Genomic DNA, 576716 nt, shown 5'->3' on the forward strand with positions numbered 1-576716 from the left:
TGATTTTGAAAACAAGATGTTCATCACCACTCTTCATTAGGAAATAGGGTAGATGGCTTCACACACACAGAAACACAGACTTTTCTATCTTATATTCAGGTTCAACCTTAATTATATTTGGATCGCGTTGTAAGAAGCAACTTTGAGATGACCTTGGCAGCCCCATTCGTCAGATAAGAAGTCACACGCTGTGGCGATTTTAATCAGAAAAGCAGTCAGTGGGAGTGCCAGACCCTTTCTTCCCCCAATACTCTCCTGTTCCCATTCTTTCTCCCTAGCCCAGGGGTCTGCAACCCGTGGCTCCGGAGCCGCATGTGGCTCTTTTACACCTTTGCTGCGGCTCCGGGGCGGATACTAGTGAGGGGAGGAGGCGCATTGTGCGCCCTGACACTCCCCACTGTGGCGAGTGCTGTACTGGCTGTGACGTCGCATGGGGGCAGTGCGTGCGTTAGTCACGCACCGTCCCGACGTCACCTTCCCGCCCGCCCACCCGCTACATTGTAAGGGGCATGTACACTGGTCACTGCATTGAAAGGGGGCATGTACGCTGGTCACTGCTTTGAAGGGGAGTGAAGAACACACACACAAAAAAAGGTAACTTGTTAATTTAACGTTTATTTCTATGAGGAGGAGTAATTCTGAGGGGTCAAACAAAGAAATAATAAAAAAGTGACAAAAAAGTTATTTTTACAATGACGAGTTTTGCGGCTCCCAGGTTTTTTTTCCTTCGGAAATGGGTCCAAGTGGCTCTTTTTGTCTTAAAGGTTGCAGACCCCTGCCCTAGCCTATTTTCGCCTACTAAAGACTCTGAGGGCTGGTGGACAGGGACAGGAGCGAGAAAGAAGTTGGGAGGATATTGCAGGAAAAGGAACCAAAGGGGGTTTAGCAAAGCTTTCCGCTTGAAATCTCTCCCAACCGCTACTTCGCAGCAGCAAAGCCACATTTGAAAACAAAGATCTGCTACTCTCACATCTCCTTTGGACACTTCTTATTTCTTCTTTGGCAATCATTAGTAGCCGAGTAAGGTTGTCTTCCATAAACATGGTTTGAACAATGAGTCTGTAAGTGACTGTGGAGGCCAATTCTGGATCCACACATCCTTCCACAGTGGGGACATTGGTTCCTGGGTGGGAGTTGATCATGGTGTGGATTTGCCATACGTGCCTTCCTCTTAGCACATTTCTCCCTTGCGTCCTGAGTTTGAGTGTCTTTTAAGTCCATGACACCTTTGGTAAAGGCTGTTCTCCAACTGCAGCGCTCACAGGCCAGTGTTTCGCAGTGTCAGTGTTTATACAACATTTTTTTTTAGATTTGCCTTAAAAGGTAAAGGTACCCCTGACCATTAGGTCCAGTCGTGACCCACTCTCGGGTTGCGGCACTCATCTTGCTTTATTGGCCAAGGGAGCTGGCGTACAGCTTCCGGGTCATGGGGCCAGCATAACTAAGCTGCTTCTGGCGAACCAGAGCAGCGCACGGAAATGCCGTTTACCTTCCCGCTGGAGCGGTACCTATTTATCTACTTGTACTTTAACATGCTTTCGAACTGCTAGGTTGGCAGGAGCAGGGACCGAGCAACGGGAGCTCACCCCGTTGCGGGGATTCAAACTGCCGACCTTCTGAACGGCAAGTCCTAGGCTCTGTGGTTTAACCCACAGCACCACCCGCGTCCCTTAGATTTGCCTTGAGACAGTCTTTAAACCTCTTTTGCTGACCACCAGCACTACGCTTTCCATTTTTAAGTTCGGAATAGAGTAGTTGCTTTGGAAGACGATAATCAGGCATCCGCATATGACCAGTCCAAAGAAGTTGATGTTGAAGAATCATTGCTTCAACACTGGTGATCTTTGCTTCATCCAGTACACTGATATTAGTTCACCTGTCTTCCCAAGTGATGTGTAAGATTTTTCAGAGACACTGTTGATGGAATCTTTCAAGAAGTTGGAGATGGCGTTTGTAAGTGGTCCATGTTTCACAAGCATGCAATAAGGCTGGTAGTACAATAGCTTTGTAAACAAGCATTTTGTTTTCCCTGCGAATGTCCTGGTCCTCAAACACTCTGCACTTCAGTCGGGAGAAAGCTGCACTCGCAGATCTCAGGCGATGCTGGATTTATATCCATCAAAACTTATTTACACTGTTGAGTTTATCTTACTGCTGCCAATGTTTTCAAGTGTACACAATCCCCCCCCCCAAATATTCAATAAACATTTTCCAATCTTCTTTAAATGTATGTTCTTCTTGTTCTCTTATTCTATATGTTAGGTCCTCAAGCTGCACATATTCCATCAGTTTAAGTTGCCATTCTTTTTAGTTAGGACCTCGCTCGCTTTCCATTTTTGGGCTAATGAAACACAGACAAAGTAGTGGCAGACATAAATAACACTTTTTTGACACCTGGGAATTTCCATCTGAATTATCTCCAACAAAAAGGACTCTGGTTTTTTGGGGGGAGGGTTGGAAAAGTGCTTTTAAACATTTTTTTTTCAATTCATTTTAAATTATTTCCCAATACTCTTTTACCCTTTTACAAGTACAAATTGTGCCTTATTTCCTAGGAAGTATGCTTAGGATTATAGTTCCAGTTTTCAGAAAACTGTCTGTCCAATGATTGTAGCTGTTTTACAGCGGCATAAAGGCATTGTGGTCACTCAATTACATATATGACAATGGATCTTACCTTGCAGGATTTTTCTAAGTAATAGAATAACAAAACAGTAGGGGTATACGAATGCAAGCATAACTTCTGCTTTTTGTGAGCAGGTAAAGATAAAAGCTGCCCTGAATTCATTACTCTGTAGAGTCTTTCATCTCTTCAGGTACACTTTTTATTCTAGTTCCTTTTTAAACACCGGATTTTTAAAGGTTTGTTTAATCACAAACTGACAGGATTCTGCTCCGTATCAGTGTAAACATAGCAACATGAACTCCAGAACTGATCTAGTGATGTTTTAACAAGGGAAGATTAGGGTATTGCCTGTAACATTCAGTTGCATTCTTCATCAGTTGGATTGAAAAGATTGCTCGGTCTTAAATTATCACTCCCTCACGCCTTACTTCCTGCTGAAAGCATGATTTGCTAATCCCGTAACATTCCTGGATTTAGGGTGTGTAAATGCCAGGCTCCTTATAGACTATTTCCACTAGTAGGAATTTGGGCTCTAAAGTTTCTTTGCTCAATTACAAATAGAACACATCTTCTGCAACAGTTCTATTTTGATTTGAATCCTGCATAATGCTTGTGAGTTGGTTCCACTGTATCATCTGGAAACTGCAGTGAAGGTTCATTCTTTGAACACCTGTATCCAATTCTATTACCGTATTTTTTGCCCTATAGGACGCACTTTCCCCCCTCCAAAAATGAAGGGGAAATGTGTGTGCGTCCTATGGGGCGAATGCAGGCTTTCGCTGAAGCCTGGAGTGTGTGCACCGACCCCTCTCCCTCTCCAGGCTTCAGGAAGCTATCCGCAAGCCATGGGAGCCCGCAGGAGTTCCCCCGGGCTCCCCCGGCTTGTGCAGAGCTGCTTGCATCCCGAAGCCCCGGCGCGCTGAGCGGTTGCGCCGGGCTTCGGGTAGCTCTGCGCAAGCCACGGGAGAGCTCCCCTGGCTTGCGCAGAGCTGCTTCTTATCCTGAAGCCCCGGCGTGCTCAGCAGTCGTGTCGGGGCTTCGGGTAGCTCTGCGCAAGCCGCGAGAGGGCTCCCACGGCTTGCGGAGAGCAGCCTGTTCTGGGGGCTGGGGTCGGGGGAAGTTCGGGCTTCCCCCGCCCCAGCCTCGTGCCTTGGGGGGGGGAAATAATTCCCCCCCCCATTATTTTCCCCCAAAAAAACTAGGTGCGCCTTATGGGCCGGTGCGCCCTATGGGGCGAAAAATACGGTATATAGACAGAAAGAGACACTATTTTTGAACATGAGCTAGATGACAAAAATATGCCAACAATTCACAACTGTGATGCCTCAAGTTCTGAGGAATCACATGATAAAAAGTGATTCTGGGAGTCTGTTCGACTTCTGAAAATGTTCGAAAACCAAGGTGCAGCGTCAGATGTTTGGCTTCCAAAAAACGTCTGCAAACCGAAACACTCACTTCCGGGTTTGCGGCGTTCAGGAGCCAAAATGTTCGAGTCACAAGGCGTTCAAGAACCGATGTACGACTGTACTCCTTATGTGACTATCCCAGATTCATTGAACTGCATACCTTCATTTTACTGGGCAAATCTATGCTTCTAGTGAAGATTTTAGCTATACTTTTCAAGTTTATACATTTCATTAGTTTTACAACCAATTTAACATTTCAAAGTTTGACTTCCTTCCCCCTCTTTTTGAGGTTCCTTAAATTTAATTTTTAATATTTTCTGCATATCCAAATTCATTTAATTTGCTCATTTAATTATCTACTTTAAATATATATTCTTATGAAACTGCAGGTTATTACCATAATCCTGCCAATGTTTTTATCTGTTTGCAATTTATCTGTAAATATTCAATAAACCATTTCCATTATTTTATAAAAAGTTTGTTATCGTGATTTCTTATTCTTCTGGTAAGTTTCGCCATTTCTGCATCTTGTATCCATTCTTTCTTTGCTGGGAACAGACCTTTTTTCCAGCCAGAACTGGCCAGAACTGAGTTGTTACCTTTAAGGTGGCCGCCATTGCCATCCTAAGAGAACAAGAGAGGCTTTCCTAGTGAGTTCCAGCACCTCTTTTTCTAGAAAAAGAGCACTTGTTGTAAACCAAATTACTTGTCATTGGGCCACTCTGGTCCATAGTGGGAACATTTATATGGCGAAACAGTAACAATCAAAAAACAAACACAACTGCCACCATTTTGGTTTCTCAAATGCGCTGTTTCACAAGCACACAAAATCGTACAGGCATCCTGACAAATTGTTCTCTGAGCATTTCCTTTGGGTATACAAGGAATGCTGACTATTCTTGAAGCTGAGAATTGGACAAAAGATCCTTCGCGGTTGCACCGTCAGCTGAAATGTTTGAACTGAGCAGCTGCTTATCTTGTGAATGGAATTTCCTGTTAGTACACTTTTCGGCCCTGTTCTTCAGAAAAAAAGAACAACAAATGTCAAGAAGCCTTGCCAATGGATCATGCCCAAATATCTTAGTGACGAGGGATATTTCACTTTCTTAAAACTATATATTATTCTGTCTGAATAGGGGAACCATTTAAGATTGAGGGGTGGGGGCAGGCATAAGAAAAAGATTTCAGATAGAGGGGCAAAATGCCAAACAAGCTTTGGAAGCCCAATCTTGGATATATTCCCAATTAAATTTGCAAAAAACCCCAAAATGCTGCATTTGAAGAGCATTCACAGCTGCTACTTCTTTATACTTTACATACTATAACTGTAGTAATGTTATTAACAAATATGATCCATTTTGCTTTAATTTTAGAAAGGATTTCTGTCTTTGGCATGCATAAATCCCCACTCAGCCATGAAGCTCACTGGGTGACTTTTGGTCAGTCACTCACTCTCAGCCTAACTTACCTCACTGACTGGCAACAGCTCTCCAAGATTCCAAGTTTTTATCCCAGCAAGATTTTCTCCTGGAGATTTTCTACATGGAAAGCAGATGATCTGCCTCTGAATTACGAACATTCCACTGAATTTAGAGCAACTAGTTTAAAACACAGCTATGTTTTTCTTTTTCTCAATTTCAATCAAATCTGGTTTAGGGAAAAACACATTAAGACACAATATTTCCTAAGAAGCAGCAGGATAGATATGGATTGTGGCTAATATTGTGTGCACACTGCTTCTCAAACCAGCAGTGGGGGTACATTAGATGCAGAGTAAACAGGAGTGTGTAATTCAGCTTAAGATGGGACAAACCATTCTTGGACAGCTTCGTAGTGTCAGCAGACCTTGCAGCTTGTGTGAATCAGACTGGAATAATTACAGTTTCTGGAGTTCAAAGGCTTTATTCATGCAGGAACTATTTACAGGATGGGTGGAGATGAGAGAAAATAGAAGACATCTTGTCTGTAGAGAAGAACAAACCAAATGGCTCAGCTTTTAAGGGTGGGGTTAGAAGTAACATTGATACACAAACAGTGCCCTCTCATGGTTTGAGTAACAGATGCCTTAACTACGAACTCAAGAAAAGGAAATGTAGTTGCTTTTCTCCAACACAAAGGCATGCAATCTAATCCATATGTTTGTGTTCTGAGCAGAGCATAATCTATTGGCTGCAGACTGGGAAGGTTTGCTCCAGATTGTGGAGTGAGCTGAAATCTTCCCCCATCCTGCTGAGGATGCTATAACCTTCCAAAATGAGAGCCCGTGTGCATGCATATGTATATGTTTACTTATAATACAAAAAATGGTCTTGATCGTATCACTTGCTTTAGACTTCTCCATGGAATCCTTAATGAGTGGCATGCCCAACCTTTACCTTATATAGGCACAACATGTAGCTATTAAAGGCCCCTTACTTTCTTAGAAATGGACAGCTGGTGATACATATCATGACATTCATTGCAAGATAGAAGTCCTTTTTTTAATATGCCCAATTGCAAAAAACAAACAAACTTCTGTACCTAAAAATATCAGATGAAATCAAATCTCTCTTAGCCAAAGGGGTAAAATTTCAAAGCAAGACAAAAGAATCAAGGAGTGACTGCATTTCAAGAATCCTCCATGTAAGAATTTGTTGTCATCTGTCACTCTGCAACAGTGTCTGTTTCCAAAGGCTGGCATCTCAGCTGCCATGCCACTCCTTGAAAACCACTCCACCCATAGAAATCTGAGTGTTGCATCGGGAGAGCTTCAGATAGCAGATGCATTACTGCACTGATTGTGCAAATGTCTCCTATAGAGCACTCAAGTCCTCCCCCCCCCCCCGTGGCTGTTATTTATTGGTGCTTTAAAGGAAAGCACTGACATTTCATAATGGCCCTTAATACAGTATGATTGCATCTTGCGCAAGGGTTATGCTTTGGGGGTGGTGCACATATGCAAAACCGTGTATACACAACCTGCCCCGCTGCACAAGCAAACTTTTCTTCCAGAGCAGGCTCACCACCAAACAAGCTGGGAGTTTTTAAACTCTCCTCCTTGCTTATTGGGCATGTCCTGCTCAGTGCGTGGGCTCTGGGGGTGCTCTCGCAAGACCTTGAAGGGACTGTCTGAGTTCCCATAAGATTTCACAAGAGCACCCCAGAGCCTAGGAAGCGAGCCAGAGAGCTTCAAAGCTCTTTCCACACCAGGAAAGCCCAGCACAAAGAAGCAGTTGATTTGGGCAATTTTGACAGCTTTCAGACACGCACGGTTGAAATCGGGTCATAGAATGGCATCCAACATAGGATTTCTCAAATCCCCAAAGGGTCCAGTCCACAGCAGCTGTGTCATAGCCACTGGTGCAGGTGGAAGACAATAACTTGCTCACCAGTCCTCTGTCTCTTGGCTACTCCTAGGTGAGCAGCTGTCGAGGCAGTTGCTGCAACGGAGAGGTCCCACCCTAGACTTCGGCTTATGTATCTCCACTATCTGAGCTGTGCGCAAGCAGGCGCAGACTACATCTGAGTGTAACCTCTTCCTGCTCCTCCCTCTTCAATCCTCTTCTTGACCTGGGAGACAGAAGCAGGGGGCAGGAGGGGGAGGTGTGGAAGTCTTTGACCCAACACAGCCTGCCGTATCCCTCCCTCCTCCACCACCTGTTCTTCACTTTCTGAATGGCCGCCAAGACTGTACAACACCGGTCCTGAAAGACCTACATTGGCTCCCAGTACGTTTCCGAGCACAATTCAAAGTGTTGGCATTGACCTTTAAAATCCTAAATGACCTTGGCCCGGTATACCTGAAGGAGCGTCTCCACCCCATCATTCAGCCCGGACACTGAGGTCCAGCTCTGAGCGCCTTCTGGCAGTTCCCTCACTGTGAGGTTACAGGGAACCAGGCAGAGGGCCTTCTCGGTAGTGGCGCCCACCCTGTTGAACGCCCTCCCAGCAGATGTCAAGGAAATAAACACCTATCTGACTTTTAGAAGACATCTGAAGGCAGCGCTGTTTAGGGGAGTTTTTAATGTTTGATTGGCGGTGTATAAATGATGATGATGATGATTTTCTATCCTGCATCATCTCCCGCCTCTGACTGTCATCTCCTGGCTGTTACAGGCTCCCCCAGATCACTGCTCCTTTCTTCCAAGTCAGTCTTGCAATTCTACTTCTGCCCAGACACCACTGCTCAGTGTCCAAACAGCCCCCAATATTCCTCTGTTGGAGGCAATATTCCACTTGCTGGAATTTTAATTGAGGAGTATGCTCATGATCCCCTCGAGGGCTTCCTATAGGCACCCGCTTGGCCACTGGGAGAGCAGGATACAAAAGCAGGTGTGTTTTAGGTCCGATCTTGCCAGGCTCTTTTTATAGACTTAGGTTTAAAAGTGTCAGACTCCAAACAGTATAGAATGTCAGTTGTAATTCCCTTTGCCGCTTAACTGCAGGTGAATGATGACTCGGTAATGCTTGGAGACACTAATCGGGAAGCAGCCAAAAAGCCAAGGTATTTTAAAATTCACTGCATGAATATCTGGTCATTTCTTAGATTTGGATTATTTCTATATCGGGGTGCCTGGGCAGTGAAAGATTTTACTTGCAAAAACTGCATTCTGCATTTTTGGAAATGTGTGTCAAGTTGAAAGGGCCAACTGGCAAATCTGGCAGCCATAGAAGAAAGCTCTTTTGTATTCACAACTAGGAAGAGGAGAAATGAATGCAAGTTATGTTGAAATGGGAATTCTAGCATTGGCTTCATCCTCATATGAGAAGCACAGTCTGAATCTGCTTCAGTGATCTGAGTGTTCCACCTTGTGGTCAAGTCATTGAACTAGAAGTGATTCAGGAAAAACTGACAGAAAAGATCAGTGTGCAATAAATTGAAGCTTATTTTCCTTCCCATGGTTTTCCAGTATCCAGTGAGCCTGGGAGGTTCATAACATGAGCCTGGATTTGAACCCTGCTATACTCAAAGCGAGTCCAAAATTCCATGCATTGGATCAAAGTGGCTCTTTGCAGAAGCCAAGAAAATGATGCAGCACAGTATTTTTCAAAGTATGGGTTAGGGATGACCACTAGGCATTGATGCCACAGGTCTATCTTCTGGTTGCACTGAAGACTTTCAGATAGGCCAGTGCCAGTAACAACTTCCCACATGTTGGCTAGAGCAAGAGATTGGGTCAGAGCAAGGGTCCATTTGGGTGGTGAAAACACCACGCTTCATGGTAGGCCATAAAACGAGCCCTCGGTGCCCTGACCCACGGGTCACGTTTTTACCAAAAAAATCTGGCGTCCGATTCACTTGAAAATGGTGCCCAACCCCTGCAAATTGCCTGCTGCAAAGTTGTCCGATTCACTTGAAAAGGGTGCCAACACCTGCAAATTGCCCACTGCAAAGTTTGGCGGTACAAACAGCGCATTCCACAGTAGGTGGAAGGCAATACGGGGAAAAATTGTGCTGTTGCTGTGACTTCATAGCTAGAAAACTCTCTTTTTGCCTCTTACGTGACAACTCAGCAGAGTTTGTTTGCACATTGGGAGAAACATATTGATGGTAGAGCCGTTTAAGAATGTAACCATTTTGGAACCAATGGTTCTGCCATCTTGGCCTCACCACCAAGAAGGGTCTATCTCTTGTAAGCTTGTCCTAAGACATGGACGGTCATGTAATATCTCTCATTTATGTCTCGTAGCCAAGGAGTAATTATCACTTTGTTAGCATGGCATCTAGTATACCCTGCTTCTTTACATTTCCAACACTTACTAGATCCTGTTCTATACATTTTTGCTAATTTAACCAGATACCACCAATGCATCATTTTCATATAATTCTCTTTAAGTAGGGTTGTATGCAACAATTCATAAAATATTGCATGTCAATAAAAAGGTCATAAATGCAACAATGTGAATAATATATATATATATATATATATATATATATATATATATATATATATATAAAATAATTATAATATGATGAGAGTTCATATTCAACAAAACTGGAAAGTCATAGGAACTCTCTGATAGCCTTAGAGTAACTGAAAGAGAACTGAAACTGACAGAGCCTTCCATCCCTGCCTCTGACTGCAGTTTTTCCACATAGGAATTTGTTTTCACAGAAAATCCATTCCTGGCCTTCCCTATAGTTTGCTTTACTTTTTCTTTACTTTTTCAATGTAATTTGTGTGGGATGGGGAGTTGCTGCTATTGTTACGCAGACTCTATCATGTGCCAGCCCTCCAATACCTAAGCCAAATCCAACCTTCACCTGGAATCAAGAGTTGGTGGGGCCAACCATGGTCCGCACCACAGTGAATAGGAAAAGACCAAGGAGCCACAGAGTGGACATGGCCATCTATTTAAAAAAGAAGAGCAGATGAAGATTGCTCTTAGACAGAAGGCATAGTCAACAACTTGATCAGTGAGCTCCACCTGACAAACCACTTATTGGGCATGCATCTTGATTTGCTTGCTTATGCAGAAGTTAGATTATATCTGGACTTTAAGGAGCAAGCTGGATGACAGAGCACTTTAATCCACTTTAACTGCACCATCCTAAATCTCCAGTGTACACTGCAATCCCTCCCACAAAATACTAACAAGGAAGTGGCCGCTTCCACTTGGATCAGGCTTTCTTTCTGGCTTTTCTTTCACGCTCTCCATGACCAGCTTGACAGGTCCTGGTGGATCCTATAGGGATTTGACAAAGGAGGTATTTGCCAGGCTCAGGGTATGGAGAGCCGAAAGGGGAGCGTCCAGGGCTGGCATTGCCTCGGCAAAGTCTCCCTCGCACTCCTCCTGTAATCATATCAAATATACCACATAGTCAGGATGAACAGTCCAGTGAAACAATAACTTTCCAAGAACCACCCTTTCCCTTCTTATTCCAGGTGCTGTCACTGGATGTGCCTTCATTGGAATTGATTGAGGGCCCTCTCGGTGGCAGTTCCCCACCTGTCAAATGCACTTCCTGGTGCAACGGGAACGTGGTCACCCAGTAAGTTTTAGAACTCAGTGGGGATTTGATAACCCTGGTCTCCTCTGGCCTAACACTCTAACTCATTCTCATCCTCTCCCTTTCTTTGCTTGCTTGTGTTGATGGGGAGAGGGAGTGGGAGAGGGGTAGAGGGAGTTATTTTTTGTCTTTGGAAGATAAATGCATCAATATTCTTCCTAGATGACTTAAATATGTCTGCCAAGGAGGTATACGGAGCCTAGCCTTCTACAGAATTCCTTAGGCAATGGATTGATCACAGCCACTGGTATGACAAAAAGGACACCTCAAGGCTTGCTATTGTTGATGTTCTGCTCCTTTCAGCAAAGGGGCCTCCGGGAGGTGGAAGGAATGATATTACCTGCATGATTTCAGATTAAATGCAATAGGACAGCCTTTCTCAACTTTGGGTCCCCAATGTTGTTGGACTGCAACTCCCATCATCCCTAACTAGAAGGACCAGGTCAGGGATGGTGGGAGTTGTAGACCTACAACATCTGGGGACCCAAGGTTGAGAAGGGCTGCAAAAGGGCACCATCCTTCCCTCTAATGTTAGGATTTTAGCTAAGAAAGAGCCATGGAGAAAGAAGAAAATCTAAAGGCAATGGGGGAAATGTACAAACACAAAAGCTGGTGCCATAAGAACTGGATATGCTCATTACCCAGGGAATACTTATAATTAATTAGGGTGGGGAGGTGGAAAACATGGAGGAAGGAGGGGGTCACCCTGACTGGAAACCTTACCAAGAGCACTCCTATTAGAAGGTGAGGGTGCCCAACATCTTTCCTCCTCTAATTTTGGACTCAGATAGTTGCATGTCAATCAGTCTGAAAGAAATATGGATCAACCTACATATGGTAGCTCTGTGAGGGATCTCCTAACAACTTTCAGCACCTTTAACAAACTACAGTTCCCAGGATTCTTTGGGAGAGGAAGCCAGGGCAATTTAAAGTGGCATAATAGTACCTTAAATGTATGGTGTAGACGTGACCTTGCCACCTTCACCAGCAGTTTCAACTGTCTGCCTGGGGTCACCAGAAGGAATGGCAAAGCTGCACTGAGACTTACTCTGCCTTCCTTCGTGTCTCACAGGGCGTTTCACAAGGCACCTGGCCATTGTTTCCATCAGTGCCTTTGATGATCAAACTTTAGATTTGAGATTTGAGACCACTATTCTGAGGCCACTATTCTGAGGAATGTGCTTCTCTTCAAGAGAGCACATGTTCTGGTATTTATATGTGCAGAAGCTGCCCCAGGAGTTTAAACATAACACATAACTTTCGTTGGTATGATAAAACATACAGTGCTTTTTTCTGGGGGGGGGGGTGTTTAGGTGTACTCTCATTTTGACTCAAGGAAATCACCATTTTATACTTGAAATTGGGGAAAATAAATACAATAAATGGACAAAAGCACAAAGAACATGCACTACCTCATGCTAGAGTCCAACTTCTACTTCACACATTAAATGCTTGTTCAGTCTGAGACTCAGGAAATGAGGCCGCCATTGGAGGTAGCAACAGAATTGAGGATTCACCGTGCTAGAGAAGAAAATAAAATGTTTAAAATTTTTAGTTTCTTCCCTTTGATTCACAAAATGTTTAGGGGTATGAGTACCCCTGCGTCCCCCAGAAAAAAGCACTGAAAACACACACACACGAAACTGGCAGACATGAGATTTTACAGACTTATTCTGAGGCACATGGCAGTGTAAAAGGCACAGTAAAACTCCCTCTCTCACTCTCTGCACTTGATAACAGACCTAACTGAAAAGAACTGCCTGCTGTGGTGACATCCTAGGATTCCAGACCACATCAACTCCTTCCATAATGCATTTTCCCCAACAACATCTAGCCACTATTTACCACTGCCACTGCTCTTGCTATAGAATCCTATACTGTTGTGTGTTTGTTATCTGAAATGACACTTGATTTAGGATCAGGAGGCTGATAAAAAACCTCCATGGTTAGCAAAATAGAAAGCTGTTGTTGGTCCATCTAACTTAGTGCTGTCTGCACTGACCATAGCTGTCAAGTGTCCCTTATTTGGCGGGACAGTCCCTTATCCCAGCGCCATGTCCTGCTGCTGTCCCTTATTGATGAGGCTTCATTTGGCTGCTGGCTGGGCTTTCTGCCTTTGGCTCAGAGGGGCTCAGAAAGTTGAACATACCTGTGCCCAGAAAATCCCTTATTTTGGCTGCTGATCCCTTATTTTCAAATCTGTAAGTTGACAGCTATGGCACTGACTGGCAGCAGCTCTCCAGGGTTTCAGGTGTTGGAGATGCCAGGGACTAAAATGCAAAGCCACGTGCTGGACTTCCGGGTTAGCGCCATCGGCAATGGCGGCGTTCCTCTGACTGAGAGGAACCCGCTCCGTGGAATTCGGGTCGCGCCGCCGCGGCAAAGGCGGAGACCCTTTAGAAATCCCAGGCGGATGAAGCCTGGGAACGTGGGATTCGGCTGACACTAGGAGCGCCCCCCCCTACCCACAGGGAAACCCTTTTTCGGAGGTTCCGAAGTGACTTGGGGTGAGCGGCGGTGTGTTTTGAATCGACCGCTATTTTTACGGAGTGAAGCCGCGTAGCTGTTGCCGGAGAGCGCTGACTTTTTCTTGTGGACAATTGGATCTCAAACAACAACCCGTGAGTAGAACGGAAATTGGATTTTTAAAGTACTTAAAGTATTTTTAAATTGGCACCAATCGGGGAAGGTCTAAGCAGGAAGCCCGCCTCCCCTTTCTGTAAATAAACTGAAGCAAAGAACCAGTTAACTAAGGTCGTGGAGAGTTTTATGTAAAGGACTTAAATTCCACTGATTGAAACTACCATCAATATTTTTTTGGAAGCAGGGGAACCTGCAGGAGAAGGTTAAAATTTGGGAATTGAAGTGCCACTTCCCCAAACCCGGGAGTGGTCTGTGAGAGCCCGCTGACAGTGAATAGATAAATTTGACAGCTGTCAAGTTAGCTGTCAAGATACAAAAGAAGGACTTTGTTTCTACTGTCTGTTTTTGTTACAACTTTACGTTTAAAAGGAAGGAAGGAACTGTTACAATTTAACGTATGGGACCTTTGGGTCTGTGCTGGAAGGAGTGAAAAGGAACTTGAATCCCTCTAGAGGGAGCTTTGGGATATTGTCGTAAGGATGCAGCTGGGAAATTGATTTTAAAGATAAAAGCCCTGAGAAACTAGTTTTTGACCTTGGACTGTTTAAGGATGGCTGTTGGGAAGGAAATCGAGTGTGAACTGAACAGGACATTTTATCAGATAAATTTTCAGATAAATGTTATGGCTACTAATGTGGTAATCTTGGGAACAAAAGTGGGTATTGGTAAAGAAGCTGACAAGAACTTGGCACAGAAATCTTTTCCAACTGAACAAATTGAAAAATTTGAGAAGGAGAATCTTGTTGTGAGTAAAGTGATGAAAGGGGGAGCCGCAACCCTACAGAGGCAAATGGTGGACTACAACTTGAGGCCCTACATGATGGCAACTAGGAGAAGCAAATTTTTGGAGATGGAAGCCTGGCTTGGTCTGGAAAATGAAAGATGGAGAGATCACCCTATGTGGAGATCAAATGACCTTTGGGATACAAATCCGAGCCAGGTGGAGGTTGGAGCTTCGGGGGCCTTTGGATTTGAAAAGAGTGTGAAACAAGATTTGGAATATTCTATAGGCCCTATCTTTAATTACGGAAGTTTGGCAGGAAGGAATATGATCACTGTTGGGTTGGAGCTTCCCCGAGATCTGGTTTTCAACACCAAAGACTATCAAAAAGACCGGCAGAGGGGACATGAAAGAGACTTAAGAGCCTCGGACTTAAGATCTCCGGGTTGATGGTTTTCTGAGATTGATGGAACTATTGCTAGGGGCCGAAACCGGGGAGGGGATCTGGTGGAAGAAAATTGGGAATTTAAAGTGTATATAATATAACTTTGTTTTTTTCTTTTTCTTTTAATGAGAGATGGGAAAATCGTGAAATGGAATCTTTTTTTGACCCTAGGGGAAATGTTTTAAGAATAAGTACAGATATATAAGTTTTAATGGGAAATAAGATTAAATAAAGTAAAAGTGGATGGTTATTTGGTGAAAGAAAGAATGGAAAATCACAGTATATTAAGATAAGATATAAGGATAAAATTAAGATGAAGGATTTGCTGAAATATCTATATGAATTAGAATACAAAGAGGGGAATTATTGTATGTTAAGATAAATTAGTAGGATAAAAACAAAGTTGGAAGGATTTGCTGAAATATCCAAATTGAATTAGAATACAAAAATGGGAGGTGTGAGGAAGTCAAGGAAATAAGTGAATGTATGTGAGTGAGTTTAAGGTTGGATTTGATTTTGATTTTGATTTTTTTGATTTTTTCTGTTTTTTGGTGATGTTCTTTTTATATGCATTGTTCCTACATTTGGAAGTTTAATAAAGTTGGGGCCTAATTTTATTTCTTCCTTATGATCCCTGGGGGCTGTGGCTGTTGCAGCCTGGTCATGCAATGCATATGCTACACTGGCTCTGGCCTGGGGGAACACTCTGTCTCATGAGACCAGGGCCCTGCAGGACCTGATTTCTTTCCACAGGGCCTATAAGACAGAGTTGTTCCGCCTGGCCTTTAGCTTGGAATCATCTTGATCCCCTCCCCCTCTTTCTTCCCCCCCTCTTTCTCCCCCCCTCTCCTTCTGTGATGGAACTCCTATTTGGGGACTTCCCTGGCTTTTTTCTGGCCCATGTAGGACCAGTCTGGATAGTTAGCCTTGGTGAACACTTGACGTTTTCATTCCCAAAAAAGTTTTTGATTTGAGTTTCTACTGAAATGAGGCTGCAATTTAATGTTGTATTTTAATCTTGTTTTTTAAGTTGTATTTTAATCAATTGTTTTTATACCTGGTTTTAGCCGCCGTGAGCCCGGTCTTGGCTTGGGAGGGCGGGGTATAAATAAAATTTATTATTATATTATTATTATTACTTAGGTAATCAGTGTTCAAAATGCATATATTTCTGAAAATAACATGCAGAAATGAATTATATTAGGGAAAATGGCTTGCAAAAATGGACATATTAGGCAAATACATACAAAAGTGTGTATGTTAGGGGAAATTAGCACTCAAATGCTAATGATTATTATTATTTTTTGGCCGGGGGGTGGGTATTGCAAACCGGTGTGGAAATCAGCAGAACTGAACATAAAATTGGGGAAATGAGAGACCGAAATTAACAGATTTGCTCATCCCTCGTGATGTCTGCAACTCTTCACTGTGGCAAAGTGGGAGAAGAGAACCTAGGGGTGGGGCATGTTGGAAAGAAAGGTCAGGGTTACATTTAACTTTTTTGCCCCTTTTCAAAGGATTGGCAGAACGATGGCTGCGGAAAACCTCCTCCTGACTCCTTCAGAATCTCACTACGGTCTTCAACCTGAGCAATTTCTCCCAGGTCATCAGAGGAGTGTTGCTCTGCCACCATAGCCATTTGCAGGTGTGAAAGCTACACTTGCTTTTATTTCATCAACAAGGGCACCATCATCACCATAAAATTTAGCTTCTTGGGACTGTGGCTGCAAAGGAAAAGCCTGAGCTGAAAGAGAAGAACAAGCTGATTGTAGAAAGTGCAGCAAACAAGAAACAGCTGGAGGAGATTGAAGACAAAATCCTGGAAGTTCTTTCCAAGTCAGAAGGAAATATCTTAGAAGATGAAACAGCTATTAAAATCATCTCTTCCTCCAAAGAGTTGTCTGAAGAAATCTCTGAAAAGCAAGAAATTACCACTATTACTGAAATGGAAATAGATATCACCTGAATTGGGGTACAAGCCAGTGGCCATTCATTTAGCAATAGTTGTTTTCTGCGTGTCTGATCTGGCTGACATGGAACCAATGTATCAATACAGCGGTACCTCGCAAGACGAATGCCTCGAAAGACGAAAAACTCGCAAAACAAAAGAGTTTTTCGTTTTTTGAGTTGCTTCGCAAGACGGATTTCCCTATGGGCTTGCTTCGCAAGACGAAAACGTCTTGCAAGTTTGTTTCCTTTGTCTTGCAAGTTTGTTTCCTTTTTCTTAAAACTGTGTATTCACTTTGAGGAGCAACTCATAGCACACGGTGTGGTAGCCTTTTTTGAGGTTTTTGAAGACTTTGGTGATTTTTGAAGCTTTTCCAAAGTCCGTGCTTCGCAAGACGAAAAAATCGCAAGACGAAAAAACTCGCGGAACGAATTAATTTCGTCTTGCAAGGCACCACTGTATTCCCTGATATGGTTTATTAACTGCTATGTCCAGTCTCTGGCCAATAGCAGGAAAAGTGACGTTTTGGAAGAAAGGATTGACTTAATAATTGAACATTTAACAATCAGCATCTACAACGACTGCTGATCCCCGTTTGAGAAGGTCAAGCTTCTTTTCTCCTTCCTTCTGACTATAGGGATCGTTAAAGGGAGAGATGAGATTGATAGTGAGGTCTGGCGTTTCCTACTGACAGGTGAGGTTGCGCTCAAGAACCCGGATGTGAATCCTGCCCCAGAGTGGTTGTCTGACAAATCATGGGCTGAAACTGTGCATTCCTCAGGGCTGAAAAACTTGCATGGGCTGTTGCATCATGTGGAGTCCAATGTTGTGGAGTGGAAAACGATTTATGGTTCTGCCAAACCTCATGAAGTAGAGTTTCCTGGTGAATGGAATCTGGTCACAGATTGACTGCCTGAGACAAGATAAAATCATCCCAGCCACCCAACTCTTCATTGCAGACAATATTGAACCCCCACCTCTGATTTTTGTTCTGTTGCCAGGTGCTGATCTCGTGGCAGGTGAGGTTTCTTGAATGCCCAACATGAAATCCTTCTTTTATGATACTGCCTTTCCAGTTGAACAAGGCTATAATCTGCATCTTTCACTACCCACACCCTGAGCAGCAGCTCAAACTCTGACCCAGAGGAGGAGTTCACAGCCATATTTTTTTAAAAAAAATGGCAGTGCAAGCAGATGAGGAGGAGGAGTGTGGATTTGATATCCCACTTTATTACTACCCTAAGGAGTCTTAAAGCAGCAAACAATCTCCTTTCCCTTCCTCCCCCACAACAAACACTGTGAGGTGAGTGAGGCTGAGCAACTTCAGAGAAGTGTGACTAGGCTAAGGTCACCCAGCAGTTGCATGTGGAGGAGCGAGGAAGCGAACCCGGTTCACCAGATCATGAGTCCACTGCTCTTAACCACTACACCACACTGGCTCTCAATGAGGTGCTGGACCCAGACCTGGGTCCCCCATTCTAAACTCGAGCCAGAGATTCCATGGCCAGTGGCAGTAATGCTTCTCAATGCCAGTTGCTGGAAACCACAGAAGGCAACAGTGCTGCTGTGTTCAAGACTTACTTGCAAGTTGCCCACAGGCATCTGGTTGAGCATTATGAGAGCAGGATTCAGGACTAGATGGGCCATTGGTTCTTATTATGCTCTTATGAGACTCCCAAACTGGGATCCCCAGAGACAGCATCTCTGGGGTCAGATTCATCTGTAGGTCCAACCTTCCCTTCTGCCCCAGGGCCTGTTTTCCAGCACACAAAATGCAGCCAAGGGAACTCAGCAGAGAAAGACCACAGTTCATGGTACCCTTTTCATGGAAAGGTTTACAGGTTCAGTTGCTGGCATCTCCAGGTAAGGCTTGGAGAGAAATCTGCCTTAAGCCATGGAGAGCTGTTGCCAGTCCGTGTTACCCTAACTGGGCTAGATGAACCCATGCTCTGACTGTATAAATAAAGGAGCTTCCTACTGACATTCCTTAATTTATCTGTATGTTGTGTGCAGAAATCTTTGCAACAGCAGCTTGCCTGAAAGTCCTCAAAAAAGCACTTTAATAATAATAATAATAATTTTCTTTGTACCCCACCCATTTGACTGTGTGGCACCATGAGCAGCTTTCAACATATATAAAAACATAATAAAACATTGCATATTAAAAAGCTTCTCTTTACATGGCTGCCTTCAGATGTCTTCTAAAGGTGACAGTTACTTTAAATGAGAAGATTCGGTTTGGGTTTCTTGAATAGCGTTCCTGACACTAAAACCTTGCACATTTATTAAAACAATTTGTATTTAAATATTTGACCCTAGGCTTGATGATCTCAGCATGGAAAGCATCCAGACTACTTCACTTGGCCAGGGCCAAGGAACAATCGCAGCAAAGATGATTAATCAGGCTATCGTGGATGGGACTTGGGTTGTGCTGCAGAGCTGCCATCTCTCAACCAGCTGGATGTCTGCTTCAGGAAAAAAATGGTGAAGAGGTCATAGTACCTGAGAGTACTCATGACAAGTTCAGGCAAGAATTCAGTACAGTGGTGCCTCGCAAGATGAAATTAATCCGTTCTGTGAGGCTCTTCGTATAGCGGTTTTTTCGTCTTGCGAAGCAAGCCCATTGACAGCTTAGCGGATTAGCGCTATTAGCGGTTTAGCGGCTTTTAGCGATCAGCTGTTAAGCGGCTTATCAGCGGATCAGCTGATAAGCAGCTTAGCGGCTTAGGAAAAGGGGGGAAAGGGGAAAAAACCCCGCAGGAACTCGCAAGACATTTTCGTCTTGCGAAGCAAGCCCATAGGGAAATTCGTTTTGCGAAGCGCCTCCAAAACGGAAAACCCTTTCGTCTAGCGGGTTTTCCGTCTTGTGAGGCGTTCGTCTTGCGGGGCACCACTGTATCTATTAATCAGTCTACATGAATGCTGTACAAATCCTGTTTCTTGGGCTCCAGACATCTTCTTATGCTGATCAGGAAAGGGGTGCAATGAAAGTTCTGATCCCCTGGGGCTCTGGGGTCACAGAGAAAGTGGCAGCAGGCTTTTTTATTATTTTTTTAAAAAGGCAATATTAGGTAAATATCTCTTCCCAGTGTGGTCATGCCAGATAATATCACAGTGAACAGCAGGGTCATGCAGGTAAGGTCAGGCTCCTTAGCATGTGCCTCCATTTAGCACTATCAAATTCAGGGCCAAGGTCAAATATACATGTTAGTATATAAAGCCCTTAACAGCTTGTCCCTAGCTTACTTGTGAGATTTCCTTATCCTATATATGCCCATGCAACTGCTTGGATCTGTGGAACTGGCACTGTTACAAGTATTACACATAATACTTGATCCGCATTTGTAAGAAATTGATATTTTCAGTTGGAACTCCCAAGCAGGTACCTTCACTCTACACTTTTTGGTGCCTGCTAAAAACATCCATAAATGTAGAATCTTGCCATACATTTTAATTTGCTCCCTGCCCATCGTTAATCTTATTTATTTTTCAATGTTTTCAATAGTTGTTTCCTTTTTTTAGATGCTCTTATGATTTTACTCTTTTTGTAAGCTGCTTTGAGCTTTTCTTGCAATCAAGTGGTGTATAGATCTTAAGAAATAAATAAAAATAAAAATACACCCAGATTTAGGCAGGCCCTATCAGGACCATGGACAGGTCCTGTGACCTCCAGTGGCTGCAGTTTTCTCTTGAATGTGGTTAATGGGTGGATGTTGTCTCAGCAAAGAGGTTGAGGTTGGCAAACCCTGTCCTGCAATTAGCCCTGCCTTTGCGGAGGAGCTGGCTGTGTTCTTTAAAGGGCTATTGTCCAGTTCCATAAATGCTAACATCTACAAGGCTGAAAGATAAAATGCTACTGGGGACTCACCCTAAGGGTTTGAGTCACAAACCCCACCTCAGCCCACTCACAAAGCACAATCACAAACCCCACCTCAGCCCACTCACAAAGGGCCATCACAAGCCCCACCTCAGCATACTCACAAAGGGCCATCACAAACCCCACCTCAACCCACTCACAAAGGGCCATCACAAACCCCACCTCAGCCCTCTCACAAAACGCCCTCACAAACCCCCATAGTACATCGGGATTTGTGACAAAACTCCATCATCCCTAGTAATGCAAGGCCAGCTAACATCAGGCTGCTTATTAAAAGTGTCCCACTGTAGGTTCCAATTCCCCCCTGAGCCCACTGTATGAGGGCTCCGGTCACCTTGTGAGCAGAGTCTTATTTAGTCTTCTGTTTTAAACAGACGGCATCTCTGCATGCTCTATAAACACCTTACCATTTCATTGAAATGCGTTGTTTCTATTCCTAGGTGAATCTAACTATGGTAGGAGATTACTCGACAACAAGGACAGGCTTCTCCAGCTCTCTGTTCTTTCCAATTGCATATTGTAAAGCTGCAGAAGTCCTTGGAAAACTATCAGCTTTTCACAGAGGGGGAATATTTTGTAAAAAGTCCATTCTTTTGGGAGGAGTGGGTTTGTTCAAGGCCTCCCAATCACCTTGACTGCACAACAGGGAATTGCTGGGATGTGGCTGAATCCCACCCAAGACTGGTCTGGCAGTCCTCTTTGCTTTGCTTTGCTCCCAGTTTTCTTTCTTGTGTTGAGCCCAACTCTTTGCTTTGTTATTTCATTCAACTTTGCTTCTGGCTTTCCCCAGTTCCTACCTTGGCTTTCATTTTCAGGTCAGGGTCATGGGCTTGAGTCCCTGCATTGCAGGATGTTGAACTAGATGACCCTCTCTTCCATTCTAGCTCTTTGATTCTTTGATTCTGTTAACTTCATAATCCGTCCATTCCCATGTAAGGTCTTCCTTGCCCTCTGCCTTCCCCTCGCTGCCCCAGATATTAATCTTCTGGTGGTTTTTGGCCCCATCTGCACCATACATATAAAGCAATGTCATACCTATTTACACAGTCATGAATTCCCCCTCCAAAATCCTGGGAACTGGAGTTTATTAAGGGTGCTGAGAGGTTAGTTCCTCTTCCTAGAGAACTCTGGAGCTTGCAGCTCTGTGAAGGGAACACAGCTATTAGATTTTGGGCGTATATTGACTGATCACAAAGTTTATTTGAGTCTGCTACTTTTATTTTATTTTCCCCCCTATTTTGTTTTATGTTGCTGTTTGATTAGTCAGGACACACACACACACACACACACACAATCACAATCACACTCTTTTGTTTATTTTCTTTGGTACAGACAGCCACAGCAGCATAGAAAGCAGTAGGATAGATAAGGCACAACTTCAAAGGGAAAAACTATTTTTATAATCAGTTGCACAGGAAGAAATGACTGGATTGGATATATCATAAAGAAGAGGATGAGTCAAATATGAAACATGGACTACATGTCTGAATAATTGTTCGACCCCTGAGCTTTCGCCGTAACCAGATAGCAATATTGGCTCGGCTAATTAGGCCATACAATACCTTATTGCACCAGCTCACTTGCCTTATGGATATGCTTTGCAGTATTCAAGCTTTTAGCTCCTTAAGGCCAGAACTCAAAAGATGGAGATTCAAAGGGGGACAACATATATCTCATGCAGTGAATGGGCTGGACACATTTTAGAGGATGTGTGCAATGACTGACATTCTGGGGGAAAGTAACTCAGGCCTCTTAGAATGATGTTTCCACAAATACTACACAAGAAACTATTCGGCCTTAACAGAGATCAAAGAACAGGACTCTGCATTTCTGCCTTGTGGAATTCTCTGAAGGGATAAAGGAGTACCTAAGTTGCGCTTTCAAGACATCTGCAAGAAAAAGGTTACTTACTTGAGCCAGACCCTGTTGACGCAAGAGCACAAAACACTTGGAGAAGTGTTCATAAGCTGCTGTTCCCCGCAGCACCCTATTCAAATGAAACAGCTCAGGCTGACCTGTGTTATTCCTAGGGCAGCCCGAGACACCACTGTCCTGATAACCTTAGGTGGGTTATCCCATGCTTTGTCTGGAGTTTGTCTGCCCCATTGTCAGACTCAGCTGCCAGCTCAATTGGCTGCTGTACGTGGAATGGGATTGAAGATTCACTGTTTTGTTTTTGCTTCTTGCTTCAGGCAGCAAAATGTATTGGTCTGGCTCTGCATATTGACTGATAGCAAACTGTTCCTATTGGTAATAATGTCACTTTTGCTGCATTTGGAAGCCATTTACTCTTTTCCAACTTCCAGGCTGACAAATTATTCATGGGGCCAGTTCAGCCTTGTTTGGAATTTCTTCGCCATCATTGCAGGGTCATGGCTAAGACATCCCCCATCCATCTCACTCTTTCCATGATGACACTGTATATTGCTTTGCTTGATAAGGATCCTGTGAGCTTCGTCTTCCCGCTCGCCCACCTCCACCTTGTTGCGCCCTAAGACTGAGGGAGCAACTGCGTTAGTTCTCCCATCTCATTTGTGCCCTAGAAAGATATGGAAATGTCATGGAGGAAGCCCATGTTGAGCTGCGTCCAGCTTAAACTGCAGAGCACACTGGTATGTGCATGCAAAGGAATGAACTGGGGAAACGTAAAACTGTAGTAAAGCACATGTGCTGCTGTTCTGGAATTTTTGTTCTGGAATTATTCTAGTTCACCCAGAATTCAGGAAGAGTGGGATGTGGGAATGCTCTGGCTAAGCAATAGGTGGCAAAATACAATTTCTAATCAGGCAGTTCCAATCCTCCCCTTTGCTTTACATCTTGCAGTACTTTCATTTTAACTTGTGGTTTTTTTCATTGCCATAACACCTAGATAAACCCATTTTGCCATTCTTTAAATAGTGAATCAGTCGCAAGAGGTATTATTTGAAATAAAAATATCATTCTAGGCAAAACATTCATTTTTATGACTGAAATCTTGCCTAGCAATGACAATTTTAACTTTTCCCATCTTGGCATAATAATTCAAGGCAGGGGTGCCAGCTTACATCACAATCCAATGTTAAGTTTATATTGGGGTTATCTGGTGCACAGAGGGCATTTCAGCAAATGAGCTGCAAATAGGTAAGTTGTTAGGTGAACAACCTAGGCGGGAAAGTGTTCTGGGATTTAAAAGCTGTCTAAAACAATATTCATCTGCTTTTCTTTTTTCATAGATTACGATGTCGATTTTCTGGATAATTCTCTTGGTGTCAATTTCTGGCACCAAACATGCTGAGGTAAGAAAAAAATGTGACTAGCATAGGGCTTGCTGATACGAAGATCGGCAGTTTGAATCCCCGTGACGGGGTGAGCTCCCGTTGCTTGGTCCCTGCTCCTGCCAACCTAGCAGTTCAAAAGCATGTCTAAGTGCAAGTAGATAAATAGGTACCGCTCTGGTGGGAGGCTAAACGGCGTTTCTGTATGCTGCTCTGGTTTGCCAGAAGCGGCTTAGTCATGCTGGCCACGTGCCTGGAAGCTGGACGCCAGCTCCCTCAACCAGTAAAGCGAATTGAGCGCCACAACCCCAGAGTCGTCCGCGACTGGACCTAACAGTCAGGGGTCCCTTTACCCTTTACCTTTAAAGGTAAAACATTTGCATTTATTGCTAAAAATTTCTAAAAATGCCCCCCTTTTCACTGGCAGAGGAAGAGGAGTGCAGGGGGAGCACACCACCACCGGCAGCATGATCCTGGCAGGGTGCCATTGCAGCTGCCCCCGTGCTGGGCACCCCGCCCCCACAGGCAGCGCTTCCCGCCCCCCAGGACGCCCGCCCCGCCCCGCCTTCTCTCTGCCCCCCCGGTTACAGAGCATGAAGCTCCAGCATTGCCCCTTTTGTGGGGTCACAAGAGAGTGAGTGTGATGCAGTTAGCGTGTTAGGCCAGGGGAGACCAGGGCTATCAAATCCCTACTGAGTATATAATTGATCTCATTACAGGAGGAGTGCGAGAGCGACCTGGTGGAGCGAATGCCCGCCCTGGAAGGTCCGTTTTCGGCTCTCCATCCCATGAAGCTGACAAATACCTCATTTGTCAACTGCATAAACGATCCACCAGGACCTGTCAAGTTGGTGATGGAAAATGTGAAAAAAAAGCCAGAAAGAAAACCTGATTCAACTGGAAGTGGTAATTTATTTTTTTAATCCTCTATTGGGAGGGGTTGCCATGTGATTCTTTGTTGATACTGAGCATTTTCATCGTACCACTTTATATTATATATTCAGACATTCAACCAGTAGACTTTAGTCCATTGGGGCAAGTGGGGAACTGCCCTAAAAAGCTAAGCCTCTGTTAGCCAGCCCCCATCTGCTCCTGTTCCTCCTTAGACCCAGTGTTGCTGTTATGGAACTCAGCAGGAAGGAGGGTGAGGACAAAGCCAGAATTAGTTCACTCTGCCTGTCATTGGCTCTAATTCCCCACTACTGTTGACTCTCCCGTATTCTGCCCTAAAAGTCCAATGGGCATCAGTCCCTCCCCCTGCATTCAATGCAATAAGATGAACGATAGATGCAGGTGTCATTTTATGACCTTATCCATTTCCTTTGGCTTAAGAATCACCTGGATGCTCCCAAAACTATTACAGGGGAAAGAACAGCAAGGTTGAAAATCTCCCAGATTTTTAAAATGAGATATTTATATTTTGAAAACATTTTAATATATATGTATTTATTTGAAATTTCAGGTAGTTCCCAAATGGTTGTAAGGCACCTGAAATTCCTCGACTCCTTGAAGACTTCTGACAAAGAGAATTTCCTCCCAGCTGTAATGAAGAGAAGTAGAGAGAAGTTGTGGACTTTCAGCCATGTGGACTTTCAGCCATCTCTCATAGAGCCAGCTGTATCATCTGCCTGCAAAGGCTTGTGCCAAGGAGTTGGATCCATGGATGCGTACGACCGGGTGGCAAAGGTGGTGGCCCCAAAACATCAAGAACTCAGGAAAGAGGAAGGGTTGCTCACTCTACTGATGCAGAAGCTCAATACGGACAGAGACGGACTAAAGAAAGTAATTGACCGCCTCCGGGACCTGAACGATGAACTTGAATCACTTAGTAACCGGAAGAAAAAACTTGAAAACACCATTGAGGAATGCTCTCAAAAACTGGAAAGGGCTGAAAAGATGAGCTTGGGAGGAAAGGAGGATAGGGGCACGGAAGCAGCAAACTATAATCTTTCCATTATCAAGGTGTCTGACTCCACTTACGTAAGGACTTTGGAGAATGCCATCCAGTTTAGAACCCTAGTCTTGCTTGAAAATATCGGCGAGGAAGAGTTGGGTGTCATCTCAGAGCCAGTGCTGCTAATGGCAACTTTCAAACAGCAGGCTGTAGAGTACAGGAGACTGAGAGAGAATGTTATTGAGTACTCAAGCAATTTCAAGTTTTTACTCAATGGATTTCTAGTGGAATACTACTTGGAGGAGTCTGACCATGTCACTAAGGAGCCCATGTCTCTGGTTATGTTGAAACAGGTAGAATTTATGGAAATTTGTATCTGTTTTCATTATCTGCCATATCTGTTGCAAGCTCAGTATTATGAACAGAGACTGAGAGAGAACGTTATTGAATACTCAAGCAATTTCAAGTTTTTACTCAATGGATTTCTAGTGGAATACTACTTGGAGGAGTCTGACCATGTCACCAAGGAGCCCATGTCTCTGGTTATGTTGAAACAGGTAGAATTTATGGAAATTTGTATCTGTTTTCATTATCTGCCATATCTGTTGCAAGCTCAATATTATGAACAGAGACTGAGAGAGAACGTTATTGAGTACTCAAGCAATTTCAAGTTTTTACTCAATGGATTTCAAGTGGAATACTACTTGGAGGAGTCTGACCACGTCACCAAGGAGCCCATGTCTCTGGTTATGTTGAAACAGGTAGATTTTATGGAAATTTGTATCTGTTTTCATTATCTGCTGTAGCCGTTGCAAGCTCAGTATTATGAACAGGGCTGTTGAAAGACAATAGCTGCAGACCCACCAAGGCCCATGATTTCCTCCAAAGAATCCTGGGCACTGTATCTTTCAGAGCTACAATTCCCAGCACCCTTAACAAACTACAGTTCCTGATTAATTAGAAAGCAAAATCACTGGCAGATTCTGGTACCTAGTTGCCCACTAAAATGTTGGTGCATTTTTGTTTTGGTTTTCTTCCTGAATTTGAATATGATTATGAAGTGTGGTGAACTGAAGAATGGGACAGTAAAGAATTAATATGTAGATTATGCCCTCTCCCTTGGTTGTCCTCCTTAGGTCGCAGATTCTGATGCCAAGGAGCAGCTAGTGGGTGCAGATGAAAAGGAAGCCAATGAAGCGGCCGCTCTTGCCCAGGGTCTTCAGGTCCTTGTGCTGTGCAGCCTGGTGCTCCCTCCCCATTCTCTACTATGCCAACTTACCTGAGAGTAAGCCCCCTTGAACCCAAGAAGACTGAAAAAAGAGGCACACACAGGGCTGCACTGTCAGCACATGATGTTCCCTTCCACAGTTGTTCTTTAACCAAAGAGCCGCAATTAAGAGGGGATGTTCACACATGATGTTGCTGAGAGGGGATTCAACCCCTTGTGGCCCCTCGCCCGTTCTGATCTGCCTCCCCAAGGTTGCTATTTATCCCAGAATTAAAAGTAATATTGGGCTAAAAATGCCCTCCTTTTGTGGGTTCACAAGTGAGTGAGTGTGATGCCGTTGAGTGTTAGGCCAGGGGAGACCAGGGTTCAAATCGAAAACTCACTGGGTGAGCCTGTTCCCATTGCACCAGGAAGTGAATTTGACTGGTGGGGAACAGTATCTGAAGAAGTGTGCATGCACACGAAAGCTCATACCAAGAACTAACTTAGTTGGTCTTTAAGGTGCTACTGGAAGGAATTTTTTTTGTTTCACTGGACTGTTCATCCTGACTATGTGATATATTTGATATGATTACAGGAGGAGTGCGAGGGAGACCTTGCCGAGGCAATGCCAGCCCTGGACCCTCCCCTTCCGGCTCCCCTTGCACTGAACCTGGCAAATACCTCCTTTTTCAAACCCATGCCGGATCCACCAATACCTGTCAAGCTGGCCATGGAGAGCGTGAAAGAAGGGGTCAGGGCCGTTGAAGAGCACGACCATGCCGCAAATGTGGTGGCACCCAAACATGAACAACTGAGAGAAGCTGACGGTTTGCCCCCGGTGAGAATGAATGAAACTACACATTCTGGGGAAGAATAACTCAGACCTCTTACAATGATGTTTCCAGAAATACCACACAAGAAACAATTCATCCTTAACAAAGATCAAAGAACAGGACTCTGCATTTCTGCCTTGTAGAATTCTCTGAAGTAATAAAGGAGCACCTAAGTTGTGCTTTCAAGGCATCTGCAAGAAAAAGGTTTCTTATTTTAGGCAGACTCTGTTGACACAAGTGCTACCAAGAGCACAAAACACATGGAGAAGTGTTTATAATCTGCTGTTCCCTGCATCACCCTATTCAAATGAAACAGCTCAGGCTGACCTGTGTTATTCCTATTGTAGCCCGAGACACCACTGTCCTGATAACCTTAGCTGGATCATCCTATGCTTTGTCTGGAGTTCTACTTATGAGGTTAGCTATGGGCCGGTACCATCTCCTGACATGGAACAGTATGCTCTTATTAGCAGGCCTAATTTTGACTCAAATGCAAATCTAGATTAGACCTTCAGCTATGAAACAGGGGAATCTGTGGTCTTCCAGTTGCTGTTAGACTCTTAACTCCTATAATCCCTGACCATCACCTATGCTGTCTGGTCCTGATGGGGGTTGGAGTCCAACAACATCTTTTAAACAACACAGGGGATAGGATTGAGTCCTGCGGAACCCCTCATTGAAGATTCCAAGGGGATGAAAAGCACTCCCCAAGTAACACCCTCTGGCAGCAACCATCCAAGTAGGACTGGAACCACTGCAAAGTAGTGCCACCCACACTTACCGTATTTTTTGCTCTATAAGACTCACTTTTTCCTTCCTAAAAGTAAGGGGAAATGTGTGTGCGTCTTATGGAGCGAATGCAGGCTGTGCAGCTATCACAGAAGCTCTGCTTTCACTGCGCAGAGATCCCTCTTGCTGTTCTGGCTTCTGAGATTCAGAATATTTTTTTTTCTTGTTTTCCTCCTCCAAAAACTAGGTGCGTCTTGTGGTCTGGTGCGTCTTAAAGAACGAAAAATACGGTAGTTCTGAGAGTCGCTCCAGAAGGATAACATGGTTGATGGTATCAAAAGCCGCTGAGAGGTCGAGAAGAATTGACAGGGACAGGTTTCCCTTGTCTCTCTCTCGACAGAGGTCATCATACAGGACGACCAAAGCAATTTCTGTGCCAAAACCGGGCCTATACCTATTGAAATGGATCCAGAAAATCAGTTTCTTCCCAAAGCACCTGGCTCTGGTCTGATACCACTTGCTCCAGAACCTTGCTCAGGAATGGTAAGTGGTATAGGATTGCAGCCATAGACCACACTCCTCAAAGCACTCTGGATAAATGGGGTAGCATAGTCTAGAGTCCAGGAAACATGTCAAAATGCTGCCAGCTTTCCAAGGGGGAAATACTGCTTTTTCAGTGGAAATGTAGTAGCTAAGGCCGCAGAAAAATCTTTTCACAAATATATTTAGAAGGCTAATGCATAAATGTGTTAGCTATTCATGCTTAGGACACTTCTGAATTGATTTTTACAAGGTAGTTAACTGTACATTGGTGTCAAGGAGAAACAAATAAATGACATTTAGCACTGATTTACAATAATTTGAATACTGGAGTTAACGGTTTTATCAATTCATACCAGTCACTTAGTCGTACATAAATATATTACAGGTCTTTTATAGCCTGTGCAGGGACAGCTTAATAGAAAGGCACAAACCACATTCTAGTGGATTTGCATTTCTTAATCCTCATGCAGGCTTTGTCTCTTGTTTCCATAGCAATGAGTAGATCTATATTCCAATCACGCTGTCTGCTGGGCTTGCTGTCTCCATCAGGAAAACAGAGCCAGTTACTTAGTACGTGTGCGTTTTGGGGAATGATGTGGCATGGCAAACTCTAAAATAAAGAGTCAGATTCATTGGATATTTGAATGGGGATTATCAATGGAGGAACTTTGCTTGTGTGCATTTCTTCAGAACGCCGACTCATAATTTCAGAAGAAATTAGATACCACACTAGGTGAACATTGTTTTATTGGCATAGCTCTCGGCAGCCGGAATTTGTCTAGCATGCTTACTACAAATGAGAAATTAATAGTTTTTTCTATCGCTCTCTCCAAGAAAACAGGGCTGCATTCTCCAGTGCATTTTTTCTTCTCGATCATACAAGCTACTTCCGTATGTTCTAATATGGTTGGTGGTGATTTATATGTAAATAATTTTAACAGGCTTGTTGCTTCTGCAGCCATGCAGCTCTGTACACGGAAACAATGAATTCTATGTATCATTTTTTCTCCTTTACCAGAAGTCTTGGGAAGGAGGTCCAATAGTCTGTATTTTTGATCACCTGTTTAGCTTTCTATACTAATTCCATTTACCAAAGCTTAAGTAAATACTGGATGAGCATTCCTGACAAGCTTTATGGTATAGAACAGAATATGTGAATATTACCGTAAGTCTTTGAATTTGAAAGGACCCATTTACCATTCTGATGTAGCTGTGCTATGCAGTGTTTTGTCTCCTTCCTCAGTGCCTATATTTTTTATACTGGATCCATGAAAGTTGGATCCAGTATAATATATACTCGATCCATGAAAGTTGCAAACTTTCATCCTAGCCCACTGGCAGAAGCCACTGGAGTAATTTCCACTGATTTCAGAAGAAATTACGCTAGGGTGTGTTGCGCACATCACTGATGCTGCAAACCTTACCTGGGAGTAAGTCCCGTTGAACACAATAGGACTTTCTTCCAGTAAAACATGAATAGGCTGCTAAGCACACTTACTAGGGAGTACATCTCATTGAACTAAATGGAACTTGCTTCTGAGCAAACAAAGCACTTTTGAGCCTCTCATATTGTTGCTGTGGATATGTGTGAAAATCAGTGCAGGAGAGAGGGGTAAATGCCATTTAAAATTCAATATACATTCTAGGCAATTTTACATTCACATTACAGATGAAGGAAATGCAAGTGTTTTTGGTGCCATACATGAAACCATGCTTTGGTGTAATATATATCAGCAATAAAACAGGTGCCTTAGACAAAATTCTTAGTACAAATTACTTTTATCAACTTCAGGTTAATTAAATTCATTTGTATAGAATTCCTGCTCTTCAATTTGCAGGCACAGTTTTGTGCTGTACTTTTCATAATGAACCAAAAGCAACAATACATTACCATATATGTATATTTTCTAAAAATATTTTGAAAAACAAGATTTTGGCTTGTATCTTTATGCTGAAGTGTTTGAAATTGTTTAGCCAATGTCATGTGCCAATAGATCTGCCTATTCTAAGCAATTTTTCAGATTGGCATATACTTTGTGGACGGCTTCACTTTCATTTCTGAATATTCTTCAATAAAATATGCAAAGTTTAATGCCCCATTATTTTAACTTTAAAAAAATCATTAAAAGTATGTCCTGCTATACAGTCATTTAAATAGCAGAGGGCGCTACAGAACTACAAATACAAACCCCACGCCAATAAAAAAAAAAAATCTGTTTAGCAGCATGCTAAACGCACGGACTGCTTGCTCTGTGATAGAAAAAACACACACAAAATCGTTGCCTTCACGTTGCCCACTGAAGGAGGGGGCGGTCGCCAGCTTGCAGAATATTTGGAGACAATTTGTAGCTAGTTTAATAAGCGGTTGCTTATATCTCAGACATTTCATACACATCTTTCGCGCATGGCGAAGTATCCTGCCTGCCCTTACAACACGTCCATACTCCAGTTCCTAAGCATCCTTTTCCCACACTCTTTCGAGTAGAGTTGCCTCCATGCTTTCGAGATTAAAACGCAGCCCTCTCTCCGTTGTCTCACAACCGTCCCATCACCAGAGGAAGGTTTTCCTCGATGTCCCAAGCAGGTGGCACTTTTAAAGGCAAGCATTCCGGCCCTCCTGCAACCCAACGCAGCACGCCGCGCACCCCTGAGCGGAAGCCTCCCCGGGGTGGTCCTCTCCTCATCCCTTCGCCATCCGCGTTTGCCATCCCTTGGCCACAAGCTGCCGTTCCTTCGAGGAAGCCCAGAGCGCGCAGAAGAAGCCCGTTCTGCTGGCGCGCGTCTCTCCCATTCCCCATCCAGCCGCGCGGTGCCAGAATGCCAACAACGACGACCGCTTGCGCTCCGCCCCGTGCGTAAAAACCACAATAATAATATTACTAATAATATAAAGAAGCAGGGGAAGCGAAGTACAAATCCCCTCTGAAGGCTTGCAAGATCTCTTAGGAAAGGAGTCAGAATCCACCAGCACAGAGATCTGCCCTTGCTGTTCCTCCCCACCGCGGGATCCATCCCTTCACGTGGGGGTTGGAAGCTGGATGGGCATGTTTACGCGCCTTCCAAAAAAACAAGACTCCGTCTTGAAACGCGCAAAGCGGATATTTAAAACCTTGGCTCGGGACCGCCCCCTAAGGGCGAAAGGAGGCATCTCTTGAAGCTGATGAGATTTGGGTGAAATAATTGGGGGGGGGGGAGAAGGAAAAAAAAGGTAAGGAGGGAGGGGTGGGCGCGCGCGCGCGCGCGCGGAGGGGGTGAGGAGAGAGAGGAACCAAACCCTGTGCGCGCGTGCGTGCGTGTGCATGTGTGGCTTTTGAACTGCCCACAGACTGTCACCGAGAGAAGCGGGAGGGAGGGGGAGAAATGCAGCGGCAGCAGTAGCGGCGGCGCCGGCGTTACTCCAAGCAGCCACAGCTCCAGCCACTACACTCCCAGCCAGCGAGCGAGGGAGATCTCCGGCGAGACTCAGCGGGCGCCAGGGCGAGCCGGGACCCCGCTCTCTCTCTCTCTTTGTGACCCCAGCCTCGCAGCCGCGCCAAAGGGGACAGAGGAGCAAAGGAACGAGGTAAGAGCCATCCGAGAGGCTGGAGACAATTTGGATTTTCTTGTTTCCCCCCTCTGTATTTTTTACGCGGCAGCCAGCTGGTCGATCCGGTTCTTATTGCTGTTGAAACAAACGCCCCCGCCTACAAAAATGAAAACCGCTTGTTCTCTCGAAATATTTAATGTGTGTGTGTGTGTTGGGAGATTTTCATATATATATCATATTTAAAAGAGGGAGAAGCAAGATCTAGGTAGCCCACATGCCTTGGCGATGGGTTTCTATGAAAGGGAGAAATTTAAGTCAGTGCCTATGTCTTGAAATCTTTGCATGGAGACGTCCACGGGCTGGAGAGGTGGCATGATGGAGAAAGGGATGGATGTGGGGAATCGGGATGGAGGGTTTAGGGTTGTTTTTCTTTTAATTTTTTTCACAGCCACCACTTTTTTTTTGGAGGGGATGTTACAGATTTCTTTTCCCATCTTTTTAATATATATATCTATATGTACAGTATATATATATAAATAAATAAATATAGACTGCATAGCATGGATATCTCGAAGAAGGCATATTGGGGAGGGGGCATACATCCATGTTAAGATCATGCAGGGGAGGGGGGAGAGGAAGGAGGGGGGAAGAGCGTAAAAGCGAGATAACATGGCATGAGAGCCTCAACTTGGGCTTGAAAGGATGGTTTTTCGCAGTTATATTACCTGTGGAGCACTTTGGAGAAAACTCCTAAACGATCTGTGCGTGTGTATTTTGGCTAAACGTGTTCCCCCCTCCTTTCTTTTTAAATCACCCCTTCAATCTTCTCTTAGCAGAGGGCAGGCGAGATGTAAAGTGGACGCCTGCCAATTTTTTATTTTTTATTTTAAAACCATCCTGGGGTGTTACACTGTGCGATTGTTCTTGCTTAGGCGATCCTGAAGAAAAGAGCTTCTGGTTTTATTATTGGTCGAGAGTGTGGGGTGAAAAAGAAAGACAGACGAGGAGGGGGTGGGGTGGGGTGGGGGGCTATGATAGCAGTGGCCACAAACATTTTAATCTCCCACCCTGCTTAAATGCAAAGCCTGCAAGACCAGAAGCGTTTGTGTCTTAGTTTGGGGATATTTTTTTTTGCTTTAATGCAAAGATCCACATCATCTCTGTGGAGTTTAGGAATACTGCATGGATCCCCGTGGCTTCGTCCTCTCCGCCATGAATATGCATAGCAAGCCCCCTCCCGGCATCCTCTCCCACCCCCAAGCAAATGTGGTTCCTTGTAAATCAGAGATCCTGCAGTTTCTCTCCGTTCTCCACCCCTCTGCTGCGTTAGCCACCGAATCATGGCACATGAAAACGAGCGCATCTTCTTAGTGGCTCCCGGAGATGAGGCTCCCGGGTACCACGCTTTCTTTTTGGGGGGATGCCTTTTCAAGTAGCCGTCCCCGAGGCCAGCGCATTCACACGTCGTCTACGACACCGGGTCGGTGTTGGGTGAGAAAACCTCCCAGCTGGGCTCCTCTTTTGGCGATACTGCAGGGAAAATGAATGAAACTCTCTTGTAATTACCTATTCCTTTGTCTTCGCCTCGCGCATGCGTAGCAGAGCAGGGTGGGGAAGACGGACGAGGCAAGTCTCTCTCCATCGTTAGTCAGGCACTTATCAGAATTGGCAGAACAAAGGCAGGCATCTTGAGATAAGGATCTCCCCAGACCTGTAGGACAGCATTGGAGGGAATCCTTTTTTTTTTGCCAGCAGATCCATCTTGCATAAGCACCTTGTTAAATGCTCCAGTGGATTTAAAGGGGCAGAGGGAGAGGGAGATTGTAGACTCAGCATCAATTTTACAAGCCCATGTGAATGAAATTCTGCTTAATATTAAGCGGTGGTGATATCTGTTCGCTGTTAAGATTGTGCATCAGTCCACCCATACTATCACAACTCCTTTTCCAATGTAGCAGTGAAAAAATTGCTTCTAATCTAGATGAATATGGGGGTGGAGGGGGGAAGGGTAAAGGAATGGCCATGCTGGGGTGTAGGCTCTGGAAAATCTTCATTGTCTAGTATCTTGCAAAATGGCCTTCAAAGAACTGTGTTGAGGAATAGGGGCAACCATTTCAATGCGTTTCTCCCAACCCTGTCTATTATCTGCTAGGCTGGCCATCTTTTCTGCAAACATTTTGGGGGTACCAAATGAAGTACACTAATGAGGCCGATCCATTAGAAGAGGACAATTAGGCAACTTCCATGTACCTAGTTCAATTAAAGTCCGTGTTTAATGATACTGTGAAGAATCTGTCGCTATAGGAAGCACCCCGGCTGACACTGTCTGCCAAATTCCTCCACCTAGAGGGAGACACACTCCTCCTCTCTCGCATTTTTTCCTATACAGTCCTGTTTTTTTCATTTAGTTCTCTTCTTTCCAACCTTCTCTCCATTCATTTCAAGAAATGGGATTTACCAAGATGTACTGAACGGTGGATACAGATACCCATTCCCCCCCGCCCCCACATCTGCAATTGAAGTGTGGCAAAACCCTCCACAGGCAGCATTTTGGCAGGATAATACGGATGAATTAGTTTAGTAGTGAGCCCACACTCAGATTTTGGTTCCTGGTGGAAACCTTGGCATCATACTCAAATTCTTCCATTTATAAGAGCTGAGGGAAGGATCTGCAGAAGCACCATTTGCTTAGACACAGCAGTTTGGGAGGTTCAAACATCTACACACAATGTGGGAATTGAGACGACAAGTTTACCATGCTCCTATGTGTGTTAACATTGTCTTGTTCACATGGGAGGCTGATGCAAATGACCAGGCTCAACCTTGGCTAGTTAGTCTAGCAGTGTTTCCCAACCTTGTGCCTCCAGCTGTTTTTGGACTACAATTCCCATCATCCCTTGCCACTGGTCTTGCTAGTCAGGGATGATGGGAGTTGTAGTTCAAAAACAGCTGGAGGCACAAGGTTGGAAAACACTGGTCTAGAGGAAACCACAGTGATGAACTGGTTGGATTTGCAGCTTTACCCAGGCACAGATCTAATCAAGAATTTGCCAACACACAGGAGCTGTCACATCTGAATTGCTACTTCTAGGCCCAACTATATATATATATATAGAGAGAGAGAGAGAGAGAGAGAGAGAGTTGGGCCTAGAAGTAGCAAATATATATATTAGAACTGTCGATCCAGCCAAACACTGGATTTTGAGATATCTTTGAATGCTGATTGGGTAATGTCTGTCCACAGGCCTCAGAGTCAGTCCATCAACAGTTTATTGCCTTGCCCACAGGACATTAAAAAAACACACCAAGTGACAGAATATATCTGAGAACCACAGTCTCAGAGTGGGGGAAGAGGGGAGGGGACTTTGCTAAAGGCTGGCACAAGATTTATTACAGTGCAAACAGTAGCATGGTATATTTTAACAACAGCTGTAGTAGTATACACACACACACACAAACACATATATGTGTGTGTGTATACACACACACACATACACACACACACACACATCTTACTGCAGGTTAATCAGTTACCTAAACAAACAAACAGCAGTAAAAATGCACAGAACCCAAATCCTCAAAGCAAAATAATTTGTGCTTTTGGAATGCCTAGTGTATTGACCCAATAACTGATCAATAGTTGGTCAGACATATAGAATGTGGGTAGGATTATTTCCCTTTGTTTTACTGAGCGGCACAGCTGGTTTGGAGAAGAAAACAGAAAGTGAAGTTTTAGATGGAGAGGAGGAGCATGAATCGAAGGAAAGAAGTCACCACTACCACTTGTTTTTTTTTTTTGTCACCTATTAGTGGCTGCATATTAATGGTGAAAGCTGCTTTTCCCAGTCAAGTAAAACTGCTGACAGGAAACCAACAGCTCCCCACATGTTAACTTGTCAAAACAGCTGATTGGGTAACTCAGGAAATTTGTTAGTGAAATAACTGTTGGGGAAGCACATCACACAACACTGCTCTGCAAAAAAACCAACAGATCTGCCAGTCCCCTTGCTGCATGCTGTTTACCAACACTGCCCAAACTTGTTGAATCTTTTGCTTGCAATATTGTTCATAGCCTTTTTGGCTCCCCTCCCCCCATGTATCAAAAGAAAGTAGAAGATAAGAAATATTTCAGTTTTTGTTAAAAAATGAAATATAGCATAGTTCCAAAACTGCACCATGCCCATGTGTTCTGTGAAATCATGGCCATCTGCAAAAATGGCAGCGTTAGTAACTGCAACCGGAAGCTACAAATAAAATTTGTATTTTCTAAAGCGTCCTGTATTCATCTGTCTTTTTCACAATCCCTTGTTGCAGCTGACATTTTGATCTGCTGACCAAGCAATTTGTGTCATCAGTTGTACTTCTAAAAACATCTTTTCCACAGAAAACAGAAGTAGGTTTGTTTTATTAATAAGCAATTGCTGAAACCCACAATATAAAATGGATTCCTCCTCTCGCATCATAAATTCTCTTTACCATTTTAACTATGTTACTTTTGAGTAAGTGGTTGGGGCTCGCATCCTTAACATAGCAACCAGAAGTATATCTCACTGAAATCAGTGGAACTTGCTTCTACATAATATGTAGGATTGGGTGCAAGTTGACTGATGAAGTTCTATGGTCATTTTTAACAGTTAAGAGCCAGTACTAAACAAGACCTCCTGAGGAACAATTATTGATAAGTGTCATCTGGAGAAGTAACATGGCCCGATCCCATGACTGCTTTGAAGTAAGTTCTACTGAGTTCAAATGAGCTTACTTCCAAGTAAATGTCAGTAAGGCACACTTCCAAGTAATCTTGGACATAAACCCACATAAATCAACGAGATTTGCTTCCAAGTCAGCTTGCTTGGGTATTGGGCTGCTAATTGCCTTATTCTAGTAGACCCTTAATTCTACAGATATGATTTTGATGTCCAAAATTTCACCGAGCGAGAGCATAGGGCTTTCACTTCTTTGTTTTGAAAAGATTCCTAGCCCACATGGTTTCCAAGAAAAGTGTGTCCAAACCATGTCACCTGAAAGATCAGAAACTAAATGTAGGGAAGGGGTAGAACTTCTGGTTCTCCTAAATCTCTTATTTCCTCGTTCCTTTTGCCACCCACACAGCCATGTCTGCACTACTTGTTGGAATGTTGTGGGTAGCAGGAGACGATATATTGATTAAATATTGTCCTTCCTAACTCACGCTAGTGAGTTTATTCACACAGCAGAGTACATTCCCCTCTTTCCACAGCAGGAAGCTAGTTGCAGATTCGTTAGAATCTCTTAAGTTCTACTATTCCTGGTAAGACCCCTTTGATTCCCTCCTAAAAGAGTAAAAACACAACAGTCTTCTTTTAAAAGTAATAAGTTTACTCACATTCAGTTCACAGTTGGAGCCCTGAAGGCAGGCTTTAGCTTAGAGTTACAGAAGAGGGTTTTAGTTCATCCCATATGGGAATTCATCCCACATGTTGCTGGCTGAGAGCCAGCAGTGTAGTCCAAGAGAAGAAAAGGCATCAAAAAAGGAAGGTGGCTGCGTGACTGGACCTTTTGTGGGGTCTGGAAGGGTCATGCCCACCTTACCTGATCACATGAAAAGGAAGGATGTTCCAGACCAGGTGTAATAGGAAGTTCAATTGGCTGGACCGACATTCCCTGCATGTCTACTCTAGGCAAACAGGAAATGTTGTATTTGACTGCTTATGTTACATTCCACACTTCTTCCTTGTCCTTTTCCCTCCCATTCCCGACAGAACCTTTGACATTCTGAGACTATTTTCTGTTTTGCAAACAGGATATAGGATGCACATCTCGCAAGTGCATGTAAAGACAGAGAACATTTGCTTAGCATGCAGAAGCCCCCAGCTTCAAGCCCTTGGTATCCCCAGGTAGGGCTGGGAAGGATCCCAGTCTGAAACCTCGCCAAACTGAACTAGATGGACCAATGGCCTTTACATAGCAGCTTCCTATGTTAGTGGAAACATCTGCATAATTTACTGGGAAGGCAGACTTTGGGTTTCTTGGCATGGGAGAGCATGGGGCTGGGTTGCTAGAAATGAATGAGCTCCCAAGGCACCAGAAGGAACAGAAAGAAGAATCTGAGGCCATCGACTAGAGCAGGGCCAGGATTTTTGGCCCAGCTTTTTTCAGAAATGTAGAGTGCGAATGAAAAGAAATCATTCACAAAATAGAGGTGGTGCAGGAGACTTTACCTAGTGTGTGTGTGTGGTGGTTGTTGTGGGGAAGAGCTTGGTTTGCCTTACATAAATGAGGTGGTGGTTTGTTTGTTTAAAAAAATAATTGGGGGTGGAAATCACCTGGCTGCCCATCATCTCTGCAAGGCGTGCCAGGATCTTCCAGTCCTGTTTTCTGTTGGAGGCAGGCCAAAATGCCAAGGGGAACTCCTGGACACCACTAGCAGAGGAACCGCAGCAGAATGGGGAGGTTCTTAGGTGTTTCACGCTTGCTCTGGGACTTGTTCAAAAACAGGATTTAATTAAGGAAATCCAGCCCTTCCTTCTCCCATGAAAACTTGGAGGTATTTTCTGTGGTTCCCCAGAAACGAGAGGAAGTATATTCTCCCTTTTCAGGGGTTGCAGCTGAGGGGAGGATAAATGATCCTCCTAAAATGGAGCAGTGAATTTTGTCTCGGTGGTACGAGGAACAGCCCCTGGTAGGAGAAGCTAGGAAGAGGTTGGAGCAGAGGTCAAGTGTGGGTGTGTTGGCTACTGAAAATAAGGAAGCAAGCAGTGGCAAGGAGAGAAGCTGAGGAAAGAGTTGTAAAGAGAAGGCCCGAGAAGTTCAGAGTAGACAAAATGGAGAAGGCACACAGAATCTCTTGCTAGTGGTGCTGCAGCCAAGTGTAGACGTTGGGAAGAGGTGGAAAGGATACAGACAGGTGTCTGTATTTCGCCTTACACATGTTGCTGAGATACAACTCCCATCATCCTTGGCTGTTGGCCAAGCTTGGTGGGGCCAATGAGAGTTGCAGTTCATCAGCATCTAGAGGACCAAAGGTTCCCAGGTGTGGATGCTGCTGGGGGTGGCAAGATGGAAGGGAGACCCACAGAGTGGCAAGGGTGCAATTCAGAGCCCGAGGTGAGTCTAACCAGTGCCAGAGTTTGCCTGAATCAATAAATGGAGTAGTGTATGGAGTCTTGCGATACAGAGTTGTCTGTTGCTAACATAGAGATAAGCTTTAGGTAGTGCTAGTGAATTTTAACTGACCCATGAGATGCTTGTAGCCTGGCTAATACATGTATATGACTATGAGCTAATTTATCTAGTCCTTTACCTAACTAGTGAATTAATAATAATAATATAATAAAAAAAAATTATATCCCACCCTCCCCAGCCAAAGCCGGGCTCAGAGCGGCTAACAACAGTAAAATAATACAGCATTCTAAAATCAATTCATTATAAAATCAGTTCAAATCAAATTAATGCTAACCATTGGGCTAGAGTTCTGTGAAGAATTATCAAAGGAGGGGGTCAGGCTGTGCCTTGGCCAGAGGCCTGGTGGAACAGCTCTGTCTTGCAGGCCCTGCGGAAGGATGTCAAGTCCAGCAGGGCCCTAGTCTCTTGTGACAGAGCGTTCCACCAGATTGGAGCCACAGCTGAAAAAGCCTTGGCTTTGGTTGAGGCCAGCCTAACCTCTAAGAGGCCCGGGACCTCGATGGTGTTTTTGTTTGAAGACCGTAAGGTCCTCCATGGGACATACCAGGAGAGGCGGTCCCCACCTTGATCTTCAACCAGTAACAGAATGACTAAAGTGGTCCTTTTCCCCCTAACCCCATCAGGACAAGAGGCCTACATTACTGCAACCAGGAAATAGGGAAAATAAGCCTTGCCTTGAGGTTGGAGCATATTGCAGGTGCCATGGGGAAAACTGACATCTGGTCCTTCCCTTTCTGTATCATTTATAGCATAGACCATTACCATAGTGGAGCCTCACTAATAGTAGCTGCCAGAGTATGAAGACAGTGGCACTCCATGCAGTAAATGCCTATGTACGCCACAGCACAAAGACTGGGTGAGAAGTCATAATAATAATAATAATAATAATAATAATAATAATTATTATTATTATTATTATTTATTATTTATACCCCACCCATCTGGCTGGGCCTCCCCAGCCACTCTGGGCGGCTTCCATAAAAACCAAAAATACAGTAAAATATCACACGTTAAAAACTTCCCTGAACTTCCCTTAAGATGTCTTCTGAATGTCAGGTAGTTGTTTATCACTTTGACATCTGCTGGCAGGGCGTTGCACAGGGCGGGCGCCACTACCGAGAAGGCCCTCTGCCTGGTTCCCTGTAGCTTTACTTCTCGAAATGAGGGAACCGCCAGAAGGCCCTCGGCGCTGGACCTCAGCGTCCGGGCAGAATGATGGGGGTGGAGACGCTCCTTCAGGTATACTGGACCGAGGCCATTTAGGGCTTTAAAGGTCAGCACCAACACTTTGAATTGTGCTCGGAAACATCATCATCATCATCATCTTCATATTTATAGCCCGCCCATCTGGCTGGGTTTCCTCAGCTGCTCTGGGCGACTCCCAGCAGAATATTAAAAACAACGATAAAGTATCAAACACTAAACACTTCCCTAAACAGGGCTGCCTTCAGATGTCTTCTAAAAGTCAGATAGTTGTTTATTTCCTTGAAATCTGCTTTGAGGGCGTTCCACAGGGCGTGCACCACTACCGTGAAGGCCCTCTGCCTGGTTCCCTGTAACCTCACATCTCACAGTGAGGGAACCGCCAGAAAGCCCTTGAACCTGGATCTCAGTGTCCGGGCTCAGTGGCGTAGCGTGGGTTGTCAGCACCCGGGGCAAGGCAAGTAATTTGTGCCCCCTAACCCATGGATTTGCACACCCTACCCCTAACCCTAACCCCCAGATGTTGCGCCCGGTGCGGCCGGCCCCCTCTGCACCCCCCACGCTACGCCACTGTCCGGGCTAAATGATGGGGGGTGGAGACACTCCTTCAGGTATACTGGGCTGAGGCCATTTAGGGCTTCAAAGGTCAACACCAACACGTTGAACTGTGCTTGGAAATGTACTGGGAGCCAATGTAGGTCTTTCAGGACTGGTGTTATATGGTCTTGGCGGCCACTCCCAGTCACCAGTCTAGCTGCCGCATTCTGGATTAATTCGCATGTCTTCTACCCCTCATTTAAGAGATAGATGCGTGGACCCCTGACCAGTGTGCATAGCCTCCAACACATCCCACTGGAAAACCAGGATGGCCATCTTCTGTGCACGTCATGTGAGAACGCCCCCCCCCCCAAAAAAAGCTGGATATCCGGGACAGTTGACGGGTATGGTGTGTTGGGCTGGATATTATGGATAGAGCCTAGGTGGTTCTGGAACTGTGACTCTATGCTGACCTGATACTTCATAGAGACCAAACTTCCACATTGGCTTTTCTTAAGTTAGCTTGGTTACCTGTATTGTTCCTCTGCATGTGGCAAAATGTCCACTCACAGTCCAGAAGAATATTGAGGGAAGCCAGAATTGAGCAGAACAGTAAGGGTAAGATAATGGTGTTGGAGAAGGAGTTGATTTAGATAAATGGTTTTTTTTAGTGACAGGAAACAGCCTCCTCAGTGGTTCTGGAGAATGGTTCCTCAGACTCCATCCCCAGCCTCAAATCTCTTTTTAAAATTATTTATTTATTTATTTATTTATTTGGTTTTTCAAATTAAAAATTTACAGAGATATATCAAGCATAAATAATAAAAACAAGATTCTAAGGAATCTCCTGGACTTCCTATTAATCCTTTCCTCCCGCATCTTTTATGATGATCCAAATCTTTTACATCTCCATTGTATCCAGAATTTACCCTTAACTACAAGTAGTATTCCAATCCTACTAACGATTTTAACTGTTTACAATGGTCTTTAAGATAAGTTCTATGTTTCCCCCATTCCTTATTAACATTTTGGCCTTACTAATTTCTGATTCTTTCTGTCATTTTAGCCATTTTGGCATAGTCCAGCCTTTCTCAACTTTTGGGTCCCCAGATGTTGTTGAACTTCAACTCCCATCACCCCTAGCTAGCAAGGCCAGAGCTCAGGGATGATGGGAGTTGTAGTCCAACAACATCTGGGGACCCACAGGTTGAGAACCGCTGGATAGTCCATCAACTTCATCTGCCATTCTTCTCTGGTAGGAACTTCATCTTCTTTCCATCTCTGGGCCAATAACATTCGTGTAGCTGTCTGTCCATGAATCTCACCGGGTGGCTGTGGCAGTAATCATAATGTAGAGTCTACAAAGTGTCTTGAAAATGTAGGCATTGTACAAGGATGATGTTAAAAGCAAGCCCCACCTGCAGACTTGCAGTGTAAAGAGGTTGCTGGTGTTCTTACAGTTATAAGGCAAAAGCAGAAAATAATTATAAAGCACATTGTATACCGTGTTAGAAGCTGAGATATGGAAACTAGAAGCTAAATGGCACCTTAAACCTCGGTTATGGGTGCAACAACAGAATGTCTAGGCATGCTTTTTTAATAACAAGAATACAAAGCGGAACATCAATGAATGCAGCTAAAATATTATGTTCATTTTTAACATGGTAATAGTCCTTCCCTTGCCCACACCCCTAATATTTTTAAGAGGGTCTCTTCTCCAGTCTTCAGAGAGCAGCTGGAAGTGGGGAGGCAGAAAAAGGACCTCCTTTCCTTCCACTCTGCAGTTTTAATCTGAAATCTTAGGTACAGTACTGCGCCCAGAGCTCAGAAACCTCTCACACCAATGGAATTCCCTGTCACAAAATGCCCCTAGAACAATGGGAGTTTCCAACACTGATTTTGAACACTCCCAAAGCTGATTTTCTGCTCTGGAAAGTGAACATTGGTTACACAGGTATGTTTGCAGTTTATAATTCCACCCATGGTCAACGTAATGTACTATTTGCATGCCGGCAAGCAAGTGTTGCCCAAGCTTCTGACAACCAAGTCACATTTTAGTCTGAATTGAAACTGGAGGCAGTGGCGGACTATGGGCATTCAAATTTCAGCAGTCCCCTGTGCGATGCCAAAATTTGGTACCTCCCTTTCTCTTTCCTTCTGTTCTAAGTCATTTTTGCAGCGCCCCCTGCATTTCCCTCTCGTCTTGGCACCCAGTGCAGGCAAACTACTCAAACTCCTCTAAATCCACCTTTGTAGGAGGCACACTTCACTCTGAACATTTGCAAAGTTCCTTATCTTCCCTTAGCAAACCTGCTCTTTAAAAGGCTTATCTTCCCTTAGCAAACCTGCTCTTTAAAAGCTCAATTGGAACAAACGTCAATCTATGCAAAAACCCGAATTGACATTTGCTCCGATTCAGCTCGAGAGAGTGGGTTTTCGTGGGGGAAATTTCGGGGCAAAAGAAAAATTACGCTTGGGTGCGGAGCGTTAAAGTGCGGACCTTTGTCTGGAAAGAGTGGGCCAAAAAGTAAACGTGGAAAAGCCCTGAGCCACTGTTCTCGACTGGACCAGGGCGGAGATACAGTGAGCAGCTTCTTCTGAAGTAAGGGCCTTCTTCCCAGTCTCTGCCTTGGTGTGATAAAACGATCCAGTCACAACCAATGTAAAGATGTGGCTGAATTACCTTGCACCAGCAGAACCAATGGGAAAGTGGCCAGGCCAGTGAAAACAGCGAATGATGCGCTGAGGCAGCCGTGGGCGGGTACTTGGGGCTGAAAGAAGCCATTAATTTATTTATTTCATGTGGCATGCCAGCAGTTCTCTTGTGGCACACAAATGTAGGAATTGCTGCAGTAGGATTAATTGTTCCTAGCTGCTTTCCACATTCAATTTGCTGCTGTGTGTGTCATTTACTGCACAGCACTGGGAAGTAATGCAAAGCCACTGTTAATGGTGCAAAAAGAAGCACTTAACGGAAAACCATGCGCTAATACAAATCTTTAAACATCCTATGCAGTCAAATCAACAATACATTTGCATCCTCTTTAAATATCAGGTTCCACCTGTCGATGATGAATAATACAAATTGTTTTTTCATAGAGACATCACATATGCTTTGTGTTTTCCTTTTCTCTCTGGTTCTGGCTCCATCTTGTGAAGAAAAAATAAAAGTGCCCAAACAGGAAAAATGCTACAGAAGATGTCTTCCTGCCAGACAACAATCCCTTCTAAAAGATGAATGTTTTGGATTAAGTTGTTGAGCTGAGTCAGGAAACAGAAAATTTGGGAAGTGGGGTAAGGGGGAGAGAAACGGCTGGCCTTCTTGTCAATCAACGCTAATTGCAGCCAGGCACCAATGAATGAAGTCAAGGAACAAATTCCTAAAAGCATCGGAGATTTGAAAATAGAAACCATATGCAACGTGTAATGGAGGCTTAATGCATTAAGAAGTGGTTTCAAGATACTGTATGAAAAAATGCCTGTGGAGACTGGAAAGCACTCGTACGATGGATCTCTCCCCTGCAGCGTTGCAATATCACATGTGCCACAATTTTCTTGCTTTCTGGATCCCGATAGCATCTTGACATCTTATTTAAAGAGAGAGGTGATAGTTTCATTACAATTTGCACCTGTCAAATGAATGAAACAAAGAAGAAAATAGAAACTTCCCATTTCCACAATGCCTTTTGCCTTCCAGTTTTTCTGCTTTTTTCAAATACGAAACTTTTCAGTTCTTTCCCCAACATCTCACAAGCTGACACAAGGAATGCTTATCCCTCACCCCCCAATATGTGTGAACAAAAAAATTGTAAACGTTTGTACTTACTTGCTATGAATGGTCACAAGCAGGACACATTTAAAGGCATTTTATTTATCTATCCTGTTGAGACAGATGAAATTAAATCTTTCCCACTGAAATCAGTGTAGCTGGAAATTTCTTACTTTTGGCTTGATTATCCGCAGTTCTTAAAAAGATGGAATCCATGTGGATTAAAACTGCAGATGGGAGCTCAAATGATGGAAAGCCCCCCCCCACACACACAATGACAGGAAGGGAAGGGAAGAATTGAACCCTTCTCTTTGACATTTAGTTTTCTTTATGGAGGGAACTCTATTGTATGGAAAGAAAAAAAACCCATAGAAGTCTGAAGTGGTACAGCCCAGAGACAAGCATACTGTCTCAGTGATAACATGCCCAGAGATTCTAATTTCTAGAAGATTTCCATTGCCCAGTCCTGGAAGCTACAAAGCACTGTACCAGAAAAGATTAAGACCCTCTACATCCTCCTTCAAATGCAATGGATTATATGGGATTCCTGGTTCTTGGGCACTGTGGTGGTGCTGATAGAGATCACCCACTGTAGCTGAATGCTACAGAAATGCCAATTTTGGGTCTAGCAGTATTTAGAAGGCCAAAAAGTATTCATCAGCCAGAAAAGATATCCACCTAAGCATCACAAGATGATGGTGCCCTTTCACAAGAACATGCATGGTACCGTCCAATAGGACAGCTCATCCTCAGATGCTTTCCCTATAAAGAGCTGTGTGAAACAGGGCTGTGTTCCTGCAGCAACTCTCTTTGACATATTCTTCTCCCTGATGGTCCTTATCTGAGAGATGCAGTTTGAAGATAATAATAATAATAATTTATTACTTATACCCCGCCCATCTGACTGGGTTTCCCTAGTCACTCTGGGGGGCTCCCAACAGAATATTAAAAACACGATAAAACATCAAACATATAAAACTTCCCTAAACAGGGCTGCCTTCAGATGTCTTCTCAAAGTCAGATAGTTGTTTATTTCCTTGACATCTGATGGGAGGGCGTTCCACAGGGCAGGCACCACTATCATGAAGGCCCTCTGCCTGGTTCCCTGTAACCTCACATCTCACAGTGAGGGAACCGCCAGAAAGCCCTCGGTGCTGGACCTCAGTGTCTGGGCTGAATGATGGAGATGGAGTCACTCCTTCAGTTATACTGGGCCGAGGCCATTTAGGGCTTCAGAGGTCAGCACCTACACTTTGAATTGTGCTTGGAAATGTACTAGGAGTCAATGTAGGTCTTTCAGGACCGGTGTTCTATGGTCTTAGCGGCCACTCCCAGTCATCAGTCTTGCTGCCGCATTCTGGATTAGCTGTAGTTTCTGGGTCACCTTCAAAGGTAGCCCCACGTAGAGCACATTGCAGTAGTCCCAAGTGGGAGATAACTAGAGGCTGCACTGTTCAGCCTTGACAGCACACTCAGAGAAAGCTCTACAGCAGCCTTTCTCAACCTGTGGTCCCCCAATGTTGTTGAACTACATCTCCCGTCACCCCTAGCTAGCAAGGCCAGAGCTCAGGGATGATGGGAGTTGTAGTCCGACAACGTCTGGGGACCCACAGATTGAGAACTACTGCAGTCTACAGAGACACATGGGTTGTTTCCCCAAGCCTGCAGGGAGTTCGGTGTTACCATCAGCCTGACGAAGACCAACGTCTTGGGTCAGGACATCACCAGCACTCCACACATCAGGATTGGTGACCACACACTTGAGGTAGTAGACAGTTTTGTCTCCCTGGGTTCCACCATAACCGCAGCCTCTCCCTCGATGCTGATCCAGAAGAAGGCAGCTATGGGAATGCCTCACCTCTCCAAAGGAGTATGGGAGAATGTGATGCTAATGTCCAATATCATGTTGAAGGTCTACTAGGCATGTGTGTTTAGCACATTGCTTTATGGAAATGAGTCTTGGGCAGCTTGCAACCACCAGCAGCGATGCCTCAGCGCCTTCCATCAAGAAGATTTTGGGCATCACATGGCAGGACAGAGCCTTAAACAGAAGTGTCTCCTCTCAATCCCACAATCTTCGTGTGTTTGCACTCCTGTCCCATCAATGTCTATGCTCGCTTGGTCTATGTCCGCAGAATGGAAGATGGCAGGACCCCCAAAGTCTTGCTCCATGGGCAATTTGCTTCGGGCATGTTGGCAGACCGACTCCACATTACAAAGATTTCAGCAAATGTGACACGAAGGCTGGCAGCATCAATCCAACCCTGTGGGAATCCCTTGCAGATGACCACAGTGCCTGGAGACAGATGGCCAGGTCCTGTATCCACAGCAGTGACCAGAGGAGGAATGACCGCTGGAAGGAACGCAGAGAGAAGAAACACCATGGTGCATCTGCAGCAGCATAACCGGACACCTTCACCTGCCCCAGCTGCAACAAAACATGTCTCTCCCGTATCAGTCTCTACAACCGCAGCAGGCACTGCAACCTTCCAACAATTTGACTTCACTCCCAAAGGCACAAATGGATGCCCACAAAAAGCACTCTGAAGGAAGCTGTATTATGGAGGGTGTTTCTTCTTTATGCAAAGACAGATAACACATTCTTAAATATTGCATGGACCCCATGGCTTTCTCTCTGCCAACTAATATTCTTGGGCAATCCCTCCCTCATGCCCCACTCCCAAGCAAATGTGGCTTATTGTAAATCTTAGATCCTGCAGTTTAGCTTCACTCTCCACCCCTTGCTTATACAGTGGTACCTCTGGTTATGTACTTAATTCATTCTGGAGGTCTGTTCTTAACCTGAAACTGTTCTTAACCTGAAGCACCACTTTAGCTAATGAGGCCTCCCGTTGCTGCTGCGCTGCCGCTGTGCGATTTCTGTTCTCATCCTGAAGCAAAGTTCTTAACCCAAGGTAATATTTCTGGGTTAGTGGAGTCTGTAACCTGAAGCGTATGTAACTTGAAGTGTATGTAACCCGAGGTACCACTGTATTCGCAGAATTGCTGCAGATCTCTCTCCCTCTCTCCCTGTGTGTGTGCACACTAAAATCTGTGCCTTTGTTTCTAGTTACATACAGCACATGGATAGCAGGTGAAATTAGGCTCTGTTGGTTAAATTGGGCGATGAGAGGAGAGAGACAAGGATTTAGGAGGAGTTTGCTGTTCCTAACTGTGAGGTGTGCAATGCTGGCTTTTGGTGACTGTATTGCAAAGGGGTTCTCATTTTGCAATCAGAAAACGCTTATGGTGCAGTAAAAATCAGGCACCCACAGAAGAATCTGCTTGACCTCATGGAATATACTGGACGGTATATAGCTGTGATCAAAAAATGGGAAGATGCCGGAATAGGAGAGCTACTGTGTAGTGGCTAGAATGCTGGGAAATAAAACTTGCAATGCAAGTGCCAGTGCAACCATTTATTTAAAAAGCCCAAGGAACAAGATTTTACTTCCTCTCTAAGACGCTTATTCTTTGCATGACTCATTAATTAATTGACTGTTGGTTATACTGAGGCATGCAACAAGAAGAAAGTACTATAGCTTCTGTTCCTTCTATCCTGGTCTTCTAAGAACTCGGCACAAAGCAAGTTTTGGATCTGGAAGCATGTATGTACTTTATATGGTGGTGGGGGAATCTACATTTTACACTCCTGTATAGAGGAAAGAAGGTGTATGCAAATTATAATCATTTGCATGCATGCACTTAATTAGTTGCAAGGTGGTATTTTGAGTGCAAAAGTCAAGTTGTCACCTGATTTAGATTTGGGGGGAATGCCCTGATACAGTCAAATGCAAAGAGGAAGGAAGGAGAAACAGCAATTGCAAAGCAGAGACTTGGTGCCTTTTTTTAACATATGATGTGTTTGCAGATCTGGGTTTCCAACCACTGTGCACTCAGCAGGGACCCAGGGCTAGTCCTAGCTCTGTGCTGAAAACATCTATCTGGCACATGGGTTTACAAACGAACAGTTTTTCCTGTTGACATTGTTATGTGTAGCTGTACATTTTTGACATGCCATGTGTGTTCTACCTCCTGGGAGAAATTCATATCGGATCTAGACAGTCTGCCCAGAGCTCCTTGTGTCTTTTGAATCATTTCTTCACAGTGACCATGTGTTTTTCCGTGTCCTCTTCAAAAAGCCACAATGCCTTGAGAAAGAAAACAGCAAGGGTTCTCCACAGAATGTTGTAGCAGATACCAGATTCCCTGCTGCCCAGTTGGCCAAACTACACACATCCTGACTGTGTGTGTGCCACAGCACTAGTTGTTTTCCCATGCTTTTACACAAGGCTCAGCAACGACACCGGAGTGTATAAATATACGGAAATCATGAGGAGGCTTCATGCTGTGTCCCTTCAGGTGACTGATGACAGGAGAGGATTTGGCAATGTGCCCTTCTCCTGACAAGCTGCTGGCCCTTCTCCTGCCAAGTCTAGAAGGTGGTTTGATGCTCCACTGGTGCATGGTTGTAGAGGTTAAGCTTCTGTGGTGAAACTCTTGTAAGGCCTCTTCAGGCAAGGAATCCATTTTTAAAAGGAACAACATGTGCCAATGTCCTGGTGTGTCCCACAGAGGACCTTATGGTCTTCAAATAAAAGCACCATGGACGTCCCGGGCCACAGGGAGGTTAGGCTGGCGTTGACCAGAGCCAGGGCTTTTTTGGCCATGGCCCCAATCTGGTGGAACGCTCTGTCACAAGAGACTAGGGCCCTGCGGGACTTGACATCTTTCTGCAGGGCCTGCAAGACAGAGCTGTTCCACCAGGCCTTTGGCCAAGGCACAGTCCTCATAGAACTCTAGCGCAATGGTTGCCATTAATTTGATTCAGAATTGATTTTAGAATGAACTGATTTTAGAATGTATTTCAATTAATTGATTGTGATTTTATGTAAACTGCGTTACTTTTACTGTTGTTAGCCGCTCTGAGCCTGTCTTCAGCTGGGGAGGGCGGGGTATAATAAATATACAAGTAGATAAATAGGTACCTCTGCAGAGGGAAGGTAAATGGCATTTCCGTGCGCTCTGGTTTCCGTTATGGTGTTCCATTGTGCCAGAAGTGGTTTAGTCATGCTGGCTGCATGACCCGGAAAGCTGTCTGTGAAAGCTGTCTGTGGACAAACGCCTGCTCCCTCAACCTGAAAGTGAGATGAGCGCCGCAACCCCATAGTCACCTTTGACTGGACTTAACCATCCAGGGGTCCTTTGCTTTTTATTTTTTAACCTTTTTTATAATACTAATTTTCTGTCATCTATCCAGCTACTTTTATCTAATGGCACTTTATCTGTCTCTCAAGTGTCTCAGTTAAGTCTGAGTTCCTCATCAAACTCTACTTCCGCAAAGTTAAACATAAAGCCACATTTTCTGTCAGCTAACCCTCCTCAATTCTAGCTTCAAACCTACCTTCACGGGAACTTGTTGTCTGTGTTACTGTGGTTTGTTGTTGAGAATGTGAACTCAGAGGATCCATACAGCTTTCAGACAGTGTGGTTAGGGTGTTAGGACCTGTGAGATCAGAGTTCAAATAGTCACTCAGTCATGAAGCTCCCTTGGTGATCCTGAGATGGTCACAGTCCCTCAGCCTTGCCTACGGTCTGACAAAGTTGTTGCGAGGTTAAAATGGAGAGATAAAATGGAGAGGGGGATAGGCATTCCTCCTTCCTTGGAGGAAAGATGGGATATCCATGTAATAATAAAAAGTTTTGGGTGTAGTGTGTGGATTGCAGCTGAATCCACACTTATTGTGCGCTGGTACGTGCATGACAATTCATGGGATGGTGAGACCATGCTGGGAAATGAATATGTCAGTATATTTGCATCAAATCCCTCTGGGCTCTCTTCTTTCTTTGCACAGCAGAGTAAACATTTGTTTTGTATGGATGAGGGGACAAGGTGGGGGCAAAGCCAGCTGGCTGGGCTCTTGTGGAAGCACCCAAGTCAGAAATTTGCATCCAGAGGCCTAGGACTCATTTTGGGGTTTAGGTCCTTGAACAGAATGGCAAGCCTTTTATGAAACCTGAGGGGAGTTTCATAGATGGTGCAGCAGTGAAATATGCTCTTTGGTCAAAAAGAATAAAAATGACAAATCCACAGGCCTGAGATGCACACAAATGAGTTATTTGGATTCCAGCCAGGGATTTGTTTACTGCCGGTATCTATAGGACGGGAATATTTATAAAATAGGTGGGCCACTTGCAGATGTAGGATTCTCTGCTTCCAGCCTTTTGCAGAAAGGTGGGCAGTCAGTTCAAGCTAGGAAATCAAAATGTGCTAACAATCAGTGCAGATGAGTTAACCAATCACATTCCCCATACTCAGGTGCACCAGAGAAACAGAGATGCTACAGACTTATGCCTGTGATATGCCCCTGGGCTTTAAATATAGAAGGCACTAGGGTCAATCCCAGTTGAAATGATATTTGGCAGTGGGGCTGGTAAAGAACCTTTCAGCCAGGCAGAGGTGACAGGACAGGGCTTAACCAACCAATAGTGTAACTTATTATAAGGCAGCTCCTTACATCAGTATTTCTGCATAAGAAAGGTAAGGGCTTGGATCAAAACTGCAGATGGAGCAAGACATTACATTTAAAGAATGAAGCCTTCCTTCCTTCCCTCTGCAGTTCCTTGTTTATATATCTCCCACCGACCTGGGAGTTGGGGTACCCTTGGAAGTGGTGGGTGATACCTTGTAAGGGGACGGAGACTTGGTGGAAATCACATCCCACCCTTGTGTGAACAGAGGAACTACTTAAGATCCTGAAAGACCTACATTGGCTCCCAGGACATATCCGAGCACAATTCAGAGTGTTGCTGCTGACCTTTAAAGCCCTAAACGGCCTCAGCCTAGTATACCTGAAGGAGTGCCTCCATCCCCATCGTTCAGCCCAGATACTGAGGTCCAGCTCTGAGGGCCTTCTGGAGGTTCCCTCACTGCGAGAAGTGAGGTTATAGGGAACCAGGCAAAGGGCCTTCTCAGTGGTGGTGCCCACCCTGTGGAATGCGGTCCCATCAGATGTCAAGGAAATAAATAACTATCTGACTTTGAGAAACAGGTAGGTAGCCGTGTTGGTCTGCCTTAGTCAAAACAAAATAAAAAAATTCCTTCTAGTAGCACCTTAGAGACCAACTAAGTTTGTTATTGGTATGAGCTTTCGTGTGCATGCACACTTCTTCAGATATATCAGGAATCACAAGACAGAGAAACCAGTAGGAGAATGCTTCAGTCTCCCAGGACATTTTATACAAGATCTCAAAGTAACTGTCTTATTACAAAAGAATTTTAGAAATAGACTGGAAAGAGAAGTTGCTGAATTGCAACTTGTTACCAAACTTAAAACCATGGAGAGACCTGATTTGAATAGAGGCATTGGATTCTTATCTCATTATACATGATAAAACTATTTTTAGCCATCTCACCCCTTGCTTTTTCCTGTAAGACCAATGGCAGTCTTAATAGTCCTCAATGGTTTACCACACCTATCAGCCAATTACCCATTCCCACCACCCTTCTGAGTAATACCCCTCCCCACCCTCTCACTATATATAAGGGTCTGGTGACTTCTGTTTCAGCGTATCTGAAGAAGTGTGCATGCACACGAAAGCTCATACCAAGAACAAACTTAGTTGGTCTCTAAGGTGCTACTGGAAGGATTTTTTAAATTTTGTTTTGACTTTGAGAAGACATCTGAAGGCATCCCTGTTTAGGGAAGTTTTTAATGTTTGATGTTTAACGTGTTTTTAATATTCTGTTGGGAGCTGCCCAGAGTGGCTGGGGAAACCCAGCCAGATGGGCAGGGTATGAATAGGAATAAAAATAAGTATAAAAATCAAAGCCAATGAGGTTAATAACGTGTGGACAAGAGAGAGACAGGCACAGAGACAGAGAAAGAAAGAAAGATGACATTTGATGCAGATCCTGCTTTGGACAAATATGTTGGTTTTGAAGTATTCCGTGTAGGATTCCTTTTCACAGTACATTCTTAAGAAAACCATATTAGGGTTTGCTAAGAACGTTTGTTTTATTGTTCTTGTAAATGAAAAGGATATAAACATGGTCACAGCTCTCAGCGCACTCCCAGACCGTACCAATCCTTTGTTTTGGAAGACAGAGGGAGAAAGTGTCTCAAAAGAATGGATGCGCTCTAATTCAGCAGGACTTAACTGATCCTCCCCAAGAACATAAATAATTTCTTCACTTTCTCTCCGATTCCTGCGCATGTAGAGAATTATAACTTGCAAGGGCCTCATGGGTCATTTAGCACAAGTCATCGGCACAGAAGCAGGAAATACTGTGCTCAAAACATCCCTCTCAGATCAGCTTACATAAGAGAAAAATGGCTTCCATGATCAGACCACAGACAGAGAACAGGAAGGAATTTCTGTTGAATTCCAGTAAGCAAGCACCCCAAACATCAACTAATGCTCCTTAGAGAAGAGTATTTTTACCTGTCCATATATCCTGTCTCACATGGGAGTTGATAAATAGAATATACATCCACAGAGGTAATATAGACCAGAGTGTAGACAGAGAGAAGACCGGTAAGGGTTTCTTTTCGATCCCTTTTCGCTCTTTTTCTTTAAGTCTGCAAGGACTTTGGGACATATTCTATCCCCTCTCCAAAGATTTGTTGAATGAGGCTGCATTTAGCCTAGTTACAAATAATAAGATTTGTTTGTTTCTAACGTGCCCTTCACCACCTGGTCCCAGGTGGAACCACAACATTAGAGCAGCAAGACATAAAGAAAAATAGATACAGATATAGATATAATAATGAAAACGCCCTACGACATCTTCAAAATGCGTAAAGGTAAAGGGACCTGACCATTAGGTCCAGTCGTGACCGACTCTGGGGTTGCGGCGCTCATCTTGCTTTATTGGCCAAGAGAGCTGGCGTACAGCTTCTGGGTCATGTGGCCAGCATGACTAAGCCACTTCTGGCAAACCAGAGCAGCGCACGGAAACACCGTTTACCTTCCCGCTGGAGCGGTACCTATTTATCTACTTGCACTTTGACATGCTTTTGAACTGCTAGGTTGGCAGGAGCAGGGACTGAGCAACGGGAGCTCACCCTGTCGCGGGGATTGGAACCGCCGACCTTCTGATCGGCAAGTCCTAGGTTCTGTGGTTTAACCCACAGAGCCACCCACGTCCTTCAAAATGCATAAATGCAGGCAAAAAATGAAAACAGCTGCAAACGAAGTGGCTCATAATCGTTTTCACAACCTGAGCAATGAGGTGTAGGTTCACTAACTAACAAAATCGTCAGTGGCTTTCCAAAGCGGGGATACAGAATATTTTCTGGTTAGTGGTCGGACACTCATCTCCCCACACCTGGAGGGCCGCCTGTCAATCACCTGGCATCACAGTGACTTCAGGTGATGCTGTGCTTTGAAGCCCCGACCATCAGGACTTCAAAGCACAGTGAAGACTGTTTGCGAAAGGGCTTTCAAACAGCTTGCACAGCTGTTTGAGCCTCCCAGCAGGGAACAGGTGCATGCAGCCAAACTGAGCAGGATTAAACCCACATCTCATCAGCTGATGAGTGGAGGGTTCAATTTTGCTGGCTGCAAGGCTCTTCTACTCTGTAGGGAATGCACTGGCAAAGTGGACCACAGCAGAGTTGAACCCTGCCCTCCCAACCATTGGGTATGCTTTTTGGGTTGACAAATCTTTTTGGTTTGCCGTTCCCCGCTGCCTTGCTCTCCTTTCATTCTATCTGTCAAAAAGCAGTGTTCTATACACAGAGTCCTTCTCATATCTCAGGTAAGTGTGCCCATCAGCTCTTTTCACCCTGATTAGTTGCCACATCAAGACAAAACTGCAAATGGAAGGCCGACAATTGCAGCAGAAATCCACAACAAAACATTCAAGCCATGGGTCATATCTATTTTACAAAGGTGATGATCTTGATGCAGACCTCTGTCCAATGCTTTTCAAAGACGTTTGCTGTTCAGATGGGACTGAGACTTAACATTTTTGCCAACTTGGTATCTTGCAATTGCATTCCTAAACCATACTCTAACGCAGGGGTAGGCAACCTAAGGCCCAGGGATGGGAATGTGTCGTTTTATTTAAAATGCATCTCTGGGTTATTTGTGGGGGCTGCCTGGTGTTTGTACATGAGTAGAATGTGTGCTTTTATTTAAAATGCATCTCTGGGTTATTTGTGGGGCATAGGAATTCGTTCATATTTTCCCCAAAAAATATAGTCCGTCCCACCACATGGTCTGAGGGACGGTGGACCGGCCCATGGCTGAAAAAGGTTGCTGACCCCGCTCTAATGTTTAAAACACCCCCCCCCATTGACTATGATTCTTTAAAGCTACTGTTGCCACAAACACAGGGAAATGCTAGAACATTCAGTAGTTTTGACATGTGCTTGTCATGGCCCGTGACCAATGCAATATAGATTTAAAAGATAATTTATTTTTTTTTAAATAATATTTATTAAAAATTTTCCAGAATAAAAAGGAAAGATAGCAAGAAAAAAAGAAAAAACAAATATGATTTACACTTGGTTTCAGTGGCATCTTTCCCGGACTTCCCCCCCTCCCCCTCTTGTATTCCATTTCCCTTAAATTGATTCCACAGATTCTTACCCCAAATTTTAAAACCTTATTTGTAATTTTAAATAACCCATTTATTCCAAATTAATTTATCTTATTTATCTTAATGAACCATTTCTCCTTATATTTTATATAATTCCCTAAGATCGACCCCATTTCCCTTCCACGAATTCCCCTATTTTCAAACAACAAACATGAAAAAAGAAAAGAAAGAAATAATATATAATTTTACAGCCTTTGGATTCCAAATCTCCCCCCCCCCCATTCCCCGGTTGCAATCCCCAAAGTTCATCCATTGTCTCCTGCCAGCCTGGTGTATCCACGTCTATATCTCAACTCCACTTTGCCGTCTTTTGATAGCTTTTAATTTCAGAAAGTCCAATCTCGAAAAAACTCTCAGAAAAAGTCATTGTTCTTCCATCCAGACCTCTATGTTTAAGAGTCTAACTTAAATTCTATTTCTTGGTCCTTTTAAAGTCTGGATGTTCCAAATACTCCGGCTTCAAATTTGGTCCAGCTCTTATTCCTCAGGTTGCTTTTTCCTGTTCTGCTGCAGAAACCTTCTAATTCAGAAACTTCTTGTTCTCCACAGAGGCTTTTGTTATTCAGGAACATATCTTGCGTCAAGTCCCTTCCTTTCTTCAATAGATAAATCCATTGTCTCCTTTAGTATAGAAACCTCTGTGGACAAAATAATGCTTCGTTTTTGCAGCTTTCCCAAGAGATAACAGATCCTGCTCAAATTCATAGTATTTTTCCACTTGCTGCTACTGTTGCAATGTCCCAGCCTCCCTCTAGAGGGAATATGGTAACTTAATTTCTTTCAAAATCAGACCCAAAAGTCAAATAACTTGTTGCCTTTATTTCCAATAATTTATGTCCAAATTGTAACAAATCTAACCAGCAAAGCCATTGTAACAAAGTTCTCTTTTATTTTCCTGCTTTGACAGCTACTTTGACAGCTGTCAAAGTTTCTGTGTCTCTTCACCAGTCTCTCATAGCGGATCGTTCCCGGTTCCCGGGGGGGTTGCATTTTAGTTCCCACAAATCAGTCTTCTCCTCCAGCACAATTATTGTAATTTCCCTTCGTGAAGTTAAAATTTTTTTTCAGGTAAACAAGTTCGTCTCTCGATCTTAGTTGTCAAATCCTTGCGTTGAGCCATCTACAACAGGGGGGGGGGCGGACTTCCTTTTTGCACTCCCCCCGCTCGCTCCAAATTCAAAGATCAAATTTCCCTTTTAAGTCCAATCAATTTACTCACGGGTTGTTCCTTTTAGTCCAAATCCGAAATTTTCAAAGAAGAAGTCGTTGCTCTCTGCCGAATGGCATGCGGCTTCACTGGGCAGGGGAAGCATTGGACTCACAGCACCACACACCCCCCGTCACCCGCTCCGCAGCCTTTAAAAAGACTCCTTCGCGGGTCGGGGGTCGCAAACGGTGCCCGCCGAGTCACCAAGTCCATGGGCATCTCCGCCCATGGTTTTTGAGGGTCCCCGCGTCGCCGGCACGGCAGGACCCGACCCCTACCCAGCCGACTCCGGAGCTCGGAGGGAGTCCGCCATTCGGCGATGGCGCCGACCCGGAAGTCCCTAAAAGATAAAATATTTTGATGCATGTCTGTACTTAACTCTGAGAACAGCTTGCTTGCATTGGGCAATGCCCTCACAATGGCTTGATCAGTTTCATAGGCACTGAATGTACCCTGTTCAGGAAGAAGGCATGAGCATGGGGGAGAGGGAGACTTCTTCTTAGCGTTCAGCAGCACGCACCCGCCCAATGTCTTCAAAGGAGGTGGGGTACTGTGGGGTTTAACGTGCTGTGACATGGCTGGCAAATTGCAGCGTGGGCAGCTTGTGCCAAAGGCCAGGCAGTTTGTCGCATACATGGACAGGAACAGGAAGCTAGCTGCTTAAGGTCAAGTCTCCTTGCCTTTTAACTTCTGTACTCTGCGGTTCAGTGGAGGAACAACCAACTCCAAGGCGGAAGGGAATGCACTGTGGGGTACATAAGTGTCAGGGACTGGGCAGAGGAGAAATGGTGGAGACTTCCGTATTTTTCGCTCTATAAGACGCACCAGACCACAAGACGCACATAGTTTTTGGAGGAGGAAAACAAGAAAAAAAATATTCTGAATCTCAGAAGCCAGAACAGCAAGAGGGATCGCTGCGCAGTGAAAGCAGCAATCGCTCTTGCTGTTCTGGCTTCTGTGATAGCTGTGCAGCCTGCATTCGCTCCATAAGACGCACACACATTTCCCCTTACTTTTTAGGAGGAAAAAAGTGAGTCTTATAGAGCAAAAAATATGGTACTTCCCCAGCCTGACCCTTCCAGAGAAGACAGCTCAGAGGCAGATGAGGGGGAAAGCTGGGAAATAACCTCTCTTTTTGAGGTGTTGATGGGAGTTTGTTCTTCCCCCCCCAGGCCATCCTCCCTTGCTCAAAAGAGCCTGGCTTTGTCCTCAAATAAGATGCAGAGGCATAAGAGAGAGAGAAAATGCATTTGGATCACCTGGGTCTAACCTGAGACAAACAGGGTTGGCTGTTGTACTTCTGGGCCAGTTCACACAGTTCTGGCATGGCAGCATTGTGCTCGTTTTTATCCAGGGTAAATTGGCCATATTTTTGCTGTATCATAAGCGTAGATCAGCAGTAAACTCCCGTGGAGTTTTTCCTACAATACTGGGAATGCTGGCAATCACTGCAAAATGGAGAGCGTGCAGACGGCTGCTTTGCCAAAGGCAAATGGAGGAATGCAAGCACAACAAGCTGGAAATATATCCCTGCAGGTCACAATGGCTGTGTCAATTGACCCTCCATCTGATGAGTAGTGTTCTTGAGATGTAGTCCTTTGCCTTCCTGGGAGGCTAAGGTGGAAGAACATTGAGAATGTCCTCACATTTTTCACACCCAGGCGCCAGCTTTAACCCCGACCTACAGCATGAGAAGGGACATGGGTGAAGCTGTGGTCTAAAGCACAGAGTCTAGGGCTTGCCGATCAGAAGGTCGGCAGTTCAAATCCCCGCGACGGGGTGAGCTCCCATTGTTCGGTCGCAGCTCCTGCCAACCTAGCAGTTCGAAAGCCCATCAAAGTACAAGTAGATAAATAGGTACCATTCCGGCGGGAAGGTAAACAGTGTTTCTGTGCACTACTCTCGTTCACCAGAAGCAGCTTAGTCATGCTGGCCACATGACCTGGAAGCTGTCTGCGGACAAACACCAGCTCCCTTGGTCTATAGTGAGATGCACGCAAAACCCCAGAGTCATCTACGACTGGACCTAATGGTCAGGGCTACCTTTACCTTTACCTTTTACAGAATGAGATCAGCTTCTCTTTTGTTCCCTGCCACATATGTCTGCCTTTCTCTCCTCATTGTATAACCTGAGAGATAAAACTGCACTCAAGTCACTGGTATGTTCCATCGTGTCCCACTTTGGGGTCTCCAACTCCCTCCAATGAAGACCAATGGATTAAAGGATATTAAAGCTCTATCCCACCATGATCATAAGATGATTTCAGAAGCTACATTCAGTATTGTTTGGCCAGGGATGGAGATGTGCTCTGGTGCGCTCAAATGTGCTCTGGGAATTCTATTCATAGAACCTTGAATAAAAGACTCCAGCAAGTCTCCAGAAAATGTGAGGCACAGTAGCTTTTCACAGGCATTTGAATAATTACCAGGTCACTGGGAGTTCAGCTGTCATGTACTTCTCCAGACGAGTTGGTCTCTCTGACAAACTGATTTCTAAACAAATTATTGATAGTGATGGCAACTGAACTGCAGGGCTTCTTGTGTGGAGGCTCTGAACCTGGCCAAGACAATGTGCTGCATTGACAGAGTCCATTAAGGCGCACTGTCCTCTTGGTCATATCCCTGAGGCTGCGCTGAGTCGAAGGCCATTCTCTGGGGATGGTGGGGTTTGTCTGAAAGTGCCGTGCGACATTAACACTTCTCTTCTGCCTTCTTTTCTGATGGTATTGTTACCTAGGTTTCACAGCCAAACAAAACCACCTAGTTCCCGTTGGCTGACAAAGGCTATGAATGACACACCATACATTTCCCACATTTGTCAGCAGTGTCCTGGCAGAAATCGGACAAATGTCCAGGACAATCTGGACATATGGCAGCCCATGTCGGCAGTGCTGATTTTGCCAATTTCCCCTTAAAATAGCTCTTTGGGCAAAGCTCAACAATTTGGCCCCCCAAATAGCTTTTCTTTCTGGATTTTCACTGTTTGAAATATGGCAACCCTATTGTATTTTTATTTTTTAAATATTTTTTAGGGACACGGGTGGTGCTGTGGTCTAAACCACAGAACCTAGGGCTTGCCGATCGGAAGGTCAGCGGTTTGAATCCCCGTGACGGAGTGAGCTCCAGTTGTTCAGTCCTAGCTCCTGCCAACCTAGCAGTTCGAAAGCATGCCAGTGCAAGTAGATAAATAGGTCCCGCTGTGGCGGGAAGGTAAACGGTGTTTCCATGCACTTTGGTTTCCGTCACGGTGTTCCATTGCACCAGAAACAGTTTGGTCATGCTGGCCACATGACCCAGAAAGCTGTCTGTGGACAAACGCCAGCTCCTTTGGCCTGAAAGTGAGATGAGTGCCGCAACCCCATAGTTGTCTTTGACTGGACTTAACCATCCAGGGTTCCTTTACCTTTACCTTTTTTACCTTTATAGCCCTCCTAACTCCTTCCCAAAGCTGGGCAAGCAGTAACTAGGCTTTGGGAAGGACGAGTCATCGTGCCTCTTTCCTGAAACAAGCACTTACTACTCCTGAAAAAAGCACTTGACTCCTGTGCCCTGTGCAGGAGAATCAGTCACATTGCCCTAAATCTGCCTCTGCAGCCATGACCACTCTCCATAGTTGCCTGTATCTCCAGACATAACTGAGATGTTGGATGATGAAGAGGAGGTGCTTCTGTCTGGCAACCTGAGATGCTTGCGCAGAAGGAACAATTGGTAGAGTGTGACATTTAATTCCAGGCAGATGAAACTACTTGCTCCAGAAACAGATACCGGGACCAAGCAGATTTCAATACATCTTATAAAAAAAATTGGAGGCCTAAATAGTTTAGAAGCTAAGAATGCTGTACAACAGGGCACAGACATAACTGTCAGATAGCTTGCTAAAGGGAGGAATGGCCTTCAGGGCATACTGATTTGCGTCCAAGGCCTTGTTAGGACTCCTGAACCCAGCAAACTGTGCAGTCATCTGCTTGCAACAGAAGGCTGTTGTGTCTTCTCTGAAATCAGTTTCTCTGTTAAATTTGTATGTACAAAGGGGCACTGCCTGCCGTTGTAATATGAATTAAGTGCCACTCCATGCAAGTTGTCTAATCTAAATAGAGCTAGGTCATTTAAAATTGCATCCAAGTTTGGGTTTAGAGTTTGCGGCTGCAAAGCATAAGTTAGTGACTTTCAATCCCCAGTAGTTGATAGTGTCCCATATATATATATATATATATATATATATAGTGCCTTTTAAGTGTTCGGTGGACTTCATTTATGTTGGCAATCCCATAGCACAGTGGTTTTCAACCAGGGTGCCGTGGCACCCTGGGGTGTCTTGAATGATGGTCAGGGGTGCCATGGGCAACACTGACCTCTGTCCCTCTTTTCTTCCCTCTCTCCTCTGATGCCCTCTCATGTCTCTGCCTCACAAAGGCTTGCACAGCTGCTGGTTGCAGCAGCTACAAGCTTCCCAGGTGAATGGTGCCTATGGGGCTGGCCAGGTGGTGCTTCCCATGTCCCTGTGGGGGGCAACTCAAGAGATCAGGGGCAGCAGCTGCGGGTGCCCAGAGGAGTCCCAAGGAGAGAGGAGAGGAGGCTGAGGGACCACTCCACAAGCAAGTGTGTTTGGAAAAGGGTGAGAGGCCGCCATCTCTGCAGGCAAGGGATGACATAACTGGGCCCCTAAGCCCCACAGGGCTGCCGCAGAAAGAATGTACAGTGGTACCTCGGGTTAAGTACTTAATTTGTTCCGGAGGTCCGTTCTTAACCTGAAACTGTTCTTAACCTGAAGCACCACTTCAGCTAATGGGGCTTTCAGCTGCTGCCGCAGCGCCAGAGCATGATTTCTGTTCTCATCCTGAAGCAAAGTTCTTAACCTGAAGCACTATTTCTGGGTTAGCAGAGTCTGTAACCTAAAGCGTATGTAACCTGAAGTGTATGTAACCTGAGGTACCACTGTAGTTGGTCAAGGGAGCCGGGACCCAAAAAGATTGAAAACTTCTAACTTAGCAAATAAATGGAATTAGAACTGCGAAGCTTTGGCAGGATCTGGTACAAGCTCTGGGTTGCTACCAGAGTATGGACAGTTGTGGCCAGGCTGTCGTGATTTAGGCTGTCCCTGGAATTGGGATACCATCTTAAGTTGGTGAAAAGTACTTTGTGTCATGGATGCTATACGGGTCTCAAAAGACAAGGCCAGAGCTGGATATAATTGGAAATTTCTTTTGTGAGCAAGCAGTATATAATTGTTATTAATAACCAATGTCCTAAATAAACAGGCACCACTTCTAGGTGGTGAATCTGATTTTTGGGGGGCACTTCAACCTCCTCCAAAACAGGTTGCACCAGTAATGCCTCCATCTTGCCTGGACTGAGCTTCCATTTGTTGGCTCTCAGCCAGTCTGGTACTGATTTCAGACATCGATTCAGCACTTCCACAGCTTTGCCCGCATCTGAATAAAAGGAGATAAGCACATGCTTAACCCCCCATTGAAATCAATCTGACTTAATTGGCTTAACATTGACTGGATAATGCTCATTGAATAGAGAGGCACAAGGGGCAAGGGCAGTTTAGCACACATCCTCTTTTCTAAGAAAGATTCCAATAAACCATTCCACTCCTTTTTGATATGTCATAGACAACATTCTATTTTACTCCTCTCTGTGTTGTTGAACATGGTATTTTTTTGTTTTGTTTGGAGTACAATGGAGCCAATGCATGATCAGTACCTGTGAGAGGTGATAGATAACCGTGTGATTAATCACTAAACAGAGACACATTTATCACCTATATTTGGTTGCGTCAGCTTCTTCTTGTCCAGTAAATCCTGCCCCAATTAGATGTGCTTCAACCAATCATAGCCACCGGAGTTAGCCCAGAGAAATATGCCTTCATTTTTAGTAAAGCGTCTCAAGTGCCTCAAAGAATTTTCAGACGCACAACTTTTAGTTGACCAGAACAGATAGATCCCACCTGCTTCTAAGACACACAAGAGTGAGAACTTTGGATACCTGTCCCTATTTACTGATATGTCTAGATGTTATCGAAAACCCATTAAGCATAGGTGAGATATGCGCCACCACAGTTGCAGATTTTGGAGTACCGTTAAAGGGCAGCAAACTGGAAATAGCTTCATATAGGTTTGTCTTCACAGCAGGGGTGGGGAACAGGATCATGTGGCAGACCATATCCTTTTACCCCCATCAGCACTCTGGTCAGTGAACTGATTGTCAGGCTCCAGGGAATTGGCTTCCTTCCCCCATGGCAGTAGATAAGAAGATCAAAGAAAGGAATGTCTTACCAGTTAGAAACATTAATAACCAGAGTGAGAGACCAAAGAACACATCTCCTAGAAATGGCGGCGCTCCCAATTAATGGTCACTCCCTCCCCTGTCCCTATTAATCTACATCACTCCTATGTCTTGTAATCTGAATTTGTATCATCTGTGTCTCTGTTCCGACACTTTCTGAGCTCTTCTTGACCTTGGGCTGAGCGGAGGAATCCTGTCCAGAGACTGTGAATCTGTTAACTCTCTCTCCTGGCGTTTCTTCTGCTAGCTGTTCCCCATCCAGCATCTCCCAGCTTTTGCCTTCTGAACTATGTCCCTCTGCAAACCACTGTTCCAAATCTATACTGTCCTCCTGCTCCTGGGAAGATTCAGGATCCAGATCCGGAGCAGGGGGAGGGGGAGGGGGAGGCTCCCACCATTCCTTCTCAGTGCAGCCCTCCTCAACACAGTCCCTGTCATTGATTCAAATTCCCCCCATCAGGAGCGATACATCTCTATTCAGTGCAATTGCACACACAGATACTATGCAAGGTATGTGTTGAGGGTCTGGGATGCTTTCTAAAGATATTGTGTCCATCAGCTGTCACTCCCCTGGTGCCGCCTCCTCCTCCTCCTCCTCCTCCTCCTCCTCCTCCTCTCCCAGTCTAGCTGCTGCATTCTGGTCTAGTTGTAGTTTCCAGGTCATCTTCAAAGGTAGTCCCACGTAGAGCACCTTGCAGTAGTCCAAGTGGGAGATAACCAGAGCATGCACCACTCTGGCAAGACAGTCTGTGGGCAGGTATCATGCAGTTAGGTTTGTTGACATCATCCTAACCTCACTGAAGGAAAAAGGATATACAGTGGTACCTCGGGTTACATACGCTTCAGGTTACATACACTTCAGGTTACAGACTCCACTAACCCAGAAATAGTACCTCAGGTTAAGAACTTTGCTTCAGGATGAGAACAGAAATTATGCGGAGGCAGCACGGCAGCAGTGGGAGGCCCCATTAGCTAAAGTGGTGCTTCAGGTTTCAGGTTAAGAACCTCTGGAACGAATGAAGTACTTAACACGAAGTACCACTGTACATATAGAATTATGAATAATTGGCATTGACCCCTTACAAAAATGATTCATAATTCTATATGTATATCCTTTTTCCTCTTCCTTTCCTATATATATATATATATATATATATATATATATATACCCTTGTATATATATATATATTGGGACGCAGGTGGCGCTGTGGGTTAAAAGCCTCAGCGCCTAGGGCTTGCCGATCGAAAGGTCGGCGGTTCGAATCCCTGCGGCGGGGTGCGCTCCCGCTGCTCGGTCCCAGCGCCTGCCAACCTAGCAGTTCGAAAGCACCTCCGGGTGCAAGTAGATAAATAGGGACCGCTTACCAGCGGGAAGGTAAACGGCGTTTCCGTGTGCGGCTCTGGCTCTGGCTCTGGCTCTGGCCAGAGCAGCGATGTCACGCTGGCCACGTGACCCGGAAGTGTCTCCGGACAGCGCTGGCCCCTGGCCTCTTAAGTGAGATGGGCGCACAACCCCAGAGTCTGTCAAGACTGGCCCGTACGGGCAGGGGTACCTTTACCTTTACCTTTATATATATATATATTAGATCTATACTCAAGGGACATGTGGCTTAATATTTAAGAGAGAATTAAGCACCCCACAGTTCCTGGTGACCCAGGTATATAGACCTTTCATGGCAAGCAGCCAATTCACCTATTGGACAGAGCAGACTCCCTCTCCTCCCCTTAACATAGATATTGGCAGAGACTGGCAGGTTTCATTACAGAACAGTAGCACCTGTGTGCTTTCCGTAGTAAATTGTAAGCCAATTGCCGGACAATTGCAAATTAACCGCACTACAATGGCTGTCAAAGCACTTTACAAAGTTGCCTGCCTTGCAGAAACAGCCATCACATTAGGGATGGGAGGCTTTCTCTGCCAAGCCATGGCTTTGCAAGACTGCACATTCATTAGAGGCCGTTTTGGATGCTTTGCTGGCTCGGATTTTAATAGCACATGCTCACCTATTTTTCAGGTGCTTTTGAACTGCTTGACACTTTCATCATGCCCAATTAGGATATATCCTCTCCGTTTGATCGGGTGACAATGTAATGACCATTTCATGGTGAATGTTTTCTTTTCTGCTTTTGAGAGACTGACAGAAGCTAAAGGGAGGCAGGATAAATCTTGCCCCCAGGTAAGGTAAGCATGTAATCATATTTGCTGCAGTTGGAGAGCTCCCGAAAGCAGGAATTGGCTCAGCACCTGACAGAGTTTGATTTCAATATCAAATGAATGCATATGTAGAAGCAGGAGGGGAAAGAATGCTGGCAAATAGAATAGGTATAAATGCTGTAGATTCTTTCAATTTTTGAACATCTATTTTTAAAAAATAAATATTTATTTGGTTTTTCAGATGAAAAAATTACAATCACACGTCCAACATACAACATAAAAACAAGATTCTTGGACTTCCCTCCTCCTCTTTGTGGGTCATATTGTTAATCATTTCCTCCTGCATCTTTTATAATAATCCAAATCCTTTATCTCTCCATTGTATACAAAATTCACCATTAAACTACAAGTGATATTCCAAGCGTACTAACGATTTTAACTGTTGGTCTTTAAGACAAGTTATAAATTTTCCTCATTACAATTTTGGTCTTCCTGATTTCTGATTCTTCTGGTTGTTTTAGCCATTTCGGCATAGTCCATCAACTTGATCTGCCCTTCTTCTCTGGTAGGGATTTTATCTTCTTTCCTTCTCTGGGCCATTTTTGAATATCTAGGAAAGGGTGATGAATGGCACGACATACTTGAAACGATTCTGCACAAGCCCTTTTTGATATGAATGGGAGCTAACTTTGAGGTGACCCGGAAACTACAACTAATCCAGAATGCGGCAGCTAGACTGGTGACTGGGAGTGGCCGCCGGGACCATATAACACCGGTCCTGAAAGACCTATATGTTTCTGAGCACAATTCAAAGTGGTGGTGCTGACCTTTAAAGCCGCCGCCACCGCCGCCTTCTTCTTCTTCTTCCTGTTACAGTGGTACCTCAGGTTACATACGCTTCAGGTTACAGACTCCGCTAACCCAGAAATAGTGCTTCAGGTTAAGAACTTTGCTTCAGGATGAGAACAGAAATAGTGCTCCGGCGGCAGCAGGAGGCCCCATTAGCTAAAATGGTCTTCAGGTTAAGAACAGTTTCAGGTTAAGAACGGACCTCCGGAACAAATTAAGTACTTAACCTGAGGTACCACTGCATGTTCTCAGAAAGGCTCTTCCATCTTAGAAAAGTCCCATACATGAGGTGGGACAGCGCGCATGGAAAAGCCAATCCTTTGATGGTTCTAGTACCTGCAGCCCCATGGAGCTGGTTAAAAGGTAAAGGTAAAGGGACCCCTGACCATTAGCTCCAGTTGTGGCCGACTCTGGGGTTGCGGCGCTCATCTCGCTTTATTGGCCGAGGGAGCTGGCGTGCAGCTTCCGGGTCATGTGGCCAGCATGACTAAGCCACTTCTGGCGAACCAGAGCAGCGCACGGAAACGTGGAGCTGGTTATATCTATCTTATTGACGGAAGGACAGTTCTGGATCTAGCCTACTATAGGAAGAAAGAGTGCATACTTAACAAATCTTTTAATTTCTTAGGGCATTGCCATTCTTCGGTTTGTTTTCTGCCTAGCCCTGGTGTAGTAAGACGTACTGAGTATATACCTAACTGTGGAGCTTTTCTGCCATTTTTAAAAACTGTTATGAATCAACACAGTTGATCTCTCAGTAAATCAAAAGGAAAGAGACAGGAACAGTGTCATATGGGTCTTCCGGTTTGTTCCATGTTTTCATGACAGGCTCATGTGAAGGGCAAAGAATGATTGTCTCAGCAAAAGGCAGGTTGGGCAGCTGCAAATATTGCGATGTGTGGACGGACAGAAAGCTAATCCTGTATTTTCTGTAATGCATAACCTGGACTGGGAAGAACAAGATGTCTCCCTTGGCAAATATCTGCACCTCCTTAGGGAGGCTCACTTCCCACCAATGTCAGCTATGGCAAGTGGTTAGCAGGTCTTGGCTGGAAAAATCAAATTTTTATAGTAAGTCTGGGTCAAGGGATTCAGTAACAAATCAGTTAACTCCTATTAAGATTCGTATTGTAAAGGATGTGTGGAAAAAATCTAGGCACACCCAACACTACTGATTTCTATATACAGTGGTACCTTGGTTCGCAAATGGCTTGGCTCCTGAACAAATCAGCTCCTGAACGCTGCAAACCCAGAAGTGAGTGCTCTGGTTTGTGAAAGTTTTTCGGAAGCTGAACATCTGACATAGCTTCCACAGTTTCTGATTGAGTACAGGAAGCTCCTGCAGCCAATCAGAAGCTGCACCTTGGTTTTTGAACCATTTCGAGAGTCGAACAGACTCCTGGAACGGATTAAGTTGAAGAAACAAGGTACCACTGTATGGGGATTGGTTTTTTCTGGAGATGGTTTCTTAACCCCTCCTACTTATTCCCAAATCTTTGACCTCAGTAAGAAAGGCCTGGTTGTTGAACCCAGTCTACATTTTAAATAATTTTGATTACAGTACAGTCATACCTCGGGTTGAATGTGCTTCGGGAGGAGCACGTTCGAGTTGCGCTCCGCGGCAACCCAGAATGCGCAGACGCTCAAAGTGACGTCATGCGCATGCGCAGAAGCAGCGAAAGCGACGCGCGTATGTGCACACTTGCTGTCGCTGGTTACGTTTGCTTCTATATGCGAACAGGGCTCCAGAATGGATCCCGTTCGCATCTATTGGTACCACTGTATATATAATTTAAATGGCAGCAATAGCAACACACCTATTCTAATCTGCTCTCCGGATGTGAGATTCTTCATGTGAGAAGTCAGTGGAGAAGCAAGACTGTTTAAAACCAAGCTACAGTATATACAAACGTTTGAAGCACATGGCTGGCCAAATTTAATAGTGATCACAGTTGCTTTGCAAGGCTGAACTTGGTGCAGGAGGGAAATTGCTCACCTGCGTTCTAAGTTGTTTGAATAGGCTGAACGTTTGGCAATGCAAACACCTCTGTCTGGCCCAGTTTTCCGTGCAGGTGGACTGTTCAAATGATAGCTCCCTAGTTTCGGAGCAGTCCTTTCTGTGGATATTATACAACCGGCTTAACCTGTCTTACTTTTGTCCCTGAAGTAGACGTGGCATTTATTTAACCTTCAGGCCCACCGTTGCCTGCATATTGGCAATATGCAGTATGTTTTAAGAGCAGTCATTTTTACTGACTTCAGGCCTGATTCTTGGAATAACATGACTTGGCACTGTTTTAGTTTGCTTTTCGTCTTCAGGTGCTAGAAATGATATCTGCACTGAATATTCTCCAGTTTTAATTTTTACTAGCAGTTTCGGTGGGTTGGAATTTGTTTACTTCCTGATACTTAAAATTGTACAGATATTTCCTTTTAAAAAAACTTGTTTGTTATTATTTTGTCTTCTGGCTGTTTATCTTTTCCTGGAATAGTCACATAGGTGAGCTCACCCAAGCAATGATCATGTGGTGGGTGGGCCGACATAAATCATGTAAGACTATATGATGACACAATTGAGAATAAATTAATAAGGGAAGCTTTTTTCCAGAAAGTGATGAAAAACTAGCCACTTTTCTCTTAACATCATTCTCGTCAGTGCTGTGTGAGTAATGGTTGTGGGTTACTGGGTTGTTTAAAATATTTTAAATATTTATAGTCTTAATTTTATATGTACTGTATCGAAATGGCTTTAGGCAATCCTAAAATGAAGGTGTATAGATTCTGAAAATATGGAGGCAAAATGGTGATGGAGAAGTCAAGCTTGCTCTAGATTCAAACCTAAGTTTGCTGGGTTGATTTCTGTAGGACGACCTCCCCCCGTTTGATGCACTCTGATTGTTTGGGACTATAGCTCTAGGGCATACTGATTTTTTCAACTTTCAAATTACAAAAATGAGGGGTGTTAAAAAGTTGCAGCATGACTTGTGAATTCAAAATATATTTTGGTTAAATGAATATACATTAGTTTTTCTTGTGTGCAAAACTGCATAGAAATCATTAAAAATGATTGCCAAGTATTTGCAGTTATATTATATATAATTACAATCATAATTATTTACTATTTAGCACTGCCTGACATTTTCAGAAGGTAAAATTAAAAGTCTTTGGTTTTCTGAAAGAAGTTTAAGTGCTTCTTCATCAACTGTAGACATACCAAGCTAAATGGTGTCCAATCACAAAAATAACAGTGATTTCCACCCAAAATATTTTTAAGACCCCTCGCTAAAGAAATTAGCAAAAATTAAGTTTCACCCTCTAAAACTGGGGTCAGTAAACTTTTTCAGCAGGGGGTCAGTCCACTGGGGGGGGGGCGCAGACTATATTTTGGAGGGAAAAAATGAACAAATTCCCATGCCCCACAAATAACCCAGAGATGCATTTTAAATGAAAGGACATATTCTACTCATGTAAAAACACGCTGATTCCCGGACTGTCCATGGTCCAGATTTAGAAGGCGATTGGGACACATCCAGCCCCCAGGCCTTCATTTGCCTACCCATGCTCTAAAATGACATGCCCTGTGTATAGCTCCCATCAGCCCCAAGCCATCCCTGGTCAAATACCAGATATAATGGAAATTGTAGCTCAAACTTTATGGAGGCTACCAGGTTAAGAAGGCTGCAGTGCTATTTTTCTAGAAAAAAGAGGTGCTGGAATTCACCTTGTTCTCTTATAATGACAATGGTGTCCACCTGAGAGGTGCCAGAACTAAGTTATGGTGAATTCTAGCTGCAAAAAAGCATAGGGACTATCAGAGATTGATTAGAGAGAAGTATTTACTGAGTGCTAATTTACTCTAGGGGGATGCGGGTGGCGCTGTGGGTTAAACCACAGAGCCTAGGACTTGCTGATCAGAAGGTCGGCGGTTCGAAACCCCGCGACGGGGTGAGCTCCCGTTGCTCGGTCCCTGCTCCTGCCAACCTAGCAGTTCGAAAGCACGTCAAAGTGCAAGTAGATAAATAGGTACCGCTCCAGCGGGAAGGTAAACGGCGTTTCCGTGCGCTGCTCTGGTTTTCCAGAAGCGGCTTAGTCATGCTGGCCACATGACCCGGAAGCTGTACGCTGCTCCCTCGGCCAATAAAGCGAGATGAGCGCTGCAACCCCAGAGTCAGTCACGACTGGAACTAATGGTCAGGGGTCCCTTTACCTTTACCTTAATTTACTCTAGTGTGCATATGGGCCCTTGGGAAAATGTTGTGTATTATCATTCCAGGCATCAAGAATAATTTCAGCGAACTTGCACACCTGACCAGAAATGCAGGTATGCAAGGAAACAGTGGAGTTAAAACTTTCATTCCTAGTGGGTGGGAATGCTCTGCTTGGAAAGAATGGGTGGCTGGATCGCTGAGCAGGAACACTCCTGTAAAGAGGGAGGAGATACACCAGTAACATTTTAATTCCCACTTCTTCTGTTTCACAGCACAATCCTTTGCATGTTGATTCAGAAGTTAGTTTTAGGTTGTGTTTTATGGGACTTACGGAAGCGGTCAGTCTGTTTGCAAGATAAACTGCATTGGACATCCATCATCTTGTTCAATTTTCTTTTAGACAATGAAAGCATCAGTATTTTGAACAGTCAGCTTTTGTGGTTCAAACTGATTGAAACTTGGAAGAGTAGGGGAATGTGGCTGCACAGAATCCAGCTGGGATTGTTGAGTAAGCTTCTGGTGAGAACTAGACATCTCTTCATCTGCTTACAGTACTTATTTAAGATGCTTAGTTTAGTCCTTGAGAAATTATCATCCAATTCATCACAGAGGCCAAGGCATTAACTTACAAAGAAAATGGAGAAACTTCAGTTAATGGTTTTTATCCTTGGTCACTACAACAGACATCAAAGCTGTAATAATAATAGGTAAAAGGGATGCAGGTGGCACTGTCGTCTAAACCACTGAGCCTCGTGGGCTTGCCAGTCAGAAGGTTGGCGGTTTGAATCCCCGCAATGGGGTGAGCTCCCATTGCTCTGTCCCAGCTCCTGCCAACCTAGCAGTTCGAAAGCACACCAGTGCAAGTAGATAAATAGGTACTGTTGTGGCGGGAAGGTAAACAGCATTTCTGTGCGCTCTGGTTTCCACCATGGTGTTCCATTGTGCCAGAAGCAGTTTAGTTATGCTGGCCACATGGCCTGGAAAGCTGTCTGTGGACAAACGCCTGCTCCCTCGGCCTGAAAGTGAGTTGAGCGCCACAACCCCATAGTTGCCTATGACTGGACTTAACTGTCCAGGGGTCCTTTACCTTTTACAACAACAACAACAACAACAACAACAACAACAGTCTATACCAGGGGTCAGCAAAGTTTTTTGTGGTTTGGGCCAGTTCATGGTCCCACAGATGCCGTGGTGGGCTGGAGTGTGCGTGTGTGCACACAAGCACAAACACTATTTCCGGCGCTCCTTCCGGTGTGGAGGAGGCGTGCGCAGCTTCCCATTGGCTGCAGGAGCTTCCTGTAGCCTGTTGGGAATCTGTATACCTGCAGCTACACACACAGAGTCAATTAGGGTTTGGCCAACAACCAAGGCAATGTGAAGGAGTAAATCTGCCTGGTGATACAGAGGCATGGAGACAGCTCCCTGATTGGTCAAGCTCTCTCACGGGAATAATGATTAATGGCCTACTAACTGGAATGTGTGTTAGTACGAGTACGAGCTTGAGTGTAGGAGCTGTGAGTCATGCATGAGAAAGCTAGTCAAAGATCCGTGTTCTGTTCTGTTCTGTTCCTGTAAATAGTCCACTGTATATAATAAACACCTAACTACAAGTTCCTGGTTCCTGCTTCGTCCATCCTGTCTGCAGCCAAGTTGCCAATTGCTTTCATGAACTCTGCATTTACTCTGCTAGGTCTGCCTAAGGTCCTGCAACTAGTCAGAGTTGTGAAACACCAATAGGTTTTGCCAATATAGCCAATGGGAAGCCGGCCAGCGTCGCGGAAGGCAGTCCCTGCTCTGCTCCGCACTGGTTTAGTGTGGCGCACGGGATCCAACCGAGCGGGTGGCGGGGGTCCATGGGCTGGTTAAACGATCCCCATGGGCCTTAGGTTGCTGACCCTTGGTCTATACCACCCTTCATCCGAAGATCATAGGGTGATTTACAGTATAAAAACAATAATATATACCACAATAACAACCAAAAAGAAAACACCGCACGCAGAGTTGCAGTAATTGTGTTGCGATGAATCATTGAACCCTAAATCTAAACAATAATGCCTCCAAAACTGGAAATACTTTTTGCCTTTATTCCTTCCTTTTTCTTGAACTCTGAGCAGTGCTTCAGTCTTCTCAGCAGCTATTGTGGGAAGCAGGTACAGAGGAACCACACACGACCTTCAGGTGGCACACCTGTTAACCAGAAGGTTGATGGTTCCAGCCCACCCAGCGATGGCTGTGGGCAGGATTCCTGCACTGCACGTGGATCCCTTCCAACTCTACGATTTTATGTGCAAAGATCTCTCACATTCAGTTGTGCTGGGGACGAGCTTAGTGACCTGGGTTCCTTAATGTGCACACGAGCACTAAACTCAAGCAACTTTCCTATGAGAAAAATGCTGGTGACTACTTTTGTTGAAAATATCCTGGCAGCTATCCCAAATTTCTGGTTTTTACACACAACTAATCTGGCAACTTGGACCAAGGGTTAAAAAATATTATGGAGATGCCCTCGCTTCTTTGTTGATTAGCACCCCTAATGATCAGATACTTAGCAGTCACCTGCCTGTAACTGATATGATAATCCCATGAAGTAATTCCTTTGGGTGAAGGCAGCTGATTCAAGCCTTGAAATGATAACCCAGCTCAGGGATGTTCCAAAAGGTTGGTTTGGAGTAGAATATGTCCATTACTTTGGTGTTATCTGTATGTGAAGTATTGATGGAGGGGACCTAATGTCCTTCAATGCCAATGGACAGATTTTCAAGAAGCTTTGAACCAGGGTCCAATTGCCGTTACTGCAATTGATGTCGGAAAACTTTTTAGCAGTGAGCATAGAATTGCTTTATGACCAGAAAATATACAGTGGTACCTCGGGTTACAGAAGCTTCAGGTTACAGACTCCGCTAACCCAGAAATAGTACCTCAGGATAAGAACTTTGCTTCAGGATGAGAACAGAAATTGTGCAGTGGCAGTGCGGCAGCAGCGGGAGGCCCCATTAGCTAAAGTGGTGCTTCAGGTTAAGAACAGTTTCGGGTTAAGAACGGACCTTCAGAACGAATTAAGTTCTTAACCCGAGGTACCACTGTGATCTGCCATGCATCTCAGCCTTTAACAAACTTGCTAGAGATGTTGAGTGTTTTGGTTGAAGGGAGTCTTAATTAAAGCTAGTTCAGCAGGAATCGTGAAGTTAAGTTTTTCACAGTTTGGCGATGAGAGTTGGCACGTGTTAATATGTTGGTGGATTGAGGCACTGTTGAAGGCACAGGAGCAAAGGCAGTAAGAAAATATGGCAACCTTAAACAAATTATATTAATTTTCTATCTAAAGTCAGTAAGACTTTAATGACAAAGATACGAGAAGCTATGTTCAGTTTTCTTGGAAGGCAACACCACAAATGTCAATAAAACATGCATCCAACATGGGTTAAATGCAAATGATGTTTATCAAAAAGTCATTGAAAGACAACTTAATTTCTGATTTCAATGGGAAAAGGTTTCTCAGTGACCCTTGAAAGCCAGCCAATGAAATCTTCCAGTGCATGCCTCAATAAACAACAAATGATTTAATGAGGTACTCTAACAAGGGCTGATGTGTCTACCCAATTAGAGTAGAAGGACATTTCCCTCTATAAAACTCATCCTCCCTGTAAAATTCATTTCGGTCGCTCAGCTTTCCTTAAACTGCGTTGAAGCATTGTCTGAAGAATGTTGCACACGATAACAATCTTTGTGTTTGTGTGTGGGGGTGCGGCACTGATTTTCCATATGGAAAGAGAATGGCAGTTACCTGGTCTGACCAGTCGGCAGAATTAACAGTGATTTATTTGTACAAAATGTCACAGTGGAATGAAGTCAGATAACATACATAACTCAAGAGTAATAGGCTTTTCTATGCCTAGAATCATAACTGTAACCATCATTTGCAACATAATCTAACCTTGGGGATGGTGCAGACATAATGGGGTCTGATCATTCATCATGGTTAAGAGGTTTGGAACAAGCATCAACTTCACACACTCTTCCTTCCCAGTCCTTTCCCTCCTGCTAGCCTTAACCATGGTTATGCTGCTACACTCATTGGCAAAGATTAATGTTTTGATCACACACACACACACACACAAATTTTCTAAATTACATTTCAAAATATTCATTTAAACAACCTTAAATCAATGACTTCCCTTCTTCTCTTTCCGTGGTTCAATTTGCATACCATCCATCCCTGCATGTTTTACATGAACTAAACCAGGGATCAGCAAACTTTTTCAGCAGGGGGCGGGTCCACTGTAACTCAGACCTTGTGGGGGGCCGGACTATATTTTGAAAAAATAATAATGAATGAATTCCTATGCCCCACAAATAACCCAGAGAGGCATTTTAAATAAAAGCGCACATTCTACTCATGTAAAAACACCAGGCAGGTCCCACAAATAACCCAGAGATTCATTTTTAAATAAAAGGACACATTCTACTCATGTAAAAACACGCTGATTCCTGGACTGTCCGCGGGCCAGATTGAGAAGGCGATTGGGCAGCATATGGCCCCGGGCCTTATTTTGCCTACCCATGAACTAAACCATTCGGTAATCCAGTGTTACATCCATCAAATCTTATTTACATTGTTGAATTTATCTTAATGCTGCCAACGTTTTTAAACAAACACAATTTTCACCCATATACTCAGTAAACATTTTCCAGTCTTCTTTGAACGTATGTTCTTCTTCTTTTATTCTATGTGTTAAATCTGCAAGCTGCATGTATTCCATAGTTGAAGTTGCCATTCTTCTTTGGTTGGGACCTTGCTCATCATCCATTTTGGGGCTGACAAAACACAGACTGCCGTAGTAGCATACATAGTCTTTTTTAACACCTGGGAGTGTCCCTCTGAATTATCCCCAACATAAAGGACTCTGGGTTTTTTTGGAAAGGAATTTTTAAACATCCCCCCCAGTTCATTATATACCATTTCCCAATACTCTCTTACCCTTTTACAAGTCCACCACATATAAAAAGGTAAAGGGACCCCTGACCATTAGGTCCAGTCGTGACCGACTCTGGGGTTGCGTGCTCATCTCGCTTTATTGGCTGAGGGAGCCAGCGTACAGCTTCCGGGTCATGTGGCCAGCATGACTAAGGCGCTTCTGGCGAACCAGAACAGCACACAGAAACGCCAATTACCTTCCCGCCAGAGCGGTACCTATTTATGTACTTGCACTTTGACTTGCTTTCAAACTGCTAGGTTGGCAGGAGCAGGGACCGAGCAATGGGAGCTCACCCCATTGTGGGGATTCAAACTGCCGACCTTCTGATCGGCAAGTCCTAGGCTCTGTGGTTTAGACCACAGCATATATAACTGATCTCAAATAGAATTTTCTTGCCTGACCTGCCGAGCTGCCATTGATCTCAGTGGTTCTTTCGCAGAAGAATTTACTGGTGGTTTGTTTGACAGTAAGGAAAGACTTTGGTCTTTCAAATTCCATGCAAGGCCAAAATTTGGTGCTCCACCACCTCCCAACTTCTGTCTTAGTTGCGGCGCCCCCTAGGCTCGACGCCCAATGTGGCTAAAAGTTCTAGCAACAGTGATTTAAAGTTTCTTCCCTCGAGGAAGCTCTCCCACTTTGCATCAGCTGAGTTCCTCAATACAGAAATTAATTCTAGACTACACTGTTCACACAGTCCTTGTGACACTCTTTGTTTGTGAGGCACTTGGTTCCTATGGGTTGTGGGTCAATGACCTGCTCTGCAGATTCGGTAGCAAGCAACCCAGAACTCCAAACAGTGGAGATCTGTTTTATGTCGCTGCCTAGTGTGTTTCTAAATCTATCATCTACGGCCTGGATACTGTTATGTCTGGCAAACATATCTGTGTGCCAGAACCTTGAGTTGCATATATTTATATTGGAGGGGAGATCAATGTGTTTTAAAATATTAACTAACCTTTTTTTGTTTTGCATGGGGGAAATCATTGGTGTAAAAATTCAGAATGCAATACTGTGAACTGGTAGCAAAATGACAGTACAGAGGTACCTTGGGTTACATACGCTTCAGGTTACAGACTCCGCTAACCCAGAAATGGTACCTCGGGTTAAGACCTTTGCTTCAGAATGAGAACAGAAATCGTGCTCCAGCGGCGTGGCAACAGCAGGAGGCCCCATTAGCTAAAGTGGTGCTTCATCTTAAGAACAGTTTCAGGTTAAGAACGGACCTCCGGAACGAATTAAGTACTTAACCCGAGGTACTACTGTAATAAACTCACAAGGCAAACTAGTAGCTTCAAAATGGGTAGAACTTTACTGTGACCCACAGAGGTGAACAGTGATCATCATTGGAAGGATCAATGAGAGGTTTGGTCTTGGACATATCTGCGCTTTGAGATGGTCACAAAGTATGGAAATAGCAGAGGAAGTTGCAGGAGGAAGGGAGAATATTCTGGTATGGAGAGCTACAACTGAGCATATGGGTGGAACCAATGCATTTTTTCTAGAAAAAGGTGCCAGGACTCACCATGAACACCCCCCCTTGTTCTGTTATTATGGTGCCCACCTGAGAAGTGCTGGAATGGAGTTCCAGTGAGTTCTGGCTGGAAAAAAGTTCTGTGTGGAACTGAAAGCCATGGGATATGATGAAGCTACTTGGGTACAATGTACATTATAAAGGGCCAAGAACAGAGCCCTGAGGAACTCCCAACAGAGGGAAGGAAAACAAAGTAAAAGCTCTCTCCACTCCAACCATGGAAACATTGAAAAAGCAAGTAGTTATGAACACTGCCCAAATTGTGCTACTTCTTTGTCCCTAGCCTTTCTTTCTGATGCCACCACCATTTTTCAATCAATAGTGATGGAATCCTACTGCATAGGGCAGCTTGCTTGGGATGTGTGGCACTGTTATGTACTGAGTTGAATGCTAGAACAATAGGATCCAGAATGCAGCAGTCTGATTGGTCCGCAGCAGCCACCCAATCAGGGTCCTGGATGAAGTGAATCAGTGACCTGAATGGCCTGCAGGAGCAGCCAATCAGGCTTCTGGAGGAGGTGAATCTGCAACCTGATTGGCCTACAGGAGCAGCCTGGAATTAGCCAATCACATGGGGCCCATTGTGTAAATAATGTATATATAGCTAGACGTTTTGGAGATAGTTGCATTCATTGTTACTATGAGCTGAATAAAGAGCATGAAATTCACATTTGACTCCGAGTATATTTCAGGCACCTTGCCTGATGTTTGAGCACATGACACCCTTTATTGGAACCCTGCTACCAGCCCAGAGTGGGGCGGGAACGTTGTGGAAAAGTGAGGAAGGAAAGTGTTGTCGCCACCCTCGGGGTCCTGCTTCACGTTTTGCCAGGGCAATGAAATTGTGTGTTATCGCCATTCTTCTCTTCCTCCTTGCATCCGCCTCCTCCATGCTCCTGGAGAGATACGGAGGAGTGCTCCTTGGCCTGCACTTTTCAAAGTTTAGATAACCCCTGGCACATTCTGCAATAATGCCACAACCTTTTAAATCCCACAAGACAACAAGGCAGAAGCTTCCAGCAGCTATGGCCTACATCAGCCAGGCTGGTTGCTGGGCCAATGGCTGGACCGTTGTAACCATGGACCATTAATTGCTCTTCATGTGGCAGCTCCAGTGTCGTCCAAGCATCTCAGGTGTCCCAGGCAGGATGCTCTTTGCTGAAGGGGTGTGTGTGTGTTGGCGACTGTTGCATGCAAGCCCATTGTACTTGGCCAATTCTAGCTGTGCAAATTGCTACATACGGGATATCAGGAATCTCTTCTAAAACATGTGGCTTTCTGTTTCTTTTCCCACTGCTCAGCCATTTTGCCAGTTTTTAGAAGGATTGGGCAGATGTATGTGAGCATTTGGTTGATAAGGGCAGCACTCAACGAGTGGTCTAGGACCACATTTAGTGGCAGCCGGAGAACATATGGAGCAATGGCTCAGGACCTCAATACCTCAAGGACCGCCTCTTTCCATATGAACCTACCCAGACCCTGAGATCATCTTCTGTGGCCCTCTTTTGTGTGCCCCCTCCTCAAGAGGTCCGGAGGGTGGCAACACGAGAAAGGGCCTTCTCTGCAGTGGCTCCCCATCTGTGGAATGCTCTCCCCAGGGAAGTTCACCTGGCACCTTCATTATACACCTTTAGGTGCCAGGCAAAACGTTCCTTTTTAACCAGGCCTTTGGTTGACCTGATGGACATCTATTGCGCTTTTAAAATGTGGTTCTTTTGGGGGGAGTGTTATTGGGTTATTGTTCTTATTTTGATTTTATGGATAGTGATTTTATTCTGTGAACCGCCCTGAGACCTCTGGGTATAGGGCTGTATACAAAATCAATCAATCAATCAATCAATCAATCAATCTGTGAGTGAGACTGAGTTTTCAAGGTACTGAATACCTTGCCTCTTACAGATTTTCCCATTCACCCTCAGTTGGCATTTTATATTTTGCAGGAGCTTGTCATTAGGGTTGCCAATGTTTAGCTTTCAAATGTCAAGGCATCTGGGTGAGGCTAGTGGGAAGAGCGAGACAGACCAGGGGGCAGAGTGTGGTGGACTCCCAACAGGGGCACAGCTAATGACAACAATTTCCTGTTTCCTCTTGTGGCTCGTGTTGGCAGATAAGCTGAGCTGACCACATGGATTCTAGTGCGCAGTTGATTCTAGTTCAAGGATGCGGGTGGCGCTGTGGTCTGAACCACTGAGCCTCTTGGGCTTGCCGATCAGAAGGTCGGCGGTTCAATTCCACGCGACGGGGTGAGCTCCTGTTGCTCTGTCCCAGCTCCTGCCAACCTAGCACTTCGAAAGCATGCCAGTGCAAGTAGGTAAATAGGTACCGCTGCGGCGGGAAGGTAAATGGTGTTTCCATGTGTTGTGGTTTCCATCATAGTGTCCCATTGCGCCAGAAACAGTTTAGTCATGCTGGCCACATGACTCAGAAAGCTGTCTGTGGACAAACACCGGCTCCCTCAGCCTGAAAGTGAGATAAGCGCTGCAACCCCATAGTCGCCTTTGACTGGACTTAACCGTCCAGGGGTCCTTTACCTTTTTACCTAGTGCACAGTAAAGGAGCTGCACATGGAAACGGGTGTGAGAGCAATCTTCACAGCTGCTGCTGCTAAGTCACCATGATGTTCTCCCAGAATCAACCCTTGGCTTAATGCAGCCTCAGTGAGGGGGTGGGGGAGAGAGACATTTGAAATAATGAGCTGTGGCTGAGCCTGGCTACCGTGTGCACGTGTGTGTATGTGGGCAGTCAAGTGGTTTACATTTACAAAATGTCCTTTTATGGAAAACACTTTCCCTTTTATTTCCTCTTTCTCTACGGAGTGTAAACTCCAGCTGCCAGTTTACTTTGCAACTTTTCGATCATCTTAAACATGCATAGCCGAAATGCTTAATTTTAGTTCACTGACATCCTGCCTTGTTGAATCGGTGCAGATAGACTGTGGGGGAAATGTTGTTTTAACACGCAAGTGCTTTAATGCCCATGAACAAAAAGAATAAAAATGTAGGAAGACTTGATATCCTGAGCAGCAAAACCAGTAACGTGGCATTATTTATTTTGGGTTCTCTGCTCTGTATTCTTATTCCAAAAACATTAGCCTGGAATCATGTTTTGTTTCTATCAGTTTGTAATGGAAACTTGCACTTAGATTTAAATATGGACTTTTCTTTTAACTGTTGATCCCACATTAAAACCACTCACTCACCCCCTGGCCATGAACAGTGCAGGGCCAGTGTGATGCTTTGAACCAGAGTTCCCGAAACTTGGGTCTCCAACTGTTTTTAGGTTGGAATTCCCATCATCCCTGTCCACTGGTCCTGCTAGCTAGGGAAGATGAGGGTTGTAGTCCAACAACAGTGGGAGACCCAAGTTCAGGGGAAAACTGCACTATACTATTTATTGAACAAAATGTATGCGCTGCTTCATTGTAAGAAAACCTCTTAAGTGGTTGCAGTGGCATAGTGTGGGTGGGCCCTGAGTGTAAAAGTGTAAAAGCTTTAGAGGTGCATTATTATTATTATTATTATTATTATTATTATTATTATTATTATTATGTAATAAAACATAGTGTGCCCTCTCCATCACACAGAAAATCTCTCAGTGTTCATTGGCAGACTGAGGAATGGATTTGGGCAATGGCTGCTTGCTAGGGCACCCTCTGCACGGGCTTTTGAAAGATACCTGCTTCCTGAACTGAAAAAAAACCCAAATGTTTAAAATGACTTATTTTAGAAGCCAGAAGCTTTTCTATTAGGAATTGTAGGTGCTGAAATTCCAAGGGAGCAGAAAATTAAGTTGTTGGACTATGCTGAAATGGCAAAACTGCCTGGAAAGCTCAGAAACCAGGAAGACCAAAACTTTAATAAGGAATGGGGGAAATTTATAAGTTACCTTACAGCAGTTGAAAACACTAGCAGGACTGTAATATTACTTGTAATGTAACGAGAACTTTGGATATACAGTGGTACCTCAGTTACATATGCTTCAGGTTACATGCGCTTCAGGTTACAGACTCCGCTAACCCAGAAATAGTTCTTCAGGTTAAGAACTTTGCTTCAGGATGAGATCAGAAATCGGGCTCTGGTGGCGCGGCAGCAGCAGGAGGCCCCATTAGCTAAAGTGGTGCTTCAGGTTAAGAACGGACCTCCAGAAGGAGTTAAGTACTTAACCCGAGGTACTACTGTAATGGAGTTATAAAAAACTTGGATTTTTAAAAAAAGTTGCAGTAGAAAACGTTTAACCCCATGGAGGGGAAGGTGGGAATTCCAGAGATTCGGAGGAAACTTCCATCTGTGGTTATGTTGTGGTATGATTACAATTTTGAATATGTAAAACCAAATAAAAATTATTTTAGAAAGATACCTGCTCCCAACCAATCTCCCATGTGCCGTGCTTGACGCTCATGCATCAGCCACTCAGGTAAGTCACTGAGTTATTGCCCCTTTGTTCCAGCCTGTCGGTGGGCAATGGCAAGGATGCTTGCTTTGCCCTGGGTGATGGCAACCCACGCTATGCCACTGGGTGGCTGAGGCGGCCACAGAGCTTGCCTGCAGCACCACCAGTTTGCGAAGCAGTGGTGGCTCAGGCAATCACTTCAATGCCTCACCACAAATTAAAGTTCTCTTCCTCACAACGATGCATTGGGGTGTGTGGATGACCTTAGCAGTGACCTTGTGTGCCTGATGGTCTAGCTGCTACTCTGGCAGTGGCTCTCCAAGATCCTTTTACAGACCTGCTATCCAATATTGTTTTACGGGAGATTCCTGGGATTGAATCTGGTACCATGTCAGGCTTCGGGGAATCTGTTTTCCTTCCCCCGTGGCAGTAGATAAGAGAGCAAATGAAAGGAACACCTTACTAGTTATAATCTTTAATAAACACAGCAAGAGAATAAAGAACACGTCCCCTAAAAATGGCGGTGCTCCCAATTAAGGGATACTCCTCCCTCCATCCCTATTCATCTATGTCACTCCTACATCTTGTAAACAGGAGCTGAATCTATTGTGGTAATTTACTTCACAATGCTATTGTTAGGAGGAGCTGGAAAAAGAAAGAGAATCCCTGTTGCAGCAGGGCTAAATAAAAGACAAAGGTCACACTTGATGTTTAAAGCAGTATCATACCACTTTAAGCAGCCTTGCCTCTAGGTAGCATGCAGTCAATCCCAACAGAAAGGAAATGACATTCCAGACCAAAAGAAAATTCTGTCAAAAGATTGTGCCCTCTGCCCCAAAGCACAGGATAAACAACTTATTTCAAGCTTAGGGGAAACTCTTCAACAGGGTGATACTGGATCTTCTGTTCAAAAGCATTGCTCCTGCAAAGGAGTCTCTGATTGCGGCTTAGCTTATTCTAGTTAAAAATGTGTTGGGTTTCCTGTCTTCTCAAGAAAAGCCAATTTTGCCATCACTCTCTCTTTGATCTCCTTTTCTTCCCTCCCAAATCTTCCAGGGATTCTTTGAGAGTTCCTTCACCTCAGGCTACAATAGCTAAATGTGGGCTATAACTTAATGCTTTGGCACCTGAATGCTTGGAATGTGGGCGATGCTATATTCTGTTCTTAAACATCTACCATTGCCAGTTTAGGGACAGCTCCCCAGGGTGCTGGTTTTTTGGAATACATTCCAGTCATTCCAGTCTTCTGGCAGTGGCATTTGCTCAGAGAAGGAAGACCGCTTTTTTTGCCTTCAACCTACAAGTTCCAAACCAAGGTGAAAGGCCAGCGTTCAAGAAATGCTTCCTGTTCGCCAAAGATATTTATAGCATTTATTTAGCATACTTCTGTCCCACTTTGTTGTTCCTTGAGGCTCTCAAGTTGGTTTCCAAAATATTTGCACAATATAATGGCATTCAAGAAAATTTGTACACATAATCAGAAATAGCAGGATCCATTTTTCCTCCCCTTCCCCATCATTCTTGGTATTCCCACTTGGAGGGTCTCTGAGGCAACTGGGGCTAACCCACTAGACCTCATGTGAGTCCCATGATGGGTCCCAAGTCATTCACACACACACACACACACACACACACACACACACAGTGGTACCTCAGGTTACATACGCTTCAGGTTACATACACTTCAGGTTACAGACTCCTCTAACCCAGAAATAGTGCTTCAGGTTAAGAACTTTGCTTCAGGATGAGAACAGAAATTGTGCGCCGGCAGCACGCCGGCAGCAGGAGGCCCCATTAGCTAAAGTGGTGTTTCAGGTTAAGAACAGTTTCAGGTTAAGAATGGACCTCCAGAACGAATTAAATACTTAACCTGAGGTACCACTGGATATAATTTTCTGTTTTGCGATTTAAAATACTCATTTAAACATCCTTAAAATATCAATGACTTCCCTTCTTCTCTTTCCATGGTTCATTTTGCAGATCCTAAATCCCTGGATATTCAGTATTCCATTATTACATCCATCAAAACTCATTTATACTGTTGAATTTATTTTAATGCTGCCACTGTTTTCAGGTATACACAATTTACCCTCCATATATTCAATAAACATTTGCCAGTCTTCTCTAAACATATGTTCTCCTTGTTCTCTTATTCCATGGTTAGGCAAACTTAGGCCCGGGGGCCGGATCTGGCCCAATCGCCTTCTAAATCTGGCCCATGGACGGTCCGGGAATCTGTGTGTTTTTACATGAGGAGAATGTGCCCTTTTATTTAAAATGCATCTCTGGGTTATTTGTAGGGCATAGGAATTTGTTCATTCCCCCTCCCCCAAATATAGTCTAGTCCCCCACAAGGTCTGAGGGTCAGTGGACCAGCCTCCTGCTGAAAAAGTTTGCTGACTCCTGTCTTATTCTATTTGTTAAGTCTGCAAGCTGCGCATATTCCAAGACTGTCCCAAGTCTTTCTCAGCTGGTAGCTGGCAGTTCCTAGGCCACAGTTCCTATTGAGGACCTTTTGAGGCAACTGAGGGGAGCTGAGCAGCTTAAATTTGCTCAGCCCACGATGAAGAGGAGTCTTCTCTAGCTGGGAGTTGCCAAGGAACAAGCCACACCCCAAGGACCAATGGCGCCATCTTCCATCTGGAGCTGTGTGATGTCACCATGTCCCACGGCATGTGTGCATGACATCACCACGCCCTACAGTGTGCTGACGTCACTCACATCGTGGTGATGTCACATGTGCTTGTGTCATGGTGTGCCCACACAGCCGTCACTGCACTTTGGGTGCCCCCAGCCCCTTCATTGAGAATTGTGAGCTGGGGACTGGGGTCCCACAGCTCTGTATAGATGAAACCTATGCCAAGAAAGAACAGGCAGTCTGTTGGGGTTTGGACCAGATGATTTGTGTGTATAAATGTATGTGTGCACTTCTGGCATGACTCTTTTTTTTAAAGTTTTTATTTATACTTTTCAGGTTTATACATTTCATTAGTTTTATAATCAATTTAACATTTCAAAGTTTGACTCTCTCTTTCTGTGGTTTCTTGAATTTGTTTTTTAATATCTTCTGCATATCCAAATTCATTTAATTTGCTCATTTGATTACAGTGGTACCTCGGGTTAAGTACTTAATTCGTTCCGGAGGCCCGTTCTTAATCTGAAACTGTTCTTAACCTGAAGACCACTTTAGCTAATAGGGCCTCCTGCTGCCGCCGCGCCGCTAGAGCACGATTTCTGTTCTCAGCCTGATGCAAAGTTCTTAACCCGTGGTACTATTTCTGGGTTAGCGGAGTCTGTAACCTGAAGTGTCTGTAACCTGAATCGTATGTAACCCGAGGTACCACTGTATCTACTTGAAATATATATACTCTTATGAAACTGCGGGTTCTTACAATAATCCTGCTTTTGATATGACTCCTGTGCCTTTAACAGCTGACTAACAGGTTCAAAAGCACGCAGTGCAAGTAGATAAATAGGCACCGCTCTGGCGGGAAGGTAAATGGTGTTTCTGTGCGCTGCTCTGGTTCACCAGAAACGGCTTAGTCATGCTGGCCACATGACCCGGAAAATGTACGCCGGCTCCCTCGGCCAGTAAAGTGAGATGAGCTCTGCAACCCCAGAGTCATCCATGACTGGAGCTAATGGTCAGGGGTCCCTTTACTTTTTAATAGGTAAACATATCTTAGAGAAATGTTTCTTGACATGGACAAAAGGGATCAGAATTGTGTTTTCTTCCTGAAGTTCTGCATGGTAATTAAAGGCCCTGGAATTAAGCGAGACAAAAGGACTAACTCTGCCCCACCCTAGATTAGCTAGGTGGCCTTGTGCAATCCAATATTTCTAAACCTCAGCTCCAAATCTGCAAAATGGGAATATTTAAGGACCTGCCTAGTTGATCTACTAAGAGGATGATTGAGGAAAAGTTAGTGTGTGGGCAATCTATCTGGAAGATACAGTGGTACCTTGGGTTACATATGCTTCAGGTTACATACGCTTCAGGTTACAGACTCCACTAACCCAGAAATAGTGCTTCAGGTTAAGAACTTTGCTTCCGGATGAGATCAGAAATCGGGCTCTGGTGGCGCGGCAGCAGCAGGAGGCCCCATTAGCTAAAGTGGTGCTTCAGGTTAAGAACTGTTTCAGGTTAAGAACAGATCTCCGGAACAAATTAAGTACTTAACATGAGGTACCACTGTATTTGTATTTCGAGGAGATAGTGCTCTAACATGGTTATCCTTCCTGCCCCCTGTTCCTTCCCCCTCCCTTTCTCTTGTTAAATTCTTTGATGGCTGAGAACAGCCTTTAATGTTCTAATCTGTTGGAAGGAAGCGATAGTACTGGGTACATTCTTTGATGTTGGACATTGTTTGGAGAAAGTGAGGCATTGGGAGCGGGTGGCTAATGAATAATCTGCAAGTCGCCAGTCAGGCAAGCCACAGGCTAGCTATATAGCGATCTCTATAAATCAGATGGTGTTGGGCATAGTTTTTTAGAAGCTCGTGCCCAGACTGATCGATCACAGGGCCGTGCAAACTGAGGCTACCTGGTGGAGTACCGTCGCCACTTCTTGAGGGCTTCCAAGTGGCAGATCGAAGTGCATGCTTGGTAATGTATAAACAGTGGTTGTTGTTGTTGTTTAGTCGTGTCTGACTCTTCGTGACCCCATGGACCAGAGCACGCCAGGCACTTCTGTCTTCCACTGCCTCCCACAGTTTGGTCAGACTCATGTTTGTAGCTTCGAAGACACTATCCAACCATCTCGTCCTCTGTCGTCCCCTTCTCCTTGTGCCCTCCATCTTTCCCAACATCAGAGTCTTTTCCAGGGAGTCTTCTCTTCTCATGAGGTGGCCAAAGTATTGGAGCCTCAGCTTCACGATCTGTCCTTCCAGTGAGCACTCAGGGCTGATTTCCTTCAGAATGGATAGGTTTGATCTTCTTGCAGTCCATGGGACTCTCAAACAGTGGTACCTCGGGTTAAGTACTTAATTTGTTCCGGAGGTCCTTACTTAACCTGAAACGGTTCTTAACCTGAAGCACCACTTTAGCTAATGGGGCCTCCTGCTGCCGGCGCGCTGCCGGAGCACGATTTCTGTTCTCATCCTGAAGCAAAGTTCTTAACCTGAAGCACTATTTCTGGGTTAGCAGAGTCTGTAACCTGAAGCGTATGTAACCCAGTGTACCACTGTAATGCTTGCTGTTTAGAATAAAATCTTTAATCTTCTCACTTACATGTGTTTCTATTGCCTCTGAATTTCATTTTAAAAGAGCCGCCTTGCATTTGGCATGAGAGTTAGTAAGTGAAACGTGCCGTTGGCAGGATCAGCGTCGATCCAGCTGGATTGTGAAAATCTCCTCGGTTGTGTGCCTTCTGAACTTCAGTCTTGCACTTGTTGAAGTCAGCAGCAGAACTGAACTTTTCCCTCAGCAAAGTCAGCCCCAAACTGACAGCTTCACCCTTCAAGCCCAAGTCTGTGCCTGGTTTCTAAATTTAAAGTTAATCCTCTTTCAACAGAAGTCTTATTAAAAACAACAGGAGTGCATAAACCTTCTAATCTTTCAAGGCCACTATGGGGTGCTTTGAAAAAAAAAAAAATTCCATAGAAGAACTGTACTGATGCCAGTGCAAGATTTATTTTTTCCTGTCCGAAATGGCAGTAAACACATTGAAGTGAGCCCACCAAAATCAGATAAGGAAGTGAGAAGGGAAGCACTAAGATTGGAATGGCATTTTTCTGGTTTCTGACCATGACAGATTGGGTCACAATGTTGGCCTAGCTCAAATTAGTCAGAGCACAGGGAGTCCAGTTGGTCCATTTCTTTCTTTCCCACCCTTCCTTTGTGAACTGGATTGAAAGGGGAAAGGTAGAAATTCTTCTGTTAACTAGTACATTTGCCAGAGGAAAGTGCCTCGGTGATTTCTGAAGATTGCTTTTGTGAATGGGGGGAAAAGAAAAAGAGCAAAATGAAGGAACCGTAGCTTAATTGCAGCGCATAAACTTTGCTGCATACAGACAGACCCAGGTTTGCCAAAATAATCCCCCTGCCATTTATGAGAAGAGATTGCTGTAATTAAACACATAGTCAATCAAATAAATTTTAGGAAAAAACAAAGCCAGTTGAAAAAAAACATTGTAGGGGCTTTTGCAGATGGTTCCTTCTCAACCCAATAAGAGGAGGTCAAGTTTTGGGTTTGTGTTAACCTTTGCCCTGCCAGTCCAATTTTCAAAAGGTTTCAGACCTACAATTACTCAAACAATGCATTTCAAAAAATAAATACCCCCCCCCCCCGATACCCCCAGGCAGTCCCGTGAAAAGCCTCATTGCACCATAAATTCACATATCTTTCTCTTTTTGTGCTGGGCATATCTTATGTGTGAGTGGGAAAACCAGTTTTGCCACTGTTAGTACAATGCTGTTTCTGGCTTCCCGACAAATAGATGTGTGTGATACACATGTTTGCAAACATACCTTGCAAACAAGACTCCTTGTTTGATTAACACAGAACTCTTGCACCTTGCAATTTTCTCCCTCTGCTTCCTTCATTAGGACACAGCAATGAGCTTGTAATTCTAATGTTTACTCCATGCACTTTCTCTGAGCACTTTTTCTAATGTGATTGGGTTGACTCCTAAGCATTTGTTGCACGTGATTTTCACATCTGCTACATCCTGTCGATCCAGCAGAATCCTAGTCTAGTGAACTGGGCAGACCTCAGGCCTGAAGGTGTTCAGCAGACTCAATTTTTAGCCCAGATTATTTATATTTATTTGCTATGTTTATATGGCACCTTTATCTTCCAAGGAGCTCAAGGTGGTTAATATGGTTCTCCTCTACCCCATTTCATCCCCGCTGGAACCCTGTGAGGTAGGTTAGGCGAAGAGATGGTGACTGGCACAAGGTCACACAGTGGGGATTTGAACCCTATTCTCCTAGGTCCTGATCCAACATATTAACCCAAGGGTCAGCAAGGTTAACCTTGCCTGGGCCCATTCACTCCTGCAGAGATGGATCGCGTCTGCGCAGATTTCCGGCATCTGCATCCGTGCCAATGTGATTTCCGGTGCTGCGGAAGCGAGTCCCCGCTCTGTGCTGTGCCGGTTTAGCACAGTGCGGGGGGGTGGGAGACTCGCCAAGCTGGTGGCTTGGTTCAGGGGTGGCTCGTGGGCCATTTAAACAACCCCCATGGGCTGCAGGTTGCTGATCCCTGCTTTAACCATTACGCCACACTGGTGTAATTTGGGTTGCTAATCTGAATGTATGCATGGTGGGTCCTTCAAATTATCTAGTTTCATATGGACTCCATTTTAACCGAAAAAGAGTATCATTTTATGACAATGACTGCCTGAATTGATCCTGGTGTGTGTAGCATTGTGGTTAACCACACCGCATATGGAATTTGAATTTAGCTTCTCACATCTCTATAGATCTGTTCACGAGAATGGAAAGTGTCCCTTCTACACACAGAGTCCATGGAATTTGTTCTTCCGGCACATCAGGTTACATTGTGGTGATATCTTAACACACCAAAAGAACTGGAACCAATGAAAGACCGAAAATAACAAATCCCCTCTAGTTAGTATTCACATTTTTGCATATTTGTGATTCACGAGCTGCTGATAAAAGCCAGTTGAAAGCTACGCAGAAAGAAAAGGAAGACTAAATGAGGTTCAAGTGACCTGAAAACAGAAATCTATTTTGTGCTGAATTCTAGAGCAATTGAGCTGTGTCTGATAAATTAACTTCCCAGTCTGAAAGCTATGCGTTTAATTTTATGGCTGAGCTTTTTTCGTTGTTGAAAAAGAATCACATAGGAGAGGAATAATGTCCAATTTCTATTCACATGAATGGGAATGAATACCCAGGTTCCTTTAGGTCGCTCTGACATTCTATCCAGGGAGTGTATAATAATTCTGTTCAGTTACACCATTCCAACAAACATAAGGAGGGAGTGCATGTGAGTTTTTCTTGGAAGTGTGTGCCTGATTTGACCATCACCTGATACTTGTTCTTTTCCATTGGTTTTATCTCGCCACGTGACCATTAAACTTAATACGGCAATCTCTTTAAAACAACAAGGGATGAATGAATGCGTTTATGGCTGTCGGCAACGATAAAACAGATGTGCTCAGAAATCAATGTGTTTCTCTCTGCAGTTGAGATCACTTGCCAATATAGCCTAGTTCAGGGTTGGGGAACTTGTAGCTCTCCATATGTGGCTTGGACCACAGTTCCTTTTTTTTAAGAAACCATTTTTATTTGATTTTACAAATAAAAATTTATAATAATCCAAATGCATATCCATATATAGAGATTGCTCTGAATCTTTAGACTCCCCCCCCCCCATCTCCTTCATGGGTCCTATTATCAACTTTTACAACTGCATATTATTACATAATCTATATTTTGTATCCATCCATGTTATCCATAGTATTTGTTACATTACAAGTGGGAAGTCCATCAAAGCTTGGTTTGCCATTTCTGTCTAGTAGGGACTCTTTCTTCTTTCCATGTCTAGGGTAGTAGCATCCAAGCAGCTGTTGTCACATACATAAAAAGTCTTTTCTGTTCCTTTGGAATGTCAGTACCTACAATTCCTAATAGAAAAGCTTCTGTTTTTTTTTAACAAAAGTAATTTTAATTTTTTTTTTCATTTCATTATATATCATTTCCCAAAAAGCTTTCATAACCTTACATGACTTGGACCACAATTCCTATCAGCCCCAGTCAGCATGGCCAATGAATGGTCAGGGATGATGGGAGTTGTAGTCTAGCAATATCTGGAGGACCATCCCACATACAGGAATGAAGGATTAGCATTAAAAACAGGCAGATCATCCATCCAATTCTCATGAACAACTTGACTATTTATGGTCCCATTTCTCATGTTCTCCCTCTGTCTGTTGGTCTCCTTGTCTTCTACCAGACTTTTCCAGACTTATAATATCCAGATTTGCACCCTCCTTTCATCTTCTGGTTTTGTTAAGTAGTGAAAAACATGTGCAGCCTTCTAAAATGACTCATCCATTTGCACTTGCTTGCAACCAAGCAACCTTTTGAAAGTTTGTGTCCCTAATGGGGCAAACTAAATATGACATAATAGGCATCAATGAAACCTGGTGGGATAAGTCCCACGACTGGAATGTAATAATGGAGGGATACAATCTATTTCAGAGAAACAGACCAGACAAGAAAGGAGGAGGAGTGGCGTTATATGTCAGGGATGTGTATACCTGTGAAGAGATCCAAGATTTAGAACCTCAAAGCCAAAGTGAGAGCATTTGGGTCAAAATTAAGGGAGAGAAGAATAACAGTGACCTCATTGTGGGAGTTTACTATAGATCCCCAAGCCAAACAGAGGACATAGATGATGCCTTCCTGGAACAGATGGCCAAGCATGCAAAAGGAAGGGAGATAGTAGTAATGGGGGACTTCAATTACCCGGATATTTGCTGGATGTCATACTCAGCCAAGAGCATAAGGTCAAACAGATTCCTCACTGGCCTTGCAGACAACTTCGTTGTCCAGAAAGTGGGAGAAGCAACAAGAGGAACAGCCATTTTAGATCTGGTCCTAACCAATGTTGATGACCTGGTTAGTGGGGTAGAAGTGGAAGGATCATTAGGCGCGAGTGATCATGCTCTTCTGAAGTTTACTATACAGTGGAAAGGAGCAGCCAAGCATACTAGGACTCAATTTCTTGACTTTAAGAAAGCCGACTTCATAAAACTTAGGGAAGTGCTGGGTGAGATCCCATGGACAGTAATACTAAAAGGAAAGGGAGTTCATGATGGCTGGGAGTTTGTTAAGAGGGAGATAGTAAAAGCACAACTTCAGGCAATACCAATGAGACGGAAACATGGAAGGTGCCTAAAGAAGCCAGGGTGGCTATCTAAAGATCTTTTAACTGAGTTAAGATTAAAAAAGGATGTGTACAAAAAATGGAAAAGGGGGGAAACCACCAAAGAGGAATTCAAACAAATAGCCAGCACGTGTAGACACAAAGTCAGAAAAGCTAAAGCACAGAATGAACTCAGGCTTGCTAGAGAGGTTAAAAGCAACAAAAAAGGCTTTTATGGGTATGTTCGTAGCAAAAGGAAGAATAAAGAAACAGTGGGGTCACTCAGAGGAGAAGATGGTGAAATGCAAACAGGAGACACAGAAAGGGCTGAACTCCTCAATGCCTTCTTTGCCTCAGTCTTCTCCGATAAAGAAAACAATGCCCGACCTGAAGAATTTGGAGCAAATGATTCAGCAGAGGAAACACAGCCCAGAATAACTAAGGAGATAGTAGAAGAATACTTGGCTAGTTTAGATATATTCAAGTCTCCAGGGCCAGATGAACTGCATCCAAGAGTATTAAAAGAACTGGCAGATGTGATCTCAGAACCACTGGCAGTCATCTTTGAGAATTCCTGGAGAACAGGCGAAGTCCCGGCAGACTGGAGGAGGGCAAATGTTGTCCCTATTTTCAAAAAGGGGAAAAGAGAGGACCCAAATAATTACCGCCCAGTCAGTCTAACATCAATACCAGCGAAGATTCTGGAGCCGATCATTATGCAAACAGTCTGTGAGCACCTACAAAGGAATGCTGTGATCACCAATAGTCAGCATGGATTTCTGAAAAATAAGTCATGTCAGACTAACCTGATCTCGTTTTTTGACAGAATTACAAGCCTGGTAGATGAAGGGAACGCAGTGGATGTAGCCTACCTTGATTTCAGCAAGGCATTTGACAAGGTGCCCCATGATATTCTTGTAAAGAAGCTGGTAAAATGTGGTCTTGACTATGCTACCACTCAGTGGATTTGTAACTGGCTGACTGAGCGAACCCAAAGGGTGCTCATCAATGGTTCCTCTTCATCTTGGAGAAGAGTGACTAGTGGGGTGCCACAGGGTTCTGTCTTGGGCCCGGTCTTATTCAACATCTTTATCAACGACTTGGATGATGGACTCAAGGGCATCCTGATCAAATTTGCAGATGACACCAAACTGGGAGGGGTGGCTAACACCCCAGAGGACAGGATCACACTTCAAAACGACCTTGACAGATTAGAGAACTGGGCCAAAACAAACAAGATGAATTTTAACAGGGAGAAATGTAAAGTATTGCACTTGGGCAAAAAAAATGAGAGGCACAAATACAAGATGGGTGACACCTGGCTTGAGAGCAGTACATGTGAAAAGGATCTAGGAGTCTTGGTTGACCACAAACTTGACATGAGCCAACCGTGTGACATGGCAGATAAAAAAGCCAATGCAATTCTGGGCTGCATCAATAGGAGTATAGTATCTAGATCAAGGGAAGTAATAGTGCCACTGTATTCTGCTCTGGTCAGACTTCACCTGGAGTACTGTGTCCAGTTCTGGGCACCACAGTTCAAGAAGGACACTGACAAACTGGAACGTGTCCAGAGGAGGGCAACCAAAATGGTCAAAGGTCTGGAAACGATGCCTTATGAGGAACGGCTAAGGGAGCTGGGCATGTTTAGCCTGGAGAAGAGGAGGTTAAGGGGTGATATGATAGCCATGTTCAAATATATAAAAGGATGTCACATAGAGGAGGGAGAAAGGTTGTTTTCTGCTGCTCCAGAGAAGCGGACATAGAGCAATGGATCCAAACTACAAGAAAGAAGATTCCACCTAAACATTAGGAAGAACTTCCTGACAGTAAGAGCTGTTCGACAGTTGAATTTGCTGCCAAGGAGTGTGGTGGAGTCTCCTTCTTTGGAGGTCTTTAAGCAGAGGCTTGACAACCATATGTCAGGAGTGCTCTGATGGTGTTTCCTGCTTGGCAGGGGGTTGGACTCGATGGCCCTTGTGGTCTCTTCCAACTCTATGATTCTATGAAACAGATAAAATCGTAAAATTTCGTATGATAGAGAAATGGCAGTCTGGATCTAGCCTTCTACATATCTTCATTCATTTTTATTTGTATGCAGATTTTCCACACACATAATAATAATAATAATAATAATAATAATAATAATAATAATAATATTTATACCCTACCCATCTGGCTGGGTTTCTCCAGCCACTCTGGGCGGCTCCCAACAGAATATTACAAACACGATAAAAGATCAAACATTAAAAACTTCCCTAAACAGGGCTGCCTTCAGATGTCTTCTCAAAGTCAGATAGTTGTAGTGAGGGCACTGCCAGAAGGCCCTCAGAGCTGGACCTCAGTGCCCGGGCTGAACGATGGGGTGGAGACGCTCCTTCACGTATACTGGACCGAGGCTGTTTAGGGTTTCAAAGGTCAGCACCAGCACGTTGAATTCTGCTTGGAAACGGAGCTTACAACAAAGAAAACAGGAATGCATTTCAAACAAACGCAACGAAAACCATTTCATAATAACATAGCAAACCAATAGAAAATATAATAGCATACAACCCCCCCCCCATTTCAATACTATAAATGTAGCAAGATTACACAGGCCCTTTCCTGTAGCCAGTTCCATGGGCAAGGGGTGAGATAGCCGAAAACACCCTCCCTATATCTTGCCAATATAATACTGATCTTGCACCTTCAAAAACTAAACTTCAACTTTCCAAGTCAGGGCATTCCTTCCCTTCTCCCTGATTTAGATACACCCTATAGCTAGCATAACTGTTAACCACAATCCTTTGTTGATTTATGCATCGCACCTGCATTGCTCCAAGATCCACAGCATGGCATTTTACAGTGCAATTCTAAGCATTCCTGCTCATAAATAAATCCTAATGAATACAGTGGGGTTTCCTCCCAGGCAAGAGGGGTTAGGATTACAATCGCCAGTAAAACTAGTCTTGAATCCAGTTCAGATGGGCTTTCCTGCAGCTCATTTGCATACACATGCGCACATGCGCAGACAACCATACTGCTTTTGTAAGTAGTCTTTTTGCACTGGGTGGTGGCCAGCATAACATTAGGCAAGGATACTTGCTGGCGTTTTGACAGCAGCCTTTGTTGAATGGCTTCTCCCACTGCCTTGGTGCAACGCGTTCTTGACACTTCAGTGAGTGCATTCTTTTCACATGCACCACATAAACCACTTACTGACACGAGCAGTTCATTGCCCAAACGAGCTGGTAAAAAGACGATTCTGAGATGTAGAAACTCGAGAGGTGGTGAAAAGGCACACAGCATCATATGAGCTTCAGAAATAGGTTGTGAAACCGGCCTTGTTTAGACTGGAAGGGAAAGGGAAGTACTCTGCTTCAGCCTGGTGCTCTGTGGTTGCCAGCACATCATGTACATGACTGGGCTGTTGCTGTCACCCACAGACCACCTGTCCCACTGATTATTGCAGCCATCGTAGAAGACATTATATAATTTAACGGTCTTCTTTTGACACGCAAGTCATCTTCTGCTGCCCAGGTGTGTTTTTAAGCTGCTTAATAAGCTTGATATTCAATACCTCATGCCCAAAGTGTCTTAAGCCCATGGATGACTATGAACCTTAATCTAATGTGTGGGAAAGCAGAACAGAATAGAGGAATTTGATCTTCTGTGTCGCTGCCTTCAGTGCAAGCATGGGACTCTGGCTTGGTTCCTTTGCCCTGTGAGGAACTTGCTCTTTTCTTTTGTGGGTTTAAGCAGTAGGCAATGGTTTCAACCACAATCTGTAAGGGGGGAGGAGTGGCATTTGGGGATAAGTTGTCATTGGAGAACATGCACGACTGAAAATGAAATGCAACAGAAATCTGGAAGCGTTGCGAGCTTCCTGTGTACACAAAAACTCAGCATGAATGGACAATACCCAGGTTCACAATGGAGACCTAAAATGTCTGAAATCCTACCAACAGGGCATGGGGTAAAAAAGTTGACAAATAGCTTATTTCCACCCTAGCACATTTCCACAAAGAAACTATTGTAGGCTTCTATTATAGACAGTGCTATCGTTGCACCGAATGCAGTGGCTGTTCAATAATCTGGCAATGCAGACAGAGACTGGAAATGGACAGAAGGGACTTTTATTAAACACAGTTTTCACTCTCTCTGTTCCTACTAAACAAAGGGTGAGAAGCTTCTGGCCCACAAGAGAGGTCGTGGATAGGGCCCGAGGCAAAAGTGGGCAGTGCAATGAATGCAAATTTTACTTTTGTATAGCAGGCCAGTTTCTGCACACCCTCAAACATCCCTCTCTATCCTCCACCCAGACAAGATAGAGTCGACGTTCCAGGGCACATTCCAGCAAGCAAAATGGGGGAGGGAACATGGCTTGGGGCCAGATAGAACAGCCCAGAGGACCATTTTATGACCATGAAATTTCCCATGGAATAAAGGGACGAGCCTGTTCCAAAAGCAAGCAGCAAACAAGTATGTGGGGCAAATTTTGCTGTGCTCCTCCCCAGGTTCTTTGCTCATTATATTCAGTTTCTTTTAGAAGCCCAAAGAGGCTTAGGTGGGGTTTCTGAGCAGTCTCCAGTAGACTAGGCTGAGGTTCAATTCACATGTAACATACCAGCCAGCAGCTGATGGGAGTTGTGGTACAAAACACCTGGAAGGCTGCTAAATCTGCTGTACACACTAACCTTGGAGTAAGTCCTCTCCAACGCAATAGAATTTATGTCTGAGCAGACATGCATAGGACTGTTCTGTTATTTGCATTTAGGTGCAATTGATTTTATGCTGAGATATTCACCATGTGAGTACTGTCCCTTTGGAGTCGCAATACAGGAAAGAACTGAGCTGGGGTCCAAAATAAATAGACAAGATTTATGTGCTTAACTCTTGTTTGTAAGTCCTGTGATTCTGCGAAGCTTAATTACTTTTACATTACTCTGAATTGTAGCCTTTGAGACGTTGTGGTCTTAAAGGGAAATATTTTGGTTTCTGTGTGGCTGGTATAAGTCGGTGCCTCCAATTTCAAACATGTACTTTGGTGTAGCTAGTCACAACACCATCTCTGCAATGCTGGTGATAACACCATGTTGTGTAAATGAAAGCTTTTGCAGCTTTGCTGGTTTCAAAGAGCAACACAGAGTGACAGCTCTTAACTAGATGAAAGTTTCCAACACCTTGTTCAAATAGTGTGCTGCCTAGCTGAAAGGGCGTTGCATAACCAGACCTCTTCAGCAAGGCCAGACAGTTTGTAATATTGCCAGAATAGTTACTATTTAAAAACCCCAGCTCTGTTGGTTTAAAAAACACTTAGTTTTCCGAATATTGCAGACCCTCCAAGTATTCCAGCTTTACAGAAGCTGTCCCAATTTCTGAGTTGATCCTAGAATGTCCCACTTTTCCTTATGATGCCTCTATTTTCATCGGAGAAATGTTGCAGGCTATGGAGGTATCTGACCCCTGAGCCATCTGAAGGCAGCTCTGTATAGGGAATGTTTTGTTTTTTTTAAATGTTTAATGTTTCATTGTGTTTTTTAATATGTTGGAAGCCGCCCAGAGTGGCAACCCAGTCAGATGGGTGAGGTATAAAATTCTTCTTATTCTTATTGAATAGCATGTCCCTATTTTCATCAGAGAAATGTTGGAGAACATGATATAGGTCTGGCTATTTGACATCTTTTTGTGTGTTTGTGAAGATTTTTACTCTGAAATGAAAAGTTCACTTCTCTCACCACCAACGAAAACTAATAAGTGAATGGAAAGAGAACCTACGCACATGATGTTGGCACAAAAACCTTGCACATACACTATGTAAAAAAATGAAATTTTACTATCCCAATCTTCTCTCTCTCTCTCCCCACTACCTCTCTTCTTTCCCAGCCTTTATCTATAACATTAGTATCTCACACTGAAGATAGATGATCTGTAGAAAAGATTCTATGAACAGAAAACTGAGACACTCTACAGTACAGTGGTGCCCCGCAAGACGAACACCTCGCAAGACGGAAAACCCGCTAGACAAAAGGGTTTTCCGTTTTGGAGGCGCTTCGCAAAACAAATTTCCCTATGGGCTTGCTTCGCAAGACGAAAATGTCTTGCGAGTTCCCGCGGGTTTTTTTTCGCTTTTTTCGCCCTTTTCCTAAGTCGCTAAGCCGCTTATCAGCTGATCCGCTGACAAGACGCTTCTCAGCTGATCGCTAAAAGCCACTAGACCGCTAATAGCGCTAATCCGCTAAGCTGTCAATGGGCTTGCTTCGCAAGACGAAAAAACCGCTAGACGAAGAGAATCGCGGAACGGATGCTTTTCGTCTTGCGAGGCACCACTGTATGTACTTTTGTAATTCAAGAAGATCTTTAATAAAAATACAAATTAAAATAAGCATGGTTTTAGCTGCCAGGTTTGATGCATTTGCACTGGCATAGCTGTTGGTGCAACTTGCTTTCTTAAGAAAATAATAACATAAAATGAGATCCAGCAGCCAGTTGGATGCTTGTGGGAAGGTCACAAGTAAGGCATGAAGCTCCCACTGATGTTCCCCGCATTCTATAATTCTCTAGGTAGCATATAACCAACCTGAACTTAGCCACCAACACATTTGTCCTTCATAACTTTTTTCTATGAAAAAATAAGAACAAGCGCAGCAAATCTCAGACTGCCTGGACCAGCATCTTATCATGCTACCTGCTGCTCAATAGTCAAGTGTAGGTACGTGGGTGGCGCTGTGGTCTAAACCACTGAGCCTCTTGGGCTTGCCGATCAGAAGGTCGGCGGTTCGAATCCCCGTGATGGAGTGAGCTCCTGCTGCTCTGCCCCAGCTCCTGCCAACCTAGCAGTTCTAAAGCACGCCAGTGCAAGTAGATAAATAGGTACCACTGTGGTGGGAAGGTAAACGACATTTCCGTGCGCTCTGCTTTTTGTCACGGTGTTCCGTTGCACCAGAAGTGGTTTAGTCATGCTGGCCACACGACCCAGAAAGCTGTCTGTGGACAAACGCCGGCTCCCTTGGCCTGAAAGCGAAATGAGCGCCACAACCCCATAGTTGCCTTTGACTGGACTTAACCGTCCAGGGGTCCTTTACCTTTTACTTTTTTAAACAATAGTCAGGTGAGAAGCAACAGTGCTCCACATCCCACAATTCCATCTCTGTGTGAGCTCTGCTTCCTTACTTCCTATCACAAAAAAGTACCATATTCTTCGCTCTATAACACACACCCGACCATAACACGCACGTAGTTTTTAGAGGAGGAAAATCCGTAGGCATGCCACCCATAGGCATTCCCTCCATAACATGCACAGACATTTCCCCTTACTTTCTAGGAGGAAAAAAGGGAGTGTTATGGTGCAAAAAATACGGTATCTATCTATATGCAGAATATGGGTGGTTTTAGGAGTCATTCTCTCTTGCCAGGGAACCCTGGACCTGAAGTACTTCAAAGGACCGTGCAGTTCTAAGGAGGAATGCATGCATATGGGATACATGCAAAGATTATTTTAGGGCGAAGGAAAGGCTGAAATGAAATGTGATCCGAGGGTAAGAGTGGACCCGGTTTTCCGATGAAGCCATTAGTCTGTTGCTCAGGCAATCATTAGTCACAGTGGCTTATATTCCAGCACATCTGAAAATTTATCTTCCCTTGGTGGTTCATTCGCTGAGGAATGGCCAGATCACACTGCTGAGGTATTGGCTGAGTTTGGAAAGGAGTTTGCACCAAGCCCACTCTTCTGTCATCAAAGTGGCCCATCAGTCTGAGGGAGTAATTTGTGAATGCGGTGACTCTGATTTCAGGAACGCACAGCTCTTTTATCATTGGGTTTGCCCTGGGGGTGCTTTGATCTCAAGGTGCCGGTATCCCTTCTCACATTATGTGAGCTACAAGATAAACATCAGTGGGAGACAGACGATAAGCCTAGCTTTGACAATAGGCAGGTAGCCAGGTGGTGGGTGATTCACTCTGAGCTTCTTTAAGTGTAAAACTATGCTGATTTTTCTCCCCAACCCTTGACTCTTGGGATCCATTACTCTGTTCTAGCACTCTTATCTGGGCGCTGTTATAACAAGCATAAACATGCTCTTCTAATCAGAGCTTATCTGACCCTGGTGTTTGTCATACTGGAACAGCCAGGCAATAAACAATCCCACCATAAAATATCTATGACACTGACCAGTATTCCATAGTCCACTGCAGGGTGGGCACAAAAATATTATTATTATTATTATTATTATTATTATTATTATTTGATTTTACAAATATTAAATTATAACAATACAACCATGCTCATCAACAGTTAAAATATTCTTCCGAATCTCTTGACTTCGCACCTTCCCCTCCGTGGGTCCTGTTATTACACCTTTCCTACTGCATCTTTTTCAATATTCCATGTTTTATATAACTCCATAAACTCCATAGTACTTGCTACATTACAAATGCTGTTGCAATCCTGCTAAACATTTTCATCTGCTAACAGTGATCTCGAAGATAGATTATAAATTCCCCCCATTCTTTGTTGAAATTTTGGTCTTCTTGATTCCTGAGACTTCCAGTCATTTTTTTGCCAACAGGGGCAAAATGTATTAGAAGGAATTGCTGGGCTTGCATGATTTGGAGCATTTTTGGGATGTATGCTGCATTTCTGAGACACTTCAACAGTGGAATGGAATTTAGAGAATACACTTCTGCAGTCCTAGGTTTAGTGAAATTCTCTCCCCTTTTTTACGATCTGCTGTTATGAGGGAAGGAGGAGGTCCCAATTAACAGCCCACAGTTAACAAACTCTGATCTCTTTGGGACAGAGGTATCAGTGCTTCAAGCCAGCACAGGAAGGTTATGAAGCAGTAAAGGCATCTCCTCTTCCTCTGTTCTGACACCCTGATTGGTTTGGGTCCCAGCTTTCCAAATGGATGGGGAAGCCCAGTCTACACTTCTGGGTGATGGAACCCTAATCCTGGATTCTATTTCTTCTTTGCCGATCCCTCAAAGCTGAGTAAGATTGTCTTCCACAAACACGGTTTTAACAGTTAGTCCGTAAGTGACTCTGGAGGCCAATTCTGGATCGACATGTCCTTCCATGGCTGGAGTGTGTGTGTGTGTGTGTGTGTGTGTGTGTGTGTGTAAAAACTAGCCTGCTGTGCATTAATTTATCCACTCACTTTTGCCTTTAGCCCATAGCTGTTAACGTTTTCCTTTTTTTAAGGGAAATTCCCTTATTCCGAATAGGATTCCTCGCAAGAAAAGGGAAAAGTTGACAGCTATGCTTTAGCCCCATCCATTTCTAGTATGTGCCCCCTTCCCAAAAGATTGCTCAGAATATTTATTTATGTCTGTCTGTCTGTTCTCAAGGCAGTTACAACATAAAATCACAATATTGAAACACAAAACACAAAATAAAAATAAGAACCAAACAACCCAAGGGAATGGGAATGCGACCCCTGTGCTAAAAAAGGCTTCCCATCCCAAATACATATCCTGAGCTTTGTGTGTTCCTCATCATGAAGATAACCCAAGTGAACAAGTGTGGGAGAGGCCATCAGCCATCCAATCAGCAGAGCAGAGATACAGTTAAGTGGTCCCATTAGCTGAGCAGCATCGGGTCAGTTCTGACAGCACTGACGGCAAATTGGGTCGCCAACATCTTTGTTCATGCAGAGGTGGCATGACCATCGCCATGCTGAGTAATGTCATGGCTATTGCATGACATGCACGCAGTGCACTCTGGGAAGGCACGTAAGCCCTGCTGCAACAAAAATGTCGCAACTCTGAAGTGCAACAGCCAGCAGCTAATGCTGCTGTTGAAAATCTTGGTTGTGGTCTCTATGGCATGTAGTAAAGGGTACATCCAGGGCCGACTCTCACCCATGAGGCAAGCTGAGGTGACTGCCTCAGGTGGCAGGATCCATTGGGGCAGCAAATCTTGATGTCAATCTTTCTTCCACCCTTGTTCCTGTTGTCGATCTTCCCTCACCCCTTCTTCCCTGGCAGGGATGGGAGAGCCATTTTGGGGTTCACCTCAAGTGCCAAAATGTTTCGGGCCAGCCCTGGATACATCCTTGCCTCTGTGCATCATCATCATCATCATCATTATTTATATACCGCCCTATACCTGGATGTCACAGAGAGCTGCTGTAGTGTAATGGTTAGAATGCTGGACTAGGACAGAAGAGACCAGCGTTGCTGTCCCTACTCAGCCCTGAAGTTCTCTGAGTGACATTTTCTCTGCCTAGACACCGGTGGCGCTGTGGTCTAAACCACTGAGCCTCATGGGCTTGCCGATCAGAAGGTCGGCGGTTCAAATCCCCACAACGGGGTGAGCTCCCATTGCTCGGTCCCAGCTCCTGTCCACCTAGCTGTTCAAAAGCACCCCAAAAAGTGCAAGTAGATAAATAGGTACCACTGCGGTGGGAAGGTAAACAGTATTTCCGTGCACTCTGGTTTCCGTCACGGTGTTCTGTTGTGCCAGAAGCGGTTTAGTCAGGCTAGCTGTGTGACCCAAAAAGCTGTCTGTGGCTCCCTCAGTCTGAAAGCGAGATGAGCGCCGCAACCCCATAGTTGCCTTTGACTGGACCTAGCTGTTCAGGGGTCCTTTACCTTTTACCTATGAGGCTGGTATGAGAATGGGAACGTCCATATATGCCGCCCTAAGCTCCTTGCAGGAAGAGATTGGAGATAAAAAATGTAATAAATGAAGGAATGAAGAGTGAATTGCCTGGTTGCTTGTGAAAAGACAATAGCAAGTTTGGGAAGGTAATAAGTAATGGGGCGCAACTGCAACAGATAGTTACTAACCTGCCATTCCTTTCCTCCTGCCCTTTTTTGTTCTAACCAAATTGTCAACGGTGTGCTCTTATTTTTCCATATATGAAGGTGAAGGTGGCCCTATGCTGTGTGTTTATATGTGTGTGTGTGTTTCTATTTATCTATCACTCTGGAATTCATTGATCGATATAGTCCAGTAGGATGGACTAAAAAAAAAAAAAAGAGGTGTTTTTTTTTTAAGACTGTGGGAAGAAATGCATGGAAACTACCAACGTTGCTTAAAGCCGCAGAAAGAATCTGTTGTTTTGAAACCGAGATGGGAATGCAGCTTCAAACAAAACTAAATCTTGCATGGCATGTTTACAGCAACGTGGCTTTGAACTGGTGAGAATCTAGTAATTCAGACTGTGAAGTTGAAACTTTTTTGAGTTTCAAAGTAAACTCTCCTCTCAGAACAAGCATGGGGTGCCCTTAAGAAGAGACCCACGTGAGGAAAAGAGATGGACCAGTGTAGCTGAAACATTACTGTTTACAGTAGAGTTTCAGCACCCTATTTCCTAACTCGTGTTATGTTGTGCTAGCTTGGGATGCTTTAAGCTGGTTTGAACTTCCTCCTGCTCCGCCACTCCTATTCAAATGTTCCCTGTAAACAAGCGCCTTTTAAATAGTATTTACTTCTGTTGGCATATAAACATTCTTAAAGCACAGCTGGATATTCATTTTCAGAATTTGGACTTGAAATTCCAAGCAAAGCAGGGATAGGGATTGCTCGAGGATTGTTGATGCCTCGTTTCCAAACACTGGACCTGAGCCAGCCAAAGTAAATCCGTTTAAAAGTCCCTTTTGATACCAGTGGAACGTCTGTTAAACACGTAATTAGCTTTTCCATCAAAATGGATGGGGGCTTAACTTTGGCTCATCTTTGTCCTGTTGAACCAGTATTATTTCCCCGTTCCTCTATTTATAGCTGCCAGTTAGTACCAATATTTTCATATTTTCCATGTAATGTCAAGCTTCACTCACACACCAGACCTCTCTTTGTTTGGTGGGAAAGGTCTCGAGTGCACAAGGGGAGAATGACCATAGCCTGAGTTCAAAGTTGAAACAAATATTGAGTTTGTAGGCTTTTCGCTCGAGTCTGAGGAAAACACAAGATGAATGTCAGCCAGACTACAGAATCTTGGGAACTACAAGGGAAGGAGAGCGCTCCCTCAAAAACTGGCCCAGCAAAGTGAAACAGAGCCGCTTGTCACCTCACTTCACGTCATGAAAATTGTCATGGGATCTTTCCTGAGGCCATGATGACAGAGTGCTCCCTAGAAGAGAAGAAGAGTTTGGATTTGATATCCCACTTTATCACTACCCTAATGAGTCTCAAAGCGGCTAACAATCTCCTTTCCCTTCCTCCCCCACAACAAACACTCTGTGAGGTGAGTGGGGCTGAGAGACTTCAGACAAGTGTGACTAACCCAAGGTCACTCAGCAGCTGCATGTGGAAGAGTGGGGAATCGAATCCAGTTCACCAGATTGCGAGTCCACCGCTCTTAACCACTACACCACACTGGCTCTCATAGGGTGTCTTCTCCCAGTTGGCCCCAGTTTCTGGGAACATCAGCACTAGTGCAGGGAGCAACTTTTGAGTAGGTTGTTTCCACATGGGGTGGTGCACTGGGAATGGGCTGAACCCTGGGAAAGAGTGTTCATTGATTGATTGATTGATTCATTCATTCATTCATTAGCTAGGTGTAGGGAATGCACAGCCCTCAAGATTTTGTTGGACTGCAACTCCCATCATCCCTAGCCAGTTTAGCCAGGTGTCAGGAATATCAGAAGCTGTAATTCTGCAATGTCTGGAGGTTCTCCAGTGGTCAATTGAACATTGTCACTGGTTTAGGATATAATGGGAAGCATGGTTAAGTGCTGAATACTGATTAGTCCTTGTGTGAAGGAAGGCGCAAAGCAGGTGAAAAGGGTTTGGTGCCTTCATTATACACCTTTAGGCGCCAGGCAAAAATGTTCCTCCTTAACCAGGCCTTTGGCTGATTGACATCTAATGCCCTTTCAAAATTTATTTGGGAGAGGGGGCTTATTGGGCTGTATTATTATTATTATTATTATTATTATTATTATTATGTATTTTGCGTTTTTATATTGTGATTTTATGTTGTAACTGCCCTGAAACCTAAATGCATAGGGCAGCATACAAATTTTATAAACCAATATGTGGCTCGTGCATATTTTACCTCTTATCTCTCTCTCCCCCTTGTCTAAACTGAGACTCTAATCTCCGAGGTAGGGAATGGCTTATTTATTTATTTATTTTGCTCCCCTCACTCTTTAGCACTCCATCCATGTACACTGATGGCTGTACAACAACAGGAAAGATTTTGGATAAGTTATGGCGCTCTTTATTTTAAAGCTGGCAGCAGTTTCCAGTTTGATAGCTGTTCTGTTGTTATGCTTGGATAGCTGATCACCACTGTATGGCTCGACTGGGGCTAATTCTCTCTGCTTTGTCCTAATGTTTGTGTGTTTTTAAGTAAATTTATTTATTTGGTTTTTCAGATTAAAAATTTATAGTCACATGTCCAACATACAACATAAAAACAAGATTCTTGGACTTTCCTCCTCCCCTTAGTGGGTCCTATTGCTAATCATTTCCTCCTGTATCTTTTATAATAATCCAAATCTTTTATCTCTCCATTGTATCCAGAATTCACCATTAAACTACAAGTGATATCCCAATCCTAGTAATGATTTTAACTGTTTACAATGGTCTTTAAGATAAGCTATAAATTTCCTCCATTCCTTATTTGAAATGTGGTCCTCCTGATTTCTGATTCTTCCTTTCATTGTAGCCATTTTGGCATAGTCCATCAACTTGATCTGCCATTCTTCTCTGGTAGGGACTTTATCTTCTTTCCATCTCTGGGTTAATAACATCCGTGCAGCAGCCGCTTTTTCCTAATGTTAGTCCACCAGATTCATCTGTTGCAATACTATTACCTTACTGTTCTTTGCGATTTCGCATCCCATCGTTTCCCAGTCTTTCAGTGTTAATGTTGCTTTTTATGCATGGTACCTGTGAGGTGGCAGTTAGCGATGTTCTAATAAGCCTGACACAAGGAGTGTGCATTTGAGGACTTTCTGGTTTGGGACTAGACTTAGTCTTCCATGGATGGAATGACTCCTTCCATCCATAGATTGCTTTTGGGGAAGGGGGCCTTGGCAAAAGTTGCTTCTTCTCTTTGCTGGAGAACATGTCCTCTAGGAGGAGTCCCACTCTAGGGATGCTCCAGCAGGAGAGAGTGAAGACAGACTCCAACCCTGTATCTTCTGCTGTCTCATAGAAGAGCTGTGTATAGTCTGACCCTAAACCAGAAATGGATGCCATTTTGTGATGCAATTTTGGCATATCTTCAAAATATGCAAATGAAGCAAAATCTGTGTTTGTCTCTATCAGTTTATCTATAAGCCCAATATGGCTGACCGTTGGTACAATTCCTGGGGAAGGGCAATGGGCTTAAACATCTAGTATAGCTCTGTTGCCATTTCTGAGATTTCCCAAGGCATTGTCTACACATTTCCAAGGGTACTTTCATAGGCTTAAGAGCTAGAAGCTCAACTCTGTAAGAGAGACGAGGGGAATAAGAGGGGAAGAGGTTCTAAGGATGTGGGATTCAACACCCAGTTCCAATTTATGTGCTTTCAGGGTGACGCACTGAGTTCTGCCTAATTGCTTTATTTTAGTAAGCAGCACGATGGATTGATGGGTGGCGTGACTCTTAGCATTATGAACTCTTTAGGGTTAAAATGTGTTTTCCCAGTAGTGTAATTATCTGATTAGGACTCTTGATGGAACTGAGAAGCTTGCAGTTACCCCACTGCACTTTTTGACCCTTGATGCTGCTATAGAGAATTATATGTCGTTTTCTCCCATTGCTATCCTGCTGCAGGGGGGAAAAAATTATCCAGCTTACTTGGGAAATGTGGCCCCACAAATGGCAACATCCCTTGGTGCAAACTTTATTACATGCAGCATCTGGATCATAAAATGCAACACATGTTTCCAGATGGTTATGGGAAACAAACCCTTATCTCATTAGGAAATCACTGGGGACATCCTGCAATTGTAAACTTTCTGTGTTAAAGGCCCAGACCGTTCTGTGAAATGTCTTCTTGCTTGGAGTAGTTTTCTGCAAAGCACAGCGATTCTGCTTCAGCCCAGAGAACCATTTATGTCAAATTCCTCCAGGATAACGTTAGCATGAAGTGCAGAGGCCAGCTTTGCAGTTTCAGCAATGAATTTTATCACACTAATGCACGGGTGTGTGTTTCTTCCTATTAGAATACAAATGCAAAGAAATTAGCATAGGCTGAATTCAGAGGTAAAGACAAGCAGTGGTTTGCCATGAGGACAAGTCTAAGGCTCGTGTGCTCCTTTTGCCCTCCTCAAATGCACGTAAGGCGAAGAGATTAGAAGCTTCCACTTTCTGCGTTTGCTCTTGCATCCAAACGTAGCAAACTACGGTTTGCTCAAACCACAGTTTTGACTTAGAATCCTACTTTGTGGGCAAACTATGGTTTGCCCACTAATTAAGCAGAAGCTTCTAATCTCTCCTCCTCCCATGTAGAAGAAGGGGTAAAAGGAAGAAGGAGCACTAAGACCTAAAGCTTATGCCTACCTGCCTCCTGAACAACAAACCATGGTTTATTGTTACATTTGAATTCCGCCAGGGTGAGTTTCCAGAAACACCACTGCTCTACACAGAACAAGGCACAATAAAACTTGGCTGAATCGGATGTGGTCTGCATCGCTTACTAGCCCTGCTCTGAGCCTTGCCTGAGTGCTTTGGGCTGGCTTGGAGTGTGTGTTTGAATTGGAATAATGCCTCTTCTTTACCTAGATGGAGGATTGAGTGATGTGAGTAGAGGTGTATAAACCGCTGATTTTTGGATGGCTGGAATGTGGTCTGCTGTCTTCTTCTTCTTTGTCGATCACTCATAGCCGAGTAAGATTGTCTTCCATGAACACAGTCTTAACAGTGAGTCCGTAAGTGACTGTGGAGGCCAATTCTGGATCCACGTGTCCTTCCACAGTGAGGACATAGGTTTCCAGGCGGGAGTTGATCACGGTGAGGGTTTGCCAAGCGTGCCTTCCTCTTAGCACATTTCTCCCTTTCATCCTGAGTTTGAGCATCTTCAAAGCCTATGACACCTTTGTCCAATTCTCCAATTGGAGCACTCGCAGGTCAGTGTTTCCCAGTTGTTGGTGTTTATACTAATTTTTTTTTAGATTTGCCCTGAGAGAGTCTTTAAACCTCTTTTGTTCACCACCAGCATTATACTTTCCATTTTTAAGTTTGGAATAGAGTAGTTGCTTTGGAAGATGATAATCAGGCATCTGCACAACATGACCAGTCCAACGAAGCTGATGTTGAAGAAGCATTGCTTTGACACTGGTGATCTTTGCTTCTTCCAGTACACTGACATTAGTTTGCCTGTCTTCCCAAGTGATGTGTAAATTTTTTTGGAGACACCGTTGATGGAATCTTTCAAGGAGTTGGAGACGGCGTTTATAAATGGTCTACGTTTCACAAGTATACAGTAAGAATACTGTACTTGGATGGAGGATTGAGTGTTATGAGTAGAAGTATATAAACCTCTTGACTTTTGGATGGTTGGAATTTGGTCTGTGGTACAAAGGTCAGAGTCAAACCCATTGCTGCAACCAGTTTTGCCTCTGGCCACTTCCACAGACAGACATCTGACTCCTGAAGGGTTTCCCGTGAGGGAATGTGGCTTTTGAACTGAAAAAGTTGCCTCACCTCTCTGCAGAGGAGCAATATTGTGCATCTTAGTTTCCCTGCAATTCCTCCACCCTGAAGCTCTTCATGGACCCTGCTGTTCAGATTGAACAAGTTATAGGACACAGTTGATTTGTGGCATAAAAGCAGAAAATGTAGGGAAGTTTTTAATGTTTGATTAGAGAATAATAGAATTGTAGAGTTGGAAGGGACCCCGAAGATCATCTAGCCCAACCCCCTGAAATGCAGGGCTATGCAGCTGTCCCATATGGGGATCAAACCTGCAACCTTGGTGTTATCAGCACTATGCTCTAACCAATTGAGCTATCTTCACAGGGGATGTTTTAATACTTTGTTAGGAGCCTCCCAGATTAGCTGGAGCAACTCTGTCAGATAGGGGGATGCTAATAATAATAATAATAATAATAATAATGTGATGGTGATGGTGATGGTGATGTTGTCAGGAGGGGCAAAAGGAGGGGGGAAGCCAGCACATCACTTTAAGATGTGCTTATCCACCTGTCATTTGGTGGGCAACCTGGTGTAGAAATCTTGAGTGTTGAGTAATGTTCTATTTTACGTATTTTGAAATGACAGAGTTGTCTATAAGCTCAGCACAAACAGTGGGGACACATCTACAGAAGTGCAACTAAGGTTGGGCAGAGTAGCTGCAGAAAAATCTATGGTCCCCACTTAAATAAATCAAGCTGTGTAATCAAGCTCCTTGCCCCTGAGAAAAGGAGGACTGGTTGCCAGACCCACAGACAAACCTTGTGATTTAAGGTAAGAAGAGAATGCTGCAGCATCAGGAACAGAAAGGGTGCAAAGGTAGCATTCCAGAGAATTTTCAGAGATATAGATAAGATTCTTCCCACCGTGGAGGGGAAGACTCACTACTAGAAGGGAAGCCAATACTCCCAAATGATGATGTTTTCCTGAAGAACTGGAGCCATAAGTGAGGAAGAACAGAAACTGAGAGAACTGAGACTGCTTCAGGGCAAGCATAGAAGCAACTGATTATTTTGGAAAGCAGATGAAAATGGTGAACAGGAGGAAATGGAGAGGGAGGCCGGAGTAATGCTTAGTGAAACAGTGGAAGAGGATATGGAGCAATGTGGTCTGACAAGACCGCTATGGAAGAGAGGAGAAGAAGAAAAAAGGAAGTCAAGGATTTGCCAAGGGGAAGAAACTTTCATAATTTTCCAGTTTCAGACACAGCGGCTGCTGACAAGAGGTTCAGATGACACTTCTGTTTCTTCTGTAGTAGCATTTCCTCCCTTCCCTATCAGCCTTTGCTTGGTTATATTTGGGCACTTGACTACTTATGAGAACTGCAGCTTCTTGTCACTTGAGCTGGCAAGTGCCAAGAAATCCCAGGCTTTGCACCACGAAGCTGGTGGGTCAGCTGCCCCATCTGAAGCCTTCATCACATATTGAAGCTGCTAAGTGAGACTTGTGAGGTGACTTGTAAGTGCCAAGAAGAGGCTGCCGCTTCCTCTACAGCCTTCCTTTCTCACACTCTGAACAACTTGCTAGAAATATTGCCCAGATAGGCAGACCACTCAGAGAACCTCCTTCATATGTGGGCTTTGCCTGCTCCTTGGGGGACCAGAGTGGATTTCTGCCCTCCCATTCTGACACACGCTTCAATTGCCTGTCTGATTTGTTGGCCAGATGTAGACAAATATCAGACCCCTCACCTCAAGTGTCCCTGTTTTACAGGGGACGGTCTCAATTCAGAAGATGTCCTGGTTTCTGATATGATCCCGGAATGTCCCATTTTTCCTTAGGATGTCTCTGTTTTCATCAGAGAAATGTTGGGGGGTATGGAATAGGACATCTCTATTTTCGCTGGAGAAATGGTGGAGGGTATGCAATATGATGTCCCTATTTTCATCAGAGAAGCGTTGGAGGGTATGAAATATGGTTGTTGACTTTCCATGACCTTCTGCATTTGATGCTGTCCTGGCTGTTCTCTTGCCATTGTCTAGGCTTCTGGCCCTAAATCCTAGACAGGACCATTTATATCCCATGCTCCTGATAAAGAAGTGCCCCAATCCTCAATATTTGTTCTGATGTCTTTCCAGTGGTCCTTGTGCTTAATGAGCCTCTATGGTGCAGGAATCCATAGGAGAACAGTTCTGGGCCTTTGAAATAATCTCTTGTCTGGGGTGCATTTAGCCACAACTCTTCTTTTAATTTGTTGGCAGGTAAAGAGGCACATCTTTGTCCAGGTCTTTGGGAAGGGGTGTACTTCATGAAGCAACGAGAATGTCTTTTCTGCCACTGCTCTGCGGTTTAACTGCCTTGTGGTTTTCCAATAAAGAACGCTAGTGCTGCAATATTTTGCTTTAGCTTCTCATTGTTAAATGTGTTTTAATATGTATGTTCTTTCCAAACTGAGACCTTCGGGTGAAGGGTGCATTTTAAACATTCTTAATAAATAAGGAAGGTAAAAGGTAAAGGACCCCTGGATGGTAAAGTCCAGTCAAATTTGACTTTGCAGTGCTCCTCTCCGCTTTCAGGCTGAGGGAACCAGAATTTATCCATAGACAGGTTTTCTGGGTCATGTGGCCAGCATGACTCAACCACTTCTAGTGCAACGGGACACAGTGCCGAGTGCCAGAGTGCACAGAAATGCCGTTTAGCTTCCCACTACAGTGGTACCTATTTATCTACTCGCGCTGGTATGCTTTCGAACTTCTAAGTTGGCAGGAGCTGGGACAGAGCAGCGGGAGCTCACTCCGTCACAGGGATTCAAACTTCTGACCCTGTGATTGGTAAGCCAAAGATTCTTGGTGGTTTCGACCACAGCGCCACCTGTGTCACCCCAAAATAAGTAAACATTGTACTGGCACAGGGGTTAGTATACCCCCCCTTAAATCCTAAGCACTGGGCAATTCTTAGGATTGCACCTTTTGTCTTCTCACGCCACCCTGCCAGTGTCCCCCAGAAAAATGTTCCCCGGGGCCATCACCGTGGCAGTCCCGTCCCCCCCATGATACGCCCCTGGCCTTAAATATCCATGCATCCTGATTAGTGCTAGAGACACCATTTATGTTTACAAATGCTAAGCAGCTATTTCTTCTTTGTGCCTAAGATTTATTATTATTATTTTTGCACCCAGCATCGTCAGAGTACATGCGAAGCCTTGTGGCACAATTCATGAAAAGGATCTCTCTCTTTTTTAATGCCTAACAAATCAGGCGCAATGGGAGTGGGGTCAACACTTTGACCACATCATTTTCACCCATGAAAATTCTTCCTAGTTTCTCTTGGCCCCATGGGGCAACAGATACAGGTCGCCATAAGCTGCAGGCTATTGCATCACACCTAGCGATTTTTTTCTTCCCCATCCAATTATCATCATCATCATCATCATCATCATTATATTTTCTTATGCTACAAAACAAACTAGCAGCCCTTTTATTTTTCCTTAAGCAACCAACCCGAAGAAGAGCTCTAAGAACTTAAAAGCATGCTCATTATTTTGTGATGCTTTTATTTCATTATAATGAAAGCATCACTCTACTGTTGCATTACAATCATCTGTTGAGCTTTTGCCTGGGGATCATAACATTTAACTTAAGAAATCTCTCTCATTTACCTTCGCTACTTCAGGGAACACCTTGAATATTTTGTGTCTCTAGAAGCCTGTATGGAAAACCTAGTTTTGCAAGAAACAGTCAGTGATGGGACTATTTTGAACCCTCCTCTTGTTGAAATGAATGCATGCTTCCCATTCACTCCTCTGGGCAAGTGCTGCACTTCACTGAGGTCAACATTGCAGGGGGGGGGCAAAGCCTTATCTTGTGATACTAGCCAACCTCCACTGGCCATGAGCCTATGGGGGAAGCAATATGCCGTGTGAGTGTGGAGCAGATATTGTGCTCCCACCTCTTGAAATCTTCATCATCATCATCTACTTGGCCTTCTTCTCCCCACCCCCATCCTGATGGCAGGCATTTTGCTGGCCATGTCAAAAGCAAAAGACTTTGAAAAAAACTGGAAGAGGCACATCAAACAAAAGCACACTTGTTTTATCCAAGCATAGCCGGGCAAACAAATAGAGGCTTAATTGGGGATTGGCTATCTGCAAGCAAATATAGCTCTCGCTATTGTTTAAAATCTTTGTTCCTGCTGATTTGCAAAACTGCTCTGAAGTGCAATGTGACTGGATGGGCATGAAAACTCCCATTTTCTTTATATAATAAGTGCACTGTGACCTACATGGGCAAGTTGTGAGAATTGGGGTGGCTGCATTGTTACTAGACTCCAGTAACTGTGCTCCTGACCCAAGTGTGGTGGGTGCCCTTTCTTGTGGGCATGTGGGAAGCCCATTTTGGAAGCTCTCCCCCTAACCTCATAACTTCAGAGGAGCCAAATTACCACTTATTATGAACTGTTTCACAGTGAGCACCAGTGCATCAAAATCTCTCCTTTTCAATCAAGGGATACAGATTATTGTACCCACAGTGAGGGCTGTGAGTCCAAGACGTCTTCTTGGGCTCAGAAATCTCACTGCAGGTGAGGGCCACAAGCTCCTCACCTTGTGTCACAGGAGGCCCAGCGAAGAATAACCACGTATAAACCAGCCTTGCCCGTGTCAGACACATGTCCCAGGCTCATAAACATATACGGTTTATGTAGCCATGGATGAATGATGCTTGCGTGAATCTATGACTCATGATTTACAAAGCCTCAGATGTTCAAATGCGGACATGGACTTGCCAAACTAGACTATTCTAAATGAAAGGGTTGACTATGTTTTCTAGAAATATCAGGTTTAGAATTGTGGAATGCCTACTTTTTAGGGTGGAGACTATTTGAGATAGTTATACCACTGACAGATCCTGGGTCTGGTTTACAAAGCAATTTCCCCCCACATCCCTATCAAATGTTAAATAATGGTGGGTAAAAATGTTATCCACTGTTTCATTTGTAAGGAAAATATGTAAGTGTTTAAAAACAACAATACAGTGGAACCTTGGTTTTCGAGTGTCTTGGAAGCTGAACAATTCAGAACCCGAACGCCAAAAACCAAGAAGTAATTGCTTCCATTTTTGAATGTGCCTCGGAAGTCAAATGACTTCTGAGGGGCATTTTTCATCCCCCCCCCCCCCAACTGACTTTGCAGCCAGCCCATTGATCCTCGATTTTCAAACATTTCGGAAGCTGAACTGTCTTCCAGAAAAGATTATGTTCGAAAACTGAGATCCCACTGTAATAAAATGTTCTGAAAGGCAGAGATATTCGACTACATCTCGCTTCGGATACTATATGCAATGCGTTGGCTTGTAGCTATGTGTAGATTTTAATGCAGAGCCTGTCTCCCAGCCACAACTGTGAGTGTTAGAAAAGGGACGAAGAGGCGTGCCTTCTATTGCAGATTCCCATTTTTCTTGCTTTCTAATCTAGCCACCTGTGCCAAGGTATTACTGTTCAATGTCTTATTAGAGACAGAATTGGGACTTTGGGTGGTTCTGATCTATGGTATGAACAGTTAGTTATATGAAGGAGCAGAAGGCTATACAGTCGTACCTCAGGTTAAGAACTTAATCCGTTCTGGAGATCCGTTCTTAACCTGAAACTGTTCTTAACCTGAGGTACCACTTTAGCTAATGGGGCCTCCCGCTGCCGCCCAATTTCTGTTCTCATCCTGAAGCAAAGTTCTTAATCCGAGTTACTATTTCTGGGTTAGCAGAGTCTGTAACCTGAAGCGTCTGTAACTTGAGGTACCACTGTATTAATCAAACCTTTGTCTTCTAAGGCATTCTGGATTCCGGCTTCTGCCAAAATTTGCCTGGAGTGAAATTTGCAACAGGTTTTGCTCAGGTTGAATATCTGTAGGAATTCTGAGGGCAGGTAAAGAGAAGGTAGATGATGAAATTAGTCCCAGGGAACGGTCTGAAGGCACATGAGGCTACTGTTTTGCAAGTCTGGGTGTGGTCAGTGCCTGGTGAGTGACAACCCACCTGCCACCTTGGGTTTCATAATGGAAGGAAGGTGGGATATAAATGTTAGGAATTTATTGAGGGTGGGGAGGTTGGACCTATTTATGCAAGTGCCATCTGCTTAATGATGTTTGCACATATGGTCAGGGGCTGTAGCTCAGAAGGTTTGCATGCAGAAGGCTTTGGGTGAAATCCTTGGTATGTCACAGCTAGTTAGGGATGTTGGGAACTGTAGTCCAAAAACAACTGGAGACCCAAGTTTGGGAAGCACTTAGCTAGATGAACCTGTGGCTTTCTTCCTCTGCTCCATTGTATACATTTATACCTGTCAAGCTCCTGCCAACCTAATAGTTTGAAAGCATGCCAGAATGCAAGTAGATAAATAGGTACCGCTCTGGCAGGAAGGTAAATGGCATTTCCGTGTGCTGCTCTGGTTTGCCAGAAGCGGCTTAGTCATGCTGGCCACACGACCCTGAGCTGTACGCCGGGTCCCTCGGCCAATAAAGCGAGATGAGCGCCACAACCCCAGAGTCGGCCACAACTGGACCTAATGGTCAGAGGTCCCTTTACCTTTTATACCTGTCAAGGCTTCAGGAAATCCTATCCCTCTCACGGTGGGATGCCAAGAAGTAGATAAACAATGAGTTCTTACCAGTAGTTTATCCAATACTCACCAAGAGATACGAGGGAATGCGGTCTCTCGTAGATAATGGCATTGCTCCAAGTAAAGTCCTCAGTCCCTCCTATTCTATGTCATCCCTGCACTGGTTGATTCTCAGGACATGCTTGCTCCTAGGAGAAGCGGGGTCAGGAATGCTTTCTAGAGGTACTGAGTCTGTTAGGTGTTTCTCCCCGGTGCTGTTTCTCCCTCCCAATATTTCCCAGCTTCTCCCCTCTGCAGCCTCTGAACTATGACCTTCTGCAAACCACTGTTCTAATTCTATAATGTCCTCCTCTTCTTGGGAAGGTGCATAGAGAGGGGTGGGCGGTCCCCACCATTCCTCCCCAGTCCAGCCATGACAATACCCAAGGAGGGGTATTGTCCTCTTACTGCTCTTTCTGGGAACTGGGGAGGGAACATTGGTTTCCTACTAGTGTTACAATGTGGTGGCTTGGATTGCAAGTGAAATATTAATTATAACAAGTTCCTTATTTACTGTGAGTGTACGTGTACAGTGGTACCTCGGGTTAAGAACTTAATTCATTCTGGAGGTCCGTTCTTAACCTGAAACTGTTCTTAACCTGAGGTACCACTTGAGCTAATGGGGCCTCCCGCTGCTGCCACGTCACTGCCACACAATTTCTGTTCTCATCCTGAAGTAAAGTTCTTAATCCGAGGTACTATTTTTGGGTTAGTGGAGTCTGTAACCTGAAGCATCTGTAACCCGAGGTACCACTGTACTATAGATTTAAAATGGTGTAACTATTGTTTCCTTTCTCCTGAGGAATCCAGGGAACTATAGCACTGTCATGTGGGGTGCAGGATGGGGCTTCAAGAGAGAATGATCAGCTGTCCTCAAACTACAACCTTATTTAAGGAAAGCCATGAAAAGTCAGACCAGTAGAAAACAAACATAAATTTGGAATGTAGGTACCAGTTAAGGTTGTCTGGGGTAATGTAAATTGCTCATCATTCCCTTCTCCGCAATGAATTCCAATGCTGGTGTGAGAAAAAAGCCAGTTCATGAGTGTTTTGTGTTTTGACCCTGGCTCAAAACAAGATGGCCTTCTTTCTGGGTAACCCTCTTTCTCTTTCCTTTTCCCCAGGGCTCCAACATGGGAGGCAAACTGAGCAAGAAGAAGAAGGGCTACAATGTGAACGACGAAAAGGCCAAAGACAAGGACAAGAAGGCTGAGGGGGCGGCCGTGGAGGAAGGCGAGGCTCTGAAGGAGAACGAGCAGAGCCAGGCCACCACAACGGAGACGGCAGAAGTGAAGGAGAACAACCAGGAGGATAAGCAGGGAGACAAGGAGGCCAAGAAGGCAGAAGAGAAAGAAGGGGAGAAAGAGACGGCTGCCCCAAGCCAGGAAGAGCCCAAGAAACCTGAGCCGGAGAAGCCTGAGGCTGTCGTCGATGCCAAGGCTGAGCCTCCGAAGAACAACGAGCAGCAGGCCCCCAAGGCGGAGGAGCCCAGCCCTGCCGCTCCTCCTCCAGCCAGCAGCGACGCGCCGAAACCTTCTGAGCCCAGCAGCGATGCAAAAGCTTCCCAGCCTTCAGAAGCCACAGCTACTAGTAAAGTAGATGACAAGGGCAAGGAGGAAGGGGAAGTCAAAAAGACTGAGGCTCCTGCAGTACCCACAGCCCCCCAAGAAACTAAAAGTGAAGTGGCCCCAGCTTCAGACTCAAAACCTAGCAGCAGCGAGGCTGCGCCTTCTTCCAAGGAGACCCCGGCAACAACAGAAGCACCTAGTTCTACTCCTAAGGCCTCGGAGCCTGCGGCCCCGCCAGAGGAAGCAAAACCATCTGAAGCCCCGGCAACTAATTCGGATCAAACCATAGCAGTGAAAGATTAAATTTGGACAGCCTATTGGGAAACGAAACGGCAGCAGCAGCAGCAGCAGCAACGACGACAAATTAACCACTTTAAACAACCTGTGTATTTTTATTATTATTACCTCTCTCTCTCTCTCTCTCTCTCTCTCTCTCTCTCTTTTCCAGCTCTACTAACTCATTTCAGATCTGAAATAACAATATGTATTGCCCAGGAAAAATAAAAAAGGAAAAAAAACAAAGTTTTTAAAAAAGAGATTGTCCCATCAAGTTGAAAGGGAGGGGGTTGGGGTGCTGGTTCTGGCAGAGGACGGGCTGGGGTGGGGATCCAAATAGTATTTTTGTGGGGGAAATATCTAATATACTTTCTGCCAACTTTGCAAAGTCCTGTATTTCAATCAGTAGTTAAAATAAGGCAACCCAGATGTCCGAAAATGCAGTACCTCTTTTTTTTTGTACGTGAACCGCTTCGTAAACACACTCCACCAATCTTTGGATCTTTTCCTTTCTTCTTTTTCTCTAATGGGGGGTTTGGGAGTGATGATGTAATTGAAGATTCTGCCCAGTTGGGCTCAGTGCCACACCAATCAGATCTTTATGAAAGCAGTATTTCCTGTGGTTTGTATTTTTTTTTTTTTTAATTTACAGCCTTTATCATTTTGTATTTTTTATGCAGTGGATGAACGGCAGCTTTCAGACGAAACTCACACAGCTGTCCACATTTTTTCTCAATGCCAATCCTCTGATTCTTCTTCCTCTCCAAATATTTTTGGGAGTTAAAAAAAACAAAAAATAAAACAAAAAAAGAAAAAAAACCGCATTCTCATCCTACTTAGCCTACCTAGATTTCTCATGACGAGTTTAATGCATGTCCGTGGTTGGGTGCACCTGTAGTTCTGTTTATTGGTCAGTGAAAATGAAAAAAAAAAATTCTGCGTTCATTGCAGTTCCAGTTTCTCTTCCATTCTGTGTCACAGACACCAATACACCACTCATTGGGGAAAAAAACAAAACAAAAACAAACGAAAAAGCAAAATGTACAATGGATGCATTGAAATTATATGTAATTGTATAAATGGTGCAACAGTAATAAAAGTTAAATAATTTAAAAACATTTAAGGTGTTAGTGGTTGCAAATTTATTCAGATTAACTCTCCTTTCTTGAACGTAGTGAAAAATATTTGGAGCTGTCCATGGTAGTTTACATGTGAGCCCCACTCTTTTCAAAGATGGCTTCCCCTGCCATTATCCCTGATATTTGACTGTGCTGGCTGGGGTTAATTGGAGTCCACAGAGCCTAGCAGAGGAAAAGTGGAGAGATTTGGATCTCTCCATTTGCAAACCAAGGGCTACAGTAAATTCAGAGTCGCAAGCTGAGGTCAGTTTTTTTCGAAAGGCTGTGCTGGTGGATGTGGAGGCAAGTTGGTGGTAGGATCAGTGGGGCCAAAGAAGTAGGGAAAGAAATGTAGCCATGAAGCAAACAAGAGCATTTAGAACAAGGAGTTCTCTGCGAGTTACATATTCTAGGTGCTTTGTCAAATGGACGTAATCCACTAACAGGAAAGGGAAATGTCTATAGTGGCAGAAATAAGCAATAACCAATCACAGGGCAGAGAAGAGAGCAAGGTAAAGACGCAGTATCGCTACTTGGGGGGCAATTAGGCCTCTGGTTTCCCATGGAGGGGCAGTGGCACAAGTAGCAGACCCTCCAAGTGTCCCTGTTTTCCAGGGACAGTCCTGGATTCTGATTTTATCTTTGAATGTCCTGTTTTTCCTTAGGACATCCCTATTTTCACCGGAGAAATGTTGGTATGGTAGGAAGTCCCTATGTTCATCAGAGAAATGTTGGAGGGTATGGAGTTATTTGGCCCCCCTAGGCAAGGAGGTAAATAACTATACAACCTTTAGAAGATATCTGAAGGGAGAAGCATTTCCCCAATAGCCAGAAGCCAGGCTGTGTAGGCCTTTAAGGGTCTAAACTAGCACTTACTAGTGGACTCGGATAACCAGTGCAGGCATATCAGAACTGGTGAGGTGTGTTCATTCCAGAACACCCTTGAAGAATCAGGTGACAGCATTCTATACTGGTGGAAAGTTCTGAACTCTTTCCAAAGGCAGTCCTATAAAGGATGCATGCTGTCTAGAGGTTACTAGAGCATGTCAGATTGTAGCCAGGTCATTGTTTTCCAGCAAAAGTTGTAGCTGGCAAATCAGCTGAAGTTAATAAATGGCCACAGCTTCCATCAGAGACTCTAAATCTGGCTGTAATGCTAAGTCCAAGAGTACCTCCAAACCACGAGCCTGTTCCACAGGGGAGAGTGCAATCCCGGCCAAAATGGCCAGCTAGCCAGTTCAGTGAGTCACCTGCTATATTGCTCAGACATAACCCGTATTGAATTTCAGTTTATCCACCTTTGTGGAGCCCAGTACTGATTCTATATACCCTTCAGGAAAGCAGTTGCCACATCAACATATAGTGGTATCTTGGTTTGCAAACAGTCTGGTTTGCATATGTTTTGAGTTACAAATATGTCAAACCCGGAAGTGTGTGTCCCGGTTTGCGAACTTTTTTTGGATTACGACCCCTTTTTTTTGGATTACGAACATTTTTTTTTTTTTTTTTTGGATTACGAACAATTTTTTTTTTTGAGGCCCCATTGGCAAAAGTGCGCCTTGGTTTACGAATGGATCTCCAGAACGGATTGTGGTCGTAAACCAAGATACCACTGTACTGGTGACAGCCAGGGCCTTTTTTTCAACAGGAACCCACCAGATCTCAGTTCTGACACCTCAGGTGAGCACCTTTTTCTTCCCAGAGTAGCTGTATGAACAAAGCTAACATGGAAGTTTATTATGGTGCAAAATGATCGAGCATGGCACTCATTCCTCAGCGACTCTTTTGAAAAAGCACCTGGGGAAGAATCCATGCCTTTCAAGGAAGCATACAATGAAATAAACAAACGGTATGTTTGTTTTAACGAATAGAAATCAATTGTTAGTGTTTTGTTTAAAGCTGTTGCCATGGGGTGTTTCATCAACCAGCCTCAACATAGCTCTTCAGCAATCTCCTGGAGAATGTCACAGGCCTGTAGGTGTTTCTTTAGGATAAGTAGGAAGTTTTCTGGTACCCGCTCACTTTATGCTTTCATTCCAGTCAGACATGAAGTGCCATAACATGACCTTTAGCAGCTTCTTTCGTTTGAGCCTCAACTGTCCCTGAAGAGTACAGATCCTCTTATTCAGTTTGGATTTGAAGACCTGTCCTGCTGCTTGTTTGGGTGGAAACTCACTTTGGGAAAGGAGTGTCTGGTGACTCCTACCCATAGGTTCCAGGGACGCGGGTGGCACTGTGGGTTAAACCACAGAGCCTAGGACTTGCCGATCAGAAGGTCGGCGGTTCGAATCCCTGTGACAGGGTGAGCTCCCGTTGCTCGGTCCCTGCTCCTGCCAACCTAGCAGTTCGAAAGCACACCAAAAAGTGCAAGTAGATAAATAGGTACCGCTCTGGCGGGAAGGTAAACGGCGTTTCCGTGCGCTGCTCTGGTTTGCCAGAAGCGGCTTAGACATGCTGGCCACATGACCGAGAAGCTGTACACTGGCTCCCTTGGCCAATAAAGCGAGATGAGCTCCGCAACCCCAGAGTCGGCCACAACTGGACCCAATGGTCCAGTCCTTTACCTTTACCTTCTACCCATAGGTGCCAGTTCTGTAAAGCTGAGGTGTCTTCCACCTTCCCAAAGTCTGTTGGGATGGGGCCTAGTCCACCCAACCTTGAAGGGGCGGGAGAAGCAGAGCCCTTCCTCGCCCACCTACCCCTCCCTCCTCCCTCTCTCTTACTTTTTTTTCTGCTGCCCTCCACCACCTTGGGAGATGCCGTGCAACCTGGCAAGATGTTGCCCTGGTCTCTGCAGCATCTGCAGCAGTCACACAACATTGTGCCAAGGGTAGCAGCACACACTGCACGCATCATGAGCCTCCCCAATGCTGGGCGCAACTTGGCGCCTCTGCTCTTACCCTTCAGAAGAAACAACTGTCAATTCCTGTTGCCATAGGACAGGAATCAGCAGCATCTTTGCCACCCAGAGCCACATGTGGCATTGGGCAGGTGCTAGGTGGGTACATAGCAGCGGGCATGGGCAGCTGTGGCTGTCGCTGGTGGTAGGCAGAGCCACTTTTGACCTACATGCACACATTCAACATGCACTGTCACACAATTTCAAAAGGGGGAAAGGTGCAAGGGGGTGTCCTACAGAGTGCCTTCTTCTCAAGATGTTGCTTGTCAGTGGTTCAAATTCTAGTTCCTGTGCTACAACTCAGTGTTGGGCATCCCTGCCTGGACTCAGAACCATGGCTGTAATCCATACTTTGCCAGGTAAGGCTGCGTTTTAGAAGGCTGTATCTGAAGATACAACCCATACATCGTTCCTGATTATACTGTTCCAGATACTTGTAGGTGGAACTGGGAAACCGTCATTTCCTGTGGTACAGATGTCCACGATTTGTGTCCTGTTCCGTAGCAGCATCTTGGAAAAGCTGAACTTAATCCACAGATCTACAACCAATGCTACTGTAAAATAGATGAAGATATATGGTTTGGGGGTGTCTGTTGCTGCATTTTGGTCACCTATTGGTACTTGCCCTATTTGAAGAAAATAATATGAGTCCCCATGCACAGAGAAGCTGTTGAACTTTTATAAAACACATTAAAAAAAAAAAAAACCAGCTAATGTGAGCCAAGACACAGTGGAGCTTGAACCAGCAACCCTACAAGTCAGCGACTAGCTCACTGCTCCATGTAGCAGCAAGATTGCTGGTTAGAACAGGAAATTGCCGCTGGATGCTATAAATCTTCCAATCTTTCATTCTGAGCAATTGTGAGGAAGGCCTTGAGGGGGTTTATTGATCTATGCCTGCCTGAATTCCTTGCCAGCACTTGGGCCTGAGTGCCTCCTGAAGACAATGAGATGTTGAGATTTGCCATTGCATCTTGTTTGCAGATAACCTGAATGGTTTGAACAAAGCAAATCACAAGACTACATCTGCTTCGGCTAACTAAACCATGCTTGCTACATAGATAAAGCTATATCCTAAGTGGAAGGTCTTTTTGTATGAACAATGCTTGCATTAGCTAAAAAGGCAGGGCCCACTCAGTGAGGAGGAGCCCTGTATAGAAGAGGGTAAGGAATACAGACTTTGGCCTTCATTGTAGCTGGAGAAAGCCTTTTAAAAATCATTTGCAGAGATACATACACCAGAAATGCACAGACTGAGCATATAGCCTCTGAAATAACCAGAATGATAGTACAACAGCAACAATACATTTTTTAAATGATTTTTTTTTTTTTTGCTAATTGGTATGGGTGTGCGCCACCAACAAAATTTAGTCAGAACCCTAGTTCAGTGCTTCAGAAAACTGCCTACTTTAGTTAGAAGTGCCTTGTGAGCTGTCTGATTCAGCTGAGGGTCCATCTGTATAAATCTGCTTCATAATCCCTGCCCCCCTACTTAACTATTGATATATTTTTTTAGGCAGCAACTTTTTTTGACAAAAGTGGATGAAATTTGCAGGCACCCCAGTCTTTCCAGGGTGAATAAAGGCATTATAGACAAATGTGTTTAGAGGTTTTTGTGCTGGGCACCTTTGAAGTTAGATTTTTATTTTATTTTTACTTTCTCTATTTTGGGGCAGAGTTTGATGAACTTTGCAGAGAAGGTCGCCCCTTCTGAGGGTGTATAAATCCTGTCAAATTTCAAAAGACAGCTGCATTGGTTTTTCCCACAGCGACAGCCATTCCAGTTTTAAGTTGGTGAAAAAGGAACCACTTTACTGTTTTGTGGGCTGTTGGTCTCAAAATGGCAGATGTGAGATAGGTGCTCCTAGGTAAGAAAACTCCAAATTGGAGACAACAGAGTTCCACAGACTGCTTCAGATCTCCATGTTCCCTCTCTTGCTGCCTCATATAAATCCTGATTAGCAACCCAATAAGGCAAAAATCCATTTGAGGCACCACATTTCATCTCAGAATTCAGGATTTGTCTGAAACTGATGCACATCTATTATGTGGGAGGATAGGCAGTGGTGAGAATAAAGAGGGAGATAGACTTGCACATGATGTAATGACCCTAGGATAGCCCCTGTTTCCAAGGAACTGCAGTAATTGTGCTAGTTGGGACAGGGCAAGAACATGCTTTTTTTAAATTAAAAACTCCAACTCAGGTATGGATACTGGCTGAATGCAGGGATGGTCATTGGATAATAGAAGTTGGTTGCTGTGGATACCAGGCTCCTCCAAGATGACATGCCTGATGGGGAAATTACACAGTGACACATAAAATGGAAAGAGGGATAAGTTTCTCCTTTGGCGCCAGAGATATCCTAGAAATGAAGGAGGGATGAAGGCAGTCCTGTATTGGGAACTTTTTAATGTTTGATGCTTTATTATGTTTTTATATGTGCTGGAAGTCACCCAGAGTGGCTGGGGAAACCTAGCCAGATGAGCAGGGTATAATAATAATAATAATAATAATAATAATAATAATAATAATATATTGCCATGCTCCCACCCCCAAAAACACATACACACAGAATTCTTCAAAAGTAGGAAGATGTCCAAGAAAACTAGGAAGAAAGGACTTTGAAGGATGAAGCACTAAAAGTATCCACTAAGAAAGAAAAGAGATTGTGTGACCTACCAAAGCTTGGACTAATTCCCTTTGTATTCTGCTACAGCTCCTTGATGTTGAGCCAACACAGCTTCTGCTTCTTTTAGTTCTTTTTTTTAAATGCATGCTTCATAGGAAGTTAGCCATTTAAAAAGTGCTAAATGGATCAGCCTAGACATGACTGCCTCCAAGACACAGGGAAAACGCAGGCAAGGGAACATCACAACTAGCTTTCTTGCACTTCTTTGACAGTGTATGCCATCCGTGCATGGCAAGCTGCCTTCTACAGATGAATCTGGCCACCATAACCTTGTAATGTGGATGCTTATGGGAGTCTCAAAATAGAGAAACTCCCTCTGAAGCAATCCTATCAAAGACCATGTCTGGTCTACATAGAAATCTTGATTGCTTTCCATTCCGACTTGCACTCTAGTGTTAATCCACTTGCATGTGTACCAGTCAATGAATACTAGTTTTGGATTTGTTTAATCTTTGGACCAAAGAAGCACTTATCAATTTACAATTATGCAGATGTGATTTCTAGCTCTTATAAACAATTCTTAGCATTCATGTAGAGCTTTAGAGGGTTTAAGATGCATCACATCACATCACATCACATCAATATTAGTTTATTATTACCCATAGGGAGAACAACTGAGATGATGAGATAGCAGCTTACCTAATGCCACCTATGTGAGTTCATGGCACAGGTAATACTTGAACCCGTGACTTCCTGATTTGCTGGTCAGTTGCTTAGCCATTATAAGCCTTCTCAAAAAGGCTAAAATGACCCCAGACAAAGTTAGGACCCATTAAAAAAATAACTTAGCTGAGTTTCAACCCTTGTCATCTTCCAAGAATTATCAGCTATGTTAGCAATGGTGTTTCCATACTCAATATACCTCCTACTACCAGATTGATGCATTTGAATTATGGTGCTGGAGGAGACTCTTGAGAGTCCCATGGACTGCAAGAAGATCAAACCTATCCATTCTGAAGGAAAACAGACCTGAGTGCTCACTGGAAGGACAGATTGTGAAGCTGAGGCTCCAGTACTTTGGCCACCTCATGAGAAAAGAAGACTGCCTGGAAAAGACCCTGAGGTTGGGAAACATTGAGGGCACAAGGAAAAGGGGATGACAGAGGATGAGATGGACAGTGTTCTCGAAGCTACCAACATGAGTTTGACTAAACTGCGGGAGGCAGTGGAAGACAGGAGTGCCTGGTGTGCTCTGGTCCATGGGGTCATGAAGAGTCAGACACGACTAAACAACTAAACAACAACAATTATGTTTTTACCCCATTACAGTAAGAAACCTGCAGTGATGTAGCATGGGTTGCCAGGGCCTAGGGCAAACCAGGATGGGTGGGGAGGGAAATGGATGGAGTATGCATGTGCATTCAACTGCCTAACAACGTCCATGTCACCCAGGAGATTGTAGCCGTAGAGATAAGAAAAGAAGAGTCGTTCTGTTGTCTTAAGAGATTGCTTCCTGGTTCGTATGGAGAAACAATTTTCAATAGAAACCAGCAATGGAATTGTGGCAGCACCAGGTGTTCAAATTTTGCACCCCTAACAATTTTGCGTCTGGGGCAACCGCCCCTGTGGCCCCTCCCACACTATGCCACTGGAAACCTGAGGTATTGACAGAAGTATTTTTTAAAGTCTGCATGCATATTCTTTTGTTTGTTTGTTTGGAGAATTTATATACCATTTAATTATAATAATCTCCAAGCAAGTAACTCATACATTCATACCTCGGGATAAATACGCTTCAGGTTGAGCGCTTTCGGGTTGCGCTCCACAGCGACCCGGAAGTAACGGAGCGTGTTACTTCTGGGTTTCGCCACTCAAGCATGCGCAGACGGTCAAAATGACATCACGCACATGCACGGAAGCGGTGAAACGCGACCCACGCACGCACAGACATTCTGTTCAGGATGCGAACGGGGCTCCGGAACGGATCCTGTTCGCATCCCGAGGTCCCACTGTACAGTGAAAATTGAAATCAGTTAAAACTTTAAAATTGCAATTTAACTAAAATGCCCGCTGGGAGAAAATGTCTTCATTAAACGCCAGAAGATCAACAAGGAGGGGACTTGTTTGACTTCAACAGGAAAGAAGTTTCATAAAATTGGACCCATAGTGCTGAATTCCTGGCTCCTGGTGAATACAAGCTATGCATCTGAGCCATAGGGGACTACTAACAGTGACTTCCCCAAAGATCTCAGTTAACAAGCAGAGATATAAGGCAGCAGGTGGTCCTTGTAGTATCTTCAACCCAAATTGTTAAGTATAATATAAATTAATACAAGAACCTTGAACGTGGACCAATAGCATGTGGGCAGCCAGAGTACTGTAGTAATGTCCTGACAATAGGTGTGGGACGCGGGTGGCACTGTGGTCTAAACCACTGAGCCTCTTGGGCTTGCTGATCAGAAGGTCGGAGGTTCGAATCCCCATGATGGGGTGAGCTCCCGTTGCTCTGTCCCAGCTCCTGCCAACCTAGCAGTTCGAAAGCATGCCAGTGCAATAGATAAATAGGTACTGCTGCAGTGGGGAGGTAAACGGCAGTGCACCAAAATCACAATTGGCACTACGAAATTGGCACATCTTCCACTGCAGAATGGTTTTCACAATAATGGGTGGGGAGACAGGAGTGCAAAAGAGATGGATTTATGGCAAAGCCACAAAATAATCTCCAAATTAAGGAAGATCAAACAAATGAAACAATTATGTTAAGTGATGGAACATATACAGCTAAACAGAATAATCAACTAGCTGCTTAAAATATAGCAAAGAAGGTTTTGAACAAAAATGTTTTGGAACCTGAAGGTTCCTGAGAAGGAAGATCAAACAAATGAAACAATTATGTTAAGTGATGGAACATATACAGCTAAACAGAATAATCAACTAGCTGCTTAAAATATAGCAAAGAAGGTTTTGAACAAAAATGTTTTGGAACCTGAAGGTTCCTGAGAAGCTTATAGGGGATTTCTCACCTGAATAAAGAGTAACAAGGGACAAACGTCCCCCAAATAGCTTGTGGCTATTGATCTTCAGAAACGCACGTCAGCAATTGAACATATTGACAGCTTTCTCTAGAAGGCATTTTCTGTAACATGTGCAGTGATTGTGGGGTCCAATGGGCTTGGATCGGCACCTTATGCTCCATGTGCACCCAAAAATGCTCTGAAATATGCAGTGGTTCCTTGGCAGGCTAGACAATGTGCAAAGGTTGCCCTAAAAAGGTAACAGGTAAAGGGACATCTGACAGTACCGTATTTTTTGCACCATAGGACGCACCGGCCCATAAGGCACACCTAGTTTTTTGGGGGGGAAATAAAGGGGAAAAAATATTTTCCCCCCCAGGCGTGGGGCTGGGGCGGGGGAAGCCCGAGCTTCACCCGACCCCAGCCCCCAGAACAGGCAGCTCTCCGCAAGCCATGGGAGCCCAGCGCCGGGCTCCCACCGCTTGTGGAGAGCTGCGCAAAGCCTGGAGAGCGAGAGGGGTCGGTGCGCACCGACCCCTCTCGCTCTCCAGGCTTCAACGAAAGCCTGCATTCGCCCCATAGGACGCACACACATTTCCCCTTCATTTTTGGAGGGGAAAAAGTGCATCCTATAGGGCGAAAAATACGGTAAGTCCAATCGCAAACGACTCTGGGGTTGCGGCACTCATCTCGCTTTATAGGCCGAGGGAGCTGGCATTTGTCCACTCCGCAGACAGTTTTACCGGGTCATGTGGCCAGCATGACTAAGCCATTTCTGGTGCAATGGAACACCGACACCAGAGCAGCACACGGAAATGCCATTTACCTTTCCACCGGAGCGGTACTTATTAATCTACTTGCACTTTTGGGTGTGCTTTTGAACAGCTAGGTGGACAGAAGCTGGGACCGAGCAATGGGAGCTCACCCCGTCGCAGGGATTTGAACCGCCGATTGGCAAGCCCAAGGCTCAGTGGTTTAGACCACCGCGCCACCTGCATCCCTTGCCCTAAAAAGGTAAAGGTAAAGGGACCCCTGACCATTAGGTCCAGTCGCGGACGACTCTGGGGTTGCGGCGCTCATCTCGCTTTATTGGCCGAGGGAGCCAGCGTACAGCTTCCGGGTCATGTGGCCAGCAAGACTAAGCCGCTTCTGGGAAACCAGAGCAGCACACGGAAATGCCGTTTGCCTTCCCGCAGGAGCAGTACCTATTTATCTACTTGCACTTTGATGTGCTCTTGAACTGCTAGGTTGGCAGGAGCAGGGACCGAGCAATGGGAGCTCACCCCGTCATGGGGATTCGAACCACTGACCTTCTGATTGGCAAGCCCTAGGCTCAGTGGTTTAACCCACAGCGCCACAGGACACCCCTAAAGTGAGTGGATTAGACTTTGCTTGCCTGCCTTTCTAATGTGGTTGAGCTTTGCAGCTGCTGGGGAGCAAATCCAGAGAGGTTTTGTTCTCTACCCAACTCAGATGTTGCCACAGCGCACATGGCAGAGGTTAAAGACTCTTATGCTGATGCAGAACAGCACGAGGTTAAAAGAGCAGTGCTTTTATTTTCTGATAACCCTGGATTCCAAAACAGCGTACAACAAACGGACAAGTCCCTGAACAGATTTCAAAAGATATCACATGTCTGTGAGCTAAACACATTGTTGTTTTAAGCCCTGCTGCTCTGTCAGATTATCCAACTTTGTCAGCTGCACCTCATTTTCCCTCTCTTTCTTTCTGCAATAAAAGAAAGTATTACCAAGCTAGCATTTTCTTGTTTGGAAAAATGAACTGTAGTAGCTCTCACTTGCTAAGATATAAAAGAGCAGTTTAAGCGCTCATTAAACCCAAATAACCTTTCGGGCAGGGCTTTGTAGTATTGAATGCTGTTACAGTGGTACCTCGGGTTAAGTACTTAATTCGTCCCGGAGGTCTGTTCTTAACCTGAAACTGTTCTTAACCTGAAGCACCACTTTAGCTAATGGGGCCTCCTGCTGCTGCCACACCGCCGGAGCCCGATTTCTGTTCTTATCCTGAAGCAAAGTTCTTAACCTGAAGCACTATTTTGGGTTAGCAAAGTCTGTAACCTGAAGCGTATGTAACCTGAAGCATATGATGGCCATCTCTAAATATCTTAAGGACTGTCACATAGAGGAGGGAGCATGCTTGTTTTCTCCTGTTCAGGAGGGTCAGACTCAAACCACTGGCTTCAAGCTGAGAAAAAGGAGATTCTGAGTAATACAGTGGTACCTCTGGATGCGAACGGGGACCATTCCTTAGCCCCATTCACATCCTGAGTAGAATGTAAGATGTGGCTGCGCATCTGCGGATGCGCAGGTCGCGTTTTGCCGCTTCCGCGCATGCGCATGACGTCATTTTGAGCATCTGCGCATGTGCGAGCGGCGAAACCCGGAAGTAACTTCTGGGTTGCCGTGGAGCGTAACTTGAAAATGCTCAACCGTAAGCACATTTAACCCAAGGTATGACTATATTCGGAAGAACTTTCTGACAGTAAGAGCTGTTCAGCAGACTCCCACGAGAGGTGGTGGACTCTCCTTCCTCGCAGGTTTTAAAACAGAGGTTCTATGGTCATTTGTCATGGATGCTTTAGCTGGGATTGCTGCATTGCAGGGGGTTGGACTAGATGACCATTGGGGTATCTTCCAACTCTAAGATTCTATGATTCTATGAAAGTTTTAAAGGTGTGCATGCTCCACTTCAGCTTCTGCAAACTGGTTTCCTCCTGATGTTTTGGACTACAACTCTCCACAGCTCCACCCAGAGAAATAAATACTGACGACATCTTGCCCCCAATCTCCCTATGACCACCCTCAACAGCTTCATGGGGATAAAATAGCACTGACACTCAATGGCATAACTGCCAGAGGGATAAAAAAACACTCTCCTAACAGTATTCTTTAGACTCAGTTCCATAGGTATCCACTGTAACACTGTGCCCTTAGTAATCATTCGAGCCAAGTGCCGGCCAAGGAAGATACAGTAGTACCTCGGGTTAAGAACTTAATTCGTTCTGGAGGTCCGTTCTTAACCTGAAACTGTTATTAACCTGAGGTATCACTTTAGCTAATGAGGCCTCCCGCTGCCGCTGCGCCATTGGCATGCGATTCCTGTTCTCAACCTGTGGTAAAGTTCTTAACCTGAGGTACTATTTCTGGGTTAGCGGAGTCTGTAACCTGAAGCGTCTGTAACCTGAGGTACCACTGAACAATGGTCAATAGTATCCAAAACCATACAGCTCAGGAAGAAGGAGAAAGTCCACACTCCTCATGTCTTGCTCTTGTTAAAGGGCTGCTTTGGTCTCATGACCAGGCCCAAACCTGAGCCAGGGTCTAGATAATCCAGCTCATCCAAGAATGCCTGCAGCTGTTCTGTCACAAATCTTTCTAACACCTTCCCAATAAAAAGGGGTATCTATGACTGCTCAGTAGTTATTCTGAAGGGGTGGTGCTATGGTTCCAAACACTGACCCTCTTGGGCTTGCTGATCGGAAGGTCAGAGGTTCAAATCCATGCAATGGCGGTTAGTTCCTGTTGCTCTGTCCCAGCTTCTGCCAACCTAGCAGTTCGAAAACACACCAGTGCAAGTAGATAAACTGGTACTGCTGTGGCAGGATGGCAATTGGCATTTCTGTGCACTCTGGCACTCATCAGGTATCCTGTTGCACCAGAAGCGGTTTAGTCACATGACCCGGAAAGCTCTCTGTGGACAAATGCCGGCTCTCTTGGCCTAAAAGCGGAGATGAGTGCCGCACCCCATAGTCAAATTCAATTGGACTTATCCATCCAGGGGCCCTAAAAAATCTTTACTTAGTTATTCTGAGTCCAATGGGCTCAAAGAGGCTTCTTGAGGAGTGGGTGTATCGCCACCTCTTTCAAGGCAGTGGGGGCCAGCAACTTGCAGAATGATACATTAACCAAACTCAGGACCCAACCAGCCAAACCTCCTAGGCTACATTTAGCATAGGAAAAACTTCCATAGCACCATTCACATCTTTGACAGACATGCACTTAGGAGACCTCGCTCAGGTATCAAGCTAATTGGGCAGTCTTGGACCAATTGCACTCTCTCAAAATTATTTTGTAGGTTGTTGAGTATTGGAAGACACAAGAGCTACCCACGCTGGAGGAATGGCAGGCGAAAGTGATCAACTTTATGGGACTGGCAGAAATGACCGGCAGAATCCGCGACCAAGAGAAAGAGACTGTGGAAGAAGATTGGAAGAAGTTTAAGACGTATCTCAAGAATTATTATAAAATTGAGGAGTGCTAAAATGCTGAGGGAAAGGAAGACGTAGAATTGCAGCGGTAAATTGTGTTCGATTTTAGGGTGGAATTGAAAAGGAGAATGAACTTATATTTAATTGGCTAAGAAGGGTTGCTGAACAATTGTTTAAAATTAAGGATGCAAAAAGGGGAAGGTATGGGGAAGTCCGGGAAAAGAGGTCTATGGAAATAAGGTAAAGAAAATATGACTTTTGTGTTTGTTTTTATGTTGTTTTTGTGCATGTTAAAAATTTGGAAATCAATAAAAATTTTATTTTAAAAAAAATATATTTTGTAGGTTGTTGAGAAGGTACCCCATATTTGCTGCCTTCTGCTGAATTGAGGAAGGGTACAGCAGAAACATGATAAATAAAATTGTCTGATGCCAAATCAAATACAAGACTTTTCCATGGAGACAGTTTCCACATTCAGCTGAAAGTCACCCAGTTTTGAGAAACTGAGATATACATGTGCATGTGTGAACCAGTCTTATTTAGCCCTATCCTTGCCAATAACGTCTTTTCCCAACATCATTGAAAACTTTATCTGAAAAAAGAAGTGCAGATCACAAGGGTTGGCTTGTTTTAATTTTAATTGCATTAGGCCAAACTACACATATTTGCTTTGTACCCTATATTGATCGAATGCCACACCAGAAACATTTGCTGCTCAGCTCCCTCCATGCCTTTACAGAATAAATATTGCTTGAAATTCCAGTTGGCAATTTTAAACTTGTCCGTTAGTAGTTGCTAGGGAGAAAGTGAGCCTTGGGACAATGAGGTTTGGCATGGAGCTATGAACTTTCACAATGCAAGCCTGGGCAATAATGAGGAGGAAGACTCTTTTTAAAGAAGTGCATATGCTGATTGGACAGAACTGGCACGGCTGTTTGCCAACTTGCCGTGATGAACTGTGCAAAAATGCCCCGGAAAATCCCTTCCTCCTGGACACTGCTGACTGCTGAGCAATCTGTGCTGTGTGTGCTTTTTGTTTTGTGCTCTTCTGGGCAAAGGAGAAGAAACACACAAACACACACACACACCCGAGCTCAAATTCCCACATGAAGAAGAGGAAGAAGAGGAAGAGGAAGAGGAAGAAGAAGAAGAAGAAGAAGAAGAAGAAGAAGAAGAAGAAGAAGAAGAAGAAGAAGAAGAGAAAACCTTATTTATTACCTTTTTAATTGGAAATGGAAACAATTGTGGCTACATTCTAGACTGTAAAAGTATGTTACAGTCGTACCTTGTTTTTCGAACAGCCTAGTTCTCGAACATTTTGGCTACCGAACAATCAAAACCCAGAAGTGACTGTTCCTGTTTTTGAATGTTCTTTTGGAAGCTGAACGTCTGAGGGGGCTTCTGATTGGCACGCCCATTACTGTGGCATGCACATTTCAATATATGATTTAATGCACATCTCTGCCTATATTTTTGAAGAACTAGTTGTGTGTCAGCATTTTGTTTATGTGTGGCTAGCACTGAGACAGAGCCAATAGTTTCACACTGGAGAACAGGAACCACAGCTTCTAACAGCCTGCTTTTTATTTAAGGCCAACCAAAAAGCTTGAACGAAAGCTGACCTGGAGTTTCATCATCATTCCAAATTTCTACCAGAAAGTAAAAGAACTTGTGCTTTGTGCTCAAGAGACCCAGTTCACTCCTTGACATAATTTCTTTAAAGGGCATAATTTCTAAATATGTACAGTGGTACCTTGGTTCTCAAACTTAATCCGTTCTGGAAGTCCATTCCAAAACCAAAGCATTCCAAAACCACATGCGCTTTCCCATAGAAAGTAATGCAAAATGGATTAATCCTTTCCAGACTTTTAAAGACAACTCCTAAAACAGCAATTTAACATGAGTTTTACCATCCAATGAAACTGTTGATCCATAAAATGAAAGCAATAATCAATGTACTGTACTATAAAATAAATAAGACAGCATTGTAGATGATAAAAATCAAAACTATTTTTCCCCTTACCTGCACTGATGATAGTCATTTTTTGGATGGGGGGCTTTTATTCATTTCTGCAGTCACACAATCAATCAATCAATCAATCAATCAATCAGTAGCTGAACTGAGTACCACATTGTCACAAAAACAAATTAACTGAAAAAGCCTCAAAAGCAAAAACGAAAAATAAATTTGAAAACAAAAGCGCCAAACTTAATCTGTTCCAGAAGGCTTGTTTGACTTCCGAAAAATTTGAAAACCAAGGCATGGCTTCTGATTGGTGCAGGTGGCCCGGAAACAATAGCCGACAGCCACATCAGACATTCAGCTTCCAAAAAACATTCAAAAACAGAACACCTACTTCCGGGTTTTCGGCATTTGAGTACCAAGGCGTTTGAGAACTAAGGTACCACTGTAGACACTAAACCTATGTGGGCATCTCACTGTTCGCCAAACAAAGGAGCTGTGCTCTTTAATCCCAAGCATGCAATATGAAACTTGGAAAAGGCACTCTATCCACAAACAGGGACACTTTAGTTCTTATTTAACATTACCTCTGTTTCTTTAAAGAAAAGGCGTGAGCAGAAAGATAGGAGAAGTGTGTATGGTTGAATGTGAGTATACCTATAAAGGCACCTCAAATATCCATTTTAGGAAGCCCAGGTAGAAGGCAGGGTTAGACACCAGCGTGAGAAAGTGGCTAAAATAGAAAATTCTTGGTGTGCATAGTTCTTTAATAAAACTGGTTAGCATCCGTCTGTCTTGAGTGTGCGCCTTTGTGGTCGAAGCCAAACCATTGGAGAGTTACAGTACCCGCTGTGGCTGTAGAGACCAGCATGGGAGAGCCATCTTTTGTTGCAGATCTACCATGGCAGTTTTTCTTTCTGCACTTCTTCAACTTCTCTGACCTGCTCATCATTAAACAGAGAACATTACAAGGTGGCAGGAAATGAGCATAATTAAAGTGGGAACAGTGCACTTGTGTTGTTGTTTAGTCATTTAGTCGTGTCCGACTCTTCGTGACCCCATGGACCAGAGCACGCCAGGCATTCCTATCTTCCACTGCCTCCCGCAGTTTGGTCAAACTCATGCTGGTAGCTTCGAGAACACTATCCAACCATCTTGTCCTCTGTCGTCCCCTTCTCCTTGTGCCCTCCATCTTTCCCAACTTCAAGGTCTTTTCCAGGGAGTCTTCTCTTCTCATGAGGTGGCCAAAGTATTGGAGCCTCAGCTTTAGGATCTGTCCTTCCAGTGAGCACTCAGGGCTGATTTAAAGCGCTAAAGTCACACACACATTTATGACAAACACTGGATGTAAGTTTTTAGAGTCTGTCCCTCTTTCCTTCTCTCCCTCCTCTGATGCCCTCTTGTGTCTCTGCCTCCCAAAGGCTTGTTTGTTGCAGCAGCCCTGGCTACAATGTGCTCCACAGGCAAAAGGTGCCTCTGGGGCTGACCAGGGGGTGCTCATTGCCAGGATCTGAGGTGGCCTCGGAGTAAGCAAGCAAGCAAGCAAGCAGGCAGGCGAGGGCAGTGGCGTAGCGTGGGGGGGTGCAGGGGGGGCCGGCCGCACCGGGCGCAACATCTGGGGATTAGGGTTAGGGGGCGCAAATCCACGGGTTAGGGGGCACACATTACTTGCCTTGCCCTACCTGTACGGGCCTATGGCCGTAAATAAAATTACTTACTTACTTGCCTTGCCCCGGGCGCTGACAACCCACGCTACGCCACTGGGCGAGGGAGCCCTGCTAGCCAGTCGACCAGCCCTTGCTGTTGGGAATGGACAGATAAGTGGGAGGCCGGGCAAGCAGGCTGGCCTTTCTTGTGCTTGCTGTGTGCAAGGCCTGCCTGGGGGCTGAGTGCCCGGTGCTGAAGGGGAGCCTTTCCACCATGCAGGTCCTGGGCAGCGCCTGCTGCTGCCCCTGCTGCTTCCCAAGGTAAGATGCTGCCCTCACATTCACCTTTGGTCAGTCTCCATTGGGCTCCCAAGGAGAGGGGAGAGAGGAGGCTGAGGGAACACTCCACAAGGGAGGGTGTTTGGAAAAGGGTGAGAGGCTGCCAGCTCTGCAGGCAAGGGGTGACATAACTGGGATCCTGAGTCCCACAGGGGTGTCGCAGAAAGAATGTAGTTGGTCAAGGGAGCCGCGGACTCAAAAAGGTTGAAAACTTCTGGGTGAGGGTATGACAAAAGAAGCATTTGCTTGTTTGCTTCGGCAGACTGAGGGGTCATTTCCCTCAGCAAAGAGAAATTATGTGAGAAGGTTATTTCTTTCACTAAAAATAGGGAAATCGTTTCAGGAAATAACGACCAGTTACCAGCCTGAATTGGCAGTTTCAAGACAGCCACATTTCCTCTTCGTGTCTCTGTGTGGTAGCTCTAAACATGCGTAGAGTAAAGGTTATTCTGAAGTCAACAATCACAACGCCCCTCTTGCTATCTCACCTATCCTGTACCTTATAAAGACCTGGGTTGGGCATTCTGAGAGAGCTTTGACCTATAGGCCTTCTGTTCCCTTTGTGGGTCAAAGTAGGATGGCAAGGAACATTTCCATTTTCCTCTGGTCAGATTTATACAGACTAGTGCACTTTCCCCTGCCTGGCTTTGAGTGATATTCCCTGTATTTTCATTTAGCAAACTGCATGTATGTTTTGTCCGCAGTGTTACAATGCGCTCTGGATTTTACAGGCTTGGCTTGTATTTCAGGGCCAACCTTGATGTGAAGCAGAACCTCATGGTTCTGAAGGGATGATGGGCAAAATTCAGAATTGGTTTCTGAATGGTACGGGAAGACTTTTTAAAATGTTGGCCCTAGCAAGAGGAATGGGGCACACAATTTGAGCTGTGCTTCAGGCAGTAAAATGTTTAGGGCCAGTGTAGTTTATTTGGGAATACATTTCTGTGTAAAAGCGTTATGCTTGCTCATCCACAGTGCTATTCAATTTGTACTTTTTTTCACTTATTAGCATATTCATATGGTAATAGTCTCCCATCTCCCCTCAGAGAAGTGGTAGCAGCCCTACTAGGCAGAATAAGGTATTCATTCTAAACAGAAAATAGCATTATGTGGTAAATGCAGGGCTTTTACCCCAGCTGGAACTTAAAAGGTAAAGGTAAAGGTACCCCTGCCCGTACGGGCCAGTCTTGACAGACTCTGGGGTTGTGCGCCCATCTCACTTAAGAGGCCAGGGGCCAGCGCTGTCCGGAGACACTTCCGGGTCACGTGGCCAGCGTGACATCGCTGCTCTGGCGAGCCAGAGCCGCACACGGAAACGCCGTTTACCTTCCCGCTGGTAAGCGGTCCCTATTTATCTACTTGCACCCGGAGGTGCTTTCGAACTGCTAGGTTGGCAGGCACTGGGACCGAACAGCGGGAGCGCACCCCGCCGCAGGGATTCGAACCGCCGACCTTTCGATCGGCAAGTCCTAGGCGCTGAGGCTTTAACCCACAGCGCCACCTGCGTCCCTACAGCTGGAACTTACTGGAACTTAGTCCCAGCACATCTCAGGTGGGTGCCATTGCCATTCTAAAAGAACAAGGTTCATGGTGACTTCTGCCTCACCTTTTTCTAGAAAAATAGCACTGTGAAAGGGTTATGTAGCACATTCTACCACCCCTTTTGTTGAACACATCTTGCATTGCATATTTGCATTGCCACTTTACCAGGAAGTAGTCCCTGGGAGGTGATGGCTGACCAAGTCTGAAGAGAGAGAGAGAAAAAAGGGAGTCAGGTTTCCCACCGAAAAAAGGAGTGCCAGTATTGTTGTTGGAAATTAGAAGTTGCCATGGCTGCGCTCCCTGGGTTGCTGCAAGTTATTGCACTGCGAGGCACAAGATAATTCTAAAACATATATGGGAATCAAGGACCTCTGCACTAGCTATAAGAACTTTTGCATTCTTATATACAAATGTGCAAGGAATTCTGGGTTGCCCACTGCAGCAGTCACCTGGGGAGCAGCATGCAGTAGCATCTCCTCTGACTGTGGCTGGAACAGGTTGTATGTAAAAAGGTAAAGGTAAAGGACCCCTGGACGGTTAAGTCCAGTCAAAGGCGACTATGGGTTTGCGGCACTCACCTCGCTTTTTAGGACAAGGGAACCGGGGTTTGTCCACAAACAGCTTTCTGGGTCATGACTAAACTGCTTCTGGCACAATGGGAAACCATGACGTAAACCATAGCACACGAAAACCACAGCAAAAGGAAATGCCGTTTACCTTTCCGCCGCTTTGGTACCTATTTTTCTACTTGCACTAGCGTGCTTTCAAACTGCTAGGTTGGCAGGAGCTGGGACAGAGCAATGGGAGCTCACCCCATTGAGGGGATTCAAACCACCAACCTTCTGATTGGCAAGCCCAAGAGGCCCAGTGGTTTAGACCACAGCACTACCTGCATTCCAGATTGTATGTGCCAGGTGGCTGGAGAGAGGGTGGCTTTTCTAGGATTCTGATGTTGCCCCAACTAAAAGTGGTTTGCCATGCAAGGGGAATTCTGGTCACATGCCTTGACCTTGAGGTCAGCTGGCACCACCACTATTTATCTTGGCAATCTCAAAAACATGGGGTCCACAAAGTCGTTTGATGGCATTATTTACTTTCCCCAGAGATTCCTTCCAGCCAGATGGCCTTACTACATACTAAAGAATATACAAGGCTAGTCTACTAGGGCCCCACCAACCTCAATCTGCCTTCAGCCAGCCCCTGCCTGCTGGCCTTCATACTTACAACCAATCCAGAGGATGGCACTGCCTGTCAATTTCCTCCTCCTTAATCTGCATTACTCTGTTAGTCGAGAGAATGTAGCTTGGCAATAGTCTTAACTATCATCCTGTTGAAGCCTTGCTCACTTCCATACTTTGAGTGATCCCTGTCCTTTCAAGCTAGCATTAAAAAGGAGCCACTGAGATAATCTAACCCAGGGATAGCCAGATATTCCTAGACTCCAACTCCTACCATTCCTGACCTTTGGCCATGCTGGCTGCGACTGGTGAGAGCTGGAGTCCAGCAACGTATGGAGGGCTTAACATTGGACACCCAGATCTAACCTGATACAGTGGTACCTCAGGTTACATACGCTTCAGGTTACACACTCCACTAACCCAGAAATAGTACCTCGGGTTAAGAACTTTGCTTCAGGATAAGAACAGAAATCGTGCTCCGGCAGCATGGCAGCAGCAGGAGGCCCCATTAGCCAAAGTGGTGCTTCAGGTTAAGAACAGTTTCAGGTTAAGAACAGACCTCCAGAAGGAATTAAGTACTTAACCCGAGGTACCACTGTATACAGAATTGATTTCTTTTGTGCGTGCTTGTTACAAACCACTGTTGAAGTAAGCTGAGTGAAATCGCAGCTAAGATGCTCAAATCATATACTTGACTGACACTCTTCTTTGGAAATTAAACTCATTTCCAGACTTCATCATTCAAAAATTTTACTTGCATAAACATATACTTATTCCTTCTTCATGGTCTTACAGTCTCTTCTTCTAATTTCCAAACAACGGTATATTCCTCTCTTCCCAGAGCTTAGCACTCAGCCTCAGTTAGGCCATGCCTTGCAGCTCCTATGAGAGATTTCCACTTTTACCTTCTCCTGAAGCTTTGCTCTTTCTTTTAAGCAGAGAAGAAGCACTCCAACACTCTATTTAATTTAGCAGTGTTCACAGTGGATTGTAAAACACAGTCATCCTGTTTCACATAAAACAGAGTCTCTCCTTCACTGGATACCTCCCATGTGACAACATTAGCCGATCACATGAGAACTACAGTGGTGCCTCGCAAGACGAAATTAATCCGTTCTGCGAGTCTCTTCGTCTAGCGGTTTTTTCGTCTTGCGAAGCAAGCCCATTGACGGCTTAGTGGATTAGTGCTATTAGCGGCTTAGCGGCTTTTAGCGGCTTATCAGCTTAGCGGATCAGCTGATAAGCGGCTTAGCGGCTTAGAAAAAGGGGGGGGAGGAAAAAAACCCCGCAGGAACTCGCAAGACATTTTCGTCTTGCGAAGCAAGCCCATAGGGAAATTCGTTTTGTGAAGCGCCTCCAAAACCGAAAACCCTTTTGTCTAGCGGGTTTTCCGTCTTGTGAGGTGTTTGTCTTGCGGGGCACCACTGTACTAGAGAAGTCTCTTGAATTCAGTTAGCAGCCAATCAAATTTAAACACACAGTAATGCACACAAGCATTTACAATCTCAGTGAATCAGATAACTATAGTTAACAACCACACCATCCTAAAATGGTTAAAGCACAGCTGGAGAGGCATTTTGTACTCTTACGTTTTCTGCGTAGGCACAGATAGGAGTATCTATTCTATCTAATTATTAAATCTTCTAATTTACATTTCAAAATATTCATTTAAACAACCTTAAACCCATGACTTCCCTTCTTCTCTTTCCGTGGTTCATTTTGCATACCATACATCCCTGAATATTTTACATGAACTAAATCATTCGGTAATCCATTGTTACATCTATCAAAACTTATTTACACTGTTGAATTTATCTTAATGCTACCAACGTTTTTAAATAAACACAATTTCCACTCATATATTCAGTAAACATTTTCCAGTCTTCTTTAAACATACATTCTTCTTCTTCTCTTATTCCATATGTTAAATCTGCAAGCTGTGTGTATTCCATTGGCTTAAGTTGCCATTCTTCTTTGATTGGGACCTCGCTCGCATTCCATTTTGGGGCTAAGAAAACATGGGCTGCAGTAGCAGCATACATAAATAGTCTTTTTTGACACCTGGGAATTTCCCTCTGAATTATCCTCAACAAAATGGACTCTGTTTTGTGTGCGTGTGTGTATTTGAAAGGTACTTTTGTTACCGGAAAATCCGAGGGCTCTCTTGGACAAATGAAGACACCAACCAAAGCAATTCAGAGCAAAACAGCAGCCAGTAGGCTCGGTCTTTATTTAAGGAAAAGACGCGACAGGACTCCCACCGCCCACGAGGTGAAGCAAGATGGAAGCCCCGAACAAAAGAAGACCCTAACTTTTATTAGTTGCTAATCCCCCAAGCTACACCCCCAGAATTACATCACATCTACATCATGATTACATTAAAATTAGGAGGAGTCGAGGAGGGGCTACACAGGTAATCCGAGCGTCCTGACACCTGGCCGGAGCCTCCTCTCCCCTCCCCACATGAGTCACTTTTAGGAACAAAGGAGAAGGGTGAAGTTTCCTGCCCCCTGAGGGGAATCCGGTCAGTGTCCTTTGTGAGAGTCCATGTGGAATACACTAAAAGGTGCAGCTTTATTGTGTCCTTGATAGCCTCCTGTCTGGACCCATCACGATGGCTATCAAGGCAGTCACGTCAACCGAGAGGAATCGCTGAGTACGTGACTGCTCGGTCGAAGGATTATGGTTGCCCAGTATCAGGTCACCCCCCTTTGATAGTCCTAGAGATATGCAGTAAAATAAAAGTGGTCCGATAAAAATCCAACGTACGGCTGATTTTTGGTGAATATAAAACGGCGAAGACTTTGAAGTTCAATCCAACCCCAAGTTTAGGAAACAATGTAGCAAAGGTCTTGATTGGATCAGTCATGGTTGATTGAATTCGGAAACGTTGTATCAGTGAGCTGTCAAACAGGGAAACAGCGAATGCCGGCTGCAGTACCAGCGCAGCCGCCACCAGGGGCGCTCTTCGCTAATGCTGATTGGTTGAAGCGGCAGTCGACTGACCTAGGGTTCGGTCGCCCGGTCTACTCATGTTAAAGATAGGGCGATGCGGAGCGCTATAGCGGAAAACTGTCAGGCTAGCGCTTCCTTATTTACGGAAGGCTTTTAAGAGGTGACCCTCTAAAGGGACATCTCTAGGATTGGGGAGGGGAGATGCGTGTATGTGTGAGTGTGGTGCTTGTGTAATACACGTGACAATGGAAGGGGGGGTGATTCCCGGCGACACTTTTAAACAGCCCCCCCAGCTTTAACCAGCTCAGTCTGGTTTGCCAACTGCGATCCTATCAAGAGAAAGTGAACCTTGCCTCAGTTACACAGCCAGATTAGGCTACTGCAGTGCCCTCTGTGTGGGGCTGCCTTTAAAGACAATTTGGAAACTTGAACTGGTATAGAATGTAGCTGCAGAATGCTTGGGGAGCCAGACATTCACAACATATTACAAGAGGCCGATACATTGAGACAAATGGGGCACTGCTTCACCAAACTCAGCCTGCCCTTAGACAGCCTCCATTTGGTTTCTTACTCTGGCTCCACCTACTGTTTGCCTCCCTAGCTTTCCATCCTATCAGTGCCAATAGGCACCAGGCAACACTGTATGACACCAATACTCTACATCATGGGTAGGCAAACTAAGGCCTTCTAAATCCGGCCCGCGGATGGTCCGGGAATCAGCATGTTTTTACACGAGTAGAATGTGTGCTTTTATTTAAAATGCATCTCTGGGTTATTTGTGGGGCATAGGAATTCGTTCATTTTTTTTTTTCTTCAAAATATAGTCCGGCCCCCCTCAAGGTCTGAGGGACAGTGGACCGGCCCCCTGCTGAAAAAGTTTGCTGACCCCTGCTCTACGTCTACGAGATATATTGGCTGCCTACTGATTTCTAGGATCAATTCAAAGCTCTGGCATTGACTTTTAAATCTCTAAACGATTTGAAGCCATTCTCTTTGAGGGACTGTCTGTACCAGGCTTGAAGATCAGCCTCTCTGGCCTCGATCAGAGGCCTGCCATCCAAACCCAGCACCCCTGACTGAGGGATCAGAAGTTTGCTTTGCCATTCAAATCGCTGTGTGCTGAGGGTGGATTTCTGATTGTGTGCATTGGCCCTTGCTTATAAAAGAATTTTTATGAAGACTGAACAAGATAGGGTCCTTGGTATCTGTGAAATGGTATCTGTAATGCTAGATATTTAGCTGCATATTGTTTGTGCAGGGTGCATAAGAATGGCGTAATTGTAGCTGTGCCTCCCTTTGGCTAAGGCATACAAACTTTTATCTTTTTCAAACAAGAAGCCTGAATTGCTTGCTCAGTCTAAGCGCTATTGAGCAACACCTCTTGATTGTGCCATCTGTAAACGTGCTTGCAGAGCCGTATCAAATCCGAGAAGAACAAAACAGTTATTTGTGAGGCCATGAACAAGAAGCTGCTTGATGTTTGCCATATAAGGATGTTAGAATATATAGGCAAAATGTGAAAGTTTAGAAAAAATCCCCAACTCTCTAAAATGTTTATTCTTGGTCTGTATGCGCAAGCCATAATTTGCATTAAATCTGATAAAGCGCCTTGCATGTGTGACGCCTGTAAATGGTTTATCCTGTTGCACAAACTATAAATACTTGCTGCTGCAAACTTAATACATGATGCACATGAAAGACAAGAAGGTATAGCAGCAGGCTTTTAGTTAAACACTGCACAATTCTTACGGTACGTGTTCTAAAGTCCAGCACTGACAATAGACAACAGTGGAAAAATCGAACTTCTTTTGTTGTAGCTATGACTGCATGGCAGCATCTTTCCCCTGGCAAACAAAACATGGCAGTAAAGAAAGCATTCCATGCATTTTCTAACCCTGTTCTTATTTTGTGTAGGGAATTTGGATGTGTGTACGTATGTGTTTAAAATTATTTTAAACATTAAAAAAAATCCAATGTCACTGCACCTTAAAAATCAACTAATGTATTCGGGCATAAGCTTTCTTGGAGTACAGTTCATCAGATGCAGACAGTGCAATTCTGAGTTTCAGGTATGCATAATTTCAGGGAATTGTGTGATGTAAACAGTGAGGCTGTTGTCTTTGTCTATGGGGTTTTCTTGGCAGGGATAGTGGAGTGGCTTGCCAGGTGGATCATATTTGGTCAAAACTCTCCACTATGACCTGTCCATCTTGGGTGGCCCTGCACGGCATAGCTCATAGCTTCTCTGAGTTATTCAAGCCCCTTCACCATGGCAAGGCAGTGATCCATTAAGGGGCAGAGACATTACCTTGCCAACAAAGGTCCGTATAGTTAAAGCTATGGTTTAACTATAAAGGTCGGCGGTTCGAATCCCTGCGGCGGGGTGCGCTCCCGCTGCTCAGTCCCAGCGCCTGCCAACCTAGCAGTTCGAAAGCACCTCCGGGTGCAAGTAGATAAATAGGGACCGCTTACCAGCGGGAAGGTAAACGGCGTTTCCGTGTGCGGCTCTGGCTCTGGCTCTGGCCAGAGCAGCGATGTCACGCTGGCCACGTGACCCGGAAGTGTCTCCAGACAGCGCTGGCCCCTGGCCTCTTAAGTGAGATGGGCGCACAACCCCAGAGTCTGTCAAGACTGGCCCGTACGGGCAGGGGTACCTTTACCTTTACCTATGGTTTTCCCAGTAGTGATGTATGGAAGTGAGAGCTGGACTATAAAGAAGGCTGATCGCCAAAGAATTGATGCTTTTGAATTATGGTGTTGGAGGAGACTCTTGAGAGTCCCATGGATGTGGGGGGGGGGGGGAGAAAGAGCATGTGGCTTTGGGATTTGGGAGGGATTTTTTTTAATTGCATGCCATTCTCTTGGGGAGGGCTGTGCCCCAGTAGCCCCAAAGTGAACCAGTTTTTTTTCTGTGTGAAGGAGCCTGGAAGGATTTGGGAACTTTTGCTTAACCACCGTTTGTTGTTTCATCTGAACTGAGAAACTGGTTAACATGAGCGACATTTAGGTTAAAAACAACTGCACCCAATGGCTTGTTTAAGCTGCTCCAGGCAGTGCAGAAGGGAGAACAATTGATAGTTTAGCATTGTGTCCGATATTCTGAAAAGAATACTGAATGACATGATGACATATAAAGGATTAAAATAAATAAATAAAGAGAATCAGTACAGTGGTACCTCTGGATGCGAACGGAATCCGTTCTGGAGCCCTGTTCGCATCCTGAAGCGAATGTAATATGTGACTGCGCGTGTGCGGGTCACATTTTGCCGCTTCTGCGCATGCATGTGACATCATTTTGAGTGTCTGAACATGCGCGAGTGGCAAAACCCAGAAGTAACGTGTTCCATTACTTCTGGGTTGCCATGGAGCGCAACCCGAAAATGCTCAACCTGAAGTGTATTCATCCCGAGGTATGACTGTATTACTAAACCATGAGTTCCTGAACTTTCAGCCTGTGCACAGTAGCTTTGAAGGATTCCAACAAGAAAAGCCAGACATTTTAGACTTGTGGAGACCTCTCTCTGCATTTGCTTCAAATTTGAATCGTAATTTTTGGTGACAGTACTAAAAAAACTGCTGGTGGTTCAGGTTGGCTCACGACTGGAGAATTCTTTCGCAAAAAGGAGCTGCTGCAACTATGCTATGTGTATTCTCCCTTGTTGCCAAGGTTTTTCTTTCCTCCCTTTTCAAATAACACCCTCCAAGCCTACTTCAAGGTTTTCTGGAAGAGCCCTAGTGTCTGTTTAACATTTGGCATTTCTCAGTTTAGTGTCAATAGACAGCTAATGCCACCATGTGTCCCTTTCCTGGAAGATGAACCAGCCTCCCCCCATAATTCAAAGAGCTTTGGAATAGTCTCTGCATGTGCTGTAAGCCCAGCTCCCCATTAAAACAAGTGATACATTGCTGGTAATAACCTGCTGGGCCAGAGCAAAGCCATTTCCTGATAGCGGTGGAATTTTTACTGTCATAATTCAGCTCGCTGTTATTGATTCATTTGCTCTGGCTTCCCCTGCATCACTGGGTGTGATAAAATAAGTTGTTTTACGGATTAAGTGTGAAAACAAAGGCTGACGATTCATCTAATGACTAGTTACAAAAGCTCTGTAAATGGTTAGCACATTGGCACTTTGCTTATTTAGCCACAAAGGCATTGATGCCATGTTATCTGAGCACCCAGAATGAGCCCATTGACATTACCCCACCCAAGAAGGTGGTTTTTGTTAGTACGGTTGTCCTTTTCTAGAATGGCAGCTCAGCAATGTAAAACCCGAGGGAACGATAAAGCCAGATTTTTCTTCTTTTTGTTTTAAAAAATAATCCAGCCTTGGCAGGCTCTCCTGTCGAGGTCAGGTGACTCATACAGACAGCCCAAGCCAGTCATGAGGCACATAGTTTTGTGACTCGGCTTCCCAGCACTGGCTCCAGTTCTTGAGTGGGGCGTCAGAGTCATTCTGTTACTCATCGCACCTAGAAATATCTCCAGCTCCACCCTTTGGAGAGGACGGCATTACCTAGTAGACATTTGAATCACAGCCAGGAGTCATCCCTTAGCTGCACAGATTCATGGGGCAAACACTTTTGCTTTCTCCTTAGGGAGCAGCTCACTTTGCATCCATCCTTAATTATCCCTCAGGCATCCTGATTTGCTAGAACAAAGCTTATGCTTCAAGGCAGTATCTGGTCCTTATTGAGCCTTCATTCTGATTTGCTTACGGGATGTTTACATGTCTTCTAATCAGGCATTTGTTCAACCCACAGTTTTCCATGCATTTTCCTCATCAAAAAGTCAGCACCGTAAAGCGTCATGAACCTGGAAGGAGAAAAGTACAAAGATGCAGCTCAGCTCCATAGCAGTAATCAAGTATTGACTGACACAAGGGTTCCCTTTACAAATAATAAAGATTTGTAAAAATAAAAGTACCTTCAACCTGGGAGTTCAATTATTATTGAAAAGAAAGGATCTATATAGCCTATCTATATAGGACAGATTGTGAAGCTGATGCTCCAGTACTTTGGCCACCTCATGAGAAGAGAAGACTCCCTGGAGAAGACCCTGATGTTGGGAAAGATGGAGGGCACAAGGAGAAGGGGGCGACAGGGGACGAGATGGTTGGATAGTGTTTTCGAGGTTACCAGCATGAGTCTGACCAAGCTGCGGGGGGCAGTGGAGGACAGGAGTGCCTGGCATTCTCTGGTCCATGGGGTCACGAAGAGTCGGACACGACTAAACGACTAAACAACAACAACATATAGCCTTAGATGTGTCAGACATTTGCATATACTGAGTGACCATGTGCTTCGATATTTGCATAAGAAATAAAATTATGCCATATGTGAAATCATTTGAGCTCTGCCCTTCAGGTGCTTTCAGTTTATGAGCGTTAACTTTATTGTGTACAATTACATTCCTAATGGATTGTTGAATATTTCTTTATTCGATATGAATGGTTTCCTTTTACAATTATGTTTTATTAGGAGCTTTTGTACTGGGTCAGCTTAATACAAGGTGTGTGTTCTTGTTGTCTATTTTGTTGCTGTAAACCGCCTTGTGTTTAGCCATATAGAAAGGTGGTATACAAATTAAAAAATGAAATGAAATAAAGAAGAGCAATTTGCATAACCTTTGGGTAATTTTTTGTTTGTTTGTCAATAAATCAGTAACCAAGTTTCAAGGGCAAGGCAGTGGAGAAATGGTGGAGACCACCTCCTTATCTGGACCCTTCCAGGGGGGGAGGAAGAGGAAGAAAGTATAGTTTTACAACAGGGGTTTGCGGGAGGTCGCAGCTCAGAGGCAGATGAGGGGGAAAGTTGGGAAATAATGGGAGAACCAGAGCAACGCCTGGCTGATACAATGTCATTAGAAAGCATTCCAGGCCCTCCATCCCCCAGAATCAGGCGAGCCTTAAAAGTAGAAGAGCAAAGAGCTCAGAGACAGAGGGCACATAGCAGCACCTGTTGAAGAGCTGATGAGAATGACGAATGAGGAAGTGGGAGAGACAGAGGGGTGGATATTCACTCAGGACAATGCCATTATCCAAGAGGCTGGGTTCTGTGGCCTCTCTCGGTAAAGACTGAAATAAAAAAGGACGGTAAGAAACGCTTCCTTGTCTTCATAATTCCTGGGCAACCAGCCAGGACACCATCCTGACACCAAGGGGGATGGAGAGTCAATTTTTTAAAAATGGATTTTTTTGCACTACAACAGAGCACTTTAATCCACTCTAATTTTGGAAACCTAGGTCTGGATTCAGAGTTTGCTGACTGCCAGCACAAGGGCTGTTGCACTAGCATAAGAGCAAGAATAGTAGCTGTGGAGTGCAACAAGTACATCGCTAGGAGATTAATTTAGCACAATGTTAAATTCCTCCCCTAAAGTTCCAGTATTTGCTTGAATTCCTCCTTCAACTTAGTGACAGTCTGGAGGTGCCCTCAGAAGCATCTCATTTTCCTAGATAGGTTTTCTTATATGCTGGCAACAAACACGTATTAGCTATCAACATTTCCTAGTTTGAATCCAGTAATGCTTAAGTCTCTGTTCATGTATTGGTCTATTTATTGATTGATACGATTTATATCCCTCTTTTAATACACATCGCCTCAAGGTGACTTACAATAAGCAGAGTTAAACACATGACATATATAACTACAATACAGTAATTAAATCATAAAAGCAGCAACAGAATGCAATAAAACCAGCTTATACAACCAATGAAAGTGATAAAACGACAGCAAGCAATTCAAAGGGGTCTCAAATCTGACTCAAAGGCATTCAGGATGTGAGAGAATAGGATGGATTTGGTCTGGGATTGCCGTGACAGCGGAATAGGTTGTGGTGCAGTTAGGTAATTTCATTGCGGGTCATGGTGGCATTCACATTTGCCAACGTCCATGATTTCACTTACTTCAAAAAGTGGTAAGCCATCTCTGGTGCATTTGGGAGCTGGTACATTTGCAGAATTATGGTGCTGGAGGAGACTCTTGAGAGTCCCATGGACTGCAAGAATATCAAACCGATCCATTCTGAAGGAAATCAGCCCTGAGTGCTCAATGGAAGGACAGATCGTGAAGCTGAGGCTCCAATACTTTGGCCACCTCATGAGAAGAGAAGACTCCCTGGGAAAGACCCTGATGTTGGGAAAGATGGAGGGCACAAGGAGAAGGGGGCGACTGCCTCTCCTGGTATGTCCCACAGAGGAACTTATGATCTTCAAACAAAAACATCTTGGAGGTCCCAGGCCACAGAGAGGTTAGGCTGGCCTCAACCAGAGCCAGGGCTTTCTCGGCTGTGGCTCCGATCTGGTGGAATGCTCTGCCACAAGAGACTAGGGCCCTGCGGGATTTGACATCTTTCTGCAGGGCCTGCAAGACAGAGCTGTTCCGCCAAGCCTTTGGTGAGGGCACAGCCTGACTCCCTCCTTTGGCAATCTTCACAGAACTCTAGCCCAATGGCTGCCATCAATTTGATTTGAAGTAATTTTTTAATGAAATGATTTTAGAATGTTGTATTATTTTATTGTTGTTAGCCGCCCTGAGCCCGGCTTCGGCTGGGGAAGGCAGGATATTAATTAATTTATTATTATTATTATTATTATTATTATTATTATTATTATTATTTTATATATTCTGATCTTTGCTGTGAACCACCCTTCCGGGTGCCAGGCGATATATAAATTCAATTAATAATAATAATAATAATAATAATAATAATAGTAGTAGTAGTAGTAGTAATAATAATCCTGATACATGTAGACTCGCACACACTTCCTTGAAATCGTCTTTTCCAGTACAACAGTTCACAATTGAATATGAAACGAATGCACACATGTAGGCAATTACCACCAGCAAAGTGTCAGGAATTTCATGAGGTTTGGGGGGTTAATGAAAAAAATGTATCTGTCACAGCAGATTGCAGTCAAATGTGAGTCCGTCTTCATTCCTTTGCAGAGATGTCAGCATTCCAAAGTGGAGCAACGGCTGTCTATATTGAACTACTGATGGCAAAAAAGTGTTCTCTTTGAAGTTGGCTGATGTCTCAACTTTAATTGGAAGTTAGAGAGTGTTGGGTATGGCTTTTTTCTTTAAGTATTCCTGCCTCTGCCCACACAGGTTGATAGCATAATAATGCAACTAAAAAGAAAGTGTCTGTGTCAGAAAAAAAAATGTTTCTGCCTTTGCATCTGGCAGAAGTGAAGCAGAACCCAACATCCCCTCCACAAGTAATCATCCTGTTTTACTTTTAATATTGTCATCATAACAATACAGATTTATATCTTGTGCAACCAAAAATATGTTTCTTTCTTTTAAAATCTGAATGTTTCTACTATACAGTGTTATCTCCGGTTAAGAACTTAATTTGTTCTGGAGGTCCGTTGTTAACCTGAAACTGTTCTTAACCTGAGGTACCACTTTAGCTAATGGGGCCTCCCGCTGCTGCCGTACCGCTGCCATGCAATTTCTGTTCTCATCCTGAAGCAAAGTTATTAATCCGAGGTACTATTTCTGGGTTAGCGGAGACTGTAACCTGAAGTGTCTGTAACCTGAAGCATCTGTAACTCGAGATACCACTGTATCTCTTTGTCAGGGGTATTAAACATGATTTTAGATAACTGCAGCAGGACCTTTTGCTGCCTGAGATGAAAGACAAGATGGTTTGCTCTGTTAGCAAAACCACTTAAATAATGCAGACGGAAGGCAGAGAGTTTTGGAAACATTTTATTGAGGAAACTGGGGGGGAAATGGTATAATTTGAAGAGAATAGAACAGAGACGTTTCCTTTTGCTTAGGTCAGGCCTTGTACACAGCAGGAAGACATTCAACTAAACATAAGGGAGAAAAACTCCCTCACAACTGCACAACCAATCAAAACACATTCTGCCTGAGTAAATATCATGGCACTATGCCTGTTTGCAAAGCTCCGCCCATCTCCTTCTTGGGCTAGTTGATTTTATCACAAGAGAATTAACTGTTAAGTTATGAACCGAATGATGTCTGCTGTTGCATTTCCAACACCCTCTTCTTGCCATATACACAATTTGACTTGACTGGACTTGCAAGATAATGTGGCCAATTCCATGGCTGTTGTTAGAGTTGCATCACGGCTGAATTTGGCCCATTCAGTTCACACTGACACATTAGCAGCTGAGACTGTGGTGCTTAAATAGCTACACGTTTTGTAATATGTTAAAGCACCAGAGTATTTTCCAGTCAGCTGAGCAAGAGCTGAAACGAGCAGAAATAAAGGGCACATCAGCATTTCCCATGATTAGATTATTGGCCGGTGTATAAAAGGCTGTACGTTTATCCCCTCAGATAAGGTCCTGAATTTACTGTTCTCCAAAAGGGAAATAGATTGGAGCAAAGCAAAACTGTAGTTAATGAACACTTTTTTTTTTCAAATGCAAAAAGCTGATTGCTGTCCTGTAAACATTGTTCTACATAGTGTTTCCCAAAACTTGGGTCTCTGGTTGTTTTTGAATGATGCTCCCATTATCCCTAGCTAGCAGGACCAGTGGTCAGGGATGATGGGAATTGCAGTCCAAAAACAGCTGGAGACCTAAGTTTTGGAAACACTGTTCTACATAGTGTTAGAAATGTGTGGGTGCTAAACACCCTAAATTCCCAGGTCCAGTAGGTGTTAGAATTTAATTAAGGATTGGGGTGTTAAAACCAGGAAATAACCAGATCCATATGTATTAAGCTGGGTATATTAGGCTGTATGCTAGACTTTTCTAATCCTTTAAATAAGTCAAGGTACCTCACCCACTCTGGGGAACCTGACTTAACTGACTTACCTAATTAAGCCAAGTGTCAAAAGCTAATTAAGTCAAGTGTCCGAGAATGAACCATGGGCAGCAATGCTTCTGAACAGGGGTGCCAACCTAGATAAAATATTGAGGGGGACAGGGAAGCCTTGCCCCCACATAATTGATCCCAGACACTCATTAACATTGGGGCCCCCCAACATAGATGCCAAATCCCTGGGGCCTTGGGTGCCCAAGCACCCACAAAATTCCCCATGAAGGGGCCAGGCACCCACACATTTTGATTCACATTGCCTGGCACCCACGACCTCAGGTGCTCATGGTCGTAAGGCCAAGTTGGCACTCCTGGCCACCCGGCCACCTCATATGTTTTTTTTTGGGGGGGGGGGTGTTCGAAGGGACCTCAACCCCTAGGAGTTGTCTCCTGTGCTGCTGAATACCAGTTGATGGAAACCACAGGAGGGGCGAATGCTCTTGTGGTTGAATCCTGCTTGCAAGTTTCCCAAGGGCATATGCTTGGCCACTGTGAGAACAGGATGCTAGATTGGGCCTTTGACCTGATCCAGCAGACTTTGCTATGTAATTATGGCCTGGTAGCATATGGGCAACCAATGCAAATGATTCAGCTGAGGTGTCACTGTCACATGCTCTTGTCCGATTGCCTCCCATTAGCAGGCTAGCTGCTTAGGTGAATGGATGCAGGTGGCGCTGTGGCCTACACCACTGAGCCTCTTGGGCTTGCTGATCAGAAGGTCAGTGGTTTGAATCCCTTCAACGGGGTGAGCTCCTGTTACTCTCTCCCAGCTCCTGCCAACCTAGCAGCTTGAAAGCACACCAGTGCAAGTAGATAAATAGATACCTCTGCGGAGGGAAGGTAAACGGTGTTTCCATGTGCTCTGGTTCCCATCATGGTGTTCCATTGTGCGAAAAGCAGTTTAGTCATGCTGGCCACATGATCCGGAAAGCTGCCTGTGGACAAATGCTGGCTCCCTCAGCCTGAAAGCGAGATGAGCGCCGCAATCCCATAGTCACCTTTGACTGGACTTAACTGTCCAGCGGTCCTTTTCCTTTACTTTTTTAGGTTAATTCTTGATAAAATAGCTAGTGTTTAACCTACAATTGGGAAGTTAAGCTGAACCCTTGTCCCTGATATGTACTTTTTAAAATAATAAATATATTGTTTTTGTTTCGATAGAGAAGCATTCAAAAATGGGACAGTCCACATACACATATAGCTGTACCTGGAAATGGTACGGTCCAGGAACAGCTTTATGATTCGTCCTGTCGGATGCATAAACTGGCCCTGGGCTGTCAAAGTAGTCTCATGTAGGTCAATAATAATACTATTACTATTTCATAGTTTAATAGTTGCTATTCTTTTAGAGCTGCCATTTATCCTTGTTTCTGATTATTTAAATGGCTTTCTCTCCAGGCCATTTAGAAAAATGAGTTTGTACTATCTCTATTGCAGTCAGGAGCAGCTCAGTAGGAAAAACTAGCCAGCTACCCTGAATTGTTGTTCTATTCCTCTAAATTAAATTTCATGCCTACTTAACCATCTAGCTTCCTAGCCTGCCTTAAGGTAGAATTTCTACCATTGTGGTAGTGGACCATCATTCAGAATTATTAATTAAAATATACACCTGCTTTGTTTTTCCATGGTAAGGTAAAAATAAAAATAAAAATAAAGAAGAAGTTGTGAACTAGAGCCAGTGTGGTGTAGGGGTTAAGAGTGGTGGACTTGTAATCTGGTGAACCGGGTTCACTTCCCCACCCCTCCACATGCAGCTGCTGGGTGACCTTGGGCTAGTCATACTTCTTTGAAGTCTCTCAGCCTCACTCACCTCCCAGAGTGTTTGTTGTGGGGGAGGAAGGGAAAGGAGATTGTTAGCCGCTTTGAGACTCCTTAAAGTAAAGGGACCCCTGACCATTAGGTCCAGTCGTGGCTGACTCTGGGGTTGTGGCGTTCATCTTGCTTTATTGGCTAAGGGAGCCGGTGTATTTAGCCAGCATGACTAAGAATCAGAGCAGCGCACGGAAACGCCGTTTACCTTCCCGCCGGAGTAGTACCTATTTATCTACTTGCACTTTGACGTGCTTTCAAACTGCTAGGTTGGCAGGAGCAGGGACCGAGCAACGGGAGCTCATCCCGTGGCGGGGATTCGAACCGCGAACCTTCTGATGGGCAAGTCCTAGGCTCTGTGGTTTAACTCACAGTGCCACCCGTGTCCCTTGAGACTCCTTAATGTAGTGATAAAGCAGGATATCAAATCCAAACTCTTCTTCTTCTTCTTCTAGAAGCAAATTCCTCCACTGTGCTGGCATTAGAGCTGGGAGATATCTGGTTTTCAACATTGTGATATATCACCATCTAAACATCACGATGCAGTGATATATCATGATGTCTGAAATAAGGATGGAACTATGTAGAGGCGAACAGTAAGGCTGGGTGATATTTGGTTTTCAACATCACCAGTTAAACCTCACAATATACTAATATATGATGATGTCTGAAATATGGATGGAGCTATGGAGAGGTATTAGCTGGCTTCATGGTTTTCCCCACATTGTGGGGTAGCAGATCCTGGTGTAGGTGAGGGGGGAGCACCACTTGGTGGTTTGCCTCAGGCGCCAAAGAGTCTTGGGCTGGCCCTGCATTGATATATCTATCATTTACAGAGTGTCAGCATGTGCTACAACTCTTAAAAATGTATGTTCTCAGCCTGAAATGGTGGCAGCTCTGTTTACAACTGTTGTGAGTTTGGGATGTTAAGCTGGGTGCCAGACCATTCTAATCCCAGGATCCAGCTGGAATTTAACAAAGGCTTCTAATTCTAGGGATGACCAGGCTAGCCTCCTGGTGAGGCGATGAACTATTTAGGAGGATGAAGGGGCATGGTGCAAGATAGGAAATGGGTGGGGCCTCCTCCCTCAACATATAAAGCCCAAGTTTAGCTTTTGGGAGAGTGATGTGGCCTAGAAGGAAAGCAGCGAGGAGAGAGAAAGAGAGAGAGAGAAAGAGAGCACCATGCTGGATTTCTGCTTGAATCCAAGCCTGTGGCTATGGGAGAAATAAGGCCCTTTTGGCGTGTTGTTGCTGTGAACCCCTCTGATGCAGGCTGTACAGTCGTACCTTGGTTCTCGAATTTAATCCATTCTGGGGGTCCGTTCGACTCCTAAAACGGTTAGAAAACCAAGGCGTAGCTTCTGATTGGCTGCAGGAGCTTCCTGCAGCCACTTGGAAGTCATCCAATGTTTGGCTTCCAAAAGACGTTCACAAACTGGAACACTCACTTCTGGGTTTGAGACATTTGGGTCCAATTTGTTTGACAACTAAGGTGTTCAACTACCAAGGTACAACTGTATATATGTGTAAATAATCCATGTATCATGGAAATACCATTAGTCTCCATTGTCCGTCATTTCCAAAAGGAAACATGTACCTTAGGTAAGCGCTTTGAATGCCTGGAATCTCACACTGCTCACAGATTGGGGTGGTGGGTAACACAATTTTTATCTGAATTAGCTTTAGAAAATGTCCCCCCATATATATATATATATATATATATATATATATATATATATATATATGCAAGCCCCTGGAGTCTGTTCCTGTGCTGCAGGATTGTCAAACAGTCCCTGAGAAATCCTGTGATTTGACGGTGACAGTGACAAGTTCAAGAACACAAGATGAAAACCTTCCTAGTTTTTCTCCGACACTCTACAGCTGAATAGAAGCACAGGGTGTGTTTTTAAGAGCACTGTCCATTCAAGCAAGGTGATGGGTGGACGTCAACCTTTTTAGACCTAAATCCCACTTTAACCCAAACATGCATTTGGGAACCCTTTCTTCTTTCTTTCTTTCTTTCTTTCTTTCTTTCTTTCTTTCTTTCTTCTCTCTCTCTCTCTCAATTTTGGATTCAGTTATTTGGATACGATTGGACCTTCTCCTGCACCTCCATTTTTAAAACCAGCTAGATATACAAATAAGATAAAGTTTCATTCTCTGCCTTTTTTTTTTTGAAGGCACCTTCCAGTTCCTGCTTCCTAAGTGATCGTTGATGGCACAGGAGTAGTTTCTCAACTCCCTGATAAGTTGGCAGCCTTGCACTGGGCAGGGAGCCGGGTATGCAAAGGATTTGCTCACAGGATTGTTTGCAAGACTGAATGAGATAAAGGAAAGATTGAACATTAACTGCAGGATCAGCGTAATTTAAGTCAATACAATTCTAAAATGCTCAGATTCCAAATTCTTGTTCCAGGCTTACTTTTAAGCCCCGAGGGGCAATTCTGAAGGAACTTAAGGGCCCACCCAAACTTTATGAATGGACTTAAGGATGTCATCCAAAAGACAGCAGGAATTAAGGAACGGGAGCAAGACAAAGGGCACAGCTTCCCGGGATGCTTCTCCCAGGAAGCCCTGATGATGTTGATGATGATGATAATCTATTATTTATACCGTGCCCATCTGTCTGGGTTTCCCCATCCACTCTGGGTGGCTGATGGGAAGGTCAGCGGTTCAAATCTGCACAACGGGGTGAGTTCCTGTTGCTCTGCCCCAGCTCCTGCCAACCTAGCAGTTCGAAAGCATGCCAGTGCAAGTAGATAAATAGGTACTGATTTGGCGGGAAGATAAACAGCATTTCCATGGGATCTGGTTTCTGTCATGGTGTTACATTATGCCAGAAGCAGTTTAGTCATGCTGGCCACATGACCCAGAAAGCTGTCTGTGGACAAACACCGGCTCCCTCGGCCTGAAAGCGAGATGAACGCCACAACCCCATAGTCGCCCTTGACTGGACTTAACTGTCCAGGGGTCCTTTACCTTTTTTACCTATAGGGAAAGACTGGAGGTTTAAGGAAGGAGCAGCAAGAACAGAAACACCAGGAGTTCAGTGGTAGAAAAGGCGATACATTGTGGGTGCAAAAAACACATTGCAGAGAAAGTAGGCTGTAAGGAGGGATTAAAAGAGACAGAAGGAATCCCGACAGGATATCCCCGATGAGACGTCTTTCAAGTCGGCAGTTTGGGGATTGCTCTATGAATTGTTAATATCTCCTCCTCTCAAGTTGGCAAAGCTTGAGTATATTCCCTGTTTTCTTTTACCATTTGACTTTCCACCTCTGTCAAGTTTTATCTGATAGATAATTTTACATTTTAGGCAGTGCTTTTTTCTGGGGGGACACAGGGGTGTGCATACCCCTAAACATTTTGTGAATTGTTGTACTTTTGTCCGTTTACTGTATTTATTTCCCCAATTTGAACCATAAAATTGTGATTTTCTTGAGTCAAAAATGAGAGTACCCCCTAAACATTTTTTTAGAACCCCCCCCCCCCGTGGTTTTAGGAATATATTCTCAAAGCTCAGCTCCCTTTCTTTGGTTACATTCATGAATAATTGAATAAATATAACTTTTAAAGACACTTTCCACCTAAGCAGGACCTGTATTGAACGAGCTGCTCAGAAATCACATTTTTTTATTTTGCTGTCCTCGTATGTTTTCAGAAGGAGCATGCATATGTACATATTTCATTCCTTTTATGGCTTCCACACACTGTTTGTCCTAATGTTTGTGGGGACATTTGATAGCTGCAAGTAGTATTGGCTTTTAGAGGACAAAGTGGGTAAAATGATAGCCTTTATTGGGTGAACGCCTGTTGCAGGAACCAAGTTCCTTTATGCCTTTCAGCAGTACTGGCCGATACTAGTAGCTGGATATCAAGTATCTGCCATATATTAAGACAACAAAGGAGGGTCACTTTGCCTTAACCCTTTGCGTTTGGAAAGTGGTAGCATGGAGCAAGCTCTGAGCCTTTCGCCTGAGCTCGGTGTTGTTATGAGAAAAAACTGCTCCTTTTCCCTTATGGGGTACCCAAGAGCCCATATTTGTAGGATCTCTATCAGTAGGAGAAAATAACTGAGACCAACCAGAGAATATTGATAAGCAAAGCAGAGCAGGTTCTCCTTCATGGAGAGTACGTGTTGCGGTTGGAGCAACCATGACACCCCCTGTTGCTGGGCGGCTTAGGAGTTTGGATTTAATATCCCGCTTTATCACTACCCGAAGGAGTCTCAAAGTGGCTAACATTCTCCTTTCCCTTCCTCCCCCACAACAAACACTCTGTGAGGTGAGTGGGGCTGAGAGACTTCAGAGAAGTGTGATTGGCCCAAGGTCACCCAGCAGCTGCATGTGGAGGAGCAGGGAAGCGAACCTGGTTCCCCAGATTACAAGACTACCGCTCTTAACCACTACACCACACTGGCTTAGTATGGATGGCCACAAATTTGATTGGGCACCTCTAATTGTTGCTGGGGAGAAGTTAATGTTGCAAAGTTGATTGATTGATTGATTGATTGATTGAGGTACTATTTATTCCTGTGCACAGCACTGAGCTTCCTCTTTCCACTGCGTGCATCGGATCACCCTCCCTATATTTAGGGCTGTTCATGCTGACCTTGCTATGCCTGTCATGGGGTGGTCTGCTTCTGGGGCAGGGGCCCGGTAGGAATTTTGTCCATTTGGCTGATTGGCTGGTGCCATTTGGTTTTTGCCTACTGCGTAGCAAATCGTCACAACTTGTAAGGTTGCGGTTAAAAAGGTAAAGGTAAAGGTACCCCTGCCCGTACGGGCCAGTCTTGACAGACTCTGGGGTTGTGCGCCCATCTCACTTAAGAGGCCAGGGGCCAGCGCTGTCCGGAGACACTTCCGGGTCACGTGGCCAGCGTGACATCGCTGCTCTGGCGAGCCAGAGCCGCACACGGAAACGCCGTTTACCTTCCCGCTGGTAAGCGGTCCCTATTTATCTACTTGCACCCGGAGGTGCTTTCGAACTGCTAGGTTGGCAGGCGCTGGGACCGAGCAGCAGGAGCGCACCCCGCCGCAGGGATTCGAACCACCGGTGAAGGGGTATGGTTGGCTGTGCCTTCCCCTCCAATGCTGCTACTGCAAGGGTATTCCATTAAAGGAATCCAGGGCTCACCATGCTTTTGTCCAAACTCCTGGCAAGGGACCACGGCCACGCAAGAGCCCCTGAGAGCATTTGGGGAGAGGTGAGAGCCTGGCACCCAGCTCTATTCTCTCCCCAAAAATATTTACCCTTACTGACTTCCGCAGGCTTGCAGTTGTCAGTTCTGTTCCTACCTCTAAGTGGGAACAGATAGTCGCTAACCAATGCCTAAGCAACCACTCACATACTGTAATTCAATAAAGTTGTGGCCAAAATTATGCCAAAGACCAAAACAAAAATGTTGTGTGAACTGTGTCTTTATTTGGGGGGTGTCCTGGGGGTCCTCAACACGCAGCTATTAAGCCTGATCTTTATTAAACTGTTGCAACAAGGTCCTCACTCACCACAAGCAGGAAAGAGGAGGAGCCCAGAACAAAGGTGAGCCCGCCCTTATATAGACTTTTTAAATTGCCCACCCTCAAACTCCAGACCACCCCCAGAAACATCATACATAAATACATCACAGGAGGGGAGGACTACAGCAGAAATCTGAGTGTGTTGTTTTTTTCTCTTGTCTGCTAGGTTGCTTCATTGGATCCCCTAGGCATCCTGACCACTCTTTTGTTACTCAATTCCTGAATCCTGGTCACAGGTCACAGGCTCACACCCTATTCATATCTTAAATGTGCCCTTAAGACAGGATTTGTGAAAGAGACAATGGGGAGATTTCGTATTTCCTTCGACCTTGCAGAGAAATATTTGAGGTCATTTTGGGAGAGAGACAACGGTTTCAGGACTTTTCTGTGGGTTTCAGACATGTGGTTTACACATTTGTATGTGTTTGCTTGGTACATTTATGAACAACTATTACACACACACACACAAAGTGGTATCTCAGGTTAAGTACTTAATTAGTTCCAGAGGTCCGTTCTTAACCTGAACCTGTTCTTAACCTGAAGGACCACTTTAGCTAACGGGGCCTCCTGCTGCCGCCGCGCCGCCAGAGCACGATTTCTGTTCTCATCCTGAAGCAAAGTTCTTAACCTGAAGCACTATTTCTGGGTTAGCAGAGTCTGTAACCTGAAGCGTATGTAACCTGAGGTACCACTGTATATAAGACCTTAAAATTCTTATAACACCCACCTCTGAAACCTGAATAGGCACAGCTCACGAAAAGATTTGCAACTTATTTCTGCTGACTGTATAGGTTGGCTCTTAGCCTTGCGTCCTCCGACACCATCAGAAGGTGGTTCCAAAAAGAAACACAAAAGCAAGTACAAACTGAGATGCAGGATAAATATGTGGCCCACGTGTGGAGTGGTCCACTTGCCCAAGAGCTTTTGCTTAAATGGAAGGGGCCAAGCTGCTTCTGAGCACTCAAAAGCTGTTTCGCTTGTTCTGCAGTGAAGTCAAAGCTCAGGGCCTGTTTTATTTCTCTTTTGAATCCAAATGCTTTTCTACAAGTTTGCTTTTTGTTTAGCATTGCGCTGCGTGGATATAAACACAGCGTTCCCATTTAATCTAAGCAATTGTGGTCTTAAAATATGAGGAGTAGCGTGACAGAAGTTCAAGGGAAAATGCATGAGAGCCATCCTCATGTTCCCGGACTTCTGAAGTTCACAAAACACATGAAAGAAGCTCCAGGCTATTCCATTCAGGTCCTCCCTGCATCTGAAACCAGCCAGAAAAGAGACATTCTTTCATTTATTAAGAAGTTGCTCTAAGGCAAGGGTCAGCAACCTTTTCCAGCCATGGTCCACCGTCTCTCAGACCATGTGGTGGGCCGAACTTTATTTGGGGGGGGGGGAATGAATGAATTCCTATGTCCCACAAATAACCCAGAGATGCATTTTCATCATCATCATCATCATCATCATCATCATCATCTATTATTTATACCCCACCCATCTGGCTGGGCTTCCCCAGCCACTCTGGGCGGCTTCCAACAAAATATTAAAATACAGTAATCCATCAAACATTAAAAGCTTCCCTAAACAGGGCTGCCTTCAGATGTCTTCTAAAAGTCTGGTAGTTGTTGTTCTCTTTGACATCTAGTGGGAGGGCGTTCCACAGGGAGGGTGCCACTACCGAGAAGGCCCTCTGCCTGGTTCCCTGTAACTTGGCTTCTCGCAATGAGGGAACCTCCAGAAGGCCCTCGGCGCTGGACCTCAGTGTCCGCGTAGAATGATGGGGGTGGAGATGCTCCTTCAGATATACTGGACCGAGGCCGTTTAGGGCTTTAAAGGTCAGCACAACACTTTGAACTGTGCTCAGAAATGTACTGGGAGCCAATGTAGGTCTTTCAAGACCAGTGTTATGTGGTCTCAGCGGCCGCACCCAGTCACCAGTCTAGCTGCCGCATTCTGGATTAGTTGTAGTTTCTGGGTCACCTTCAAAGGTAGCCCCACATAGAGTGCATTGCAGTAGTCCAAGCGAGAGATAAATAAAAGCACACATACTACTCATGTAAAAACACCAGGCAGGCCCCACAAATCACCCAGAGATGCATTTTAAATAAAAGGACACATTCTACTCATGTAAAAACATGCAGATTGAGAAAGTGATTGGGCCTTATGTTGCCTACCCCTGCTCTAAGGAAATGGAATCGAGATCCCAGCTGTGAGTAAATGAATGGTCTTTGCAAATTATATTATGGATTGAACCCTGCAAACAAAACTCATGCTGCAATGCTGCTGAAAACATTACTGGCTCCCAGTAATAAGTTGCTGAAAGTTATTAGTAAAAGGTAAAGGTACCCCTGCCCGTACGGGCCAGTCTTGACAGACTCTGGGGTTGTGCGCCCATCTCACTTAAGAGGCCAGGGGCCAGCGCTGTCCGGAGACACTTCCGGGTCACGTGGCCAGCGTGACATCGCTGCTCTGGCGAGCCAGAGCCGCACACGGAAACACCGTTTACCTTCCCGCTGGTAAGCGGTCCCTATTTATCTACTTGCACCCGGAGGGGCTTTCGAACTGCTAGGTTGGCAGGCGCTGGGACCGAGCAGCGGGAGCGCACCCCGCCGCAGGGATTCGAACCGCCGACCTTTCGATCGGCAAGCCCTAGGCGCTGAGGCTTTAACCCACAGCGCCACCTGCGTCCCACCTCAAAAAGCCGTTTTGTTGCCTCTCAGCATTGATCTGTGCTAGTCATTTAAGTCCAGTTCCTCAGATGCATGACGTCTTAGCATGAGTCGCAGGTTTGAGTGCACCTGGTGGCTTGGCTTATAATAGTAAACAGTGAGATTAGAGGCAAATGCAATGCAGAAAAGTCCAGATTATGATATGTACCTAATTAACAGTGGTGGTGGTGGTGGGAGACAGTTAACAAAGTGAAGACTGGTGAAGTGCGGCAATATGCACACCTTGTTGTGAGTAGTTTGTATTTTTCCGATATCGCTATGGCTTCAACCGTAGTATCTTTGTTCCGTTGCAACAGGCGGTAGACCTTGCTGCAGTCTTCTGTTGCTACTTCCAGGTTCTTATTCAGGGAAGTAGATAAGTGACACATTCTCATCGTCTTAAATACATATCCATATGGATAATGCTGTTATTTCACAAGAGTCAGTACCAATTGCCCTTTCTTTTTGAAATCCTCTTTCAACTAGGAAAAAATAACTGACTTATTAAACAGACTGAGAGGTTCCAGAAAGAGTAATAACTGTGGGATGTTGGCAGAACGTAGGCTGGCTTTAGTTAACAGACCCTCCAAGTGCCCCTATTTTCCAGGGACAGTCCCGGATTTACAAAAGCCATTCCAGTTTCTGGTTTGACCCAGGACTGTCCCTATTTTCACTGGAGAAATGTTGGAGGGTTGTGTGATCCCCGATCCAAGGAGATAAGTAACTATATAACCTTTAGAAGACATCTGAAGGCAGCGCTGTATGGGGAGGTTTTCTTTAATGTTTAATGTTTTATCAAGTCTTTATATATGTTGGAAGCTGCCCAGCGTGGCCGGAGCAACCTAGTCAGATGGTATAAATAATAAAATCATGGCACAGGACACCCCAATTTTCATCAGAGAAATGCTCGAAGGGAGTGTAACCAGTTTGTTTGTTTTTTATAAAAAAATTTATTAAGATTTTCCAAAATCATAAATACAAAAATACATAATACAACAAAAAAAGAAAAAAATACAAAATACAAACCAAAAGAAAAAACAGAAGTGAACATAAAAGAAGTTAAAACAAATCCATTTTTTAAAATAACTTTAAGCTCATAAACTTGTTTCTTTGACCCCCTCACACCTCCCATTTTTGTATTCCGATTAATATGATCAGATCAGCAAATCCTTACCCTCTTTCATTTATCTTAATTCTATATCTTAGCATGTTAAAACTCTACGTTTTCACCCATTATCAATTCACTTTTGCATACTCTTTTTAACTTTGTTACTAATACCACTTATTTTCAATCCAACATCATTTTAACATTCATTAATTTTACAGTGTTTCTGCAGATAATCCTTAAATTTCTTCCAATCTTCTTCCACCGACTCTTCTCCCAGGGCTCGGATTCTGCCAGTCATTTCCGCTAATTCCATATAGTCCATCACCTTCATCTGCCACTCTTCCAGGGTGGGTAGATCTTGTGTCTTCCAATACTTTGCAATAAGTATTCTTGCTGCCGTTGTTGCATACATAAAGAAAGTTCTATCCTTCTTTGGCACCAATTGGCCGACCATGCCCAGGAGAAAGGCCACTGGTTTCTTCAGAAAGGTATATTTAAATCTCATTATAAATGATCTCCCAGAAAGCCTTAATCCTTGGGCACGTCCACCAAAGGTGAAAAAATGTACCTTGGTCACACTAAGCGCGGAGCCTTGTGGATGCTGCTGGGGACACTTCAACTATGATTTTCGAAACTGAATGCAAAAGATGGAGGGGCGCTGAATTTTGGTGTCACACATGGCCTGCTGAAATTTGAGATTCCAAGTCCTGCCATTGAGTCCATTGACCATGAAAGAATTTTTCTTTTAATTTTTTTTTATTCGTTTTCACTTTTAACAATGGTCCCCTTAGAAGTTCTTTCTAAACTGCATCGTTGTAATATTCTCCATATTTTCTTCAAACTCAATTCTTACATTGGTTCTTGCTATGCTGCAAGTGTTTTTTAAAAAACCCTGCTAATGTATTTAATTATTTACAGTGTTCTTTTAAGTAACTTATAAAATTTCCCCATTCTTTATTAAATTTGTAGTCCACTTGATCTCTGATTTCCCCGGTCATTTTTGCTGTTTCGGCATAGTCCATCATCTTTATCAGCCATTTGTCTTTTGTAGGTACCAGTAGTTTGTCCTCCTTGCATCTTTGGGCAAATAGTATTTGTGCAGCTGTCGTAGCATTCATAAATAGTCTATTCTTATTCTTAGGTGTCTCTGGACCTAAAATTCCTAGTAAGAAAGCTTCAGGTTTTTTCACAAAAGTAATTTAAAACATTTTTTTTCAACTCATTGTAAATCATTTCCCAGTAACATTCATCTTCTTGCATGCCCACCACATGTGGTAAAATGTGCCTTCTTTCTCTTTACACTTCCAACATGTATCTGTAGCAGTTCTATACATTTTTGCTAATTTAGTAGAAGTTAGGTACCAACATCAAAGGCTGATTGCCAAAGAATTGATGCTTTTGAATTATGGTGCTGGAGGAAACGCCTGAGAGTCCCATGGACTGCAAGAAAATCAAACCTCTCCATTCTGAAGGAAATCAGCCCTGAGTCCTCACTGGAAGGACAGATCCTGAAGCTGAGACTCCAATACTTTGGCCACCTCATGAGAAGAGAAGACTCCCTGGGAAAGACCCTGATGTTGGGAAAGATGGAGGGCACAAGGAGAAGGGGATGACAGAGGACGAGATGGTTGGATAGTGTTCTCGAAACTACCAGCATGAGTTTGACCAAACTGCGGGAGGCAGTGGAAGACAGGAGTGCCTGGCGTGCTCTGGTCCATGGGGTCACGAAGAGTCGGACACGACTAACGGACTAAACAACAACAAGGTACCAACATCATTTTCATATAATTCTCTTTCAACATACAGCATGCTGTAGATTTTAAATCTTCCCTCCATAATTTTTTTTCATGATGCCGATTGTATATCATGTCCAATATCCCTTGCCCACATGAAAGGGTTTTTCTTTTCTTTCCACAGAGCAGATCAACATTGATGGCTTCCGTAACAGCCACCAAGCCCTTGCCTTCTCGTTACTTTGGCATTTGTAGGCTGAACAGAGCTAAAGATAAGCATGAATGTACCCAAGATAAGCATAGGGGTGGGTTTCAATGGTTTATTAGCTTTTATTGTTTGAAAGTAATTTTGATTCTTTTCTACCTTCCTTCTTAGTCCCCTGCCTCTCACCTCCCCCGTCATTCCAGCAACAGTCTCTTGTCATCCTTGGGTACCTTTCTCGTTCAGTTTGTTTGGCCATCACATTCTTTGGAAGTTTAATTTGGATCCAGCTGAGTACGTTGTCCTTGAATTGCAATCAAATGGATAACTTGGCTTCTCTGCCTTTAAAACAGAGTGCTTAAATGTCACATCAATTCAAGCAGCTCAGAAAGGTTTTAAATAACAGCATTTGAAACAAGCAGCTGAGGCCTTTTGTGTTTAGAATCAAAAATTTCTGCAATTCTGTAATAATTCTGTGGAAAGGTAAATTATGATCGATTGGTCTCTATCTGGCAGCCAGCACCTTGAAACAAAGAAGGCTTCTTTCCAACAATGAGTATAAAATACGAAATGAATCAGGAAATAGAACCATCAAAATTAAACACCTTAGAGCCGCAGCAAGTTAAATTCTTTTAGACCTTACATTAACACAAGGATATTTTCGGTGTTTATCAAGGTTTGCAAAACGTTGCGTGTGTATATTTTCCTGAGTTGTGAAAATGCACATGCATTGTTTGTTGTAGATTTTTATCTTGATTTTCCTCCCAAGAGCTCAAGGCTGTAGATATTGTATTCCCCATCTGCCTTTTATCTTCAGAACAGCCCTGGGCGGTAGGCGAGGCTGAGAGAGACACCAAAGTTGTGAAGCTGCACAGTACTCAATGTACCGTATTTCTCGCTCCATAAGACGCACTTTTTCCCTCCTAAAAAGTAAGGGGAAATGTGTGTGTGTGTTATGGAGCGAATGCAGGGGGGAGGCAGGCAGGAAAAGCCCCCAAGCTCTGCATGGCTCTTGCGGGCTTTTCCCCAGGAGGGAGAAGGGACTGACGCAGCCAGTCAGTCCCTTCTCCCTCCTCGTAGAAAAGCCCGCAGCAGCCGCACGCTCCTTAAAGGGTGCGCGGCTCTTGTGGGCTTTTGCGGGAGGTGGGGGAATTGCCATAGCCATGCGCAGCCTCTCCCGGCCAGAGAGGCTGCGTGCGGCTAAAGAAGCCAAGACAGTGAGCAGGATCTTGGCTTCCTCTTGGCTTCCTTGTGCCATGGCACAAGCCAAGACAGCCAGTGGGATGGATCCTGCTCGCTGTCTTGGCTTCTTTGCTCTTTGGGGCTGGGGGGGGGGATAATATTTTTTTTCTTGATTTCCCTCTCTAAAAACTAGATGCGCCTTATGGTCAGGTGCACCTTATGGAGCGAAAAATACAGTATTTTTTGCTTGTTATCTGTAGATATACAACAGCTCTTGTCTATAGATTGTGCAGGGGTGGTGGGATGTAGCAGGCCCAGGAAATCCTGCTGGCATCCCTGAACTCAAGGTTCAGCAAAGGAACTGATTTCATACTTTCAGCTTCCACAAAGTCGCTGGATTGGGGACATAAGAAATGTGGTCTGCCATTTGGCGACATGGTTGGGACCAGTGCCAGAATTACGTATAAGCTAAACAAGCTATAGCTTAGGGCCCCACTCTCTTGGGCCCCCCCCCCAAAAAAAATTTAAACCTGGATTCTTATATTCTAGAATATAAGAAAAAAACAAAAACCTACATACAGCAACAGTGTTTTGTGTTGTGTAGGCTCCTATTTGTTATGTGCAAATGGCTTTAGATACCTATTAGGTCCATAGATTACCAAATAGCATATATTCAACACAAAAAAACAGTGACGATTTGTTGTTGACAAAGGACAGCTGGACATATAAAGGGCCCCATTACCTTCAGTAGCTTAGGGCCTCATCAAACCTAAATCCGGCCTGGTTGGGACTCTTCTGTGAGTGAGGCAAGTCGCCAGAGCTGTTATAATGGAGTAAGAATTACCGTAAGCACAACAATTAATTGCAGTTTCCATTTTTGGGACTGTTGTTGCTTTTGCAAATTTATCTATATTCAAGGGATGTTGGCCCTTGCTGAACCTAAATTCTTCCTCTCCCCCTTGCCATGGAAGGGGGGACGTGAAATTGCACCCCTAGTGTTCAATTGTTTACGAAGGTTAAACAAAACTTAGATCTGCATTCCTTCCATCTGTGGGAAAGTTTAGATCATCTGAATCCAGACTTGGTAGTGTTTGTGTGTTTCTCATGTGTTTTATTTTGGTTCCTTATCTCTCCCTGCTCTGAGCAGTTCAATCCTCAGGAATATAAATGGGGCATAATGACGATAAATTGCCATTGAATCCCAATAGATCAAACTCCCAGCTGTTATCTGCTTTCTTCCCAGCCCCCATTTAGCAATTGCCTAAGTGGTTTAAATTAAATAGTATAACATGTTCAGTTAAAAAAACAAAACAGCCTACAACATGTGCTCCCCCTGGTGGTGGGTGGTTGCCAAGCCCCTCTCCTCTGTATCATGACATTCTAAGATAGGTTGGCAGGCTGGGGAATGTCATCCTACAGAACCCCTCTCAGAAGGATGTTTTGTGATTGTGAGTTACAGCATTACTTGGAAAGGAGGAACAATGGCAGCCAGTGACAGCAGGCTAGTTAGTTTTTGCCACTACCTGCGAGTTTAACACCCCCAATCCACTCATGCCCCAAAGACCAGAAAAACCCTCCACTGCCATTTTTTAAAAAATATATATACTTTTTTATTAAATTTTCTGTTTTACAATTTAGAATATTCATTTAAACAACCTTAAATCAATGACTTCCCTCCTTCTCTTTCCGTGGTTCATTTTGCATACCAAACATCCCTGCATATTTTACATGAACTAAACCATCCAGTCGGGATGCAGGTGGCGCTGTGGGTTAAAGCCTCAGCACCTAGGACTTGCCGATCGAAAGGCTGGCAGTTTGAATCCCTGCGGCGGGGTGCGCTCCGGCTGCTCGGTCCCAGCGCCTGCCAACCTAGCAGTTCGAAAGCACCTCCGGGTGCAAGTAGATAAATAGGGACCGCTTACCAGCGGGAAGGTAAACGGCGTTTCCGTGTGCGGCTCTGGCTCTGGCTCTGGCCAGAGCAGCGATGTCACGCTGGCCACGTGACCCGGAAGTGTCACCAGACAGCGCTGGCCCCTGGCCTCTTAAGTGAGATGGGCGCACAACCCCAGAGTCTGTCAAGACTGGCCCGTACGGGCAGGGGTACCTTTACCTTTACCTTTTAAACCATCCAGTAATCCATTGTTATACATCCACCAAATCTTATTTACACTGTTGAATTTATCTTCATGCATTTTTAAATGAACACAATTTCCCCTCATATATTCAATAAGCATTTCCCAATCTTCTTTAAACATATGTTCTTCTTGTTCTCTTATTCTATATGTTACGATACGATACGATATCTTTATTGTCATTGTCCCTTGCAGAACAATGAAATTGAAAGATCTGCAAGCTACGCATATTCCATCAGTTTCAGTTGCCATTCTTCTTTAGTTGGGACCTCGCTTGTTTTCCATTTTTGGGCTAACAAAACATGGGCCGCTGTAGCGGCATACGTAAATAACCTTTTTCAACACCTGGGAATTTCCATCTGAATTATCCCCAACAAAAAGGACTCTGGTTTTTTTTTTTGGTCCACTGCCATTGTTGTCACCTAAATATGGCGCACCAAAAATGGATGGCTCGGCTCTATGTACTCAAGCAACAGCACAGCCTGGGAGAGAGAGAAAGGCAGGAAAAGAGAGCCAGTTGAGAATTAGCTGAAAGCTGGGGACACCTTGGGTCATAGGGTGCTTCTCTGTTCAGATCTGATGTGGGTGGTGGTGGGTCTGGCAGGGCGAAAGGCAGGAAGACTAACATTCCAGGTGTCCACATGGTGGCTTCTCATATTCTGCATTTGATTCCTTTTCCAAAATGACAAATACAAAATAGGGGATGGGGCAGGCTAGGAAGAAAACAAAGCTGCTTGGGTTCAATTATGAAGATGCTATAGGTACCCTAGTGCAATGTCTGGTCCCCCTGAGAAAATTATGGCATCTAAGATGGAGTTCGCCAGGGACTAAAATAGCAACAGCAAAAGTAAATCAAACCCTTGATACCAGTTGTGACTGGTGCCATATGGACGGATAGGGAAGAAATTAGAGAGACCAAATAGAGGCAGGCAGGCAGAACCAACTCATTCTAGCTTTGTTCCCATCTTCCTCCCTGCTGAGTTCTGCAAGGGCAGTACCGAGAATAAGGACTAGGCAGGTAGGGGCTGGCTGAGGGCAGACAGAGGTTGGTAGGGCAGTTCCCCATTTGCCATTGTAGACGTTCTTCCACTGGAAGTTGAAGTTCTAGATTTGCTGCCTGGCTGGACAGCACTTGCTGTTTGCCTCTGTTAATGCCCCTTCTAAATTGATTAGCAAAGGGATGCGGGTGGCGCTGTGGTCTAAACCACTGAGCCTCTTGGGCTTGCTGATCAGAAGGTCAGAGGTTCAAATCCCCACGATGGAGTGAGGATTGTCCCAGCTCCTGCCAACCTAGCAGTTCTAAAAGCATGCCAGTGCAAGTAGATAAATAGGTACCACTGCAGCGGGAAGATAAACGGCATTTCCATGCACTCTGGTTTCCGTCACTGTGTTCCGTTGTGCCAGAAGCAGTTTAGTCATGCTGGCCACGTGACCCGGGAAGCTGACTGTGGACAAACGTCGGCTCCCTCAGCCTGAAACCGAGATGAGCACCACAACTCCATAGTTGCCTTTGACTGGACTTAACCATCTGGGGGTCTTTTACCTAGCAAAAGAAGTCAAACCCAGGTAGCAGTGCCCTTGGATGTAGGAAGCAGGTAACACTATTAAAGAATAAATGATGGTGTATGGCTGATGGAGAATAATCTTTAGGAATGTGATAAATGGGAGGGATGCTCAGGCATTGCTTCTAAGGGGTAATAAATTTGAGCAGGTGTTTAGGCTTATAGGATTTTCCCTGTTTTCATACAAAAAGATGGCAACGTTAGATGCTCTTTCAGTTGCAGATCAGTCCTCCTTTTCTGCATACATCCTATTGTTAAGACAACTGGTTCATCTCTTTAAGGCCATTTTGTACACTGTCCATAATTCAATTTTATTCAGCCACTCCACATTTTGGACTTGACTCTTATCTCTGTCCTGCAGACACATCTTTGGCTATGTCTCCCAGCTATTTATTTATTTCCTGGAACTGTTTTGGAGGTTGGTTTTCAGAAGGCAACTACTGGCTGGGAAACATCCAGAGTTCCTTTTACTGGTGCAATAACTTTGGGCTTGGACTAAACAGGTTTTTGGGGTTCCTTCCAAGGCTCTGAATTGATAGCTATGAGATGGGATTTCTGCAGAAAAAGGAGACTGTTAGAATGGCTGTGCCATTTTCTTTGTTAAGTAAACAGTATGCCAGGACTGTTAACTGTCTGCTTTGTTTTGTAAGCCTTCCAACTACAAGGGATGCTCTGGTGTGTTTTTTTTTAAAAATGAAAAGGATGCTAAATGTCAATCTGAAGCAGGGGTTCATGGGAAGATGAAAGGAAGTGGGCAGAACTCCATGAGCTTTTGTGAAGGCCAGAACCATCTTGGTTGGCTGGGAGAGAGGCAGGGAGATGATGCTCTACTGCTGTAGGGAACAAGCCCCTGTTGAGATAGAATCATAGAATCATAGAGTTGGAAGAGACCACAAGGGCCATCGAGTCCAACCCCCTGCCAAGCAGGAAACACCATCAGAGCACTCCTGACATATGGTTGTCAAGCCTCTGCTTAAAGACCTCCAAAGAAGGAGACACCACCACACTCCTTGGCAGCAAATTCCACTGTCTAATAGCTCTTACTGTCAGGAAGTTCTTCCTAATGTTTAGGTGGAATCTTTTTTCTTGTAGTTTGGAGCCATTGCTCCGTGTCCGCTTCTCTGGAGCAGCAGAAAACAACCTTTCTCCCTCCTCTATGTGACATCCTTTTATATATTTGAACATGGCTATCATATCACCCCTTAACCTCCTCTTCTCCAGGCTAAACATGCCCAGCTCCCTTAGCCGTTCTTCATAAGATTCAATGCTCTTAACTCTCTCCAAAGTAGACCCTGGTGTAAATATATGTACAATGAACCAAAATGCTTGTTTACAAAGCTATTGTACTACTAACCTTACTGTATGCTTGTGAAACATGGACCACTTATGAACGCCATCTTCAACTCCTTGAAAGATTCCATCAACAGTGTCTCTGAAAATTTTACACATCACTTGGGAAGAAAGGCAAACTAATGCCAGTGTACTGGAAGAAGCAAAGATCACCAGTGTCAAAGCAATGATTCTACAACAACAACTTTTTTGGACTGGTCATGTTGTTCGGATGCCTGATTATCGTCTTCCAAAGCAACTACTCTATTCGGAACTTAAAAATGGAAAACGCAATGCTGGTGGTCAGCAAAAGAGGTTTAAAGACTGTCTCAAGGCAAATCTTTAAAAATGTAATATAAACACCGACAACTGGGAAACGCTGGCCTGCAAGTGCCCCAGTTGGAGAACAGCCTTTACCAAAGTTGTCATGGGCTTTGAAGACGCTCAAACTCAGGACGAAAGGGAGAAACGTGCAAAGAGGAAGGCACGCTTGGCAAACCCTCACCGTGATCAACTCCTGCCCGGAAACCTATGTCCCCACTGTGGAAGGACATGTGGATCCAGAATTGGCCTCCACAGTCACAGACTCACTGAGTAAGATATTGGACCTACGATCCACGGCTGCGAGAGAGAGCCAAATGAGGTTCCTCCTAGCGGATAGGGACAAGAATGTTACTGCCCCAGTGGCTTCCTTTTTCATCTCCATCTTACCTGAAAGGGTTCTTAATGAATCATCCCTCTAGGGAATAGACAGGGTGAAGCAGAACTGTCGAGTACCTTGTGATCCCTAACAGCCTCACTCCTGTCCCTTTTAAATTTATCCTAGCATTTTGAAATGTTTTAACTCGTAGTTGACAGATTGAGGTTGAATCCTGACAAGACAGAAGTACTGTTTTTTGGGGACAGGAGGCTGGCAGGTGTGGAGGACTCCCTGGTCCTGAATGGGGTAACTGTGCCCCTGAAGGACCAGGTGTGCAGCCTTGGAGTCATTTTGGACTAACAGCTGTCCATGGAGGCACAGGTTAATTCTGTGTCCAGGGCGGCTGTCTACCAGCTCCATCTGGTATGCAGGCTGAGACCCTATCTGCCTGTGGACTGCCTCACCAGAGTGGTGCATGCTCTGGTTATCTCCCCCTTGGACTACTGCAACGCGCTCTACGTGGGGCTACCTTTAAAGGTGACCCAGAAACTACAGCTAATCCAGAATACGGCAACTAGACTGGTGACTGGGAGCAGCCGCCGAGACCACATAACACCGGTCTTGAAAGACCTACATTGGCTCCCAGTACGTTTCTGAGCACAATTCAAAGTGTTGGTGCTGACCTTTAAAGCCCTAAACCGCCTTGGCCCAGTATATCTGAAGGAGCGTCTCCACCCCCATCGTTCTACCCGGACACTGAGGTCCAGCTCCGAGGGCCTTCTGGCTGTTCCCTCACTGCGAGAACCCAAGTTACAGGGAACCAGGCAGAGGGCCTCCTTGGTAGTGGCGCCCTCCCCGTGGAATGCCCTCCCACCAGATGTCAAAGAGAACAACAACTGACTTTTAGAAGACATCTGAAGGCAGCCCTCTTTAGGGGAGCTTTTAATGTTTGATGTATTACAGTATTTTAATATTTTTTGGGAAGCCGCCCAGAGTGGCAGGGGAAGCCCAGCCAGAGGGGTGGGGTACAAATAATTAATTATTATTATTATAATTATTATAATGCTAATAAAGGTATTTGTATTTGTATTTGTATTATTTGGCTCACTGTTAAAACCGTGTTTATGGAGGACAAACTTCCTCTGCTAGGACTGGTCGCCGAAGAAGATAAATGAGGATGATGCATTATAAGCCTTAGGCGGAATCTAGACATATATAAAAAATGCAGCCAAAATGCTTTTAAAAAAAAGCATTTAAAAATATATATTGAATTTGCCATCAGCTCACCATCACTATCTAGTGTCACATTTGTATAATGCTCTTAAAATGTTACATTTGCAGCTGTGCAGCTGAGTCCTGAGTCTGATGTTTTCTCCTTGTTCCCATGCTGTAGGAAGTGGGAATCTGTAGCTCTCTAGAAGTTGTTGGACTCCATCTCGCATCAGCTCCAGCCAGTGTGGCCAATGGCTAGGGATGGTGGGGGCTGTAGTCTAGTGTTCTGCGTGGTGTTAAGTAAGTGGATAGAGAACAGTTTTCCTCTTTTATTGATGTTTGGAGGCCCATAGCATCCTCCTCACTGCAGTACGGAATGCCCCTATTTGATTTGGAAGCATCTGCATGATTCCTGACATCTGCTTTGTGCTGATCCCTTTTTTCCCCACCCGCCAAGGGAAAAGAAATACCGCAAAACTAAAAGTTAGGGCTACCATTTCAAAACAAAGTTGCAGCAGTGCAGCAAGGAAGGAGCCTGTCCAAGGCATCTGAAACCATGCCAAGCTTGGGGGCGGGAAAAATTCTTGGGTGGTTTCCCAAATGCTTCTGTCTTCTTCTTCTTTTTAAAAAAGATGTTGCTGTTGTCAAGAAAGACGCTAGAACTGATCCCAGAGAAAGAGAGATTTAGATCTTTCAGTGCCTCCTCCTGTTTAATTTACATCCAAGTACTGATTTAATATCGGTCCACTTTTAATGAAGGTTCATTAGAGGATTAACAGAGATTTGAAACAGAGCCCAGTGCAGTCACAGCAGAGTTTCAGGCTCCAAATGGCCACTCAGCAAATAAGGTATGTACCACATTGGCAGGATTTTCAGGAACCAGCCAATAAATCGCAGGTTGTATTTTAGAGGATCTGGTTTTTTCCCTTCTTCTAGAAATAAACTGAAATGCTTTTAACCTCAGTTCTTTAACTCCTCTATATGTTTCACAGTTCATTGTGCTCTTTTATCACAGAAGTTGCTCTCAACACCCAGTAAGGACAGGTCACAACAGTTTAAAATACAACATTAGTGTTGCTTATGGAATATATTCTTATTAGCAATCCTATTTTAACTGAAGGATAAAATGCTATATATATATAAATCCCTGCATATTTTACATAAACGAAACCATTCAATATTCCATTCTTACATCCATCAAAATTTATTTATACTGTTGAATTTATTTTAATGCAGCCAACAGTTTCAAGTGTACACAGTTCCCACCATATACTCAACAAACGTTTTCCAATCTTCTCTAAATGTATGTTCTTCTTCTTCTTTTATTCTATATGTTAAGTCTGCAAGCTACGCATATTCCATCAGCTTAAGTTGCCATTCTTCTTTGGTTGGAAACTCACTTGTTTTCCATTTTGGGGCTAACAAAACACAGGCCGCAGTAGTGGCATACATAAACAGCCTTTTCTGACACCTGGGAATTTCTGTCTGAATTGTCCCCAACAAAATGAACTCTGGGTTTTTTGGGGAAAGTATTTTTAAACATTTCCCCCCAATTCATTATGGATTATTTCCCAATACTCTTTTACCCTATAACACATGGAAAAACGTTCTCTCAACCTCCTTGCATTTCCAGCATTTATCTGATTCCATCTTATACATCTCAACAAGCCTACTCAGAGTTAAATACCATCTGGAAATCATTTTCAAGTAGTTCTCCTTCAAAGAATAATATGCTGTGAAGATCTGAAGGATAAAATACTGATGCTGATAGGATGGAAGGCAGGGAGGCCAACAGTAGGTGGAGCTAGAGTCACTGACAGGAAGAGCCAATAAATTCTAGTTCTGTCTCCATTCACTTCTTCTCTGCTGATTTGTGCAAGGGCAAGCAGGCCCCTAGACTGGTTAGAAGCAAGGAAGCAGGCAGCTGGGGGCTAGTAGAGTCTGGTGGGGCAGTGCCCCCACTTGCTAATGGACCAGCCTCCTCTCCTGTTATAATGATGGACATTTTGCCTGTCTCCTTAGAATAAGCAGATTGGTATCAGTGGATATAATGGGATTTTCCTAAGAGACCGACTGGCTGGCTTGCTTGAAATGTTAGGAAAAATGAGCAGAGGTCATTCAAACCTACAACTCCCATCCTGTTCCAACTCCCTTAAAAAACAAGAGAGGAACTTAAATGAAAAGGATCTTCATTCATTTTGTGCCTTTCATGTTTGGATCTCTCAGAACAATTGGCTGACAGTAGCAGGGAAATCCAAGTCTGCCAAAACGCAGCCGTTTCCATGAATGTGGAAATTAATTGCATGGTAGGATTACATATAGGAAGTCAGCTCAGGGACACCTGATCCCCACCAACACCCTGTTATTTTGTAAGTGAAATTACATCATTCTTTCACCAATTGTTTTAATAGCAAAGGATCCTTGGTTTTCCTTGAACCTCTTTCCTTCTCCGTTCCACTAATATATGCCACATTTCCCCCCGCAGTTTGTTGCTGCATGAATTTAGGCTTTAGCATCAAAAGTATCGTTTTGCACAGCCCCAGATTCCAGAGAACCCCTTTCAATATCAAAAGGATTCTTTTTTCTACCAGAATACATGTCTTGTAGGAGGTTACGAAATCACTACGTTTTCAGCAAGGCTGCCATGAAATATGGAAACTTTTATGGTGAACTGCTTTGCAGATCAGGTCTGTTTGTTACCAACTGAATGTGGAGAGAGAAATCACTGTTACCTCTATCTAGTGGGAGTGTGTGCATGTGTGTTTGGTGTACACCAGCTTGGTGTAGTGATTAGAGTACGTTTCCAAGCTCATTTCAAAGTGTTGGTACTGACATTTAAAGCCCAAAACCTCCTTGGCCCAGTATACCTCCAGGCAGAGGCAGAGGAAGCCTCTCGGGCACCTGGGGTGGAGTGCCAAGGGGCGAGGCAAACTGCCCATAGGGGCGGTGCGTGTGGTGCCCATAGGGGCAGAACAGGGTGCTCAGCATCCTGTGCTGTCCCTATGGGTGCCATGGCGCCCCCCGTCTCTATGGGCGCCACACCCCCCGTGCCATGCTGTGCTGTCCCATCCTGTCCTGTCCCTATGGGCGCCACACGCTCTGTCCCGTGCCATCCAGTGCCATCCCTATGGGTGCCACGGTGGTGCCCCCCATCCCTATGGGCACTACATGCCACGGGGAGCACAGGGTCCATTGGGTGAGCCACGGCACCCATATGGGTGCAGAGCCCCTATGGGATGGGGAGCGACACCCATAGGGATGAGACACGGCCGCCTGCCACCTGCCTATTGTGAAAATTCGACCGCTGATTGTGTAAAACCACCAACCAGGGATGCGAACACCTCCCGCCAGGGGGTGCAAGGCTGATCGCCGGGCATATTTGCGCAATCAGTGGGCAAATTTTCACGATGATGATCTTGCCAATCGTGAAAATCAGGGGTGTGAGCGCCGCCACGCTGATCCACTAGGAGGGATTTTGTCACCCCCCCACTCAGGGTGGACCACACCCCCCTTGTGGCGTCCCTGCCTGAAGGAGTGTCTCCACCCCATCATTCAGCCCGGACACTGAGGTCTAACTCTAAGGGCCTTCTGGCGAGAAGTGAAGTTACAGGGAACCAGGCAGAAGGCCTTCTCAGTAGTGGTGCCCGCCCTGTGGAATGCCCTCTCCTCAGAGGTCAAGGAAATAAACAACTATCTTACTTTTAGGAGAAATCTGAAGGCAGCTCTGTTTAAGGAAGTTTTTAATGTTTGATGTTTTATCGTGTTTTTAATAATCTGTTGGGAGCCCAGCCAGATGGGTGGGGTATATTATTATTATTATTATTATTATTATTATTATTATTATTATTATCAGACCATCCAAGCGAACATGCATAAGATTGAACTTGTCATGAACTGGCAGGACAACGGGGAGGAGGAAGAGCATCCTCGGTAGGACTGGGACACACAGGGTCATTGGGAAGGGGAAGCTGGTGTAGGAAGTATTCACGGGGTGATGGAGAATGATGAGGGGATGAAGGTCAGTGCACAGGAACTGGAGCAGCAGGACCCATCATCACAGCCAGAGACTCCTGTCTCCATGAACACGGCAGGCTCTGATGCTTAGGGAGCAATGGGCAGGTGCTCCAGGAGGCTGAGGCAGGCAAGGGCCCACAGCCCAGCTCCCTAACTGGCCAGGTGGGGTTTACTAGCTCTGGGAGGAGGTGTGTGATTCCTCAGCTGGAGTAGGCTTATAACTGGTGAGGGTCACCTGCCTCATCAAGCCCAGATGCTGCAATCAAGAAGCAACGTGTCTGTTCTGTGTCTGCTCAACTGCCCATGTTGATGGACCTCAGCTTGGATGCTCCAGGATCTCTGCAGGACTTTGGATATGTGGATTGACCCTGGACTGGGGACTTGATGTACTGACTTGCCACCAGGGGTTCAGGCCAGAACTGCAAATCTCAATATCCCAGATTGCTCCAGTAACCTCACCCATTGAGAATCATCATTTGGCGGCAGAACATTTGTTTTGCATGCAGAAGGTCTCATGTTCAGTCTCTGGCATCTCCAGGTATGGTTGGAGACTCCTGCCTCAAACCCTGGAAATCCACGTATGGTCTGACTATGTACTGTATTTTTCGCTCTGTAAGATGCACATTTTTCCTCTTAAAATCTAAGGGGAAATGTCTGAGTGTCTTATGGAGCGAATCTGTGGTCCCTGCGGCTGGGGGGGACGGGACTGGTGGGGCTGGCAGTGGGGGAAAGCCAGGCTTTCCCCCACCAGCCCCAAAGAGCAGGTTGAAAGGAACCCGAAGCCTCCGGAGCCCAGCGGGAACTCCTGCCGCGCTCCGGAGGCTTTGGGTTGCCTTCACTGAAAGCAACTGAACGCACCTTGAACGCACTGAACACAACTTGTTTTAGAGGGGGAGAACAAGGGAAAAAAAATCTCCCCCTCTCTGCGCAGTGCCCCTTCAGGAGAAATGCTTTGCTGAAGGGGTGCTGCGCAGAGAGGGGGAGATTTCCCCCCCTCTTGTTCTCCCCCTCTAAAACAAGGTGCCTCCTATGGTTGGGTGCGTCATATAGAGCAAAAAATACGGTATATAGCACCTTCCTATGCCCACGTCTAGCAAATCTTTCTCCTATCTGCATAGCCCTACTCTTTCATTAGCATAAACTCACCCCGGGTTTTGTTTCTTGGCCACACTAGAATGTTACAGAAGCTAAGGAATCATCTGTATTTCCAAGGCCAATAGTTCTTGAGTCTGCATCATGTTAAGCATTTAATGTTTCATACTCACCTGCCCCACTAGCCAATTAAAGATCTCCTTCCTTGATCTTTCTGCCTGCTTCTGAGCTAATCAAGACTGAGAAGATTCATCGCGGACTGAGAAATCTTGACAATTGCCTGATGAATTGGAAAAGCCTTCGGGTTAAGTGTGGGACAAACAAAATACGCTTGAGCAGTGCAAACCTGTGTTTTAATTCTCTTGACTGAAATGAAAGGTAAAGTAATTTCAAAAGCATTGTTTCATATTTTGCTTTAAGATATCTGCTAAAATGCTCGCTAACCCCACTCCCTGCAGGCAACATCTGCAGCCAAGCTGGTGCCAAATGCTTTTCTCTGCTTTGGACCACATCAGTGAGGCCAAGGTCTTGTCCTCTGGGCAGCCCAGGACCTTCATACACACTGGCCAGGCTTGCGCCCCAGAGAGGTCACTTCAGTGCTTCTAATTCAGCAAAAACAATGTGGGAGGCAGCAGTTATGAGTTACCAGTCTCTGCAGCAACAGCAGGCGCTGTGATTCTCCACCTGTTTAACTTCACCCTTGGAGGCACATTCCATTGACTCTTGGGACAGGCAGATAACGCCCCCCCCCAAGACCTTGGATCCCAAACACCTTGCAAGTTGAACGTTTTTGCTCCTGAACACCACCAACCCGGAAGTGACTGTTCCAGTTTGCGAACTATTTTTTGGAAGCTGAACGTCTTCCTGCAGCCAATCAGAAGCTGCGTTTTGGTTTCTGAACATTTTGGAAGTCGAACGGACTTCTGGAATGGATTCCGTTTGACTTCCAGTTTGACAACTGTCTACAAGCTGAGCTCAGTAGCTGTTTTTGTATGTACTTTCTGCAGTGAGATAGGGTGGCTATAAACAATTGTCTGAAACCCCCTTTTCAAGCTTCTACAGGTTCTTTGGGTGCTAACTACGAAAATGTTCTTTCAATCAGCTTTCTAGTCCTCTGATGTCATTTGTGCTAGGTAAAAATTCATGGAATGCAGTTTTGCTTTGAGGCAACCTTATCCTGCACTTAACACTTCAAATGCTATAAACACACTAAGCACTATAATAAAATAAAATGGTAAGAGGTCAGCTGGGTGCTCCTTTTTATTTATAACTTTAAAGCACATTCAGAGCACATTTCCCCCCTCGGTGAATTGTGGGCACTGTAGTTTAAGGGTTGCTGAAAATTGCAACTCTGTGAGGGGTGAACTACAGTGCCCACAATTATTTGTACACACAGTGTGTAATGCACTCAGTTTTGTCCCCTACTGCCAACTAACCTCACCAGCTAATTCTCCACCTTCCAAGCAACCCAACCTTTCATTTGACTGGGGAGTCCTCTTGTTACTCTGCCTCTGAAGTGGGGTTGGAGGATGGGGAGAGGGAACCAGTCCCTCCGAGTGACCATATTTTCCAGGGACAGTCCTGGATTTACAGAAGATGTTTACGGTAGGTCTCTCTCTCTCTTTAAAATAAATGTATTTATTTGGTTTTTCAGATTAAAATTTTACAGTCACATACCCAACACACAACATAAAAACAAGATTCCAAGGAATCTCCTGGACTCCCCTTCTCCCCTTTGTTAATCATTCCCTCCCCTTCTCCCCTATTGTTAATCATTTCCTCCTGCATCTTTTATAAAAATCCAAATCTTTAATTTCTCCATTGCATCCAAAATTCACCATTAAACTACAAGTGACATTCCAACCCTACTAACAGTTTTAACTGTTTACAATGGTCTTGAAGATAAGTTATATTTTTTTCCCATTCCTTATTTAAAATGTGGTCTTCCTGATTTCTGAGTCTTCCAGTCATTTTTGCCATTTCAGCATAATCCATCAACTTAATCTGCCATTCTTCTCTGGTAGGGACTATGCGGAGATAAAATCCCAAATAGTAGGCCTCTCAACCTGACTGAGGTCGCTAGTCATGTTGGGGCACCACAATAGATGGGAATGTGCATTTGGCTATGTGGCTGAGTAGTATGGTAACAATTTCTATTAGCATTTGAATTGAAATTTCTGGGGGAAAGCCAGATGAGAAAAAATTGGCAGTCTTGCTCCCCATGTGCAACAGATGTGGCCAGATAAAGGAGATTAAGTATTCATGCATATGTCATGTGACAGGCTTTGCTTTGAAAACAGGTTTTTTTTTTGCCCTTTGAAGATGGGAGCCAATAAAGTCCAGCTAGTTATACCTTAGTTATAAAGACCACAGTAGGCCATGCTTGTTAAAGGCACCCATATTAAAGATTTGGTAACATGTGCATTTAATTGAATGTCTTTATTTGAAAAGCAGGTAACATGTCAACTCAATTACTGACCAGGTGGAAACTGTATGACGATAACAATTTTCTCCACATCCTCTCCAGCATTTCCTAATGCCCTTCCGTTCAGTTTACTCTGCCGTGAGATAAGATCTCATAGCATTGGACTCAAGCCTCCAGAAAAATGGAGCAAACAATGGAACACATTGAAACTGTGTACTCTAGCAGGCCAGGCAAAAAGCCAAACATGTGTCAATAGATAGGAACATGTGGACCTTTCTCATGATCTGATATGGCACTCTGGGAAGGTGTCTTAGAGTGAGTGTATTGGCCCATCCACCTCAACAATGTTCGCACTGACAAGCAGTGGCTCTCCAGAGTCAAAGATGGAAACCTTTTCAGCCCCACTGGGAGATGCTGGGGACAGCTGTACCTGGGGCTTCTTGAAGCCAAAGCAAGAACTGAGCCACAGCCCTTTCTCAACAGCTTCTGTTCAAGTATAATTGGTTTCATTCACACAGAAATGGGAACATGCCTGTGTATATTAATGAAGGTTTAACATGGAGAATGGCTAAATGCGTATTGCTAACTTTGGTTTTTCCCCTCTTTTCTAACAGGCTCCTTTAATGGGTTAATGATTATCCTTTGATTGTTCTCTAGCTCTAAACTGAATGTAAACTTTGATCATGTGATGAGGCTATTGAGTTGCAAATCACCATCTTGAAAGGGTGGTGGCTTTAGTCTTCTCTGAACACCACAGAGAACAAATGCATGTAAACGGAGCTCTCCAAGAAGTTGCATATCCTTAGGCAGGCTAAGGCAGGCTGGAATGGGGGAGAGAAGCACTATTTTGATTTTTGAGTTATCTTTTATTTCTAAGATGCTGAGCCTGTGCTGGAAAGCACAGGACATTGTATGGATGCTTGGGATATATCATTTGATGTATTTTGTTCTGAATTTTCAGAGTTCTGCAAATAAAATTTGAAGAATATTTTTATGGGTCTGCACAATGTTTTCTTCCAAAAGGAGCTAGTTCTTATGCTTCAAACTGCACAATATTAATATCTGAAATAGCTTCTGCTCCACTTGACTAACACAATAACTGCCACATGAATAATATTTGATTCTGCTCTCTTTAATCAAGCACATCACTAAAACATGACTGTTTGAAGTGAGGCAGAGGTGTGGGGTTTCCTGGAAGGGAGAGGGACAAATTTACTTCCAACCTGACAGGGATATTTTATATGCATCTGACTTCTAGGCAGAGAGGAAATTATCTATATAATGCTTATGTATATTGTATATTTCTTGTGAATTTAATGTTTCAACTCATGCATAAAATGATCTGGAGACCTGAAATAACCTTTTGTGTAAAAGACACTAATTTCCATATACCCTGTATATGATCAATGGACATTAATATTGAACTGCTGCTTAAACTTTGAATAATTTATACTTAACATGGAACAAAATGTTTTGAGGCAACCCAGTCATTGACTGTCCAAACCTCAACATTTATGCGGATCTCCCTGCCATTGGTGCCATTCTTGCTTGGGCTGTTGCCAATATTTTACCAGCTCCCTGTTCTATTAGAGTTGGCATACCCATACATTTTCTCAGACATTTTCAGGATGTGTACAAAGTAAGGTTTGTGTTTGTGCATAGCAGAGAAGTTCATGACAACTTATGCAAATATTTTTATTACCAGTCACAGTGCATGGCAGAATATACTGTACAATTTGCAACACAAGCCTGCTCTCTTTCCCACTTTTATGTGGGGGCGGCTTTTGTCCAGCGTTTGAGGACTAGAATGCGTGAAAGGTTGAGGGAGAGATGAGCTTGGCTACATTGTTTAGGTAGGGATGGGCAAATAGGCCAGTTCTGGTTTCTCTGTTTCATTTATCAAATCTTAAATTTGGTTCTCCGGAATTCCACATCAGTTTGCAATTTTTTGTTTAGAAAAATGTTCTAATGAAAATGCCCCTGAATTTTAGTGCAACATTTTCCTAATCTACACATTTTTGCAAAGCAATTTCTCCTAAAACAATGCATTTTGGGGGGTTATTTTTTAATTAATATAGGAATTTATATGCACACTTTACCCCAGTATATGTTTTGAACACATTACTTGACTGGAGAACTGCCCTGCAAAATTCAAACACTTGTGAATTTTTATGGATGACTGTTTTGGTTTGCATATTTCTCTGGAAAGTACTAATTAGCTAAGTTAGGTAAGACAAAGACAAAATACCTGTATTTGAGTTGGTGACCTTCCTGCTGAAAAGAGGAACAGACTAAACACTTAAACTTTTTACTGGCTCATAATCCTTTCCAGCTTTCTCCCATTGTCAAGTTCTAAGGTGCTCATGGCGTGTTTAAATATAGCAGCTGGGTTTTACGGTGGCTGGAGATTGTTATTGACTGCAGGAGGTTCTCAAACTTGCCTCTTCTCACACCAAACCACTGCTCCAGCTTTCTTATATCAGTCGTGTTTTAGTCCGAATGCCCTCAAACTCTCCTAGTCCGGCATCATCTTAAAAAATTCAGAACTCTGTTTGTTTTTTTTATTCCCTCCTCCCAAATAATTAATGAAGATTTTAAATGGCAATTCTTCTAGTTCATGTCTAAACATACTAACAGAATGTCAAAATGTTTGCCCAAAAGGCAAGATCGGGGCACTTAGCTTCCTTGGAAGAGGTACCAGAAAATAGGGACAGTTGGAGCATAAAAGCCGCTGGCTTGTCTGAGTTTGCCTCTCTCATTAGATGTGGGACAGTCTGTCTTGTTCTTCTCCACATACCCAGGAGGCCTCATTAGTTCCAAATGCATCACCTTGGTCTTTGAATCTGATGTCAACAACAGAAATAAGAAACAACCCAAGTTTGTTCTGCCCTCTCTGCCGTTGACTAAAGCTTCTGTCCCACACAAAATCCCCTTTGTGTGGACAGCACTGAAGTTGACTCGTGTGAGCTGGCCGATCCTGTGACCTTTCTTAAATTAGATGTGACCAGTGGATGCCTCCAGCATGTCGGTCTAACTTGTCTGTTGTTAAACTCTCCCCAAAGCCCTATTTGATTATGAAAAGCTGCCCTGTGGAATGGAGTTGGCTTCTGGTTGATGAGAAATGGTCATATCTCCACTTAAGTGGCTTCTGGAATTGGCATCTAACTGGATTATTGGAATCACTCAGCAGCTGGAGGGAAGTGAATAACTCATTAAAAAAGCCAGTCAGTGACTTTCCCCTCTATTTGACAGTTGTTTTTTAAAAAAAACTTTATTGCTTTTCATTAAGCAAAATTAGAATTGCAATGATGATATGAATAAAAAAAGAACAATAACAGAAGTAGTACAAAATGGAAGGAAACAACTGTTTTATGTTTTTAGATTTAGTCCGCAGTACACATATCTGGGAATAAGTCCCGCTGAACACAACAACATGCACTATTTGTCTTTTGAAATTATTATTTTCAGTGTAACAAAATTATGCTTATCTGATGATTTTAAATATCCCGTGTTGTCTGGGTGAAATAGAAATGGGATATCAATAAATATTTTTGTTGGATTAATTCTCACCAGATCTGTATCCCTCTCTCTGGATTGCTAAAGCACAGCAGAAAATCAAGACACCTTAATTTTCAGTAGTTTTCAAAGACAAGCATGGTTATTTTGACTTTGCTTCCAGGCTACATTGCTGGGGTGTCACTTGCAAAGACTTCTGTGTTGCAGTGCCTTCTCTATGGCAGAAGTGTGCAGAATTTAGGCTTGTGGTATTTACTTCATATATATATATATATATATATATATATATATATATATATGCTAGAACTATGAGCTCTGACATCCAACACCAGATAAAAAATGTACACTAAACTTAAGAATGTTTAACCCCATGAATTGGGTCTGAGTCCCAGAACTAAAATTAGTTAAAAGCTTTTACCTCTAAAAACCCACACACTGTTGGGATACCCATTCTCCCAGCATTCTACAATTCAATGGTAAAATTTGGGGTTGATTTTTTTAATGGGGATCAATAATTTTCTGCCAAATAACTGGCAGTCTCAGACATCCTTTTGAATCAAGTAATCTGATGTGCTAATAGATCCATGTTCTACCCACCTCTATGGTACCAGGTGGAAGGGTCACTGAGGGAGATGGTTTAGGGAGAGGAGGAGCCAAATGGCAGCTATTCCCTGATGACCATATGGGGCAGGCCGTCTCATTTCTCCCTCTTCTGCAGTCTGGTGGAATAGCTTCTAATTTCACAGCTCTTCCACATCTAGCTCCACGTTTTTGCCCCCCCCCCCGAGTCAGATTTAGGGGAGCATGACCAGTTCAGTCACACTGGGTGCAGAGCCCCAGGGGCACCACAAAGGGTGCCACAACTATGAAGAAGAAGAAGAGTTTGGACTTGATATCCCGCCTTTCACTCCCCTTAAGGAGTCTCAAAGCAGCTAACAATCTCCTTTCCCTTCCTCCCCCACAACAAACACCCTGTGAGGTGAGTGAGGCTGAGAGACTTCAGAGAAGTGTGACTAGCCCAAGGTCACCCAGCAGCTGCATGTGGAGGAGCGGGAAAGTGAACCCGGTTCACCAGATTACAAGTCCACCAGATTTTGGTGTCATACAGGGTGTCACTGAAATTTGAGACTCCAAGGTCTGCCACTGCTCCCTCCCACCTATCTGCAGATAATTTGGAGGGGAACACATACAACATGTGCTTCCCCCCATCCCAAAATTGAGAGGGCCCTGTTCTTGGATATAAATAAAAATTTATTATTATTCTGACTCCCTCCTTTGGCAATCTTCACAGAACTCTAGCCCGATGGTTGCCATCAATTTGATTTGAATTAATTTTATAATTAAATGATTTTAGAATGTTGTATTATTTTATTGTTGTTAGCTGTCCTGAGCCCGGCTTCGGCTGGGGAGGGCGGGATATAAATAAAAATGTATTATTATTATTATTATTATTATTATTATGCCTCTCATTCTGACAAGTCATTTCAATCTGGAGCTAAACCCCAGGGGCCCTATTTTTCTGGGACAGTCCCAGATTTACAGAAGCTGTCCTGGTTTCTGATTTGATCCTGGGATGTCCCACTTTTCATTAGGACATCCCTATTTCCATTGGAGAAATGTTGGAGGGGAGATCCCTGATTCGATCGTGGAATGTCTTGCTGTTCCTTAGCATGTCCCTATTTTCATTGGAGAAATGGAGGGTATAGAGTTATGCGACCCCCGAGCCAAGGAAATAAGTAACTATTCAACCTTTAGAAGACATCTGAAGGCAGCCCTGTATAGGGTGGTTTTCCTTAATGGTTTATTATGTTTTTCTATATGCTGGAAGCCATCTAGAGTGGCTGGGGCAACCCAGTCAGATGGGCGGGCTATAAAATTGTTGTCATTGTTGAATAAGATGTCCCTGTTTTCATTGGAGAAATGTTGGAGGGTATGTGAAGGATCAGAAAACACCAGAGTACATGTGATGGCCTGGGAATCTGATTCAGAGGCTGAACCGGAGGAATCCCAGCCTGCACAGGAGTCCCTGCCTCCAGGGCCGGCTGAGCCGGGGCAGGGCCTTGAATCTGAAGGGCCCACACCTGTGCTGGATCCTCAGGAGCAGACACCAGATGAATCCACTCTGGCTCCGGGAGTGATTGAGGACCCATTGCCTGCAGATGCGCCTCTCCCAGCCCTGTCAGGGGAAGGTGAGGTTGCCTCTGGGTCCAGTAACCCTCCTGCCTCTCCTGAGCTGCAGAGGCTCAGGGCAGAGAGATGGAGGGAACTAAGTTCTATAAGGAGGAGTGCTCGACTTAAGGCCAGGAGAGGTGAATCACCTGTGGGCCGGGACCACCCTAGGCCCCAGAGGAGATAAAGGCCAGTCAGCCCAGTCCCAGGCTGCAGGAGCAACGTCGTTGGAAACCTGTTTCTGCCAGCACCCAGAGCTGTTTTCCCGGAGTTCCCAACCATGCCCGGCTTCTTGCTTTGGACCCCGCTTCGCCCTTGGTGGACAGTCTCCAGACCCTCGACCCAGGACCGGACTCTGACCGTGCCTCACGGTAAACCCCCCCCCAGGACCAGCACAGTACAACATAAATGATCTAGAACAGGGGTAGGGAAGCTTTTTCAGTCCAAGAGTCACCTTCATTTCTGGATGAAAGCCTGAGAGCCACATGCCTCTGGTGAATGGGGCCAGAGGAAAAAGCAGCGGGACAACAAATGTATCCCCCCCTTGTAAACTAGGCAGGTTTCTCCACACCTCTATTCTCCATCCAGATGAAAAAGGATTTAGGGGATCATGACGACAGTTCAAAGACACATTCCAGCTCCCAGGGCTGAGGTTTCCCAGGCCTAGAATAACCCAGTGAATTCAAATACATCAGACATGGGATTATACTGATGGGTGCTACTACTCATGTTGTTTACCAATCTTGTGTGAATGGAAGGCTTTTGTCTCTTCTGCCTACAGGCAAAAGAGAAAGAGAGAGATGGTATGCATCTAACATTATTGTATCCAAATATAGTTAGGCACTGAGAACTCTGTCAGAAACTTTTACTGGAAAAGGCGGAAGAAATAGTAACCCAAATGGAAGCGTCTCTCTTGTTGTGTTTCCAGACAAGGCAACCCATGGACGTTCAGAGCCCGTTTATGCCCTTCGGCAGCTCATGACTCATGCCTTTTGGGATGGCAGAGGTCTCTAACTTAAGGCCTACAGATCAGCAAAACCTTCCGCTTTCCATGCCTACTCCTGCTTTCTCGGTTTTAAGTTCTGCAGCTGAAAATGGGATTCTCCACTTCTCCCCCCCCCACCTCCCCCCACAAAAATATAAAAATCACATATAGAATAGAAAGAACTGGAAGTGAATGCAGAGCTGGAGAAGTTTAAAAGCAGGAAAATATGGCTGTTCCGCAGTTTTCAAGCTCCTATCCCACCGACATTGGACAGGAGACCTTTCCCCAAGACAGAATTGCTGCAGCCCTTAATACGTCCCTCTCAACCTGCCTCTCAAATGCAAGAATGGAAAGGGAATAGCAGATTAGGGATGCCACTCAATCCAAGGCCAAGCCCTTCAAAAATGTGTGGGTCTTGTGGAGTCGTCTGACCCTGCCATGATGCTAAGGCTTTTGGATGATTTAGGGGACAATAGCAACCCCATCTCCTGCCTAGTAAAGGTAAAGGACGACGGAAGCCAGAGCGCACGGAAATGTCATTTACCTTCCTGCCGCTGCAATACCTATTTATCTACTTGCACTGGCGTGCTCTCAAACTGCTAGGTTGGCAGGAGCTGGGACAGAGCAATGGGAGCTCACTCTGTCGCAGGGATTCGAATTGCCGACCTTCTGATCGGCAAACCCAAGAGGCTCATTGGTTCAGACCACAGCACCACCTGCGTCCCAATGTTGACAATACTTGGCTGGATTCAGGGTTGTTTTTTGAGCAGCAACTTGGGGGAACTGAGTTCCTGTACCTTTTTTTAAATTAATTAGATTATTATTAATATTATTTTGGGCAGGGAGGGGAGCTGGCAAACCCCCTCCCATATTTGTAATCAATAAGCTTGTGACCATTTTTAATCCAGATCATTGCCTGCTTGAGTTTATTAATCAGATCTTACATTTAGTCACTTCCTGTGTGTGTGTGAGTGGGGGACACTGTGACTGAGCCCACAATAAACAAACAAAGGAGCAAACTTTGGCATGAGTTCCCCTAGCATTTCCCCCAGAAAAAAACCACTGACTAGGTATACGGCAGTTTCCTATGTTCAGGAAGGAGGTGGGCAGATAAGGGAGACACTGGGCTGAGGATGAAAGGGGCAAAGTGTTGTGATGGAAAACATCTAAGCCCTGACAGGCGAATCCCACCAATTTTATCCCTTTTTCCAAAACTGAAGTGTTGTGACTTAATAACAGAATGGGGCAACAAGGGCCAAAATGTTAGGGCAGACTTGTCTTTGAAGGACAGAGTGATGGGTTGGCCCCAATGTGTGACCACTTCTGTCATGTAAAAATAAGCATATTAATTTGAGCCAGCCAGCTGGTTCTTGGGCTGCCTGCTTGTGATCTTTCAATAATCCTTTAAAGGAGAACTGGCAGGAAGTGGTGGGGGTGGTTGGTAGGGCAAATTCATAGGGGGGAAAAAAGAAATCTAATTCTGAACCATCTTATTGTGGGGATACAATTTCCAAAAGAAGCCTTTGGGTATTATGCTTTGGGGTATCTTTGGCTACAGGAAGGCCAAAAATAGTGGCTACTCATTATTGACTACAGCCACACAATGAATTGAACTGTGAATCTCTTTCAGCAGAAGTCTCTTAAACAATCACAAAGAGCTGGATAAATGCTTTCCCCTCTCTACAAGGAATGTATAAATATGCTTTTTTTGATAGCATAGTTTATGGTTATTTGTTCTATCTTCTTTCATGTTGTCCCTGCAAATTCTGCACAACAGTTTTTATTTCCTGTTTGGTGCTCCAGTGAGCCATTCTCTGAATTTGTGTGTGCGTAGGGTCTCTGAATTTGTGTGTGTGTAGGGGGGGGAATGATTTGGGACGTGGGTGGCACTGTGGTCTAAACCACAGAGCCTAGGGCTTGCTGATCAGAAGGTCGGCAGTTTGAATCCCCGTGACGGGGTGAGCTCCCGTTGCTCTGTCCCTGCTCCTGCCAACCCAGCAGTTCAAAAGCACATCAAAGTGCAAGTAGATAAATAGGTACTGCTCCGCCAGGAAGGTAAACAGCGTTTCTGTGCACTGCTCTGGTTCGCCAGAAGCGGCTTAGTCATGCTGGTCACATGACCCGGAAGCTGTACACCGGCTCCCTCGGCCAGTAAAGTGAGATGAGTGCTGCAACCCCAAAGTCATCTGTGACTGGACTTAACGGTCAGGGGTCCCTTTAACTTTACCTTGGCGGGGGGAATAGGAACAAGAGCATCTTTTAGTTTCTCTTGACATCACTGCTGTGTCCTTTCGTTCATGACAGAAGTCCCCATTATTCCGTGACTGCCAGAGAACAGGAATTCTGATAAGGCACTTGACTTCTATAGCACTTGAGAATTTGTTCCCGGGGTGATGTGGTGATCAGGAAGGGTGGATCAGTGTGGAAATGAAATTTTCGGGGAAGAAAACAGCCAAGTGATGAAGATTCCTCTAGGACCAATCAGAAAGGGTCCTAACCCTAACCCTACATTTCTGAGCACAATTCAAAGTGTTGGTGCTGAATAATAATAATAATAATAATAATAATAATAATAATAATAAACTTTATTACAGACACAGACCAGGATAAAAAACAAACAAACATATAAATAAAATAGCAGTTAGGATTTTTTAAACTGATAAATGTTGGAGCAAATAAGGACAAAAAAACAAGCATAGGATAAAACATCTGAATAAAATACAAGATTAAACACGGATAATGGATGGATAAAAACTGATAATTAAAACAGATAAAAACTAAAAACAAATAAAAACATGCAGTTAAAACAACTGTAAGAGCGTAAGAACTAAAAGACTCGCAGTTAAAACAATTATAAGAGGCTGCAGAGTAGAAGCCTCTGAAATAGAGGACACTCACAGCATTAGAAACTGGTGTGCAAATATGGTTAAAACAGACAATTAAAACAATGTACAAGAATAAATTTGGAAACAATGTGCAACAATAAACTATCCCAGGGAGTTGACTCAGAGTCACCCATGGAACTGAGTTTGGGGATTTTCATGCAGGACTATTTTGAGTTGGGCGATGGTCTGCGTCTACAGATTTGTACACAGAATCTGGCAACCATCCAGTTCTTCTTCTGATCTTTGCCTAACAGCAAAAGGTCAAATTTTTGCTTTTGCAGGAGATCGGCGAGCCTCACCAGTAGGGGATCAATGAACTTACTACATAATAATATTACTACGTAATAATAATAATAAATTTCTACTCCGCCCATCTGGCTGGGTTTCCCCAGCCACTCTGGGCGGCTTTCAACAAAAGATTAAAAATACATTAAAACATCAGTCATTAAAAACTTCCCTAAACAGGGCTGCCTTCAGATGTCTTCTAAAGCCCTAAACAGTCTTGGCCTTGAAGGAGTGTTTCCTCCTCCATCGTTCAGCCCAGACACTGTGGTCTAGCTCCAAGGACCTTCTGGCGGTTCCCTCACTGCAAGAAGTGAGGTTACAGGGAATCAGACAGAGGGCCTTCTCTGTAGTGGCGCCCACCCTATGGAACTCCCTCCCATCAGATGTCAAGGAAATCAACAGCTATCTGACTTTTTAGAAGACATCTGAAGGCAACCCTGTATAGGGGAGTTTTTAATGTTTGATGTTTTATCATGTTTTTAATATTCTGTTGGGAGCCGCCCAGAGTTGCTGGGGAAACCCAGCCAGATGGGTGGGGTATAAATAATAAATTATTATTATTATTATTATTATTATTATTATTATTATTAACCTGATGCTTTCAAGGTTCTTCTTAAAACAAAGTAGGAATATTGAGTGAATAAGTTTTATTTCAGCAGGAGAAAAAAAGAGAGACTTGGATAAAGTCAATATTTGTTCTATCCAGGGCTGACTCAAGACATTTTTCTGCCTGAGGCAGAGAACAAGATAGTGCCCTCTCCCAAGGTACATATAGAAGCCAATTTGACTGGTAGTTGTTTCTCCAGTACTGGTGGAACCTATACTGTGGAAAAACCCATCGAGTGAAAAGCCTTTGTGAAGCTCATTTCCCCTTGATTTTCCTGTGTCCACCTTGTGAGCTGCAACCCCTCCCCTTTTCCACAAAAAGGTTCCTGTGGCTGTTGGTGTGTGGGCTGGCAGTTAGCATGGTATTGTGATCACCACCAAATACTAGAAAGGGGTTAAGGCACTCATTGCATAGCGTTACCAGACATTCCTGTTTCCCGGGGACAGTCTCCAGATTTGGGAATAAGTCCCCGGACAAATTCCATCCCTGGAATGTCCCCAGATTTCATCTAATGTCACTGGGAAACACAGCAGCGACACTCTCTCAGCAGCCCAGAGCAGTTGGCTCTGCCTGGCTTCAGGAGCTGCTCGGAAGTTCCCATATGATGGTGGTGCAGGGGCTCTAAGATGCAGCTTCCGGGCTGCCTCCAGCTTCCCTGACCCCAGCAACTAAGCTGTGAAAGGAGGCTTCATGCTGCCTATCGGAGCAGCCTCCCAACTCCTACTTGTGTGCAAGCAGAAGTGGGGCAGGGATCCATCGGCTGTGAAGGGAGGCTTCACACTGCCTATCAGAGGTTGTGTGCAAGCAGGAGAGGGCAGGGATCTCTTAGGCTTGCACGCAAGTAGGAATGGGATTGGGGCTGCTCCGATGGGAAGGGAGGCATTGCGCTGCCTGAGCCTCATTCTCCGCCTTCCATGCCTAACCCACTGCACACCACTTCCCCACCACCACTACTGAAGAACCAACAACTCAGGGGTTGCCCAGGCTCATGGAGAAAGGGGATAGAAGCCTTGGAGGAAGGGGAAACATGGCGGTTGATGTCAAGGCAGTGGCTGCCCCTCTGCCACCGCTGCAGCATCAACATCCTGAGCGTGTAGTAATTGATTAATTAATTAATTAATGTGTCCCCTGTTTCATTTTTAAAAAATCTGGTAACCTTAGCATTGCAGTGCTAAACGCCAAGCAATCTGCAGGGAAATTCCTGCATTTGAAAAAAGCTTGAAGCCAGTTGTCATTTTGGACACAGGCTGCACTATTGCCATTGTTTATATAGCTCCCGTTAAGAGCATTAAATGGGGGGAGAAACTGAAATGAAGTGTCCATTTTCACAAAGAAATGTGTTTCCAATATGGCATATATGCCTCTGTTTAGTGCCTCCTTTGTCATTCTGAGAAGAGAAACTGAGACTACCTGCTGGGGATTCGTACTTCAAAAGGGTTGGCTAGCTGAAGTCAAATGTTGAGAAGAGAAATCTCAGGTCAAGGTTTGTTTTTCTCAGGAAGATGTGTTTCTGTGTAATGTAACCTGGGTATAATGCAATGTTTGCTTCAAAACAGAAACTAGATTGTATCGAGCAAACAGTGAATTGGTGAAAGACAGATAAATCAAAGGAATTCTCCCACATAGCTCCACTATCTATCATTTTTTAAAGGGGGAAGGCTCTAATTCAGCCTTCTCCAAGCTGGTACCCTCCAATGTTTTTGACTACAAATCCCATCATCCACAAACAGGACGCTGGCTATGGACGATGGAAGCTGTAGTTAAAGCCTCTGGAAGATACCAGCTTGATGAAGGCCGCTGTAATTCCTTGAGTGTCAGTAACAGGGCACACTTGACATTTATTCCACATAGTAGTCTGAAGACACAATTCTCCTTCTGAAACCTAACAGTCTTGGTGTTGTAAGCTGCTTGGATGGAAAAGGTAAAGGACCTCTGGACGGTTAAGTCCAGACCATGGGGTCGCGGTGCTCATCTCGCTTTTCAGGCCGAGAGAGACAGCATTTGTCCGCAGACAGCTTTCCGGGTCATGTGGCCAGCATGAAAAAACCGCTTCTGGCGCAACAGAACACCGTAATGGAAACCAAAGCACCCGGAAAAGCTGTTTACCTTCCCATCACAGTGGTACCTATTTATCTACTTGCGCTGGTGTGCTTTTGAACTGCCAGGTTGGCAGGAGCTGGGACAGAGCAACAGGAGGTCACTCCGTAGAGGGGATTTGAACCTCTGACCTTCTGATCAGCAAGCCCAAGAGGCTCAATCATTTAGACCACAGTGCTATCCACGCTGGGAGACCAGCTGGGACCGATGAGCTGCATGGAACTCCACAGTGAGCCATACAAGTAGGAAGAGGGGAAGTCCAAAAACAGGAGAACCGCATCAGTGTGTTGAGTTCTGTTATGATTCTCTGGCACAGTTCTAAAAAAAATTATGTTAGTCTGCTGCTGCTCCAGCCAGCAACAAAGTACCTTGATGGACAAATATGTCCAGAGCAGTGTTTTCCAACCTTTCTTGGGCCATGCCCCACCTAAAGGTAAAGGTAAAGGTACCCCTGCCCGTACGGGCCAGTCTTGACAGACTCTGGGGTTGTGCGCCCATCTCACTTAAGAGGCCAGGGGCCAGCGCTGTCCGGAGACACTTCCGGGTCACGTGGCCAGCGTGACATCGCTGCTCTGGCGAGCCAGAGCCGCACACGGAAACGCCGTTTACCTTCCCGCTGGTAAGCGGTCCCTATTTATCTACTTGCACCCGGAGGTGCTTTCGAACTGCTAGGTTGGCAGGCGCTGAGACCGAGCAGCGGGAGCGCACCCCGCCGCAGGGATTCGAACCGCCGACCTTTCGATCAGCAAGTCCTAGGCGCTGAGGCTTTAACCCACAGCGCCACCTGCGTCCCATGCCCCACCTAAGCATCTCTAAAATCCTGATCCCCCCCATGACATATAATTCTTATTATTTAAAAAGTAAACTATTCACCTGGAGGAAGCCTAAAAGGTCATTCACTGTTAATAACCCATTCTTGAATTGCCCCACGTTGGGAACCACGAGTCTAGAGTATGAAAAAAAAAGCCTATTTCTTCTGAGGCATGTTTGTGGGTGCAGAGAAATGTGTATCTCCTCTTCACATAATGCATATTCTATATACATAATACCTGTGTGGGGCAAGCTAAATATTGCTTCTGCCACAAAGTGTTAATTGGCCCTGCATGACTTTAGTTAACTCAGCAATTGCTCAGCCTAATATATCTAACTAGGATTCTTCATGGGACACCTACGTTTAAAACTGTAACAGCCATCTGTAATGCCGAAAAGTGGTCCATAAACCAGTCCCTGGATTTTGTGGAAGGCAAGGAAACCAACCCTTTTCTCAGAAAAGTCATCAGAATAGGGACTGAAGGGTCCGTCAATTTCATTTCTCCCAATTTCTTATTTCTGAATCTCCATTTCCTCATATTTCTGCAACAATTTGCATTTTTTTCAAAAAACAAACAACCAACTCACTAAAAGTCACTTGCATTTCAGTGTGATTTCCCCCAATAAACATACTTTTGCATGTAGTTTTGTCTAAGGTACACATTTTCTGCAAACAGTTTTCCCAAATATTATGCATTTTGTATTTTAAGAAACACATCTAGGAATTATTATTGCAAAATTCGATTCTTTTGGTCACATCCAGGATTCAGGAGCAGGGCTGGAGCAGTTTAGAAATACTGTATGCTTCCAGAAAGTGACTTAATACACTACAAGGGTCATTCGGATATCATAAAAAGGTTACTGACAGCAAGGGTTCTTTAATTAAATATTTTACATTCAAGGAAAAAAAGCATTAAAAGGAAGAGGGAATTTTGCATAATGATAGTTCACTATATTTATTTTGCTGGGTCTTGCTTACAGCTCTGTTTTCATATGTTAACTTTGTCCTCATAGTTAGCCATTTTTCCCTCAACCTGTTTATGAAGGCTGAAGGGTTTGTGTTCATCTATTCTCGAGGTAATACAGAGTTTAGTACAGGTAAATAAGTCAATGAGGTACGCGGGGGGGGTGTTGTGGTCTAAACCACTGAGCCTCTTGGGGTTGCTGATTGGAAGACTGGTGGTTCAAAACCCCATGATGGAGTGTGTTCCCGTTGCTCTGTCTCAGCTCCTGCCAGCCTGTAGCACCCTGCTTGTGGTTAAGGCTTAGCTGGAATGAAATATTCAACGCAGCAATAGAGAAATTAAAATAGTAATTTATTTGTCAGACAAATAAATATGAGGCACAGTGGTATATGGTTACCAAGCTCTGGCCTGGCCTCTTGCCATTCTGGCCAGCACTTATATTTCCTTAATCCAGCCCCCTTGCTCCTCCTGTGGCTGCCTCTGTCCAATCAGCCTGGTTAAAATTCCTATTGGCTGTTTGCTAGAACCAATCACAAAAGATACACCCATTTCCTCTTGCCCTATTATGGAAAATAAAAAGCTATATATTCTTCTATCTATAAATGACAAATAAGTAGTAATATATCTTACATGTGTCTCAACAAGGAATCTTAATTACCAGCTCACCTCTTGCCCTCCTTGCCCTATTGCCTTCCAAAACAGATAGTTAATCTTGAATTTTTATCTTATGCATGTCAAGGATTGAGTTCACATCAACATTGAGATCTCCTTCATTTGAAGGTTTCTAAACAAAAGGCCTGACAACCATATATCAGGAGTGCTCGATTGGCGTCTTCTGTCTGGCAAGGGGGGTCTGGTGGCTGATGGCCCCTGTGATCTCTTCCAACTATATGAAATAAGAATCTAGCATTTCTTAAATCCTTTGCATAATTATATTTAAGCTAATATATTTAATACATAAATAACCTTTTAAAAGGAAAAGAAATCTTAAAAGGATCTTAGTTTAAGAAAGAAACAGCTTTAGAAAAGATTTCCCAAAATGTTCTCTTTCTGCCAGCTAGATGCTTTTTCACTGCTCTTGACCTTCTTAACCTTAGGAAGAAGATATGGCTCATTTTACTATTTATCCACCCTTAATTTGTAGGGTCAGTGTAACCTTGGCTGTCAGCCTGTAATTCCCTTTTTACGACTTTGAGAATTGTTTTCTGCTATAAATCAGGGGGGCCCCTTGTCTAGGAGTAAAAATATCTTGCCAAGGTTTTTCTAGGCAGCTAGTCTTCTGCCTGGCATAAAATATTTGAAAATCATTAAGCTTTTTAAGATACAGGCCCTGATCAAACATATAAGCTTTAATAAAAATGCAGGCTTATGATTAGATGCCTCAAGCCTAGCAGTTCAAAAACATGCAGTGCAAGTAGATAAATAGGGACCACTGTGGTAAGAAGGTAAACGGCGTTTCTGTGTGCTTTGGTTTCCATCACGGTATTCCATTGTGCCGGAAGCGGCTTAGTCATGCTGGCTACATGACCCGGAAAGCTGTCTGTGGACAAATGTTGTCTCCCTCAGCCTGAATGTGTGATGAACACTGCAACCCCATAGTCGCCTTTGACTGGACTTAACCGTCCAGGGGTCCTTTACCTTTTTACCTTTTTAAATAAGCCACTCACCAGTTGAACATCCACTTTTAAAATATGTGATCATAACATGCAGAGGAGTATTGCTTTCAGATCCCTGGGTGGTACATCTCCTGTTATTTCCTGTGTTGCATTCAATGCTGTCGTACAACAATGTTTTATTTTCATATAAGTCCAGGAAATGTGCATATAATCAGCTTTGCTCTTCTTACATCCCTAAAAGAATTTGTCTTGCTGATATATTTTTCTCATTCTATGTATATCACTGAAATCAATTTTAATCCAATTTTCAACAGATCTTTTTAACTTTTGTGGAAAAGGTAAATCCTGATTAAATGGGGGGGATATGGGCTGGAATTTTGATACTGACAATGATATGGGGGTGCTGTGAAAAATCTGCATGGATGAGCAGCACCAATCCCATAATAATCACCAGTCTGGAAGCACTCACTCTCTTCTGATAAAGCCCTAGGGCCCAATCCTCAAGGCTGTTTTGTTGAGTTTCAGCTCCACTGAAATGAAGTGCAAACAGTAGTCTTGTGTGCCCTTCCAATCATTTTCCACGAGTTTGTAACTCAAAGGGAATATCCCGGAGGACTGTGCCACGAAGGAATGCCCATAAACAAATTCAAGGAGGAATGATCGTCTGGCTTTAATGTTTCAAATTTCTGGCGCTCATCTTCCTGCTTCACTAGTGCAGTGAACTTTAAATAATAAATAACGAAAGATTAAGGTTTTTCTTTGACTCCATCTTTTGCCTGAGGAGATAATTAAAACATGCTTCCCACAGAGGTGTGAGGAACTTAAAGATTTCGCCTCAAACATTGATGCAGTGTTTGGTTCATCTTCTGATTCTTATTATTTTGTGGGGTTCAGAATATGAGCAGTTATGGATCTGTTGTTTTAAAATAGGTCAGCCTAGAGTATAACTGAAATGAGGCATGGCTATTATAATCAGTCCTTTTTCTCAGGGGGGCACTCAATGTTACACAATACTTGCATCCCCTTTTTGTTGTTAAAAAGTGTGGCACTTACTGTAACAACTTCCTGGTAAGTACTGGAACCTATTTTTCTATTTTAAAAGCCCTGATTATTGTTATTTATCACAGGTCAATACCACCCTTCATCAAAGGATCACAGGACAGTTTACAATATAAAAGCACAAAGTGCATAACATAGTAACAAACAAAAGCAAGGACACCTCACTCCCCAGTTTAAAAGGCCATAGAATTAGCCAAAGGCCTGGGAGAAGAGGGACATTTTTGCCTGGTGCCTAAAGATGTACAGTGGTACCTCGGGTTAAGAACTTAATTTGTTCTGGAGGTCCGTTCTTAACCTGAAACTGTTCTTAACCTGAAGCACCACTTTAGCTAATGGGGCTTCCCACTGCCGCTGCGCTGTCGGAGCACGATTTCTGTTCTCACTCTGAAGCAAAGAAGTTCTTAACCTGAGGTACTATTTCTGGGTTAGCGGAGTCTGTAACCTGAAGCGTCTGTAACCTGGAGTGTCTGTAACCCAAGGTACCACTGTATAATGAAGGTGCCAGGCGAGCCTTGCTGGGAAGAACAATCCCCAAGGCTTCTTGTCCGGGAATCTGCTGCTTGCATGATTCTGGTGCAACGTCTCTGCTGGCCAGCTCCTTGTCTCTAGACTGCAGGGCTAGACAGCTTATCTTCTCTTTTGGACAGCCCCTTCACCTTGCTAGCAGATGGGGAACCTGAAACTAGTATCTTCCATATTGGTACCAGTGGGACACTAATTCCCTGTAATTCCACTGAGCCTCTTGAGCTTGCCGATCAGAAGGTTGGTAGTTTGAATCCCCGTGACGGGGTGAGCTCCTGTTGCTCTGTCCCAGCTCCTGCCAACTTAGCAATTCGAAAGCATGCCAGTGCAAGTAGATGAATAGGTACTGCTGTGGTGGAAAGGTAAACAGCGATTTCATGCGCTCTGGTTTCCGTCACTGTGTTCTGTTGCGTCAGAAGTGGTTGAGTCCTGCGGGCCACATGTCCCGGAAAGCTGTCTGTGGACAAACGCTGGGTCCCTCAGCCTGAAAGTGAGATGAGTGCCGTAACCCCATAGTCGCCTTAAATGTCCAGTGGTCCTTTACCTTTTACCTGTACCTAGTGAAGCTAGCCACATTTCCCCTGGTGTTGGGGATACCTTGGCTTACCAAGCACATCCTTTCCATAGCGAGGGGTCAGAGGAGGAGGAGAGTCAGCAAGACTGGGTCTGTCTGCACACATGCTGTGACTCTCAGCTTCTAATCCTGTCCTGGAAGGTCCTCCTTCATCACTCCTTCTTCTCCCAGCTCGTCCCTTCTGCTGACTGCTCCTCAGTGTCCCACCACCTGGCTCCAGGGTCCCACCACCTGGCTCCAGGGTCCCACCACCTGGCTCCAGGCTCTAAGGTGTTGTCTTCATAGCCCTCCCTGGGGGGTTATTGGGAGTTGGGCTTTCACCACTCTTCTTCATACATCTAGTCTGAGCCCTTCCTGTGGGGCTCTTGAGCTGGTGGCTTTGATCTCTCCTCTTCATCCAACACAAGGTAGGCTTTTCTCTATCCCAGTGGCTCTCTTCTATCACTGACTACAAAATGGGATCTGAGAATCCCTGCAGGCCAAATGCCTGCATGCAGTTTGTTTCACTACGCCTTGCCACCTTTTCTTGTTCAGTAGCCTTGCCTTCTCTGTTGTTGTTGTTGTTGTTGTTTAGTCGTTTAGTCGTGTCCGACTCTTCGTGACCCCATGGACCAGAGAACGCCAGGCACTCCTGTCCTCCACTGCCCCCCGCAGCTTGGTCAGACTCATGCTGGTAACCTCGAAAACACTATCCAACCATCTCGTCCTCTGCCACCCCCTTCTCCTTGTGCCCTCCATCTTTCCCAACATCAGGGTCTTCTCCAGGGAGCCTTCTCTGTACCATCACAAAAAAGGCCCAAGACCCTCCCAGAGGGGCCAAGGACAGGTTGTGTGCCAAGAGTCTCATGTCATGGAATATCTTCCCTTCCCTAGAGAAATTCAGCAGGTAAATTCTCACTTTCCTCTCAGAACAATTCTCAGCAAGGCTTTGAGGATGTGATCTGAGTAGTTTGGCCAAAGTGATTGATCTGCCCTGAATGGAGAAATTTGTTTGCAGAAACTGGGATCGATGCATTGTAACACTGCTTTGGCTATTTCATTCCTTGCACTTTTGTTTCGTTTTTTTTTTTTAAGTTTGCTTTAATATTTTTAAATAATTTTCATATAGGTGCTGGTGATTTCTGTTTATGGGGGGGGGGAAATGCAGGTATTATTTAGGGACTGTTTTTCACCACCCATTTTAAACTATACCTAATGGTAGTTGTCTGCAGTCCAGAGCTGGGATCAATGTATATCTTTTAATCACATGGTCACATACTAGAACAACTTCCTTAAAATAAAAGCAAACTTCACTCTCTAAATCTCACTTGAGAAAGTTTGCCTTTGTGTGTGTGTGTTTATCTTTGTTCCAATCTTAGGTTTCATGTTCCTTATCCTTTAAGTTGACAGATATTGGATTACTTTTTGCCAAGTTATTCTTTAATAAAAACTGAAAAGAGAGCCTTACTGCCCTTAATGCTATTAAGGGACTTTAATATAGTGTAATATGATTGCATGGTACTCTATTTATTAAAACAATTGACATAAATGTGTGTAAGTTCAGGGCTGCTCGTTTTGCTTCTTAGGTGCAACCCTTCATTGTGGTGTGGTGTGAGAGAGACAGCAACATAACATTGATTATCCCATTCATTCTCAGAACAAATAAAGTAAAAATGGCAGCCTTAGAGATGAGTTCCTTGCCAAGAGACAGATGAATTACACTTCCCCCTGCAGTTCTCATAGTCTGTTTTATGGGCAAAGAATAAACAACTGATTTACCCAGGTGGTTTTAAAAGAAAGCCCCCACTATCTCACAATAGCACACTATGGCTGAATATGCAGACCATGTGGATTGGAGACTTGGGCTTGTCTACATGTAGAACATCATGCACAAGCTAAAGTGTTGATCTGTTAAACATCCGAACATAGCAATCTGTTTTACTTTGAGACAGACCAGTTGGTCCATTTAGCTCACTATATTCTACACTGCCTGGCATGCAAAGTACTCTCCCACTAAGCTGAGGCATTTAGGATTTGCCCTTGTTACTGAAGAAAACTGGCCAATTCCAGAGATGAAATCATTGTCAGAAGTCAGAAAACCCAGACTCCAATTGTCTTTATTCACCTTTCTCCCTCCAATGCCTCTCCATTGTAAATAACTCTGTTTCCCCTTTTGGGGATGCTTTTAAAGCTGACGCTCTTCAGATTTTTACCCCTCTCCCCTTGTAACATCTTTAGATGTTAAATCACTAAGGGGGAGATGATGTGGTTGCCTCCTGATGCAATTATGAGGGCCCAAATAGGCCTATTTAGGGGTCTGTATGTACTGTACATACTGTATATACTGTACATGAGGAGCCTCTTGAGAGCCCCATGGACTGCAAGAAGATCAAACCTATCCATTCTTAAGGAAATCAGCCCTGAGTGCTCACTGGAAGGACAGATCCTGAAACTGAGGCTCCAATACTTTGGCCACCTCATGAGAAGAGAAGACTCCCTGGAAAAGACCCTGATGCTGGGGAAGATGGAGGGCATAAGGAGAAGGGGACGACAGAGATGGTTGGACGGTGTTCTCAAGGCTACCAGCATAAGTTTGACCAAGCTGCGGGAGGCGGTGGAGGACAGAAGTGCCTGGCGTGCTCTGGTCCATGGGGTCACAAAGAGTTGGACACAACTAAACGACTAAACAACAACAATATACTGTACATACCTACAGGCCCACAAGCTAAACAATGACACACACGAAAAAATAATATTTGGCAACTTGTAACAGCTGCCAGGAAGTGGGGGTTAGTGCTGCACTCCAGGGCCAGACAGCCAGGGCCCCATTTGGCAGAATGAGAAGGAACCACACAGTTCTGAAATGAAGAAGAGCAGACTTGCTATCTTTTGAAGTAAGTGAATTTATGCACATCACCATCCAAAGCTGCTCCCACCCACTGTAATAGCATTTGGACAAAAGCCTGGAATTACCTGACAGCATCACAGCAGTCAGGCCACGAATATGAAAATAGAGGCATTCCAGCAATTTCGCAAGACTGTGCGTATTGCTTGTGAATCTCAGAGGTATGAAAATGTACCTTGAAATTGGCTTGCATGTGGTGGCAGATAATGGATACAAGCTATGCACAGGCACAACTTGTAAACAGAAATAGTTTTTGTCCAGATTCTCATGCTGGTTCAGGAGCGATCCATACTAGCCAGAGGTGGGTTGTGGGTATCTAGTGTAACTTCCATGTGCACTACAAAGTATAGATGATAATATGTCTCCATCCATGTTGCAGTGAGGTTGAGAACTCATTTCCCCAACAAATGCACCAAGTTGTATGTTCATTGTGGCTCATCTGAACCCATCACACCATGAAAGTTTTAGATATAAGATACTTTGCGGCAGTATCACTGTTCCTGAAATCCTTGGCTTAACATTCTTCCCTGCATAGAGAAAAACCAAATGACTACATACTCAGAGAGATACACATTTTCCTCAAACATCGCTGCTTGCCCTTTAATGAACAATTTCAATTAATGGATGCATAGCCTGGACTTATCCTCTGTATTAAAAGCTTTGCTATTTGGTTCTGCTGGAGTACAAACCTTGCTGCTGAAGAAATGATCTTGTGAAATCGCTCCAAGCTCTTTGTTCCTATTTTTACCACCAAATTTGCCTGCAGCTGCCAGTTTGAATTACTTCCATTTACTCTATGCTGAGAACATGCACGTTCTTTTAATGGAGGAAAGTAAAAAACTAAAGGGTGGAGGGTTTCATTTACTAAAGTGCTCTGAAGAATTCTTTTATTTTTATTTTTATTTTTATTATTAAATGCAGAAAGTCCATGTCCAGGTTTTTTTGCTTGACAGTTTCCTTCCTAGAACCTCCCACCCCACCCCCACTTTTTAGGAGGGGAAAATCTAGCTGACTGTCACCCAATTACTAAAATCTAAGTCAGCAAAATGAATTGTGACATACATACATGTAAGGTCTAGCACTATTCCTTTGCAGGGTTGAAGAGTTCATCTTAAGATTACTTTTATTCCCCCTCCCTCCCCTGGGTGGATAAAGATTGCAATTGCATAGACAAAGTAAACTTTTTCACTTTTCACTACTGTCCATGGTGCAACAGTGGTGCAAAACATTGAGTTTTCTGCAGAAAATATAAAGCTCGAATATTTCATTGCTGTTACCTTCGTTTTTAAAACAAGCAAATACATAATTGTTCTGATCCAGCTATGTGATCCTACTTGCATAATGAACTGTGCATCCAAACTTATTCTGTGCATGGATTTCTCTGGCTTAATCCTAGCTAGGATTTAGGGTATCATGTGTTTAGGTAAAGGTAAAGGTAAAGGTACCCCTGCCCGTACGGGCCAGTCTTGACAGACTCTGGGGTTGTGCGCCCATCTCACTTAAGAGGCCAGGGGCCAGCGCTGTCCGGAGACACTTCCGGGTCACGTGGCCAGCGTGACATCGCTGCTCTGGCGAGCCAGAGCCGCACACGGAAACGCCGTTTACCTTCCCGCCGGTAAGCGGTCCCTATTTATCTACTTGCACCCGGAGGTGCTTTCGAACTGCTAGGTTGGCAGGCGCTGGGACTGAGCAGCGGGAGCGCACCCCGCCGCAGGGATTCGAACCGCCGACCTTTCGATCGGCAAGCCCTAGGCGCTGAGGCTTTAACCCACAGCGCCACCTGCGTCCCATATCATGTGTTTACCCCCGGTTAAATATTTGTCCACCATCTTGTTCAAAAAGGGGCAGCTGCCTGCTCAATCCAGCCAGACCTTTGCTGCACAGATGACTGGTGACGTTGCCTGGAGCAGATTTCAGCATAACTTGGGAAATGAGTAATAGCTGAATAGTCACATAAGGCAAGCTGGCGTAAATTATGGCCTACCAAGCCAAACACAGGTCACATGAATTCATATCCAGAGTTGACATAAACAAATTTGGGCTGAATAGAGACTAGTAGTAGCTAGCTCACTGCAAAAAGAAATCTCACTGCAAACAATCATTGTATGTCTTAGTTATGCATCTTGCTTTGCCAATTCATTAGCAGTTGGGAGTGCAGGTCATACCCACACTGATGGGATATTTCAGGTTATCATCATCATAGAATTAAATAATTGTAGAGTTGAGACACGAAGGGTCATCGTTCAGCCCGTACATTGAGGTCCAGCTCCAAGGGTCTTCTGGCGGTTCCCTCTTGAACTATATACCCAGTTCATGGAATCTTATGGAAGGACAATGCGAGTGGACTCCTTGTGCCCTTACCACAGCAAAAAGACTGACACTGATGAATTGGAAAAATCAAAATGCGGCTCCCTTCTATGATTGGATGGAAGACATATACAAACTAACAACATATGAACAATTTGCATATAAACACAGACTTGCCATGAACAAATTCAATGATATTTGGAATCCATTATTACAAATACTGTAATAGGTTAAGATCTGGTGAAGTACAATAACAACTTTGTAAAATATATAGTTTTGGGTTCCCCCCTCCCCCCTTTATTTTCCCTTGTACATGGGTTCTCTTTTTCTTTTTCTCTCTTTTATTTACGTCTCACCATGTTTGGTGCACATATAATTCTGTACTTTTTGAATTTTCAGTAAATATGTGTATATATATATATATATATATATATGGACTTTTTCTAAAGGCTTCAGAAGCACTCTCCCAATCTCTACCTTTCTCGCTATCTCCACTTTTGATTTCCAATGCCAGTTCAGAGATATTGTTGCCTAAAGCAGCACTTTTTTATAATTGTGCAATACCTACAGCATGTTTGTTCTGTTATAGATGAATAGGGAATGGAAAACTCAACAGTGCATATGATAAATGGCATCCTTTTCTTCTTCTTAGATCTATCAAAGACTTCCCCTTTTCCTCCTCATCAGTCTTGTGGTGGAGACAGTGATAAGGCTAAGATGAGGTTAGTTTTGAGATAGATTGAATCTGTCAGTGTATTGTAAACTTTGGCGAGGCTCCAAGCAGCCTGAAAATTGGTGAGCGGAACTGAGGAAACGCTCTGTGCAGCCATAAACTAAAGATGCGTCGGCAAGATGATGTGGCAGGCAGAAAATTTGTGAGCTCTCTCTCTCTGTGTCTCTCTCTCAAAAAAGGAGGACGTACTTTTCATATATAATGTTGCAAGCACCCACTTCGATATTGGGTCTAGGATTGTTATCAATACAACAGGAGTGCTGCTAGGAACTCCATAAAAGAATAACCAGATGGGACATCTTTCTGCACTAATAATAATAATAAGAAGAAGTTAAAGGATCCCTGACAGTTAAGTCCAGTCGGAATGACTCTGGGGTTGTGGTGCTCAACTCGCTTTACTGGCCGAGGGAGCCGACGTTTGTTCTCAGTTTTTCTGGGTCATGTGGCTAGCATGATTAAGCTGCTTCTGGCGCCACAGAACACTGACGGAAACCAGAGCACATGGAAACACTGTTTACCTTCCCACCACAGCAGTACCTATTTATCTACTTGCACTGGTGTGCTTTCGAACTGCTAGGTTGGCAGGAGCTGGGACTGTACAATGGGAGCTCACCCCGTCACGGGGATTCGAACTGCTAACCTCCCAATTGGCAAGCCCAAGGCTCATTGGTTTACACCACACCGCTATCTGCGTCAATAATAATAATAATAATAATAGCAGCAAGAGGCGGGATGAGAGCTGAATTGGATCAGGACCACCATGATGGCTTGTAACACCTCCACAACCCATTTCCTCAGTTAACAGTGCCTTCCTGCCAACTTTCTTAAACACTTGTTTTCTGTTGTGAGCTTAATTACTTGCCTGGGCTTCCGTGGCTCCTACACACAACAACCCAACAACACATTTGCTATAGGGCAGGCAAATACATTAAAAATATATCATTGGGAAAGATATGTGCTTACTTTTCCCACTGAAATGAAAGGGACTGAAAAATATTTGGTCTTCCTCGTTTCCAATTCTTCTGGTCATTTTTGCCAATTCAGCATAATCCAGGAAGACCAAAATTTTAATAAGGAAGGGGGGAAATATCTAACTTACCTTGAATATCATTGTAAACAATTAATAGGATTAGCAGGATTGGAATGGTACATGTAGCTTAACATTGGACTATGATGGTAATGGAGATTTAATAGAATTGGATTAATAGAGAAGATGCAGGAGGGAAAAAAATTAACACAAGGACCCACAAATAGGAGGGAAGTCTAGGGGTATTTATGGAATTCTCTTTCTATTTTGGTTATTGGATAATTGTTCATAAATTTGAAAATTAAATAAATTTGAAAAACAAAAAACATTTAACTCTGATCAGAAAGTACCCCTTCTATTTGCCACCAATAAGCAGGGTGTGCAAAGTCTTAGGAAGAGAAGCATAGCTTTTGTGCTTTCTTCCACATATCTTGGATAAGGAAAATAAGTTATGCAAAACCAAGCCAAAATATAAAAATTTATGCAATCTGTACCCACCTTCCTTACCCTGCTGCCCATTCAGACGTTGTTGAACTACTGCTCCCATCAGCTGCCTCCCAACTCAGGCTGGTCAGTTGTTTGGAATGATGGGAGTTGTAGTCTGTCAACATCTGGAGGGCATCAATTTGGGGAGAGTTGACCTTGCAGAATCCAGCTGTTCTTTGTGCAGAAATTGAGTTGCCTTGATGCAGAATTCTGCTATACAGATATATTAAGTGCAGAGCTACGCTTGGCCTTGTTTATATTCATTTCATGTTACACTCAGTCATATTCATTCCAGCTGGAAAGCCTTGAGCAGTCATTAGCAATCATGCCTGTCCATATACAAGTTCTCCTTTGATGTTTCCAGGACTTCGCAATGCTAAGACCACCCATTTCACATTAACTTGGGTGATCTCAACAGAGGGAAGGAGCAACTTTTCTTCATCAAAAAGCAAGAGAGGGCACAATTTTCTTTCCTGGAATTGCCGGCATCACCTGTCATCGTGTCGCTTCAACTTTTGCTGTCACATGAAATGATATATGACGGCAAAATGAAATACTGTGTCTGTTTTGCCATCGAAAGCAAAATGTTTTTTTCAAGGTAGGTATCTGCCTTTAATTTGGAATGCATAAACTTGATCCAAACTGACTGCATAAGCAGGGACGGTCCCACTTCTTATCTTTCTGGATCAGCATGTATTCTGACTTACAAACATTTTTTCAGTTATTTCTGGTAAACTTTGTCCAAATCTATTTCAATCAAGTTTTCCTTCTAAATGCTGGATTTCTATACTGTACACAGTATCTGGCATGCGCGCGCGCGTACACACACACACACACACACAGAGTTTTCCATATACAGTCATACCTTGGGTTGAATGTGCTTCAGGAAGTAACAGAGCGTGTTACTTCCGGGTTTCGCTGTTCGCACATGCGCAGACGCTCAAAATGACGTCACGTGCATGTGTGGAAGTAGCAAATCGTGACCCGCCCATGCACCGACACATTGTTGCGTCTTATGTTCTATTCAGGATGCGAACGGGGCTCCGGAACGGATCCCGTTCGCATCCCGAGGTACCACTGTATGTGTGTGTGTGTGTGTGTGTGTGTGTATATATATATATATATATATATATATATATATATATGTGCACGCGCGCAAACACACACACACACACACACACACAAGTCATACCTCGGGTTACAACCACTTCAGTTTGCATTTTTTCGGGTTATTGACCGCTGAAACCCAGAAGTACCGGAACAGGTTACTTCCGGGTTTTGGCTGCTGCGCATGCACAGAATCGCTTTGTGCATGTGCAGAAGTTGTGAATGTGCATCCTGCATGGATCATGTTCACAACCCGAGTGTCATATATATATATATATATATATATGCGCAACATTACATTTTAAAATCTATCATAAGGAGGAAACAGGAGCAGAACTGATTACCAAAGCAATGAGCTGGCTAGTTTTAAAAGAAACATATTGGAACACATACATGCCACGCCCTAGCCTAGAGTATTATTATTTTATTCTATGATTGCTTATGGGTTCCAAGATATTGAGTTCCTATTGCACTTAAATGATGTTCTGTTGGTTTTAGGCTGAAACCCTATATTTGCTAACCTGAGAACAAGTCCCATTGAACTCAGCATGGCTTACGTCTGACTAGACTTGTGTTGCATTGCATTATAAGAGAGGTTGATGAACAGCACCTACCTAGAGATAAATAATGAGTTCCTGCATTTATGTTGTCAGAAATGTTTAAATATTAAGAATAGAAGGCATACCATTCATCAAACTGAAAAATGACATGTGACCAGCCCATTTTCACCAGAACTCCTTTTCGCATCACTTTAGGATCTGCCCCAAAAGGGCTATTTTGGAGTGAAGCCCGTAAACATTGTTTTTGGAGTGTGTCGCCAGGATGCGCTACATACAGGGTAGACTCATTTATTTCAATAGGTTTTGTCAGGCTTCCCTCCCTTTGGCCGTGGGTAAGCAGAACAAAGCAAAAATAGCCTTTTACCATTTAAAGAGGTTTTCATGAACACAGCGAAAGAAGCAAGAGTTCCTTCCGTGAGTAAAGGTGCTTCCAATTAAGCTTTCCACCCACTTCCCCCCGTCACCCTAGTTACTTCCTCGTCTTGCAACCTGATCTCACAACCACTTTGCTTTCTGTGCAGCCACCTTATCTGCTCTTCGTAACCTTGGGCTGGGCGGATGTAGGCTTTTGAGCACGCGAGAGAGTCTGTTAAGTCTCTCCCCCCCCCAGTTCTTCTTCTCCTAGCTATTCACCACCCAGTTCTTCCCAACTTCTGCCTTCTGAACTATGTCCCTCTGTGAACCACTGTTCCAAATCTATACAGTGGTACCTTGGGTTAAGTACTTAATTTGTTCCAGAGGTCCGTTCTTAACCTGAAACTGTTCTTAACCTGAAGCACCACTTTAGCTAATGGGGCCTCCTGCTGCTGCCGCGCCACCAGAGCATGATTTCTGTTCTCATCCTGAAGGAAAGTTCTTAACCTGAGGTACTATTTCTGGGTTAGCAGAGTCTGTAGCCTGAAGTGTCTGAAACCTGAAGCGTCTGTAACCCAAGGTACCACTGTACTGTCCCACTGCTCCTGGGAAGATTCAGGATCCTGATCAGGAGCAGGAAGAGAGGGAGGTCGCTTCCATTTCTCATCTGTTCAGCCCTCCTCAGCACGGTCTCTGACAGGTTTACTCCAAGATTTAGTTAGCTATAACTCTACTGTAGATTTGTACTTCCTTTACCAGCCACCCAAAGTCACTAGTCATTGCAGCCAGGTTGGGCTAAGGGGGTCACAAAGAATCCAGAGCAAAATGTTCAGTTTTTTTGAGGATTTTATATTCCTCCTCCCCCATTTAAGATCATGGATAGGGTTTCCATTGTCTTAACTGTAGAGCCTGAGAAAGTTTGCCCAGCTTCGGCCCAGTCCATTTGTATTTTCCTTTGGCAGTACATCATCTTGGGTTCAACCAATTACTTGAAAGTAAATGTGTGCTTAGGATTGTGTGGGTTTATTCATTAATAAGTCTTATTTAGTGTATAGGCTTATTGCGGCTTTTCTTTTCTTTTTGGAATAAGTTTTATTAGAAATTTCAACATAACAATTTATCAAAAACATATCATCCTCATTCCCCCCCCCCCCGTCCCTCCCCTCTCCCCAAGAACAACCCACCTTCCCACCCAGACTTCCTTCAGCTCCTCTCTCTGGTTTTTCAGCACATGTTATTCTCTGCATATTATAAAATTGTAATGATCCTTAAATTATCTGTCTATGTGTTACCAATAATAAATTTGTGTTTGTTTATTCAAAGCCTGCCGAGGAGTCCAGTTCATTTTGTTGTTTCTTTAAATACTTTGCAAAAGGTTCCCATTCTTCTTTGAAGTCACAGTTGTCCTTTTCACACAGTTTGTGCGTCAATTTCGCCAGTTCCACATAGTCCATCAATTTCCCTTGCCACAATTCTTTGGCTTATTGCGATTTTTCAACCAGATCCCTTGTTTATTTGGGAGGAAGTGCCAACCTAATCCTATTTAGCTGGATGCAAGCTCCATATAGTAAAAGCTATGGTTTTCGCAGTAGTGATGTATGGAAGTGAAAGCTGAACCATAAAGAAGGCTGATCGTCGAAGAATTGATGCTTTTGAATTATGGTGCTGGAGGAGACTCTTGAGAGTCCCATGGACTGCAAGAAGATCAAACCTGTCGATTCTGAAGGAAATCAGCCCTGAGTGCTCACTGGAAGGACAGATCCTGAAGCTGAGACTCCAATACTTTGGCCACCTCATGAGAAGAGAAGACTCCCTGGAAAAGACCCTGATGTTGGGAAAGATTGAGGGCACAAGGAGAAGGGGACGACAGACGACGAGATGGTTGGATAGTGTTCTCGAAGCTACCAGCCTGAGTTTGACCAAACTGTGGGAGGCAGTGGAAGACAGAAGTGCCTGGCGTGCTCTGGTCCATGGGGTCACGAAGAGTTGGACACGACTAAATGACTAAACAACAACAACAAAGCTTCTTTGAATTCAGTAGGACTTACATCTGAGTAGATCTAGTTAGGATTGCATTGTATCACTTGCTTACACAGTGTTTAGTCAGTCTACCTGCTCTCAGATCACTTTACCTGCCCACTGTCAGCTCACATTTTTTGTTTAGACGAAATAGCCATTCGTTTAAATGGAACTCATTCCAAATTAAGTGGGTTTAGGCAACAATAAACAAATGCTGCCTATGTTATAGTCTGACGGAACTGCAACTTTTTCAGTAGGTGAAGGGAAGTAGAAGAGTGTGAAGGAGAAAGAAGAAGAAGCAAAAAGTATTTGAAAGCCTAAAGAAGCAGAAAGGAAAATGGAAGGGGCCAAGAATGGGGAAGGAGTCTAGTTTGAAGAGGAAAGAGAAGGGATGAGGCAATGAAGATTGCCCTGCTTTTTGCAATTTGCCCCCTCCCAAGACTGCACTTTCTCTTCATACCCCTTTCTGGATATCATAATTTATTCTGATTTATTTCACAGTGGTCAGTTCTAGAACTTGTGTAACAATTAATATATGCATGTGGGATCTGTAACATATAGCAAATTAGGGAAGAAAAGAGTGGGCATCTGTTGATACATGCCGAGCAGCTAGCTCATGTATTTAACTTCTTCTGACGCCCTAGACAGCATGATGTTTGAACAATTTCCTGAGGACTCGCTGTAATATTCATCAGCCACTATGACACATTTTCTCTTGGAGCAATGTCAGAGAAGGATGTCTTGAAAGGAAACCCAACTGCAGTGATTAAAAGAAGCATTCACACTCACATAAAAGCGGGTATCTGGAGATTCAGCACAGCACTGGAATGCACAATTGGTTTATTTTTTTAAGGAAATATTTTTCAAAAGGCAAGGAATTTTACCTTCAATCTATAATTTAACATACAGGGTTTTTTTTGGGGGGGGGTTAAAAAGCATATCTGTGACCTTTCTTAGAGGTATACAAAATAATTATGAATGTGTTGCTATTCCACATGCTTTTAAAAATTCAAGAGTGGATAAAGAAGAACAAGCCGTGCATCTAAAGGTACCCAGATAGGAAAGTTCCAGGTTGAAGGTGGCAGCAGAGCAAAAATAGTTGTGAAAATGAATGAAGACTGGATGTCTGTGGCCATAGATCTGACTGGTTATTCTCCAACAGTTTCTCAGGGGTAGAGCTCACCATTAACAGCTGCAGTATTACAGCTTCCATCCTTCCTTCCTTCCTTGGCTTGTTTTTTTGTGTGTTTTTTTTGCTGTGTTGGTATCTCACCCACCATTTTGCATGCTCCAGACCAAAGGTCATAGGTCATTTCAGGGCATTATGAGGAAATGGGGGGAATTGGCATCTACTGCACACATGCAAATAATAGTGGAAAATACTCTGAGAAACTTTGGAGAAGTGGTCTTTTTCCTAGTCTGGTGAGAAAAAGAAAAATCTCAGAAATCTGAGTATGGCGAAAACAAAACCTCAGTGTCTTCCGAGAAATTTCAGTTCAGCACTAGAAAAACAAAACAAAAAACTACTCGACTTGGAGATGAATAAATGTAAGTTGCAAAAGAAACGGCCCTGGAAAACAACAACAAAGCAAAACAAAATCTAAAAACGCCTCTTTGTTTTACTTCCTTGAAACTTATCCTTGCCACATATTTCGGATGTCTGGCCTCAGCTAAGGTCAGATGCTTAAACTTTGCTTGTTATCAGGTGATCTTGTGAAATGTCCAAAGCTGCTAAATTTGTCTACGTAAACACTGGCATGGAAAGCATTTACAGTGTCGCTTGCAAAACTGTACCGTGCTTGCAAAACACACATTCTTGTGGACTGATTTCCAAGTGCATTTTCTGTCACAAAGCCAGCATCTCTCCACAAAAATCTTTCTCCTGGGAAACGTTATAAATAAATAATTGCCCATCTTTTGTGAGGCAGATATGTTTGTAAGCGCTTGTTCGGCAATTTGAGGATACAATATCGACTTGTGGTCAATAGGGTGATGGTGAACAAAACTGAATGCCAGAAGTGAAAAGGTCTGGCAACCCAAGTCTTCTTCCTTCTTCTCTAGTATGAGAAGGTTTAGCTGATGGATGGATTTCCTTTATATAGCACTGTTTGTGCCAGTGAGCTGAAGCTGGTATACATGGTTCTCTTTCTCCTCATTTAATTTGCACAACAGTAAAAAAAAAAAAAAAAACAGGTAAAAGGTAAAAGACCCCTGGATGCTTAAGTCCAGTCAAAAGTGACTATGAGATTGCAGCTTTCATCTCACTTTCAGGCCGAGGTAGCTGGCATTTGTCCACAGACAGCTTTCAAGGTCTTGTGGCTAGCATGATAAACTGGAGCAACGGGACACCGTGACAGAAACCAGAGTGCATGGAAACACTGTTTACCTTCCCACCACAGTGGTACCTATTTATCTACTTGCACTGGCATGCTTTTGAACTGCTAGGTTGGTGGGATCTGGGACCAAACAACAGGAGCTCACCCCATCGCAGGGATTCAAACCGCCGACCTTCCGATTGGCAAGCCCAAGAGGCTCAGGGGTTTGGACCACAGCACCGCCCGCATCCCCCAACAGTAACAACCATAGGAGGTAGGTTAGGCTGGGAGGCAGTGACCTGCCCAAGCTAAGCTTCATGGCTGAGTGGGGATTTGAATCCTGGCCTCCCAAGTCTTAATCTGACATTCTAACCACAACACCTCACTGGGTGTCAGGTTGAGGCTGTAGTGTGTGGGTAGCCTTGGAGCCCAGTACAGCAATATCTGGTGCCAACTGGGAAATTATTATAAGAAAGAAAAAGCAGACAGCAGAATATTACCATGAAATATGTATTGTACAGCCCTAAGACCCAGCAATTTCTTCTGAGCTGTCAAAGGCTGCAGTCATATAAGTCCTGTCCAGAGGAGAAGGAGGACCAGTTAGTGGAGATGTAAACCTCTGCCACCATTGCTACTCCAGCTCCAGCGCTGATGCTCCGATGGTGATAAGGGAAAACTGGTGGCATTGCAGAGGCATATCAGGTGGCAAAGCTTCAGGGAATCCTATCCCTCCCACAGTGGGATGCCAAGAAGAAAAACAAACAAGCAAGCAGAGTTCTTACCAAGTAGTTTATTCAGTATTCACAGAGAGACAAAGGAATGTGGTCTCTCTTAGATAATGGCATTGCTCCAAGTAAAGTCCCACCCCTCAGTCCCTCCTATTCTACGTCACCCCTGCGCCGGCTGATTTGTGCTTTCTGGCTCTGAGATTTGTGTTCTGCTACCCTCAAGGCATGCTGGGTCCTGGGAGAGGGGAGATTAGGAATGCTTTCAAGAGACACTGAGTCTGTTAGCTGTCTTTATCCTAATGCTTCTTCTTCTTGCAGCTCCCCCAATATTTCCCAGCTTCTCCTCTCTGCAGCCTCTGAACTGTGACCTTCTGCAAACCACTGTTCTATATCTATACTGTCCTCCTCTTCTCGGGAAGCTGAAGAGAGAGGGGTGGCAGTTCTCCCCATTCCTCCATAGTCCAGCCCCTGACATCAGGGGAGGCTTGGGGTCTGCTTAGTACAAAGCTCTTTTCTCTAGATGTGCATTGCGATTTTCTTGAGGGAATATGTCAGCCTTAGATCTTTTACGCTCACCCCCCCACCCTGGTTGGGATCAATGCGAGGGGCTGAAGGTTAAAAGTGAACAGGGGATGCTAAAACCTGCCCCCTACCTTTTGCCCTACTGGTGCAAGCTTAGCAGGACTTAGATCCTCCATGAATTCTTCCTCTGCCTGAATCATGCACATAAAATGCCATAACTGAACTTTTGTTGAACTCATGACGGAAATTCAACTAAGCTTAAATATTCACAGGATCTAGTGCAAAAGCATATGTATATAAATATGGAATAATAACAACCCCTTTCCAACCCTTTTTTTCTCCAATTCCATTCTTTTTTTATGGGAAGAAGCAGAAATCACGAATTGGTCAGCACTGTTTGTTTGCAAATATACTGTACCCCAGCTAGTTTTACTTCTGCATTTGAGTTCTGTTTATAGGTTTTTATTTTTGCTGCATGGAAAGAACTTGCATTTGAAAGCTCTGGCAGCATGTTTTTGCTTGGTCATCTGTACAGTTCCTTTTGGTATATGACTAGTGGTGTGGTTGGGGGGGCGGAGTGTTAGGGAGTTGGTGGTTGTTTTTTTTTTCAGAGTGAAAAGTTCATTCTATTTTTGACACAGTGGAAAGCCGTCTCTTCCTTCTGTAATTTTGAACCTGGAGCATTGCTTTTAATTCTAGAGACAAAGCAGCAAGTAGTGATTATACTCTTGCATTATAACATGTGCTGCGGCCGAATGGGGAAAAGTTGCCTCCAAATATGGAAATTAGTATCATAAAGTTTTTGCCAACGGAATGTGTGGGGTTGGCATAATACGACTGTCAGCAGGAACCAGCCCGTTTCCCTTGAATGTGCTCTTCAGATCTGAAATTATAATGCTCTCTTGGAAAAGAAACCACTTTGCTCACTGGTAAATCTTTAGATAAGGGAATAAAGGAATATTCACGTGACCAGGGGACTTAAAAGGAAATCCTTGGCTTGAACAAAGAACAAACCTGCATTGGTTTTACAGATTCTCAGCAGTTTGTGGCTCCCCTTAAAGATTCCTGGAAGTATTAGTTTGGTGAGCAGAAGTGGCTTGCTGTGTGGGATGGAGGTGGATTCATAGAATCATAGAATTGTAGAATTGTAGAGTTGGGAGGGACCCCAAGGTCATCTAGTCCAACCCCCTGCAATTTAGGAATCTTAGTTAAAGCATCTGTTGGGTCTTCTGGAGGCCGTAAGAGGCCTCCAGAAAGTAAGGAGACATGCAGTGGAGGCGCGAGGAGCCACTCCAGGGCCCCTAGGGTAGGCTGCCCCTTTCCTGAGCTGGGCACAGCAGGCTCCCTCGGGCATGCTTGGCGAAAGCATATGCTCCTCCGCTCAGTGTGTTGAGGTCAGGCACACATGCCTGCATGGCTCAGGTGCAAAAATCTGTTGGTTCTCTGCCCCTTCATGGGGAATGTTGTAGGGCTGGAGCTCCTGCAGCCCTGCACACTCAGCATTTATGACAGATATGCTTACATCTCCCTGTCTCTCTCATAGGCCCAATCCATCAGGCCCAATACTTATGTTCTCACCGGTTCTTATGTTTTATATTACTACCACTACTAATTTCTTATTTAGATGCCACCCATCGGACTGGGTTACCCCAGCCACTCTGGGTGTCTTCCAACAAATAAAAACACAATATGACACCACTCATTAAAAACTTCCCTATACAGTGGTACCTCAGGTTACAGACGCTTCAGGTTACAGACTCCGCTAACCCAGAAATAGTACCTCGGGTTAAGAACTTTGCTTCAGGATGAAAACACAAATTGTGCAGTGGCAGTGGGAGGCCCCATTAGCTAAAGTGGTGCTTCAGGTTAAGAACAGTTTCAGGTTAAGAACAGACCCCAAGAACGAATTAAGTTCTTAACCCGACATACCACTGTACAGGACTCCCTTCAGATATCTTCTAAAATCCAGGTAGTTGCTTATTTCCTTGACATCTGATGGGAGGACATACCACAGGGAGGGTGTGACTACTGAGAAGGCCCTGTGCCTGGTTCCCTGTAACCTCACTTCTCACAGTGAGGGAACTGCCAGAAGGCCCTCGTAGCTGGACCTCAGTTTCTGGGCTGGCTCCAAGTGGGGAATGCATGCTGACTCAACTAGGTCAGCCTCTACATTCATGACAGCATCCTTCAACTCCTAAATAAATAATTTTATGTCCCCTTTGAACATTCATTTCCAAGATGGACATTTATTTCCAAGGTGGCATCATCACGCAGAGTTAAATTTATCCAGAGGAATTGTCTATTGCTCCGTAATCAAATTACCTTCTCAGGTGTTATCTGTGTCAACCTGACCTAAGTTAAGGAGTAATGAATTATGATGGAAAGGAATTTTGCAGGCAAAATTAACAAGTAGTTTTTTTTTTTTAAATATTTTATTAAACTGAACTTGAGACCTCAATAATACATCAGATTTAGTACCTTTTTTTTTGTTGAAGTGATATTTTACAAATGATGTCATTTCTTCAGCTGCTTTACACAATAAATGGTTTGTTTTAAAATTTAGCTTTTTTTTATACAGGTCCATAAAAGTTGAAGGCAGAAAACAGGTTACCTTGGAATTGTACTCTTCTTTTCAGGGCAGATAACCATTCCCCCTGTAAACATTAATTATCATGTTAGTTGCTACAGCTGCCAGGCACTGAGACAAAACATGCAGTTGTCCTTAGCAGCTTATTTTAAAACAAACTAGGTAAGCAGGACATGGGGGGGAAAGATTCAGGAGAAAGGTATTCTTTTTAATGCCTGTGTGTGAGTGAGAGATTACCCTAGAGCTGGCTGGGTCACTGTGTTCTCCTCCTGAAGTAAATTCACAAAGGTCCAAGGCTAATTTTGCAACCTGAACTGTAATGTAACTGCATTTTAGAAGTCTCAGTAAAATGAAGAACAGCTTTTCTTATTATTATTATCATTATTATTAGGGAACTGACATCGGAGCCAGAAGTGGAGGCAGGGCTCCCAAGGGCCAAGCAGGGAGAGAGGGAACTCATCGGTTGGGGAAGGAAAACACCAGGGATAAAGGGGGGCGGTTGGGGGAATCGGAGAGGGGTCTCCAGGACTCTTCGCTGGAGACCAGCGGGGAGAGCACAGGTCCTCCTCTGCCCACACCCACCCTGCGCAAAAGACTTCCGCGCAGGGAAAGTAGGCGTAGACTTGGCGTCAAAGAGCTTTTGTGCTGGAAGAAGTTTAAGAAACGCCCACTGACGGATTCTGCCAGTGACTGAACAGCCACGGAGTGAAGGGCTGTCAGCCAAGACAGGTTTAACCAGGCAACCTAGCCAGTAGTGGCGGTAACTTACGCATGAGCAACCCCTTATAACCATTACAATTATTATTATTATTATTATTATTATTATTATTATTATTATTTCTAATTAAATTAGAATACTAATTAAATTTCTATATTGCCATTCACCCAAAGATCAAATATAAAAAAACACAAAAATACATACCATAATAACAAAAAACCCCAACACCCACCCTGTGAAGAGCATTCTAGAATCAGGGAGCCACTGCAGAGAAGGCCCGTTTTGTGTTGCCGCACTCTGGGCCTCTTGTGGAGGAGGCACACTAAGAAGGGCCTCGGATAGTCATCACGGGGTCCGTGTCAGTTCATGTGGAGAAAGGCAGTCCTTGTATTGCGATTCTGAGCCATTTAAGGCTTTACAGGCCAAAACCAGCAGTTTGAACTCAGCTTGGAAACTAATTGGTAGCCAGTGCAGTTGGGCCAGGATTGGTGCTATATGCTCAGCCGTCTTGCCCCAATGAGAAACCTGGCAACCAGATTCTGTACCGGCTGAAGTTTCCAAACCATCTACAGAGGCAGCCCCACATATAATACGTTTCAGTAATCTAATCTAGAGATTACAAGAGGATCCAGTTATGGGGGCGGCTGGGCCACCAGCCAAAGCATTGATGGAAGGTACTCTATGCCACTGAGGCCACCTGAGCCTCAAGCAACAGTATAACCAAGCTGTGTCCCCGTTCCTTCAGAGGGAATATAGCTCCAGCATGGAGCCAACACGGTGTAGTGGTTAAGAGCAGTGGATTCATAATCCGGTGAACCGGATTCGCTTCCCTGTTCCTCCACATGCAGCTGCTGGGTGACCTTGGGCTAGTCACATTTCTCTGAAATCCCTCAGCCTCACTCACCTCACAGAGTGTTTGTTGTGGGGGAGGAAGGGAAAGGAGATTGTTAGCCACTTTGAGACTCCTTAAGGGGAGTGAAAGGTGGGATATCAAGTCCAAACTCTTCTTCTTCTCCTCCATCAAGAGCAGGTCACCTCTCATGCATCCCGTCTAGAGGATCACCTGCTAACAATGCCTCAGTCTTATATGGATTCAGCTTCAGTTTATTGGCTTTCATCCAGTCCAGATTCAAAGAAGTGTAGATGTTAACAGCATGAAGGATAAAATCGACCCCTGAGGAACCCTACATTCAAGGTTCCTTGGGGCCAAAAAGTACTCTCCAAGCATCACTCTCTGTAAATGGCCATCCAACTAGGACTGGAATCGCCACTAAATGGTGCCACCCACTCCTAACTTGGACAGCCATTCCAGCAGGGTACCATCAAAAGCCACCAGGAGTTTGAGGAGCATTAGCAAGGACACTTTTCTTCTATCTCTCTCCCACCAGTTTCTGTGCAAAAAGCTGGGCTTAATTGAAAAAAAAGAGGACCCAGATTGAAATCGGTCTAGAAAATCAGTTTTCCCCAAGAGTGCCTAGATCTGGGCCATGACCACCTGTTCAGGAACCTTGGGCATGAAAGAGAGATTGGCAACTGACCAATAATTCCTAAGCTTTTGTGAACCCACGGAGAGTTTCTAAAGGAGTGGTTTCACCACTATCTCCTTCAATTAGGGACCCTCTTCCAGAATTTAGTGGAGAGCAGCAAGAGCTGAGGCAGTGAAGAGCTTGGGATTCTGTTGCCATAGCAACTCTATTTACAGTGAGGAAGAAAGAAGCTCTGATGCAGTCATGTAATCTCAAAGGTGAAACGAGGATATCCTCTGTGTCAGAACCACCCCCGCCCCCAGGCCAACATTTGCTGTGATGCACTCCTCTAGAGTTTTACCACATCTTAATGGACCCCCTTTTTTCTGTTGGAAAATTATCCTGTGAGTGAGTTTCTGAATATTCATAGAGTGGAATTCCATGCTTTTCCTCCACTTATACAGGCAATACTAGGGATGCCGAATAATTCTGTGGGAGCGGAAGCAGGAGCAGAAATTATCATAATGCACATTTTTGTCCCTTGTTGCTCTTGTTGGCTTCCGTCTGTCTCCAGAGACAATGGAGTGTGCCTTCGAAAGTGAAGTCAAACCATTGCATTTGCAGCACCAAAGTTACTTCCTCAGTGAGCAAGCCTGGGGAGTGTGTATCTTCTTCTCTGGTGATCACTCATAGCTGAGTAAGAGTGTCTTCCATAAACACAGTTTTAACAGTGAGTCCGTAAGTCCCTGTGGAGGCGAAGTCTGGATCCACATGTCCTTCCACAGCAGGGACATAGGTTTCTAGGCAGGAGTTGATCACGGTGAGGGTTTCCAACCGTGCCTTCCTCTAGCATGTTTCTCCCTTTCTTCCTGAGTTTGAGCGCCTCCAAAACCCATGACACCTTTGGTAATGGCTGTTCTCCAATTGGAGCGCTCGCAGGCTAGTGTTTCACACTTGTCGGTGTTTATACTACATTTTTTTGGATTTGCCTTGAGAGAGTCTTTAAATCTCTTTTGTTGACCACCAGCATTATGCTTTCCATTTTTAAGTTTGGAATAGATGACAATCAGGTTTGGAAGATGTTTAAGTTTGGAAGATGACAATCAGGCATCCGAACATGACCAGTCCAACGAAGTTGATGTTGAAGAAGCATTGCTTTGAAACCGGTGATCTCTGCTTCTATTACACTGGCGTTAGTTCTCCTGTCTTCCCCAGTGATGTGTAAAAATTTTTGGGGACACCGTTGATGGAATCTTTCCATCAACGAGTGTATGGAGGCCCAAGGCTGCCCAGATGACAAGCTTTGCCTCTTAGCTTTGCTGATGTGGTACAAAGGAAAGCACAGCACTATATTTGCTACCAGATTGGCTGCAGGAGTTGCTGGTAGGTGGCATGCAAGATGCCATTTAACCATCTTTGGAACTCCACTCTGGATTTGTCTAGGGCAGGCATGGCCAAACTTGGCCCTTCAGATGTTTTGGGACAACTCCCATTATCCCTAGCTAACAGAACCAGTGGTCAGGGATGATGGGAATTGTAGTCCCAAAACTTCTGGAAGACTGAGTTTGGCCATGCCTGGTGTAGGGTATACTCCTAAGCCTTTTCTTCTCTGAAAGATCTCCTGCAAGGCAGTGGAGGTTTAGGATCAGTTTCCTTCTTCTAGATGGTCTACCTTTCCAGGTTCATGAGCCCCGTCTGTCCCTCATTTCTCTCTACAGTACATGCAGAAACTTCCTTCTTGAGTGTTGGACACACCATTGATCCCATCTTTTCAATCTGCCAGAGCCTGTCTTCGCATGCAGAGCAATTCCCTTACTCACCAGGGGTAGCATAGTTTTTTTTTGTGTCTTTTGGAATCAGAATGATAGAATCAGCACCATAGAACCATAGTTCTACAAAAAGTAGAACTGCATGTTACATGTGACAAAGGGATGGCACTAATACTGCAACCATATATGGAGGACTTCCTCTTCCTGGTGACAGGTCGGACTCTTATCTCATGTTCTGTAAAATCATTTGTATCTATAACTGCCCTGGTGCCACATTGTTTCCAGGGAACTGGCTAATGAGATGATGGGGAAGTGATCTTTCCCATTGCCCTAATTTCCCCCTATTACCTTAGTGCAACATTAACAGTTCTCGTTGGGATATAGAAGTCATGATAGGATGCAGTTGAGATGTACATTTCTGACATCCAAATGAGTTTTATAGGTTGTACAGGAAATGCATATTTTAAAGTTACTGTTTCTGTTATACTTTGATAGTATATGGCTACCAGGAACTATGAAAATAGATTGCTCATCTGGCATGCTCTCAGGTCTTTTATTCTTTTTACAGGGAATGATTATCAAAAAGAAACCTAGTAACCTCTATAAGTAAGACAAATAGACCGAACCAAATGCTAATTAAGGCCCATGACTTACAACACCTTTGTGTTTTACATTGGGCTGCCTCTGAAGATGGTTCAGAAGATTCAGCTGGTGCAAAATTTGATGGACAGGTTGCTCATTTGCTGGACAGGTTGCTCACTGACTGGTTGGAACATACTATATTGATCCTGGCTTGACTGCACTGCCTGTCAATTGCCGTATTTTTGCTCCATAAGACACAGTTTTTTCTTCCTAAAAAGTAAGGGGAAATGTCTGTGCATCTTATGGAGCGAATGTGTGGTCAATTGCTGGCTCCCTTTCCAGCCCCGCCCCCTTGCCCAGGCCTCCATTGTTGAATGTTCTGCAGACGGAGGCTGTTAGTTTCCCCAGCGACATGTGACTGGCTGATTAGATTATCTGTCTGGAAACAGTAGAAACGGCTCCCTTTCCTTGCCTTAAAAAGCTGCAGAACTGTGTTGAACCCCATAAAAACAGGATTTTTTCCCTTTGCAAAGTAAGCTCAACAACTTTGAGCTGATCCTCAAAAAAAAAAAAAAAAAGGGTTTTCCCCTTTGCAAAAGAAGCTGCACAACTGTGAGCTGACCCCTCCCCCCTAAATGAGGCTTTCCCCCTTTGCAAAAGAAGCTTCCAAACTTTGAGCTGATCCTCAAAAAATGGGGGCTTTCCCCCTTTCCTCCTCCTCTAAAAACTAGGTGCGTCTTATGGTCAGGTGTGTCTTATGGAGCGAAAAATACGGTAGTTTCTGGGCCCAATGCAAAGTGCTGATTTTGACCTATAAAGCCTTAAACTACTCAGGACCACAATACCTCCAGGACCACCTTTCCAATATGAACTGACCTGGACCCTGTGATCATCATCTGAGACCCTTCTTCATGAGAGGCCTGGAGAGTGGCAACATGACAAGGAGACTTTTCTGTGGTGGCTTCTCACTTGTAGAAAGCTCTCCCCAGAAAGAGTCACCTGGAACATTCATAACATACGGTCTCCCTTGGGAGGTGGTGAACTTTCCTTCCTCGGAAGTTTTAAGCAGAAGTTGGTCGGCCATCTGTCATGGATGCTTTAGCTGAGATTCCTGCATTGCAGGGGAATTGGACTCGATGACTCTTGGGTCCCTTCTAACTCTACTATTCTCTGATTCTATGATCTTTAGGCACCAGGCAGAAACATTTCTCTATAACCAGACCTTTGTCTGATTGATGGCCTTTAAAATGTGTTTGTGGAAGGGGGAATTATTGGTTTGCTTTTGCTTTGTTGTGTATTTTGTGTTCTCATTTTGTATTTTATGTTGTGAACATGTTGTGGACTATCCCGTGATCTGTTATATTATACAAATATAACAATGTTGTTGTTTAGTCATTTAGTCGTGTCCAACTCTTCGTGACCCCATGGACCAGAGCACGCCAGGCACTCCTGTCTTTCACTGCCTGCCGCAGTTTGGTCAAACTCATGCTGGTAGCTTCGAGAACACTGTCCAACCATTTCATCCTCTGTCATCCCCTTCTCTTTGTGCCCTCCATCTTTCCCAACATCCGTGTCTTTTCCAGGGAGTCTTCTCTTCTCATGAGGTGGCCAAAGTATTGGAGCCTTTGCTTCAGGATCTGTCCTTCCAGTGAGCACTCAGGGCTGATTTCCTTCAGAATGGAGAGGTTTGATCTTCTTGCAGTCCATGGGACTCTCAAGAGTCTCCTCCAGCACCATAATTCAAAAGCATCAATTCTTCAGTGATCAGCCTTCTTTATGGTCCAGCTCTCACTTCCATAAAATATAACAATAATTTTATTATTTATACCCCACGCATCTGGAGTGTAAATAACAACACCTTATTCGCTTTATACCTGAATGTGGTGTTCTTTCTGTTGCTAGCTTCTACAATGAGATTCTCTTCCCCAGACAAATGGCTGTTCCTATGAAAACACACTGAGAAGTATGTTTCATCTGTGGGCATGCAGAAAGCTGCATGTTCAGTCCCCAGCATTTGCAGGTAGGGCTGGGAAGTCTCCTGCCTGAAACCCTTGGCATCATAGAATTATAGAATTGGAAGGGACCACAAGGGTCAACTAGTCCAGCCCCCTGCAGGGCAAGAATCTTTTTGCTCAGTGTGTGGGCTTGGACCCACGACCCTAAGATTGAGTGCCTCATATTCCACCGATTGAGCTATTGATCTGGGGAGACACTGCCCAGACAATACTGAACTAGATAGACCAAAGTTCTGTCCCAGTTTAAGACTGTATCCTACGTTCCTAACTTCCCACCTGGACACAATATTATTCTACAACAAGAATAATGATAATGCTATGGATACAACAGAGAGTCTGGCTTTCTTTTTGGGTTTTGATTTGATGTCTGGAACGTTCTCCTTTGTAACTGTTTCTGAAATTGGATTAACATGTTTCTTTGATATATGGCCAAATCTGTATGCTGGCGAGTGGCTGTATTTGCGAACCCAAATCAATGAAGAATAGCAAATGCAGACACATTGTATCAGTTAGGAATGTATAAATTAAGGCTGCAACTTCTGCATTGCAGGCCTATTCATGGCTTCCCAGAACTCATCTCTATTGAGTTCAATGGGCCCCATTTTGAGGTGCGTTGAGGATTTCAGCCTGTCAATGAATGAGTTACCTTAATCTGCTAAAAAAACCTTTGATGGATTAGAAGGGTAGCCCTCATTAATTAAGTAACAGCTTCTTTTTAGTGCTACTTTAATTTCACAACTGCATAGCTCAGTTGGTTAGAGCATGTAACTATAGAAACATAAAAGGCATGTATGTATATATTAACATACACTGAAAACATTCCTCTTCTTTCTGAAACAAAAGTGATAGCTCTTCTAAGATGTTATATCATACAATGGAGAGACTTCTGCGGTTATTAAATGCCAACAATAAAACACACACAAATAAAATCCAAAAGTGAATACCTACCAGAAAGCATCACTCTGAAGAACAAAATACGCCATTCATTCACAAGTGAGTTTGGAACTGCGATGATCTTTAATTCTTTTTTTACCTCTTCCATTAAATTAAGCTATTGCTGATGAGATCATCCAGTCTAGCAGTGCAGGAAATGGAAATCCTTTATTCACCCCTAGCAGAATCAGCATCTCTTTCGCTTTGTCTGAACAGTGCCTCAGACCTGACCTTGATAAATCAAAGTGAGCTGAAGCAGTCCTTAAGGTTTTCATGCCCTTCCTGGATCATCTGACAAGGGCGAGGATTTAATTAATTGATTAAATCTGCATAAATGTGCATAGAAGCAAAATACAACGATGCATTTTTGCAGCTAAACTTAAGGCAGTATAGCTCCGTAACCTGCCTGGGTGGGAGATCACCTATGAACCAGATACAAGCAGCTTTGAACTCTTTGGAAGAAAAAAATGGGTGTAAGTGCAGTAATACAAATTGGGCAACACTCACAATTACAGCCTAGCCACATTTGATCAAAACTGCAGTCTTAGTGTTGGGAAGATATTAAACCTATCCAACACAAGAGCTGTCTTGCATCCACTATAACAAATTAATAACAGTGGTGCATTTATTGTGCAACAGCAGAACTACTTAACAGTCAAATTAGAAGATATGTGGCATTGCATCTTGTTTGGCATGGAAAAGATCTTTAAATGAAGAGAACTATCAGGCACGTGCATGATTTGGGCCATCCATGGATTGGATTGGATTGCAGCTCCATCATATGATCCAGAACTCTACAGACATTGTTTTGCACAGAACCACTGCTCATCCTGGGATCTGGGGCGAGTTCTCATCTGTATGCTGCTCTGCTTCACAGGTGTCTAGTGAGACAGATGGGGCTCATCAACCTGAGAAGGTAGCTCATCTAGTAGAAGAAAAACTCTGATCCTAAACTTCTGAGGCTTTATGGGATATCTTTGGGAGAAGAAAAGGCTAAGGAGTAAATCCTACACAAATCTGGAGTGGAGTCCCTAAAACAGATGGATGGCGCCTTGTACGCCTCTTTCTGTCAACTCCTGCAGCCAAGGTGGTCCCAAATATACAGCTCTGCTTTCCCTTGGACCTCATCAGTGAGGCCAAGATGAGGAGCCTGGCATCTGAGCAGCCCTGGACCTCCATACACACTGCCCAGGCTTGTGCTCTGGGGAGGCCTGCTGGCACAGTAGTGCTATCAGCACAGTAGTTTGACTTTGGTAAAGGGATGTGGGTGGCGCTGTGGTCTAAACCACTGAACCTCTTGGGCTTGCCAATCAGAAGGTCAGTGGTTTGAATCCCCGCAACTGGGTGAGCTCCCATTGCTCTGTCCCAGCTCCTGCCAACCTAGCAGTTTGAGAGCACGCCAGTGCAAGTAGATAAATAGGTATTGCTGCGGCAGGAAGGTAAATGACATTTCCGTGCGCTCTGGCTTCCGTCGTGGTGTCCTGTTGTGCCAGAAGCAGTTTAGTCATGCTGGCCACATGACTCAGAAAGCTGTCTGTGGACAAACACCAGCTCCCTTGACCTATAGAGCGAGATGAGCGCCGCAACCCCAGAGTCGTCTGCGACTGGACCTAATGGCCAGGGGTATCTTTACCTTTAAGGAAAACAGGGGCATTCTGGGATCAAATCCGAAACCGGGACAGCTTCCATTAAACCAGGACTGTCCCTGGAAAATAGAGAAACTTGGAAGGTCTGTGATCACCGGAGATGTATGTAAAAGCTTTAAAAGAGAGAGAGAGAGAGAGAGAGAGAGAGAGACAGTTTCTTTTTGCTGCGTGAGATCTTCCCCAGCTTCCCTCTGAGATGCTGAAACAATTTAGCTCTTTCTGAGATGCCAAAGTAGTCTCAGTCAGCATGGATGGATGATGCCCTGGAGGGAAGGCAGCGTTTCACTTCAAATATGGATTCAGATAATGGCTGCAGCATGTGGCAGTGAATCTGGAAAGTCTCCAAACAGCAGTCAGCAGAGGCAGGGGGCTCTCCCGTTGGGGCGACAGAGAAAGGAAGAGGATTTGCATTGAGGAACGGTTTCCCAAATATATTTGTTTTGCACAGAGGCAGCTTCACGAGCTCGGCGAGACGTTTTGAATCTCAAGGCAAAGATTTTGCATCTATCTCAAATTACGTTAAAACTACCCAGGAAGTCACTTACAAAAGGAGGGGGGGGGGGAGCAGAAGGAAAAAATGTGTACATATAAAGGTGCGCTTGCTCTCCCTTCAAAGTCACCTTGCCACAGCAGCAAGATGCCTACAGATTACAGGTATTTATTCTGTGCCACTTCACAAATGCTACATTCCTCCAGGAAGCTAAAGCTTTAATGTTCTTGTGTCGCTGGAGTCCCATTGATCTGGTGCTCAAGGGATGCACTTAGGGATGAGCTCAATGAACTCCTAGTTCTTTCTCTTTCTAAGTCATATTCATTACCCCATCTAAATGGGAGAACATTTCTCTTCTGGTTCTAGCTTCTAGTGGTTTTTACTGCCTCAGTTCAGGGCAATGCCTTTTTATTTTCAACAAACAAAATCTATACAGCTAATAATAATAATAATAATAATAATAATAATAATAATAATAATTCCACTAAAGGAATGCAAGAAGGCAACATCACAAATAATTTTTAAGTAAAGGTAAAGGGACCCCTGACCATTAGGTCCAGTCGTGGCTGACTCTGGGGTTGCGGCGCTCATCTTGCTTTATTGGCTGAGGGAGCCGGCATGCAGCTTCTGGGTCATGTGGCCAGCATGACTAAGCCGCTTCTGGTGAACCAGAGCAGCACACGGAAACGCCATTTACCTTCCCGCCAGAGTGGTACCTATTGATCTACTTGCACTTTGACGTGCTTTCGAACTGCTAGGTTGGTAGGAGCAGGGATCGAGCAACGGGAGCTCACCCTGTTGCGGGGATTCGAACCTCCGACCTTCTGATCGACAAGTCCTAGGCTCTGTAGTTTAACCCACAGTGCCACCCGCGTCCCTGTAATTTTTAAATAGAGACAAATCAGTTTTGGTCTGTGAATTTCTGTTTCTCTCGGTTTCTAATTTTTCCAGTTTTAAGTTCAGTTTGCTACTTTCCCTTACCACTCTGCAATTTTCTTAAAAAATAAAAAAGTCCTTATGAAAATATATCCGCATTTTGGAGAAAATGTATCCTGATATGCACATTTCTGTATGGAACTTTGCCTAGTGTACTCATGTTTGCAAAGCAATTTCCCTGACATAATGCATGTTGAAGACAGGAGCGCCTGGCGTGCTCAGGTCCATGGGGTCACGAAGAGTCGGACACGACTAAATGACTAAACAACAACAATGCATGTTAGTATGCTATTTTCATGACTGCATAGATGTTAATGCACACTTTGTCCTTGGATATGCATTTCCCCCCCATGCATTACATGGCTGGAGAACGACACTGCAAAATTTGGAGAAGTTTGAAAGTTAGCTGTGATTCAGTTCACGTATTGTATCGGAAAGTGTGACTTGGATAAGTTTACCTTTAAAAATGAACAGAACTGAACTTCTCCCCCATCTCTGCTTTTAAATGCACAGGTTAATCAACCAGTGCTTGCTCTCTGTCTAAATCCTTGTGATGAGATAACATGGGACTAGGCCTCCCCAGGAAGCTGATTTTAGAAGTGTAGTGTCCATACCTACCAAGTGTCCCTATTTTCCATGGCCAGTCCCAGATTTACAGAAGCCATCCCGGTTTTTAATTTGATCCCAGAATGTCCCGCGTTTCCTTAAGATGTCTTTATTTTCAAAGGAGATATGTCAGGGGGCATGGAGTTATGCAACCCCCAAAACAAGGGGATAATTCACTATACATCCTTTAGAAGACATCTGAAGGCAGCACTATATAGGGAAGTTTTTTAATGTTTAATGTTTTATTATGTATATCTATATGTTGGAAGCCACCCAGAGTGGCTGGGGCAAACCATTCAGATGGGTGGGGTATAAATAATTAAATCACCATCATCATGGAATAAGATGTCCCTATTTTCATCAGAGGGTATGGGTGCCAGCACCAAGTATAACCAGCCTAGAGACCATCAAGAGGCTATTTATTTATTTATTCATTCACTGCATTTCAGGCTATATAAACCAATCAATATTTAAAGATTACCTGAGCAATGTAAGAAAAATAGAATATAAAGCATGTATCATGATCAGGAGACGATCAGTGGAGAGAAGTTCAGTAGATCTCTTCTTACAGATGGGAAAGGAAATGGATTCTGTTCTCTCTTAATGTTTGGCAGTATTCATTTTCCTAAAGGAAAATCTATCTGATTCCTAGGCTGGAGATATCTCGACATGGATGTCATGTATATAATTATTGATTATGCCACAGATACAAGGACCATGTGAAATGTGTGAAGGCAGAGTAAACATTGTAAACTGAGCTGGAGGCTGTCCTGGCTGTATTCCCCAGACAAATACTTGTTCTCCTCTAGTGAGATGGATATTTGCTAAGTCAGACTCTCACTGGAATAATTAATCTCTCTGCTGCAATTCTACTTGAAAAAAGTAGCTTGTTTTTGATAGACAACGATTAAGCCTCCAAGGTTTTTGGGAAATCACTTATATCCACCCTGTGATTCATAAAAAAAATGTTGTTTTGAAAGGAAAGAAAAGATAGGAGTAGGAGTTACTTTCAGTCAAGAAATTGCACTCATAGCTAATCGGGAGACCTTACAAAAAGAAAAGAACAGCACATTTCATATGTATATGCAGATAACAGACTGTTGCTTATAATGAGCACTCACACTTTACATTTTGGGTGCTCTTTGCAGGATCACGCGTGGTGCTACAGTTCCCAGGGGGCTTACTAGCAAACAGGGGCTGGCTTGCCTCTCAGTGTTAATTTTTGGAGGTTCATGCCCAGCCTCAGTAATCAGTCAGTCGGTCAAGTTTATTGCTTATAGCTAAAGGCTGCTGCAATGTATACAATGTCATTCAATAAAATATATACTAGTTTGATACAAAAACTTAAAACATTTACATTGTCAAAACATGATCTATTCTGCACAAAGCTATAGAAACTCCTTAATATACAAATTGAAACATTAGACAATAAAATTTATAAGCTAAAGTCACTGCGGGGCCACTAATATATTAAAAGCAATATTAAATAATGCAGTAGACAATTATGTACGAAGTTTAGTGAGAAAGATACAGGTTGGTGTAAGGTAAAGGTAAAGGGACCGCTGACCATTAGGTCCAGTCGTGGCCGAATCTGGGGTTGCGGTGCTCATCTTGCTTTATTGGCCGAGGGAGCCGGCGTACAGCTCATATGGCCAGCATGACTAAGCTGCTTCTGGCGAACCAGAGCAGCACACGGAAACACCGTTTACCTTCCCGCCAGAGCAGTACCTATTTATCTACTTGCACTTTGACGTGCTTTCAAACTGCTAGGTTGGCAGGAGCAGGAACCGAGCAACAGGAGCTCACACTGTCATGGGGATTTGAACCACCAACTTTCTGATTGGCAAGTCCTAGGCTCTGTGGTTTAACCCACAGCACCACCCGTGTCCCTTTTTACAGCTTGGTGTACATGGGGTCAAATAAATCCATCTCCTTTACAGTTGATAGCTATCTCGGCTATATAATTTTTTCTAATTTTCCTGGCGGCAGTTGCAAAAAGTGCGACATGCCAGGTCACATACTTACCTATGTCTGTGAGGAGATAAAGAATCACATCAGAAGGATTCTGGCCAGGGGACCTTGTCATTATAGGTGTCAAAAACCATTCTCTTGCTTCATTATATAAGGGGCGGCATAAAATATAATGTGTAAGGTCCTCTAATTCAGGGCATCCCTTAATTACCAGTTCATTTACTGGTATGCCTCTATGTCTCCCATCATCAGTAATCAAGTTTCTTGCTGGGAGGTGGGGCCAGCCCCATTTATAAATAGGGGGTCGAGCCGAAAATAGCCAGGCAGTCAGCTCTGGAGATCCATCCTCCCTCCCCTCCCTTAGTTTAATGTTTTCTTGTTTGCAGGTTAACTTTTTCTTCCTGTTTAGCGGGTGCTGCTACAGTCTTTGACTGGTTGCTGTTGAAGAACAGAGAAGAAATTTTCCTGCATTGGCAGTGAAATATACTCAGAGCTGAGAGTGGATTTCATGCTCTTTATTCAGCTCATAGTGGTGAGCAGGAATGGAAGTTCCCCCAAAATGTCTGCTTTATATACATTATTTACACAATGGGCCCCACGTGATTGGCTAATTCTGGGATTCACCTGTAGGCCAATCTGGTTGCGGATTCACTTCCACCTGGAGCTGGATTGGGTGGCTCCTGTGGACCAATCAGACTGCTGCATTCTGGGCCCTATTGTTCTAGGACCAATCAGACTGCTGCATTCTGAATCCTATTGTTCTAGGACCAATCAGACTGCTGCATTCTGAATCCTACTGTTCTAGGACCAATCAGACTGCTGCCTTTTGGATCCTATTCAACTCAGTCCATAATACCCCGGTTTTGTCTTCCCCGTAGCAATTTGTCACAGCTTTGGCGGTTATGGCCTTGGGTGGAATCCTTTAGTCTTTTCTTCCCTATATTGGGGTGTGTGTGTGTGTGTGTGTGTGAAGTGGTGACTCGCCCCCCTGCGGTGGCTATTCCAGGGTCCCCCTCTTAAAGGGGTTATATATATGGGTGTCACTGGCCATACATTGAAAGGTCATTAGTGAACTACCCTGCATGTGGGGATATGGGCTTGGCTGCCTGCTACACTTACGTCTTGCAGAGCATCCTCATATCCCATTTACTCTGATGAGCCCCAGTTCCCCCCGGGCTGGGGGGGATACACTCCCAAGGCCTAAGCCAAGGTCTTCATACATTTGGAAGTTTAATAAAGTTGTGGCCTAATTTAAATTCCATATACCGTTGTCAGAGTCTTTATTCCTTCCTTATGATCCCTGGGGGCTGGGGCTGTCGCCGCCTGGTCACGCAATGGAGAAAAAAAGAATATATTCTGGCCATTGATATCAATGAACAATGCTATGAACAATGTCAATGAACAATGTCAATGAACTATGGTGAAATGCGTTTCCATCTAAATTGTAATAATCATTTCTAAATATATGCCTATACAGATCACCATATACTGATTTCATACAAATTGGTGTCCTCATTTTTGTTGATGCAAATCCTAGGAGTGGTTGGAGAAATATATAATTCACCTGGATTGCTCAACAAAACAATTCCTCAGGTCACGAGGTCTGCAGTTTAAACCAGGGAGTCCCTAACTCTGAGAAAATAGTCAGGCTTGACATCAGAACCTGCCATCCCAGCTTATACCTGCCTTGAATCTCTCAGTGTGCTACCGGTGGCCCCCTGTGGTGAACCGCCATTTTTATTGTCCATAATAATAATAATAATAATAATAATAATAATAATAATAATAATACCACGCTATACCCAGGGGTTTCAGGGTGGTTCACAGAATAAAATCAAGATATAAAATCACAAAATACATAATTAAAACAAAAACAACCCAATAGCCCCTCCCAAAAGAGCATAGGATGTAAAATGGCATAGGATGTCAATCAGATGAACCAAAGGTCTGGTTAAAAAGGGACATTTTTTCCTGACACCTAAAGTTTTAGATATCTTTTAAAAATAGGATAGTTGTTTATTTCCTTCACCTCTGATGGGAAGCCATTCCAAAGGGCAGGTGCCACTACCGAGAAGGCCCTCTGCCTGGTTCCCTGTAACCTCACTTCTCGCAATGAGGGAACCGCCAGAAGGCCCTCGGCGCTGGATCTCAGTGTCCAGGCTGAACAATGAGGGTGGAGGTGCTCCTTCAGGTATACAGGACCGAGGCCGTTTAGGGCTTTAAAGGTCAGCACCAACACTTTGAATTGTGCTTGGAAATGTAAAGGTAAAGGTAAAGGGACCCCTGACCGTTAGGTCCAGTCGTGGTCGACTCTGGGGTTGCGGCGCTCATCTCGTTTTATTGGCCAGGGGAGCTGGCGTACAGCTTCTGGGTCATGTGGCCAGCATGACTAAGCAGCTTCTGGAAAACCAGAGCAGCGCATGGAAACGCCGTTTACCTTCCTGCCGGAGTGGTACCTATTTATCTACTTTACTTTGACATGCTTTTGAACTGCTAGGTTGGCAGGAGCAGGGACCGAACAACGGGAACTCACCTCATCGCGGGGATTCGAACCGCCGACCTTCTGATCAGCAAATCCTAGCTCTGTGGTTTAACCCACAGTGCCACCTGCATCGGAAATGTACTGGGAGCCAATGCAGATCTCTCAGGACCGGTGTTATGTGTCCCGTTCGCCACTCCCAGTCACCAGTCTAGCTGCCACATTCTGGATTAATTGCAGTTTCCAGGTCACCTTCAAAGGTAGCCCCACATAGAGCGCATTGCAGTAGTCCAAGCGGGAGATAACTAGAGCATGCACCACTCTGGCAAGACAGTCTGCGGGCAGGTAGGGTCTCAGCCTGTGTACCAGATGGAGCTGGTAGACAGCCGCCCTGGACACAGAATTAACCTGCGCTACCATGGACAGCTGTGAGTCCAAAATGACTCTCAGACTGTACACCTGGTCCTTCAGGGGCACAGTTACCCCATTCAGGACCAGGGAGTCAACGATGAGCTGCTTGGCAAAGCGTGTTCTCCTTCATGGAGAGCACATGTTGCGGTGGGGTCTAACAAGACATCCCACTGTTGCTGGGCGGGTAAAGGTAGTTGGCCACCATTGCGATTGGGCTCCTCTTATCGTTGGGGAGAATTTGATGTTGCCATTTTATGATTGATAGCCAAGAAGGTTTATATTTCCTGCATGCAACGTTGAGATTCCTCTATTTGCTGCGCGCATCGGAACACCCGTCCACCCTCCCTCCCTATATTTAGGGTTGTTCGCATTGACCTTGCTATGCCTGTCATGGGGTCGTCTGCTTTTGGGACAGGGGCCTGGTAGGAATTTTGTCCATTTGGCTGAGTGGCTGGTGCCAGTTGGTTTTTGCCTACTGCGTAGCAAATCATCACAACTTGTAAAGTTGTGGTTAGGCATTGGTTTTATGAATTGGTTGGTGGAGGGGCATGGATTGGCTGTGCCTGCCCCTCTAATGCTGTTGCTGCAAGGGTATTCCATTAAAGGAACCCAGGGGCTCGCCATGCTCTTGTCCGAACCCCTGGGAGCATTTGGGGAGAGGTGAGGGCATGGTTCCCAGCTCCATCTTTCTCCCCAAATTGTTTTCCCTTTCTGACTTTCGCAGGCATGTAAATGTCAGTCTGTCACCAGGCAGGGACAGGTAACCAATGCCTAAGCAACCACTCACATTTTTTGTATTTTAATAAAGTTGTGGCCAAAATTATGCTAAAAACCTTAAACAAAAATTCTGTGTGAATTGTGTTTTATTGGGGACCTCAACATGAAACCTCTGTAGGCTTCCTCTAAAGGTGTATACAGCCACACTCTCTTGTCTGAAACCAGAGGTAGGTTTCCCTGAAATCTTCGTCTCCCCTTGTGGTTGCCTGGATTGCTTCCATTGTTAGGCTGCTCTGGCTCGCTGGTGAGCCAGAGCTGAAAAGATCGCCCTGTGTATTCTCAAATTACTATATTCTACATGGATTTCCTGCGGCCTTTGATCATAAAAAGATGGGAGCCTGTGGTTTCTCCTTTGTTCTCCAGTGTCTTTCCCTTTTGTACGCAAGCGACTGAGTCACTGCTGAGTAATCCCAAGGGTTGCGCTGTCTAACAATGGACAGAATCAGACACAACAACAAAGCATCTCCCCACCCCCACCCCTTTTTAAAGGCATTGCATGCATATTCAGAAGTGCCCCAGCCTCAAAAGGCCATGTGCTTACATTGTCGACTGTATGCGCCACTTGGCAAAAGGAAACTGACCTTCAGCTGATGACACACACACACACACACACACAGAGAGAGAGAGAGAGAGAGAGAGAGAGAGAGGAGAGAGAGAGAGAGAGAGAGACTGCTTCTGGTGCTCTTGCATATGCATGTTGATTCCTGCGCCACAACTTGGCAGCAAGTCATTAGAGGCATACAAGGAGGCAAGGCAATGACAGTGAAAGGGGGCAGGTCCTGCTGGAGGGGGATGTTGCCATTGCTATGTCAAGAGTCTGACTACGGGCAAATTTAAGAGAGCTGTTAAGCTGGAGTCATTGCAGCAGAAGAGCATGCAATCTGTTCATGAAAGGAACTGGTAGTGAAGAACTCTGCTTGCTTTAATTCAGCCACCGCTGTAGGAGATAAAGGCTCGCTTCCTAGACCAGGAATTGCCAGCTTCTAGTATTCTTAGGGTGCTGCCCTGTATTCCGGGAAGATGTTCAGTGATAGAAATATAAATCAATCTTTTCATGGGAGGTCAAGCTGCACAGTAGAGCATACCCTCCAATATTTCTCCAATGAAAATAGGGACATCCTATTCAACAACAACAACAACAACAACAACAATTTTATTATTTATATTCCACCCATTTGATTGGGTTGCCCCAGCCACTCTGGGTGGCTTCTAACATATAAAAAATCAAAATAAAATATTAAACATTAAAAAACCTCCCTATACAGGGCTGCCTTCAGATGTCTTCTAAAGGTTGTATAGTCACTTATCTGCTTGGCTTGCCCTGCTTAGGAAGTAGTTGTCAGGATTATATGTTAAATAGATTTCGGATATTTGTTTTGTGAAGTGTTGTCCAGGCGGAGATCCGCTTATTCTGGGAAAGGCACCAGTGACCAGTCCATCTATTCTAAACACAGTGTTGGTCTTGCCTGTTTATCTTGTTTACTCTAAATAGCAGCCACTTGGGGGCTGGATGGGAGAAATCACCTCTCCCCCCCCCCCGCAGCTGCTATTTGCTGATGGGTCAAACTATGCATTTATTGTAATAATTTTGGCTCACAGATAGCTGCTATACTAACAAGTACACTGTAGTAACATTACCGTTGGAAAAATGATCACCTGTACCTTCTTTAATTCTTTTTTTTAACAATAATTTTTATTACTTTTCAATTGCAATAATAGCCTCATTATAAGAATGCCAACTTATAATACAATTACTAATACCAATCATTCAGATACTAAATTATATAATTTAGGTGGCCCCCTGTGTGCTAGAATTGATGGTTTGCTGCTTTACTTTATTTCTGCATTTGAAAATCTTTTTATTTTCAATTACCATATTTTTCACTCTATAGGACGCACTTTTTCCCCTCCAAAAATTAAGGGGAAATGTGTGTGCATCCTATGGAGTGAATGCAGGCTCCTTGGCTTCAGCAATATCAATGCGAAGCCTCTGAAGCACAGAGGGAGAGCGAGAGGGGTCGCCTGAAGCCTTTGGAGTGCAGCGCAAGTTCCTGCTGTGTTCCGGAGGCTTCAGGTTCCTTTTGCTGAAGCCGGGAGAGCAAGACTCTCCTGGCTTCAGCAGAGAGGGAGAGCTGTGCAGCGCCCCTTCAGCCAAGTGGGAGGAGAAATGGAAGGGGCTCTGTTTCTCCTGCTGCTTCGCTGAAGGGGCACTGAGCAGAGAGGGGGGATTCCCCCCCCTTGTTCTCCCCCTCTAAAAGAAGGTGTGTCCTATGGTCGGGTGCGTCCTAGAGAGCGAAAAATACGGTACACTCCGGTCAAAATAACAATTCCTTATGCAACAACTGCAATATTAACAACTTCCATTTGTATTGAGACATTAAATGATTTATAAAACTATAGGTGAGGCACTCAAACTGCATCCTTGTTCTTCCCGTGTGTGGCAATTATTCTGTCCGTGGTGTTTCTTCCTGTCCTTGCAAAATATTATGTCTATATTTTCCTGGTCATTGCTGTCCTCCATCATGCCTTCGGTGGAGCTAATATCCCACTGTTGTTTCTGCAATTCTCCCCTTCTTTAATTCTTACCCTGAAATGAGCGGGTTTCCTTTCGAATAAACATGGTTAGGATGGGAATGTCCAGATACAACCCCGATCCTAGAGAAATTAGTGACAAAATCTCCCATTGAGGTCGATGCAGCAGGATTACATGTTAAAATATCCCGGTACAGACAGAGACAACCTGCAAGGCACAAACCACAGAAAAAGACTCGCCTCTTCATGTCCAGGTTGTGAACCTGCCAAGTCATCTGGCTGTTGAGCATACAATGGAGGATGAAAGGACCTGGATGTGAACTAACAAGGCAATAGCCACCAGGAGCTTCTCTTTATATGCAAACAAAAGTAGCCCTGATGTTACACCTGCCATCTACTTACAGCTTGGCCTTTTGTCAATATTAGCCGGTTTTCTCATGCTTCAGCACCATTAACATCCGGCAAAGAATCTTCCCTTGCACAGCTCGGGTTTCAGGTTTTGCATAGGAGAAATGCACATCCTGTCATATTGCACGGCAGAACTGAAAACACAACTGCTGCTAATACTTTTATACACTGGACTGGGCTTTAGGGACTCGGTTTGTTTGCGATTGGCACTAATTCAAAAGCATAATATTTTCAAGGTACAAAATGGCCAATCTGCTTGAGCAATCAGATCTTCTCAACGTCGCTACTCGATGCCGTTTCATAACTCTTTGCAGACCATTAGAGGATATTAACGAAAACACTGCTCTGATCTCAGCAACAGTAGCTGTTAACAGCAGGAGTGCCCTTCCTGGAGATATTGATTTCTTTATCTGGGGTCTATTCTTAAGTGAGGATATAGACAGAACTGTTAATCAGAGATAGACAGAGAGAGAGCACGTGAAACTGCCTATTTCTTGGGCTGTAAGATATGTTATTTATAGCGTTCATGCATCAAAAGATATTCTGCTGTAACTATTTGAAAGGAAATATTCAGGGTGGAATTCAACTACCTTTTATTGATAAATAAAATAGACTTAGCCATGTTTATTAATTTCAATGGGTCTTCTCTGAGGAGATCTAGCATTGAATTCCACCCTCAGTGCTGAATTTATCTTTGTGAATTTATGGGATGAGTACAAGATGATATATGACTGGATAAAATGTTGAAGTGGTTGGCAGGAGCTGGGACAGAGCAAGGGATTCAAACTGCCAACCTTCTGATTGGCAAGCCCAAGAGGCTCAGTGGTTTAGACCAGTGCTTCCCAACCTTTTTATCGCCGCGGACCGGTAAATGTTTGATAATTTTTCCGTGGCCCGCTTGTTTTGTTTTAAAAATTTTAATTTAATTGTATTTAAACATGCCTTCAAAATAAAATACAGCTACACCAAAAAATGAATATAAAGTGATTTATTTTATTTAACTCACTAGAATGCCAAATCAATGAGAACCCTGAGCTTGTTTCTTTGCAACGAGACGGTTCCATCTGGGGGTAATAGGAGACAATGACACCTGAAGTGTGTTGCTTATGTCCAGTTTATTCCGTTGTTTTGTTTTGGTTGCTGTCACTGCAGAAAACCCCGCTTCACACAGATAGGTTGTCGGAAATGGCAATAGGGATTTAAGTGCTGTGGTGGCAATCTCAGGGTATTCTGCCATGACTTTAATCCAGAACATCGGCAGAGTTGTTGTCTTGAATGTAGTTTTAAGGCCACCGTCATTTGCAATCTCCAGCAGTTGTTCTTCTTCTTGCATAGACATGCTAGATTCACCTGATTTGTTGGCAAATGGGTCGTGGATCCATTCCTTACCAGTTCGTGGGTCTTTTGTGGTTGGGAAGTAGCGCTCAAACTCTTTTAAAAGCAAAGACAGATGATCGTGCACCAACTGGCAGAATGAATGTTCAAGCTCAGTCTCGCCTACAATCCCTGCTAATGTCTGAAACATGTCCAAAATGCCTCTGTTCACGCGCCGTCCCCACAACTCCAGTTTGGCTTTAAATGCAGCTACTTTGTCTGACAACTTGACAGTTGTCATTTTCCCCTGAAGGCCCAGATTGAGTTCATTGAGCAGGCTGAATATGTCACACAGGTAAGCCAGTTTTGCGACCCATACCTTGTCACTGAAATGTGCTGCCAGCGGTGAATTCTTTTCTGAGAGAAATCTTTGCAATGGCTCTCGTAATTCAAATACTCTGGTTAGCGATTTTCCTCTGGATAACCATCTTATTTCTGTGTATAAGAGAAGGCATCTGTACTCTGCGTCTATCTCCTCACAAAGCTGCTCAAACAGGCGCGAGTTAAGTGCATGTGCTTTGATGTGGTTAATAACTTTAACAACATCCATCAATACGCTGTTAAATTCCGGTGACATTTTTCGGCTTGCCAGCATTTCCCTGTGAATGAGACAATGCGTAGATTCACTCTCAGGTGCAACCTCCTTAATCCGAGCAGTTAAACCAGACAGTCGTCCGGTCATGGCAGCAGCTCCATCTGTGCATATGCTGACACAAAAGGACCATTTCAGTTTTTCTGATATATAACCATCCAGTGACTTGAACAGTTCTGCTCCTGTGGTGTTGGTTGGCAAAGATAGTGCACATAACAAATCCTCATGCACATCCTCCTGATATTGATATCGCACATAAACAAGTAGTAGTGCCTTGTTGTTGATATCTGTAGATTCGTCAACCTGGAGTGCATACCACGGTGATGTATTAATCCTTTCCAACAATTGTGCCTCAATGTCTTCAGCTATTTCCTCAATGCACCTAGTCACAGTGCTAGCTGACAAAGGCACATGTGCTATCTTTTCCACAGCAGCCTCTCCTAGAAGTTCACGGCAAATGTCTTTAGTGGAGGGCAAGATCAATTCTTCACCAATAGTAAATGGCTTTTTAGCCTTAGCAATGCGGTTAGCCACCAAATATGATGCTCTCAGTGCATTCTCCTTTATTGATGTGGTGGCCCTCATAAATATCTTCTGTGCTTCGTGCTCCCGTTTTTTTCTTTCAAAATACTCCAGGGGCTTGTCTTTTATGCCAGGGTGCTTGGCGGTCAAGTGGCGAAACAGTTTTGAAGGTTTCATTGCCTCATTAGAGAGCTTCTCGCCGCAAACTATGCAGAGCGGTTTTGATGCGTGGGAATCACCTGCCCCAATAAATCCATATTTCAAATAGGACTCATGGTATTGTCTGTTAAAAGTTGCATGTTTCTTTGATGTTGAAGGCTCTTCTTCTGTCTGTTCACTGGGCCATTTTTTCTTCCCAAGGAAACTTTCTAACGATGTCTGTTTCATACTCATTTTTGCTAATTTGTGGGTGAAAGCAGACACAATAACACGTCAGTACACATGAGTACCGGTGAGCAGATAGAAGAGCTAGAAGAGTGATACCTTCTCTTTCTCTTCACTCCACTGCTGCTTGCAACCACTCAGCTCCAGATGTCACCTAAATCCGAATGTAAATAAAAAAACTATCAACGCAAAAATGTGATCAGTGTTTTAAATATATGACCAGTGTATCAAAATAACTGAAATATATATATAAATCACAAAAGATGACTGCGCCCCCTTTCAATACAGAGATGCCAGCGTTCCCCTTTCAATACAGAGATGCCCCAGCATTCCCCCTTTCAATACAGAGATCATCGCGCCATAGTTCGACCCAGGAGTTGTTGACCTAAATAAGTGCAATAGGCCTGGGTGAATGAGAGGGCATTCTAATAAAACCATTGCTGCTCCTCTTTCCGTTTGATAGTGCTGAGTCCCCCCCTCTGTGCACTTACCTCATGGCAGCTTCTCTTCAGTCCCCGCGTCTCCGACCTCGAGTCCGCAGTCCTCCCGTGGTGCCTCCTCCTCAGCTAATGGCGTGAGGTTTGCCTTTCGGCCAATCAGGAAGCGGGAGGACCCGCTCCCTGATTGGCCAGGAGGAGCATCAGTGTAACAATAGCAAATTTTCATTCGCTATTGTCACACAATGGGCGGGCTTGAGAGGGCGCAATGCTCTGCGCCTCGGCTGCCCGCCACAGTGAAATGATTTGAAGTTCCTCGGGCGGCCCGGTGCCGATTGATCCACGGACTGGCACCGGTCCGCGGCCCGGGGGTTGGGGAACACTGGTTTAGACCACAGCACCACCCGCATCCCGAGGATCCAATCATATACTGTGTGGTGTAATGGATAGTGTGTTGGAGACCAGGGTTTGAATCCCGACTCAGCCAAGAAGCTCACTGGGTGCTCTTGGGCCAGCCGCCATCTCTCTGCCTAACCTACTAACTTACCTCACAGGGTTGTTGTGAGGATAAAAGAGGGTGCGACCACGTACACTACCCTGAGCTCCTTTGGAAGAAAATGTGGTATAATAATAATAATAATAATACCCCACCCATCTGGCGGAGTTTCCCCAGCTACTCTGGGCAGCTTTCAGCACATATAAAAACATAATAAAACATCAAATATTAAAAATTTCCCAGTACAGGGCTGCCATCAGATGTCTTCTTAAAGTTGTTTCTCTCCTTGACATCTGCTAGGAGGGCATGCCACAGGGAGGGTGCCACTACCGAGAAGGCCCTCTGCCTGGTTCCCTGTTACTTCACTTCACACAGTGAGGGAACCACCAAAAGGCCCTGGGAGGTGGACCTCAGTGTTTGGGCTGAACAATGGGGTTGGAATTGTAATCAACACAAACACACAAACTCAGGCAAAAATTGCACTAAAATAAAATAAAATCAGAAGGAATGTTCAACAAACAGGTCATCTGGCAACGCCTTATGACAATTTTAAACCACACTTCAATGACTTCAGGCTTCAAATGTTCAGCTATCTTTTTAGCCCTTACAACAGCTCAGAGAGGCAGGGTGGGATTTGCCAAAGGATGTAAGGTTCTCAAGGAGGGATGGGAAAACTTTGGTACACCAGGTATTACTGGAGGGCAACTCTCATCATCTCTTAACCGTTGACAATGCTGAGAAGCTGAAATGTGTGCAGAGGAGGGCAACCAAGAAGAGTTTGGATTTGATATCCCGCTTTATCACTACCCTAAGGAGTCTCAAAGCAGCAAACAGTCTCCTTTCCCTTCCTCCCCCACAACTAACACTCTGTGAGGTGAGTGGGGCTGAGAGACTTCAGAGAAGTGTGACTGGCCCAAGGTCACCCAGCAGCTGCATGTGGAGGAGCGGAGATGCGAGCCTGATTACGAGTCCACTGCTCTTAACCACTACACCACACTGGCTCACCAAGATGATCAAGTGTCTGGAAACCAAGCCTTATGGGGAATGGTTGAAGGAGCTGGGTATGTTTAGCCTGGAAAAGGGCAGACTGGGAGATATGATAGCCATCTTCAAATATCTCAAGGGCTGTCACATGGGAGATGGAGCAAGCTTGTTTCTACTGCTCTGGAAGGTACGACTCAAACCAATGACTTCAAGTGACAGGAAACGAGATTCCGACTAAACATCTGGAAGAATAGTAAGAGCTGTTCAGCAGTGGAACGGACTCCCTCGGGAGGTGGTGGACTCTCGTTCCTTGAAGGTTTTTAAGCAGTGGTTGGATAGCCATCTGTCATTGATACTTTAGCTGAGATTATGCAGAGGGTTGGACTTGATGACTCTTGGGGTCCCTTCCAACTTCAGTTCTATTATTCTAATTATTTAAAGATGAAGAACCATAAGAAAAAGCAGGATCCTTGTTGTTAGGTTGTGGGTGAACATATCAGACAACACAGCGATTCTCCAAACAGTTCTTGTTTATTCACAGGTCAGAACAGAACTGAACTGAAGGGTTCAACCAGCCTGCTTATATAGAGCTCCAGTACAACACAACAGTAACCACTTTCTGTAACTATCCAATCACTGAACGTCACTTTCGATCCCTTATTTGCATATGTGGACCTGAACTATCTACAGTATCCCCCTGCTGGCCTAGGGTGAGAACTTCAGTACATAACACTTGTCATTGCACTTGGACTGCAGACTGACGAGATACATAGGTCACGGGATCACATTTGCCCCCACTATTTAATTATCTCATGCATGTCAGTCTTATACATATTTGCAACATCTTTTCTCTTGTTTTGCAGTAATACATTTGTTCTCTTTTGCAACATTGTCATCTATCTTCTGGGCATAACAGCCACACCACAAATCTTCCATTTCTAGCTATAGCTATTTGGTTATGTTTTAAAGCTCCATCTTTTATCCTGTAGATAGTCATACTGAATACAACAGAAGGAACCTTGGCTGGTCCATTTCATCATTTTTAGGGAATGCCCACTGATAACATTTCATTTTCTAGAAATCTGCTATGAGAATTTAATTTCAGCCGTACTCTTATCTGAACATGCTAGTAAATAACAACCTTGCTTCCAGCACCTCCATTAGGGTTCATATAAATGGAATTTTTTTTTAGTGGAGAGAACACAGCCATTTGAGCTGAACTGCATGATCCTTTGCCTCTGGGGAGAGTGGAAAGCTCGCTATTTTTCAGCATCCTATTTAATTTCTGTTTCAAATGAGGATTCAGTGTTCTTGGGATCCATTTATTTGAATGTACACCTTGACTGAAATGACAGCATTTCAGTTAAATAGGATGAATGATGTAAAAAGAGGTAATAAACTCAAGGCTAGCCATTAAAACAAAGGCTCGATTTAAAGCAAGGAAACCGTATTGGTGCTCATTCAGTCCTAGCTTTCGTTGCCTCCTCCCCTTCAGTGTTTTTTTTGTAGGACCAAGCCGCACATAGCAGGATCTCTTGATATATTTTTCTTTTCCTAAAAGCATCGGGGGGGGGGGGGCGGCGGCGTGTGATCAGGGCTGTGGTGTGGAGAGCAGGATTAACCCTTTCCCAGTCCAGGTCAGCTGTATACTAGCTACATCTGGTATGCTAGCTGAGACCTACTGGCTTGTGCACTGTTTCGCCAGGGTGGTACATGTTCTGGTCAGGATGAGGAAGGGCAAAATGGTGATAAGGGGCTCCCATTTCTGCACCCACCTTGGCCCAACCTCAACACCCACCCCTTGCCCCATCCAAGTAAGCTGCAGTTCCAGTATTGACAGAAGAGTAGCATCATTGCTCCACCAACATACCCTCCAACATTTCTCCAATGAAAATGTTGTTGTTGTTTAGTCGTTTAGTCATGTCCGACTCTTCGTGACCCCATGGACCAGAGCACGCCAGGCACTTCTGTCTTCCACTGCCTCCCGCAGTTTGGTCAAACTCAGGCTGGTAGCTTCGAATACTCTATCCAACCATCAAGTCCTCTGTCGTCCCCTTCTCCTTGTGCCCTCAATCTTTCCCAACATCAGGGTCTTTTCTAGGGAGTCTTCTCTTCTCATGAGGTGGCCGAAGTATTGGAGCCTCAGCTTCAGGATCTGTCCTTCCAGTGAGCACTCAGGGCTGATTTCATTAAGAATGGATAGGTTTGATCTTCTTGCAGTCCATGGGACTCTCAAGAGTCTCCTCCAAAATTCAAAAGCATCAATTCTTTGGCGATCAGCCTTCTTTATGGTCCAGTCAGCCTTCTTTATGGTCCAATGAAAATAGGAACGTCCTATTTAATAATAATAATAATAATAATAATAATAATAATAATAATAATTTTTATTATTTATCCTCCACCCATCTGACTAGTTTCCCCTGGCATTCTGGGAAGCTTCTTTCTTGTTTTATATAATTTTATTAACTTTACTGTTCTACAAATTAGAACACTCATTTAAACAACCTTAAAATATCAGTGACTTCCCTTCCCCATGGTGGGGTGAGCTCCCATTGTCTGTCCCAGCTCCTGCCAACCTAGCAGTTCGAAAGCACACTAGTGCAAGTAGATAAATATGCACCACTGCGGCAGGAAGGTAAACGGCATTTCCGTGTGCTCTGGCTTCTGTCATATCGTCTTCTTGTGCCAGAAGTGGTTTCGTCATGCTGGCCACATGACCCGGAAAGCTGTCTGTGGACAAACGCCGTCTCCCTTGGCCTGAAAGCGAGATGAGCGCTGCAACCCCACAGTCGCCTTTGACTGGACTTAATCGTCCAAGGGTCCTTTACCTTTACCTATAGTTGGATCCAACCAGAAAATAGTGACAGTTTGGAAGCACCCACAAAGAAACAGATGTGCCTTGAGCAAGCCAGACTCTTTACAGCACCAGTTTTTTATGAAACTGCATGTGAAATGAACATTACTTGCATTACAAATGTGTAAGTCCCTGGCAAGTCTGAAGTAGTGATACATTTCTCTTTGGCATCTGACAACGGTCTCATCCACACCATATTGTGCAGTTAAAGCACATGTCTTCCCCCAGAGAATCCTGGGAATTATAGTTTTTTAAGGGCGCTGGGAATTGTAGCTCTGTGAAGGGTTAAACTACAGTTCTCTCCCCCCCCCCCCCATGGCTGCTAAAATGGTTAGAATGTGCTTTGAAGGTATGGTACAGATGAAACCAACATTATCAGTGTGGCTGTGATAATTACCACCACTTGAGAAATATAAAGAGAAGCAAGCAAACTCTTTGGTGCTGCGTTATGTAAACTGTTAAGTCTTATACCTTTTTGCCAACATCCTTTAGGGAAAGAATTAAGCCTGCATGTATGCGTGTGTGAGTTTTCCATCCCTCAAATATCATCCAGTTTTGCCTCCTTCCCCTAATGGCATAATTGAAGTGCTCTGCAGAAGTGTAATCACTGGAACTATTCACAGTGGTGAGTAGGTTTTAAATAATCAGATAGGAAATAGGAAATGGGCCCTTCTCTGCAGCTATACGGCTCTGCTCATTTACTAGCAAATCTGCAAATGAGCAATAAACAGGATTTCATTAGCTGGAAAGCAGCAATGTATCATTCAAAACTTAATTCGGGACTGCGGTTTTGGAATGGGCTTGTCATAAAGGTGGCTGGCGTGCTATTAAGGTTGTGTCTTTTCCAGCCTAGCACGGCAGCAGTCTATAATTTCTCTTGATACATTCTAATTGATGGATATAAAACCGGGTTAGGAGGAAAGAGTGAGCCTTTAAAAAAGCTAACCTTCTAATTAAATATGAAGCAGAACACACTTCTCCAACCTATGTTACTTACTACTTTTGCGCTGTTCAGTGGTTTATTTATTTATTTTTAAAATATGGTTTTGCATGTTCAATTGCAGACCGGAGTCTGGAAACACGAGTTGTCATGATATATGGTGGTCGTGTAAGGTAATGAAAGCTTTCTGGGAAATTATATATAATGAAATGAAAAAAAAATATTTAAAATAACTTTTGTTTAAAAAACCCAGATGCTTTCCTATTAGGAATTGTAGGCACCAACATCCCAAAGGAGCAGAAAAGACTTTTTACAGTATGTACATGACAACAGCCACACGGATGCTACTAGCCCAGAGATGGAAAGAAGAAAGAATCCCTACTAGAGAGGAACAGGAAGCCAAGTTGATGAACTATGCCGAAATCGCAAAGTTGACTGGAAAGCTCAGGAACCAAGAGGACAAAAGCTTTAAAAAATAATGCGTAAAGCAAAATATTTTCACCAATATATGCCGTTCTATGCCTACTTTATCCATGTATATGCATTTTTATGCACATTACTTGGCCGGAGGACAGCACTGCAAAGTTCAGAGATGTGTAAGTTTCCAAAGATGGCTGTATTCCAGTTCATGTTTTGTTTCAAAAAGTGCAGATTAGGTAGATTCATTTTAAAATGTGAACTGAATCAATTTTCTCCCTTATCTGGATTTCTTCCTATCATATTTTAGCTGTTTGATGGCAACCCACGTTCCCAAATCCAGATTTAAAGCCATTCACAATAAATATATATTTTTTTCTAACTTGCTGGTCAGACATAATACTTGCATTTTTTCCAGCCTGCCACAATATAATTTATCTTTTCTCTCCCACCTCACTGCCCTTCTTATAGCAGCTCAGCAAAAAAACACACACAAATAAAATGAAACATCAATCCCAAACTTGGAAGTATTGTTACTGACATGGAATAATGCCTTTTGGTAAATTGACCTCAAGGGGTGCATACTCTAATATTGTCATAGATAATATGTTATCAGCATATAATTAGCAATGAATTCACCCAGAAAAACTGTAGGTTGTTAGTTGATATTGTCACGCAAGCTGCAATCCCTGGAGCCAAAGCCTCTAAATAAATCCCCCGCTCCCTGGTGTGGGATGCTAAATAGAACTGAAATAGTCAGGTTACCTTATTACAATCCTTTTCTTATTTCATCATCATTATTATGCTTTTAATGCCTTAGCTCAGTGTTTCCCAAAGTTGGATAACCAATTGTTTTTGGACTACAACTCCCATCATCCCTAGCTAGCGAGACCAGTGGTCAGCGATGATGGGAATTGTAGTCTGAAAACAACTGGAGCCCCAACTTTGGGTAACACTGCTAACTGAATAAATAGTTAACCATCTGCCACAATGAATGGCCATTTTTGACAATTTGGCAGGTAGAGTTTAGTGACCAAGCACCTGGTTCATGGGAGTTTGGCCCTAGTTTCATGACATCATATTCCTGTTTTAGAAAATTCTAAGTAATAAAAGTGTTTTCAAGATCTGCCTGTGGTCTTGGAGAGCTAACTAAGACCTACCCATGTATACTCAGATTTAAGTCCTGTTCAGTTCCGTAGGGCCGTCATGTAAACTTGTACATTTACTAGGGAAAAATCTCCATTGAGGTCAGTGGGACTTATTTCCAAACAAATATGCACAGAATTGCCACCTTGGCCAGCAGTACAGTCTCCTATGTCAGCACAACCCTCTTCCCCATCTTCCTATCTTCTTTTAAAAATATACCCCTTCATCCTTTTTGTTAATTGATGATCACCTCTTCTTCTTCTTTGGCGATCACTCGTAGCCGAGTAAGAGTGTCTTCCATGAACACTGTCTTAGCAGTGAGTCTGTAAGTGACTGTGGAGGCCAATTCTGGATCCACACGTCCTTCTACAGCGGGGGCATAGGTTTCTTGGTGGGAGTTGATCATGGTGAGGGTTGCCAAGCGTGCCTTCCTCTTGGCACATTTCTTCCTTTCGTCCTGAGTTTGAGCGTCTTCAAAGCCCATGACAACTTTGGTAAAGGCTGTTCTCCAACTGGGGCGCTCGCAGGCCAGCGTTTCCCAGTTGTCGGTGTTTATATTACATTTTTAAAGATTTGCCTTGAGACAGTCTTTAAACCTCTTTTGCTGACCACCAGCATTGCGCTTTCCGTTTTTAAGTTCGGAATAGAGTAGTCGCTTTGGAAGACGATAATCAGGCATCCAAACAACATGACTAGTCCAACGAAGTTGATGTCGAAGATCACCTATTATTGTTTGAACGAATCAAGGAAATCCCCTTTACAGTGGTACCTCGGGTTGCATACGCTTCAGGTTACATACACTTCAGGTTACAGACTCCGCTAACCCAGAAATAGTACCTCGGGTTAAGAACTTTGCTTCAGAATGAGAACAGAAATCATGCGGCGGCAGGACGGCAGCAGCGGGAGGCCCCATTAGCTAAAGTGGTGCTTCAGGTTAAGAACAGTTTCAGGTTAAGAACGGACCTCTGGAATGAATTAAGTATGTAACCAGAGGTAACACTGTATTTCAAAGAAAGTCTATCTTCACTGTGTTCTCTATATAGAATTCTTTCCTGTATTGCCAGAGTAACAAGTTCCATAATCCAGTAAAAGTTGGCACTCCTTTTATGGAAACACCTGTTTTGGGATCTGAGTTTTGCCCCAGGTACCCACACTGCTGCAGGACCTAGAATCATAGAGTTGAAAGGGACCCCGAGGATCATCTAGTCCAACCCCCTGCAATAAAGGAATATATACCTGCCCCTTACGGGGATTGAACCTGCAACTTTGGCATTATCAGCACCACGCTGTAACCAACTGAGCCTCAAAAGTCAGCACCATATTGCCTAATCTCACAACATTAAATGTCAGATTTAAATTACTTGCACAATAATTGATTAAGTCTAGCCTTAACTTCTTACCCATATTTCTCTGTTGCTCACAGCAGTGGCGTATCGTGGGGGGTGCAGGGGGGGCCGGCCGCACCGGGCGCAACATCTGGGGTTAGGGCAAATCCATGGGTTAGGGGGTGCAAATCCACGAGTTAGGGGGCGCAAATTACTTGCCTTGCCCCGGGTGCTGACAACCCACGCTACGCCACTGGCTCACAGCATGCCAATTTAATGTGATACAAATGTGCTTCCTGCAGTTACCTTACTGGAGAGAAAGCCAATTTTTTCCCCTGTCTGCCTTCTGCTGAAATACTGCTATGCACATAAACTGGTTTAGACTCAATATTGTTCAGTCCAACGGGGGCAAATGTGAGCAAAGAAGGACTGTACACACACAGTGGCGAAATCTCCAAATGAATCCGAACTTCAATGTCTAAAATCCCTGGTAGAGGACAAGGATCCTGAGATCACCTTAAGGGTAGCCAAATTTGGTGTGATTGCCATAAAACTTAGGGAACAAGCTGTGCTATCATAATGATTAAGACCTTAAATGATAGTTTTAGGTTATATGTTAGTGACTAAGTTTTAATTTATATATTTTTTAATTGTTGCTATATCTGTATTGTCCCTGTTATACCTAATTGCAAATTGAAATGTATCCCTATCGTGTTTTATGACTTCCTTGATATTGTATGTGGACTGGAACTGGTCTGTGACCGAAATACCGTATTTTTTGCTCTATAAGACTCACCTTTTCCCTCCTAAAAAGTAAGGGGAAATGTGTGTGCGTCTTATGGAGCGAATGCAGGCTGCACAGCTATCCCACAAGCCAGAATAGCAAGAGGGATCGCTGCTTTCACTGTGCAGCAATCCCTCTTGATGTTCTGGCTTCTGAGATTCAGAATATTTTTTTTCTTGTTTTACTCCTCCAAAAACTAGGTGCATCTTGTGGTCTGGTGCATCTTATAGAGTGAAAAATGTGGTAATAAAATTCACACCGTGGCGGAGCTAGCGGCTCTGGCACCCAGAGTGGCGTGCACCTGGGGGTGGGACTAGCAGCCCACGGGGGCGGGGTGAGCATCCCAGGGGTGCGCCGCCCACGGTGAGAGTCCCAGGGGGTTGGTGCAGTGATGTCACCCCCCTCAGGGATGACACACGGGGCAGACTGCACCCACTGCACCCACTTTGCTCCGCCTCTGTACACACATATGCCTGAGCTCAAAAGTCAGACTCAGGAGCCTGGCCAGATTGCCTCGAAGAGTCAAGCCACCTACCGTTGCCTTTCAAGGAGGTGTGAGGAACATAACCAGCCTCTGTCCAGCTCTTCTTACACCTGAAGAAATGATCTGTGGTTATTGGTTATTCAGGACAATCTGACTGGTGCTAAGCAGGTAGAGCACGAGACTCCTAATCTCAGGGTAAGTGGTTTGAGCCCCACATCGGCTGAAAGATTCTTGCATTGCAGGGGGTTGGACCAGATGACTCTTGTGGTCCCTTCCAACTCCACAATTCTAGGATTCTATGTGCAGCCTGCAACTCTTACACTGGGAATTTCGGACTGGGAAAATGCATACGTACAACACATCATCCAAGTGTTTCTCTGTTGGAACAGGTCAATCCTATGAAAGATATCAAAAATCTCTAGCACTGCAGACACACTTCTTAATATTGCTGTGTTAGGTCAATGGGCTGTGTGTGATCCCCCCCCTTTTTTTAATGGAGTGAAAATGCCAGAGCAACAACTTCTTTCTTTGGCACTTCTTTCGATGTGTTTACAAACTGGTATTCATTTTATTTATTTTTTTGTCTCGGCACTTCCAGAATAAACACAAGGGATTTCTTTGCAGTGGATGAATAGCTTCAGGGTCTAGCATCATGTGTCTGAAATAAATCTAATGGCCAATGGAGCAAGGATTTACAAGCTGAGCTGGGGCACTGTCAGTTATCTTTAGCTCGTGCTTATGAAATCGTGTAGATATAACGCAACGCTACTGCTGCGATTTTTGTGCAAAACGGATGTAAGGATGCAAAGATGCATCCGTTACTGAATATGAGCGATAGTGACTTCTTCTTGTTTCAGTGTATAACCAGAAGTGAATCAAGCGTTTGTGGTGGGGCTCTATCCTCTACTGAAATGAAGACACACTCCTCTCTCTGTCTGTCTTTCTGTCTCTCTCTGTGTGTGCATAGGAGCCAACTCCTATGGGCCGTGAGGGCCCCGGCCCCCACAATAAAATATTTGAGGGGGCTGGACCCCCATAAAGTTGATGGGGATTCCCATTCAAATGCTGTGTGTGCAGTGGGTCATGTGATCAATTATGCAGGGTGGAGCTTACCTGCCCCCCCCATATTTTGTTCAAGTTGTGTGTGTGTGTGTGTGTACACACACGGTTTCTTACCATCCTTTTTTATTTCAATCTTTCCAGAGAGAGGCTATAGAACTCAGCCTCTTGGATAATATGGCATTGTCCTGAGTGAATCTCCACCCTCCTTCGTCTCTCCCACTTCCTCATTCGTCGCTTCTACAGGTGCTGCTACATGCCCTCTGTCTTTGAGCAATTTGCTCTCCTACTTTTAAGGCTTGACGGGTTCTGGGAGATGATGGGTTTGGAATGCTTTCTAGTGACAACGTGTCAGCCAGCGACTCTGGCTCTCCCACGATTTCCCAGCTTTCCTCCTCATCTGCCTCTGAGCTGTGGCCTCCCTCAAACCCCTGTTGTAAATCTACACTGTCTTCCTCTTCCTCCTCCCCGGAAGGGTCAGGATGGCGAAGCGGTTTCCACCATTCCTCCTTTGCCCAGGCCCTGACATCACTTGCTCATATTCTTATGCTTGCTTCTCTTTTCTCTTCCTCTCACAGCTAAAATGCGGCCTGTAAATCCCTTGGGTGGGCAGGTACCACTCTTGCTTGTGCTAATTTGTAAAGTGCATTGATGCACACTGATAATTACAGTAGCAAGAGTAGTAATTATACCTGTCCCCGAATAGACTTGACTGTAGGCTGCTTCATACGTGATGTTTTCCTTCCTCTGGGCTGGGGAGGGCGAAAACACCTTGTGTGTCACAGTCAGGCCTGCACCCAGTTTTGTTTTTGTAGAATCTTCTTTGTCCTCAGTAACCAAAATTATATTATCAACATATACAAGCAGAAAAGTTGTTTTCCTTCATTTGCAAGGAATCGTACAAAACAAAGTGGCACTAATAAAGAAGAGTGCCAGGATGGCAACAGAAACTATCCAGCAATATCAAGTTATAGAAAAACTGGTGCTATTAACCGTAATCCTTTTAGTTGGTTAATTGGTTCGGCAACTTCTATGCACATGACATGTGGTGCTAATTATTTTCCCCAAGAGTTAAAAAGGTAAAGGGACCCCTGACCATTAGGTCCAGTTGTGGCCGACTCTGGGGTTGTGGTGCTCATCTCGCTTTATTGGCCGAGGGAGCCGATGTTTGTCCGCAGACAGCTTTTGGGTCATGTGGCCAGCATGACTAAGCCGCTTCTGGCGAACCAGAGCAGTGCATGGAAACGCCGTTTACCTTCCCACCAGAGTGGTACCCATTTATCTACTTGCACTTTGATGTGCTTTCGAACTGCTAGGTTGGCAGGAGCAGGGACTGAGCAACGGGAGCTCACCCCATCGCGGGCATTCGAACTGCCGACCTTCTGATTGACAAGTCCTAGGCTCTGTGGTTTAACCCACAGCACCACCCATGTCCCAATTCCCCAAGAGTTAAATGATAACTAATCAGAGGCAGCTACAGGAGAGCTATGAGATTCAGGTGAGGGTCAGATGCCTTGTCAATCTCAGCAGGTATATAAGAGGACGACCAGATCTGAAAGGGCCACAAAGGGTAAACCACCCAAAAGGTATGCTGAAGAGTTTGCTAAAACAGTAAAAGCAGATACAGCTGTTGTTAGTAACTCAGAGAAGGTTTGGGAATCTTCAAGCTTCCAAGAGGTCCAAAGTTTAACCTCAGAGGATGCTGAGCCATGGTTAAATGCCATGAAGGCTGAACTTGATTCCTTAGAGAGGAACAAGACAAGGGAACTAGTTCCAGGCCTGCCTAGGCCACAAAAGGTTTACAAAGTTCAGTTATTGCAAAAGTTTTTCAGTGTTAATTTTATGCATTTTTAAAAATCACCATGGTATTTAACAATAATATCTTATGTCCTTTACATAAGGCCCATCACCTCCTGGGCCCATCACCTCCTGGCAAATATAAGGGGAAGAAATGGAGGCAGTGAGAGATTTTACTTTCTTGGGCTCCATGATCACTGCAGATGGTGACAGCAGTCACGAAATTAAAAGACGCCTGCTTCTTGAGAGAAAAGCAATGACAAACCTAGACAGCATTTTAAAAAGCAGAGACATAACCTTGCCAACAAAGGTCCGTATAGTTAAAGCTATGGTTTTTCCAGTAGTGATGTATGGAAGTGAGAGCTGGACCATAAAGAAGGCTGATCGCTGAAGAATTGATGCTTTTGAATTATGGTGCTGGAGGAGACTCTTGAGAGTCCCATGGACTGCAAGAAGATCAAACGTATCCATTCTTTAGGAAATCAGCCCTGAGTGCTCACTGGAAGGACAGATCCTGAAGCTGAGACTCCAATACTTTGGCCACCCCATGAGAAGAATACTTTTCCACTCCCTGGAAAAGACCCTGATGTTGGGAAAGATTGAGGGCACAAGAAGAAGGGGATGACAGAGGACGAGATGGTTGGACAGTGTTCTTGAAGCTACCAGCCTGAGTTTGACCAAACTGCGGGAGGCAGTGGAAGACAGGAGTGCTTGGCGTGCTCTGGTCCATGGGGTCACGAAGAGTCGGACACGACTAAATGACTAAACAACAACAAATCTTATGTCCTTTAGAGGAGAAATTGTGAATTGTAGAATTTTAAATACCTGTCATCAAACTTGGCTTCACTCAATTTTGTTTATAACCCACTTCCCTTTTCTTCTAGTTGTGAGGGTGGGGAGGGGCCTCAGAAGTGGAGTAGCCTAGGGCCTCTCTGCATCTAAATCCAGCCCTGCGTTAGGCTTCCTGTCACATATCTGCAGCCTTTGCGACTTCATCCTTCGTGGCTCCTTTTTGTGCTTAAAAACCCTGCAGGAGATCCCATCGCAGACCTCCCACTTCCCTGCTGAGTCGCATCCCAAATCTATGCTCACAAATGAGCATATGCACGCATCCTTCTTAACCACTCCCCTTTACGGACGTGCTGTTCCCCAAAAAATCTCCTCCTAGTTTTGTTGCATAAAAATAAATGAGCAAATACATAAACAGGATGCAGCTCTAGACTTTCCAAAGCCCAAACCAGCCTCTGTTTTGTGCAGCCGACTGAAGAAAGCCCTCTGTATTGCGGGCATGGTTAATGACAGCGGAAAGAAAGCATCAATTTTGTTGAGCAGCATTAGAATACAGGACCTCCTGCCGCGCTCACCAGTAACTTGCTTTGCACAGCTGCTTTCTCAGCTGGGAGTTCTAAATCAGCGCTGCGAGAACAGACAGAAATGACCATCATGCATTTGCTCATGATGGCAATTTGCCTTGCAGTTATGGAAAGGTACTGTTCAATTAATACTCTAACCTTCTACTTTCCTACAAGAGCCTTCCTTCCTCTTTCTCAAAACAAATCCAGTCTGCTGAGCTCATGGCTTTATAATACTGCTGCTGGATTGGATTTTTAAAATTTGTTTTCAGGTATAATATGTTGTCTTCAGTGCTAGTTCTTCTCAGATGACTGGACCTAATTTAGTCAGGTATATTATTTTCAATGAAGACGGGAGTGCCTGGTGTGCTCTGGTCCATGGTGTCACAAAGAGTCGGACATGACTAAATGACTAAACAACAACAACATTATTTTCAGTGTGTCTACTCTGAGTAGGAGTGACACTGAATGCAACCTAGTGGGTGAGATTCAGCTAAAGTTGCCTGCAGCTGCTAACCATATGGTTAAATGGCTATTATACGGTTTGTGACATTTTGAATTCTCCCCAGTGTGCACACTTCTTGTTTCACAGCCCTCTGTCTTTGGATTATAGCAGAGCTTAATAGCAGAGCTTATATGCAATGTTTCCTCCTCTTTATATTGGCATACATAGGGGAACTGGCATCAAGTGGTCTATGGTCACTTCAAACCAAGTTGGGGTTGCAATCTTACACGCATGTATCTTCATAAGTCCCACTGAGCTCAGTGAGGTTTGCTTAGTAAACATGCACAAGACTGCACTGTGTGTTACAAGGTTTCATATTTCCCTTCCATAGGCATATGGCAATTGCCATGCTGGGCCAGACATATTGTCTAGCCTATCAGCTTGCTTCCAACAGTGATGAGCATTGGATAGCTCTGGCTTCAAAGAAGATGAAAGAAATTAAGCGGTAGGTGGGACAATCCACTCCAGCTGAAGGTTTCATTCTAATCCTTTGGATGTAAGTGTATTGATTCAAAGAGTGAAGTGGTAGTTTGGTATAATTTCTCCCAAACCTTTCAAAATGGTTTCCAATACCATTTTTTTTTTTTTTTTGGGTGGGGGTCTACTTTAGCCCTTTGAGTATCAGTTCAATCTCTTTCAATCCTCCCAAACTGGTAGCCTTGTTGACAATTAATGTAAGGCAATAACAATGCTCTCTGCAATTTTGAAGGTATGCCAGCACCAGCCTGCAACCTTTTTTCCTCCAACCCTAAAACTAAGCTCTGGCCTTCGTTTTCTAACTCTGAATTGAGGGAAGGCCTCACCCATTTAATGTTTGGCCCGCCCAGAACTTTTGCTTTCTTAACAGCCCAGTACCTTCCCATTGTTCTCTTAATGGCTCATCGCCTTTCCTTTGTTTTCTTAATGGTTCATCTCCCAAGTGATCTCCTGAACATGGGAAGCTGGGTCCAGGGTTTAGGAGGCCCCCCAAACCTTGATTAAATTCTGAAACCTACTCAACCCAGGAATTTAGCGGAGTCTGGCACCTACAAATTCCCCAGCTGGTGAGTGTGGGGTACAAATTAAAATTTATTTATTATTATGAATAATACTAACAACACCAGTCCATAGCGACCCCAAAAATCTGTTCCCTAGTGGCTAGAACTTTCCGTTTTAGGAGAACAGTGAGGAAAGGGCTTTGATTTGTTCTAGAGAAAGGGGACGCTGCAAAACCAGGTGTTCCCAACTACATTCCTGAGGAGAAATGACTGCTCGTGAATGAGTGCAGAGAAAACAGGACCTGTTTAAAATGAGAGCAGGGTTTCCACTTCTGTTTTGTTGCCAGTATAGAAGGGGAAAACCCCCCACAAAATTTCAAGGCTGTGCTAATGTTCTTTCTTAAGCCACATCCCTGAAAAATTATTAAGGGCAACAAGCTATATTTTTGACAAAGTGTCCAAGGTAAGTATTAGAGAGCCCCTGATACACATGTACCATATTTCTCGCCTGTCTAGCACACACTAATTTACCCACCTGTTCTAGCCTATATCGGCTGCACAAATTAGATTGTCTCAGGGGAGGTTGTGCAGCCGATTGGTTCAGCCTTGCTACCAAGGCAACCATTTTCTCTCCGCTATATGATTTAGACACTGCTTTACAACTCAGGTTCGGCTGGCAAACAAAGAAGCAGAGTGGGGAAAGACATTGGTTCTATGTTTGAACACAGAGGCGGTCTGTATTTAATGAATATTCACAGTGGAATTTTATTCGGTAAAAGTGGAGAAACTGCATTTCCTAAACGTGAGGGAGAGAACCCCCCCCCCATCAATTCTTTACAATATAGCAGCTATATAGATAAGCTAATGAAAGACGAATGAAACATTAAGACTATCCCCCCCCAATCCAAAAAAGTGAAGGAATCTTAAAGGGAAACAAATTAGTATATTCATTGCTTCACATTTTTTGTGCAATGAGGATTAGATGCACAGTTGTCTTGATCAAAGTCATTTGTGTAGAAAAGAAACCTTCATTTGAGAAAAAACCCACATGTTGCAAGCAAATATGCCTTTGTCGCATTTATCCTGTCTTTTCAGGATGTGGGGACAGGAATAGTGTGTTCCACTCTGAAAATTAGATTCCTGAATCCAAATATTTAGTGGTGTATTTAAGATTTATATGTCAGTGTTTCAGAACTCTGGAGGCTTCCAGTTCTTGGCTTTAGGCTCCTCTCCTCTTTCTAATTTTGCCTTCGCCTCTCTGGCCATCTCCTGTACTCGAGATTTCTCTGGATAAGTCTGCTCTGATTTCCAGCCCCCCTTCTTGAACACTCTCTGATTCTGTGGGCTTGCTGCCTATTACTTTCAATGGCTCTCCTGCCCTAACTCATAGCTGTCAACCTTTCCTTTTTTTGTGGGAAATTCCCTTATTCCAGTGCCGTTTCCCACTGCTTCCCGCTGCTATCCCGGATTGTTAGATATCCTGTAGACTGTCCCCAGGACAGGTGAGGCTGCTGATCCCTTATTTTCAAATCTGAAAGTTGGCAGCTATGCCCTAACTGCTCTCTCTTAACATCTGAACAGATTATCCAATGGCAACTGGAGACCACTGCTGGCCTCTCTCTGTGTGTCATTAGAGTCACTTGCAGTCCTGTTTACATTTAATTATTAGGATTTTTTTTTACTTGTAGTTAGGATAATCCATTCAGTTCAAGGAAGGGTATTTAGCAGTGACCCTAAAGCCACCTTCTTCAAAAAGGAAAGCACCATTATCATTTGTAATTTCCACTAATACCCATGGAACTTTGCATGCTGAACTGGTCTCTGCTGGTTGGCATGGTGGCACTGACAAGCTTTGCATTGCAATTTATTTTGCATCTTTACTCATGTCTCCAGTTACTTTTAGGTTAATGTAGAATTTATATGCAGTGCGGTGAGAAGCAATTTGTTCCCCCCCAATTTTACGGTACTTGAGCTTTGTACATATATAGTTAGCAAACATAATATCCATTACTGTAGACTGCTTGTCTGCTTCTTCCTACAGCTAGTCCCTATGGGTCTATTTACTGAACATGCCCAGCCCCATAAATAGAACAATCTCTCTTGATATATCATCTGGCAAAAAGAGAAAACCAGGATGAGTAGTTATGGGCCTCTTCAATTGCCATTATGGGGAACTATGAGGTAGGAAGAGAGGAATCTAGAAACAATGCAACGGAGAACTTGGCATACACTTTATACGATGTCTTCACTAAGAGGGGAAGCGGGGGCAATATATATCTAGTTTATATATTGCAGAAGAACCAAGTGTTAAAAGATTTTCCTGGATCGAACTACTTTGGTCTGTAGATCGGCAGTTGTGTATTCAAATGCTATATCATGGAAAGCTTTCTCTATATGTAGAAAATGAACAGGTTGTTTTAAATGGCTTGGATTAACCTTCTCTTTGTCACAGGACAGGATTCTTCTAGCTGCAAGGAATTGTATTTTTTTTATAGAGGAACATTCAAAGTCAAACCCATACCTGTAGCCTGAGTCGCAATAGCTCAGGAGAAGTTTTAACACTTAATGCCAATGGAATTAAAAACAGAGGGTTGTATATTAGGGCTTTTTAATGGAGCAACACATGTCTCTAGTTGTTGATTCTTTGAGGATGGACCAGAAGGTGTTGGTCATTTCAGATTCACGTAGATGGCACCAGAGAGAGGTGAAGAGGAGCAAGTGACAAGTAGCTCACTCTGTTTCAGGGGCGGGGAACCTGAAGAGCCAGTGTGGTGTAGTGGTTAAGAGCAGTAGACTCGTAATCTGGTAAACTGGGTTCGCGTCTCCTCTCCTCCACATGCAGCTGCTGGGTGACCTTGGGCTAGTCACACTTCTCTAAAGTCTCTCAACCCCACTCTCCTCACAGAGTGTTTGTTGTGGGGGAGGAAGGGAAAGGAGAATGTTAGCTGCTTTGAGACTCCTTCGGGTAGTGATAAAGTGGGATATCAAATCCAAACTCCATCTTTCCTGATCATTGGCCATGTTGTGTGGGGCTGACTGGAGCTAGAGTCCAAGAAACACCCCTGCTCAGTCTATCCTCTCCATTTCTGAGTTGCTGTGATCACTTGAAGAAACAGGGCCAATCCTACCATTAGACAGAGATGCCAACTTGTCCTTTTGCCTCAGGGAGCAATATGTGAAGGGAATGCACTTTTCTTCCAAAAAACCCTGAATTATAAAAAAGGGAATTTGAAGAAGGCTGCAACCCTAAGCATACCAATTGATAACTAGCTGAGATTACTGCATTGCAGGGGGTTGGACTAGATGACTCAATGAGGTCCTTCAAACCCAAGAATTCTATGGTGCCCAATGATAAGATCATTTTGGTGTGAGGTGAGGATATTTATAGCAAGAGTAATAAAAGGAAATTGTTACTTGGGGGAATTGAATTGAATTCTAAATTATATTCCGGAAATGTGGGAGATTACAAGCGGTAAAAAAAAAATATATGGATGTACCGTGCTATATTAGAAGGAAAAAAACTTGTTTTGATGAATTGGAAGAGCCGCAAAAAGATTCCATTGAGCACATGGATTGATAATATGGACAGATTAGCTACATACGAATGAACTGCATGTTGACACAAATTAAGAATGGATAAATATGAAGAAATCTGGAAGGAACATTTAAGTGATAAGGCGGATAGTGGTGGGAAGTAGGGGGAGGAGAGAGAGGTGGGGAAATATTGTTAAAAAGGTGTAGTCATAGGTATATCAGTGTATTCAAATCTGAATTGTCAAATTGCGTTATTAGTGTCATTATGGTTTTTGTTGTATGTGTCTTTTTACGGTTGTTGTTTGTATTGAAAAAATGATTAATTTTTTTTTTAAAAAAAACCAATTCTATGATTCACATCAGAGAAAATGTGTTTAGGAAAAGAGTGTAATAAACTCCATCTCCACCTCCCCACCAATCTAATATGTGAGGCCAAGCTTCAACCTCCCCAAACGACTTTCCCCCATGTCTGTCTCTCTGTTTGTCTATCTTGCACATTTAGTACAGAACGGGGGGGGGGGGGGATATGAAATAGAAGTGTGAGTAAGCTTCTTACTGCTACATCTTGCAGAACTCACAAGACTATTTCGAATGTTGACCTCTTGCTGCAAAAGTCTAAGTGTGTATGTGCACATTATAAATTATATTATCCTATGGACTCTTACTGTTTTTGCATTTTGCACTTAAACATTATTTTTCAGCTGCTTTCCGTGGTGAAGCCAAAAACAATGAAATACTGATTCATGCGTCAAATCACATGGTCAGCAAAGTAGTGTGTGATGCAGGTGGAACTCATTGGCTGCATTATTAATATCTCTGGACTAATGTACTCAAGGGAGCCGTATATAAAGTTGTGCTTATACATCATGTTGCAGCACAGGCTAATACTTTTTTCAACTCCAGCCTGAAAATGCCTTCAGAATGCCGGCATATTTGTCTTACCTTCCTTCAGGTGTCTCCATACACATATCTGTTCATCAAGTTATCTACTACTGTGGAGAGGGCTTCCTTATCAGCTGAGGGGGGAGCTGTCTTTGGTACCAAGTTAGTCTCTGTTTATAAAAAGGTAAAGGACCCCTGACAGTTAAGTCCAGTCACAAACGACTCTGGGGTTGCGGTGCTTATCTCGCTTTACTGGCTGAGGGAGCCGGCGTTTGTCCGTGGACAGTTTTTCTGGGTCATGTGGCCAGAAAAGCCCCTTCTGGAGAAACCAGAGCAGCGCACAGAAATGCCCTTTACGGTACCTTCCCACCGGAGCGGTACCTATTTATCTACTTGCACTTTGACGTGCTTTCAGACTGCTAGGTTGGCAGGAGCTCACCCCATCCTGGGGATTTGAACCGCCGACCTTCTGATCGGCAAGCCCTAGGCTCAGTGGTTTAGACCACAGCGCCACCTGCATCTGTTTATACATCACAATAAATGTGCAGCTATTACTGATCCATTGTCATCAGACAATTTCCTTAAGGTAGTGTTATGAGCACATTGCTTTTCTTTCCCCCAGCACTCAGCATCAAATATATTTTTTCCTGGGAAAATGATTTATGCATGCCCACATGCACATATGCATCCCAGCCTTGTTGTTTGCACAAGTATTATATTGGATAGCGCCCATAACTCCAACTCCACACACCTCCAAACACAACTCCAAACACCTGTGGAACTTTGAAGTACCACTAGGGTTGCCATACATCCAGATTTTCCTGGACAAGTCCTGGATTCCAATGACGGAATTAGTATCCGGGGAGAATCATTGAAAGCTCAACAACTTTCTCCAAAAAAGCTCAACAACTCATGCCCATGTAGCCTTAAGAAAAACAGAAACCCATAATGAACACCTCCATTTATTGAATGGGAATGGTATATTGCACTGATGAACCTAGTATAAACGTAGCAGTCAAAACTGTACAGCAGGGAATCAGTTTGTGATCTGTTGAGGCCCATTCTTATGATTGTCAGCTCATAGTTAAGATTTTACCTTTGCTTTCACTAACTGCATTGTTTAGCCGAGTAAAATAGCAATATGCTTTGGAAACACTTGAATTCTTATATATCCACAAAGTACCCACTATGAGAGATAGTGTGGACAGAGTGCTGGGATTAGACCCAGAAGATCTGAATTCAAATCTTCCTTCAGCTATGAAAATTACTAGGTGACCTGAGATCAGTCATCATCTCTCATATTGCAGGTGTATAATTGATGAAGGGCACTTGCCTGAAAGCTTATGTAAATATGTGTGCATGGGAGATCTGAGAAATCATAGCCCTTGTGTGCAGGCTTCCTGTGCATTTTCAGTCAGAAGTCACACATGACAATGCACACTATGAGAATAATTGGTGGGAAAAATTTGGAACCATATCTTTCCTGTAATGTCATAATGAGCCTTAGTTTTGCTTCAGAATGATGTTTCCTCCTCTGTCAGAGACAATATGTTTCTGAATGTCAGCTAAGAGGACTCAGAAGTGGGGAGTGTGTTGTTGCACTCAGGTCATGCTTTGGAGACGCGGGTGGTGCTGTGGTCTAAACCACTGAGCCTCTTGGACTTACCGATCGGAAGATTGGCAATTCAAATCCCCACAACGGGGTGAGCTCCCGTTGCTCAGTCCCTGCTCCTGCCAACCTAGCAGTTCGAAAGCATGCCAGCGCAAGCAGATAAATAGGTACCGCTGTGGCAGGAAGGTAAATGGTGTTTCTGTACGCTCTGGTTTCCATCACAGTGTTCCGTTGCACCAGAAGCAGCCGCATGTTGGCCACATGACCTGGAAAGCTGTCTGTGGACAAACGCCGGCTCCCTCTGTCTGAAAGCGAGATGAGCACCACACCATAGCTGTCAACCTTCCCTTTTTTTGGTGGGAAATTCCCTTATTCCAGCGCCATTTCCCGCTGCTTCCTGCTGCTATCCCGGATTGTTAGATATCCCGTAGACTGTCCCCAGGACAGGTGAGGCTGCTGATCCCTTATTTTAGAGGCTGCTGATCCCTTATTTTCAAATCTGAAAGTTGACAGCTATGCACCACACCCCATAGTTGCCTTTGACTGGACTTAACCATCCAAATTCCTTTACCTTTACCCTTTACCTAATATTTCAGTTTGAAAGTGTAAACGTATGTGATGTTTAAATGCTTCCTTAAGGGAAAAACCGATAAAACAAAACTCATTTCTGTATTGTAAGCGAGATAAGCGCCAAAACCCCATAGTCTTCTCTGACTGGATTTAGCCATCCAGGGGGTCCTTTACCTTTTTTACCTTTACCATGCTATGAAGTTTCCCATGGGCATCTGGTTGAGAACAAGATGTTGGACTTGAGGAGCCTTTGGCCTGATCCAGGAGGCTTTTAATGACCTTGTGTTCTTAAGACTTGAATTCAAGAGGATTTCTTTCTATAGGGCAGAAGCTCAGAGTAATCACGGCAGTAAGCCTGATAGGAGCCCATCAACCCTGGTTACGTTATCTTTGAGAAGCTCTCATGAATGGATATATTTGTGCAGTTGTTCTGGTGTTTAGCACCCATTTCATTCTCTGTTTAAATGGCAGTCTGCAGGACATGAATGCACACAATATAAAACAGATACGGTTAATCATGTTCATACCCACTATGGTTTCATTTTTTTAAAAAACAAAGAAACAAGGATTCTTGCCTGTTCAATACCTTGTGATAGCATTTCGGTCTGTGTGGAAATCTGCTCTCTTAAGTTCTTCAGAAGCAATATGTATGCTAACCTGTCAACCACACTTTTGTTCATTGAACACAGTTGCTAGGGAAACCAGCTCCTTTATATGTGCTCAAGGTAGCCATCTTTTCCTACTCTGTCTCTGGGAATTGCAGCCAGATTTGCAGCCCCAAATTCAAGACCATATACTGCAGCTTGCTTAACCCTTAAGTTGGCCAGAAATACACTACAAGACCTGGCCTGTCAAACTTAAGTGGTGCCCGCAGCTAGGATGTCTCTCTCGGCACAACCATTGTTAGCTCAACTGCTAGCAGCAGAGCTGAGCTCTATGCTCTCTGTGCACAAAGATACATTGCATCTCTGTCTCTATCAGTAGATGCTAGGCCACCCTCTGTCAGGGGAGATGAGTATGCTTTGCTCCTACCGCAACACTGTCCCTCGATGCAGTGTTTTTATTCATAGGAGCCAAGGGCAACCATTCTGCTAAATGGAATGCACTTAGGTGGAGGGATATGTCAATTGCAGTTTCTCTTGGTTTCCCATTTTTCCAGTCTCAACATCAATTCCCCACATCCCCACATCAGTTTGTGCAATATTTTTAAAGCTCTTGTGAAAATTCTTCAGCATTTATTGTGGATTTATTGTGGATTTTCAATGCACCCATTTTTGCAAAGCAGTTTTCCCTGACATAATGCGTTTTTGTATTTTTAAAAAAATACTCATATATGCATTTCTATGCACACTTATCCTAGTATGTTCATTTTTAAACCCACCACGTGGCTAGAACACAGCATTACCACATTGGGAGAAGGGTGAATTTTGAAGGTCTGTGTTTTGGTTCATGTGTGATTTGGGAAACTGCGAATTAAGTAAGTTGACATTTAAATATATACTAAGTTGAATTCCTCCACCGTGAAGGACATAACTTTTCTCCCATTTGACTGTTCCAGCTTGCAGACCATTAAGTCTTTCTCACAGAAGTCAATAGGAATCTTTCAAAACCAAGCTTGACCATTGTCATGAGTTCTGTTTTTCAGTCACCCTCCACAGGTTCCACATACCTTTGGGATTAATCTGTCAGGACCACACATCTAGGGCAGATGTGTCCTGTTTTCCCCTGCCACTGCTGTTGCCACCACTTGCACCGCCTGCCCTGCCACCGGTGAGATCTCACCCGAAATCAAATGAGATCTTGTACACTCCAATGCTGCTGCTGCCTCAGGGGCTTCTGCTGCCTGAAGCAATGGTCTCACCGCACCTAATGGTTGAGCTGGAGCAGTGGTAGACTAAAGTCAGCAGTGTGATGGGGTGGAGGCCAAAAGCCTGTTATAGTAAAGGTAAAGGGACCCCTGACCATTAGGTCCAGTCGTGGCCGACTCTGGGGTTGCGGCACTTATCTCGCTTTATTGGCCGAGGGGGCTGGTATACAGCTTCCGGGTCATGTGGCCAGCATGAATAAGCCACTTCTGGTGAACCAGAGCAGCACACAGAAATGCCATTTACCTTCCTGCTGGAGCAGCACCCATTTATCTACTTGCACTACATGCTTTTGAACTGCTAGGTTGGCAGGAGCAGGTACCGAGCAACGGGAGCTCACCCCGTCGCGGGGATTCGAACTGCCGACCTTCTGATTGGCAAGTCCTAGGCTCTGTGGTTTAACCCACAGCGCCACCCATGTCCCTAAAAGCCTGTTATAGGTGGAGCCAAAACAAAAAAATGAGCGGCACCATTCATTTCCTTCTGTCTTCCCCCTTTTCTCTTTCCCTCTCTCTGCTTCTCTCTCTTGCTGCTTGATTTCTGTATAGATCAGGGAGGGAAAGGCTCCATTTCCCCCTCTTTTCAGCAAGACACACAGCAGTCACCCCCCTCTGTCCCTCCTCCAGTAACTTGCTTGGCTGCAGCAGGACAGGTTTGAGAGATGCGGGGCAAGGAAGTGTGGCAGGAATGTGCTGTGGACCAGATATGGTCTGGGGGTTGGTAGCCTTCCTCACCCCTCAGAGTTTGACGGGACCAAGGAAATTCCCAATTTGTTATTTGATCCTGGCTGCCCATGTTCTCTTCCTTCCAGCAGTGAATTTGAGCAGGATCCCTTTAGGTAAGCCAGCTCCACACCCAAAGGAAACACAATGCGTTTATTATCTGCATAGCAGTGAGGTGCTGTGTTGTCTCACCAAAGCATCCTTACAAAAGCAGCTGTGCCTGCTGAACTTCTTCCTTGTCACACGAGCTGTTAAAAACCTAGGAGATGGCTTCCCTCAGCAGGTCAGGGTTTTTGCTGTTGCTGGGGTGGCGGCGACGACAAGGTGGCATGTCTGACATCGTATCAAATATAACTGGAGAGAGCGAGAGCCAAATCCGTTGTCTGAGCACAAGGAAGGAGATGTGCAGGCACATCCTGAAAAATCATCTTTCTCCTTCACAGCTAGGAGTTAATGAGGGAATTGTCTGGATTTCTGTGGATGTATTTATTTATTTTTGGTCACCAACCATATGCTGGGGGACAAGAGCAGCAAAGAAAAGGCTGCTGAACGAGAGTGTTGATTTTTCATGTCACAAGGATGCATGCTCTTCAATTTAATCCAATACAGTCACTTCTGGCTAATCTTGAGGTCCCAGAGCCATCTGTTATGTTGCACCAGATTCCATCTCCTGAGAGGAGGGGGTTGGGGGTCCCTGGAGATGCTTTATCTCCCATGAACTCACATGTCAAGCCAGAATGACATCATATTTTTTGCAGAAGCTTGTTTTGGGGGGGTGGGGAAGCATCTGTCCCACCCTTTGCATTGCCTTCTCTGTATTGCTCTGGGATTTGATCAGCCCAAAGTACGCAGCTCCTCTCCTCTCTTATTTAGGAACTACAATCCCAGTCCTTTCCAATAGCAGTCATGCGACAACACAGAGAAGCGTATTGATTGACATTAAGGAGTCGTTTTATTTCTTATTAACCGTTTCCCTTTCTGGGTGGAGATGCCCAAAGTGGGAGACAAGGCATATAAAGAAGGACACAGCAAATACACACACACACACACACACACACACACACACACATACAGTGACAACAATCAGCCATGGTTAAAATTTCACTCAGAACATTGAAAACTCAGCACACAAAGTAGCATACTAACAGCATCAAAATAATGCAGAGAGGCCAGACTAAAACACCTCCAAAACACACAGACCAAAATAGGTAAAGGTAAAGGACCCCTGGATGATTAAGTCCAGTCAAAGGAGACTATGGGGTTGCGGCGCTCATCTCGCTTTCAGGCTGAGGGAGCCGGTGTTTGTCCACAGAAAGTTTTCTGGGTCATGTGGCCAACATGTCTAAACCGCTTTGGCACAATGGAAAACTTGATGGAAACCAGAGTGCGTGGAAACTCTGTTTACCTTCCGGCCTCAGTGGTACCTATTTATCTACTTGCACTGGCTCCTGCTAGGTTGGCAGGAGCTGGGACAGAGCAACGGGAGCTCACCCCATCGTGGGGATTCAAACTGCTGACCTTCTGATCAGTAAGCCCAAGAGGCTCAGTGGTTTAGACCACAGCACCACCTGCATCCCCCAGCAGTAACAACCACAGGAGGTAGCTTAGGCTGGGAGGCAGAGACTGGCCCAAGCTGAGCTTCATGGCTGAGTGGGGATTTGAATCCTGGCCTTCCAAGTCTTAATCTGACATTCTAACCACTACACCTTACTGGGTGTCAGGTTGAGGCCATAGTGTGTGGGTAGCCTTGGAGCCCAGTACAGCAATATCTGGTGCCAACTGGGAAATTATTATAAGAAAGAAAAAGCAGACAGCAGAATATTACCATGAAATATGTATTGTACAACCTTAAGACTCTGCTTTAGACCACAACACCATCCGCATTCCCTACACCAAAACAACCCATAAGCAGCAGGAGAATCGAAAGCTTGTTGGAAAGGGAAATCTGAAAAGAAAATTGTAACACAGAGGGCAGTGAGGCACATAGAAACTCATCAGATGATCTCAGCAGGTGGGCAAATTTATGTGGGCAGAGATGGTCCTGGTCTTGCGCTTTTTAGAGCTTGAAAGAAGATAAGCTGCTCTCTGAATTGGGCTCAGAAACAAACAGGAAGCGCTTCTTTTAAACCTGAAGCTGCTAAATGGGCTGTGTCAGATGTGTTCATGGGCAGCTACCCTAATGATACTGTTCATCCTGCCTGACTTGTTACCTAAGCTTGAATTCAGCCCAGCAGCTATGTATGGCGGTCCAGCAGGGGCTTGACAGATGTCCTACAAGGACTGCAGAGAGTGGGGAGGAAGGTTGTCACACGCCCGACAGGTCGCAGTAGAAAGCTGATAGGCTTCATTTGCTTTAGCTGGCTGTGAGTTATCCAGCCCTGATTCCAGGCGTTCCTGCGCATTTGAGGCAGCCTGAATTCATGATAGATGCAGCGTATGCTCCCCCCTGAAATTCTTGCAGTTGGTTTCCCCTTCGCGAACATGAAAACCTTGCCTTATTTGGCACTCTCACCTGATTCTGACACAGAGGTGGCTGAGCAATCTCTGTAGCCAGATGGTCACTGTTTGCTTACATTAGCAGGCTCTCTTTCTCCCTTCCCTCCGGCTGGGAGATATTCAGTCACTGATCCTTCTTCAGATTTGCCACTCTCAAAATTTGCATGCATTATCTCAGCCTTCCTAACATTGGCTACACACAAGGTCCACCCCCCCTCATGTTGAGTTTTCCAACCATCACATTTCCTACAATCTGTAATGCAAGTGTACTACACAGTGTACTATCTCGAGGTAAATGTGCAGAAGGGTACATTTGTGTATATCTCTCTGTGGGGGGGGGGAGCATTTCCCAGATTAAAAAGGATTAAAGCCCAAAGGCATAGCAGGTGGCTGTACTTATCAATTTCTGAAAAAGAGAAACCACATTCGCAGGTGTTTCTTACGAGTAACCAATTATCTATATCTATATCTATCTATATCTGAAGACGACATTTGCACATGGCCCCCTTGTTGTAGGATCCTTTCAAGGGGTTTGGGGGATGGAGCAGCCTTTGGGATTCACCATATTGTGTCTATAATTAGATGCTCCAGATTTCTTTCTCCGCTTTGTTTTCGCCTGCAGGAGTCCAAGGCAGAAGGCAAAAGCTAATTTTAGCCCTAGCATGAAGAAGACAGCAAAATAGGCTGAAATGGAAACTCAAATATGCTGAAGATGTATGAAATTCTGTACATGGCAGTGGTGATTCTTCCTATTCTGGCTTTGTGCATTCTGGCACCTCACCTAAACGCTCAACACATGACAACACACAATTGAATGCCAGAGTGGACTCACTGTGTGTTGCATCTGAGGTGATATGAAATGCCTATGGTGTTGGGTCTCTCATAGTCCACCAAGTGTTGAACATATACGTGTGTTACTTTCGTCTGATGTTTGTGAAGCCCAAACCACATAGAACACATTTTATTACCACCCTAGAACTGACCTCTTGTTCTACATTTACTTTTGATAACACTACTAATCTGGTAAGATACACAACTGATCCAATGCGGACAGCTAGAAGAACTGTGAGGGATTTTCCACTCTAGTTTTGGTCTGTGAATAAATGCAGCCTTCTTTCCTAGTGAAATTCTTTCCATGACGTGACCCTGAGGCTGTATGCGTTGCCCTGTTTTCTTACCATTGAGTGAAAACAATCAGATGTCTGGGTTGACATGGCCTGGTTTGCATGTCAGGCTAAGCCAAACCATGGTTCACTTCTGATGCTCCTCTTTGAAAGAGGAGACTGTGGCTGCTTTGCTCTTCCCCAGTCATTCTGCTTCTGTGCCACCATGAGCTAAGTCATGGCTTGGTAAAGCTTGTTGTCAGAACTCAGGCTCATGGTTTAACTTTCCTGGACAAACCGCAAGCCATCAATTGTTGTATAAACTTTGGTTATAGCTCATGGTTGGTCGGGAGAGAAGTAAGCCATGAACCTGGGTGTAGATGACACACTAACGTCAAGCCATGGCTTAGTTCAGTGCTGCACAGGAGCCACGTGACCAGGGAGAAGAAGAAAAAACATCTGTGATCTCCTCTCTTGGAGCCAACATATCCACTTCATGCTATGTCATAGGTTTGGCTTAGTGCTGTGTGATCCAGGCCAATATATAGGTGTTCAACTGAATGTGCTTGAAATCTCACTTCAGGTCTTCTAACTCAATGTGCAAATATCTTTTTTAAAAAATATATGATTTTATTAGTTTTCAATTACAATCCAATAATAGCCTCATTAGAACAATACCAATTTATAATACAATTATTAATAGCAATAGTTCAAGTACCAAATTATATAATTTAGGTAAGGTGGCCCCCCCACATGCTAGAATTGATGGCTTGATTATTTCCTTTATTTCTGCAATATTATTTGCAATGTTTCTGCAATGTTAATAACTTCTATTCATGTTGACACATTAAATGATTTATAAAACTACAAGTGAGGAAATCAAGTGAACTTCTATTGTCAGGAGTTCAGCCTACACTCAAGTAGGACCCTGGCAGAGACACATGCCCGACTGGCATGTTTCCTCCCTCCTGGTCAATCATTCGGGAGCTTCATAAGCTTTCTTCAGCCCAAACATCACAGCGACTGATGCCAACCGACACCGGCACACTTAGGGATCCACAGAGTTTGTGCAACTTGCATGACAAACCTCAGCAACTCAGCATTTTGGCTAATCTACTTTATTTACATATAAACACACACGGAGCACTGCAACATGGCTCCCTCTCTCTCTAGCATCAGACAGCAAAGACAAAAAGAACAAAGGATAGTAGTCCCACTTCACGGAACCCAGTAATACAAACATCCTGTCTCCGTCACATCCCACTCTGTGGAGTCAAAACATATACCATCATGTGAAAGACAAAAATCCCATGACTGCAATCATAGATCAGGAATTCTAACAGCTATATCCTTGTTCTTCGTGTGTGTGGCAATTATTCTGTCTGTGGTGTTTCTTCCTGCCCTTGTAAGATGTTACATCTTTCTTTTCCCCGGTTATTGCTATTATTCACCAATGTGGAAATGTCTAGGACTGAGGTGTCAAGATTGGCATGCAAAAGCCTTTGCTCCCTCTGTGGATAGATGTGTGTCAACGTATGGTCCAATCACCCTCAATGTCCACGCACTGAGATCCTCTAACTGATGATTCTGTCTATCAATTATTTTTTATACTGCCTTTCACGACAAGGAGCGCTCTCAGTGCTGTTTTCAAATAAAGCATAAAACAAAACAAAACAAAAGTTATATTCTGTGTAATGAGTCAGCTAATTCTAAAGTAAACCCACATAAAATACTACCCTGAAGCTCTCTGAGAAAGGTGCTCTACAATATTTGGGGCCTGCACAATTTCACCCTCAGCCAGAAAGGATGATGGGAGATGGAGTTGAGAGGTTCCTGGGGGGCCAGAGATTCCTGATTCCTTTTGTACATCAAGCCAGTCAGAGCAGGCAGCGCTGCCCTAAATAGGCTACTAGTCTGTGACTCATCAAAAAGCATATGTTCAAGAAATACCCTCTGCCTTTCTCACTAATCCTACTTGTATGGAAGCTGGTTGTAGCTTTTCAACAGTGTACAAGAGATAGTGTATTCATGCTGAAAGGCAAAATGTTCATTATTGTGTCACATGCTGCAGAACCCAGAAACTGGGGATATGCCCCAGTGCACCTGTTAGCTCTACCGAATAACACTGAAATGTTCCAATACATTATAGCTAACACTCGATAGGGCATTTGCAAAATGCTTTAGAAAGATCAATTTACCTTCGCAGCAGCTCTGCAGAACAAGGCAAGCTTGCTGGAATGACTATTATGAGATGCTAACCGTTAATTGTATTATCTTCAGGGAATAGTTATGCTTGTTTATCCAGAAGCAATAATTGTGGCTGCTAATACCTGGAAAACGAGAATGATTTTCATCTCCTACTTCAGTGGAAAATGACAGCCGGTTAATCATATTAAACAGGAGCTCTCTATGTTTGACTTGCCTTCGGAGGTAGAGCAAGAGGTGAATATGATATCAGGGCAGGGGACAGGCATTTTAAAGAGAAGCTTAAAATAAAGCAATGAAGCCAGAGCAGATAAGCAATGAATGACAGACCCAGTCAAACTCAGCTCTGGCTTAACTGATTTGTGGATAAAGATGATTGGGAAGGTCGGCAGTTCAAATCCCCACAACGGAGTGAGCTCCCGTTGCTCTGTCCCAGCTTCTGCCAACCTAGCCATTGAAAGGCATGCCAGTGCAAGTAGATAAATAGGTACTGTTGTGGCAGGAAGGTAAACGGCGTTTCCGTGCGCTCTGGTTTCTGTCACGGTGTCCCGTTGCACCAGAAGCAGTTTAGTCATGCTGGCTACATGACCCAGAAAGCTATCTGTGGACAAACACCAGCTCCCTCGGCCTGAAAGCGAGATGAGCGCCGTACCCCATAGTCACCTTTGACCGGACTTAACCATCCAAATTCCTTTACCTTTTACTTAGTATTTCAGCCTGAAGGTGTAAATGTAGGTGATTTTTAAATGCTTCCTTAAGGGAAAAACCAATAAAACAAAACTCATTTCTGTATTGTATCAGAGTTTTGGCATAATTTTCACCAAAATGTCCTACATGCAGGATTTTATTCCTATTGTTAATAATAATAATTATTTTTTTTAAAGAATATTTATTAAGATTTTACAAGATCATAGATACAAAAATACATAATAAAACAGAAAAACAGAAAAAATACAAAATACAAAAAATAAACAAAAAAACCAAAAAAAGTTAAAACAAATCCACTTTTTTGTAACCTTAAACTCATTAACTTGTTTCTTTGACCTCCTCACACCTCCCGTTTTTGTATTCCCATTAATATAATCAAATCAGCAAATCCTTACCCTCTTTCAATTATCTTAACTCTATATCTTAACATGTTGAAACTCTATGTTTTCACCCATTATCAATTCACTTTTGCATACTCTTTTTAACTTTGTTGCTAATACCACTTATTTTCAATCCAACATCATTTTAACATTCATTAATTTTACAATGTTTCTGCAGATAGTCTTTGAATTTCTTCCAGTCTTCTTCCACCAACTCTTCTCCCAGGTCTCGGATTCTGCCAGTCATTTCCGCTAATTCCATATAGTCCATCACCTTCATCTGCCACTCTTCCAGGGTGGGTAAGTCTTATGTCTTCCAATACTTTGCAATAAGTATTCTTGCTGCCGTTGTTGCATACATAAAGAAAGTTCTATCCTTCTTTGACACCAATTGGCCGACCATGCCCAAGAGAAAGGCCTCTGGTTTCTTCAGGAAGGTATACTTAAATACCTTTTTCATTTCATTATAAATCATCTCCCAGAAAGCCTTAATCTTTGGGCATGTCCACCAAAGGTGAAAGAATGTACCTTCAGTCTCTTTCCATTTCCAGCATTTATTATCGGGCAAGTGATAGATTTTTGCAAGCTTGACTGGAGTCATGTTCCACCTGTATATCATTTTCATAATATTCTCTCTTAAGGCATTACATGCCGTAAATTTCACGCCGGTGGTCCACAACTGTTCCCAGTTCAAAAAGAAGTTCCAGAAGAACTAAGAGCCTTAAAACCAGGAGTACTAGCCGTAGTACCAACACCTTTGGGATTGGACAAATTAGGAAAAGCAATACCACCGTCAGAAGAAGAAGAACTTTTGGGAGCAGTTGGAGGAAAATAGAACAATTACATCATGTCTCTGCAGTTATTAAGTTGGAACATTCATGATTTTAATTCCCCGGAGAAGAGGAGAAAAGTCTTTCATTTATTGAAAAAGGAACAATTGGACTTAATTTGTTTACAGGAAACACATGTGATTAGGCTACACAGGAAAGTGTTGATCAACAAAAGATTGGGTCAAGAGTTCATTTCATCGGACAAGGTTAAAAAGAGAGGAGTTGTTATTTAGGCTAAAGAGAGCCTATCACCAAAATTTGTTTTTAAAGATGAACAAGGAAGAATGGTGGCAATTGAAATTCAAGCACAAGGAGAAAAGTTTTTGATTGTAGGAGTTTATGCACCAAATGAGGGGAAATCTGAATTCTTTAAGAAACTGCATGAGACATTGTTGGACTATTTGGATTACAACATTATCCTGATGGGAGATATGAATGGAGTGGTATCTACAAATATGGATAAGTCGCAGAGACAGCATGTAACTAAAGATGGCAGACTACCAAAAACCTTTTTTGAATTGACTGACAATATGGACTTAATTGATACTTGGAGAACTAAGAACACCCTTGGAAGAGAGGGTACATTCTTCTCTGAAGCCAAAATGACATGGACAAGAATTGACCAAATATGGATAACTAGAGGACTGGCACCTAAGATTCGAAAAGTGGAAATTTGCCCAAAAACTTGCTCCGACCATAATGCAGTGAAGATGGAGATGAAATTAACACCAATCGGTTCCTTCAGATGGAGGATGAATGACACCTTATTTAGAGATCAAGAGGTTACCAAGAAGGCCCAAAAAACCTTGAGAGACTATTTTGAGGTTAATTTGAATACCACGGTTGAAAAAAGAGTAACCTGGGACGCAAGCAAAGCGGTTATGAGAGGGTTTTTGATTCAACAGAATGCAATAAAAAAGAGAACTCAAAATGAGAAAAAAGATAAAATTTTGGAAAAAATAAAAGAAGGAGAGAAGAAATTAAGAGTGAAACCAAAGTCGCAAGAGATTCTGAGAGAAATAAAGTTATATCAAGTTCAATATATGAAAATGATAAATCAGGAAGTAGAATGGAAAATTAAGCAGATGAGACAAAAGACATTTGAATCGGCTAATAAATGCGGGAAACTGCTAGCTTGGCAGATGAAAAAAAGACAGAAATTAAATACTATTATAAACCTAGATGTGGAAGGAAAGAACGTACAGAACCCATTGAAGATTAGAAGATGCTTCCAGAGATACTTTAAACAACTATATACACAAGGGCCACAGAACGAGACTGATATAGACCAATTTTTAAGAACAAATGGATTACAAAAAATCTTTCAAGAAAATAAAATAATGTTGAACCATAAAATCACAGAACAGGAAGTAGAAGGTGCCATTCAGAATATGCAGTTGGGTAAATCTCCAGGGCCGGATGGACTAACCTCCAAATACTATAGGTCTTTGAAAGATTGGTTAATTCAGTCACTAAAGGAGGTTTGTAATGAAATTTTGGAGGGGAAAAAGGCGCCAGAGTTGTGGAAGGAAGCTTATATTACACTTATACCGAAAACTGAGTCTGAAAAGACAACCTAAGAACTACTGCCCCATATCCCTGCTCAATGTGGATTATAAAATTTTTGCTGATATTTTGGCTAATAGATTAAAAAAGGTATTAGTCGAAGAGATACATAAGGATCAAGCTGGCTTTCTCCCAGGTAGACACTTGTCTGACAATACGAGGAATATAATTAACATTTTGGAGATGTTGCAAGTGAATATTAATACCAAAGCAGTTCTAATTTTTATAGATGCGGAAAAAGCCTTTGACAATATTTCTTGGAGTTTTATGAAGAAAAATCTTCAGGGAATGGGGCTGGGTCAAGGGTTTGAAAATGGTATAAGTGCAATTTACCCAGAACAAAAGGCTAAGTTAATAGTCAACAATGTGATGACAGAGGAATTTAAGATAGAGAAAGGGACACGACAAGGTTGCCCAATTTCCCCACTGCTTTTTATTTCGGTCCTGGAGGTTTTGTTGAACATGATTAGGAGGGATCGTTTGATTAAAGGTATTCAGGTCGGAACCAAACAATACAAATTGAAAGCTTTTGCAGATGACCTAGTTTTGACGTTACAGGAGCCAGAATCTAGTACGAAAAGAGTATTAGAATTAATAATAATTATTATTAACACAATGGAGTATTTAAAAATAGAACTTGTCATCTGTAACTGTGGAGTTCCAAATCCTATAATGTATTTTGTACCGTATAGAATAGATTTACTGTGATTTCTTAATACCTAAACACCTGGTAGGATCTTACCTGATTATTAATATTTTGAATGATTGCTGATTGAAAAAGCACACACCCTCATTAGTAGTTCTCGATGCTATACAGAACAATCACATCTTTTATTTTCCCATCTTGCTTTCACTCTAGAGGAAACCTTTATTGGTTCCCTACCTAATGGAATGTTTTAATTGCCTTAGGGAAAAATATTAGTCAAGAAAAAAAAAAAGAACTCTGATTCCTGTAATAGAAAAAAGTCAACACCTAAATCTAAAACATGAATTCGTAACAGAAATTTCAATTTCTGTAATGTTTTGATCTAAAAAAAGAGCAAGTGAAGATAGTGCCTTTGATCTCTAACAGAACAGTAGTAACATGAAAAATAACAAACCTAACAGGGTATTTAAATTTAATAAGAAACTATTTGTGTAGAGTATACTTTCGCTGTAATTTAAATTGCTGCTGCTGATGTATTCATCTTACTAATTAAAATTGCGGCATGCGTCTTCCCCCGCCCCAGTACAGCCAGAAGTAATTGGATAGTCTTGTGAAGTCTGATGAACGAGATCAAAAAGTTCTGTTAACAAAATTTGACAATCAACCTAATTTCCATGAATGGAAATAGTACTGTTGCTCTTGTTGGTACAGTGCTTACGCCAGAGGTATCCAACACAGTGCTCTGCTGAAGTTTTTGGGCTGATGGGAGTTACAACTCTTGTGTTTGGTAAATTCAAGTGATCACTGGCCAGAGTCTTGTAAAAAAGCCAAAAAAACCTAAAAGTGCTCCATTCCTCTCATTTGTATGCTTTGTTGCGTTACTGGACTCTCCTGTGTGGGTCTCTGAGGGCCCTGCTCCTTCTTGCCACTCACCATCTGGCCTGGGCGGGGCCTGAAGCCTCATAAGGACTGCTGGACTCTGCTGCCCAGGAGGACTCTCCTGTGTGGGTGTCTGAGGGCCCTGCTCCTTCTTGCCACTCACCATCTGGCCTGGGGCGGGGCCTGAAGCCTCATAAGGACTGCTGCGCTCTGCTGCCCAGGAGGACTCTCCTGTATGTGAGTGTCTGAGGGCCCTGCTCCTTCTTGCCACTCACCATCTGGCCTGGGCGGGGCCTGAAGCCTCATAAGGACTGCTGGACTCTGCTGCCCAGGAGGACTCTCCTGTATGTGAGTGTCTGAGGGCCCTGCTCCTTCCTGCCACTCACCATCTGGCCTGGGGCGGGGCCTGAAGCCTCATAAGGACTGCTGGACTCTGCTGCCCAGGAGGACTCCCCTGTGTGGGTGTCTGAGGGCCCTGCTCCTTCCTGCCACTCACCATCTGGCCTGGGGCGGGGCCTGAAGCCTCATAAGGACTGCTGCACTCCGCTGCCCAGGAGGACTCTCCTGTGTGGGTGTCTGAGGGCCCTGCTCCTTCCTGCCACTCACCATCTGGCCTGGGGTGGGGCCTGAAGCCTCACAGGGACTGCTGGACTCTGCTGCCCAGGAGGACTCCCCTGTGTGGGTGTCTGAGGGCCCTGCTCCTTCCTGCCACTCACCATCTGGCCTGGGGTGGGGCCTGAAGCCTCATAAGGACTGCTGGACTTTGCTGCCCAGGAGGACTCTCCTGTGAGGGGGTCTGAGGGCCCTGCTCCTTCCTGCCACTCACCATCTGGCCTGGGGCGGGGCCTGAAGCCTCACAGGGACTGCTGCGCTCTGCTGCCCAGGAGGACTCTCCTGTATGTGAGTGTCTGAGGGCCCTGCTCCTTCCTGCCACTCACCATCTGGCCTGGGGCGGGGCCTGAAGCCTCATAAGGACTGCTGGACTCTGCTGCCCAGGAGGACTCTCCTGTGTGGGTGTCTGAGGGCCCTGCTCCTTCTTGCCACTCACCATCTGGCCTGGGGCGGGGCCTGAAGCCTCATAAGGACTGCTGCGCTCTGCTGCCCAGGAGGACTCTCCTGTATGTGAGTGTCTGAGGGCCCTGCTCCTTCTTGCCACTCACCATCTGGCCTGGGCGGGGCCTGAAGCCTCATAAGGACTGCTGGACTCTGCTGCCCAGGAGGACTCTCCTGTGTGGGTGTCTGAGGGCCCTGCTCCTTCCTGCCACTCACCATCTGGCCTGGGGCGGGGCCTGAAGCCTCATAAGGACTGCTGGACTTTGCTGCCCAGGAGGACTCTCCTGTGTGGGTGTCTGAGGGCCCTGCTCCTTCCTGCCACTCACCATCTGGCCTGGGGTGGGGCCTGAAGCCTCACAGGGACTGCTGCGCTCTGCTGCCCAGGAGGACTCTCCTGTATGTGAGTGTCTGAGGGCCCTGCTCCTTCCTGCCACTCACCATCTGGCCTGGGGCGGGGCCTGAAGCCTCATAAGGACTGCTGGACTCTGCTGCCCAGGAGGACTCTCCTGTGTGGGTGTCTGAGGGCCCTGCTCCTTCCTGCCACTCACCATCTGGCCTGGGGCGGGGCCTGAAGCCTCACAGGGACTGCTGCGCTCTGCTGCCCAGGAGGACTCTCCTGTATGTGAGTGTCTGAGGGCCCTGCTCCTTCCTGCCACTCACCATCTGGCCTGGGGCGGGGCCTGAAGCCTCATAAGGACTGCTGGACTTTGCTGCCCAGGAGGACTCTCCTGTGTGGGTGTCTGAGGGCCCTGCTCCTTCCTGCCACTCACCATCTGGCCTGGGCGGGGCCTGAAGCCTCATAAGGACTGCTGGACTCTGCTGCCCAGGAGGACTCTCCTGTATGTGAGTGTCTGAGGGCCCTGCTCCTTCTTGCCACTCACCATCTGGCCTGGGGCGGGGCCTGAAGCCTCACAGGGACTGCTGCGCTCTGCTGCCCAGGAGGACTCTCCTGTATGTGAGTGTCTGAGGGCCCTGCTCCTTCCTGCCACTCACCATCTGGCCTGGGGCGGGGCCTGAAGCCTCACAGGGACTGCTGCGCTCTGCTGCCCAGGAGGACTCTCCTGTATGTGAGTGTCTGAGGGCCCTGCTCCTTCCTGCCACTCACCATCTGGCCTGGGGCGGGGCCTGAAGCCTCATAAGGACTGCTGCACTCCGCTGCCCAGGAGGACTCTCCTGTGTGAGTGTATGGGGCCCTGCTCCTTCCTGCCACTTACCACCTGGCCCAGGGCAGGGCCTGACGGGCCTCACTAGGACAGCTGCTGTTACTGCTGGAGGGGTGCAGAGTGCTTTTAAAATGTTTTAAAAAATTTATTTTGAATTTTTTGTATGTGGGGTGGGGTGGAGTGGGGTGGATGTTTATTGGGCCTGGGAATTTGTTTGATTTTATGTTTTTGTAATTTTTATATTTTTTATTGTTTTTTGTTTGTATTGTTTTATTTGTGTTGTTGGTTTTTTGTTGTTTTTTAAAGGGGTTATTTTGTTCTTAAGGGGAGGGGTCAGGACTGCCGGGGAGTGGGCCCCAGCCCACAAAATGGCTGGGATATGTTTCACGGGGGGGAATGCAGTGGGACAACCGATCTCAGTGATCACGGGTAGGAGGAGGAGTTACGCTAAGACCAGACCATGTCATTACAGAGGAGGCAGGTTCAGTCGTTGTCTGAGGACTATCCCTGCCTCCGGGTCTGGCCCTGACCGGATGAATACTAGAATCAGCAAGGGATACCCACATGACCTGAAAGTGTTGCTGTGCAATGCCAGGTCAATGATTCATAAGACCACTGCCATCCATGACTTGATCATGGATGGAGGACTTGACCTGGCATGTGTAACAGAGACTTGGTTGGATGAAGCAGATGGGCCTGTCCTTGCCGCTGCTTGTCCACCAGGTTTCTCTTACGCACAGCAACCCAGGTCATGTGGGCGGGGAGGGGGGGGTTGCAGTGATTTTTAGGAAGTCATTAGTCTGCACCAGGCGTCCTATTGGGAAGACCCAGTTTTCTGAGTGCATGTTCTGGAAGTTGGGCAATAGGGGCAGTACAGGATTCCTTTTGGTGTACCGACCTCCCCGCTGCACCAAGGATTCCCTGCCCGAGCTGCTTCAGGTCGTGGCGGATGTTCTCCTGGAGACACCTAGCTTGGTCGTCCTAGGGGATTTTAACATTCATGCCGACACGACCTTACAAGGGGCCGCTCGGGACTTCGTGGAAAGCATGGCCTCCATGGGGCTGTCCCTGAATAAGTCTGGCCCAACCCATAGCCGCGGACATGCCTTGGACCTGGTGTTTACCTCTATGGATGTTGGTGATCTGACACTAAGTAAAAGTGAAACGAAAGAAGTGCCATGGTCAGACCACTTCCTGGTGCAACTGGACTTCTCTGCGACCCATCCCCTCTGCAGGGAGGTGGGACCGATTCGGATGGTCCGCCCCCGCCACTTAATGGATCCAAATGGTTTCCAGAGAGTGGTAGGGGATGCTTTATCCCATGTTGATGGCCTTTCAGCCGATTCCCTGGTGGCCCGCTGGAATGTGGAGTTAACCAGGGCTATTGACTGTTTGGCTCCGAAGCGCCCTCTCCGATTGCATGGAGCCCGGAGAGCCCCGTGGTTTTCCACGGATCTGAGGGCAATGAAACAATCGTTGAGACGGCTAGAGCGCCGGTGGTGGATAACCCATTCTGAATCTGACCGGACACAGGTTAGAGCTCAACGTCGAGCCTACCAAGTGGCGATAGCGACAGCGAAGAAGACTTTCTTCACCGCCTCTATTGCATCTGCAGAAAACAGCAGCAGGAGACTCTTTCAGGTGGTTCACAATTTAGCGGAACCACCTGTAACATCGGGGCCCAGCTCGGGCCACATGTTCTCCTGCAATGATTTTGCAAATTTTTTTGCAGATAAAATCGCTCAGATTCAGGAAGAAGTAGACTCCACCGTGGGAGCAGGGCCGGGGCGGGAGAGTGCTAGAGTCCTGTCTGGTCAAGTTGTGTGGGATCAATTCCAATCTGTTACCTCCGAGGATGTGGACAGGCTGCTTGGACGAGTGAAGCCAACCACCTGTCTCCTGGATCCTTGCCCATCCTGGCTTATAAAAGCTAGCCGGGAAGGACTGGGCGATGGGCTTCGTGGGGTGGTGAATGCTTCCCTCCGTGAGGGAGCCTTCCCAGACCCGCTGAAAGAGGCGGTTATTAAACCGCTTCTTAAAAAACCATCTCTAGATGCGGCCACGATGGCCAATTATCGCCCAGTCTCAAACCTTCCATTCTTGGGCAAGGTGATTGAGCGAGTGGTTGCTGAACAACTCCAGGCACGCCTGGAAGAAGCGGACCATTTGGATCCCTTCCAGTCGGGATTCAGGCCTCATCATGGGACTGAAACTGCCTTGGTCGCACTGGTTGATGATCTCCGGCGGGCTAGGGACAAAGGTGAGAGCTGTTTCCTAGTTCTGCTGGATCTCTCAGCGGCGTTTGATACCGTCGACCATAACATCCTTCTGGACCGTCTTGAGGGGCTGGGAGCTGGGGGCACTGTCATACAGTGGTTCCGCTCCTTCCTCCTGGGCCGTGTTCAGAAAGTGGTGGTGGGGGATGAGTGTTCAGACCCCTGGGCTCTCACTTGTGGGGTGCCTCAGGGTTCTGTCCTCTCCCCCATGCTTTTCAACATCTACATGCAGCCGCTGGGAGGGATCATCAGGAGGTTTGGGCTGGGTGTTCATCAGTATGCAGATGATACCCAGCTCTACCTCTCTTTTAAATCAGAACCAGTGAAGGCGGTAAAGGTCCTGTGTGAGTGTCTGGAAGCGGTTGGAGGATGGATGGCGGCTAACAGATTGAGGTTGAATCCTGACAAGACAGAAGTACTGTTTTTGGGGGACAGGAGGCGGGCAGGTGTGGAGGATTCCCTGGTCCTGAATGGGGTAACTGTGCCCCTGAAGGACCAGGTGCGCAGCCTGGGAGTCATTTTGGACTCACAGCTGTCCATGGAGGCACAGGTCAAATCTGTATCCAGGGCAGCTGTTTACCAGCTCCATCTGGTACGTAGGCTGAGACCCTATCTGCCTGCAGACTGTCTTGCCAGAGTGGTGCATGCTCTGGTTATCTCCCGCTTGGACTACTGCAATGCACTCTACGTGGGGCTACCTTTGAAGGTGACCCGGAAACTACAACTAATCCAGAATGCGGCAGCTAGACTGGTGACTGGGAGCGGCCGCCGAGACCATATAACACCGGTCTTGAAAGACCTACATTGGCTCCCAGTACGTTTCCGAGCACAATTCAAAGTGTTGGTGCTGACCTTTAAAGCCCTAAATGGCCTCGGTCCAGTATATCTGAAGGAGCGTCTCCTCCCCCATCGGTCTGCCCGGACACTGAGGTCCAGCTCCGAGGGCCTTCTGGCGGTTCCCTCACTGCGAGAGGCTAAGTTGCAGGGAACCAGGCAGAGGGCCTTCTCGGTGGTGGCGCCCGCCCTGTGGAATGCCCTCCCATCGGATGTCAAGGCGATGGACAACTACCTGACATTCAGAAAACATCTGAAGGCAGCCCTGTTCAGGGAAGTTTTTAATATGTGATATTTTAGTGTATTTTTCATCTCTGTTGGAAGCCGCCCAGAGTGGCTGGGGAAACCCAGCCAGATGGGCGGGGTACAAATAATAAATTATTATTATTATTATTATTATTATTATTATTATTATTATTACTGTTTATTTACATGCTGCAAAGTGTCTCACAAAATCAAGTACGAACAAACCCCACAAAAATGTCAGAGAGAGCCAATACTTGAGCAACAGCTTCTCCTTATAAGGGTCCCCATGTGCAAAGGAGGACAATCAAGATGATCGATGGGTCTGGAAACCAAGCCTCATGAGGAATGGTTGAGGAAGTTGTGCATGCTCAGCCTTGATAAGAGGAGATGGAGAGGAGATATAACAGCCATCTTCAAATATCTAAAGGGCCGTCATATGGAAGATGGAGCGAACTTTGTTTTCTCCTCTTTGGAGAGTAGGACCTGAACCAATGGACTCAAATGACAAGAAATGAGATTCCAGCTAAACTTCAGGAAATACTTTCTGACAGTAAGAGCTGTTCAAGAGTGGAACGGACTCCCTCAGGAAGAAGAAGAAGAAGAGGAGGAGGAGGAGGAGGAGGAGGAGGAGGAGGAGTTTGGATTCGATATCCCACTTTATCACTACCTAAAGGAGTCTCAAAGCGGCTAACATTCTCCTTTCCCTTCCTCCCTCACAACAGACACTCTGTGAGGTGAGTGAGGCTGAGAGACTTCAGAGAAGTGTGACTAGCCCAAGGTCACCCAGCAGCTGCATATGGAGGAGCGGGGAAGCGAACCCAGTTCACCAGATTACAAGTCTACCACTCTTAACCACTACACCACACTGGCTCTCTTCTTCCTTGGAGGTTTTGAAGCAGAGGTTGGATGGTCATCTGTCATGGATGCTTTACTTGAGATTCCTCCATCACAGGGGGTTGGACCAGTTCCCCCTCAGTGTCCCTTCCGGCTCTACAATTCTATGATTCAGTGAGGTGGGGCAAATCACGTGGAAATGTTTATCCCTTGATGGTACCAGCAGTCTGTAGCAATCATGGCAGCTGCAGAAGAGGGGCAGAATGTTATCTCCTTCCTGCACCAATATACTCTTTCACTCACATGCAATTCTTGTTACCTACGGTGTTTAAATCAAGGTGGATTTATCAAGTGCTGGTCATTTACCAAGTAGTTACAAGAATCTTTTCACTCCACCACATCCCCAGATTTCTGCTCACATGCAGACATGTGGTAAGATGCATCTTGTTTCCTATTTTTTTTGCATTTGAGTCTAAAAAACCCCCCAACCTGGCAGCTGTAGGAAGTAACTTTGCAAACCAGTTTATTCTGCAGAATTTTCATGATGTAAGCAGTTGCAATTACTGACATTCTTTTCTTTATTTTCCTTTTTTACTCTTTTCAATTTACTGGCTTTTAAACACACAATAAAGTGTTCTTTCTCCCACCCCTTATATATATATATATATAACAAAGAGCCAAATATTTATTGTTAGTGACACACAATATGTCGCGGGAACATGTAGCCTACTCTTATTTCTCAGCTGAAAAAGGCTTGTAGAAAAGAAAACCACAAGAGGAATGGATAGTTAAATTGGAAAAACCTGTATTGTGTCTGTTGCTTCTTTATCTCATTTCAAAAGATGCCAGAAATCATTGCTTTACAATTCCTCAGGGAAATATTCCAATATTACATTTTGCAGTTCGCCAAGGAATTTTGCAATGCAATCATACACCTCAGTCTTAAACACATTTATTGGAAGTAGCTCTTCTTGGGGCAACCTGCTTGCTAAAAAGCTTGTGGGCACCCCAATCTCTCCTACTGAGAGACCAAATTCCTGTAGGGCACAGCAATAAAATCCCCCTGACCACAGAAATATACTGCAATGTACTAAAATAAGTGCCCAGTGGTGCACGGAAGTGTAATCTTATCATATTTATTTAAAATATTTATAGGCCGCCTTTTTGAGCAAATCTCTCCCAAGCATATTTGGAAAAGGGCTTAAATTAAACAGTAGTATTAAATGCCTTGAAGAAACACATTTTAAATCACACAATAGCCTTCCTTCAAATAAGGTCAACCTGTCTTTTGAGTATATCTCAGTTATTCATAGCTTTCTGTCTTAAAGCTGAAATCCAGCTTTCATATTTTAGGAAGCAAAAGTGACGCTATTTTATTTTTTATGGTGCCCCGTTCAGTGCCAGACCATGGCAAAACTGTGTTTCAAGTTTCCTCCTTCACTGATTGAAGGATTTTTTAAAAACTTATATTATTTCTACTTGTGCTTAAACTCTTCAAAAAATATTTATATGCAAACACTATATTTTGGGATTAAGATAGATGGATCATAATATTGAAAAGTAGAGACGTGGCCTAAGTCCAAACTATTTGGGCAGGAAAGGATGGTGTTTGGCACAAGAACTTGTAGCTGCACAAGCAAAACAGTGGGAAATGCCATATAAATTTTTTGAGGGGAAATTTTCACAAGATGTGCAAGCTGAGTTGTCTCAGCATCTAATCTGCACTTGGCAGTGCCATTAGGCAAATGTGGTCTACTGCTGAAACCTGGCTAGAAAGGACTGGTTTCTCCATAAAATTCTTGAGTCTTCTTCTTTCTTTGGCGATCACACATAGCCGAATAAGATTGTCTTCCATGAACACGGTCTTCACAGTGAGTCCGTAAGTGATTGTGGAGGCCAATTCTGGATCCACACGTCCTTACACAGTGGGGACATAGCTTTCTTGGTGGGAGTTGATCATGGTGAGGGTTTGCCAAGCGTGCCTTCCTCTTAGCTCGTTTCTGCCTTTCATCCTGAGTTTGAGCATCTTCAAAGCCCATGACACCTTTGGGAATGGCCGTTCTCCAAATGGAGCGCTCACAAGCCAGTGTTTCCCAATTGTTGATGTTTATACTACATTTTTTTAAAGATTTGCCTTGAGAGAGTCTTTAAACCTCTTTTGTTGACCACCAGCATTATACTTTCCATTTTTAAGTTCGGAATAGAGTAGTTTCTTTGGAAGATGATAATCAGGCATCTGCACAACATGACCAGTCCAACAAAGCTGATGTTGAAGAATCATTGTTTCGACACTGGTAAGCTTTGCTTCTTCCAGTACATAGGCATTAGTTCCACTCTCACATATAAGAAAATGTCTGCGAGTGCTGACTGGGAAGGATAGAAATCATAGTCCAAAATATCTGGATAACACCATGCTGGGGAAGACTGGTGGACTTAATACTGGGCTAGCCTTGCCCTAGGTGGACATTGATGCACGTCTTATGTGACAAAGCCCATTCCTCATGCTGTGATCTACTATATGTGAGAACTATTTCACACAATCAATCTATTACTGATCAAGGCTTGTGGCACCTTGTTCTGCACCTTTGCCACTAGGCAGATCTTTCAGAGTAGAGGCTTAGGCCTGCGTTCAGAATGCATTAAGTCTTGGATTGTCTGGAAGTTGTGAATAACTCAAGTCAGCTCTTATTCTGCTGTCAAGTCTCTGAAAGATGATTTAATCCATTTCACCTTTATTGCATTGGATTTCTGCCTAGTATCCAAAGGCTGCTGCCAACCAGATAGTTTCAAAGCAGAAGAATCTTCAAAAGGAGAATAATAATAATAAACAACAACAACTTCAATACAATTTTCCAGAGTTCAATGGTCATTATGGACAAAAAAAAAAAGGTTTGCTTCAGCATCCTGTGGGCATTCTAAAAGTCTGTGTGTTCTAGTTGGAGATCAGAACTCAACTCTGACTCTTCCACAGACTTGGTGACTTGGTAAAACCAGTTCACTTGCGATCTCCTAGCCGCTTGCTATCTCTGGAAACCTTCCAAACTCCTAGTCTCTGTTCACACTTCAGGGCAAGTGGGGAGGACAGTTCTCTTGCATTGCCAATGGCCCTCAGTGGCCCTATATTGTTTCTTGATGGCCCTGGCTTGGTCAGGTCCTTTTTTTTTTTTTTGGCCTAGGTTGACCAAGGAATTCCTCTGCAACTGGAATTTCTCCTGTCACATCCCAAATAATCAAAATCCTACCATTTATTAACTTATAGGGTCCCAAAATCTATAACAATATTTAAAACATAAATATTTAGATGGCCTTTATGGTCAAAAAGCTGCTCCAAGTGTATTTGACTCCCAGTAAGTTATCAAAAATGTATAAGACAGGTGCAAATATCTGTTGGAAATGTAAAGAAAAAGAAGGCATCTTTTATTATATGTGGTGGTCTTGCAAGGTAATAAAGGCATTCTGGGAAATGATATGTAATGAAATGAAAAAAATGTTTAAATTAACTTTTATTTAAAAAACCACCACCAGAGGCTTTTTTATTAGGAACGATAGGGGCTGATATTCCAAGGGAGCAGAAAAGACTTTATATATATGCGACGACAGCCACACAGATGTTGTTAGCCCAGAGATGGAAAGAACAGAAAGTCCCTACCAGAGAAGAATGGCAAATTAAACTTTTGGGACTATGCCGAAATGGCAAAACTGACTGGAAAGCTCAGGAACCAAGAAGACCAAAACTTGAATAGAGAATGGGAAAAATTTATAACTTATCTTGGGGACCACTGTAAACAGATGGAAACATTAGCAGGAATGCAACCTTTGTAATGTAGCAAGTACAGTACTATGGATACAATGATGTTACATAAAATATGGATTATTGGAAAAGATGCAGTAGAAAAGGTTTAATAAAATGACCCATGGCGGGGAGATGGGAAGTCCAGAGATTCAGAGGAATCTGTAAATGTGGATATGAATGGTTGTATTGTTATGATTATAGACTTGTAAAATGAAATAAAACTATTTCAGAAGAAAAGCTGCTCCACATGGCTCATAATATGGGTGGTGCTGTGGTCTAAACCACAGAGCCTAGGACTTGCTGATCAGAATGTCAGCGGTTCGAATCCCCGTGACGGGGTGAGCTCCCATTGCTCGGTCCCAGCTCCTGCCAACCTAGCAGTTCAAAGTGCAAGTAGATAAATAGGTACTGCTCGGGCGGGAAGGTAAACGGTGTTTCCATGCGCTGTTCTGGTTCGCCAGAAGCGGCTTAGTGATGCTGGCCACATGACCCGGATGCTGTCTGTGGACAAACGCCGGCTCCCTCGGCCTATAGAACGAGATGAGCACCACAACCCCAGAGTCGTCCGTGACTGGACCTAACGGTCAGGGGTACCTTTCCCTTTCCCTTTACAAACGTAAAAGCCCAGATTCAACTAACCTAGTGTGCAATGAAAGGCAGCATGGGGCTTCCTCCTTCTCCCCACTGTTCAACCCCCCCAATCTGCCCTGGAGGCTCATGAGAACCCCCAGAACAGCACACACAGGAGAGGAGAGGGAGAATTGTTCTGTCCAGCAAGCAGAAATTCTTGCACAGATGGAACGATGAGAGACCGTGGAACTGAATTCCTTCCCAGATAATCAATAAAACCCAGCTGTAACAATGCCACTATACACAGCCTCCCCCAAATACCAAAATATAGTACCTGGCTAGCACATATATGTACCCAAGAAGGCTAGGTGCTCATTTAAAAACAGGAATAAATTTATTTCATTTCATAAGGAAGCTCAAAAAGTAGATGCCGCATAAAAATTGTTGTGCTCATAATGGCTGCTTTGATTCCCTGCTCCTTGCAATGAATCTTTAGACAAGCCACAGTTCCTGGGTTAATAGGTAAGCAATCTTATGCAACTGCAATCAATAAATAATTAGGAGAGAGTTCCTGCCTCATGCCTTCTGCTTTTTAAATACTGTAGTAAACGTTGTTTTTCCTTCTCTAAGCACTCTTTGGATGGATACCTTGATGTCGTTTCTGGGAATTTCCATATTATGATTCAAATACCTGGAGGAATAATTGTTCATGCTCCAGTGGGCCTGCGCACTACTCACAAAAGCTAAAAATAGAACACGATTTCTTCCAGCATCTATGAACATCTGAGGAGTACGGAGTTGTCGTGCTACGTTCTTGCGCCTGCACCGCATCACATACATTTTCCCCTGGTGCTTTATTTTTTAATTTAAAAGCTTTTATAAGCAGCAAATTAGGTTAATCGGGGTTCCCACAGCATCACCAGCCACTTTCTGAACAGCACAATCTACTTCTCTCTCTTAAAAATAAAACAAAAATCTCATTCAGGGTATCTTGTTCTTAAGTATTGATTCCTCCTGCTGTACCTATTTCAGTATACAGTCGTACCTTGGTTCTCAAACGCCTTGTGACTTGAATGTTTTGGCTCCTGAGCAAACCTGGAAGTAAGTGTTCCGGTTGGTGAACTTTTTTGGGAGGCTGAACATCCGACGCTGCTTCCAATTGAGTGCAGGAAGCTTCTGTAGCCAACTGGAAGCTGCGTCTTCGTTTTTGAGCATTTTTGGAAGTCGAACGGACTTCCGGAATGGATTCAAGAACCAAGGTACGACTGTATTTGAAATTTCTAGCTGGGTGCATCACTGTGTAATATTGAAACAAATGGCATTCTTACCCTGGGAAGAAGTTGCTTTGGGCATCCATTTCCAGAGGGGGCATGAGTTTCTCACCTCAACTATCTGTCACCATTTAAAAATAAAAATAAATGAATTCCAGTCTAGAGTTCAGATGCAAAAATATGTAAGGTTGACAAGTGTGGTTCTTGTTGTCATTTAATAATAATAATAATAATAATAATAATAATAATAATAAATTTTATTTATACCCCACCCTCCCCAGCCAAGGCCGGGCTCAGGGCAGCTAACAACCAATAATAAAAACAAGCTGAATGAATACAACTTAAAAACAAGATTAAAATACAACATTAAAACATTAAAACGCAGCCTCATCACAGGAGGAGAAAGGAAAAAAGAAAGAGGGGGAGGGAATCAAATTGACTCCAAGCCAAAGGCCAGGTGGAACAACTCTGTCTTACTGGCCCTGTGGAAAGAAATCAGATCCTGCACGGCCCTGGTTTCATGAGGCAGAACGTTCCACCCGGCCACAGCCAGTGTTGAAAAAGCCCTGATTCTGGTTGAGGCTAATCTAACTTCCTTAGGGCCCGGGACCTAAAGGGTGTTGTTATTTATGGACCTTAAGATCCTCCAGGGAGGCTGCGGGAGGCAGTGGAAGACAGAAGTGCCTGGCGTGCTCTGGTCCATGGGGTCACGAAGAGTCGGACACGACTAAATGACAACAACAACAAGGTCCTCCACTCCTCACACACTGTGGGTGCAACAAGGTTCCAGGGCGGGTTGCTATAAATTAAAATAGAATGATTCAAAACAACTTATTATAGAGTGAGTCTTAAAAATATACATTTCAGGTGTCAAAGATGAAAAGGTGTGTCTTCAGCATTCACTGAAAAGTAAGTAGGGAGTTGTATAACCAAGGGATAGCTCAGTCAGTACAGCTTGAGACTCTTCATCTCAGGGTTCTGTGTTCGAGCCCCACATTGAGCAGTAGATTCCTACATTACCTTAGGTTAAACTAGATGACCCTCATGGTCCCATCCAACTCTACAATTCCATGATTCTATGAACCCAAATTCAGGAGGGGCCACATAGAATCAGAGAGTTGGAAGGGACCCTGGGGATCATCTATTCCAAGCCTGTGCAGTGTAGGAATATGCAGCTGTCCCATGCGGGAATTGAACCTGCAACCTTGGCACCATCTGTGCTTTTTTATGGTGAGAAACACTGGCCTGTGAGCACTCCAGTTGGAGAAAAGCCTTTACCAAAGGTGTCATGGGCTTTGAAGACACTCGAACTCAGGACGCAAGGGAGAAACATGCTAAGAGGAAGGCACGCTCGGCAAATCCACACCGTGATCATCTCCTGCCCTGAAACCTATGTCCCCACTGTGGAAGGACGTGTGGATTCAGAACTGGCCTCCATAGTCACTTACGGACTCATTGTTAAAACCGTGTTTATGGAAGACAATCTTACTTGGCTATGAGTGATTGCCAAAGAAGAAAGAAGATGAAGACATAATGGTGGGGGAAGGAGGTGGGAGACACCGGCAGAAGAAGCTGCTCCCACATGCTGCTTCCTTCCCCTACTTGTGGTGAATACCAGCACTTCATTTTCGGGGGGGGGGGGGGGGAGGCTTACCTAAGGCTTACTGGGAAATGATATACAATGAAATGAAAAAGATGTTCAAAATAACGTTTGTAAAAAACAAACAACCCCAGAAGCCTTTCTCTTGGGAATTATAGGGACAGAACTACCTAAATTGTATAGAAACTTATTCATGTATGCCCCTACAGCGGCAATAATGTTACTTGCCCCAAAATGGAAGGAATAAGAAGTCCCAGCAAAAGAAGAATGGATACAACAATTTACAGAATACGCAGAAATGTGCCGGAAGAATAAGAAATCAAGATAACAAACTTTTTATAAAAGAGTGGAAATGGTTTATTGAATATTTATGGATAAATTGTAAACAGATTGTAATAACCTGTATAACGTTGTAATAACCTGCAGTTACATACGAGTGTATTTTTTAAAAAGAAGATAAATGTGTAAGTTAAGTGAATTTAGATATGCAGGAGATATTAAAAATAAATTTAAGGAACTACAGAAAGTGGGGGAGGAAGTCAAGTTTTAAAATGTCAAAATGATTGTAAAATCGGTGAAATGTATATATCTGAAAAGTATAAATTTTTTTTTTAAAATAGCACTGAGCACCACCCTCTAACCATTTGAGCTGTCCATGTAAAAGCAAGCTACATATTAAAGGGCTGGAACAGGGAACGTCCTTTCCTGGGCCTCTACCACCCTTAGCTTTTGAGCGCAGTACAACTACCAGTCTCCCTCTGCCAAATGTAACAGCTGAGAGGGTCTGCAACCCCATTTTTTGATTCCAAGTATAAGGAGGGACATATGGGCTCCTAAGTTTTGAACCCCCTCCTATTCTTGAGGGGCTGTTTAAGTGGTTCATTTGTGTGGCCCTACAGTCCCCGCTCTTGCCACCCCATCATGGCTTTTGGTATAAACAGGATGGAAGCGAAACCTTTTATTTTGCTACATTAGCCAGCTGGTGCGCTGGGGAGCTGCTCTTCCTGCTGCTATTTCCCTGAATAGCAAAGGAAGTACATATGGTTCAGTAAGTAATATGCATTATTATGAAAGGACTAGAAAGACCTGATTTTTCTCAAGTTTTTTTTTTTTTTTTTTTTATAAATTAAATTACACTTGACATTTCTGGGTCTAGCAGTCCAAAAGTGCTGAAACGTGATATTACATCCCAGCAGGAAGTTCTGTGTTTTATTTCAGAACATGTTGTAACAACTTTCAGGAATATATAGAAGACCACCTGGAGGTTGTTATCCACCGTAAGGAAAAGTTTGTTCACAAAGATTATGGTATAACGCACATAACACACACACAAACCTCTGTTGAACCGTATTTCTCCATTAAGAAAGGCATATTATTTGTTAGTGGTGTGTGATCTCATTTGTACTTTCAACTTTGCTCTCCCAACTTTGTCTTTGTTCGGGTCCGTTTTCACTTTCATAGAGGTTTCCTGAACAATTTAATATCACTTTAAAGGTCCCTAAGAGGCAAGGTTGAAAGAAGAAATCAAACATGTTGCAAAACGATTGCTAGACAAATTAATCAAGATAAGCCTGGCACAGACCCTGAACTGCTAGATTAAAGCAGAACTGTACCTTTGGAAGCTTGTTTAGACCAAGTTAATGGCCTTTTAGGTTTCCTCCACATGAATATGTCACAGGGGGCGGGGCATCAGGTCTTTTAGAGATTTTAGAGATGCTTAGGTCGGGTGTGGTTAAAAATGGCTGAGAACCACTGCTTTAGATGTTACAAATTTTACTAGACCTGATTATCAGGCAGATACTGCAAGACCTTAGCTCTCATGGAAATTAATTGCGAGTTACTTTGAGCTTAGCTCACATCTTTGATTTTAAAGCCATCTCCTGCCAAAGCATTCTGTCTGTCAACTTTATTTCCACTCAATATTTGTTGAGGGGACCGATTGTGGAGTTGAGTGTGGCACAGCTTCAGTTTCTAGCTCCATCAGAGTACTCAACCTCCTCCGGATGATGCAACGTTGCACACACATCAAACATGTGATGCCACACACACACACAATTGAGTGAAGCTTGCCCTCCTTATCAGGTAATAATAATAATTGTTGTTGTTGTTTAGTTGTGTCCGACTCTTCGTGACCCTATGGACCAGAGCACGCCAGGCACTCCTGTCTTCCACTGCCTCCCGCAGTTTGGTCGGACTCATGTTTGTAGCTTCGAAGACACTATCCAACCATCTCGTCCTCTGTCGTCCCCTTCTCCTTGTGCCCTCCATCTTTCCCAACATCAGGGTCTTTTCCAGGGAGTGGAAAAGTATTCTTCTCATGGGGTGGCCAAAGTATTGGAGTCTCAGCTTCACGATCTGTCCTTCCAGTGAGCACTCAGGGCTGATTTCCTAAAGAATGGATACATTTGATCTTCTTGCAGTCCATGGGACTCTCAAGAGTCTCCTCCAGCACCATAATTCAGAAGCATCAATTCTTTGGCGATCAGCCTTCTTTATGGTCCAGCTCTCACTTCCATACATCACTACTGGGAAAACCATAGCTTTAACTATACAGGCATTTGTTGGCAAGGTGATGTCTCTACTTTTTAAGATGCTGTCTAGGTTTGTCATTGCTTTTCTCCCAAGAAGCAGGCGTCTTTTAATTTCGTGACTGCTGTCACCATCTGCAGTGATCACGGAGCCCAAGAAAGTAAAAATCTCTTACTGCCTCCATTTCTTCCCCTTCTTTTTGCCAGGAGGTGATGGGACCAGTTGCCATGATCTTCATTTTTTTGATGTTGAGCTTCAGACCATATTTTGCGCTCTCCTGTTTCATCCTCACTAAAAGGTTCTTTAATTCCTCCTCACTTTCTGCCATCAAGGTTGTGTCATCTGCATATCTGAGGTTGTTATTTCTTCCGGCAATCTTAATTCCGGCTTGGGATTCATCCAGCCCAGCCTTTCACAATAATATTAATATTAATGATAATGATAATGATAATGATAATGATAATAATATTTATACCTGCCCATTTGCCTGGGTTTCCCCAGCCACTCTGGGCGGCTTCCAACCAAAGGGTAAAAACACATCAAAATACCTGTCATTAAAAACTTTCCTAAACAGGGCTGCCTTCAGATGTCTTCTAAACATCAGATAGTAGTTAATTTCTTTGACATCTGGTGGGAGGGCATTCCACAGGGAAGGTGCCACTACCGAGAAGGCCCTCTGCCTGGTTCCCTGTAACTTTGCTACTCGCAGTGAGGGAACCTCCAGAAGGCCCTTGGCGCTGGACCTCAGTGTCCTGGTTCTTGCTGTCCTCCCACCCCAGGAGACTATGGTCTAATCATATGTACTTTCATTCTCCAAAAGTTCATGCAGCAGTATAAATATGTATCAGACAAATGAGGGTCTCATAAGTTAGTGAGTCTGTTATGATTCATTCACCACTTCATAAGAGTTCTGATTTGCTGTAGAACATCTTCTTTGCATGCAGAAGGTCCTAGGATCAGTAATTGACATCTTCAGTTAAGGCTGGGAGGAATCCATGTCTTCTTAGATCCTGGAGAGACACTTTCAGTTATAGATTGCCTGATGCAGTTCAGAGCAGCTTCCTATAGTCTTGTGACTAAAACCTTTATTACATCTGTTGTCTGTGTGGCAAAGCCAGTGCCAGAGGGCATGGAAGGCATGTTGAATCTGCTACTTGGCCACTTACCTGTGGCAATTGCTCCTTGCTCCTGATAGGAAGGTTGCAGACTACATGACTGGTGTATTCATTAGCTTAACTAGACTGTAATTACTTGTTTTGTTGCTGTGCAAAAAGTAATAGACCCGTAGGTGGGCTTCAAAGGATGGGTGAGATATTTTCTTTTTGGTTTCAGAACGGAGCTCCTTAGACTGCACCATTTCCCTCTTTGTCAGCTCTGCCCTTTTGTGGCAATTTAAACCAATAATTAAGACTAGAGGGTTGTCGTCATGAGCTCTGCATGGAGTCGACTAATAGATCTATTTGCCCTTATTTGCTTGTTGTGTTAGCTTGTGCGGCTCTGAGGCTTAGCATTAAACACTAGAAAGATATATTTTACCAGGGTTCAAAGAGGGTCTAGACAAATTTGCAACAGAAGAGGAACCCAAATCTTTTGCTGTTGTTGTTGAAGCAAACTTGGAAGCTACACAGTTGGTTTTCAAGTCCAATAATCAACCCTTTAAGGCAAGATATAGCAAATCTAAACCCCCTCTGGCAGTCAGCTGATTTGTTATCTTTCAAATGAGGGAGCATGTGTATTCAATGAGGATGAGAAGATTTCCCCCATCTGTTCCTGAAGCACAGGTGTGTATTGCTAGAATACTTTAAAACATGTTTGGGGTATTAGGTGAGGGGTGAGCAACCCAGGACCTCCATACACACTGCCCAGGCTTGTGCTCCAGGGAGGTCACTTTGGTGCTGCTAATGCAGCAGTTTGACTTCACCCACAGAGGTGCACTTCATTGTGTCTCAAGACAGAGAAACGCCAACTGTGCAAAACAAAGGGAAAAATGGGTGGGGGGGGCAGTCTTTAGGAATGACATTGTGCAGAGCACTGTAGTCTGATTACAACTCACATCAACCCCAGCGAGCATAGCCAATGGTCAGGAATGGTGGAAGTTGCATAGGTTTCCAACAGCTTCCACCATTCCATATGTTGGAAATGTAAAGAAAAAGAAGGGACTTTTTATCATATGTGGTGGGAATGTAGAGAAGTTAAAATTTGTTGGGAAATGATATACAATGAATTCAAAAAAATCTTTAAAATGACATTTGTAAAAAAAAAACCCAGAAGCACTTTTGTTAGGGATTGTAGGACAAGACCTGCCCAGAAAAACAGAAAATTTATTTATGTATGCTACAACAGCGGCAAGAATCTTGATAGCACAAGGATGGAAGAATGAAGAAATCCCAACGAAAGAACAGTGGCAAGAAAAAATGATGAGCTATGCAGAGTTGGCTAAATTGACATATCAACTGCGGGACAAGGACAACTGTGACTTTAAGGAAGAATGGGAGCTTTCTACAAATTATCTAAAAAGACAGCAAAATGAACTGGACTCCTTGGCAGGTTTTGAATCAACATACACACATTTAAGGGACGCAGGTGGCGCTGTGGGTTAAAGCCTCAGCGCCTAGGACTTGCCGATCGAAAGGTCGGCGGTTCGAATCCCTGCGGCGGGGTGCGCTCCCGCTGCTCGGTCCCAGCGCCTGCCAACCTAGCAGTTCGAAAGCACCTCCGGGTGCAAGTAGATAAATAGGGACCGCTTACCAGCGGGAAGGTAAACGGCATTTCCGTGTGCGGCTCTGGCTCACCAGAGCAGCGATGTCACGCTGGCCACGTGACCCGGAAGTGTCTCCGGACAGCGCTGGCCCCTGGCCTCTTAAGTGAGATGGGTGCACAACCCCAGAGTCTGTCAAGACTGGCCCGTATGGGCAGGGGTACCTTTACCTTTTTAATATGATAGATAGATAAGGTAAGGATATGTATAATTTATAACATGCAGAGAATAATATGTGTAGAGAAATCAGCGAGGGAAGTCCCTGGTTGGGGGGCGGGATGGATGGAAGGGGGAGTAGGAAAAAAGGGGGGGAATATACGGTTTGATAATTTGTTGTGTTGAAATTGCTTAATTTTTTTTTTTTTTTTTTAAGGAATGGTGGAAGTTGCAGTTCAGCAAGCTCCGGAGGGCCACAGATATGCCCCCCCTCGCTTTATATGGCTGTGTGTTCAATTGCATTGAGATTCTTAGATACCCCCTTTCAGCTCTCCCTGAACATAGGGGAGGTTGCAGGTAAAGTGGGTAGGGCCTGCATTTCATGGGTTTGTGAGACTCTGATACATTTTCATGACAAAGAAACAGGGTTTGGAATGGCTGCTACTTGGGGAAGTAGGGAATCAGGGACATTTTTTTTTTATATAGCTAAGCTGCAGTGGCTTAATCAATAATAATAATAATAATAATTTCTTAATAATTTACTACCAAGAAGGCCCTCTGCCTGGTTCCCTGTAACCACACTTCTTGCAGTGAGGGAACCGCCAGAAGGCCCTTAGAGCTGGACCTCAGTGTCCAGGCTGAACGATGGAGATAGGCTCCTTCAGGACATCAGGAAAGACAGAGTGGTGGCAAGGTGGGTGGGGAGCGTGAACATATGTGTTATTTACAACCCTACAACAGTTGTAATAAATATCTCTTTCTGCCTCTGAGAAGAGGAATTTTGGTTCCTTCCCAATTAAACGTCCTTGGCAGCACTAAACATATCTGCAGTGGCTTGTAATATTCTTGCAGAATATTGCACTCTTCATGAGAAACTCCTCCAAGCGCCTCTTGATGCTTTAGGGTGAGCAGGTTGGTGGGTATGAGGCAGGCCTGCTTTAAAATAAATGGGTGCCTTGTGAATGGGGGCAAGTAATGGGTCTTGCTGAAGCTAGTATCCTCAGAGATCTTTTTATTATTATTGAAAATTGCCTGTGATTCTCAAAGCAGACTGTATAGCCCAAGCTGCTTTACATTCAGAGATTTGCAAAGGAAAGGTACTATGCTGTGCAGAAGGCTAATAAGGGATTATATGTTAATTAAGCAATCATCTTGCGCTTGGTCCTCAGATGCAGGAAATGAATGGATTTTTCCAGTTGTCCCGAGAATACGAAGCATTGCTTCTTTGGGTTGTGGGAGAAAAATCCTCCTTTAAAATTCCTTGGACCTAAGTTAAGCTCCTTATTGGTGTTTAGGAGTCAAATAAAGTAGATGTGATTGCTAATTGTGTCAATGATTTAATATATATATAAAAAATTCAAGATCAGGGCTGTGCAATGGGGGAAACGAAATGGGGGCTCTGTCCCAGTCTGAATGAGTCTCTTTCCTACTGCCACAGTGGCTTGCCTTTGCATCCGCAGGGAAGCTTATATTGACAATAATGGTAGCTTCCCTCCCAGGGCATATGTCATTAATGGTAATTACATAATGTGGGAACCACCACAGAAAAGTCCCTTTTTACATTTTATGCCAGTTGTAATTTCTAACTACTCTTCAAAGGCAGCCACATGTACAACACATGTATTAGCTTGGGTGGTTTAATGTGATCAAATTATCTAAGGTGCTAGCCTGGAAGCCTTATTGTTGATTTCAAAGTTTACCATCAACCTCATCCAATGACAAAAAGTTTGGTGTATGTTAAAAGCTGACATATCGAATGAGTAGAGTCAAATAAAAGGCATTGTCTCTGCATTCTATCTCCTGCTCTGCATCTTGATTTGTGGAATCAACATGACTACAACAAAGTCTTTATGCTCAGGTGTTTTTATTCTATTCTTTCGTCTAATTCAGTTTTTCCCACTTTCAAGAGATGGCTATATAAAGAAATCAATGGATGCTATGAATTTGTCTTTGCTAAGTCACTCGATTGTGTCTGCAAGTCACTCTGCATGATTTCCATCAGTTAAAATAAATATCATTTATAATAATACTTCTAATGATGTACAGCTCCCTCTTTTGCAAGATGCAGCAACTTAGGATTGTCTAAACATAGGACATCTTCTCTGTCATTTTTCTTTAAATGCTGGGAGCACCCCCTCAAGAAACCCTAAATTGAACAGTTTGAATACATAATACGAAGAAGGATATGTATCAAGGTGGCCACAAGAGGTTGGCTAAGCTATTCAGAAGAAAGGAAAGGAGCCTCTTTTTCTTTTTAGCTTCAAGATCTTGAGCAAATCACTTCACACAGTAATGCCTCTTAAGCAGACACAATAATTTACACATTTTGTTTGACTAAGATGTGTTTTGTCTCATCATTGAATGTGAAGAGACTGGGCCCAGGGAGGAAATCTTTGTTATTGGCTAATCTCTTCAGGGCTTTGTAGGCTGTCACTTTGAAAATGCAACTTAATGGAAATTATTGCACTGTGTTCTCTCAAGCAAAGTGGTTTACATAAACACTGCTGAGTCGCCTCTGGTTGGTCTGGTTTCCATTGCTGCTGTTTTTATGACAGGGCAAAAGCTTCATTTGTGGTGCACATGAAGGAGGCCTTGAGTCATTCACTCAAAAATGTCCTGCATATCCTGACCAGCTAATACCAGAATACAAGGGGCAAATAAACTGCAACAAACATAAACATGCTCCATAATGCAGGATGCAACACTAAGCCAGGGACTGCCTACCTTATTGGACCAATGGGTATATCTGGATTTTTGAGGGAGTGCTGTGGGTGCCAGCCCCTCTAGTCACTTATCCCCCCTCCCCCGTTCCCCAGATCAGTCCCTCCCATAGAGAGACAGAGAAAAGGAGGCATATGCACACAAAGACTTGGCTTTTTTCAAGAGATATGGGTAAATGTTGGGACCATTTGGATCCCTTCCAGTTGGGATTCAGGCCTCATCATGGGACTGAAACTGCCTTGGTCGCACTGGTGGATGATCTCTGGTGGGCTAGGGACAAAGGTGAGAGCTGTTTCCTAGTTCTGCTGGATTTCTCAGCGGCCTTTGACACCATCGACCATAACATCCTTCTGGACTGTCTTGAGGGGCTGGGAGCTGGGGGCACTGTCATACAGTGGTTCCGCTCCTTTCTCCTGGGCCGTGTTCAGAAAGTGGTGGTGGGGGATGAGTGTTCAGACCCCTGGGCTCTCACTTGTGGGGTGCCTCAAGGTTCTGTCCTCTCCCCCATGCTTTTCAACATCTATATGCAGCCGCTGGGAGAGATCATCAGGGGGTTTGGGCTGGGTGTTCATCAGTATGCGGATGATACCCAGCTCTACCTCTCTTTCAAATCAGAACCAGTGAAGGCGGTGAAGGTCCTGTGTGAGTGCCTGGAGGCGGTTGGAGGTTGGATGGCGGCTAAGAGATTGAGGTTGAATCCTGACAAGACAGAACTACTGTTCTTGGGGGACAGGAGGCGGGCAGGTGTGGAGGATTCCCCGGTCCTGAATGGGGTAACTGTGCCCCTGAAGGACCAGGTGCGCAGCCTGGGAATCATTTTGGACTTGCAGCTGTCCATGGAGGCACAGGTCAAATCTGTGTCCAGGGCAGCTGTTTACCAGCTCCATCTGGTACGCAGGCTGAGACCCTATCTGCCTGCGGACTGCCTTGCCAGAGTGGTGCATGCTCTGGTTATCTCCCGCTTGGACTACTGCAATGAGCTCTACGTGGGGCTACCTTTGAAGGTGACCTGGAAACTACAACTAATCCAGAACGCGGCAGCTAGACTGGTGACTGGGAGCGGCTGCCGAGACCACATAACACCGGTCTTAAAAGACCTACATTGGCTCCCAGTACGTTTCCGAGCAAAATTAAAAGTATTGGTGCTGACCTTTAAAGCCCTAAATGGCCTCGGTCCTGTATACCTGAAGGAGCGTCTCCACCCCCATCATTCTGCCCGGACGCTGAGGTCCAGCTCCAAGGGCCTTCTGAGGGTTCCCTCACGGCGAGAAGCCAAGTTACAGGGAACCAGGCAGAGGGCCTTCTTGGTAGTCGTGCCCTCCCTGTGGAACGCCCTCCCACCAGATGTCAAAGAGAACAACAACTACCAGACTTTTAGAAGACATCTGAAGGCAGCCCTGTTCAGGGAAGCTTTTAATGTATTAGAGTATTTTAATATATATATTTTTGGAAGCCGCCCATAGTGGCTGGGGAAGCCCAGCCAGATGGGTGGGGTACATATAAATAAATAAATAATAATAATAATAATAATAATAATAATAATAATAATAATAATAATCCCAGACAAATAATCTGAGCCTTGAAAAGCATATAGAGCTGGGGGAGAGGGTGTAATTCCTCCATCCTTCGTCTCTATGTAGTTTCCAAAGTGCGCACCAATCCCTCTTGTTCTCCTGGCTTCAGCGATAGCTGCGCAGCCTGCATTCGCTCCATAACACACAGACACATTTCCCTTTACTTTTTAAGAAGGGAAAAGTACGTCTTATAGAGCAAAAAATATGGTAACCAGCTTCACTGTCTCATGCCCAAGGGGGCAGTGTTTCAGAGGTGCTGAATACTTCCAGGCTGCCGCTACACCAAAAAGCACCATGTTGCCAATAGGGTTATACATACCTACCACATCTGATATGGGACCAGAGCTGACAGTATGTTTAAGTCCAGTCAAAGGTGACTATGGGTTTGCGGCACTCATCTCGCTTTCAGGCCGAGGGAGCTGGCGTTTGTCCATAGACAGCTTTCCGGGTCATGTGGCCAGCATGACTAAACTGTTTCTGGTGCAACGAAACACAGTGACGAATGCCAGAATGCACGGAAATGCTGTTTACCTTCTCCCCGCAGGGGTACCTATTTATCTACTTGCACTGGCGTGCTTTCGAACTGCTAAGGTTGGCAGAAGCTGAGACAGAGCAATGGGAGCTCACCACCATCAAGCAGATGAAAATGACTGACCTTCCAATCGGCAAGCCCAAGAGGCTCCACAGCGCCTTCCACGTCCCTTATGGAGGACTAGAAACATGCTGTTAAGGTCTTACAAAACAGAACACAGGGCCATATAATTGTGTATGCTCAGTGGGTACTGGTTTTATAGTAACTTATGGCTATTTAATTTCTACATATCATGTATGATTACTATCTGTCCTCATTTCTTTACCGTTAACTCCACCAATCCTTAAATCTGTTGCGCATTGCTTGCCCCTATATATATGGACTCTAGAAACCTTAATGGATGTCTGATTCCTCAACTATTTACTCCTTTCTTCCTAAAAGCTGTTGTATGTTTGTCATGGATTTATTAAATGTCTTGGCTAGATCCATGGGTGAAATATCATCTGATATGATTATGCAGTAAAATACAACCAGGCATTGTAGGGTAGCGATCAATGATAGTAACTTAATAGTAAGTTGCAGATCTTATCTGTGATAATTTTGGACACTGTCTGATTCATTTCTCATTCTGTGATCAATAACAGTTTAGATTTATTTACCTTGCAACATGACTCTCAGTTTGCCTGTTTTTAAATCTCAATAATAATAATAATAATAATATTCTTGTCCCTTATAATATTATAAATTCGATCATGGACCTCAAAATTGGAACGCGCACCGAAAGCGATCATCAGCCATTATTGCTGTCTATTAGCTTAAAGGACGAAACCAAAATAACTAAGCACAATATCATAGAACCTTCTCAATACAAACAAATGACCCAATTAAAATGGTCCCAGGAAATGAGTGCAGAAGTGGGGCATAAACTTACAGCTAACCTGAGAAAACAAGTATTATTCAACTTAAAGACCACTAATTCCTACAGTGATATTCCTAAAATTTATAATGAAATCTTCCAAATGCTTGTAGAGCTTAGTACTCCACCTAAAGTTTGGGAACTTAAATATAGCGCTAGCCCTTGGTTTGATGATGAATGTTTCCAGCTAAAAAGAAAACTGCGCCAAACATTTAAAAATAATCGCACTAAACTAGAGTCTTCTTATCTTGATGAAAAAAGAAAATACCATTATATTCTGGCCGAAAAGAAACAGAAATACGCAACCCAAAAATGGCTACAATTATTCGACTCAATTCAGAGTAAAAACAACAAAGCGTTCTGGAGCCTAGTGTACGGAGGACTGAAAGCCGAAAATCAACTAACTCTGCCACCAATTGCAGAATCCAAATGGTCCCAATACTTTACATCTGTATTTAACAATCTACACGGTGAACTTAAAGGAAATGAAACCATTAAAAATAAAATTAATAAACTCCAGGAGTGGCCAAGGGTAGAGGAAGAGGAAATTAGAGAGATAGTTAAAAACTTCAAATCGGGGAAATCTCCTGGGCCAGACGGTCTACCAATAGAACTATTTAAGACCTATATAGATTGGTGGGCAGAACCCTTAGCTCAATTGTTTACTCTTATAGATAAATATGGGACCATACCTGAGATATGGTTAAGATCAATAATTATTCCAATCTTTAAAAATGGCGACCCAAAAGAACCAAGGAATTATAGACCGATAAGCCTACTATCAGTGATAGGGAAAATCTACGCTAAGCACCTCTTATCTAAACTTCTTACCTGGATGAAAAATCTAAATTTACCAGGGAAAGAACAAATAGGTTTCTCCAAAGGTTGCTCTACTCTAGACCACTGTCTTACACTTATGCATCTGGTTGAAAAATACAGATCCCAAAGGCAATCTAAGATATACGCTGCTTTTGTAGATTTTCGTGGTGCATTCGACTCAATTGACCGCCCAAAGTTGTGGAGGAAACTCACAGAATTAAAAATTGATCAGCGCTTATTGATTCTAATGCAAAATCTACATTCTTCCAATACCTGTCAAGTCAAACTTAACACCAAAGGTCACCTCTCCTCAGACATCCCAAACTCGAAAGGGGTAAAACAAGGGTGTATTCTTGCCCCCTTTCTATTTAATTTATTTTTATCAGACTTGCCAGATTACCTTCAAAAAATAGAATCACATGCCCCTAAACTCAATCAGAAACCAGTTCCTCTCTTATTATACGCAGACGATGCTGTCTTACTATCACTAACGAGCTTGGGTCTGAAACGTCTTATATCTTCACTGATCCTTTACTGCGAATGTAACAAACTCTCTATAAATTATGAGAAGACAAAAATTTTGGTCTTCTCGAATGGTTGGAAATTAGAGAAATGGAAAATAAGAGGGCAAGAAATCCAACAAGTGAAAATCCATAGATATCTGGGAATCTTATTCCAGAGCAACTTAGGGTGGGCAACCCATCGCACAAATGCCATAAAACAGGCAAAGTGCATCTCATCAGCAGTTGCCCGTTTTTATTATCAGAAAGGTAATCAATTTATTCCTGCGGCCAATCAGATATTTCAAGCAAAAGTGCAATCCCAGATATTCTATGGTATCCCGCTATGGGTCCAAGCATATAACAGTGATATAAAAAAGATTCACTCCAGCTTTTTGAGACGTATTCTTGGACTCCCTCTTATGATCAAATATGAAACAATGTGTGCAGAAATAGGCATACACACAATGGATTACTGGGCATGGTCCACCTCAATAAAGTATTGGTTACGCTGCCATTTTCGCTGCCCTCCATCAAGTCTGCTCGCTGATTTGCTCAAAGACCCTTATAAATCAAGATGGTATCAGCACCTTGAAAAAAAAATTGAATCTTTAGGCATCGAGCTGGAGCTCCTGTACAATTCTAATGAGCAATATATTCTCCATAATATCCTAACTAGACTAAAGGATGTCGAGAGACAAAATATTATGGCAGCTGTAAACAAAATTTGCTCCCCCAGATTCTACGATTTAAATATCTTAGATTGCAGAGCCAATTACGTCTCTAAATTAATAATCCCAGCCCAACGTAGGGCTTTTATGCTGGCCCGTTTGAATGTTTTTCCCTCAGCATTTGTCTGGGGAAGATATCAAAACATTCCCAGAAGCAAGAGATTCTGCAGATGTTCTATGAATGTCCCGGACACTGTAGAGCATATCCTCTTTCATTGCCCATTGTACAGTACGCTCCGTCAACGCGTGCTGTCCCCCCTTTCGGGTGGTCTGGAACCCCAGCAAGCTGAATGTGTGGGACTCTACCTATCCGACGCTGACCAAAGGGTAACGGCGGGGGTAGCCGAGTTTTTGGCAGCAGTCCTCCAAGGAGCAGGTTAACAAGGAAAACCACTGATTCTATATGTATATATTTATATTTGTATGTAGCCAACTCCTGCCTTTTTATATATATCTCAAGGCTTTTATATGTTATTTTCCTTTTATGGTTTTACCTGCATAATGCCTAATAAAGGTTTGATAAGTAGTAGTAGTAATAATAATAATAATAATAATTATATATATACCACCCTATACCTGGAGGTCTCAGGGCAGTTCACAGAAAAGATCAACATAAAAACCACAATATATATAATCAAAATAAAACAACAACCCAATAACTGCCCCCCAGAAAGAGCCACATTTTAAAAGGGCATAGGATGTCAATCAGATCAACCAAAGGCCTGGTTACAAAGGAATGTTTTTGCCTGGTGCCTAAAGGTCTGACAGCCGATGATGAACATGCATTTTAGTTTTGCATACCCTTAAATGGACTCACTAAATGAGAAAGCAGCCATTTTATTCTCTAAGAAATATTTGATGCGAGAACTGTAAAAGCTCTGATGCTATTGGAGCTTGTTTTTATATGACCAGTCAACCTGAAATGGTAATCCTGTAACAGGCTTCAGATTCTAATTTGATTAAACTCCCATGGTGTTAATCAGAGGTTGGGCTGGGTGGGGGGAGCTGCTAGTTAATTAAATTCACAGGGTCAGTAAAAAGGTATATTTGCTACTACAAAGCAGTGCTCCATGCAGTACAAAAGCTTTTGAAGCACAAGGAATTCATGCAAAGATTATGTCTAACTCAAAAGCTTGGGCTTTTTGTTATGGGCATTGTTTATTACCAATAAGGGTGGCATTTTAATTGACCCTGTAAATTTTGCTCTAAAAGGGTAAAAATAATTCACCTGATTTAAATTTAACCTTATTAAATAGGGGCTTCTCTTTAACCTCAGGATAAATGACCATGTAACCTCCCACTAGAATCTGCATGGGCAGCAACTGATGCATTTTATCGGACTAAACTGCTTGCTAATCTAGTTAGAGGCTACCATCTTGCAACATTTTGCCTTTTCTTACCTCTTGTGATTCAGTTACGTATTCCACACAAAGTTGCCCTACTCCGAATTGCCTCCGTCTTGTTCTGTGCTGTTTATATTGACTGGCAAAGACTCTCCAAGGTCATACAGCATAGCCTGAACAGTGACTATTCAGAAGTAAGTCCTATTGAATTCAGTGGGGCCTACTTCAAGGTAACTGGGGTTAGGATTACAGTCCCAAGCATGTTTTCCCCTCCTGCTACTACCTGAGATCCTTGTAGTTGGTGAAACAGGACCTGGGTCCCTGATGAGCAGTAAATATGGGCCCTGGAATGCTGGCTGAGTGTTGGAGGGTGAAAGCAGGAAACTAGGAGGGAATGGAAACAGAAGGGAATGGAATGGCAGGAATTCTGAGCCCCAGCAAATCACATTGCAATGTTTGGTTGCAGGTCTCACCTGTAAAAGTAAAAGGTAAAGGTACCCCTGCCCGTACGGGCCAGTCTTGACAGACTCTGGGGTTGTGCGCCCATCTCACTTAAGAGGCCAGGGGCCAGCGCTGTCCGGAGACACTTCCGGGTCACGTGGCCAGCGTGACATCGCTGCTCTGGCGAGCCAGAGCCGCACACGGAAACGCCGTTTACCTTCCCGCTGGTAAGCGGTCCCTATTTATCTACTTGCACCCGGAGGTGCTTTCGAACTGCAAGGTTGGCAGGCGCTGGGACCGAGCAGCAGGAGCACACCCCGCTGCAGGGATTCGAACCGCCGACCTTTCAATCGGCAAGCCCTAGGCGCTGAGGCTTTAACCCACAGCGCCACCTGCGTCCCAGGTCTCACCTGTGCTAATGCCTAATAATAACAAGTATTTTATAACTTGCTGAGCATGCCTTCTTTGTATTTATTTATGAACACCAGTGTACTTGTGTATTTCATCCACTCCCGGTCATGTGGAAAAGCTGGCCTTTTTACATGACCAATGGAAGTGATCACAGATCAGAAGGTGCTCTGACATGTGCTATGGGTCACAGTGTATTCAAGAGAATACATCCTTTCCTTTCCCATGAAGACTTTGCCCATGCTTCTGGCTGTGTAGTGAAATGATTCTGAACAGGTACCATGCCATAGCTGTCAACTTTTCCCTTTTCTTGCGAGGAATCCTATTCGGAATAAGGGAATTTCCCTTAAAAAAAGGGAAATGTTGACAGCTATGTACCATGCATGAATGTGTCATGGGTACCTATAGGCTTAAAGCAGGGAAAAGAAAACTTGATGCTTGAACTGCTTCCAGTGCTGACGCTGCCAAGGGATTTGTACTTGATATCCTGCCATCATATATTCTGGATCCTGAGATTTGTATGTGTGGCATCCCATAGTCGATCCACAACCGACGCTAATTGCAGCATACGGACTTGTTCTTCAATGCACTGTTTTCTGTGGATTTGTGTTCATGTAGCTGTGACCTGCGGGATCAGAAGGAAAATGCATTTTTCAAAAGAAAGATTCATGCAGTTTTGCTTTTAGATCCAAAGAGTAGCTGGATAATTAAGAAATAAACCGAACACCTTACTATCTTATTTACCATGACATCCAGCCACAAACCCATGCCAGTTCTCTCTGCTAACATGAAAAGCAAAATCAGCTCACTGAGCAGTTATGTAATGTCTTGAGAAAGCAAGCATCTACATCGAAGTGACAGCAGATTCATCTGACAAGATGCTGAAGCTGGAAATCTCCTGCCAGCTTTTCTTCATTGTATTGCAAATTTCTCAAAGTGCTGAAAGTGTAGGCAATGGAAAAGACAACATCACAGAAGTCCCCCTTCCTGATATGCAGGAGACAACCATTCACACCAAAACTACCAATTAAATACCCACCCATCTCTACTCATTAAATGCATTGTGAGGTCCAACCATGCTTTCTGTTATTGCTGGCTAGTGTTTCTATACAGCTGTCCATCTGTCAGTTCAGCTAATGGGGAAACATTGTGGCTAAGATATCTCAGATTAAGCCTATATTTTGATAAACACTTCCAGAACCTTGATTGCACTGGTCTCTGAAACAACACTATTTTTACAGTGGTCTCAAAATTAATAAATATATCAAGAAGGCTTCCCACATTGTGTTCATCACCTACTTTGTGTGCAGTTTGCTTTGAAATTTGATGTTGTGGACCACCCTTAGATCTACAGATGAAGGGCAGTATACTACTACTACTAAATGAGGCATCATATACGAGACTGCATATTTCATCAGCTTTTGACTATCATCACAGATACTATGCACCATTGCTTGTCATCTGGGAAATAACAAATACCATTGCATGCCAATGGACCGATACATACAGATATTATATACCATTCCATGCCAGCTAACCAATACAAATACAAATACTACTGCATGTTGTCTATCAAATTCTGTCAAACAGCAAATACTGAAGTAAAATATCATAAAATGTAAATTATTCGGGAATAATCTGAATAATATTTTACATCAACATTCACAGAAGAGGATTTTGAGGGTACTTTTGGGAAGCACATTAATTTCATTTCATGTGAAGTTTTGAAGAGCGGGTCTTCAAATCAATGTTTATACTATATTAAACAGCAGAATGCAAGATGTTGGCTGTGGATCACCAATAGTGAGGGAAGAGAAAATAATCAACATTTTCCAGCCATAACTGCTCTGGGTCTAGATGCACATATATTCTAACAGCATTCAGCTCCCAGATCATGCCTGCTAGACTTTTAAAAATAGCATGTAATAAAATAAACAGACACTAGCCATTACCCCACTGGTGAGGCAATACTGCCAACAATATAGACAAACATGAATTTAATAAATCCAATGAACAAGGAAGGACAGATAAAAATCAATAGCTAAAGACTGAAATAGGATGGAGTTTTTTCAGGCAGCAAATGGTGAGGGGATAGAAAAGCCTCGATAGGAGAGCTAGAGCTGGCCTCTTTTAAACAAAGAGAGTGGGATTTACATTAATTATTCCCCTTATTCTGCTGTTGGGTAAGAAAAAGCCTGTGTTTCCTACCACCTGAATCGAATGTGCCATATTTGTGTTTTCTTTTTACTCATGCCTGTGGGCAGTAACTATCACCTTGTTGTTCTAAAATGTGTAGGCAGCTTTTAGGCACTTCAGAAATAAGGGTCAGGATCCAACAAAGAAACAAACAAGCAAGCAAGCAAGCAAGCAAGCAATGGAGACATCCCTAGGAGAAGGAATTCTGGGGCAATCGGGATTCTTCTTCCATGGAAGATCTACACATACACATGCTAGTGCTCACATAGTTTCTTCGAACAAGTAAAAGAAAAAAGAAAAAAGGTAAAGGACCCCTGGACGGTTAAGTCCAGTCAAAGGTGACTGTGAGGTTGTGGCAGTCATCTCGCTTTCAGGCCAAGGGAGCCGGCGTTTGTCTGCAGACAGCTTTCCAGCTCATGTGGCCAGCATGACTAAACTGCTTCTGGTGCAACGGAACACTGTGACGGAAACCAGAGTGCATGAAAACTCCATTTACTTTCCGGCCTCAGCAGTACCTATTTATCTACTTGCACTGGTGTGCTTTCGAACTGCTAGGTTGGCAGGAACTGGGACTGAACAATGGGAGCTCACACCGTCATGGGGAATTCCAATTGGCAAGCCCAAGGCTCAGTGGTTTACACCACAGTGCCACCCGCGTCCCTGATAATAATAATAATAATAATAATAATAATAATAGCAGCAAGAGGTGGGATGAGAGCTGAATTGGATCAGGACAACCATACTGGGTTGTAACACCTCCACACCCCAATTCCTCAGTTAACAGCGCCTTCCCGCAGTACCTATTTATCTACTTGCTTTCGAACTGCTAGGTTGGCAGGAGCTGGGACAGAGCAACGGGAGATCACCCTGTCATGGGATTCGAACCACCGACCTTCTGATCGGCAAGCCCAAGAGGCTTAGTGCTTTAGACCACAGCGCCACCCGCATCCATCACCGAATCTTCGAACAAGTGTCAGGTGAATGGTGGCGGCTGCAAGGCACATCGGTATGGGGGACCAGGCAGCCTGCATGGCCCTGAAACTTTTCCAGCACTAGAGTTTTGTTTGAACCCTATTATTGTGTGAATCTAGTGTGCACTCATTTCTAAAATATGCTTCCAAGGGCTGGGGGACCCTCGGTAACAATGTGGGAGGTTGTCTGGGTAACTGCAGTGGAGAAGGGGAAATTGCCCCTGATTTCATTGGTGCCTGCTGTACTGATGAAAGAATCCACTGGATCAAAGACTCTTCCTCCAGGAAACAACAGGAGGAAAGCCCTTCAGTGCTAGTGGAAGCCTTTGCCCTAGCTTCTGCTAGCATGCTGGGTGAGTTTTCTTGAAAACAGCCTGTTCTGTAGGTTCTTTATACAGTGGTACCTTGGGTTAATAACTTAATTCATTCTGGAGGTCTGTTCTTAACCTGGAACTGTTCTTAACCTGAAGCACCACTTTAGCTAATGGGGCCTCCTGCTGCTGCCGCACCGCGGCTGCGCGATTTCTGTTCTCAACCTGAAGCAAAGTTCTTAACCCGAGGTACTATTTCTGGGTTAGTGGAGTCTGTAACCTGAAGCGTCTGTAACCTGAGGTACCACTGTATATAGTTGCCTCTTTCCCTGATAGAAAGCAAGTAGTCATTGAGAAATAGTCTCTGCTAACAGATTAAATTGTTCAATGAACTTGGTTTGAGTGGTTTATACCTGTATAATTACACCAGGGAGTTTAAAGGAAAAGGGAGGTGAAAACCCATTCTAGGATCACTTGTTCTTTAAAATAGCCTTTTTGCTCTTCCTGCTATTTTATTAGCTTTCCCCTTTTTGCTGGATTTCATTGTTAAAGGTCTGTGTGGATATCATTTCTTGATCTTGTTGGCTGGCTCCTTGGAATGGTGGGATAAAGGTATTTATTTATTTTTTTTAAAAAAGCAAACAACCCCCCGAAGCTGCACATAACTGTTTCAGGTTTGGATCCTTATTGAAAAAAGTAAAAATAATTGATTGGTTACCTGGTATTTCTCAAACCTTTCCATTCTTGTCCCACGGAAACATGGGAAGTGTCTACTTTGAATTACAGTTCTGCTTGTCAGTAAATGGCTGTTACCCTTCAACATTATCTTAAAAAACCAGAAAGTGTTTTCTAGGACTCAGAGCCGTGAATGGCAGCCTTACTATTTTGTAAAATCTGATGCAGATGTTTTCAAAGGGTAAACATTTTTTAGCCTGTAGAAATTCAGGAACACAATCCTTTACAACTACACCTGAAAGTGCAGTTGCTGAGAGGAACTACTCATCCACATGGCTTTATTTATCCAAAAGGAGAAAGCTAGCTTCGATATTATACAAAATGACAAGCTGCTAGGCTTTGTTACATGGTAGCCGAGTGAGAATGAAAAGGAGGGTGTTTTGTGTCATTTTTTTTGGCCCCAGCCTTGCAAGCAAGTTGTGGGCTGAAATCCTGAACACAGTTATGTTCCTTGAATTCTGTGTGTCCACAATCTTGCAAACACTATGTGCTGTTTCTCCCTGTTTGTTAAGTGTGTTTATAATGCTACACATTTGTATAATGAGCCATTCTCCCTCCACTATCTTTTGGAGGCAGGAATGATTGGTATCCTTTGGCCTTTTTCAGATTCCTTTGTTTAGAACCCTTACATTGCTAGCTGGCTAATTTGTGTTTATAGCCAGATATGGCGGTTTGTATATGCATTTATGCCTACAAATTATAGAGTAGTGCACTGACCAAATGGCCTTCAGCGTGCTAAAGCAAGAGGCAGGGCTCAGACCATTGCTGTCGCCAGAGACTGATACAAATCTTAAAGCTGCTGCTTCAACCAGCTGCTCGCCCAGGGCAGCAGCTGAATGGGAGGGGCATGGATAGCTTGTCAGAGCTCAGAGCCTGCACACCTGTGGAGTCAGGGCAGGGCAGCAGTAGACTCAGCATAGAGAAGTTTAGAGGCACTGGCCAGAGCTCTGCTCAGCAATGCCACCACCAAAAACCAGGAGGCAGGCAACCTGCCCACCTGCCTGGCAAGCAAGGGCAGCTCGCTCAGGACCTCAAAACATTGGAAGCCAAGCTGCAGAGAGATGCACCAAGCGTTAGTCCAGCTATCATACAATCTAGATTACAGGGGTCAGCAAACGTTTTCTGCAGTGGTCCAAGCCACTGTCCCTCAGAGCTTGGGGGCAGATGGCAGACTATATTTAGAAAAAATAATAATGAACGAATTCCTATGCCCCACAAATAACCCAGAGATGCATTTTAAATAAAAGGACATATTCTAATAATGTAAAAAGATGCTGATTCCTGGACTGTCCGTGGGTAGGATTTAGAAGGCAGTTGGGCCGGATCTGGCCCCTGGCCTTAGTTTGCCTACCCATGATCTAGAATATGGCTGACTCAGTCAAACAGTGGGGGATGAGTCGCACAAAATGCTCAGCCAAATTATTTGTTTTGTTTAATATTAAGGTGAGAAAATCAGGTGGCCTGCCTGGTTCTCCTCATTTTTATCCTCACGGCAACTCTGAGAGGCAAATTAGACCGAGAGACTGTAACCAGCCCAATATCACTCAGTGAGTTTTATGGATAAGTGGGGATTTGAACCTGGGTCCCCCAAGTCCAAGTCTAGCACTACACTACAGTCATTTAGACCCAGGTAGCATGGTAGCTAAAAAGTAGAGACATCACCTTGCCACCAAAGGTCCATATAGTTAAAGCTATGGTTTTCCCAGTAGTGATGTATGGAAGTGAGAGCTGGACCATAAAGAAGTCTGATCGCCAAAGAATTGATGCTTTTGAATTATGGTGCTGGAGGAGACTCTTGAGAGTCCCATGGACTGCAAGAAGATCAAATGCATCCATTCTTAAGGAAATCAGCCCTGAGTGCTCACTGGAAGGACAGATCGTGAAGCTGAGGCTCCAATACTTTGGCCACCTGATGGCCGAAGAGAAGACTCCCTGGAAAAGACCCTGATGTTGGGAAAGATGGAGGGCACAAGGAGAAGGGGACGACAGAGGAAGAGATGGTTGGATGGTGTTCTCGAAGCTACCAGCATGAGTTTGACTAAACTGCGGGAGGCAGTGGAAGACAGAAGTGCCTGGCGTGCTCTGGTCCATGGGGTCACGAAGAGTCGGACACGACTAAACGACTAAACAACAGCAACAACAAAGAATGATAGCAGCAGCACTGGAAAAAGAGTGAAGCAGCTGTACTGCACACTCTGTGCCCCAGTTTGCTTGCTCATTCATGCTTAGCAATGGTTTAGCTTAGCATTGTATGTGAATGAGGCCACAAAGAAATTCAGGCATTTTAGGGAACGTAATATCTTACTGGCAAATGCTTCACTTTTTAATTTATTTAGAGGAAACGGCTTGGGAGAATTATAAACCTAAACTGTTGATTTCCAAAAGATAAAACTTGCTTGACTTCCAAAGAACAGGAGGCTCTAAAATCAGAGCTTTCCAATCTTTTTATGTCACCGACACACACATCATTTTGCAACACAGTAATTCAGTTTTTCTAGCAAACCGGAGGTTAAACTAACCCCTTTCCTGGGAGGATCATGCGAAGCGTTCACACGACACACCTACACACTGCAGCCAACACACCAATGTGTCACGACACACAGTTTGGAAAGCTCTGCTCTAAATGTTCTACCAGACTGAATAACTACAATGTGGCCACAAAAGAATCAGTGCAAATCAAGTTTAGTTTGATTTTTAAAGTTACTCAAATTTCTAGATTCCCTCTGGAGGGTGATATTGGAGGAGAGTTCATGCCTGTATGGATTGTGAATGCAAATCACTGCTTCTGGTTGCCAGAATGCTCTGAACAACAAAAGCAGTAAAACCCAAAAGAAATCTAATTTATATGTTTAATGGGCTATGTACAGTGTGAACACTGAAAGGTATATCTTCTATCCCTCATCTGTTATTGATTCTCCTGAAAGAAATGCTGATAATGGTTTCCTTCACAGCTGCTGAGGCCTGATCACCATGTCAGACAGCAGACCAGGTAAAGGTGAAATATTGTGGAAGTATGATGTGATTCTAGATGTTTGAGTGTCGATGAAGGTGCTCAGAAACACTCCTCAGCTGAGGATGAGAATACTTTTGGGCATCCCTTGCTTGAGAAGTAGAAACAGGTACAGTACTTAGAAGAGTTTAGTTCAGACAGCATCAAATATTTGTTGTGCAATATTCAGAATAAGTATTTGTAGTGTGAAATCCCGTGGAGATGCAAACTGAACTTTTGGAACTGAGCTAAAACATATATTGGATTTGGTATAAAAATGTGGAGATACGAAGCAGGCCTGGGCTAAAGAGGGTGTATATTAGTTATAGATGCTTATGTGGCCAGTTGTTCGTGAAAATGAGACTATTCTTCTACAATCTGAACTAACTCATACTGGTTATAAGAATCCTAGGTAAATACAGTTTTATACAATAGTTCTCAGCATCAGGTACATTGCTCAAGGACTGTTAAAAAGATGTCATTTTAGCCTGCTTTCTTGGTACTATTTGTTCTGGTTAGCAAATACTAATAGATTTAGTAAATGAACACATAGGCCATTTTCTTGACGAAGTAGTAACTAGATGATTGGCTGCCAATTAAGGATCTTAGAGGAATCCATTGAATATGAGATATCAAGTGGATTTCATTCTGTGTGTATGACCCCCGCTGATGGCACAGCCTCTTGCTATCAATGTTTTTTGCCCTATGCTCTCTACAACAAAAGGCTTCTTTAAAACCATGCACAGATTATACATAGTTACGTAAATTGCTTTAGATAATTGAGAGATGCCTGGTTGCTCCCCTTTCCTTTTGGAGTGTTGTTCATTGACTTTGTTTAAGTTATTTGTTGCGAGAGGCTGCCTATATGCCCCACAGCAATTCTAAATATCAGAAGTGAGACCCACTGGATTTTTAATTTTATTTTGACAAAGTAATAATCATAAATAAACAAGAATAAAAATGTGCACCCTACCACTGAGACCATGCCATTGTAACTACCCAACCTTCCAAAAGTTCAACACCTCTTGCAATGGTTTGACCCCTTTCCATTTTAACAGTACAAATTTTACAATCTCCCTCCTCAAAATCATTTCTCCTGCATATTCCCCACCTTACCTTAATGGCACATATTAATTTGTCATGAATAGCTGTATCCCACAACTCTTTATAGACCCACTGAATTTAATGGGGCATACCGTCAGGTAAAGGGACGCGGGTGGCGCTGTGGGTTACACCACAGAGCCTAGGACTTGCTGATCAGAAGGTTGGCAGTTCGAATTCCTGCAACGGGGTGAGCTCCCGTTGCTCAGTCCCTGCTCCTGCCAACCTAGAATTTCGAAAGCACGTCAAAGTGCAAGTAGATAAATAGGTACCGCTCCGGCGGGAAGGTAAACGGCGTTTCCGTGCACTGCTCTGGTTCACTAAAAGCGGTTTAGTCATGCTGGCCACATGACCCGGAAGCTGTACGCCGGCTCCCTCGGCCAATAAAGCGAGGTGAGCACCACATCCCCAGAGTCGGCCACAACTGGACCTAATGGTCAGGGGTCCCTTTACCTTTACCTTTACCCTCAGGTAAGTGTCGTTAGGATTATAACTGTAACAAATGCATACATACACAGCTCAATATTGTTCTTTTAATTTGGAAATAAATTACCGGTATCTCTTTTATTACCTATGCACTTTTTTCTGTGCTCCTCAGTTAGTCTGAGGGCAATATTCAATTAAATAATCACATGAGAACTTTCATTGTGAGTTGGGTTTTTCCTCCCTCTCTTCCCCCCATACACATCCCAAACTGTTCCCAAATCTGCTCCAGAGAGTTGAAGGAACCATCACAGCAGATGGGGGGAATGAAAGGGAAGGAGGGGGTAGAAAGTCCCACTGCACAAGTGAAAGTTATTCTGCTCATGCCATTATTTAGTTGAATACCACACCAAAGTGGTATTCACCATGCCAAAGTGGAGAGCACCATGCAGATTTGACTGACCATTTTAACCACCCATATACCAACCAACAGTTCTTTGTTTTAAAGGTGTCCATTTTTCGCTGCCAGACAAAATGCCAACTGAATTTAAAAATCAATGGCACACATCACTCACTCCTTGGTTCCAAAATTGTGCCCTGCACAATGAAATCCTGATGAGTGCTGACACGAATAAAGCCTGCATATAGAGCAAACATATGGACACATAATTAGCTGATTTGTTTCTCCGGGTGGATTTAACAAGGAACGTTGGGTGTGTATACTCGTGGAAGTCTTGTTGCAACTTCTGTGAGTAAGGTACAGTGGGAATGTGGAAAACCCTACAAAATGATTCTACTCCTTGGGGCTTCTGTGAATAAGCTTATACGAGGTTGCACCACTCACACAAATAGCTATTGGTGCAAATGAGGCAATGAGTTTAGCATCCAAACTGGATCTGAAGATGAAGAACCATGGTAGTCCAAAATCAGTTGCAAACTGATTTACAGGGCAAATCTCAGAAGGAAGCCCATTTTGGTTGAGTTGGCAGTCATATTTCACGTTGCATGATTACGAATATTCTACAGAGGAAACTGAATATAGAAACAAAATAATCATACTCATATGTCAAAACAGCAAGAGGTGGGCCCTATCTAGCCCAATAAAAAGAATAATGAGATTTATAAGAAATCAAATTCTCTGCGTAATTCAGCTGAAGCAGGGAGAGAAAATGCCATTAAAAATGAATGACTTTAATTAAGACGGCAAATGAGTTTACTTGTTTCGGATATATTTTTAACTTTTAGACATTAATTAGGATGTGATTATTTGCATTTATGATGGCAACCTGTTTTTTATCACAGGATTTTTGCCATTGGATTGTGTTTTTTGTCATGTGCTATAGCAACCTGCAGATATGTGTGTGTGTGTAAAAATTAAACAGTTCATAAGCTTATCTTGAATGTCTAAACATAGTCCCTGGAAAACAGCATGTATTCCCTGAGTTTGCATTGATGTTGATTTTTATTTTTTTTAATGATTCTGAAAACACTTTAAGTGAGCAGCATGCTATGGCATCACTACTACTCCCAAACCACTTTTTCTGGACTGTTTTATTTCATAGCCCAATAAGCATTTTGCAGCCCATTCTTGGCTGCCATTCACACATGTAATCTGCTCTCTACACATGAGGGAGTCATTATGCATAGAGGGGAACACCATTTGCCCAAAGACAAATCCATGATCTTCAACATTTTACATTGGCCTTTGGGAATTATCTATATGTGGGTGAGAGCTCCCCTTTCTTTTGCTTTGCCTTATGCAGTTATCACTGTTGTACTTTGGACTCCTTTAAGCATGAAAACTAACTAAGCACACACACACACACACACACACACACACACGATTCTGGGATGGATGGGAAATTATCATTACTTGTCACAGCCCCCGAAGAGGGGCATGGATACCTACAGAAGAAAAATGGAGCCCCAATATGACAAATAAACCTATAAAGGTAAAGATAAAGGTACCCCTGACCGTTAGCTCCAGTCGTGGACTCTGGGGTTGCGTGCTCATCTCTCTGTACTGGCTGAGGGAGCCGGGGTTTGTCCACAGACAGCTTCTGGGTCATGAGGCCAGCATGACTAAGCTGCTTCTGGGGAACCAGAGCAATGCACGGAAACACCATTTACCTTCCCGCCGGAGCGGTACCTATTTATCTACTTGAACTTCAATGTGCTTTCGAACTGCTAGGTGGGCAAGAGTTGGGGCCAAGCAACAGGAGCTCACCCCATTGCAGGGATTTGAACCGCTGACCTTCTGACTGGCAAGCCCTAGGCTCTGTGGTTTAGACTACAGTGCCACCCACATCCCCAAGTAAACCTGTGTTGTTGTTTAGTCATTTAGTCATGTCTGACTCTTTGTGACCCCAAGGACCAGAGCACGCCAGGCACTCCTGTCTTCCACTGCCTCCCACAGTTTGGTCAAACTCATGCTGGTAGCTTCGAGAACACTGTCCAACCATCTTGTCCTCTGTCGTCCCCTTCTCCTTGTAAGTAAACCTATAGGAACCTGTTAATAACCATTGCAAGCTGGAATGGTCCAGGAGACCAATGTAAAAAGTTCTTCAGTAGAATACTTGATCTGCACCTTGTGTGACATGAATTCTCTCCACCACAAGAATGCACTTCAAAGCATTTACTACAGAATGGTCTTGAATACTAGCTGCGATAAGATAAACATTACAAAATAACAAAGCAAAATGTTTCAAGCAATAGGGATCAGTCCTTTATGCACTTCAGTGGATCTTCCTTTCTCTGGTCCCGGAGAGAGATTCTAAGCTTGTTCATCATTGCAGAACCATCTCTGCAACCCCTACTGTTGCTGCAACTTGTTGTTGTTTAGTTGTTTAGTCGTGTCCGACTCTTCGTGACCCCATGGACCAGAGCATGCCAGGCACTCCTGTTTTCCACTGCCTCCCGCAGTTTGGTCAAACTCATGCTGGTAGCTTCGAGAACACTGTCCAACCATCTCATCCTCTGTCGTCCCCTTCTTCTTGTGCCCTCAATCTTTCCCAACATCAGGGTCTTTTCCAGGGAGTCTTCTCTTCTCATGAGGTGGCCAAAGTATTGGAGCCTCAGCTTCACGATCTGTCCTTCCAGTGAGCACTCAGGGCTGATTTCCTTCAGAATGGAGAGGTTTGATCTTCTTGCAGTCCATGGGACTCTCAAGAGTCTCCTCCAGCACCATAATTCAAAAGCATCAATTCTTCGGCAATCAGTCTTCTTTATGGTCCAGCTCTTACTTCCATACATCACTACTGGGAAAACCATGGCTTTAACTATACGGACCTTTGTTGGCAAGGTGATGTCTCTGCTTTTTAAGATGCTGTCTAGGTTTGCCATCGCCTTTCTCACAAGGAGCAGGCGTCTTTTAATTTTGTGACTGCTATCACCATCTGCAGTGATCATGGAGCCCATGCAACTAGCCATCTCCAAAAAGCCACACAGGCAAGCTTCTCAAGTTTCAGCTTCCTGCTGTGAGAGCTCTGCAGCTTGTGTTTGCAGATATAAGTCATCAGGTTCCACATCTCCCTCTAAAGCAGCCTTTCTCAACCTTGGGTCCCCAGATGTTTTTGGCCTACAACTCCCATCATCCCTGACCACTGGTCCTGTGAGCTAGGGATCATGGGAGTCTAAAGGAAAAATACCAGGCTTCTCTGACGCTTTTGCCAGAGTGGAATTGTTTTGCCTAACGTAAACTTCCCGTTACAACATTTTAAATACAATGTGTTCAAACATAGCATTTAACGTACAACTTACAACTTGTGATTTCAGACAAATTTCTTGCAGCTGTTGATGCACCCAGAGAAACAAATAAAATGATTCTAAGTCCACATCATTCTGGTGTTGGATCTGTAGTTTGTGCCAGCAGTCACCAAGATTTCACCCTGACATCTGTTTTCAAACGCAGGACACAATTTTGGAAGGTAAAATAGATGACAGTGTTCCTTGGCAGGTTTGTTGCCCTAGTGTTGTTGAAAAGGGTTGTGAACATATTGTGTGTAAAGTTATTTGCAGTATTGGTGCATCTTTTCATTGAGGCAAAAAGCAACAACAAGCCAAATTCTCCTGCTCCAAAAAACAACGAGACAATGAATTTCAGGGTGATAATTGTCTGCTATTTACTTTGTATTCAATATATGAATAAGTTTTGGTTAATCTGAGTAAATAATGCCATATTATTGTTGAGAGGTAAACATTTTTGCATGGCAAGCAATAAATTAATCAATCAATCGCAGCTCTTCATGCCATTCCACACCTTCGGGCTGAACTTCCCTAACAAATAATAATAATCATAAAGGAGAGATGGAGGTGAATGCCAGGGAAATGGTGCCTCCTCTGGACTCATTTGCTTGAAGCAACAGCCTCATGGTGCTTTATGGCAAGGCCAGCCCTGCTAGCTGCTGTTTTCTGCCTCCGTTTAGCCAGATAGAGTTAGGTAAGCATGTTGTAGCAGCTGTTTTTGGAGTTGCAGACTGATAATTGCGTAGGCAGCTCACTGCAATAGCTCTCGGGTGACGCTGAATTGGAGCTGCTGTCTTGCAGCATAGAAATACCTTTTATGATGCAAAGTGATTGGGGGACAAGCCCCTTTCTCATTCTTTCACACCCATGAGCAGATTATGAAAGAGGAGGCCAAGGTTACGGTGAGGGGGCAACATACACTTGACAATAAATGTACAATTTACTTATCTTCATAGGTAGATGCCTATTTAAGATGGTCTTTTGGTATCGGATGATGTTATCCGCATCTTAAATCTAAGGTGTATAACCAATTTTGTTTCTGTTAGAAGAAATAGAATTTTAGCGATATTACGGCTGCACACTCTGATATGTCATTTATTTGGAACAAATAGAGGGCGATATGCCAGTTGCCATGGCAACAAGTTCCCGCTGGAGTCGCAAAAGAGCTCTCGGCACATTTTGAAATTACTTCCTTCCCATTAATGCCTCAGCAGCAAGAAAGGCGATGCTTGCTGCAATTAAATACAAATGAATATGTTTAATGTTTTTTTTTTAAAAAAATGGGAGTTGCATTTTTTCTCTCTGAGTTGTTTGTGACGTGCGGCAAAAGCAGAACAGGCTGAAGCAACAGAAGAAACAAAAGACTGAGTTCAGATGTAGCAGCCTGGATCCTTCTAAGCGAAGAGAGAGAGAGAGAGAGAGAGAGAGAGAGAGAGAGAGAGAGTCAGTCCCATTTTCTCGAGTGCGTACTTAGGCAGGAGGTATAATTTACGAACAATTTATTACAGACAAATTCTGCTTTATCTCTGTGAATAGTACCGAATGAACAGGATTCAGACAAGCATGAGGAAATCAGATGTTTGCTTTGGATAGAGCGAGAAAGATCAGATGGCTAACAGTCAACTAGGCATTGTTAGTTACGCTGAGTCAGATAGCCTGATCTAAATATGCATCCTACTTTACTGGAGGCAGGAAGTGCAAGGGAGATGGAATGAATGATGGGCAGAATGAGAGGTAGAATGCAATCTGTACTGGATTTCCAAGGTTGTTCCTTTCCTTTACCCTTCCTGTTTCATAACAAGATCCACACATGTACATTAAGGAGTTGAAACATCAATTGATGTAGAAATAAAAGAGAAGGTCTTGCCCACTCCCTGCCCCCAAGAGCCCCAGACCCTCCAAGTATCCCTAATTTCCAGGGATACCCCTGATTTAGAGAAGCCATCCCAGTTTCTGATTTGAATGTCCCACTTTTCCTTAGGATGTCACCATTTTCATTGGAGAAATCTTGGAGGGTATGGAGTTATCCGACCCCCGAGCCATCTGAAGGCAATCCTGTACAGTGGTACTTCAGGTTACATACACTTCAGGTTACAGACGCTTCAGGTTACAGACTCTGCTAACCCAGAAATAGTACCTCAGGTTAAGAACTTTGCTTCAGGATGAGAACGGAAACCGTGCAGCGGCAGCGGGAGCCCCATTAGCTAAAGTGGTGCTTCAGGTTAAAAACAGTTTCAGGTTAAGAACGGACCTCCAGAACAAATTAAGTTCTTAACCCGAGGTACCACTGTATAGGGAAGTTTTTTAAAAATGTTTTATTGTATTTTTATATATGTTGGAAGCGGCCCAGAGTGCTGGGGCAACCCAGCAAGATGCGTAGGGTATAAATAGTAAAATTATCATTATGGAATGGGACGTCCCTTTTTCATCGGAGAAATGTTGGAGGGTATGGAGCTCTGTACCTATAGCTTTAACAGAAGCTTGATTGGCTGATATGGTCAGGCAATGATGCTTAGTTCTATGCCATGTAGAAAGCCTCACCCATCCGATTCCTTTAGATAAAGCTGCAGTTTAAAAGCACAGGGGCAGGTCAAGTCACTTGGACCTGACATCCTCTGTGTGATGAGCAGACAAGCTCTGCCTGTTCCAAACTCTGGATGCTCCCTCCCTGAAGGCTGAGAACTTTGAAGGGAATTGAACTGCTCACTGGCAGTTGATTTTCCTTGCTTCTGCCCCTTTCAACTGCTAGTTTGGTCAGTCTCAAAGCAGTGGTGGCTGGTGCCAGTTGGGGCGGGTAGGCCAGGAGGCCAACAGTAAGTTGAACCAGGGCCAATATTAGGGGCAAACTGGCAGTAAATCACACTGCATCGCCACCCCCATCGTTCAGCCCGGACACTGAGGTCCAACTCTGAGGGCCTTCTGGCGATTCCCTCACTGTGATAAGTGAGGCTACAGGGAACCAGGCAGAGGGCCTTCTCGGTAGTGGCACCCGCCCTATGGAACGCCCTCCCATCAGATGTCAAGGAAATAAACAACTACCTGACTTTTAGAAGTCATCTGAAGGCAGCCCTGTTTAGGGAAGTTTTTAATGTTTGATGTTTTATTGTGTTTTTAATATTCTGTTGGGAGCCGCCCCGAGTGGCTGGGGAAACCCAACCAGATGTGCGGGGAATATATATATAACATTATTATTAGTAGTAGTAGTATTATTATTGTTGTTGTTGTTGTTTAGTCGTTTAGTCGTGTCCGACTCTTCGTGACCCCATGGACCAGAGCACGCCAGGCACTTCTGTCTTCCACTGCCTCCCGCAGTTTGGTCAGACTCATGTTTGTAGCTTCGAAGACACTATCCAACCATCTTGTCCTCTGTCGTCCCCTTCTCCTTGTGCCCTCCATCTTTCCCAACATCAGGGTCTTTTCCAGGGAGTCTTCTCTTCTCATGAGGTGGCCAAAGTATTGGAGCCTCAGCTTCACGATCTGTCCTCAGCTTCACGATCTGTATTATTATTATTATAGTATTATTATTACTGTGCAAGTTGGGGTTAATTCTTTATTGGTAAGAACATGATCTGCACTGAGAATCCCAAGAACTGTGCGTGCTGAATTTCTGCTTCAAAGTCCCTCATTAAAGCCAGAAGTCACAGAAAAAAGGTAGCAACACTACTAGGTTGCCAGGAAAGGATTTCTTGAGAAACATTTCTTCATTGGATTTCCATTTCAATTCAGTTAAGTATTTTAAAGAAAGACCAATCAGTTTCTTAAAATACCCCTGAATGGATAATTTGCACACCCGCTGGTAAGGATGCAATTTGGGGAATGGCCCAATGAAATGCTATTGGAGAGTGATGCTGATAGCTCTGAATGAAAACTTACAAGCAAAAGCAGCAAGGGGTTGCTTTTGCAATTAGGGATGTTCACTGGGGTTTTGCTCCTATCCCACCAATAGCCAAGCGGAAAGCAGAACAACAGACTTCTAACTGATCCCCTTTCCCCTACTCTTCTGGTTTATGTAGTCATACATTCTAGCTGCATTATCATTATGCTCTGGTCAACAAATGTACATGAAATTTTGCAAATGAGAGTATGGAGATTTGCATAACTCTACGAGTATATGAAGCCCTCTCTCCTCTGTGTCTTATAATTATTCTGTTCTAATTAGTCATCTTTATTTTAGAACGCAAGTTATTTTGTAACTCGGGTTGCTTGCAAAATCTGGATTTAACCAGATTTTTATGCTGGAGGGTTCTGGGGTTTAAAGGCTTATTTCAGACAGCTGGTTGAAATCACTGGACATACAAATTGTAGCTGAAAATGTTCAAAATGGCCTGGGCATCCACAATGTCTCTAGGATCCAATATGTGCCACCATGAGAGTTTTATCCGTTATACTGGAAGATTCATTTGTGAAGTCTGCAGAGTCCAGGGAGCTGATGCACCAAACTGGTCACACATTCCAGATCCAGACTCTCCACAACAGGGGTGGAGAGGGTCACATGCAAGAGTGTTTTGGGGAAGACATTTTGTCTCAGTCCTATTCAGGGCTATCTCTAAAACTGCTCAGTTGCTGCTTTGCTGTTGCTGGTGCAACATCTATCTGGACCTGCTCAGTTGCTGAAGACTCATGGAGAGCTCTTCTGATGGCTTAACAACCTAACCCTCCTGGATACTATCTTCCCTCACTGATAGACAAGGAGTTTGAGCCTCCTGTCTCTTGCCTTGGCAGGAGCAACACTGGTTGCAAACTGTGGAACTGATGTCTACCAGATTGGAACTGTTGCTTCAGCAACAGGAGTTGAAGGCCCCACTTTTCTTGATAATTAGCTCTGTAGTTGAGTAGGTGCTTTTCATGTGTCCCTAACCAGGTACTTAAGCTGCACCTCTGAAACTCCTGTTTGGCTTGCTGCGTCTTCTCCTTCTGTAGCCCTGGAGGATATGAGCATCACCCAGGGCCCCAGGAAGCTGGCTTGGGAGCCTCCAGCCACGCGGCAAGAATATCTGGATTCATTGGCTCTTTGGGGTCATTGGCAATCTGGAAGGTCCTGTTTTCCTTGCTGCTCCTCTGAGGAGGTCTGAGCAAGGCTCAACCCTCACAGATGGAAGAGTAATCAATATTTTTGATACAAGAAGATGGAAGGGAATGTGGGTTCTGTAATGGTGCAGAACCCTTAAGGTTTGGGTTAATGACATGGCTGGAATTAATGACATTTTGGTGGTGGCCTATTCTGGGGATGTCTTCTCAAGGGTCAAAATGAGAACATAAGAAGAGACTGCTGGACCAAGCCAGAGGCTCATCCTGTTCTAGAAGCCTACGGGTAACATGAGCAGGGCCTGAGCACAACACCAATCTCCCTTTCTGTGGTATTCAGAAGCAAACTAAAGATGTTACCGAGATATTCTATGAATAAAGTGCTGCTCTCTAACAGCCAGAGCACTGAATTCATTATCTCCTGTCCAAGACTTACAGTATAATGCATTTGTTTCAACCCCTCAGAAAGCAACACACCCTCAGGAAGTGACATTCTTCGAACTTGCAATATCCACCCAGGGTGGTGAAAACACAGATTGTCAAGGCCATTAGAGGAGCCAGCAGTTGGCTGTTGCCCCCCTCGGTGTGTTAACATCATAAGGGCACCATGGGTGTGACACAGTTTGAATGCAGAGCCTGTGTTCCTCTGTCTGGATGCTCTTCAGCCTGGTTTCCTCAGTCTGAGAAGAAAAAACCCCACAGATATAGTAAAGAATGTTTAAGCAGGTTGCGTGTCGAGGTCCCCAAGCCACCCCCCAAATAACTCACAACGCACACTTAATTTTTTTTAAGGTTTTTGGCATAATTTTGGCCACAACTTTATTTAAATACAAAACCGTGAGTGGTTGTTTAGGCATTGGTTAAGAGTATCTGTCCCCCCGCCTGGGGACAGAACTGACTTCCGGGCACCACCGAAAGACAGTGCAGGGGAAAGCAAGTCGGGGAGAAATGGAGCTGAGTCACAGACCCTCAATTCTCATCCGCATGCTCCCCGAAGGCTTGCCGGCCCTAGTCCCATTCCAGGGATTGGTCGAAAAGATGGCAAGCCCCAGGATTCCTTTAACGGAATTCCCTTTCCGCAGCAACCATGGAGGGGCAGGCCCAGCCTATCCTAACCCCTCCTCCACCAATTTATAACCAATGCCTAACCACAACCTTACAAGTTGTGACGATTTGCTACGCAGTAGGCAAAAACCAAATGGCCCAGCCAATCAGCCAGATGGACAAAATTCCTACCAGGCCCCTACAACGGCAGACGACCCCATGACAGGCATAGCAAGGTCAATGCAACAACCCCTTACTCAAGGGCAGGTGGGCGGGTGATCCGTTGCACGCAGCAAAGAGAAAGCTCCAGGCTGTGTGCAGAGTATTTAAACATTTTACCCCTCCCACCAAAATTGCAACATAACTTTTACCCCAGCAATCCAGTGAACCAATCACTGCCCCAGGCCATCTTTAGAGACCCTGCCTGGTAACAGAGGGGTGGCTCAGCAGACCCCACCGCAATACGTGCTCTCCATGAAGGAGAACACACTTCATGAAAATGTTTCTGTGCAGCTGAATATGTATTGCATCCTGCCAATAGTAGAGCAGTCTATCGCAGCTGGAAGGCAGGAGTTACATACTATATCAGATTGGACAGATAAGGAAGGCTGGATACCAGGCCAAACATATGATCGGCAGTACCCGCAGATTTTCCCTCCTACTAACTGGAACCAAAGGAAGGACAGTTGAGCTCAGGAGCAGCCTTGGCCAGAGTCGAGATCTGTAGATCAATTCAACTCTGGCCTATCTACCTGGTTCACAGCCAAGCCAGGAAATAGATATGAGGTTTCAAGAAGAAATATTAATTGGAATCATGCACCGTTCTTCTTTTACATCCTCTTGTGCAACAGATTTGAAAGGCTGTTTGGCATTTATACAAGCTCCTGCTTCTCATTTTACCTCAAATTGAACAGCATGACATAAGGTTTTATTTTTGGCCAGCTAACTGCACATTGTCTAAATCTTGAGATTTATTTTCAGCGTTATGGATGCTTTTCTGTAATAGGCTGGAGTAACTGAATATGGACTCTCTCTTTTTGGTGCGGGGAGGGGAGAATATAAGTAGATACAAGGAGGGCAAGATGTGGAATCCTGGAATTTTAGAGTTGGAAGGGATGCAGAAATATACAGCTGTATCATACAGGGATCAAACTTGCAACCCTGCCATTATCAGCATCATGCTCTAACCAACTGAGCTAGCTGGACTTCACAACTGTGTGGAAAAGAGGACTTTGGCAAGCACAACTTAGAGGAGAAAGAAAAAAGTGATGAAAAATTCTGATTTTACATTCTTGGTAAAGTTAAAGGTGTTGTGTGGTGAGTTCCCGCCTCCCACCAGTAGAAATAAAGACACGTGACACCATTGTTTTAGGTTAATGGGCTAAAATTGGCCACAACTTTATTGGTTACAGGTAAAGAGCAGTAAAGAGGGACGCAGGTGGCGCTGTGGGTTAAAGCCTCAGCGCCTAGGGCTTGCCGATCGAAAGGTCGGCGGTTCGAATCCCTGTGGCGGGGTGCGCTCCCGCTGCTCGGTCCCAGCACCTGCCAACCTAGCAGTTTGAAAGCACCTCCGGGTGCAAGTAGATAAATAGGGACCGCTTACCAGCGGGAAGGTAAACGGCATTTCCGTGTGCGGCTCTGGCTCTGGCTCTGGCTCTGGCCAGAGCAGCGATGTCACGCTGGCCACGTGACCCGGAAGTGTCTCCGGACAGCGCTGGCCCCTGGCCTCTTAAGTGAGATGGGCGCACAACCCCAGAGTCTGTCAAGACTGGCCCGTACGGGCAGGGGTACCTTTACCTTTACCTTTAAAGAGCGGTATTGGCTTAGGCATTAGTCCTATCCGACTATCCGGCTTCAGCCCATTTGCTTGAAGACCAGGAAGGGTTAACACCAGCAGGGGGAGCCTTGCTGATCCACATCAACTAGGGACTCCCCCGGGGTCACCGCTCGGGGGGGCGCTTTAGGCCCTGGCCTTCATAGGCTTCGAATGAGGCAACGCCCCCTGGAATCCTTTACGGGACTACCCTTCAATATTTGGGGGAGGTGATGGCACTCCGCCCCCCCAACACCTCTACATAACAATACCCCTACCAATGCCTAACCGCCAAAACCAAAGGAGTTGTGACGATTTGCTACGAGGTAGGCAAAAATCCAAATGGCCGGTGCCAATTTGCCAAGTGGAAAAAATTCCTACCAGGCCCCTTAACGGCAACCAACCGAGGTCCATAGCAAGATCAGAAGGGGAACCTTAAAGGGTGGGCAGGTGGGAAACCTCAGTAGCTGAGTGGCCAAAAGAGGGAGATCCCGAGGCCGCACTTGCCTTAAGTGAGGCAAGCCACACACACACCCAATTGGCTGGCTCAGGGGATGACACAGCCCCAAGGATTCCCCTGATCGCGCGGGGGCTGGAAGCCAGCCTCCGCACGTGTGTTGGGGGCGTGGAGCCCGCAACACCACCTCCTCCCGAGGTCGGAAGTGGCTTTGTCCCCTTCTCTATTTTTAAAAGCCTGATCTGGCCTAGGACCTGGTATCTTCCTCACAAACCTGCCTAACCACTGGTTGTGTCTCTAGAACAGAGGTCAGCACCTTATCTAAGGATGGGCCGGTTGACGCTCCGTCTGTCAGAGGATGGGCCAGATCGTGAGCGCATTCACGCTCTTCCTGGTTGGAGGAGCGCCCATGCATAGGTGCACATGCTATTTCCAGCACTCCTCCAACCTGGAAGTGCACTGGAAATAGCATGCATGCATGCGCACGGGCACTTCTCTGTCCAGTATGCATGCGCATATTCTATTTCTGGTGTACATAAGGGTCAGAGGAGCACCCGTACGCATGCGCACAGGTGCCATCAACCCAGAAGTCAGTCTTTGCCCTGCCCCGGTAAGAGTGGGGGGGCAGGGGTCGCCATGGACTATAGGTTGCCCTTCTCCAGGTGCCTCTGACTTGTGAGGTGAGATGGGTGACAAATGGACTAAGGTCCAACCTGCGCTATATTGAAAGCAGTGTCATGCCATATTAAATGGTCATGGCTTCCCTCAAAGAATTCTGGGAACTGTAGTTTTTAAGGGTGCTGAGAGTTGTTAGAAGGGCACCATTCCCCTCGCAGACCTGCAATTTCCAGAGTTCCCTGGGAAGAGGGATTGGTTGTTAAACCACTCAGAGATATTAATAATCATTTTAAATGGTATCGTTCAGTAATATTTAAAACAAAGCGTTCATCCTGCACTATGTTTTCACTTATCATTATTTCGAGTTCTCCATATCAATGTTTTGCAAAGACTACCAAACTTTTTGCATTCTGAAAAGATGGGCTGGTTTATACAGGCTGAAAAAAAAATGTAAGCGTGGGTGGAGCAGGGGAAAGAGAATGGGCTGAAATCATCATCATCGTCATCGTCATCATCATCTATTATTTATACCCCACCCATCTGGCTGGGTTTCTCCACTCACTCTGGGCAGCTCCCAAAAAAATATTAAAAACATGATAAAACATCAAACATTAAAATTTTCCCTAAATAGGGCTGCCTTCAGATGTCTTCTAAATGTCAGGTAGTTTATTTCTTTGATATGTGATGGGAGGGTGTTCCACAAGGCGGGTGCCACTACCAAGAAGGCCCTCTGCCTGAAATGTACATTCTCACAATACATAGGATGTGATATGCAGCTTAAGTGTATTTTCATATTCCAAAATCTTGCAATCTTTTCATCTCAGAAACTGGGTGTCTGAGGGGGACGGAGAGAGTTTGCAAAAATGGAAAAATGCCTGTATAACATGTTTTACTGGTGAGTAACAGCAGAATTTCCCTCAGCTTGTTTTGGAATCAGCCTGGCAACTAAGAGCTATTTTTCATGGATGTTTGGGGGAAAAACTTCACCTTTCTTATTCTTGTTCTCCCATAGCCTGTAATGTTTCCACACACACACTGATGAGGCAGTGTGCATACATCTTCTTCCCATACTGACTCCTGATAATTGTCGTTCCTAGCCCTGGTAGGGTTGGCAAAGTTGTCCAGCTTTTCTGGGGAATATCTCCCTCCCAAAACTGGGATTTTAAAAGCATTTTTCTTTTTTAAAAAAATCACCATAGTTGCCATATGTCTAGGTTTGCCTGAACATTTTTGTCAATTCGGCGAAAATCCACCCGGACGCCATTTTGACAGCCCGATTCCTGGGTAAATCTGGACGTATGGCAGCCTCGGAAACAGAGAGAGCTTGTTCCAATATATAAAGGCTCAGTCCAGCTCTGGCATGTATTGGAGCAAGCTGTCAATCAGAGAGCTATCCATGGTCCTGTATATGACGTACAGCAAATTATTTTGTCCTGCAGGTTATATTCATGCTGCTTGCCCTTTCTAACTGCCTTACCATTAACCAGCTATTGACCTCCACTATTTACTGCTTTTTGTATCTGCAGCTGTAAGCTATCCCCACCAGATTTTGTCCCAGATGAGTGTCCCTCAAGCAGCCAAGACGGGACATTGCAGAAGAGCCATTCTTCTTGGGGACACCAAATTAGAGTTGCTAAGTATAGAAGGAAGATAGGATTGCTGTAGCTTTCATTTGGTATACAGAAGAGGAAATGTTTACAAGTGTGGCTTCTCATATAAGAAAATACAACCATGCACACAAATAAAACAAATGCTAAGAAGGATGTTCCCAACACAATTTGATGATGTGCTTATCATGGGGGAATGTACAGATAACTGTTTCATGAATCTGCTCAAGAAAGCTGCATCCTTCAGGATCCTCCAGCAAAAATTCAGAAATAACTTCACCTTCTAAAGACTCCGGAGCTTTGTGTACCAGCTCACCTTTGTTCCTCAAACCAAATCTATTGACCACCCTCACATTAGATTAATCAGGAAGCACTGAAAATGCTTTCAGAAATTCTATCCAGTGAAATGACTCCATATACAAACAATCAGTTTGAGGTCTTCACTGAGTCGAAAGCAACAAATGATCATTTGTGTCAGTGACGGATATGGTGAAGCCACCATCTTATAATTTGCTTTTTTTCTTTTCTTTTCTTTTTGCCTGCTGCCCATAATGTTCAGGCCTATAATGAGATAATAGGGATGCAGGTAGCGCTGTGGGTTAAACCACAGAGCCTACGACTTGCTGATCAGAAGGTTGGCAGTTCGAATCCCCAACGGGGTGAGCTCCCATTGCTTGGTCCCAGCTCCTGCCAACCTAGCAGTTCGAAAGCACCTCAAAGTGCAAGTAGATAAATAGGTACAGCTCCGCAGGGAAGGTAAACAGCATTTCGGTGTGCTGCTCTGGTTGGCCAGAAGCGGCTTAGTCATGCTGGCCACATGACCCGGAAGCTGTACGCCGGCTCCCTCAGCCAATAAAGCGAGATGAGCGCCGCAACCCCAAAGTCGTCTGTGACTGGACCTAATGGTCAGGGGTCCCCTTTACCCTTTATAATGAGATAATAGTTTAGTTAACACCTATGGCCACAAGCCATGTTTCATCTTTTTCCCAAGAGGTGGTGAGTTTCTGTGTGGCCATGTGATATAATGAACCTCAGTGGTGCCTTTATGATGTTAGTCACTACCACAAATGGCTTTGCAACCCCCCTTTAGAATTACATTAGGAAATGCTCCTGGCTTCATTTGGTCTGTTCCAAGGATGTGTAAACAAGAGAGATTTTAGCATGGCTGAATGGGCTGCGTTTGCTTGTTGTATTCTTTATAAACCAGATTCTCAATCAGCAGAACTCAATTAGGGCAGCTTTTTTAAATAAAAAAAGTCAATTTCAGCTTCTGCGATGCTCATGGCAGTCACTTGATTTAATTGTTTTAAACTGCCAAACAAAAAATGAGCATCTTATTGTTGGGTGGGTCCTGGTTTTTCATACATTGCACAGAAATAACTAAGCATTCAGAACTGAGCACAAAGGAAAGGTCACTAGGTTTTGCATCTGTGCTTCTATATTTGCACATGTTGCTAAGCAATGCACGGAAATCATAGCCCTTAGCTCCAAGATTGCCTTTTCAGACATCCATTATTAAAAGGAAATAACCAACTGTACTTAGTAATATAATTTTACACAATTACTTGTCTGTCAATTTTGCTGACCCCTGATGCTTAAAAGCTAAGGAGGGTAAATGGTTTTACACTTGCTTACAAACATGCTTTGTTCGAGTAAAGAGTGTATTGTATTGCTCAAAAATAAAATAAAATTACTGTAAGCTATCATCATGTGTTTAATGAGAAATGGTCTTTTAGCCATGTATTTTTAATGCGCTTGTGTGCCAGCTGATGTTCTCAAAGATGGAGAAATTCCTCAGCATTTTGCTTTCTCATATCGCTAGTGATTCATCGGAACCCGGAGAATGCTGTTAAGATGACAAAGAAAACAAACAGAGGCACCTTCAGTTGTTCTTTTTGTTCCCCTCATGAATTAAGAAAGGCCTTTTCTGCTGTGATGAGTGAAGAAGTTAAGTTTAGAGACAGATAGGAACTCTGAAGAGAACTGAAGGTGGTATGAGGTTGCCATTACCATACACACATCTTCTTTTTGTCCCACCATCATCTTTGGTCAACTTCATAAAAACATGGGCAGAAGGAATTCCTGGGTGTTGCTTCAACCTCTCTTCACTCTCTTATATCATAACCACAATACAATAATTTCTAATTATTTATTTTGCTCATAGTTTAAATCCTGCTCACAAGTTCATCATATAATTTCTTTAAATAGTCTGAAAACAGTTTGCATTCTTCCATAAAACAGTCATCATTAAGTTCTTTTATTTTAGCTGTTAGCTTTGCGGTTTCAACACAGTCCATCACTTTGCTTATCCATTCTTCTTTGGTGGGAACTTGTTCATCTTTCCATTTCTGTGCATAAAGAATCCTAGCTGTTGTAGTTACATACATAAACAACTTAACCATTTTTTGGAACTGCTGTCCCTTTAATCCGCAGAAGAAAAGCTTCAGGGTTCGTGGGTTTTTTTGTATAATCACTTTAAACATCTTTAAAATCTCCTAATATATCACTTCCGGGTCGGCGCCATCGCTCCGGAGGGAGTCGGCTGGGTAGGGGTCGGGTCCTGCCGTGCCGGCGACGCGGGGACCCTCAAAAACCATGGGCGGAGATGCCCATGGACTTGGTGACTCGGCGGGCACCGTTTGCGCCCCCCCACCCACGAAGGAGCCTTTTTAAAGGCTGCGGAGCGGGTGACGGGGGGGGGGTGTGGTGCTGTGAGTCCAATGCTTCCCCTGCCCAGCGAAGCCGCATGCCATTCGGCGGAGAGCAACGACTTCTTCTTTGAAAATTTCGGATTTGGACTAAAAGGAACAACCCGTGAGTAAATTGATTGGACTTAAAAGGGAAATTTGATCTTTGAATTTGGAGCGAGCGGGGGGAGTGCAAAAAGGAAGTCCGCCCCCCCCCCTGTTGTAGATGACTCAACGCAAGGATTTGACAACTAAGATCGAGAGATGAACTTGTTTACCTGAAAAAAAAATTTAACTTCACGAAGGGAAATTACAATAATTGTGCTGGAGGAGAAGACTGATTTGTGGGAACTAAAATGCAACCCCCCCGGGAACCGGGAACGATCCGCTATGAGAGACTGGTGAAGAGACACAGAAACTTTGACAGCTGTCAAAGTAGCTGTCAAAGCAGGAAAATAAAAGAGAACTTTGTTACGATGGCTTTGCTGGTTAGATTTGTTACAATTTGGACATAACTTATTGGAAATAAAGGCAACAAGTTATTTGACTTTTGGGTCTGATTTTGAAAGAAATTAAGTTACCATATTCCCTCTAGAGGGAGGCTGGGACATTGCAACAGTAGCAGCAAGTGGAAAAATACTATGAATTTGAGCAGGATCTGTTATCTCTTGGGAAAGCTGCAAAAATGAAGCATTATTTTGTCTACAGAGGTTTCTATACTAAAGGAGACAATGGATTTATCTATTGAAGAAAGGAAGGGACTTGACGCAAGTTATGTTCCTGAATAACAAAAGCCTCTGTGGAGAACAAGAAGTTTCTGAATTAGAAGGTTTCTGCAGCAGAACAGGAAAAAGCAACCTGAGGAATAAGAGCTGGACCAAATTTGAAGCCGGAGTATTTGGAACATCCAGACTTTAAAAGGACCAAGAAATAGAATTTAAGTTAGACTCTTAAACATAGAGGTCTGGATGGAAGAACAATGACTTTTTCTGAGAGTTTTTTCGAGATTGGACTTTCTGAAATTAAAAGCTATCAAAAGATGGCAAAGTGGAGTTGAGATATAGACGTGGATACACCAGGCTGGCAGTAGACAATGGATGAACTTTGGGGATTGGAACCGGGGAATGGGGGGGGGGGAGATTTGGAATCCAAAGGCTGTAAAATTATATATTATTTCTTTCTTTTCTTTTTTCATGTTTGTTGTTTGAAAATAGGGGAATTCGTGGAAGGGAAATGGGGTCGATCTTAGGGAATTATATAAAATATAAGGAGAAATGGTTCATTAAGATAAATAAGATAAATTAATTTGGAATAAATGGGTTATTTAAAATTATAAATAAGGTTTTAAAATTTGGGGTAAGAATCTGTGGAATCAATTTAAGGGAAATGGAATACAAGAGGGGGGGGGGGGAGTCCGGGAAAGATGCCACTGAAACCAAGTGTAAATCATATTTGTTTTTTCTTTTTTTCTTGCTATCTTTCCTTTTTATTCTGGAAAATTTTTAATAAATATTATTAAAATAAATAAATAAAATCTCCTAATATATCATTTACTTTCTTACAGGTCCACCACATATGAAGAAAAGAACCATCCGTTTGTTTGCACTTTCAGCAGTTATTAGGAATTTATGTTTAAAATGTTAAATAACCATTGGAAGTGGACAACGACAGATATTTCTGAGACTACTCTCCAATGATCTGTGTCAAATAAATTATTTCCATCACTGAAGGGATCACTTATGAGATAGTGACTGCTGGATAGAAAACTTTTGAAATATTAAAGGAACACTGAATCAGCAGGGTCAGCTCTCACTGCTGTCACCTAGTAAGCTTCTGGTTATTGAAGCTTAAGGCATCTAGAGATGCTGTCCGACTAAATTTCAGGAGACATAGCTCAGCAGGTACACCCAGGACTTTAAGGTGAGGTGTAAGCAGTTTCCTTCCTGTCTGACAGAATGTCAGCTCACATTACTTTGAAATGTTTGAGCACAGTGAAAAATCAAAGATCCACTTTTTACCATCCTCATGCTGAGGTACAAAAATCTTGCCTCTGATCTGCCTGCAGCATAAATGGGGGGGGGGTGCTTTTGCGTAATAATTTTTAATTAGTTTTTTATGTAATACATTTTTATTAGTTTGCAATTACAGTCCAAAAACAGCCTCATTATAACAATACCAATTTATACAATTATTCCAATTATACCAATCATTCAAATACTGAATTATATAATTTAGTTAAAGTAGCTCCCAGTGTGCTATATTTGATGGTTTGATGATTTTCTTTATTCCTGAATTCTAAAATCTTATTAGTTTCTATTGCATTCCAGTCATAATAATCCCTTATACAACAAATGCAATATTAATAACTGCTATTTGTGTTGACACATGATTAAATGATTTTTAAAACTGCAAGTAAGGAATTGAAACTATATCCTTGTTCTTCTTGTGTGTGGCAATTATTCTGTCTGTTGTGTTTCTTCCTGTCCTTGTAAGATGTTATGTCTTTCTTTCCCCCCGGTTGTTGCTGTAATGCGTCATGCCTTGGGCGGAGCTGATATCCCATTGTTGTTCCAGAAATTTTTCCATTGCTCTGTCCTGTGCTTTGTTGTTTTGCACTGAGAACTTTAACAACAGCTGCCAAAGTCCCTCCATCCCAGAAAATAAACTGTTGTCTCCATTTTTTCCTCTTAACCTGGGAAAAGCAGTCTGTCAAACTGCAGGTGACTCAATAAAGAACCTTATCAGTTCCTTGGCAGCTCACAGACTCTTTTCATCCTTCCTTCCAGCTGAAGATAGATGAGCAATTATGCAATTATGCTTCCAATTAAATTGATTCCAAGTCCTCTCAGTGTTACTCAGTTCACTTTGTAAATGTCCTGTTATGCCAGAAGCAGTTTTGGCATGCTGGCCGCATGACCTGGAAAGCTGTCTGTGGAGAAAAGCTGGCTCCCTCATCCTGAAAGCAGGATGAGTGCCGCAACCTCATAGTCGTCTTTGACTGGACTTAACCATCCAGGGGTCCTTTACCTTTACCTTTAATGCAGATGACTTTCTGTGGATCAGCATTTCATGTATTCATTACTACATTTTTATCCCACTTTTTCTTCATGGAGCTCAAGGGGTGTGCACACTTCGCCCCCTCTCCTTTTTATTTTCAAAACGACCCAGTGAGGTAAGTTAGGGCAAGAGACAATGGCTGGCCCAAGGTCACCCAGGGAGCTTTGAGGCTGAGTGGGGATTAGAACCCTGGTCTCTAAAGCCCTAGTCCAGCACTTTAACAACACACTGACTCTTTCAGAGGATTCCTGTGCATGTAAGCTCAGATGCTCAGCTGTTTTCACTGGCAGGTACTGTCTAATAAGCATGAATTGGAAAATCCAAGTTTACTGTATTATATTCTCACCTCTGGGCTGGCAAGTTATAAAACACTGCCACTCTCTGCAAAGTCTTTATTACACCCGCCTTTGCAAGAGGTAGATTTGTAGTAAATTTAAGACATCACCTCCAGGCAAAGACGACAACACCTCATTACTGAGTGACATCTTTACTGAAGAATGAACGTAACAAGTTTTTTTTATATAGAAACCGTAAAGAAGTTTACATAGCAGTGAGACTGAAGGGGATAATACTAGTTGGTTGAAGAACAGTGCGCTAAGATTTGTACTGGGGTTGGGTTGGTCTTTCCAAAAAAACCCAGAATCCTTTTCGTTGGGGATAATTCAGATGGAAATTCCCAGGTATGCTACTACTGGGGCCCCTGTTTGTTAGCCCCAAAATGGAAAACAAGAGAGGTCCCAACCATAGAAGGATGGCAACTTAAACTGATGGGATACATGCAGCTTGCAGATTTAACATATAGAATAAGAGAACAAGTAGAATGTACGTTTAAGGAAGTCTGGAAAATGTTTACTGACTATATGGGTGAAAATTGTGTTCATTTAAAAACACTTTAAGATAAATTCAAAAGTGTAAATAAGATTTGATGGATGTAACAATGGATTACTGAATGGTTTTGTTTATGTAAAATATTCAGGGATGTGTGGTATGCAAAATGAGCCACGGAAAGAGAAGAAGGGAAGTCATTGATTTAAGGTTGTTTAAATGAATGGGACGTGGGTGGCGCTGTGGGTAAAACCACAGAGCCTAGGACTTGCCAGTCAGAAGGTTGGCGGTTTAAATCCCCGCGACGGGTGAGCTCCCGTTGCTCGGTCCCTGCTCCTACCAACCTAGCAGTTCGAAAGCACGTCAAAGTGCAAGTAGATAAATAGGTACCGCTCCGGCTGGAAGGTAAACGGCGTTTCCATGCACTGCTCTGGTTCGCCAGAAGCGGCTTAGTCATGCTGGCCACATGACCCAGAAGCTGTACGCCGTCTCCCTTGGCCAATAAAGTGAGATGAGTGCTGCAACCCCAGAGTCTGTCATGACTGGACCTAATGATCAGGGGTCCCTTTACCTTTAAATGAATATTTTGAAATGTAATTTAGAAAATTATAGATAGATAGATGATAGATGATAGACAGATAGATGATAGATAGATAGATATATGATAGATAGATAGATAGATAGATAGAGGAGTTGTGTGGCAGTTCTTCTTTGAACCTTCCTATGGAGTATTCAACTGTGACTCTTTCATTTCCCTCACAGTGCCTCAGATGGTTTGTCAGTTTGGGGTACTCTAGAGAAAAAATGGTGGACACCACAAAACATGATGGTCCTCACCATTTTTCCCATCTCAGACTGATGCAAGACATGAGTGAAAATAAAATGGTGGCTGCTGGCTGAATTCTGGCTGCCTGAACCAATTTTTTCATGTGGGAAGCAGAACCCAACAAGGATGCTACACTCAAATAACAACCCTGTTTGGAATGACCATTGCAAGATGGCTGTTTCCCAAAAACTTCTATTTTTGAGTTGCTCTGAAATCCAATGATGTATATTTTCTTTTTCTTTTTTGTGGCTATCATAATATTTACTGGTATTCTAGTGATTTATAGTTAATAAAATGTTATGGACAGAGGTGAACATCCAACCATGCAATTGTAAGCCGGAGCTTTTCTTGCAATATGTGTTAAACAAACCATAATTAAAAGTTGGAAAGGTGTTTTTGATTGCAGGGTGCGTGTGGAGAAATCCAATGGGAACAAAGCGATTTAAAGATCTCTTAGCTGGAACTTTTTAATCAGTCTGAAGTTAAGACTGAGGAAAATAATTATTTTGTCTTAAATCATCAATCTGTTTGTTTCAGTAGTGGCATATCTTCACTCTGGTTCTGATATATTGCATTGATCACACTGTCAATAAGGTCTAGAAGCGGGGAAAATCTGTTGTGAAATAAACTTCAGTGTTGATGGATCTTGCATTTAAAGTTAATTAAAGTGGAAAATGCGTGATTGGGTGAAATTGCACTACCAATCGCTATGTTAACTAGGGAATAATGTTCAGTTCACATTGATTCCAGCATGGATAGATTTATTTTTCCTTGTGACACAGAATGATCATATTTGTAAAGGGAATTTTTGGGGTCAGAATTCCAATCTTTGAGCAAGCTAATAATTGAAACAAGGTTTCATCCACATCATAGAATGGATACTCATCCTTAGGTTCCTTCACTTCGAGAAGTGAGGTTACAGGGAACCAGGCAGAGGGCCTTCTCGGTAGTGGCGCCCGCCCTCTGGAACGTCCTCCCATCAGATGTCAAAGAAACAAACAACTACCAGACTTTTACAAGACATCTGAAGGCACCCCTGTTTAGGGAAGTTTTTAATGTTTGATGTTTTATCGTGTTTTTAATATTCTGTTGGGAGCCACCCCGAGTGGCTGGGGAAACCCAGCCAGAAGGGTGGGGTATAAATATATTATTATTATTGTTGTTGTTGTTGTTGTTGTTGTTGTTGTTGTTGTTGTTGTTATTAAACAAATCCTGGGAGGATCTAAATCTTCCTTGGTTGATCTGCGTTGCAGCTGTGAAGATGTCAATCCTCCTATAGTTTATCTATTTCCAGTTCTCCTGATAACTTCAATCGGCATCCAGAAAGCTAGACTTTCAAGAATAACAACTGTAGCCTAATTCCTCTCTCCCCTGATGTGGTGTCTTTTTGTATAGAAGTAAAAGATCCAACTGTACAATCTCCCATTCTTCTTCTGGACGACGGTGCCGTATGTGTTTCTGAAAATCTAGTCTGTTCTTGGTACAATCATAATTCTGAAGTGACATATTCAAGGTTAAAAAAAGGTAAAGGACCCCTGACAGTTAAGTCCAGTTGTGAACGACTCTGGGGCTGCGGCGCTCATCTCGCTTTACTGGCCGAGGGAGCTGGTGTTTGTCCGCAGACAGTTTTTCCAAGTCATGTATCCAGCATGACTAAGCTGCTTCTGGCAAAACCAGAGCAGCTCACAGAAACGCCATTTACCTTCCTGCCAGGGTGGTACCTATTTATCTACTTGCACTTTGACGTGCTTTTGAATTGCTAGGTTGGCAGGAGCTGGGACTGAGCAACAGGAGCTCACCCCATCACGGGGATTCAGACCACCACCTTCTGATCAGCAAGCCCTAGGCTCAGTGGTTTAGACCACAGTGTCACCCACATCCCAGATATTTAAGGTTACTATTGCCAAAAAAAGATAAATGCTATTTACTGACTGAGCTATATTAGAATCTCCACTGACCCAAATAAGTGACATTTCCTAACAGTCATTACAGGTGGAAATAGACAACTATATCCTCTTTCTTCAGAAGTGACATGACGCTAAGCCCTACCTGCTCCAGGAGCTTGTGTAAATCACTGCAGCCTCCTTCAGGTGTGAACCCTTTGCATGGAGTGGAATGGGAGGGGGACTGCCTTCCTGGCCTTGCCTTCAATGTTGCACATACACCAAGTCTGTTCAAAGATGTGATGGCGAGCTGGCTGCATTTGTGTAGGCTCCTCCAAGCAATTGGTAGCCCTGTATGATCAGCAATGGTGGATGAATCTCTTAATTGTGGTTTTTCTCTGTTTCTCCGTCTCTCCACTCTTAAGTTAGGTTCTCAAAAGTTCCATGTTGGTTTTCATTCATTTTAAAAGACCTCATGAAAACACATCCACATTTTAGCATGGTTTTATCCCAACAGACACATTTCTGCAAGCAGTTTTCCTTAATAGAATGTGTTTATGTAATGAAACACCACACAGCATCAAACTTACAGGACCGCCTCTCCTGGTATGTCCCTCAGAGGACCCTAAGGTCCATGAATAATAATAGCTTAGAGGTCCTGGGCCCTAAGGAAGCCAGGCTATCCTCCACCAGAGCCAGGGCTTTTTCAGTGACAGCTCCGACCTGGTTGAATAATCTGTCCCACGAGACTAGGGCCCTGAAGGACTTGATCTCCTTCCGCGGGGCCTATAAGACAGAGCCTGGTCTTCAATTTGAATTAGCCTGATCCTCGATTCCCTTTTCCCTTTCCTCTTCTATAAAGAAACCCTTTCTGGGACCCCACATTTAAATTCTTCCCTGGTCTCCTTGCTGGTCCTAGTAGGACCAACTTTGCCAGTTAGCCCTGGTGATCATTCGATGTCTATTGACTGGGGTCCCCCCCCAAAAAAATGACCCCTGAATTTTTGAATTTTATTGATATTGAGGCTGCATTTTTATGTTGTATTCTATGCTGCTCTATACTGGTTTTTAAGTCACATTTTAATCAATGTTTTATATTTGCTGGTAGCCGCCCTGATCCCGGTTTTTAAACCGGGAAGGGCGGGGTATAAATAAAAATATATTATAATATTATTATTAAACCTGCCTGGTCTTGGTCAGAGGGGGCAAGGGAGAAGGAAATGCAGTGCTTCTTCCTTTCTCGTCCACCATGCCAAATATATCAAAGACAACATTTTAAAAACCCATCAATCAAATTGTTTTGGGGATGGCTCCAAGGTCAGGATAAATCAACGTGATTCAAGGGCCACAAATTGCAGGCTTCACCTGCTATGCTAATGTGGAAAACACAAAAACTAATGGTAACACCATATGGTGCTGTTTTGAATACAAGGAAAGGTTTGAAAAGTAACAAAGGGAACTGTAGATGATCGGAGATGATGAAGGCTGCCTTTTCTTTCTTACTTTGAGGCGGACACAAAGCTTTTACCAATGTGTAGCAGTGGAATCAGGTTGTGGAAATAAAATATACAACAAGAGGCTCTATTGTAACTCAATTTAATGCCCTGTCTTTTAAATTAAATTAGGTATGCATTTAGTTGAATCTGGCCACTCTATTTGTAATGTCAGTGTTTCACTGAAAGGTTTTCTTATAACTCTTTCTCCAGGACACTAACAACTCAAGGGGAAAGCTGATATTGCATTAAAGATGAACCGAAATGGTATTGGCTTTGAAACTGCTTTTTTTAAAAAAAAAAAAAAATGTAACCCAAAGTCAGGGGAAAACATGCCCTTATCAAATCTTGATTGATTTAGATTTATTGATTCGGCCTACTTCATTCATCCATGGTGACAAACCATAGCCCACCCTATCTAGCAAAGCAGAATAAATTGCATAACATCAAAATATTTTTAAGACTGCACTTAAACCTGGCTGAAAATGTTTTGAAATGAACCTTCCTGGGGCACAGGTGGGGTAGCCAATTTTTGATTCACTAGTGAGGGTTAAAGTGCCTCAGGGCAGTATCCAACTAACATGTCCTGTCAGTGGGACGATTTCCATTTGCACAGTGGAACCTTCTCACCTTCCTTTCCTCAATGCACATCCGGGGGCTCGAAATCTGATCCAGAGGATTGGAGGGGCACCCAAAACAGATTTAGGGATACATACAGGGAGAGGAGGGGGCAGTGGCATGGGGGGCAAAGGAGCTGTGGTCCAGAGTGCAAAATTATGAGACGGGCACAACCAGGTGCCCCCACAACAAGCTTCCTCATTAAGGCTGCATGGCTGAACTTCTGCCACCTTCCAGAGATACAGGGAGGGAAGCCGGGCCCTGGCCAGGCCTTTGGGGCTGGGGTGACGCTTCCTTCTCCTCATGGCTGATGAAGGAATACCTGCCCATACCACACTCCTCCTGCACGGGCTGAGCTGCTGCTCAGTGCACCTATGTGTGTGTATAAAACATGGGCACCCCGGGCACCACCAACCCACGCTATGCCACTGAGAGGAGAGGACAGCCATTGTGATGATGGGACAGTAATTTAGCATTGTTTTGACTGCAATCCTGTATGTTGATGGCACACCCTCAAAAAAACCCAGCAGCAGGAAATGTATCTGAAATGGATTAATGCAGTTTCCATCGGAGCAGAAGGGAAGCTCCACAGATCTTTCACCCCATTTTCACTGCCCTATTCCAGTCCTGACTACAGTGAGTGAGACTATATTGTCTTCCACACATATAGGTTTTCTCCCCAGTGTATGGAGGGGCAAGTTACAACGATGGTCCTGGTAGCATCACATAGTTCTGGAAAATGTCTAACGGGGACAATCCTTCTGCATGCAAGGTGGATGCTCTACCATCAATCCATGACCCTTCCTGTGCTTAGAGAAGGTCAAATTCCATGTATGATGGCCATTGTAAGTCACATTTGGCATGAAATGTGGGGTTTGATGTCATGTGGTTATGTGAAGTATGATGCTGTCCCTTCAAATGAGAGAGTGGTAGACAGACCATGTCGCACTAGGGATTGCATTTTTTTTAAATGTCATAACATTTTTATTGTAATGAAAGATTAGTTTTCATCCACATTAACAGTCTGTAGGCTTTTGAAAATGGAAACTGGCACATATGTGACCGGTGTATACAGTTTATTAGGCGGATCCTCATCTTCATTGTGTTTTCTGGATAAACGCACATGGATATGGTAAGGAACATTCCTTACTCCTTTTGCCCAGACAGCCTTGTTCAAGTGGGTGTGTCAATGCGTACATCAGGAGTCCCCATCTCCCGCCTCCTCGTACCTATGGGACTGCCTCTCCTGGTATGTCCCACAGAGGAACTTACGGTCTGCAAATAATAACATCCTGAAGGTCCCAGGCCACAGAGAGGTTAGGCTGGCCTCAACTAGAGCCAGGGCTTTTTCGGCTGCGGCTCCAATCTGGTGGAACACTCTGTCACAAGAGACTAGGGCCCTATGGGACTTGACATCTTTCCGCAGGGCCTGAAAGACAGAGCATGTTCCACCAGGCCTTTGGTCAGGGCGCAGCCTGACTCCCTCCTTTGGCAATCTTCACAGAACTTTAGCTTAATGGTTGCCATTAATTTGATTTTAATTAATTTTTATAATGAAATGTTTTTAGAAAGTTGCACTATATTAGCCGCCCTGAGCCCAACTTCAGCTGGGGAGGGCGGGATATAAATAAATTTTATTATTATTATTATTATTATTATTATTATTATTATTCATTGCAAATTTTTGAATCTCCTTGAGAGCACGAGGAGCCCACTTCTTGAAGCCCACGCCATGGATGCGTTTGTGAATGTTTATAGTATATTCCTCAGTAACCACCTCCTTGATGGCTGATCGTTCTTTCCTCTTTTTACCACCTTTCTTTGAAGGAGCTATCCTGCTCAGGACCAGACCAGAAAGGCACCAGGGATTGCATTTTGAGTTATAATTCTGTAACTGTTCCCTTTTTATTATCTAGGATTTTATATCAATACATATGTTTGCCAAGTATGATTTGCCCAAATACACATGTAATCCTAACCAACCTGCCTACCTGATGAGGAGTAAAGGAGCTGCTTCAAGTTTCACTACACAGATTCCCTCTTGATTTTTCTCCCCGTGTGCCCTTGCCATGTTCAGCTGTGTTTTCCCCATATGTACAGCAGCGCACGGCCTCTTTCTGTTTCTCTAATTTGTTATCACAACGGAAGAGTCCAGATCATTAAGTGCCTAATTGAACTTGATGCTGTAGCAATCAGCTGTTGTCTTCCTCCTAAGATATCAGGGGTGTGAGCAGCACCATCTGTTGGGCTGTAGCTGCAAGGAGGAGAAACATCAATATTGAAAGCAAACAGTTTCTCCATACTCTCCTTTCTGTATGCTTGTGGGCCATATATAGAGGGAGCTTGGCTTGAACTTAAAGGGTTGCCATACGTCCAGGAAAACCCGGACATGTCCTCTTTTGGGGGCCAACATGCCCATCTCGGCGGATTTTCACATTTCTGGATTTTTCAGGCTCTTTCGCCAGTTCAGGTTGGCAGCAGCTTGAGCAGTCCTCTTTTTTGCTCTTCAAGATATTGCAACCCCATCACTGGTCCAGTCAAATACAGCATTAGCAAGACAGGAGGTCTTGGTGTTCTACCAACAGCGCACAACTCAATGGGGAAAAAGAGTTTAGAAAAGGAACTCTGTCACTTGGTGTGGATTGCAAGTACAGGTAAGAGGTTGTCAGCAGAAATCAGACAGTTTGTTAGGGGGGAACCCCGTTTGGTTTGTACCTGACTTCTAGTGTCTCCACCCCCATTGTTCAACCCAGACACGGAGGTCCAGCGCTGAGGGCCTTCTGGTAGTTCCCTCACTGTGAGAAGCGAAGTTACAGGGAACCAGACAGAGGGCCTTCTTGGTAGTGGCACCTGCCCTGTGGAACGCCCTCCCATCAGATGTCAAGGGAATAAACAACTATCTGATGTTTAGAAGACATCTGAAGGCAGTTTTTAATGACTGTTTTAATGTATTTTTAATCTTTTGTTGGAAGCCTCCCGGAATGCCTGGGGGAACCCAGCCAGATGGGTGAGGTATAAATAAATTATTATTATTATTATTATTATTATTATTATTATTATTATTATTTGATTGGAATCTGATCTAGTGGGAAGTAAATGATGCTTCCTGGTTCAAGGCATTGAGAATCATGGAGGTTCTTTTATTGCGATTATATCAGGGTTTATATAATTTTGTGTATTGCAATGGCAGGAATGCCTGTCTCAGACCAAAGAAGAAGAAGAGGAGTTTGGATTTGATATCCCGCTTTATCACTACCCGAAGGAGTCTCAAAGTGGCTAACATTCTCCTTTCCCTTCCTCCCCCACAACAAACACTCTGTGAGGTGAGTGGGGCTGAGAGGCTTCAAAGAAGTGTGACTGGCCCAAGGACACCCAGCAGCTGCATGTGGAGGAGCAGAGACGCAAACCCGGTTCACCAGATTACGAGTCTACTGCTCTTAACCACTACACCACATTGGCCCTGTTTGTTCAGACATGTCTTACAGGGTGACCTTGCACAATACATCATCTACCCTGCCCTACAGGGTTGTTGTAAGCATAACACAGGCGAGAGGGATAAATCACACCAATGTGAGCTCCTTGGAGAAAGGATGGTGGCATAAAAATGTACTCAATGTAGGAAGATTTTTCAAGGTATTTTCACCTCCTCGGTTCTGAATTTAAAGCACCACCCTATATGGGTCTGGGGACGCAGGTGGCGCTGTGGGTTAAAGCCTCAGCGCCTAGGACTTGCCGATCGAAAGGTCGGCAGTTCGAATCCCTGCGGTGGGGTGCGCTCCCGCTGCTCGGTCCCAGCGCCTGCCAACCTAGCAGTTCGAAAGCACCTCCGGGTGCAAGTAGATAAATAGGGACCGCTTACTAGCGGGAAGGTAAACAGCGTTTCCGTGTGTGGCTCTGGCTCGCCAGAGCAGCGATGTCACGCTGGCCACGTGACCCGGAAGTGTCTCCGGACAGCGCTGGCCCCTGGCCTCTTAAGTGAGATGGGCGCACAACCCCAGAGTCTGTCAAGACTGGCCCGTACGGGCAGGGGTACCTTTACCTTTACCTTTACTTAGAAGTCAATGGATTAAACATAACTTACTCCTAGGTAGGGATGCACAAATCAGTTTTTTATATATGTCAAATTTAACAAAGAAGGGGGGAAAGCAAAAACAGGTTTTTAAAAAAGACAGAAAAAACCACCACAACAATATGCACTGTTAGCTCACATTGAGAATACAACAGCCGTCCATACCAACCTCTAAAATTAAACATTTAAGGCCTCCAGACGTCCATATAGATACCCACACAAAACTGTTTATTTTAAAAATTTGTTCAAATGCAGCAAAGGCAGTGAGGTCATCAGACCACTGATTGGGGGGATTTATCCTTCCAGGCTCAAAGTGTATGTCTCTTGGCAACCGTAAGGGTTCACAGCACCAACTTTTGTTGTCCTACTGTCAAAAGGGATATAATTTAAAAGTTCACGAACCTATGTAAATATCAAATATTTTGCCAGTAGGAAATTTATATGGACAAGAACTTCAGACCAAATAATAATAATAATAAATGTATTACTGAACATGCTCACAAGTTATTCCTCAGTGAGGCCTTTTCCGCACAACACCTTCAGCATTTATCTGGATTCGACAACGACTTCCTATACAAAATGCTGTGGACTCCAAAATACTTGAAAACAAACAAACAATTTTTGCTGGATCAGTCTCAAATTCCAATCTAGAGAAACATTCCATATAGATTCTAAAGCAATTTTCCATTGTTTGGCTTGTACAGTACACTCTGATTCCCTATTTCCTGAATTCCTGTGCCTCTACTTATAAAAGTCCAATGAGCATTTATACACAGAAGTCATGGATTTGGCATTTTTCCAGTTTTAGGTTTAATTCTCCATATTTCCACAACAGCTTGTGATTGTGGACTTTCCCCCCATAAAAGTCATCCTGAAAATTCATCACCATTTTGGCATGAATTACTCCCAACGTACATATGCTTGTAAGCATTTTTGCCCAACATGTACATTTTTGCAAAGCAATTTTCCCTAACCCAATGTCTTTTTTGGTATACCAATATATGCATTTTCATGCACACTTTATCTATTTCTGTACACATTACCTTGCTGGAGACTTGCAAATTCTGTGAAGAACTGAATATTCAGAGAAGTGTGAATTTCAAAGGATGGCTGTGTTTCGGTTCTCATATAATTTTGGACAGTGAACATTTAAATGTGACCTGAATCAAATCCCCACATTCCTATTCCTAGATGATTATTGATAGGCTTGAAGCCTGACAAACCAAGCTTGAGAGTAGCTTTGTCAGCAAACAAGCACCAAGAAAGGTGGCAATGACCTCTAGGCTATCACAAGGAAATCATTGTATGCTTGCCTTGCTGTTCTCCCTTTTGGAAAAAATATTGGGATATCAGTGCATCAAATAATGACAATGAGCATGAATAATTAACACAGAATAACTACCAGCAGCAATGAAGGCCTGTTTGCATATAAAGACATGCTCACAGCTACTGCTTTTTCTGTAATATTACCTTACGTTTTGGAATCAGCTCTTTTTTTTTTTTTTTTTTATAATAATTTTTATTAATTTCCACACATATAATAAAGAACAATATAAAACAGTATCACATCATACTCATCGGTTCTTACCCTTCTTTCTTTGACTTCCCCATACCTCCCCATCCCTGCATCCTTGTTTAATAATTCTTTAGCAACCCTTAAGTCCATTGTCTTAGTTCCCTTTCGTAAAAGTTTCTTAAGTTTTTTTGTTTACTGCTGCAATTCTTTACTTCTTACCCCCTGACATCCTAACATTCCTCAATTTTGCAATTATTTTTAAGATATATTTTGAAGTTCTTCCAGTCCTCTTCCATTGTCTCTTTCCCCTGGTCCCGGATTCTGCCCATCATCTCGGCCAGTCCCATAAAGTCAATCACCTTTGTTTGCCATTCTTCCAGAGTAGGTAGTTCTTGCGTCTTCCAATACTTTGCCAGTAGAATTCTTGCTGCTGTAGTGGCATACATAAAGAAAGTCCTATCCTTCCTTGACACCGCTTGGCCCACCATGCCCAAGAGGAAAGCCTCTGGTTTCTTAGGAAAAGTCCACTTAAGGACCTTCTTAATTTCATTATAGATCATTTCCCAGAAAGCTTTAACCTTTGGGCAGGTCCACCAAAGGTGGTAGAAAGTGCCTTCAGTCTCATTACATTTCCAACACTTATTATTAGGCAAATGATAAATTTTTGCAAGCTTGACTGGGGTCATGTACCACCGGTAGATCATTTTCATAATATTTTCTCTTAATGCATTACATGCAGTAAATTTAATACCGGTGGTCCATAACTGTTCCCAGTCAGCAAACATAATATCATGACCGATATCTTGTGCCCATTTAATCATAGCTGATTTCACCGTTTCATCCTGTGTATTCCATTTTAGCAGCAAGTTATACATTTTTGATAAGTTCTTAGTATTGGGTTCCAACAATTCTGTTTCTAATTTTGACTTCTCTTTCTGAAATCCTATTTTCCTGTCCTGTTTAAACGTCTCATTTATTTGATGGTAATGCAACCAATCTCGGACCTTAGGCTTTAGTTTCTCATAACTCTGAAGTTTCACCCTTTCACCATCGTATTCTAAAATCTCATGATATTTTGGCCATTTAGAATCCATATTAAGCTTTTTTACTTCCCTAGCTTCCATTGGTGACACCCACCTAGGGGTTTTACTTTCCAACAAATCTTTGTATCTAATCCAAACGTTATACAATGCTTTCCTTACAATATGGTTTTTAAAGCTTTTATACACCTTTACCTTGTCGTACCATAAGTATGCATGCCAACCAAAACTATTATCGTACCCTTCCAGATCCAAAATGTCAGTGTTCTCAAGAAGTAGCCAGTGTTTCAACCAGCAGAAAGCTGCTGATTCATAATAAAGTCTTAAGTCCGGCAGGGCAAACCCCCCTCTATCCTTTGCGTCAGTTAAAATCTTAAATTTAATTCTGGGCTTTTTGCCCTGCCAGACAAATTTTGATATATCTTTCTGCCACTTCTTGAAGCATTCCATCTTGTCCACAATCTGCAACGTCTGGAATAAAAACAACATTCTAGGCAGTACATTCATCTTAATAGTAGCGATTCGGCCTAGCAAGGAAAGTTTCAGCCTTGACCATATTTCCAGATCTTTTTTAACTTCTGACCAACATTTTTCATAATTGTCCTTAAATAAGTTCACATTCTTGGATGTTAAGTTTACCCCCAGGTATTTTACCCTTTTTGTTATCTCCAAGCCTGTTTCATTCTGAAAACTCTCTCTTTCTTCCATTGTTAAATTTTTTTCCAACACTTTCGTTTTTTGTCTATTCAATTTAAAACCTGCTACTCGACCAAATATATCAATTAATTCTAATACTCTTTTAGTACTAGTATCTGGCTGTTGCAAAGTCAATACTAGATCATCTGCAAATGCTCTTAATTTATAATGTCTAACTCCGACCTGAACTCCCTTAACCAACTGGTCCTTTCTAATCATGTTTAACAATACCTCCAGGACTGATATAAAAAGCAAAGGGGATATTGGGCAACCCTGTCGTGTACCTTTTTCTATAGGTATTTCTTCTGTTACCACATTATTTACAATTAATTTGGCCTTTTGTTGAGAATATATTGCACCTATACCGTTTTCAAAACCTTGGCCTACCCCCATCCCCTGGAGATTCTTTTTCATAAAAGTCCAACAAATGTTGTCAAAGGCTTTCTCCGCATCCACAAAAATCAAAACTGCTTTCCTATTAATGTCAACATCCAGCAGCTCCAAAATATCTATAATGTTTCTCACATTGTCTGACATATGTCTACCTGGGAGAAAGCCTGTTTGGTCCTTATGAATCTCTTCTGCTAAAACTCTTTTCAATCTTTTTGCCAAAATGTCTGCAAAAATTTTGTAATCCACATTGAGTAAAGATATAGGGCGGTAGTTTTTAACCTGGTTCTTCTCAGTCTCTGTTTTCGGTATAAGTGAGATGAAAGCCTCTTTCCACGATTCAGGTGCCTTTTTCCCCTTCAAAATTTCATTGCAAACTTCCTTCAATGGTTGTGTCAGCCATTCTTTCAACATTTTGTAGTATTTGGCCGTCAGGCCATCTGGTCCTGGTGATTTTCCCAATTTCATATTTTGAATGGCACCCTCTATTTCTTGTTCTGTTATTTCCTCATTTAAGATCCTTTTACTTTGTTCTGAGATTTTTGGTAAACCGTATTTTCTGATGAATTCTTCTATTTCTTGCTCGTTGATTGGCCCTTGTGCATACAATTTCTTAAAAAAGCTTTGAAAACAATTGTTGATCTCATTGGGTTTATGGATAATTTTTCCATCCATTTCTAAACTTGTTACAGTGTTCATTTTCTGCCTTTTTTTCAATTGCCATGACAGAAGTTTCCCACATTTATCCGCTGATTCAAAAGTTCTTTGTCTCATTTGCCTTATCTTCCACTCTATTTGTTGGTTCATAAGCTCCATGTACTGCATCTGATAGAACTTTATTTCTCTCAAAATCTCATGGGATTTTGGTTTAGACCTCAACTTCTTCTCTCCTTCTTTTATTTTTTCTAAAAATTTTTCCTTCTTCTCATTTTGTTGCTTCCTCTTAATAGAATTTTGTTGAATTAGGAAACCTCGCATCACGGCTTTACTTGCGTCCCAAATTATTCTTTTTTCCACATCTGTTTTCCTGTTGATCTCAAAGTAATCTTTTAATGTTTTAAGGGCCTTCTTGTGGATCTCTTCATCCTTAAATAGGGTGTCATTCATTCTCCATCTAAAGGATCCAGTTGTTGTTAGTTTCATCTCCATCTTCACCGCATTATGGTCGGAGCACGTTTTTGGACATATTTCTACTTTTTTTGTTCTTGGCGCCAGACTACTAGAAATCCAGATTTGGTCTATTCTTGTCCATGTCATTTTTGCTTCAGAGAAGAAGGTTCCCTCTCTCTCTAGAGGATTCTTTATTCTCCAAATATCAATCAAGTCCATTGTTTCAGTCATTTCGAAAAAGATCTTTGGTAGTCTCCCTTCTTTTGAAATCACTTGTCTCTGTGCTTTATCCATGTTTGTTGAGACAACTCCATTCATATCTCCCATCATTAGGATTTTATAGTCTAAAAAGTCAACTAATGTCTCATGCAACTTCCTAAAGAATTCGGCCTTCCCTTCATTTGGGGCATAAACTCCCACAATTAATATCTTTTCTCCTTGAATTTGTATTTCAATTGCCAGGTATCTTCCTTGTTCATCTTTAAATATCAATTTTGGAGCCAACTTTTCCTTTGCATAGATCACCACACCTCTTTTCTTTACTTTGTCTGATGAGATAAATTCTTGACCAAGTCTCTTATTTATCAGTAATTTCCTATGTATCCTGGCAATATGGGTTTCTTGCAAACATATTATGTCTAATTGTTCTTTCTTCAAAATGTGAAAAACCTGTCGTCTTTTCCGAGGAAGGTTCAGACCGTTACAGTTCCAACTAAGGAGTTGCAGAGACATTTTGTATTTAGGTAGCTGTTCCTCCAACTGCTCCAAGCTTCTGCTCTTCCTCCGATGGTGGTAGTGTAAGTCCAAATGACAAATTTGCTATATCAGGTGGTTCCCTCTCCTCCACGGTTCCTTTCTGCAGATCCTCCAGGTACTTCTCCAGAAATTGTTCTTTGTCCTGAATTGTTTTTATTTTAATCTTCCTTCCTTTGAAGTTAAAGGACAATCCTTGTGGAAACTCCCATCTGAATGGTATAGTGTTTTTCTTCAGCAGGTCTACTAAGCTTTTGTAATATGTTCTCACCTCTAAAATGTATTTAGGAATGTCCTTGAAAATCTGTATCTGACAATTTTGGATCACCAATGCCTTATGATAATGCAAATTCAATATTCTATCTCTTTCTTCTTTTGATCTCAATGTAATTAGACAGTCCCTTGGTTTTTTATCCTGCCTTCTACCCAGTCGAAAGGCTGATATTATCTCAAGTTCCTCATCTTCCTCCCATTCCTCCTGCCAAAAAGTTATGATGTTCTCTGTAAGAAATTTCACAAGGTTGTCCCCTTCCCCTTCAGGCACCAATCTAAATTTTAAATTCTTCTCTTTACGTTGAAGTTCCAGTAAGGAGAGGGCTGCATCATGCTCATTCACTTTTTTAATAATAGGCCCAAATTTTTCCCTTGTCTCTTCAGCCGTTGTTTTTGCACTTTCTGCAATCTTTCGTGTTTCTGAACTTTCCTGAATTAATCTATTTATAGAATCTGTGTTCGATGTAACACTAGCTGTATTCACATCCAACCTTGTTGTCAACTCTGTTAATTTTTTAGAATTCTCTGTCGATAGCTTTGTCAATGCTTCCAGGGATTGATTTATTTTAAGTAGTGCCTGAGTCATAGGATCCATAGAAGCTGGTGTTTTTTCCTGCACAGCTGCAGTTCCTGATATAGAGGCCCTTTTCTTGTGAGATTGTTTTGCTTTCTGCCTTGTTACTATCTCTTCTGTAGGGGCACTCATATCCTCAAGGTCGTTTTCACAGAGTTGATTCCCAAGTGGAAAATCCCACTGTTACTTTTCCAAGTGCAACAGTTTCACATAGAACCCTCTAGAGGGAGCATTCAATTGTATCCAAATGGCAAAGATAGAAGAAAACAAAGAGGCAAGGAAGTATAACAGTAGCCAGAAGTTTCCAATATCCAAATTGTAATGTCTCTATTTTCTATGTGGCCAAAATGCAACAAAGTACGTCTAAGGTCCGGTAACTTTGTTACAAACAAGTCCCCACTTCTCAAAGTTTGACAGTCCACGTCCCGGTGTCTTGTTTGGGCAGCCCGACCCCGGGGGATTTGGCAATGGAAGGTCTTAATTTTCCATTAATTTTCCAGCAGGTTAACAACGTTCCAATCCCTTCCCCCCTTCTCCTGCCAATCTGGGGGGAGGTTTTAAGTCCGATGTCAGTTTGACAGCTTAAAAAAATTAGAAAGATTCCCTTTAAGTGCAGCTTGATTTTCGTTGCTTTATCTCTTCTGCAGTTCCGGGGAGGCAGACTTCCTTAATTTTTGCCTTTCCCGTTTTCAGCCAAATTTTTTTTTTTTTTTAATGTCCCGTTACTTTTTCAATCTTACTCACGGGTGTTGTAGTCAAATTCCAATTGCAGGAAGGAATCGGCGCTCTCCGCTCATGGCGACGCGGCTTCACTCCGCTAGCTGGGTGACGACTCTCAGCACCGCGCTTACCCCGATGCCGCTCAGAAGCCTTTAAAAAGGCTCCCTCACAGTACCGGGGGGCGCAAAGGGTGCCCACCGAATCTCCTTTGTTCACAGGCTCCGCGCCTGTGATTTTAGGGGTCCCCCGCTTGCCGTAGCGGGTGAGACCCGAACTAACGGAGCAGTCCTGCCTCGGAGCTCGAGGCTCGGACCGCCATTAAGCGCTGGCGCCGACCGGAAGTCTCCGTTTTGGAATCAGCTCTTGTGTTGATACAGATCCTCACACTTCCTACGACATCTAATATAGAACTCTTGGTGCTGACTTCATTTTTCTCAGTGTACTGCTGATTTTTAGGTTGCTTTACTTTTTTGATTTTGGAAAGGGAGTTTTGTTTGATTTGACATCTGTAGGGGATCCAAATGGCAAGCAGATATCTCTGCACTGCAGCTTTGTGCAATGGTACGACTGCCACTCATAAAGAACTGTTGTTGGTTTTTTTATTTGCTAGCATCTACTGTTGCTTACCTAACATTCTGCATTTCGTGAAAGGGTCTGGCAAGTTACACTGTTTAGCTAGGCTTGCAAATTTCCAACTTAATAACTAAGCCTTGCTGAGAAGATTGCTGGTCTGGCAAAGCGCTGATGTGGTGATTTGTATCTCAGCAGTTTGATGTGATGAGACCTACGAGTGCCACTTTTTGTTGATGGGTTAATTCAGTTTGGGTACAGTAATTCCTCTTCCTGCTGCTGCTCGTAGCATAGTTCTCTCTCAATTCTATGGACACTTCTGCAGCTTCACACCATGAAGTCATGCTTCAGACTCAGAATGACCCTAGTCCACAATACTCAGAAGTCTTCCATGCAGATCTACTCTGATGACATATATACACATTTAAATCAGTCCCCTAACTTCAAATGGTGTACCCTCAACCTGATTTAAAATTACCTGCATTGTCATGGATGTTTTCCCTCACCGGGAAACGTCATTCTTTTGAGGAGGTTTTGGTCCCTTACATTTTTAGTATACCCTCACAACAACGGTCCTTCACAGGGTCCTTTGTGGAGAGGCCATGACAGTAAAATGGATTTAATCCTCCTTTGGTAGTGAAGATGTGCAGAAACTTGCCTGATTTGTACCCAGTTTAATTCAGAATAAATTGGCCTGTGTGCATATATTTTAAATATAAATTTATGACATAGCAAGTGTGCTGTGGACAACTGTCAGCATACGGCAGCTATTTTGCCTCCCCAAGTATCCTATGTAATATGAAAATACAGAATGTAAATATTAGTAAAGTGGCTCACCAATCTATTATATTAAAGCATTTCTATTGAATTCACACCACTCCAATACTAGTGATGTTAAACCAATGTAAACATTATTAATACAAAGTGTAAGTGGTCCATCATGTTTTGATGCCTGAGGCAAAGGACAAGATGGTGTCCCACCCATTTCATGTTCAGAAGCCAACAGGATTGGCAGCTGACTTTTAGGTCACAGCCACAGAATTGTAGCTCTGTGAGGGTTCTCCTAACAACACTTAGCCCTTTAAATCACCACAGTTGCTGTGGGTCTTTAGAGGGGAATCATGACTGTTAAAGTGGCATAGGAATGCTTTAATGCATGGTGCAGAGGTAGCCTTACTTCAGATCTAGCAATGGGTTAGCATTGTCCACCACACCTGAGGGCTGAAGACTACCTTGTGGAGTACAGAGCTTGCCATGTGGCATACTATTGTACTACCAACCTTACTGTATGCTTGTGAAACGCGAACCACTTATAAACGCCATCTCCAACTCTTCAAAAGATGCCATCAAAAGTGTCTCTGAAAAATTTTACATATCACTTGGGAAGACAGGTGAACTAATGCCAGTGTACTGGAAGAAGCAAAGATCACCAGTGTCAAAGCAATGATTCTTCAACATCAACTTCGTTGGACTGGTCATGTTGTACGGGTGCCTGATTATCATCTTCCAAAGCAACTACTCTATTCCCAAACTAAGAATGGAAAGCAGAATGCTGGTGGTCAACAAAAGAGGTTTAAAGAATCTTTCAAGGCAAATCTAAAAATAATGTAGTATGAACACTGACAACTGGGAAACACTGGCCTGCGAGCGCTCCAGTTGGAAAACAGCCTTTACCAAAGGTGTCATGGGGTTTGAAGATGCTCAAACTCTGGACGAAATGAAGAAATGTGCTAACCCTTGGCAAACAGTCACCGTGATCAACTCCTGCCCGGAAACCTATGTCCTCACTGTGGGAGGATGTGTGGATCCAGAACTGGTCTCCACAGTCACTTACGGACTCATTGTAAAAATTGTGCTTATGGAAGACAATCTTACTCAGCTATGAGTGATTGCCAGAGAAGAAGAAGACTTCAGATCTGGCAATGGGTCAGCGTTGTCCACCACACCTGAGAGCAGAAGGCTACCTTGTGGATCACAGAGTTTGCTATGTAGCATGCACCGGTCCATAGCTCAGTGGAAGAGATTCTGCTTTGCATGTGGAAGGTTCTATGTCTAATCCTGAGCATCTTCAAGGGGGAGGGTGGAATGACCCTTGACTGAAATCTTGGAGACCTGCTGATAGCCACTGTAGACTGAGTTAGATGGACCAATGGTCTGATAGAAAGCCCTAAACAGCCTCTCAATCAACTTTGGCAATCTCTCTCTCTCTCTCTCTCTCTCTCTCTCTCTCTCTCTCTCTGATTCTATCCATTAACTGTTTTAATCATATAATAATTCAATACTGCTTTCCAAAAGAATGACGATGTATCTATCCTATGCATCTTGGGAGGCCAGGAAGAAGGTATCTTATTGGGTGTAAGGAGACAAAGAAAAACCCACTAAAGCTAAATCATTTCACATAGGTAATCTATTGCTGTTTTTCGATGTAGGAAAGAAGCCAAGAGCAGAGTGAGGTACTTATCAAAGGCATTGGCCGTTTACAATTTTGTGGCACCAGATGAATGATGGTACGCTCTCCACTAAAGGAGGGAGGAGGCAAGTGATTCTAAAATATTTCATCCAGAGACTGGATAAGAATAACTCGCAACCCCCAACACCCTGGGGGGAAAACAGATTGAAAGACGGCAATGAAATTGTCTGCTCTCTCATCTTTCTTGAGCCACACCACAGTAGTTTGGCTTCTGGACAGATTTGTGTGTGTGCTTGCTGTATTGATCCTAAGGAATGAAAATCACGAAACCAAAACGAAGTGATTTCTAACGGGTTGCAGTTATCAAGCATTAATGCTTTGCAAGGTTCATTGGCTTATATTACACAGTGTATGAATTAGCATTGAGAAAAGAAAGGAACATGGTGTACTAGTTAGACTCCTTGACATCTGGCAGTTTCTATATACGTATGCCATATGTTAGTATAGTGGTAAAAATGTCAATTAATGACAAATATATAAGCAACATCCTCCTTCTTCCTCTCTATCCTTAAATGGCAGTTGCTCAGCAGAATAAACAAAGGTAAAGGGACCCCTGACAATTAAGTCCAGTCGCGAACTCATCTCACTTTACAGGCCGAGGGAAATGGCGTTTGTCTGCTTCTGCAGACAGTTTTTTTCCAGGTCATGTGGCCATTATGCCTAAGCCGCTTCTGGCGAAACCAGAGCAGCGCATGGAAACGCTGTTTACCTTCCCGCCAGAGTGGTACCTATTTATCTACTTGCACTTTGAGGTGCTTTCGAACTGCTAGGTTGGCAGGAGCTGGGACAGAGCAACAGGAGCTCACTCCGTTGCGGGGATTTGAACTGTCGACCTTTCGGTGGGTAAGTGGGTGGCGCTGTGGGTTAAACCACTGTGCTGCTTGGGCCCAGCAGAATACAACAACAATAATCTCTATTATTGTGATCATACAGAATCACAAACTGAAATAAGCAGGGCTTTTTCCCCCTCCCAGCCAGCACCTCTCAGATGGGTGCCATGGCCATTATAAGAGAACAAGGGAGGTGTTCAAAGTGCATTCCATCGCCTCTTTTTCTAGAAAAATAGCTTGGTAAATAAGCATGGAAAAGAATGTGTGTCAAAAGACAACTGGATTATTAGAAATATATACAACTGGCCCAGGTTATCAATGGCTACTATCCCTGAAAGCTATACTTCATCTCCACTGTCAGAGCCAGTATGCTTCTGAATACTCACTCGCTGGATCATCACCTTGTCGTGGTGAGTGGGCTTGCACATTCCTATGACCCTTGTGAGCAAAGCCGCCGGGAGTTTCGTACTCCCATCAGGGTCACTCAAGGCAGTAAGGTCAAAGGGAAGGAGCTAGACAAAGAATGATCCAAGAAGTCCTCGACAGGCGAAAGATAACAAGTGGTATGTTACAATGGCTGTGAAGGTGGATGAAGGCAGCAGCATATAAGAATCTACTGGTTGTTGTGATACTCATGCCATTGGAATAGAGCCTTACTGTGAAGACTGTGCGTTGGTCAGCATGCACTGATCTACACACACAAAACAAATTCATGCAGAGGAATCTTCCAAAAAACCCACCCCAAAACCAAACCCCAAAAGTCCCATGGCAATTGGCAAAAACCTATGTCCCCACTGTGGAAGGATGTGTGGATCCAGAATTGGCCTCCACAGTCACTTACGGACTCACTGTTAAAACTATGTTTATGGAAGACAATCTTATTCGGCTATGAGTGATTGCCGAAGAAGAAGAAGCAGCTTCTGAAAACCAGTTGATAGAAACTGCAGGGGGTACTGAGTGCTCTTATGCTTAGGTCCAGAAGTAGGTTTCCCTTTAGGTATCTAGTTAGCCTTTCTGAGAACAAGATTCTGAACTAGATGAGTCACTGGCCTGAACCAGAAGGCTCAGCCCATGTTCTTAAAAGTTTTTAAAAGGTTTGTGTGCGTATTCTAATAGCTTCTCATGCATGGAGAAGCAGTGCAATGAATTTAGTGACAGCCCGGTGAAATCTGAAGAGTCCCTACAGGTAAGTTGCACTCCCTACACCCTAGTGGGGTTTGCAACATCATCAGCAATGGTAGGTAAAAAAAGGGTAAAGGACCTCTGGACGGTTAAGTCCAGTCAAAGGTGACTATGGGGTTGTGGCGCTCATCTCGCTTTCAGGCTGAGGGAGCCAGCGTTTGTCTGCAGACAGCTTTCTGGGTCATGTGGCCAGCATGACTAAACTGCTTCTGGTGCAACGGGACACCGCGATGGAAACCAGAGTGCATAGAAATGCCGTTACCTTCCTGCTGCAGCGGTACCTATTTATCTACTTGCACTGCTGTGCTTTCAAACTGCTAGGTTGGCAGGAGCTGGGACAGAGCAACGGGAGCTCTTCCCATCGCAGCGATTCAAACTGCCGACCAGTGGTAACCAGGGGCACGTCATGGGATTTCCCCACATTCTTCTTTACCCTTATTTCTCTCTACTTCTATTGCAGAAGTGGCAAACCAATGGTCCTCTGATGTCGCTGGACTCCAAATTCCATCAGCACCAGTCAGCATGGCCAACAATGAGGGATTATGAGTAATGTCTGCAGGGACACAGATTCCCCACTCCTGTTGTAGAGATTACCACATTTCCAGATGTAAGAAGAAGATCAAGGAGATACTGTACATCTATTGCTTCCACTCTCCCATCCTGGCCTTGCTACCATGGAGACAGCTAGATTTGTCTCCTGCTGCTTTCCACAACATTAATTTCAAGGAACGTTTCATTCTATGGAAGGCTCTGAAAACCCCAATTATCACAGGCCATCAGGACTTTTAACAGTCCCCTAGAAGGTGTGTTCAAAGGAAAGCAGAATAACCTGTTGGGAAGTCATGCTGTCTGACTATACTGTGAAGTCACAGTACTCTATTTTCTCATTCTCTCTATCAGTCTCTGAAAGAGGGAGGGAGATTCTAATGCCCATATATTTAGTTCATTTGGAATTTAAGACTGATCATCTGGCATTTCCAGTCTGCAGTAAAATGAAAGGAACTGAACTGAACTCTGGAGCTATGATGATGAATTTGGATCCCTGCTGGTATTGCTGTTACTTATAATTACTGAAAACTGTAAAAATCTTTGTTTGTTGATTTATGGCACTTGAACACAGTGGAACCCCCCTCCCCCTAAATCTGTTGGTGAGCCCAGAATATTGCGTCATTGACCGTAAGGAAAAAAATAGGAAATCAATTTTCCTGGAATTCAATTATATAATAAGCTTGGCTTTTGAGACAATTATCAAATAATTACATGAACCATGATTAGGTTTGAAACCTCTCTGTTAATTCTTCATTCCTAATTGACTCATACCAATGACCAAACGGATACAGTTCCACTAACTGCATTTAAATTAATGGTAAGCTAGTTATATCTGATTTGTAACTGCTGCTTTGCAGGAGAAAAGAAAAGGCCAAGGAGTAAACCCTTCACAAATGTGGAGCCCCTAATATGGTTGGATGGCGCCTTGTAAACCTTTTTCCGACACTTCCTTCAACCAAGCTGGTGCTAAACATATTGCTCTGTTTTCCTTTGAACTACATCAGATGGGCCAAGCAGGGATGTCTTGTCGTCTGGATAGCCCAGGACCTCCATACACACTGTGCTGGGTTGTGTGCCAGGGAGGTCACATCGGTGCTGCTAACACAGCAAAAACAACACGTGAGGCAGCAGTTATGAGTTACCAGTCTCTGCAGCCACAGCAGGTGCTGTGCTTCTCCAGCAGTTTAACTTTATCCCTGGAGGCACATTCCATTGTCTCCCAAGACAGATGGATGCCAACAACGATTAGTCAGTACTGAGAATTCTGTCACAGATCTACATGTCTGTGGAAGAAGAGGAGTAGTGAAACTCTTTCCACTACTTTCCCCACTACTTCACAGGCATACTGTAGTTAGTCGAGTGCTAGCTTTGTTAAAGGGACGCGGGTGGTGTTGTGGGTTAAACCACAGAGCCTAGGACTTGTTGATCAGAAGGTTGGCGGTTTGAATCCCCGCCACGGGGTGAGCTCCCATTGCTCAGTCCCTGCTCCTGCCAACCTAGCAGTTCGAAAGCACATCAAAGTGCAAGTAGATAAATAGATACCGCTCCGGCGGGAAGGTAAACGGCGTTTCCGTGTGCTGCTCTGTTCACCAGAAGTGGCTTAGTTATGCTGGCCACATGACCCAGAAGCTGTACGCTGGCTCCCTCGGCCAATAAAGCGAGATGAGTGCCGCAACCCCAGAGTTGGTACTTGCTTTTTCACATAATTGAATGAAATTTGTAGGCACAGGAACACCTTCAAAGTACACAAGCCTGGCAAATTTTCCAAGAGTTTTTTGGTTTTTTTGTACAGGGCAACTTTGAAATTTGCTTTTAAAAAGACAAGGAAACCCAAAGACTGCTTTATTTTCTGCCAGAATTTGATGCAATTTTCAAGCATGGTCAAACCTTTGGAGGAGTGGGGGTGAAGTCTGTCTAAGGGACTTGCTACTCTAGGGCAGGCAACCCCAAGCCCAGCCCTCCAGGTGTTTTGGGACTACAGTTCCCATCATCCCTGACCACTGGTCCTGTTAGCTAGGGATGATGGGAGTTGTAGCCCCCAAACACCTGGAGGGCCGAGTTTGGGGATGCCGGCTCTAGGGAGTCCTTGATCTGCCTTGAGACGCATTCTTAATGCTGCAAAACTGACTCAGGCATAGGGAAACCTTGCCCAAATCTCCTGTGTTCACCTCACAGTTTGGGCTGCGCACAGAACTGATGCACACCCCTTGAAAATAGTAAGGCCATTGTGTGATTGCTGCTGCTTTATTCCTAGGTCACTTGTGATGGCGCATAAAAATGAATGTATACATCTTTGGGCTTCTTTGTGCATTTTACACAACAGGCAAGTGATGTTGTCTCTTGGGAGCTCTTTAAGTTGCGAATTATGTAAACATGCAAGGCAGCTCATCCGTGTTCCTGGGAGCCGACAAGTAGCACAGCTTTCGGCAGTGGCATCATTAGCTTAATTACAGGCTTATTTTATCACACGGGAATGTATAAAACACACACCTGCCCCCGCACTTTAATGTCTGCAAAACATTTAAAGGCAATTTACACATTACATTTCGTGTAGCATTCATGTTCTGCAGGTACATGCAGGGAGGGTGACACATAGGGAGATGTGGGCAATTGTGACATTTCCATTGTGTTTGGAGAAAAATATTTCTTTCCTAAAATGCAAGCATGAGGACATCCAAATGTCGGTATCCAAGCAAAATAAAAATAAATACCTTATTTTAAAGGGTAATTATTGGATCCTTAGTAAAGATACAACCAGAATCATTTCATGCTGTGCAAGGAAAGAATTTAACAACCACCTGTTAAAGCTTTCTGACACATTTGGGAGAAGGCAGGTAAACTTTTAAAAAGGCAATGAATCATGTGGCCACCTAAATCACACTTCCCAGATTGGACTGAGACATGACATGTTTGTTCTGGCAGCTTGGTGAGGGAGGGAAACCTTATGTCTCCTTTGTAATGTGTAGAATAGGGATGGAGACCTGCTCCCATCAGCCCCAGACAGCATAGGCACTAGGTCAGAGGGATGAGGGGAGCTGAAGATCAACAACATCTGGAAGGCCACATATTGGCCGCCTCTGGTGTCAAAGGCCTACTTGGTAAGGTGACCAGAAGAGTCTGATCAGCATGTGACACTTCCATGGCTGCAAAGATGTAAGAGGATCAGGAAGAAGATGGTGACAGTGGTTGCTTTAAAAATCATTTGATTGGCTCGTTATTCTATGCTCTCTTTCACCTCCTCTTGAAAAGGACAGGGGGGGTTATTGGGAGGAACTTCTCAAGCTTTCACAAGCTTGGAAAACAGCCTGAACTTCTCATGAACTTTTCACGAGTTGCCTAGTGGCAGAACTCTGAGGCTCTCAACCTGCCCACAACTGACATGACAACATTTCTGTGGTGTCCTGGGCAGCATCATTCAAAGAACACCATAAGATAAATTTGTGTGATGCCCAAGTTTTTATGAACAAACATTTAGAGGGCCGAGTTTGCCTATGCCTGGTCAAGGTCATGCTGACTGTAATACAGTGGTACCTCGGGTTACATATGCTTCAGGTTACATATGCTTCAGGTTACAGACTCCGCTAACCCAGAAATAGTACCTCGGGTTAAGAACTTTGCTTCAGGATGAGAACAGAAATTGTGCAGCGGCGGCACGGCAGCAGCGGGAGGTCCCATTAGCTAAAGTGGTGCTTCAGGTTAAGAACAGTTTCAGGTTAAGAACGGACCTCTGGAACGAATTAAGTACGTAACCAGAGGTACCATTGTAGTAACGCCAGAAGGAGCCTGGGTTTCATTCTTTCTATCTCTTTCCTTCTGGTGTGGTGTTCTGTATATCGTTTTAAGGTTTAGTCGTATTATAAGTTATTGTAAGTTTAAGTTAAGTCTGCTGCAACTGGATTTCTTATGGACAGTGCCAATCCTGAATGTATTGGATTTCTGACCGTTATGCTCATTTGCCTTCATTAACAGTAAAGACTGCATCTGGTCTATTTTTTGGGGAATCCTGCAACGTGTTTAAGTTTTTACTCTGCTAACTATACGTTGGAGTTCTGCTCTGGATCAATATTGAGTAGAAATCATGACAATATTGTAGGTGTATGCAAAGCATCTCATTATGGTGTGCACCCAGGGATTTTTTTTTAAGGCAAGCATTTATTGACTACATATACTGGAAACAAAAGGAATTTCATTAGAATGCCAAGGTGTGAATGGAGAGCACTAGGGTGGGGAAAGGGTGGAGAAAGAGCTCGGCTGTAACTGGCAAGTCAAACTTGCAATAAAAGGGAATGATTTTTCCTCAGAAGCAAATCTCTTTTATTCTTTCAAACATCCAAAATCAACTTTGCGCCCAGCACAGAAGCCCCAGCTTATCTGCCTGTAATTTAATAATAATAATAATAATAAATTTATATCCCACCCTCCACCCTCTGAGCTGGGCTCTGAGCTGCTAACAACAGTAAAATAATACAGCATTCTAAAATCAATTCATTATAAAATCAGTTCAAATGAAATTAATGGCAACCATTGGGCTAGAGTTCTGTGAGGATTGCCAAAGGAGGGCGTCAAGCTGTGCCTTGGCCAATGGCCTGGTGGAACAGCTCTGTCTTGCAGGCCCTGCAGAAAGATGTCGAGTCCCGCAATGCCCTAGTCTCTTGTGACAGAGCATTCCACCAGATAGGAGCCGCAGCCGAAAAAGCCCTGGCTCTAGTTGAGGCCAGCCTAACCTCCCTGTGGCCCGGGACATCCAAGATGTTTTTGTTTGTTTGTTTTGTTCTCCTGGTATGTTCCTCCATGGGGCATACCAGGAGAAGCGGTCCCGTAGGTCCGAGGGTCCGAGGCCATATTGAAGGAATGGGTTTCTGTGTAGTAAGTTTAAAAACTGACTCAACCCCCCCCTTTTTGTTCTTTCAAAAGAAAGCACTTTTAAATGCATAAAACTTGAACTGTTGAGCAAAACCATAATAAGGACACAACTGCATAAACAGTTCTGTCCTTTATCAGGACAGGCAAGGGATGGCCTTGGCTCCCCAGGGGAACAATGAAAACACGTCAGAACTTTATCTTATGTGCCGACCACAAAATACGCACAAGACCAATGTCCGGGAAAAACGCCAAAAGCGTTCCCAGCGATTATGACGTCTTTCCAGATAAGAGTAGGAAGAGGAAGATCCTTTTATGGTCAGAAGCACAGGAAGGAAGATCCTTTTATGGTTGAGAGTACCAGAGCAGGAACATATGTGATGTCAACCTGCGTATACAAGTTGACGTGGCTGGGGAAGGGGGAGAGGATGCCTGGAGGGTATATAAACTGCATGAAACCTGTCATTTCTTTGGACTTGCTGTGGACTTGATCACGCAAGTGCCTTCTGCTATCCAGAGAGCAGAATAAACTCTTTCTTTGAATCAACCTCAGGTGTCATTTGACTTCCTTCCTCCTGTCCCAGAGCAACGCAGACCCAATCGGTGAATTCCAATAAGGCTACAATATAGGGCTTTAAAGGTTAAAACCAGCACAGGCTTTATCCACTGCACAAGGGCTAGTATGCTTTCAAATTCCATCCACTTCTGTCAAAAGCGAAAAAGGTTAGAACCATTTTAAAATTTCCCAATAGTGAATGGAAGCAGGCTCAGACAGATCCTAAGCTGAATGAGGCAGCCACCCAAGACTGTTTTCTAAAGTGCTAAATCTAGGTCCAAACTGAACCTTTTGGTTGGAGCACTCCCCTAGTGTCTAGACATCGCAGAGAAAGATCAGTAGTGCTATGTAAGCTACATTTTAGGAATGTTTAGCCAACACTGGATTTTCTCAGAGCCTTGATAAGCTTCCAAAGAATCCCAGGATTTCTCAGAGCACAGTTTAATACTATTGTAATTCATAAGCTCACATGAAGTGCTGTACAATGGTACCTCAGGTTAAGAACTTAATTCATTCTGGAGGTCCGTTCTTAACCTGAAACTGTTCTTAACCTAAAGCACCACTTTAGCTAATGGGGCCTCCTGCTGCCGCTGCGCTGCTACTGCACGATTTCTGTTCTTATCCTGAAGCAAAGTTAATAACCTGAGGTACTACTTCTGGATTAGTGGAGTCTGTAACCTGAAGCGTCTGTAACCTGAAGCGTCTGTAACCTGAAGTACCACTGTACTGGGTTACATCTATGAATGATTCACCACTCCTTATTCTGACATCTTATTCTGACATATCCTGGCATTATACACAGAACAGGGTAATCCGGCTACTCTTCATTTATACCCTTCCATGCTATGAGGGTAGAATATCGGACAGCAATTTATATTATGTCAGTAATATAAATACCCGGGTACAGTCATACCTCGGGTTACAGCTGCTTCATGTTGCATTTTTTTCGGGTTGTGGACCGCTGAAACCCGGAAGTACCAGAACTTCCTACTGTCCTTGAGTCTGCATCACTCTGTACCCCACTCAGGACATAGTGCCAGGCTCTGCATGCATGCACAGAAGCACTAAATTGCGCTTTGCGCATGCGCAGAAGCTCTGAATCGCGGGTTGCGAACGCTTCGGGTTGCGAACGTGCATCCCGCACAGATCACGTTCGCAACCCGAGAGTCCACTGTATTATGCTTAAGCTTCCTGATGGTATTTGGACCTATATCACGCTCTTGATTAATGTTATTGTGTTTATTATGTACTGTATTATGTGTTGTGTGTATCATGTGTAGTTATTGTGTGCGTTATGCCCCCTCAGTTACTGCACACATGCCTCTTTCCCCCATTTTTGCAGTCTTAAGAAGGTAGAATGAGCACTCACACTTTATATTGTGGGTGCCCTTTGTGGTATCGCACGTGGTGCTAGAGTTCCCAGGGAGCTTACTGGCAAACAGGGACTGGCTTGCCTCTCAATGTTATTATTTGGAGGTTCATGCCCAGCCTCAGTAGTCAAGTTTCACTGCTGGGAGGTGGGGCCAGTTCTGTTTATATATAGGGGGTGGAGCCGATAGTAGCCAGGAAGTCAGCTCTGGAGATTCACCCACCCTACCCTCCCTTTGTTTAATGTTTCTTGTTTGCAGGTTAACTTTTTCTTCCTGTTTAGTGAGCGCTGCTGTGGTCTTTGACTGGTGGCTGTTGAAGGACCGAGAATAAATTTTCCTGCATTGGCAGGTTTTGTCTTTCCCGTAGCAATTCATCACAGCTTTGGTGGTTAGTCTTTTCTTCCCTATATGGGGGGGGGGAGGCGTGAAGTGTTGCCTCACCCCCCTGTGGTGGCGATTCCAGGGTCCCTCTCTTAAAGGGGTTATATAATGGGTATCACTGGCCATACACCGAAAGGTTGTCAGTGAACTACCCTGCATGCGGGCATATGGGCTTGGCTGCCTGCTACACTTACGTCTCACAGAGCACCCTCATATCTCATTTACCCTGATGTGCCCCAGTTCCCCTGGCTGGGGGCCTGGGGGGGGGATACACGCTCAAGCCCTAAGCCAAGGTCTTCCTACATTCGGAAGTTTAATAAAGTTGTGGCCTAATTTAATTCCATAACACATTGTCAGAGTCTTTATTCCTTTCCTATGATCCCTGGGGGCTGGGTCTGTCATGGCCTAGTCATGCAAAAAACCAGCTTGTTCAAAGTCTTGAAGAGTTGTGAACGTGGCTGGTGTATTGTGCCTGGCTTGGAGCGTCACGGATTTGCAGGGCTGGTTTAGCTGCTGCCTCAGTAATGGGTGCTAGACAGACAAGTGTGCTGTATGTTGGTTTGCAGAAGGCACCCTGCTAGTCACAATCTACAGCCACACACTTAAGTGCTGTTTTAATCAATGGGATAAAGCTTGATTTATGTTGATGGAAATTATGTTTAACGTCCTCTGGAATGTGCCCATTGATTTTCACCTAGGTTGATTCTATTTTAAATATGCTGTTTGACCACCTGGGGCTGATTTTCTCTGTGTTCTAAAATAAATTGCTAGTGTGATTCTCTTTATGTACCAATGTATTACCAACATAATGTTTTGTACACAACACCGCCTTTCTCCTCTGATAGATTCACTTTTTCATGACACTAGCACAATTTAGGTACCCTAAAGTACCAAACATTGCTACTGAGCCCTAGGTTAGCAGTATTTGTTGGGAATGACTTTCATTTCCTTTATGCATTTGTTTTGCTGGGTGCACATCTGCAAGAAAGCGTAATCAGTGGTTCATCACAAAACAGAAGCAGGCGGCAGTTCATGCTTAAGTTGTTTATCCCACAAGGAATGCACCCAGCCAAATCATGGGGAGTTAATTCTGACTTTAGGAGAAAGAGGATAAGCCTGGAATGTTGCTGTTGCATTTTGATGAATTTACGAAAGCCGTGGAACAAAATATTCAACAGTAGCTTTTAAAAATGAATCCAGCTGTTAGGGTTCTTTTAGTATTTGACAGCGATTCACGTTATACGAACAATAAAATATTCACACATTGAAATGTTCACAACTACATCTATGGCTGGACCATGTTTAGGATAAATGAGACATCTGTAATTGGTCCAAGCCTTAAAGACATGCTTCCTGGGGGTATTCAGCTGGCTGCCTCAACCCCAGCCTAGTTAGACCTGAGAGCAAGAGAAGCCATCACAACCATACTTTTCTATTTTTTTAATGGGCGTGTGGGCATCTCATGGAGAGGTGAATGTCTGATAGATAGCAGCTCTGCAGCTATAGAGCATCTTTGTCTTGGAGACTTAACACGAGCCCATAAAATATTTGCAAGCTTTGTGGAACCCTGACTGGCTTGTTATTTAGTAGCTAAAGGGTTATAACATTGTTAAAGAAGCACATTGTGTTTGCACAACTTGTGACCTATCAGGCCAAGCACATTTCATGAGCTTTAAAGTGCATGGGAATCTCCTTGTTTGTAGTCCTAGGTGGACAGCAAAACAGGAAATCTCCTACAGATCTAGTACACTGTGCTCAGCTTGGTGGGTCACAAACTATGTAAACCTCAATTGGATCATCCAATATTCTTTTTTTATATATACATAATTTTTTATTAGTTTTTTTTTAACGTATCATTTTCAACAGTAATTAAACATACTTTTACATCTTATTCAAATTTTTGACTTCCATCAATCCTGTCTGAAAATTTTCCAATCTAATCTTTCAGTATGCATTTCTTATCTTCCCTATTAACATTTCAAACTCATAACCAATATCTCTATCTTTTTCTACTTTGTAACACTTTGTATATTTCTCCTTACAAAACTTCTTGTAGTTTGCTGATTACAGTTGCTCTTCAAATTCATATACTTCTTCCAATCTTCTGTAAATCTCTGGTCCCGCAGGTTTCGAATCCTTCCTGTCATTTTGTCCAATTCTGCATAGTCCATTAATTTCATCTGCCATTCTTCTTTCATCGGAATTTCTTCTTGTTTCCATTTCTGGGCTAACAATACTCTTGCCGCAGTTGTTGCATATAAAAACAATTTAACATCTTGCCTATTAATGTCCTGACCTATAATACCAAGTAAAAATACTTCTGGTGGGTTTTTTAAAAAATGTATATTTGAACATCTTGGATCATCCAATATTCTTTGCTGGGGTGGGGAACCTCTGCGCCGTGGGCGGATCTTGGCCCACCAGGGGTTATTGTGGGACTGGAAGTTAGCCTACTACAAAAAAGGAAAGAGTCACATGTTTTGCTCTAGTCACTTTCGCCCCTGGGATACGGCCCCCAGAAGATTATCTATGAAGAAATATAACCCTTGAATGAAATCTCCCACCCCTGTCCTAGGGATTAACTAAACATTTGGTATGTTACTGATAATCTGGAGAGCTAGTAGGTCTTTGTTTTTGAAGGTCAAGTGACTCTGGCTAGATACAGAAAAGCAGGCTAGACAACAGCAAATTCAAGAAAGATTTAAGGATCAGAGTGAACAATGAACTGGGGACTTGTGACATGCTGGTTGAACACCTACCTTTCAGGTGAAGGTCTTGATGACTAGCATATCCCTTCACTGTTATATTTAGACTTTGATTTTATATATCTATATATATAATATTTATTCAAGTTTTAAAAGTTACAAAAAGGAACAATGAAAAAGAAAAATAACAAAAACATGAAAAATACACACAAACAATAAAAAAATCAGACCTTTACATAGCTTTCTTTCCTTTACTTATTTCCTTGACCTCCTCACACCTCCCTTTTTGTATTCTAGTTCAATTAGATGTTTCAGCAAATCCTTTCCATCTTTGTTTTTATCCTAATAATTTATCTTAATATACTGTAATTCTTGTCTTTCACCAATTAATAAATCAATTTTAACCTAATCCTTTATATCATTTCTGCTAAAACCCCATTACTTCATTCCAACAACCTTCTAACATTCCTTAATTTTACAATGTTTCTGTAAATAAACTTTGAATTTTTTTCCAATCTTCTTCCACCAACTCTTCACTTTGGTCCCGGATTCTGCCAGTCATTTCCGCCAGTTCCATGTAGTCCATCACTTTAATCTGCCATTCTTCCCGGGTGGGTAAATCTTGTGTCTTCCAATACTTTGCGATGAGTATTCTTGCTGCTGTTGTTGCATACATAAAAAAAGTTCTGTCCTTCTTTGGCACCAATTGGCAGACCATGCCCAGGAGAAAGGCCTCTGGTTTCTTCTGGAAGGTATACTTAAATACCTTTTTCATTTCATTATAGATCATCTCCCAGAAAATCTTAATCCTTGGGCATGTCCACCAAAGGTGAAAGAATGTACCTTCAGTCTCTTTACACTTCCAACATTTATTTTCGGGCAAATGATAAATTTTTGCAAGCTTTGAAGTCAGCAGGGCATTCATAATTTTCCTGAGAGTTAGGAAGACCTGTTTTCAGTTTTCGATTTAGCCTTATATGGATTTACTTTGCCTTGCCTGCTCTTCCCCTCAGGCTCTGGGATTTTTTTAAAAAAAAAAACAACCACACAGCTTTGACAATAACAGAATTCTGAATTATTAGGTTTTTAAAGTTCATTACATGAGCCGATGCTGAATTTATTGTTATGACTTTCAATGATATATAGAGAGATATTTTGATGTAGCCTATGCTACCTCCCAGATCCTTGCTGGTATTTGCTGACATTTGCTGTCTGTACATATTGTAGAGAGGTCTGTGGGTTAAGAAAAGAAGCCCAGAGCTTGTCATTTTGCAAAGTTCAGTGGTGGGTTCATATAAAGGAATAATGGCCAACAGTTCAGTGCTATCAGAAAGATTTTAGAGGCTAATCTCCCCCCTCCCAACATTGAAGATGGCCACTTAGATTTGTGTGAGAATAGCTCTTTCTCCAGAGTGTTTTTCCACTTGTCATATTTAGTGAGATTGTGATATATTGCAGAAATAGTTCCCTTTAAGCCCTATTCAATAACCAGTATTATAGGTAAACCACTTTGAGAAGAAGGCAAGGAGGATGATAGGCCATAACATTACCACTCACTCCCTGTGTTTGACTGCTAACACATCCCATTTCTATTACCCACCTCCCCACTCTTTATATATAATTTCTCTTGCTTCTGGGTTGGAAAGTGATATTCATTAGGGGTCTGATTTGGCCCTGCAGCCTTGAATTGCTATTTGCTATCTAAAATATAGTGGCAATACACAAACCCTCCAAGTGTCCCTATTTTCCAGGGATGTCCCTGACTTAGAGAAGCCGTCCCGGTTTCTGATTTGATCCGGGAATGTCCCACTTTTCCTTAAAGGTAAAGGTAAAGGTACCCCTGCCCGTACGGGCCAGTCTTGACAGACTCTGGGGTTGTGCGCCCATCTCACTTAAGAGGCCAGGGGCCAGCGCTGTCCGGAGACACTTCCGGGTCACGTGGCCAGCGTGACATCGCTGCTCTGGCGAGCCAGAGCTGCACACGGAAACGCCGTTTACCTTCCCGCTGGTAAGCGGTCCCTATTTATCTACTTGCACCCGGAGGTGCTTTCGAACTACTAGGTTGGCAGGCGCTGGGACCGAGCAGCGGGAGCGCACCCCGCCACAGGGATTCGAACCGCCGACCTTTTGATCGGCAAGTCCTAGGCGCTGAGGCTTTAACCCACAGCGTCCCTATTTTTATTGGAGAAATGTTGGAGGGTATGGAGTTATCCGACCCCGAGCTGTCTTAAAGTAATCCTGTATAGGGAAGATTTTTTTTTTTTTTTTTAAAATGTTTAATTTTTTTATTATGTTTGTAATAACTTATTGTCATTTGGAAGCTGCCGAGAGGGGCTGGGGCAACCCAGTAAGATTTGAGGGGTATAAATAGTAAAATTATCATTATGGAATGGGATGTCCCTATTTTCACTGGATAAATGTTGGAGGGCATGCTCTTAGCTGCTGGTGACAGTGACTGGGATTGTATCCAGGTAGTTTCTGTGTATACAGATTCCATTGTATACACAGGTAAAATTGTCCATGCTTCTTTCTATTAATCTATTAACTCACACCAGTCCCCTAGATGTGTAAATCTCCCCCTGGGCACAAAAAAGTTGTGGAGAGCCTTGATCTAGGATAAGCCCTATATATTCAGGTGTGAGAAAAAGCAGTTAAAGTTTGGCTAAAGCATCATTACCATCAATTAGAGGGGAATACCCTATTGGGGCTGTTTGTATTATTTCCATGAGTCCCCACCTATTGGATTTGTGACCAAGGTGAGGTTTAAACAACAGACTCCCTGGCTAATGGTTCATACACTTAATTTCTGTGGAGAGTGAGTTATGTACCTGCCTGAAAGCAAGTCTTTTGAGGGGAATCCAACTGCAAGTTGTTAGTTTCTGGGGGAACTGAGACTATTTATAAACTAGCACCATTTGCCTGTGTTCGTCTTCTCCCATGCTGAACATATGCTTTTGTAAATAGCAGATATAATGATCACATAAGTTGACAGTTCCCTTTGTCTCCAAGGAAAGAGACCCTGTAGAGGCTACCCTTGGAACGTAGTCTCACCCAAAAAACTAAGGTGTGCATGCAAAACCAATATATTGAGAGAACATTAGCAGCAAGAAAGTGCATCATTTGCTGTGAAATTGTTAAAAACGAACTCCTTGGTGATTCAAGACCCTCCATGCAGGACACATTTTTCAAGCAATAATTTAAAGTTCTTCAGCTTCTCTTAAGATGTGCTTATGAAAATGCTTACGGTTCACATACAGAAGCTTCCATGGGATTTAATATATCCTCAGACGGAATAGGATGTGAACAGACTTCTCTAGGGACAGAGCCCTTAGAACTAGATGAGAGCAGTATTTACTATCTGTCCTAAAACTCTTCTTATAGATACATTAAATCCAGTGGCTTTCTTTTCTAAAAGATTACACTGGGCAACAATTTTTTACTTTTGAATGTTGTCTAGATTTCTACAACTGATTCAGGGTATTTTTGCACTGCTGAATCAGGAAATGGCATCCATTTCTCTCCATCAGGTCAGGTTTACTGTAAACTGAATGGTGGGCATTGATAAAGGTAAGTACACGTAAATTCCATGTTGCTTCACCATTTTTCAAACTTCAGGGCTTGAACTTCCATTTCTTGGAACTCCTGGAATGCTCAGCAGCAGGGAGGTCTCTCTTCAGAGTCCAGCAGTAGTCAGCCATCATGACTGCGTCCCAGTGACCCTGATACCTGGTCTCCATCTCTTTCATGTCCTGATGGAATCTCTCCCCCTGCTCGTCACTCATTGAACCCAGGTTCTCAGGAAACCGGTCCATATGTGAAAATAGGTAGTGCATCTTGACGCTCATGTTGCAGCTCAGGTTTCTGAAAGCACTCAGCATGTTGTTGACAAGTTCTGCGTAGTTTCTGGCCTTATTGTTGCCAAGAAAGTTCTTCACTACCAGAACAAATGCCTTCCACGCTTCCAGTTCCACTTCGTTCATTGAGTTTCCGAACTCTGGATCTCTGATGAGCTGACGGATCTGAGGACTGTCAAAGATGCCAGCTTTCAACTTCTCCATGGTCAATCCTGGAAAAGTCTTGCACAGGTGAGTGAAGCAGTCACCATCCTTGTCCAGAGCCTTGGTGAACTGCTTGATTAAGCCAAGCTTGATGTGCAGCGGTGGGAAGAGTATTCTGTCTCTGTCCACCAGAGGGTCGTTGATGACGTTCCTTTCTTTGCAAGGCACCAATTCCTCCTGCACAGTCCAGTCCTTCTTCATGTAATGCTGAGCACGGTCCCTACTATCCCACAAGCAAAGAAAACATGGGTACTTGGTGAAGCCAGACTGTTGTCCCAACAAAAAGTTCACCATCTTCAGGTCAACACAAATAAACCACTTATGCTGATCATAACCAATTTTCTCCAGCACATACTTCACCGCTTCATAGTTCTCCTTCAGTGTAGTCGAGTGAGCCAGTGGTATAGAGGCAAACTGGTTGCTGTTGTGTAGCAGAATACATTTCAGTGATCACTTGCTGCTGTCAATGAACAGTCTCCAATCTTTGGGTTCATACTGTGGCACTCCAAGCTTGAGCAGAAGCTGCGCAATATCTGCACAGTACATCAAGTCCTTCTCTTCCGAGAAAAAACGGAGGTACTCTTGATGCCTGATTGAACAAAACCAATGTAATTTTTGGATTCAGTGCATCAGATTCGTCCTAAATCAACTGAAAAACACAGACAACAAATTTGTTGTTGACCAGTGTTCTATAAAACGAGGACTAAATCTGTAAAATTTTTGATTCCACTTGGTCTGGCCTGGATGCCACAGTTAATATGGATTATATGACTTCTAATGCTCTCTCTTTGGGTAGCTTGTAAATGTCATTCTTGCCCATGCCTCTGTGTCTTTATTCCTTCTGGGATCCAAAACTTAAATATCACATATTATTTCCCCTGTTATTTGCAGCCAGACCACACTTGAGAGAAACGAAGCCATCAGGGAGAGGCAAGGTGTGACAAACAATCACAGGAGCAAATAACAAAATTGCCTAGGGAGGCAGTAAATAAGGTAGGATTTGCAAGTTTACCTGATTTGATCCAGACTTTTTGGGGGTGTATTAGAAAGGGTGAGGTTGCTATAGGAACTGTTTGCCTTGCAAAGTCACCTACTAAAGGTTCTGGAGTGTTTCCTATATGCATCATATTCTTGTTTAGAAACAAACACCTCTCTGTTCAAGAATGCTTATTATCCAGTGTGCATAAAACAGCAGGCTTAGTGAAAGGAGTACAACAATACAGATGATGGTCACAGGTCCAGGACAGTTCATCTGGGGAGAGGTGATCCTTGAGGTATTGAGGTCATTAGTGTGGGGTGTAAAACACAAGAGCAGTCAAGTACAACATTCCTAAAGTGAACATGTTTAAACATGGGGAGGGATGTTTGTCCAGCCAGCAGGTAAACTTCCTGTTTCCCTCTGGGCTGGGACAGACTTCCTCTACATGTCACTAGAGGTGGATGTGGCCTCACCTGTGCAGGTAATGATAAAAGCACAGGGCAGGGCAGCCATCTCTCTCTTCCTTCTCTTCCATCTCTCTTTCACCACATGCATTGAAGAAGCAACATCTACTGAGTGAAAGATGCCCTTTCGGCTCCCAGCCAAGAGAGGACAAAGGGACTGTCTTCTTATAAGATAGATTCCAAATGCATGTAACTTCATTAAGCTTAAGTCTGCCTTCTGGGATCTGATTGTGAACAGAATGTGAGTAAACTCTTTTTATACTTTTGTAAAAGACTGTGTCGTCTCTTCTATTTTATGAGGGAATAAGGGGAAGTTACCAGAATAGTTATTATAGAGGCTTTAGCGAGCCTGAGCAAACGCTGCCGTTGCAAACTTAAAATAAAGGGGAATGTTTTACTCTGCTGAAATTGGGGAATTTGTTAACACAAGTTGGATAAGGATATAATCAGACAATATATCCTCTCCCGCATCCCTGAACATTCCCACAGTTAGCCATTTTTATAGCTCAAAATCAGAAGTTTGAATTGGGCCTGGAAACAAAATGGCAGCCTCTGCAGTTGGGCCAGAGATTGGTGTAATATGATTCAATGAGCATATTCTGCTAATTAATTCCCTTTAAGTAAGGCACTCTTTGACAGCCTGAGTTTTCATAGATTTGCAGCAACACTGCATTCTCATAGATTCCCCCAAAAAAATATTTATTCAAAAGTTACAATACAGTTACAATACAAATACATTTTCAGTCAACATAGAATAGAGAATAAAGCAGTTTGGATTCACACTGGATCCTACTTCCAATTTAAAGTTGTGATTAATTAACGATAGCTAGCTGGGTTAAAAAAGGGTATGATTAATATCTCTCATCAACCTTCTGGGTGCTATAGATCATACCTTGGACAAGATGGGTCTCTTCCAGTCTTATAGTTAAATGATTATGTGGAGAATCATAATGGCAATTTAAATACTAGAGAGATGTACAAGTTGCTTACACTGCACTTCTGCCCCAGAGAGGGAAAAATCAATTGCAATACAGGGAGCCGCTATGCCCAGCATAATTGATTAGTATGAAAGCAAGCTCTTGTTTTTGAGTTGTGGAATAATATTTATATTAAGCAGCTGACCAGTGACTCTCGCATCATATTGCTACCACCTAGCAAGCAGAAGCCATGGATATTCTTGGACTACTACAATGCGCTCTACGTGGGACTACCTTTGAAGGTGAACTACAACTAATCTAGAATGCGGCAGCTAGACTGGTGTCTGGGAGCGGCCGCCGAGACAATATAACACTGGTCTTGGAAGACCTACATTGGCTCCCAGTACGTTTCTGAGCACAGTTCAAAGTGTTGGTCTGACCTTTAAAGCCTTAAACAGCCTCAGCCCAGTATACCTGAAGGAGCGTCTCCATCCCCATCGTTCTGCCTGGACACTGAGGTCCAGCACTGAGGGCCTTCTGGCTGTTCCCTCACTGCGAGAAGCAGGCAGAGGGCCTTATTGGTAGTGGCCCGCCCTGTGGAACACCCTCCCATCAGATGTCAAAGAGATAAACAACTACCTGACATTTAGAAGACATCTGAAGGCAGCCCTGTTTAGGGAATTTTTTAATGTGTGACATTTAAATGTATTTTTAATCTTTGTTGGAAGCCACCCAGAGTGGCTGGGGAAACCCAGCCAGATGGGCAGGGTACAAATAACAACTAATAATAATAATAATAATAATAATAATAATAATTCCATTTGAAATAAATACGTATACATAGTTCCATTCTACCTTACAGACTGCTGAATATGCGCTGCCCCATTTCTTCCATGGCAAGGAACTGAGGTGGTTTTGAAGGGCTTTGCTCAAGGGAAACATCTGAGGAATTTTAAGGAGAAGCTAAAGATTATGGATGATGCATCTCAAACTCCTTCCTCCAAGCATTTGCGTTACCACATCAATTCGTTTGTTTCTACCTCCTCTGGTGAAGTGGCACTAGGTCAGTTTCTGACGTAAAGTGTACCTAGAACTGTATCGTGCAGCCCTGCTGTGAGCTGGAAAGAATGCTTTGCAGAGATTATTCTGTGTGTCACAATCCAGTTCCTTGATCAAAATATATCAATAAATCATTGCGTAAACCCACTGGAAATCCTTGAATTCTTCAGTGCAGTAGCTGTAAATAATCTTCTTATGTGCAGCTTTCTCTTAAAAGACTAACTGTGGCATTTGAAATATTCCCTGGAATGTTCTGGAGAGCAACACTTCACCATTATTAGGATGCTATTAAAACTTGTGTCAGGCTGCTATAGATACCTATTTGTAAATGAACACAAATACCTGCATTTAGGTAGGTACTACAGTATAGGACAATGATTTTGTAGTGAGGCATCTAATCATAAGCTTGCATTTTTATTAAAGCTTATATGTTTAATCAGGGCTTGTATTTTAAGAATGAGTTTAAAAATGTTCTGTTTCATGCCAGGCAGAAGACCATGCCTAAAAACCTTGGCAAGATATTTTTACTCCTAGACAAGGGGCCCCCCTGATTTATAGCAGAAAACAATTCTCAAAGTCGTAAAAACGGAATTACAGGCTGACAGCCAAGGTTACACTGACCCTACAAATTAAGGGTGGATAAATAGTAAAATGAGCCATATCTTCTTCCTAAGGTTAAGAAGGTCAAGAGCAGTGAAAAAGCATCTAGCTGGCAGAAACAGAACATTTTCTGGGAAATCTTTTCTAAAGCTGTTTGTTTCTTAAACTAAGATCCTTTTAAGATTTCTTTTCCTTTTAAAAGGTTATTTATGTATTAAATATATTAGTTTAAATATAATTATGCAAAGGATTTAAGAAATGCTAGATTCTTATTTCATATAGTTGGAAGAGATCACAGGGGCCATCAGCCATCAGCCCCCCCCCCCTTGCCAGACAGGAGACGCCATCGAGCACTCCTGATATATGGTTGTCAGGCCTTTTGTTTAGAAACCTTCAAATGAAGGAGATCTCTCAATGTTGATGTGAACTCAATCCTTGACATGCATAAGATAAAAATTCAAGATTAATTATCTGTTTTGGAAGGCAATAGGGCAAGGAGGGCAAGAGGTGAGCTGGTAATTAAGATTCCTTGTTGAGACACATGTAAGATATATTACTACTTATTTGTCATTTATAGATAGAAGAATATATAGCTTTTTGATTTCCATAAAAGGGCAAGAAGGAAATGGGTGTATCTTTTGTGATTGGCTCTAGCAAACAGCCAATAGGAATTTCAACCAGGCTGATTGGACAGAGGCAGCCACAGGAGGAGCAAGGGGGCTGGATTAAGGAAATATAAGTGCTGGCCAGAATGGCAAGAGGCCAGGCCAGAGCTTGGTAACCATATACCACTGTGCCTCATATTTATTTGTCTGACAAATAAATTACTATTTTAATTTCTCTATTGCTGCGTTGAATATTTCATTCCAGCTAAGCGTTAACCACAAGCAGGGTGCTACAGTAGCACTCTGAGTACATACGTGAGCAAATTTACACCAAATAGCAGCATTTTGTTTTTATAAAACAAAATAGCTATTTCTCTAGGAGATCTCAAAGGGTTTTTTCTCTGCTCCTTTGCATTGATGATAACTTCCCTCTCAGCACAATGGGCCCTCAAATTGCATGAGATGGGTGAATTGCACTAAGGTAAAAGATAAAGGTAAAGGAACCCTGGACGGTTAAGTCCAGGCAAAGACGACTCTGGGGTTGTGGCGCTCATCTTGCTTTCTGGGTGAGGGAGCTGGCATTTGTCCACAGACAGCTTTCCATGTTATGTGGCCAGCATGGCTAAACCACTTCTGGTGCAACGGAACACCATGACAGAAACCAGAGTGCATGGAAATGCCACTTACCTTCCCATCGCAGCGATACCTATTTATCTACTTGCACTGGCGTGCATTCGAACTGCTAGGCTGGCAGAAGCTGGGACAGAGCAACAGCAGCTGACCCCATCACGGGGATTCAGACGGCCAACCTTCTGATCGGCAAGCCCAAGAGGCTCAGTGGTTTAGACCACAGCGCCACCCACATCCATGAATTGCACTATGGACCTGATGGGACATCTGTCTTGTCTGCAGTTGCCAGAATGCCATTCCTACCACTAAGATGGGGTCCATTTGCTCCCACTCCTCCCTTTAGAAAGAAGGCTTGGTAGACCCAGAGTCTTGTGTGTCCGGGATGGCAGTGGAAAACTGGAGAGGAGAATGGAGTGGAGTCTCTGATCCTGTGTTTCCTTCACATTCGAGTCTTTCCCCTTCATTCCATTAAATGTCATGCTTCAAGGACATTCTGTTTGGAAGGATTGGGATTTCATAACATGTTGACAAGATGATTTTTCTTTTTAACTGGGAATGGTTAGAGACTGCTCAGAAGAATTCAGTTTCCAAATTTTGTATTCCTTCAAAAATTGGCATATATTGGTCATTTTTCTTCTCATTATTTTATTTCTACAGTCACTCCATAAGAGAAGACTCTCCTATTCTTGGTCATATAATAGTCGCTCTGACCAACTCTCGTGGAAGGAAAAAGAGATAGAGAGGGGAGAGACCATGGTGGCATGTTTTTAGGGTTACAATGCTCATGAGAACTGATGTGGAGATTCCTACCCAGAATGCCCTGGACTACACAGGCTTCTAAGATTTACCACAGAGATGTCACCCTCCAGATGTTGTTGAACTACAGTTTTCATCTGTGAACATTGGCCATGAATGCTGGTGTTGTTTGGAGCTGAAGTTCAACTGAACCTGTAGGGTCAAAGGTTCCCACAGTCTGGATTAGACCATTATTGCCCATCTCAATTTGAAGAAGCACACCAAAATCTCCAAGTGAGGCATCTCCCCACGATACCTAATATTTTGATCAGTGGTGCTCCCTAGAGATGACAATCTTTGTCCAGCATAATCGGAGTAAAGGTTTTATAGTTATTTATGCACTATTTGCCACCTGAATCATAAAAGAGGTGATGTGGTTTTTACGAGAAGCGGAGCTTGTTATTCCTTGGCCTATTGGGCACATATTACTTATTCACCTTGGGGATTATAATTCTCTCTGAAATATCTTCAGCACAGCACCAGTAAAAAATAAAAAAGAAGAGGAAATGTAACCTGATGAGCAAAAGCCTCTTATGCCATGTTTTATCACTGGTGCATAAGAATGACTGCATTGCTTATATATATATATATATTATTGTACTTCTCAGTTTTATTTTTCAGTGCTTGGCTCTAAGGCTGTGAGTGAAAAGCTGGGGTTATAACATTAGCCTGCTTGAAAGGATGTGGATCCATTGTTTTCCCTTGTGCTGCTATCCTAGAAAGCAAATTCATAGAGGTTCAGGAGCAGAGTGAGGGATGATAAATAAACCTTTGTCCGAGGCTTTGAGGCAAGCATGACTGACTCTGAATAGCTCGGTTCCTTTTGTCCATCTAATTTGCTTTCTGAAAGATATGAACTGTAATTTGAAGTTGTTCCTTTCTTGCTACACATATATTCTCTCTCTTCCGCCATCTCTGAAGCTCAAGGCTGACAGAGGAATACCTGGACATACATGCGACTCACCTTCAAATAACCCAGCAGACTTCTTTCAAACTGCCATGCCAGCCTACCTATATTTAACACATCTCTCACCCATCTCATTTATTTTTGGTTCCTCTGCCACATCTTAAGCTGAAAGGGAGGAGGGAAATTTGTGCTGTTTAAGATCCTCCGATAAGCCTTCTCTCCCGCTACTGGCCAATGTGCAAACAGAGCCTGTGCTTGATTTCATAAGCATTTGGGAAAACTATGCGATCCCTCGCAGCTCTAGATGTCCTCTTGTCACCTTTACTAACGCAATAGCTGTAGCATAGATTCGTGACTCAGTTAGCTCCACATTGAAAACAGTTTCACTGAAATAGTGAACTAGAGGAGGAGGCTCCAAAGGCAAACATTTAGGGATGGAGTAGAGCCGTGTCATACTTTTAGTCGTAGTAGTAGTAATAGAAGGGGAAGAAATGGAGGCAGTGAGAGATTTTACTTTCTCCATGATCACTACAGATGGTGACAGCAGTCACAAAACTAAGATGCCTGCTTCTTGGGAGAAAAGCAATGGCAAACCTAGACAGCGTCTTAAAAAGCAGAGACATCACCTTTCCTGTATAGTTAAAGCTATGGTTTTCCCAGTAGGGATGTATGGAAGTGAGAGCTGGACCATAAAGAAGGCTGATGGCTGAAGCATTGATGCTTTTGAATTATGGTGCTGGAGGAGACTCTTGAGAGTCCCATGGACTGCAAGAAGATCAAAACTATCCATTCTTAAGACAAATCAGCCTTGAGTGCTTGCTGGAAGGACAGATTGTGAAGCTGAGGCTCCAATACTTTGGCCACCTCATGAGAAGAGAAGACTCCCTGGAAAAGACCCTGAGTTGGGAAAGATTGAGGGCACAAGGAGAAGGGGATGACAGAGGACGAGATGGTTGGACAGTGTTCTCGAAGCTACCAGCATGAGTTTGACCAAACTTCGGGAGGCAGTGGAAGACAGGAGTGCCTGGGGTGCTCTGGTCCATGGGGTCATGAAGAGTCGGACATGACTAAATGACTAAACAACAACAACAAAGTAGTAGTAATTTGTTTTTGGTACCCTACCCATCTGACTGGGTTGCCACTCTGGGAAGCTACCAACATTAAAAACTTCCCTAAACAGGGCTGCCTTCAGATGTCTTCTAAAAGTCAGATAGTTGTTTATTTCCTTGACATTTGATGAGTGGGCGTTCCACAGGGTGGGTGCCACTACCGAGAAGGCCCCCTGTCTGGTTCCCTGTAGCTTCACTTCTCACAGTGAGGGAACTGCACGTGGTTTTAAGCGTGCTGGGAATAGTAGCTCTGTGAGGGGTAAACTAGTGTTTCCATGAGTCTATGGGAGATACGGCTGCAATTGAGTGAAAGGGTGGGCGGAAGAGTCAAAGCAAATGGGGAGGGAGGCACTGGCATTGGTTGGCCTTGCTGGTGTGCTTAGACCCAGGCAGCTGCCCAGATACCTGATGCTTATGCCAGGTCTTATCAGGGGGCTGAAGGTCATGGAAGGGTTGGGTTCACAATAGCCTTGGCAGGAGCATTTGTTATTCTTTCCTCTCATACCAGAACTAGCACAAATGGGACAAATTCATTTCCCGAGGTTTTCTACAACTGAAAAAATGTGTTCCATATTTGTTAAATGGCCTCCTTTCTTTGATGTCCTCATGTATGCAGTTGGTAGAGTTCTGTGGCATACAGATTTCATTGAGACGTGGAATCTGTGTAACAGGTCTGTAATCCAAAATGACAGCCTACTGGAGACTTTCCTTGAAGAGAAGTGCTGTGCAGTATCAGAATTCTCCAGAGCCAAGTGACTGACTCAAGCTGACAAGGCTGTTATTTTTAAAGCAGCTCTTGATGAGATTTCAAGCCCAGCCTTCGAAATACAAGAGATGCCCTTGGTCACAAAGAGTGGGTTTCTGTGGTGATTATTTTTCAAGGGTGTCCCCATTGAGCCACACATTGGACTTGCGGTTTCCAGTTTCCAAAGTAAAACTGTGGATGTAGGAATACAGATTTTTCCCTTGCAACCTTTTGACAGATACCTTGCAAACATGGGTGGGGAAGCTGTGGCCCTCGAGATGTTGCTGGACTCTGGCTCCCACCATGCTAGAGCATTGGTCTGATGGAAACTGGAGTCCAACAAAATCTGGATAGTCCTTCTGCTAGAGCAGAGTGGGGTGGCATTGTTTACATGGCTTCCCAATGCAGAGATCACCTTGATGTTGGAAATCATGCCCAACCCCACTGCCCACCAATGGATGTGGAGAGCCATGGGTTCACCACCCCTGCTGTAAAGATTACCTGCTTCTGCCTCTACTCTGCTAAAATCTCTTCCATGAGGTAGCTGTCTTAGTCAGAGCAAAAACAGCAGTGTTGTCACAGTCTTTTTCAGCTGGAGCTCACTGGAACTCTGTTCCGGCACCTCTCAGGTAAGAGAACAAGGAAGGTGTTCATGGGGAATTCCGGCACCTATTTTTCTAGAAAAATAGCACTGAGAGTTGTGATACCTTAAAACAGCCTGTGTTGGTTGGGGTTGATGGGATTTGTAGTCCAACGCTTTTGGAAGGCACCAAACCTAACAGAAACACCGAGGCATAAGTTTTTGTAGACTGTACTATAAATACTACTCGTTGTGGTGCCACAAGCTTTTTTCTTTTCCTACTAAAGTATGCTTCACAGTTCCTGACCTGTTAAAGGTTTTTTTTTTAAAAAAAAGAAATGCATCTTTTCAGACAGTAGATGTCAAAAAAATTATTTCCAGGGAGCCCTTTCTGAAATGACTTATCTGCTGAGGAACTCCTACATATCTGTCATAGAACCCTGTGCACCCTATAATATTCTGAGGCATGTTTTAGGACTGCAGCTTCGAATTGCCTTAACCTTTAAACTGTCACACCACACTGCTGAGAATACCACTAGCATACAATTCTATGTAGCCAAATAGCATGTGTGGATCAAAACTTACCTACCCACTAGATTCTGTGCTCCTCTGATTGCTGTAGCACATTTCTTGGCAGGATATAAATATAACAAAACATATATTTTAAGCACACACACATTTTAAAACGTACTGATACCTATTTACGATCATGCCCATTTTGAGAGGAACGTATGTTCATCTTGTGGATGAATGCAAAAGTGGAGTAGAATGATAGATTTCAAAAATGAGTGTCATGGACTGGAAGCAGACACAATTTACCCATCCTTAATGTCAGCTCCCCGAAATCTTCTCTTGTTTGTCACTATGGCAGACTGCAAATATTCTGCTGAACAGGTAGGGCGGGTGAATTCCTAAATGTCAGGCCGAGCTGAGGAATGTCAACCCATAGCCATATTTGTTCAGCACAAAGGGCAAGAAGAGATCATTCTTCTTAGATCCTGCCTGTTGTCACTCCCTTTACTTTGTTTTCAGGGGACCTACTCTCCTTCCCCCTGGCCCTATCCCCTACCAGCAGACTTGGTGCCATTCTGCCTGACACGTTGTCAGTCTCCGTATGCCTCTGCGGCATCGCATTTCTCCAGCGAGGGAGATGCTTTGCGTGTGTGGAATTAATTAGCACATGCTAATGAGCAATTTGCATGCACCGCTGTGACAGGTAGGCCGCAGCTTTGGGGCTTTCTTGCAAGCAGCGCTGTTAAGAGGTCACACGAGCTCTGCGAGGGCCCATTGTTGGGGTTGCATGAGCTTGAGCAGCTGCATAGTGATCGGGAAGATGAAAGCCCGGCTGCTTAGCAACGGCTGTGTCTAGGACACCCTGAAGCAAAATAGGCAGAGGAAGACGCAAAAGGGGTATTTTGGAGCAGCAGAAATCGCTCCCTAGGAACGCCTTAGCATCCCAGAGCTGCGCAATAAATTTAAAGGGCGGCGAACGTTTGCTCTTTCTTTGAACTCTTGGCACCTTGCAGCTCCGGGGGGGGGGGGGGACGACTGAGGCTCCATTTATAAGGGGGAGATGAGATAGGGGATGTGCAGTGTTTTCCAAGCTCAAGCACAGATTATATCAGAGATGGGCTCCAGCTCAGGAAGCAGGGCCGTCTTTAGCAGATGTGGTGTTGGGGTACCACGGATAGTGTTGGGGTGGCCGAGCTGTGCACTGCCAGCCATTGGGGGGCCCCCACAACTCTCCCCCATGCTGCTGCCATATGGTTGGCGGGACGCAGCTTCCATCCTAAGCCTCTGTGGGGGTCACTCTCCTCCTGAGGAGGCTTGGGGGGAAGCTGCACACCCCCCAGCCTTATGGTTGGCAGGGCACAGCTGGCGTGTGTGCAGAGGAGGGGGGAGGCTTCCGGCAAAGCCGCACAGCTCCCCCACTTGCTGGGGCACCCCTGAGAGGCCGGCGCCCTGGCACAACACACCACTAAGCCCTATGGGAAAGATGGCTCTGTCAGAAGGAAGGCCAAACACGGGGACCAAACATTGTCCCTAGGATGGTGGAATTCCAGTTAACTTATGGAACAAGACCCTGTGAGATATTTGGAAGGGACCCCCCCCCCCATTTTCCCTGCAGCCATTTGGGTGATGGCTATTTCTTTTCTCCAGTACAGTGGTACCTCGGGTTAAGAACTTAATTCGTTCTGGAGATCTGTTCTTAACCTGAAACTGTTCTTAACCTGAGGTACCACATTAGCTAATGGGGCCTCCTGCTACCACCACGACACCACCACGTGATTTCTGTTCTCATCCTGAAGCAAAGTTTTTAACCTGAGGTACTATTTCTGGGTTAGCGGAGTCTGTAACCTGAAGCATCTGTAACCTGAAGCATCTGTAACCCGAGGTACCACTGTATTCTTGCTACAGGGGGACATAAGTGGCAAGCCAGTGTGGTGCAGTGGTTAGAGGTTGGACTGGGACCCTGCAGAGCAGGGTTCAAATCCCCAATCAGCCATGAATCTCACTGGGTAGCCTTGGGCCACTCATTGCTTCTCAGCATGGCCTACTCTGCAGAGTTGTTCTGAGGAATAAAGAAGGAGGGACATAACCATCTTGAGCTCCTTGGAGAAGTAGTGAAGTAATAGTAGTAGTAGTAGTAGTAGTAGTAAATAAATACAGTGGAGTTGGGTACGAGCTGCCCAAGGGATGAGGCCAGCAGTGGTGGCCATGGAAAGGCCATGGGATATTTTGGGATCAAATCAGAAACTAGGACAGCTTTTGTAAATCCAGGAGTGTCTCTGGAAAATAGGGACACTTGGAGAGTCTGGTACCATGGAGAAACCGTTCTCACATCATGGGGAGAGTGTGTGTAAATGAGGCTGGAGCTCTATATCTTCTCTTTAATTCCTTGCTGCAGGAATACACAAGGGCCAAAATTGCCTCAGACATAGAAGCTGTACCATTAACTCACAGTCTCCACTTATTAAGATTGGCCATTGTTGATTTAAATGGGCTCCCAGGGGCTAATAAACTAAATCCCTAACTGATTGATCTTCTGATTCAAGCAGATTAAATCACATTTGTTTAGTTATTAGAAATAGGTGAATGTATGCAGAATGGCATTTGTTTCCAGTGCTTGTCGAAAGTCCTTCAGAGAGGAAGATTTGTCAAGTTTGTATTAATTCAGTTACCAGCTAGCAGTCACTAAGCAAACTGGTGTGTGTAGTAATATGTTATGAGGTTAAAGCTGGCTGAATTACTCCAAGCCAGTTCCGAATGTATGTTTGAGATGCAGGAATTCAGATTGACATTGACGCCCAGCTAGACATGCTGAAGGTTCAGTGGGCAGCAGCTGTCAGAGGTTGCTGAATCAAGCCCTGAGCGTCATGTTTGTTGTTTGTGATCAGAGTCTGTAAATGCAGCTATTACATTTTCTGCCCAACTCCACCAAGCCAAGGCTAATGTTTTCTCTTGACAGCATTTATTAGTTCCATACATGTAATGTATATTCTGGTTTTAGAAATTAGATAGGTTAACACCATTGACTTAAAAACAACAACAACCCATCAATTCACTCTGGGCCTAAACGGATTCACACAGGGCAAATCTGACCGTTTCTATTCTATGTCACTTTCACATGATTTTTAGTATTATGCAGTTCTGCTTCTGCCTTGATCTGAAAAAAGCATCTCAAAATATATATGTATTTCAATACATATTTAAATGTGCATTATGTCTCAACATACATATTCAAATGTATATATTCTCTGAAAATATTATTTAATTACATTCCCCCCCACATCATCAAAAATTGTATTTGAATGCATGCTTTGACATGTTTTGAGCTGCCAAGATTTGCACTGAGCAAAAAAATTGATTGCAGATAGCAGTTTTTCACCAGGAGTACAACAGGGAAGGAAATGGTTAAAACCCACCCCTTCTGCTTGCTGTGATCCTAATAATGATCTCTTCCTCAGCTATTTGCAGGTTTTTATTTTATTTTAAGTGCACATTAAATGCAAATATGCCTTTACTGGTACTCCTAGAACGTAAGTAGAACCTGCTGGATGAGGCCAATGGCCCGTGTAGACCAACATCTTGTCCTCAAAGTGGCCAACCAGATAGTTTGGTCCATAATGTAAGGCAGCTTCTTATTTCTGAAGGATAAGGTTGCTTTTATGGATGGAAGGAAGATCTTCCAACCACGTTTTTCTAAGCCATTGACCATAATGAAGAGCAAAGCATTTGTCTTGTTTAGGGAAGCTTTCTCTGAAAGAACTAGATCACCATATATATCTGATTCCTGCCCCCTTGTAAAAATTAATGAGATGATGTTTGTGAAGTATTTAAGCACCCAAATTGTATTCCGTTTAGTATTCATTTGTGGTTGCAACTGCCATTTGGATCTGAAAGCACCATGATTTAGGGGCTTGCTGATGTTTAAGAAGAAGAACTCTTCAGTATGTCCCAAGCACTATCATAATTCTACCCAGATCCAGCTGGGTTTTGTGCGCATGGGTGGAGAACTGTATTTCCCCCAAATATTATAGCGTGTGCACTAGGAAATGCAATATCCCAAAATGGAAGCACAACTCTGCATAACAAAAATGGACAGCAAGTGTGCATTTATTCTTCCAGCAGCTAATCATCTGGGAAGGCCTTTAAGAGCAATCTGAAGAAACAATAAAGAGGTTCGCTAACTAGCCCATCGTGAAGCTTTAAATTAATATTAGACTGGATATTAATAGATGGGGAAAGTCTGTTTTCCGCTTGTATGTCTGAAATGCTGTAAGCCTTGGTTGGAAGCTTAGAAAAAATAGAAGCAGATGCTACAGGGCTTCCTTGCCAAAGTCTCTGCAGTGGACAAAATATGGAGCTATTTAGCTCATGATCACTTTGTTTGCTTGTTTGTTTGTATGTTTGTTTGCTTGGACAGGCTTTGGAAGTCTTGGCAACGCTAGTTGAAGAAATTCTTTAAGACCTTTAGGATTTTCCTTGAACTGTTTCCGCCTGCACAAAGCTAACCCACAGCTGGATGCTTTCAACAGCAGCGAGAAGTGATGTTTAATAGCAGAATCCCTGCCCATAGTTGATTTACAGAGTATGACATATTAGATCCCTGCCATATGTAGCCTGAGCCACCATGACTGTAGCTATATCTCTTATTGCTTCCATGACAATCGGAGAGGGATGGGAGGTGTCCCTGTAAAAGCTTTGGCCCATTTGCTTCTTCTGGCAGCATATTCTGCCCAAGCATCAGTCAGATATGTAGTAAGATATACTAATTCCATGAGGTTCTTAATACAGTCTTAGGGGTCCCATGTGAGCCAAAACCTTTTTCTTCTTACCCTTGGCGATCACTCTTGCTGAAGAAGATTGTCTTCCAAGAACACGGTCTTAACAATGAGTCCGTAAGTGACTGTGGAAGTCAGTTCTGGATCCACACATCCTTCCACAGTTGGGACATATGTTTCTGGGCAGGAGTTGATCACGGTGAGGGTTTGCCAAGCGTGCCTTCCTCTTAGCATGTTTCTTCCTTTCGTCCTGAGTTTGAGCATCTTCAAAACCCATGACACCTTTGATAAAGGCTGTTCTCCAATTGGAGCACTCGCAGGCCAGTGTTTTCCAGTTGTCGGTGTTTATGCTACATTTTTTTAGATTTGCCTTGAGAGAGTCTTTAAACCTCTTTTGTTGACCACCAGCATTACGCTTTCCATTTTTAAGTTTGGAATAGAGTAGTTGCTTTGGAAGACGGTAATCAGGCATCCACACAACATGGCCAGTGGGGAACCTCAGGCCTAGGTGGAGGGCAAATGTATTTCTCCAGGTCTCTATCTGGTCCTTAGAAGTCTCCCCAGACCTCTTCCCCAGCCTCATTTTGCATCCTCCTTGAGCATTTTTGCCTGATAGGGATAGATCTTTGAACTCTGATAATGCCTTGTGCTTGACTAGATGGAGAATAGAGAGGGGTTTGTGTATGTGCAGAAGCTAGTATTCTTTACAAAGGTAAAATCTACATTTAATGCTAGGCTCACTTCTGCTTCTGGTTCTGTTCAGCATTGGAATGTGCCCCCCATGGTGGTTATGTAAGATAGCAAAAGCACAGAAGCTTTTCTTTGTTTATGTATGCTACCACAGCTATTCGAATGATTTATGCCCAAAGATGGAAGGAAGAAACAGTTCAGACAAAGGAAGGTGGGCTATTGAAATTAATGGAACATGCAGAAATGGTGAAACTTGCTGGAAGAATAAGAAATCAAGATGAGAGACTTTTTAAAATAGAAGGGGGGAATTATTGACTTATTATTGAAGATACATTGCAAACAAATCAAAACGTAAGTGGGACTGATATAAAAACAAGCAGTAAGAGATAATTAAAGGGAAGATAAGGGAAAATTAGTAAATATATTTCAATTATATATGCAGTAATAAAAATATTTAAATATCCACAGAAAGGAGGGGAAGGAAGTTGAGAGGAAGGTTAATTAGATTTGCAAAGACTTTTTTTTGTTGTTGTTAAAATAAGGTTACCAGATTTTTTTCAATGAATCCGGGGACACTTTTCAACTTCAGTAGGAATGATAGGATTTTGTCAGAGAAATGATGTGTAAATCTGGGGACTGTCCCATTCCCTGGGAAACGGGGACATCTCGTAACCTTTTGTTAAAATGTTTGTAAAAAGTGAAAATGATTTAAAAAGAAAAAAAAAGGAATGCACCCCTCAAAGGTTTTCCCAGAAGGGACTGTGGTTCTTGGGTTGAAAAAGTCCCCGCCCTGCTTTACATAGACCATGGCAAGCATGGGAACAACCATAAATACAAGGACCATCATGCCCAGGGTACTTTTCAAGGAGACATTTTCAGTTCACACACAATGAGCTCAGCCTACCGAGTCGTTGTGTTGGTCTAATGTGTTTACCAGTTCCATATCCTTTAAATTCATGACATTGTCATACATATCTTCCATAACACTTTCTTTATGGCATAGTGTCTATGGCAATTTGTTGTTCTTATGATGGATTTAAAGCTCTGGTGCCACCTAAGAAGTAGAAATATTGCATTTTGGAGACGGAAAACCAAATTTATGCAACCATAAAGTGACAAGTCAATTTGCCCTTAAATTAATTTAGGATAATTTTTGGGGGTACAAAACCTGATATGAAGTATTCTTGTCTTTTTAAAAGATGCCTTAATATTTATGTAGCCATTCATGTGGGATTAATATTGGCAAAGTTACTCTAAACAAAGTGAATATTATTTCATTTTCTCAGAGACTGAAATCAGTCATTGTTGGAATGTATAGCAGATATGCATTTTAAAATCCCACTAAATTAATTGTAAATTATCTTTCAACAGTTAAGGGTTTATGAATCTACATATTGAAATCTTACTAACGATGTCATAGCACATTAATCAGCAGTTTGCAGATTTTTCTTATTGTTGCAATGGAAAAAATCCCTCTCTCAACAAACCACTGTTAGCTGATATATATACAAACCAAAAGATGCACATTGATTAGATTGTGATGACTTATAACTCTGCTTTATTAACCTCAGCTCTCCAACAAGAGTGGATGGACTTGTACTGATGAGGTACTTTGAATAATCAATGCATGGAAAATTCAAAGTTTGATTCCAGTATTCTCCACTGTGGGGTTTCCTAGGTGCTGGCAACATGTTTGGCAAATGTACATAGAATCAAAGGCATATTACTCACCCTCCAACATTTCTCCAATGAAAGTAGGCACAGCCATTTCCCACCCTGGTTGGCTTCCAAAATATATAAAAACACAATAAATCATTAAACATTAAAACATATAGGGTTGCCTTCAGATATCTTCTAAAGGTTGTATAGTTACTTATCTCCTTGTCTCGGGGGTCGCATAACTCCATACCCTCCAATATTTCTCATATGAGAATAGGGACATCCCACCATAACCCCCAACATTTCTCTGATGAAAATAGGGACATCCTAAGGAAAAAGGGACGCGGGTGGTGCTGTGGTCTAAACCACAGAGCCTAGGGCTTGCCAATCAGAAGGTCAGCAATTCGAATTCCCTCAACGGGGTGAGCTCCCATTGCTCGGTCCCTGCTCCTGCCAACTTAGCAGTTCAAAAGCACATCAAAGTGCATGTAGATAAATAGGTACCCCTCTGGCGGGAAGGTAAATGGCATTTCTGTTTTGTTTTTTTTTTAATAGATTTTTTATTAAGAGTTTTGTTAATACAATAAAGAAAAAAAGACAGAATAAACAGAGAACAAACAAAGAATAAAACAAACATAAGATTTTACATCTTGTAATAACCATCTTTTCTTCATTTTTTCCTTTTGGACTTCCTCATGTCTCTCGCTCCTACATTCCAAGTTAATAAAACTTTAGCCAGCAACTTATCACCTTATTTTCATTCTTATTGTACACAATTCCAATATTTTATCCCTAACTTTGAATATTTTTATCAAAAAGTAAATGGCATTTCTGTGTGCTGCTCTGGTTCACCAGAAGCAGCTTAGTCATGCTGGCCACATGACCCAGAAGCTGTACACCAGCTCTCTCGGCCACTAAAGCGAGATGAGCACCACAACCCCAGAGTTGTCCGCGACCGGATGTAATGGTCAGGGGTCCCTTTACCTTTACCTAAGGAAAAGTATGACATTCCAGGATCAAATCAGAAACTGATGGCTTCTGTAAATCTGGGACTGTCCCTGCAAAATAGGAACACTTGGAGGGCACGATAAGGTTATCAGATATCTCCATTTCCCAGGGACAGTCCCAGGATTTACAAATTGGTCCCCATACAAAATCCATTGAAGTTGAAAAGTGTCCCCGGATTCATTGAAAAAAATCTGGTAACCTTAGGGTATGATATTATTTGGCAATGTAAAAAGATAGCTGGGCCAACTACCAAATGGTTTTAAGTGTTCATTCTTAAAAGTAGGCATAAGCAAGGAGGCTTTAGGAAGAGGAAAAGGGAGGAGGAGGAGGAGGAGGAGGAGGAGGAAAGAGAGTAGGGGATTCTTCAGCATTTCATCTGGAAACTGGTAAATAATCAAACAATATAGTAATCCCTCCCTCTCTGTTCTCATTCAGGGAGCAATTTGTCATCTCAGTTTTCTCTTGATGGATGTTTTCCCTTGATCTGAGGTGAAACTATCTTTGGCACGGACATGAAACACACATTTGTCTCTTATTAAAGGAAAACCCAGATGAGTGCTCCATTCTCAAAGAAGGGATTTGTATTGAATGGCTCTATAACAAGTTGGACCCTTAATCTGCACTGCTCAGAACACTTCTTCTCATTCAAGAGATTAGTTCATTGAAAAACTCTGCATTAGACTGAGGATGGATCAGGCTTCTAGGGGGTGAAGTGGTCTTCAGCTTCTGATGCCGCACTTGTTAGATGTAATCTCCCTTGGCTCATCATGTTGCATCAGTTGTGGTGGTGTAAATGAGAAAATGCTATAGGGGAATAGTGAGGACTATGGCTAAAATCATTTATTTTAGACTGGAGCAGATTCTTTTTTATTTCATTTTTTAAAGCTTTCTTATCCAGTTAAAATAACAGCCCAGTAAGAAATATGAAATAAAATAACAAAAAGAGGAAAAAACTGTATCCCAAACTCCTGGGTTCACATCTGTTCTCAAGAGACTACGTAATAAATTAGAAATTATATAACAAAAACTGACCTGATACAAAGAGAATGAAAAACAAATGTTATGAATACCACGTAAAGTCATGTTTCATCAGGACTTGCTATGCCATGATTCACTTGCCATATAAATAACAAGTGGCTGCCATAGGTTTAACTTCACTCTGAGAGACCCCTAATTTATGGGTCAGTTTTTCAAAAATAAAGATGAACATCACTGTTTAAAACCAAATGTTTGAAGAAAAACCCCTCCCAGTCCTGTGTATGGTCAAATAAGCAGCTACTAGCAGAACAAAGTGGTTTACATATTATATTAAATCAACCTACCAAAATTGATCAAACACACAATTTGGGGTCTGAAGGCACTGATATGCCTTATGATTTCAGAAATTCCCTTCACCTTTTTCCAGAATTTGTATACATGTTTATATGTGCGAATAGATTCCTTTCTCGTTCTGTTCCCTTCAACGTGTACAGTAACTAACTCTTTTGACTATAGTCAAAATCCATTGATGAAGTATTTTTATGGAGTTTTCTTGGATATTTGCAGAGATTGATCTAAAAAGGGGAGTTAGTCATCATTCCCACCCCCACTGCACATTATCTAATATAAGTGGACCAGTTCTGATGTTCTTGGGGTCCACCTGTATTCTGGGGAGGCAAACAGTAATTATTTATTGGCCGTGGGAGATGGCATACATCTTCCGGGTCATGTGGCCAGCATGACTAAGCCGCTTCTGGCAAACCAGAGCAGCTCATGGAAATGCCGTTTACCTTCCCGCTGGAGCGTTACCTATTTATCTACTTGCACTTTGACATGCTTTCAAACTGCTAGGTTGGCAGAAGCTGGGATTGGGCAATGGGAGCTCACCCCGTCGCAGGGATCCGAACTGCCAACCTTCTGATCGGCAAGCCCTAGGCTCTGTGGTTTAGACCACTGTTCCACCTGTGTAATTAGGAAGGGGCAATTTCTGGTCCAATATCTTTTCATATGTTTTTACCAATATTTCCTTTATGTTTCTACTGGGGGTTGCCTTTTTGGCATTGACCTCATGACAGGGCCTAGTTAGTGGTGGCTCCTTGTTTGTGGCATGCCCTCTATGGTGAGGTGCATTAATCTCTGTCATTGGTGACTTTCAGCAGAAGTGTAAACACATTCCTCTTTACCCTGTTCCTAGCAACTCTGAAACCATTGACTGACATAATGTGATTATTTCTAGATGTTTTTAGAAAGTTTTTAACTCTTTTTAATGCTATTGATATGTTTTCCAACCTAGGCTCCTTTGGGTGGCAGAATGTAAAACAAATACAAAAAATATACCTGTGTGTATATATATATAATGTATTTAAATATGTATACCAACATGCATTTAATGGCATATTTTGTTATCTTCAAATGGTGTAGTGACATTTGCAAAAATTGGTGGATAGCGACTTTTTAACCTGCAGATTGGTCTAAGAGTTGTAGCTCAGGTCATTTCATGTAAGAATCTGCAAATGTCAAATTTAGTGTCCATTTCACCCCCTTCTTAGAGTTTGCTGCTCCTTATTGTGTTTGAACCTTAGATTCACCCACAAGCATGGTGCCTATTCTTGGGAGATAAAGGCGGAGTTTTTCCACTATGCTTTATTTATAATAACAGTGAAAGCTATTTTGCTTCCCAACTGAAACTATAGCAACAGATTTCCTCAGCTGATCAAGATTCTGGAATAACAATCAGGTTATACAAGGCTGCGTACGTTGCCAGGTTCAACAAAATAGAAAGGTTTGTTCAGAAGATAGCATAGCTACCTAATCTATTGGTGATGAGTTGCCTTAATTTCCTATTGAGAAATTACTGTATCTTTGGGGTGGTTTGCACAACAACCATGTTTATTTCCCTTGCCTGTAGCATCAAGTTGCAAACTCGCTTGTGTGAATCAGACATCACAGATTTATTGCTACAGGTTAATGACATGGTCAGGATTCCAGTCTGTAGCAGTAAAGTCTGGAGCCAGGAAACATGTGTCAAGTGGATGCCATGGCAACTTCCTCCCCTGCTGCCGCCCAGACCACATTGTTGCCATATCAGAAGACAATCAATTACTGTTGCAGCACAGAATCCTGAAAACTATACCATATATATCTACAGTGGTACCTCTAGCTGCGAATGGGATCCATTCCGGAGGCCCGTTCGCAACATGAACAGAACTCAACCCGCGTCTGTGTGGGTCATGATTCGCCGCTTCTGCGCATGCGCGTGACATCATTTGGCACATCTGCGCATGTGCGAGTGGCGAAACCCAGAAGTAACCATTTCCGGTACTTCTGGGTTGCCGTGCGACACAACCTGAAAACGCAGAACCTGAAGCAAATGTAACATGAAGTATGACTGTATATGACTTTGATTTTCTCAAACATTTACAACCAAACATTTTAGGTATGAAAACTGGGGGAAATCCAAATGTTCTCTGGGACCCTCCTAAATACCTTTTTTTAAAAAATAAAATGTATATACTGCTCAATATTTTTTATAAAAAATAATCTCAATGGTTTACATAAAATATATCCAAGATTGGGTGGTGGTGGTGGGGAAAGCAATACAAATTCATATAAAAATGCAAAACCAGAAATCAAATAAAGCTTTTAAGAAGCCAAATAAAAGCAGAATAGATTTTGAAAGCTAAATGAAAACAGCATCTGTTCAGAGCAATTTTCCTTTTGTTCTGCTGGTACTATATCCCCCACCTCCAACAAATAAGTCGATCCTTTTCCCTAGCAATTAGTGACTTGCTCCAAATTAGTTTTGTTTTCAGTTATCTATCTATTACTTTATTTATTAGACTTGTATACCACCCTTCACCTGAAGACCACAGGGTGCTTCACAACATACAAATACAAAATGGTAACACAGAATACACAATAAAAGAAAAACAAACCAATAGGCCAGTAGTTTCCAATTAACCAAATACTGTGGACCCCTGTTTTTCAAAAGCCAAGCCATGGACCCCTTAACTTTTGAAAAATTTGATCTCTCTATGGTAGTTCTTAATTATGTGAATGGTGCCATGGACACCCTGGGTGGATTAACGTGGACTTCCCAGGGCCTGCGGACCATCAGTTGGGAGCCATTGCACTAACCGTTCTCCCACAAACATGCTTAAAAGGTCATAGATTGTTTAATCAGCCAAAGGCCTGGTTATAGAGAAACACTTTCACCTGGTGCCTAATGATATTTTGTAGCTTAATCTGGATACATGGTGTTGCATCACTTGTTCCTAGAAAATAGATGAATTTATGGGGGACTGGTTGGTATGGTACCATAATAGCAGCTTCCAAATGGTGCTGCAAAGATGCTCACCTCTTGAGTGTTGTGACCCAGATTGCAAGGGGTGGAATGGAAATCTTGAATTCGTGTGTTTTCATGGCCACGTAATAACCACTTCCTCTACTTTGTGAGTCCCCGAAAACATGCAAAAAAGTAGTGTGAGTGGTTTAGCAAAGCACATCTTCTATGCTCAGTCTCAGTTTAAAGCATACTTGAAACAGAATACATTTCTCTCTTTTTTTCATTTATTTTTATTAAATTTTCTGTTTTACATATTAGAATATTCATTTAAACAACCTTAAATTTCAATGACTTCCCTTCTTCTCTGTCCATAATTCATTTTGTGTAACATAAATCCCTGCATATTTTATATAAACTAAAACATTCAGTATTCCATTATTACATCCATCAAAACTTATTTACATTGTTGAATTTATCTTACTGTACACAATTTCCCCCCATATATTCAATAAACATTTCCCAATCTTCTTTAAACATATGCTCTTCTTGTTCATTTATTCTATATGATACAGTAGGTCCGCCAGCTGTGAATATTCAATCAGTTTAAGTTGCCATTCTTCTTTAATTGGGACTTCGCTCGTTTTCCATTTTGAGGGGATAATTCAGAAACAGAATACAGTGGTACCTCAGGTTAAGTACTTAATTCTTTCCGGAAGGCCATTCTTAACCTGAAACTGTTCTTAACCTGAAGCACCATTTTAGCAAATGGGGCCTCCTGCTGCCACCGCACCGCCGGAGCACAATTTATGTTCTCATCCTGAAGCAAAGTTCTTAACCTGAAGCACTATTTCTGGGTTAGTGGAGTCTGTAACCTGAAGCATATGTAACCTGAGTTACCACTGTACTTTTCAATGGGGGAATAGGATACCATTTAGGTGACTTATATGCATTTTTGAATCCTCAGTTGTTGTTTTTATTGAAACATGGTAGGGGCTCAGTACATTCAGCTAGACCAGGCATCCCCAACCTTCGGCCCTCCAGATGTTTTTGACTACAATTCCCATCATCCCTGACCACTGGTCCTGTTAGCTAGGGATCATGGGAGTTGTAGGCCAAAACATCTGGAGGGCCACAGGTTGGGGATGCCTGAGCTTAGACCATTCATGGTCACTTTGAGGGGAATTTCAAAACATTCTTGTTTGGAGATGGCATAGAAATTCTCCTGTTTCTCCCCTGTGTGGCTCAATACCCTGTCTTACTTTTGGAGCTGTCAGATTTTCAGAAATGTCAAATTATATGGGGAGCTGTCCAACAAGCTATCACAAGGGAGCACTGAGAGACAGATGTTCCTTCAGCAGTGTTTGGGCACTGACTGAGCAACTTCATACTAGGTGTTGCTGCCTCACTCCTTCCTGGCCTTCCATCAGTGTCATGATCTGGAACGCACATGTGGTAATGCTCAAGGAAAGTTGATCTGGAACCCCCTCTGTTCTAGGCCTGGCAAGGAAATATAGATCAGAACTGTTTCAGGCAGGGAATAGGGATGGGTTGAGCTACATAGCTAATTCTGAATCACTACACTGGGACAGTGTCTCACTGGAGCTCAGTGTTGTGTAGGGGTGTGGGGTTTTTTTAATGCACAAAAAGGCCAATTACAAATTATATGCACCTTGTGGGTACTTTGTATGCAAAAGGCACATTTTTAAAACACAACATAATAATAATAAAATTTTTTATTTATATCCCGCCCTCCCCAGCCGAAGCTGGGCTCAGGGCGGCTAACAACAGTAAAATAGTGTAACATTCTAAAAACATTTCATTGTAAAAATTAATTAAAATCAAATTGATGGCAACCATTAAGCTAAAGTTATGTGAAGATTGCCAAAGGAGGGAGTCAGGCTGCGCCCTAACCAAAGGCCTGGTGGAACAGCTCTGTCTTGCAGGCCCTGCGGAAAGATGTCGAGTCCCGCAGGGCCCTAGTCTCTTGTGACAGAGCGTTCCACCAGATAGGAGCCGCAGCCGAAAAAGCCCTGGCTCTAGTTGAGGCCAGCCTAACCTCTCTGTGGCCTAGGACCTTCAGGATGTTTTTATTTGAAGACATGAACTTTTCAAGTCTGTAACCCAAGGTTCTCCTGACCCACAGTGGGTGCAAAAAAAGAGGAGGGGGAGATCCCTGTTGAGCTAGTGAGATTCCTTGTGCTGAATCTAGCCCTCCCTACTGTGCTATCTCCTACAACAGGACCCAATAGATCTGATTTGTTTTGTTCTGGTTTGCTTTTAATTAATTCAATACATTACAATGAAAAGCAAATTCCACTCACAATTTCATGTATTTTTAATGGCAAGTGTTCAAAGGGAAATTAATTCGCTTTTTTCCCTTCTGTCTGTCTGTTTGCCCTTCTTGCTCAAATAAAGTGCATGAGATGAAAGAGAACAATGATTCTACCTTTTCTTTCTAGAAAGCTAATTGATGTGTCTCCCCGACATTTCCTTGCTAACAAATAGCAATTAAAATACTATGGCATTAGATTGATTTTGACTCTTAAGTCAGCGTTCTTTTCCAGCAAAGCTGCGAATTGCTGAATGAGACCTAGAGAAAACTCAGTTGTACTGTTAAGTTCAGCAGGAGCTATCTGGCTTCCAGGTAGCTTAGAATAAGTTCAGCAGTACAGTGGTGCCTCTGGTTATGTACTTAATTCGTTCTGGAGGTCCGTTCTTAACCTGAAACTGTTCTTAACCTGAAGCACCACTTTAGCTAATGGGGCCTCCCGCTGCTGCTGCTGTGCGATTTCTGTTCTCATCCTGAAGCAAAGTTCTTAATGTGAGGTACTATTTCTGGGTTAGCGGAGTCTGTAACCTGAAGCGTCTGTAACCTGAAGCGTCTGTAACCTGAGGTACCACTGTACAGTGGTACCTCTGTTTAAGAACAGTTTAAGAACGATTTGGTTTACAAACTCCGCAAAAACAGAAATAATGTCCCGGTTTGAGAACTTTACCTCGGTCTAAGAACGGAATCCAAATGGTGGAAGGGCACCGGTGGCAGGAGGCCTCATTAGGGAAAGCGTGCCTCGGTTTAAGAACAGTTTCGGTTTAAGAACGGACTTCCAGAATGGATCAAGTTCATAAACCGAGGTACCACTGTACAGGACCATCAACTGCTTCCAGGAAAAATGCCCAGGAGTGACTGAAGTTGCTTTTAAAATAATCTGTGCTTAACTCACCGTGGTTTGTAAGTTAGCAAGAATTTCTTTAATCGGTCTTTTGATAATAAACCAAGGACCTCTGGTGGACTCCAGGTCCTAGTTTAAGAGCAGCTCCACTTACATTTGTATCGAAAGATGAATATGAACATATGAAGCTGCCTTGTACCAGATATGAACATTGGTCTTTCTAAGCTGTTCTTTGATTAGCAGTGGATCTCTAGGTACAAAACAGTCCTGATATGCACTTCTGCATGCAAATGATGTGCTCTACCAGTCACTGTGACTAGTGATTGGTGTCCCTTGTTTGTTTGTTTTTAAATTGGATTGGTGTTATGTACTGAGTTGAATAGGATCCAAATGCAGCAGTCTGATTGGTCCTAGAACAATAGGATCCAAAATGCAGCAGTCTGATTGGTCCTAGAACAATTTAGCAGTATGATTGGTCCACAGGAGCCACCCAATCCAGCTCCAGGTGGAAGTGAATCCGCAACCTGATTGGCCTACAGGAGAATCCCAGAATTAGCCAATCACATGCGGCCCATTGTGTAAATAATGTATATAAAGCAGATATTTTGGGGGAACTTTCATTCCTCACTACTATGAGCTGAATAAAGAGCATGAAATCTACACTCGACTCCGAGTATATTTCAATTGGCAAGCTAAGGAATTTCACGAAAAATCAGATAATCGTCTGGTTTATTTCAAGCCCAAATCTAAGCCCAATCAGACCTTGTTGTACCCAATGGAGTGTGCAACATGACCCGTTTCCCCCCCTCTTTGCTTGCCTCCAAATTCACCCCCCTTCTTCCTACCCTCCCATCCTTCAGCAGGTCTCTTACCATGAATTCTTGAAAAGCTGATGTTACCTGTGCTCCTGATGTCCATCTGGTTTTGTGTTTCCACACAATAGCCTTGGCTCAGAAGTCTCCATTTTATCTGGAAACATTAAGGCAAGGTGCAGCAAGTTAAGATAGGATGCAGTTTTGGCTGACAGCTTCTGTTGAGACAGAAAAAGGCTGTGTCCCACCCACTAAACCAGGGGTCAGCAAACTTTTTCAGCAGGGGGCCAGTCCACTGTCCCTCAGACCTTGTGGAGGGCCGGACTATATTTTACGGGGGGGGGGGTGAACGAATTCCTATGCCCCACAAATAACCCAGAGATGCATTTTAAATAAAAGCACACATTCTACTCATGTAAAAAAACCAGGCAGGCCCCACAAGTAACCCAGAGATGCATTTTAAATGAAAGGACACATTCTACTCATGTAAAAACACACTGATTCCCGGACCGTCCATGGGCCGGATTTAGAAGGCGATTGGGCCAGATCCGGCCCCCGGGCCTTAGTTTGCCTACCCATGCACTAAACATTGCCTTGGTACCTCTTGGACTTGCCAATGCTTAATCTTCTCTGTTTCCTAATTCAGTAAAGGCAACTCTGTATCACCAATTATTTGGCTATTGAAAGACTTGGGACCAGGATTGATATCTGACGTTGTCCTGTAACACACCCAGCTATAACCCAGACTCTCTCCTTTAGTTATGAAGGGTAAAAACTTTCCTTTTGGGGGGAAAAGCTCTGATCTTGCCTGTCTCCTAAGTACCTTGAAAGAGCACTCAAATGCCTAGATTAATTTATGCATGTGTACTTCTATTATTATTCATATTATTTATTGAGTTTACATACCGCCCTATACCCAGGGGTCTCAGGGCGGTTCACAAAATAAAATCAAGATATAAAACCACAAAATACCCCATAAACAAAAACAACCCAATAGCCCCCCCCCCAAAAAAAACCAGAAATTTTAAAATGGCATAATGTCAATAAGATGGTTAAAAAGGAATGTTTTTGCCTGGCACCTAAAGGTGCATAATGAAGGCGCCTGGCAAACTTCCCTGGGGAGAGAATTCCACAGACGGGGGAGCCACTGCAGAGAAGGCCCATTCTCGTGTTGCCACCCTCCAAACTTCTTGAGGAGGCACACAAAGGAAGGCCTCAGAAGATGATCTCAAGGTCTGAGTAGGTTCATATGGGAAGAGGCGGTCCTTGAAGTATTGCGGTCCTGAGCCATTTAAGGCTTTATAGGTCAAAACCAGCATTTCTATGCATTTTAGTTAATGTGCTAGGTTTCCTTGATGGTGGTGGTGAGGCATCTAATCATAAGCCTGCATTTTTATCAAAGCTTATATTTTTGATTAAGGCCTGTATATTAAGATGAGCTTAAAGATTTTCAAATGTTTCATGCCAGGCAGAAGACCAGCTGCCTAAGAACCTTGGCAATGTTTATTCTCCTGGACAAGGGGGCCCCCTGATTTATAGCAGAAAACAATTCTCAAAGTCGTAAAAAGGGAATTACAGGCTGAGAGCGAGGACACTGACCTTGCATGTTGCAAAGTACAATTAAGCTGTAAGAGTGGTTAAATTAAGAGTTGGTAAATAGTAAAATAAAACCATGTGCCTCCCATTAAACTTGAGCCATATTTTCCTAAGGTTAAAAGGCCAAGAGCATCTGGCTGGCAGAAAGGAAGAGAGTATTTTGGGAAGTCTTTTTCTAAAGTTGTTTCTTTCTTAAACTGAGATCCTTTTAAGATTTCTTTTCCTTTTAAAAGGTTATTTATGTTATGTATTAAATATATTGGCTTAAATGTAATTATGCAAAGGATTTAGAAACTAAGAAATGTTAAATCCTTATGCTAGATTCTTATTTCATATAGTTGAAAGAGATCACAGGGGCCATCAGCCCAGCCCCCCTGCCAAGCAGGAAACATCATTAGAGCACACATATGGTTGTCAGGCCTTTGTTTAAAGACCTCCAAAAGAAGGAGATCTTTCAATGATGATGTGAACTCAAGATCCTTGACATCTGTTTAAGATAAAAATTTAAGATTAACCATTTGTTTTGGAGGGCAATAGGGCAAGGAGGGCAAGAGGTGAGCTGGTAATTAAGGTTCCTTGTTGAGACACATGTAAGATATATTACTACTTATTTGTCATTTATAGATAGAAGAATATATAGCTTTTTGTTTCCCATAAAAGGGCAAAAGGAAATGGGTGTATCTTTTGTGACTGGTTCTAGCAAACAGCCAATAGGAATTTCAACCAGGCTGATTGGACAGAGGCAGCCACAGGAGGAGCAAGGGGGCTGGGTTACGGAAATATAAGTGCTGGCCAGAACGGCAGGAGGCCAGGCCAGAGCTTGGTAACCATATACCACTGTGCCTCTCATTTATTTGTCTGACAAATAAATTATTATTTTAATTTCTCTATTGCTGCGTTGAATATTTCATTCCAGCTAAGTGTTAACCACAAGCAGGGTGCTACAGTGCGGGAGCTCTACCAGACAAAATAAACCAGTGACCCAGTGAAGAGAAGTTCCCCTTATCTTTTCAGCTAATCTTCCCCTCCCCACACTGTTCATATTCTGAAATGGCTTATTCCCCAAACACAAGTAGATTTTGAATATACACTGAGAGAGAAAGTGTGATACTATTCAGTATTCCTGGCACCTGGCTTTCAGTTTTGAGTGTGACTGTTTTCAGAGCAGCAGAAAGGTAAATGAATTAGGGGAGAGTGGTTGAAAGACTGGATTCTGGAGGAAAGGGATAGAGGCCAAGCAGGTGGATGTGTAGCGTTGAGTTTTTCAGGAGTCTGGAAAAGTCAACATCAACAATCAACATCAACAATCTTTATTACAGTCCAGAGACCCAACAAAACATTACAAATCAATACACAGTTCATACAGCCTACCTCCAAGTTAATCAAGCATTTTGTTTAGAATATAGGGCTCATTTGTCCTTGCAACCACCGATAAAAACTTTGCTACTGCCAACGTTCTAGCTTTTGTCTGGACTTCCAGTAGGAACCTGACATAGTGAGCCTCTGATTTTCCCGGGAAAGGCACCAGCAAGGGTAGTATCAGTTCAGCCCTGGCTTGCTCATATTTTGCACAATGCAACAAAATATGATTTATGGAATCGATGTCTTGAGCACATGAGCAAAGTCTGTCCTGGTACGGAACTCCTCTCAACCTACCATCCAGCACTGCAGAGGGGAAGACATTTAGTCTGGCTTTGGTGAAAAGCCTTTGATAGTTAGGTACTGTCAGGTTTTTGATGTAAGATGATAACTCAAAGACATACCCATATTGAACTCCTGCTGCTAGTGGACTACAGACTGCGTGTGATTGAGATCGCAAGTCACTGTGTGCATTGTCCCATAATCTTTGCTTTAAAACCTTTTGGGCGCCTTCATAACCCAGGTAATACAGTTGGGGGGGGGGAGACAGACCAATAGAGGTGACTTTTTTAGCCATGGTTTTCTGCCATTTGCTGACAAATTCCTCATTGGTCAAATGTTGGTACAGACCCTTCCCTAGATTAAACACTGAAATCCTGAGCCAATGTTTTAGGGCAGCCCACCACACTCTAGCTAAAATTGGGCATTCACCAGCTTCCAACAGAAGTACGGAGCTGGGGACACAGTTAGGTACTGGAAAAGTATAAGAGCCACACACACAAAAAAAATTCACTCCAGTGTATTTAAGGCTAGCATTATGAGTCACTGAGGTTTGCATTCTGAAACAAGGAATATGAAAATTCTATGTATGATCTCCCCCACTATGAAAGAAGTAAGAATTCTCATGACGGGAGAATTAAGCATCTCATTCCTCCAGTGGTGAAATAAAGAGACTCTTTCTTCTTTGCTGGAAAACATAATTTTAGAAGGAAAATGTATCTGGAAAAATAAATGGATTGGCTGTCATGAAAGACCACTGTATCGTTTGCAAAGTGAAAAGCATATCCACCTGAAAATGGATACAGCAAAATATTTGTCATTGCTTGCTGCTGTCACAAATAGTTTTGTCAGCACAGGAAAGGAAACTGGTGACAGTATTTGAGTGTGTTACATATTTTAAATCATACATGGGGTATATGCTGAGAATTCTTGCAGATAGACAGCATTTTCATCTGCATTTGTTTGAATCAAACACGTGGTCATGCACAAGCTGATGGAGCTACTGTAGGTAACATGAAAATGAGAGACAAGCTATACTATGGAGAGGCAATGGCCGAAAGAAATAGGGTACCTCCAGTCTATCAGTATTTTTAGGGAAGAATTCAGATGCATAGCAGAGCTCTAGGTTTACGTTATTAAAGTGGATCAAGGAATGCTATCACCCTCTTGCAACAGATCCCCCTTTTAAAATTTTTTTGCATGTTAGAAAATGATGGAGAAATTGCATTGAATCGAAGACATGTGAATACCCTGTAAGCAAATCAGGATAGATGCTCTGTAAATAACCACCTTGCAAGCAAATCAGAATGAATGATAAATAAACAAACCATTCACCTGGGGAAGCCCAATCAGATGTCTCTTAAAATACAGCGTTGGTATGTTAGGTGGAATCTACACAAATATATATAAAAAACATTGTGAAAATGCTTTTTTTAAAAAAGGTTTTGGAAAATATATTGAATCTGCCATAGCTCACCGTTGTCATCTAGTGTCACATTTATACTCACATTTGTTGTGTTGTCACACAACAAATGTGAGTATAAATGTGACACTAGATGACAACGGTGAGCTATGGCAGATTCAATATATTTTCCAAATGGCGCTGTGGGTTAAAGCCTCAGCGCCTAGGGCTTGCCGATCGAAAGGTCGGCGGTTCGAATCCCTGCGGCGGGGTGCGCTCATGCTGCTCGGTCCCAGCGCCTGCCAACCTAGCAGTTCGAAAGCACCTCCGGGTGCAAGTAGATAAATAGGGACCGCTTACCAGCGGGAAGGTAAACGGCGTTTCCGTGTGCGGCTCTGGCTCTGGCTCTGGCTCTGGCCAGAGCAGCGATGTCACGCTGGCCACGTGACCCGGAAGTGTCTCCGGACAGTGCTGGCCCCTGGCCTCTTAAGTGAGATGGGCGCACAACCCCAGAGTCTGTCAAGACTGGCCCGTACGGGCAGGGGTACCTTTACCTTTACCTTTACCTTGTTGTGTTGTCAGCGTACTCAAAGAAGCAAAGATCACCAGTGTCAAAGCTATGATTCTTCAACATCGACTTCGTTGGATTGGTCACGTTGTGCAGATGCCTGATTATCGTCTTCCAAAGCAACTACTCTATTCCCAACTTAAGAATGGAAAGCAGAATGCTGGTGGATAACGAAAGAGGTTTAAAAACTCTCTCAAGGCAAATCTATAAAAATCGAGCTAAGAGGAAGGCATGCTTGGCAAACCCTCACTGTGATCAACTCCCACCCAGAAACCTTTGTTTCCACTGTGAAAGGATGTGCAGATCCAGAATTGGCCTCCATAACCACCTACGGACACACTGTTAATACCATATTCATTGAAGAAAATCTTACTCAGCTACAAGTGATCTACAAAGAAGAAGAAAAGAAATTAGAGGCAAGGAGCAATTTAACCTAACTGAGCCAAGCATCTATAAACCAACTGCGAACTTCTTAGCTGCGGCATTCTATGTTTCTATTGCTGTTTTCCAGTGTGGAAATGTAGTAGCAGGATGGCCCTCTTTGCTACACCATGTCCAAGAACAGTTTTGAAGGATTTTAAATACACAGTGTTGCTGGCAATATAGAATAGGTACTGCTTCTTCAAAGTTTTAGCTAAGGAGGACTGCAGAAAACAATGCCTCACATAACACTTGCAGGCAGCTTGTGAACAAAAGCAATTTATGAACAAAGAACTTGCTTATCTTTTATTAGTATCCTGTAACAGCACTGACTAAGCCAAAATAAAAAGGCTATGTGGGTTTGAAGCCTTATGATAAATTTGGCAATTATTCAGGCCCCTTGCTGTTAGCACTGGATTTTGAAGATGAGTTTTTGTTCTTCCCTTTGCATGCATTAAGATACTTGAAATGAGAAGGCTTGAATTGATATGCAAACCAAGCCCCCCCCCCCCCCCCCCGCTGGAAGCTGCTCTCTGAATGCCAGATTATGTAAGAATTGTTCACCTAGATCCATCCTGTAAGAATCTTGCAATCACAGATGGTCATAGTGGATCTTTGGTGATGATTAATTAATTCCCAGGACTTCTGTGTACAAGCATTTCACAGAGTAAGCAAACTTTTCATCGTGCAATTGATTGCTGCTTTGGCTGCTTGATTGATCAGTGGGTGGCCGGAAAAATTGAGACATCCATCTCGAATCATGCCTAGCAATCTTGCTAGAGTTAGAGAAACAATAATATCCCGTGGGTCGTCACTTTATCCCTCAGTTATCCTGGGTAAGAGCATTAACTGTATCTTCCCAGAATGTATACAGCCTTGCCTTATTTTAACCCAGCAGCAGTTAAGTGATACTAATGCTTATTGACTGAAAGCCATGATACCGAGCAGAGGTAGGCTTCCGAAAATAATTAATCCGGTGCTGTTTCCTGTGTTTTTCCTGTCACATATAGTGTCTAAAATGCACTTGTAGCATCATCTTGCATCTCTGGGCTACTAGCATCCGGGTGGCTGTTGTTCCATATATAAAAAGTCTTTTCTGATCCTTTGGGATGTCGGTACTGTAATTCCTAATAAAAACGCTTCGAGTTTTTAAACAAAAGTTATTTTAAACATTTCATTTCATTGTACAGTGGTACCTTGGGTTACATACGCTTCAGGTTACATACACTTCAGGTTACAGACTCCACTAACCCAGAAATAGTGCTTCAGGTTAAGAACTTTGCTTCAGGATAAGAACATAAATCATGCTCCGGTGGCGTGGCGGCAGCAGGAGGCCCCATTAGCTAAAGTGGTGGTTCAGGTTAAGAACAGTTTCAGGTTAAGAATGGACCTCCGGAATGAATTAAGTACTTAAGCTGAGGTACTACTGTATATCATCTCTCAGAAAGCTTTTACCAACTTACAAGTCCACCACATGTGGTAAAAGGTACCTACAACTATAACTTTTCATCAAGATTAAGAAGCGAGGTGGGAATTTAAAAAAAAAAAAAAAGTACCGGTACATAAAATTTCAACAAAATATTCAGATACTTCCATTCCTAGTGGTGGCAACCCTGCCTAATAAGCTTGTGGCCAGGATACTTGAATTCCTCCACCCCCTGTGAAAATGCTATGAAAATAAAGCCAGAGAGTTACATATTTTCCTTGTTTAAAAGAGGGCAGGGGAAGCTTTGAGTTCTACAGCAAAGGAAAAGTAATGTTCTTATTATCATTATTCATAAATAAAATTCTATGTGAAATGAATACACCCCCCCTTTTTTTGGCTTCCTTATATAAAACCCCCTCTGTGCTTAACCCAGTTCTGTCTCACTATAAAGTATCTGAGTGCTTTATAAGGGCACTAGCGATTTTTTTTTTAATATAACTTTTTTATAGCTTGTATGTTAGATGCTCTCTTTTGATCTCCTGTGCCTATACCACAGTGCCAATAATTTAAATAAAACTTTAAACTTTTAAGAATGTATTCCCATATATCATTGCCAACTTAGCCCGCTGAATAAAATACTGTTTGTCAGCAGGGCCCTGATACTCAAACTCAGAATGCAAGGGAGAAACGTGCTAAGAGGAAGGCACGCTTAGCAAATCCACACTGTGATCAACTCCTGCCCAGGAACCACTGTGGCAGGATGTGTGGGTCCAGAACTGGCCTCCACAGTCACTTACGGACTCACTGTTAAGACCGTGTTTATGGAAGACAATCTTACTCGGCTATGAGTGATCGCCAAATAAGAAAACAGGAGACAGCAATGGGAAGTGCTAAACTTTCTAACCCTATGCGTGTAAAAATATACAGGAGCAATAGGTTTTCTAAGCACCCAGCTTCCTCCAAAACTCAAATGCTAAAGAAATAAAGTTATTTGGAGTGGAACAGAATTGCACATGAAAAGAGCTCATACGGCTAGGGCTCGTGGACTTTTATTGCAGCTGAAATGACCACCTATGCCCAAAAAAATAAGACATAAATGTGTGCAATGATACTTTCAGAAGATTTGTATTTTATATATATATATAATATCCCAGACCATTTTCTTCAGGCTATGTTACTTTCTTCAATATCCATGTCTGCCACCATCCCCAAATCTGCTCTCGAGGGTTGGGGGGAACCCCAGAACAAATTTAGAGGGTGCACAGCAGGAGAGAAGGGGAAGAAAAGTCACCCAGCACAAGTGGCAGTCATACTGCACATGTATTCTGCACATGTGAATACAGCCCTGAGTGTCCATGGTTGGCTCCAGAGGCTGTAAACGGAACAGATTGGTAACTCCTGAGGTTGGTAACTGCAGGGTTGCTTGGTTTTTTTGCAGAGGTATCAAAAAGGTGGGTGCAACCTTCAACAGAGGCATCACTGAGTCCTTGCTATTAGTAGTAGTAGTATTATTAACTCTGAATTCTATGTAGCAAAATCTTATTTGCCACATGGTGGTGAAACCATGAATCCAATTTGAACCAAGGGAAATAGGGAGAGATTAATCAAGAGAAGAGGACAGCCAAGTCAGAAGCTGCTGCTTAAACAGCAACAGGGATGAGACCTGACTATTGGAGATCTAAAATAATACAGTATAAACACCGACAACTGGGAAACACTGACCTGCGAGCACTCCAATTGGAGAACAGCCTTTACCAAAGGTGTCATCGGCTTTGAAGACACTCAACCTCAGTAAGCAAGGGAGAAACATGCTAAGAGGAAGGCACACTTGGCAAATCCACACCATGATGAACTCCTGCCCGGAAACTAATGTCCTCACTGTGGAAGGACGTGGAGATCCAGAATTGGCTTCCACAGTCACTTACGGACTCAATGTTAAGACCATGTTTATTCAGCTATGAGTGATCACCAAAGAAGATTGGAGATAAGAAGCACCATCTCGAGCCCAAGATTGGGGGGAGGGGGCTTGGTGTGTGGCTCACTTGCATGATGTCATGTGCCCGGTGCACAGCCTGGGTATGTGACATCATGCACATGAAGCATGATGCACATTCTACATCACATCATTGGGAGGAGGCTGAGTGCGGAGTCCAGCACAGAGTGACTTCCTCTCTTGTGCTCAGGAGGAGCCAGCCTTCCAATCAGTTGTTGCATTCTATGATCCTGCCAGCCTAATAGGCTGATTAACTTCCTCCTGGAGCCTGATTGGTCTTTTCCTGCAAGCCATTCAGTTGTTGCATTCTAGGATCCTACTTGCCTATTGTTCTAGGATCCAAGCTTAGTACATAACACAGCCACTGAAGCACGCTCAGCAAATGGCCTTCTCCATCCCCTCAACATTGAGGGGGGCCCAGCCCTGTGCCAGCAGATTTTGAGGGGACTCAATACACCCTAGGAGTATGCACACCTGTTGGTGACAGTGGGTAAAACACTGCCAGATAGGTGCAATGAAACGAGCAGTTAGGAAACCCTCTGCAACCTCACCTTTCATGCCACCCCCCATTTTTTGTGGGAAAATATGGGGCGCGGTCGTAATAGCTGCCCATTGAATATTGGGCTGCAGCAACATTTGAAGTGGTGCTTCTGTCCAGAATTTCAAGGCAAAAGGGGACTTCTCTTTTCGTCCCACAGTTGTTTCTAGTCACACAGGTTTTTGAAGCACCAGAGGCAATAGCAGGATGAGTTTGCACACCCAGCAATAATGATTTTGTGGTTGTGTCCCCTTCAACACTTGGAGTGTGTGTGTGTGGGAAGCTACCATTTTCCTCCAGCCTAATCACAGAAAACAGACACAACAAGCAATAGATTTCTCTCTTTAGAATGTGCCTCTAACTCCTTTTCTCTGCTCTGTAAAGGCTTAATTTCAAATGCAGGCAAAAGAAAACGCAACTAATAGAAACAATTTATTTAGAACTTCCTTATTTATATATAATTCGGCAAAGCTTAGACTACATGTGTAAAAATTCACCTAATGTGTGCATGTGGGAATAAGCAATGCACTGTGGTACTTTCCAGTTGCTATGGCAACCACAGACTGCCTGAGGCGGAGGAAATCATCTGATCTCTGATGAGGTAATCACCTTAGTCTCCAGCAAATTTCCCAACAATCTCATCCAAATTTCAGAAAAGACATTTTATTTTCCTTCTCCCTGTGTTTTAAAAAGGTCTTTGACCTAGATGCTAAACAGAAACTACACTGCCGCTACAGGGCATGCCTGAACCTCAGTGCAGTCCTGAAACCATACGTTAAGATAGCATTGTATAATTGTGTAGGAATTATACACACATACACTGACTTCCCTCAGGCAGATGTCACCCATGTCAGTGAGACTGGTTATTGGAAAATGGAGGAGGAAAATGCTATGGAGTTACACTTGGGAACAGATAGGTACCCTGAGGGGAAGGGATGTAGCTCAGTGTAAAGCAAACACTAGGTCTGGGAAAGATGGAGAGTCATTGCCAGACCACTTATCTCTTGGGCTTGCCAATTGGAAGGTTGGTGGTTTGAATCCACATGACAGGTTGAGCTCCTGTTGCTCTGTCCCAGCTCCTGCCAACCTATCAGTTCGAAAGCACACCAGTGCAAGTAGATAAATAGGTACCACTGTGGTGGGAAGGTAAACAGCGTTTCGATGTGCTCTGGTTTCCGTCATGGTGTCCTGTTGCACCAGAAGCAGTTTAGTCATGCTGGCCACATGACCCAGAAAGCTGTCTGTGGACAAACGTCGGCTCCCTTGGCCTGAAAGCAAGATGAGCACCGCAACCCCATAGTTACCTTTGACTGGACTTAACTGTCCAGGGGTCCTTTACCTTTTCCTGAGTATAGACAAAACTGAGCAAGATGTACCAATGTTCTCACTTGGAATAAGTCAGCTTCCTATGTACCCAACTCTGAATTCAAAATTATGTGTATTGGGCAATAACACATCACACACCAACATACGACAGTGTGAGATTCGGTCCTCCAATATGATGCTTGTTTGAAAAGAATGGGGGTAGGGTATGCAAACTGTGGCTGATGGCACATGAAAAGAAATCTTAACTTCATGCCACTGTGTTTCACGGCTGAGGGTAGACCAAGACTCTTGTCAGGTGACATGGAGCTGACAGGAAATGTCTAGATCTGTGGTTCCCAATGTGGGGCACATGCACCACAGGGGGGCAATTTGATTTTTAAGGGGGACAATTTGAGAATGAGTTACTAACAATTAATGGCCTTTTGGGCTTCCTCCATGTGAATAGGAGTTTCCTTTTTGAATAATAAGAATTTTATGTCAGGGTGGGCCATCAGGATTTTAGAGATGCTTAGGTGGGGCATGGCCAAAAAAAGGTTGGGAATCACTGGTCATACACAGTGTCTGACCTGGCATGCCGTTGCTGCAGTACTGCTTTCTCAATTTCTGACAGCGAATGATGTCTGGTGTGGCAGGGAAATTTGCGGTGCAATAGTAGAAGTAGTAGTAGTAGTAGTAGTAGTAATAGTAGTAGTAGTAGTAGTAGTAATAATAATAATAATAATAATAATAATAATAATATATTATTTATACCCCGCCCATCTGGCTGGGTTTCCCCAGTCACTCTGGGCGGCTTCCAACAAAACACTAAAATACAATAGCCTATTAAACATTAAAAGCTTCCCTAAACAGGGCTGCCTTCAGATGTCTTCCATCTGGTGGAAGGGCGTTCCACAGGGTTCGTGCCACTACCGAGAAAGCCCTCTGCCTGGTTCCCTGTAACTTGGCTTCTTGCAGTGAGGGAACCTCCAAAAGGCCCTCGGCGCTGGACCTCAGTGTCCAGGCAGAACGATGGAGGTGGAGACGCTCCTTCAGGTATATTGGACCGAGGCCGTTTAGGGCTTTAAAGGTCAGCACCATCACTTTGAATTGTGCTTGGAAACGTACTGGGAGCCAATGTAGATCTTTCAGGACCAGTATTATGTGGTCTTGGCTGCTCCCAGTCAGCAGTCTAGCTGCCGCATTCAGGATTAATTGTAGTTTCCGGGTCACCTTCAAAGGTAGCCCCACATAGAGTGCATTGCAGTAATCCAAGCAAGAGTGTTCTGGAAGATGTTACCAGGAAGAGGGAAAGGTGGACGCAGATGGGCAGCTAGGTCTACCTTAACATTTGCCCTTCTCCTGTGTAAACACTGGTCAGGGAAGCAGTGGCACCTGAGGAAGGAGAGTATGCAGGTGTTTAGATGCCGGTAAGCTGGTTCCGAGGGACGCAGGTGGTGCTGTGGGTAAAAGGCTCAGTGCCTAGGGCTTGCCGATCGAAAGGTCGGCGGTTCGAATCCCTGCGGCGGGGTGCGCTCCCGTCGTTCGGTCCCAGCGCCTGCCAACCTAGCAGTTCGAAAGCACCCCCGGGTGCAAGTAGATAAATAGGGACCGCTTACAAGCGGGAAGGTAAACGGCGTTTCCATGTGCGGCTCTGGCTCTGGCTTTGGCTCTGGCCAGAGCAGCGATGTCACGCTGGCCACGTGACCCGGAAGTGTCTCCGGACAGCGCTGGCCCCTGGCCTCTTGAGTGAGATGGGCGCACCAACCCCAGAGTCCGGCAAGACTGGCCCTTACGGGCAGGGGTACCTTTACCTTTACTTAAGCTGGTTCCAGTGAAGATGAGCTAGCATGCCTTGTGCAAACTCGAGCCAAAATACTGGTTCACGGGGCAGAGGCAGGGACAGCCGCCACCACCTTGCCATTGTATGGGCTTGACACACCAGCACAGCAAACTGTTTGTGGGAAACACAGCGGTTCACCATTAAAAGGAGACAATAATTCAGCTGTGGACAGTCATTTCTTCACATACGCACATACACACTAGAAAATGCCCATCATAATGATGAGTGGATTGATGGAAGGCTCATGAATTAAGGCAACTCTGTGTGGCAACACAGTAGTGTGTCGGCTACACTACTGTTGTGGTGTTGGTGTGTCGTGCTAAAACTCCCTGTGCTCCTCCCTGGGCCGGAAAGGGGTTAGTTTAATCTCCGGTTTGCTAGTAAAACTGATCTACTGTGTCGCGAAATGATGCATGTCTAAAAAGTATATCACCAACACAACAAGTTTGGAAAGCTTTCTATTAAGGAGGGTGTGCTTCACAAGCAGAAGCTGGTCCAGTAGTGGACTCTGGGCTCTCAAATTTCAGCTGTGTCCTGTGCAGTGCTAGAATTCACTGCCCCTTGCCTCTTGCGCTCCATTCTATAGCATTTGTGTGTGTGTGTCCCCTGCAGAACGGTGCCCAGTGCAACCACACAAGTCGCACTACCCTAAAACCACTTCTGGCTGGGCCTACCCCACTCTTCCTTCACATAGCAGTGAACTGGGCCCATTTAAGTTGCCTGTCTATGGAGGCCATGCTGGGCCCTGGCGTGGTGATATTCACCTTCACCACAGGGCTTCTCCCTCACACCTTGCTTCTAGATCCAGCCACATTGTTCTTTTAGCCATAAGTTACTAGGATGATATGGAAGAACCTCTGAGGGAAGCATCTCCTATTGTCCTGTTCTAACATAAACCAGCACTATGAGGCTCTTCACACAAAGTGATTTCAACGGATATTATTTCTATATGGGGGGGGGGGCATTGTACAGTTTCAGGTTTCAGATGCTTCAGGTTATAGACTCCACTAACCCAGAAATAGTACCTCAGGTTAAGAACTTTGCTTCAGGATGAGAACAGAAATTGTGCAGTAGCAGCACAGCGGCAGTGGGAGGCCCCATTAGCTAAAGTGGTACCTCAGGTTAAGAACAGTTTAGGGTTAAGAACAGACTTCCAGAACGAATTAATTCTTAACCCGAGGTACCACTGTATACCATAACCTGCAGTAAACACACATGGCTATTTTGCACACAATGTGCATGTAGTGTTTTTGCACTGAAGTCAGAAAAAAGATCATGGGTAAAGCAGCTTTTAAGTGTGAGATTCCACTCATGCCTGTTGGGAGAACCACAGATCTTTGAATTGGAAATATTTGCAAAACTCCTCTCCTGAAGAAATGTAACATTTTCAAAGGCTCTTCCCTCTACACAATGCTTGCTGAGATTCCTTCCTTCATAGAGAAGTTACCAAGGAAACTATGGCATTAATTTTGTGTATTCTCACAAGTTTCAAAAAAAGAGAAAGTACTGGAACTCTAACTGGCTTTCTCATTATAGATGCTGAAATTGCCCGCCTTAGCTTTCTATTATGTGGAACTTTTCTCCATCTGCTGGCTACATGGAATGAGCTCAGCAGCAACCACAGAATGAATGTAAGCTATTACAAGCCCCTAGCAAAACTATGACACTAGGGAAAGAATAATGATTTGTTACAAAACCACTGCATTAGCATGGAGAGTATATTTCGAGTGTTCATCTCTGAACTCCAAATGTAAATAGCAATACATCGTGCCATGACGGAGAAAAACCTGGCTCTGTGGGTTAAACCACAGAGCCTAGGGCATGCAGATCAGAAGGTCGGTGGTTTGAATCCCCGCGACAGGGTGAGCTCCCATTGCTCGGTCCCTGCTCCTGCCAACCTAGCAGTTCAAAAGCATGTCAAAGTGCAAGTAGATAAATAGGTACCACTCCGGTGGGAAGGTAAACGGCGTTTCTGTGTGCTGCTCTGGTTTGCCAGAAGTGGCTTAGTCATGCTGGCCACATGACCCGGAAGCTGTGCGCCAGCTCCCTCGGCCAATAAAGTGAGATGAGCGCTGCAACCCCAGAGTCGGCCACGACTGGACCTAATGGTCAGGGGTCCCTTTACCTTTACCTTATTTCTTCACATGTCTCCTGTCTCGGGAGACATTGGAAGTGTGTGCCTTTGGGGGTAAAGAGAATCCAGAAAATAATGTATTCAGTTCAGGTTTGATTCCCTACAGTGGCAGATTTGAAGAATGCTTCTGAATTTGCAGCTGTGCTAGCTCCATTAACAGCACACCCCCAAAGCTGGTTGCTTCCCCTCAAAAAAGAAATCCTGATGCTAAATTTTTGTACCACAAGTGTGTATTGAAACATCAATTCAAACTTTCCAGTTGATGCCGCCCAATCAGTACTGTCAGATGTATGCAGCTTGATATAAAATTACACCATGATTATTATTTTTATGTATGAGTGAGAGACCAGATGTATGTCTGTGGACTATATGTGTGTGCTGCATGAGAAAACGAGAGTGTGTTGGGGCAACTTGTATACTTTTCCCAGTAAGGTAAGGCAGAATGTCTGCTGCCATTATGAGATAGTAATAGCATTACTTTGGTTTTTGTTTTGTTTTTTAAATTTTATTTATACTTTTCAGATACTACATTTCATTAATTTTAAAGTCATTTTGACATTTTAAAACTTGACTTCCTTCCTCCTCTTTCTGCGGTTCCTTAAATTTGTTTTGAATATCTTTTGCATATCCAACTTAACTTTCTCGTTTTTTAATCTTATTTAAATATATACTCATATGTAACTGCAGGTTATTACAATAATCCTACAAGTATTTTTATCTGTTTACAGTTTGTCTGTAAATATTCAATAAACCATTTCCATTCTTTTATATAAAGTTTTTTATCTTGATTTCTTATTCTTCCAGTAAGTTTTGCCATTTCTGCATATTCCATAAGGTTTTTTTTTATGCATTCTTCCTTTGCTGGGACTTCTTTCCATTTTGGGGCAAGTAACATTCTTGCCGCTGTATAAATTTCTATACAATTTAGGTAATTCTATTCTTATAATTCCCAAGAGAAAGGCTTCTGGTTGTTGTTTTTTACAAACGTTATTTTCAACATCCTTTTCATTTCTATACAATTTAGGTAATTCTATTCTTATAATTCCCAAGAGAAAGGCTTCTGGTTGTTGTTTTTTACAAACGTTATTTTCAACATCCTTTTCATTTCGCTATATATCATTTCCCAGTAAGCCGTAACCTTACTACAGGACCACCTCATATTAGTAATAGCATCACTTTGTGTGTGTGTGTGAAATTGAATAATTAGTTTATTTTTTTGGGGGGGGGGGTGTTTCAAAAACATGCTAAAAAAGTGCAAGTAGATAAATAGGTACCGCTCTGGCAGGAAGGTAAACGGCACATCCGTGCACTGCTTTGGTCTGCTTAGGTCAAAAACTGTCTGCGGACAAACGCCGGCTCCCTTGGCCTGTAAAGCAAGATGAGCCCTGCAACCCCAGAGTCATCTGCAAGTGGACTTAACTGTCAGGGGTCCTTTACCTTTTTACTTATCTCAATGGGAGAGTGTGCCACAGAACAGTTAGCTTATCAAATAACTGAACAAGTTATTTTCATTTCGCAAAGATGCGGATTTGATACATGCAATCTGAAAGTTTGCAAATACATTTATTTGATGTACTACCTCTACAAGGTTTGAGTTGACTAACAGGAATAAAATACAATTTGGGAAAGAGGCAAGTTAATCTGCAACTTCAGATCTTATTGGAAAGGTCATTCCATAACCATGGAGCAATCGGAATAAAAGTGGTGTAAATGACTTGACACCATCATACCATCCAAGCATGGTGGCTGGACCCGAACAGTGGCTGGACTATTCGGAAGCCAAACCAAAGACATGAAGGAGTTAAAAATAAGAGCCAGCACAATCATATTTTTTTAAAAAACCAAACAAACACTAAATGGGAGTTAAAGTAAAATAAACATGCTAATTAGATGACTGTCTAGGGCATCACAAAAAGTTCCATTGCAAACTGAGCTTAATTTGCACTGCAAAATTTCTCAATTCAAAAATTTCTGGAAAACAAACATCACTGAAAAACAGCCTTTCCATTTTTATTTTTTTTAAAGAGTAGCTTTGATATATAAAATGGCAATTTATCTTGCACCTCCTTTGATATCTCAAAAAACATATCACTATCAGGGGTTTGGAAATCGATCAGTTTGTTCAAATTTAAAGGACTAATTACTTAAAGTTAAGATGCAGATGACTAATCAACTGTTTTTAAAATCATCTTACAGTCCTCATATAAAATTATTCAAGAGAATGGCTACAGAGCCAATCTAAGCACCTGCACTGGTAATTTAAAATAGGTCACTAGTGCACAGCATTATTCTTTGAATTTTCATTAAAATGCAGTTATCTGGCTTAGTTACAATGAGCTAATAAGCATGCAATGGATTTGTTTACTCACCTGTCTAGACAAAGGAGATAATTAAAATAGACTAAAGAAACTTTGAGTCTTGAAAGGAAGGAACACTTACTTTTTAAATATCTGTTAATGGATCTGGACTAAGGACAATGGTGAAAGCCAGTGAAGTTAAACACATAATAATGGGATGCTTTTCTTGTGAAAGGGGGGAAAAGAAGCATGTTAAACTTTGGGATATTTAGTTCAAAACATGTATTTTCGCACATTTTGGGGCTAACTCAATTACCAGTAAAGCTACAAGACCACCTGCGATTTCGGCTATGCACTTGACCCAAGTCAATGGAATAGCCTTTGGACAAAAAAAGTCCTTAGAATCTATTTTGCTGAGCAATGGAGAATTAACCCTAAAACTCAAATAAAGGTGGTAGCTAAGCCCTAGAAAGCTGGCAATGATCCATGTTGGTGCCTCACCATATTGGATTGCCCCACACTCAGTACATATTTCCTTTCTGGTGGGAATGTACAAAACTCCAGCCTTTCTGGAATTCAGTATTGCAATAAATTCAAATATCTGTGTTTTTTAAAGACGGCGATTTTAGCCATTGTAGACCCAGAGATGGAGTGTATGGCGTGTAGCACTTCTTGTGGGGAACGTGCTGTGCTTCTTCTTGAGTAGTTTATCCATCTTTGGAAGAGGTGTAGGAAGGTCAGGTGGTACCTGGTGCAGAAAATTTCTTGTCACCCCCCCCCCCATTGATTTAATTTTTTTTTTTTTTTGCCTGCAAAAATGGTTTTACGTTATTTCATATTTTCTTACAAAGGAATGTGGATTCTGGGCCTCTGATAACAAGTAGGCGACTACGGACAGATACTTAAATCTACAGGATGGATCGTGTTTTGGCTTGTGTTATTTTATTCATGTTTGTTGTTTATTTATTTAATAAAATTTATTTTTAAAAAACCCTGCAAAGTGGTTTACCAAAACCAAAAACCAAAAACCGCCAGAGCAGTAAAATTAAGAAAAATTAACAATCCTACTTTAAAACATACAAAAACTAAAATATTAAGATTAAAATTACTTCAGTCTTTGGTCCCCACCTTGTGCTCAGCTCTCACCTGTGGCTCCTGGAAGCTGTCAGCATGTGACAGCAGACATACTCCAGGAAATGGCTTCAACTGGCTGGCTAAAGCAGGTGAGGGGTAGTCAAAGGCTTTCAAACCTTCAGTGAGTTTGGTACTTCCCCTGCATGTGAAGGTAGGCTCCAGTGGATTGAGCAGACGAGACCAAGAGCAGGTCCAACAGTCAAGAAGATGGATTCTGCACATGCTGTAGAGGGAAGTGAGGGGCAGATGGGACTCGTCCACCTGGAAAGGCAGCCCATTTAGAAGAAGGAAAACTCTGCGACAGGATTTCAGCTGGAAATTACAGGCTATGCGGAGACTGGAAATGGACTGGAATTGAAGCAGAGACCATCACTGTTGCAGTTGCAACTATTGAAAGCAGCAGTTGTGTATGACCATCCCAATAGCACCATGAACACATATAATCATTAATACACAATAAAAAGCGATGCCTGGATGTTCAGTTGGGCTTATTCCTTAGTAAGCATGTTTAGAATTGTAGCCTTAATAATAATAATAATAATAATAATAATATTAATAATAAATAATAATAATTTTTATGTATATCCCGCCCTCCCCGGCCAAAGCCGGGCTCAGAGCGGCTAACAACAAGTAAAAATAGAACAGTGTACATAAAATAATTAAAATACATTCTAAAATCAATTCAGAATCAAATAAATATAAACCATTGGGCTAGAGTTCTATGAGGATTACAGAAGGAGAGAGGGGGTCAGGCTGTGCCTTGGCCAAAGGCCTGGTGGAACAGCTCTGTCTTGCATGCCCTGCGGAAAGATGTCAAGTCCCGCCGGGCCCTAGTCTCTTGTGACAGAGCGTTCCACCAGATCGGAGCCACAGCCAAAAAAGCCCTGGCTCTGGTTGAGGCCAGCCTAACTTCCCTGTGGCCCAGGATCTCCAAGATGTTTTTATTTGAAGACCGTAAGGTCCTCCGTGGGACATACCAGGAGAGGCAGTCCCATAGGTATGAAGGTCCTAGGTTGTATAGGGCTTTAAAGGTTAAAACCATCACCTTAAACCTGCTCCTGTACTCCATCGGGAGCCAGTGCAGCTGGTATAGCACCCGGTGACTGTAATCCCGTAGCGAGGACCCGCTGGAGTTTCTGGGTCGGTCTCAAGGCCAGCTCCACATAGAGTGATTTACAATAATCAAGCCTGGAGGTAACTGTCACGTGGATCACAGTGGCTAGGTCAGGGCGAGAGAGGTAAGGAGCCAACTGCTTAGCTTGGCGGAGATGAAAAAATGCCACCTTTATTATAGCTGCAATCTGTGCCTCCATGGAAAGGGAGGTGTCCAAGATTTACATACAAACTCTTAACGGACGGTGCTGGCACTAATTGTGCCCCCGCAAGAGATGGGAGTTGGCCCCCCAATCCCATATCATCCCGACCCAGCCAAAGGACCTCTGGCTCAAAGCTAAGAGTCTTGTCTGTACTTTTCCACAAATTCCTTTCCTCTTTCCTTCTTATAAATGTGGACGCTCTTGTTTGCATTCCCCACCATAAGCCTGTTTGTTTGCTACTGCACTGTGCACCAACAATTTACGAGTGCACTTGACATGAGTGTATGTGGGTCTAATTCCCCAAGAAGTCATTACACTTAATGTTGCCACATTTAGAATTGGAGCTGGACAAATATAAGATGCTCCCAAGTTCTCGAGACTCCGAGTTATTTACAGCTTCTCTGCCAGCAGTTCTCTTTCCACTATTTATGGACTATGAGAAGCAAACTATGAGATGTGAATTAAGTGCATAGATAGTGGAAGTAGGGGGTTTATATTTGTCAACGTGCATCATTTGTTCATTTTCATTCATGAAAGACCACCTCTCTGTAAGATATCACACGGTATGCATGAAATCAAGAGTGAATGCTATGGATTCCTATTGCTAGGTGTGCTCCTGTAGTTGGCGCAGGTCAGTGCAGATTGTATTTAATTGGGAACTGAACTGAATTTATCCTTAATCCCTACTCAGAAGTATGTTCCATTGATTCCGGTAGAATTTACTTCCATGTAAGGGATGCAGGGGGCGCTGTGGGTTGGCTGTTCGAATCCCCGCGACGGGGTGAGTTCCCGTTGCTCGGTCCCTGCTCCTGCCAACCTAGCAGTTCGAAAGCATGTCAAAGTGCAAGTAGATAAATAGGTACCGCTCCGGCGGGAAGGTAAACGGCATTTCCATTCACTATTCTGGTTCGCCAGAAGTGGCTTAGTCATGCTGGCCACATGACCCGGAAGCTGTACACTGGCTCCCTCGGCCAATAAAGCGAGATGAGCACCCCACCCCCGAGTCAGTCACGACTGGACCTAATGGTCAGCAGTCCCCTTTACCTTACTTCCATGTAAGCATGCTTAAAGTTTCAACTACGCATCCTGTTCCTATTATATCTTTACTCGGTGAAGTTTCCTTTTCAGCGGAGGTTCATTCCAAGTAAATGAGCATGCATTCCACCATTAATGGGAGTAAAAGTACCTGGGAAATGTCCTATCACACTCCTGACTGCTCTTCTGCTTCTCTTCTCCAGTGTTCCCCTCTTTTCCACTCCTTATTTTATTACAGCATAAAACATGTGCTGTGATGAACAGGGTTTTCTGTTTTATAATGAGCAAAAATGATAACAACAAGAAACCCCCTACAACAAACTGAAGGGGTGATACTTCTTTATATTCCCTCAGCCCAAATTGGAACATTCAAGGTCAGAAAGAGGTAAAGCCATCGCTAGGCAGTGTTCTTCCTAAAGGGTCTAATTAGCCAATTAATCCAGTGCAAATTTGAAATGGTGGAGTTGCACAGTAACCAGATTAATTGGGGGGAAAGGACTGCAGCGGCGGATCTGAATGACTCACCTCTTCCACTCTTCTGTTTATCTTTTCAGTGGTTAGAACGAGAGTCAAGAAGAAAGGAAAGAAAGACAACATTGGGGGATTATTTCATGCTCTCAATTGGGGGAGAGATTCAGATATCTACTGAGTCCATTCACAGACTTTAACAGCTGAGGAACAGGCATTTGAATCTCGAATCAATGTCAGTTTAATTGTACATAAGAACATTGGAAGTTTTCTGGACCCAAGTTTTATTTGGCTGTTTCCTTGAGGAATGCAAACCTTCTGATTGTTTAGGGTTCCAGGGTGTGTGAATGTTGGTATTTGGGGGGGAAATTAAGAAAAAATGAACATATTATGCACCAACCCCTCATGGCCATCTAGTCTGAGCCAAACCTGAGAAAATATATTTTCCAGAGCTGACAGAAACAACAAAAACAACAATTTATTTATATTGAGCCAATCTGGGTGGCTCCCAACAGAATAAAAAAATTGATAAAATATCATACATTTAAAATTTCCCTAAACAGGGCTGCCTCTGGTAAAACTAGTTCACAAAGTTAAGGGATAACATGATTTGAATGCTATGTGTATCTGGTTACATGTCCCAGCAGAAGTCAGAGTCAGTTGGTTGTTGTTGTTCTAAACTGCACTTTCGGCTCCTCCAGATGCTCTGTTTAAGGAGTATTTGTCTTGATTTGTTTGCACAAAGCTTATGCAGAGGTTCGGCTATGTCTGGTTTTTATCGAACATTCGCTCTGATTTGTTCGATGGGAGGTTATATGACATTGAGCTTTCATCTTTATTTGCTTATACGTTTTCCCCTTATTCATTCATCCCCCACTTTGCAGTGGATTTTCCAATTGCTGTCCAATGCACAAAAAGTATTGTCTTTTTTAAAAATTGGATTTGTTGCACCAGGGCTGCAGGGTGCCCGTATGCAAGTCAAATGTGCAAACCTAAATTTTTGGCACGCTCTTGAATCTTTCCTGCAAAATAGAATGGAGGCGACCTCTGTTGTACATGAAGAGCATTGTTTGAACTGAAGGCAGTTGCTGGCCTCTTTAGACCTATATGAGGAATTTAACTGGTGCAGTGTGTCTCCCTTGGCAAACCAGAACACATTGCTTCCAAATGACTGCTGAGTATCTTTCGCTTCCCTTAATGAATGTTCATATCCAGAATGAAACGTATGCTTAATTAATCAGAAAGCCACAAAACCCAGAGCAGAAACAGCTGGTGACAGGGCATGTTTCTTAACAGTCATGTTCCAGCTGTTCTGCATATGCGCTTATTTATCTAAAAGGAAAGTTTTGACATTCAAGAAAAAAATGTGCTTGAAGAGCACTCACAGTTTACCATCATTATATAAACACTACCGTAGTTAGATGAAGGATGTTCCTCCATCATGTGTGTCGGAGATGGAACTGTGGAAGAAAAGAAAGAAAGAAAGAAGTCTGGGCATTGGCTTTCTCTCGTGTGTGTGTGTGTGTAATATATATATATATATATATATATATATATATATATATATATAATTTCACACCCACATCTAGGGATATCCCTAGATATTGACCATTATTGGTCTAGCTTTTCCCACATGAGTCATTTTCTTTTTTAATATTTTATTTATGATTTTCAGTTTTATACATTTCAATAACTTTACAATCATTTTAACATTTCAAAACTTGACTTCCTTCCCCCTCTTTCTGTGATTCCTTAAATTTATTTTCAATATTTTCTGCATATCCAAAATATGCTCAATTATTCATCTGCTTTAAATATATACTCTTATAAAACTGCAGTTTATTACAATAATCCTGTCAATGTTCTTATCTGTTTACAGTTTGTTTGTAAATATTCCATAAACCATTTCCATTCTTTTATAAAAACTTTGTTATCTTGATTTCTTATTTTTCCAGTATGTTTCGCCATTTCTGCATATTCCATAAGTTTTTGTATCTATTCCTCTTTGTCTGGGACTTCTTATTCTTTCCATTTTGGGGTAAGTAACATTCTTGCCGCTGTAGTCGCATACATGAATAAATTTCTATACAGTTTGAGTAGTTCTGTCCCTATAATTCCTAAAAGGAAAGCTTATGGTTGTTGTCCCCCCCAAAAGTTATTTTAAACATTGTTGTCAATTCATTATATATCATTTCCCAGTAAGCTTTGTTTCACATGAGTCATTAGTGGTGTTTACAGCAGCCATTTGTTGTAGATGGAGTATTGAGGCTGAGGCAGGCATTATATTTATATTGGGACACGGGTGGCACTGTAGTCTTAACCACTGAGCCTCTTGGGCTTGCTGATCAGAAGGCTGGTAGTTCAAATCCCTGCGATGGGGTGAGATCCTGTTGCTCTGTTCCAGCTCCTGCCAACCTAGCAGCTCAAAAGCACACCAGTGCAAGTAGATAAATAGGTACCGCTGCAGCGGGAAGGTAAACGGCATTTCCATGTGCTCTGGTTTCTGTCACGGTGTTCCGTTGTACTGAAAGTGGTTTAGTCATGCTGGCCACATGACCTGGAAAGCTGTTTGTGGACAAACTCTGGCTCCCTCAGCCTGAAAGCGAGATAAGCACCACAACCCCATAGTCACCTTTGACTGCACAACCGTCCAGGGGTCCTTTAGCTTTTCTTTTTTCTTTTACCTTGGCTCCAGTATGGTTTGGGGGATGTTGACCTCACTGACCATTCTCTTAGCTCAGGCATCCCCAAACTTTGTTTTGGAACTACAACTCCCATCATCCCTAGCTAACAGGACCGGTGGTCAGGGATGATGGGAATTGTAGTCACCATGAACACCTCCTTCATTCTCTTACACTGGCAGTGGCGCTCACCTGAGAGATGCCAGAAGTGGGTTCCAGTAAGTTCCGGCTGAAAGAAAGCCCTGGGCATCTTGTTGGCCACTCGTGAGAACTAGACAGGCCTTTAGTCTGACCCAGCAGAGCTCTTATTATATAAGTTCATACAATGAGAAAGAAAGAAAGAAAGAAAGAAAGAAAGAAAGAAAGAAAGAGAAAGAAAGAAAGAAAGACTGCTGGAAAAATCTGTTGTCAATTGCTTGACAGATTTAACATGCCTGAAAAACTGATGCTCCCTCCTCTACCCATTCTAAGATAAATTGAACTACAAGAGCAGTGACTTTATTTTCTAAGACATAAAATCTCAGTTTTGGGATTTACTTGTCCAGTTCTCTTTGCTTAGAACAGGCTGCTTGAAAACAGAAAACGGCCCATCTCTCCCCAAGACAAGAAGACAAGCGAAACAATTAAGATTCTAAAGGTCTTATTTCACTTTGAATATGAACGCAGGAAGCCTTGTTACATGAATGCAAGCTGACTGTTGTGTATCTTTGTGGTGACAATGTCATTTGGATTTGCAGCCTTCCCTCAGTGGAACCGAGTCGGCCTATTAATAATGCAGAAGCCGCTACAATATGTAATGCCTCCGGTCAATTAAAAATTGCATCAGAACAATTTTGCTGGAGTCCAGTTCAGGATAGTGGATTTGGTTTTTGAGCACTTTATGTGGATTCCTTTGTATACATGTGTTTGAATCTTTCTAAGGTTCTGTGCTGCCACATTAATTTTTTAAAAGACATTCTAGGCTGTAGCATAAATTGCATCAGATGCATGAACTGAAATTAGCCATGCAGTTATAATGATGATGCTTGCAATCAATATACCAATATGCAGAAACAGCATTTGGTAGCGTCCAGGAAGGATGATTGCACTCCAGACGACAGGAAGAGGAATGAATGTTTCGATGCTCATATGTACAGTGGTACCTCTGGTTACGAACACTTCTGGTTACAAACACTTCAGCTTATGCGCTCCGCTAACCTGGAAGTAGCTGCTCCTGGTTGCAAACTTTGCCCCAGGATGCAGCAGGAGGCCCCATTAGCGGAAGCGCGCCTCAGGATAAGAATGGTTTCAGCTTAAGAATGGACCTCTGGAACGAATTAAGTTCATAACCAGAGATACCACTGTATCTATCTATCTATAAACAAACCATCCCACTTCAAATGGAAATCTACTGCAACTGGTAAAAGTCTCCTAGGGTTTCCCAACTAGTCATCACACCCAAATCCTGGAAAGAATGGGCCATATGCTGTTTCTATTGGAATTCTTCACTTAGTTTGAATATTCATGCAAATATCTTTTTTGTCAACTGCTTCTCTCATGTATGTAAGAGGGATATTAGGGGTCTACCTCATTTTGACAGCTGTTGTCCCTTATTTGAACCAGGGTTTCCCAAACTTGGGTCTCCAGCTGTTTTGGGACTAGAACTCCCATCATCCCTAGCTAGCTGGACCAGTGGAAAGGGATGATGGGAACTGTAGTCCAAAAACACCAGGAGATCCAAGTTTCAGAACCCCTGGTGAGAGCTGTGCTTAATAGACTCTTCTAGCAATGACCTTGATTGACTGAGACTGCCAGGGTATCAACATGGCAGCAAGCTCAGTTGCCATATAATTTGTGGGTTTCTGGTGGAATCTTTAAGTGCACCCAAGGTGTGTGTGTGTGGGGTGTTTGCATGTGTGTGTGAGATAAATTGATTTGTGGAGACCTATCCTGTGATTTGTGCCTTTTGAAGTCTCTTTCCAAAGGATGATCTTCCCTTCTCCAGGTGCAATCAAATAATCTGTTGTGATTCTAAAAGGAAACTGTGGGCTGCCATGACACTAGTGATCAACATATCTCGCCACTGAGACAGCTGTTTCCAGTTGTGGTTCATAAAAAGTAGACTAAGTGTGGAAATGTGGAGGACAGGAAAACAAAACGAGCTCTTCCTCACTGTGGGATCTTTATCCAGACTTGGGAACAAGGTGTAGGAGGTGAATTCTACAGGATGACGTGAGTCTTGATTCTAGTCAGAGCCCTGGATAATCTCCTCTTATTTATTATTTTTATTTATTTATTGAATTTATATAACACCCTATACCCGGGGGTCTCAGGGCGGTTCACAGAATAAAAGCAAGATATAAAACCACAAAATACATAATAAAAATAAAAACAACAACCCAACAGCCTCCCCCCAAAAAAAACATATTTTAAAAGGGCATAGGATGTAAATTGGATTGACCAAAGGCTTACTTAAAAAGAGATGTTTTTGCCTGACACCTAAAGGTGTATAATGAAGGCGCCAGGCAAACTTCTCTGGGGAGAGGAACTTCTTGAGGAGGAGGCACACGAAGGAGGGCCTCAGATGATGATCTCAGCTGGAAAATGGTGGTCCTTGAGGATTATGGTCCTCAGCTGTTTAGGACTTTATAGATCAAAACCAGAACTTTGAATTGGGCCCGGAAACTAATCGGTCACCAGTGCAGTCGGACCAAGATCAGTGTAATATGCCCAAACTGTCTTGCTCTGGTGAGCAACTTGGCTGCTGAATTCTGCACTCTTGGTTCCCCACCCACCCATAATGTATGTGCACCAGGTTTCTTTCTATCCCTTTTATGTTGAGAAACTGTATATGTGCAGCTACTCACACAGAGTCAATTAAGGTTTGGCAGCCAGCCAGAAGGCAATCTGAAGGAGTAAGTCTGCCTGGTGATAACAGAGACATGGAGACCACTCCCTGATTGGTCAAGGGAGTGATAATTAATGGCCTACTAACTGGAATGTGTTAGTTCAGAGGTTCAGTGGTTCAGTGTGTCAGTGAGTGTAGGAGTTGTGAGTCGTATCAGAGAGAGCTAGCAAAAGATGTGTGTTCTGTTGCAGTAAATAGTCCACTGTATATAATAAACACCTAACTACAAGTTCCTGGTTCCTGCTTCGTCTATCTTGTCTGCAGCCAAGTCGCCAATTGCTTCCGTGGATTCTGTGTGCACTCTGCTAGGTCTGGCTAAGGTCCTGCAACTAGTCAGGAAGTTGTGAAACACCAAATAGGTTTTGCCAATATTTTAATCATCTCATTTTTTTGCAGTTTTCTAAAAGACCCAGTCTGAAAGAAATGCAACTGGTACTATCCTTGTGTGTGTGTGTATCCAACTGATTCATTTTAAAAAGTGGCTGTGCACGACACATTTTTTTCAGAGATCTCACAAGCAGGATTGTGCCAGGGAAAATGGTACCTGATGATTCTAAGGTTGATGGGAGCCAAGAGTTGGGCTTCAATACAATGTCCTGGTTAGAGAAACATATTATGGCCACAGACCAATCGAAGCCGATACACACAGGGCAATTAACACAATAAGAAAGCATAAGATTCACAGGGAAGCTAACAGAAAATTTGCTTCACCATCTGCTTCCTAGTATTATTTTAAAAGGAGGAGAGAAATATTTAGCTACCTGTGTGTTTAGTAATATGAGAAAAAAAAAAAAAGAGAAATCCAAATCTGAGTGGGTCTTTTGGAGAAGAGTTTTTAATAAAGGAAGTTTCAGCCTCTCTCTAGGCTCCTTATATCAATTACAGTATAAAGGAAGAAATCTTATTTCTCCAATTCCCCAGCAACAAAGATGTCCATTAAGCAGATGCCCTGTTTGGATTGTGATAGCTAATCTGCTATCACAATGGGATATATAATATATTATTTTTTGGTCAGTAGTAGCATTAATAATAGTAAATACTGTATTTTTCCGTGTATAAGACTAGGAGTTTTTTTGTTTTGTTTTTACCAAAACATAGGTTTAGATTGGGGCTCGTCTTATACACGGCTAGTGCTGAAGGGTGTTTTCTTAATTTGAAGTCCCCAAATTTGGAGAGTCATCAGCTTTGGGAGTCCCCAAAAATACAGGGTGTCTTACACATGGGGGTGTCTTATACACGGAAAAATGTGTTATTTAAATTGTGCTATTTTTATGTCAAAGCGATCCATGTATATTTTCATATTAATTCTTACTGCTCACTTTATAGCTAGACCAATATTTTTTTTATTATCCCCATATTATAGATTTGGGGGCAGAGAATGGCCCACCAAAGTGAAAAAAGATTTCAACCAGGGAATATGATGCTATATTGGTCGGCAATTTTGTAAAACATCTCAAAGCATCTGCTTCCATAGCAGGGCAACCCATTGCAAAGTTTCTGAGGGTACGGAAGAATCACAAAAATAGTCTCGCTGTATGTATTTACATGTTGGAAGTGCTTACCAGTATTACATATCTTACTTGAAATCTGTTTCTGAAGGCCATTTTTGAAGCTAGCATTTCACTGGTCCTCACAGATTTTAAAGTCCCTAATAAGTATGTTTATAGGGAGCGCGTGGCACTGTGGTCTAAACCACTGATCAGTGGCTGTCGATCAGAAGGTCGGCAGTTCGAATCCCCAAGACGGAGTGAGCTCCCATTGCTCTGTCGCAGCTCCTGCCAACCTAGCAGTCCAAAAGCACGCAAGTGCAAGTAGATAAATGGGCACTCTGTGGCGGGAAGGTCACCGGTGTTTCTGTGCGCTCTGGTCTCTGTCACAGTGTCCCATTGCACCAGAAGTGGTTTAGTCATGCTGGCCACATGACCCGGAAAGCTTTCTGTGGACAAACGCCGGAAAGCGATATGCGTGCCAAAACCCCATAGTCGCCTTTGACTGGACTTAAACGTCCAGGGGTCCTTTACCTTTTACCTTTAAGTATGTTTAGGTTTTCTCCCTCAATGATCTCGACTTCCTACCAGGACACATTTCCTCCATTGTGCTCCACCATAACTTCCCCTTCTCCTAGAAGAGACAGGAGAGCTGAAAGACTCTCAATTATCTGGGAGAAAAAGATGTGAGTCCCCAGACACAGGTGTGATTCTTAGGCCAACACCTTAGAGCAATGTCAGTCTATTACAGCTGAGGTACCGTCTCCATCCAGGCATGCTGTCAAACACATTAAAGTAAGTGTTCAGATGCACTGTGTCCTTAAGCAAGATTACATTGCACGTCAAGTACTGGATACAACTGAGGCACCAAACAGGCTGTGCCATTTCTGACCAGGTTAGGTGAGTGCTAAAAGAGTTATGTACAACCAATGTGTCCCCAATTACCTTATGATTGCTTTGAAATTCTGAAATACAGAAAATGTCCTACAAACATAGGTATGTATGCAGGAGGTACCAGATGTGCCCGGGTACATCCTAGTGGCAAAAAAGTGATATTTAGCAAAATTGTTGTTTTTTAAAGTAAAGTTTTAGTTTGATGAATAAAAACAATGTCCTTTATGATTAAGTAAATGCACACCTCACACAAACACACACAATTCCTGGGTACACAGCAGAATGTGCTGAACACTTGAAATGTGCACAAATGTTCAGCACAAATGAAATGTGCTGAACACTTTGTGCCAGGTGGGTTGACCAAGACAGAGGTGCCCTCGACCCAGAGTGATGCCAGCAACACTCTGGCACCACAAAGGTCTCTGTTCTTTCTCAAGGTCTTTCTTCTTTGGCGATCACTTGTAGCCGAGTAAGGTTGTCTTCTATGAACATGGTCTTAACAGAGAGTCCATAAGTGACTGTGGAGGCCAATTCTGGATCCACATGTCCTTCCACACTGGGGACATAGGTTTCTGGGCGGGAGTTGATCATGGTGAGGGTTTGCTAAGCGTGCCTTCCTCTTAGCACGTTTCTCCCATTCATCCTGAGTTTGAGTGTCTTCAAAGCCCACTGTCATTGTCCAGGATTTTCACCCCACAATCAACCTAACAATGAATCAATCTATGCAAGAAATACATTTTTTGGACACTACTATAAAAATACAGGATGGGCGCATAGACACCACCTTATACCGTAAACCAACTGACCGACAAACATATCTACATGCCTCTAGCTACCATCCCAAACATACCAAACAGTCCATTGTATATAGCCAGGCACTACGTTACAGCCGCATCTGTTCCAATTCTACAGACAGAGACTCTCACCTAAGAGATCTACATCAAACCTTTTTAGAACTAAAATACCCAGCAGATGAAGTTAGACAACAGATCAACAGAGCCAGACTGATACCCAGAGAGAACTTGCTGCAAGACAGACCCAAAAAAGAAAATAACAGAACACCTCTAGTCATCACATACAGCTCCCAAGTTAAAACAGTACAACGCATCAACAGAGATCTACAACCTCTCCTGGACAATGACAGTTCTCTTTCTCAAGCTCTGGGAGGAAGACCTTTCATTGCCTACAGACAGCCACCCAATCTTAAACAACTCCTAACCCACAATAATACTACTACCAGACTTAACACGGACACTGGCACCATTGCCTGCAATAAACCCAGATGCCAACTTTGCTGCCACATACACCCGGACAACACCATTACTGGCCCCAACAACATCACACATACCATCTCGGGACTATTTAATTGCTCATCGTCTAACATTGTGTATGCCATCAAATGCTAACAGTGTCCTTCAGCTCTCTATATTGGACAAACAGGCCAAACCTTACGCCAAAGGATAAACGGACATAAATCCAACATCAGGAATCACAAGACAGAGAAACCAGTAGGAGAACACTTCAATCTCCCAGGACATTCTATACAAGATCTCAAAGTAGCTGTTCTATTACAAAGGAATTTCAGAAATATACTGGAAAGAGAAGCTGCTGAATTGCAACTTATTACCAAACTTAAAACCATGGAGAGACCTGGTCTGAACAAAGACATTGGATTCTTATCTCATTATACATGACAAAGCCATTTTTCACCTTCTCACCCCTTGCTTTTTCCTGTAAGACCTATTGCAGTCGTTAAGAGTCGTCAACAGGCTCATCACAGCTATCTGCCAATCACCCATTCCCACCACCCTTCTGAGTAATACCCCACCCCACCTTCTCACTATGTAGAAGGGTCTGGTGACTTCTGTTTCAGTGTATCTGAAGAAGTGTGCATGCGCACGAAAGCTCATACCTAGAACTAACTTAGTTGGTCTTTAAGGTGCTACTGGAAGGAATTTTTTTTCTTTTATTTTGTTTTGACTATGGCAGACCAACACGGCTACCTATCTGTAATTCAAAGCCCACAACACTTTTGGTAAAGGCTGTTCTCCATTTGGAGCACTCACAGGCCAGTATTTCCCAGTTGTTGGTATTTATACAACATTTTTTAAAGATTTGCCTTGAGAGTGTCTTTAAACCTCTTTTGTTGACCACCAGCATTACGCTTTCCATTTTTAAGTTCCGAATAGTTGCTTTGAAAGATGATAATCAGGCATCCGCACAACATGGCCTATCCAACAAAGTTGATGTTGAAGAATCATTGCTTCAACACTGGTGATATTTGTTTTTTTCCAGTACATTGGCCTTAATTTGCCTGTCTTCCCAAGTGATGTGTAAAATTTTTCGGAGACACCGTTGAGGGAATTTTTCAAGGAGTTGGAGATGGCATTTATAAGTGGTCCATGTTTCACAAGCATACAGTAAGGTTGGTAGTACAATAGCTTTGTAAACAAACATTTTAGTTTCCCTGCGAATGTCCCAGTTCTCAAACACTCTGCACTTCAATCGGGAGAAAGCTGCAATCACAGAGTTCAGGCGATGGTGGATTTTGGCATCAGTGTCGGCCTTGTGGACACTGAGGTAGGAGAAGTGATCAACACTTTCCAATGATGCATCATAGAGTTGGATTTGTGGCACTGCAGAGGGGTTTTTTGTGCTTGTTGGTGCATCACTTTGGTTTGTTGGGTGTCTAGCAATAGGCCAAGGTACCACTAGTGGGGTCCGTGTTGGTGATAGCCTACAGGAAGTCTCAAAACTGGGTGTTCAAGGGAAGGAGGGGGTACACTGACAGCATCTGGCTTGATCCTGTCTCTGCCACCCCCCCTTCCACTCTGGACATCATGAGTGATGGGGCTGCAGACAGAGTCGTGGCTCTGTCATTCTGGTATGCCTTGCAGCTGCCCGGCTGAAATTTGGCTTGTCCTGCCCCTTTGGCTCCAAACTGTCCTCAGCTACAGAGAGCATGCAGGGAAGTATGCCGTATGAGTCAAAACTGGATGGCCTATGCTGCTCTTGGTTTCTATATTTGGGATAGGACTTTCAACAGACGGTACAATCGTGTGACAGGAAGAGAGTGTTTTATGAGCCTTTAGTTTGTACAATATGCCTCGTCACAGAAATCTTGTACCCAAGGATGGTTGGGTAGCATTTCATGGAGGCCAATTCAAAGTTCCCAGAGGTTAATGTTACCCACATGTGGTTCAAAACAAATGGGTGGGTGGCACTGTGGTCTAAACCATTGAGCCTTTTGGGCTTGCCAATCAGAAGGTTGGTGGTTTGAATCCCTGCTACGGGGTGAGCTCCCTTTGCTTTGTCCCAGCTCCTGCCAACCTAGCAGTTTGAAAGCATGCCAGTGCAAGGAGATAAATAGGCACCGCTGTGGTGGGAAGGTAAATGCCGTTTCTGTGCACTCTGGTTTCCGTCACGGTGCTCCGTTGTGTCAGAAGCAGTTTAGTCATGCTGGCCACATGACCCGGAAAGCTGTCCATGGACAAACGCCGGCTCCCTCGGCCTGAAAGCGAGATGAGCGTCGCAACCCCATAGTCGCCTTTGACTGGACTTAAATGTCCAGGGATCCTTTACCTTTACCTTTTTACCTTCAGAACCATTTTTTTTTTAAAAAAAAAGAAAGAAAGAAAGCTATGCATGTGAAGTTCAGCAGAGGGTGCTACACACATAACCATACTCCCCCAATGTGGAAACGTGCCTGAATTTTCAGTTAAGAGATATTCTCAATGTTGTATTCTATGAGGGTTTTTTTAGAAGTAGACTACAAATGATCAAACACAATTTGGCTAAAACTTTTGGAAATAAATGTGACAGTTGAGCCAGGGTGATTCAGGCCCCTTCCAGTGTAGAGGAATAACTGGATCCTTGGCATCCATATTGCAGTGTTCACGCAGTGAACCATCTGCATGCATCTTGTGATGTAGATGGGGATTTCCATTTGCATCCCCATTCAGAACTTCTGGTCACTGACTAGAGCTGGATCAGGCTCATAATATGCCAGTTAGATGAATCACACAGACAAAACTAGATAATTACAGAGGGGTAGGATCCAGTTGGAGAAGGAAGGCACCTGTCAGCAGAAGGAGCAGGTAGGCAATCTTCAGTCATTCCCACTCCCTGCTGCAGTCCCCACTCCTCACAATAAAATATGCTTCATAGATTTGGTGGAGCTGTGGAAGCATGAGGCTAGGAGTAATCAGTGGTGTAGCGTGGGTTGCCAGTGCCCATGGCTGTGCAGACAGGGTTGGTGAAAAGGAAGGAAATGGACAGAGTATGCATTCACATTCAACTGCCTAACAGCATCCGCATCACCCAGGAGATTGCAGCTGTGGAGATAAGAAAAGAAGAGTTGTTCCATTGTCTAGAGAGATCACTTCCTGGTTCGCCTGGAGGAGATATTTTTAATGGAGCCCAGTGACAGAAGCACACAGCTGTATTGAGGCAGCACAGGGGGGGTTGAAATTTTGCACCCCCTAACAATGGGCATGCGGGTCGCGCTGTGGGTAAAACCTCAGTGCCTAGGACTTGCCAATCGTATGGTCGGCGGTTCGAATCCCCGCGGCGGGGTGAGCTCCCGTCATTCGGTCCCAGCTCCTGCCCACCTAGCAGTTTGAAAGCACCCCTAAGTGCAAGTAGATAAATAGGTACCGCTTTATAGCAGGAAGGTAAACAGCATTTCTGTGCGCTGCGCTGGTGCTGGCTCGCCAGAGCAGCTTCGTCACGCTGGCCACGTGACCTGGAAATGTCTTCGGACAGCGCTGGCTTCCGACCTCTTAAGCGAGATGAGCACGCAACCCCAGAGTCGGTCACGACTGGCCCGTACGGGCAGGGGTACCTTTACCTTTACCTTTAACAATTTTGTGTCCAGGGCAACTACCCATGTGGCCTCTTCCATGCTACAGCACTGGAAGGAATTCCTTCCTTTTCTGCTTCACTGACGGATGTCTTCTTGGCTAGCATCCAAACAGATTTTGACCTGGATAGGCTGTGATCTATTCTTCACCAAAAACCTTCTTCTTCCAAATAACCGTTTTTGTGCTAACATGAGAAAAAATAGATATTTTTGTGCTACTTGTTTTGCCATAATCGTACGTCCAGCGCTCCCAGATGACTATAGATGCTTGGAGGGGAAAAAAATGAATTGAAATGTGAAGCCACAAGAGCTTTGACACCAAAGCCTGTGCTTGGCTCTGAACTGAGATGTGCGTCAGCTTTTCAACATCTTCGCTGTGCGCTTCCCACTCATTCCCTTTTGAACTGGGAAAGCTGCAGCTTTTAATGATCTCTGGTTGGTTCTGGGAACTAAATCTCAGGTTTATTTATGCCACCTAGAGGATTTTGGTTGAATTACTTTTAGATCCCCATATAGTAAATGGAGCAGGAGGACATTCATAGTACCTGCACTCCAGGTGTTTGCTTCTCAAACAAACCCTCTCAAATTTCTGGTGAGACAAGACATTGGCTGGGGTCCAAAGAGGTACCATATTTTTCACTCTATGAGACACACCAGACCACAATACGCACCTAGTTTTTGGAGGAGAAAAACAAGAAAAAAATATTCTGAATCTCAGAAGCCAGAACAGCAAGAGGGATCGCTGCGCAGTGAAAGCAGCAATCCCTCTTGCTGTTCTGGCTTCTGAGATAGCTGCGCAGCCTGCATTCGCTCCATAAGACACACACATATTTCTCCTTACTTTTTAGGAGGGAAACAGTGAGTCTTATAGAGCAAAAAATACGGTATTTTAGGTGCACCCAAGACCACAGAGTTCTGCATGCTACTTGGGACTTGGGACTTGTGTTCTCTCCATACCAAGTGACTTCTGAAACTTTCCTTAATTTGAAAAGAGGTTTGGTCTGTGGCAGGAGGATTCAGAAACACGAGTCCAAAGCCCCCTTGGTGATTCCCCAAAGAGAGGGTGATTTGCAGCCAATAAAGATGCAATGGTGTAATTATGATAAAAGATAGGTGTATTCTATTCTGATAGCATTGCAGTTTTGCACTTGGGCAATCCAAATTCTAGACCATGAACACCTGAATTCTGCAACCTGCATAAAGTATGCAAATTGAACAAATTAGCATAATAATAATAATAATAATAATAATAATAATAATAATTTATTTGTACCCCGCCCATCTGGCTGGGTTTCCCCAGCCACTCTGGGCGGCTTCCATAGAAACCAAAAATACAGTAAATACAGCATAATGTTTCTTCTGTTGCAGCTTTTGCTTGTTATGTGTAAGTACTATAGGTCAGTATTTTGCATGATTTATTCTGACCTTGCTAGTCATAGGGAATGGTACCAACCACTGAAAATCTTTATCTATCTATAAGGAAATCAGCCCTGAGTGCTCACTGGAAGGACAGATCATGAAGCTGAGGCTCCAATACTTTGGCCACCTCATGAGAAGAGAAGACTCCCTGGAAAAGACCCTGATGTTGGGAAAGATGGAGGGCACAAGGAGAAGGGGACGACAGAGGACGAGATGGTCGGACAGTGTTCTCGAAGCTACCAGCATGAGTTTGAACAAAATGCGGGAGGCAGTGGAAGACAGGAGTGCCTGGCATGTTCTGGTCTATGGGGTCACGAAAAGTCGGACACGACTAAACGACTAAACAACAACAACATATCTATATAAAGTTTTTTAATTTTACATTTTAGAATATTCATTTAAACAACCTTAAATTTCAGTGACTTCCTTTCATCTCATTCCATGGTTCATTTTACATACCATAAATCAGGCATAGGCAAACTCTGGCCCTCCAGATGTTTGAGACTACAATTCCCATCACCCCTGTTAGCTATGGGTGATGGGAACTGTAGTCCCAAACATCTGGAGGGCCGGAGTTTGCCTATGCCTGCCATAAATCCCTGCATATTTTACGTAAAATAACCATTAAATATTCCATTATTACCTCCTTCAAAACTTATTTACACTGTTGAATTTATCTTAATGCCAACGTTTTCAAATGTTTTCACCCATATATTAAATAAACATTTTCCAATCTTTTCTAAACATATGTTCTTCTTGTTCTCTTATTCTATATGTTATTTCCTTTAAAATGTAAAAATCCTCCCAAATGGGCATGTTGCCCCCCCCCCCAAAAGAGGACAAGTCTGGGATTTCCCAGACGCACGACAACCCTAGCTGAACAATCACATATTTTAATACCTCTGCCTATTCTCTCCACCATTTACAGTCCTAAGAAAATAAGTGCAAAATTGTGCCACATTAACCTACAGATCACTGATTCTACAGCCTGAAAATGAAGCATCTCTTTAATCTCAAAAGATCTGAGCGAGCGTAGCTGCAGGAATGCTCTCACTGACAGGGCTTCACTTTCAGAGTCCTGTAGCCATTTATCTTGATGCATTATTCTTTGCCCATTAGAATTTTGCCTTTAAAGTACCGTCCCCCCCCCACCGCCCCACCCCGCTTTAGTTATGGAAGACATTCCAGGCTGCTGAGATTTAATCATTTCAGCCCTGTGTTTGAAGTTCCGATTAATAGGTGTTTAAAGCCTGCTATCAATTACTCAGATGGAAACCATATTGAACACACAGAGAAAGATCTCTGAGCTGAATGGAAAAGGTTACTGTGGATGACTGCAGCAGAAGCTTCAAAGGTTGCAGAAGGCAAGGTATCTTATCTAGAGCTAAGCAAAACACACCTAATCAGCCGCAATACGAGCAGCTGAGGTTCTTTTAAGCAAATGAATGGCCAAAGGAGAACAAGAAAAACCCTGTTCCAGCGTAGCATTTGTCATCTGTGGGCAAGTTCTGCAGGATCTGTGGGCAATACTGCTTAACTCTGAAACAAGGCCAGCCCATGTATGAGGCAAGGTGAGATGACTGCCTCAGGCAGGAGGATCAACAAGGCCTGATATAGTCATACCTCGTGTTGCGTCCGCTTCACGTTGTGTCTTTTGGCGTTATGTCCCGTGGCAACCCACAAGTACCGGAACGGATTACCGTATTTTTCACCCCATAGGATGCACTGGCCCATAGGACGCACCTAGTTTTTTTTGGGGGGAAATAAAGAAAAAAATTTATTTCCCCCCAGGTGCGGGGCTGGGGCGGGGTAAGCCCAAGGTTCCCCCAACAACAACCCCCAGAACAGGCTGCTATCCGCTAGCCTTGGGAGAGCCGCGCGACTTCCCGCAGCTCTCCCACAACTAGCGGAGTGCTGCTCGAAGCCCGAAGCTTGGGGCGTGCTGAGCTCAGCGCACCCCGAGCTTCTGGGTGCTGGCAAGGTCTCCACTAGCCGTGGGAGAGCCGCACAACTTCGCGCGGCTCTCCCATGGCTAGCGGAGCACTGCGCAAAGCCCGAAGCTTGGGGCATGCTGAGCTCAGTGCGCCCCAAGCTTCTGGGTGCCGGCAAGCTCTCCGCTAGCCATGGGAGAGCTGCGTCTCCCACGGCTAGTGGATAGCTTCCTGAAGCCTAGAGAGTGAGAGGGGTTGGTGCGCACCCTTGCTCTCCAGGCTTCAGCGAATGCCTGCATTCACCCCATAGGACGCACACACATTTCCCCTTCATTTTTGGAGAGGAAAAAGTGTGTCCTATAGGGCGAAAAATACAGTACTTCCTGGTGTGACGTTAACATACGTGAGAGAGTTAACATACGTGGAGGGGAAATAGTTAAATCGGTTGCACAGTCAGGACCCGGGGGGGGGGGGTTGAGTCAGTGGGACTATAAAAGGAGTTTGGGGAGGGTTTGGTTGGGAGTTGTTGGTGGGTAGTTGGTTATTTTGGTTTTTTTTATAAATATTTATTGAGATTTTTTAAATACAAAAATGCAAAAATAATAAACAATATAACATGTATCATAACATCTTTTCAAAACTTCTTTGGACTCCCTCACGTCTCTCGCTCCCACTTGCATCATTGTAAAACTTTTTCCAGCAATTTATCAACTTGTTTACAGGTAGTTGGTTATTTTGAGTGGGTTGGCTGTTGGGGAAAAGCAGTTGGTAATAGAGAGACAGTTAGGGCAGTGGGTTCTTGAGTGTGGGGAGGTAGAAGAGATAGAGAGAGGAAAATAAGACTAAGAAAGTAAAGAGCAACCACGTTTAAAGGTAAAGGTAAAGGGACCCCTGACCATTAGGTCTAGTCGTGGCTGACTCTGGGGTTGCGGCACTCATCTCACTTTATTAGCTGAGGGAGCCGGCATACAGCTTCCGGGTCATGTGGCCAGCAAGACTAAGCCACTTCTGGCGAAACCAAAGCAGTGCACGGAAATGCCGTTTACCTCCCGCTGGAGCGGTACCTATTTATCTACTTACACTTTGATGTGCTTTCGAACTGCTAGGTTGGCAGGAGCTGGGGCAAAACAATGGGAGCTCACCCCGTCGCGGGGATTCGAACCACCGACCTTCTGATTGGCAAGTCCTAGGCTCTGTGGTTTAACCCACAGCGCCACCCGCATCCCTTATAACATGAGGTAGCACTGTATAGATCAGGGGTGCCCAAACATTTTTCAAAGAGGGCCAGATCTGATGGAAGTGAACATGCATGAGGGCCGACCAAAGCTTTTTTTTAGGATTGAAGAGCTTTTGGGGGGATGCCCCCCCCCCAGGTTTATTGACCTTTTTAAAGGATTTGACAGCAATAAATGAATGAACTGCCACAGGGGTTTGATAAAACCGGCCGGAGGGCCGAATTGGGCCCCAAAGAAGATTTTGGATATGCCTGCCTTAAGAACTAGCACAAAATAACCCATATATAAAACACAGTACTTGTTGCTTCTTGTTATGTGTTACACACACACACACACACACACACACACACATATAAAACACGGTACTTGTTGGTTCTAGCTCCTGAAAGCTCTATCTTAAAAGACCTCCAACCCCCTTGCCACCATCTATTTCCCAAATTCTTCCGTTGTCCCCCTGTTGTTGTCTTTTTATAATATAGCATTCATCAAGAATACAAACAACAAGTAATGGATACCGGTCACCAGCTACAAAGCGAAATGAGGTGGAAAATAATAGCAGCATGCTAAAATTGTACTTTGGCTTCAGGATCAGTGCTACAAACTTTTCTGTTTGTTTGTTTTTTGGAGGGAGGGGAGGAAAGCTGCACCCTACTTTGCTAAATTCCAACTTATCCTCATGAGGGAGGTTATAATCCCACCGACACCAGCCCCATATTTTTTCCACCTCTCTGACTTCCCCCTCTCTCATATCTATATCGGGGGAGGCAGCCTCGCCTGCACAATGAGCGATAAAAAGAAGGGCACTGCTGCTGCTGGGCTTTTCTTCACGGGCTTTCTGCTGGGGGGGGCGGGTGAGGCGGAGAGCGCTCTGCACATGCTCAGGAGACCCCTTAGCCCACAATAAACACCCTCCCCCCCGCACCCTGAGGAGGCAGCCCGGCCTCGCTTGGCGGCTCCCCACCTGCGCCGCTCCCGGATGAGGCTCCGCCGTTCTCCTCCATGGGCATCGTGCCGCCGCTTCCGACTCGCGCCGGGTTTTGAACGCCTCGCGGCGCTTCCGGCGGAGTGGGCAGGGGAGGGGGGAAAAAACCACGCGCTTTCCAAATATCGCGAGATAAAAGCGGCGGCTTCGCGGGAAACTGCCGAGACAACAAATCCCTAGACTGGCGGCTGGCGGCGGCTTCGCGGGTCACATGACGAGGTCTGGCGGGCCGGATTTGGCCCGCGGGTCTTGTGTTTGACACCCGTGGTATAGATCTTTATTCCCCTCTTACTCCTGATGTCGATCTTCACTTGTCCCTTCTTCCCTAACAGCGAAGGGGGTTGCTATTTTGTGGTTGTAGGTACCCTAACACAAGTCACTCAAATACTATACCTGCATTTGATAAGTAAATAGTTTATGATGTGATATAGTTAGACTTGGGTTGGTGGCATTCATTTCAGCAAGTATGGACTCAGCTATACAGCTGCAAATATAACGTTCTAAGTGCATTTTAAGTGCATTCTACCAATGGGACACTAGATGGCAATGGTGAGCTAATGGCAAATTCATTATAGATATTTAAATGTGGTTTTTTTTTAAAAAAAATAATAATTTCACAGCATATATATATATATATATATATATATATATATTCAGCCTCTATTTCCTGCTGTAGAAATATCATAGCATCACAGCAGGACGGTTTTATTGCTTTTTCATACCCAGCTCTGTTTTGTTTGTTTATTTTGAAGTGAATGCCTGTATTAGATCCATCTGTTTGAAATGTGTGTGACAGAGATGGCAGAAAGTTCAATAATTCTGTTAAGACATCGAAGTGGGACCTGGGAGCTCTGTTTATAAACTGACCACCTGAGAAATCTTGTGCTCATTCATAGCTCATTGCTCCAAACCCTCAGCCAGAAACCAGCTCTATCATTTATTTCACAGTATGACAGTACAATATATGAACAACGGTCCACAACACTTAAGCATTTTTCCAGGTTTTCCAATGATAAAGTCTTACCTCCCATGGTTTTCATATAATATTATCACTACAATATTCTATACATTATTTTGCTGTCCATTTATAAGTGATGTTTTAAACATTTCATTTCACCTCCCCTCCTCTTCTTTCTTAGTTTTTGAAGGTGGTTTTCAATAATTTTTTTAAAAATGAAACCAGAACAATAGTATATAAAATGAAGCTGCGGAAGAAGGGCGACATAAGGACATTGAATTATGTAGTAGTAGTAGTAGTAGTAGTAATAATAATTCTAAAAGCCTAACTCCCTGCCCCAACCAGCTGTGTTCATATGTCTGTATAAGTCAATTTTTTGAGCATTGATACTTTTTCAAAAAAAAACTTGCTTTTTTTCCTCCATAGTGCCAGTCACAGAAGGATTGGGTTGCTGTACAAAATGCTGATGAAGCTAAACAGGGCTGCCTTCAGATGTCTTCTAGAAGTCAGATAGTTATTTATTTCCTTGACATCTGATGGGAGGGCGTTCCACAGGGTGGGTGCTTCTACTGAGAAGGCCCTCTGTCTGGTTCCCTGTAACCTCACTTCTCACAATGAGGGAACCACCAGAAGGCCCTCGGCGCTGGACCTCAGTATCCAGGCTGAACGATGGGGGTGGAGACGCTCCTTCAGGTATACTGGACCGAGGCCGTTTAGGGCTTTAAAGGTCAGCACCAACACTTCGAATTGTGCTCAGAAACATACTGGGAGCCAATGTAGGTCTTTCAAGACCGGTGTTGATCGTATGATCCCGGTGGCCTCTCCCAGTCACCAGTCTAGCTGCCGCATTCTGGATTAATTGCAGTTTCTGGGTCACCTTCAAAGGTAGCCCCACATAGAGCGAATTGCAGTGTTCCAAGTGGGAGATAACTAGAGCATGCACCACTCTGACGAAACAGTCCACAGGCAGGTAGGGTCTCAGCCTGCGTAGCAGATGGAGCTGGTAGACAGCCACCCTGGACACAGAATTGACCTGCGCCTCCATGGACAGCTGTGAGTCCATAATGACTCCCAGGCTGCGCAGCTGGTCCTTCAGGGGCACAGTTACCCCATTTTCCAGTTTTGCTTGTTGCCTCTTAAACACGGCCATTTAAGATGCCTTGACTAATAGTTATTCGTAGTTATCAGAAAACATATTCTCCCTTTTAAGTAGCCCTTTAAAGTCTTCTAAACAAATGATCATCGCTCTATCATGTGGCAATGAATGCAGAGTGGCCAGGAGAGGCAAAAAGCAAAGGACTCCGGCACCTAAGGATGGGCAAATCTGTCAATTTCAGTTTCTCTCTGTTTCTGATTTGTCTAATTTTTCTACAGTTCTCCAAATTCCCCCATCAGTTTTCATTTTTTTACAAAAGGCCTCATCCAAACCCACCAGTATTTTAATGATAATTTCTCCTAATGTGCATATCTTTGTGAAGCAAATTTGCTTAGCAGAATGAATTTCTGTACGCTATCTTCACTGATCTATGCATTTTCTTTCGCAGTTACATGGCATTGCAAAATTTGGGGATGTGCGTATTTTGAAAAATGGTTGTTTCAGACAGTGGAGATTAGGAAAGTTAAACTGAATTGCAGTATAGGCAAAGGAATGACTTACAGGAATCCGTTTTGTCAACTAGAAAAACTGGAGAATATTTAGTACAGCACAAGATAGCACAAGGTCATTGGTTCAAGCCCCACGTTGGGCAAAACATTTCTGCACTGCACAGGGTTTGACCAGATGACCGTCAACTCTATAATTCTTTGATTCTATATCTGAAGAGGGCCAGTGCAGGAGAGCCTTCATTAATATGTAAGAGGAAGAGACTCAGGCAATGGTCCTTGGCAGAGAAGCAGTGGTGTTTGTTTCAAGAACATGAGCGTAACTGTTTTTAACAATGAAAAGTAGAAGGGTATGTATTTCAATGAGTTTTCTGCCTTGACTCTTTCTTAGCTATGCAGATGCCTGAACACTTTCCCCATTACATGAAAAAGTGGAGCCACCTGGTGGCTAAACAGCCTTGAAGCAAAATCTCTATGTGTTTGAATAAGGGATGGCCCGTGTTACATTCACATATATGCTGATTTCATCCTATTTCCACACTTGTTAGAAAACTGAGTGATGATGATGATGATAATAATAATAATAATAATAATAATAATAATAATAATAATTTATTATTTATACCCTGCCCACTCTGGGTGGCTTTCAACAAAATATTAAAATACAGTAGTCTGTTAAACATTATAAGCTTCCCTAAACAGGGCTGATGTTCAGATGTTTTCTAAAAGTTTGGTAGTTGTTGTTCTCTTTGACATCTGATGGGAGGGTGTCCCACAGGGCAGGTGCCACTACCGAGAAGGGCCTCAGTGCTGGACCTCAGCGTCCGGGCTGGATGATGGGGTGGAGACGCTCCTTCAGGTATACAGGACCGAGGCTGTTTAGGGCTTTGAATTGTGCTTGGAAATGTACTGGGAGCCAATGAAGAGCTTTCAGGACCAGTGCTATGTGGTCTCAGCAGCTACTCCCAGTCACCAGTCTAGCTGCCGCATTCTGGATTAATTACAGTTTCCGAGTCACCTTCAAAGGTAGCCCCACGTAGAGCGCATTGCAGTAGTCCAAGCAGGAGATAACTAGAGCATGCACCACTCTGGCGAGACAGTGCACAGGCAGGTAGGGTCTCATTTCAAAATCCACATTTCAATATGCATTAGAAGGAAAAACATTTCCTGTCTCGAAATGTTCACTTTGAATATGCATAATTTATCAGAGCCCAGAAATGAGTTACAGCATTTGGAAAGTGCGAAAGCCAGTAGATATGGTTATTTATTTAATTTATGAATTAAATTCCTAAACGGCCTTTTCTCCCAAAGGGGTGACAAACAACACCCCAAAAGCTATGGGATCAAGCAACTGACCCATAAAAAAGATAAAGGTAAAGGTACCCCTGCCTGTACGGGCCAGTCTTGACAGACTCTGGGGTTGTGCGCCCATCTCACTTAAGAGGCCAGGGGCCAGCGCTGTCCGGAGACACTTCCGGGTCACGTGGCCAGCATGACATCGCTGCTCTGGCGAGCCAGAGCCGCACACGGAAACGCCGTTTACCTTCCCGCTGGTAAGCGGTCCCTATTTATCTACTTGCACCCGGAGGTGCTTTCGAACTGCTAGGTTGGCAGGCGCTGGGACCGAGCAGCGGGAGCGCACCCCGCCGCAGGGATTCGAACAGCTGACCTTTCAATCGGCAAGTCCTAGGCGCTGAGGCTTTAACCCACAGCGCCACCTGCGTCCCAACTGACCCATAAGTGGTACTTTCTGGTAATTACCCTGCAGATAGCATACAAACCACCTTTTTAAAGCCCCAAACCAGGATGGGATGTTCTCACGGGCAAATCACATGACCCACGCCTCATTCTTGCCCCCAAACACATTTTTATGGGCCCCGTGCAAGATTGTGGCCCCAAGACAAGTGCTTTTGGGGGGAGAGAGTGAAGCACAAGGATGCGGCACCCAAAATGGCTGTTATTTTGCAAAAAAAAATACCAACAAAAGAAGAATGGCAAATGAAACTAATGGACTATGCAGAATTAGATAAATTAACAAGAAGGATTCAAAACCTGTGGGACCAGAGATTCTTAGAAGACTGGAGTAAATATTTGAACTCTCTGAAAAGCAATTGTAATAAACAGATTATGCTAGTCGGACTGCAAGAAGCTCTATAAGGAGGACTATATGGAATATTGCAAGGAAGACTATGAAGAGAATTATTAGTTAATGATAATTAAAAGTAATAAAGAAATTAAGAAATGCAGAACAAGTGATAAAGAATGGAAAATATTCAGAGGTTGTTGACGGAAGTCTAAAAAATTGTATAAGATAAGAAGTTATGTTAAATGATTGTTGGAAATGATATGTTAAAAAAACTAACAAAAATGTTTATATATATATATATATATGTATATATATGTGTGTGTGTGTGTGTGTGTGTGTGTGTATATATATATATATATATATATATATATATATATATATATATATACATATATATATATATATACACACAGATATATATAAGACACACTTTAAAAAAAAGATATTGTGGGGGGGGAAATGGAGGTCCCATTTCCCCCCGGGGCACTTGGCAGTTCCAAGATAGAAGTTGAACCCCTGTAATGCCATGAACATCCAATCCCTTGAGTCATTCCAGAAGGACACCATTATCCATGGTGTCAAAAGCTGCTAGGAGATTAAGGAAAACCAACAGAGCATCTCTCCCGTAAAAGGTCATCAAGCAAGGCAACCAAGACTGTGTCAATACTAAAAGCAGGTCTGAAACTAGATTGAAATTGGTCTAGATAATTTGCTTCCTCCACATGGACCTTGATCACTTCAGGGGTGTGGCAAGGGGGTGCGGTCTGCCCCAGGTGTCATGCCTGGGGGGGGAGTGACAAAATCCCCCCCCCGGGTGGATTGACGTGGCAGTGCTCGCACCCCCGGTGGGCAGATTTTCGCGATTGGCATGATCGCCGTTATGACAATCCACCCGCTGATCACACAAACACACCCGCTGATCAGCCTGGCACCCCCAGGTGGGCAGCGTTCGCACCCCCAGTGGGTGGCTCTCGCATCCACGGCGGATGGTTTTATGTGATCGGCAGTCGGATTTTCGCGATCGGCGGGCAGTGCTCGCACCCCTGGCTGGTGGCGCTGACAGCCTTGGCAGGCAGTGATTGCACGGTTTTATGTAATCGTCGGTTGGATTTGCGTGATCTGCGGGCGTATCTGTTTCACGGCCAACCCTCGCTACAAAAAGCTCAACAACTCTGGGCAAAAATTGCAATGTGTGTGTGGGGGGAGGTGACAATTTTTTGCACCAGGTACCACCTGACCTTGCTACACCTCTGTATCACCTTGTCCAGAATGGAAATATTGGAGACTGTGGGGTAGTTTTCGAAAATCTCTGGATCTGGAGAGAACAGTCTCTTTCATGGTGGTGGGAATAACTCTCTCATGTGGGGAGCCATTAACCACACCCTGTACCCATCCAGTAAGTTTAGTATACAGTCGTACCTCAGTTTTCGAACGTAACCTGCTCTGGAAGACCGTTCGGCTTCCAAAACGTTCAAAAACTGAGGCGCAAAGGGAGAGTTTCAATTTCAATGGAGAAAATTGAAAAACATGCAGTAGAAGCCATTCAACTGCCGAGGCATGTTCGAAAACGGAGGCATTTACTTCCAGGTTTTTGGCATTCGGAAACCGAAAAGTTTTGCTTCCGAGACATTCGGAAACCAAGTACCACTGTATTTCACCAGCCATGATGGGCAGAAATGGAGTGGGCCTGTGGTTGATCCACATCAATTGTCCTGTCCACATCCTCAGGCCACAGCAACAGAAACTGAGGGTGCTTCAGGGACCTCTAATGGACCTGCACAATTGTGGCATCACTTTTGGGGATATGAATCCTATCCATTCATATTGAAATTTTTGAAGACTGAAGTTTTCAGGCATGCCTCAAGCTGGATTCTCTGAAGTCAGGACAGTTATTTCTGTGTATTCTTGAAAGCTCAGCCAAACAATCCTTTGGATGAAACTAAATTAACTGATTTTTTAGGCTTCTGAAATGTCAAAAGTATAGGCATTAATTTGGGATCTTGTCTCGCACTTTACACTGCATATTGTGGAAACTATTTCAAACAGTTGCAAAAACTTTTAATATTTCATTCTTGGCCAGTTCAGTTTGCAGAGGAGAAGATTTTTGAAAACTGTAAATGACAATACACACACAGAGAGAGAAAGCAAGAGACCGATGAGATGTGTGGGAGATATTTCGTTCCAGAATAATTGAGATCACAATACATTTCAGACTTTCTTTTATGAGAATATACCATTTATACTGTGATCTTATTTCTGTTGGCGAAGTGTAGTTTATTAGTTGCCTGTAAAAATTCCATGTAAGGATTTTATTATTTTTTCTAAAACATGCCCCTGGAGGGCAGTATAAGCCCAAAAGTTTTGAATTCTGATCGTTCAATAAATCTTTAACGGTTGTCAGAGGAAATAATGGTCTTTTGGGGAGATTTAAGTGTAAAAAAAGTCAGGGACTATACTGTGGGTGCTTTTACGGAGAGCTTAAAAATATTTTAGTGGTCTTGGAAATCTAGAATTCTCATTAGGCATATATTTACTGCTTGCATATTTATTTTCTTAAGCAGTGTGTCCTAACACAGTGGTTAAGGATTACAGCAATTGCATATTAAATATATGGATTAATCCATATATTGTAAACACCTTTAAGAGCAGTTACAAGAAACGACTATGAATAAATTGTGAGTATATTGTATAAGTGCACCCACACTCTCTAATGTAGGCTGCAATTTTATGCATATTTACTTGGGAGTAAGGCCCATTTCATGCAGTGGAACTGACCTGTGAGTAAACATGCATAGGTTAGTTACATCTGGTTAGTTATTTGAGGAGGCTACTTGGTTGTTTGGGAGCAGGAATGCGTCACACGAAAGTGCTTGCCTTCTTTAATGCTTTAGCTAGTTTAAATTCTGTGTTATGTTTTCATAATTAAAAATAATATGAGAGAAATATGAAAGAGGAGTATAGGTGTCTGCTCTCATGAAAAATAAAAGGGTGACAACTGAATACAAAAAAAAAAGCTCCATGGAAAAATGAAGGGAGCCATGCCAAAAGGAAATAGCTAATCACCAATCATTATACCAGCTCCAATCATGACCCCCCTCTCCATTTTGCATATTAATTATATCATAAGCAGGGCTTTTTACACCCAGCCAGAACTCACCAGAACTCACTTCTGGCACCTCTCAGGTGGGAGTCATTGCCATTACAGTGGTACCTCAGGTTAAGAACTTAATTCGTTCTGGATATCTGTTCTTAACCTGATACTGTTCTTAACCTGAGGTACCACTTTAGCTAATGGGGCCTCCTGCTGCCGCTGCACCACCACAGCACGATTTCTGTTCTCATCCTGAAGCAAAGTTCTTAACTCGAGGTAATATTTATGGGTTAGTGGAGTCTGTAACCTGAAGCATATGTAACCTGAAGTGTATGTAACCTGAGGTACCACTGTATAACAGAACTAGGGAGGCATCCGCTGTGAGTTCCAGCACCTTGTTCCCCAGCAAAATAGCACTGAAATTCATAAGTATGTTATCGGCTTTCTAACACAAGCCTGCCATCTTGTCACAGTCATGTGTAAAAGCTGCTTTAGATCCTTCGCAAAAGGATGTAGAACATGTGGCCACGTGGACTTAGTAGCCACGTTGGCCCCACAGAACCACAGAGCAAGAAGGCTAATATCATTCTTGTGCCAACTGACGAGCAGAATTTAGGGTGCTATTTTTCCAAGTTACATACAGCTCTTCTGCAGGCCTAAGTAAAGCTGAGTACTTGTTTCAACCAATGGAACAAAGATGATTAAGCAGTGGGGGCAGATCTTGGTAATATGCTGTCCTGTGTGAATCCAACATTCGATGCCTCCCAGCCCTGCCTTCCCAAAGCTGGGTAAACAAGGCCACTAGGATTTGGGAAGGAGGCTCTGGTGGTGTCCTAGAGCCCTCCTGCCTCCTTCCCAAAGCCTGGGAAGTGCTTGCCCAGCTTTGTGAAGGAGGCAGGAGAACTCTAGACCCTGCCAGAGCCCCTCCCCTTCTTCCTGATACCTGACAAGTGCTTATCGTTCAGCCCAGACACTGAGGTCCACCTCTGAGGGCCTTCTGGTGATTCCCTCACTGTGAGAAGCGAGATTACAGGGAACCAGGCAGAGGGCCTTCTCGGTAGTGGCGCCCGCCCTGTGGAACACCCTCTCATCAGATGTCAAGGAAATAAATAACTCTCTGACTTTTAGAAGACTTCTAAAAGCAGCCCTGTTTAGGGAAGTTTTTAATGTTTGATATTTTACCATGTTTTTAATACAGTGGTACATTGGTTCTGGAACATAATCCATTCCGGAAGTCCATTTGACTTCCAAAACATTCGAAAACCAAGGCACGGCTTCTGACGTTCGGCGGGCGTTCGGCTTCTGAAAAAGTTCGAAAACTGGAACACTTACTTCCAGGTTTTCGGTGTTTGAGAGTCGATTTGTTCATCAACTAAGATGTTCAGTAACCAAGGTTCCACTGTATTCTGTTGGGAGCCACCCAGAATGGGTGAGGAAACCCAGCCAGATGGGTGGGGTATGAATATATTATTATTATTATTATTATTATTGCCAGGCTTTGAGATGGTGCTCTCCTCAGCTACATGTCCAATTTCCCTGCACCATTCATGCTTTCCTAAATCCAGCTCTGTAGACACCATGTATGGGCTGGGTTTTTTTACCTCCATACATAACAGCTGGTTATTCAACTTTTGATGACTCACAACTGAATGTGTGAACTAATGTGCCTGAGAAGCAATTAACACCAACCAGACAGATTCCCTCCATCGTTGAATGGCATTTAATTTTTGAATTTGCTGCTTTTATGAGTTGGATTTGCTGCAGCTGTTTTTATTTTTGAGATTGTGGCTATTTTGACTATCGTCCACATTTTGAATGTGGCTATTTTGACTATCGTCCACTGTTTTAAATTCAGGTTATGGGCTGCCTTGGGACAAATATTAAATCAGCTATATGCTAAGCTCTTGGTGGCCTAACCAGGATCTCCTACGGGATGTGACAGAGATACGGATTGCCACAAAGAATTTCCTGTAGCCATAACTGGTGAGAGTACAGAAAATAATCCCATTTATAGGGGAATCAATGATATTTAACCTCGGAGCATGAATTCTTTTACAGCACGTCTGGAGTTTAGTTAGGAGGTTTGAACAAGTGATATCTTCTTATCAAACCTTCGTACTTGTTACTTTTCTGGCAAAACACTCAAATTTAGAAGCTAGATATGGATGCAGAAGTCATCTGGTTGTCTAGACTAAAAATATAAAGAGCTGTTGTGTCGCCCTCTCCCTCTCCTCTCCTTTTCCTGCTCCTATCTTATTTTTTCATGCTCACATCTACACATTTGTAACTCTGTTTTGTTTTGCTGTCTGCCAGCTATATGGAACAGTGGAACAGTTGGCAGGCAACTACTTGAGAGGCTTTAAAAAAATGTTTCTGTGGAGTTGGGGGAAGAGGTGTGGAAATTGCCTGTCACACCCTTTGCTGCCTGCCAGCTGTGTGGAACAATTAGCAGGTTCCTTGGGCCTGGGATGATACTGTTGCAGCATTCTAGGTGCCTTGACAGCAAGCAGTAGATGAGGGAGACTTTGCTGCTTCTGCCTCTGTCCAGCTGGCAGGTAACTTTGGAAGAAAGAAAGAGGGGATTGACTGCAAGGGGTTGGTTGGGGAAGTTTATCTGAAACTCTGCCATAGTCTCAATATGGGAGAGAGAAACAAGCTTGCGGAGCAGGGGGTGTTAGCAGGGAAATTGTCAGAGGGGAAAGACTTATAAAACCCTTTCTATTGGTTTTCTACAATAGTTTTTAGCTTCTGTGGCTGCTTTTTATAAAAGAAGGGGGGGCAGAGAAGTCTGAGAAAAACATGTCACTGAACATCATGTGCATGCCTCCAGTGCTTTAAATGCTAACACCTTAACATGGATTCAGTAAAGGTTTCCCAAACATCTTGCTGTGTTTTCTCACCTTGTGAACTCTATCATCTCTCATTTCTGATGCAAAGAACACAAGATTCTTTGCACCGTTATAGTGGTACCTCAGGTTACATACGCTTCAGGTTACAGACTCCGCTAACCCAGAAATAGTGCTTCAGGATAAGAACAGAAATCGGGCTCCGGCGGCGCAGCAGCAGCAGGAGGCCCCATTAGCTAAAGTGGTGCTTCAGGTTAAGAATAGTTTCAGGTAAAGAACAGACCTCCGGAACGAATTAAGTACTTAACCTGAGGTACCACTGTATATGGAAATAGTAATCGGATCAGTAATTCTTCATGTAATTATTTCTCTGCCAACCCAATACCTAATAAGGTGGATCTTTAAACATATGGAAGTGGCTGTCCTAAGTGATGTGTAGTAACAGAAATGGAGAGGGGTCTCAAAATATAAGAAACCACATTTATAAAATGCCTGCTCTAATGGCTACAAAATATGTTCCCTACTTTTGCCTGTGTAACCGGGGGGGGGGGGGGGAGGGGACTGAGAAGGCTCCTGTTTTAAAGATTCATGGGCTGGTTTTCTTTGAAAATATCTACTCCCCACCTCCAAAAGGAGTGCTGATGTTAGATATTGCCTTTAAAAATGCAAACATTCTTTACGGCATCCAGGCATTGTGCTGCCCTGCTGAATAAAAATGAGATTTCTTGAAATGTGGGGTTGGAATTCTATCAAGTTTCTGCAGATGGCCACAACACCTCTGAGAGAATTATAATCATATTAGCAATTGTAAATGGGAGCATTTCACATATAACATTGTGAAAGTCATGGGTCTTGTTGATAAGCTTCCTGGGTGTTTCTGTTGGTGTTGCTTTTTCCTCGATCATTTAGATACAGTGGTACCTAGGGTTAAGAACTTAATTCGTTCTGGAGGTCCGTTCCTAACCTGAAATGGTTCTTAACCTGAGGTACCACTTTAGCTAATGGGGCCTCCCGCTGCCGCCGTGCTGCGGGTGTGCAATTTCTGTTCTCATTCTGAAGCAAAGTTCTTAACCCGAAGTACTATTTCTGGGTTAACAGCGTCTGTAACCTGAAGCGTCTGTAACCCATGGTACCACTATACAGAAATGCAAGATCATTATAGTAACTGAATAGCCTGAAATGAGGCTGGTTGGGTTGTGATCTCAACTTGGTCACTGTATAGACTTGGAGATGCTTCTTTTCTTCCTATCTGGTAGGAATTATGCCATTGCCACAAGGAATGGCAGGTGGGGTTTGTGTAGGTGAATCTCAGAAGAGCCATCTCCCATGTTAAAACCATGTGTGAGGGAGAAGGGGCGGACTTGGGTCTTTCAAATTTTAGCAGTGTCCTGTGCAAGGCCAAAATTTGGCACCCATCTGGTTGGGTTTCCCCAGCCACTCTGGGTGGCTCCCAACAGAATGTCATTAATAAAAACAATAAAGCAATAAAACAACCAACATTAAAAACTTCCCTAAACAGGGCTGCCTTCAGATGTCTTCTAAAAGTCAGATAGTTGCATATTTCCTTGACATCTGATGGGAGGGAGTTCCACGGGGCGGGTGCCTGCTTCCCTGTAACTTCGCTTCTCACAGTGATGGAACCACTGGAAGGTCCTCAGAGCTGGATCTCAGTGTCCAGGCTGAATGATAGGGGTGGAGATGCTCCTTCAGGTATACTGGGCCAAGGCCATTTAGGGCTTTAAAGGTCAGCAGCAACACTTTGAGTTGTGCTCGGAAAAGTACTAGGAGCCAATGTAGGTCTTTCAGGACCAGTGTTATATTGTCTCAGTGGGTACTCCCAGTCACCAGTCTAGCTGCCGCATTATGGATTAGTTGTAGTTTCCGGGTCACCTTCAAAGGTAGTCCCACACAGAGTGCATTAGAGTAGTCCATAGTTGTGATGTCCTGCACTGCCCCTTAGTTCAGTGTCCAGTGAGGCAGAACCAACCACATTGTCCTAAATCTGCCTCTGGAAGGAACCTTCCCAGTTTCAAGGCTATTTTGTAACATAAATAATATCCTTATGGCCTTTCAGATGTTGCGAGATTCCAACTTCATCATTCCCAATCAGTCTAGTAAAGGTAAAGGTAAACCCCAGATGGTTAAGTCCAGTCAAAGGTGACTATGGGGTTGCAGCGCTCATCTCGTTTTCAGGCTGAGGGAGCCGGCATTTGTCCACAGACAGCTTTCTGGATCATGTGGCCAGTATCACTAAACTGCTTCTGGCGCAATGGGACAAGTGCCAGGGTGCACGGAAACACAGTTTACCTTCCCAGCCAGAGGTACCTATTTATCTCCTTGCCCTGGTGTGCTTTTGAATTGCTAGGTTGGTAGGAGCTGGGACAGAGCACGCTGTCTGGGAAGCTCACCCCGTCACGGGGATTCGAACCGCCAACCTTCTGATTGCCAAGCCCAAGAGGCTCAGTGGTTTAGACCACAGCGCCACCCGCGTCCCACAGTAATATCTAGAGGGCCACAATTTCTTCACCCCATTGTAGATAAATTGTGATACAGTATATCTGTTACGGGACCACCAGTACTCCCCCCCACCCAAAGAATACTGTCCTGGGACACTATATATCTAGCAGATTTATTGGGCAGAAGCTTTATGTTGCCCAGACCTCACATCAAGAGGCAATGATCTTTTTTTTAGTCCAACAATTTGTATCCAGAGATGCTTCTGCCTCACAGGCATAATAAATGCTGATGAATCCACAATTTTATTTCACTTCACTTTCTATATTACTATACACAAGGCACTTTACAAGCTGAAGAAACAACAAAATAGACAGCAAAGATCACACATGCAATAATAGTAATCTGATTCAATACAAAAAAGTCACAATAACTTTAAAATAAACAATATATAAAACAATATTCAGGAATCCATTAGGGTATAATAGTAAACGGTAAAATTAAATACTAGCAAATAATAATTAAGCAGTTTAGTGTTATCGGTTACAATAAAGAATTGCTAAATTATAATCAAGAAAAATAATGGTAAGTCACAATGCATAAAACACCACAAAACATCATACAAAACCATGTAAAAGGATCAAACTGAGAAACAAAGACAGATGATAGATAGATAGATAGACACACACACACCATTATTTTTATTGATTATAATTTAGCAATTCTTTATTGTAGCTGAGAACGTTAAACTGCTTATAAACTGCATATATATATATATATATATATATGCATGCATATGTATATATGTAAATGAATATATATATATATATATATATATATCCCAGAACTCTTCTTCTCTCTTCCCAGGTGCTTCTACAGTTCTCAAAGTCTAGGTCTGGGGTAGGCTCCTAGGTCTGGAGGGTGGGGCAAAGCAGCTGGGAAAAGCCATTGCCTGATGGCCAGCAGAAAGTGTCTCTCCTCTTGCAGTTCTTCCTCTGGAACAGCTCCCTTAACAATCCCTTCCAATTCTGCTTTCACCTTGTCAGACAAGGTCCCTCTTCCTTTTTAAAGGGTGTAAGCTAGAGGAATCATGTGCACTGGACAGTAGGGAAAAGATGGTGGTAAAAAGCTATAAGGAAATTGGTCTGCTTCACAGCTTTGCTGCAATTGCAAAGCTGTTTGCTGGTTACGTATGTACTGCAGCTAAAGAAACAAATTGGTTTCCTTTCCCCCTTATCCTTATGCAATCCATCAATTCATTAATCCCATGCTCTCCCTTCCACCGCAAGCAGAACAAATTTTGTTGTTGTTTTTTTAACACCTGCTTTCTTTCCTAGAATATACTGTGTTTTCATGCTGTAGATGTCACTCTAGGGCTGCAGTGTGAGCAGTCTCTCTCTCTCGGGCTATTCTTCAGAAAAAGCTTAAGCCATAATAGTCAAATAAAGGCTGCAGCTTAGCCTGGAAATAGAACCTCATTAAAACCTCAAGAAAATGCCATTTCTTGTTTTGATGTCTGTGGTTAGAATATTTATTGAGTGTTTAATTCCCGGAGAAATGCCCCCCCTTCCCAATATCTATATTATTCGTAAACCAGTCAGTCATGTCTTTCCTTATGATGGAGCAACAGACACAGCACAAGCGATTAATAACTTGACCAAATGTAGTCACTTTAGTAGAATTTAAGCTTTCAGATTGCTTTGGAAACTGGGTTTGCTGGGAAAGTTTATACTGTAAACACATAAATATGTTTACTCTGCTTTATTCCATATGTATAGCCAGGGCCAGCCTGCCCATGAGGGGGGTTGAAGCAGCCACCCTGGGTGGCAGAATCCCATGGGGCAGCACTCCCACGGGTGCCCCACCTACCCACCCTGCTACCAGCACCGGGGTTGCGCCACTGCATGGCCCCGGTAAGCAAGGCGTTGGTGGGGTGGGCAGTGCGAGGACAGCTTCCCATTTTGCCTCAAGTGGCGAAATGGTATAGGCTGCCTCTGTGTGGAGCTTTGAACACTTTGATTTTATTCAGTAGAAAATGGTTTGTTGTACTTGGAAGCACGCACACACACACGCACGCACACACACACACACACACACACACAATTTTTATTAAATTTTCTGTTTTACAATTTAGAATACTCATTTTTACATCCTTAAGATATCAATGTCTTCCCTTCTTCTCTTTCCATGGTTCATTTTACATATCATAAATCCCTGCATATATTACAGAAACTATACCATTCAGTATTCCATTATTGCATCCATCAAAACCTGTTTACACTTTTGAATTTAATGCTGCCAGCGTTTTCAGTGGTACACAATTATTTCCCATATATTCAATAAACATTTTCCAATCTTCTCTAAACGTATGTTCTTCTGGTTCTCTTATGTCATTGAGGCTTTCACAAGCTTGTCTTTTGTTTCCCGCTCTAATAACAAATTATACATTTTGGACAAAAGTTTATATTTGTTTTGTAAAAGTTCTTTTTTGAATTGTGAGCTTTGGCCAAGAAAACCATTTTTTTCTATCTAATTTAAACATTTCATGTAACTGATGGTATTGTAACCAATCCGTAACATGGCTCCTTGCAGGAAGCATCTTTTTTTATAAACAGTCCTTTCACGTGTCTTCCTGTGCCCTCGTGTTTCCCCGTGGCTGTTTGCTTTTACAAACTAAGTGTAGTCTGGTTTTATGGAGCTTGGGGTGGTTTCTCTTCCTTTCCGTAGAGAGGAAGGAAGGAAGGACCATTTTCAAAGGGTGTCTTTCTTATGTTCTGCCACAAGGTGCTGCTCTACTGCTGTTAATGCAAACCGAGCTACAGTGACACCTAGGGATGAATTTCAAGCATTACAACACAGCTTTAAACCATACAGACCAAGAGAAAGGGCAGTTGGAAAAGCATCCATATGTTCAATATTTAAATACATCTTTAAATATGTAATGCATATTTCTGTAATGCATAAATGTAATGCATGCAAAGTGAGATTTTTTTGAGTAGAGCAGGCATAGACAAACTCGGCCCTCCAGATGTTTTGAGACTACAATTCCCATCATCCCTGACCACTGGTCCTGTTAGCTAGGGATGATGGGAGTTGTAGTGCCAAAACATCTGGAGGGCCGAGTTTTCCTATGCCTTGAATAGAGAATAATAGAAGCAGAAGGATCTCGGGTGATGTTCTTCAACGAAAGGCATGACTGTATAATTCAATTTTGACTGGAACACACTTCTACAGCACAGCTTCCCCTTGCCATTCTCCTGGGGGTTAATCTTTGCTATGAATGAAACCCCACATGGTGAGGCTGATATTCAACTCTGTTTGAAGCCTCTCTCAAGAAGAAAGCTGCTTTGAATAGATGCTCTTTCTCTAGTCAATATTTGTTGGATTTCCATTTTTTCATTTCTTGACGGGGTTAAGAAAAAGGTCCCCCACCTCCACAAAAAACCAACAGGAAGAGGTGTTTCAAGTCAGAAAGCAAGACTGGTGAACATCTGGCAAAGAAAGATAAAAACAGGAGTTGGTGGTTCTCCATGTGGGAATCCACATGCTATTCCAACTACAAGAGAATAATGAAATAAAACCCTGTAATCCCTCACAAAGATCAGAATAAGAAACACACTACCACCAGTATTTTCCTGCTCTGAGATTTTAAATGGCTTTTCTGAAAATTGTGAATAAGGGCAGATAACATAGCTAAATAAGTTCCAAGGCACACAGGAATATAAGAGTTTGCACACCAACATGATGGGAAAGTAGACTTTGAGCTCTCTTGAAATCTATACATCTGCCACTTGAAAATGAGAAAGGTCTGAGCTTGAAAGGTCAAATATAATGAAAGAATGAATGTTTCCACTTTCTGGATCCCAAAAGAACAGAGAAAAATGTATAAGCAATATAGCACTGTTTCTCTTATCATTCTTGGCTGCTTCCTATCCCATCTTCCTAATGGATCACCTGATACCACAATATGTCAGCTGTAAAATTAATGGATTCTCCCCCCCTCCCTCCCTATGGCCCAGCATGATGGAGCTTCCTGAAGACTGACAGACAGGGTTGAAAAATATAAATAAAAGTCTTGCATGGTCTTAGCATCACCAGGTCATCTGAAGTACAGATTCTGAAACTCTGAGCAAAGCCTGGTAGCCAAATGGTAAAAAGGTAAAGGTACCCCTGCCCGTATGGGCCAGTCTTGCCAGACTCTGGGGTTGGTGCGCCCATCTCACTCAAGAGGCCGGGGGCCAGCGCTGTCCGGAGACACTTCCGGGTCACGTGGCCAGCGTGACATCGCTGCTCTGGCGAGCCAGAGCCACACACGAAAACGCCGTTTACCTTCCCGCTGGTAAGCGGTCCCTATTTATCTACTTGCACCCGGGGGTGCTTTCGAACTGCTAGGTTGGCAGGCGCTGGGACCCGAACGACGGGAGCGCACCCCGCCGCAGGGATTCGAACCGCCGACCTTTCGATCGGCAAGCCCTAGGCACTGAGGCTTTTACCCACAGCGCCACCTGCGTCCCATACAGCGCCACCTGCGTCCCATACAGCGCCACCTGCGTCCCATGCGCCACCTGCGTCCCATAGCCAAATGGTAGTGCCTGGCAAATCAGTGGATGTCGCCTAGAGCAGTAGGAGCTGGCCCTAGAGCAGAGTTCACCCACCTTTTTTGGCCCATAAGTGCATTTGGAATTTTGAGACAGTGCTGTGGGCACCACTGTCTCTGGTTGTTTTTATCCCATCTTGCCTGAATCAATCTCCCTGACAGAAAAAAGGAGAGAAAACATGCACGATCCAGTAGAATTAAAACCAATCCTCTTGAACTTGCATGGTGCTAGATGAGCTCCCCACACCCACTTTCTGAACCACCACCAAACTAAAGATTACATTAGTAAAATTGCACAGTAAAAAGCACAGATCCAGTGCTTGCCAAAACTACAAACACATTGCTCTAAGACGTGAATCCTCATGGGTCTTCATGATTCTTACATAGGGTGCAACAAAAACAACAAGAAACCACCTAATTCACAGGGAAATTGGGATTTTTGGTGGGTAATGTTTTGGAACAACAAGTTCAGTGATAATGTTCAACCGTATGTCACTTTCAATCTGCTGTAACAGTAGTTATGCTCTTTATCTTTGGTTTATTTTGTTATTTTATAAAGAAAAGAAAAGAGAAGAGAAGAGAAGAGATCACATAATCTTGGCCTATGAATTTGGTGATGGTATCGAAAGGATTCCTTGTAACCATTAGGAGGATCCACAAGGATCCTTGGTTCCATGATTTCACATCATGGCAGAGCTAGAAAGCACTGGCTCTGTATTTCTGTGTTTCAGTCGGATGGATGTGATCAGCGATTTGGTGGTGAGGAAGCGAGGAGAACCCATTAAAAATACGGAACTTCAAGCGGGTCTTTGACCTTGTGTTTGCATGGACCTTCTTTCTTCCTCCCATCTCTTTCTTTTCTCTCTTTGTTGCAGCCCACTTTCTCCCCCCTGCCCACTCTGTTTTCCTCCAGTCTTCTACACAACTTCCACCTCCTTGCCCTTTTATTTTCTTACCTTCTTGATCACTCCACTTTCTGTTCAGCTGCTCATTTGCAGATCTGAACCTTGAGAAGCACAAAAATGAGAAGGGACAGAATGCCAATCTTTCAACTTCCTCCTTCACAGTTTTAATAGTGAGTCCATAAGTGACTGTGGAGGCCAATTTTGGATCCACATGTCCTTCTACAGTGGGGACATAGGTTTCCAGGCAGGAGTTGATCACGGTGAGGGTTTGCCAAGTGTGCCTTCCTCTTAGTACATTTCTCCCTTTTGTCCTGAATTTAATGCACTTTTCAAGGGGAGGGGCAAACACTATTGCTGCCTCATGACAAAAGGGGTAGCAAGTAGGTGAGGAGGGTATCACAGAAAGGACAGACTATGGAAAGTCCTCAAGGGCCCCACTACACCTGTGGGATCCATATTGGCACCCTGAGGCCTGGATTTATTTGGTGAGGGCAGAGGGTGGGGCCCTGACTGTGCCTGGTGCAAGATGGCATCATGCTCTGAGCAGTGCGTCCAGTCTGTCATTTCCACACATGCTTATTAATGCTGAGGGGGAATTAAATTCTATTACATTCTGTTATTGCTAGCAGTTGGGTTTGATAGCCGTGCTATATTTCCAAGACCGCTGGCAACAAAACCTGTTTTCCACAACTGAAAATAAGATTGCCTTCCAAAATAAAACAATTTCCCTTCATCATTCCAGGCACTGAGATATTTGAAGGAGAGTATTGCAGAATGCAGCATGACTCATGAGTGACATTCCATATTTTTTTGCTTTCATTAGGTCACCACTCAATATGGTTTTCTTAAATTATGGCTTTCGGCTGGGCTTTGTGCTCTACTTCATGAAAGCTGCAATGTGAAATGAAAGGATGCTTTTCAACAACATGTACTTGCATCTCAAATTATCTCTCAATTCTATTTCTGCTCCATGCAGGTCCATTTGGCATCTACCTGCCTCTCCTCTCTATGTTTGATATTAGGGTCCTCCTGCCTCTTCTGTACTTTACCTTTAGCAAAAGACTTGCTAGTCCATCTTAAATACTACCTGTGCAATCATTCATTTAGTCCTGCAACAAAAGGCATACTCATCCATCTTTACAGTAAAAGGTAAAGATTGTAAATTCTTTGATTCTCAGCTGTCTGGTTAGTAATTTCCCACAATATTAATCTAATTTGCCCTGTAGTATGCTGTGACTTCTGATACAGTCAGAAGAGGGGACATGGGCAGGAAATCCTTGCATATGTGGAATAACACCAACCGAAGGGTGTCTGAAAGACTGACTGGATGAGCTATATAATAGTCAAAGAAAGAGTATGAAAGGTTTTGCACATTCCCACTTCAGTTCTGTTAAGGCAGGGCTGATGAAACCAGTTTCTCAAGTGATAAGTAGGTCTTAGTGACACTACACCAGTGGGAGAAGAGGAGTCTTTGCAAAGTAAGTGGACGACTTCCCTCACCATCTCAGTGCTGGGAGGAGATCTGCTGATCGGTAGTGTGTGGTTGTCTATCTGAATGTGTGTGCGTGTGCCTGTATGTGTGTGTCTGCTTGCCTGAATGTATATCTTCTTCTTCTTTGGCAATCACTCATAGCGGAGTAAGATTGTCTTCCATAAACACAGTTTTAATAGTGAGTCCGTAAGTGACTGTGGAGGCCAATTCTGGAACTATATTGTCCTTCCACAGTGGGGACATAGGTTTCCAGGCAGGAGTTGATCACAGTGAGGGTTTGCCAAGTGTGCCTTCATCTTAGTACATTTCTCCCTTTTGTCCTGAATTTAAGCGTCTTGACAGCCCATGACACCTTTGGTAAAGGCTGTTCTCCAAATGGGGCGCTCGCAGGCCAGTGTTTCCCAGTTGTCAGTGTTTATACTACTTTTTAAAGATTTTCCTTGAGAGAGTCTTTAAACCTCTTCTGTTGACCACCAGCATTACACTTTCCATTTTTAACTTTGGAATAGAGTAGTTGCTTTGGAAGACGATCATCAGGCATCTGCACAACATGATCAGTCCAAGAAGTTGATGCTGAAGAATCATTGCTTCGACACTGGTGATCTTTGCTTCTTCCAGTACACTGGCATTAGTTTGCCTGTCTTCCTAAGTGATGTGTAAAAATTTTCAGAGACACCGTTGATAGAATCTTTCGAGGAGTTGGAGATGGCATTTATAAGTGGTCCATGTTTCACAAGCATACAGTAAATGTATACAGTGAATGTATATATGTGTGATGAGTATGTGTGTGCATGTACATATGGGTCAATATATGTTGTCCACACCCACTTCTGGCATCCAGCCCTCGGAGCATTGGCCAACCGTCAATGTGACTCTCAGGTCAAGAAAGGGTTGGTCACCCCAACTGAAAGGGATGTCCAGTTCACCAAATGGTACAGGCAAGACTTAAGCAAATGTGATAAAGGTAAAGGTAAAGGTACCCCTGCCCCTTCAGGGCCAGTCGTGACCGACTCTAGGGTTGCGTGCTCATCTTACTCAAGAGGCCGGGAGCTGGCGCTGTCTGAAGACACTTCCGGGTCACGTGGCCAGCGTGACGAAGCTGCATCTGGTGATCCAGCACCAGCGCCGCACACAGAAACGCCATTTACCTTCCCGCTATAAAGCGGTCCCTATTTATCTACTTGCACTTAGGGGCGCTTTTGAACTGCTAGGTTGACAGGAGCTGGGACAGGAGCTGGGATCGAATCCCTGTTGTGGGGATTCGAACCACCGACCTTACGATCAGCAAGTCCTAGGCACTGAGGTTTTACCCACAGCGCCACCCGCGTCCCAAGCAAATGTGATATCTATAGATTATTGCAGCCATTTTAACTATAATTTCCAATCTTAGTATTTATACTGGAAAACATCCAAATGCTGAAATAGACTTATTCCCTGTGCACTGTAATCATATTACACCTCTCACGCTATGTACTTATCAGCCAGTACAGCAAGCCTTGAGTTCAGTCAATGTGCTTTTCCTTTGAGTTACATGAATGAGCTTGTTTTATGCATCCTTGAAACAAGCTCTGGCGAAGAACATCACAATGGTGCATCGTGTCGATATCTGCAGTGAAGCAATTCTGATGTAAATTTATTGCATAAAATTGATAAGAATGAGCAAGATTCCTTTTGACATGATGGATTATATGAATATGTATTTATGAACAAACCTGCAAAATACTCTAAAGTGATCTTCAGAGTCATCACACTAGTCCATGGATATTAGTAGTAACCCCGGAATCTGAAAACATTTTCTAATCAGCAGTGCGTAGGAGAATCCATATTTTTAAAAGAAAATAATAAATCATAATCTTGTTTAACTTACACACATAGTATGGTTCAGCTCAGTGTGCTTGTAAATATTATAATTGTAAGAAGATTGGAACAGATACTTCCTTGGATTTAGAAGAGCTCACTAAGTTCAGTAAGCATAGGGTTCAATCCTGAACTATTGGAATCAGTTAAAATCTTGCACCTTCCACTGGGAGTGGACCACACCCAGTATCACTTCATAACAAAAATAGTCTGAAGCAAGAGTGGGGAACGAGATCGGGTCAACAAGTTGGATCCTTTCCTCCCCACTGTCCACAGTCCAACTGTGAGAATCTACAGGATTTACCACTGAGAACATAAAATGGCCTGATCTCCCTCAAGTTTGGCAAGGGCTCTGTAATGTTCTGTTAAAAATATCGCCTCTAATTTACCCACTAGTACTTTGGTCCTAAACACATTTCGCAGAAGTATGTTTTTTGAGGGATGAGAGATGATACAAAACTTTGATTTATGCTTTTATGTCTGTGGCAGTCCATTTGAAAAGGGAAGTTGTCACTGGATGCTACAGTCATCAAACGACCAACACGTTTATGTGAGAAAAGGCTCACGCCTGGAGAAATAAAGTGATTTCCATGCATCTGTGACCTAGACCATAGCCATGCCAGTTTCCTTTTTCAAAACCTATTGTTTTCCAACTTCACTAGCCCTCACTGCATTTGATATGCTTAATCCATTGAAAATAGTATTGGTTTTTAAACGAGTTTCTGATTATCAGCTTAGATGTACTCAGGGCCATACAGATAAATACATTTGTTTCTGAGAATCTGCAGGAGACTCACACCATATATATGTGTATGTGTGTATACAGTATATATCTCAATTTCTCTGCCTTTGCAAGACTGGCTTTATAAATGACATTATTCATTTTGGGATGACCACACTTAGATCTGGTCCAGAACACAGAAGGCCTGTTTACATGAATAAATTAAGATTCTGCACATCTGTTTTGTCATAATCTTTCCGTTTGTTGTTCTAACCTTCTCAGTTCTCATAGAAACATGTGCATATTAAAGAGTATTTAGAAAGTACAGGAGAATGCCTGTTATAAACGACAGAATACAATCCTTCCCATGATCCATAACATAGTGGAATGCATAGCCGCATTTGTGGAAAGCAGTTCTCATGTTAGAAGCACACAGTTCTGTTTATTCATCATAATCCATGGAAATAAATAAATGAACACAATCTAACAAAGCTGTGGTCTGGATATTCAGTCAATTTCCTAGACTGAAATTCAGATGTCTTTGGACATTGGCACTTGATTCCCAAAATGTCCCACACCAAAGCCAGTGTTTGAGTTATAGGGAAAAAAAATCAGTAGAAATATGTTTGCAAGAGCTGTATACAGTGGGCTTTAGTTGTTGTTTTGCTAGATCTTTGCTAGTTTTGGGTTAGTAGGAGCACACTAAGGAATGAAACCTACCGCTGTTAGAACAGCTGCTAAGCTTGTTACTCATTATCTAACTAGCATCTGCTGCTAGCATCCTGTTTGTCCCCAGCATGCACCAGTTTCTTAGCTCTTTTCTTCTCCATTGTCCCTCAACTGCAGTGTTTGTTCAGGATGGGAATTTATACACCTGTGCAATGCAGTCCATACCATCCCTATACAATTTAGATATGGATATGGTTTCCCATCTCTCCCAGTGTAGATGAGAATGCTACATTGGTTTCCAAGTGCTCCTTCAACACACCATGCAAATCATAAAAAGGTAAAGGTAAAAAGACCCCTGACCATTAGGTCCAGCCGTGGCCGACTCTGGGGTTACAGCGCTCATCTCGCTTTATTGGCTAAGGGAGCTGGCGTACAGCTTCTGGGTCACGTGGGCAGCATGAATAAGCCACTTCTAGTGAAAGCAGAGCAGCACACCGAAACACTGTTTCCCTTCCTACCGGAGCGGTACCTATTTATCTACTTGCACTTTGACGTGCTTTCGAACTGCTAAGTTGGCAGGAGCTGGGACCGAGCAACGGGAGCTCATCCCGTCACAGGGATTCGAACCGCTGCTCTTCTGATCGGCAAGCCCTAGGCTCAGTGGTTTAGACCACAGCGCCACCCGCATCCCCATGCAAATCATACCTTGTTGCAAAGGCTCAATTACATGTGTTTTTCCCCATTTTCCCCTAAAGCTTTTAAATTAAGTTTTCCAAAATTTCACACATGCATTTCAATACATATTAAAAACACCCTTTTTAAAACTTCCCACCCCCTTTCCCATGGTGTTTCTGTTTCTCTCCCTCTGCTGCACCCTACCTTCTGTGTCCCTTAAACCTTAACAAAACTGCTATAATCCTTAATCCCTTCAGTTGCTCACAGTTCAAATCCTGCTCTTTAAATAAGCCGAAAAGGGTGTCCATTCTCCCACAAAAGCTTCCTCATTAGGTTCTCTTATTTTAGCTATTAACTTTGCCAGTTCTGCATAATCCATCACCTTGCTTATTCATTTTTCTTTAGGGACATTTCTGCTTCTTTTCGTTTTTGTGCAGAGAGAATCCAAGCTGCAGCTGTAACATACACAAACAACTTAATCATCTTTGGGGGGGGGGTGACTTCTGTCTGTATGACCTCCAAAAGAAAAGCTTCAGGGTTGTTGTTTTTGCATAGTCATTTTAAACATCTTTTATATCTCATCATATATCATCTCCCCAAATCCCCTCACTTTCTTACAAGTCCACCACTTATGAAAAGAAAAGGGTTGTCATTTTTGAAAAAGTGAAAATATGGATAGAAAAGTTGTGGAGTTTTTTCCTGCAAAATCTCAAGGAAAAAAATCAAGCTTTTGAGCTATTTTTAAGGAAATCCGCCAAAATCTAAACTACAACATGGGTTGCCGTACGTCCAGATTTTCACGGACATTTATGCGATTTCCACCCAGATACAGTTTGCGATGGCCGAATTCCGAGAACGTCTGGGAAATTCTGGGTGTATGGCAACCCTAGAAAAAAGGCTATCTATCTGCACGTTTTCTCCCCCCTAATGCCTTGCAAGCAATGCCTTTGCCAAAAGAATGGTCATTTAAACACAGTAGGTTGTACCCCCATTCTCTCTTCCCTCCAAGCCCCTAAGACCACTCACCAAATCTGCCCCAGGGGGTTGAGGGAGCGTCCAGAGCACTGAGGTGCAGGGCTGGAGAGGAAAGAAAGTTCCACTGCAAGAGAAGTAAAAGGTAAAGGTAAAGGTACCCCTGCCCGTACGGGCCAGTCTTGCCAGACTCTAGGGTTGTGCGCTCATCTCACTCTATAGGCCGGGAGCCAGCGCTGTCCGCAGACACTTCCGGGTCACGTGGCCAGCGTGACAAGCTGCATCTGATGAGCCAGCGCAGCACACGGAACGCTGTTTACCTTCCCGCTGGTAAAGGTAAAGGTAAAGGTACCCCTGCTCATACGGGCCAGTCTTGACAGACTCTAGGGTTGTGCGCCCATCTCACTCAAGAGGCCGAGGGCCAGCGCTGTCCGGAGACACTTCCGGGTCACGTGGCCAGCGTGACATCGCTGCTCTGGCGAGCCAGAGCCGCACACGGAAACGCCGTTTACCTTCCCGCTGGTAAGCGGTCCCTATTTATCTACTTGCACCCGGGGGTGCTTTCAAACTGCTAGGTTGGCAGGCGCTGGGACCAAGCAACGGGAGCGCACCCCGCCGCGGGGATTCAAACCGCCGACCTTTCGATCGGCAAGCCCTAGGCGCTGAGGCTTTTACCCACAGCGCCACCCGCGTCCCGCTGGTAAGCGGTCCCTATTTATCTACTTGCACCCGGGGGTGATTTCGAACTGCTAGGTTGGCAGGCGCTGGGACCGAACGACGGGAGCTACAGTCATGCAATGTTCAATGCAACCCAGCATCTGTGTGTGCGTGTGGGGACGGACCATGCAGGCAAAAGTGTTTCCACTTATTCAGCATGGCAGTAACCGCAGAGGCAGCAGCACTGTCCTAGACAAGTACGGCAACCATTAAACATAAATGAGCTGTAACGTGGATGCGCTTATATTCCAAATGACCAATTCTCACAAGAAGCAGATAAATGAACAGTGTTAACAGGCTGTTTTGGCCTCTCCAGTCAGCATTTTTGGAATGTTGTACAAGAAAACAGCCGTAGCGATTCTTCCTCAAACCTGCTCTGAGGTTCCTTGTGTTTTGCTGAGCTTAGCCCTTCCCTTATGAAGTTACAAGAAAGGCACTCGGGTGGGGGAACAGTATTGCATTTGGAGCAATAATGTGATGATACTTCAGGCATCCATTTTGAAATAAGATTTAGCCAGGGCAATAGTGAGTTGATGGGAAATGCAGCCTATAAAGAAATCTATTACAGAGAATAAATGAAATAATGACCAATATACTTGCACAAGTCAATAATTTAGTAGGCTTGGTGTCAAGAGCACAGGGGATGGAATTAACCTGCAACTCCCTTGTAATAGTAAACAAGACATGGCGATCGATAACAAAATTAATCAACTTGAATTTGGCTGAGTAAATGAATAGACGTTCCCTGAAGGCATAAATCAGCACCCAAAGCAATAACTCGAACTCAATTCTTTGTTGTGCTGAAAGGGAAAGAATCTATATAAGTTTTTTAAAAAAATAAAATAAAACCCAGGTTTGGAAACATTTCATTGGCTATAGTAAATCAGTTGAGTGCCTTTCTGAAGTAATACATGTGCTCCAGCCAAAAGTGTTGTTGCCATTGGCTTTGACAGCCTGCATAAGATTATAAGCAGGTATGTCACCTGAAATTTTCAAAAATCACTTTCAAAAATGATCAATTAAATGTCACATGGAAAAATTATATTAGTTTTAGAGGTCTAGTAAAAACAAGAATCTATTTCTTTAATGATATTCTGTAACATTTACATGTGGTATGGTTTGGATGTTCAAAACACTTCACTAACAGGGTGCTTATGGCCACCGTGTGAGCCTTACTGTAAAAGATAACGGTAAAGGACCCCTGGACGGTTAAGTCCAGTTAAAGGTGACTATGGGGTTGCAGTGCTCATCTCACTTTCAGGCCAAGGGAGCCGGCGTTTCTCCACAGACAGCTTTCTGGGTCATGTGGCCAGCATTACTAAACCGCTTCTGGCGCAATGGAACACCGTGATGGAAACCAGAGTGCACAGAAACATCGTTTACCTTCCCACACAGCACTACCTATTTATCTACTTGACTTTGATGTGCTTTCGTACTACTAGGTTGGCAGGAGCTGGGACAGAGCAATGGCAGCTCACTCCGTCGCGGGGATTCGAACCACCAACCTTCTGATTAGCAAGCCCAAGAGGTTCAATGGTTTAGACCACAGTGTCCCCCATGTCCTCTAGCCTTACTGTAAGGTACCCTGTAAAGTAGATTAATTTTGCAATCTCCATTTTGCAGATTGGGGTACTGAGGTGGTCAGAATTGCAGCTTGCCCATGGCTGTCTACAGTGTTTATGGCTGAGGGAAGATCTGGACAAGGGGCTCACATTTAGCCAATGTGTTAGCTGAATTTCAATAAAATAGATATCCACAAGATCCATCCATTGCGTGGCATGAGGGCTGCAGAATAGGAGAAAAACCAGGACAGATAAGAGAATATGGTTGGTATCAAAATTCAGACAAAGAAATGACCGGCAGAATCCGCGACCAAGAGAAAGAGACTGTGGAAGAAGACTGGAAGAAGTTTAAGACGTATCTCAAGAATTATTATAAAATTGAGGAGTGCTAAAATGCTGAGGGAAAGGAAGACGTAGAATTGCAGCGGTAAACTGTGTTTGATTTTAGGGTGGAACTGAAAAGGAGAATGAATTTATATTTAATTGGCTAAGAAGGGTTGCTGAACAATTGTTTAAAATTAAGGATGCAAAAAGGGGAAGGTATGGGGAAGTCCGGGAAAAGAGGTTTATGGAAATAAGGTAAAGAAAATATGACTTTTTGTGTTTGTTTTTTATGTTGTTTTTGTGTATGTTAAAAATTTGGAAATCAATAAAAATTTTATTTAAAAAAAAAAAATTCAGACAAAGTAGGTGAGGCAATAAGTTCTATTACAGGCTTCCTCAATCTCAGCCCTCCAGATGTTTTGAGACTACAGTTCCCCTCATCCCTGACCATTGGCCCTGCTAGCTAGGAATCATGGGAGTTGTAGGCCAAAAACATCTGGAGGAAGCCTGATCTACTATATGCTATTGTCATTTTTGGCACCTTCCCCATCATATTTAATTCAATCCATAGCAAAGACTTACATCAATAGTCCTTTCTTTTGTTGCTTTCATGTGTGCTATAAATGTATAGGGCAAAGTTTATGCCTGCTGGAACCATGTTGTCATGGGTGCCAGCTCCCTGGGGCCCTGGGTGCCCGAACACCCACAAAATTCCCAATGAAGAGGCTAGGCACCCACAAATGTTGGTGCCAGGGCCATGCACACTGCATGGCACCCAAGGCCCCAGGCACCCATGGTTGTGGGGCCAAGTTGGTACTCCTTCATGGTGTCTTACTTTGATGGACCCATCCCCAAACACATTAGCTGGAAAGTCTGAAAGAGGGTGTATACAGGATACATCTGTGCACCCATAGGACCAGGTACCCCTTTCAGATTACAAATCTGCAGCGTCTTGGGGTGAGACCAGCAGCAGGACCCAGTAAGCATGGTGCTATTGCTTCTCCATACATTTAATCTGAGCATGGAGGCAGCAGATGAAAAGGACTTCAACATACTGTTGAAGTGCTTTTTTTGAATGCAATACTGAATGCAAACTCAAGTGGTCATTCTCCTCCTTAGACTACAGGAAAAAACCTGACACTGGCTGATGCTTAATGTAGTATATTAACTTGTCTTGACATTTCATTGGACCAATAAAAATCTAAATGTTGTTGACAGATTTATAATGTATGTGGATTGATCAAGCCCTGATATTTACATAGGGATAAACAGATACTGTCACCTGATAAGAATTGTAATCTGATATGGCAAAGAACCTATTACTTGCCATTTATTAGCAGCACAGAACTTTGAGGGCCCATGTGCACATTTCTGCAGCAAATACATCAGGGCACTTAGCAATAATGCCATGGGCTATACTGGATGGAAATTACTGTTATCATACTTTTGGCTTCTCTCCAGTGAATTATCTCTAGCTGCTGCTTAGAGAGACTTTTGGAACTAGGCAGAGATGTTACCTCAGTACAGCAATGGAGTCAAATGTAGGTACACATATCCATTTAAAGTATTTTACATTAAAAATAATAATTATGATATAGAATGAACTGTGTGTTAGAATGCTATTACTCTAGCAGTGTAACAGATGCACTTAAAACAAAATCCACTTTAAACAAGATCCTAGTGCAATAAATCCACTTAAAAGACCTGCTGCAACAGACTTACAGCTTGAAAATTTGATGTGGAAATGCACTGAGGTGTCTGGGATGAACAAATGATTAACAGTAAGACATGTAAACATCCTGCCATGAAATCAGGGCAGAGGCGCATTGTCGTATGACCATCCTGGAAACAAACCAGAATGAATGCTTGGTAAAGACTAGACACAGTCTAACCAACAAGTAAGCTTTCTGAAAGCAAATCAGGATGGATGCTGAAGAAGCAGGTCATCTGCAGAAGCCGCTGCTGTAAGAGAGAATTTTACAGAAATGTGGAATGTCTGAAACTACAGTAGTCATGGGAGACATCTTTAATTTTGGGTCTAAACCAGGCTTCCTCAAATTCGGCCCTCCAGGTGTTTTTGGCCTACAACTCCCATGATCCCTAGCTAGCAGGGCCAGTGGTCAGGGATGATGGGAATTGTAGTCTCAAAACATCTGGAGGGTTGAGTTTGAGGAAGCCTGGTCTAGACCTTCTTTTGCTAACTTGGCCTTCTCACCGATCTCTCACCGATCTTGTTAATTTCAGACTGGGGAAGATTTGGGAGCTTCACTGGATGGTTAAGTCCAGTCAAAGGTGACTATGGAGGATGTCGAAGGAGCCGGCGTTTGTCCACAGACAGCTTTCCGGGTTATGTCGCCAGCAGGACTCAACTGCTTCTGACACAATGGGACACTGTGATGGAAGGCAGAGTGCATGGAAACGCTGTTTACCTTCCCGCCACAGCGGTACCTATTTATCTACTTGCACTGACATGCTTTCGAACTGCTAGGTTGGCAGGAGCTGCGACAGAGCAACAGGAACTCACCCTATCGCAGGGATTTGAACCGCCGGCCGTCTGATCATCAAGCCCAAGAGGCTCAGTGGTTTAGACCACAGCACCACCCATGTCCCGTAACAATGCAGAAGGTATACAGATCTGGGTTTCTTAGCCTTTCCCCCTTGACCTCCAGGACTTCTTTATTTCTTCTTAGATGGTGCCAGAGAAGCATAGATGTTCATGTTTTCTATTTCCTCCATTACTACGGTAATTTCACTGCCATGATATGGAGTATCCGTTGTTGGAGGCATGGGACGAGCCAGTCCTACCTCAGCAGAGAAGAGCCCCATGCATACTGAGGAGGCACAGCCAGACTGCTTCACTCATGCCCTGCAAAGAAACCTGTCCACAAAACTGGGCACCTCCATAGCTGTTCTGAGCCTTGCTAGGAGCAACCAGAGTGCAGCTTTGTGCACCACCACCATTCTGCAAATTCTGCTCCTGAACTGTGTCTATGGGTCACTGGATCTGCAAACGTTTGAGCAAGTAGGCAGGTCAATTTCAGTAGACCAGCCCCATCCCCTACTGTAAGGTAAATCCATTTGACCTGAAATTTCAGCAGCCTAGCTAATTCGAAAATGGCTTATATCATTTTGGGGTTACAGCTCCATGTACTCTGTTGTGAAGAAGAATCACATCAATGTCACAACTTGGACTACTCTATTCCTTCAAATACCACCTCTTCCACAAAGCCTTTGGTTCAATCCCACCATTCTGTTGTTTTAAGTGTGTTAGCAGCACTATATAATTATTAGCAGGCAACATGGCTTTCTTTTTTAATTTAAGAGGATTTTTTTTAAAAAAAACACACACACCGGGCTTGCAGAGTTATTGACATTAGGATCTCTGTAGGAACTAAGCCTTCAGGTACGGTTACAGAGACACCAGTTCAAAATAATTAGCTGCAAAAATATTTTAATAGGAAAGCTGATTAACACAATCACCTTGGGGCAATTTAGGTCTGGAAATTTTTTGATGAAGTTTATCTCAATGGGTTCAGAGGCAAAATTGGAAGTTTCTGAACCAAACAAAAATAAATAAATAGAGGCAATATGTTAAATTGGGAAGAACAGACTGGTGACATGCAAAACATTAGCTCTCTCATACCCTAGAATACTCTGAAGTAAGCAATATTGGCTGCCTTACACTGTTAATAGAATAAATTCATAACTCTTCACCCTACAGAAAGAACACATGTTGTCTACATGTGTTTAGGATTGCTAGTCAAATATTTTATAAAAGCTTTTGGGAATCTGGTTTCAAACAGTTTCATACATTTTCTTTTCAACACCTAAAAGAGTCACACATCCTGTTAGTAGTAGCTTAGAATTATGGTTTATTAAAGATTTAAATTGAGCTGTTAGAATGTTCCTCCTGCAATTTTAATTGGGGATAATAGAATGTAATTGCATGTTTGTGCAGCTGATTAGAATGTTGTTTTCATCATGCTGTAAAGGAGGAAAATAAACTCCTGCATACTGTATCAGAAGAAAACAACTTTCCTAATACACATTATAGGAAAGCGGAGAGAGGGAGAACAGTAATGCCACCGTTCAAATGATTTTTCTGTCAACACAAATTGATCAGGAACCTTAACAGAAGTTCCTGGGTGAGTGTAACAGAAAACATGTAGACGTAAGATAATTGAGGGAAACATAAAAAAGCTAGTAACAGAAGAATGGGAAGTAGATATCCGCTCTTAGTACAGAATTGAGGAGGGACATTCAGAAGCCAGCAAAATAGTCAACAATAGGCCCAAGGTAGATTTGTGAGCACCAAAGTACAGCAGCCAAAGTGATGTGAAAATGCTGTAGAAATGGTAAGCTATAATCATGGTGGTCCTGGCTATTGCAGAAGATATAGTGGTCCTGAATGGAGAAGCACTGAGCACATGCTTTGCATATAGAAGGTTCTGGGTTCAAGGCCCACTACCTCCAGGGAGATGAGGAGGAGCTGCTGTGCTAGCATTCTGACAGGTGGGTGTTGTCACTTTCTGGGAGAAAGAGGGAGAGGTAATGGGGAGGCTGGCATGGTGCAAATGCAGTGGCAGAGCCATTCTGGCATTCCTGCCAGTGTGTTTGCACCATGCCTCTCTCCTCACCACCTAGCCCTTCCCTCCCACCCACCTGATGAGTAACAGGAAGAAGAAGAAGAAGAAGAAGAAGAAGAAGAAGAAGTTATTACTTATACCTCGCCCATCTGGCCGGGTCTCCCTAGCCACTCTGGGCGGCTCCCAACAGAATATTAAAAACACGATAAAACATTAAACATTAAAAACTTCACTAAACAGGGCTGCCTTCAGATGTCTTCCAAAAGTCAGGTAGTTGTTTATTTCCTTGACATCTGATGGGAGGGCGTTCCACAGGGCGGGTGCCACTACTGAGAAGGCCATCTGCCTCATTTCCTGTAACCTCACTTCTCACAGTGAGGGAACCACCAGAAGGCCCTCGGAGCTGGACCTCAGTTTCCAGGCTGAACGATAGGGGTGGAGACACTCCTTCAGGAATACTGGGCCGGGACCGTTTAGGGGTTTAATGGTCAGCACCACCACTTTGAATTGTTCTTGGAAACGTACTGGGAGCCAATGTTGGTCTTTCAGGCCCGGTGTTATATGGCCTCGGCAGCAACTCCTGTCAAGAGGCTACCACAGTGATTGCATCTCACCCAGTGTGTTAAATCTGCAAGCAGAAATGCAACACAAGACTGAAATCAGCCGCAACCTAGCCCATCCTATCATGAGGGCTTAGGGTAAATCTTATCCTCAGGCCAGTTCAGGTTTGATTTCATGCCAGGTCTATCTTACCTGAAGAAGTGTGCATGCACATGAAAGCTTTTACCAAGAACAAATTTAGTTGGTCTCTAAGGTGCTACTGGACAGTTTTTACACACACACACACACACACACACACACACACACACACACACACATTGACTGCATCAGACCAACACAGCTACCTACCTGAATCTAGGTCTATATTAAGCAGCAGAGTTCCATAAGCCTACTTCCCACAAAAGGAAGGGCACCTAGGACTGCAGCCCCAATTTTGTAAAATGTACTCTTTGCATTCAAAATTGCCTTTTTACAAAAAAAGGGAATCTCTGAGTATATTTATAGCCGCCATAATTTAAAAAATTGACAATGGCAAGAATTACTAAAGAGGTAATTGAAAAACATAATTATATATTACTGGAAATAAATTACACTTGTATAATTTAAAAGTATGTCATTTAATGCCCACCCTGCCATTTATGATTGCAATTTTAAAAGATACCAAAAACTAAAATAAACCCGGGGAGATTGTTCAATACCTTTCTTTCTTGAATGGGACTTTCCTTGGAAAAATATTCTGGTGTACAAAAGGAAGAAGAAAAAGTGCCGCTCAGGGCTTGTTGCAAACCATAGCAGAACAGTCCCATTTGAAGCTTCTCCTGGCTCCGGCTGAGATAGCTGTCTCCTCTGGTTTGGCTACCTGAGTCTTTTTGCAACTCTCTTGAGTCCTCAGCTTGACTTATCTCAGTCTCTGTGTAGATTACTGGCACTCAAAGTAATATTTGTGGGTTCCTCCCTTCTAACTCTTGTGCTTAACATCATCAACACTTCGTTTGATCCAACTTATCCTCGCTGATATCTAACCCTTGAGCGTAATATCGCTCTGTTTGATCCAACTTACCTTTGTCGATATCTACAGGAGCCTGGCTAAAGGAACCTTTAAAGACTGAATCTTCCTTTTGGACACAATTTGAATGAGTTTTCTGTTTGCGGCTTTTGTAGTAGATCTTGTACCTAGCTCTCTCAATTTTTGGATTATTAATATAGGATTTAGAACGTAGAATGGTTTTTTAGTGTTTTGTGTGCCGCTTATGTGCTGCTTACTTTATACTAGTCTCCTCTGGTCTGGCTACCTGAGTCTTCTCGCGACTCTCTTGAGTCCTCAGCTTGACTTTTCTCAGTCTCTGTGTGGATTAAAGGTAAGGTAAAAGGTAAAGGTACCCCTGCCCGTACGGGCCTGTCTTGACAGACTCTGGGGTTGTGCGCCCATCTCACTCAAGAGGCCAGGGGCCAGCGCTGTCCGGAGACACTTCCGGGTCACGTGGCCAGCATGACAAAGCTGCATCTGGCGAGCCAGAGCTGCACACGGAAACGCCGTTTACCTTCCCGCTGGTAAGCGGTCCCTATTTATCTACTTGCACCCGGAGGTGCTTTCGAACTGCTAGGTTGGCAGGCGCTGGGACCGAGCAGCGGGAGCGCACCCCGCCGCAGGGATTCGAACCGCCGACCTTTCGATCGGCAAGTCCTAGGTGCTGAGGCTTTAACCCACAGCGCCACCTGCGTCTCTGTGTGGATTACTGGCACTCAAAGTAGTATTTGTGGGTTCCTCCCTTCTGCATGATATCCAATGTATGATTACCCCCTCCCACTTTTTCATCTTTTGACTTTGCTCTATATAGAATCCTAGGGTTGGAAGGGACCCTGAGGATCATATAGTCCATCCCCCTGCAATGCAGGAATATGCAGCTGTACCATATGGGGATCAAACCTGCAACCTTGGTGTTATCAGCACCACACTCTAACCAATTGAGCTACCCGGCAACCCTCACATTGCCTCTCTGCTCATCTGCACATGGAGTGGAAGAGGTTCATGACCAAGCTGTTGTTCTGCTTGCCCCTCTTGCCTACTCTGCTCAGCACCAGCTGTGTAGCTGTAGTATGGCTCAGAGTGTGGGGGTTGAGGGGGTTATTAGTAAAATTGGAACTGTATTGGGTTGTTGTTTTTTAAAGTCTCTGTAAACTGCCCAGATAGCTAAGTTACGTGGGTGGTACACAGATAGAATGAATGAATAATCCCACTTGAGTGTAAAAATCTCAGTGGGTGGGACAAGACAGTGCAATGGAATGGGTGGGGCAGGATGTTAAGAGGAACCCTGCAGCTCATTTCTCTTCTCCGACTTAGCTGCTCTAGGTTTCTAAAGCAGCTTTGGCCTGTTTTGCTCTGGTGACATAGACCCTCTTGCTACTGTTTGGGGGTCAGCAACATGGAATCCCCGCAACGGGGTGAGCTCCCATTGCTCAGTCCCTGCTCCTGCCAACCTAGCAGTTCGAAAGCATGTCAAAGTGCAAGTAGATAAATAAGTACCGCTCCGGCGGGAAGGTAAACGGCATTTCTGTGCACTGCTCTGGTTCATCAGAAGCAGCTTAGTCATGCTGGCCACATGACCCAGAAGCTGCACGTCGGTTCCCTCGGCCAATAAAGCGAGATGAGCGCCGCAACCCCAGAGTCGGCCACGGCTGGACCTAATGGTCAGGGGTCCCTTTACCCTTTACCTTTAACATGGAGAAAGGGAGGTCCCCTCCCTCACCTGAAATGCGCGTGTACTCCATATTTCTTTTGAGTAATCTGCAGAGTAATCATTCCCCGGTCCCAAACTCAGAATTGTTAATGTGGGCCAGAAGTCCCAGCTGAATTAAAAATGCATCAAAAACAGTGATTTCCAACAAACTTAGACGGTTGCAGTCAGGCTTGACAGTCTTCTTGGGTCCTGCAATCAGAGTGTGTAAAGTATAATTGGTTTAATTGACAGTGAAATGAATGAAGGTTTAACATGGAGAATGGCTCGACGTGTATTGCTAACATTGGGGTTTTTCCACAGTGCTTTTCTAAGGGGCTCTAAACTCCTCAGTGGGTTAAGGATCACCTGTTGATTGTTTTCTGTTACTCTAAACCGAATGTAAGCTTTGATCATGTGATGAGGCTATTGAGTTGCAAATTCGCCATCTTGAAAGGGTGGTGACTGTTAGTCTTTTTCTGAATGCCTCAGAGGAAAAAAAAGGATGTGATAATGGCTCTCCAAGAAACTGCATAGCCTTAGGCAGGCTAAGACAGGCTGGAATCTGGGAGTGACACCATTTTGATTTCTGGAATTATCTTTTATTTCTAAAATGCTGAGTCTGTGCTGGACAGCACAAGGCATTGTATGGATGTTTACAATGTATCATTTGATGTTTCTGTTTGTTTTGAAGTAAAATTTGAATAATATTTTTTATAGGTCTGGACAATGCTTTATTTCCAAAAGGCGTTAGTTAGTCTGCTTCTAGCCACTTCATGCTGCACAATATTAATATCAGTAGTAGTAAGTAGGGTGGCTCTGTGTATTGCTTTCCAGAAGATAGTTTTTCTTTTCTTTGAATGCTTTTGTCAAACAATGCTTCACTGAAGGCTTTCTCCATTTGAAGGGTTGTTCAGTCCTAGGCTGGTTTAAAAATAAGCAACCACAAGAAGGAATAACAGGGGCCCTGAAGTTGCTCATCACCAGTTAGTACCTGGGAAGGCACACAAGTCACCCCTGAGTAGTCCCATAGGACTCAGCTACATTAGTCAAAAAACAGTGTTTCAAATGCGTTATAAACATGCAACACCAGAAGATGGCACTGGGGAGCAAAAAATAAAAAATAAATAAAAATAAAATAAAAATTCTTAGTGATTTTCAATAGTGTTTCCCCCCTTTTTGTTATAACAATTTAATTTCTGACTTATTTATAGCAGGTTTTTCCTGTGTGTAGATCAACCCATAGTTCCCACCCCTGTTGTGAGGTGTATTGTATTTCTAGTTGAATCATAGCACTTATTTTTAAAATTTGCAGCTATACATATACGTTAGCACGTGATGTTTTAATGTAACTCAGTATCCTGTTCTTTTTTCCCCTCTTTTCTGAGGCTGTGCAAATAGCCACCCTAATGATAGGTCTGATCTGCCCATGTGTGTTTGTGAGTGTGTGCATCCTTATGGCTGCCATTCTCTTAAATTATTGGCAAATCACAATGCATATGTTTTTGCATGCCTTTTAGATTCAACAGTAACATTGAGGAAATCTGCATATATTGTAAAATTATTCGGTATTTCCCAATATGGTCCTATTGGCTTATTTATTCTGTTTTGTGAATGTAGACCAAATTTATGACATCTTGGCAGGAGGGGAAAAACAACAGCCCAGGCATTACGATTGACACAAAACCAAATTTTATTGGTTGGCAGATTTACTGTGCATAAGAAATCCTGGGTTTGCAACTGAATCATGAATCTTTCAGATTTTGTATAATCTTTTAATCTGCGTCTAAATTGCATGATAGATGGTAGAATGCAATATTCATTTGAATATTATGTTACGTAAACTATCAGTCTTTTCTAAGTCAGATATAAAGGTGACAGTTTTTGAGTGTGAGTCTCTTAAAATGTGTAAATCTTTTAATTAAGTGAGCATTAAATCATCTTACTGGACAGCTGTAGACAAAGTATTGGCTGGTTAGAAAGTGTATAAAATGGCTCATTTTTTTTACCTCTTCACACCTTCCTTGTCCTTTGCTTGGGTTCCTGTTTTTCAGTCCATTTTCTACTGGGGTTTCTGCCCATTATGGGGTTACTTGCTACAGGTAATTTCACATATAAATGAGGTACCCAGGAATGTAACCATTGCATCTTCTCTAATGACACTAGCTCTCTTAAATTGCACGTTCTCCTTGGGAGTCTCTATGTTCCAGACTACTTCTTTTGTCCCCAGTCTTTTCACAAAAGCTATGAAGGCCTCAAGCTACCTGGTGAGTCCTCAGCAAAGGTGAGATCTGAAATGGGAACAGATCGCAGCTCAGCTACTGCACTTCTGTAGCTTCTTAAAAGCTGCAACAAATGTGGCTGGTGCAGTCAATTCTATTAAGAGATGAAATAAGAACAAGAAGAAGCACGTTTAAAAATAATTTTTCAGTCAAATGAAAAAGAACCTGAAGGCTGGTCTCCCCCCCCCCCCTCACAGTCCTCTGTTTTTCTCTCTATTTCCATTTGACTGAGGATTCTCATAATTTGTTTAATCCAGCTGCAGGTTTGAATTAGAGTGACTGGATAAGAGGAAGGCACGCAAGGCAGCTTCAGCTGAATTTTTGAAATTCTCAGTGACAGTCATAGCCCTTTAAGAGAACATACTCTGAAGAGGGGGATGACATGTTGAGGAAAATTTTCTTTTAAAGAATTGCCAGGTGCAGTAGCTTTCACTTTCTATGTAAAATATATAGGAAATATTATTGTTCTAGACCCATGGGCAGCTCAAATGCTTATTTCACCAGAATGCAATCTCCAAAGAGGACAGATTCCCTTTGGAATGTAATTGCAAAACAACAGAAGTACAACCCATGGGTGGCCATGAAAGGCTTATTGGAAGTCAGCTGAATTTATCACTGTCCCATCTCATTATTGTCAGACATGTGGCCTCTAAGTGGATTAGTATTCTTGTTTAGCTTTTCAGCTAGAATACTGATTACTTTTCTAGCAAAAGATCCTGCTAGTTACAGCCATTATGGCGTGCTCACTTTTTGAATGTGGTGGTGCTTCCTCCTTTGTTGACTTGTGCACTTGATTTCATTTCAGTTTGGTGTTTTGAGTGAGTGCGGGCCGCAGGCAAATGACAACAGGTTCTTTCCTGCCCAGTTTTCAGGTTTTCAGGTTTTCAGGTTTCAGAAGAGGAACAGCCTGAGCTCTTGGACTTGTGAGATGGCCTTTGGTTCATTGGTAGATCATTTGCCTCATTTGCAAAAGGTCTGGGGTTCATTCTCTGGCATCTCAGGGAAGACTAGAGAAGACTCCTATTTGAAACCCTGAAAAGTGCTATCAGTTGGTCTGGACCAGGAGTGATGAACCTGTATCCTTCCAGATGCTGCTGACCTATAATCTTCATCATCCCTGCTCACTCGCCATGCTGTGAGTCTGACATCCAGAAGGCCACAAGTTTACCATCCCTGGTGTAGACGGTCCTTAGCTAGATGTACCAATGGGCTAACTCTGGATAAGGTAGCTTTCCTATGTTTCTAAACTGCTGTCAGTGCAGAAAGAAATGACTGATACTTTCAATTTAAATAGGACATATATATATCCAGAAAGAGAGAGAATGTGTGCAGGCTTTGGTATTAAGTACCTATGATGCCATGAACCTGAGATTCAAAGCTCTTACTCTGGAACGCTTAAAGTATGAACTAGTGCTCATACCCCGAGTCTACATTCTTGCATTTAAAACCTTTCCAGAAGAGATGAATCACCGCTATAAGCTGCTGAGTATCTGATAGCTTGAATGTTGGAGGCTACAAATTTCCCCATTTAAAAGTAAGTACTGGAACAGTGGTATTCAGTAGAAAATTGCCAAAGGCCAACGTGGATGTAAGGAAACTTGAGGAGAGCCTCGGGTGTAGAAAAATGTATTACCGTTAAAAAGAAACAGCCAAGTTATCTCGCTGTAATTTCCATCACTGCATGAAAATTGTGGCTTTGCAAATCCTTGACACTGAAATGCATCATCCGGTCCATAAATGGCATCTTAGTAGAAATGTGATGGAACCTGTCAGATGTGTTTCATATTTACGAATGTGCTTTATTTCCTGCCACAGTAGTTGGGAACCTCCGGTGAGCATGAAAGCCAATCAAGCTGTGTGGGAAGGTTGTGATTTGCTGCTGGTAAAATTATTTCCTTCCTTCCTCAGGGTGACAAAAGAATTGCAATAATTTTGTTGATTTTTTTTTTAATTGGATGATCCATTACAATTAATACTTTTGCAGGCTGACCCAATCTCTGAGCAGTGCACAATTCCAGGGGTTCCAGGCACTTATTTGGGGTTCAGTTTCCTTGGAATGAAGGACAGTAGAGACTGTGGTGTCTTTATGATATATTGTTTACTTAAAGATATGATACAACCTGAGCCTATGATGGAAGAGATTATGTCATCAACACCGTGGAAGGTCTTGCTTCTCCCATAGTCACAGCCTTGGATTCAAGCAGAAATCAAGTATGGCTCTCGCTCTCTGTCTTCTGCCTGCAGCCTGCTATTAGCTCAGCTCCAACACATAACTCTGCCTCTTGTCCTCCAGAAATTGTAGAATCTCTGCTTGTCAAAAGAACCAGTGCATGTCTTTATAGGATTCTAGGACCTCATTTAGACCAGGCTGGTGATGCCATGGTGTGTGTTTCATAGCTCTTGAGAAAGGGGACCAGGAACCACACATTTCATCCTTACTTCCCAGAGTAGTTTCTCTTACTGGCACTTTCTCCTGCTGCTGCCTGGATCATCGGCTTGCTGTTGCTTCAAGTTTTGTATGAGGGAGAGGGCAGAGAAGAAGAGAGAACCTCCTGGGATAACTATTTCCTATTGGATAAGCGTTTCCAGAGTGGGTGAAAGGAGAAAATCAACATACCTAAGCATATTGGCCAAATAGTAATGCTGCATATTAATGGCTCTCAAGCTAGGATATTGACTAGACAAGTCAAATATCTACTCTATACAAAGCTGTGTCGATAATTGAACTGTGGTTGATGTTCAGAATGAAATAGACAGGAAAAACATGTTCATTTGTGTGTGTGGTAATTAAAAGCTTTTATCCAATTTGAGCAGTGACAAGTAAGTCCACTCGATGCTAGCATGTAATGGAGCTGTCCCCTTTTCTCTTAAGAACTGACTGATGTATTTGGATATATGCTAGCAATCAACATACTGTTTCCGCCCACCCCGCATGCTTACAGCAGGAAATATCAATGGGAGTTTGCTTTTATTGGAAGAGGGGATATATGTAGGAGCAGTATATGTAGGAGGAAGTCAAATGGAAAGAGGTTCAAAGGAGGGAAATGAAGATGGCCAGTGGTTTGAAAGCAAGTTCTGCGAGGAAGAACTGTAAGAACTAGGAATGTTTAGGCTACAGAAGAATTGATGGAGGTGGGGCATAGTAGACATCTTCATATACCGAAAGGGATGTCACACAGAAGATGGGGAAGCCATTTCTGTTGTCCCAGAGGGCTGGAATAGGTTTAATGCAGCGATAGCCAATGTGGATCTCACAGCCCCAGCCCAAAGGCCAATGGTTAGATATTAGGGGAGTTGTGGTCCAGCAACATCTCAGTGGTATCACGTTGGCTACTCGTGATCTAATGGGTTTAAGATTCAGGAGGGCAGACATCAGTTGAACGTCAGGAGAACCTTAAAAACAAGAGCAACTTTACACTGGAGCCAAGAAGGGTGGTGGGATCGCCTTTGGTGGCCTTCAAGCAGAGGTGTCGCAGCTATCTCTTGCAGATCTTTTGCAGCTCTGGGTGTCTTGCATTGAGTAGGGAGTTAGACTAGGTGGCCTATAAGAGTTGGTGGCCAAGTAACCTGCTTTCCATTATCCTTTCCTTTTAGCAAATGTTATAAACAATTGTTTCAAACCACGCACACTGGTCTTTAGTGTTTGGGGTGTTTTTAGGTGTTTTTTTTAGTATTGGTCTGATTTGAGAAATGAAGCTGCTGCCATAAAGCTCAAAGCAGTCCTTTCTCCAGCATGCATACTTTGTGCCTGTCTTTCTTCTCATCATGAAAAGAAACTGCTGCTGTGCAAATAACAGCCGGTGGGCCTCCTGGGCCGGACATTCTTCAGGCAGCTATCTAGAAGATGAGGCTTAAAGAGCTCTTCTTCTATTTCAGCAAGGAGGAAAGGAGGCTGGGGAGGAGATTGGATGACAATCGGGAGAAAGTATTACTGGAGGCCAAAGTGTCAGGAAAGCAATCAGCAGATGAGCTGATAAAATGTTGAACGAGCAGAATCCTCTATCGGATGAGCCTCTGAATTAATGATCAAATGAAGTTACGGAAAGATGGAATGGATTTGGAGAATGCTCCGCATTGTGTAATCATTGACTCCCTGTTTGAAAGATGATGGTACCTGCACTAAATCTACAGCAGTAAGAATAATTTTAAAAAATCTTACTACATTACAGGGGAAACGGTTATTTGCGTCTAATCGTGTCTTCAGAAATGCATCTTCTTCTGTTTCGCTACATTTGTCAGGATCACCCTCATTAAGAGAATGCAGCACGTTATTTATTAGAACTGTTTGTTAAACAGTGCAAAATAGATAATGGGAACTGCAGAATTCCGTTTTTTAAAATAAAAATAAACAAAAAACCTGAGGACTGGAACTAGAACAAATAGCTTTGGTGAAAAATGTGATCTACATGTTTTTGAATAAATGGATTTTTATTCAGGAGTGGCAGAAGGTGAAAACAGATGAATCGTTACTATATTCTGTACAGAATACAGAATACTATGTTCTGTACTATTTTTCTGTATTATGAGTCAAGAAGCCAAACTAGGTGATTCAAATTCTGATTAACTTGAGGGGTGGTGATGTATTTGTATGCTGTTGGCTCATGTCGTCACTTACTGATCTGCAGCTGGGAGCCTTCTCAAGGTAGACACTTCCCAACTGAATCTGTGTACGCACTAAAACTTTAAAGTGCACCCAGAGCACATTTCCCCCTTCAAATAATTATGGGCACCATAGCTTGTTAAGGGTTGCTGGGAACTAACTCAGTGAAGGCTCCAGAATTCTCTGAGGAAAAGAATGTGCTTCAAATGTGGCCATTGCCCCTTTCTTGTTAGAAAGGCATATGTGCTCTATGCTGGGCTACCTTTGAAGGTGACCCGGAAACTACAACTAATCCAGAATGTGGCAGCTAGACTCGGTCCAGTATACCTCGGTCCAGTATACCTGGCCTCGGTCCAGTATACCTGAAGGAGTGTCTCCACCCCCACCATTCTTCCTGGACACTGAGGTCCAGTGCCGAGGGCCTTCTGGCAGTTCCCTCACTGCGAGAAGCTAAGTTACAGGGAACCAGGCAGAGGGCCTTCTTGGTAGTGGCACCCACCCTCCCACCAGATGTCAAAGAGAACAACACTACCAGACTTTTAGAAAACATCTGAAGGCAGCCCTGTCTAGGGAAGCTTTTAATGTTTGATGGATTACTGTATTTGAATATTTTGTTGGGAGCCGCCAAGAGTGGGTGGGGAAACCCAGCCAGATGGGCATGGTATAAATCGCTTCAGTACTGCTAACAGGGCTTTGACTTCACCCTTGGAGGCACACTCCATTAAGAGTCAACAGTGGAGATAGACCACGGCCATTGTGGCTAGTGACCATTGATGGCCTTATCCTTCATGTGTTTGTCTAACCTAAGGTTCTCAGATTTTTTAGAATGAAACCGGGGACATTTTTCAACTTCCTACTAAACAGATGGATTTTGTCAGGGGACTGATTTGTAGATTAGGGGACTGTCCCTGGGAAACGGGGACATCTGGTAACCTTAGTCTAACCCTTTTTGGAAGCCATCCAACCTGGTAACCGTCACTACCTCTTGCAAATCCCATTGCTTAACTATGTGCTGTGTCCAGAAGGAAGTTTCATCTTTCTGTACTGACTCTCCCAAAATCCAGCTTTGCTGAATGGCTTTGAGTTCTACTATTGTGACAGCTGGAGAAAATCTTCATCCTCTTTCTTCATGCCACACATAATTTTGTATCCCTCTATTGTATCTCTTCTGACTTGCCCTTTCTCTAAACTGAAAAGTTCAAAACACAACAACCCTTTCTTCATAGGTTCGTTGCTCCACCTTTTTGGTCATTTTGTTTGCCCTTCTTTTTTTACCCTTTCCCTACACCACAATATCCTTTTTGAGGTGAGGAGGCAAGAAATATACACCGTATTCCAAATGCAGTCACACCATAATGCCACTATGTACCTGTCAGGTGCCGGCGTGGTTGCTTGAGAGTGAACAGGCAAGACTCCCACCGGTCTTTTCCAGGCTTTATTAGCTGTACAAAACATTTACAGTGCAGAGCGTCTCAAGTCCATGTCTGCTCAATCGCTAGCAGAATCTGGGAGTGGGCGGTCCTTAAACTTTCCTCAGCATAGCAGTCTTTTGACCCCCACCCTACGCCTTCCCTCTCTGCGCGTAAACCGACTGCGCAAAGAGGGTGTGGGCAAAGGGGGACCTGCCTCCCCCTTGCTTTACTCAGGCTCGATGTTGCAGCTCTCTTTAGCATCTTCCGAGCCCTGCATCCCTTCCCCACTGGAGGCGGGACCTCCCTCCTCTCCGGAGGAAGAGCTGCTTCACACGATCTTTGGAGTCTCCCTGTAACCCAACTCAGCGGCGTAGCATGGGTTGTCAGCACCCGGGGCAAGGCAAGTAATTTGCGCCCCCTAACCCAGGGCAAGGCAAGTAATTTGCGCCCCTAACCCCTAACCTGCCGCCGCTGCCAGCTTCTTCTTGCTGCTGCCTGGGCTGGGGTATTTATGGTAAGGTAGCCACAGCGGTGGCGGCAGGTCCGTGTCAGGTGATCTGAGGTGAGTTGCCGCTGGTGCTGCCGCCCAAATGACACCACTTGCCTGGAGGAGGAGGGCAGAGAGGCGAGGAAAATGCAACATGGCCCAGCAGCTGCAGCAGCAGCGGCAGTGGCAGGGCTGTGAGGAGGGGCTGCCTGGCGCGCCCTCCGTGGCCCTGACGTGCCTGCTGGACGCCTTCAGCCCAGACGCGTGCACAGCTCGTCGGTTCCGCGAGACATGGGGCTCTACTACAGCCTGCGCCCGAGGCTCTTCGGCGACTCCGGAGGCGGCGAGCGTGCCCCCCAGATGTTGCGCCCAGTGCAGCCGGCCCCCCTGCACCCCTCACGCTACGCCACTGACCCAACTGCCCTTCCATCTCTCGCCTCTGAGCTGCTGGCAGTTCCCTGACAGCACCATAGATTTGTATAGTTGCATTATGCTAGCAACAGTTTTTATTATTATTTTCAACTCCTTTCCTATTTATTCAACTGGGTTGACTTCTTCATCAAGTTATGCACTACAACCCTCGCTTCATTTTTAAAAATTATTTGCCCTGTCCTTTCTCCCAAAGCAGCTTAACATGACACACACACACACACACACACACACACACACACACACACACAGAGAGAGAGAGCATCAATCTGTATTCATATTTTCTTTGGATAGGAATGCATGATTGTTGAAAATCTCAGAAAAGCTGCTGTCCTATGAAAACTCTTATTGGTTTCCTTGCAAATTCTTACATGTTTTGGCTTGCAATATCGTTGTAAGCAAAGTATGATACCAAGTCAATCTAAAAACCAGGATAATCAAAGAAGGCAGAGTATCATTGTAATAAGTTGTGACATGAATTTTCAAAACATCAGCTTTTAAAAGCAAGGAAATAACTGGCACAGGATATTGTAATTCATGTATTACCCACATTGTAAAAGTATTGAATGTGTCTACAAAGAATGAATATTTCACTATAGTGCAGGAACTGTAACTATATAATCTATAAATTATTTCTAAAGTGTTTTAACCTTGGTGGTTTCCCTTGGTACTTATTTTGAAAAAGAAATGTGCAGTCAGAATGGCCAGCCATGAGTGCTGTTTCTGGCGTACACAAGAAGTGTATACGTTATTTGCTAGTAAGTTGTGAAATTCTCCAGCTGTGTTTATTTATTGGACTTTAATTTTAAACCTGCAGTAAAAATGGTTATCCCACTAAAGTGGATCCAAAATATGTTGAATAAGACAGATGGTCTGGAGAATTAAGCATGAACATATTGCCAATTAACTGAAATATTAAAATGGATTACTTCCATGCTTCTGTTCTGTTGATTTTACGTTTTGTTTTGCAATGATTTATCAATGGGAAACCAATAACAAGTAAAGAAAATGAATCCAGCCCCTTGTCTCCCGCTTTCCTTCCAAGCTTCTACAGCTTGCTTATTCAAAATCAGGGCAAGTGGTGTTTAAGTTATATTAGAATTACAGCTGAAGGCTGTTGTTGTTGTTTAGTTGTTTAGTCGTGTCCAACTCTTCATGACCCCAGGCACTCCTGTCTTCCACTGCCTCCCGCAGTTTGGTCAAACTGATGCTGGTAGCTTTGAGAACACTGTCCAACCATCTCTTCTCTCTGTTGTCCCCTTCTCGTTGTGCCCTCCATCTTTCCCAACATCAGGGTCTTTTCCATGGAGTCTTCTCTTCTCATGAGGTGGCCAAAGTATTGGAGCCTCAGCTTCAGGATCTGTCCTTCCAGTGAGCACTCAGGGCTGATTTCCTTAAGAATGGAGAGGTTTGATCTTCTTGCAGTCCATGGGGCTCTCAAGAGTCTCCTCCAGCACCATAATTCAAAAGCATCAATTCTTCGGCGATTAGCCTTCTTTATGGTCCAGCTCTCACTTCCATACATCACTACTGGGAAAACCATAGCTTTTACTATACGGACCTTTGTTGGCAAGGTGATATCTCTGCTTTTTAAGATGCTCTCTAGGTTTGTCATTGCTTTTCTCCCAAGAACAGCTGAAGGCAGAGATACCCAATTTGCTTTGAATAACATTTGTCTCAAGCTGGTTAACTAGATACTGTCTTGAACCCACTGTGTGCTTACTCTCTTGAGTAGGGCAGCCATTTATACACCACACTTCTTAAATAATCATAAACTGAGACCTGCTGGTATAGGGCAGTATATAAATTTAATAATAATAATAATAATAATAATAATAATAATAATAATGCATCACCCAAAAAAATAGTTCTAAAGTGCACAGATCTGGAAAAACCCCGCATGTGCTGATTTGAATTTATAGGTGCAAATTTTAGAAATAATTACTGCAATTTAAATAGGAATACAATACATCACACCATAATGGAGAAAACTGTGGTGTTGCTAGGTGAATAGGCAGCTTCAAGGACCCTGCTCTTCCTCCTCATGTTTTTCTCCTCTTTAAATTGGACCAGAACTGGACATATGCCCGGACTGTCCTCCAAATAAAAAATGCCTTCAAACACATGACTGTCTTCTGTAAGGTAGGACACATAACCCAACTCCTGAATAGTGCAATGATGTGTCTGTGCTTCTGAAAAATAACTAGCTTGGTTTGGAAGTTGTTCTTCTATACATGCAAATTCTTGCAGGGACGCGGGTGGTGCTGTAGGTTAAACCACAGAGCCTAGGACTTGCCAATCAGAAGGTCGGCAGTTCGAATCCCCGCAACGGGGTGAGCTCCCGTTGCTCAGTCCCAGCTCCTGCCAACATAGCAGTTCGAAAGCACACCAGTGCAAGTAGATAAATAGGTACTGCTCCGACAGGAAGGTAAACGGCGCTTCTGTGCGCTGCTCTGGTTCACCAGAAGCAGCTTAGTCATGCTGGCCACATGACCCAGAAGCTGTACGCCGGCTCCCTCGGCCAATAAATCAAGATGAGTGCCGCAACCCCAGAGTCGGTCACGACTGGACCTAATGGTCAGGGGTCACCTTTACCTTACCTTTACATGCAAATTCTATCCCACACCATTCCCAGTGGCCCCACAAGTCCCAGGAAAAGATTTTTAGGAGGCAGAGGGAAGGGAGGGTGGGGACACCCATTTCCCTGATGGTGGATTCTGTCCAGTTCACAGAAGGGAAGGTACAATTCAAGCCATCCAATGGTATCATACATATTTCAGATTGTGGTTCTTTGGGACCATGAAGCTTTAGCAACAGTCCCTAAAGCCTTTCACATAGGCATCCATGCGCCATTCCACCGAAATATGTTTCACAAAGATACAACTAGTTTTAGAATGTAAATTATGCGAGTGGCAACATTTGGCGTCTTCAAGACAAAAAGAATGCACAGACTCCTCAAGGGGCTGTGGAAATGAAGATTGGCATGAAGTAAAGCAATATTACGAAAATCTTTCATGCAAAGCTCGTCATAATTGTATGACAAACAATGAAGGGTGATTTGGGTGATTGCTGAGTGCATAATTGAGAGTGACTTGCAACGTTCCTTTCTGCAGTTCTGCTTGGATGTCAGTACCGATCTTTTAAAACATGAAATTCAATATCACAATCAAATGTAAGTATTTCTGTTTTCCTCTGAGCATAGATCACAGTGGCAGACTATTGGAACTGGCAGATTGGTCTGAAACATATTTTGGGTGCCTTTATTCAGTCAGATTGTCCCTCTAGCTGGGGTACAGCTTGCACAGATTTCTTAATGACTTGGGTCTATAGGGACTACGCTGCTCTCTAAGAGCCCAGTTTGAGTCACTCAACATGCTAGAGGCTGAGTGGGAGAAGTTGGAAACAGCTGAGGCAAAGTGCAGCGTTCGTACGTAAACATTAGGTTGTCTGGAAATCACCACCCCAACCTGCCACAACAGGAACAGATGAGCTGTGTGCTGTTGGAACACATTTCCTAGCTGATTTGAATCAACAACAAGGTAAATATTTCAACAATGTGATGGTGTTGTATATGAATTGTTGTATTGGTCTTGGCACTGGATCAAGCAGCAAATAAATATATTAAAACAGTGACAAAGGCCCACTCAAGTGGTCAGCCTGTGTCTGAGTTGTACCACTTCATGTTAAGGAAAGTGAAAAAAGGGTCACTTCTCCATGAGCCAGCAGAAATTGCTGCAGGCATCTTGTGATTATCTTATCTCTCTTACTGGGCAGAATTATCACATAAAGCTGGGTAGAAAAGGAGCTCAGGTTACAACATTCACAGTGGGGAAAATGTGGAGCAATATGGAGGAAGAATTGGAACTGTGGAGAAGATTGAAGATTTTGGGAACAGTTGCAGAACTTTGTAAGCAACTGGACTTTGACCTTCTCTGGGCTCAGAGAGTGAAGACTTCTTGTAGCAACAGTTAATAGAGTGTGTATATAGTGTGCATTTTTGTTTGCCAAGTAAAAGCTATCTCTGCTACACAGTTGTTTCCTGTGGTGATCTTAACCACTTGACAACATTTCTGTGGAGCATGCAAAACACCCCCCAGAGGTGGATGCATGTATGCAAAACAGTTCCTTCACACTGAGAACCAGCAAATCAGCACCACCTTCCACAACTTACTTGGGACAGGGTCTGTGTAGATCTGAAGCAAGGAGCCAAAGTTAATCAGGCATAAAGCAGGTAAGTAAAATGTTTGTGGAATTATCAGCTTCCAGATTCCTAAGCTCCTGTTTAAAGCATTGAATCACGTGACAACCATGATGTCATTATGTGAGTTTTTAGGAACAGACACTTTTATCTATATGACCCATGCCAAAAACATGTATGAACATCCAAAAATATAATATACAACATTAATATTGGGAAATCAAGTACTTCAGTGAGAGTCAGGAAATTACAGTCATATCTTGGAAGCTGAACAGAATCCGTTCCAAAGCACGATTTCTAATTGGCTGCAGGAAGCTCCTGCAGCCAATCAGAAGCCACAGAAGCCCTGTCGGACATTCGGCTTCCAAAAATAGTTCGCAAACTGGAACGGTCACTTCCAGGTTTGTGTCATTCAGGAGCCAAAATGTTCGAGAACTGTTTGACTTCCAAGGTATGACTGTACTGAAGTCAGGGATGCTAGGGTTACATTAATTTAAACAGAGAACAGATCCTCTCAGTTCATTAATATGAAACAAAAAATCTTAAGAATGCATTAAGGGAAATATATAGGAATAGAATATATTATGTATCTAGTAATGTGGGCAGGCTAATGGTGTGGGAGCAATTTTTATATGATATATAGGTTTGTAAAGTTGATCTGCAAGAAATAAATAAAGGAAAACATCTCTCAACAGTAAATCTGTTCTATCAGATATCGTGCTTGCTGGCAACTGAACCTCCGTGTGCCCCACTGAATCTTGGGAGTGCTGAAGCTTGTGTCAATCTTATGTCAAACTTTACATATTTTAAATTCTTGAATATATTTAAAATTCAGCGACTCACTGAATCTTGGGAGCATTGAAACCTGTGTCTTATAATTTCCAAACAGTTCATTTCAAACAGAGCTATCCTAATGCAAAGGCCAATCCTATGTGCCTTTACTCATGAATGCTAGATGGATTTCCTCCTCTCTATGCTAACTTGTGTTGCCTCTTGATGATGTAAAGAGCTCCAGTCCACAGTTTTATGTCCCACTCTGCATCCTCCACTCTGCATCCTCCATCTATCAGTCCACCCATCCCCTTTCAGCTTTCAGCACCAAACCATGTCATTCTGCCTGACCCAAATGAAAGTACAGAGAAAAGCAGAGGTGGCCATTGTCTTCCTAGTTCTTGCATTTCAGTTTTTGGTCTAAGGGTTTGGATTACGGTGTTGTGGGGTAAGCTAACAGAAAATAAGAATCAGATGGAATGTGCTGGGGGAAGAGATAGATAAGGAGTTAGACGGAATGTCGTTAGTTGAAAATTGCCACGTAGGTGGAATGAAGTAAGGAAGGTTTCACAATGAAGGGTCACATAAAGGTGCTATGTAAACTAACCATGTTGTATAAACTCCCCATGGCCCATGATTATGCAAAGCTCACCTAAGAGGCAAAGTAAAGCATCACCTTTGACACATCATGACCTAGCTCTACAGGTAAACAATGGATTTCCATCCTATATATGTTATATAAATGTTGCGGTGTGTCTAAACCACTGGGCCTCTTGGGCTTGCAGATCGGAAGCTTGGAGGTTTGAATCCCCGCGATGGAGTGAGCACCCATTGTCCTGCCAACCTAGCAGTTAGAAAGCACACTAGTGCAAGTAGATAAATAGGTACCACTGCAGCGGGAAGGTGAGAGAGAGAGAGAGAGAGGAGGAGATACACTTGGGACAAGATGAAAGAAGTATTTCTGGTGTGTGTGTGTGTGTGTGTGTGAGAGAGAGAGAGAGAGAGAGAGAATGGGGTCAGGAAGTGTGTGTGCTTGTATGTGAAGGATGTATGTGTGCCAGTGATCTGTACATATGTGGTATAAGTACAGTGGTACCTCATGTTAAGAACTTAATTTGTTCCGGAGGTCTGTTCTTAATCTGAAACTGTTCTTAACCCGAGGTACCACTTTAGCTAATGGGGCCTCCCGCTGCCGCCGTGCAGCCACCGAGTAACTTTTGTTCATATCCTGAAGCAAAGTTCTTAACCTGAGGTACTATTTCTGGGTTAGCGGAGTCTGTAACCTGAAGCGTCTGTAACCTGAAGTGTCTGTAACCCGAGGTACCACTCTACCTAGAATGAAAGCTAGATGAGTGATGGGAATTTTTTTCAGGTTTTGATGGAAAAGTGGTTTGTTTGTTTTTTAAAGAAAATCAGAAAGAGAGTCTAAACTTGCCTTCTTTCTACAGACTCTTGCATTTTTATTTCCTAAAGTGGAACAGTTTATCCTGTCATGGAGACCCTAGGACAGAAGTGGGCTGTTTAAAATGAAAGTGTGGGCAAAAACCACTACTTTTGGTAGTTTGGCTTCTGTGCACGAGAGAACACTGAACTGAACATAGGCCATGTTTGTTTGTTTGTTAGAAAATGTTTGTTAGCTCATGACTTACATACAGTTAGTGTTAATGAAGCCAAAGTGGGGAAGTGCTGATTGCCGTGTTAAAAGAAAATATTTCGAGAGTCTTCAGCAAAATGGCTGGTATAAACAGATTTCTGCTAAGAACACTGCAAATAGCATTGAAGCACTGAGCTCATTTTCTATGTATACGCAGGTATAACCTTGCATTCTCAACAAAGGTATTAATCCTTTACTGAACAATAGTTATTGTGCCACCCCCCCCCCCACAAATGCAAGCAAACCACAGACAAATGGATAATTTACAGAAAAGTATAAACACCTTGTATCTAAAAAGGGGTGGTGGTAGAATTCTTGAGCAGGGCAGCAGGGTAGAGAAAATGAAAAGAAGGGGATATGCATTTGGGGTGGGAAAGGCAAGGCAAGAGCCTAGGATTAGATTTACTGCAGATCTAGGGTGGCAAGTTGCAATTGTACTATTAGGAATTGGAGGGGGCAGATCCTGCCGGAATCTCTACATTCAGTGCAGAGGCAGAGCTAGCTGCTCTGGCACCCAGAGTGGCACACATGCTGTGCACCCAGGGGCGAGGCGAGCGTCCCAGGGGGCAGGGTGGCGATGTCACCCCCCCCCCCAGGGATGACACCCCGGGCGAACCACACCTACCGCACCCCCTTCCTCCACCAGTGATTCAGTGAAGGGTCAGAGTTTGAGCAAGCACATGGATTCCTGAACTTAGCAACAGTTGGGAAAAGCACATGCTCATTTCCTTATGAGGTCAGACCCTCTAAGTGTCCCTATTTTCCAGGGACAATCCTGGATTTACAGAAGCCATCCGTGTTTAAGATTTGATCATGGAATGTCCTGCTTTTCCTTAGGATTTTCCTTGGAGAAATGTTGGAGGGTATGGAGTTATGCAACCTCTGCCAAGGAGATAAGTAACTATACAACCTTTAGAAGACATCTGAAAACAGCCCTGTATAGGGAAGTATAGGGAAGTTTTTTAGTGATTATTGTTTTATGTTTTTATATATGCTGGAAGCCACCAAGAGTGGTTGGGGCAACCCAGGCAGCTGGGGGAGTAGAATTATTATTATTATTATTATTATTATTATTATTATTATTATTATTTACAATGTCTCTATTTTGATTGGAGAAATATTGAAGGGTATGTTACAGAAAGCATTTTAAGGTTGTGTTCGAGTTTCTCTTGTTCTCATGAAACATTTTTTGCACATTGCTTAGAAATCCCAATGATTAAGTAGTTTATAAACAGTATACCTTTAAAATGCCTTATTTAAATGCAAGACAAATATTGGGTGACAACCAGTTTATATATCTGTAGCTACCTTTCTGTAGCTCTGTGTGTTACCTTTTCAATTGACACAGTTCTCATTCCCTGGTTGGGCCCTTTTCCTGTACATTTACAGCGTACCAAATTGCACACAGTGCGCAAACTGCCAATGCAGTCCACTATGTCCCTAGCGAGGGCTAAAAAATAAGGCAGGCTACTTAGCTTGGTCAGCAGTACAAAATGAGCTCTCTGTGAAAAATACAGATCGTGAACAGGGGCTTGAGAAGTAAGAAGAACTGGATGATAACAGGTCAGATTACAACAGTGGCTGCAAAAGGAGAGGCGGCATGGAGAAATACAAAATTAAGTAACGGAACAAAGGAAGATGGAGGATATTGGATGATTGTGAATGTGTTGGTGGGAAGAATATTACATTTCTAGTCGGTGGAAATATTACAGGTGTTAGAGATAAGAAGAACAAAGAAATGAACAAGGATACTAGTTTTCATTAGTCAATTCCTAGACTATGCCTAAAGATGAAATTTATTCATTGTTAAGAATATATATATATATATATATATATATATATATATATATATATACACACATGCCACATTTTAATGCTGAACTTTTGAAGCATTCCTATCAATCAGAGTTACAAATGGAGAAGGCTACAGCAGACTAGAAGACTCAGATTCTCTGTGTCCTCAATTAGCCGGTTCTGTATTGAAAGACGTGATTGATGCTCACAATTTGTGAAGAACAGCTTTTGAATTTGACACGAACAATTCTGAGGGTTTGTGCAGAACTTCAAGGAGCTCCAATAAATTACTGAGTTCAGCAGCTGTCAATTTGGATTTTGGGGTTGCTCTATGCCACCCTTCCATGGTCAGTGACCAGCTGGCTTGCAAATCCATAATGAATACTAATATCTGTCCATACATTATGAGCCCAACCAAGCAGCTGCTGGCTGGCAATTCTGTTGACTTGGTGGTGAAGCAAGCATGTCACCCCTATGCTTTTACCACACAGTGTGTGGCATGGGGTCTCCATGTGAAGATATATGAACACCTAAATCATGTATGCCCAGTTCCTTTTTTGAAGGGGGGAGAATTATGCAGATCAAGGTTCCGTAAATACAAGACTTTGTAAAGTGGTGGGGTGGAAATCCTGTGGCCTGTGGGTTGGATGTGGTTAGAGGCTTCATTCCATCTGGTTTGTTCTCAGCTCCCTCATACCTTTCAACATTTCTCAAATGAAAATAGGGATGTCCTATTTAATCATCATCATCATCGTCGTCATCATTCTATGCCACCCATCTGACTGGGTTATCCCAGCCACTCTGGGCTGCTTCCAACATACAGTGGTACCTCGAGTTGCAAACGCCTCAAGTTACAAACGCTTCAGGTTACAAACTCCACTAACCTGGAAGAGTTACCTTGAGTTGAGAACTTTGCCCCAGGATGAGAACGAAAATCGTGTGCCAGTGGCGCAGCAGCAGCAAGAGGCCCCATTAGCAAAAGCACGCCTCTAGTTAAGAACAGTTACAGGTTAAGAACGGACCTTCGGAATGAATTAAGTTCGTAACTAGAGGTACCACTGTATATAAAAGCATAACAAAACATTAAACATTTTTCAAAAAAACTTCCCTAGATTGGGTTGTCTTCAGATGGTTAGGGATTGGAATAACACCATACCTTCCAACATTTCTCCTATGAAAATAGGGACTTCCTATTTCATACTCTCCAACATTTCTCCTATGAAAATAGGGATGTCCTAAGGAAAAGTGGGATATTCCACGATCAAAGCATAGTTGCATCTCTCAGGAGTCATTGAAAGGGGAGCAAGGTGCCCAAAGGTGGGGAGGAGAAGGAAGGGGAGGAGAGAGATAGAGACTGGGAGATGAGAGTAGCAAAGAGAGACAGAGAGACAGGCAGACAGGCAGGCAGAGAGACAGAGAGAGAGATTGTTACACAAGTCTGGAAAGTTGCAAGTCCCAGGCAGAACCATGAACTGAATTTGAACAGAAGGTGACATTTGTCAATGGAAGAATAAAGGTAGTCCACATAAGTGGTTTTATTTGTTGTTATAGTATGTATATTTTTTGTTTTTATATTGTAATCTTGTAATCTTGTAATTGCGATCTTCGGATGAAGGGCGTTATAGAAAATAATAATAATAATAATAATAATAATAATAATAATAATAATAATAATAATAATAGCACACTTCCATTTTGTCAGCTGCAAACTGCAAGGCTGCACCCAGTTGCTCCACAAGTGTGAACGCAAAAGAGTTAGTTGTAGAGAGGTCACTTAGTGCCCAGTTTAAGATGCCGTGTGTATATCGCTCACAGATTTCCACAGCTGACAGCACCTAATTTTAGTTAATTACTCAATCTATTTCCCTATTCACATAAGCTCACTTCTGTCTTTTTTGTTCAGACACTAATGAGCTTACTGGGGCATGTCTGCCTCCTAGGCTTTTAATCTATGAAGCAAGCCATCATTTATCTTTTCTTCAACCTTTTGATAGATGCTATTCATTCTGTGTATTTCAGACTGCCACTTCATCATCTGTACATTCCTAAGCAAATGTCTGGGCACATTCTCTTAATTTGGTTTCACCAAAGAAGTGAATGGGTTGGCTGCTTGATTTTTAAGCTGCCAGCAGAGAGGCATTCCACTTGGTGCCAATTTTCTAGCAATGTTCTTGTTCCTTAGCAGTGTAACAGCAGAACTCAGCAGGTGAAGGGGTTTTTTGGCATGAAGTCAGAAGAGAATGATTCATTTGTTGGGTTTCTTCCTGTTATGCTGCTAAAGAATAGGAACTTGGCCAGAAAAAGAAATGGCAGCTGTAGGTAGGGCTGGCATTTTCTGGCACATTAAGTTACTCTATATGTAATATCTGAGAGGTCAAAGATGCTCATTCCCCATCAGCTAGGAACATACAAAACTGCCTAATATGAAATCAACACATTGATCCATCTGGATCAGTATTGTGTACACTGTCTAGCCAAGGGAGCGGGTGGCACTGTGGTCTAAACCACTGAGCCTCTTGGGCTTGCTGATCAGAAGGTTGGCGGCTCGAATCCCTGTGACGGGGTGAGCTCCCTTTGCTCTGTCCCAGCTCCTGCCAACCTAGCAGTTTGAAAGCATGGCAGTGCAAGTAGATAAATAGGTACCACTGTGGCAGGAAGGTAAATGGCGTTCCGTTGTGCCAGAAGCAGTTTAGTCATGCTGGCCACATGACCCGGAAAGCTGTCTGTGGACAAACGCCGGCTCCCTTGGCCTGAAAGCAAGATGAGTGCCGCAACCCCATAGTCGTCTTTGCCTGGACTTAACTGTCCAGGGGTCCTTTACCTTTACCTTTACCTTTAGGAGAATGGAGGGTAAGGTTCTATTGTGGAAGTAGACCACTGCACTAGTGGAACATCGGTGTTGGATATGATTTTACACAGCAGTCTTTCTGCTGACTAACATACAAAGGGACTTTGTGAATTTGATGTAATCAAAATTACCTATGTAGAAATAAATGAGGCCAGTCCACATTTTCTCAGGATTGTCAGGTACCTATAATTCTCCTTGGTCACAATTTGGCATTCCATTAGAGAACATATCTGCTGCTTCCTTGCTTGTCCATTTATTTTCTGTGCGCATCTCATACACAAACACACACACAGAGACACACATCCATCCATCCATGCCTACTCTGATTTTTCGATTGTGAATCATTTCTGATTCATAAATAGACACTTGAAAGATGCCTGGTAATTGAGCTTCTCATTTACAGGATTTGTGGTTCAATGAGATGTTGCATCAATCAGCATTGAAGCAATTATTTAATTTGCAAGTATAAATGAGATCACATAATATTTATGTAATTAGCACATATAAACAAGGGGAGATAATTTCATGATGGGGGGGGGGAGACGGTGGCGCCATTACTGACAAGGAACGTCAACATCACATTTTGTTGCTGAAAAACACCTACTTTGCATAATTAAAACACTTATAGTGATAGGGTTGCCTAAGCCTTAACTTTTTTTTTAAAAAAAATTATTATATTGTTGATGCAATCAGTGGTTTAACTGAATCAAGTTACATAGCACTGTGCTTAAGAATGACCTTTCATAAAATCCCATGGTACCAATAATGAATTTTTTTCATCTGATTATTTTTTCTTTCCTAAATTATCAAGACTGATTAGCAGTTTTGAAAATGTATTAAGAGCCTGATATACATATTGCTGTTTCATTTCTTTTTAAGTTGTTGGACTAGAAGACACCTCCCCCCGCCAAAAAATGTCCATCTTACTTTCATTTATACACTTTTTCAGAGAATAGCATATTTCCATTTCTCTTCAGGTTTTAAAATGGGACAGGTTGCCCCTGCTTTTGATTACCAGTAATATATACTCTTCTGTATTTATTAAATATAAATAAAATGTTGAGAATGTTTTAAACACATATGAAGCTTCTCGTCATTATACTAATTGAAAGGGAGATAAAAGTGATGTGGGGGGGATATGATAAATAAATTTCCAGATTCCAGCCAGGATATTTTCTTTCTTTTTTAAGAATTTTTTTATTAGTGTACATTGATTAATAACTACCCTTGTATAAAATGTGTCTCAAAGGAACTGGTGATTTTAAAAAGGCTATGTTTTCCTAGCAATTAGGTATACATATTAAAATAAATGAATTATTGATACAGTTGAGGAAGTGCAACTCCATCTTTCCTTCCTTAGCTGCAAATGTAGGGAAACCAAAGTAATGTACACTAATGGAAGACAAGTTTTATTTATATGACTCACTTGTCTACATTTAAACGTTGCTATTCATTTGGGGGAGGGGGTGAAATTTGCTCAGGACTGATGTTTAAAGAACACTAGATGTGGGCCTTCTCTCCTCTGTGATCCCAGCCACTTAACATTTTGTATAGGTTGTGCATCCTGTTGGGTGAAGGAAATCCCAGACAAACTGTAATACCAAGTTACTAAATCTCAGATCTCTCCCTCTCTTTCTCTTTCTTCCCATCGCCCTCAGGTCTATTCCATCATAGAGCAAAGTCTGCTGTTTGCTTTTTCTGCATCAGGAAAAATGTTAGTTGGTTGGTTGCTCTCTCTGTAAAAGGCCGGGAAAAAATGAAAATGGAAGGTTCTAGACGAGGAGATTGGGATACCATCAAAAACAAAGCAGAAAACAGAATTTTCTGCAGTTTGAACAGGAAATGGAACTGGGCATGAATCAAAGGATACACACACATATACTATTGTATTTTAATATTTTGTTGGAAGCCGCCCAGAGTGGCTGGGGAAACCCAGCCAGATGGGTGGGGTATAATTAATAAATTATAATTATTATAATTATTATTATTGTACTAAGAGGAAAGAAATGGAATATTATTCCAATATGTGACCACAGTGGAAACATTTTAACATGGGTGTGGATGGAAGAATTTAATACCCAACATGGAGGACTGGTGGTGGAAATTAAAGGAGGAAAAATTAATTACCAATAATAATAATTTGGGAATCTCTCCTGGACTTTTTGCAGGAAAAAGAAATGCCCTGAAACTTTTCCAGGTGCAAACAGTATTGAATACACAGTATAGCCGCTGTGATGGAATCATGAGCACACACAATTTTCCATTGCTGGGTTGTTGAAATCCTAGCTGCAGCTAGCATCCTTGTCAAATATCCTTCAGAGCAACAAGCTTTCATGTCATCAGTCCACATTTTCAGTAATGATCGTTGTGGCGAAGCATGGACAAGTGATTTAATCATTTTAGAAATTTCTTGACAAACTTGGGACAAGAATAATGCTGAAGGGCGTTCCCACCAAAGTTAGAAAAATGTCCACCAGACTCTGTAGCCTCACCACCAATCCTGTGTTGACTGTGATCTGAAATGAGACACCGGCACAGATGCCATCTTTGTAGAACTCTAAGGAAGCATTCACTCATATATGATGAAATTGATTTGTAAGGCTTAGCTGAGACAACAGTTTCATTTAACACCAAGTCCACCAAAAATCCCCCTTCATGGATCACTGCCTTGCCGTGGCGAAGGGGCTTGAAGAACTCAGAGAAGCTATGAACTATGCCGAGCAGGGCACCCAAGATGAACAGGTCATAGTGGAGAGTTTTGACCAAACGTGATCCACCTGGAGGAGGAACCGGCAAGCCACTCCAGTATCCCTGCCAAGAAAACTCCATGGACAAAGACAACAGGCATATAAAAGTTATGACGCTGGAAGATGAGCCCCTCAGGTCAGAAGGCGTCCAACATGCTACTGGGGAAGAGCGGAGGACAAGTACAAGTAGATCCAGAGCTGATGAAGCGGCTGGGCTAAAGCCGAAAGGACGTTCAGTTGCGGATATGCCTGGAAGCGAAAGGAAAGTCCAATGCTGTAAAGAAAAATATTGCATAGGAACCTGGAATGTAAGAACCATGAACCTGGGTAAGTTGGATGTGGTCAAAAATGAGATGGCAAGAATAAATATTGACATCCTGGGCATCAGTGAGCTAAAATGGACGGGAATGGGTGAATTCAGTTCGGATGACCATCATATCTACTACTGTGGGCAAGAAACCCGCAAAAGAAATGGAGTGGCCCTCATAGTCAACAAAAGAGTTGCGAAAGCAGTACTGGGTTGCAATCTCAAAAATGATAGAATGATCTCGATACGAATCCAAGGCAGACCTTTTAACATAACAGTAATCCAAGTTTATGCACCAACTACTGGTGCGGAAGAAACTGAAATTGACCAATTCTATGAAGACTTACAACACCTTATAGAAGTGACACCAAAGAAGGATGTTCTTCTCATTATAGGAGATTGGAATGCTAAAGTAGGGAACCAAGAGATAAAAGGAACAACTGGCAAGTTTGGCCTTGGAGAGCAAAATGAAGCAGGGCAAAGGCTAATAGAGTTCTGTCAAGAGAACAAGCTGGTCATCACAAACACACTTTTCCAACAACACAAGAGACGACTCTACACGTGGACATCACCAGATGGGCAGCATCGAAATCAGATTGATTATATTCTCTGCAGCCAAAGATGGAGAAGCTCGATACAGTCAGCAAAAACAAGACCTGGAGCTGACTGTGGCTCAGATCATCAGCTTCTTATAGCAAAATTCAAGCTTAAACTGAAGAAAGTAGGAAAAACCACTGGGCCGGTAAGATACAATCTAAATCAAATCCCTTATGAATACACAGTGGAAGTGAGGAACAGGTTTAAGGATTTAGATCTGCTGGACAGAGTGCCTGAAGAACTATGGATGGAGGCTCGCAACATTATACAGGAGGCAGCAACGAAAACCATCCCAATGAAAAGGAAATGCAAGAAAGCAAAGTGGCTGTCCAACGAGGCCTTACAAATAGCGGGGGAGAGAAAGCAAGCAAAATGCGAGGGAGATAGAGAAAGATACAGGAAATTGAATGCAGATTTCCAAAAAATAGCAAGGAGAGATAAGAAGGCCTTCTTAAATGAGCAATGCAAAGAAATAGAGGAAAACAACAGAATGGGAAGAACCAGAGATCTGTTCAAGAAAATTGGAGATATGAAAGGAACATTTCGTTCAAAGATTACCATAATAAAGGACAAAAGTGGTAAGGACCTAACAGAAGCAGAAGACATCAAGAAGAGGTGGCAAGAATACACAGAGGAATTATACCAGAAAGAAATGGATGTCTCGTACACCCCAGGTAGTGGGGTTGCTGACCTTGAGCCAGACATCCTGGAGAGTGAAGTTAAATGGGCCTTAGAAAGCACTGCAAATAACAAGGCCAGTGGAAGTGATGGTATTCCAGCTGAACTATTTAAAATTTTAAAAGATGATGCTGTTAAGGTGCTACACTCAATATGCCAGCAAGTTTGGAAAACTCAGCAGTGGCCAGAGGATTGGAGAAGATCAGTCTACATCCCAATCCCAAAGAAGGGCAGTGCCAAAGAATGCTCCAACTACCGCACAATTTCACTCATTTCACACGCTAGCAAGGTTATGCTTAAAATTCTACAAGGAAGGTTCAAGCAGTATGTGGACCGAGAACTCCCAGAAGTGCAAGCTGGATTTAGAAGAGGCAGAGGAACCAGAGACCAAATTGCAAACATGCGCTGGATTATGGAGAAAGCTGGAGAGTTCCAGAAAGACATCTACTTCTGCTTCATTGACTATGCAACAGCCTTTGACTGTGTCGACCACAGCAAACTATGGCAAGCTCTTAAAGAAATGGGAGTGCCTGATCACCTCATCTGTCTCCTGAGAAATCTCTATGTGGGACAAGAAGCTACAGTTAGAACTGGATATGGAACAACTGATTGGTTCAAAATTGGGAAAGGAGTACGACAAGGCTGTATATTGTCTCCCTGCTTATTTAACTTATATGCAGAATTCATCATGCGAAAGGCTGGGCTGGATGAATCCGAAGCCGGAATTAAGATTGCCGGAAGAAATATCAACAACCTCAGATATGCAGATGACACAACCTTGATGGCAGAAAGTGAGGAGGAATTAAAGAAGCTTTTATTGAGGGTGAAAGAGGAGAGCGCAAAATATGGTCTGAAGCTCAACATCAAAAAAACGAAGATCATGGCCACTGGTCCCATCACCTCCTGGCAAATAGAAGGAGAAGAAATGGAGGCAGTGAGAGATTTTACTTTCTTGGGCTCCATGATCACTGCAGATGGTGACAGCAGCCACGAAATTAAGAGATGCCTGCTTCTTGGGAGGAAAGCAATGACAAACCTAGACAGCATCTTAAAAAGTAGAGACATCACCTTGCCAACAAAGGTCCGTATAGTAAAAGCTATGGTTTTCCCAGTAGTGATGTATGGAAGCGAGAGCTGGACCATAAAGAAGGCAGATCGCCGAAGAATTGATTCCTTTGAATTATGGTGCTGGAGGAGACTCTTGAGAGTCCCATGGACTGCAAGAAGAACAAACCGATCCATTCTTAAGGAAATCAGCCCTGAGTGCTCACTGGAAGGACAGATCGTGAAGCTGAGGCTCCAGTACTTTGGCCACCTCATGAGAAGAGAAGACTCCCTGGAAAAGACCCTGATGTTGGGAAAGATGGATGGCACAAGGAGAAGGGGACGACAAAGGACGAGATGGTTGGATAGTATCTTCGAAGCTATAAACATGAGTCTGACCAAACTGCGGGAGGCAGTGGAAGACAGGAGGGCCTGGTGTGCTCTGGTCCATGGGGTCACGAAGAGTCGGACACGACTAAACGACTAAACAACAACAACAACCACCAAAAATCAGAAAAAGAGTTTTAAACTGTTGGAGGATTTCAACCGCCCCCTTCTCCTTTGAAGGATATTTGTTAAATGTCCTCTGCAATTTTGCCACCCACAAATAGCACTGAGAAGTTTAGGTGATAATTTATTTATTTTTTGCTCTGCACTAGTCTGAGCTCCTTGGCTAAAGGGTGAGATACAAATATAAACCCTAGCTGTGTCACAATGGTTGTAAAGTCTATGGTATCGGTTTCAATTAGGTACAATTAATTTTAATTACAGGACAGATCACATTCCTTTTGGGTGAGTTGCAGGAGAATCTGCAACAAATATGGGGGGTAGGGCCTCCCCCAGTGGGAGAGGAGGAGCAAAATTCTAGATACTAAACTAATTGTATTGATTAGAAGAATTCATAACTGCTAAAATTCCATTTGAGTTCAAATGGAATATTAATGTCACTGCCCTAACAATGCCAATTTAGTTTAATCTTGTCACATTAACTAGTCTTTGCTCTACATGCCACCAGAGGAAAGCCTAAGCCTCTTTTGATTAACTTTTCTCATGGGAAATATCTAACTTGTTTATCCAAATAAGGAAAAGGCTGTTCCATTTATTTAAACAATCTGGGTGAGATTATAGGCGGCACAATCATGATTTAAAAGTCTAGCCTCATTGATTTAAAATGGAGAGCTATTCTAGAAAGGATGTTATTTTGACTCGAGCTGACGTAGCTGGTTAAACCAGCTCGACTCTGATCATGCTTTGAATGTGGGCAGATAACATCTTTAAAATACATGGTATACATACAGTCAGACACAGCAAATAATCAGAAATACCTTGAGCTGAATTCAGCTAAGTAGTCTCCTTCAGAGGAGCTAGGACAAGTCCTACTATTGTAATGAGGCTTGCCCCCTGCCCTCTTCTCTCTGCCCCCCAAATTGACTTGGGGAGTTGAGAAAAAACCCGAAAAGGGGGAAAGGGAGGGGAGGTGATTTCATCAAATCTGTTAAGTTGTGGGTGAACATATCAGATGACACAGTGATTCTTCAAAAACTCTTTTTTGAATAAATAAGAGCTGTTTGAAACACTCTTCAAACAGTTCTTGTTTATTCACAGGCTAGAACAGAACTGAACTGAAGGGTTCAGCCAGCGTGCTTATATAGAGCTCCACTACAACGCAACAGTAACCACTTTCTGTTACTATCCAATCACTGAATGTCACTTTCAATCCCTTATTTGCAAGTGAAAACTATCTACAGTATCCCCCTGCTGGCCCAGGGTGAGAACTTCAGTACATAACAAAATCATCAGAAAAACTTGCACTGATGGAACAATCTCCGTAGTGCTATTTTGAATTCCATCCTTAGGATTGCATTGAAGTGTTTTTCAGGGTAGACCCACTGAAATTAATGGACCAACATTAGATATGTCCATTAATTTCAGTGTGTCTACTCTAAGCAGGACTAGGATTGAATATAACCCTTATTGTTTATTATCTTCAAAAGCACAATCCTGAAATTGAAATTGCTTAAAGACCATGGGAGCAGTGAGACTGCCAGCCCAGCACAAGTTAGAATTCTTTATTATGCAAAAACTGGAAAATTACATCAGTCTTAACTATTTCACTTTTAAGGCATTGCTAGGGACACTGGTTATTCAATTTGTTGGGGGCAAAGTCCCATCTCCCCATTTTAGCTGTTAACATTGGGGCAACAAATTGCTTAATTTGCTCCATTGTTAGCTTTCCCCCTCATTTTATACATGACATACCAGAAGGAGATGCAGTCTGGAAAGAAATTACATTGTTGATTTCTCTTGTAAATGGCCTTGAGCTGAAACGAACACCCTTAATGAAAAAAGACAGGGAAACTCGCATATCTTTGTCATTTGAGAATTCAGCTAAAAAGTCAGTGTAATTACTTATTCTTCCCGGTTATCTTCTGCTATCTGTCTCCTCTCTGCCCACCAAAACAATTGAAAGTTTGCTGCCACAGGTAATAAAAATATCTAATTATTGCGCAATGTGTCAAACGATAATGCACTTCGTCTTGATCTACCACTATGGAGAAGACAAATGAGGAAATGAAATTGGCACAGAGTGCCCATTTTATTTCTACATATCAAAATAATGAGTGTTGCATGCTGGTTTAAATATAGGTGGTGATGTTTAACTCTTAGACGAACTGATAGGCCATATGCTAATGCAGGGGTCCACAAACTCTTTCATCGGGGGGCCGGTCCACTGTCCCTCAGACCTTGTGGGGGGCCAGACTATTTTGTTTTTTTTGGGGGGGGGATAAACAAATTTCTAGGCCCCACAAATAACCCAGAGATGCATTTTAAATAAAAGGGCACATTTCTCCCTTTCGTCCTGAGTTTGAGCATCTTCAAAGCCCATGACACCTTTGGTAAAGGCTGTTCTCCAACTGGAGCACTCGCAGGCCAGTGTTTCCCAGTTGTCGGTGTTTATACTAAAAAAAAAAAAAAAAGATTTGCCATGAGAGAGTCTTTAAACCTCTTCTGTTGACCACCAGCATTACGCTTTCCATTTTTAAAGTTTGGAATAGAGTAGTTGCTTAGGAAGATGATAATTAGGCATCTTCACAACATGACCAGTCCAACAAAGTTGATGTTGAAGAATCATTGCTTCAAGACTCATGATCTTTGCTTCTTCCAGTACACTGTTCGCCTGTCTTCCCAAGCGATGTGTAAATTTTTTCGGAGACACTGTTGATGGAATCTTTCGAGATATTGGAGATGGCATTGGTCCATGTTTCACAAGCATACAGTAAGGTTGGTAGTACAATAGCCTTGTAAATAAGAGTCTAGAACTTTGCTTGTCCATATAAGTAGGGTGTGTGTAGAGAAAGAATCCTACTGTACAAAAGGTAACATTTGCTTTCATTGCTCCATCTACTTTTACCTCTGGCCCCTGGAAAGTCGCCCAGAAAAGAATGAAGCCCTCAGGCTGAAAAGCATTTCCTGCTCCTGTTTTATGCCACGAGTAAGGGTCTAGATCGGGACGCAGGTGGCGCTGTGGGTTAAAGCCTCAGCACCTAGGGCTTGCCGATCGAAAGGTCAGCGGTTCGAATCCCTGCGGCGGGGTGCGCTCCCGCTGCTCGGTCCCAGCGCCTGCCAACCTAGCAGTTCGAAAGCACCTCCGGGTGCAAGTAGATAAATAGGGACCGCTTACCAGCGGGAAGGTAAACGGAGTTTCCGTGTGCGACTCTGGCTCGCCAGAGCAGCGATGTCACGCTGGCCACGTGACCCGGAAGTGTCTCCGGACAGCGCTGGCCCCTGGCCTCTTAAGTGAGATGGGCGCACAACCCCAGAGTCTGTCAAGACTGGCCCGTACGGGCAGGGGTACCTTTACCTTTACCTTAAGGGTCTAGATCAGCCTTTTCTGCTTTCAGGAAAGTTTGCTATGCGGTTCTGATGGTTCTGCAAACCAGCTCCAAGAGGGACAGCAAAGCCTGTCATTCTTACAAGTAACCACTGCAGTGCTAGATTAAAAACAAGAACAAAACAAACACCTTTGCTTCCATACTAAAACCTTGGCCTACCACTCTGTGCCTCAAGACCTGTCAGCATAAAAGTGTGATGATTTAGCCTTTTTTATTTTAAAAGTCATGAAATCATGTTAATAGTGTTTGGCCTTTGGAGTGAAATATTCTATTTCAAAATAAAAACAGTGCATTGAAATAAAACACCCTACATCCTAGTAAAGAACTCTCTGTGTTTCTGACTAGGCTTTGGCTGCTACTTTCCCACCGACTATATTTCACTTCCACATCTCTTTGCCATCTCTGCTAAAATCTCTATCCAATTTTAATCTTTCTCGTGTAAAAACTGTATTTCCTCTTTATCTTTTACTACTGGCAGGTTAAGAGCTCTCAGAGAATGAATGCTTTCTTCTGCAAAGGTTTCAGGTTTGGGGATGGAAAAACATTCAGCTGGACCATGTGGGCAATGCTGTTGGGGATAATAAGAAAAAGAACATTCCGAAGATGAATTTTAACCAAAATGTTATGATATTTATAAAATTGTTTCTCTCTATTCCCCCAACCCTGAAGAGAGTTTAAAAATATGGCCAGTAGAAATCTAATACATTGTTTAGATAGCTGCTCTCTAAGTGCGATAAATGCCTCTGGTGAACATTATCAAGTTTGGACTAATGGCTTACTATATCTATTTGATTATTTTTTGCGTCAGAAAAATCATACAATATCAATATGCTGACTGACTGATCTTAAGCAAGTTTACTCAGAAATGTAGGAAGATACAGGGTTGCCATATTTTAAAAACTGTTGAGCTTTTTTCTTTTGGCAAAGTTTTTTTTGGGGGGGAGGGAGAGCAAAATGGGAAACTTGTTCAGCTTATTTTGCAAAATATCTCTTCCCCCATTAAGATTTTAATGTATTTTTAAAGAAAAGTGCCAGAAAACCAACAATTCCAATATGCCGATATAGCATTTTAGCCACTTTTCAAAAATTCCACCCAGATGCCATTTTCGGCGGAAAATGTCCAGGAAATTCTGAACGTATGGCAGCCCTGTCTTCATGCACTTGGTTTGTGTGTTAAATAAACACATGAGGGGGCAGTGGGGTTGAGTCCACTACTATCTCCCTGCCTCAATTGTCTTGTTTCCTTCACTGTTTGGGTGGAAAGCAATGCCATCTCTGAAGGGCAAGAGAAAGCACTGTTGAAACTACCCTCTATATTCTGGGTTTTTCCTTGTATCTCTTAAATGGGAATAATGACCTCCCTCGCTCTGTTTAGGGAAATGCAAGACAAAATACAGGTGTTTTGTAAGTTAAAATGGCTATTAAAATGGCAAATTTACATCATCTGAACTGAATTCTTCATATAATCATAGAACCTTAAGAGTTGGAAGGGCCTCAAGGAACATCTAGTCCAACCCCCTGCAGTGTAAAGCATCCATGACAGATGACCATCCAACCTCTGCTTCAAAACGTCCAAGGAAGGAGAGTCCACCACCACTCATGGAAGACTGTTCCACAGCCGAACAGCTCTTACCGTCAGAAAGTTTTTCCCCGAATGATTAGTCAGAATCTCCTTTCTTGCAACTTGGAGCCATTGGTTCGGGTCCTACCCTCCAGAACAGGAGAAAACAAGCAAGCTCCCTCCTCCATGTGATAGCCCTTAAGATATTTTTAAATGGCTATCATATCTCCTCTGTCTCCCCTTTTCCGGGCTAAACATACCCAGCTCCTTCAACCATTCCTCATAAGGCTTGGTTTCCAGATCCTTGATTATCTTGGTTACCCTCCTGTGCAAACGTTCCAGTTTGTCAACATCCTTCTTAAATTGTGGTGCCCAGAATTGGGCACAGCATTCCAAGTGTGGTCTGACTAAGGAAATCTAGAGTAGTATCTGAACACTGTACTTCTGTTGATGCAGCCTAGAACAGTATTAGCTTTTTTTTGCTGCTTCAAATGCAAAAAAAAAAAAAAAAAGTTACTGAGTAGACGGTGGATGTTAAATGAAGAACATCTTGGTAGAATTAGCCTTGTGGAGTTATTACACAATTTGTGCTAAGTTTAGTAACACTCTGATCTTTATTCTCTCTGCACTTCCTTTCTTACCTATCTTATATCATCTAATGCATTTTAAATGAAACAGACCAAGATAAAGGGAAGAGGTTGAGGAGGAGAGTGCAAGAAATCCATAAAACAGTTTTCCTTTCTCTTTCTTGCCTCTCTCTCTCTCTCTTTGCTTTTTATGCCCTTAAAATAAAATAAAAAGATTCTAGCCATTTCATGCAAACTGTAGCAAGGCTGTTAGAAACCACAAAACTGTCCTGATTAATTGCATCTGATATTAAACAATTAACAGAAACCAACCATTTGCATTTTAATAACATTGTAACCATCTGGTAAATGAATCCATTAATCTTGATTAGCTGGGTATCAGGCATTGGCGTGTGGAGTTCACTGATGTGTATGCTAGTCGAGGAGATTTCGGAATCATGTCTGGCATAATTTTCTTCAGCTAAAGGAACTGCACATAAAAGGCAGGCTGAGCAAAGAGGAATGCAAATGTGGCAATTGGGTTGTGTTTGAGGCCCACTGAAATTAGTGGACATCACTAATGTAAGTAGAACTTGGTCAGATGCAACCCAGAGTTATTTAATATGCATTTATCACCTGGTTGATTAAGGGGTGTAATTGCCCCTTCAAGGCAGTGTACAAAATGTAATAATAATAGTAATTTAATAAAATAAAATAAAATCAACAGCCCACTTAAAACCACATTTCACTATCTTAAAATTGGAAAAATAGCAGTTAAAGCAACACTAGCAATTAGCAGTTTTCCTACATTAAAGACATGCAAACTATACACACAGTCTTTTTCAATTAGGGTGCACCTACGCTAACCTCCTTTAAAATAAGCATATTGCTATGAGTGAGTGGGTAAGCTTTATGCCTGGACAATCTTCCAATTCCTGGACCAATTGCTAGATTCAATTGCTGGACTAGCCAGGCCTGCCTAGTAATGACCCACTTAAGTATAGGTCATTAAGAAAAATGTTACACATCACTTGGGAAGACAGATGAAACTAATGCCAGTGTACTGGAAGAAGCAAAGGTCACCAATGTCAAAGCAATGATTCTCCAACATCAACTTTGTGGGACTGGTCATGTTGTTTGGATACCTGATTATCGTCTTCCAAAGCAACTACTCTATTCCAAACTTAAAAAGTGTAATGCTGGTGGTCAACAAAAGAGGTTTAAGGACTCTCTCAAGGCAAATCTTTAAAAATGTAGTATAAACACCGACAACTGGGAAACACTGGCCTGTGAGTGCTCCAGTTGGAGAACAGCCTTTACCAAAGGTGTCCTGGGCTTTGAAGACTCTCGAACTCAGGACGAAAGGGAGAAACGTGCTAAAAGGAAGGCACGCTTGGCAAACCCTCACCATGATCAACTCCCACCCTGAAACCTATGTCCCCACTGTGGAAGGACATGTGGATCTAGAATTGGCCTCCACAGTCACTTACAGACTCACTGTTAAAACTGTGTTCATGGAAGACAATCTTACTTGGCTACGAGTGATCGCCAAAGAAGAAGAAGGGCATTAAGGTAACAAAAGGAGTATCTCTATGCCAGAAACCAAGGGGGTGGGTCTCAGGGTGGGTCTCGGGGTAGGTCTCCCTCCCTCAACTAGCTGCTAGGTAGAAAGACAAAAGGCCAGAGTTGAGAGTTGCATGCGTGACCTACAAGCTAGAAGTTGACTACAGGCTAGGCAGCTGAGCGACAGAGCCATGCCTGATTCTGGCTGGAATCCAAGGCTATGGATATGAGAAAAACAAGCATGACCTTACTGGGGTATTAATGCTGTGAGCCTCTCCATCATAGGCTCAGGTTGTATATGTGCAAATAAACTATGTATCCTATACACACCAGTTTCCACTGTCCCTCATTCTGAGCCAAATAAACCTCGGTAAACACCTGGCATCCCTAGAATCTCACATCCCTCATGGATTGGGATGGCGTGTGACAATATGTTATAGTAGAATTATGCCTATTTCACGCCAGTTTAATTAGCATAGATACCCTCAAAGAATCCCAAGCACAATTAGTTGGTCAGGGTGCTGATAATCTTCCTCTACCTGATAGCTCATGCCATAGTTCATGCCATTTATGCATTTCTGTCATGCCCATGGTGCAGAACTACATTCCTTTCCACAGAAGGAGGTTCAGAACCGGCATCTGGGCTCAACAAGTTTATAGATCTGCTCAGCAAGTATGTGTATGCTGTGCAGAGTGAGCCTTTTAAGACTCTGCCTCCAGACTACATCCTCCATTCTCCACACTGCTGAATACAACTCCAGAGCCTTCAAGGGTCAACTCTCTGACCACTGGCGAGATACAGGAGGCATCTGGTTCTTCAAGGTTCAGGAGAGGTTACAGTGAGGGCCCCAGCTCTGAGCCCAGTCGGGAGGTTGTTGTCCAACTACCCCAGTTACAATGGTCTCCTTATGCAGTCAGCTCTGAGCCCTGATCCTAACATTGTTCCCCATCTGGTGCCTCTGCGGCCTCTGTGTCCAAATCACTGCTCACATCAGGGTTCATGACAGGAGGGAACATGCAAGCTGAAGGCTTCCTGCTTCTTCAGCATGTAATGGCAAAGTATCATTTCATTAGAGCAACATGCAAAGAGGGCCTTTTAACTTTGACACTCAGAAAGTGTCATAATTTTGTCGCAGCCTCTCCAAATCACGTCACAGTTTGCTGCTGAATTACGTGAACTTCTGAATGACAGCCGATATTAAACCTCCCTAATCCAGGGGTGGCACTCGTATTTTTCAAAATAAACAGAGAGCTGAGGAAGTTTCTGGAAAATGACTTCGGAAGTTTGAAGCTTCAGGAGGAAAAGAAAACGAACACAGATGTCATCCTGATCCCCGATTTTGTGAGAGGTTTGGGTGATGTAATTCACTGGGAAGGTATTGTTCCAAGTTGTAAACAACATTTAATGAGCTGCTGTGAAGGTTTTTAAGCTACCGGGGGGGGGGGGAGGAAGGTTCTGAATTTCTTAGACTTGCAGCTGGTATCATGATATCACCCATTCTGCACAACCCCTAAGGGCTACTACTCAGTATGTGCATTGCATACATGAAGCCATAGAGTCAACAACTGTGAGGCCTTACCAAGTGTATTTAAAGGGAACTGGCCTGAGCTTCAGCTTAATTGAGTCATGGAGCTTGCCCAAACTATCCAACTAGCTTGGAGATTACACAGCTCCCTCCCGTTTTCAATTGAAGAGCCCTTGGAATGTTAAGGCACTTCAGCACATGTGTACCAACATTAGGATCCTGAAAAAAACCCTCAGAGAAACAGTGACACACCTGTTAAAGGAATCCAGGGGCTGGGGGGGGGGGGTGTGGATTCTGTCTGAAGTCCGGGCGTGGATTAGGGCTATGCTGGGTTAAACCACAGAGCCTAGGGCTTGCTGATCAGAAGGTTGGCGGTTCGAATCCCCATGATGGGGTGAGCTCCCGTTGCTCGGTCCCTGCTCCTGCCAACCTAGCAGTTCAAAAGCATACCAGTGCAAGTAGATAAATAGGTACCGCTCCAGCAGGAAGGTAAACGGCATTTCCATGCAGTGCTCTGGTTTCCCAGAAGCAGCTTAGTGATGCTGGCCACATGAACGCCGGCTCCCCTGGCCAATAAAGCGAGATGAGTGCTGCAACCCCAGAGTTGTCCGCGACTGGACCTAATGGTCAGGTGTCCCTTTACCTTTACCTGTACTATCCCAATGGGGTCCCCTTGAGGTGTCCCTATTTGATGTAAGCCATAGGGCTCTCCCTTCTGGTGGTTTACCCTTAGTTCAACTCCCACAAATGAGTGGGAGTCAAGATATAGCCTGGTTTCACCCAATGCCTAAGGCAAACCACTCACACCTGTGGTCTGTCTTAGCCCATAATCCAAAATGCTCGTGTTGGTGTGATTATTAATCAATGGGAACTACGGGGCATGGGACCTTGGCCTGCAACATTATGATCCAGGAAAAACCCTCAGAGAAACAGTGACACACAACCCAACTGCAGAGGGAGAGGGAGAGAGAGAGAGAGAATTTCCAAGTACAAGAAATTTCAGAATGGCTTGGTGTTTATGAGCTGAGTTTTCTGTATCCCGGTAGTGTTGGGATATAGAAAGTCAATTTCCTTTCTCTCCAAGCAAACTCCTGGACTGGGCAACAAAGACAGTATTGGGACACAATGCTATGGGAGATGTGTGAATGATGTGTGCCTCTCTGTGTGTGTACAGTGGTACCTCAGGTTAAGTACTTAATTCGTTCCGGAGGTCCGTTCTTAACCTGAAACTGTTCTTAACCTGAAGCACCACTTTAGCTAATGGGGCCTCTTGCTGCTACCACACTGCCAAAGCACAATTTCTGTTCTCATCCTGAAGCAAAGTTCTTAACCTGAAGCACTATTTCTGGGTTAGCGGACTCTGTAACCTGAAGCGTATGTAACCTGAGGTACCACTGTATTGCCTTCAAACTGGTGTAGTTTAAAACCCCAATCCAGGGGATTGCCAAGGGAGCAAGGAAAATAGATCTAAGACTGCTTCTGAGGCAATCCTAGAGCGCTACTGGCAGAGCCAGACCTCTCCCTCACTCTAAGCTCCCCTTTAGCTTGCTGCTCTTGGGCAAGAGTTAGGATCACCCTAAAATAGAATGCTAGGGATGCGGGTGGTGCTGTGGGTTAAACCACAGAGCCTAGGACTTACCGATCAGAAGGTCGGCGGTTCGAATCCCTGCGACAGGGTGACTTCCCATTGCTCGGTCCCTGCTCCTGCCAACCTAGCAGTTCGAAAGCACGTCAAAGTGCAAGTAGATAAATAGGTACCGCTCCGGTGGGAAGGTAAACGGCGTTTCTGCGCGCTGCTCTGGTTCGCCAGAAGCGGCTTAGTCATGCTGGCCACAAGACCCAGAAGGTTTATGCTGGCTCCCTTGGCCAGTAAAGTGAGATGAGCGCTGCAACCCGAGTCGGTCACGACTGGACCTAATGGTAAGGGGTCCCTTTACTTTTACTTTACAATAGAATGTTCGCTTCAACAGCAAATTAAGCCCATGAAAAGTGCAAATCTAAGGCAAGATTTTAATATAACACTCACAGCTTACACCCACTGTTGCATAATCTTTAATTGAGCTGCCTGCCGCGGAAATTTTGTTTTTGTTATTAAACTTCTCGTGCTAATTTAATCTGAGCGGGAAAGAATCCCACTGCAATATCGCTGGCTGGCTTCTGCGCCAAATGTAGCTGCTTCAATCTCCATTAAAGCAATCAGTTTTGAGATGGTGATAAGCCTCACAAAGTTTCCTTGCTTCACTTACAGGCTATACTGATCAGTTTGTTAATTAGGGTAATCTTTGTAGGAAATCATAATGTACGTGAAGTATTATTACCCTTAAATGTTCTCCTGGCTATTTCCTTCTTAGTGCCAAGTCAAAGATTACATGCTATTTCCTTCTTACTGCCAAGTCAAAGCTTACATGCTCTGCAAAAGGCTGATTTTATTCTCATGATGCTTTGGATCAAGGATAGCCATTCAGGTCGTTCATTCTCAGGGGCTGCTTGCTTTTTTATACAGTAGTCTGGGAGCCTTGCAAGTGAATACCATCCTCATTTCCCCGAAGAAATATATTAATAAAAAAACTCAAATTAGGGCTGTCTTTTATGTTGGAGTGTTCATCTCTAGAGAACCAGATAAAATTGCTTCTAGGTTAGAGTTGGCCTCCAGTTTCCCATACCCAACCATACACCGTGAAGGAAGAGTTTGTAAACACAATCTCTGGAATTGCTAGAAATCTTCCTTTGTTCAAGCCTGATCTGGATCAACCGATGCAAGACCATTGTTGACTTTCTCCTCTGATGTAGTTGCTTGAGGCCATGGAGAATGTTTATGCACGTATACCCACATATGGAAGGTACAAAGATTCCTCAGTCTAGGTTGAGCTATTTATCCATCTGGCCTAGAACTGTCTATTCTGACTGTCATAACTACTTTGGCTGCTCTCCAAGGTCTCAGGCTGAAGTCTTCCTTAACACATGTGACCTGGTCGTTTCTGCAGGCAAAGCATTGCTCTGCTACAGACCCACACTTCTGACTTCCTTCCCTCATCTATATCTTATCAACGGCTTTTTTTGCTCTTTTCCTTTGTGCTACAAATAGTTAGGCATCATGGAATTGTTTTGTCCCTCAAAGGACCATTTCTTCCTTGGGATGGAGGCTTAGACAGCTCAGACAAGATCACCCACTGTCTCGTCAGAGTTGTACATGCCCTGGTTATCTCCCGATTGGACTTCTGCAACATGTTCTATGTGGGGCTACCTTTGAATGTGACTACAATTAATCCAGAATGCAGCAGCTAGACTGGTAACTGGGAGTGGCCACTGGAACCATATAACACCGGTCCTGAAAGACCTACATTGGTTCCCAAGTACATTGCAAAGCACAATTCAAAGTGTTGGTGCTGACCTTTAAAGCCTCAAATGGTCTTGGCCCAGTATACCTGAAGGAGCGTCTCCACCCCCATCGTTCAGCCCAGACACTGTGGTCTGGCTCCAAGGGTCTTCTGGTGGTTCCCTCACTGTGAGAAGTGAGGTTATAGGGAACCGGGCAGAGGGCCTTCTCGATAGTGGCGCCTGCCCTGTGGAACGCCCTCCCATCAGATGTCAAGGAATAAGCAACTATACAACCTTTAGAAGACATCTGAAGGTAGCCCTGTATAGGGAAGTTTTTTATGTTTTATTGTGCTTTTGTACAAGCCACCCACTACTACTACTAAGTCTCTTCCTCTTTGGCGATCACTCATAGCTGAGTAAGATTGTCTTCCATAAACACGGTTTTAACAATGAGTCCGTAAGTGACTGTGGAGGCCAATTCTGGATCCACATGTCCTTCTAATAAGCATTGTCATCATCCAACTGCATAGAGCTTATGAGGGATGGGAAAGCAAATTAACTCTGCCCACCTCCAGCGTCATCTGGTCTGTATGTGTTTGACATAGCGCTGGAGTGTTTACACATAGAAAAAATGCATGTAGGCCTAATGTGTGGGATTGTTAACCCTCAAAATTCAGAGTTCAACAGTCAGTCCTATACACTTTGGTCCAGTGCTGTTAAAAGTTAAGTCAAACGCAAGGATGTCAGGCACAGGACTGGATTTTAGAGCCTGATGGGGCTGCTGTATCTTTAAGAATTGCATAGAAGTCAAATTGTGCCCATTGTGGCTTCTGGAGTTGCTTCATCATTGTGCTCTAACAAACCTAAGAGGGCAATAAGAGCCAAGAAGCATTGGAGAATGGGAGACACATAGATTTCACACCTTGGTTTGAGTTAGTTAGCCAACACTTCGGCTGTAGGCTTCTAGATTGAAAGGTAATGGGCTCCTATTGTATGAAAACACTGAGGTGTTGCATTGAGAGTACTGAAACACCTTTTCCCATTTAAATTCTGTGACTGATTGAATGCTAGTCAAGGGGGTGCATAGATTTTGCCCCCCTTTAATTGCCATAATAAAAAATGCCATGAAATTTCATTGCAATGCTATATGCATTTTTTTTTGCAGCAGAAATAAAATGGAGTCATTAACTATATACAAAATATAGCAACAATATGAAGATTTTAATAGGCCATTGTTCTGCCGCTGTCAGTTCATGTCAATGTGCAAAACTCCGTTATAAGGCAACGTTAAGACAAATGAACATCTATTTTACCAGGAGTTTGTCCTACAGTTTGCTCTGCGGGATTTTAGCATAAATTACTGTCATTTTGTAAAATACTCCAGTTATTAGCTCATAGCTAATGAGCCTAAGAGTGGAGCCACATAGTGAAAGGCAAATCAGTGTTTTCTCCAAGCCCAGCAGGAAGCAGGAATGTGGGATAGGGCAGCCTTGGATGATTGACGGGAAATAATTGATGGGGGTGGGGCGTGGTACAGCTTACAAATTTCACAAATGTCTCCTGAGACCGTATAATTAGTAAATGCATGAGCATCAAACACATGGAAATTAGCAACAATGGAATCTTAATTGAAGTTACCATTGTTGATGTTTTTTGTTTGTTAAAAAAAATACTAATGAGCATAACAATCAACACAGATTTGTGCAAAGGCTCCAGCCCTCTTTTAAATGAATGGTGGACCTTCAATAGTACTTGTAGAACAAATCATTTTGATAGACTGTGCCCAGTGGCTGCTTTTCAATGTCTTCAATGGGTTTATTGTCAAATTTGTGCTTCTTGCATTTGATGGCATATGGCAATAAGGCCTTAAGACTTAAGGTCTAAAGTTGGCTTTTATAAGATGTTGTTCAGATACACCAAACTATTGTAAAACCATTCAGTTGAAAGATAGAGGAGAAATGGAAGCAAGGAGAATGCAGTTTTTCTGCAACCTGAACATAAGACAGCTGGCATTAGTCTTAATAACTCCATGGCTGTGGGTCTAATAAATGAGTGATGAAGACCGCATAGTGATGTCTTCTGAAAGAGAACCAACCAACTAGGATTTCCAGCATGGTTCTTCCTACAATCTTACTCAACTTTGTATGCTTTGTGTCCTTTGCTCCGCAGTCAAAATGGAGCTGTCACTGCTGAACTGCCACTGCTGCCAGTCCTATTTAAAATAGCATCGTAGGACCTTATGTATCAATGGTGGATGCTGAGCACATTGTCCACCACCAGAAATGTGTCCTTTATCTGAATGTGCATAGCACATTGCCAACTTTCATTGCAGATTTAGCACATTGTCAGTAACAGCAGTGGATAGTACAGTATATTTGTCTGAATTTGCATTTTTTAAAAATTATGGAAGCTGATGCTCAGCTAAGAGAAAATATAGTGTTTGGCTCAGAAATTTGCTCCTCCAGTGGGTTCAAACTTATAAGGGTCTTAAACTTTGGAGTACTAAGCCAGTCTTATATACCATGCATGAGTCTGAAACACACAAACATATGGCCATACATTATTCAGAATCAGTCTGTTGGTCAGTCTGGTACTGTCTCCTCTGCTGGATGACTGCTTTCTAGGTCTTACAAAGCAGACCTTTCCAACAGCTGCCACTCAAGGTCCTTTTTAAATTGAAGCTGATAGAACTTTGGACCTTCTGCCTGCGACACAGATCATTGAGCTAGGGTCCAGCTCACAGAGTCACTTTGATATAGTCTTACTGTGGAGGCAGTTGCTATTTCAATATTTCAATATTCTTTTATCATCTCCATAAAATGCAAACCTTGATGCCGGGTAATTGACAGAGTTTGCATGGCAAGTTCCTGCTCCCCTCCCAAGGTGGAAATAAAGACACATGACATAATTATTAAGGTTAATGGGCTAATAAAGGCCACAACTTTATTGGTTACAGGTGATGAGCGGTATTGGCTTAGGCATTGGTTCTAACCGACTATATCCGACTTCAGCCCGTCCGCTTGAAGTCCAGGAAGGGTTAACCACCAATAGATGGAGTCCTGCTGATGCACATCAACTAGAAACTCCCCCAGGGTCACAGATAGGGAGCATGCCTTAGGCAAGCAGCAAAGAGGGAGATCCTGCTTTTATAGGGCAGGCCATGCCCCCTGAGCTGGCCGATTGGCCGGCCAGGGGTGATGCGGCCTGGAATCCCCCCAATCACGCGGGGGCTAGCCTCCACCCCCTGCGTGCGTGGAGAGGCTGTGAAGCCCGCAACCCCATTTCCTCCAAAGGGCCAAAGTGGCTATGTGGTAATGCCGTGCAAAACATTTGACTGTACTGAAATAGACGTTGGTAAACTTTTTTGCCATAGATGACCATTATCCTTTCAAATGTGCATTTAAAATAATTTGGTTTCAATATGTCATCTGTTTTCAGAAATGGCAGTGTATAGACAATCCACGCTATCAGCTTGCTGCAGGTGTAATGTAAGCCTACATATGGAAATGCATGGTTCTTTCAAGCCCTGCTTTTTTACAGGCTAGCCTGCTTTGGGACTTGTTGGCATGGCAAATGGGAAGGAGAGAGACAATTCTCACATCCCACTTCAACAGAAAAGTAAAGCAATTTCAGGGACCTCTCCCCCCCTCCCAATTCCTACTGGCGGCTTAGACATGTTGAATTATAAGGCTGGCTGCGCAAATGGAAAATGTTTCATATCTACTTCTATACAGATGTAGTTCCGTCAAAACAAAAAGTTTTTCATCTGGAGCAAAACAACTGATGTGTAATCCTGCAGTATGGATGCAATTCTGCCAATATAAACTCTGCTTTATAGGGAGAGCTGGTAAGAGATGCTAGCCATAGAGCCATAGAAGGGAGCTCCTAGGAGGAAGTTGTAGTTCAGAGAACCTGATCACAAAATGGGTTCAGGCATCATATACATAGGTAAAGGTAAAGGACCCCTGACAGTTAAGTCTAGTCGCGAACGACTCTGGGGTTGTGGAGCTCATCTCGCTTTACTGGCCTAGGGAGCTGATGTTTGTCCACAGACAGTTTTTCGGGTCATGTGGCCAGCATGACTAAGCTGCTTCTGGCAAAACCAGAGCAGCACACGGAAACACCGTTTGCCTTCCTGCTGGAGAGGTACCTATTTATCTACTTGCACTTTGACATGCACTTTGACATGCTTTCGAACTGCTAGGTTGGTGGGAGCTGGGACTGAGCAATGGGAGCTCACCCCATTGTGGGGATTTGAACCCCCGACCTTCCGATCGGCAAGCCCTAGGCTCAGTGGTTTAGACATACCATGCTCTATTTCCCATAGGCTTTGGGCTCACAAATTCTTCTGAAGTTTCTTGAAACTAAAGTTAGCGCTAAACGTTACAGAATGCATATAAGTGTCATTGAAAGGTTCGCCATTTGAATTAGATCTGGAAATTGTTGTGAAGATTATTATTATTATCTTCAGCTAAGCTTTGGTTGGGGACTTAACGTTGGCTGAGCCTGGCTGACCTGGAGATCTGCTGCATCTTAAGATGCTCATTTTGGTGGATCTTGTCATAGGATTTCCCCCTGATTTAGTAAGGAAAACCTAAGATAGCAACACCACGACACTGTGGTTTTAGAAGACCAACTATTGTTTTTTATATATTGTTTTTATATCTTTTTATTGAGCCAGCTCCTTTTACCTTTCCAGAAATAGTGGGTATCTTTTAGTTTACATACTGATTAAATATCTTTTGTGACTTTCTAAATTATTCCTAATTACAACGGCTGTTTCCATGGTTACAATTTATATCTCCATTTCATACAGGATTTCTTTCCGTTTGCGTCGCTCCCTCCATTTATCCACCTTATTTGTTACCGCAGCAGCCCATAAACGACAGGGCACCTTACCTTTTTTACAGTTCTTCGGGGTGGGGGAACAAAGTCGAGTCTTGAAAGGGGGTAGATTAAAGTGTTTAGTATGCAGCCAGTTCAATTACCAAGAAGTCTTGTCTTTTTATGAAACTTGAAGCTCTTTGAAAAAGACTGCATAGGAAAATAAGCACAGAATCAATTAGGCCTCCCTAGAAAACTCAGGCCAGAACACAAAGCCCCATTTAATACGTGTAATCATTTTTAACCAACAGCTATAAATTTTACCACATAAATGAGAGATGAATAAGTAATAAAAGACTTTTTTATATATAACTGGCAAATGAATTCTAAGGCTAAAAGATCATTACCATTTTAATTACATTTTCAAAATATTTGTCTTATCAGTTTCATGAAGGTTGCAAGATTTCCTGTACAGCTTTGTATCTATTTTGCGTACCAGTTGTATCATTAAGGGAGCAATTCTATACAAGATCCACAATGGCTTAGGGTCCTATGGGTCTCCTGCTGAGCCAGGAGGTTCCTAACACTGCAAGGCTATCCTCGGCTCAGCTAGAGATATGCTAGCTCCATCTTAGGTCAGCTGGTTGACATATTTCAAAAAGTGAAAACCAGGACACCCCTGAGCCAGACAACGCAATTTCCCAATTGGATTCTAAGCCTGTTTAGCTTGGCCACATGGGAACCCCAGTGTAAGTTTAAATCCAACTGAGCAGCAGACTGGGGCTTATATCTAGCACACATAACCCTGACTTAATTTTACACCACTTTATTGTGTGTAGGATTGCCCTGCCTGCCACTTACACAGGTAAAAGTTAAAGGTACCTATTTATCTTCTTGCACTGGTGTGCTTTCCAACTGCTAGGTTGGCAGGAGCTGGGACAGAGCAATGGGAGCTCACCCCATCGCGGGGATTCAAACCGCCAACCTTCTGATCAGCAAGGCCAAGAGGCTCAGTGGTTTAGACCACAGAGCCACCTGTGTCCCCCTGTCACACAACCAGGGGCCTGTCCACAGTTAGCATTTATGGTGGTGTAGTTGCTGTTCAGTCCAACATTTTTATTTTATTTTATTTATCATTTTCAGATATATACATTTCACTGATTTTGCATTGATTTTGAAATTTTAAGTGACTTCCTTCCCCCTCTTTCTACAGTTCCCTAAATTTATTTTTAATTTCTTTTGCAAATCCAAATTAACTTAATTTGCTCATTTATTTATCTACTTTATATATATATATATACTCTTATATAGCTGCAGGTTATTACAGAAATCCTGTCAGTGTTTTTATCTGTTTACAATTTATCTGTAAATATTCAATAAACCATTTCCATTCTTTTATAAAAAGTTTGTCCTTGATTTCTTATTCTCCCGGTAAGTTTCCCAATTCCTGCATATTCCATAATTTTTTTGTATCCATTCTTCCTTTACTGGGACTCCTGCTTCTTTCCATCTTTGGGCAAGTAACATTCTTGCCTAGTCCAACATTTTTAAGAGTCGAAATAAAAATAAAATAAATAAAAAATTGTCCAGTAGCACCTTATAGACCGACTAAGTTTGTTCTGGTATAAGCTTTCGTGTGTATGCACACTTCTTCAGATAAGACTTCAGACAAATTTAGTTGGTATATAAGGTGCTACTGGGCATTTATCTATTTAAACTGCGTCAGACCAACACGGCTACCTACCTGAATTTTTTCCTGAAAGATTTTCTTTTGTACACTAACAATGGTTTATGCCTGAATAGAAAAAAAGGCTTCGTGGTTGTAGTCTTTAGGTATCTGTGCATACCTCCAGCTTGTAAATGTTGGAGTTATGAGTATGTACACAGGGATAGCTCTTGTGTGACCTTTTTTTTCCATTTAAGGTCTAGTATTCTGGATTCCAGTATTCTTAGAATTCTAATCTTGTGAGAGTATAGGAGAATACAAGAGGAGTTATGTGTCTGCCTGAGCTATGGTGAACCTGGTTACAGTGATGTTACCTTGTCTTTAGCTAATGCTTTGCTGTCATGTGTGGTACTTTGTCTCAGTACCATCATCTCTTATCTGCAATCTCTCTCCTCTGAACTGAGCTTGCAGACTGACAGCTTGCACCAGTCAGAGGGAAGTGGTGCAAAACAGATGTGTCCCAAACCACACCACACATTCTGGATCTTTCACAAAACAGATCTTTTCTTTTGCAGTAGAAGAAAAAGTGTTTATTTGAGTACACTGTTTGGGATTACTAGCTGAGTAATGAAGATGTCATGTGGTAGCTTGCCAAAATTTATTTATTTATTTATTTATTTTAAATCCCACTTGCTTCTTTTCTTCTGTGCTGCTGTTTACTCATTTGCACACCTGTCTGTTCTCCGACGGGGATGAGGGTGGCGCTGTGGGTTAAAACCCAGAGCCTAGGACTTGCCGATCAGAAGGTCGGCAGTTCAAATCCCCGTGACGGGGTGAGCTCCTGTTGCTCGGTCCCTGCTCCTGCCAACCTAGCAGTTCGAAAGCACGTCAAAGTGCAAGTAGATAAATAATGACCGCTCTGGCGGGAAGGTAAACAGCGTTTCCGTGCGCTGCTCTGGTTCACCAGAAGTGGCTTAGTCATGCTGACCACATGACCCGGAAGCTGTCTTTGGACAAATGCGGGCTCTCTCGGCCTATAGAGTGAGATGAGCGCGCAACCCCAGAGTCGGTCCCTACTGGACCTAATGGTCAGGGGTCCCTTTACCTTTACCTTCACTGTTCTGTGACTAAGCTAGGACCAATCCAGACTGGTATATATTTTCTTTTTAAAAATTGCAGGAATATTCTACAACAAATCAATGATTGAATAATGGTGTGTTGGTGGTCGATTTATACAGCACTGTATAACTCCACTCTATTCATTGTTCTGCAATGCATCCTCAGTGTCACAATTTCATTGCATTCTGGAGGTGCACTTTTGCATTATAATGCAACATATGAGGTATCCCCCTGAAAATCCCCATTTGTGGTATGAAAAGTTACAGGATTTTAGCTGAAAACTACAGTCATACCTTGGTTTTCGAACAGCTCAGCTCTTGGATGTTTTGGCTCCCAAACGCCACAAACCCAGAAGTGACTGTTCTGGTTTGCAAAGTATTTTTGGAAGCTGAACATCTAGGGCTTCTGCAGCTTCCAATTGGCTGCAGGAGCTTCCTGCAGCCAATCAGAAGCCACATTTTGGTTTCCAAACATTTTGGAAGTTGAATGGATTTCCGGAACAGATTCTGTTCGACTTCCAAGGTACAGCTGTATGGGACATGCATTGATTGGAAATGAAGCAGTAAGTCTCCCCCAAAATGTTTGCAGGCAGAAACAGTACTGAAAGCCAGTTCCAGTACCGTCACGAGCACAAATTATCCTGAATGCAGAAAAAAGGACATTCAGAGTAGACCAACAATTGCAGGGACAGGCTTCCACTGAATTGTGCATTGTTCCCCGTGTAAAAGCTGGGAGCTGAGCAGCAGAATCCTAATTTATGTGACTATTCTTTAATTGGGTTAATTGCACAACAGCTTGAGCATCAAGTCATTGTTCCCCGCACCCCAGGTGGCTCTTATGGCTATGTCTGAAAATCTGTTGCTTGCTTAGAACACTTCTTTTTGTTAGCAGGAAACATTAAAGACATTTGCAGTATCCTACTGGGAGCCAGGGCCGTCTTTACCCGGGGGTGCAAGGGGTGTGGGGCACCTGGGTGCCGAATTCTTGGGGCACCTACTGCCCGCTGCTGAAGCCGCCTAAGCTCTTAACTATCTACCTGTTATGAAATAATAAATAATTTCGATCAAGCTAGAAAAAACAAAATACATATATACCTAGGTATTACTGAAATGTGTACCTACTGTTTCACTAAAGGACTTTTGACTTTGTGCGCTCATTTACCAAAGACGCACCGGGCCAGCGGCGGCGCTTGTCATTCTCAATGGCACAGTGCACGCAAAATTAACTCTTACATCAAAATATTATGTTACGTATTGTATTGAGCTGCAATGCGGCAGCAGGGTCAGCGGCACCTTTGACACGAATGATGTTTCTCCTAAGTAGGTGCCTAAACAATGCATTAGTTTAAATGTGGTGGTATAAGTGTATTGTAAATAAATGAGCAAATAAAAAAAATTGTTTCTTTTTCCTCCCTTCTTTCGTAAACAAGAGATAAGGCATAAGCGTGGTGTCTGACATAAGCATAATAGAAGTTAATTTAGGGGCTAAAGTAAATTTGGGGGCACTGGGTGGATCTTTGCACCCCGGCGGCACATATTCTAAAGACTGTGCTGTCGGGTGAATGCCCATTCTCCACCAAAGCATGGTGGGCGGCCTTGGGAAGGGATTATTAGTACATTTAACAAATGAGAAGTTTGTCAGCCCATGGCTGAAAGCTATGGCCAGAAAAGCCACCTCAATTGGACTGCCACCATCCCTCTTATATCATCTGAGTTACGACACTGCCCTTGAATCCCTGAGGCAAAGGCTTTGGGACATCTCACATAGCGACCTGCTATCCCAATCTTACGTAATTTGTAGCCTGGTCGCAGCTGGAACCCAATATGGGTATGACTTTCAGATATCCTTATACCTTAGAAATTTGTACCTACCTATCGGCGTTTATTTACCAAAGCCAGACTAAATGTTTTCCCTTGGAAGTTCTAAATGGCAGACTGAGAGGCATCCCCTATCAGAATAGGCGTTGTTTATGTATCAGGACGTTGATTGTATGAAGCATATCCTACTGCATTGTGGGCAATATGAGGAAGCAAGGGATCAACTGATGAAACCCTTACTGGCAAATTAGCCAGGAAAATCCAAAGCCTCCCATATTAAACATCTTTTGTAAGACAGGTCAAATGATATTACACTGGCTGTGGCTAAGTTTCTTTCGGGGGTTATAAGAAACAAAGATAATTATGCCCTAGATAAAACAAAATGACTGCCTTGGTTTCTTCCATCTGTCTGTCTGGTTGTTTTAACTGTATCTAGTTTTGAAATTGTTTTGTGGGTCTTTGCACCGCAATAAAGTATTGATTGTTTGATTGTAAAATTTAATTTGGGGGCTAAACTAAATTTGGGGGAGCTAGGCAGATCTTTGCTCCCTGGCTGTTCATATGCTAAAGACTGTGCTGTTGGGAACTTTCACAATGTGAACAGCTTCTTAGATGGAGGTGGCAAACTGGTGGCTTTGGAACACATGGAAGAACCTTGATGTCAGGCGTTTGCCAGATTGGGAGAGAGAAGTCACACCTCAGAAATGTCATCTTGCCATGAAGCTCAGTCGAAGCAATCACACGCTAACCCACCTGGCACAGTTTGAGGAAGACGCTTTCATTCCCATAGAAACAACAGGTCACTGCAGGATCACAGTGAGAGAGTTCAAAGTTGCCTCCCGAGAGATGAACATCCCCACACTGTCATCTTTTCATAAGAATAACAGCTGCAGGTTTTGTTGTATTTTAACTTCAGGTTTTTCTAATCCAATGGACAAAACTGTCATTGGATCAAAGGCAAGAAGAGTGCATATTACATCTATTGTGAAACGAGAGTTGGCTTTCTCTTTTCCTCTCTCTTTCTTGGACTTGTACATAAGACATATTTCATGCTAAACCACCTAATAAATTACTTTGCCCAGTTAATCTTTTTACTATAATATTTTAAAGGAAGTGACATTTAGCGAGTCATATCTCATGTGCCAACAAAGATGAATGGGCTCTGGATGCTCGTTCTGCAGTTCATTTATAAAAGGCCATCTGCATTGCTGGAGCAAGCCAACTATGGCCCTACTAGGCTATGTTTCTTGGTACAAGCCTGTGATGATGAACTGCTTTGTGCTCTGTTCACATAACGCTTCAGGTAGCATTTAACCCTAGTGTGGTGTCTCCAGACAGAAGACATGGCATAGAACGGTACTCGCACTGATTGCATTTGGATGGTAATATTATACTGCAAAAATGAGAGAGGTCTAGCATTCAAAGGCTCACATCTAGGTGTGTATGATTGTTTAGGAGCAGAGGAAGCTGACTTATAGCAAGTCACACTGTTTCTTCACCTATCCTGGCATTGTTTCTTCTGGCTGGCAGTGGCCCCTGCAGAGCATGGGGCATCTGAGCGCTCTTAAGATACCAAAACCCAGATTTTGCATGCTGGTTTCTAAGATTCAGTAGCTGGTTTGTTTCTGTTTAGATACAGTTTGATGCCGTTTCCAAGCAAGATGGCAAAATGAACATTTCAAAAGTGCAGTTCCCAAGCAGCCCAGGGTATAAGTCTCCTATTAACTTAATATATAAAACACACATGCACATACACTGGTGAAAAGAGCAAATGGATTTCAGCAACTCCAGGAAAACAACAACCCCCCTTTCTTCATATATACATTTATACATGCATGCTCACTCCCACCTTCCCCACACAAAAACAGTGAAGACTTGGAAATGGCTGCCCCTTCCTCATAAATTACTAGGACAGATAATTACATACTGAGCTATACCATATGATTGCTTTCACTGTGAGAGAGCTGGCCAGTCCTTTAATAACAAATAGTAGCTTTCTTTTTGCATTACTATTGTGCTTTCCATGCAGAAAAATGTTCATTGCTTACGGTTACCAAATATAATTCATTATCGACTGACAGCAAAACCTATCTATCCCAGACCAGCATCATTTATTTTATTCATGGTTGTATGCTGTTGCCGAAGTGCTTAATGATAAAATCACGTTCTTTGTTGGGTGCCATTGATCATGTGATAGAGAGTGATGCTTGCGAGGACTCTATATTAATTCCACTGACAAGCTGACAGTGCTACACATTCTCCGGGCTGTGAGTTTGCCAGATAAGAGGCTGCTTCCTCCATATCTGTGAATCTGCAAAAAGCAGCATATGGATATTCAGAATAATAAGGCTAACATGCAGCTGTTTTTAAAAGAAAATCCCGAAACATGCTTATGTGTACTGAAATCTCGTGCGCAAAATGACAGCTTTGTTTGCCTTTAATCAAATGCGAAAAAAGCATCACCATTTGCCAGACTGCAGCATGGTTTGCTGAGAACGATAACCCTAAATCTTTTGCTACATTCCACAGGTGTCCATTTCCAACTGATCCCTTTTCCGACAGATTTGCAGTAGGGGGAGGGAGTGCCCTTTTGTATTCCGTACACTGAAGGAGCGTCTCTCCCCCCCCCATCGTTCTACCTGGACACTGAGGTCCAATGCCGAGGGCCTTCTGGCGGTTCCCTCACAGCGAGAAGCCAAGTTACGGGGAACCAGGAAGAGGGCCTTCTCGGTAGTGGCACCCGCCCTGTGGAACGCCCTCCCACCAGATGTCAAAGAGAACAACAACTACCAGACTTTTAGAAGACATCTGAAGGCAGCTATTGTATTTTAATATTTTGTTGGAAGCCGCCCAGAGTGGCTGGGGAAGCCCAGCCAGACAGGTGGGGTATAAATAATATATTATTATTATTATTATTATTATTATTATTATTATTATTAGGTCTGCTGCTGGCTTCTGAGAGGGGGAGGCACAGTGGAGCAATTGAAGCCAACCCAATGTTCCTGCCACTCCACTTGCACCGCGCTGAGCTCCCTGTGCCTCTCCCCTCCCCCTCTTGGCAAGCAGCAGCAGTGATGTTTGGTAGTGGGAGGTAAGGTGTGCAAACCCCTCTTTCTGCCCTGCCCTACTGACTGCTGCCTTTTGGAATTTAGCATTCTGTATCATCTTAAGCTTTATTTGTATAAGTCAAGTTTTGGTCATGTGAGTCTGACAGTCTCCCCTGTCCCTCAATAAATACACAATTTGCTGCATGTGCACACACATGAGGGATGGATGAGTCAATCGATTTCTGATCTGCTTCACTTCCTCCTAAACCCGATCCATCCCATTTCTTCAAAAATCTGCATGCTTACCAATTTGCATCTGATTCAAATTTAATGTGTATACAAATAAAGGTAAAGATACCCCTGCCCGTACGGGCCAGTCTTGACAGACTCTGGGGTTGTGCGCCCATCTCACTTAGGAGGCCAGGGGCCAGCGCTGTCCGGAGACACTTCCGGGTCACGTGGCCAGCGTGACATCGCTGCTCTCGCCAGAGCCAGAGCCGCACACGGAAACACCGTTTACCTTCCCGCTGGTAAGCGGTCCCTATTTATCTACTTGCACCCGGAGGTGCTTTCGAACTGCTAGGTTGGCAGGCGCTGGGACCGAGCAGCGGGAACGCACCCCGCCGCAGAGATTCGAACCGCGACCTTTCAATCGGCAAGTCCTAGGCGCTGAGGCTTTAACCCACAGCGCCACCTGCGTCCTAGTGTATACAAATACCTACTTGTAAATGCATTTTGCTTCACTGAATATTTTATTAATGTAGTTAAATCCTTTATCTAGAAGTGGGCGGTGTTATGGCCCTTCCCGGCAGAGAATCTGTGGTGCTCTTGCGAGAACTCTTCCTCTTCCTTAGGCTGGCGCTGAGAGAGAAAGGCCATGTTGAGTTCCAGTGCAAAGATTGTGAAGCCCAATGGCGAAAAGCCAGATGAATTTGAGTCTGGCATCTCCCAGGCTCTCCTGGAGTTGGAGATGAATTCTGACTTAAAGGCTCAGCTGAGAGAATTGAACATCACAGCAGCAAAGGAAATTGAAGTGGGTGGCGGTAGGAAAGCAATCATCATATTCATGCCAGTCCCTCAGCTGAAATCTTTTCAGAAGATTCAAGTGCGGCTAGTTCGTGAGTTGGAGAAAAAATTCAGTGGAAAGCATGTGGTGTTCATTGCTCAGAGAAGAATTTTGCCGAAGCCAACAAGAAAAAGCCGCACAAAAAACAAGCAAAAGCGTCCCAGGAGCCGTACACTCACTGCGGTGCACGATGCCATTCTTGAAGATCTGGTTTTTCCGAGTGAAATTGTGGGCAAGAGAATCCGCGTAAAACTGGATGGCAGCCGGCTCATAAAGGTTCACTTAGACAAAGCGCAACAGAACAATGTTGAACACAAGGTAGAAACATTTTCTGGTGTCTACAAGAAACTCACAGGCAAAGATGTCGTCTTTGAGTTTCCAGAATTTCAGCTGTAAAGTACAACAAATGATTGAATAAAACAGTTCAGTTGTTCATATATCATTAAAAAAAAAAAAAAATCCTTTATCTAAAGCCAAGAACGGTGTTGGAACATTCTGGAAATATGAAAGCTAGTGTAGTTCTGATATGCATCTTAGTTCAAATCTGGTCAATTTCTGTTTGTTTTTTTAAAAAAAAAATCCACAAGGAGTAAATTCTTTGAGTCCTTCTAGCGTTTGTCCAAACCTGTTTCACAGCATATACTGACCGTTATTTCTATGTTTATACATAAATGGGTCCAGTAAAGTCTGCTTTCTGGAGCTTTGTGCATGCCTGCCAGAATCTGCCAAATGGTCAATGAGTCACTTTTCTAAATAATAATAATAATAATAATAATAATAATAATAATAATAATAATAATGGTTTCCCCAGCCACTCTGGGTGGCTCCCGACAGACTATTAATCATCATCATCATCATCAAAATAAAGTGATAAAACATCAAACATTAAAAACTTCCTTAAATAGCGCTGCCTTCAGATGTCTTCTAAAAGTCAGATAGTTGCTTATTTCCTTGACATCTGATGGGAGGGCATTCCACAGGGAGGGCATGACCACTGAGAAGGCCCTCTGCCTGGTTGCTTGTAGCTTCACTTTTCACAGCGAGGGAACCACCAGAAGGCCCTCAGAGCTGGACCTCAGTGTCTGGGCAGAACAATGGAGGTGGTGACACTCCTTGAGGTATACTGGGCTGAGGCTGATTAATTTATGGCACTATACATGCACATTCAGCAGTCAAAAAACAATACAGAAAGTGCTGGTAAATCATTAAACCTCTATCAGAGAGCATTCAAAGGATCTCAACATCAATCTATAATACAAAAAAGGGGTGAGGAGAAAGATTTGGATAGCATGAAACTAAAATACCTATTAAGGTCACATTGCAACTAAAAAATGTTGGGAGTAATTGTTAGAGGGACATGAGTTAGAGTGCAAATTTAATTCAATTTACAATTCATTTACAGTGGTGCTCCGCAAGACGAATGCCTCACAAGACGGAAAACCCGCTAGACGAAAGGGTTTTCCGTTTTGGAGGTGCTTCGCAAAATGAATTTTCTATGGGCTTGCTTCGCAAGACGATAATGTCTTGCGAGTTCCTGCGGGTTTTCCCCCCCTTTCCCCCCTTTTTCTAAGCTGCTAAGCCGCTTATCCACTTATCCACTAAGCCGCTAAGGCACTAAAAGCCGCTAAAAGCCGCTAAGTCGCTAATAGCGCTAATCCGCTAATCCGTCAATGGGCTTGCTTCGCAAGAAGAAAAAACCGCTAGACGAAGAGACTCGTGGAACGGATTCTTTTCGTCTTGCGAGGCACCACTGTATAATTGGGGGAGGGGACAGTTTGCTCAAATGGGTTCTTCCAATGTACATTATCTTGCCCTGAATTTCAGTTTGGGCAGAATGCAGCAGAAAGTTGGGTATTATCCTGTCTCCCTTGCACATTCCTGACCAGTTGGATTTTTACATTTTTCTTGGCATAAGCTAGTTTTTCAATTGTCTGTCACTGAAGCTTCAATCACATATAATAATAATAATGAAAATAAAAAGGATGATATTTCATTGACAATAAGAGTTTGTGTTAACAGCTCCCCCATCTCCCATTTAGAATCCACATTAGAGACATTTTCAAATAAAGCTTAGTAAAATTGTGGTATAAGCACAATGGCATTGCTGATGTTTGTTAGCAATTCTCTGGATTGTTTTAATTAGGAGAATGCAGATGGTACATTTGGCATTCAGATACAATTTTCTAATTAACAGTAGGACTTTTGCATTACACATTTACTGTTTTAGATAACAATGAAGATGCGATAACAGTAAGTCAAAGTGGAAATGCCACCAAGCACTGTGTTTTCATGTTCCCTCCTCTTTTCTAACACGTAGAGCTGAATTGTGCTTTGAAATAATACCATGTTGTGCATTTTCTTTCTGTATCAGTAGACAATGCTTTGGAAAGGGCAGGGTGCATCATATACATGGATCAGAACACAACACAGTTAACGATTCATAGTAGGATATACTTTAGGATAAATCGGGTCCTCCCTTAAAGAGTATTGCGGTGAGACCTGGAAAACTGACACCCTGTGTTGTGGGTGGGTACTATTGGTCAGCCACAACATCCGATTGGTAGGTCCCTCGAAGCTGGGTACAATCTGGCCAATGGGATGCAGTCCAAACAGTTTGAGGGACCTATTTATGCCCATGCACATGACCAGAGCTTACTCTTTTGGCTTGTGCATTTGGAACACCCACCCACCTCTCCCAACTTTTAGGGCTTTGCTCTTGACCTTGCTAAGCCGTCGTGTGTCTTGTGTCATTGGGACAGGGGCACGGCAGGAATTTTCCCCACTTGGGGAGAATGCTCTCGCCATCCCTATGTGAAGGGTATTCCATTAAAGGAATCCAGGGACTCAATGGTTTGGTCAACCCCTGTGAGGGGTTGAAAGTGTGTACTTGTCCCTCAGATAGAACTAGTGGCTCTGCTAATTTTGGACCTTGAGGCTGAAGTCAATTGACCCCATTTCTGAACCAGCCAAGATTTTCTGGGTAAAACCTTTGAACATGACTCCTGTCAGTCATTATATCCACCTGCCTATTTATCTTGCTTTATTCTAATCATTGGGAACATAGCAGCAGCTGTGAAGGAAGAATGATGAGTAGGCAGAGAAAAAGAGAAATGTTCTTTGTGTTCTTCACATAATTTAACCATTTAACAGCCCCCCTCAATAATACAATTTAAGGTCTGAAATCATAAGAATATAAGGGAAAATGATAAGCTGAAGAAAATAATTATCTCATTAACTTCATGGTTAAATTTTAGAATTGCCAAATTTAAATTCAAATAATTCTTCCCCCTAGACATGTCAAGAAGTTAAGCTAGGGTGGAAAAAACTACAACAAGTGAGGGGCAGATCTTGGATGAAACATGGTAGGTTATGGGCCCAGAGTAGGATCTGGTGGGGAGAAACATAGATTTGTTGATAGGATCAGTAAAAATGCTTGCTGGTTGGCAATTCTGTTGGAAAAGTGCAATCTCAACAAGACCTCTGTTTTAATACTTCCCTCTCCAAAGGTTAAAGAGTTACTTTGTTCTGAACACATGAAACTTAAGCTAAAGGGACTACTTGAGAGTAAATAAATTGAAGATTAGAGCTCAGATATTAATATGAAAGTGGGAAAATAGAATAAAATAGCAGCCAATTTTCACTCTGCCATTAAACTTACACAACACCCTGAAAACATAGCCTTTCTATCTGCTAGAAACTTAATGTCAATGAAAAATGACTAAATGTCAAGCATTTTCATTGAATTTTCACTAATCTAATCTGGTCTTATTTAGCCATGATTTTCCACATGCAGTTTAAATAAAAGAAATTCATAGTTCCAATCATAGTTCCAATCATTTTGTAAATTATATATGTTCTCTGTGGGTGCTTAATTGGTACTCACTTACAGTACAATCCTATGTATTACTTAGATATAGGTCCCATTGTGTTTAATGGTGCTTGCTCGCTGGCATTTTTGTTTAATCATGCACAAATAATAATTAGCAAATAATTCACTTACTGATGTGAAATCTCTTCCGGGCACCCATGGAAACACTGGAGGGAAGAAGAGTAGGAATTTGGGGGGGGGGGTTAATTTATTTTCCAAATGCAGCAATATTGAATGGTTTTCACTGGAGATCTCCATCTCGTAGAATTAACAAAATGTCATCCTATGACATTTCCTATGAGTGTGGAGTTTATACATATTTAAATAAAATAAGAAAGGCTTGTCATTCTGGCAGCATGAATCTATGCAAGGCTACTCATTGTATTGGAAGATGTTACGCCCAGGAAAGTTTGCATACAATCCTATGGGGCGATCCAATGTGTGGCAAGGCCTGCCAGAATGAGTAGCTTAGGATATAGTGGATCTCTGACTGAGAGGAGAGGTTCTTGGCTCAGCCAGCATGAAGTCCCCAACCTCAGCTTAGCTGCATCTATGTAAATATATCTTGCTTATTCTGGTTCAGCCAGCTGAGCTAAAGCTGGCTGAGTAGAGACTGGTGTAAGTCCACTCCCCCCAGGGTATTATTGGCAGTGGTGTAGCATGGGTTACCAGTGCCCGGGACTGCACAGAGGGGGTGGGTGGAAGGGAGGGGAAAGGACAGATTGTATGTATGTATTCAACTGCCTAACGGCGTCCACGTCACCCAAGAGATTGCAGCTGCAGAGATAATAAAAGAAGAGTCGTTCTCTTGTCTGGAGAGGTCACTTCCTGGTTCGTATGGAGAAGCCATTTTCAATGGAGACCAACACAGCTGTACTGAGGCAGCACCAGGTGTTGAAATTTTGTGCCCCTAAAATTTTTGTGCCCAGGGTGGCTGTCCCATGCTCCCCCACACTATTCCACTGGTTCCAGGAGCATTGGGATGTAGGAAAAAGGGCCATGGACTTTTCAGCTGTCATGTGAACTGGCAAAAAGGGTAGTTTAATTCAAGCTCTGTTTAAAAGGCTTGTTTTCCCTCTGAGAAGCTTGAGTCAGTTCTGCTGGCAGTAGCCTTCTGATTGGCATTTGGATCTGGTGTCACTTCATGCCAGCGTAATTTATACCATCTTGCTTTACACCAACTTCTTGTTTACAGGATCACTCCCAGGGGCACCAAGGCGCCGAATTCTGGGGGGCACTGAAGCTGCCTAAGCTCTTAACTATCTACCTGTTATGAAATAATAAATAGTTTTGATAAAGCTAGAAAAACAAAATACATATACAGTGGTACCTCGGGGTATATACGCTTCAGGTTACATACGCTTCAGGTTACAGACTCCGCTAACCCAGAAATAATACCTCGGGTTAAGAACTTTGCTTCAGGATGAGAACAGAAATTGTGCAGCGGCGGCAGCGGGAGGCCCCATTAGCTAAAGTGGTACTTCAGGTTAAGAACAGTTTCAGGTTAAGAACGGACCTCCAGAACGAATTAAGTACGTAACCAGAGGTACCACTGTACAGTACACCTAGCTATTACTGAAATGTATCCCTACTGTTTCACTAAAGGACTTTCAACTTTGTGCGCTTATTTACCAAAGATGCACCGCACCAGCTGAGATGCTTGTCATTCACAATGGCAGCACTTGTCATTCTCAATGGCGCCGTGCACATGAAATTAACTCTTACAACAAAATATTATGTTACGTATTGTATTGAGCTACTATGCGGCAGTGGGGTCAGCAGAACCTTTGACGCCTTTGGGGGTGGCTAAACTCAATTTGGGGGTACTGGGCGGATCTTTGCACCCTGGCAGTGCATATGCTTTGAGGGGATGTTTAATACCTGACCTTCTGCATCTTTACTCAGAGGCCCTGCTATGTAGCATTGTGATCATGGGATTGCAGGGCCAAATTTTCTTTCTCATACCCCCCCCCCAATTCTCCTCCACTTATTTGTCTACTCGTTTTCTTTTCTTTTTTTAAAAATAATTTTTTATTGATTTTTCCATGTATACTTCTTCTAACAATATATCTTTAACAATTTTTCATATTTCAACCCTCTCCCCCTGGACTTCCCTCATATTCCCGTTTTGTTTTATTTCCATTTTGTTCACCCTTCGTATTGTTTCCCAAAAATTTTCTCAATACAGATAGTCTTATTTTTTTTGTTGTATACAGTTGTGATTGTTTACTCAAACCCTACCAATGAGTCCGTTTCTTTATGTTGCCTCTTCATATATGTTGTAAATGGTTCCCATTCTCTTTTAGCGTTTTTGTTTTTGTAATTTTTCTGTTAGTTTTGCCAGTTCTGCATATTCCATAAGTTTCCCTTGCCATTGTTCTTTCGTTGGTATTTCTTCTGTCTTCCAAGTTTGTGCTAATATAATTCTTGCCACTGTTGTTTTGTCTGCTCCTCTTTTCAATCTGATCCTATGCATGTTTTGCGTGTTGAGTCCCACCAGGCCACCCCCACCAAGAAATGCACACATCACACATTAATTTTTGTTTAAGGTTTTTGGCATCAATTTTGGCCACAACTTTATTTAAATACATAATTGTGAGTGGTTGCTTAGGCATTGGTTATGACTATCTGTCCATGCCCAGGGACAGAGCTGACTTCCGGATTCCAGCGGAAGCCAGCATGGGAAACAAGTATTGGGTGAGAAAGTGAGGCTGGGCAACAAACCATCACTTCTCACCCTCATGTTCCGGTGGGGCTTGCACGGCCCAGGTCCGATTCCAGGGACAAGGATGAAAGAATGGCAAGCCCCTGGATTCCTTTAACGGAATTCCCTTTTTCCGCACCACCATTGGAGGGGTAGGCACTTACCCCTCCTCCAACCAATTTTTTAACCAATGCCTAACTGCCAACCTTACAAGTTGTGACGATTTGCTACGCAGTAGGCAAAAACCAAATGGCACCAGCCAATCAGCCAAATGGCAAAATTCCTACCAGGCCCCTACACGAAGGCAGGCGACCCCATGACAGGCATAGCAAGGTCAAGCAAACGAAAAAACCCCCTTTTAAAGGGAGGGTGGGCGGGTGATCCGGTGTGAAAGCCAAGAGGACGCCCAGTAATGGCGACCTGTATTTAAAGGCTCTAACCCCACCTCCAAATTGGCTACATACAAAACTCCCCAGAAACCCAATTAACCACTTAAAGGCCTGGGTTATCCAAACTGCACAGTCATACCAGGGTGGCCTGTATTCCCCAACCGCAACACATGCTCTCATTTAGGGAGAACACATTTTGCGTGTTGAGTCCCAACCAGGCCACCCCCACCAAGAAATGCACACATCACACATTAATTTTTGTTTAAGGTTTTTGGCATCAATTTTGGCCACAACTTTATTTAAATACATAATTGTGAGTGGTTGCTTAGGCATTGGTTATGACTATCTGTCCATGCCCAGGGACAGAGCTGACTTCCGGATTCCAGCGGAAGCCAGCATGGGAAACAAGTATTGGGTGAGAAAGTGAGGCTGGGCAACAAACCATCACTTCTCACCCTCATGTTCCGGTGGGGCTTGCACGGCCCAGGTCTGATTCCAGGGACAAGGACGAAAGAATGGCAAGCCCCTGGATTCCTTTAACGGAATTCCCTTTTTCCACACCACCATTGGAGGGGTAGGCACTTACCCCTCCTCCAACCAATTTTTTAACCAATGCCTAACCGCCATGGAGCACCAAGCTCACCGCCAAACCACTCACAAACCCAGCCAGGACCTCAGCTTAGCCACCACCGCACCCAGCCAAGCCTCATTCCCTAAGGCCGAAAGGTGCACCCCATCCTCCCTGAAGAGGGATTCATCCCGAAAAAGAATCTCAGGGTGGGAAATCACATCACCACCCAGCTCCAAGATCTTTCTCAACACCGCAGCATTTATACGTTTCCTGGCCCTTTCAGTGGCAGCTGGGCAACGACTTCCCCTCCAAACCCGTCGTTGCAAAAGCCTAGACCAAAAATTTTTTGCTGTCGGCATCAACGCCCGCAGCACCCCCAGGTCGCTCAAGATTGCCGCTCGTAACGACAGACAGTCCATGGAAACCAGGTCGTTCTCGCCCAGTTGCACCACAATAGCTGTGGGCGGCCCTTCCAAAAACATCTGCCTCCGAATCAGCGGCAGGAACTCTGACCAGCGCATTCCTCGCCTGGACAGCCAAGACAAGTGGACATGTGGAGGAAGGCCGAGACCTGCTCCCAATCCGGACTGTCAGGCTCCAATGCCAGCCCAGTGCATGATACTGTGTCCCACCATCCAGATGCGGACTGCTGCTAAACCTGAGATAAACAAGCAAACAAAATGTCAGCATACCACCTTGCTAACGGACGTAACCTTTAAACGCATTAGATTTCCAGCGACCCATATCCCTAATTCTGTCAGCTGACAGACCCCAGTGTGCTGCAGTCGTGGCAGCCCTGATCCTGAAGGAATGAGGGGCAAAACCATTAGCAGACTCCCCACAAGCCATGATCGCCTTTCGCATCACCATTGCCAACTGGTGCCTCGATAAGGGCAACCCATTTTCATGTTTCAACAGCGGGCCATCCCCTGCAGGGCGAACAGCCAGGAACCTCCTAACATCCTTTACTGGGCAAGGGCCTACTTCCTTTGAAGCAGGGAGACGAATGAGGGCTCCCCTGCCCCTCTGATCCGTTTTTGAGTTCCTAATTGTGAGTCTCAGCTCCGCAGGGAATAGCTGCACATCCTGGAAGAGCAGACCCCTAGATCTACCGTCCCTGTGAACTTCAAGCACAAGCTCGCCCACCCGTAAGGCACCAAAAAAGGCAATAGAGAAAGCCGCCGAAAAAAGGCGAGCCTCATATTTGGACCAGCATACGTTCCGCAGCACTTTGCGCATCCTGCTCAGTAGATCAAATGAGATAGGGCATCGGGACGCTGGACGGGGAGGACACATCCTACTCCAACCCTCCAGAGCCTTGCGAACCACGAATTTAGCGCAAGAATCTTTGTCAAAATATGATTTACAGAAAAAGGCTATAGCAGCCGCTTGCATCCTAATTGTCTTGGCTGCACGTCCCAACTGAAACAGGTGTGCCAAGTATCTCCACACCTGAGAGGTGGATGGTGGGCCCCTCCTTTCCTTATTGTCTGGCAGATGGGAAAAAATACTAAAATCAGCCCAAGCTTTAGAGTACGACCGGAGAGTGGAAGGGGAAATAGATGCTGCTACTCCCTGGAAAACTAATTGCTGCCAAGGTTCCAGAGATGATCCGGGAAATATTCCGGACGTTCCTGAGCCTCTGGAACCAGAAGTCTGAACCGCTCCATCTGCAAACGGGACAGAGCATCAGCAATTTCGTTAGACACCCCAGGGATGAAACGCGCAGAAAACACTATATTACAACGCAAACAGTGCAATACAAAAGCCCGCAAAAGGGCCGACACCCTGGGAGAGCATGACGACAGCTTAGCCAACACGTTCACCACCGCCTGGTTGTCAGTCCAGAAGCAGACACGACGGTCTCTGAAATCATCGACCCACAAGTGTACAGCTACTGCAATGGGAAAAAACTCAAGAAAAGTTAGATCCCGCGTAATGGCTTCTCCTTGCCAGGCGGGTGGCCAACGCTTGGCGCACCATCCGCCTTTCCAATACAGACCAAAGCCCAGGGAACCCGCAGCATCCGAGTGGACCTGAAAATCATTATGCAGATTCAAGGTGTCTTGCCACAGGGATACACCATTGAATCCTTCCAGGAAGTCAAGCCAAATTAACAGATCAGCCTTGACCTCACTGGAGAGGCGAACCCGATGATGTGGGGCCTTCAGCCCCGCGGTGAGCCGAGCCAGACGTGAACAAAAGGGGCGCCCAGGTGCCACCACCCTGCAGGCAAAATTCAGGTGACCCAATAACGACTGGAGTTGCCTCAGTGACACCCTCTTCAAAGGCAGCAATTCCCCTATAACCTTCTTCAACGCAACCAGCTTATCCTTTGGCAAGCTGGAAGTTTGAGAGACAGTATCTAACAGGATGCCCAAGTAAGTAAGCTGGGTAGAAGGACCCTCAGTTTTTTCCGCTGCGAGCGGAACGCCCAATTCCTGCGTAAGCTCGGCAAAGGCATGCAGCAACACCGAGCAGTTGCCGGTATCGTGAGCTGAGGCCAGTAAAAAATCATCGAGATAATGAGTGACTCCGCCCATTCCCGTCTTCTGTTTGAGGGCCCACTCCCAAAAACGTACTAAAAGATTCAAAAGCGGCACACGCTATTGAACAACCCATAGGCATGGCCTTGTCAAAGTAATAGTTTCCCTCAAACTGGAAACCTAGCAGCCAGAAGTCCTCTGGATGAATTGGCAGCAAGCGAAATGCCGATTCGATGTCGCATTTCGCCAATAAGGCAGCCTGGCCAAACTTCCGAATCATCTTGATCGCTTGATCAAGAGAAGCGTACTTTACAGAGCAAAGCTCCTGAGGAATAACGTCATTGACGGAAGTGCCCACAGGATGCGACAAGTTATGGATCAAGCGATATTCACCCGGGGCCTTCTTTGGTACTATACCTAATGGAGATATATGCAAATTAGGAAATGGGGGAGTACTAAAAGGACCAGCCATACGATGCATGGCAACCTCCTTTGCAATCTTTTTCCGGGCTATTTCAGGGAGCTCATAAATTGACTTTTGATTGATAGGATTCCGTGCAACGGGAGGCATGGCTACCGGAATCCTAAAACTGATAGAAAAACCATTAACTAGATAACGTGCCACAACCTTATCAGGGTAAGATTGCAGCCAAGCTTGGAGGGCCGACGAACGTACAGGGGTGTGAGCCAAGGAGGTCAACATGTTATTTCCCTGTTCCTGAAGTTGAGGGAAGGGTAGCTGACTTGGGGGGTTGCTGAGCACCCCCTCTTGCCCCACGAAAGGGCCGTCTACCACCAAAACAAGCGGAAGCCGTATGCGCTCCGTTGCATTTCTCACACAAGTGGGCAAATCTGCACGTTGCACACTGGCAGGAGCCCCTGTTAAAATCCCAGCATACAAAACGCCGACCCGCACCAAAAGCGGAAATCCTCGGCTTTTGCTGTTCTGTCACCTTTTTGTCAATGAGTGGAGCCACATAAGTGGTCCACACATCAAGATCCTTGCGGTCCCAGCGAGCCGAAGGAATCTTGGTGGCGCGGCGCCTGAAATTCTCATCATATTTGATCGCCGCTTTTCCACCAGCTTTGGTGAATGCAGAGCGAACAATAGATAGATAAACTATCAAATGAAGAGATCTCATTGGGTAAGCAGCAGAGACCACGCCAGCGAAGACCTGGAAGCAATCGAGCCAATGTTCGAATGTCCTATCCACGCTGGAGGCCCCAGGGAGTTTTTTGGATGAGGAACCTATCTTCTCTTGCTCCTCCGAAGGTGGGAGCAACTTGAATATGTCTACATAGCATCCATTTAGAATCCTGGACCGCAATTTAGCTGACAAATGCGAGCCTGGTATGATGTCCCTGGCAGAGTTGGTCGAGACTTTAACGTCAGGAACCAAGGCGCCATCCTTACATTCCTGTACCGCACCGTATTTTGCCCGATGTGTGTTTGCCCTTCGCTCCCAAGCCCACCGGGGAAGTCCCGAAGCCGATTCGCCAAAACCCCAATAAAGTTCCATAGCGTTACCCTCGCCATCGGAATCAGAGGATGACGTACCAGAGTAAGAGGAAGATGAATCGTCCTTCCTTCATTCTGAACGCCTCCTGGATGATTTCTTGCGGCGCCGCTTCCCCCCCGAGGACTTCCTGGCAGGGACTGGAAGACTGTCCTCAATCGAAGACTCAGAATCAGGATTCAGCAGGGGTGTAGCTGAAATAGACTGCAAAGAGACAACACGTGAGAGGTCGGAACCCGATGCCACCTCAGGAGGAAGCTGAGGGGTGGCATGTTGGGAAACTGAAGCTCCCGAAGGGCCACGTCTTCCTGAGGCTCTTCTGGTGAAACAAGCAGACCTACGGGATCGACCCCATGCTGGAGGTAAGTCAGGGGGCTGGGCTGACAGGGTGTCCATAAGAAAGCCCCCCACAGGTGACCCTTCTCTCCCGTTTTCACTAGATGACGGTGATGCCGGAGACGACGCCATCGCGGGTGAAGGGCGCCTTCCAGAAGCAGATGACTGAGTGGAGCAATGTTGAAGGAAGCCATCTATTTCAGTTGCAAAACGGGATAAGGCTGCTGGGTCACCAGCCATGCTTGCCACCAAGGATTGAACCCGCCCTAGCGGCTGATCCGGAGTGCGTGAGCAGAGTGCCTGGGATGGACCTCTAATAGGCCACTTCGGGGCAGCAGCTGGGCCCGTGCGGGCAGCGGCTTTCTTTGGAGCCATACCTGCTAGATGGAGAATAAATCGGAATAATTAATATCACCAGAGCCAATCAATAAAATTCGTTAAAACAGTACCTTGTCCTGTTAAATCAAAAGGAATACTGAACTAAATAATAGTGTAATATAAGGTCCAATACAGTAAAATTAAATTACACTAAAATAAAAGCAAAGAAAACAAAATAGAAATAAAATAAAATAAATTAAGAGAAATTAAATTAAATAAAATAACTTAAAATAAATTAAATACCAAATAAAATTAAACCAAGCTAAATAGAATAAAATTAAAACAAGAAGGACGGGCACAAGGGCAGTCTGAAGCAGCTGCCTGTCCAACTAGCAATTATGGCAGGCAAGCTTGCACTTAATCAGGCCAGCCAGGAAAGGTCCTCGAGTGTGCAGGCCCAACTGGCTGCGTCAGACCAACAACAGAAATAGGAGGCGCAATGCAAGCCTAACCAGAGGGGATCCGAAGCACAGCCTAGGTGCGATGTCGGCAATTGGCCACAAGAGGGAGCAAGCGGCAGTAAAATTACCAGCACCGTGCAGACCAACTGGAGGGCCTCCTCCTATTGTGCAGCAAAATCTTCCCCGGGAAGGTACAGGCCGCCGGAGGGTAAGGGTGCGCGTGCAGGCCGCTGCGCGCTGCCCAAGAGGCGCGCGGCAACGCCTCCAAACAGGGGCTCGCTAAGGCTCCGCCAACGGAAGGCGCCCACTGCGCCCCAGAGAACGACCCCCAGCTCACCGGGAAGGAGCAGAATGGCGGCAGCGGCCCCTCCGCCGAAACCGCGGCCTAGCGACCGCGCCGACACCCGCAGGGCCCCAGGTAAGATTCCGCGTGCGGAGGGGGGGGATGCGGCGGAGGTGTGCGGCTGCAGCCGCAAGGCCAAACAATGCAGCGGAGGTGTGCGGCTGCGGCCGCGAGGCCAAACAATTTATATTGCTGGCGCTCCCACGGGGATTACGGCCGAATGGGAGGGGACCAGGGAGGCGAAGACCCCACCCTCAGCCCGATCTTCTTGCCGCCAAGCAAACAAGCAGGGGGTAGAAAGGAAACAACAAATTCAAAAGGGAGGGTGTTCGGAGAAAAAATTAGGGGCAGAGGGAATTTAGAAGGAGTTAAAAGAACAAAGGGTGAGGAGGAAGAGGGCCAACAAGCCCGAATTAGTAATTAAATTCAACAAGGCCTCATATACAACCGTCTCCAAGATGCAAACCGCTCCTTGATCCGGTGTGAAAGCCAAGAGGACGCCCAGTAATGGCGACCTGTATTTAAAGGCTCTAACCCCACCTCCAAATTGGCTACATACAAAACTCCCCAGAAACCCAATTAACCACTTAAAGGCCTGGGTTATCCAAACTGCACAGTCATACCAGGGTGGCCTGTATTCCCCAACCGCAACACATGCTCTCATTTAGGGAGAACACGTTTTGTCAGCTGGTCCCCATAACATTGTTTTGCAGGGATTCTAGTTTGAAATTAACTTGCTGATTAATATAACCTAAGAATGTCCAAAGCTCACAAATGTCTCTAGAATGAATGAATGATTAGAATTATCTAATCATTATCAGAGTTGTTGTTATTATTAGAACTGGAACATGGATTTTCATTCAATGCTTTGCTGTTGAAAAAAGCAACAAGGAATGTGTTTTTAAATGTATGCAAGTACAGTGGACCCACTGGATATGAATTTAATTCATTCCAGGGGTCTGTGCGCACCCTTAAAAATCCATACCTAGAGGCGCCACTTCTGCGCATGTTCATAGTGTGCTGTGCATGCGTGCGGTGCGCAGAGCATTTCTGCTCATGTGCAAGCAGCGAAACCTGGAAAAATACTCCCGGGTTTGCCGATTTCGCAACCTGAAATTTACGTTACTCAAGAGTAACGTAACCCGAGGGTCTACTGTATAAAAATTCAGAAATACTAAAGCCATTTCTGAGGGGAGTTATATGTTAGCATTTGAGGTTCCGCAAGTCACTTTGCTTTTATTTAACAATAAATGGAACTGAGACTGCAATTCTAACTCTCTAGAGAGAAATCCATCTGGGTTGTTTGGTTTTGATATGCACAGTTTCTGCTTATATCTCAGTTACATCTATGGTATATATTTTTACAAATTGTTACGAAAAGCAACCAGCAGAGTTCAAATGTTTCTACTGTTTTCTTTGAGAATAGGTGTGGGTTGTCATGATAGATAAGGTTTGTATTTAATTTAGAGGGGGTGGAGTCTAGGGCAGGAAGGAGTGATATTAGAAGAGGAAGGGGCAGTTCAGAAATCGTGGACTCATTGACACTTTTTCATGTTTGTCCTTCAAAAACCTGGAACAATTGCTGTCTCCCATAACCCTGTCAATACCAATTTATGCAAATAATGATTGAGGAGGGTTTTTCGTGACAGCCTGACCCCCTCCTTTGGTAATCCTCACAGAACTCTAGCCCAATGGTTGCCATTAATTTGATTTGAACTGATTTTATAATGAATTGATTTTAGAATGCTGTATTATTTTATTGTTGTTAGCTGCTCTGAGCCCAGCTGTGGCTGGGGAGGGCAGGATATATTTTTTTAAAAAAATATTTTTTAAAAAAAATTAAAAGAGCTGACAATTTATTTTAAAAAGTAAAATCTCAAAATAGCATGCAAAAGTTTTGGCACTGTACTATTTCTATTGCAATTTTCAATACTGCTTACATTAATTCAGCTATAATCCATACAATGATGACTTCTGCAGATGAATTTTAACCCGATGTCCCTGCTCTTGTATTTGCATGTGGGTTGTTAGCACAATTCCCATTTTGTTAACTAGCTTGAAACCTAAGAAGTACCAGAAAATGTTTAGTTGCAACTCTGTTGAAATTGGTGAAGTTATATTTGACCTTGTGTGTCTACCCACAACTTAATATCAGCAATACCTCATCTAAAATTGCATTAGATTTCTCACACAAGATTTACTCTTTATGAAACCCTCTTCATATTTCTTCTGATATTTTATTATCTCATCCTTCAGTAACATGCCAGCGATCTTGCATAGCAAAGGTTAGGATCATAATTTCCTGCTTCTTCTCACAACTCCTTTTTCTGTTGCAAGATTGGGGTTATCAGTGGTCTCTTGGTGATTCTATTCATATATATATATATATATATATATATATATATATATATATATATTCTCTTATCTTTCTGGAGTATCCAGGGTGTGATCTGCTTATTCTTAAGCACCAAGCACTATAATGTTATCCCATTTTGTGCTTCAACAAAATTTCCCTCCTGGGAATTTTTAGCAACCTATGTTTTTTAATTTGACTTCTTTTTTCCTTTCATGACAACTTTGGACTTACTCAAATAACATATCACCCCTCAGTCAGGTAATGGGTTACTTACACGTGTTCTTCTTGCACACGACTGCATATAAGCATTGTGCGTATCCATCCTTAACGGCCCTGCCAAATGAACCACGGGCCTATGGCAAGTGTCCTTCGACAAAGAGGGCATTGATTGCCTGAGGTCAGTCTGGCAATACGGCAAATTTGGCAGTAGTTGTTTTCATTCTGTGTCTTTAAAAACTCACCTCAACTCAATATTATAGTCCTGTAAGAGGGCCCTGTATTTCAGGAGCTTTTTAGGAGTAGCTTTTTAGGAAAATGTCAGCATGATTCTGGTGTGCTGGAAGTCCGTGCAAAACAGATTTATCACAATGTCACACTGGATTTTTAGTTCTCAGGCAGAGTGGAAGGAGAAAGAACTTGCCCATGTGAAGACCACCTGGTGGAAACCCTTACACATATGGTTCTTAATTGTAAACTATATGCTGATCTCCGCTAGCAATTTCTACCTGTAGATCAACTCTGTATCCCCAAATGGAAACCAGAGTTGGAGGTCATACATTTACTATTACTGGGGAATGATCAGGAGCTCACCAAGTTAGTGGCTAAATATCTCTATTTGGTTTTTTGTCGTTGAAATACACTGCAGACGTCTGATCTCCCTGGAGACCTAAAGATGTGACGATAGACTGCTCTGCCTCCTTTCTTTTAGCAAATGTTTTGTGCCACTGGGAAAGTGGCAATTCTGTACTGATTTGTTTTGGATGTTTGGATGTGATGCCAATAAAAGGTTTGATGATGATGATATAAGCATGGCACCAGGAAACAATTAAATAGAATAATAGAACTGTAGAGTTGTAAGGGACCCCGGCGCTATTCTAGTCCAACCACCTGCAGTGCAGGGATCTCAGCTAAGGCATCCATGACAGATGCCCACCCAACCTCTGCTTCAAAACCTCCTGGGAAGGAGAGTCCACAACCTCCCAAGGGAGACCATTCCACTGTGAAACAGCTCTTAATGTCAGAAAGGTCTTTCTGGAAATGGTGGGGGAGAGCTGGAGAGTCCTTGTGGGTTGCGAGGAAACCCTCCCTGGAGTCTGAAGAGGATGTCAGTGAGGGTAGAGGACGCCCCAAAGAGACTGGAGGTGCAGTGGAGCTTTGTTTAAGCTCAGACTCCCTGCCTCACAGCTGATGTGTGGGGTAGTGCAGCCACCGCCATTTTTCCACACAGCCTCCAGCCTCTTGCCAGCCACAGAGCTTCAATTCTAGTTGTGGAAATTTTTGGACCTTCCTACACACAAATAGCTTACGAAACGCTACAGTTCTGCTTAAAACTCTTTTGACTGTACAGCGGTACCTCGGTTTACGTTTACGAACTGTTTACGAACTATTTGGTTTACAAACTCCACAAAACTGGAAGTAGTGTCCCGGTTTGCGAACTTTACCTCAATCTAAGAATGGAAGCCGAACGGTAGAAGGGCACTGGCGGAGGGAGGCCTCATTAGGGAAAGTGCACCTCGGTTTAAGAATGGTTTCAGTTTAAGAACGGACTTCCAGAACAGAATAAGTTCGTAACCCGAGGTACCACTGTATCTATTTTTAAACCCAGGGAACTTTTAATTGTTCCGAAAAAGTCCTCAAGAACTGACAGAGAGCAGCAATAGATCAATGCCACAAGAATAGTAGAAATCGCAGCAGCAAAACCTGTTTACATTCAAAATGTTTACTGCTATAGCTGGCCCTTCTACTGGAAGCAACTCCTTGCAAACACATTTAAATTTCAGATTGTTTTCTGCACAGCAGAATTTATGGTTAAATATTTAGAAATCCTTTAATCTGTTGTGGATTGCCCAATTGGCATATAAACCAAAGTTGTTCCTGGGAAATCAAGAATATTCATAATGTGCTGCTTACTTTTTAAAAACATGCTAATTTAATCAGAGGCTAGAAATATTAATTGCCACATTAGATGACCAGGGGAAATAATGTTCAGGGACACTTGAAACCCATGGTGTGTACTTAGTACAGCAGTGTTCAAGAAAAGTCCAAATTGGTCTTGTGATATGTTTGTCTATGTGATAGTCAGGACTGCAGGAATCTGTACACGTGCTGTCACCACATTCCCAAACATACATATTTGCAGAGGTCACAGTCACTATGGCAAGTCTCTCTCCTGTTGGAAGAAAATGGTAAAAGTTACAATAGCTAAGAATGACAACTCCCCACATCAAATGGGGGAGCCATTTATGTGGTCGCGTGCAGCCCCCCGGATCTCAGTGCGGCTCCTGGTAGTTCGGGCTGGCTTCATCCTCCCCAGGCTGGATACCTGGACGTCTCCGCCTACCTCAGCCAATTGCCCAATCCCGCCTGGGGAGGCGTTGCCAGGGGATTGGCTAGGTAAGGGGAAGGACCATCCTGCCCACACAACAGAAGGTGAATCTTACCTGCGAAGCGGCAGTCGGCTCCAGAGCTTCTCCCACCCTCCCCTCCCTCAATTAAGTCTTCTTTTGCAGGTTAACCTCTTCTCCACAGGTACACAGGCGCTGCTACGTCAGGATCGCTGTTGAAGGGCCGGAAAGCAATTTTCCTGCATTGGCAGGTTTTGCCTTCCCCATAGCAAAATGTCACAACTTTGGTGGTTTCAGGCCTTGGGCGGAATCCTTTAGTCTATCTTCCTAAATTGGGGGGGGGGGCCATGAAGTGGTGACCCATGCCCCCCTTGTGGTGGTGATCCCAGAGTTCCCCATTGAAAGGGCATAGCTGTCAACTTTTCCCATTTCTTGCGAGGAATCCTATTCGGAATAAGGGAATTTCCCTTAAAAAAAGGAAACGTTGACAGCTATGTAAAGGGGTCTTGAGGGGAGGCATTGGCAATATGCCACGAGGTTGTCATTGCTCTCCCTTCCAACGGCAGCAAAACAGGGGTGGGCTCTCTGCTTGAACATATGTTGTCCAGAGTCAGCCCAATCCCCACACATTCTGGATAACCCTGAAGTCTCCCAGATCCCCGGCTGGGGACTGGAAAGGATAAACGCCCAAAGCCTGAGCCAAGGTCTCCCTACATCTGAAAGTTAATAAAGTTGTGGCCAATGTTAATCCCATAGCACGTTGTCTTGAGTCATTATTCCATTCGGGGGTCGCCTGGGGTTGGGGGGACTCCACCTGTCCATGCAAAGATTCCTCTGTGCCATAACACCCACAAGCATCACCTTGGCCATGTTGTGTTCTTACAGGTCCGTATAGGGGGAAGGTGGTCTTTCAGGGAATCTTATCCCGAGCTCTTCAGGGCTTTATATGTTAACAAGGAAACATTGAACATGGCCCAGTAGCTGATAAAAGCCGGTGAAGTCCCCTCAGTGCAGGTATAATATGTGCATATTCAGATAGTGTGCTAAAAAACCTGGCTACACCAGCTTCAGCATCCAGACTGGAGAAACCCCACACAGAGCATGTTACCATAATTCTAACAGCTAATCCCTCCAACTGGGGAGTAGGTTGTCAACATCTGAATTCCACATCCTTCATCTTCCAATGCCGATAGCTGCACCGCTAATTGTGGATGCCATTCAGGGAACATGGTGATGCATGCTATGACAAATAATTCACTAGATACAGGTCTCGAGATACAGCCTTCACATCATGTTTGCTGAAAATTCATGGCAGCCTTCAGTTGGGTCTCTGATTAATTGGATAGGATGGCAGAGTATTACAGAAATCCGTTATAAGCAGATGTGGGCTGCGCAGACTAACCATTGAAGGGGACAAAGTAACGATATCCTCTTATTAAAGTGAAGACGTCACATTTTAATAAAGAAACCAATAAAAGAAGAACTTAGCAGAATTTATCATCTATCATGTGGTATAATTTGTATACAGACTGGCAGGCGATTCGTGTAGAAAATATTTGATTACATAAAAGCAATATGATATGCTCTCTGCAAAAATCATTTAATAGTCTGTTTTGCCTCATATCACCCATTGCTACCAGAATGAAGTTAACAAATTGTGTCTCGGCATACTTGATCTAATAACATCATTTAGCTGAATTCATTTTGATTTTTGATAGCCTAAATCAATTGCAAAGCATGCCTTTATTTTTCTTGTGCGGCTCATTCTGAGGAACCAGGAAGTCCTTCTGACTGACTTACTGCCATAAGTCTTTATAGCTGTGTCCTTGAGAGTCATTTTTCAATGGGTTATGAAATGTAGAACATAAGTTAAATGTGTTTAACAGACATGTTCATTTAAATTAATTGATCTAATTTGTGATTGCAGTGTACCTTAATGTCCATGAAATAAAATCTTTGGTGGGGAAGAAAACATGTTTCAATTTCCATGTAAGAATATGATATTAATTTCTTTGCCATTCATGGGTGACAATGATGTCGACTGTGTCAGGGAAAGCGTAGTCACTAAAATTAAATCATTTTTACAGTGTTACAGGCAAAACTCACCAAGCGCAATTCATATGCAGTCCTAAGTGAAATAAGCAGTGGCTGAATAAGAATGAATAGTCCCCTTCAGTCTAACTGCACCTTCTGTCACTAATTTATCACGTTTATATCTAAACCTCCACTGAAGGAGGTCATGAAGGAGGTCATCCCATTTTATCGACACAACCCTATAAGTGAGGTTCGTTTGCAAATGAGCAATTTGCTTAAGCCAATGGAGATTTGCCTCTCGAGTTACCCATTGCTTTGGTGGTTCTTGTAAGTTGCTTTTATACCCATTGTCTCCTTCCTTGTCCCCTGGTTTTGAAGCTGGAGATCCAAGATCTTAGGAGCCAACTGTGTTAAATCCGCATGCACACAATGTAGATAGTCCCGTTTGAATTTTTTGTGACTTTTTCCTTGTGCTTTTTTTTAAAAACGGATCTCAGGCAATAAAGACAAAGCACTTCACAGCTCTCTAGGACTGTTAGCATGCATGCTGGAAACAACAAAACAGGAACTGAAGGAGCCACATTGAATCATTGACATTAAATATTTAAGGAACGGAGAACTTTGCTGGTGTGATAGGATGCCTGCTGTATATTGAAAATGCAGCATATTGGCTCCGTTTCTTGACATACAGGATGTGGTAATAGCCTCGATCTTCATTTGTGGCCTGGCAGCTGCAATGCTACAAATATATCGGGGAAATGGAGTCTATTACAGGATTTCTATCGGGTAAGATGACAAGTTCATGTTTAAAGTAATCTCTCTGGCTTCTTGGCATCCAAGCCCCCACCCTCACAGTCTAAAATGGTTTTGAAATCTTAGGTAGCTGATTGTCGCCTATGAAATCACATCTTTGGTGGAGGCAAAAGATACCTTTTCCCTCTTTTTTTTTTAAACAGCTTCCCCATATAAAATGATGTGGGGTATTTTACTTGTCAGTTGTATTACACAGAAACTCTTTTTCATGTGACTTCCCCAGCTGTGAGGAGAAATTGTAGCTGCTATTTTATATTGAAGTGTACAGCTGAAAATGAACAATAAAATATGCAAGATCCCCAAAAGACAGAAATATAAATCTCAGATGTAGAAGAAACTACAACAGGAAGTGATACTCTAATGAGAATTAAGAGGACCTTTTCTTTCAGGAAGACGGCTGTTTTCCTACTTTATGAGACTGAGAATATTCTCACACTTTTTACAATTGTGCCAAATGTTATGAAATGCTCACTGCTTCTCTGAAACAGCTGATACTGACCACTCTGAAAGATTATGCTAAGGAAGATAGACCTCTGATCAATCCAGAGAAGGACTCTATTCAAGGTTTGATTTCTTCACAATTGTACCCCACATCTACTCAAATCTGCCTGCTTGCTTCATTCGCCTTCTCTTGAACTGCTCTGGTGAAGTAGATTGAAGAGGTGCCAAATGCAAGCTAACATGGAGGGTAAGATAACAGATGGTATTTGGGGAATCTTTAGCCTCAAGAGATGGATCATGAACCAACTGGCACCTCGTGTTAGTTGAACCTAAGTTGTTGCTGATTCCCCCCCCCCCTCAACTGTGAAGCATTTTAAAGATGCTTCCTGTATGGTCAGATTATCTTACCAATGTCCCAACTGCTGCGCCCAATACGTTGGCATTCCAGTATACACCTCATTGTGAAAACAGTGGAAACTGCTGGTTGACCTTCCATTACTTTGCACTTCTGCTTCTAGGAAGACCTGTACTCTCTGAAAAAAATTACTATGGCCTTTGAAAATACATCAAATGACAATTTATGGTACACTATTAAGCGAAGATAGCTTTCCGATCCTTAGAAGGATTTCAGATGGGAACAGCAGCGGCAACAAAAATCCCAGTAGAAGCTTATTAGTACGTAGCAGCCTGCAAAAGTTCACTCTCTTGCTGAAATAACTTGTTCAGTGCCTTCATAGATGGTGGAGTCCGACAATCTACAGGGTGATAGGAAGAATTATGTTCTCGCCGCAATGTCAGACCTTTATCACAAAGCCACATTTTCCTCCATCCCACTGAAGTGTTAAACAGAATTTATAGATCAGTTGGTAGGTGCAGAAGAATGAACATTTGCATCTATCACTGTCAGAGACCACAGTGTTAAGAGGAAATAAGGCCGAGGCGAAGCTTCCTAGCTGTCACTGAGCAATAGTTCCAAAGAAGGCTTTTATTTTCTTGGAATGTCTTGCCTAATGGCAGTTTGGCACTGCTTTGTGTTGAGTTCCTAAAGTTAAACTTCGAAGCCACGTTGCCTATTCTTCATGGCAATAAAAAACTTAATAAACCCTATGATGAAGTCGCAATGCAAGAGTGGCAGTTCTAATCACATGGAGAACCAGCTATATTTCATATTTTCTCAATAATTATTTTTGGTACAGTTTACCTGTATATTTACTCATATAACTAACTCTGTGTGTGTGTGTGAGAGAGAGAGAGTGTGTGTGTGTAAGTTGCATAGATTTTGTTGTTCTTTTGTGCCCCTCAGCTTGGCACCCTGTGCAGGAGAGCTGCCCAGACTGCCCTAAATCTTGCACTGTACAGAGAATTGTTGTCTTGTTGATTTCATGTTGAAAAGTGAGTGCTTTTGTTGGAAATCTCTGTATTGATGCAAGTGTAAGAAGCTGACCTTCATAATTTTTCTACCCAACAGTATTTGCTTCAAGGAAAGTTACCCTCTTATATATTTAATGCCATAGTTGGGGGAGGAGGCATTCAAAGAAATGTCATCTAAACTGCAGGCAAATCTAAGCACAACATGAAAATAACACTTAGCAGTTCTTTGTTTACACTGCAGTTAATACTTGTCTCGATTCCTTTACACCCTGTCCTTGGATGGCCTCATTCAATGCTGCGCTTTCAGCAGCCATATATAGGTGCTGATTGCTTGGAGTTTAATCTCTCAGCATTCAATCTTTCTGGCGTGCTGCAGTCTTGTTTCTCTGACTAGTCTCCTTGGATTTCATCTTGATTCATTTGCCCCAAGTGAAATTAAATGCTGTTAAATTCAAACACCGTTTGAAAAGTTTTAGCATTTCCTTTTTTTTTTTAATAATATTTATTAAAGATTTTCAAATATAACAAAAAAAGAAAAACATCCAAATTTGGAACCTTATTTTCATTGGCATCTTTCCAGGACTTCCCCTCCCCTCCCCCTCTTGTATTCCAATTCTTTCCAATAAATTCAACAAATTCTTACCCCAAGTTTTAGACTTATTACCATTGACCCAGTTTAAAAATATTTTCCCATCCCCTAAAATCGACCTGTTCCCTTCCACGAGTTCCCCTCTTTAATATACAATACAGATTTGAATAAAAAAATAAAGAAAAGAATAAAATGTAATTTAACACCCTTTGGATTCCAAATTTCCCTCCCCCCCTTTCCCGGTTGCGTTCCCAATGTCCATCAATGTCTACTATCGTCCTGGAGCTCCCACATCTAAGCCATAGTCCTTCACCAGTCCGCTTTGCCATCTTTTTAATAGTCTTTGCCGTCTTTTGGTCATCTTTAATTTCGAATGTCCAATCTTGGAAGGAGTCTGTCTCAAAAAGGTCCATTTTTTTCCATCCAGATCTTTGTATTTAAGAGTAAAACCTCCAATTTTATTCCTTTAGATCTTTCAAATCTGGATGTCCCAAATGTTCCCACTTCCACCTTTGTCCAGTTCTTGTTATTCTTGTTGTTCTTGTTGATCTCTCTCCTTCCCCCCCCCCCCTGTTCTTCTGCACAAATGTTCTAATTCCAAAAGCTTCTAATTCCTCTACAGAGGCTTTGTTATTCAGGAACAAAACATTACGTCAAGTCCCTTCCATTCTTCAATAGATAAGTCTAATGTCTCCTTTAGTGTATAAACCTCTGTAGACAAAATAGTGTTCCACTTCTGCAGTTTCCCAGGAGATAAAAAGTCCTATTCAAATTCCATAGCAACAATACTTGTAGTGTCCCACAGCTCCTCTAGAGGGATTATAGTAACTCAGTTTCCTTCCAGATCACACCCAACAGTCAAAGTAACTTGTTATTCCTTGTTTTAAACAGTTTATATCCAATTTGTAACAAATGCAACCAGCAAAGTCCTCGTAACAAAGTTCTCTTTTTGTTCTTCCACTTTGACAGCTCCTTTGACAGCTGTCAAAACCTCTATTTCTCCTCTCCCGGCACTCTCACGGATCGCTCCCGGGGTTCCCGGGGGGGGGGGGTTGCATTTTAATTCACATTCCACTTTTCTCCTCCAGCCCAGTCTTATAATTTTCCATCGCGAAATTAATAACTTTATCAAAATAAGGTTGCGCTCGATCTTAGTTGTCAAATCCTTTGCTTTAACTCCTCTACAACAGGGGGGGGGGCTGACTTCCTTTTTGCGCCTCCCCCGCTCGCTCCAAATTTTTTTAAAAAATTTTTTTCCCTTTTTAATCCGAGTTCCAATTACTCACGGGTTATTCTTTCAAGTCCAAATTTTCAATGGAAGAAGTCAGCGCTCTCCGTCACTCGGCAGGGGAAGCGGAGGACTCATAGCACCACCACCCCCTGTCACCCGCTCCGCAGCCTTTAAAAAGGCTCCTTCGCGGGTCGGGGGGGGGGCAAACGGTGTCCGCCGAGTCACCATGCCCATGGGTTTCAGCGCCCATGGTTTTTGAGGGTCCCCGCGTCGCCGCGCGGTAGAACCCAGCCCCTGCCGAGCAGGCTCCCTCCAGAGCTCGGAGGGAGTCCGCCATTTGGCGATGGCGCCAACCCGGAAGTGAAAAGTTTTAGCATTTCCAGCCGACTTCATCAAATCCAGTTGCTCAAAAAGCTCTGTATGGAATCACATCCAACCATCTTTAAAGAGGTTCCATATTATCTTCATTCATTTGGGTTTTGACAGATAAAAGCAACTACAAATTGGGAAGGCTATCTGCTTCTTCCATAGTTATGCACTGCATACCTGTACTGGAGACCACTTTCAAGTATTCTGCAAAACCTGAAATTGCTGAGATTTCTTCTAGACCCTAATAACTATCTCAACCCTGAGGATCTCCATACATAATGTTTCCTATATAACATACAGGTCATTATTTGTACTGTTGTCATGTGGCTCACGATGATCTATTGCTATAAGAATATTTCAGACCATACTTGGGTTTGCCATGAAGTCCACACTCTGGGGGAGCCAAATGTTACAGAAGTCAGGCCACTGCTTCTGAAAACTGTATCTCCATGTCTATTTCTCTTCCCCTGAAACACCTCATGGATGTTTACCATGTGACATGAGGACATCACATGATGGTTTTCCTGCCCTTGCCAGTTATATGGGCTTGAGAAATGATGGATTTGTTGCACTCACACTTTGAAACTTTTAGTTTTACACTTAAACCATCGCCAATTTAAAGCACCTAGCTTCCCCCAAAAGATCCTAGGATGTGGCTGAATCAAATGCCTATGAAGAGCCAGAATCTGGAGATGAAGGAGTGCCAGTACAGAGGGAGACAGTGTCTGACTCTGGAGATGAGCAGGAGTGGGTTAGCCCAGCCCATCTTCATCAAGAGTTCCCAGACTCGGAAAGCTCACAGAGGGAGGGGAGGAGATAGATGGCATTGAGGGGGTTGCTATGCAACCAGGAGAAAGGAAGTGTTTTGAGGCTTCTTCTTTTGATAGCGGGGGGGGGGGGAGTTAACCCACCTTCTCCCCAAACTAGAAGAGCTGAAAGGGTTAAAATGCAATGGAAGTACAAGAGAGGAAGGACTGGACTTTGGCACCCTTCGTGCTGTGAAAGGGGTGGAGACTCAGAGTGACCAACTCATAGTAATGGCGGCAAGCTCGGAGCCGCTCTCTGGATGCAAATTATAAATAAACGTACATAAAACTGCCAGAAGGGAAGCGGGTGGCGCTGTGGGTTAAACCACTGTGCCGCTTGGACTTGCCGATTGGAAGGTCGGTGGTTCGAATCCCCACAATGAGGTGAGCTCCCGTTGTTCGGTCCCAGCTCCTGCCAACCTAGCAGTTCGAAAGCACAGTGCCAGTAGATAAATAGGTACCCCTCTGGCAGGAAGGTGTTTCCATGTGCTGCTCTGGTTTCGCCAGAAGTGGCTTAGCTATGCTGGCCACATGACCTGGAAAGACTGTCTGCAGAGCGGACAAATGCCAGCTCCCTCGGCCTGTAAAGCGAGATGAGCGCCGCAACACCAGAGTCATTCGTGACTGGACTTAATTGTCAGGGGTCCCTTTACTTTTACCTTTTTAAAACTGCCAGAGACTCATTAATTCTTATCAGAGCTTGCTTGCCTGCCTGGGATCATTACATAGGAGCTGTAGAGTTTCCAGAACTCTACAAAATATGGTATCCAGGATTCTTGGGGCTAAGCCATGTGCTTTAAATCGCCTTTAAATGTATGGTGTGGAAGTGACTCTAGTGCCACCTGAACACTCCAGTCTCTGGATGTGGGTCTTGTTGGAAAACACAGTAAGTGGAGCATCTGTTTCTCCCTCATCATCCTCTAACCTGCCAGTTTCGCAGAGATCTTGTCTTGTTTTAAACCAGAGTTCCCCACTGAGGAAGAGCCATAGCTCATGGCAGAGCATCTTGCTTTGCATGAAGAACATCTCAGGTTCAATCTCTGGCATCTCCAAGAAAGGACCAGGTGTATCCCCTCTCTGAAATCCCGAAGAATAGCTGCCAATCAGTGAAGACAATACTGAAATCGGTGAACCAATGATCTGACTTGGTATAAGGCAGCTTCTTATGTTCCTATTACGCCAGAAACAGGGGGTTCTCCTTTATTATTATTATTGTCCTTTTTTAATTACTTTTTTATTCAAAATTAAAACAAAACATATTATCCAGAAACATATAATCCTTATTTTCCCCCATTTTTCCTCCCTTCCCCTCCTTCCCCCCACAGAACCCACCCACCCCCACCCCCCGACTTCCCTCAGTTCCAGTCTTTGATTTCTCTAAAAATGCTGTTTTCTGCATGTACACAGTTGTATAGATCCTCAAACTAATTAGGTGATAATTATCAATAAAAAGTTTGTGAATGTTTATTCAAAACCAGCCAAGGAGTCCAGTTCGCTTTGTTGCATCTTCAAATACTTTGTAAAGGGTTCCCATTCATCTTTAAAGTCACAGTTATCCTTGTCCCATAGCTTGTATGTCAGTTTTGCCAGTTCTGCATAGTCCATCAAATTTTCCTGTCATGATTCTTTAGTTGGGGTTTCTTCAGTCTTCCATCCTTGTGCTATTAAAACTATTGCGGCCGTTGTCGCATACATGTAGATGTTTTTCAGCTTTTTTGGCAGATCTTTCCCTACAATCCCTAATAAAAATGCTTCAGGTTTTTTAACAAATGTTAAATGGAACATTTTCTTCAATTCGTTATATATCATTTCCCCCCAAAAATTAATTACTTTACAATCCCACCACATATGATAAAATGTCCCCTCCTTTTCTTTACACTTCCAACATACATTTGAACTAGTTTTATACATTTTCCCTAAATGCACTGGTGTTATGTACCATCTGTAAATCATCTTCATGTAATTCTCCTTCAGTAGGGAACAATCTGTAAATTTTAAATCAGTTTTCCATAATTTTTCCCAATCTTCCATCATAATGTTGTGACCTACATCTTGTGCCCACAGGGAGTTCTCCTTTAATGCCAGTTAATGTAACCATGTTCTGGACTAATGGTTTGTGTGCTATGTGCTATGAAATAGTTTCAGCCTTTTAAATTTTTATCTAACTTGAAACACTTTGAAACTCATAAATTTTGGAGATTCAACAATTTAGTATATGTGTTGACCTTCTGTATTAGACATGACTAAACTCCCTAACCTTCCTTAAAAATAAAAATAAAAAAACACGAGTGAATGCAGCATCCCAAAATGCTATAACATCTCCTTAATAAACCTTCCTTCTATATAGGTGGAAGTGTGGGAGGAATGGACAAATAAATAAACAGAAGGAAAGATTTCTCAGAACTCAGAAGGTTCTGAGTCAGAAGGTTGAATGGAGCCTGATGGTCTTAGAAATCATGTTATTTTCTAATTACCAGAAGGTCTCCCAGCATCTTTTATTTATCTGATGATAAAGCCATTTAGAAGTTTCCTTATGACCTTTTGAGGGTAAAATGACTGCTGCTTCCCAACCTGAATAAACTCAAATAAACACAAATTCATTAAGACTGCATTCAGTTTATTATGTTTGTTTTATAAGTTAAAATGTCAGCGCTTCTTTCGTGATTTCTAACATTCCTGTTGCATTATGGAATGGTGGCTTTTTGACCAATCTACCATCATGTCACACTAAATTTTAAATTGCAGGAAAGAACTATATGCCAGGTTACTGCCCCAAATCTCCTCAAATGAAATGACAACGCAAAATTCAAGTGAATTGCCAAATTAATGGGGTCACAATCAGATTATTATTACTTTTCTGGAAATGATCAACACACAAGTGAGCACTAAACTTCCACTAGATTCCATTAGATTTCTAAGTTTGTCAAGAAAATGGAATGCAACATTACTTCTGAATAGACATATATAATTATTTATAATGTAGAATTATATAATATAGAATTATTCTATTTCCATTCTATAAGATTTTCACATTCATTTCCCCATTAATCTTTTTTTAAAAATTCAACTGAAAACAAACATTTAAAGATGCAGCTAAACACATATGTTTACAATATATTTTCTCTCAACATGTGAAATTTGGGGATATATTTTGACATATTTTTGAGCCAAGAACTGTATTGGAGCTTCCAGGAAATGCAAAAGCCTTGAGTGGCTAAATTCCAATTCACACACTAGTCTGAGATGTCCAGACTTTACTACACAGGCCCATGTTCTTTTTCTCAGTATAAGGCAACTTCATATACTTTCTCACTATATGGCGACCCAACGGAGATGACGCCAGTAGGTCTAGGAGGGTTAAGTTGTCATTGAAGGTGCTGTAGTGGTGAAAGTTGAGAGATCTCCCCTTATCTTCACTGGCAGTTAATAGCCTTCCTTCAGAATACGTGGTAGCCTAGTTTCTGTTTCTGATGTTGTTTCTCTTGCTAAATGAATGTTGCTAGGCTGCTATGTGGCTCCATCTGTTTCCCTGATTGGGAAAAAATAACCAGTATTTGCTGTTCAACGTCCTTTTTTCCAGTTTGCAAGTGAATTTGATTTGGGGCCGATCTGGAACTTATTGAATTGTATGAGTAATCTTGAAATTGCTCTTGTTTTATTCTGACACAGTGAGTTATGTGATTTATACGGCCTCATTACCAGCAGAGTTTAATACTGGACTTCTGCAGGGTTTTTTTTCCGTTTTTTCTTCATACTGAGCAGCATGCGTTTCTGGAACTGCTGATTTCTAGGGTAATTCATCCTGTCTGCAAAGTAGCTTTTCCCTTTAAATCAGAGAATTTAGTATAAAGTATCCCTTCTCCAGTTTGTTTCTTATTCCATGTATACAGAGCAGAATGAATAGAATAAAAATAGTTTATTTTTTGTGCTGAAGTCTAGAAGGAAAACTCTCTTTCTCTTCCATTTCATTCAGTATTTTGTTCTCACAGTGGCCAACCTGATGCCCGGTGATATTATTAGGAAAGCAAGCACTGTTTGATCGAAGAGCAGATCTTGTTGACATGATGGGGCAAGAAGAACGGAACAGCCCTGAACAATGCTCACCATACTGATGGGCTGATTTTGTCGTCTTGTTGTAGTCCATCTAAGGGCTCTTACAGCCTGTTTGGTGAGGCAGAAGAGCAGGAAGTGCAGAGCGAAATGATATTCAGGTATCTGCTATTTAGGTTTGCTCAAGGCTTCTCAGATCCTCAACTCAGCATTTTTACACATTTATCATGAATATGATTTATCTCTTTCCAAACCTCACCTTTTCATCCCTGCTGTTGTCAGGCGTCAGAGGATCCAACCCCCACGGCAGGTTGCTAGGAATGGATAAGACACGGAAAAGTTCTTACCACCTGCCTTTTATTCAGTATTTACAGAGAGAGGCTTGGGACTGCAGCCTCTTGGAATAATGGTGTTGCCTCGATTAAATCTCCCCTCCCCTTCTTTTCCACTTCCTCATTCGTCATTCCCTCTACAGGTGGCGCTGAGGGCCATTTGCTTCTGGGCCCTTTGCTCTCCTATTTTTAAGGCTCGCCGGGTTCTGGGAGATGGAGTGTTTGGAATGCTTTCTAGTGATAACTTGTCAGCCAGCTGCTCTGGCTCTGCCTTCTCCTCCTCTCCCATTATTTCCCAGCTTTCCCCCACATCTACCTCTGAGCTGTGATCTCCCTCAAACTCCTGTTTAATTCTGAACTGTCTTCTTCTTCTCTGGAAGGGTCAGGCTGGGGAGGTGGTCTCCATCATTCCTCCTCTGCCCAGTCCCTGACAGCTGTTGAGACAGCCCTCAGGCAGAAGTGCATGCTGACTAGGCAGGTCATTGTTCTGATCTAGAACGGCTCTTCTTGCCTTCTGAGCTTGAATAGGCTGTGTGCATGAAACATGGTCTCTGGAAGCCACTGTGAGAGATGGGCATGGGACTTTCATACTAGATAAAGGCTAGAAACATTGCCATGTGCCTACGGATATTATTTATATTTTGCTCTTTCCCAAATACTCTTGGTTGTATTCAACATAGCAATAAGCAGATGGTTCCATAATTGCAAGGATTTCTCCTTGTGCAACACAACGTTCTCCTTTCCTTTAATGGTGCCAACCCTAAATCTGTTCTAGAGATTCCCCAACCCTCCAGAGCAGATCTGGGGATTGTACACTTAAGGGGAAGAAATCTCATCATGGTAGCATTGAAACAGCACAACTGTTTAGTGGTGTACGTCAGTGTTTAGAATTCCACATTTTGTTTAATTTTTTAAATGACAATTTGAACGAGTCCCCAAAATATTTCATGAATGCTCACAAAATACCAACAGAACTATGGGCTCGTCCAAACTTCTGTTTGCCCCATAGCTTTTCCTGGAGAAAACCTGCTCTTTACCATTAAATCAGAGCAAATGTCAAGTGGGTTTTCTATGGATTAGCATTTGTTCTGATTCAGCAGTAAAGAGTGGGTTTTCCTTTCCACACATTCCTCAGCAAGTGGTGATAGTGGAAATTCTGAATCAGGATCCAGTGGAAGTCTGTTTTCATAAATTTATCTTGACTAAATTGCTTAAAAGTCATGTGATTAATGAACTAATATTGTTTGGGCCTCGATAATAATGCTGAACAGCCATATCACAAACTTTGTTGTAAAATTGTTATCTCTAGAGACTTCTGCAGTTATCAAGAGGGAAATGCAAAGCTGAGTAATAGTCTTGTGCAAATCTATGTATCTGTATAAATTGCAATTTTATTGATCTTTCTCAGGCTCAAGTACTATTTAAAATATAAATAATACTTATGAATATGGAATTTAAACCAGTTTTTCTCTTATTACAACTCCCAAGATTTGAAAAGATTGCTAAAATATAACAGAGCAATAATTAAACTTTAAACCTTTTCTTTTAAATATATTTCCTCCATGTCTTTGACATTTTAATAAACTCTGATTTAACTTCAGCTTTTTCTACTCACATATTTCCCTAATAGATTTACCCATGGAAGAGAAGGTCAAACAGTGTGAGTTTATCCTATTCTCAGGTGAAAGGGGTATCATTAATTATGATCTATCTTAACTAACAGTACTATGCAGTACTAAAAAGAACAGTTCATTACTATACAGGTCTACTCAGAAGTCAGACCCACTGGATTCAATGGGACTTGTTCTCAGATCAGTGTGCCAGGATTTCTGCATGGTCAACAGTAAAATACAGTTCCAAACTTGTTTTAATGTTGTGAACTTTAAGGCAATCTTCTCCAACTTTAGCCATTATGATGTGAACTAAGTAGTTTTCCAATCTATGGACTGGAATTCAAAAGAAAAGCATAGGCTTCCTTCTCTTCCCTTAAAACCAGTAGGACTTGAAGTTTGGTTTCTTTTAATATTTCCCCCTTTTTAAAAGCCTTTTAAAAACTGTCTCTAGTTCTGATGGGGGGGTAATGGAAATTTATAAGATTTTGGAATGCAGGAATAAAGTAAATCATCTAACCATCAATTCCAGCACCCAGGGGGCCACCTAAATTGTATAATTTGGCTTTTGAATAATTGGCATTATTAATGGTATTATAGTTTGGCATTGTTATAATGAGGCTTTTATTGGATTATTGAAAACTAATAAATTGTTACTATTATTATCATTATTATTTAAAACTGCCTCTAAAGGTAAAGGGACCCCTGACCATTAGGTCCAGTCATGACCAACTCTGGGGTTGCGGTGCTCATCTCGCTTTATGGCCAAGGGAGCCGGCGTACAGCTTCCGGGTCATGTGGCCGGCATGACTAAGCCGCTTCTGGCGAACCAGAGCAGCACACGGAAACGCCGTTTACCTTCCCGCCGGAGCGGTACCTATTTATCTACTTACATGGGAATGCTCAAACTGCTAGGTTGGCAGGAGCTGGGACTGAGCAACAGGAGCTCACCCCGTTGCGGGGATTCGAACTGCTGACCTTCTGATCAGCAAGTCCTAGGCTCTTTGGTTTAACCCACAGCGCCACCCGCGTCCCAAAGCTGCCTCTAGTTCTTTGCAAACATAGACTTTCGAAAACAGATGAAAATATGAAGAAGGTTGGTGAAAAGCATAACTAATGCTGGGAAAGGGCTGGAACCACTGATAGTGATCGGGCTCAATGCTCATTCCATTGCCTGTATAGCACCCCACCCCACAGGTGAGTTCATCTCAGTTCAGCAATTCAGTGCTGTGTAGAAGAGTTGATCACTTTTTCTAGCAGCAGGGCCTTTTCAGTAATGGCACTGACCCTCTGGAATGCCCTTCCAAGTGAGAGCTGTCACTCCACAACATTGTACTCCTTCAGGTGCTTGACTAAAATCCAGCTGCCTAAATGCCTTGGGATGATTGTTTTTCATTTGGGATGTGTTTTAATGCTGTCCCCACACCAAACTCTGAAATGGAGTAGTGAATGCCATAGTGACACCCAGAGAGCAAAAGTTGTTGGATGAACCAGAAAAACATGAGAAGAAAAAGAGTGTGATTCTTTAGCAGAAGTATTTACAGCCAAAAACTTAGAGGTAATTTGGAAGAGCAGGCTTCATTGCATTTTTATTGCCATTTGATTTGAGGTGGGTTGGTGTGTTTTTTAACCTGCACACAAAGCAGGTACGTCTTAATTACACTCTGCTTCAGGAACCGAATTAATTTTAGCATCTGTTTTCTTGCATATCATAGAAACATGATGGCTTTAATTTGCCGTATAACTCATCTCTTGCATCCTCTGAAGTATCTTCCATTGCTGTTGTTAGAGTTACTTTGGTGCTTGAGCTGCGTCTAGCTTGTTTATGAAAAATACACTCAAAAGTAAATGTGATGGTGCCCCGTAGGGAGAAGTAAAAAAAAGAGAGACCAAGTCACAGGAACTCAATTAAAAAGTAATATTGATATAAACAGATAAAAGAGATACAAGCTGAGGCCGCAGAGTAATTACATGCAAAGGCCATGATGTGAACAATAATCCAATTCACCAAACAATACAGGACATGCAGACAATGAAACATTTCATCAAACAATACAGGATGAGATCTTCAGACATAAATGAAAGAATATGTATAGGTGCCAGCTATTAACTCCTTAGTGCCTCAATTTTTCTTTCCAGTTTTTCCCCTTCCTTGCAGGGAAATGGCATAACTGTGAATCCTAAAAACATATTATTGAAAATATTGAATAATATTTGAGTATTCAGTATGAGACAGCAGTCAATAATATAATTAAAATAGCTGTTGAAATTCTGTTAGTGCTTCTTAACACTGAAAAATACAAAATTAGCAATATGAAATATTCTATTTTCTAAGAAGATATATCTTCTGTTACTGCATGGAGAACTTACAGTCTGCCAGGGTTGGTGGGAGCTGAAAAGCAACATCCTCTAGTCTAGAGCACTGTTACCCAACTTTGGGTCTCCAGCTGTTTTCAAATTACAATTCCCATCATCCCTGACCACTGGTTTTGCTAGTTAGGGATGATGGGAGTTGTAATCCAACAACGGTTGGAGACCCAAGGTTGGGAAACACTTCTCTAGAGGGTCTACTGGGCTGCTAAAATGACCATACCTTCGGGCAATGAATCAGTCACTAACCAGTCATTTGCAGGTTTAGGGCAATCACTTTGCGATCTCTTTCTGAATATGGCATCTACATGTCTTTGGGAGAACAGAAAATTCTCTCCTCCCCTGCACCACGAGCATATAATGATGGGTGGTCATGATGAAAATATTCCTTTCACTCTCTGGGCATGCCACTGTAAGTGTTTCCTAGTTTATGAATTTAATAGGCATTCTTCTGGAGAATCCTGGGAATTGTAATTTGCTGAGGTGAAGTGAATTGCTTCCTCGTTACCCTCATCAGCTCACAAACGGTAATTTCCTGACTTTTCTGAATGGAATGACATAAAATAAAATAATGTATTTCTCTATTTTAAAATGTGAGGGACTTGTCTTGTCTTGTGTGTTTTTTGTTTTGTTTTTTAAAATATAAAGCACCATGCACATTGCTGAAGTGGAATATCTGTTTAAAAGGGATCCAAGAGCATTAGAAGAATAGTTGGCATCTTTATGAGCTGAGCTAATATTTTGCTCAACTTCTAGAGAATGTCAGTGTTTAACTACCAAGAACACAACTGCTCTAAAGTTTGCTCTGAAGCAGGAATAAACCTTAAGAACTAATGAATGTATATTACTGAAACCATATGGACTCTATCAAATGACAAAAGAACCCAATTAAGATTAATTTTGCTACATCTGAGCAGAAGTAAATTAATCTTCTCTCCCTCCCTCACCAACAAATGTGATCCAGATGGTTTCAACATGCCTGCTCACTCTGCCTCTCCCGGTGCAGTATTTTACAAACCAAAAGCCCATTTTTCATTTCTCATCTCTCATTTTCCACTTTGAACGCTTGCACTTTTACTATTGGTGCTGATTACTATTTCTCCTTTTCTCACTGCCTGTATTTTGATCAGCTTAAGAGAATCTCAATACTTTACATAAAATTGTACATACTGTGCCGTTGACAGTTCATGAATAGTCTACAAGTGGGAGCTGCAAAACACACACACCAAAAAACCCACACCACCCTTTGCAATGTGGCACACATCTGTTCATTGTCTCAGCCAACCAGTCAAGCCTTCTCTCAGGATACTCCATTCCAGCATGCTGTTTATGTGGGGTGAAGGCCCAGACATCTCTGTAAGGATGCTCCATCCAAATATGGGTGCATGTACAAACCTTTCTAAGTGTTCTTGATAAAATTGCACAGTCAAATCCTAGACACAGTCTAGGAATAGGCTGTATGATTTTATGAATGCATGGTTGTATTTAATGGGATTGTCCCCACATGGATGACTAGGTGAGGACTGTGTGCAAACAGACTAGAGATGTCAGGGGAACAACAATTGAAAAGGACCATTGCTTGTCGACTTTCTATAAATATACCAGTGGTGTGCAATCAGTGGACTAGGGGGTCTAGGGTAGTCCCCTAAATGTTCCCTTGGCACCTCCTTCCCAAAGTCCAGGAAGCTTCTGCCCAGCATAAGGCACAGAGGACCTTAAGGTCCATGAATAACCATAGTTTAGAGGTCCCGGGCCCTAAGGAAGTCAGATTATCCTCCACCAGGGCTAGGGCCTTCTCAGAGATGGCTCCGACCTGGTGGAATGCTCTGTCCCATGAGACTGTAGCACCCTGCTTGTGGTTAACGCTTAGCTGGAATGAAATATTCAATGCAGCAATAGAGAAATTAAAATAATAATTTATTTGTCAGACAAATAAATGAGAGGCACAGTGGTATATGGTTACCAAGCTCTGGCCTGCTCTCCTGCCATTATGGCCAGCACTTATATTTCCTTAACCCAGCCCCCTTGCTCCTCCTTTGGCTGCCTCTGTCCAATCAGCCTGGTTGGAATTCCTATTGGCTGTTTGCTAGAACCAATCACAAAAGATACACCCATTTCCTATTGCCTTTTATGGGAAATAAAAAGCTATATTTCTAATTGGCAAACAAGTAGCCATTAACCTCTACAAGGCACCTTAATTACCAGATCACCTTTGCCCCCTTAATTCTAAAATAGAGCAGATGGCTAAAACAGATGGTGGCTAATTTTATTTTAAACAGATATCAGAGATCTTTTGTACGCATCATCAATGAAAGATCTCCTTCTTTGGAGTTCCTTTAAACAAAAACCTGACAACCATCTGTCTAGAGTGCTCTGATGGTGTTTTCCTGCCTGACAGGGGTTTGGACTCTATGGCCCTTGTGGTCTCTTCCAACTATTACTTTCTAAATCCTTTGCATAATTACATTTAAGCCAATATATTTAATACATAACATATATAGTTTTTTTTATAAGCAAAGACGTTTTCAAAGTAAGAAAAAACTTAAAAACACTTTCTTCAGAGAGAAGCCCCCCTTTCCCTATTTCCATTAGCTCTTGCCCTTAGGAAAATGTGGCTCAAGTCTCTAACGGGAGGCACAATAATTCTTACTATTTACCAACTTAATTGTAGCTTGATTGTATTCTGTAACATGCAAGGTCAGCGACCTCGCTCTCAGCCTTTTTATGACTGCAATAAACCAGAGGGCCCCTCTGCCGAAGCGATTGTCAGCTGCCTGCTGGTTTCCTGCTGAAAGAAACATTTGTGGATTTTAAGCTAATTTTTAAGATACAGGAATCTGATCAAAATATAAGCCTTGATAAAAATGCAGGCTATGATTAGATGCCTCAAGACCAGGGCCCTGCAGGATTTAACTTCCTTCTGCAGGACCTGTAAGACAGAACTATACTGCCTGGCTTTCAATTTGAACTTAGCCTGATCTTTTATTCCCCCTCCCCTTTTTATGAAGATTACCTGCTCTGGGTTCCCACAGCTAATTCTCCCCTGGTCTCCTTGCTGGCCCAAATAGGACTAACTGAGCCAGCAAGCCCTGGTGATCATCTAATGTTTATTGGATGGATTTCTCTCCTAAATTGATTTTTGAATTCTGAATTTATTGTTATTCACGTTTTATACTGTATTTTATGCTTTTTTTTGTTGCATTAATTAAGTGTTTTAAATTTGTTGTTAGCCGCCCTAAGCCCGGTTTTCTGAACCGGGAAGGGCGGGGTATAAATAAAAAATTATTTATCATTATTATTATTATAAGGAGGGAGGTGTGATGCTCTGATGGGTCCAAGACCCCTCCCATCAGCTTCCCAAAACCCACCTAGCTTTGGGGAGGAGGCAGGAGGGCTTCTGCATCCTGTCAGGGGCCTGGCACCACCTTCCCAAAATGCAGGAAGCTTCTGGCCAGCATAGGGAGGCAGTGTGATGTTTACCTGCGCAACATCACATGTGCAACATCACACATACACACCCATCGCCCTCACAAGCTGGATACTCTGGCCCTAACTATTTCCCTATGCAACTTTTCAGCACACACCACCTATCTAGGACCTCCTTGTATAACACACGTTTTACAGCTGAGCTCACACTCTGCCCCAATGAACTTACACAACAAACTTTGACCTTCTAGACCCCCTCAAGCAGCAAAGGAATGAAATGAAGGCAGGGGGAATCTTGAAGTGCAATGATATGTGTGTGTCTGTACTCTCCTTGGACCCACATGAGTGTGCATGAACCTTGGATTTGTTTATTTTTATTTGTCAACAGCTTAACATGCTCTAGCTCAAAAGAGCATGCACTATAACGACTGATATATTTACCCCATCTTTTCAACACCCTGCTGTATGAGACTCTGCACGTATTTGTTATTGCAGCTGATTGAAAGGGATTTAACGTTCTTATTGAAAACAAACATGTTTGTCAAATTTCTTTCTTTTGCTAAATGACAGTGATCATCCCCTTGTTAAATTGAATTTGACAGTGTAAATAGAGTTTTGAGTTATGATCTAATTTTCCAAACAATTGGCACCATAACTCATATGTGTAGCCAGGGATGGGGAGATACATTTGTGGAAATTTATGCCTTGGGTACCAATATAATTTGAATAGCCTTGGGTGTCACATTATTTGGTGGAATGCCATTTGCTGTTTTGCCTCAGGCATCAAAATGCGTTTGACCAGCCTGGGCAGGTCTGCCATTAGTGAAGTACAGGACCCAGGACAAGGATTGTTTGAGGTTCCCAATTCTTACATCTCCATGAATCCCACATACAGGAAGCATCATCAGAGAGCCCATGTGATTAGGAGTGTACCAATCATTTTCAAGTTGCAGGAAGAGGGCGATGATAACGAGTTCCCTCATTCCTTCAGCAGGCTCACTGTGCAAATCTACCTAGTAGATATGCTTTTATTATCTCTCTGATTTCCTATTTCTTTGTTTTCCAGCCATTCTCTTCCCACTCCAACTGCCACTCATTCTAACTCCACCCAATGTTCCATTCCACTGCCGGTCATTCTTCTACCTGCTCTTCCACTGTGTTGTTGAAATTGATGAAACAGAGAAACATGGACCTGGTAGACTGCGCTCTTATCCCACTCTCATTCCTCTTAATGCTGCCTATGCTGAAGTCAATGGCCCTGTGGTCTAAACCACGGAGCCTCAAGGGCTTGCCGATGAGAAGGTCAGTGGTTCAAATCACTACGATGGGGTGAGCTCCCGTTCCTCTGTCCCAGCTGCTGCCAACTTAGCAGTTCACAAGCACACCAGTGCAAGTAGATAAATAGGTACTGCTGTGACAGGAAGGTAAATGGCATTTCCCTGCACTCTGGTTTCTGTCACGGTGTTCTGTTGCGGCAGAAGCAGTTTAGTTATGTTGGCCGAATGACCCAGAAAGCTGTCTGTGGACAAACGTCGACTCCCTTAGCCTGAAAGTGAGATGAGTTCCACAACCCCATTGTCACCTTTGACTGGTCTTAACCGTCCAGGGGCCCTTTACCTTTTTACCTTACCCAGTGTCAGTCCCACTCATAGTAAACCAATCAAAATTAACAGACCTAAATGAGTCGTGTTCATTAATTTCTGTGGGACTGAAATTGGACACAATCCAATTTGTGGACTATGATGCCTTTTGGCTCATGTAAGCAGAGGCATACCTAGGCTCCCATGTGCCCCTGGCAAGGAGATATATCGGTGCCCCCTCATCCCTTGTGCCCTTGACAAAAAGCTGTATCAGCACTTCCAAAGTGGAAAAAGATCATGGACCAGAAACACACAAAAAATTGCTTTTCAGTGCTGAGAGGAGCCTTTTCGACTCACCCACCTGCAAGTGTGTGAATGGGCAGGCAGGCTCCTAGCCACTCCAAGCCAGAATGGAGAAGCATGATTTTTGCACACCCCTTCTTTGGGCCTGTACCCTTGGTGGTGACTAACTTGGCCAACCTGTAGGTACACCCCTGCATATAGGAGGAGGAAGTGGCAGAAGTTTACTCCCACTGCTCTCATTTCTTTAAAAAATATAATAAGGCTTAATCTTCTGGCATTTTCTCAGGAGAGCAAAAATGCTAAATTGCTAGGCTTTTGAGAGTTGATTTATATCTCTCATGCCTTCCCAGTTGCATCCTGATGACTGTAACCTGGCTTATTCATCATTTTTGCATTTTTGCATCATTTGTAGAAATCAAGGAAATAAGGGTGGCCTGCTTTCTGATACCAAAAGATAACCCCCCTTTTTTAAAAAAATAAAGAATAAAGTATTACATTTGACTCAGAAAATAGCTAAAACCAAAGGTCTGTGGCAGAGAGAATGTGTGAATTATAGTGCAGCCTTGGCTGCAAGGTTTGTTTATTCTTGTCATGCTGTCTGGCAGGCTCTTGGAAGGAATTCTCTGCTCTCCTGAAGAAGAGTCGGAGAATAATATAGAAAAGTCACACACTGAGAGACACACTTGGGATGAAATATCAGTGACATAAAACTCACTTTTGAAGCTAACAATGGGGTGAGTAATGTATTTGCTCTTTGCTGCATATTGTCTTTTACTCCAGTAATTTTTCTTTCCTTTTCATTATTTCTTTCCTGTTTTACATTGCAGAGGCAGCTGACAAATATAAACACTCAAGCAGTACAACAGTGTCAAAGATGATGCAGAGAGCTAGGCATTTACAGAAATCTACCTCGGCTTGGAGTTTTTCAAGCGGTGAGGTGCTACCGAGGTGCAGGACATTATGTGGAAAGGCGGAGTCCCCCAAACCCTGGGCGGCCCCCCATGTGGAATAACGACTCAAGACAATGTGCTATGGGATTAAATTGGCCGCAACTTTATTATGTTTCAGATGTGGGTAGACCTTGGCTCAGGCACTGGGCGTTTATCCCTCCCAGTCCCCCCCCCCCGGGGATCTGGGGAACATCAGGGTTATCCAGAGTGTGGAGGGGGGATGGGCTGGCTCTGGAGAACATATGTTCAAGCAGAGAGAGCCCGCCCCCTGTTATGCCGCCGTCGCAGGGGAGAGCAATGACAACCTCTAGGCGTATGGCCAAAGCTTCCCCTCAAACAACCCCTTTAACAGGAAACCCTGGTATCGCTGCTGCAAAGAGGAAGGGGGCGTGGGTCACCGCTGCACGCCCCGCCCCCATTTAGGGAAGATCGACTAAATGATTCCGCCCAAGGCCTGATACCACCAAAGTTGTGACGTTTTGCTACGGGAAAGGAAAACCTGCCAATGCAGGAGAATTCCTTTCCGTCCCTTCAACAGCGACCTTGACGTAGTAGCACCCGCATACCTGTGAAGAAAAGGTTAACCAGCAAAAGAAGTCTTAACTGAGGGTGGGTATGGTGGGAGAAGCTCTGGAGCCAACTGACGATTCCCAGGTAAGATCCTCCCCCTATTGTGTGGGCAAGTGGTCCCTCCCCCTACCTGGCCTGATCACCTTGGTAGGAGTTGATCACGGTGAGGGTTTGCCAAGCGTGCCTCCTCTTAGCGTGTTTCTCCCTTTCGTCCTGAGTTCGAGCATCTTCAAATCCCATGACATCTTTGGTAAAGGCTGTCCTCCAATTGGAGCACTCGCAGGCCAGTGTTTCCCAGTTGTCCGTGTTTATACTACATTTTTTAAAGATTTGCCTTGAGAGAGTCTTTGAACCTCTTTTGTTGGCATGGGCAGAAGCAGGGTGAATGCTGAATCCGACCTAAGACTCAAGCTGACAAATATTAGACTGAACATAGGAGGACTTTGTTTAACACAACTGCATGCCGACAGCTGTGCAAGGAGACTTAGGTGAAATCAAAGGGCGTTGAATGTTTTTATGGAAATTTTCTTTCCTAATCACATCCGAAGTCTTAACCAAAGCCATTTTGGTGAAGAGAGACTGCTTGTTCTCTGCTGGCTTGAACAACTTGGACATGCTGAGACCAGGAAATGGCAGCCCTCATCTGTTTCTAGATGTGGGAAGACAAAACTCACTTCAAACAGGCTCTTTCCATCAGCAGGGACCCCAATTACTCCAATAACAGTGGGTAGACACTCCATTTCTATGTTTCCTTCAGCTGAACATGGCCTTCCTTTCCCCCTAAAAGATCCTGTTTCTCCATTTCCTCTTTTACTATCAACCATGCTGTGTGTTTCATTACAGAGAGCTTTGTGTGACACACTGCTTTGACAAAATCCATCCCACAGAGCTCCTGTAGAATTCCCAGGCCTACATTGCGCACAGCTGGCCTTAACATCATCACCACCAGCATTTTTGCCATTCCCCGCATTCTCTGGTGGCTTCCATTTGAGGTCTGATCCTCCACCTCTTTGGCATTGTCCAATTTGATTCCTTTAGAGGGAAAATGTTCTAGGTATCAGGAACATTGACCATAAATTGTCCTAAAGCAGTCCACTCTCAGTCTGCTTGAATACGTGGTTTCAACAGAAAGAAAAACAATGGATTAAAATTAAACCATGACTATGTAACATTACTAATTTTAACCAAAATATGTTTTTTACACGGGGGGGGGGGGGGGGCATTTACATAAAAATCCCTGAGTATATATAGACTTGCTTGTTCCCAGCCTTCTCAAATGCATCATATCTTCAGCTTCACAAAACCTGGGGTGGGATCTAAGTGGACTCAGCGAGGAGATTAGAGGAGAGGCTTTCTTGAATATTGTTCACCAAACACGTAATGTACAGAGTAAAAATGGGTTTTCCACCTTGCAAATTAGTTTGGGGGTAATAGTAAGAAAGGGTCATGCCCTAAATTTACAATCTTCCAATTCTATATCAATCCATGGTTTCCCTCATGGAACTTGAGTCAAAGACACCAAGTTCTTGGCTTGGAATGCAAATGATACGCTCCCAGACCCCCTTTGTTGCCATTACTATACAACACTCTGCTGCATAACCAAGTTTTATTTCCCCTATGAATGAATTTACCCAACAACCTCTGTTAAACTTTAAGTTGTTTAGGCATTATAGTTATCAGTAGGACCAGAAGTAGAGAAACTTCAGGAGAACTGACATCTGCACAGCTGCAATGCAGCCCAACCAAGGCAGGTTTCAATCCTCCCAGGATTCTCCAGCAATTTTCAAGTGGTTCAGGATGAAGCAAGTTTGGGAACCACTGGTCTAGGAAGTGCACAGTTTATGCAGGGCATAGGTGAGACCTGTTGATCCTTACCAGTTGTTGTTGCTGCTGCTGCTGCTACTGCTGTTGTTTAGTCGTGTCTGACTCCTCGTGACCCCATGGACCTGAGCACGCCATGCACTCCCATCTTCCACTGCCTCCCGCAGTTTGGTCAAGCTCATGTTAGTACCTTCGAGAACACTGTCCAACCATCTTGTCCTCTGTCGTCCCCTTCTCCTTGTGCCCTCAATCTTTCCCAACATCTGGGTCTTTTCCAAGGAGTTTTCTCTTCTCATAAGGTGACCAAAGTATTGAAGCTTCAGCTTCAGGATCCTTACCACTGGTTTACGTTAATTGAATGTACACCATTAAAAAAACCCCTCACCCAACATTATCCTGCACCATTAGTAGTGATGGTCATTTTTCAGTGCAACTTGTCTACACTGCTGATTGTTTCATTGAAGGACCACTGAAGCTTTGAAAGAAGCTGAGTATTCCCTAGAATAGGGTTTAAAAACCTCTGAGCTGAGGTCAGCCTCTATCCAGTGTTTCATAGGGTGAGAGCCGCTGCTCTGTGGCAGCACAGTGCTTTGCATGGAAAATATTCCAGATTAAATTTCTACCATCTCAAGTTAAAAAAGAATATGGAAAATGAGTGAGGTCCCAACTAAAGAATGGAATATGCTTGCAGTTTGTGGACCTAATATATAGAATAAGAGAACAAAAAGAACACAAGTTTAAAGAAGCATGGAAAATGTTTATTGAATATATGGGGGGAAATTGTGTACACTTGAAAACATTGGCAGCGTTAAGATAAATTCAACAGTGTAAATAGGTTTAGATGGATGTAACAATGGAATACTGAATGGTTTACTTTATGTAGAATTTGCAGGAATTTATGTTATGCGAAATGAACCATGGAAAGAGAAGAAGGGAAGTCATGGATATTTTAAGGTTGTTTTAATGAATATTCTAAATTGTAAAACAGAAAATTTAATAAAAAAAAATATAAAGGAGGAGGAGTAGGAGGAGGAGGTGGAGGAGAGGAAAAGGAAAAAAGCTGATTGCTGGCATTTTGGAGAACTGCTTCCAGTAGATAATGCTAGACTAGAAGGACAAAGAGTCTGCCCTGGTATAAAGACAGCTGAACGTTGGTACAGTCACTTCACGTTATCATTTTTTTAGCTCAAATCATTGTTCTTGGGTGCAAAATACATGCAACATAGTATCAATTGCAAAACAAACACAACCCACTGTTCTTCTGCTTTGCAGAAAATGTTGAATCCTAAAGAGGTCAGTGGTGGACACAAGGAACAAGAAGGCAGCCATTCAAATGGTTTATGACAAGCTGTAAAAAAAAAAAGTGAAGGATGCTAGATAGCCTTGACGTGAAATGGGATGTCTGGATTTAAAATCTGTCATGGAGAAGGTTAAGGCTAATGGGATGTGAAAGCAATGTGTCCCGACAAGTACGTGGATAAGAGGCCTGACTGTTTCCTGGATCCTTGTGTTTTGCAAAATGAATTCGGAACACATTGTGCACGTTCTCTCTCGTCGTGTGCTAAATCGAATAATATGCATAACTCCCCATCCCCACCGTGACACTGTTGAGCTATTAGAGGTCTTTTATCCACCATTTGAAGGACTTCAATACCCTGATCCATCTTTACAACAATCCCTGAGAGGTCAGTCATTCATTGCTGATGTCCTTGTGTTATAGCAGAGCAGCTGGGGCTGAGATAGGTATGGCATGCTCATGGAAACCAAATGAGTTTATTTAACTGGGACCAGATTCTCCTGTACTGAAGTCTCCTGTACCACAATATTAGATTTCATTAAAGATTCATCACTGGCTGCTGCCAGCAGGGCAAAGAAATGTGGGGAAATTACATATGTTGATCTGACTGGATGTTGGGAGAGCAGACCTTAATATGGGACTACCAGATTTAGTGTCACATTTGGTTCTGGTTTCAGGAACAAACAACAGAAAAGTCAAGATAAAAAAAGCTATAGATAAAAAATGCTTTCCACCTTTGCCTAATGGCTATAGTATCCCCCCAAAATGCATTTGCTATGTTTATACAAGCTTGTGATAAGAGTAGAATTTGACCTCTTTATAAACACAAAAAGCAAAAAGAAGGATACAAAAAAATCTTAAAATGTAGAAGGTACAAGCTAGAACAGAATCTTTTGATTCAAAATCTGCAGATGGCTGAACCCATGAACTCTAATATTGTGATAATAGTCATATATCAACAACGTGTATAAAATCATGAACCCCAAACACTTTTTGGCTTGGATAGCTTCCCTCAATGGTACTATACAGTGGTACCTTGGTCATCAAACGTAATCTGTTCCGGAAGACCATTAGACTTCTGAAACATTTGACAACCAAGGTGCAAAGGGCAGTCTCCAAAGTCAATGGAGAAAACTGAAAAACATGCAGCAGAAGCTGTTTGACTTCTGAGGCATGTTTGAAGCTGGAAGCAATTACTTCCGAGTTTTCAGTGTTTGAAAACTGAAACATTTGGCTTCCGAGATGCTCAGAAACTGAGGTACCTCTGTACTTGTACAGAAATTCCTTATGCATGGGTTCAAGGTCCCAAAATATTACTCTTGTAGATAACAAGTTGAATAGTAGTAATTGTTGTTACTATTTTCTTCAGTCTTCAATCAATATGCAAATGTGGGATCCAATAACAATATGTGGTTCATGTCATAGTATAGCTTTCATTTATAGCTTTTGTATTTCTGGTGTACAGTAGGGGATATTCTCTTTTCATTCTAGTTTGTTCTGCTTTCAGCGCCAGATTCATGCTGTCCCTGGGCCCAAACTCTTAACAGACAATGGGGGTTCAGGGCCATATCCTCCTCCCCCATCAGAGGTCCTCTGTGGTACATGTGAGGTAACATGTGGCCCAAAGCATGTGCATGTGCATTTGTCAACGGTGGTATTTCATAGTTCCAGTCTCAATACTGGAACAATATCATACTGGGAACTTGTATATACAGTGGTACCTTGGTTTAAGAACAGCTTAGTTTATGAACAACTTGGATTAAGAATGCTGCAAACCTGGAAATAGGTGTTTTGGTTTGTGAACTTTGCCTTGGAAGCAGAACATGTCCCGCTTCCTGTTGAGTGTGTTCCATTTGTAAATTGAATCCCCCACTACTATGGGAAAGCACTTCTTGGTTTAAGTACGCTTTGGTTTAAGAACGGACTTCTGGAACTGATTAAGTTTGTAAACCAAGGTACCACTTGTGGTGTTCATATGGAGCCCCTGGTCGTCTCATGGACTATTGACCCGTACACCACTAATCCGCTGCCACCAACCAGGTCCTCCCCGGTAAATCACTTAGTCTCAGTCAGGTTCTTAAGTTAACAAAGAAGAGTGTAGTTTATTGCAGACACAAACAAACTTCAACTGCATTCAGAACGTTGTTACTCTTTACCTTCTTAGTCTTATTTTTATTCTGTCTGTAACTCTTCTACCTCCCCTCACTCATGAACCAACTGCACTGTCTCTCTGATTCCAACTGTCTGCCAACTGCTTTCCCAACTGCCTTTTCCCAACCAACCAACTCAAACCAACTCAAGCCAACCAACTCAAACCTTGGGCTAAGCCCTTTTATAAACAGATAGGCTCTGCCTCTGACTTTTCTATTGGTCTACATATTAACTCTTTCTCTCCCCGTGTATAGACATTTTCAAAAGAATGGGCAAATGCCACACCACTGTACTTGACAAGCAGTGGTCTGTAAACCATTTATTTATAGACACATACATATACATACATACCACCCTGTACCCAGAGGTCTCAGGGCAGCTCACAGAAAAACCATAGAGATGTAACAAAACATGCCTTACCATTCTGCCCTGCATGTGTTTCATAAAGCTCCATTTCCATTGCACCTCAGCTCATTTTCCAAGAAAAATAATGTGGAATGTTGTTTGTGGAATGAAAGCAACAACCAATCACTGGATTGATTTCTGTTCTGGACATGGGGGGGGGGGGAATGAGCAAACACTGACAATTTCTGCTCCTGTTTCTGTTTTTGTAACTATTCTCATACATCCCTAGTGGACATAAGGGATCCTTCTAAATTAACACAAATAGCTCTAAAACAAAACAATGCTGAATTAAAAATGTAGATGTGCTTGGGCTTGCATGGTATAAAATGTAACACATGGGCATGCAATTAGAATATCAAAGAATTTATAACTCATATTTAGAAGGAGGAGATGTAGAGAGCCATCTGGGATGTATTTGATGCCGTCTGCATTCAAAAATAAATTATAAAATTCAGGCTTGCATTAAGCAGTTTTTACCAGTTGGATAGGGAAAGGCATTTCATCCTTCAAAACAATAAAGCCTTCTCATTAATATTCATTAAGATAATGAAGCATGGATACCTTGCAATGCTCTAGTTGTCTGCTTGGGTAATTGCATTTGTTCACAAATGATGGGACTTAAAATGAACATAGTAGCTTTCATTACTCTCTTGTATTCCGAGTTTTGATAGATATATACATCTATAGAAAGACATCTAGAATGCTCTGTGAGTAAACATTCAGAAATGTTAAGTTGATGGAGGCTGAGTTAATATTTGATGTTATTACAAAAGCAGACTGTGTGAGATTAGCCAGCTGGACATCATCTGATAAGTCTTGTTTTACCTAAGACAAACTTAAGCCAACTGTTTTTCGAGAGGATACTTAAAAATCATATCCATTTAATCTCTGGTATTAACTTATCAAAAAGAGAGAAACCGTAACATTTTAGTTAATCTCCCTCAGTGTTTTTTCCATTGTTCCTGCAGATCAGTTCGCCCCTCTCTTGACTCAATGCTCCATCACATCCACCCCATTTAAAGCACCATCGCAGCACATTGCCACTAAGAATCATGGGAACTGTAGTCTGTGAAGGGTGCTGAGATTTCTAGCTCTGTGAGGTCAGCATCCTTAACAAATCACAGTTCCCAGGATTCTCCTTGACTGTTAAAGAAAACTGCCTGACCTAGTTCTTTTCTTTCTCAAGGGATGGGAAACATTTCTGTGTTCTCTGTAGGATAACAGAGTTCTCTGTAGGATAAGCTTGGTCCAGTGAGGGTTGCAACATTTGTGGAAGTCAGTTGTATATTATAGCTGATTCTGTACCATTATAGTTATGGCCATTATCCCATTGAAATGGAGAGGACTTCTGAAAAAGCAATTTGTAACCAAATTCCAGGTTCCTTTTTTGTTGCTAGAAGCAAAAATAATCTGAGAAAATGCAAGATTTCTAAATTAGCAATGCAGAATGGAGTTTGTTTCCTATCGGTTCTTTCCCAGGAAACTTTGTCTACAGGTGGTGTAATAAAGAAACCACAACACAAATTCTCAGTATTAAGAGATTTTGAATCAATGATTTAACTGTCATTGGCTTAATTTGGAATTGGCTCAGTAGCCACAATCTTTCTCTTCAATTGCTTAGAAATAAGCTTGTCTGTTCAATCCTGGTTCATGATATCAGTGCATGAATACTGACAGTGTCAGTACAGCACATAAGAACGATATAACATTCAAGTTTCAAAAGAACTTTCAGTTTGAAATTGAGGCGTAATATAATCTTCCTGCAAATAACACCCTTCCTTTGTAGTTTTTCCTGCCACCATAGACTCCATAGTCCTTGTGATAGCGGCACTCCTGGGTCTTTTGGCAGCTGCCATATCCCCCCCCCCCCCCGACATCAAATTGAGAGCAATGCTTTTCGCTACTGAGACAAAATAAAAGATGGTTGCCAGCAGTAAGAATAGTGGAAAGCCCCCATATTTTAGTTCCTTTTCGTGTCCCTTGAAAAAGCCCCCACTGCCTCCTGTTACTTTGCACCCTGTGTAATGGGGTGGTGGCAATGAGATTATGGATTATGAATTTCAGCCCAACCTTATCCTCCAAGGAATTACTAGCCATGGTACACAGCCACTTGGAAATTCAACACTCCATGCATTCCATCAAAGAAAAAAAGCCCACCCTCTATGAATAAAAGCTTTAGATTTTCACAGGGGACAAGCAGTCCTGATTGCTTACTGAAGCAAAAGCTGCTTAGTTGGGTGGTGTGGTCATATAATTCGCAAGTTTTAAAAAAAGTGTGCATGCAGTTTCAAAGTGATCGATATGAGTATCAACTATAATAAGAGGCAACCATTAAATAACTTTTGTTCACGTGCCTACAACATACTCTGGTCAGCCTGAACATTGACCACCCATGTACAGAATGTTGTTTTACAACATCTTACAATGGGAAATGATGCTCAATTCATAATATAGCAGCTGAGCAATTGCATTCTAAAAGGTAAAGGACCCCTGACAGTTAAGTCCAGTCACGAATGACTGGGGTTGCGGCGCTCATCTGGCTTTACTGGCCAAGGGAGCCGGCGCACAGCTTCCGGGTCATGTGGCCAGCATGACTAAGCAGCTTCTGGCGAACCCAGAGCAGTGCGCAGAAACGCTGTTTACCTTCCCGTCGAAGCAGTACCTATTTACCTACTTGCACTTTGACATGCTTTCAGACTGCTAGGTTGGCAGGAGCTGGGGCAGAGCAATGGGAGCTCACCCTGTTGCAGGGATTTGAACTGCCGACCTTCTGATCGGCAAGCCCAAGAGGCTTAGTGGTTTAGACCACAGCGCCACCCGCGTCGCAGTTGCATTCTAAACCAGGTAATAATGAATGTGAGTAACATCTTTAATTATATTGGAGGAACAGGAGAACAGTTCGATCCCAGTGGTGAAGCTAGAAGAGAAATCTTGGCCAACTGGTGAGATCCTAGTGTGTGCTGGGTGCTTGCAATGAATTTGGGAAGAGAGTGAACTTTTTGTGATCCAGCAAATAACTGTTTCTATTGCATCTCCCCATGGGGAACTAAACTGTGTTTTTTAACTGTTGGATCATTTCAGGACACAAGGCTTCTACAGACAACTAGAGCATTATCCTATCTCACACATAATATTTTGAGGTCACTCAGACAAATGTGTGACACAAATTTAAAGTCATATGAAACAATTGTGGCAATTTTGGAAAGAAACCTGGAGTGATTTGATGTGCAATCTCCGTACTCACCTTTGCGAAAGCAACTATAGGCACAAAATATTGCAGGCAAAAACATATTTGACAGGGGGGCTTATTTTTTATTATATTGTGAAGCAAATCCAATTCCAAACTATGATTTTTCTTGATTAATACCCTAATGTGTTTACTAGCACCTTGTATTGCTCGCCTGGCATTGTATATCTTATTTGTCCCTTTCTACTGTTTCCACTCTTGCTATGTTTATTGTTCTTTAGTGTACTTAAATTGCTTTTTCCTTCTATAGCTCAGCTGTTATATTTGTTCTGTCACTACAGTAATTGTTTATTTCTTTTTCGGGCTTACTTTTAAATTTTTTAATAAAAAGTTTTAACACATACCAAACATTAGAGAAAGAAGCAAAGTATACAGTTTGCTAGAAGTTTGAGTTACTTATAAAGCTTGAAGAGATTAATACAACCTTTGCATCTTAATGCTGTAATGCTCATGCATTCTTGTAGTTAGTTTTTTATGTGAATAAAAATACCATTCTGATATTTTGAAGTTGGTTTAAGACCCTGGCTTATTCTGGAATAATGGTAACCATAGATTCTCAGAGGCCAACTACATATTATATTAAGGAAGTGTTTCCCAAACTTGGGCCTCCAGTCCAAAAATAGCTGGAGACCCAAGTTTGCGAAACCCCAGTGTAGATGATTGAGACACAGCGCATGAGAGGGGACGTTTAAGCTTTCATTCCCAGCTGTGAACTGGGTACTAAAGGTAAAAAAGTAAAGGTAAAGGACCCATGGATGGTTAAGTCCAGTCAAAGGCGACTATGGGGTTGTGGTGCTCATCTTGCTTCAGGCCGAGGGAGCCAGTGTTTGTCTGCAGACAGCTTCCTGGGTAATGTGGCCAGCAGGACTAAACTGCTTCTTGCACAACAGAACACCATGATGGAAACCAGAGTGCACAGGAAAGCCGTTTACCTTCCTGCCACAGCAGTACCTATTTATCTACTTGCACTGGCATGCTTTCAAACTGCTAGGTTGGCTACCAAGTGTTCCATCTGCATGCAGCAGTTATAAAGAACAACAATAGCTACAACCTGCCTGCAATTAGTGTTGTTTGGAGTTTTAACACTCCTGCTAATTGTTATGCAGGGGAGTGATTCTCACCCAGATCACAGCCGGGGAGAGAAGTCTTAAACCACCCCCTCCCCATGTACTTGCAGTGCCAAACAAAATTGGGCAGGCTGGCCCAGCATCTGGTATTAATTAAAACAAAACTACATCATAATTGCTCGTCATGTTGTTAATTCAATCCCAATTCTAATTGGGATGTACTGGGAAACTATAGTTAACTGACAAATTTCAGAATTAATCAAGGTTCACTGAGAAGGGGCAGGAAAAGGGGCACACAGACTCACCAAGTGGATATTTCAATTTATTAAGCCAAGATAAACATGTCTAAAAAAACACCACAAAACATTTAACCAAGGACATGTTGGACACAGTTAGGATAACAATTTATTTTTATTTATTTATGGGGGGGGGGGGATAAAACATAATAGCTGATTCTGTCCTCAGTTATGCATAGCCTCAATCCTGTTGACACCAGCAGGAATTGAGTAAAAGGCCTTGGCTACAAAATTTCAGGTTCTCATTGGCCTACCCAGTCCTCCTCCTTGCCCTTTATAGAAGTTATTTTTGTCTCTGTATGTGCATAATTTGTATCTAATGGAGAGGGATTGGCTAGGAAGGAATATGGGAGGCACTCATACACTTGCACATCTGCCTTTTGTCAGGGGGCAAAAAGAGGTTTCTGTTGAGTCCTGTGGGAATTTCCTGCATATGGAAACAGCAGTAGAAGTGGATTCAGTATGCAGAATTACATAAATAAGTTTAAAGAGAAATATGTATTTCTTTATTGTTATAAGAAAAATACTGCTCCTTTTGCCTTATGGCAGGCATCCCCAAACTTGGCCCTCCAGGTGTTTTGGGTCTACAACTCCCATCATCCCTAGCTAACAGGACCAGTGGTCAGGGATGATGGGAATTGTAGTCCCAAAACACCTGGAGGGCGGAATTTGGGGTATCTCAGTGCCCATACAGAATCCGTAAGTAGGTTCTCTATCGGTAAGAGAAAATAACAGAGGACAACCAGAGAATATTGAGAAGCAAGGCAGCTAGTAAGCCTGAACTTTATTAAACTGTTGCTCACACGCAGGAGGCAGGAGGGACCCAGAACAATGGAGTGCAAGCTCTTATATAGACATTTGAAATTGCCTCCCCTGTAGCTCAAGACCACCTGCCAAAACATCATACATGAACGGGTGGTCTACAACAGAAAACCTGTCTGTCAGGATACCTGATAATGGTCACTGATTGCTTTAGCCTCGGCATCCTGGCCATTCCTTTGAGTTGGTAAATAGTTTAGTTCCTGAATCTCTTACATATATTGATAGTTTGCTCAGCTTAACAGATACTTGCCAGACTGTGTTTGCAAAGCGAAGTATAAGCCCCTGCAGTCCGAAGACAGCTAGAAAGCTTTTCCCATTTCCTTCCTCCTTGCAAGGAAATATTTGAGTTCAATTTGGGAGAGTCAGAATGGCTTCAGAATGGCTATACTGAAAAAGTATAGCGTACTTTTTCAGACACTATACTTATGCATGTGTGTTTGCCTTGTCCATTTATGAACATATGAATTATAAATATGAGACAATAGAATTCCTATAACATATATTATCCACCTTTTGTTCCAGTAAGTAACATGCACTTTGTTCGAAAGCAACCATTTCTGTGATAGCCCTCAAATATTCCAGATTCTATCGTGTAAAAGGTGACCATTTTTGTAACTCTTCCTCTTTCTGGAATTGTTTGTTCTCTTAAGTGGTTGTTAAAGAGTAACTAGATAGAGAAACCTTGTAGCATGCTTTGCTCAGGATCAATTTGTTAAAAGACTTGGCAAGGAATGTTAAGTGGGATGCACACATTTGTGTATGCTATGCCTAATATACACCTTTTTTTGCAAAGCAGTTCCTCCTAATTTAATGCAGCTTGTGTGTTATTTTCGCCAGTCTATGTATTTTTGTGCATACTTTCCCCTAATATATGCATTTTTATGCATGGTACCTGGGCCGAGAATTGCATTGCAAAATTTGGATGTCTATGTTCTGGTTCGCATATCGCTTTGCAAAGTGCAAACTTGGTACATTCACCTTTAAGGGAAAACATAATTGAATCTCTCTCTCCCCCCCCCCATCCCTAGCACAGAACTTGAGCTTTGCACACAAAGGACTCTCAGTTCAATGCCTAGCTTCTCTTGTAAAATAAGGTCCAGGTAGCAGGTGATATGAAATATCTCTACCTGAGTTCTTGAAGAGATGTTGCCAAGAGAGTAAACAATGCTAGGCTAGATGGAAAGTCTGACCTGATATGAGACAGTTTCCTTTGTTTGCTGTTCCTTCCTTAGGTTATATCTGTGTGATAATAATAATTTAATAATAATTTATTATTTATACCTCACCCATCTGGCTGGGTTTCCCAGATGCATATGCTGGGTCTTTGCTTTGTCATCCTTCAGAGCAACACACGAAAACCTGCTGTGGGGTGACATCTGACCCCTTGAGCTTTTGGAGAAGTAGGGTAAAATGTTTTAATTAAGTATATTGGATTAAATTAATGAATAGCAGAGGCCAGCTCCCCATTTTCAAATCTTCCCTTTGATAGAATGCAGATGTAGCTGTCACAAATCGTCCGTCTGATGGGAAAAGCCAAACACTTCCTATAATGATGGCTTATTAAAGCCTAAAGATATTCAGATCGCCAGGTTTGGAAAATCAACATTGCAGACTTGATAATTGGAGGATGCTATGTTGTTACAAAGCGTCTTTTCCGAGCTCAGTGGCTGCTCCAATGCAAATTATCTGTGAAGTCCGGAGCAGGGAGATAAATTGTCCCAGCTACTCCCGACACTGCCAGTCTATTAGTATTTATAAGCACAGTCACTCATTTGAGAGCATAATTGGAAAGAAAATGATGACAAATTAGTTTGAATTGGACTGTACATAATGATTAAACAATGCCTTGCTTATATTTGGAACTTAAAATTAAGGGGGGTTTAAAGATTATTTATTTATTTTCCATGTTCAAATGAAAAGCCAGGTGAATAAGGATTGGTCATTATAAATCTTTCTAGAAAGCAGAACAGATGGGAGAAGGAGTTAAATTACGCTGAGCCAGAAAAGGGCAATAATGGATAAAGCAGAAATTAACTATCTAAACCCCTTTCCCCCTTCATAAATCTTATCCAAGATTTGTTTCGGTTTGTCCTGGTGAAGATCGAAGTTTGGTTTGCAAAGGGAAATAAGTTAGCAAACATGAATGTTCTGCAGCATCAGCAGAAGGGCGTGGTCAGTTTTCTGTTTTGAGCTCCTCTAGAGAATATTTTGGCATTGTTGAAGAAAGCAATTGGCCTTCTTCACCAATATGACTTTAAAATGGACTTCCATTCAATATTAAGAGAGTCGAAAGAAGAGAATTTATGAGAAAAGTTTAAAAATGTGAAAATGACAACATCTGCCCAAAGAATAAGCTGGGAAATGTCCCCTTCATGTTGTTGTTTGTTGTTGTTGTTGTTTAGTCGTTTAGTCGTGTCCGACTCTTCATGACCCCATGGACCAGAGCACACCAGGCACTCCTGTCTTCCACTGCCTCCCGCACTTTGGTCAAACTCATGCTGGTAGCTTCGAGAACACTGTCCTCTGTTGTCCCCTTCTCCTTGTGCCCTCCATCTTTCCCAACATCAGGGTCTTTTCCAGGGAGTCTTCTCTTCTCATGAGGTGGCCAAAGTATTGGAGCCTCAGCTTCACGATCTGTCCTTCCAGTGAGCACTCAGGGCTGATTTCCTTAAGAATGGATAGGTTTGATCTTCTTGCAGTCCCTTCATGTTACCACCCACAAATAGCTTGGACAATTTTGACACAGTCCCCCCCCCCCCATATCCCTAGTTTATATATGTGAACAGTTAAAGACCAGAAAAGAAAAAGTGAAAACTTCCCTATCGACTCTCCATCTTCTCAAAATGAAATGCATTTCTAGGGCTCACACATTCAGCTGCAAGACACCAAATGATCAAGCAATGAAAAAATCAAGTAGTGTGAGTATGTGTATGTGAAGCAACCTGATGTCACTGGTTACAGAGAGAGAAATGGGTGGGATAGCTTAATCCACCCCAGGGCCAAAGCTCTAACCAAGGCAGGCATCCCTAAACTCGGTCCTTTGGGGACTACAGTCCCCATTATCCCTGACCACTTGTCCTCTTAGCAAGGGATGATGGGAGTTGTAGTCCCAAAACATCTGAAGGGCCAATTTTGGGTGCCTGAGCCAGGGAGTGGCTGATCAGTGAGATGGCTCCCCCAACAGCTCATGTCACCACCGCAGGGCATTCATGATTTGGATGACTGGATGTTAATATCAGTTGATATATTTAGTGTGAGCAGGGTGACTGCTTATTACCCTGAGGCACTATTGGCTGAAGGTCATTTTTCCAACAACCTTCCATTGTTGACGGATTTGGGAGTTGGTTTCGTGCTCCTAGGAGTCCACCTCTCCCAGGGCTCACTCCCTTTGTGGAACCTACAGTCATTAAAAAGCCAAGCCTTGTGCCTGGACACAGATACTTCTTCTATGGCTTCCCACCTGTTGTTCTCCTAGCACTATTTGACCAGCGAAGTCAGTTGGAAAGCACTGTGTTCCTTGGGCTCAGTTGGGTACTCCTGCTAAAGCAATGCATCTGAACAATTTTAAAAGAAACTGCTTAAAAAAAATCAAGACAAGCAACATTTATCACAGTATACATTCCTAGGGTACCCTTGAATTTTACCTAATGTGAAGCTCAAGACGAATGTGGAAGTTCCTGTTCTTTGAAAACTTTGAGGCAGGCTAAAGGAGTTTCAATGAGGCAAGCAAAATCTCTCCTGAGGAGCAACCCACCTATTCACTCCATGACCAGCCATTTGAATTTTATATTTATTTTGCAGAATTCCAAAGCTTTAAGTTTAATTTCAGATAAGAATTTTCACTCTTTCGGGGGGGGGGGGTTGTCATGTAATTCAACACTTTTACAAGATACAGTCAAAGCATGCAGACACAGCTGGAGTGGCTGTTGAGCACAAGATCGTAAATGCAATCTGGAATTAAACAGAACATATTGGACTTGTGTACTCTTATTCAGAAATCACCCACCGGACCATGTGTGTGCTATGCACCAACAGCGTGGGCGGTCGAGAGGCAATCTGAAACACATTATTTGGCAACCTCTTGGTATTAGAGAATTGTGCTCAAGTGCCATAAACATTATAGGATCCGAGCCAGAACTATATTTGCTACATGATGTTTCAGCAGTACATGGAATTAAAATGTCTGTCAGGGAACAGATTGCAACAGAGCCTTGTTATTGCTAAGAAATTGATCTTTAGAAAGCTTAGGAAAACAATCTTTTTGTGATCTAGTTTTTACTGACTGGTGCACTGTCGGGAAAGAAATTGTGTCAGACATTTTCTTTATATAAGCTTCATGACAACGTTGATGAATTGTGTGGTGTGGGTAAAATCATGTTGGACATAGACTTGGTTTAATTCTCTGCTCAGACATGATATTTACCAGGTGTTGTTGGGCAGCGCATTACTCCCTAACCTATACACCTTTGCAAGTCTGTTTTGAGGAGAAAATAGGACAATCCTTAAAAATGCTACTGCAACTTTCTTAAAGGAGGGACATGACATTATAATGTTCTTGGAGGAAAGGTGGTATCCAATTAGTAATTAAAATGATCTTCTCTTAAATAAATGAAACCCAAAGGTGCTTTACAGTACCTATAGTTGCCAAGAATGAAATGCTGATTGAAACTTGTGAAGATGCTAGCACTGAAGACATATTAGATTTATATTAATATATATTTTATATGAAAGAAAATTGTAAACATTTGAAAACATTTGTAGGTTTGAATTGAAATGCTTTGTAATGTGAAAATAAGGAACTGATTTACATATAAGAAGGTGGTTTTTTTATTTAAAGAAGATATAAGCTAAAAATGGGACGCAGGTGGCGCTGTGGGTTAAAACCTCAGCGCCTAGGACTTGCCGATCGAAAGGTCGGCGGTTCGAATCCCTGCGGCGGGGTGCGCTCCCGCTGCTCGGTCCCAGCGCCTGCCAACCTAGCAGTTCGAAAGCACCTCCGGGTGCAAGTAGATAAATAGGGACCGCTTACCAGCGGGAAGGTAAACGGCGTTTCCGTGTGCAGCTCTGGCTCGCCAGAGCAGCGATGTCACGCTGGCCACGTGACCCGGAAGTGTCTCCGGACAGCGCTGGCCCCTGGCCTCTTAAGTGAGATGGGCGCACAACCCCAGAGTCTGTCAAGACTGGCCCGTACGGGCAGGGGTACCTTTACCTTTATAAGCTAAAAAAGTGACTATAGAAATGCGAGAATTTATTAAAATATGTTTGGAAATCAGAAAGAGGGAGGGAAGGAAGTCGATGCTCTGCCTGAGCAATGCTTTATGTTATAGATTTGTGTAATGAAATGTAATTAAATATGGAAAACTCAATGAAAATCTTTTTTTTAAAAAAAGAAGAAGAAGAAGAAGATGTATATTCTTATCTACAGCACGTTTCATGCATTACTAATCTGAAGAGTTTCCAAATAAATACATAATAGGAATGTGGCTATGACGGAGTCTCTGGGCCTTC

General features: G+C 43.5%; 2 protein-coding genes, 3 long non-coding RNA genes and 1 pseudogene across 14 annotated transcripts; 3 read left to right on the forward strand and 3 right to left on the reverse strand.

The window, feature by feature from the left end:
* Nucleotides 1-9952: 9952 nt before the first annotated feature.
* On the reverse strand, nucleotides 9953-226447 carry LOC307220958. Of its 4 annotated transcripts, none has more exons than XR_013841218.1 (3): nucleotides 226393-226447; nucleotides 12436-12544; nucleotides 9953-10806 (listed from the first exon to the last, which is right to left on the reverse strand). It is a non-coding gene; the product is annotated as an uncharacterized lncRNA (long non-coding RNA). The 4 variants fall into 4 exon arrangements; XR_013841219.1 differs by lacking the exon at nucleotides 226393-226447 and adding an exon at nucleotides 13026-13216; XR_013841220.1 differs by lacking the exon at nucleotides 226393-226447 and adding an exon at nucleotides 12766-13008.
* On the forward strand, nucleotides 17697-28038 carry LOC307220855 (dynein axonemal heavy chain 3-like). Of its 6 annotated transcripts, XM_079984999.1 has the most exons (7): nucleotides 17697-17799; nucleotides 19100-19307; nucleotides 23870-23932; nucleotides 24631-24817; nucleotides 25374-26566; nucleotides 26942-27028; nucleotides 27611-28038. In XM_079984999.1, the coding sequence occupies exons 3-7, from the start codon at nucleotides 23876-23878 to the stop codon at nucleotides 27890-27892; spliced, it is 1806 nt and encodes a 601-aa protein (XP_079841125.1). In that variant the 5' UTR covers nucleotides 17697-17799; nucleotides 19100-19307; nucleotides 23870-23875; the 3' UTR covers nucleotides 27893-28038. The 6 variants fall into 6 exon arrangements, with proteins under 6 accessions (XP_079841125.1, XP_079841127.1, XP_079841126.1 ...); XM_079985001.1 differs by lacking the exon at nucleotides 19100-19307; XM_079985000.1 differs by lacking the exons at nucleotides 17697-17799; nucleotides 19100-19307 and adding an exon at nucleotides 21507-22559.
* Nucleotides 32418-117472, forward strand: BASP1 (brain abundant membrane attached signal protein 1). Its single transcript, XM_079985105.1, has 2 exons — nucleotides 32418-32682; nucleotides 115635-117472. The coding sequence occupies exon 2, from the start codon at nucleotides 115644-115646 to the stop codon at nucleotides 116379-116381; it is 738 nt and encodes a 245-aa protein (XP_079841231.1). The 5' UTR covers nucleotides 32418-32682; nucleotides 115635-115643; the 3' UTR covers nucleotides 116382-117472.
* On the reverse strand, nucleotides 106083-114183 carry LOC307221014. Its single transcript, XR_013841281.1, has 2 exons — nucleotides 113670-114183; nucleotides 106083-106447 (listed from the first exon to the last, which is right to left on the reverse strand). It is a non-coding gene; the product is annotated as an uncharacterized lncRNA (long non-coding RNA).
* Nucleotides 226448-347505: 121058 nt separating the features above from the next.
* On the reverse strand, nucleotides 347506-352699 carry LOC307221003. Its single transcript, XR_013841270.1, has 3 exons — nucleotides 352534-352699; nucleotides 351102-351227; nucleotides 347506-347819 (listed from the first exon to the last, which is right to left on the reverse strand). It is a non-coding gene; the product is annotated as an uncharacterized lncRNA (long non-coding RNA).
* A 166415-nt stretch (nucleotides 352700-519114) lies between these two features.
* On the forward strand, nucleotides 519115-519781 carry LOC307220185 (small ribosomal subunit protein eS7 pseudogene; annotated as a pseudogene). Its single transcript has one exon. The product of its transcript is annotated as a small ribosomal subunit protein eS7 pseudogene (transcript).
* Nucleotides 519782-576716: the final 56935 nt, after the last annotated feature.

Source organism: Podarcis cretensis (assembly GCF_951804945.1).
Source record: "Podarcis cretensis genome assembly, chromosome: 7".
Taxonomy (NCBI): domain Eukaryota; kingdom Metazoa; phylum Chordata; class Lepidosauria; order Squamata; family Lacertidae; genus Podarcis; species Podarcis cretensis.

Coding starts and splice junctions, on each gene's coding strand:
- LOC307220855 (XM_079984998.1), top strand. CDS start 23,207: ATGGAAATGTCATGGAGGAAGCCCATGTTGAGCTGCGTCCAGCTTAAA. Junction 23,933..24,630: donor CTGGCACCAAACATGCTGAG/GTAAGAAAAAAA, acceptor ATCTCATTACAG/GAGGAGTGCGAGAGCGACCT. Junction 26,567..26,941: donor CTCTGGTTATGTTGAAACAG/GTAGATTTTATG, acceptor TGTCCTCCTTAG/GTCGCAGATTCTGATGCCAA.
- BASP1 (XM_079985105.1), top strand. CDS start 115,644: ATGGGAGGCAAACTGAGCAAGAAGAAGAAGGGCTACAATGTGAACGAC.